The sequence below is a fragment of the Myxocyprinus asiaticus genome, chromosome 8, assembly GCF_019703515.2.
Source record: "Myxocyprinus asiaticus isolate MX2 ecotype Aquarium Trade chromosome 8, UBuf_Myxa_2, whole genome shotgun sequence".
Classification (NCBI taxonomy): Eukaryota; Metazoa; Chordata; class Actinopteri; order Cypriniformes; family Catostomidae; genus Myxocyprinus; species Myxocyprinus asiaticus.
The window spans coordinates 40,054,998-40,629,505 of record NC_059351.1 but is presented as its reverse complement, the minus strand read 5'-3'; the positions used below and the strand labels follow the sequence as shown (position 1 = coordinate 40,629,505).

At 37.8% G+C, this 574,508-nt stretch overlaps 25 protein-coding genes, 1 long non-coding RNA gene, 3 other non-coding genes and 1 pseudogene across 64 annotated transcripts; 17 read left to right on the top strand and 13 right to left on the bottom strand.

Moving 5' to 3' along the window:
• Positions 1–21,056: 21,056 nt before the first annotated feature.
• On the top strand, positions 21,057–25,936 carry LOC127444596 (reticulon-4 receptor-like 2). Its single transcript, XM_051704053.1, has 3 exons — positions 21,057–21,185; positions 21,798–22,024; positions 22,682–25,936. The coding sequence occupies exons 1-3, from the start codon at positions 21,128–21,130 to the stop codon at positions 23,771–23,773; spliced, it is 1,377 nt and encodes a 458-aa protein (XP_051560013.1). The 5' UTR covers positions 21,057–21,127; the 3' UTR covers positions 23,774–25,936.
• A 28,461-nt stretch (positions 25,937–54,397) lies between these two features.
• LOC127444571 (palmitoyltransferase ZDHHC5-A-like) lies at positions 54,398–99,466 on the top strand. 2 transcript variants are annotated; one of them, XR_007897845.1, is made up of 12 exons: positions 54,398–54,738; positions 70,278–72,173; positions 78,894–79,015; positions 79,363–79,520; positions 79,887–80,059; positions 80,390–80,492; positions 84,661–84,752; positions 84,851–84,977; positions 90,987–91,104; positions 91,306–91,418; positions 93,735–94,740; positions 97,911–98,048. XR_007897845.1 is itself a non-coding variant. In XM_051704019.1 (12 exons), exons 2-12 carry the CDS (start codon positions 72,019–72,021, stop codon positions 98,140–98,142), a joined length of 2,310 nt encoding a protein of 769 aa, XP_051559979.1. In that variant the 5' UTR covers positions 54,398–54,738; positions 70,278–72,018; the 3' UTR covers positions 98,143–99,466. The 2 variants fall into 2 exon arrangements, 1 of the variants encoding a protein (XP_051559979.1); XM_051704019.1 differs by having other exon boundaries at positions 93,735–94,651; positions 97,911–99,466.
• A 2,884-nt stretch (positions 99,467–102,350) lies between these two features.
• LOC127444595 (thioredoxin-related transmembrane protein 2-B-like) lies at positions 102,351–110,349 on the bottom strand. The gene is made up of 8 exons (XM_051704052.1): positions 110,032–110,349; positions 109,704–109,764; positions 107,470–107,583; positions 107,173–107,249; positions 106,670–106,776; positions 106,094–106,159; positions 105,881–106,010; positions 102,351–103,527 (listed from the first exon to the last, which is right to left on the bottom strand). Exons 1-8 carry the CDS (start codon positions 110,218–110,220, stop codon positions 103,345–103,347), a joined length of 927 nt encoding a protein of 308 aa, XP_051560012.1. The 5' UTR covers positions 110,221–110,349; the 3' UTR covers positions 102,351–103,344.
• Positions 110,350–110,722: 373 nt separating this feature from the next.
• LOC127444610 (mediator of RNA polymerase II transcription subunit 19-B-like) lies at positions 110,723–124,819 on the top strand. 9 transcript variants are annotated; one of them, XR_007897851.1, is made up of 11 exons: positions 110,723–111,029; positions 113,005–113,095; positions 113,219–113,449; positions 113,705–113,917; positions 114,039–114,135; positions 114,219–114,313; positions 118,704–118,947; positions 123,779–123,918; positions 123,997–124,053; positions 124,169–124,282; positions 124,376–124,819. XR_007897851.1 is itself a non-coding variant. In XM_051704074.1 (6 exons), exons 3-6 carry the CDS (start codon positions 113,221–113,223, stop codon positions 116,498–116,500), a joined length of 342 nt encoding a protein of 113 aa, XP_051560034.1. In that variant the 5' UTR covers positions 110,723–111,029; positions 113,005–113,095; positions 113,219–113,220; the 3' UTR covers positions 116,501–116,525. The 9 variants fall into 9 exon arrangements, 4 of the variants coding, with proteins under 4 accessions (XP_051560034.1, XP_051560033.1, XP_051560032.1 ...); XR_007897853.1 differs by having other exon boundaries at positions 113,219–113,352; positions 113,705–114,135; XR_007897852.1 differs by lacking the exon at positions 113,705–113,917.
• A 272-nt stretch (positions 124,820–125,091) lies between these two features.
• LOC127444562 (sarcoplasmic/endoplasmic reticulum calcium ATPase 2-like) lies at positions 125,092–165,011 on the bottom strand. Its single transcript, XM_051703999.1, has 23 exons — positions 164,494–165,011; positions 162,329–162,448; positions 162,111–162,128; positions 161,668–161,750; positions 159,961–160,065; positions 158,371–158,509; positions 154,706–154,872; positions 148,149–148,304; positions 144,951–145,092; positions 144,457–144,623; positions 144,196–144,284; positions 143,846–143,948; positions 143,612–143,743; positions 139,844–139,969; positions 139,360–139,581; positions 139,082–139,193; positions 134,105–134,346; positions 133,638–133,858; positions 132,772–132,974; positions 132,122–132,207; positions 131,905–132,038; positions 130,608–130,725; positions 125,092–127,880 (listed from the first exon to the last, which is right to left on the bottom strand). The coding sequence occupies exons 2-23, from the start codon at positions 162,444–162,446 to the stop codon at positions 127,584–127,586; spliced, it is 3,180 nt and encodes a 1,059-aa protein (XP_051559959.1). The 5' UTR covers positions 162,447–162,448; positions 164,494–165,011; the 3' UTR covers positions 125,092–127,583.
• Positions 165,012–168,618: 3,607 nt separating this feature from the next.
• LOC127444614 (DNA polymerase delta subunit 4-like) lies at positions 168,619–175,103 on the bottom strand. 2 transcript variants are annotated; one of them, XM_051704085.1, is made up of 5 exons: positions 174,947–175,103; positions 169,437–169,538; positions 169,192–169,281; positions 168,880–168,985; positions 168,619–168,770 (listed from the first exon to the last, which is right to left on the bottom strand). In XM_051704085.1, exons 2-5 carry the CDS (start codon positions 169,534–169,536, stop codon positions 168,746–168,748), a joined length of 321 nt encoding a protein of 106 aa, XP_051560045.1. In that variant the 5' UTR covers positions 169,537–169,538; positions 174,947–175,103; the 3' UTR covers positions 168,619–168,745. The 2 variants fall into 2 exon arrangements, with proteins under 2 accessions (XP_051560045.1, XP_051560044.1); XM_051704084.1 differs by having other exon boundaries at positions 174,959–175,103.
• Positions 175,104–175,126: 23 nt separating this feature from the next.
• LOC127444572 (FACT complex subunit SSRP1-like) lies at positions 175,127–204,723 on the top strand. Its single transcript, XM_051704020.1, has 18 exons — positions 175,127–175,205; positions 175,652–175,746; positions 175,988–176,173; positions 176,284–176,389; positions 178,446–178,639; positions 179,644–179,744; positions 180,133–180,262; positions 181,087–181,190; positions 183,332–183,460; positions 184,973–185,194; positions 187,243–187,315; positions 188,383–188,515; positions 190,733–190,778; positions 190,867–190,990; positions 194,836–195,003; positions 195,126–195,223; positions 195,360–195,534; positions 204,154–204,723. The coding sequence occupies exons 2-18, from the start codon at positions 175,693–175,695 to the stop codon at positions 204,220–204,222; spliced, it is 2,112 nt and encodes a 703-aa protein (XP_051559980.1). The 5' UTR covers positions 175,127–175,205; positions 175,652–175,692; the 3' UTR covers positions 204,223–204,723.
• A 10,246-nt stretch (positions 204,724–214,969) lies between these two features.
• Positions 214,970–222,663, top strand: LOC127444590 (P2X purinoceptor 3-like). The gene is made up of 12 exons (XM_051704046.1): positions 214,970–215,112; positions 215,588–215,723; positions 216,058–216,129; positions 216,356–216,425; positions 217,770–217,863; positions 217,966–218,043; positions 218,301–218,442; positions 219,053–219,189; positions 219,577–219,670; positions 219,844–219,909; positions 222,367–222,444; positions 222,535–222,663. The coding sequence occupies exons 1-12, from the start codon at positions 214,970–214,972 to the stop codon at positions 222,661–222,663; spliced, it is 1,239 nt and encodes a 412-aa protein (XP_051560006.1).
• Positions 222,664–275,199: 52,536 nt separating this feature from the next.
• Positions 275,200–277,441, top strand: LOC127444609 (lectin-like). Its single transcript, XM_051704070.1, has 6 exons — positions 275,200–275,269; positions 275,877–275,934; positions 276,267–276,409; positions 276,564–276,704; positions 276,917–277,031; positions 277,252–277,441. Exons 1-6 carry the CDS (start codon positions 275,267–275,269, stop codon positions 277,335–277,337), a joined length of 546 nt encoding a protein of 181 aa, XP_051560030.1. The 5' UTR covers positions 275,200–275,266; the 3' UTR covers positions 277,338–277,441.
• Positions 277,442–292,349: 14,908 nt separating this feature from the next.
• si:dkey-9i23.8 (C5a anaphylatoxin chemotactic receptor 1) lies at positions 292,350–302,535 on the bottom strand. Its single transcript, XM_051704322.1, has 7 exons — positions 302,457–302,535; positions 296,924–297,063; positions 296,554–296,743; positions 293,234–293,372; positions 292,942–293,106; positions 292,750–292,828; positions 292,350–292,562 (listed from the first exon to the last, which is right to left on the bottom strand). The coding sequence occupies exons 1-7, from the start codon at positions 302,533–302,535 to the stop codon at positions 292,350–292,352; spliced, it is 1,005 nt and encodes a 334-aa protein (XP_051560282.1).
• A 736-nt stretch (positions 302,536–303,271) lies between these two features.
• Positions 303,272–310,414, top strand: LOC127444607 (NADH dehydrogenase [ubiquinone] iron-sulfur protein 8, mitochondrial-like). Of its 2 annotated transcripts, XM_051704068.1 has the most exons (8): positions 303,276–303,339; positions 304,056–304,206; positions 304,466–304,519; positions 305,023–305,088; positions 305,191–305,280; positions 305,369–305,541; positions 306,440–306,568; positions 308,535–310,414. In XM_051704068.1, the coding sequence occupies exons 3-8, from the start codon at positions 304,477–304,479 to the stop codon at positions 308,664–308,666; spliced, it is 633 nt and encodes a 210-aa protein (XP_051560028.1). In that variant the 5' UTR covers positions 303,276–303,339; positions 304,056–304,206; positions 304,466–304,476; the 3' UTR covers positions 308,667–310,414. The 2 variants fall into 2 exon arrangements, with proteins under 2 accessions (XP_051560027.1, XP_051560028.1); XM_051704067.1 differs by lacking the exon at positions 304,056–304,206 and having other exon boundaries at positions 303,272–303,339.
• An 8,610-nt stretch (positions 310,415–319,024) lies between these two features.
• LOC127444598 (syntaxin-3-like) lies at positions 319,025–324,349 on the top strand. The gene is made up of 12 exons (XM_051704055.1): positions 319,025–319,176; positions 319,269–319,346; positions 320,992–321,066; positions 321,158–321,257; positions 321,495–321,569; positions 321,793–321,863; positions 321,961–322,069; positions 322,183–322,256; positions 322,380–322,514; positions 322,670–322,780; positions 323,232–323,321; positions 323,701–324,349. The coding sequence occupies exons 2-11, from the start codon at positions 319,317–319,319 to the stop codon at positions 323,307–323,309; spliced, it is 858 nt and encodes a 285-aa protein (XP_051560015.1). The 5' UTR covers positions 319,025–319,176; positions 319,269–319,316; the 3' UTR covers positions 323,310–323,321; positions 323,701–324,349.
• Positions 324,350–325,139: 790 nt separating this feature from the next.
• LOC127444561 (lysine-specific demethylase 2A-like) lies at positions 325,140–365,595 on the top strand. 10 transcript variants are annotated; one of them, XM_051703989.1, is made up of 24 exons: positions 325,140–325,402; positions 331,698–331,731; positions 331,817–331,854; positions 343,333–343,471; positions 343,575–343,653; positions 346,490–346,536; positions 346,627–346,805; positions 346,913–347,019; positions 347,261–347,354; positions 347,481–347,634; positions 347,814–347,929; positions 348,345–348,471; positions 348,567–348,796; positions 348,972–349,049; positions 353,630–353,881; positions 353,988–354,104; positions 354,225–354,311; positions 354,585–354,743; positions 355,642–355,668; positions 356,284–357,410; positions 362,601–362,764; positions 362,923–363,069; positions 363,176–363,391; positions 363,544–365,595. In XM_051703989.1, the coding sequence occupies exons 1-24, from the start codon at positions 325,352–325,354 to the stop codon at positions 363,723–363,725; spliced, it is 3,951 nt and encodes a 1,316-aa protein (XP_051559949.1). In that variant the 5' UTR covers positions 325,140–325,351; the 3' UTR covers positions 363,726–365,595. The 10 variants fall into 10 exon arrangements, with proteins under 10 accessions (XP_051559949.1, XP_051559957.1, XP_051559953.1 ...); XM_051703990.1 differs by lacking the exon at positions 325,140–325,402 and adding an exon at positions 325,788–326,575; XM_051703988.1 differs by lacking the exon at positions 325,140–325,402 and adding an exon at positions 326,632–328,678.
• Positions 365,596–382,412, bottom strand: tcirg1a (T cell immune regulator 1, ATPase H+ transporting V0 subunit a3a). Of its 2 annotated transcripts, XM_051704015.1 has the most exons (21): positions 382,250–382,412; positions 380,176–380,298; positions 379,927–380,005; positions 378,708–378,856; positions 378,382–378,477; positions 378,235–378,296; positions 377,195–377,321; positions 377,013–377,095; positions 376,795–376,888; positions 376,137–376,349; positions 374,339–374,489; positions 374,015–374,154; positions 372,868–373,025; positions 371,517–371,607; positions 370,490–370,608; positions 369,490–369,703; positions 369,288–369,395; positions 367,037–367,123; positions 366,745–366,865; positions 366,444–366,615; positions 365,596–366,235 (listed from the first exon to the last, which is right to left on the bottom strand). In XM_051704015.1, the coding sequence occupies exons 2-21, from the start codon at positions 380,290–380,292 to the stop codon at positions 366,151–366,153; spliced, it is 2,466 nt and encodes an 821-aa protein (XP_051559975.1). In that variant the 5' UTR covers positions 380,293–380,298; positions 382,250–382,412; the 3' UTR covers positions 365,596–366,150. The 2 variants fall into 2 exon arrangements, 1 of the variants encoding a protein (XP_051559975.1); XR_007897844.1 differs by lacking the exons at positions 365,596–366,235; positions 366,444–366,615 and adding an exon at positions 368,382–368,496 and having other exon boundaries at positions 366,806–366,865.
• Positions 382,413–387,542: 5,130 nt separating this feature from the next.
• Positions 387,543–399,680, top strand: wu:fc21g02 (uncharacterized). Of its 2 annotated transcripts, none has more exons than XM_051704045.1 (9): positions 387,543–387,682; positions 393,278–393,320; positions 393,607–393,906; positions 394,057–394,311; positions 394,438–394,658; positions 395,164–395,262; positions 395,511–395,636; positions 396,934–397,023; positions 397,870–399,680. In XM_051704045.1, exons 2-9 carry the CDS (start codon positions 393,278–393,280, stop codon positions 397,969–397,971), a joined length of 1,236 nt encoding a protein of 411 aa, XP_051560005.1. In that variant the 5' UTR covers positions 387,543–387,682; the 3' UTR covers positions 397,972–399,680. The 2 variants fall into 2 exon arrangements, with proteins under 2 accessions (XP_051560005.1, XP_051560004.1); XM_051704044.1 differs by having other exon boundaries at positions 394,027–394,311.
• A 1,491-nt stretch (positions 399,681–401,171) lies between these two features.
• LOC127444588 (uncharacterized) lies at positions 401,172–429,417 on the bottom strand. 3 transcript variants are annotated; one of them, XR_007897848.1, is made up of 9 exons: positions 429,278–429,417; positions 414,489–414,622; positions 413,929–413,977; positions 412,706–413,824; positions 411,454–411,510; positions 411,137–411,196; positions 407,959–408,118; positions 407,697–407,776; positions 401,172–401,764 (listed from the first exon to the last, which is right to left on the bottom strand). XR_007897848.1 is itself a non-coding variant. In XM_051704043.1 (8 exons), exons 4-8 carry the CDS (start codon positions 413,642–413,644, stop codon positions 401,679–401,681), a joined length of 1,302 nt encoding a protein of 433 aa, XP_051560003.1. In that variant the 5' UTR covers positions 413,645–413,824; positions 413,929–413,977; positions 414,489–414,622; positions 429,278–429,417; the 3' UTR covers positions 401,172–401,678. The 3 variants fall into 3 exon arrangements, 1 of the variants encoding a protein (XP_051560003.1); XM_051704043.1 differs by lacking the exon at positions 407,697–407,776; XR_007897849.1 differs by lacking the exons at positions 411,137–411,196; positions 411,454–411,510; positions 412,706–413,824; ... (1 more) ...; positions 414,489–414,622; positions 429,278–429,417 and having other exon boundaries at positions 407,959–411,110.
• Positions 428,642–431,729, bottom strand: tmem109 (transmembrane protein 109). The gene is made up of 3 exons (XM_051704066.1): positions 431,228–431,729; positions 430,719–430,821; positions 428,642–429,497 (listed from the first exon to the last, which is right to left on the bottom strand). The coding sequence occupies exons 1-3, from the start codon at positions 431,423–431,425 to the stop codon at positions 429,142–429,144; spliced, it is 657 nt and encodes a 218-aa protein (XP_051560026.1). The 5' UTR covers positions 431,426–431,729; the 3' UTR covers positions 428,642–429,141.
• A 3,268-nt stretch (positions 431,730–434,997) lies between these two features.
• LOC127444769 (myotrophin-like) lies at positions 434,998–436,997 on the bottom strand. The gene is made up of 4 exons (XM_051704321.1): positions 436,894–436,997; positions 435,519–435,662; positions 435,330–435,425; positions 434,998–435,201 (listed from the first exon to the last, which is right to left on the bottom strand). Exons 2-4 carry the CDS (start codon positions 435,651–435,653, stop codon positions 434,998–435,000), a joined length of 435 nt encoding a protein of 144 aa, XP_051560281.1. The 5' UTR covers positions 435,654–435,662; positions 436,894–436,997.
• Positions 436,998–441,944: 4,947 nt separating this feature from the next.
• LOC127444603 (uncharacterized) lies at positions 441,945–445,559 on the top strand. Of its 2 annotated transcripts, none has more exons than XM_051704061.1 (6): positions 441,945–442,130; positions 443,091–443,219; positions 443,391–443,501; positions 443,712–443,768; positions 444,397–444,543; positions 445,207–445,559. In XM_051704061.1, exons 1-6 carry the CDS (start codon positions 441,960–441,962, stop codon positions 445,312–445,314), a joined length of 723 nt encoding a protein of 240 aa, XP_051560021.1. In that variant the 5' UTR covers positions 441,945–441,959; the 3' UTR covers positions 445,315–445,559. The 2 variants fall into 2 exon arrangements, with proteins under 2 accessions (XP_051560021.1, XP_051560022.1); XM_051704062.1 differs by lacking the exon at positions 441,945–442,130 and adding an exon at positions 442,354–442,557.
• Positions 445,560–445,711: 152 nt separating this feature from the next.
• Positions 445,712–457,284, top strand: vps37c (VPS37C subunit of ESCRT-I). The gene is made up of 5 exons (XM_051704050.1): positions 445,712–446,494; positions 447,570–447,678; positions 449,865–450,036; positions 452,684–452,766; positions 454,730–457,284. Exons 2-5 carry the CDS (start codon positions 447,586–447,588, stop codon positions 455,366–455,368), a joined length of 987 nt encoding a protein of 328 aa, XP_051560010.1. The 5' UTR covers positions 445,712–446,494; positions 447,570–447,585; the 3' UTR covers positions 455,369–457,284.
• Positions 457,285–461,425: 4,141 nt separating this feature from the next.
• Positions 461,426–468,582, top strand: LOC127444600 (T-cell surface glycoprotein CD5). 2 transcript variants are annotated; one of them, XM_051704056.1, is made up of 7 exons: positions 461,426–461,796; positions 462,337–462,388; positions 464,911–465,315; positions 466,344–466,463; positions 467,016–467,066; positions 467,146–467,244; positions 467,442–468,582. In XM_051704056.1, the coding sequence occupies exons 2-7, from the start codon at positions 462,337–462,339 to the stop codon at positions 467,522–467,524; spliced, it is 810 nt and encodes a 269-aa protein (XP_051560016.1). In that variant the 5' UTR covers positions 461,426–461,796; the 3' UTR covers positions 467,525–468,582. The 2 variants fall into 2 exon arrangements, with proteins under 2 accessions (XP_051560016.1, XP_051560017.1); XM_051704057.1 differs by having other exon boundaries at positions 461,426–462,388; positions 467,176–467,244.
• A 4,729-nt stretch (positions 468,583–473,311) lies between these two features.
• Positions 473,312–483,028, top strand: LOC127444586 (transmembrane protein 132A-like; annotated as a pseudogene).
• A 4,517-nt stretch (positions 483,029–487,545) lies between these two features.
• Positions 487,546–487,617, top strand: trnae-cuc (transfer RNA glutamic acid (anticodon CUC)). The gene has a single exon. It is a non-coding gene; the product is annotated as a tRNA-Glu (tRNA).
• Positions 487,618–487,701: 84 nt separating this feature from the next.
• si:ch211-89o9.6 (uncharacterized) lies at positions 487,702–499,173 on the bottom strand. 4 transcript variants are annotated; one of them, XM_051704024.1, is made up of 8 exons: positions 498,701–499,173; positions 498,466–498,572; positions 497,156–497,258; positions 496,922–497,025; positions 493,813–493,921; positions 493,590–493,669; positions 490,387–490,486; positions 487,702–489,662 (listed from the first exon to the last, which is right to left on the bottom strand). In XM_051704024.1, the coding sequence occupies exons 1-8, from the start codon at positions 498,984–498,986 to the stop codon at positions 488,752–488,754; spliced, it is 1,800 nt and encodes a 599-aa protein (XP_051559984.1). In that variant the 5' UTR covers positions 498,987–499,173; the 3' UTR covers positions 487,702–488,751. The 4 variants fall into 4 exon arrangements, with proteins under 4 accessions (XP_051559984.1, XP_051559986.1, XP_051559985.1 ...); XM_051704026.1 differs by having other exon boundaries at positions 493,590–493,666; XM_051704025.1 differs by having other exon boundaries at positions 493,813–493,918.
• On the top strand, positions 487,925–487,996 carry trnam-cau (transfer RNA methionine (anticodon CAU)). Its single transcript has one exon. It is a non-coding gene; the product is annotated as a tRNA-Met (tRNA).
• Positions 499,174–502,432: 3,259 nt separating the features above from the next.
• Positions 502,433–516,042, bottom strand: LOC127445379 (docking protein 2-like). 7 transcript variants are annotated; one of them, XM_051705425.1, is made up of 7 exons: positions 513,483–516,042; positions 513,168–513,258; positions 512,094–512,198; positions 510,667–510,966; positions 510,474–510,546; positions 510,059–510,231; positions 502,433–504,765 (listed from the first exon to the last, which is right to left on the bottom strand). In XM_051705425.1, exons 3-7 carry the CDS (start codon positions 512,148–512,150, stop codon positions 503,806–503,808), a joined length of 1,563 nt encoding a protein of 520 aa, XP_051561385.1. In that variant the 5' UTR covers positions 512,151–512,198; positions 513,168–513,258; positions 513,483–516,042; the 3' UTR covers positions 502,433–503,805. The 7 variants fall into 7 exon arrangements, with proteins under 7 accessions (XP_051561385.1, XP_051561382.1, XP_051561383.1 ...); XM_051705422.1 differs by having other exon boundaries at positions 513,168–516,042; XM_051705423.1 differs by having other exon boundaries at positions 512,094–512,188; positions 513,168–516,042.
• A 142-nt stretch (positions 516,043–516,184) lies between these two features.
• Positions 516,185–527,235, bottom strand: paip2b (poly(A) binding protein interacting protein 2B). Its single transcript, XM_051705438.1, has 4 exons — positions 527,088–527,235; positions 525,841–525,998; positions 517,178–517,351; positions 516,185–516,873 (listed from the first exon to the last, which is right to left on the bottom strand). The coding sequence occupies exons 1-4, from the start codon at positions 527,092–527,094 to the stop codon at positions 516,817–516,819; spliced, it is 396 nt and encodes a 131-aa protein (XP_051561398.1). The 5' UTR covers positions 527,095–527,235; the 3' UTR covers positions 516,185–516,816.
• Positions 527,236–529,378: 2,143 nt separating this feature from the next.
• On the top strand, positions 529,379–529,450 carry trnae-cuc (transfer RNA glutamic acid (anticodon CUC)). The gene has a single exon. It is a non-coding gene; the product is annotated as a tRNA-Glu (tRNA).
• Positions 529,451–532,135: 2,685 nt separating this feature from the next.
• Positions 532,136–551,331, bottom strand: si:ch211-89o9.4 (uncharacterized protein LOC566247 homolog). Its single transcript, XM_051705410.1, has 8 exons — positions 550,883–551,331; positions 535,853–537,003; positions 534,453–534,775; positions 534,073–534,213; positions 533,468–533,593; positions 532,952–532,993; positions 532,632–532,766; positions 532,136–532,434 (listed from the first exon to the last, which is right to left on the bottom strand). The coding sequence occupies exons 1-8, from the start codon at positions 550,963–550,965 to the stop codon at positions 532,246–532,248; spliced, it is 2,190 nt and encodes a 729-aa protein (XP_051561370.1). The 5' UTR covers positions 550,966–551,331; the 3' UTR covers positions 532,136–532,245.
• On the bottom strand, positions 543,254–547,354 carry LOC127445394 (uncharacterized). Its single transcript, XR_007897983.1, has 3 exons — positions 545,221–547,354; positions 544,971–545,121; positions 543,254–543,402 (listed from the first exon to the last, which is right to left on the bottom strand). It is a non-coding gene; the product is annotated as an uncharacterized LOC127445394 (long non-coding RNA).
• Positions 551,332–574,508: the final 23,177 nt, after the last annotated feature.

Here is a 574,508-nt window from a genome sequence, read left to right as displayed (position 1 = left end):
GTTGATGTCATCAGACAGTGTTCAACCTTCTTTGGGCATTTCGACGCTTAACCGTAACGCCCTCCAGTTGGCAGGTCAGCAATGGTGGCCAAGTCACTGCCCATTTAATCCTGGCCTCCAGCTCACCTCCTCCCTCCTATTCCAGAGCCAGCAAGAGTCTCGTTCTGCTGCCTCTCCCAGCCTGAGAGCTGCATTCTTCCTATCCTTTCCTGCTATTCCAAGGGCTGTCAGCATCTTCCTTACAGACTGTGCCAGGAAACCTGTGCATCCCTATAGTCTTGAGCCTGTTCCTGGTATTTAGTGACTTTCTTTCATGAGCTTTATCGCACCTTTCCTCCCATGAGTTTCCCATGGGTCTGATGTTTCCTGCATCGCTGCTGCTCCAGTGGTCTTTTGCTGTTGTAGCCCATCTGCCTTAAGGTTAGACGTGTTGTGCATTCTGAGATGCTATTCTGCTCACTACAATTATACAGAGTGGTTATCTGAGTTACCGTAGCCTTTCTGTCAGCTCGAACCAGTCTAGCCATTCTCAGTTGACTTCTCTCATCAACAAGCCGTTTTTAGCTAATTGCATGAATAAGTAGGTGTACAAGTGTTCCTAATAAAGTGCTCAGTGAGTGTACTCTGTATATGCCATTGTCTCCCATTCACTCCCATTCACTACTATCGAGGTTTACCCTGCAATCCTTTACTTTACTTCCAAGTTCCAAAACCCGGAAGTGTGAAAAGGGTCCATGGAAATTCATTACATTTAAAGGTGCACTTAGTAACTTTTTTGTTTGTCATCTAGGACTTGCAAAGACACCTAGTGGTGTGGATGCCGCATCATTCAAAATCAATAATTTTCAGTTACAGATGCCATTATAGAAATTTACTATTCACAGTCAACCATGATTAATTAAATCCACAAGTAAAAGTGTTCAATAACATGTTGGATACTGAGATTAAATGAGTAGCATTTGGCTGGTCACGTGATTCTAACATGGCTGCCCCCATGAGGGGACCCTCTACATGTAGAATAAAACAGCTTTAATAAGGTCACTGGAAGGACTGGAGTCTTCATCTCATGTGAGTGCTCATAATTGTATACATATGTTTCAAGATTACAATTAATTTCTTTAGGAATAAAACTTTTTTAATGAGGAAAAACATTGGGTGCACCTTTAAAAACAACATCAGGTGGAGGTAATGTGACGGCATGCAAGAAGCAGACGTGTGAGCTACGAGCTCTGTGCACTTTTTTGATTATTTTCATGTTATAATTTGGTGAAATTTGATACACCCAGTTACACATTTGCTCTTTGAGGCAAAACATGGCAAAGAAGTCAAAATCCTCAGGCTCTGGAGACATTAAAAATACACTTACGTGTTCAGGATGAAAGCCCCGACAGGGGACTCGATTTGGATGGCGCGGTGGGAGAAGTGATCCAGCGTCAGTTGTCCAACATGTCGGTGATGTTGACGAAGGTTCTTGCTGACTTGGAGGATCTCGTTGTAATATGTCGATCGATTACTGCGATGGAAATAAAATTCTCTGAGATAGTTAAAAGAGTGTCGGATGCTGAGAAACGAATCGATTATTTGGAGTCTTCAGAGAGGGAATTAACCGCTATGACCGCCAAAGTTGACCGCTATGTGCCAAAACCGCCAAAGTTGATTTGGAACATGTTCTTGAAAAGCTTGAAGATCTTGAGAATAGAAGCCGCAGGAATAATGTTCGAATTGTTGGAATTCTTGAACATGAGGAGGGGTGATATATGATGAAATTTCTAGACAAGCTTTTCCCGAGTCTGCTCGACATAACAGGCCACAAGCTGGAAATCGAGCGAGCTCACAGAGTCCCAGCTCACAGATTTGCTGAGGGAGAAAGGCCCCGATCAATCCTGGCCAGATTTCTGAGATCATCCAATAAACATCTTGTGTTGCACCAGGCGAGGAGCAAAGGGAAGCTTTCTTGGAAGAACCAAAATATTTTCTTGTTCCCGGACTTCGAGAACTCGACAAGAGAAAAACGCGATCGGTTCAAGGAATGCAAGAAACTCTTACATCAGAAAAAGATCTCGTTTGCTCTGATGTTCCCGGCCAAACTGAGAATAGAAACGAAGGTCGGTTGCAAAGTATATATATGTCCCAATCAGGCAATGTCTTTTATTGAATCAATGCGCGAGTAAACTGCGTTGGCTCTGCCAAGCGGCTGGAGCTTGTTTTGTGAGTAACACTTTTCCTTAGAGTTTTGCATTGATGAAAGATTACTTTTGCATTGAAGTTCCAGGCCGGTTTGGGGGTGGACACTGCGGATGACCGCAGAATATCTACATGCTCACACAAAGGATGTCTTTGATGGATTGTGCAAGTCATGGTATATACGTTTATGCGGCTTCCGAGGGAACCGGGATGCCGGCTGGAGCTTGTTCTATTGAATAACACTCCTTTGGAACAGCTGTGGATTAATCTGTTTGTTCTTCGTGCTTATTCCTCCTGCTGGCTGTGGCTTGTTTTGTTGAGTATTTTTACGGGACATTGGAATGATTACGTCATCCGTTGAACTCATAACAGCTGGCTCACTGAACATTAATTTGTCTGTCCGAGGAATCTGAACGGTTTTATATCAGCTGGAATTTGTTTTGTGGAAGATCACACCTTTGAGACAGTTCTGTGAATGAATCTACATGTCCTTTGTGTTCATTCTTCCTATTGACTGGGCTTATTTTACAAAGTATTTTCTGTTATGTAATTTTGCCTCACAAATTTGTGAGGCAAAATTGAGCAATCCGATGGCAAATTTGTCGTGGGGGCTCGTGGGCGTTCATGGACCTTTTGAGTTTAGAGGGATTGTCGCCGGTTGGTGCAGTCGTGCGTGGGGTTAATGCGCACGTTTTTCTTTTTTCTGTTTGTTTTGTTCAGGGGGATGTTAGATGTTTGATTGTTTCACTAATGGGGAATGTGGTCTGTATAATTTTGTTTTTGACACACAATTTATTTTTTCTATTATATCAAAATGTCAAATGTTAATATGAGTGTACTATCTCTCTCCACATGGAATGTAAATGGGTTAGGGCACCCCATAAAAAGAAGGAATGTTATTTCTTTTCGTAAACGTAAGAAATATGATATAGTGTTTCTTCAAGAAACACATCTTTCCCCGCAGGAAGCTGAAAAAATTGGGAAGATATGGGATGGACATGTTTTTTTTAGTGCTATAAACATTTACAATTCAAATTTCTCAAACAGATTAAAGATAAATTAGGAAGAGTCATTATTGTTTTAACAGAAATTCAAGGGCAAATGTTGATTTTGGCTAATATTTACGCACCTAACGCTGATGATCAGGGCTTTTTTATAGATCTTGAAGGGATGTTGCAAGCCACTGGCACCCCTCATGATATAATATTGGGAGGAGACTTTAATCTTTTGTTGGACTCAGTCCTTGATCATAGTGAAACAAAAGTGTGTAAGCCCACTAGAGCAACATTGACGCTTCACAGGATGTGTAAAAATCTTGGTCTTACGGATATTTGGAGACTTTTGAACCCATCTGGTAGGGACTATACATTATTTTCATCAGTCCATAAGATTTATTCTAGAATAGATTTTTTTTTTTATATCCAAATCCCTCATTTCATCTGTTGTTGATTGCTCAATTGGAAATATCTTAGTCTCAGATCATGCTCTGGTGAGTTTAGAGGTGTTGCCACATATAGAGAAAAAGAAATCATATAGTTGGTGCTTTAATGTGTCCCTTTTGCTAAATCCTGATTTCCAACAAATGTTAAAGACTGAAATCAATGTTTATATGGAGACCAACTGGTCCTCAGTATCCTCTGTGGGCGTGGCTTGGGAGGCACTTAAGGCGGTTCTTAGGGGATTATACAGTATGCCTCATTCATTAAAAAATCCAAAGCACAAGAACTTGTGGAGTTGGAAGGAAATATTAAAAGTGCCGAGGCAGAGCTGAAGCGCCTTATGTCAGCTGATGGCCTCAGAGAATTGACCCGACTGAAATATAGATATAATACTATTGTGTCACGGAAAGTGGAGTATTGGTTATTCAGGGCAAGACAGTCATACTTTGAGTCAGGTGACAAAGCAGGAAAACTTTTGGCTAGATATATAAAACAGAGAGAGTCTTTTTCTACCATTCCCTCAGTGAAATCTGCTGGTGGTGAAATATTTACCTCGGCCATTGATATTAATAATGCTTTTAAAGAATTCTATTTTGATCTCTGTAGTTCCACGTCTTCATCCACTGATGAAGATATTAGGAACTTTGTGGAACCATTAGAGCTTCCTAAACTGACGACTGTGCAAAAAAATTCTCTTGATTCTGAGATAACCTTGGAGGAGCTTGATGAGGTAATTAAGGCCTTGCCTACAGGCAAGTCTCTGGGGCCTGACGGCTTTTCCTCTGAGTTTTTCAAATCTTATGCTACAGAACTGGCTCCACATTTGTTAGAAGTTTATACGGAATCATTAAAGAATGGAAAGCTTCCTCCAACCATGACACAAGCCCGGATCAGTCTGATTCTTAAAAAGGACAAAGATCCAAGCAAGTGTAAAAGTTACCGCTCAATTTCCCTGATCCAGTTAGATGTAAAAATGTTGTCCAAAATTCTGGCTAATCGATTAAGTAAAGTTATGACATCACTTATACATATAGATCAGTTGGAGTTTATTCGAGGCCGTAGCTCTTCTGATAACATCAGGCGTTTCATCAATATCATGTGGTCAGTAGCAAATGATCAATCTCTGGTCGCTGCCATCTCACTTGACGCCGAAAAGGCGTTTGATATGGTAGAATGGGATTATCTTTTAAAGATTTTGGAAAGGTATGGTTCAGGAGTACATTTATTGGTTGGATTAAGTTACTTTATAGACACCCTGTAGCAGCGGTGCAAACAAATGTGTTAATTTCAGATTATTTTACTCTGGATAGGGGCACCTGGCAGGGTTGCACTCTTTCCCCATTATTGTTCTGTTTTGCCCTGGAACCATTAGCAGCCACGATAAGAAAGGAGGATGATTTTCCAGGGGTGACGGCGGGAGGTGTGGCGCATAAGCTTCTGCTTTACGCAGATGATATTTTATTATTCGTCTCCGACCCTATGAGATCTATGCCTTGCCTCCACAGAATTATTAACTCCTTTTCCAAATTCTCAGGATACAAAGTCAATTGGTCTAAATCCGAAGCTTTGGCTTTGACAGCGTACTGTCCAGTAACAGCCTTCCAGCAGGGTGCCTTCCAGTGGCCCAAACAGGGAATTAAGTATTTGGGAATTGTATTCCCAGCAAATTTGTCTGATTTAGTCAGAGTTAATTTTGATCCCTTAATAAAAAGGTTTTCGAATGATGTGGACAGGTGGGCTTCATTACACTTATCGATGATTGGGAAGGTTAATGTTATTAAAATGAATTGTATTCCAAAATTTAACTACCTGCTACAATCTCTCCCTGTAGATGTCCCCCTCTCTTATTTCAAGCAATTTGATAGCATAGCGAAGTCCTTCATTTGGAACGGTAAACGTCCCAGGTTAAATTTCAATAAGTTACATAGGCCGATTGACAAAGATGGGTTAGGCCTGCCCAAGATTTTGTTTTATTATTATGCATTCAGTCTTAGACATTTGGCTATTGGTCGCTTCCACCTGAGAGAGCCCCTTCCTGGTTTTGTATTGAAAAGGAAGTTCTTGCCCCTATCTCGCCACTGCAAAGCCTTTTGATTAAACTAGCTGGAGAGGTTAAGTCACACCCCGTTATTTTGCATTTGCACTCAATATGGACAAAAGTGTCCAGAGTGTTTAATTCTGATATTTATTTAAATGTAGCCTCGAGCATATGGCTGAACCCTAAACTATGTATTAGTAAGTCCCCTTTCTGTTGGTCAGATTGGATTGTGAGGGGGGTTAATACACTTGGAGTGGAGTATTGAGATCTTTTGGAAATTTGATTCAACATTCTGGGATTCCCAGATCTCAATTTTATAAGTATTTACAGCTGTGCCACCTGCTCTGCTCTGTTTCTGGGAGTAGCATACACCCCCCTAGAGCGGCATATACTCTGGAAGTGGTGATTGCTGCTTTTGGGAAGGGTCATGAGGCATCAATGTATTACTCCCTGTTAATTCAGAGTCTGGGGCATGGAGCTTTAAATTCTCTCAAAAGATTATGGGAGGAAGATTTAAATTTGGTATTGGAGGAGGGAGTGTGGGCTAGGATTCTAAAAAACAAAGTCTGCATCTAGAGATGCAAGGGTTCGCCTTATGCAGTTTAAGATTTTACATAGATTTTATTGGACCCCCTCTAGATTGCATAGGCTTGGTCTTAAGGACACACCCATCTGCTGGCGATGCCATTCTGAAGATGGAGACACCATCCATGTTTTTTGGGGGTGCCATAAGATCCAAGAATTTTGGCTCAAGGTGCAAAGTTTTGTGTGTGATGTGTTGAGCACTCAGGTCTCGTTCTGCCCCAGACTCTGTATTTTGGGAGATAGGGGGTCATGGATTTGGAGGATAAGTACATGAAGGACTGGGTTTTGACCAGTGTGATGATTGGTAGTCAGGTTATTTTGAGGAGTTGGAAGTCGGATGGAGCACCCTCGTTCCCGGAGTGGTGCGCGGAGATGGGGAGGGTGGATGCCTTCGAGGAGGGGTCCAGTGTAAGGATGGGGGTTAGGGAATCTTACAATAAGAAATGGGGCAATTCTTTAGCATTTTTTTTTTAATACTTGATTATTGTATGTTATTTTATGTTGTTGTTTTAGTTTTGTGTTTTTTTTTTTCTGTGTATGTGTCTATATTCTATTGACCACAGGGGTGTTCGTGGGGGGGGGGGGGGGGGGTCAGGGGGGTTGAGAGTTTGGTAGGGGGAGGGGATATAGTGGGGGTTTAATGTTTAAAGTGTTTGATTCATTATATATATGTTGTTGTATTTTTTGTGTTAATTTATGAATCAATAAAAATGTTAATAACAAAAAAACAAAAAAAAAACAACATTAGGTAAAATAAGACAGATAGGCTTCTGTCATCATGAAGAGAGAGAGATTGCATGGTCTTACAACACATTTTTAATTTGTATTTCTATACAATTTGTATCTCTGTACACGTGTGTGTGTGTGTGTGTGTGTGTGTGTGTGTGTGTGTGTGTGTGTGTGTGTGTGTGGGCGGGTTTTGATGGTTTACAAGGTCATTTTTTTAGGTTACAAACTGGTAATTACAAGGTTATTATGTTATAAATGTGGTTTATGAGGACATTTCTAGTGTCCCCATAATTCAAATCGCTTAAAAAACATACTAACTGATGTTGTTGTTTTTTTGAAAATGTAAAAATGCAGAATGGTTTTTGTGTATAGTTCGTACAGTATACAAATAATTATGTCAATGGAGAGGCCTCATAAGGATAGCTGCACCAACGTGTGTGTGTGTGCGCGTGTGTGTGTGTGTGTGTTATTATATACATGGTTGGGGAGTAACGGAATACATGTAACGGAATACGTATTTAAAATACAAAATATAAGTAACTGTATTCCACTAGTTACAATTTAAATCATTGGTAATTACAATACAGTTACATTCAAAAAGTATTTTGATTACTGAAGAGATTACTTTGCATTTTATTGTCATTTGTCTCATTTAATATTTAGTCCTTTCAGATGGAAAACATTTATACGTATAAATGATGCGATCCAAAGTGCACTTGAACAGCAGTGAAACACTTTCTTATGATGTGTTACATTCATACGAGCAGACAGAGAAGTAAGTTTGAAGTAAGTTTGGACCAGAAGAAATAGAAATAAACCTTGTGTAAACTGTCAGCTTAAGCTAAAATGCTATTTCTAACCATTTTACATGCACATGTTACCAGGCACGATCATATTTTTTTATTAAGAAAATTCACGTTAGATCATAATTTCTTTTTTTCTAGTAAGACCTTTGATATAAAGGCAAAAATCGTATTCTTGATGATAATTTTTTATTGTTTTCCTGTAAAATATCAAAAAATCCTTAAAACAAGATCAATTTGATTAATCTTGTTTAAAAACAACACTGCATAAGATATTTAGGTTTTTCAGAGAATGTATTTTTAACATGTGTATTTTGTAGTTTTTATAATCAAAACAAGTGAAAAAAATCTACCAGTGCTGAATAAGTAATCCAATGTATTTAGAATATGTTACTGATTACATTTTACAGCATGTATTCTGTAATCTATAGTGTACATTTTCACAATACATTTCAACAGTAACCCTCCCAACCCTGATTATATATAACATATTTCTGAGACTTCCTGAATGAATTAATCGTTTATTTGATAGTGATGGTATGCTTCTTACACAAGGCCAAACAAACACACACACACACACACACACACACACACACTTCAAGCTGACTCAAGTCCACACAAAATGCGGCCTCTAAATTGACATCAGTCGCCCCTAGGCCCTACACACGTAAACAACTTCACACACACTCCATACACCCTGGGAAATCTAGTAACTCCATATCCTAAGTGTGTGATCAGCCTTTCTCGCCAGTCTCTCACACTCTTTCCATCCTCACACTCCGAGAGGTAATGAAAAGAAGATAGAGGATGATTTGGGACAGGGGCTGGAATGATTAGAGGCAAGAAAGTTATCAGATGGCTCAGTGGGATTCTGAGGTAATTGAATCGGGGGTAGTTGCAGTACTGCACTGTCGCCACTAGGAGGTGCCTGTGATAATTGGCTCCTCAGTAAAGAATCTAAAATTTTGTCAGTCTTTATTTATTATTTTCTTGGTCTTTTGCTCAATGGGAAATAACTGTAGTAGCCTGTAATTTACTAAATTCAGAAAATACATCCTGATGACATTTAAAAAAGCATGGACTCACAAATCAGTCTCAGATAAGCACACTGTAAAAAAGTGAAAATAGGCAGTTGTTACATAAAATATATATATATATATATATATATATATATATATATATATATATATATATATATATATATATATATATATATATTCTACCTGTACTGACACTTAAAAATGACTTTATTTGGTGTAAACAAATAAATTAGGTTGATTCGGACATATTATGTAAATCAAAATTTTAATTGAATAATTGCCAATTACTTGTCACTACATTTTAAGGTTACCTAACAAAACATTTTTACAGTGCTATATCCTCTTTCACTAATGGATTTTCTGTATTATGTATGAACACACACAGAAAATATGTAGCCTTTGCCACTTAATATCTCTCTCTTTCTGAGCTACGCTCACACAGAGGCTGCAAAAGCTGTATGTGTGTGTTTGTGTGCGGCAGGTCTTTTTTTCTTGCGTCACGGATGTGTTGTGAGTTAGCCGGGGGAGAAGACAGTTCTTTTTCTGGAACTTCCTAAAAAGTGTTTCCGCCGTGAGTGATGTAAGCTATTTGTCTCAGTGTTTAACAAACGAGTGGGTGTGAACCTATCAGTAAGACAGAGAGAGTTAGAGAGTAAGGAGAGTGAGAGAGAGAGAGAGAGAGAGAGAAGTAATTGGAAAGAATGGAGAAACCTACAAAGCCATTTGTATATTGTACTTACACTGTAGAAAGTGAAGATGTGTAGTTGTTATCTTACAAACTCTGTAAAAAAACCTAAAAAGAAAAAAACCTGCTTAAACCAGCATACGGTTGGCTGGTCTTAGCTGGTCTCTCAGCCTGGTCTGGTTTGCTGGATTTAGAGGGGTTTTGCACACTTGTCAAGCTGGGAAAACAGCTGTAGACCATCTTAAACCAACTAAGGCCAGCAAACTAATTTAGGCTGGTTTAAGCTGACCCCCCCCCCCCCCCCCCCAATCAAGGGAGCTATGTCTATAAGATCTGACCCTAAAAAATTACTTTCATTGGTATAACCTTACAAAGTCAGGGCTATTTATTCATTTTGAATAAAACCAGTTATTTTAAATGTACCAAAATGAAGCACCTTTTTAGGTTATCTTACCTGACCAAACATTTTCACAGTGTACAGTGAAATCTGACAATATGTCAGTCACATATCAGGAAAGTTCTGGTATAAACTGAGAGATTTTTCATTGAGATCTGGTCTATACTCATCATCAAGCACTTTGTTCTCCCTCCATCTCCTCTCGCTGCCACAGCTTGTCCCTTTTCATGTCTCTCTCTCTCTCTCTCTCTCTCTCTCTCTCTCTCTCTGGCTGATGGTCTCAGTGCTGCATGTGGATCTGCGTCATCAGTGAACAGAGTCTGATTGACTGGGTTAAAAATAAAGTGCAGAGAGGGGTGAGAGTTTGTGTGTGTCAGTGAGTGCATGAGGCTGAGAGGCTTGTGTGTTGGGATGCTGGGGCAAGTCTGAGGAATCTGGGGGAAGATCCATATGGGAGCAGAGGATATTTTAAGCAGAAGAAAATTAGTTAGTCTTAGGTAACAGCAAAAATGGAAGCAGGAAGATATATGGCATTCATAATCACTACTCTGAAGTGTAAGATAAGAAGAAAGATAACTTTATAATAAGCTTTATCTGTAAGCCATGAAGACAAGACCAGCTTAATAGAATTTCCATGCAGCACACTGTTATAAAAAAAATTTTGTCTGGTAACCTAAAAATGTACTTCATGTGTAACATCAAAATGTACAGGTTTATTCAAATATTAATATAAATTAGGTTACACCAACATATGCAATTCTTATGGGCTAGATCAAGTATGGCAATAGATCCTTGAGGTAACAATTCCAAGTTTCCACTTTTTTCAGTGTAGTTCAAGCTGGGTTAAGCTGGTTTGTACTGGTCTAGTTTGTGGACCAGCGTAGCTATGCAGACAGATCTCACTGTGAATTTGGTGACAATGGTTCGAATGTTCTTCAGCTGAAATCGGTCTGTGCTTACCAAAATTCCAGTCACTGCCCCCAGTGGTAGAAGCTGGAAGTGTTGTTGAACATGCATATTTTATTAACCCTACTCCCTAACCCAAATCCGAACCCTAAACCTAACCGTCATTCGGCTAAAAATCACGCTTACGCTCATCATAGATTAAGTGTATGCAATAACTCTGGGCTATCAGTAGGCTAGTGCCACAGAAAAAGGTAAACACATTTGAATTGTTACATACTGTAGATGCCTGATGGGTACTAGTGCTTGTCAGTAACTCGGCAGAATGTTGTCGATGTCAGAGTAGTCGATGACATTCGGTAGCAAGCAACATGTCGAGTTCCTGTGTGATCATGTTGCGCCATGCATGGTTGACCAAGGAGGTCTTGCTGGTTAAACTAGTAATAAACTTGGTGGGGACACCATCACTGTAAAATTAAAAGATACTGTAGGCACCATTTGGGTGGGTTCAAATGCCACACTGGTGGAAACCTTTGGAGATCCTTCAGACACCCTTTCAGTTCTCTGGGAAACTTTATCTTAGTGTAGTCAGTGATTGTAAAGAAACAACATAGCATAAAAATATCTCTTTTTAGGGTTTTATTCTGACAGCTGTTTATAAAAGAAAAAACAGCAGTCAATGGGGCCGTATATGTGTAAAAAAAATAAAAAAATAGTAAAATGGAAAACAAAAATGAAATACAAAAATGTACAAAAACGTGGTCAAACTCCACACAATCCATATGCATCCTTCTAGAGTAATCACAACCAATCTTCCTGATGTCGACTTTCAGACAGTCACATGATTCTTGTTCACAAATATTTAATGCAATTTAACAACATTTTGTGTAGGATTTTATATTTACCCAAAGACTTATCAACTGATGAACAAACCCAGGAGCTCTCTTGCACAACGTATGTTTTCACGTCTCTAACACGAGAGAGTGCCGAAAAGCAGGTGTCGCAAAACTCCAGTTCTTAAAGGGGCCACGTCCAATTTATGACTAGAGTTAAATTACATAAAATGTATCCACTTGGCTACATTAGTTCCTGCAAAAACTCTAAAGACTGCCAATAGTTCCTTAAGTGTTTTCCTTCCTCCCCCGGACCAATGCTGAAACACGATTAAGGGTCACTTAACGAAGCACCCAACCTAAAGATCAAAAAGAACAAATCCTAATACCACCCATCCTTAACACCATCATAAGGGAAAGGTTTTGAGGCACTCAACATAAATATTAAGGTTCCTTGAGTACATAATTAGGATATTTGATGCTCCTTGAAGGGGTGCCTCTCCAGAACATTTCACCAGTGTGACATCTGAGGAACCCTAAATAGTACCGCAAGTATCTTTACATTTATACAGTGAGCATAGCAGCATCCCACGCTGGAGACCAGCATCCAAAACACAACATATGCTGGTCACCAGCAATGCTGTTTTTTCAACAGCAAGGAAAGCTGAAAACATAGAAACAAAGAAAAGAAAAAGACACGATGATGACTGGAAGGCATGTGCCATTGAATGTGAGCTGTGAGAGAAACAAAAGAACAGGAAATAACACCTGAATTTATGTGATGAAGAACTGGGCTCGGCTTTGACAGTGCTATGATCACAATGACACATTCAAAAAGAAACACATAAGCACAATGTAACGGCTCAAGCTGTGCGCAGTTCCACAATGCTAGCTGTTCTTGTACGCACACACACATACGGTCTAGCTGTGTGTGTACACAAACATCACACACTTTGCCCTCAAAACACTTGCCCTCAAAACACTTGCCCACACACCAATCACACACAGAAAGCAGTGACCAAACTAACACTTGCATCCTTCGCTTTCAGTCTAACAAAGAGTCAGCGCAGAGGAGAAAGTGAGGAAGAAAAGGATTGAGAGAGAAAAAAACAGCATAGCAAAGGAGGAAAGTGAGGATGTCACCAAGAGAAAAACAAGCAAAACAGAGAAGAAGTAAGACAGAGGGAGAGATGAGAAGAACTGTAAAGGAAAAAGTGGCATGATGTGAGAGAAGAAGATATCTGAATGAGAGAAAAAGAGAGAGTGAATCATAGAGAGTGTGAGAGCTTGGTTATGCGGAGTCCACTGTGAATAGAGGATATTGGAAGGAGGAAAATTATGGCAGGCGCTCAGCGGTGACTGTGGCTCATTAGCGGCTCAATGACAGAGGGTTAAGGGAACAGATGAGTGAGAAAATAACAGATACTGTACATGGACTGAAGTATATGGGTCAGTTTTATGCAAGAACTGCAAAAGGAGTACAGGGCATAGTTAGTCAAGCACAAATACAGTATAGATATAGATAAATAGATATATAGATATTGATAGGTAATTGAAAAGAAATACTTTTGGAAAGTGTATTTGTGGTGTGTGACAGTAATATGGAGGACCAAATAACTCAAAATTAAAGTGCAGTAACTCAAAACAAATATTTTCATATTTAAATAAATCATTAAATACATAATGAAATTGGGGGAAAACTATAAAATCATTAAATTAATAATTAAATCACCCCAAAAAATAAAAAATAAATAAATGGCCATTGCATTTCATTTTAGCAATAGTTTGCAGCCATTTACATTTTAGCATCAACTTTGGGTTGAATTTTAATTTCTTTTTAAACTATTTCAGGTTTTTAATGGTTTGTTTAAATATTCAAATATTTATTGAATTTTTAATAATTTGCAGCATGTTTGTATTTGACATTCAATGCAATTGCGGGTTTGTGTTAAGAGCATTCAACATGCATTAAAGAAAGAAGCAACTTGAAGTACTATGATTTATTACTAATCATAAGGTCCAAATATTACAAAGGGAACGTTTCCATCTTTCCTGTTGTTTATATATATATATATATATTGCATTCATATCAGATGAGGGCCCCCAAATTTAAACTCACATCTGTAATTTATTTTGTTGTATATATTTGTCACCGGTGAACACTTATCCAGTCATTCCACTCAAACTGGAAGGTAGAACTCAACATTTAAGATATTTAAAAGTTTTTTTTATCAATTTAAAGTTGGTGTTAAAACAACAATAGAGATTAAAAGAAATAGCAATGTCATGATAGCAATGCAAATATTATGCAAATATTGCTTATTCTGTTCATTCATTATGAATGTACCAATTTATTTTCTTTATAAATGAATGTTGTTTAGATTAAGTATTTCTTGTGAATCGTACTTTAAAAGCAAGAATTCCGTCCTGTGGCCGCTACTATTCATTAAGGCAAAAGGGGTGTGAGCGTGACGTGAGCAGTGCGTTTTTGTTTCGGCACCCACAACAAACACGCTGCAAGCATGAGTCGTGAGGTGAAGCATTCCAGATGCGGCCGTGTGTGGATAGTTTCGCCGTTGAGCCTATTTTGGTAACGCAGCTCATGCTGAACTCTCTGGGTGTAGAAAAAATAATAATGATGAGATTATAGAAAAGAACCAAAAGCAAATGAAAAATATTTAATGAATTTAATAAATATTTAAGTCGAATTGATCTGCATACAAATAAACACAAATTAACTAAATAAAAGTAAAAAAATAAACTTCATTGCTTTTGCCTGTTTATGTATAGGGATATTGCAAGCCTATAGGCTTTACAACATTAACCGACCACGACCAAGTCCGCTGATAAACATAAATAAATGCACATGACCAAGGGCATAGATTTGGCTTGAATATTGGGGGGGTTGCAGCGTGAAGCATCTACATGTTTCCATTGATCATGGTATAAATATTGGGGGGGTTGCACTTGCTTGTTTTGTTTATGGGGGGGGGGTTACCTCCCCCATCCCCCCTGGAAACTTCGCCACTGCACATAACTGCCCACTGTTGTCGCTGAAGCAACGACTATAAAATATCCATGTAACTTGGGTTCAGATCAGATTCTGTTTAATGGCCAGTCTGTCTGTAGAATTTGCTTTTAGTACAGCATGTTCCATCAAACATCAACAACTTCCAAGACATCTTGCAGAAACAACACACTATTCAACACAGGCAACACACAGTCACATTGTCAAATACCTAGACATTCCATTTGCACAACACATAAAAAAAATAAAATAACATGCATAAGTAGATAAATACAGGACAAAACAACCACCCCACCCAAGTGCTGCATAGACAATGAACATGACACCACAATGTTGCACAGACAGAGTATATAAATGCATGACAACATACATGGTCAAGGGGCACATTTGAGCAGCAGGCAGTATGGGGAAAGTAGCTTAAAGAATGGTAATCTGTAGGATTGCAGAACTGTTATTGCAGTGGAAAATAACTGGTTTAACCAATATTAGTTGAGGTGCTGTTACATTAAATAGGTTTGGTACAGAAATGTAACACCAGTAAATGTGTGTGCCTTAAAAGGCATAGTTCACCCAAAAATTTAAATTCTCTCATCATTTACTCACACTTATGTCATCCCAGATGTGTTGGCATTCTTTCACCTACTGAACTCAAAAACCCAAATTTTTGATGCTCCAAAAATCCCATAACATTTATGCATTTGGCAGACACTTTTATCCAAAGTGACATACAGTGCACTTATCACAGGGACAATCCCCCTGGAGCAACCTAGAGTTAAGTGCCTTGCTCAAGGACACAATGGTGGTGGCTGTGAGGATAGAACTGGCAACCTTCTGCTTACCAGCGTTGTGCTTTAGACCACTACGCCGCCACCACTCCCGCATAAGTCACCACCACCACCAGCACCACCACATAAGTCAGCATAAATGTAATCCGTAAGACTCCAGTGGTTAAATCTATATTTTCAGTAGCAATATGATAGGTGTGGGTGAGAAACAGATCACTTTCACATTCTTCTTCTTGTGTTTTTGGTGATTCACATTCTTCATGCATACTGCTTCCTAATGGGCAGGGAGAAGAATTTCAATTGAAAAATTACTTAAATATTGATCTATTTCTCACCAACACCTATCATATCACTTCTGAAAATATAGATTAAAACACTGGAGTCATATGGATTACTTTTATGATGCCTTTATTTGCTTATTGGATCGTCAACATTTTGGCACCCGTTCACTTACATTGTGAGGACCTACAGAGCTGAAATATTCTTCTAAAAATCATAATTTGTGTTCTGCAGAAGAAAGAAAGTAATACACATCTGAGATCGCATGAGGGTGAGTTTTCATTTTTGGGTGAACTATCCCTTTAAGTTTCCAAATATTTTTTGAGGTCACAGTAATTCAGATATATTCAGTTTGTGCACTGTGACAGATCACATCAGTGTATTAACAGATATTATAATTGGAAAACCAGACATGATGGTGTAACTGGTCCTGCTTGACCTGCTCCAAGCAGGATTTGACCTGGGGTCTCCGGCATGGGAGGCGGGCACACTAACGGTGAGGCTAAAGGCTACGGCCTCTATCATCAGTCGCTAGTGCGTCTCTTGAGGCCCGGGGAGTGAGGTTTACACATACCACACAGCTATCATGTACCAGCTGGCTCCCGTTACACTCACCCACCTAAACCTCACTCCCATCCGGGTCACGGCACCACTGTAACCGGTCCTGTTCAACCCATTCAGAACGGGATTCAAACTGGCATCTCTGGCATGGGAGGTGGGCACGCTAACGAGGAGGCTAAAGGCTACATCAGTTGCTAATGTGCCTCTTGAGGCCAGGGGTGTGAGATTTACACATACAGCACAGCTATCACGTACCAGCTGGCACCCGTTACAATGACAAAGCCTAAAAAACAAAATGCATGACTGCTGTTTTAGTAAGCATGAAAATGTATGAGAAGATATAGGAAGTGGGTCTGTAAGTAGGCAGAAGAGAAAGAAAGACAACAATTAACGCAATACAATGCATCTGTCAAGACAGATAGGAAAAGTTTGACGGCTTGACATTTGCTTTCAAGTCGCAGACTTGATGTCTCTATCTAATTATATTCTTATGTTGTCGTATTAGGCAGTGATGTGTTAGGCTAAAGAACTTTCCAGATGCAAAAATAAGGTTAATTTGGGTTAGAGTCTTTCCATGACTTTGTCCTCTGGTCTCAGTGAAAATATCTTAAAGCCTGAACGCTCTCTTGTTTCTTATGCAGTCATGGCAACATCATTATTTTTTACAGTTTTAAGATGAGCCTCTTGTCAATTCCAAGGCTCCACTCCAGTATTGAGTGCTACAACAACATTGATTTTCTCTAGTGTCTCTAGTGGACACTTTGTTTTGAGTAGCCCAGAGAACGTGTCTAAAATGGATTTAATCTTAACAAAGCAACCAAAGCTCATTTTCAGAGGGGACCATTAGAACAGGATAAGCCAATCCAGTCGAGTCTTCATATACAGTATTTGCTGCATTAGACGGTCTGAAGCATGCACACATAACACGATGCTAAGTTATTTACACCTATAGACTGTAAATATTTATGAGATTAATTGATGAATGAAGGTGTGATAACAGTTCATGTTAACATGTAGGGCTCCTGATATTAACACAAATTAAAATATGTAAATATATACATGGATTAAGGTCCAAAAAACGGTGATCAAACAATGACACAGAAAAGAATGAAAGAAGTGGGAGAGAGAGAGAGAGTGAGAGAGAGCGAGAGAGAGAGAGAGAGAGAGAGAGAGAGATTGAGTAATCACTACTGGTCCTGAGGACAGATGCAGTAACAAAGATACATCAGAGAGAATCAGATTTGGAAATAATGAGCAAGTAAGGGAAAGTGAGAAAAGTCGAAAGAAAGAGAGAGAGAGAAAGGGGAGACTGTGAAGGTACTGCAGGGATTTGTAACATTTGATTGTGGTTGTTCATCATTAGATTCAGCTGCAACCCAGGGGCGATGCCAGGATTTTTTCACGGGGGAAGGGGGGGCGGCAGGGTACAGTGATCAGTCTGGGGTGGCAACGAAATTCCATCCGAGGGTTGTTGTAACTATTTTGATACCGAGATAGAAAGCAAAGCTGAGGGAGTTATGCTGGAGATGAGCAGTGTCTGTGTGCATAAGGACACATCCATAATACAGTATATTACATACTATAACCCACCTTAGAGCTTCTTCATGTACTTTACATGAACAAACAAGCCTCTTTATATTAAAGGAATATTCTGGGTTCAATACAACTAAGCATAATCGACAGCATTTGTGGCATAATGTTGATTACCACAAAAATTAATTTTGATTTGCCCCTCCACTTCTTTAAAAAAAGAAGAAGAAAAAACAAGAATATGGGTTACAGTGAGGCACTTACAATGGAAGTGAATGGGGGCCAATTTGTTTATTTTACATTACTCACTTTTTCAAAAGTATAGCCACAAGACAAACAATATGCATGTTAACATGATTTTAGTGTGATAAAATCACTTACTAACATTTTCTGTGTAACGTTATAGCCAATTTTACAACTTCGTTGCCATGTCGTTGTGTCAACAAACCCTAAAACGACTGTAAAAATTAAGATTTAAACAACTTTACAGCTCAAATAATTAATATGTTTTAACAGAAGAATTAATTTAAATGCTTTTGTAAACTTTTATAAAATTATAAGCTACACATTTCTGCCTACAAACCCTATAAAATGTTGTCCCCATTGACTTCCATTGTAAGTGCCTCACTGTAACCTTGATTTTTGCTTTTTTTTAAAGAAATATTTAATTTCAAATTTTTGTGGTAATCAACATTATGCCACAAATGCTGTCCATTGAGCTTAACTTGTACTGAACCCAGAATATTCCTTTAATGCACTAACAATTTAAGTCTAGGTGGCGATCATACCTGAGGGTTTTTAAAAAAATTAATTTGCTGCTCATATTTTTATTAAAACACTTAAAAATATATATATATAATTTGATCTGTACAGTTGTCCAAATCTTCCTTTTGAAATCCCACCTACTTTTCTAGGTGGATGAATTTAATGTTATGTAACCAACGTAATTCTTGTGGGTAGAAATTGTTCATAGCAAACAGTTCTTTGTGGTTAGTTACCTCATGTCTCTTTCTAGCATCTGAATCCCCATTGACTTCCATTGTAAGTCCTGCTAATACGTTACAGTAAGGGTCCATTCGTTAACATTAGTTAATGCATTGGGTATCATGAACAAACAATTAACAATATATTTTTTATAGCATTAATTAATCTTTGTTAATGTTAGTTAATAAATTGTTCATTGTTAGTTCATAGTGTATTAACTAATGTTAACTAAATCTAAATACAACATTAGATTTTAAAAATGTATTAGTATATGTTACTTGAAATTAATTTGAACTAAGATTAATAAATGCTGTAAAAGTATTGTTCGTTGTTATTTAATGTTAACTAATGTTGTTAACTACTGTTAATCACTAAGTGCCTCAATGTAACCTCCATTTTTGCTTTTTTAGATGAAAAGGATGGACGAGTCGAGATAACTTTTTGTGCTAATCAACATTATGCCACAAATGCTGTCGATTCAGCTTAACTTTTTATTAAATCTGGAATATTCCTATCAGTGTGATGCAGTTTCTAAAGTTATTAGTGCTGATTTTATTCTGCTCTCTCTATACAAGAGGAAAAGTACATCTGTCATTGCATGTGGGCTGCCACAGTAGAGCACTCCCTTAGGGCACTACAAAGCCACTCTTGGAACACTAGATGGCACACAGCTTTAATGCATTAGGCTACTGGCCTGCACCCTAATCAAGCCTTGTGTGCAACATCCCATTAAGTGCAATCCATATCCCACTAGTTCCACAATATACTGTATGAGTCATGAGCCATTTCTTTCCCAAGCTTTTGGTTCCCTAAACTCCTTCTTTCCATCCACACTCTGGACTTCCTCTTCCTTATCACACTCATCCTATGCTTCCCCTGTCTTAATCCTTTTTGTTGCTGTTTTTCATTCATCTCTCCTCCTATCATACTCGACACAACTGTACCACGACCCAAATGCTGTCAGTCAAGCTATACACATGGCAGTCTGTTGACGATAGGGTGATATACATGAGACACACTTCCAGCTGGTGGGTGTAGATGGAGCGGGGAAAGCCTGTTTATCCAGTCATCCTGTGTTGTTGCGGAGGTGGAGAGGGAGGGAGGAGAAGAAAGAGGTGTCCAAGACTTTAGCGAATGGAGGAGGTGCTAAATAACAACATGGACATTCACCGGGTCCACCGTTGTCTGTCTGTCTACCCATCTAACTGGATTTGTAGCCTGTTAGTAAACCTGCATGATTGTTGATCTTGAAAAAGATGATTTTATAGGATTGTATGTGAACCAAACCAGTGTTGTGCACATAGAATAAGACTATTGTGCTAAAAACTTTCAACTAAACAACATTATCAGTGGATACACAAAAAAAAAAACAAACAAAAAAAAAACAAAAAACAAAAGTGGTATCATGCAATTGTTAGCTTAAGGAGCTACCGGATTTAACACTTTTTCCGTATTCAGGTTGATTCAGTGTTGTTAAATAATATTTTTGACCTGAATAAAACCAGTTAATTTAGATGTTACCACATGATGCAAATGTTTAGGTTAACATTTTTCAGTGTACTGTGGTTTTAGTTCATATGAAGATATAAAACGTGCTCAGGAAGCTGGCCATATAGGAGACCAAACTTTCTATTCATTGGTCTACAGTTACTTTTCTCTATGCAGTATGTAGTAATAACTTCATTAGTCACTCATTATCAAATCTCTTTGCGATTATCTCAGTGTTTCAACTTCGGATCTCTATATTTGAAGTCATGACTCCTGTGTCTCTAGAGAATAGAGTCTCAGCTGCACATACAATAATGCTTTTGTTTCCTCCAGCCTTCTCATTATTAATGCGGAGGAAAGCATAATCCAAAGGGATTTGGGATCCAAAGCCAAGAAACGAGCTGTGTGTCTATTTCATGTGCCTTGTGCGCAACTCCTCGCCTGTTCTCCGTTCAGTCATTAACGGGCGCCGTGCCCGCGCTCCCCCGCCCTTTCCAAACTACGTCTCCACAATCGTGGTCCTCTACGTAACTCTGAGCTAAGACGTCCGACTTCCCTCGGTCCAAACTAGTGCGCTGAAGCCCTCCCCTCCTCTCTCCGCCCCGCCTTTTCCGTTTGCCACCCTCGCTTGGGCTTGACCCGACTGGTGACGTCTGAGAGATTCCGTGGTGCCCACTGCCGTAGGCGCGCAGCGCGCTCGGGTATAAAATGGGCCCGGGACCCATCATTCGGCACTCTCTCAGTCGCTCCGACTCGGGAACCAGAGCACCAGCGGAGATAGCAGGGAATCATTCGTTAATCTCCTCAGGCTAACTCGCTCTCGGCTTTGGTTCGGAATGGAAACATCGACTTTTACGCGGAGCCAACGCAGCTCCATTGCGCACAACTTTAAGAGTGAGTTTCTGCTTCTTTATTGTTCATCTCTAGTCTAAGTCTGCATTTGAAGTGCTGTAACTTTGTTAAAGTGTTTCAAGTATGGGAAATTATTGCTTTTAAAGCACTTCTAAGTGATAGAATACGATCGAGTTGGCTGTCAAGAATGTACTTGGTTTTGTGCATGCAGCAAAGTTCGAATGTCTTTCGTCTTTGCTGCTTTGATTTTTTAAAGTAATGTTTTGAAATTATGTGTTCAGATAATATTCGCACAAAATGACTATAAGTGTTTAAAATGTGTTTTAAAGTCGTACATTTTAATTCAACTTAAATTTAAGGCGATTGAAGAGCCATGTTCAAAATTAGTAGGCAATGTGAAAATTCGCCTTTAGATTCATAAAATTGTAAAGAGCAATTGCTATTATTATAATGGATTTTATTTATTTATTATTTATTTTTTTATATTTCATACAAAAAGTATTGTAAATGAAGATGCGATTATTGCCGACTTCCAAGGCGTTGGTTTCAGCACCAAAGCTTTTGGACAGCTCCCGTCTAAGCGTTGAGCATGAACGCGCCCTTTAGCCAATACGCAACTTTCAGTAATGTGACGCGCTCCTCTCTTTCCATCAGGCGCGCTCTCGCTCTGGCTGGTTGTCTGGCTTGTCGTGGTTAAGCCCGTGCCTGCGCAGAACTGCCCTCATCGGTGCGTGTGCTACCCGACCCCCATGACCGTGAGCTGCCAGGCGCAAAACTTCACCATTGTGCCCACCGGCATGCCCTACGAATCCCAGCGCGTTTTTCTGCAAAACAACCGCATCACTGAACTGAGAGTGGGGTCCTTTGCTTTTGGCACACAGGTAAAAAAAGTGCATGTGTGTGTGTGTGTGTGTGTGTGTGTGTGTATACCTTAGCTATAATTTGGGGACAAACTGGGGACAAAATCGGACAAATCCTCACTTTGGGGACATTTTGTCCTCATTTGGAAAAACAATACATACATCAATTAAATAATGATTTTTAAATTTCTAATAATGCAGAACGTTTTCTTTTAGGGTTAGGTTTAAGGTGTGGGTTAGAGTTAGTTTATAGTAAGTATAGTTAGCTTTATACAGTAACAATAAATTTGAACAATAAAAGTCTATGGTATGTCCCTATTTACATATCTGAGCAAATGTGTGTGAGAGAATGTTTAATCCTTATATTTGTAGATAAACTTTCCTTTATATAAATGCATATAAGCCTACAGTGTAAAATTTGGAGATATGAGTTCTTCTTTACCAAAGGGAAATGGCAAAAATATAACACATCTTTCTATTTTGTATTTGCTCCACCCCCAAATCTTCACCTCATTACATTTTCCACCCCTCAACCCACTTATTTCATGTTTGCAATCATTACTTCTCTTTACTTTCTCCCCCACTTGTTGGTTCTTCCATTTCTGCTACTATCTTTTACACTCTTCTCCCTATTCCTCTTTTGTTTCCATTTCTTTCCATCCATTCATCACATGCCAGGTCTTGTGGCTCTTCTCCAACAACATCACCTGGATCGAGGCTGGTGCCTTCAGTGAGCTGCGTGATCTGGAGGAGCTCGATCTGGGCGACAACCCTCACCTGCACCGCCTTGAGGGCGGAGCTTTCCGTGGCCTGGAGAAGCTCCAGAGCCTCCACATGCACCGCTGCCGCCTGGCCGCCCTCCCCCATGACATCTTCCACAAGCTCTACAGTCTACAGTTCCTCTACCTGCAGGAGAATCAACTCCACTTCATCCAGGATGATCTCTTTGCTGACCTGATCAACCTCAGTCAACTCTTCCTGCATGGCAACCGCATCCGCACTCTGTCCGAGAATGTGTTCCGTGGCCTGGTCAACCTTGACAGGTTGCTGCTTCACGACAACAGGGTCCGTCAGGTCAACCGCCGTGCTTTCCGCGACCTGGGCCGACTGACCATGCTCTTTCTCTTCAACAATTCCCTGGCAGAGCTGCCCGGTCAGGCCATGCACGACATTGCCTCCATCCAGTTTCTGCGGCTGAACAACAACCCTTGGGCATGCGGCTGTGAGGCTCGCCCTCTGTGGGAGTTCTTCCGTGGCGCCCGTCTGTCCAGCTCCGAGGTGCTCTGCGCCTCCCCAGCCCCTCGTCGCGGACAGGACCTGCGTTTCCTGAGGGAGATGGACTTTGCACTCTGCCCCCTCCCTGACCCCGGCTCCCTTGGTGGCACGACCACCACCACTTTCAGTACCAAGACCCGCTGGTGGTTCTCCAAGAACAAGCCTGTCAGCACCTCCAAGGGCATCTTTGAGAAGAGTTCTGAGACCAAGGCATACCCCTTCCCTGGAGGAAAACCCTCAATTACATCTACATCCACAAAGTATGAGCTTGGGGATGAAGAGGCTCTTCTTCCCAAGCTTGACCCAGAAGAGTACTGGGCCAACTATGGCAATGAAGATGCAGGCATCACCTCCCTGCGCTGCTTTGAGCTTGAGTGCCCACCCGAATTCGACTCTCTGCCCCCCTCCTCCTCTACCTCTCGCTCCTCAACTTCTTCTCTCTTGCTACTCTCCATGTCTGTCTTGACTGTCTGTATCTATCTTCTTTTTGGCTGAATCTATCAACCTCTGAAGAACCCTTATCCCCCTCATTTTTTCTCCTCTCTGGAGGTGGGAAAACCCTGTTTGCTCAATTTAACTCTTGAATTCCTTGATTCCTGTTACCATCAACCTCACCTGTATCTTTGTTCTGTTCAGTTTGAGCCTCTAGTTCTTGGCATCTAGAGGGCACTACACTGATTTAGGATACGGGGGTAAGCAGGGAACATTGGGCAGTACAGGCCCTTCATGGAAAATAATGAAAGATGTTCTGAGGGCTTGGTTAGTGAAGCAGATACACTGACCTTCTTTTTTGAGGGCACATGTACTCAGCACCATCTCTGTCACAGTCAGTGCAGACAGAGAGATATGAATCTCCATCTTAGGTTTATGTACAATATTTGTATGCTTCTTACTATTCAGCCATTCTTAAGTGCTTCAATGATAGTTAGTTGTAATTATAGCTTGTAATGTCATCACGACAACCTCTCACTAACTTTCCAGCTAATGCTGTTACTGCTAATGCCATAGCTCCATTTACAGCACCGTTAACTACCGACTATCGGAAGGGCCTCAAAATTATTCAGGGCTAGAAGAGCAAAAAACAAAAGGTGTAAAGGAGCAAAGTGAAACACAGAAAGTGAAGCAAGGAGCTAAGAAGAAGAGGTAGAGATCACCAAAATCATGGTAAGATAGGTGCACAGAGAGAGAGATAGAGTACACACAAGAGAAGGTGAAAGATTTTATTACATCACCCACCATGACAGCAATTATCACTTGTGTAAATACAACATCTCGGCAGAGAGAGAGCTGTAAATAGTGCTACGAAATGCCTTATGTTTGTCACTGTTCTGATTGGCCAAGAATGTCACTGTGGGTAATGTCAGTTGTGCTATTTTTACAGCCAGTGCATGGAAAGATCAATCAGTGGCACAAGAGTGTTCTTAATTTTTGTTTGGCTGTATATCTTTCGAAATACTGTTAACATGTTGTGTCTTAACTGTCAAATAGATTCACTACATCTTTCCAAGACTTTGTTTATTCTTTGTTTTTTGTTTTTGTTGTTTTTTGTTTTTGTATGTGCAAATGCTTCTTTTCTCACTAACTGTGAGATATTGGAAAACTCCATCCTTTTTTATTTTAACTATTAATTTAGATCAGTAGTCAATAGCCAGTCAAAACATAATTGGCATTATGCGAAAACTAGGACATACTCCAAGGAAAAAGCAATAAATGGACACTGAAGAAAGAATGAGATCATTTCCTAAGTGTGAAGGTAATGCAGACTTTATAGCTGATAGAGCTTTGGCATCACTACTGTTCCTTAAAGTGGATTGACTAGTGGGCAAAGCTGATTGGTAAATCAATAAGACATGCTTATTGACAGATTGGTAGACTGAATAATGTCTATCATTGGTCATAGAGGACTTTGTCTGGTCTGCTGTCTGCTGCTCTTCCTTCCCTTGCTTTGTCTTTCTCTCCAAGTTTGTCCTTTGCGAGGCATTGCCTATTCCCCTATCCTCCTCCTTTTTTTAACAATATACAGGGCTATTGAGAATCAAATTGATAGGGCAAGGAAAAGAGGAGAGAAAGAGTAAAGTAAAAGGAGAGAAAGAGTGGAAAGCAGGGGCGGATGTGGGTGGTAGAGATGAAAAGATAGAATAATAAAGGATGGACATGTGAATAAATAAGGAGACGTGAATTCTAATGTAGAAAATTCCTCTTCCAAGGAAAGTGATACAATGGATTGAAAATGTGTTTTTGGTTTCACCGATTATCTTCAGGGGCCAAAACAAGAATACCAATCAATGAATGCAGCTAGATTTTGTCTTTAGGTTTTTACTGTTAATTCTAGCAATATATTGTCTTATGTTTACCTTGAGATAGAACAGAAACAAATAATACTGCCATTTTCCCCCACAGGAGTTCCGCAATGTTGCCATGACACATTTTTGTCTTATAACTGTTTGTGTTAAGTGTGTGTGTTATGTAAATATCAGGCGGGCGGGTAAGGTCAAACTGCCTTGAGGTGCTCTCGAGTGACCATATTTGTGAGGTCGCTCACAGATGACCAAAGCATTAGTTATACCTTTTTACCCCTGAATGTGTGCATCATGTGCACTTGAATGTAAGACTGTGAAAGAATGAGCTGTTGAAATCTTTTCACTAGAACAAAAAAGTGCTGGACAGTAAGCATGAACTAATTAATAAATGCTTATCTTTGGACATATTTGGTGTGGGTGTACTCTTTTCTTTACATCTCTATCCAAAACCTAAGGCTCTACAGTAGAATCTCACATGTGCTCTTTCTCTCTCCCTCTCTCAATCTGACCTCTCCTGGCACATACATACAGACAGACAGACAGACAGACAGAAACACACACACACACACACGGCTGCTGCACACACACACATATTTCAAGGTCTCCATTGCTTGTATAATTCTTTGAAGGAAACATTACTCACTATTACATGCAGTTACCATGCAACCAAACAGGCCATCATTCAGAGCTCTAAACGGTCTCAATTCAGAGCTGCAGAGCATGTGAGGCTGTACATGCACACACATGCATTTACTGGCCAACACAAGTAAACGCACCCCTGAGGTAGGAACAAAGACGTGAAAGAATGGTGTAATCAGACGAAGAATTCACAAAACAGTCCAGCTGTGGTCTCAAATTGCTTTTGTCAGTAAAATTCAGACATTTTTATAATGACTGTCTATCTTGCGATCTCTTCTTTTTTCATTCTTTTTTCTTTCCAATCTTACTTCAGTCTTTGTTTCTTTTTTCTTTCTTTCATCCTTTTTCCATCATCCGTCCACCCTTCGTTCCTTACAACCTTCTCTTTCTTTCTTTCTTACTTTCTTTCTTTCTTTCTTTCTTTCATCATTCCACCTTTTTTCTTTTTTCTCCTTCCATCTGTCTTCTTCCATCCTTCCATCTTTCTTTCATTTTTATTATTTTTCCATCATCTATCCTTTCTTTCTTTCTTTCTTTCTTTCTTTCTTTCTTTCTTTCTTTCTTATTCTTCCATCCTTCCATCTTCCTTTTTTATTCTTCTTCTGAACAAAAAAATGCTCATCTATCCTTTCATCTTTCTTTCTTTCCTCTTTCATCCATCCTTCCATCTTTCTTTTTCCCTTCTTCTGTCCATCCTTCCATCTTTCTTTCTTTCTTTCTTTCTTTCTTTCCAACCAAAGCTATACTGGCTTTAACAGATGGCTCTCACTGAAAGAGCAGCAAGATGATGAGAGCTTTCTTAGTCTCCAACCATGTGTAAAGGCAGCCTGCTTAACAGAAATACACACTACACTAAACACACATACGTGTGAGTCCCCGTGAGAGGCTCAAGTGCTCTTTCTCTCAATTCCACAGTAAATATTCCATGGAAACTTCAATCTTCTTCAGACTATTGCCAACAAGCTGTTTTGTTTTTCATCCAATGCTTAGTCTTCAACTTGTTTGCATTACTTCTTTGCTGATTGTGAATTAAAGAGATCAATGTGATGTGAAGCACACTCATGTCAATATTTTGGACCGACAGACTACAATTTTTACATTATTAAATTATTTAATTAATCAATCAATGGGCTTTGGCCAATTATGATGTATGAGGTTATGTTTTAACTGTGGAAACTGTGGAATGCATGACATCTGCATCTTGATGCCCCATTGGATGAAGTACAATTGCGCAAATAGGGTCCTTCATCATCCCACCCACCATCTGCATGCCCATTGGCTGTTGGCCATGCTGCTCAACAATGAGACACAATGAGTTGGCTGGCAATGGAAGGGTGGTGACCACGTCAATATTATGGCAGGCTGTCGATAGCTGGAGATCAAGAATGAGGCATTGAATGCATGAGTGGGGGGATTTGTGTAAGGAAAACAGTAGGGTTCTTTTTTCCATTTTTTTGCCGGAAATTGCTCATCATAGTGAGCTGGAAGTGTTTATAATCGCCCCCACGAGAAACAAATGTCAGTTAATAAGGTTAACACATACTGTACACACAGACACTTGATGTTTGTGATTTTCAGTTAATTTATGCATAAAACACATGCACACACACACACACACACACACACACACACACATATTTTCCAGATATTGTAGCTGTAATCACCATATCTTTCTTACACACACACAAACAATTATAAACTTATACACAAATGTCTTGTTGCAAGCTAGCTGCTGTTGGTGTTATCCTGCTGTTAAAGTAGGCTTTATTAGCAATCAGTTCAATATATTCCCAATTCTGTCTCGAAGGCATCTCATCTCAATTCATCTCACGTTCTTTTTTCAACACTCACTCTTCTTTCAGTCTTTCCGCTCTGTTTTGTCATCATCAGCATATCTCTCAACCCCTCTCTCACCTTCCTCGCTCTGGTTTTCCAATTCGCTCTCTCCACTTCTTCTCTTTTTCAGCTCTTCTTGACATGTCATGTGCATGTCACCTATATCTTCATCTTATCACCCATTTCCTTTAACTCTCTTTTTTCCTATATCTCTTTTTTACATATTGTGGGTGTAATTACAGGTGTTCAGAGCACTGTGCAAGAGCTGCAGTGCTTTGTTGAATAATGAGTACAAGATTCGATTTGTGTTTGAGGCCCGATTTGAGAGAGTGTATCAAATCTTTGCAAATCACTTCTCCTTACCCTGCATCCCCTTTATTCTTCCAAACAAACTGACAAGAAGCACTAAGTTTGCATCTTTAGATGTGATCTCAGAACAAATCACATATTTCTCTTCGTAAATGAAGAAAAGAGACAGAGGTTGACATAAAAACTTGAAAGGGAATGAAAAGAGAGACAGCAATGGAGGAAAACAGACTGAAAGAGACATTAGCAGGGCTGAAATGGTGTGTGAAGCAGTGACTAAAATGCAGGGAGGAGTGAGAGGAGATGTGAGATATTTCAGTCACATTCTTGGCAGATTCCTGTGCCACAGACATTTGGAGAGTTTATGAATTGCGTATGCAAACACACTCATTTAATCCTAATTACACATTCTCAGAGCACTGCACTCGTCCTGCAGTGAGGCAGACGGTTTTCAAATGGAGTGCGTCATCACTCTCATCAGTGGACCGTGGAGAGTTCACGTGCATCCACCGCCTTCATCGCAATCTCACACACATAGCTGCACCTCAACTGTCTTAAGAAACTGATTTCATATGAAGCTCAAAGCCTATTAACTGGATCCATTTAAGATGTCATGGAAGACTTGATTAAAGCTGTCATTTAATAAAGAAGTTGACTCTCTGCCTTTGCATTTCTACGTCTTAATGTGTTTGTTTGTGTGGGTGCACGTAATTGTGTGTATTTATGGTTGTGTGTGCGTACTATATGTACTGAAACTTAAAATAAATAAAATCCAAATTGAAATCATGATTCAGCATTTGAACTTTTTGGCTTTTTACCATTTGCTGTCAGTATTATCTATATGTGTATGCCTAAAAGTTGGAAAAATCTTTTAGCAAATTTTCACATACAAGTTTTACAAAACTAGTGTTAATACATTTTGCACTCAGGTACGTAATTCAAATTGTGTCCAATCAATGCTTTCTAGAATAAGCAATACAATACTACTAATATATTTGCATGCAGGTCAGACTGTCTGCCTGATGTTCATAAAGAATGTTTGCATTTATTTGCTGAGAGAACCATTGATAAAAATTAATCATTGGTTAGATATTATTGACATACTGTTGATTAAAAATGCTTAATGAGTCATAGCAACTAAAAATATACTTTCCATTATAGCCTATGCAGTCGTTGGGGCTGGTTATCGACACAGATTTCCCTATTCGATTCGATTCTGATTCACAAACTTGATATGAATCTGATTTTGCTTTGGTATTAATGTGATTTTGATTCATTTGGGTATATTAAGTACATTTTTAAGTAATTTTAAAAACCAACAACAGGGCCCAAATTATGCAGTTAGCTTTCCATTTATTTAACAGCTATAACAAGCAACACAACCAAAACTGAATTAAACTTTAAGATTTTAAGAATCGATATTGGGATTGTTCACATTAAGTTTTCTATTAATCAAAATTAATTATGTACATTATATCATACTTTAAGTTAAACTTGCAGGGGAACTGACTTCATCCACTGAAAACAACCCTGAGACCAGTTGCATTGCAAAAATTGCTTATATATATATATATATATATTTTTTTTTTGTTTGTTTGTTTTTTGTTTGTTTTACTAATGCAATAACTTTAATACCTTACTGGTCTCTGTGAAAATACTTTATTGGTCTCTGTGACAGCACTAGACTGTGCAAACAGCAAACAAAAATGTGTTCACGGGCGTAGTCTCAATGGTACAACTGTATTTTTGGAGGGCTGGGTTTTGGAAAGAGGGGGCATGTGTAATTCAGCGGCTCACTCTCTTGGAAATTGAATGGCTAAAATCTCTTACAGCACCTTTAAGATGAAATAATAATAATAATAATGTTCTATCAGGGGAGAATAAAAGTTTTGTGAAAACTGTTTCAGTTTTTGCATCCCATACACCCACCCACACTACACTAATAATACATTTTCGCCAGACAGTGTGTGATGAACCAATTAAGCGTCATCCCTTTTATTCACATGCTGCCAATCCCTCGATTCCCCATCCAGAGTCATAATCTTTCAGACCCCAGCATTCACCAATCCATTCATACTGTACAAATAACATGAACATCCACCCAGATTTTTTCTTTCTCATTGTGTGATCACAGATCAACTTATTATGCGAGTTACTGTGATGTCAAAAGTCTGGTTAAAACATTTAATAAACTGCTGTTTTAACCACATTTAATATCATCTGCAGTGAATAATAAGAACTTTTACCACAGAATACAATCACAGACTATTGATTTTCTGTTGTTCTTGATAAATGGGCCTATATCAAAATAAATATACCACTGTCTTCTAATTTATCTGTATTTTAGTCCATACAGCTGAATGCTTTCCTTTACTGCTTATTAAAATCTTTGTAACTATTTAGGAGGCTTCTTACAAAAAAAAAAAAAAAAAAAATTATAATAATTAACTTTTCCATCTTTTAAGTTATTGTACTTAGTTCTATGTATTTGATCCACATGAATTCACAGTTGTTATATGTGACCAAAAATCTCTTCATTCTCGACTTTTTATTTGTGCAGTGTCTATTATTATGCCTAGTTTCAGAGTTTACTACTTATCTTTCACTGTAAGATCTAATTAGTTGACCTTACTTAGATTTTTAAAGGGTTAGTTAGTTCACCCAAAAATGAAAATTCTCTCATCATTTACTCACCCTCATGATATCCCAAGTGTGTATGACTTTCTTTCTTCACCAGAACAGAAAAACAGAACAATATCTTAGCTCAGTAGGTCCTTAAAATGCAAGTGAATGGTGATCTGACTTTTGAAGCTCCAAAAAGAAAAGATAGTCAGCACAAATGTCATCCATACAACTCCAGCTATTAAATTAATGTCTTCTAAAGTGACACAATCCCTTCTGATGTGAAAAGATCAATATTTAAGTACTTTTTAACTATAAATCATTTCTTGTGGTCAGCAGCGGTATGTACGTGTGACATAATCACGTTGGCATGTTCACGTGAGAATTGACGTGCATTTGTGTACTTATACTGGATGTCTCGACTGAGAGAAAAACGTGAGATTACATCCGTAACATGGCAACGCAAATACGTCACATGAGAGACCACTTGAACTAAGTGCTCTTGTGAAGCTTAATGGAAGCGATGATTTAGTTAAAAAGTACTTAAATATTTATCTTTTTCACACTAAAAGTGATCATATCGCTTTAAAAGACTTTAATTTAACAAGATGGATGACGTTTATGTTGACTGTCTGTGATTTTAGAGCTTCAGAAGTCTGATTACCATCCATTTGCATTTTAAGGACCTACTGAGCAAAGATATTTTTCTATTTTTCTTCAAATGTGTTCTGCTGAAGAAAGAAAGACATACACACCTGGGATATCATGAGGGCGAGTAAATAAAGAGACAAATTTCATTTTGGGGTGAACTATCACTGGCAATCGCTTTGCATGCTTTTTCTAAGTAAATGTACTTATTTGGCTCAAGTAAACTGAACTTACTTTTTTAAGTAAACTGAACTAGTTACAAGTATGTTTAACTCATCAATGATTAAAATATCATTGTTTTTATTTAATTATTTAAACTGAGTTATAGCATGTCTTATACAGTATGAGGGAAATCATGACTGGAATCTAGGTTGGCTATATAGTACATTGGATTCTCTTCAGTACTCTTAGTGCACATTAATCTGCACTTTTGTAAAGTACAATTGAAAAGAGAAGAATGATTTAAAATTCACAGACTCCAAGTTTACCAGAGGTAACACTAATCACCCTAATGGTGACTTCACACAAATCACAACTATCAAACAGCTAAAACAAAAGAACAACAATAGCCATAAGTATTAAAACTATGTTCATTTTTAATTAACAATTATCATTTTTCTACATAAGTTCCCTTGTTTCGACCAAACTTTAGTCAAGCGCAAGGGCTTATGGGTATTCCACACAGCCTTAATTTTGTACTTTATAATTTTGAGTTAGTACTCGAAGCCAAAGTTTAAAGAACATACTGTATATATTTGAGTTATGATTTCAAAATGTGACATTTCAAGTATTGTTTAATTAGGAGCAGGGGCATAGATTCTCTATTATAGACAAAACCATAATAGATAAATGTTTCGGGTCATTTAATCTGCTGATTTTTCAGGGTAATTTAAAATTTATTTAAGACTGGTTTGAATGGAGAAAAAAAAAAAAGAAAAAAAAAGAAGATCTAAACCAATTAAAACTGCACCACACTCTTTTATGTTTTAAAATTACATTTAATAAAAAAAATTTGATTTTTAAATGATTTAATAATCCATGCAATTAATCCAGTAATCCAATGAACTAACATGACGGAACAATGAACAATTGTATTTTTATTAATTACATTAACAAAGATGAATAAATACTGTAACAATTTGTTCATTGTTTGTTCATGATATCTAATGCATTAACATATTGTGAACGAATGGAACCTTATGATAAAGTGTTACCATTGTTATTTTTTATTATTTTTTAATAAATATCACAAATATTTTTGTTGCATATTTTCCAATCAATCTATAATTTTGGATACATAAAATGCTGGCTATGAAATTAGCCTTAGCAAGACAAAGGAGTCATCATTTTCAGTTTCACTGACCCATTTTATCTGAACACAATGGTGTTGATGGAGGGGAACATCTGACATTTAAATTGATCTTGGGCCTAAAAGGTAGTATTTATGTGGTGCATTGTTCATTGTGAAATCTTGTCTCTTTTATTTTCACTCCAAGTATTTCTATTCTATGATCATCATTCCAGTTAAATGGATTTCTGCTCGAGTATTTCAAACAACACATTTTTTTTTTTTTTTTTTTTTTTTTTTTATGATCCTCTTCACCTTTGATTAGGCCTACTTGTTTTAACCTCGATATTGAATTTGCAATTACCAAAATAATTTACATTTGTATCCTACACTCTGTTTGTCTCCAGTTATGTTGGCTTGCCAAAATACTGTTATACTGCAAACTTTGTTTAGGGTTTTATGCCAAAATCCCTAAACCAAGACTAAGCTTTCTAAAACGAACTTCTCCAAGAGCTTTCAAGCAACATTAACCAATCAAACAAGCAAGTGCAACCTCCCCAATATTTATACAGTGATCAATGGAAACATGTAAATTCTTCACACTGTAACCCACTAATGTTCAAGCCAAATCTACATCCTTGAGGAGTACTAAAATGTTTTTAGTAATGACAACTTTAGGGTTTAGAGAGTAACAGTAACTTAATTAAAACTAGTAACAACAGTAAAAAATTAAGCTTAAGTTGAGTAAACTTAATATATATATTTACTTTTTTTTTTTTTTTTTTTTTTTTTTTGGACAAATGAGATAACTATTATTATTTACAGTGTTGTTACTTTTTTCAATATTTATGAGCATGTTAAATGTTTATGTCTTCTTTCCACTTTCCTTACAAAGTCCTATCTATGTTTCGTTCCTCACTGCTAGATCTTCCTCCACTTTACGCAGACACACTTTCTCTGCATTAGCTTGTCTATGTCCTCCCTGCTGCTGTTTTCGTCATTCTCATTCTTTTGTTTAAATCCCTGCTTCTGCTCCTTCCCCACACGTTCTTGTCTTGTCTTACCCTCTGCTAACTCTTTCGCTCTTTGTTCTACTTCCCGCTTCAGCCTATTTTTGCTCTCGCTTGCCTCGGCAGTGTGTAGAGGGATCTCAATGAGTCAAAAATAAACCAGGACAGATGCAGAGTTGTGCCCTGGGACACTCATGGATCCCATTTCATCCCTCTTAAGATGGCCGCCCATAATGAGTCATCTGCTGCCTCCCTCTTCATTCATCTGCCTTACAGTCTGTGAGCTATTAAAGAACTCTCTCACTCTTGACAGACATATAGATAGTCCAACAATATCTCTTAATCGACAAATGTAACCCAAAACAATAACTGTCAATGAGGATATTTGTGATGACTGTAAAGCATATTGTCATGGCTTTTGCTTCACCATCTACCCGATTGCCATTTGTAGTTTTCCATGGGATTCCGGTGCCCTCAAGAGGAGAAAGATTGCAACAGACATCTCAAATGATCCAGATATTTCTCTACTATGATTTTCATTAATATATTTCATATTTTGATTATATCTCTGTGAAAGTATTGTTTGTCAATAATCCATCCATTTACTTGATAACATAGAAGTGTATTGTGCTCCAGATGTAGTAAAGTGTTGTAAAACAGCAACAATCACAAGCTAAAAAAAATCCACAAATTCTGATGGGATAGACGAGGCTTTGTTTGGCTGTAAAACCTCTAGTAAAACCTTTAGAGTAACTGCGTCTGTAATGGTTTCATAAAAAAAAAAAAAAAAAAAAAAATGGTTAGGTCTATTTTATATAATGCAAATGAATTGTTCGTTTTAACATTACATACTGAAACTGGTACTGGCTCTCTTCTTCTGCACCAAGGTCCTTGACTATTTGATAAACCTTCAAACAAAATTAGATGCAAATCCTGGCCAGGAGGGGGCGACATTGTACAAATGTCTTCTATGTATTCCTAAAGTTGTATACAGCTACATTTTATTTAAACTTTGTAACAGCTCTTAAGAGATTTATGACTTTATGAAAAATTAAAGTGAAAGCAAAATAAAAAGTAATATTATCTTATTAATAATCATATAATATTATGTAATATTATTATGTATTATCTATTATTTACCTATTATGATTTTAATATTGTTCATATGTAATATTAAAACCACAATAGATAAATCTCTTGAGTCATTTAATCTGGTGATTTTTTAGAGTGATTTAAAATGTATTTAAGATTGATCTGATGGGGGGGGGGGGGGGGGGGGGTGATGCACCACACTCTTTTATTTTTTTAAATTTACGTTTAAAGAAAATGTATTGATTTTTAAATTATTTAATAATCCATGCATACTTAAATACTTTACATAGCAGGAGGCACTTTACATAGGTTACAAATTGTCAGTGAGCATAAACTGCATGGCTGTTTGAATAAGAGGCAAACAATGAACACAAACAATAAAAGAAAACATTATCTATACTAATAGCTACTAGTCTGACTAATGTGGTAGCTTACACTGCAATTCTTGCATAAACCTTTTTCATCTTAAAACATGAAAATTCATCATAAAAGTTTATTACATTTAATTACATTTTAAAATGGATAAGCCGTTTCAATATTTATTGTGTGGAACTGATTTAATTTAATTCTTCAATTACGACTGTCACTCAGTTGTGACGTACAGTAATTTCCATTATAACTTTAATAGCATGTTATATGAAATATGAGATATGTGATGTGTGAACAAAATTTTGTGAAGAATTTATTTGGTAACACTTTACAATAACGTTCCATTTGTTAACATTAGTTAACAACATTAGTTAATATGAACTAACAATGAACAATACTTTTACAGCATTTATTAATATTGGTTAATTATGTTCATTTCAACATATACCAATACACTCTTTCCTAGTATTTGTTAACATTAGGTAATGCACAATGAACTAACATGAAGGAACAATGAACAATTGTATTTTTATTAACTACATTAACAAAGATGAATAAATGCTGTAACAATTTGTTCATTGTTTGTTCATGATATCTAATGCATTAACATATTGTGAACGAATGGAACCTTATGATAAAGTGTTACCATTGTTATTTTTTATTATTTTTTAATAAATATCACAAATATTTTTGTTGCATATTTTCCAATCAATCTATAATTTTGGATATGTAAAATGCTGGCTATGAAATTAGCCTTAGCAAGACAAAGGAGTCATCATTTTCAGTTCACTGACCCATTTTATCTGAACACAATGGTGTTGATGGAGGGGAACATCTGACATTTAAATTGATCTTGGGCCTAAAAGGTAGTATTTATGTGGCATATTTAATTTTTTTTTAATTTTTTTATTTTTTTACCAAAGAATAATTAGAGTACTGTAAAGAGCACTTTGTAAAATTGAGCAGTATGTGCATAGACATTTTGATGCTGTTCTACATGATCTGTCAAAAAAATGTCCCAAATTTACCTGACTTTACCCAAATGTTGTACTTTTTGTTCACTAATCACCCTGTTTAAAAATGTGTGGTGCATTGTTCATTGTGAAATCTTGTCTCTTTTATTTTCAGTCCAAGTATTTCTATTCTATGATCATCATTCCAGTTAAATGAATTTCTGCTCGAGTATTTCAAACAACACATTTTTTTATTTTTATTTATTTATTTTTATGATCCTCTTCACCTTTGACCATTAGGCCTACTTGTTTTAACCTCGATATTGAATTTGCAATTACCAAAATAATTTGCACTTGTATCCTACACTTTGTTTGTCTCCAGTTATGTTGGCTTGCCAAAATACTTTTATACTACAAACTTTGTTTAGGGTTTTACACCAAAATCCCTAAACCAAGACTAAGCTTTCTAAAACAAACTCCTCCAAGAGCTTTCAAGCAACATCAGCCATACTTTTTAAGAATCAGACTGATCTGGGCTTGCGTCATGGTTGGCGGAAGCTTTCCATTCTTTAATGATTCTGTATAAACTTTTAGCAAAAGTGGAGCCAATTCTGTAGCATAAGATCTAAAAAATTCAGTGGCAAAGCCATCTGGACCCGGAGCCTTGCCTGTAGGCAGGGTTGGGGAGTAACGAAATACATGTAAGGGGATTACGTATTTAAAATACAAAATATAACTGTATTCCACTACAGTTACTGAAGAGATTACTTTGCATTTTATTGTCATTTGTTTCATTTAAATTTATACATATAAATGATGCAATCCAAAGTACATTTGAACAGCGGTGAAACACTTTCTTATAATGTTTTACGTTCTGTTTTAAGTTTGAAGTAAGTTTGGAGCACAAGAAATAGAAATAAACCTTGTGTAAATTGTCAGCTTTATGCTAAGCTAAAATGCTATTTCTAGCCATTTTACATGCACATGTTACCAGGCACAATCATGTTTTTATTTATTTTTTTATTTTTATTTTTTATTAAAAGTTTTTATTGATTCCATATAACATATTAAAAAAAAAACAAATATATATAAAAAAATAACAGAATATTTGGAATCACATTATATTATTTACAACCCTTCCTCCTGAACATTAACCATCCCACCCCACCCCACCACCCAACACAAACAGATACCCCAGTGGTCAAATACAATTGACAAAGACACACAAACAAACAATAAAACAGAAGAAAATATTTAGAAATACATTTAAAAAAAGTATATGTTCAAAAACAAAAAGGCTACAACATACACATTAAAAACAACACGTCTCCCGCCAATGTCCCTCCCCGTGAGCCCTCCAAAAAGGCCAAATAGCTGCCCCACCTCCTGATGAACATATCCATGTTGCCTAGCCTTCTATATGACAACTCTTCCCAAGCTGCCACCCTGCCCATCTCCTCGCACCACTCACGAAACGAGGGGGCTCCAGCTGACTTCCATCCTGTAAGGATAACCTGTCTACCCACCATAACACCGGCCAGGATCCAATTCTTCATGTACTTATCTCCTACATCAATGACCGCCCCGTCACCCATAATACAGAGCCTGTGGCGAAAGGAGATCCGAGTACCCAATACGTCGGCCATAAAATTCTGGACCCTCAACCAGAACTCCTGTATCTTACAACACCTCCAAAAAACATGGGTGGTGTCTCCATCTTCTAAATGGCATCGCCAGCAGGTGGGTGTGTCCTTAAGACCAAGTCTATACAATGTAGAAGGGGTCCAATAAAATCTATGTAGAATCTTAAATTGCATAAGGTGCACCCTTGCATCTCTAGATGCAGACTTGACGTTTTTAAGAATCCTAGCCCACACTCCCTCCTCCAAAAACAAATTTAAATCTTCCTCCCATAATCTTTTGAGGGAATTTAAAGCTCTGTCCCCCAGACTCTGAATTAGCAGGGAGTAATACACTGATGCCTCATGACCTTTTCTAAAAGCAGTAATCACCACTCCCAGAGTATCTGCCGCACTAGGGGGGTGCGTGCCACTTCCAAAAACAGTGCAGAGTAGGTGCCACAGCTGTAAATACTTATAAAATTGAGATCTGGGAATCCCAAAATTTTGAACCAAATTTTCAAAAGGTCTCAATACTCCACTCTCATATAGGTCAACGAGTGTATTAACCTCCCTCACAATCCAATATGACCAACAGAAAGGGGACTTATTAATGCATAGTTTAGGGTTCTGCCATATGCTCAAGGCTACGTTTAAATAAATATCCAAATTAAACACTCTGGACACTTTTGTCCATATCGAGTGTAAATGCAAAATAACGGGATGTACTTTAGCTTCTCCGATTAATTTGATAGAAAGGCTCTGCAGTGGTGAAATAGGGGCAAGAACATCCTGTTCTATACAGAACCAGGGAGGGGCTCTCTCAGGTGGAAGCGACCAATGAGCCAAATGTCTGAGACCGAATCCATAATAATAAAATAAATTCTTGGGTAGGCCTAGCCCACCTTTGTCAATCGGCCTATGTAACTTATTGAAATATAATTTGGGACGCTTACCATTCCAAATGAAAGACTTTGCTATGCTATCAAATTGCTTGAAATAAGAGAGGGGGACATCTACAGGGAGAGACTGCAGTATATAATTGAATTTTGGAATACAATTCATTATAATAACATTAACCTTCCCAATCACAGATAAATGTAATGAAGCCCACCTGCCCACATCACTCGAAAACCGTTTTATTAAGGGGTCAAAATTAACTCTAACTAAATCACACAAATTTGCTGGAAATAAAATACCCAAATACTTAATGCCCTGTTTGGGCCACTGGAAAGCAGCCGGCTGGAAAGCCGTTTCTGGGCAGTACGCTGTCAGAGCTAAAGCTTCGGATTTAGACCAATTGACTCTATATCCTGAAAATTTAGAAAAGGAATTAATAATTCTGTGGAGGCAAGGCATAGATCTACTGGGGTCAGAAACGAATAATAAAATATAATCTGCGTAAAGCAGAAGATTATGCGCCACACCTCCCACCACCACCCCTGGAAAATCATCCTCCTTTCCTATCGCGGTTGCTAATGGTTCCAGGGCAAGACAGAACAATAATGGGGAAAGAGGGCAACCCTGCCGGGTGCCCCTATCCAAAGTAAAATAATCTGAAATTAATCCATTTGTTTGTACCGCCGCTACTGGGTGTCTATAAAGTAACTTAATCCATCCAATAAACGTACTCCCGAACCCGTATATTTCCAAAAACTTAAAAAGATAATCCCATTCTACCATATCAAACGCCTTTTCGGCGTCAAGTGAGATGGCAGTGACCGGAGATTGTTCATTCGCTACTGACCACATGATATTGATGAGACGCCTAATGTTACCAGAAGAGCTACGGCCCTGAATAAACCCCACCTGATCTATATGTATAAGTGATGCCATAACTTTACTTAATCGATTAGCCAAAATTTTTGACAACATTTTTACATCTAACTGGATCAGGGAAATTGGATGGTAACTTTTACACTCGCTTGGATCTTTGTCCTTTTTAAGAATCAGACTGATCCGGGCTTGTGTCATGGTTGGAGGAAGCTTTCCATTCTTTAATGATTCTGAATAAACTTCTAACAAAAGTGGAGCCAGTTCTGTAGCATAAGATCTAAAAAATTCAGCAGCAAAACCATCTGGCCCCGGAGCTTTGCCTGTAGGTAAGGCCTTAATTACCTCGTCAAGTTCCTCCAAGTTTATCTCAGAATCAAGACAATTTCTTTGCTCAATTGTCAGTTTAGAAAGTTTTAATGGTTCCACAAAGTTTCTAATATCTTCATCAGTAGACAAAGACGTAGAACTATAAAAAATCAATATAGAATTCTTTAAAAGCATTATTAATATCAATGGCTGAAGTAAAAATTTCACAACCAGCAGATTTCACTGAGGGAATAGTAGAAAAAGACTCTCTCTGCTTTATATATCTAGCCAAAAGCTTTCCTGCTTTGTCCCCTGACTCAAAGTATGACTGTCTTGCCCTGAATAACCAAAACTCCGCTTTCCGCAACAAAATAGCATTATATCTGTATTTCAATCTAGTCTATTCTCTGAGGCCATCAGATGACATTCTGCGCTTCAGCTCTGCCTCTGCACTTTTAATATTCTCTTCCAACTCCACGAGTTCTCGTGCTTTGGATTTTTTGGTGAATGAGGCATACTGTATGATCCAACCCCTAAGAACTGCCTTAAGTGCCTCCCAAGCCACGCCCACAGAGGATACTGAGGACCAGTTGGTCTCCATATAAACATTGATTTCAGTCTTTAACATTTGTTGGAAATCAGGATTTTGCAAAAGGGATACATTAAAGCGGCAACTATATGATTTCTTTTTCTCTGTATATGGCAACATCTCCAAACTCACCAGGGCATGATCTGAGACTAAGATGTTTCCAATTGAGCAATCCGCAACAGATGAAATGAGGGACTTAGATATCAAAAATAAATCTATTCTAGAATAAATCCTATGGACTGATGAAAAAAATGTATAGTCCCTACCAGATGGGTTCAAAAGTTGCCAAATATCTGCAAGACCAGGATTTTTACACATCCTGTGAAGCGTCAATGTTGCTCTAGGGGGCAACACTTTTGCTTCACTATGATCAAGGACTGAGTCCATCAAAAGATTAAAGTCTCCTCCCAATATTATATCATGAGGGGTGCCAGTGGCTTGCAACATCCCTTCAAGATCTATAAAAAAGCCCTGATCATCAGCATTAGGCGCATAAATATTAGCCAAAATCAACCTTTGCCCCTGAATTTCAGCTAAAACAATAATGACTCTTCCTAATTTATATTTAATCTGTTTGAGAAATTTGAATTGTAGATGTTTATTAATCAATATAATGACTCCCCTACTCTTACTTGAGCCAACACTAAAGAAAACATGTCCAGCCCATATCTTCCCAAATTTTTCAGCTTCCTGCGGGGAAAGATGTGTTTCTTGAAGAAACACTATATCGTATTTCTTACGTTTAAGAAAATAAATAACCTTCCTTCTTTTTATGGGGTGCCCCAACCCATTCACATTCCATGTGGAGAGAGATAGTACACTCATATTAACATTTGACATTTTGATATAATAGAAAATATAAATTGTGTGCCAAAAACAAAATTATGAAGACTACATTTCAACATCAATGCAACAATAAAACCCCAAACTTCCCCCGAACAAAACAAACACAAAAAAGAAAAACGTGCGCATTAACCCCATGCTCGAAAGCGCCAACCGGCATCAATCCCTTAAAACTCAAAGAGTCCATGTACGCCTACGAGAGCCCTCATGACAACTTTGCCATCAAATTGCTCAATTTTGCCTCACAAATTTGAGATGACATAATCATTCCAATGTCCCACGAAAATACTCCACAAATCATACTCCAGCCAACAGGAGGCATAAGCACAAGGAACTGACAGATTAATCCATAACTGTCCCGAAGTAATGCTATTTAACAAAACAAGCTCCAACCGCTAGGCGGAACCAGTACAAAAGGAAACTAAACAAGCATCCCGGTTCCTCGGATGGTCAAGAGTCAATTCACTCAGAGAACGCATAAAAGTATATCCCATGATTTACACAGTACGTCAACTTTATAAAAGACATCCTTTGTGTGGGCATGTAGATATTTTGCGGTCATCCGTAGTGTCTATTCTCAATCTGCCCGGGAACTTCATTGTAAAAGTGATCTTCCGTCAATGTAAAAGTTTCTTTAAGGAAAAGTGTTAATCCACAAAACAAAACAAACTCCAACCACTCGGCGGAGCCAACGCAAAAAGAAACAAAAATGGTGCCCAGCTTCCACCGAAAGCCAGAGTATGTACAGTGAGTCAGTCCACTCACAAGAAAACACCCAATGGTTACTCACCCATTGTTTCAATAACAGACACTGCTTGATTGGGACATGTAAATACTTTGCTGCCATCCTTGGTGTTTATTCTCAGTCTGGCTGGAAAAATCAGAGCAAAAGTGATCTTCCGCTGATGTAAGAGTTTCTTGCATTCCTTAAACCGATCGCGTATTGTAATTCTTCCAAGAAAGCTTTCCTTTGCTCCTCGCCTGGTGCAACATGAGATCTTTAACTGATGATTTAAAAAATTTGGCCAGAATCGATCGGGGCCTTCTTCCCTCAACAGATCTGTGAGCTGGGACTCTGTGAGCACGCTCGATTTCCAGCTTGTGGCCTGTTATGTCGAGCAGACTCGAGAAAAGCTCGTCTAGGAATTTCACCATATCTCTGCCCTCCTCATGCTCAGGAATTCCAACAATTCGAATGTTATTCCTGCGGCTTCTATTCTCAAGATCTTCAAGCTTTTCAAGAACACATTCCAAATCAACTTTGGTTGCGGGTGGATTAGCGGCTAATTCCCTCTCTGATGACTCCAAATAATCAATTCGTTTTTCAACATCTGTCACTCTTGTGACTAGCTCAGAGAATTTTTTTTCCATCGCCATAATCGATCGACATATTATGGTGAGATCCTCCAAGTCCGCAAGTACCTTCGTCAATATCACCGACATGTTGGACAGTTGACGCTGGATTCCTTCTCCCGCCGCACCATCCAGATCGAGTCCCCGGTAAACAGGCCTGTCTGGGCTTTCATCTTGAACCCATAAGTGTCTTTTAATGTCTCCAAAGCCTGAGGATTTTGACTTCTTTGCCATGTTTACCTCGAACAGTAAATGTGTAACTGGGTGTATCGAATTTCTCTGGAATATATAATGAAAATAATTTTTTTTAAAAATAGCAAAGTGCACAGAGCTGTCTCTCACACGTCTGCCCTTCGCATGGCGTCACCGTACTTCATCACGATCATATTTGTTTATCAAGAAATTTCACATTGGATCATAATTTAATTTTTCTAGTAAGACCTTTAATATTAGGGCAAAAATCGTATTCTTGATAATAATTTGTGTATTGTTTTCCTGTAAAAATATCTAAAAATCCTTAAAACAAGATCAATTTGATTTATCTTGTTTTAGAAACAACACTGCATAAGATATTTAGGTTTTTCAGAGAATGTATTTTGTCTTACTGTACTGAGTTTTTATAGTCAAAACAAGTGAAAAAATCTACCAGTGCTGAAGAAGTAATCCAAAGTATTTAGAATACGTTACTGACCTCAAGTAATCTAACGGAATACGTTACGAATTACATTTTATAGCATGTATTCTGTAATCTGTAGTGGAATGCATTTCAAAAGTAACCCTCCCAACCCTGCCTGTAGGCAAGGCCTTAATTACCTCACCAAGCTCCTCCAAGTTTATCTCAGAATCAAGAGAATTTGTTTGCTCAGCCATCAGTTTAGGAAGTTCTAATGGTTCCACATAGTTTCTAATATCCTCATCAGTAGACGAAGAAATGGAACTATAGAGATCAAGATAGAATTCTTTAAAAGCATTATTAATATCAATGGCTGAGGTAAATGTTTCACCACCAGCAGATTTCATTGAGGGAATAATAGAAAAAGACTCTCTGTTTTATCTATCTAGCCAGACGTTTTCCTGCCTTGTCCCCTGACTCAAAGTATGACTATCTTGCCTGAATAGCTGCTAGGCGGAACCAGCACAAAAAGAAACAGAGAAGGTGCCCAGTTTCCTCGGACAGTCAAGTGAATGTTCACTGAGTCAGGTCTACTTGGCTGCAAAGCGAGCGCCACACAATGATTTACTCATTCCCTTGTCTTTATAAAGGACAATGCATGTTGGGGACAAGTAAATACTTTGCAGCCATCCTTAGCATCTATTCTCAATCTGGCCAGGAAATTCAGTGTAAAAGAGACCCTTCGCCAATGCAAAAGTTTCTTGAAGGAGTGTTATTCCACAAAACAAACTCCAGCCGCTAGGCGGAACCAGCACAAAAAGAAACAGAGAAGGTGCCCAGTTTCCTCGGACAGTCAAGCGAATGTTCAGTGAGTCAAGCTCACTTGGGAGCAACGTGAGAATCACACCATGGCTTACTCATTCCAATGACATTATGAAGGACAATGCTTGCTTGGGGAACTGCACGTAAATACTTTGCGGCCATCCTTAGTATCTATTCTCAGTTTGGCCGGAAACATCAGTGCAAAAGCGATCTTCCGTTGATGTAAGAGTTTCTTGCATTCCTTGAATCGATCACATTTCTCTCTTGTCGAATTCGCAAAAGTCTGGGAACAAGGAAATGTTGTGGTTCTTCCAAGAAAGCCTTCCTTTACTCCTCGCCTTGCGTAATATGAGATCTTTATTGGATGATCTCAGAAATTTGGCCAGAATTGATCGGGGCCTGCCTCCCTCTGTGGATCTGCGAACCGGGACTCTGTGAGCTCGCTCGATTTCCAGCTTATTGCCTGTTATGTCGAGCAGACTCAGGAAGAGCTCGTCTAGGAATTTTACCATATCTCAGCCTTCCTCATGCTCAGGAATTTCAACAATTCGGACGCTTTTGCACTGATGTTTCCGGCCAAATTGAGAATAGATACTAAGGATGGCCGCAAAATATTTACATGCCCACAGCAAGCATTGTCTTTCATAAAGACATTGGAGTGAGTAAGCCATTTGGTGATTTTTCTTGTTGCTGTTTAGTGGACTTGTCTCACTGAACATACACTTGACTGTCCGAGGTCGTGCTTGTGGCTGGAGCTTGTTCTGTGGAGAAACACACCTTCGGAACAGTTATGTGGATGAATCTACACGTTTTTTGGTGTACACGTATTCCGCTTATTGGCTGGAGTTTGTTTTATAGACACTTTTTTGCTGTGTAATTCTGTTTCACAAAATTTGTATAGAAACACCGGACTTGAGCAATCTGATGGCAAAGTTGTATCGGTGACTCTCCTAGGCATACATGGACTGTTTGAGTTTAGAGGGATGGACGCCGGTTGGTGCTGTCGTGCGCAGGGTTAATGCGCACATTTTTTTCTGTTTGTTTGGTTCGGGGGAAGTTTGGGGTTTGATTGTTACACTGATGTTGGAATGTGGTCTTTATAATATTGTTTTTGACACACAATCTATTTTTTCTAATATGTCAAATGTCAAATGTTAATATGAGTGGATTGTCTCTCTCCATGTGGAATGTGAATGGGCTGGGGCACCCCATAAAAAGAAGGAAGGTTATTTCTTTCCTTAAACGTAAGAAATACGATAGAGTGTTTCTTCAAGAAATGCATCTTTCCCCTCAGGAAGCTGAAGGGGAAGATATAGGGTGGACATGTTTCTTTAGTGCTGGCTCAAGTAAGAGCAGGGGAGTCATTACATTGATAAGTAAGCATCTACAAATCAAATGTCTCAAACATATTAAAGATAAATTAGGAAGAGTCATTATTGTTTTAGCAGAAATTGAGAGGCAAAGGCTGATTCTGGCTAATATTTATGCACCTAATGCTGATGTTCAGGGCTTTTTTATAGATCTTGAAGGAATGTTGCAAGCCGCTGACACCCCTCATGATATAATATTGGGAGGAGACTTTAATCTTTTGATGGATTCAGTCCTTGATTATAGTGAAGCAAAAGTGTGTAAGCCCCCTAAAGCAACACTGACACTTCACAGGATGTGTAAAAATCTTGGCCTTACAGATATTTGGAGACATTTGAACCCATCTGATAGGGACTATACATTTCTTTCACCAGTCCATAAGATTTATTCTAGAATACATTTTTTTAATATCTAAGTCCCTCATTTCATCTGTTGTTGATTGCTCAATTGGAAACATCTTAGTCTCAGATCATGCCCTGGCGAGTTTAGAGGTGTTGCCACATACAGAGAAAAATAAATCATATAGCTGGCGCTTTAATGTATCCCTTTTGCAAAATCTTGAAATTCAACAAATGTTAAAGGCCGAAATTAATGTTTATATGGAACTGGTCCTCAGTATCCTCTGTGTGCGTGGCTTGGGAGGCACTTAAGGTGGTTCTTGGGGGTCGGATCATACAGTATGCATCATTCACCAAAAAGTCCAAAGCACGAGAACTCGTGAAGTTGGAAGGGAATATTAAAAGTGCCGAGGCAGAGCTGAAGCACCGAATGTCGTCTGATGGGAGAATTGACCCAATTGAAATACAGATATAATACTATTTTGTCGCGGAAGGTGGAATTTTGGCTATTCAGGGCAAACAGTCATACTTTGAGTTGGGGGAAAAAGCAGGGAAGCTTTTGGCTAGATAAATAAAGCAGAGAGAGTCTTTTTCTACCATTCCCTCAGTGAAATCTGCTGGTGGGGAAATATTTTCCTTGATCTCTATAGTTCCATGTCTTCGTCTACTGATGATGATATTAGAAACTTGGTGGAACAATTAGAACTCCCTAAACTGACGACTGAGCAAAAAAAAAACACTCTTGATTCTGAGATAACCTAGGAGGAGCTTGACGATTAATTAATTAAGGCCTTAATTAAATAAGGCTTTGCCTACAGGCAAGGCTTCGGGCCAAATGGCTTTGCCGCTGAATTTTTTAGATCTTATGCTACAGAATTGGCTCCAATTTTGTTAGAAGTTTATCATTAAAGAATGGAAAGCTTCCGCCAACCATGACACAAGCACGGATCAGACTGATTTTTAAAAGGACAAAGATCCAAGCGAGTGTAAGTGTTACCGTCCAATTTCCCTGATCCAGCTAGACGTTAAAATATTGTCAAAAATTCTGGCTAACCGATTAAGTAAAGTTATGACTTCTCTTATACATATAGATCAGGTGGGGTTTATTCGGGGCCGGAGCTCTTCTGATATCATTAGGCATTTCATCAATATCATGTGGTCAGTGGCGAATGATCAGACTCCGGTCGCTGCCATCTCACTTGACGCCAAAAAGGCATTTGATATGGTAGAATGGGATTATCTTTTTAAGATTTTGGAAACATACGGGTTCAGGAAAACTTTTATTGGATGGATTAAGTTACGTTATAGACACCCGGTAGCGGCGGTACAAACAAATGGATTAATTTCAGATTATTTTACTCTGGACAGGGGCACCCGGCAGGGTTGCCCTCTTTCCCCCTTATTGTTCTGTCTGGCCCTGGAACCATTAGCAGCCGCGATAAGAAAGGAGGATGATTTTCCAGGGGCGGTGGCAGGAGGTATGGCACTTAAGCTTTTGCTTTACGCAGATGATATTTTATTATTTGTCTCTGACCCTAGTAAATCTATGCCTTGAGTCCACAGAATTATTAATTCCTTTAGTTAATTGGTGTAAATCCAATGACAGCATACTGCCTTCCAGCCGGGCACCTTCCAGTGGCCAAAACAGGCCATTAAGTATTTGGGCATTTTATTCCCAGCAAATTTGTCTGATTTAGTTAGAGTTAATTTTGACCCCTTAATATAAAGGTTTTCGAGCAATGTGGACATTACATTCATTACATTTATCTATGATTGGGAAGGTTAATGTTATTAAAATGAATTGTATTCCAAAATGTAACTACATGCTACAGTCTCCCCATGTAGATGTCCCCCTCTCTTATTTTAAGCAATTTGATAGCATAGCGAAGTCCTTCATTTGGAATGGTAAATGTCCCAGATTACACTTCAGTAAGTTACATACAGTAGGCTGACTGACAAAGGTGGGCTTGGCCTACCCAAGATTTTGTTTTATTATTATGCATTCAGTCTCAGACATTTTGTTCATTGGTCGCTCCACCTGAGAGAGCCCCTCCCTGGTTTTGTATTAAACAGGAAGTTCTTAACCCTATTTCACCATTGCAAAGCCTTTCTATCAAACTAATCGGAGAGGTTAAGGTACACCCCGTTATCTCGTATTTGCTCTTGGTATGGATGAAAGTGTCCAGTGTTTAATTCGGACATTTATTTAAATGTTGCCTCAAGCATATGGTTGAACCCTAAATTATGTATTACTAAGTCCCCTTTCTGCTGGTCAGACTGGATTGTGAAGGGGGTGACCTATATGAGAATGGAGTATTGAGATCTTTTGAAAATTTGGTTCAACAATTGGGATTCCCAGATCTCAATTCTATAGGTATTTACCTGCTCTGTATTGTTTTTGGGAGTAGCACACACACCCCTAAAGCTGCAGATAATCTGGGGAAGATGATTACTGCTCTTGGAAAAGGTCATGAGGCATCAGTGTATTACTCCCTGCTAATTCAGAGTCTGAGGGAAGGAACTTCAACTTCTCTCAAGAGATTATGGGAGAAAGATTTAAACTTGGTACTGGAGGAGGGAGTGTGGGATAGGATTCTAAAAAACGCCAAGTCTGCATCTAGAGATGCAAGGGTTTGCCTTATGCAATTCAAGATTTTAAATAGATTCTATTGGACACCCTCTAGATTGTATAGGCTTGGTCTTAAAGACACACCCACCTGCTGGCGATGCCAATCAGAAGATGGAGAAACAACCCATGTTTTTTGGGGGTGTGTTAAGATCCAAGAGTTTTGGTTGAAGGTTCAGAGTGTCATATGTGACGTTTTGGGCACTCGAATTTCATTTTGCCCCAGACTCTGTATTCTGGGCGATGGGGCGGTCATAAATTTGGGGGACAAACACATAAAAAATTGGGTCCTGACCAGTATTATGATTGGCAGGCAGATTATTTTAAGGGGATGGAATTCATATGGGGCTCCCTCATTTCCGGAGTGGTGAGCAGAGATAGGGAGGGTGGCGGCTTTTAAGATGTTGAGCAGAGGGCTGGGGGTTCGAGATTTGTTTGCTACGAAGTGAGGCAGGTATTTGGTGTTTTTGGGGGACTCTCAGGGAGGGGCTGTGGAGAGAGAGGTTTAGTTTTAATTATATATGATTATTATATTTTCTTTTTTTTGGGGGGGGGGGGGGGGTCTTTTTTTGTTTGTGTGTGTGTATTCTATTTTGTGACCACAGGGGTGTTCGATGGGGGTTGGGGTGGGGCTGGTGATTGGTGAAGGGTAATAGTGGGTATTAAATGTTGTCTCAATGTATATATGTTGTGTTTTTTATTTCTTACATGTTTGAGTCAATAAAAAAAATGTTATTGAAAAAAAAGAAGGTGAAATGTCAGGATAATAGTAGAGAGTATTATTTATTTCAGCTTTTATTTCATTCATCACATTCTCAGTGGGTAAGAAGTATACATACACTTTGCTTGTATTTGGTAACATTGCCTTTAAATTGTTTAACTTGTTCAAATGTTTTGGGTACCCTTCCACAAGCTTCTCACAATAAGCTGCTGGAATTTTGGCCCATTCCTCCAGACAGAACTGGGTAACTGAGACAGGTTTGTAGGCCTCCTTGCTCGCACAAGTTTTTTCAGTTCTGCCCACAAATTTTCTATTGGTTTGAGGTCAGGGCTTCGTGATGGCCACTCCAATAACTTGACTTTGTTGTCCTTAAGCCATTTTTACACAACTTTGGAGGTATGCTTAGGGTCATTGTCCATTTGGAAGACCCATTTGCGACCAAGCTTTAACTTCATGGCTGTCTTGAGATGTTGCTTCAGTATATCCACATAATTGTCTTTCCTCATGATGCCATCTATTTTGTGAAGTGTACCAGTCACTCCTGCAGCAAAGCACCCCCACAACATGATGCTGCCACCCCCATGCTTCACGGTTGGGATGGTGTTCTTTGGCTTGCAAGCCTCACCCTTTTTCCTCCAAACATAATGATGGTCATTATGGACAAACAGTTCAATTTTTGTTTCATCAGACCAGAGGACATTTCTCCAAAAAGTAAGATCTTTGTCCCCATGTGCACTTGCAAACTGTAGTCTGGCTGTTTTATGGTGGTTTTGGAGCAGTGGCTTCTTCCTTGCTGAGCAGCCTTTCAGGTTATGTCGATATAGGACTCGTTTTACTGTGGATATAGATACTTATCTACCTGTTTCCTCCAGCATCTTCACAAGGCCCTTTGCTGTTGTTCTGGGATTGATTTGCACTTTTCACACCAAACTACATTCATCTCTAGGAGACAGAATGTGTCTCCTTCCTGAGCGGTATGATGGCTGCATGGTCCCATGGTGTATATACTTCCATATTATTGTTTGTACAGATGAACGTGGTACCTTCAGGCATTTTGAAATTGCTCCCAAGGATGAACCAGACTTGTGGAAGTCCACAATTTTTTTTTTCTGAGGTCTTGGCTGATTTCTTTTGATTTTCCCATGATGTCAAGCAAAGAGGCACTGAGTTTAAAGGTAGGCCTTAAAATACATCCACAGGTACACCTCCAATTGACTCCAATTAGCCTATCAGAAGCTAATTGGCTAATTGCCTAAAGGCTTGAGATCATTTTTTGGAATTTTCCAAGCTGCTTAAAGGCACAGTTAACTTAGTGTATGTAAACATCTGACCCACTGGAATTGTGATATAATCAATTAAAAGAAACAATCTGTCTGTAAACAATTGTTGGAAAAATTACTCGTGTCATGCACAACGTAGATAGTTTGCTAATATTAAATCTGTGTAGTGGTTAAAAAATGAGTTTTAATGACTTCAACCTAAGTGTATGTAAACTTCTGACTTCAGCTATGTATATGTATATGTATGTATGTATCTACACACATACACACATACATACAATGGTGGCCAAAAGTTTGGAATAATATACAGATTTTGCTGTTTCGAAGGAAATTGGTACTTTAATTCACCAAAGTGGCATTCACAACATCACTATTTGAAAAAAGTCATTTTGATAAAATCTAAAAAAGGCCCCATTTCCAGCAGCCATCACTCCAACACCTTATCCTTGAGTAATCATGCTAAATTTCAAATTTGGTACTAGAAAATCACTTGACATTATATCAAACACATTTGAAAGCTATTTGGTTCGTTAAATGAAGCTTAACATTGTCTTTGTGTTTGTTTTTAAGTTGCCACAATATATGATAAACCGGCATGTCTTAAGGTCAATATTAGGTCAAAAATGGCAAAAAAGAAACAGCTTTCTCTAGAAACTCATCAGTCAATCATTGTTTTGAGGAATGAAGGCTATACAATGCTTGAAATTGGCAAAAAACTGAAGATTTCATACAAAGGGGTACACTACAGTCTTCAAAGACAAAAGACAACTGGCTCTAACAAGGACAGAAAGAGATGTGGAAGGCCAGATGTACAACTAAACAAGAGGATAAGTACGTCAGGGTCTCTAGTTTGAGAAACAGACACTTCACATGTCCTCAGCTGACAGCTTCATTGAATTCTACCTGCTCAACACCAGTTTCATGTCCAAGAATAAACAGAAGACTCAGGGCTGCAGGCCTTATGGGAAGAATTGAAAAGAAAAAGCCACTTTTGAAACAGAAAAACAAAAAGAAAAGGTTAGACTGGGCAAAGAAACACAGACATTGGACAACAGATAATGGGAAAAGAGTGTTATAGATCTTAACCCCACTGAACTTTTGTGGGATCAGCTAGACTGTAAAGTGCGTGAGAAGTGCCCGACAAGACAGCCACATCTATGGCAAGTGCTACAGGAAGCGTGGGGTGAAATGTCACCTGAGGATCTGGACAAACTGACAGCTAGAATGCAAAGGATTTGCAAAGCTGTCACTGCTGCACGTGGAGGATTTTGTGATGACAGAAATTCTCAAACCAGCCGTCTGGCACCAACAAAAATCCATGTGATTATCTAATCAGCCAATCGTGTGGCAGCAGTGCAGTGCATAAAATCATGCAGATATGGGTCAGGAGCTTCAGTTAATGTTCACATCAACTATCAGAATGGGGAAAAAATGTGATCTCAGTGGTTTGGACCGTGGCATGATTGTTGGTGCCAGATAGGCTGGTTTGAGTATTTCTATAACTGCTGATCTCCTGGAATTTTCACTCACAACAGTCTCTAGAATTTACTCAGAATGGTGCCAAAAACAAAAAACATCCAATGAGCGGCAGTTCTGTGGATGGTAATGCCTTGTTGATGAGAGAGTTCAACAGAGACTGGCCAGACTGGTTCAAACTGACAAAGTCTACGGTAACTCAGGTAACCGCTCTCTACAATTGTGGTGAGGTGCTGTTTTGGCAGCACGAGGGGGACCTACACAATATTAGGCAGGTGGTTTTAATGTTGTGGCTGTTCAGTGTATATATACAGTATATTGAAAATAGGTGATTTAAAGCACTTCAATTTACCAGGGATATGCGGTGCTTTCATCTCACAGCATGCAGCTGAGACTGAAAAAATCCTCACAATACTATGACTGGATCATTTGAATAAACAAGGTTTCAAGAAATCAAGGTTTTTTCTTCTAAAACATTGTCAGTGCACTGGTAATATCTTGCAGTGTTGTTTATTTCTCGTCATATTTTTGTCAACAATGTTTGAATTAAAATCGACATTTTTGTGAGTAAACTCGTTGACGAGATTAACATCACATTCTGGACGTGAATTCATTGCGGCTGGAAACATCATATCTCTTGTGAGATCCTCACAAGAAATGGACAATGTTGCTTTTTTCCTGTCAAAAAAATTAAAAGCATTTGAAAATTGAAAAGCAATTGAAAAAGGTTTTGTATTTATGTCCTTTTGGGTATTTTGTGATATTTTACAAAGGGTTTAATCTTTATTTTGTGTCCAATGATGCACTTTTTTAAAGTTTGATCCACAATAAGCACGTAATTTGCACGCAACCCCCTCCCCTGTCCTCCAACAACTGTATAACGCCATTCACCGAGGGTGATTGGCCTTTAACCAATGCGGTGGTAAAAATTTGCCACTGCAACAGCCCTGCGTAAGGATTCCTTTTATGTTGCCTTTATGTGCTTTTTGGAACTTAAAAGTTCTGGCCACCATTCACTTGTTTTGTGAGGACCAACAGAGCTGATTCTTCTAAAAAAAAAAAAAAATTGTTTGTGTTCTACAGAAGGAAGAAAGTGATACACATCTGACATGGCATAAGGGTGAGAAAATAAGAGAATTTTCATTTTTGGGTGAACTAACCCTTTAAGAGATCTTAAAGGAGGTTGCTAGTAATGGCTTTCAGTATATGTGGATAATGCATGTATTGTATTAATACTTCAGTTTCCTTGTTAGTTTCCCAGGTCAGATTCCACATTGCATTTTTTTTTATAATTTTTTTATAATTTTATTTATTTATCACACATTATACATTTTTGCACGTATACAGTGAAATTCTTTTTTTTTTCACATATCCCAGCTAAGCTGGGGTCAGAGTGCAGGGTCATTTTTGCAACATTGTATTTTCCAATGTGCGGCAGCTGATATTGGATCAGCAGTATGCTGGGTTCTGCACTAGTCTGGAATAAGTTCACAATCATAAAATGCTGCTTTCGCCCCAATTGTTAGGGCCATGGCTATGCAACTTCAGTTGAATTATGTGGATAAGCAATGTTGCATAGGCTATCCCATACCCAACACAGCTCTAGTAGCCTATTCTACTTGGCAACACTATTTTTATGCTTTGTCTTATTGTCATTTTGACCATATCTAGGCATTTCAGAGTGGCCATACTTTCCTGTATATTCCTTTGGAAATGACAGTCTAGCTAAACCCAGGCATCTGTCAGAGTGCTTGTGTTTTTGTGTGTGTTGTACACAGAACAGTAGATTTGTGTTATTTGGTCTAAGAGGCGGTGTGACAGATGTTGGTCAGATTTGTGGGATATTAGAGTGGGGGAGACGCTTATCTGTAAAACTCCTGCTGTCTCTTTAATCCTGTGCACAAGACAAGCGTCATGTCGGTCTACCTCCCTCTCAGACACACGTATTTAATGTCACTATGTCACTTTTATCCTTCACTGAACTGTTTATGTCTGTCAGTTCATTACAGGCTAAAAATATTAACTGTATTAATTATGAATGACCCCCCCCCCCCCCCCCCCAAAACAAAACAAAACAAAACAAAACATAACATAAAAACACTGAAAGTCCAACCACTGCTCGCTCTTTGTTTTGTGCAGCTCTGTGCACCTCCTGACAGGTGCCCGTTATGCTCTTTCATCAACACCTGAGATTCGGAGGAGTTTGACAAGTCCATTAAAAGGCTCTCCTGCGTCTTGCCATTGGTCGCTACGCTTTGATTGACAGTCGCTTACGTCGAATGAGCTCTCAGGAAGGCGGAGACTTCAGACTCTTCTGAGAGGCTCGTGCCGCTGAGCTGTGCTGGTTGAAAATACGTAAAACCCGCCGTTAGCTTCAAGCTAAGCTTGCTTTATCAAGTCAAGACAGACTATAGATTTAACGGAAATAATTAACGCCTAGCGCGAGGAACCGAAACCGCGAATGGCATTTTATATGCACTGGTATGTAAAGAAATAAGGCGAAAGCTTCATAGTTTGGACGCAGGCTAACTGGCTAAGTGAGCCGTCGGGAGACCCCACCACCCAAAGATCGGAACCAAGATTAAAGCCATCATCTAATCTATTAAAGAGGATAACCAATGTCACACGCACCAATCCTCCAAAGCAGCGACGCCAATGAACTGACTGGTAGGTCGCCAGTGGTGGTATTTTATTTTAATGTAAAAATTGGTTGGGAGCTATAACGCTAGCTGTCATGCTAATGGTCCTTTCCACTGTGCTACAACTTCTCAGTGTGTATATATCGATGGAAATCTTCCATATTTATTAATTTATCGACATTTTTGACATGTGAGTGGATTATTCGCCACATCTCGTCGCTGTCAGTTCTCTAAAGTCCAAGTTGTCAGGGTGGTGACCACGGATAGATCTTTCATTAACGTCTATGCTCAGCAGTATTCAGATAAATATGCGGATTTATCAAAGCCTTTCGCTTCAGTTGCACTGATGTAATTGATTAAAGCCCCGTAATGAATCCGCGCGCTGAGAATCGGAGTCGCGCGGATTCAAGTAGAGGCCTAAACCGATGACAACAGTGCAGCTGCAGCGAAACACACCCAAAAGATACACACCGCTTCAAAGTAAAACCTTTGCACAACGCCACACTTCTTTTTGATTCTCTTTATCTCTTTAATCATCACACCTGCTCACAATGAGGTCACGTTCTTCAATTCTGCACGTTTTGTATTCATAGGTGAGTCATTAATTTTCATCAGATGACTTGCTTATTATTGCCCTGTTATGATTTCAGTCAGCAATGAGTATAAAATAGCAACCTTTGTTTTCAATTGAAATCATAACCAGGGCCTTAACCAGGTTACTGCAAATCAATGAATCACGTATGACAAAAAAAAAAAGAGACTATGTGCTTCCTCCTACCAGACATCTACATGCCTGTGCTTGGATTGAATCGAATGATTCCTGGCTGTGGGCCAGTGTTTTTCCTAGTGTATTTGGTCGCTTAACTAGCTTTCCCAGCTTTCATCTGGTGTGTCTGTCTGTTTTATAACTGGAGTGCAGAGGGGTGTGTCTGGTTAGACTGCATCAGTTCAAAAAGCTATATGAAAGGAATGTCTATCTGTCTATCCGTCTGTCTATCATTGGAAAGACTTTGATTCTGTGAGAGGAAACAGAGATGCTTTGCTTCACTGTCACCATGTGACGATGGCAGGGAGTGTAATGCCACATGGTTTTAGGTTTCAGTCATTCTGTTGTGCTATTGAACAGGATGAGGAGTACTGCGAGTATGTCCATGAAGAGGTATTAGTGAACTGCATGAATGAGGAGTGTGTCTGACTAAGAGCGAGATGCTCTATTTCTTTATTTCTATTTCTAATTTAAACTCAGCATGAAATATTGAATGTTCCTGGTCTTATTGGGCTCGATGTATCAGTGCACATTATGCCAAAAAAAAAAAAAAAGTTACTATTTAAAATCAATTTATGTAATTTTTTTTAAAGTAAAATTTTCGAAATGGGGCCCAGGGTTGGTCGGTTGCTTGGGGCCTCAGAAATCATGAGTGTACTGTATTAAACTGTATATAATGCTGAAAGTCCTGATATTTGATTAGTGGTCGACCGATATATCGGCGAGGCTGATAAATTGGCCGAAATTCTGACTTTAATTATTGGCATCGGCCAATTTGTTTCTTGAGGGCGGTGAAAATCGGCTACTTGCATGTGAAGCGACTGGGAAATGTAAACGACCAGTCACAGTTAGTTTTGTTGTTATGCGCCATCGTGTTACTATAATAATAGACTGGTGTGCAACACAGTCTAATTTATACGGTCCACATATCAGAGCATCGGCAGACACGGTTGAGCTCATTATGTTAAAGTGCTCGCCTGTTTCATTCTCCCTCTCTCTTCTCAACAGTTCCCTGTAACTTTAAACTGTTTTGTCTAATGATAAAAAGGCAAATATGGGCATATCTCGTTTAAACAGTCATAATAAACCAACCTCACACAACTTCAGCAGATCCAGCATCCTGTGGAATGCTCATAAATCTTCCTCTGAAGCAGGTATTCTGTCAGCCTCTCTTCAATAGTTCCCTGTAACTTTTCTAATGATAAAAGGCAAAAATCAATAAAACTTCTATTATATACCATCTGCAAATATGCAGATATCTCATTTAAATGGATGTCATTCACGAACCTCACGAAAATCCAGCATTTTCTTCCTGTCAAGTGCTCGTCTAATATCTTCCTCTGAAGCGCGTATTCTATCAGCCCGAATCAAAACTTCAGGATCAGGATCACGACGACAATCCAAGCAGATGATCCAGGCTGTTTAAACTGTCAGGAGATTTGTGCTTATGCTGGATCCGCACAAGCACATGAGAGCAACCAAAGTCTTTCTAGCAAGTCAGTCCACTGTCGGCCATGTTGGGAACGCTCTCGGGAGGCTATTTCCTGTCATGAGAGTGCAGCTCCTATCTACTTGAATGGGAAAAGACCGAAATCTCCAAAAGGTTGGTCAAGATTACGATCAAAGAATGTATTTCAAATCAGCAATAAAATAAATTCAAACATATTTCAAATCAGCAGTAAAATCTTCTTTACCTCAGATTACGTGAAAAAACGCAAATCTCCCAGCTTTTATAGCTAATGCGCATGCGTGTTCTTGAGTTGATTGACAGGCAATGGCTGTATCTAAAAGGTGATTGGCTCTTTTACCTAGAAGGCAGGACTTTGTCTACATCCGTTGACCGTTGGCTGCAGTTGGGCGTTCAAATTTCTCCCATTCATTTTAATTGAAGTGGCCCGTCTCTGCTAAATACTCTCGGGTGCAACTTCAAGGTAAAAGCGCTTTGCGTGTGCTATAAGTAAATGTCTTATTCACTATACACTGTATGTATAATTGGTTGGATTCTGTATTTTTTTAGTAAATGCGATTGCTAATGTGGACATGCCATCCATGGTTGCTGGACTTCTCTGTGTACTGTTATTTCCTTCTTACTAATATATTAAAAAATGTTTAATGTGCAAATAAATTACTAAAATTTAGTCTAAACAGAAATTAGAAGAAACTGCTATCTATCATTTAAAATACAACATTATTTTTTTTAGATTCTTTTTTACAAATGTAAAGTTTTGTGAAATTAAGTATATATAGTGCTAAATAAGAGTATAATATTTTTGTAGCAATTTTAAGTTTGTTATTTACTATATTAAATTGTGATATATGTCGGCCTATTGGCCACCCTGCTGCATCAGCTGTTGAAAACCCCTTATCGGTTGACCACTACATTTGATCGTCCTGATAATGCCACATGTAATGTCTGATTCCACCAGTAAATTTATACCATGACAAACATTATTTTACTGGATAAACATACACATATTTTTGAAAAGAATAGTTTAGAAAAATTTAATAAGCGACAATACTATTTTAAAACCTACAATATTAATGTAAAATACTTAAAATGTGTGTAATCAGCGTACATGCATATGTATCTAACATAATTATGAATTTTTCAGCTAGGCAGAATTATTAATATTGATATTCTTTTGTCACCATTGCCCTCTGCTGGACTGATTTTTTTTTTTTTTTTTTTTTTTGTCTCTATCCCTGATGGATAATTTTACTCTTTAATGAACAGTACTTTTTGTTGTACAAAGTTTTACAATTAATGAAAGGAACTGTTTTGCATGTGTACTGAAAGTAGTAATAATAATAATAAATTCAAACTTTTCATGATTCAGGCTTTGTTCAAAGTTTTGTGAGAGTATAGAATCATGAATTCAGTAATGTAAATAGAACCAAATCATTATGCCCTTCATCATTTCTGTTTTAAAAAAAATCATGTTTTAATAAAATACAGGAAATAAAATTTATTTTTTATCCTATTAAGCGATTAATCGAAGAAATAATCGAAGATTAATCGATTATCAAAATAATCATTAGTTGCAGCCCTAATAGAGTCCAAAACCACAAGTCCTACTGGGACAGGTGGGACGAATAAGAGCCAGCTAAAATCTTACTTGGTGCACCTTTAACAAATGTTTCTTTGAACCAGTGGTCAGGATAACATGACTTTTATAATTTTGGGTTTAATATAAATACTTAATATCAATGAACTTTGAATAATCTTGCTTATAGGCTAGTAGTTTATATGCCCCCCCCCCCCATTTGTAAATAGAAGTATGGTGGTGATGAGGCCTTGTGGATAGTTTTTCCTTTCCAGCTCTGGAAACTTCTTAGGTGGGGCTTAGGAAGATGACAGTGACTATAATAAAAGTGAAAGCATTGGAGAATGACATACTTCTCTGGTCTTGGAAGACTTTCTGGTCTTGTGGACTCTGTCTCTCACTTAGTCTTGCTTGCATCTTGGTCAGAATATCAGCCAGACTATTTCCTGTAAGTGCTGAATCAACCACACCAAGTGGACTGTGGTCCAATGGTTGATATAATTGTACTGAGAGAGCAAGTATTTGGACTGCTTTCACAAAGTATCTCATGTAGGATGCTCGGTTGAATGCTAATCAATGATCAGATTTTTGTCTATGATCACATAGTATCTATTAGCAAAGAAACCAAGAGTGTTCAACCACGCAACTCCACCCTGAAATGCTTTGGAGTACTGTACATTGGACTTTATGGCAATTTTAGACCAGACCAGGGTCAGATTACTAGCTGGCACGCATACCTAAACTGATAACAAGGCAGTCTGCTATGGAACAGGTTTAGTTCAGCAGATCTTTAAGAAAATGTGTCACACAACTCAACTAACCATTGGTTAAGAGTTGTTTCTCTCCAGCACATAACTTACATTTTACTGCTATTTTCTATGTTTTATAATACCGATGAGCCAAAACATTATCACCACCTGCCTAAAAAAGTTGTTGCCGCCAAAACAGTGCCGACCTGCCGAGGCATGGCCTATTTGAGATCCCTAAAGGTGTCCTGTGGTATCTGGCACCAAGACATTAGCAGCAGATCCTTCAAGTCCTGTAAGTTGCGAGGTGGAGCCGCCGTGGATTGGACTTGTTGGTTCAGCACAATCCACTCATATTAACATTTGACATTTTGACAAATAAGAAAAAATAGATCGTGTGTCAAAGACAAGATTATAATCGCCCGATGCTCAATCGGATTGAGATCTGGGGAATTTAGAGGCCAGGCAACACCTTGAACTCATCATCATGTTCCTCAAACCATTTCTGAACAATGCGTGCAGGTAGGGCTGGGTGATACATCGAATACCCACGATATAATCACGATGATTTTGCTGACAATATAAATTCAACAACATCATGAATATCGCAATAATTTTAATGAGCCGTTCGTTTGGCCATTAAGTTTTATAGAGAGCATCAGTAGACTAATTTCACGATCCTTCAGGATGTATAACGTATAATTAATCAAAATAACATATATTTTGTTATGATCATACGTGATTATTTAACTGCCAAAGGCTGCAATTAAAGACAGATAAACATAGTCTGTGTGCACTTCAGAATGATCCGGCGATGAGCTGATTTGTGTGCATGTGCGGGGGCGGCGGGGCTCATGGGCTAATGTTTGTAGCGCAGTTCACCTGCATTGTGAAGTACTGCAGTTTCAAGCATTTGCACAATTCCAACCATTAGTAACCACTATAAAGTTATTATACAGATCTACAAACACGGAACAGTAAAGGAGAGTTTGACATCGGTTCACAAGATGCAAAACTCAGAACTGTCAAACAAACACTGCACTTTCCGTTTCATAATAAATGCTGCTGGTGAAGGTGAAATAAACACGACTGCACTTGCAATGTCAAAATAAAAACCCCAGTTTAGGGTGAAGTAAATAGGACAGAAATAAAGTTGAAGTCAGAAGTTTGCATACACTTAGGTTGAAGTCATTAAAACAAATTTTTAACCACTCCACAGATTTAATATTAGCAAACTCTAGTTTTGGCAGGTCGTTTAGGACTTTATGCATGACACGAGTAATTTTTCCAACAATTGTTTACAGACAGATTGTTTCACTTTTAATTGACTATATCACAATTTACACACACTAAGTTAACTGTGCCTTTAAGCAGCTTGGAAAATTCCAGAAATTTATGTCAAGCCTTTAGAAAATTAGCCAATTAGCTTCTGATTGGAGGTGTATCTGTGGATGTATTTTAAGGCCTACCTTCATACTCAGTGCCTCTTTGCTTGACATCATAGGAAAATCAAAAGAAATCATCCAAGACCTCAGAAAAAAAAATTATGGACCTCCACAAGTCTGGTTTGTCCTTGGGAGCAATTTCCAAATGCCTGAAGGTACCACGTTCATCTGTACAAAAAAAATACACTTTTCTGTTAAAGTGTGTGAATCAATAAAAAGTGTTAATCTGAAAAGGGCAACATCTATTTGGCAAAGAACCTACTTCATCTGTGCATTCTCTACTGGTCGGGTATTTTGTTGTCCAGGAAAATACATCATGTGTGTGAATAAATTCGTTTTGCTCCCTCTTTCATGATATATACACTACCGGTCAAAAGTTTTGAAACACTTGACTGAAATGTTTCTCATGATCTTAAAAATCTTTTGATTTGAAGGCGTATGCTTAAATGTTTTAAATTAGTTTTGTAGACAAAAATATAATTGTGCCAACATATTAATCTATTTCATTATAAAACTAAAATGTAATAATAAAAAAAAAGTTTTTAAAATTGATGACTTGGACCAAATAATAAAGAAAAGCAGCCAATAAGTGCCCAACATAGATGGGAACTCCTTCAATACTGTTTAAAAAGCATCCCAGGGTGATACCTCAAGAAGTTGGTTGAGAAAATGTCAAAGAGTACATGTCTGCAAATTCTAGGCAAAGGGTGACTACTTCGAAGATGCTAAAATATAACACAGTTTTGATTTATTTTGGATTTTGTTTAGTCACAACATAATTCCCATAGTTCCATTTATGTTATTCCATAGTTTTGATGACTTTACTATTATTCTAAAATGTGAAAAAAAAAAATAAATAAAAAAAAAAAAAAAAAAGATAATAAAGAATGAGTGTTTCAAAACGTTTTGACCGGTAGTGTATATCCAATTACATCGGCAACCCCTGGGCTGAGGGATCGGTGAATATTCTTGCTTTAGTGATTTTGCGTTGAAAATCAAATTAATTTATAAAAGAAAAACGTACATTTCTAAATGAAACGAAAAAGCAATTAAAATAAAAAAGTGATCATTTTTATATATATATATATATATATATATATATAAGTAACCCCCTTTCCATATACCGTCAAGCAAGTATCCATCTAAACATGCAGGTGGAAAATTACTTGCACAAATGAGGACATAAAAACAATTATAAATGTAAAAATAATTATATTGATGATGATAATCACTGAAATATAAATCATGGTTCGAGGTGAACGTGTTTTTGTATTATTTGATGTTTTAGTCAGAGATGTATAGATTGCAGATCTGTGGTCACAATGAACTGCTCTGTGGAAATAAAGCGAACTGATCTCAAAGGACCTCCTGAGCTGAGATGTCTGAGGTCATTTGCAGCACTCATAGATGATAATGTTCTTGCAAAAAAAAAAAACTATTCAGAAGACAGAAACAAAGAAAGAGTGAGAACCTTTCACATTCGTTCCACGAGACTGCACACATCTGTACAAACAGCGTGTCATACATGTGCATAGATGGCTTTTCTGTCATCTGTTTTTAATAATATAATAAAGTGTGTTTCTTCAAGCGCGTGTCTGTGTATCTATGGGCAAATTATTTGTAATATTAATTTAATAATAGTAGAATAATAATAATAATTTAATACATCAATGGGAAAACGAGCCAAATATAATGACATCCTCAAAGGCATCAGCTATTGGGGATCACTCTGACCATCATCGATCCCTGAGATCATCGTCTATCGGCACAACCCTATTACAGATGATTGTACTATATTAAACTATATAAGGCTAAATATAATGTTTAATAATGCTTAAGGTAAGATATTTGATAGTCCTCCTAATAATGCCATATGTAATGTCTGATATTTCTAGTAATTGGCAAACTATGGCAAACATTATTTTACTGGATAAGCATACACATTTTTTTAAAAGAATAGTTTACAAACATGTAATCAGTGACAACAATATTTTAACACAATATTATTTTTAAAATATTTAAAAATGTATGTAATCAGTGATAGTGTACAAGTATATGTGTCTAACATAATTATGTATGTTTCAGCTGATCAGAATGATTAATATTTCTATTCTGGTGTCATCATTGCCCTCTGCTGGGCTGATTTTTAGTCCCTCCTCATCCCGATGGATCATTTTACTCTTTAATGGACAATACTTTTAGTTTAAGTTTTACAAGTAAAGGAACTGTTTTGAATATGCCCTAAAAGAAGTAATAAAAATCAAACATAACTTTTCATGATTCAGGCTTTGTTCAAAGTTTTGTGAGAATATAGAATTGTGAATTTAGTATTGTATATCAAACCAAATCCTTACGCTGTTCATTTTTTTTTCTTATATATTTTAATAAAATACAGGAAATAAAATTGTTTATCCATTTAATTGAAGATTAATCGATTATCAAAATAATCTTTTGTTGCGGCCCTATACACTACTCAATCACTGAGTGACATCTGAACATTTACCAGCCAGTGGCTATTCAAAGACATTTTTAGTCACATTACACAATATTTGGTAGCAAATGTGAGTGATTTTTCTCACATTGTAAAGGGTTCCCGCTTGGAGTAAAATATCGATTTTTGTGTTTAAGAATCGATATTGAGAATGTTTAAATAAAGAATCTATGTTTTTACCCAGCCCTATTGTAAATGTGTTTACAGAGGAAAAATAATTTCATGAAACAACAGGTCTGTTCCAAAACTCAGTGAGCTGCCTCGCCTTCTATGACAGCATCCTTACTGATGATGCCTCGGAAGAGAGCAGTTTGGCGGCAGCTCCACACATCATTCAAATAGCGCTCCTCACGTGCAGCACACAGGACACTCGACTCACAACTGATTTCAATGCAGGTGACGCAAGAGAAATGACGCAGTCCTCTAATGAGCCTAAATACGGTTTTGTGTCATATAAAACGTATTTATCGAAACTTTTCAGTATTGAATGGATTATAAGTATATTTACACTGATCAGCCACAACATTAAAACCATCTGCCTAATATTGTGTACGTCCCCCTCGTGCCACCAAAACAGTGCCAACCCGCATCTCAGAATAGCTTTCTGAGATTATATTCTTCTCACCACAATTGTACAGAGCGCTTCCCCAAGTTTCCCTATATTTTGTCAGTTCGAACCAGTTTGGCCATTCTCTGTTGACCTCTCTCATCAACAAGGCATTTCCATCCGCAGAACTGCCGCTCACTGGATGTTTTTGGCACCATTCGGAGTAATTTCTAGAGACTGTTATGCGTGAAAATCTCAGGAGATCAGCATTTACAGAAATACTCAAACCAGCCCATCTGGCACCAACAATCATCCATGCGATTATCTTATCAGCCAATCATGTGGCAGCAGTGCAGTGCATAAAATCATGCAGATATGGGTCAGGGTCTTCATTTAATGTTCACATCAACCATCAGAATGGGGAAAAAATGTGATCTCAGTGATTTGGACCGTGGCATGATTGTTGGTGCCAGATGGGCTGGTTTGAGTATTTCTGTAACTGCTGATCTCTTGGGATTTTCACACACAACAGTCTCTAGAATTTACTCAGAAAGGTGCCAAAAACAATAAACATCCAGTGAGTGGCAGTTCTGCAGACGGAAATGCCTTGTTGATGAGTGAGGTCAACAGAGAAGGGCCAGACTGACAGAGTTGCTCTGTACAATTTTGGTGAGGAGAATAGCATCTCTGAATGCTATTCTGAGATGCAGGCTGGCCCTGTTTTGGCAGCATGAGGGGACCTACACAATATTAGGCATGTGGTTTTAATTAGGGATGGGCATTCTGGTCATTTTGTCTACTCGAGTACTCTGACTAATTACTCGAGTACTTGTCGAGTACTCAAGGGGCGATTACATGTTCAAAACTGTATATATAATAACATGTCTGACAAATGTCTATGGCTGCTGCATTGTGCCTTGTTGTTCCAGTGTATCGTCTATTCATTATTATAGGCTGTTATAAAATAATATGTTACAAAATGTACAAAAGATTCAAAATATAATGCATCATATTTTATCATTATGTGAAGATTCGCTGTCCAACTCTGAAAGAATGTGCCCAACGCACGTCTGTCTGTTCTTCCTTCAGGCTACTGTAGTAATCTTAGAAAGCATGCACCAGTTTTTTTAATGACAGTCTGAACCGTCTATTTTCAAATAACAGGAGACGCCATAACCAATGCATTTTTAATATGCGTGTTAAATTAAAGTTCAGTTTGAAGACGCTGCATTGTGTTCCATTTAGCTGCGCTCTGCCTAGCTCTGTCTAGCTGTTTGAAACACTCGCCTGCTGTATATGTGTTGCTTCAGCGCGTTGTCCACTGCCACGTGCCTGGTGTGTGTGTGTGTGTGTGTGTGTGTGTGTGTCTCCCCCCCCCCCCCAAGTGTTTGCTCTTGTGAGGAAAGCCGTGATGCTCTATATTGTTGTTGCTGTGATTCATGAAGCGTTCCATTCAACTCGGAGAGTCTGAATTTCCACCTTTCAACTGGGGAAAGTGCAACGGAATGACACTTTATATTGTACATCTAACTTGGAAACTCGTGCAGAAATCTTCAACTCCCATTTTGTCGAGATGCAGGTGCGAGTTACTTCACGCAGGGCAGGGAGGTTTACAGTCAGTGACAAACATTTACTTTTATTAAATAATATCCATTAATGAGTCAAAATTCTAACATGAAATGATGATAAAACGTGTTTAGCAAATGTTTTGCAGAGACAGGTGTTCAAAACATGGTTAATAATGATAGCATTGCTGTGTTGTATGCTGAGAGACGTTTCTGACAATCAGTGTACCCCTCAAAACCACAATATAATCAATCTCAAAATTAAAAATAAGCTCCCTCTTTGTTTGTGTGTTTAGTTGTCAGGTAATTGTCACTGGATTTCGAATTAAGTGAAAAGTCACATCATGCGTGATCACTATTGATCATCGTTTTCATGATCAATCATTGCTGCCATGTCCGAGTACTCATGCCCATCCCTAGTTAATGTTGTCTAATCGGTGTATAATCTATATATCTCTTGCTTTGTCCGCCATCTTTTATTTCTTAATTCATATATGAGGCCTTATATCTACCTAATTTATATTACACGTCACAACTGATTTAGTAACAAGGTCTCCTCTCTCAGGGATTGATATGTTTAATACATTCAGCCAACAATCAAATCTTCAACTCGGTGACTAAATCACACATGGCCCAAATGTAGACAGCAAGATTAAATGGGTGACCTAAAACCCATCATTTGCTCCACAGAACTCTTCGCTGAAAAACACATGTGTAAATGGCAGTACGGTTGAGGTTAATACGATGTGTTCATGAATTAATTTCTGTAAAGTGCTTATATGGGGTTACATAAATTGTAACGCTGTAATTTACAGCTATCTTGCAGTTTTGGGGGAAATTGTGTTAAGAAACAATATATATGAAAATATTTATCTTCGGACAAATTCTTTTTTTTAAACCATGATAGTAAAAACAGCTATTTGAAATTTTTCTGTTGGGGCCAGTGAAAATGTTGCCAGGGCAAGTAAAAATCTGAACCTCTGGGCCAGTAGACAAAATCTTTAGCGTTGAACTCTGCTGTTATGCAATAGCAATATATTTCTGTCCTAAATTCTTCACTTTCAAACATTATTTAAAGGCTCTCCATTAAAACCCACAAGCCCTTAATTCCTTTGAGATTCTTTGTGTATTTGAAAATGTTCCTTTATTTGTTCATCTCCACAGAAATAGAGTAATCAGAAATAAGTGGAAACATGCATCTCTCAATGACATGATTACTGTTAATATTGTATTCCGTGTTGCATGTACAGTAGAGCTGCACGATTAATCGTTAAAAGATCACGATCTCCATTCAGACACCCACGCAATCTCATTTCTAAATGACAACAATTCTGCAATATATATTAAGGTTCCAGTGGCATGCATTTGTAAGGTGGTCAAATTTCAATTATAAATTCACTTCAGGATGCGTTTTTAAATGTTGATAAACTTTATATGGCATCTACAAAACACAGCGCTCCTCCACAAGATGCTGAATAAACTAAAACGCGATGGCCAAAGACGTTTGTCCAGCACAGTGGTTTACAAACTGCAGGGTGCAGCCACGATTACCTATGAGTATTACATTCACTGTTCAGTTCAATATTTTAATAACCACCGATGCTAAAAAATGACGGCATTACCAAGATCGGACTAAATTCGCTACGCGTGCGCAGTTTGGTTACAGTCGGCTGTTTTCAAATGCTCACATGCATGTGTCTGCCCGTGCGCTTGTGTCTCGTGATGAATGCAGGGCTCCTGCACGAGACTCCACACTGTTTTTAATCAAAATACCCCTCTTTAGGCAATATTAATGTAAACACAGCTGTTAATGAATTACAAGAGTGTAAACAGATGGGATTAAATCTGCGCTGTCTTGATGAGATTTTAAAGCAAACACAGCTGTTAATGTATAAGCAGATGGGATAAATTCTTCAAAATGTTAGATTTGTGCGATGTCTAAATGTATGTAAGCTGCATGCTGTCTGTTATAGGCATTTATGCATTCTTACTGCATCAAATCAATATTAATATATATTTATCACAGTAAAATGTCAAGTATTTAGGTAGTTTCGTTTTGCATTATATTACCTTTTATAATGTTTTTTATATTATAATTTTTTTAAATGTTTAATTGCTACTGTTGCTAAAAAACTTAAAGCACTGTTTACTCTGTCCTCTGAGTACTGGCTGTTGAATAATTCCTTTACAAGCTTGAAGCAATTTTTACAAGAGAAACACTGAAGGCCTCATTGTTTTAATTTAAATTGTTAATATTTATTTAAAACAACTTTTGTAAAAATAAGTGTTTTGTTGCATATTTGCGTGCAAGTGCAATTCCAAGTTAATATAGAACTGTTAATGAAGCTTTTTTCTGCTCGTTTTGTTTTTACTTAGCATGTTACTTAATTTATTATGCAGTTTTTTTAACAAGATATTTTTTGTTTTTTTATAATAACAAGGTGCTGTTTGGTTTATAATGTATTAATTGCACACTCTTGTGGACTTAGGACATTTTAAATGTATATATTTGATTTTCAACTTTATTACATTTTTGCATAGATTGAAGTAGAGAACATTTTGTCAGAACCTCTAGTAAATTGTTACTTTTAGTGCCCTTATGTCCAGGTTTTGTAAAGCACTGAAATATTAATTTTTCTTCAGAATCGTGAGAGAATCGTGATCTCTATTCTAAGCAAAAAAATCATGAATCTCAATTCATCCAGAATCGTGCAGCTCTAATGTACAGTAAGTGATAGTTTAAAAAACAACAAACACATAAAATGGCTTTTTAATCTCCATAAAATATTTAACCATGAATGGAACTCATCCTCAATAAACAAGATTGGTAAGAAGACATTGTTTCTGAAAAGAGAAAATATTTTATTTCCAAGGTCTGTTTTCTCATATTTGAGTTGTAAACTTAAATGTCTAGATCATGTTGTACTAGTTAAAGAAAAGGTAGATCTTGCATTTGAAAAAAAAAAAAAAGAAGATGGGCACACTTGAAGTAGCCAATCTCTGTCAGCTTGAATTATGTATATAGGAAATATATACAAGGCGGTGTGTGAAAAAAGCTCGGAGGATCATCAGAGACTCCAGCCACCCGAGCCATGGGCTGTTCTCACTGCTACCATCAGGTAGGCGGTATCGCAGCATCAGGACACGCACCAGCCGACTCCATGATAGCTTCTTCCCCCAAGCAATCAGACTTCTGAACTCTTGATCTCCCACGATCAAAATACATCATCCCTGCACTTTATTACTCTTTTATCTCACACCGGACTGTCATAAATTATATTACTGTCATTATATTATGTCTCTCTTAACAACTGACTATCAACCGACAGCCTGAATGTCAATACAGTACAATACTGTACATTCTATATATATACTTTTTTCATATATATTTTAATTTTTATTGAATAATGTGTATCTATATAGTAACTATATAGTAAAAAACAAAAAAAAAAAAACAAAAAACAAAAACAGCATATTGTATACTGTGCAATGTATGTTATTATTGTATATTGTTGAGTGTAATTGTGTATAACAGATGTTTAAATTGTGTTGTGTTAATTTGATGTTTTAAGTTGTGTAATTATGTATAACAGATGTTTAAATTGTGCTGTGTTAATTTGATGTTTTAAGTCGAGTTTAATTATGTATAACAGATGTTTAAATTGTGCTGTGTTAATTTGATGTTTTAAGTCGAGTTTAATTATGTATAACAGATGTTTAAATTGTGTTGTGTTAATTTGATGTTTATTGTAGATTGGCGTATGTCTCATCACTGTCACGACTGCTATGTTGATCGGAACTGCACCCAAGAATTTCACACACCATTGCACTTGTGTATATGGCTGTGTGACAATAAAGTGATTTGATTTGATTTGATTTGATATATTGTTTTTATTATAGATCTGCTTTGGGTGTCGTCTGGCTTTAGATATTGTTTGCACAATTGTTTTGTTGTTGTTATTCAATCGTAGAGTGCATCTAAACTTGGGCTAATGAATGCATTTTAGCCAGACTTGACTACACCTCAACAACTTTATGCAATCTGAGTTAAATAATTTTTCCGATTAATCGTCAGAATAATTGTTAGATTACTCGATTACCAAAATAATCGATAGTGACAGCCCTACAACTAGCCTAATCTTTAGCAAACTTAATGGTCAATAAAAAGTGCATAAAACCTTTGTGATATTTACAGTGTTTAATTTTGTATTGCCTATAAAATCGTTACAAAAATATCTGACATTTTTTATATATCCCCCAGCCCTAACGGACACCTGTTACCATGTTACAGCTCTTTCTTTAGCATGTGTGCGCACACACACCAATGTCTGTGTGCTCCCACAAAATCAGACAGTCTTGAGGCTTTGCAGACATCCAAACATTACCTTTTGTTTGCATACATTTGATAGTGAAAACTTATGTGATGCCATCTCAACAAATGGATGTGTGTTGGGCTGACTAAGAGAAACTGGTTGGGGAATGCCCTACAGATGTCCTTTGTTATTAAGAGCAGTTTGTTTGTAGCTGTGGGAGAGTCGCTCAGAGGGAGAATGCAAGAGAGGAGAGATGTGAATATATCAAATCAATTTGGCTTGGTACATGGCTAAAAGATGTCCTTTCTACTTGATGAAATCCTGAAGAATAAAACATGCTTAAACACACATACACACGCTTGCACATTTAATACTGGAATGAGCGAACAGCTTTTGTAAAAGAAAAAGATTTCGAGAATTTGTGTTTTGTAAATACGCATGGCTCATGCTTCACGATGGCCTGTGATGTCACTATTTTGGAAGATTGGAAATTAGTTTGAAAGTAGCTTGATGACAGTGTTTAAAATTTGTAAAAATGTTGGCTATAATTATATACTGTAGACAGTGGCTGGATGTATCTGAATACTTTAATGTTACCATACCTTTTTGTTGACTCAGAAGCCTAATTTTCTCTCTTTTGTTCTTTTCAGGTGGAGTTTATACATTCATAAGTACAGTCAAACACGCCCACTGAAAAGGCCCATCATTGAATTAAAATACAAGTGCGTTTTTCTCTGCGTGTGAGTGTGCATGTGGTCCGCTGAAGGAAGTGAAGGCATGGCTCAAGACACTCCCTTGAGACCACGTCCCCCTGAGGTCCTTGTCATCTGCTAATAGCTGGACCTGATACTCTCACACATAAGGAAGTCCCTAAAGTGTCCCAACAAATACATTTAAGATCTGTTTTTCCATTGTCTCCTCTGCCTCCCTGCTCCCCCAAGCCCCACATACTCACCTGAGCATCCTTGGATTCTTCATTTCGGAGTCGTTCGGCCAATCTGGATCAATTCCCAGGAGAGTTGGGGGTTATGTGTATGAGCTAAGCACTGATCTTTTCACCTCTTTTTTTTTTTTGTCTCTGTGCAAGCTCCATCAAGAGAGTTGTTTTTGCTAGAGCATTCTTCTCATTTTAGGCCTCTGTTGTTGGAAAGCCATGCAGGTGTAAGCTTGACATAAGTCTTACAAGACAACTGGACTGTCTTTCATAGCTACCAATCACCTGTGCATCAGCAATGCTTCGACTTAAGAGAGAGACACTTACTATTTCTTGAGGTGCAATGTAGCACATGCTGGTTGAAATGAAGGAAAGACATTTTTACATTTTCTGATAGTGTGGATGATGGGGGGAAACGGCTTCAACTGATAACGGTTGTGAGTGCCAACTAATTCCCTCACTATCGCTGCTACCTTCCAAACTGAACTACACCAAAACTGACAAAAATCTCCTTCCTCCTGTTCCTCACTCTGTCTCTAGATGTTGCATTGTAATTTATGTCTTTAGTGGTTTATTTCTCAACTCTGATCATTCACAGCAGAAGACAACTCAGCAAGTTAATTAGCAGCTTTTGAAATCATCAAACGGACTACAGAACCGTACTGCGTGCTTTGCTCGAATGATAACATTTTTCAATGTTCATCAGCAAGTGCAAAAGGTTCAAACAAATTAATTTGCATTGCCCTTTTCTACCTCTCATTTCATGCTGTACCACTAAATCTTTTTAAAGAATTTTTTTTATTTGATTTTGTACATTTTGTAAAAAAAAAAAAAAAAAATCTGTTATTTTCAGCTGTAAAACAGAAATTATTTTGAAGCTGATTTTTTTTTTTTCTTTTTTTACTACCCCAAATGTTTTTTATTGTCATTTTATTTTCTTTCAAAGCAATTGATCCATAGTCATATGTTTTTACAGCATTTATTTGACTTTTTCTAAGCCGTTTGAGATCAGGTAGTTCCTTTTTGCTTTCAGATTAATGTTTTTTAAGAACTGACCAAAAAACATGACAAACTAAAATAATTTGTGCTATTTTTTTTTTGTGCTATACTTTATGTATATTACCATATATACATTTTAAAATATTTTTAAGCCAGAGCATCCAATCCCATCTTCACATTTTAAATCAAGAATTTGCGAAAAACTTTTCTTCTATTTACTATTCATTTTTTATTTTATTTTTTAATAATTTTTTTATTTTTACATTTCTGCATTTTATCACTTCTAAGGAGGATAGTTTGACTGTTGAAACTATATGCTCATTTTGTGGCCTTTTTATATAATGCTGAAAGGACAACGACTTCTCCTTTAGTCTATACATTTGTGCTGTCTCGACAACAAAAGCACACTCACAAACGGATCATTTTCTGGGACGTGCCGCCATCCTGCTCCCTGGGTGATGCCAAGCAGCAGCATGAGTGGGGGTGTGTCTGGACCCACTTCCCCACCCCACCCCACTGTTCCAACAAAACCGCTCAGGCCTAGTCGCTACGTGCCAGTCTCTGCGGCAACTGCCTTCCTGGTTGGAGCAACCACACTCTTCTTTTGCTTCACGTGAGTGTACACACTTTCCTTTTCAGAATCAGAATGAGCTTTATTGCCAAGTATGCTTACACATACAAGGAATTTGTCTTTGAGCTTCCAGTACACAACAATACAAAAACAGCAACAAGACTTTTTTTAAATAATTAAAATTGAATAAAAAAATTAGATAAATATTGAAAAGAAAAAAGTATATATAGAATACACAATAGACTTATATATGTACACACACATACATACATACATACGTAGTGCAAATCTAAATACAAATCGGTTATATACAGTGCAAGGGAATGTAATAACAGAAAAGGTAGGATGTGGTGGATAATATAAAAAGACTAAGCTGTGTATTGCACATTAATTATTGCTCAAAGGGGCAGTTTTACTGTTCATGAGATGGATAGCCTGGGGGGGAAAAACTGTTCCTGTGCCTGACGGTTCTGGTGCTCAGAGCTCTGAAGCGTCGGCCAGAAGGCAACAGTTCAAAAAGGTAGTGGGCAGGGTGAGTGGGGTCCAGAGTGATTTTTCCAGACTTTTTGCTCACTCTGGAAGTGTATAGTTCTTGAAGGGAGGGCAGGGGGCAACCAATAATCCTCTCAGCAGTCCGAACTGTCCTTTTGTAGTCTTCTGAAATCCGATTTCATAGCTGAACCAAACCAGACAGTTATAGAAGTGCAGTGGACAGACTCAGTGACTGCTGAGTAGAACTGTATCATCAGCGCCTGTGGCAGGTTGAACTTCCTCAACTGGTGAAGGAAGTACAACCTCTGCTGGGCCTTTTTTGCAATGGAGTCAATGTGGGTCTCCCACTTCAGGTCCTGTGAGATGGTAGTGTCCAGGAACCTGAATGACTCCACTGCTGCCACAGTGCTGTTTAGAATGGTGAGGGGGTAGAGTGTTGGGGGGTTCCTCCTAAAGTCCACAATCATCTCCACCGTTTTGAGCATGTTCAGCTCAAGGTTGTTTTGACTGCACCAGACAGCCAGCTGTTTAACCTCCCTTCTCTATTTTCATACAGAAATAAACATTTTAACATTCATGCTGTAACACTGATTGGCTAACTTTAGTCACGTTGGTGAATAAAAGTGCATCAAAAGTCATGGCGTTGTACAAAAAAGAACTCTCTTAGATGTTCAGTAGTGCTCAAAAGTTTGCATACCCTGGCAGAAATTGTGAAATTTTGGCATTGATTTTGAAAATAGGACTGATCATGCAAAAAGAATGTTGTTTATTTAAGGATAGTGATCATATGAAGCCATTTATTATCACATAGTTGTTTTGCTCCTTTTTAAATCATAATGATAACAGAAATCACCCAAATGGCCCTGATCAAAAATGTACATACCCTTGAATGTTTGGCCTTGTTACAGACACACAAGGTGACACACACAGGTTTAAATGGCAATCAAAGGTTAATTTCCCACACCTGTGGCTTTTTAAATTGCAATTAAGCAATTAAGTTTACATACCCTTTATTAGCAAATACCTAATAAAGGGTATGTAAACTTTTGATCAGGGCCATTTGGGTGATTTCTGTTATCATTATGATTTAAAAAGGAGCCAAACAACTGTGATGATAAATGGCTTCATATGATCACTATCCTTAAATAAGACAGTTTTTTTTTTTTTTTTTTTTTGCATGATCAGTCATATTTTCAAAATCAATGCCAAAATTTCACAATTTCTGTCAGGGTATGCAAACTTATGAGCACAACTGTAATAAATTATTCTGCCTCAGTATGCTTTACAACACAGCCGTGTTTTCCCTTGCTATTAGTATGGCTGCAGTGTCTGTTGATGAATACTGCCATTAAAATAACAGTTATTACCTTATTAACATCTGAACGCCACCTTTATTGCATACCACTTAGAGTGTAAACATTAAGGGGACCCTGCTCATTATGTGCTGACTTAGTTTCTTTTAAGGCAAACAGTATGTTATTGCTTGTGCTGTTCCAGTCGTGACTGAAGTTTGATTCAATCGATGTTACTTGAAAGTCTTGATTGTTTTAGTTGGTTTGTTGTTGTTTACCATGGTGGTTACAAGAGATCCATTTCCTGTACATGACATAAACACAGCCCATCACTGTAAATAATATAAAACACCCAAATGGATTACAGGGTTGGAGATTTAGCCTAAATTAAGCAAGCATATCACTAATAGTGGCCCTAAGCCACATGTTGGTTTGCATTTATTATTTATTCAACTTAAATTTTTATACTTAGAAATTTTTATTTGAACTAGCTTCTCCCATAGCACTCGTGTAAGCGCAATTGATGTCAAGATTTTCACTGATAAATGACTTAAAATTTGGATTGTTTCTCAAGAAAACCCATCCTATGAATGCATAAGACTTGGAATATGCATTCCAATGTCACATGGACTGCTTTTATGATACACTATATTGCCAAAAGTATTCGCTCACCTGCCTTTAGACGCATATGAATTTAAGTGACATCCCATTCTTAATCCATAGGGTTTAATATGACGTCGGCCCACCCTTTGCAGCTATAACAGCTTCAACTCTTCTGGGAAGGCTTTCCACAAGGTTTAGGAGTGTGTTTATGGGAATTTTTGACCATTCTTCCAGAAGCGCATTTGTGAGGTCAGACACTGATGTTGGACGAGAAGGCCTGGCTCGCAGTCTTCGCTCTAATTCATCCCAAAGGTGCTCTATCGGGTTGAGGTCAGGACTCTGTGCAGGCCAGTCAAGTTCTTCCACACCAAACTCGCTCATCCATGTCTTTATGGACCTTGCTTTGTGCACTGGTGTGCAGTCATGTTGGAACAGGAAGGGGCCATCCCCAAACTGTTCCCACAAAGTTGGGAGCATGGAATTGTCCAAAATCTCTTGGTATGCTGAAGCATTCAGAGTTACTTTCACTGGAACTAAGGGGCCAAGCCCAGCTCCTGAAAAACAACCCCACAACATAATCCCCCCTCCACCAAACTTCACAGTTGGCACAATGCAGTCAGACAAGTACCGTTCTCCTGGCAACCGCCAAACCCAGACTCGTCCATCAGATTGCCAGATGGAGAAGCGTGATTCGTCACTCCAGAGAACGCGTCTCCACTGCTCTAGAGTCCAGTGGCAGCGTGCTTTACACCACTGCATCCGACGCTTTGCATTGCACTTAGTGATGTATGGCCTGGATGCAGCTGCTCGGCCATGGAAACCCATTCCATGAAGCTCTCTACGCACTGTTCTTGAGCTAATCTGAAGGCCACATGAACTTTGGAGGTCTGTAGCGATTGACTCTGCAGAAAGTTGGCGACCTCTGCGCACTATGCGCCTCAGCATCCACTGACCCTGCTCTGTCATTTTACGCAGCCTACCACTTCGTGGCTGAGTTGCTGTCATTCCCAGTCGCTTCCACTTTGTTATAATACCACTGACAGTTGACTGTGGAATATTTAGTAGCGAGGAAATTTCACGACTGGACTTGTTGCACAGGTGGCATCCTATCACAGTACCACGCTGGAATTCACTGAGCTCCTGAGAGCGGCCCATTCTTTCACAAATGTTTGTAGAAGCAGTCCGCATGCCTATGTGCTTCATTTTATACACCTGTGGCCATGGAAGTGATTGGAACACCTGAATTCAATTATTTGGATGGGTGAGCGAATACTTTTGGCAATATAGTGTACTTTAGGGTCCTCTTTTAAGCTTCAAAGGGCAAGATAATTATGACAATTTTCATTTTTACATGAACTATTTCTTTAGTAGGCTTAGAATATGATCTCTGGATCATCATACTGACTGTCTTATGCATGCACTCAAACTGGTAAGGTCAGTGTCAGTGCAGTCATTCCACTGAGATAAAAATAATGCCATTCATGCTGTTCTCTGTTGATGAAATACTGATATTGTATCAGCTTCTTGTCGACTTAATATGCACTGGATTCTTTAAGTTGTGAACTGTGAATGGAGCCATAACACACCAAAATTGTCCAAAAGACCAAATCAATTTGAGCTTGTAAAATTCAAAAGCTGGGCAAGTAGTTTAAAGCTATAATGAACAGCAGCCGAAGGAATGCATGTCTATGGTGAGCTAAAAAAGAAAAAACTCCCTTCCAATTGGCACATGAAGGAAAACGCAGTGGCTTGAGTCAGATGCTGTGTCATGTCTGTTAATTCTTATCATTTTCCCCCTCTGATCTTTTGCTACTCACCAACCCTTCAGATTAAATGCTGAAAAGCAATGAAACTTCTGACATACAATTCCACCTCCTCTTGTTTTTCTTTTCATTTCTCTGTTCCCCCTTTTTTTTGTCTGCTCCCTTTATTTTTAACTTTGCCATTCAAACATCGGGTCTGTTTCAGAACACCGTGAGCTGCATCGTTGTCTCCTGCCTACATAGGCAGCTGTCTTCTATGGCAGCATCCTTACTAAATTGAAGCCTCATAAGAGACCGACACCAGCTCAGCACGGTTTATTCTTGGATCACCTACCCGGAGAAGGATAAATACAATACTATCTTAGAATTTGTCCAAAATTAGGTATATTGGGAGATGGCATAATTAAGATACCTACCTTTTGAAACAGCCTTCATGTCACTTGGCCAGTAATTTCATTTGGAAGTGCAACGCAATATATGGTTTTAATGACATTTTAATTATGGCTGTACCCTCACTGGTATGACATAAATCAAATCAAATACATACAGTACAAACTGTCTACTAAAATAAACATAATTGACTGTTGCAACTTGAATGTCTTTTGACTTTTACCACAGTGGTAGATTTACCATCAGCTTTATCTAGAATTCCTAATTGTTTTCTCATATCTCATATTTTCTCATATCCATCTATTCTCATATCTATTTTTTTCCTCATATCTTGCCTCCTTGGACTTAATATAGTTTTCCTAAAAATGTATGTCCTCATATGGGCACAGTGGAACTAAGTTGTGAAATTTGAAATAATACCAAGCTATAGAAAGTCAGATTTTTTTTATTTTTTTAAAAAAACATATTGTTTACTGTGTTTCCAGGAGTGTTGGTTATTCATGTTTTAGACGTGAAAGACATTACAGCTGATTATTTTGAAAAGCTGCATGGAACAATGTCTATTGGGAAAAGCACAAATAAAAAAACTATGATGGTCTAAAAATGATTTGACTTATGTTACGTTTTAAAATCTCAATGTTCTCTCTTTGTACTGTCAAACATATGACTGATAAGCTGTGCTAAAGCATTTTATCATTCAGACTTTAGCATAATTCTTATATAAGTAATGGCCAGCATCATCCAGTCTCTGCCAACCTTGTTAAAATAAAATTATACATTATAAATTCTGAATATATGTTCTGGTTACCATTGTCCCACTTCTGCCAAACATGTTGAGTGGTCCAAACATCATCTGCAGCCTGAAACTGAACTTTTGGTCAGATGTTAGGAGTAAATGCATTTATCTGCACAGGAAAGCGAAAGCTCCCTATTTAGTGAATTACTTAACCTCTAGTGTGCTGTCTGTCTGCACTGGTCTCAGAACAGTTCATAATGCACCTTATTTCCAGCCTAACGCCATATAAAGCCTCTGAAAGCAACATTTTTCAGCTTTTGGATGAACCCATTGATTCACAGTGTGATGATGCACAGTAAATATAGGATCTCTAATGGAAAAATAGTCTGTTATAGTGGTCATTGTGTTTAACAGTGTGCCGTTTCGTGATAAATTGCTCAAATGTTTAAAATGGCATTTTGGATGAAACTAGAGACTCTAATCTTTTGACTCAAATAGGTTTCAATGTAAAAACTTAATTAGGTTTCTTACCAGATGTTGTTTTGTTGGCGTTTCTACCATAGACACACTTCACTGAGATCAACGGCATGATTTTTTTGTCACATTACTCAGTGCATCGAAATTTTAACCCTTTACTGATAGCCTAGAGTGTCCTGAACTGAGATGAGTCAGTTTAAATGATATTAAATTATGCATAGCGTATAGCGAAGACAAAACGCACAGTCCACGCAGAAGGAAGCGGGGTCGCATTAGGCTAGGATGCCTTAATATCATGATGTGTCACCACCTAGATTCACCATTGGACATTTGATGTTGCGAGTGACACAATCAGTAAGTATACACGCGCAGGTATTATTGAGCTGCAGTCGGTTTTTACGTTGTCAAGCTACAGTCTTCATCTGTCTGTCCAAGTATACATGACACAAGTGTAATCGAATGTTTGAAGGAAGATCGTCGGCTGAAGAAGGGTTAAATAGCTGTTACGCATCACCGCTGTGTCTTTCACCGCATAACCACATGCTGAGGCCAATTGCAGTCCGATAAACGTGTACATGCTGGAAGAAGCCAAGCTACAATTGCATTGTATTGGTCTGTTAGTCCAACTTCACAAAAATCAGCTTCGTACAATTTCAGTCAGACATTTAATTATTGTCTTAGTCTGACTGAAATCAAACTTAAAATACATGCAGAGGAAAAAAACAGTTCAATAATCCCATTGTAATGGGACAACAGTATATTTCTTTATATGAATGTGAAATACAGTTTCATGGCCTGAAAATATTTATGGACAGTAATTCATCCGTCATTTGCAGTTGTCCAAAATGTTGACAACCAGATTGTTTTTCCCTAAATCAGGATTCTTAAACACACTAGCAGACTCAAAAAGTAGTAATAATAATAATAATAATAATACTCCACACATAGATTTGATGTGATTTCAGACCTGAGTATCTCACCCAATGTCTCATTCACCTCTCTCTTTCAGGTGCCCTTGGCTTTCGGAGCAGTTTTCAGTCGCTGTGCCTATATACAATGGCATTATGTTTCTGTTTGTGCTGGCCAACTTCTGTATGGCCACCTTTATGGATCCCGGCATCTTCCCCAGAGGTAGTGAAACATAACTTTTGGTATAATGTGTCTGTGTGCTTATACTTATCGCTTTAGCATCTGAAAGAATGTCTAATTGATACCATATGTGAAGAGAACAAACTGTTTAAATTCATCTGTTTAGTTACTACTGTGAGTGCAGTCAATTCAGAAATTGAACAGTGGGTTTTATTTATTAACATGGAATCTATGTGGTTTTGGTCAGTGAATACAACAGTTCTTCCACTTTTATTAATAAATTGACATTGTTAAACTGAATTTTTAATTCCATTCAGGGGAAACATTTTTGCATTTTTTCTACTCTGGTGGAAGGTATGTTAAACTCTGTATGTGTGTATGTATTGTAGCTGAGGAGGATGAGGATAAAGAGGATGATTTTCGGGCTCCTCTTTATAAGACAGTGGAGATTCGAGGCATTCAGGTGCGGATGAAGTGGTGCTCCACCTGCCGTTTCTACAGACCCCCTCGCTGCTCGCACTGCTCCGTGTGCGACAACTGTGTGGAGGTACATAAACACACAGACAGAGATCTTATTCATAGAGAGTCATTGTTTTCAGCTGTAGCTTAGAATATATTACTTTACAAAACTTGTCAATTCCGTTTACATGTAAATGTTACATCCACGGTTCTATCTTTTTCAGGTTTTTTTTTTTTTTTTTTTAAAGAATAAATCTTCATTAATCATTCTGTCCTCTCATGCTCTAACTAATGCTTTGCAGTCTCAATTGATCGATTCTTGTTAATTAAGTAGAGAAGTTGCTTGCTTTGGACAGCCTTAAGCTTATGTCTCTCTCTCTCTCTCTCTCTCTCTCTCTCCATCATGATTCACACCCACACAGTCTCCATTGACTTGCCCTTTCTCTTCACACAGGATTTTGATCATCACTGTCCATGGGTTAATAACTGTATCGGCCGGAGAAACTACCGTTACTTCTTCCTGTTCCTGCTCTCTCTGACGGCTCACATCATGAGCGTGTTCGGCTTCGGCTTGCTCTTTATTCTCTACCACACCCAGCAGCTGGATAGAGTCAATTCAGCTGTTACGTATCCTAACACAACCGTTTTATTTTTGTTCTCATCTCAGATAAGTCAACAAAATCAGAATTTACCCTATTTACTTTCACACAGTTGATGTGTGTAATTTCTGCACCACTAGCTCTGGCTCCACGATTCGAACACGTCAAAACAAATTTCATTGAATATCCCATTTCATGTTAAAATAATTCACATTGCTGAATTAAAAATGGTCACTTTAATATGTACAGTTTTCCTTTTAATCTGTGTATGAGACAAAAACTTCAAGTGAGAGCTATAGTTGTTGACTAATGTGTGTGATGTTTAAACCTTGCTGTTGCCTCCTTGACCCTTGATCAGTATGGCCGTCATGTGTGTCGCTGGGCTTTTCTTCATCCCAGTTGCAGGCCTCACTGGTTTCCATGTCGTCCTGGTGGCAAGAGGCAGGACCACCAATGAGCAGGTTTGTCACAAGTGTTCTTGTGCGTGCATGTGTGTGTGTGTGTGTGTGTAGAGCAAAATGATTGTGACATGCGCAATCTTAATCCTCTGTTTTTGTTTTTGCTGACCTAAAAAGTAATCATGTTGTTGGTGGAAAACTAGGATTAAAATCCCTATTAAGCAGTTTTATAATCCTAGAATATATGTCGTTTTCTCAGCCCTCCTCCTTTAGATTATAATCTCATTTTAATCCTCTTTCCAAATCCGTCTCCTCCTTTCTTTTCTGTCTATGTCTCCTCTTTATTTTTGTGTGTCGACTGAATTTGCTGATCTTTTTATTTTCTACCTGTCTGAAACATTTTTTTTATGCCTGGTATTAAGATGCATTTTTGGTGATCTGATCACATTTGGTCAGCGCCAAATACAAGGGGTGCACCGATCGATCGGCCACCGATCTAAATTGGCCGATCTTCATCTTAAGTCTGTGATCAGCCGATTGTGCCTAGAATCAGGGCCGATCTTTTTTGCAACATGCAGGGAATCACACATACACTGCTACTAGGGTTGCCACCCATATCGTAAAATACGGGATCGTCCTGTATTTAAAGATAAAACGATGCGTCCCCTATCGAATCAATACGGGACGCGATTTGTCCCGTATTTAAGCTGGTCAGATGGCGTCACGATGAAATCGTTCCAGATCACTAATTTAACATTGATATAAGTTGGAAAATTTGCCTATGGTGGGTAAGGGACCATCTGAAAAGTCCACACATTGTGGTAAAATGTGCTAATACTGTGGAGAGTGTGGTAAGGGACCATCTGAAAAGTCCACAAATGGTGCTAAAACTGTGGATTTTTTTCTATATAAATGTTCTTTAAGATCAAACAACGTATGAATACAAGAGTCATCAAGACAAGTACCAGTGAAGGAAAAAAATAAACAAATAAAATAAATACAAATTATAAAAAAATTAAAAAATACATATAAACCAACAAAATGTATACATAAGATAAAGATGACAAATATTCAAAAACATTATATATATATATTTGTAACATCTTTTTTTTTTTAAGAAGTTATGGGTCAGGAAAGTTCTCATTTTAGCATATAAGAAAGGATATACAATTTTTATTAATAATGCATATTAACTCTTAACACATGTATTGCTAAAACTGTGGAGGATGTGGTTAGGAGCCATAAGTCATGACAATCAGACGTTGTGTGGAGCGATAGACTGTTTGAGCGATCAGGAGCACTTTCAGATTCACTCCCTTCAATATGCTCACTCGCGGTGTCAATCAAACATGCGCGCTCTCCAGGTGCTCTCAATATCTCATCAGTCACTCATCTCAGCGCTATTCTGTGAGGATCCCAATTTAAATCAGATTAATGTTGGTCACATTACATACATTTTAACCATAATGGCACTGCGTCTTTACGCATTTGTTTAATAATTAGTGATTTGGCAAAACGCCAAAGACAGTAAACAAATCATAAATATAAATAATTTCTCACTGGAGCAGTTTTAGTGCTTGTAATGGATATATTTTTCTTATTTTTTAATGTATCTCTGCTGTGTGTGATGCTCTCATGGTTTTTACTGCTTACCAGCATGTCACAATGACCTTTTGATATTGACAACAGAACTATTCATAACTGTTTCAAAACAAATAAATGTTAGCAATTCATAATTCATGTAATTTGAATGTAATTTTGGTAACTTTATAAAAAGGTTCCATTCGTTAACATTAGTTAATGCATTAGGTATCATGAACAAACAATGAACAATATATTTTTACAGCCTTTATTAATTGTAATTTTAGTTAATAAAATTGCAATTGTTCATTGTTAGTTCATGTTAGTTCAAAGTGCATTAACTAATGTTAACTAATACAACTTTTGATTTAAAAAATGTAATAGTATATGTTGTAACTAACATTAAGTTCATTAGTTCATGTTAACTACAGTAATGTTGTTAAATAATGTTAATAAATGGAACCTTTTTGTAAAGTGGTACAGTAATTTTATTGTGTGGGGCATAAACATATAACTGCACAATAACTTGCAAAAGTGTGGCAAAGGGCACTTTTTAAAAAAAATCTATATCGGGATCAGCCAATCTTAGTGTTAAAAAAATCGGAGATCAGTATCGGCCTCGAATTTCCTGATCGGTGCACCACTACAAAATACAGGACTAAATGGGGTCTAAAATGTTTTGTGTTCAGATCACAAAAAACACATACGAATGTGGTCAAAAACGCATTTGAGGTGAAATGCGCAATCCGTCCTGTATGTGTCCTTGCAGCAGAGATGCACAACCCCTCACCTGTCAATCAACCGATGCGCTATAATAAGAGTTTAAACTTTGGCGGTTACGAGCGACTTTAAAAGGAATTTACCGTCCAATCCCAAAAAAAAAAAAAAATGGAAACATGCACAAGCATGAGAACTTCTTGGAACTTCTTCAGTGTGTCTGATATCAACATGCAGGGACATTTATGAGGAGCACGAACATCTGCAGCTCAGGTTAATTAGGTAATCTATTAATATAACTGACAATTCTGCTTGAAATGTTGCTTTTGTATGTCGCATGCCGTAATTCAGCAGTTGTACATGTCCAAGGAGAAGACGACTATATCTGATGCTTAGAAAATATATTTTTCGAGGAAACAGCTGGTTGCACGCTCACTCACGCACATATATAAAAGGCACCTCACCTCTTCTGTGTCCCACAGTGTTCCCCTGTCATTCATGATGTACTAAACTGCCAGTGTGAAAGCCCCCTTAAAACAAACTACCTTTTTCTTCATGTTAATGTCTTTTTGCTCAACTTTGTCTCAGCTCATTTAAAACAACAAAAACACTTTAATACTCATTTCATATTACAGTGTGATGATGACTGCCAAGACAAATGTTTTAGTTTCAGTTCCTCTAAAGAGTTACAGCTTTTGCAGTCTTGTGTGCAGTCACCATGAAGGAGGTGTTTACACTGACAGCAATGCGACACAAACAGCAATTTGCAATGTCAAAAAAGTCATTCATTTTCTATGAGAGTTGGCAATTTGAGGCTACTTGAGTTACAGACCGTTAGTGAGGCCACAAAGTCATGCAGTTCAACTTTGACCTGTTTGCATGCACTTAAAACAAAAACTGTTTATTCCAGGGTTTTTGCAGAAAACGGCATTCTGAAACGTCATGTGAACAAGAACGCAGATTCCCTTATGGCGTTTAAGGGATTAAGAGAAAGCAGTTTTACACACCCAAGTTGTAAAAACACCGGCTAATGTGGCAGTGTAACCACATAAGCAGTGTTCTTTTTACAGGTTTTTGAAGAGCGTGCATGTACGTGTACAGACCGGATAATAAACATCATGGGATGGAACCCAACAACAATTCAATACAGCATTAAGAATTCCACATTTCTGAGAGTACAGTGGAAAGCACCTACACTATAAACTATACCCATTTATTACAGTATACACCAATGTAAAATGTCCGCTGTCCCTCACATTCATGTGTATGTGCTCGTACTTTGGAGGAATTCCGGAGTTTTACGTGAGAGGGAAAACCGATTATTGCAGCGCAATTCTGCTGTAGGCCACGTTAGAAACAAACACAGCAACGACTCTGGAATATCTCGAAATAAATTGAAGAAACAAAGTCTTTCTCGGATGCCATGTGTGTTATTTACTCCAACGTCTGGAGTAAAATTACGTTGCTGTGGAGAAAGTTGCTTACTGACTGAACCGTATACAGGAGTAAAGAGAAAACCATGAACACAGTGCATGTAAATGCATATGTCTATTTCAAGCCTTAAGCAGCTTTCTTGCAATAAACGGCTTTCAGGAGTCCATGTAAACGTAGTCACTAGGCTTATGCGCAGTAACTACCAATGGGATTACAGACAGTGATGCTCCTGTGGTCTACCACCTGATAGAGTTGTATACTTCAGTTGAATAGGAGCATTTACCAGCAGCAACCAAAAGTACAGCGACATGGCGACCTCCAGCAATTTAATCGCTGTCAGTGTGAACACCCCTTATACCCTGTACAAAATTTGACCCAAAGTCAAGTCCTTAAATGAATGTACTGCAAATCACTTTGGTTGGAAAAAATTTGTTGAATGACAAACAGCTGATAAATTAATTGATAAGGAAATAGCTTGATGGTCAACTCTCTCTTGTAGGTGACAGGAAAGTTCAGGGGAGGCGTGAACCCCTTCACAAATGGCTGCTTGAGGAACATCTCGCATGTCCTGTGCAGTTCACAGGCACCCAGGTATGCCTTCACCTCTCACTCAAACATGCCTATTTCTGTAAGTCCTTTTAAAACTTAAAACCGATCAGTTTTAAGAGTGTTGTATTCTGATCTTTCAGGTATTTGGGTAGAAAGAGGAAGGCTCAGACCGTGTCTGTTCAGCCTCCGTTCCTCCGGCCGCAACTCACTGAGGCCCAGCTGGCCGCCAAGGTGCTTGACAACGGAATCCAAGGAGACCTTCATCGGGTAGGAAATCCTTCCATTTTGCTTTCACTCTTTCTCTCCAACTGTCTCCTTTCAGAAGCACAGTTTAAAATGCTTTCTTTGAATCAGCATTTGTTTTAAAGGACTGTCTTTTTCTCACCCTCATTTCATTCCAACCCTAAATGCTTTTATTTTTCAGTGGAATGCTAAAGTACAATTTTTAGGACTCTTAATGCAACTATTTCCATACAATGACAGTTCGTAGTGGCCATGTCTGTCACGTTCCAAAGTGCTTGACATAATTTTCATTTTTGGATGAATTATTACTTCACCCAAACTGCCCAGTAGCTACTTAACATAAAGCATGCAACAGGAGTTTGCATTTAGTCACATTTTCAATGTAATACGCAGTGAGCAGTTAACATTAAGCCATGGGCATTACCTCGACCATTAAAGGAATAGTTCACCCAAAAATGAAAATTCTCTCATCATTTCTTCACCCTCATGCCATCCCAGATGTGTATGACTTTCTTTCTTCTGCAACACAAATGAAGATTTTAGAAGAATTTCTCAGCTCCAAAAATCATAGAAGTCAGCATAAAAGTAATCCATTAGACACCAGTGGTTAAATCAATATCTTCAGAAGCTATATGATCGGTGTGGGTGAGAAACATATCACTTTCACATTGTTGTTCTTGTGTTTTTTGGTGATTCAAATTCTTCATGCATACCACCAACTACTGGGCAGGGAGAATAAAAAAAAATACTTAGATATTTATCTGTTTATCACCCAAACCATCATATCACTTCTGAAAATATGGATTAAAGCACTGGAGTCATATGGAATACTTTTATTATGCCTTTGTGCTTTTTGGAGTGTCAAAATGTTGGCACTCATTCACTTGCAATTGTGAAGACCTACAGAGCTGAAATATCCTTCTAAAAATCATTATTTGTGTTCTGCAGAATAAAGAAAGTCATACACATCTGGGATGGTATGAGGGTGAGGAAATGATGAGAATTTTCATTTTTGGGTGAACTATCCCTTTAAGGTGCAGATGCTCCTGACTTAGACAAACATGCCAAGGCCAGGAGTGCACTACTGTATTTTGCAAGGTACTGGGGTTAAATTCCCCTCTTTGGCAGCCACAGCTCAAAAATATCAGTTTGTGCCATGTGAAAAGGGCAGCATTTTAACAGAGCTTACCATGTGATTGAGAACGAGAGAAGACTTAATATGGCTGAAAAGTAGACCAACTCTTAATCGGTCAGAAATACTTCCTTGTTCTATAATTAAAGTTTGTGATGTGAAACGTCATTTGATTTATTTTCTTCTAAATCAAACACCCAGCAACTCATTTACTTGAGTTAAATCAATTTACTCATTTATCAGCCAAAACAGTGCCAACCCGCATCATTCTTCTCACCACAATTGTACAGAGCGGTTATCTGAGTTACCGTAGACTTTGTCAGTTCGAACCAGTTTGGCCATTCTCTGGCCTCTCTCATCAACAAGGCATTTCCGTCCACAGAACACTTTTTAACCACTCCACAGATTTCATATTAGCAAACTATAGTTTTGGAAAGTTGTTTAGGACATCTACTTTGTGCATGACACGAGTAATCTTTCCAACAATTGTTTATAGACAGATTGTTTCACATTTAATTGACAATATCAAAATTCCAGTGGGTCAGAAGTTTACATACACTAAGTTAACTGTGCCTTTTAAGCAGCATGGAAAATTCCAGAAAATGATGTCAAACCTTTAGGCAATTAGCCAATTAGCTTCTGATAGGCTAATTGGAGTCAATTGGAGGTGTACCTGTGGATGTATTTTAAGGCCTACCTTCAGACTCAGTGCTTCTTTGCTTGACATCATAGGAAAATCAAAAGAAATCGTTGGACCCCCACAAGTCTGGTTCATCTTTGGGAGCAATTTCCAAATGCCTGAAGATACCACATTCATCTGTACAAACAATAGTACACAAGTATAAACATCATGGGACCATGCAGCCATCATACCACTCATGAAGGAGATGAAATCTGTCTCCTAGAGATGAACGTAGTTTGGTGCAAAAAGTGCAAATCAATCCCAGAACAACAGCAAAGTACCTTGTGAAGATGCTGGAGGAAACGGGTAGACAAGTATCTATATCCACTGTTAAACGAGTCCTATATCAACATAACCTGAAAGGCTGCTCGGCAAGGAAGAAGCCACTTCTCCAAAACCGCCATAAAAAAGCCATACTACAGTTTGCAAGTGTACACGGGGACAAAGATCTTACTTTTTGTAGAAATGTTCTCTCGTCTAATGAAACAAAAATTTAACTGTTTGGCCATAATGACCATCCGTTATGTTCGGAGGAAGAAGGGTGAGGCTTGCAAGCCGAAGAACACCATCCCAACCATGAAGCATGGGGGAGGCAGCATCATGTTGTGGGGGTGCTTTGCTGCAGGAGGGACTGGTGCACTTCAAAATAGATGGCATCATGAGGAAGGAAAATTATGTGGATATATTGAAGGAACATCTCAAGACAGCCAGGAAGTTAAAGCTTGGTCGCAAATGGGTCTTCCAAATGGACAATGACCACAAGCATACCTCCAAAGTTGTGGTAAAATGGCTTAAGAACAACAAAGTCAAGGTATTGGAGTGGCCATCACAAAGCCCTGATCTCAATCTGATAATTTGTGGGCAGAACTGAAAAAGCATGTGCGAGCAAGGAGGCCTAGAAACCTGACTTGGTTACACCAGTTCTTTCTGGAGGAATGGGCCAAAATTCCAGCAACTTACTGTGAGAAGCTTGTGGAAGGCTACCCAAAACGTTTGACCCAAGTTAAACAATTTAAAGGCAATGCTACTAAATACTAACAAAGTGTATGTAAACTTCTGACCCACTGGGAATGTGATGAAAGAAAGAAAAGCTGAAATAAATTATTCTCTCTACTATTATTCTGATATTATACATTCTTAAAATAAAGTAGTGATCCAAACTGACCTAAGACAGAGAATGTTTTCTACAATTGAATGTCAGGAATTGTGAAAAACGGACTTTAAATGTATTTGGCTATGGTGTATGTAAACTTCTGACTTCAATTGTAGGTCCGTGCCAAATCAGTGACTTACACCTGAAAATGACAGGGGTCAGAGAAGATATTGTCCTGTGAAAGTCTACCTCCGTCTCACTGCTCTCATCAATGTTGTCTTGGAAACTAACTAACTTCTGCCTACTAATAGACTAGTTAGCATTTTGTGCAGTTGATAATGTGCTCATTTTGTTTTAATGGAAGTGCTCAGAGAGAAGCCAATACTGATAATGAAATACTTTTTCTTGGTTGGAGTGGGAAAATAATATGCATCATTAGTTCAGCATTGCAGACTACATTGGTTCTGCTTCACATTTCCAATTGTTTTAGATTAGGTAACCTTAAAGGAATAGTTCACCCAAAAATGAAAATTCTATCATTTACTCACCCTCAAGTTTTTCCAAACCCAACATGACTGACTTTCCTCCAAGGAACACAAATGGAAATGTTAGGCAGAATGGTAGCCTCAGTCACCATTTACTTTTATTGCATTTTTATACTGCATTTCTCTATACAATGAACCTCTTGTGTTTCATGGAAGGAAGTTATAGGCCCTGTTTATTCCTGGTCGTAACATGTCTATTTTGACCATTTGTTTTCTGATTTCTAGGGGAGTGTTTCTAATTTCATTACATCATACATATCACTACACCAGTGTATAACTGCATGATAATTAAGGGCAAAACAGAAAAAGTGTGACAAAAATAGCGCACTGTACCTCTCAATTACACCTGCAATTAATGTAAGCACAAATAAGATGTTTAAAGCAGAATTCGTAATTATTTTAGGGCGGGCGTACACGGTGCGATTTTTTTTTTTTTTTTTTTTTTTATTTTCTCTTTCGGCTGTCGTGCAAACTTTCGACCGATTTTTACCAGATGGGTGAGATTGCGTGGAAATCGTTGGTGCTCGTGTGGTCGTGACTCGCTTCATGTGAGAGGAATTACAAGCAGAGCCGAGCGGCTTACAAGCAGCTCACAACCTCCCGATAATTTTTAAAAATGTCTAAAAAATGCGGCCGCTGTCAGCTTGAATTTGTGAGGTGTGTGCGGATGGAGAAGGAGAAGGTGTTACAACTACACGATCAATAAAAGCTAAGTGTTCATGAAGCTATTACATATTTGGGGAAAATGGTCGTGTTAAAACTGTTTTCCCCATATTTTCACAACCACATCACTGAGAAGGATTCTACAAATAGGTTATGTTGTTCTCTGCTCTTCAAACAAATAATTTGCCATACGTGTTGCGCTACAAAACAATCTTTATCACTCTGACGGACAGAGTTTTTAAATTTCCGTTATGGTCTATTTTTATTCTACATACTTGCATTCATTTAATTTCTAGGGATACATTTTGGGGGTTATGTATGTAGCATCTGTTATAATTGAATATGCACATGATAGTGGATATGTGATAGATTTTTTTCAACTCCGCAAGTGTGTGTCTGGTGAAACCAGACTTCTAGGTTTAAAGTTCTACCTGTCAATCAAGCTCTGCGCTATAGCAAGGTTTTTAATCTTTCCTACGTGTGGCTTTCAAGCGCATTCACATGGACAAGACTTCACGGATCTTCTTCAGTATGTCTGCTATCAACATGCTAGCAGTGACACGGATGAGAAAGATGTAACCTACACCTAAAGCTGAATAATACTGGTAGCCTTCTGCACTAAAAGTCATGTTTACACTTGGATTAAATCCAAGGATAACCGGCAGAAATGGTGCGCAAATTTTCAATCTTGTACATTTTGTGCACTTTATCATGCAGTAACTGGCAGCAGCAACACACTATTATGATTGATGTATGCAGTTATGAAATCACAGAGCCTCCCTTCGACATCTGAATCTGTCAAATGTTGGACAGCATTTGGAGTAATTAACCATAAAAAAAACTTTTTTTCAAATCAGGAGTTGAGTTTTCAGCTAATGCAGTACCTGGCCATGGCAGTCTTTTTTATTTATTATTTTTATTTCTAAATCGCAAGCTACAAGCAATCTCCTCCTCTGGCTTCATGTCTTATAATAAAAAAAGAAAAAAAATTGCTTCGGAATTCACCAGGTCTTTAAGTCGTGTTGTATACCACTGCATCTGTACGATTATCAGATAAACTGACTCAACGTGTGCTGTGGCTCACGGCCTCCCAAGTGTCAGAACTCACACTGTGTATGCCTGGCCTTAGTTGAGTACCTGTATTAACTAAGCTTCAGATATACGTGCTTGTAATCTATGTCACTGCATGTTGATATCAGGCACATTGAGGAACTTCCGTGAAGTCTTCTGGGTGTATATGTATGCGCTTTTTTGAATTTTTAGATTGGACGTTTATTTCCTTTTAAAACTGCACGTAACCAGCAAAGTTTAACACTTGTTTTAGCACAGTGGTAGATTGACAGGCGACGCCTCACTACTGTTCAAACGCATTTAAACAAATGAGTGTTTAAACTATGAGCCCAATGTAGTCACATGTTTTTGACCACCTACAAATTAAGTTTAAGTGGACAAATCTAAACATTTTGGACCCCATTGACATTTGTCTTTAGCATAGTCTTGTTTCAAACGGCTCACCTGAAATGCATGTTAATACCATTTTTAATTCGGGACATACAGGTTTGGAACAACACAACGGGGAGTAAATGATGGCAATTTTCATTTTTGGGTGATTTATCCCATTAAAGTCAACATGAAATGGCATTCGCAACCCATTTTATTTGTAAGGAAAGGACTGGTGAGGAAGCTCTGAATGCACATGCAGTTTGGCACATTTTCCTATCAGACACTGTGGTCTCTCTGAACTCTCTGCTGCTTTGCATCTTCTGAGCTATCATAAATCGCTCCAGCCATTCTACTATCTGTCTGTTTCATCTGAGTCTGAGACGTGCATCTACATTTAATGTATCGTCAGCTGTTTTGTCTGCTGCTTTACTTAATTAACCACCCATGTTTTGTCCTATATCTTGTGATCTTTCAGTCTAAAAGCAGTTTGGAGATGATGGAGAGCCAGTCTGCTGATGCAGAGCCTCCGCCTCCCCCCAAACCAGAGCTCAGATACCCTGGGCTGTCTCGAGGACCTTCTGGACACTCTGAGGGTTAGAGCAAATCACAATGACAAACTCTAATAGCTCTGATTGTAGAAATTTTAACTTGGAATGGAGCATGAGATGAAGTATAAATAACTTGTTGGAATACTCTTGTCAACTTAATCCACTTAATACATTCCCAACATGCACTTAAAACTTAGAATTTATTTGGAATCCATTCCAAATCTGATCGTTTGTCTTTGTTTGCAGAGAGTAGTCTGTTAAATAAAGCTCCGCCTACCCCCACCATGTTCAAGTACAGGCCCACCTACAGCAGCCCGGGCAAGAACCACACTGCACTTACACACGCCTATGCCAGCCAGGTAAACTTTTTGTCTGTGAATATATTTATATGTGTGTGTGTTTGTGTATTGAGTTTCATCAAAGTAAAAACTGGTCAAAGATGTGTATGTATGTTCGGTCAAAATCTATGGTGGTGGTCTCTTTTACAATTAATATGTGATATCATTTGCGTACTTTTGCATGCCTGTAATCATGATTTATTTTGTACCACATAGTTTTAACCCTTTCTTTTTCCTCTAATATTTTATTCAATCCATTAAATTGTTTTTTCCCCTCCAAATTGGTTGACAGTGGCTTTCAGTTGAACAGTATCAGTAAGTTGACATTGTACACCTCTTTCCTGTATGTCTTTGTGTTTTATTATGTGTCTATAGCCCTTTCCTCACTTTATTATCTGTGGTTTAATGTTGTTTTTTCAGTCTATGCATTATGCATTAATGTTGTAAATGCAGCTTAAGTGCAGCTGAAGAGTTTCCATTTAATTGAGTGTTTTGTTATTGTATAATGATTCCCATTATTAATTATATCTTAATATACTGAAAATGTAGTACAGAGCAGGATTTTATGCTCATTATGATTCTAAAGGTTTGTATATACAAAGACGTGCTCTTTACAGATGACAAATCACTTTTGCCCCACACCAGACTTAGACTTAAAAAATCAAAACATTTGGCATAAATAAATGTGATTCATTGTGAAACAAAAGAATAAAGATCATTCGCTCCATGTGTTTTATTAAACCCCAGTTGTTTTAGTTAAGTCCATTTGTGTCAGTACAAATAACCCATATGTCCTCACAGAGTGGCCATGCGAAACATTTTGCCGGTTTCATCCGTGAACTAAGCTAAAGTGGGTGGGGGGGGGGGTGTCAGTGTTGGCCCTACAGTGCTGGATTAAGATAGATTAGATGAGGAACACTACATGATTTCATTGACTCTTTTCGGAGTTTTCATTCTTAAGTTTGCGCAAAAAAAACTTTTAACCATATGTACACTGCTCTGTGCAGGCTTTCATTTAAATCAGCATAAAACCTGCACATGTACAATCTCCCTGAAGTAACCATCAGCGCCTTTCTAAATTCAGAATCTTTTATGACCATGTTTCTCAAAGAATTTGTGCAAATATTGGATCATAAAAGGAACAGCAGAGACTGTGAAGACATTGGTCTTTTTGCTTCAATGTTCTTTTTTGCTGTAGTTTAAAATATAATGCAGGAGTGGCAAGTTTCAACACAGCTTCGTCAAAATACTTGACAAGTTGCTGAGTTGGGCTGAAATGGTCACTGACTGGCAATACGAACCTTAAATGCAATCCAAAATGTATTGACTGAACTTTTTTTTAAGAAATTAAAAATGAGCAACATATTGTATGTGGTCTTACAGTTTTCACATTTAGCTAATTCAAACGTTGATTTGTCATTGCGTTTACCACTTTGTTGGAAGGGCCCAGGTCAGGGTCATTGCCACCTTACCTCCACCTAGAGGGCATGAAAGGCAGTTCAATGCACTATGTGGCATATCTTTTTGGTACAGTACAAAGTCGTCTGCTAGTACTTCTGACAAGTCCAAAGATTAAGCTTGCAGCATCCAGACCATATGTGCAGCATTATTTGTTGCTATTTGTTCTGTTTGGTACTATTACCTGAGTGTTGAAGAAATACAATATGTACAGTACACAGCCACTCAGGTAGGCAGTTAAATGTAGCACAGTTACAATCTAACATAATTGCAAGCTTTCTCACCAAGAAGCCAAGCATCATTCAGACAAGTCAGACATGCTATTTGCATTTTTTTTTGGCTTTTTTGTTCTCTTATATATGTGGCATCAGGCCTCGTTCCCATTCCAGCAAAGACCCCAAAGCAAGGGTTGGCAGATTTTACATTGCTCTTTTGCGACCCATTTTAGTTATACTTTCAGTCTTAAACTTTGGCTTTATTTTGTTGAAACACAAGGCAAAATTGACACATTTAAACTTCTGTGAGAAATGACAGTGCTCTGCCCTTGGTGCTCCAAGTTTGTTGCCAAAACTTGTGTCACTGCCTTTCCAAGCTTATCCTTTCTGTCTGTCTTATCCATTATTGCTGGCTCTTTATTATAGCTCTAGAAAAGATTTTCTCAAATTACCTTTCCCCTCTAATTTCTCACCTGACCTAGTTATAGTGCCCACGTGATCCTTACCATGGGGTTTTCCTCAATGTCCTTTTAATTCAGCTTTTACATTACCCTTATAACTTTGGTAAACGTTTCTGCTTGGTCTCTCTCCCCCTTTCTCCCTCTCTCTCTCTTCTCTCTCTCTCTCTCTCTCTCTCTCTCTCTCTCTCTCTCTCTGTGTGTAGATGAGTCGTGGGGACAGTCTTAAAGAGTCCTCTTCCTCTCTCCTCCAGTCCAGTCAGCAGCCGGGTTATCGCTCTGAGCCCAGTTTGGATGGGCGTGAGGGGGGAGGAGTGGAGCGAAGTGGGGCGGAGCGAAGATGTGTGGGCCCTGGAGGACCTCCAGGCTCAGGGATGCCTGGTTACGCCCACGGAGGGCATTCATATCCCTCCTTCTCCGATCCTACGGTGATCGTCGGAGGCATCTCACAGTCCTCCAGTGTTCGCTCTTCCCACAATGACCCACCATCTGAAGCCACCAGCTACAAGAGCTTAGCCAATCAGACGCCTCCACCGGCTCCTCATAATGGCAGCCTGTCATACAGTAGTCTACTTGCGCCCTCTGAAAGCCCAGATTTCGAATCGGCAGCGCCAGAGCTGTCTCCAGGGCATCCACACACCCCAGTACTTGGATACAGTTCGCCCTTCCTGTCAGCGCAGATCGCCCAGCAACGGGAAGCAGAGCTCCACCAGCCCTCTGCCTCCAGCACTGGCCTCCTCGCCTCCCCACAACATGGTGCCTATTTACGTGGCTCCACCTCCTCCCCGCCGCCTCCACCTGAACGCGAGAGGGAGCGCCTGCTACATGACCATCCCCACCACCATCACCACCACCGCCACCATCATCACAATCATCCTCGGCCGCCCCGCTTCTATCGACCACCTTTGCTCTCTGACTCGGGCCACATTCAGCCCTCCTATCCTTACCGCACCCGCTCTACTGACACGCCCCTGCCGCCCACCACCCACCCGCCTCGTTCGCCACACCCCCCACCACTGGGGAAGTCTCTATCTTACTCTAGCGCTGCAGCTGCAGAGATGCAGTACCGCCTGGTCCGCAAAGCCTCCGCCTCGGTCGGGGGAGGGGGCATTCAGGCGCCAAAGTGAGTAACTCCCCCCTCATCCTTTCGACGCTCTTCGCAGCCTGCTGCCTTCTTCCTTCTACTCTTCCTCCTCCTCCTCCCAGACTCCTGTGAGTGTATCTCTTTCACTTCTTTCCTCCTCAGTTTTTCCCTCTGAAGTTAGTGTGTTGCATTGCGTAACACTTTACAATAAGGTTGTATACGTTAACATGAATTAACGCACTAGTTAACTAAATTAATTTATTAACATTCTTGGCTAATGTTAATTTTTTTATTTTTTTTATGTACTTGTATATTTTTAATATTAAAAGTTGTTTAAGTTAGTATTAGTTAAAATGATAATTCTCTCATTATTTACTCACCCCTGTACCATCTCTGAAGTATGACTTCTGCAGAACACAAAGATATTTTGGATATATGATGTGGATATATCTATACAATTTTGATGATTATCACAAAAATGTATTTTGACTCGTTCCTCCTTTTTAAAAAACAAAACAAAATGAAAACAAACAGGTTACAATGGAAGTGAATGGGGGCAATTTTTTGGAGTGTTAAAAGACAGAAATGTGAAGCTTATAATTTTATAAAAACACTTAAATTAATTCTTCTTTTAAAACTCATGTATTATTTGATCTGTAAAGTTGTTTAAATCGTCATTTTTTTACAATAGATTTAGGGTTTGTTGACATAACATTGTCATGGCAAAGAAGTTGTAAAATTGGGTATAACTTTACACAGAAAAAGTGATTTTATCATACTAAAATCATGTTAACATGCATATTGTTTATGTCTTGTGGCTATACTTTTGAAACAGTGAGTATTTTAACATTTACAGATTAGCCCCATTCACTTCCATTGTAAGTGCTTCACTGTAACCCAGATTTATGCATTTTTTTTTTAAGAAAATGAGGGACAAGACAAAATTAATTTTTGTGGTAATCAATATTATGCCACAAATGCTGTTGATTTAAGTTTAACTTGTATTGAACCTGGAATATTCCTTTAAGCCAATTTCAAGCCCCAAAAAGGACATAAAGACAGCATAAAAGCAATCCATATGACTTAAGTGATTTAATACATGTCTTCTGAAGTGATACGATCGGTTTTGAGTGAGAACAGATCAAAATACCTTTTTCACTATAAATCTTGACATCTCAGAGCAATCATGATTTAAAACTTGATAACACTTCCTCACGCTGGACGCGTGTGCAGCGTGTCACATTTTGGTCCATTTTCACCTAAAACTGATTGTATCTCTTCAGAACACATGGATCAAACTACTCAAGATTTATGGATTACTATGCTGTCTTAATGCCCTTTTTGGAGCTTGGAACTGTTGGACCCCATGGATTAACTCCATCAAAATATCTTAATGTGTGTTCTGCAAAAGAAAGTAAGTCATTCGAGTTTGAGACAGCACAACAGTGAGTAAATGATGAGAGAATTATCATTTTTGGGTGAACTATTCCTTTGATGCAATTAACAAACAAGAACTAACAATGAACAGGTATATATTCATAAATCAACATTAACCAAGATTAATAAATGCTGGAAAATGTGCATTTTTAGATCTTGATACATAATTCATTCACTAATGTTAACAAAATAATTTATTGTAAAGTGTGACTGTTGCGTTGTTGCATGTTTGCAATGTCTAGGTAGCATTCCAGTAATTCACTTATTAGTGATCATCGGTTGCTTTCTGCTACCTTTTGTGAGTCGTAAGTGTTTGTGTTTTTTTTCTGTAATGATATCGTGCAAACATTATTTGAAAACATCCAAGGGCTAAACGATGAGCCCCCCTCATCATTAACAGACCTTTCTGTGGCATGCTGACAGCAGAGCAATAGCTGAAGGTTATAATGGACCTGCTTTGCTTCAGTGCCTGGTAGAATGTTTCCTTTCCAAATTGTTTCAGTGACAGTGAGAAATTGAAATTGACTAGCTGGCAAGGCTGGGATTGCCAGTGCAGCTAAACTGTAGCCATTATTTGTATTGCCATCTTGCACTCTTTGCGCTTTCTGCACTGCTGTCTGCCCTGAGAGCTCTCTTTTTAAATATCTTCCAAATGATATATTTGTCATTTTTGCCTTCGCTTACCCACAATAGAGATGCAGGGTTCCAGTGGTCATGGAAAATCAGGGAATTATAAAATTTCTCTGCCTTGAAAATAAAACAAAATTTAAAAGGCATGAAGATGTTATTGAAATTTCTTTAGTAAATATACATTTAGCATGTTCTCGAAAATATAGCTCTTTGTGAGTGCAATCTCTATACAATGATTTTCAAAAATCCAGTAATTGGTGATCAAAAGGTGTGGGAACCCTGGAGATATGATATAGCAGGCATCCTGTGATGCATATTTTGTTGGATTATCATAATCCATTTTCTTTTTAAATACCGAAACCGAATGAATTTTTAAATACTTTCGGTTCTGTTAATGGTTCCTAAAAGTGTCATTTTCTGGCAATTTTTATTTTTTATGTACAGTACAAAGAATACAGTGCTACCAGTGTAGTCTGATTCCTGAGAAAATGACTTAGTGAATCAAAAACACTTAAACATAAGTTGGCGCAGTTAATGACTTTTGTCAATTTCAACTCTAAATGAAATAAGAGCTGTAACTGTGTTCTGTAAAGTTGTACATGTGAGACTTCAATCAGGCCGTGCAGTTACTGACTGGTTGTTCATATGACAATTTGTAGTTGAAGATACATGAGCTTTGTTAGAATCTTACCACTTTTTTTTTTTTTTTAAAGATTTATTTAATATGTAATTAGGATCAATTACTGGATTGCGTTTATTCCCCTAAAGAGTCTGTGTAAACACCCCATTTACAAGAATTGTATTACATTTATTTCTGATTTGTAATATCTTCTCTGTCCATAAAACTCTTCCTCAAAAGTACTAAAAATGAACCGTTAAGTAATAGAATTATTCAAAGGAATTGGAAACAGAATCGTTAAAATACTTGCGTATCCCATCCACATTCTTATGTCTTGTCCTGACTTTGAAACTGTGATGTCTTAATGTTTTATATTTGACTGTGGGAAGACTTTGAAATGAAATCACTTTCAAATAGCATGTTTCATTTTGCATTTCATTTCCCATTGTTCTTTTAATGTTGTAAAAACCCACATGCTTGATTTAAATGCATGCTAGAGGACATGTCGCCTTCATCAGAATTCTCAAACCTTCGCTCTGAAATAATAGAAAAGATTCACTAACAACGTGAAGCATCCTCTAAGTATATAAATTCTCTCTTTCTCCATTTTAGGGATGAGATTCAGATGAAGTCGTATAGTCGGACAAATGGGCAGCCTAAATCCTCTCTCCCTCAGTCTCCTCCTCCCACACCCTTGTCCCCCTCTCATCCTGTCAGCGTGTCCACTCGCCCAGGTCAGGCCTATTCTAGTGCCGGCTCTTCTCAGAGCCCCGCCCACAAGCCTGGAGGTGGGGTGAAGAAGGTGACGGGCGTCGGAGGGACCACTTATGAGATATCGGTGTGAGAGATAAGCAGCTGTTGTGACGGATCTTGACAAGAGTGGAGCCTTGGACTTTGTCGCCCACTTGGGCTTACAGTAGTAGAGCCTTGATATTAGAAGAGAGAATTAAGAGTGTTGGACATTTATTGGTGCCCACAGAAGATTTCTCTTGAAAATATAAGCATTTAAGAACACTGCTTTTTATTTATTTTTTATTTTATTTATTTTATTTTTTTCAAAAAGGAAATCAATTGCTGACTAGCAGGTTTTGGTAAGATGTGACATTGAGGAGGAGGAGGAGGAGGAGGAGGAGTGTTGATGTTTAGCCGTGACATAGTGTGGCCTGTCCTATACAAAACCTATATAAGACTCCTCACCGGTAAGGAGTTGTAACACGGAATTGGTGTATCGGCAAAAGACTGGATTGCCTTGGAAACTTTCAGTACATCACAAGAGAAAAATTGTTCTGTCCAGCATAAATATGAACATTGTTCTGTATAGAGGAAAAAAAAAGTGGTGTCTGTTTTCTCACAGAGTGGAATTTGATTTTTACACAAGGGGACCTATGGCATGCAGTAGCCATTTCAGACCACTGTGATTGGCATGCGACTATGTATCCAATCTATGTCAGGGAAGCAAACTGTATTCGATTTAAAGAAATGGCCTAATGCATTATTTAAATGACAACAGCCTTTTTGATTGTGTTTTCAGAGCAATGGCTTTGGAAATCAAGGAAGAAAGTTTTTATTTAATTTTTAAAATGTTCTTTTATATGACTTTATAAATGGTTATTGATAAGATCAAAATGTTTTTTATTCTACAAAGGCTGATGATTTGTTCTCTGTGGATTTGTATCTAATCAGATGAAGGGGTGAAGAATTGGAGGCTGGGAAACCGATATCACCACTCAGTAAATCATAGTCATGCACAGAGAGTTACTAGTAGCATTAAAATGCATTTGACACAGCGGAGCCCGATCTGTGGGACATATTTCAGAGTTTCTTGTAAACATTGATTGTGTGCCTCTTTTAATTTGTACCTACTACATTCAAAAAGATTGTGACATTTTGCAAGACTCATTTCAATCATTGTCTAACTTGTCAGGGGTGTTGATCAACATTTAGATCAAAGCTGGTCAATGAAGTGGATATATTTGATGGCCGATACAATAGCCAATGAATACCCTCTCAGAACGATTATATGAATATTTAGGATAAAAATGATGGACTGAGAGGAGGGAAAGAAAAGAAAGTGTTCTGTATAGTTCAGTGTGAGTGACCATGATTGTTGATATGCATATGTGTGAGTGTGTGTGGTTTAGCATTGGTAATAAACTCTTTATAAATCATTTGTGATGTTGATTTGCTTTAACCTTCATGGTGTGTTCCTAACTCTGGTGGTTTCTGAAACTTTGGAAGTGTAATACCCGATAATGCCCATGAATTTTGTTTCTCTGTTCTTAAAACTGTAAGCCTGTTGTCATAATAGACGTCAGGAACATGGTGTGCAAAATATATTGTCACCTCATTACCAGAAATATGTTGCATCATTTGAAACAAACCCCCAGAGACTTAAAAAAAAAAAAAAAAACTGTAGTTGGCTCCAATGTGTGCTCTCATTTGCCTCGTTATAATCAGCCCACATGTGACAACACAACAAACATATACAGTTGAAGTCATTAAAACAAATTTTTTTAACCACTCCACAGATTTCATATTAGCAAACTATAGTTTTGGCAAGTCGTTTAGGACATCTACTTTGTGCATGACATGAGTAATTTTTCCAACAATTGTTTACAGACAGATTGTTTCACTTTTAATTGACAATATCACAATTCCAGTGGGTCAGAAGTTTACATACACTAAGTTAATTGCCTTTAATCAGCTTGGAAAATTCCAGAAAATGATGTCAAGCCTTTATGTAAGTAGCCAATTAGCTTCTGATAGACTAATTAGCTAATTTAGTCAATTGGAGGTGTACCTGTGGATGTATTTTGAGGCCTACCTTCAAACTCAGTGCCTCTTTGCTTGTTATCATGGGAGAATCAAAAGAAATCAGCCAAAACCTCAGAAAAAATAAACTGTGGACCTCCACAAGACAGGTTCATCCTTGGGAGCAATTTCCAAACACCTAAAGGTACCACGTTCATCTGTACAAACAATAGTACACAAGTATAAACACCATGGGACCATGCAGCCATCATACTGCTCAGGAAGGAGATCTCCTACGAGATGAACATAGTTTGGTGCGAAAAGTGCAAATCAATCCCAGAACAACAGCAAAGTACCTTGTGAAGATGCTGTAGGAAACAGATAAGTATCTATATCCACAGTAAAATGAGTCCTATATCGATATAACCTGAAAGGCTGCTCAGCAAGGAAGAAGCCAATGCTCCAAAACCGCCATAAAAAAGCCAGACTACAGTTTGCAAGTGCACATGGGGACAAAGATCTTACTTTTTGGAGAAATATCCTCTGGTCTGATGAAACAAAAATTTAACTGTTTGGCCATAATGACCATCGTTATGTTTGGAGAAAAAAGGGTAAGGCTTGAAAGCCGAAGAACACCATCCCAACCATGAAGCGTGGGGGTGGCGGCATCATGTTGGGGTGCTTTTCTGCAGGAGGGTCTAGTGCATTTCACAAAATAGATGGCATCATGAGGAAGGAAAATGATGTGGATATATTGAAGCAACATCTCAACAACAGCCAGGTAGTTAAAGCTTGGTCGCAAATGGGTCTTCCAAATTGACAATGACCACAAGCATACCTCCAAAGTTTTGGCAAAATGGCTTAAGTACAACAAAGTCAAGGTATTGGAGTGGCCATCACAAAGCCCTGACCTCAGTCTGATAGAAAATGTGTGGGCAGAACTGAAAAAGTGTGTGCGAGCAAGGAGGCCTACAAACATGACTCAGTTACACCAGTTCTGTCTGGACAAATAGGCCAAAATTCCAGCAACTTACTGTGAGAAGCTTGTGGAAGGCTACCCAAAAGTTTGACACAAGTTAAACAATTTAAAGGCAATGCTACCAAATACTAACAAAGTGTATGTAAACTTCTGACCCACTGGGAATGTGATGAAAGAAAGAAAAGCTGAAATAAATCATTCTCTCTACTATAATTCTGACATTTCACATTCTTAAAATAGTGATCCCAACTGACCTAAGACAGGGAATGTTTTCTATGATTAAATGTCAGAAATTGTGAAAAACTGAGTTTAAATGTATTTGGCTAAGGTGTATGTAAACTTCTGACTTCAACTGTACTTTGTATAAAGAGTCTGCCAGAATTTTTTAAGCCACACTTAAAAACATATGAATAGCAATGCATTAAACAATAAAATATCAAACCAAGTGGCATCTAAAGAAAGCACAAGAACACTTTTCAAGCAAAAGAACAAATTTGGAAGTTTGATGGATTTTTAATTATAAAGCAATAGAGGTACTGTTCAAAATTCAGAGGACAGTATTTGGGCATTTTCTGGTTGTCAAACTTAGTGGAACGTGTTCATACTTGTGGACGACCCTGGGACCAGTTAGTTAAAAGTAATTGCAAAAATGGAGTTAGTTCTTGCATCATTTGTTTTCAGATGCCACTTTGTTTCATATTTTATATATTGCAATGAAATTCATAAAAATGAATGCTAAAGCGTTCAAACACTTTGTTACCACTGTACATGGTTGGTCACTTCATGGGAGGATATTTGTGTTGAGGACAATATTGGTAATCCAATTATAAACTACTACAGTATTCTGATTCAACACCTTAGTGAATGCTTTTACATGCACATCAATAAGCTGATCATAACTGCCAAAAATCAGCATATTCAAAAAATAAGAAAATGTAAGAAAACCGTTCTTATTATTCTCAGTTTTTGACAACAAAATGTAAACAGGCATGCACACAACACTTGCACACATTGAATAATCCGGTATGAACACTGATAAAGGTGTTTATATGCGCAAAATGGGGGTAATGGGCAAAAATCTACCTGTGTCAATCGGTTTATGCTTAAACCGTTAATGATCTTACTACCCCAATAATGGAGAGCTGAATACGATTTTTACATGACCACAAAAAATGTCGGTTTATTAAGCATAACTTGTGTAAGATCAGACATGTAATCGCACTCAGTGTTTGTATTGAAATGGCAAAAAAAACGAAACATCCATCCACAACCATTCAAAGCACTTAGTCATCTTCCAGTCATAACCAATTAATTGACAAAGATAAGTGAAAATCAAGACTTGTTTACTTAATAGGGCACACAAACAATATTGTTCTTTTTTTTTTTAAGGGAAATTAGTGACAATATTCTGCTTTGACATTTAATTTACATTGACAATAATAGCTTCCCACAGCGACAGCAATGGATCAAGAAGGTTAAAATATGAAGACTGCCTGCAGCTTTCTTCTGTGTCTGTCAGTTTCAAATAAAAATGAAATGTTAAAAAGGCATTTATCATTCAGCACAAAGGAAATTGATGTGAAAAACTGAATATACAAAACAAATATTTAAGACTTTTACAGCAGTATCCAGTATACAGTCTAAAAAGAAATGTGTAATTGGGTCTACAGGTCAAAGGAAAAAGCTGAATAATTTTTGCAGCATCAAGACATAAGGACAGTGTCAATATCAAAAATGTGAATACTGTGAAAGCTTTTCATTTTGGCATCCACTGGAAAACTGTCCCTTTAAACGGTGTATATTCAGTACCATAATACAAGCCAAGATACAGTATGTCTTGGAAAATTAGAAGACAACTAGGAGTGACTTGGGGGGAAAAAGGAATCTACTAGTACAATAGGAAAGGACATGGTTTGTACCCCAGTAGTGATGCATTTGCAACATAAAATAACAATTTAATAAAAGTTCACTTCACAATTATAAACCATATTAGAGGTAAGAGGCGTCTAATTTTTATTAAAATACCAACACAGCTGACAGACAGAATCATCAATAACCTGTTTAACTCCCGTATGATGGTTATTTGGACATGAGTATACTGTGTCCACTGTATTTATAATGATGAAATTTTAATAAAAATGTAAGATTTACTATATTATTAGACTGATTTTGTAATTAAATTAAGTTCTGTATGTTAAACAAACAAAACAAAAAAAACAATCATTCTGTTTGTTGAGCTGGAACCACAAACTTTCTCTCTGCACTCTGAACATTAGCAAAATAGAGTCCCGTCCCATTATGTCCCAGATGCACATTCTATTTGTCCTTCTTGCTCTCTGTGTCCATTGCACTGATGGTCTCAGCCTCAGGTTCCTCCTCTTCGGGCACAGGGGCAAATTGTGATTCACTGGGCCTCTCATTCTTCTCTCCTTTGGTCTTACTGAGCTTCTTTGACTTCTGATACAGCTCATTGAGGTTAAACTCCCGGATAATATTTTCCTAGGAATTGACAACATAAACATTGTGTGTGCTAACTTGCTGTATGATTTAATTCTATAGTTCTGATAAATGAAGGAAGCAAATTGTCTGAGATTTTTCAGTTGTAAGATTTTTTCAGCTTGCCCATGCTAAATATGTTGGGTGTTGTGGGTGGTTGCCATGCAGTTGATATGAGGCTGCTAAGGAGTTCTGAGTGGTTGTTAGTGTGTTGCTATGCAGTTGCTAAAGTGCTCTGAGAGGGTTTTGGTGCATTGCTGTGCGATCACTGGGGTTCCCTTGGTGGTTGCTTACTGATCCCTTTTTCAATGCAAGTCTATGGGAATTTTTTGCCAAGTTTATCATCTACCAGGTGAATATCTTTAGCCAGATCACTTTGAAAAGTAATAGCACACTCTCTTCAACAAGCCACAGGAACTGGAGTATTATTCATATCTGTTGCACAAAAGGTGTGGAACGAGTTACACTAAATTTTGAATTTAGCAAGCAGCACTAATAAGACTGACTGCAGTCAAACTAATACACCTCCATATAGTAAACCAAATACATTATGAGAATAAAAGGCTCTGGAAAAGTAATCTCTTTTAGAGTGTTTTAAGGTCAGCTAATGATTAGTTGATTCGCGCAGCGCGATTACATACAAAGCCAATGCAAATATGCGAATAGACGTGAATTCGCGCCGGGCGGCACGAATGAAGCGAATGACGCGACTCGAACACGCGAAATCGCTGCATTCGCATATTCGCGTGAGTCGAAATTTTTCAACTCGAGCGAGAAATTCGCATGACGCGTTGTCACGAAAGCCTATCAGCATTGAGATTGTCCGGATGTCACTGATGTGCTGACGTAGTAGCAGAAGAAATCTGGAAAAATGGATTAAAAAATTGTTGTAGCGGTATGTGGGCACCCGGAATTGTATGACACAACGTCATACATGAACAGAGACCGGACGAAGCGGCAGTCATCCAGACGCAGTTCCTGGAGAAGGCAGTGAAATTCACCGAGCTGTATGCGCCTCCGGATGATATCATGCACCCAAACACGATGGTGTTTGGTTTTCCGACGTATCTGGGACTTCCACAAAAGAAACAGAGCAGCAATCATTGTGGTATCGGCCATGGTTGATGGCGGAAAGATAAGTTGTCGTAGAAGCCCCTTCTCCTGTCCTTTTCCGGAAGAGAAGGGGGAATACTCGCGGGTTCGCGCGAACGCGAGTTTAAACACAAATTTATAATCCAGTGGTCAAACTTGCACAAGCAATGCAAGGCAAAAATTTTCATTAGCCTGTAATAAATACGCTTCCGTTAAACTCTACAAAACATACACGTTTCTGGGCTCTTTTTCGTGAAAGACACTATGTAAGGGATAATGTACAGTTAACCAGATGTTATCGCATAATAAAGCTCAACAGGGAGATCAGGATCTTGCATCACTCTGAAGGGGTTTATTTTGCGATAACAATTGGCTGACTGTTCATTATCTCACTTATTACACGGCTACTAACCAAATAAATAAATACATGGGCATACAATATTGATTTGCTTTGAAATTATGTAATTATTTGAGAACAAAGAAATCGCTGAACAGGTGAAATACACCTCCGGTTTGTGTCCTGTTGGTGTTCATTTTGTAAATAATAACCATCTGACTGCTCATTATGCATCTTATTACAAGACTACTTGCCAATAAATAAATAAATGCACATGAAACATGTATTTGAGTTGACATTATTTTGAGCTTACTTGTAGAGAACGCACAGTGATCCGAGAAGCAGGAAAGATAACTCACAAATTCTCAATACTCAGTAAGCGGTCCGATGTGTGGATGTGCGGTTGTTACTCTGAGATATCAGACCACTAGATGGCGCCATTGACTAATCAGAATTGATCATTCCAGAGAACAGTGTAATACATTTTGTTAATCACCATCACCACAATGACATTGTGTTTTTTTTTTTCTGAAATAGATTTGCTTGCCCTTGCAATAAGTTTTGCATTCCCTCGCAATAAATTTACCATGATTTTACTCTAGGAATATTGTAGTAACCATAGTTTTTGGCGTAAATCATGGTTTTGCTATAGTAATATTGTAGTAACCATGACTGTAGTATGCTAATCATGTTTTAATAGAGTATACTGTATCCATATAGTAATCATGGTTTTACTATAGATTAGCCATAGCTATTAAAATATACAAATAATACAAAATACCATGGTCAAACTATGGTTACTCTAGTAAAACAAGGGAACGCAAAATATATTGTGAGGGCACGCAAAACTATTTCTAAAAAAAAAAATCCTGCCTGTCCTCTCTGGGGCTCCGTACATGTAATATGCAGTATGTGAGTAAGTCTAACCTCTGTGAAGGTCCAAGACACTGCCCTTCCCTTCTTGTCCACCTGAGGGCGCCTCATAACCTCTTTTCCCCCCTGGAAGAGCACCAGAGAGGGCAGTTGCTTTGAGAGAGGAGATGTGCTAACTTTATACCTGAGGGGGAAAATAAATGTAATATTGTCACAATATCGTAAGGTGTTAAAACTAGACCCATGTACCAATCATAAGCTACTTACTTCTTAGAAACTTCGCTGTAACGGCCAATGTCCACTTTGCCAAATTTCAGTCCTGCACAGTTGTACCTGAGAGAGAGAGAGAGAGAGAGAGAGAGAGAGAGAGAGAATAACTAATGTTGTTAACTAATGTTAACAAATGGAACCTTATTGGAAAATGTTACCCAAAACATAAAGTAACAATTTGTAGCACTTAAAGGGATAGATCATCCCCCCCCCCCAAAAAAATAATAATAATAATTTCTGTCATCAATTACTCACCCTTATATCATTCCAAACCCACATAACTTTCTCTCTTATGACACAAAAAGGAAAGGCAGTGTTAGAGGCTGACAGCCTCAGTCACCATTCAATTTCATTGCGTGGAAAAAAGATGCAATGCAAGTTAATGGTGACTAAGGCTAACATTCTGCATTACATTTCCTTTTATATTCCACAGAAAAAAAATTCAAACAGAATTGGAACAACATGAAGGTGAGGGCTTAAAGAATGATTAATGATTCTTTTATTTTTGGGTGAACTATCCTTTTAACTTTACAGAAATTTGTGAGCAAAATATATCAAGCATGACATTCTTACTTCAAGGACAGATCAGCATAGACTGAGGCGAAAGACTGACACTCTGGTGACCAGTTAGCAAAAAACTCCACAATCCAAGTCACTCTGTGGTCCTTTTCCAACTCCTCCTAAACATAAAAGAGAAGTGAGCTCCTATACCTCACATAAACCAAACAGTTTCAAGCAAGCACATACGGGCGTGGTAGTATACAAATATGAACACTAGCCTTAAGGGAATATATAAAGACGTTAATGTTTAACTGAATATGGCTCAATTTTGGGCAAAACCAGGGGGCTGAATTCCTGTTTTTGTATTCTGGCTTGCTTATTTTCAAAGGCTATTGGGCTGCATTGGTAATTGTTGTGTAAGTGACAAACTTTGCCATGCTCTAGCAAAACTTGTCTAGATTTGTACATTTTTTTGACAATGGCATACTGAGTACACTTGTTTCATATTAAGTCGATACCTGTGTTATTCTAAGCTTGTTTCAAAGGGAAACTCCATGATCTGAAATCATACTCACGTCAATGGTTTTATCATTGAAGTATTTGATGTACTCAGGGCCCATGTAAAGTGGAGGTTTGCAGATCATCAGAAAAACTTTAAAACAGAATATTAACAGACTTAAAAACTGCCATCTTGCAACGTTTACCAATTGTTTGGTTTAGCCTATAGTTTTTTTTTAAAAGGAGGACATCTGTCACATATAATTTGAAATCTCTTTAAGGTAGCTTGATACTTATCCTGGGCTATTAAAATTTATGGGACTGTTGGAGGATGAGGAGAAACAAAAATAGTGAAAGATCAGTGAAAGACTGACCAATGCACAGGGTCAAGTATAGAAGCCCCAAACGTATGTCCAGTCTGAAGAACAGAATCACATTGGCCACTTTACAAAAGAGGATGATGTTCCCCACGTGCTGCTCAACAGTTACTGAAATGCAAAAAAAGAGAAAACAAAGTTAAATGTGTGCAAAAAACATTCTGTAAAAATTTGCATTCTCAAACTGCAGTTTTGTGTCAGTTTCTGATATACGCAAGAACGAATACTCGGGGTCGGGGGGGTTGAATAGCAGATCTAGAGGAGGGGGAGAGGGCAACAGAAACAAAGAATGACAGAGGAAACTGATTCAACAGCAAACAATACGATAACCGTCACTGAGAAAACAAAGAGTCCCAGGTACCCCAAACATTTAGTGTGTAAACAAAAGCTTCACATTACAACCACAGTCCACTGTCATCACATTCACTACAGAATGGGGATTGTTTGTGGACGTTTGAGTGTCAATGTGTAAGCCAGTAACATAAATTTTGGGTGGGTGGGCCAAGAGAAATGATCGATTGCATGAAATCTGTAAAGTTTTTATTAATTAAAAAAAAACAAATTAATTAATTTTATCCTCTTTTCTCCCCAATTTAGCATACCAAATTCCCACTGCTTACTAGGTCGTCGTGGTGGCGCGGTTACTCACCTCAATCCGGGTAGCGGAGGACAAGTCTCAGTTGCCTCCGCCTCTGAGACCGTCAATCTGCGCATCTTATCACGTGGCTCGCTGTGCATGGCACCGCAGAGACTTACAGCATGTGGAGGCTCATGCTACTCTCCGCGATCCACGCATAACTTACCACACGCACCACTGAGAGCGAGAACCCCTAATCACAACCACGAGTTGGTTACATCATGTGACTCTACCCTCCCTAGCAACCGGGCCAATTCGGTTGCTTAGGAGACCTGGCTGGAGTCACTCAGCACACCCTGGATTCAAACTCACGACTCCAGGGGTGGTAGTCAGCATCAATACGGGGGGGGGGGGGGTTAAAAGTCTTGGAAGCTTTGAGAACATATTTTATCATCCAAAATTATTTATTTCAGAGTACATTGATTATGCCGTCACGAGCTGCTTTTAATGCAACAAACAGAAGTTATAGTTCAAATTATTTTATCTTGTACATGTGGGTCATTAGGAGGTCTTGTGACTGAGAACAGATATTTATCATTATATGGGGATTCAGGGGAATTGCCAGATAAATCTTTGAAAATATAAATACAGAATGGACATTTTAACCACAGAATGGACCAATATTGGTTAAAAAAAAATTAATTACAATTTGCTGGCATGTCTTTGGACAGATGAAAATGGCAGATACAAAATGACAGAATTGGGTATTGTCGCCATGTCTCCGCTACAGTTTAATGTAAAAAAAAAAAAAAAAAAAAACTTTTTTCTCTCTGATTGTGTCACTGCGTCACAACTCCCATTAAAGTGGGGAAGAGATGACGCTGCTACGATAGCGCAGTAAGAGAGAAAAAGCATAAAGGTATCTGATTCCGAAGTAGATTATTTATTTTTTTTCTGGAGCTATCTACGCCTGTGACTGTTTCCTAAGTTATGACATTCAAAACCCATAGCAATAAATTCATGCGTATGATATTTGGAAATAACTTCATTTTATTTAAGTCATAAAGGAAACAAATAGGCTGGAATTTAAGAGTTTTGGGAGCATTTAAAGTTATTTCAATCAGCATGTCAACTCGATGAACAGGTTAGAAGTTATTTAAATGTATAGCCTAATTAGTACAATTCAGCAATCAATTCACACATATGACATTTGTTACAAATATTTTTTTAAAGGGGAAAATAAAGTGGTTGGAGTCGCTGCACGATACCGGATGCTCGTCAACTGAATGTGTCTCATCGGCACATAGGTTGTTTAATGTGTAAATAGCCTCATTAAAATGAGAGCAATCTATTTATTTATTTATTTATTTATTTTTTGAACAGCCGTTGTTTTGAAAGCTTTAATGCTCACATTATCCAGACCAACAGCCTCTGACATTAGTTGTTTGAGGCCAGCAAGATTTTGGCTGTTGGTGCAGTAGGGGCATAAGACAATGGTTGGGTGGGTTGAATGCCTATGGGTGGCAATGGCCCACCCAGGCCCACCCGTGGCTACGCCAGCTGTTTAAGCTGCAAAGACAAGAAATAAGTGCACAAAGATAGAAAAGGGTGATTGGAGTGTTTTTATGAGGGAAAGAAAAGAATGAAAACTTACTCGCTCTTCTGTTCTTCATCATGACTATAGCACTCAGGAACATCAAGATCTCTACCTCTCTCTGTAAAAATCAAAACAAAGGCTATTATGACAGACATCAGTCTGAAGTTTTATTGACATGCATCATTTATATGCATGATATTTCAAACTATTTCACCATGCATTGGGCTTGGTCTCTATTCGTCCTAGCTAAATAGCGACCCCCTTCCAAATTCTCAAGCCCATCGTCATCTGCTGTGCTGCTTAATTCCTTTATTGCAAAGCAAGGTTGCTTTACATTGAATCGTTCAGCAGGTGTTAAACACCCAGAGGTCTGTTTTATACATACCCAATCAAATTCGCATGAATCTCCATCCTCCCGTTGCGTCGAGAGATGTTCACATATCCCAGGCGTCTTGCGAATAAACAGGAACGCGAGACACATAAATAACGAGGCAATGTAGTACGGTTTTAGTAGCCATTTGTACACCTGCGGCAAATGATACAGAAAGGCGAACAGAGGCGTTAATAAGGCCATTTTATCTTCAGAAAACTGCGGTGATGGCCAGAGACGACAGAAGCCGCATCTATGCTGCTATCAGAAAAACTACGGTCGGCCAATGAATTAAACGGTTTAAAGGGACGGAGGTCACTGCGGACGAAGAAAAAACAATCGCCCCGCCTCTTTAAAGTACGCGCGTTGATTGGCCACGTTAGCGAAACGACAGCGCTTATTGGTTATGATGTCACATAAAGGGGAGGATGAGAGGAAGTTCGTCGCTTTCTTTGTTTACCGTAATTATTAGACTTTATGCGACGATTTAACATTTAACATTGAGTCATTGACACATAAATTAATTGCATTTATCATTTCCAAAAATGATTTATTTCATTACTATAATAATTTATACTATATGGTGCACTTTTAATACGCCTTATGTAACTGTAAAATGTAGGAACCGTAAATAATACAAATACGATCATGAAACTGATACATTACGGTAAATTCCCCCAAAATACAAGTACAACCGGATGTCATTTTCAGCGAGCAGCTCGTTAAGGGGCGTCGCCGTTCAGCGATGTGAAAACCTAAACACATTACCTCACAATATTAACACATCAGTGTTGTACTCTTCAACATGTCAGAAATCTTCTCCTCACTGTATGGTCAGCCTGATTCACAGGGATCAGTGGGACCGTCCGCGCTGGCCTTTGGGCCCGGGAAACCACTGATCCATCAAAACATGGGCCCGATGTCTTTTCCGAACCAGATGATGAATGAAGGAGCTCCGCTCAGAAAACCCGCCGCGATGAACGAGCCCTTCTACCTGCTGCGAGAACTGCACAGTGAGTGACACCTACCTGTTGGCAATATTAAGGGTGTTATTGTTTGTGTTAAAAATATAATATGTTCTACACAGAAAGAACCAGAGTATTAGATGGTAAAACTATTGTACTTACATATACAACATTAATGCAATGATTACCAAATTCATCATGGTATTTTCAGGTACTACAAGTTAATTCAAATCATTCAGTGATACTCCTATGGTACATGCAAAAAAAAAAAAAAAAAAAAAAAAAAAGTCATAATACCACGGTATTTTGTGTTAATATCTGTTAGATTGTAATAATTGTGTAGGCACTTGTTATTGATCAGCAAGTTTCGAACTAATGTTAAAATGTAAGTTTTGAGCAGTTGTCAAAATACCAAAATTATCACAACTATTATGTTGGCTTGATGAAGCCAACACTGTTATTCTGCAAACATTTTTTTTTAAGGGCTTTTTCAGAAATTCCAAATCTGAGACAAACATTTCTATCACTAACTCCTAGAGCTTTAAAGCTACATCCACCAGATTTGGCACACACAATCAGACTGTTCTGGAGTAGTGTGCTTTATCTTTTCTAATCGGACTTACAGTTTTCACACAGCAGATGGTAAAAAAATGGTAAAATCCTAATAGACTTACATTGACAGAATGTTCAAATGGGCCAACGGAATGTTCGTTAATTCAAACTCCAACTGTCAAAAATTCAAATGTAAACAAACCCTCACATGCTTTTAGTTTCTCTCTCTTTCTCTTTCTTTCTGTCTATCTATCCATCCATCCATCCATCCATCTATCTATCTATCTATCTATTTGTTTATCTGACTATCTGTGTGACAGTTAGCTTGCTGGCTGTTTGTCATACTGTAATGTATTAATAACATCAAACTTAAAACTTATTATACTACTTTGAACTTTCAGACAAGGTTTTCCCAAGCCTTGACAAACTTGACCTATCTAGTTGTGAATACAATTAAATTCTAGTTGTATGGTATAAACCACCACTGTCATAAAAATGTCTAAAACAAGATACAAAACAAAGTGATGGACTGAATCTGAAAGTTTTATACGGAATTGAAAGAGATCCCGAGAATTTATAATGGTTTTAAAGTAGTGACAATAACTGTTGTAATTATGATTTTGTGATGAAAACTATGGTGACCATGGTGAATTTTGTAACGGGAGTGGGTTAATTTGGGGTCTTGTCACGTCCACGGACATATTAACCCCTGGGGTATTTTGAGTCAAATCATCCAAATTTCAGATACTTATGATGGATTTTTAACACATAAATCAATTTTACACATAAGATACACATAAATAAATGTTAAAATGCCATAAATGGCATTTAATTTAATAAAAAAAAAAAAAAAATCAAATGCCATCAATCAATATATACTGAGTAGCCCATTATGTAACTTTATTTGTAAATATGTGATTTAGAATTTTGAAAACGTGTAAAATGTAACCATTTACACATGGAGCCACACTGAGAGCCCCAAATCTCTGGGATTTAACAGTATGGGAACTTAAGTATAAAGATGCCAAAAGAAAAGTTTGTTCTGAACCAGAATCTAAAAGGAAATTAAGATATATTTAATACTTCTGAAGATATGGCCACTTAAACTGTGGAACAACAACACAAAAAAAGTTTTTATTTTTTTTTATTTTTGGACTCACATCATTGGCATATAATGCAAGAAGGGTTGCTGAAGTCAACTGATTTTAGATATATACCTACCTATCTCTGTGTAAAAATAAACTAATGATGATTGCTGCCACCCATAAATTAAAGTCCGCCATTGTTCTAATGTTATGTTTATGATCTGTAGTTTTGACCAAATCCTAGGTTGAAATTGTCATTTTGACCCACCTCTACAAAATAATGGAATAATCTGAAAATATTAATCCATGGCATTTAATATATAGACTTTGATTATCATTTATATATTACCTGTTGTTGACCCCCCTTCTCTTGTCTATGTTGCCAGTGGAGACACTACAACCTGGAACATGCTTATAACAAGTTCTGTGGAAAAAAAGTCAAGGAGAAACTCAGCAACTTCCTTCTTGAGCTTCCTGGTGCATATACATACTCTTTTGCTTTGATTGCTGATTTTAGAGCAGTTCTAGTGTCTTCAATAACAACACAGGGTCTAAGTTGAGCTGCACCATGTATTAATACTCTGTGCTCCTGCTGTTCAGGTATGATAGACAGCCCGGGTGTTCAGGACAACAGCTCTCTGCACTCTCTCATCGAGAAGCCGCCAGTGTGCAACAACTCTTTCAATCCTCTCACTGGAGCAATGCTCACTGGGTTCAGACTACACACTGGCCCTGTAAGTGTGTGTGTATGAGAGAGACAAAAGAAGAATCTCCTATGCATTTAGGGATGCCATGTAACTGATGTTGCCTCTACTTTGACTGTACTTTGAGGTTTGTCTATGTCTTTCTTTGTCAGTGTTGGTGGCAAACACTTATGCGGCAAATAATACAGATCAATCATTTTTTGTAATCATGCAGTGGGGTTCAAAAGTTCATTAGTGAAAATGCTTCTGTTTTTCTGATTTAATAATTTAATTAAAAAAAAAAAAATCATTACAAATTATATATCAGCATAACATCTTGAGTGAAAAGTTGATTTCTGAATTTCTTGGTACTTGGTATTTTCCCCTTTTGCTTTAATGATAGAATTCACTCAAGCTCTGGAGCACCACACAAAGAGTGGCACCAACTGGGCTGTTTCTAACACGATCAAGGAGGAACCCCCTGCATCCCGCCCCCACAAAGATCAAGGGAACCAGCAACCCCCTCTCTCTCCCACCAACTGGCCACACTGGGCGCCAGCGTTGATGTTGCAAACACCCCTGTAAATGTGTAGTTGTGCCCCTGCCAAAACCTCAGGTTTAATGTCCTGGTTTAAATGGAATTTTAAATCCCAGATTTTCAATGTGGACTTTTGGACCCCACAGTATATTTTTGTTGTGTGTGTACGTTTTAAATTCTTTTCTCTGTTTTACCATAGTTGCCAGAGCAATACAGACTGATGCACATTCAACCACCGAAGAAAAAGAATAAACACAAACATAAACACCTTCGGCCTAAGGATCCCTTACCGCCAGGTGACGGGCACACACACAATCACACGAAGAGACAAAGTGCTGTCTTTCATATTAACTCACAGTCTCATGCTTCGCTACTACAGAAATTCCATCAGATTCAGACCATAAGAAGAAGAAGAAAAAGAAGGATGATGACCCGGATAGAAAGAAAAAGAAGAAAGATAAGAAGAAAAAGAAGGTTAATTACAAAAATTATTATATACTTTAAACGATAAAACAGATTACTTCATAAAGGAATAGGTCACCCAAAAATGCTAATTCTCTCATTATTTACTCACCTCCATGCCATCCCAGATGTGTACGACTTTCTTTCTTCTGCTGAGCACAAGTGAAGATGTGTGTGTGTGTGTGTGTGTCATTCATGCACCAGAACACCTGGTAAACCATCATATCTGATATATATGTGTATTATTGTCTAAGTGCCTCTGTGTCTATTTATGAGTATCACGAATAATGGAACCATTTTAATTCAACTGTTTTAACAAGTTTACAAATAAAACACAAATAGGCAAATGTTTTAATTTGTGACAAAAATGTCAGCATTTATTTTTTTATTTATGTTTTTCTTCAGGCATATTTACAGTTGTGAGCAAAATGTAGCCAATGCAAGCACCATTATGTTGAAAAATCAACAGAATCAAAAGCTTGATATCAGTTCTGTAAAATACAGAACATTTATTAAACTTACCTCCGTATCTCTTATTGCACAATTGAAAAACATTGTACAAAGAATATAGTGCAAACCGGTCCCTGAAATAAAGTCATAATAATGACCTGTCTATATTTGCCAGTTTTCACATAGTGTGAGAAGCAGCATTTCCATCAGTGTCCATAATAAAATGACACAAGTTTAGTGAGTGAGGGAAGGCAGAAAAACTGATGAAACACTCATTACTCATGCACATGGTTTTAAAATTAAGAGAATGATGGATTGATCAATGATGTCATGAATTACATGAAGACCTGCCTCATTTTCCTGCCCTGAGTCTAGATGGGAGGAGTGCTTTTCTCACACAGAAGAACATTCACAAACAATATTGATACATTGGAATATGCCTGACCCACACATACATAATTAAGTTGATATTATGGTACTTCAGAGTTGACATTGACATTTTCGAGTGAAATGGGATATTCAACGAGGAAAAAAAAAAGATACTTGGCTATTGTTTAACATCAACCATTAGCCCATATACAGTAGCCTAGGTGACATCAGCCAGAATGGAAAATAGTTTTGGAGGCGTTTATTATTTCTTTGGAATAATGTGCACGGATGTATCATGCAAAAGAAGAGAAGAAACATGTATTAAAATAGATAGGGTCAATTTTGATTTCATGTCGATTTTAAGAAAGAGATTAAGCAGGAGGTGCTTATGTATTCTAAAGGAAAGTTTTTTTAAGTTATTAAAACCCTACTTGTTTCTTCTACTATTTTACAGGACATGTCAAAATTCAATGTAATACTGATCTGTTTTAAACTGTTTCATCAGCCAAAGACAAACCACACACAGTTAAAAACACTGCAACTGTGGTTCTGATGGTGAGCAAAACTTTTAAAGGGATAGTTCCCCCCAAAATGAAAATTCCTGCCATGTCTTTCTTCTTTTAGAAGAATATCTCAGCTCTGATCCATTCAATGCAAGTGAATGATGGCCAGAACTTTGAAGCTCCAAAAAAGACATAAAAGTAGCATAAAAGTAATCCATATGACTCCGTTGGTTAAATCTATATCTACAGAAGCGATATGAAAGGTGTGGGTGAGAAGCAGATCAATATTTATGTCCTTTTTTTAACTACATTCTTCCTGCCCAGTAGGTGGCAATATGCACAAAGAATGCAAATTGCCAAAAACAAAATGAAAATGAAATTTATAGTAAAAATGACTTGAATATTGATCTGAGAAGGATCAAGAGAGCTGAGTTATTCTTCTAAAAATCTTTGTTTGTGTTCTGCAGAAGAAAGAAAGTTATACACCTCTGGAATGGCATGAGGGTGAGTAAATGATGAGAGAATTTTCATTTTTGGGTGAACTATACCTTTAAGGGAGAGTCTCTTTTTTAAATGTTAACCAATACAATTTTGCTCTACAAGACAACATTGTAGAGCAGGTGATCTTAAAAAGCCTTGAAAATACACCATGTTCAGTCACAAAACTGCCTTAACTGTCTATTTTAAATTGCACTTTTGGATTTTTGTAATGCTATTTTGTATTTACAGTACAATGACTGAACAGGATGCACAATATATTTCCATTTTCAAAGTGCCATGGAACAATAATTGTAATAAATCGGAGCGGTCTCTCATTGCCATAACTCACATACAGAATGATCAACTCTTTTCACTTCAGACAGTCCTGTTATTTTGAGAGGACAGGTGACGAGACAGAGCAGCTGAAGAGTGCCAAAGATGGATGAGTAGAGACTCACTATAACACACGCACACATAAACTCTTTGTGAGAATAGAACAAGAAAACATTACTCAATTCACTATACCAGCACTCTGCAGCACATAATTCTAATATCACACACATTGATAATTACAGTTGCCTTAAATGTATTTGGACCCTTAAGTCACACTTATGAATTTTAATGTATTAGGTAACAAAATATCAAATGAAGTGGCACCTGCAAACAAATGAGGCTAGACCTTGACTCCAGATTGATCACACTGAATTCGGCAACAGTAGGTTGATAGTTGTGCTGCTGAAATCGGTCTGTGCTACTGAAATTCAAAGCACTGCCCCAGTGGCTGAAGCTGGAAGTGTTATTGAACATACAGGCACTTGTGAGCAGCAGTTTCTGGGTGAAATGTCCAGAGAGTGGAGCCAAAAGTGAGCTGTATTTTCAGTTGTGATGTTAGACAGTTAAAGGAATAGTTCACCCAAAAATGAAAATTCTCACATCATTTACTCACCCTTATGCCATCGCAGATTAGTGACTTTCTTTAATATGCTGAACTCAAATTAAGAATTTCTCAGCTGTTTTGGTCCATACAATGCAAGTGAATAAGTGTGCTAAACTTTTGAAGCTCCAAAAATCACAAAGATAGCATAGTAATCCATAAGACTTTAGTGGTTAAATCCATTTCGTCAGAAGTGATATGATAGGTGTGGGTGAGAAACAGATCAATATTTAAGTACTTTTTTACTATAAATTCTCCTCCCTGCTCAGTCAATCTCCACTTTCACTACCACATTCTTGTGTTTCTGATGATTCACATTCTTCATGCATATTGCCCCCTGCTGGCCAGGGAGAAGAATTTCTAGCCAAAAAAAAAGGACTGAAATATTGATCTGTTTCTCACCCACACCTGTCATATCACTTCTGAAGATATGGATTAAAACACTGGAGTTGTATGGATTACTTTTATGCTGCCTTTATGTGCTTTATGTTGAAACATGATGGCACCGTGGATGGCCCCTCAATGTGGAGCTCTCCAACTGACCCTTTGCTAAGCCCCGCCTTAAAAGCGCTTCTGACCAGTCCTGTCATAGCAACCGTTGCCCTGCTGCCATTACTCTGACATGCATTTGCTATTTTCCAATGACAGCCTATGGAAGTAATGTGTGTTTGGCTGCTTTTAAGTGGGATTTTATCAAAATAGTAATAAAAAGAAAGTCAAACATGTTGTTGCTGGGACATTTGTAATAGTGACACACAATGTTTTTCTTTCTTTCTTTTTTTTTTTTTTTATAATCTTTAAATAAATCTGGAGAAGAGAATGTTATGGATTAAACTGTGTCAGCCCTCATTCCCAAATGAACATATAACATCTGCAACGACACCTACATTTGCTCCAAGTTAAATTAAAGCTAATAACTGAACATTTATTAATTTATGTTTTGATTCAAGTCATAGTAAAAGCAATAGTATATAAACAGTTCACTGCATCAACATGAGTGTGTTGAGACGTTATAAACAGATCTGTTCACTTAAGCTAATGTTAATAGATGTGTAATTGCTATTAAATGAAGATTTTTCTCTTTTGAAGTGACTGTAATGATCGTTTGCCTTGATTCTGATTCAGTTTCCACGGTTTTTAATCAAATTACTGTGTAATTTAACAATTTCTTTTACAAAAAAAAAAAGAAAAAGAAACTTCAGATAAATATACATTACAATGGCACTCTTCATACCAGCCCACGTAAAAATACTATCCATTCCGTTTATATGAATATTTTGCCAAAATCCGCGTCGTTCACGGCAACCTCCCATTCATTCCAATAGGGAGTTCTGCAGATCTTGTCAGAGTGAGCGACCGTTACTTAGGGGGCGGAGTTTAGCGAAGGGTCCATTCTTTTGTTGTTTTTGTTTGTTTGTCCTGTGTTTAGTACTGTAATTTTTTTCCAATCAGTTTTACCATGGACGAACTGCTGAACATTCGGCAGCACATACCAGACAATCTTTCCCCAGTTTTTGACAATTCGGACGTTTTGCTGGACATTTTAGTCAGAGGCTCAGCTGTGTTGTTCAAGCGCGCTAAGAGACGCAAGCGAGGGATGTGAGCCGGTGCACTGGTCACAGCGCGGCTTTCGACTTTTCAACCTCTGCTGCTTTGTGCTTCACAGAAACCTGGCTGAGTGAAGCCATTCCGGACAGCGCGTTACATCTGCCCGGCTTTCAGCTGTTCAGAGCGGATCGCTTCGCGGAGTTTACGGGGAAAACGAGAGGCGGCGGATCATGCTTTTCATCAATGAAAGTTGGTGTACAGATGTAACAACGTTAAAGAGGATGTGCTGTCCTAATTTAGAAGTGCTCGTCATAAACTGTAAGCCTTTCTACTCACCGCGGGAGTTTTCCTCGTTTATTCTGGTGAGTGTTTACATTCCTCCTCAAGCCTGTGCGAGCACAAAGCTCGCGACCATTCTCGGCGATTTAAACAGAGCCAACCTCACAGTCTGCCTGATCGTTTAACAGCGCAACTGACGCCCTCATGTGGCCATGAAATAATTGTCTTTGGCTCAGCGAACGGTGCGATTTTAGTCCCATGATAACTCATACCCATGATATAATTTACAGGAATTTACATAGATGGATCAGTGACGTGACGCTCTTTTTTCCGATCTGTTATTTAAGTTATTCAAACACATATTAAAAATGCAATTAACACAAAACAATTACTTGTATACAACTCTACCATGATCAATCAGTGACCATGACATGACCAATGACTATGATGACCATGTTTTTAATTTTGAGTAAAAGAAATGTAGTGATGTAACCTAAGAGAGTAAAAATAATTAAATAAATAAAACTTTCATTAAAAGCTGAAATAAAACAAAAAAAGAAATGTGGTTTGGAACAATATGGTACGTCTTCACAATAAGGTTACATTTAAGAACATTATTTAACATGAAATAACAATGAACAATACTTTTACAGCATTTATAAATCTGATATGTTTGTTAAGATAAGTTAATGAACTAGCAAGAACTTACAATGAACAATTGTGTTTTTATAACTAACATATAACATTAACAAAGATTAATAAATGAATGAAAACATATATAGTTCATGATACCTAATGCATTAACTAATGTTAACAAATGAAACCTTGTTATAAAGTGCTTCCAATAATATATATATATATATATATATATATATATATATATATATATATATATATATATATATATATATATATATATAATTATTATTATATACAGGTGCATCTCAATAAATTAGAATGTCGTGGAAAAGTTCATTTATTTCAGTAATTCAACTCAAATTGTGAAACTTGTGTATTAAATAAATTCAATGCACACAGACTTAAGTAGTTTAAGTCTTTGGTTCTTTTAATTGTGATGATTTTGGCTCACATTTAACAAAAACCCACCAATTCACTATCTCAAAAAATTAGAATATGGTGACATGCCAACCAGCTAATCAACTCAAAACACCTGCAAAGTTTTCCTGAGCCTTCAAAATGGTCTCTCAGTTTGGTTCACTAGGCTACACAATCATGGGGAAGACTGCTGATCTGACAGTTGTCCAGAAGACAATCATTGACACCCTTCACAAGGAGGGTAAGCCACAAACATTCATTGCCAAAGAAGCTGGCTGTTCACAGAGTGCTGTATCCAAGCATGTTAACAGAAAGTTGAGTGGAAGGAAAAAGTGTGGAAGAAAAAGATGCACAACCAACCGAGAGAACCGCAGCCTTATGATTGTCAAGCAAAATCGATTCAAGAATTTGGGTGAACTTCACAAGGAATGGACTGAGGCTGCGGTCAAGGCAACAAGAGCCACCACTCACAGACGTGTCAAGGAATTTGGCTACAGTTGTCGTATTCCTCTTGTCAAGCCACTCCTGAACCACAGACAACGTCAGAGGTGTCTTAACTGGGCTAAGGAGAAGAAGAACTGGACTGTTGCCCAGTGTTCCAAAGTCCTCTTTTCAGATGAGAGCAAGTTTTGTATTTCATTTGGAAACCAAGGTCCTAGAGTCTGGAGGAAAGGTGGAGAAGCTCATAGCCCAAGTTGCTTGAAGTCCAGTGTTAAGTTTCCACAGTCTGTGATGATTTGGGGTGCAATGTCATCTGCTGGTGTTGGTCCATTGTGTTTTTTGAAAACCAAAGTCACTGCACCCGTTTACCAAGAAATTTTGGAGCACTTCAGGCTTCCCTGCTGACCAGCTTTTTAAAGATGCTGATTTCATTTTCCAGCAGGATTTGGCACCTGCCCACACTGCCAAAAGCACCAAAAGTTGGTTAAATGACCATGGTGTTGGTGTGCTTGACTGGCCAGCAAACTCACCAGACCTAAACCCCATAGAGAATCTATGGGGTATTGTCAAGAGGAAAATGAGAAACAAGAGACCAAAAAATGCAGATGAGCTGAAGGCCACTGTCAAAGAAACCTGGGCTTCCATACCACCTCAGCAGTGCCACAAACTGATCACCTCCATGCCACGCCGAATTGAGGCAGTAATTAAAGCAAAAGGAGCCCCTACCAAGTATTGAGTACATATACAGTAAATGAACATACTTTCCAGAAGGCCAACAATTCACTAAAAATGTTTTTTTTATTGGTCTTATGATGTATTCTAATTTTTTGAGATAGTGAATTGGTGGGTTTTTGTTAAATGTGAGCCAAAATCATCACAATTAAAAGAACCAAAGACTTAAACTACTTCAGTCTGTGTGCATTGAATTTATTTAATACACGAGTTTCACAATTTGAGTTGAATTACTGAAATAATTGAACTTTTCCACGACATTCTAATTTATTGAGATGCACCTGTATATATATGTTTTTTAAATTAAGCAGTGAAACAATTTTATTTTAAAATATTATTCATATTTGAAAAACTTTTGTCCAGCAAAAAAAAAATTAGGTGGCGTAACCAACATGCTGGAAGCCAAACAAACAAACAAACAAACAAACAAACAAAAACTTGAAAGAGGACCCCTTTAGACCCTCAAGACTGAGTGTGAAGTAAAAAAAAAATATATATATATATATATATTTTTCACAGTTTTGAGTCAAATGGAGTAACCCTAAGAAAACCTTGATATTTGTGACTCAAAGATTCATGATATTTGTTTTATATATATATATATATATATATATATCATCTTCTTCTTCTTTCGGCTGCTCCTGTTAGGGGTCACCACAGCGGACCATCCATGATCCACATATTTGACTTTGCACAGGTTTTATTCCATATATATATATATATATATATATATATATATATATAATACTGTATATGTTTTATGCATTTTGTGAGCATGGTGGCTAGGTTTCTGGACAATGAATCAAGCCTCACTGTGATACAAAACATGACCATATCAGTGGTCATGACTCATGAGCCGTGCCTAAATGAGAAGCATACTTGAACCAAAAATGTTTCTCTTCAGGTTTATACATGTATCCAGTGTTGGGTGTAATCTGATTACAAAGTAAACAGTTACTGTCATCTAATAACTTTTAAGTCACATAAAAGCAGTATAATGCATTACATTTTAATGTAGTGTTTATCAGATTCCAGTTACTGGCTCAAATTAACTAAATCTTGCCTAAGAATCTTGCCTGCTGGGGGCAAAATGATCAGACATGGCCCTGATTACCCTGACTGTTACACCTGTTTCAGTTGTTAAAGGGGTAGTTCATCCAAAAATGAAAATTCTGTAATGATTTTCTCACCCTCATGCCATCCCAGATGTGTATGACTTTCGTTCTTATGCAGAACACAAATTAAGATTTTTAGAAGATCTTCTCAGCTCTGTTTGTCCTCACAATGCAAGTAAATAGGTGCGAAACTTCTGAAGCTCCAGAATCTACATAAAGGGAGCATAAAAGTAATCCATATGACTCCAGTGGTTAAATCCATGTGCTTAGACATGATATGGTAGGTGTGGGTGAGTGTACCTGAGCCACAGACCACGAGCCAACGTCCACGCCTGCCACAAAGGGTGGACTGGCCATAGGGAGAACCGGGACTTTTCCCAGTGGGCCGGCCGTGATACGGCCGAACACCCTGCCACCCCCAAACTTTTGGGCAACTACAAACTTTTTGGCAACTACCAACTTTTGAGCTCCCTTGTGCTTTGACTTTGCTTCCTGAGTCCCCGGCTGCCCTGACTACATAGCCCACTGAGTCCCCAGGTGCAACGTCTTCTGCTATAGAAAAGAAAACTATTGTTCCCTAGGCTTTGAGAGGCTGCAAGGAAGCAGTTTCACTTTAAAGATGCTTTTTGTATTTATATACTTATTTCACTAAGCTTTCTCCCTATCAAATTTCAATTTTGAATTCTCTATCTAGTGATTGAAAGGCATACATTGAGGGCATGCAGATAACATGCTGGTACAGGTATCTCGAAGCAGGAAGTGCTTTTTGCATCAGGCTGCGTATGAAAATAAACCTGTCCACATTGTGTAATATTGGAAAGTGACTCAGTATACTTTTACTGAGGTTGGTATACTTCGATTTACTTTAAGAAATGAATATTTAACAGAAAATTAACATGCTACAGAAAGCAAGCTGATTTGTTCATTAATTCAGATGAAGAAGAGCAATAGGATTGTTGTTGGATTAACAGGAAATGCAACAATAAGGCTGTTGGTACAAATGGGAAAACTATCCCTGATGACATCATTGATTGTTTCCATGTGGAGGAAGTGACAGGGAGCTGATATATAGTGAAGAAAATTCTAACAAATCAGCAATAGTGCTGAGGCATGTACATTCAACAGCCCTAAACCCCCCCTCCCACACCCCACACCCCCACACCATTCACCACATAGACACACAATTCCTGGCCTTTTGAGCCAGTTGATGACTTCAGGCTGAAGTTAAGCAAGTTTTCTATGAAAGTTTGTGGCTGGTGCTGGATGCTTACGATGAAAGGAAACAAGACGTCTTGTATATATAAGATGGAGCATCAAGAACATTTGGAGAAATGGTGGCACAGAGATAGACCAACTCTGAAACACTACTGCAAAGACTACAGAAACTAACCCGTGTGTCAATACCATCATCAGGGAGAGACAAGTAAGAATACATTAGTCGTATGTGAATGAGCATATTACAGAAATTGTGTTTGTTTTGTCATTTCATTGGTTTGTCAGATGAGTTTTCTATCAATGAACACCTTTGCTTTCTACACATTTGATCTAATTGGTGGGTTTTGCTGTACAGTGCATGCTGGGATTTACACCTTGTTACTGCTGCTGTGTGTGAGGTCAGGCAGCTCTGCACCGTCCAACATATCAACCTGTGGCAATATAAGGAAGCAGGCAGAAATAATAATTGAAATGCTGAGAAACGGAAAGGCACAGGTAAGTGTGAGCAATATCAGTGTTAAGTATGTTTGTGTGAACTTTACAATCTAATCAGAATGCCATCTATGTCTTTAGCCCACAAATGTGCCAAGTACTGGCATTTTCATCCCTGTCGAAAATGGATGTGAAGAGGTGAGCAGCTTTGACAATCTCTTTTAGCTAAAGTGCTTCTTCTGGTAGATTTTGGTTTATTGAAAACGCTTTGCCATGACATCTGATAAGATATTTACCTTTTCTTTTTTTCCAGGCAAAGTGTGCCATTTTAAAGAAACTTGATGATTACAATAGCTGTACATTTCAATTTGGAAAAGATTACATGGAAATCAAGAAGGAACTGAAAGGCCTGATTGACAATTTGCAGGTACTGTATCGAAAAGTGTTATAGATGGATACAGTAGCTAATAGGTAAATCTTACACAAGGTCAAGTAATTAAAAGTTTTTCTGTATTTTCAGCTGCTCAGATGTTCAAAGGCGGAAACGTGCAATTTACCAGCTCCCTCGTGTCCCCTGGAATCTATGTGGCTTAAAGAAAATAACCTTGCAAATCAGGTCATTTCTTTGTGTTTACAAACACGGCATGTGTGTCCTCCTTAACTTCAAAAAGAACTGTGAATATCTTGCCATATTTTAATATTTATTTTTACATGTTTTTGTATACGTATTTAATTTATACAATTAGAAAAAATTTTGTGGTGATGATAAATTACAATTTATTGAACTAACAAAAGAATATTGGATGAAAAATGTTAATGTTTTACATTTTTATATATATGTTATAATTGATATAATTAGAGATGTTTTACACTATTTTTGTGCCCCTGACATTTCTCTAATACAGATTGGAGACTTGGAAACATTTTGTGCCTATGATAAATGATAATATATTGAAATAATAAAGTTTTGAATGAAAAAAAGTTCATGTTTTTACATTAATATCTTTTATTCTTGGAAAAGTTTGTGCTTATGATAAATGATAATTTATTGAAATAAGAAGTTATTTATTCTTTCTTTTTTATTTATTCTATTTATACTTTCAAAATGTCAGATCTCCATTTTGAATTCTCTACCTGATTGTAAGACTTATTATTATATAAATATATTATTTTATATAATAATATTTAATATTTCTTCTTTCAAAATGTTTTGAATGCCACAAAACACAAACTCGGTTAATTTTTAATCAAGAGTTTATTTTCCATTTCATGAAGCAGTTTCCATTTCCCTGTTAATGAAACTGCAATTAAATGACAATTATGGTATCAACTGAATTAATAACAAAATACAACAAAATGCACTGTCATCTTTTTTCAAGAAACAGGAAAAAAATATAATCAAAATGTCACAAATAGAAAAGAACAAATCTTCACTCTTTTAAAATCTGACTATATATATCTTACATTGTTGTGGAATGGTTTTTAATGAAAACAGCAAACATTTTAAGAAGACTCAGAGCTGGATGAGAGAAAGAATGACAATAAAGACATTGAGTGGACAGAGGTCGTGAATAAGAGCCCTAACTTTTCCACCCTGAAACTAACATAAGCCAGTGTTCTTCCTCCTTTTTCTGGCTCTCCTCTTGTACCCATATGATAATTTTATAAGAAATTTTTTTTTCTCACACCAATTGATCCACAATCACCCGCCACAGTTACAAAGCTTCTTTCGGGACATTATTAAAAATTAGGCCCTTGAGGCAATTGGCAATTGAGGAACCTAACAATGATGCTGAAACAGCATCGGTTGTAGCAAAACTGAAACTCGGACTTAAACAGGTTGCATGAATAAATTGCCCCTAATGCTAACTGGTCAAACAGGCATGGCAATAGAACTAAAGAGGTCACATTGAGAACACTGGAATAGTAATATTGAAAGTAATGATTCAAAATTTGTAACAAATGAGAACAAGTTGTAAAAAAATAAATAAATAAAAAAAAAAAAAAAAAAAAAAAAGGGGGGGGGTTGGTAGATGACACGCAAGGCAGCACATGACATGCGACTTATGTGACCAGTTTTTTTTTTTGTAAAAAAGCATTGTATAGCTGTCATAATAATAAAAAAAAAATCATACATTTCATATTTCATAATCTACAATGTAAAAGTTTGCTAAACAAGGGTGACACATCTCTCTGACATGATGTCATATTAGAGAGTAACAGGCAATGGAAATACGAATTGGACTCAAAAGAGTATTGCTCTTATGTGAGTAAGTGTTCCGGGAAAGACCACGGAAAGGGGTTTTCTTGGTCTGTCTCATCATTTGGACTGGGGGAATGCCAAAAGGCAATTACCATTAACAGAATAATGATTACATAAAAAAAAAAATTACATTATGACTTTCTTCAAACAAATAATGATGATGTTCCTCGCTGCAGCAAAGGTTTGGGTGCAAAAAAACAAAATAAATACAAAACGTGTTTTTTTTTTTTAATTTTTTTTTTTTTTTTTTTTTTTTTAATTTTTTAGCTCTCTTTGCCATGTGTCTTTTTTATTTTTTAACTTGCTGTCATTGAAGAACAACATTACTCTTGCACATTTAATTAAATAAAATGTTTCTGGGCCCAAAGTCATCATATACTGCAAAAAAAAAAAAAAAAAAAAAAAAAAAAAAATCCATCTTCTTAATGAGTATTTTTGTCTTGTTTTCCAGTACAAATATCTACAGTAAATAACCTTAAAACAAGTTGAATTTACTTGAAAAGCAATTTTGTAAGATAATTAGCCTTTTTTTTATTTTTTTCAGAGAACATATCTTACACTAAGTTTATTATTAACTCGCTGGCAAATTGTTGTTTTAAGCAGAAATCTCACAAGATCTCACAAATTTTTGTAAGAAGTATGTTTAAAAAAAATATATATATTTTAATTCAAGATAACCTCTGAAAAAAAGTCTTAATCTTATGTAATTGTTTAAGGATGTTTAGATATTTTAATGGAAAACAAACCAAGGAAAAATACAATAAAAATACTGATTAAAAAAAAATTTTTTTTTCATTATGAGGTATTCACCTCATAATGAACAAGACCCATATATAGAATGAATAATCATTGTGACAATGTCTATGAATAAGTGTAATGTGACCGAATGTGGTCAAAATATAATTTGTCATGAAAAATTGGTTATTCGTAGTCCAAATCCAAACAATTGTAGTGCTTTTGGGCTGTTATGTATTGCTGAAGAAGCAACTCATTTTCTCTACACTAACATGAACCCTCAAATTAGATTTTTTTAGGTTAAAATTAATACAGATATTTGTGTATTTTCATCTTAAAAAATAAATAATAATAACAATAATGCAAAACTGAAAGAAGAATGCAAAATCTCTGAATGTCTGACAGTGAGACATGTGAAAGGCAGAAGACGACAGTCATGACTCAATACAATCCCTTTTCCCAGCATCCCTTTATCTGTGATTGTCCTGGTTCTGCCCTTTCATCTGTACCTCTCTATATTCCACTGTCACCAAATTAATTCCTACATTAGATCCGTACACTGCTTCTACAGCCATCTATACACCAACTACTTATAGCAGCTCCATGCAGCTTTGTAAATCTCAGCTTGTTCTCTCTCTGACTGACTGCCTTTCTCTCACACTCACACTCACACTCACACTCACACTCACACTCACACTCACACTCACACTCACACTCACACTCCTTCTTTCTAATCCCAGAAGATATTGGTAATGTCTGAGTCCAGGCTAAAGATCCAGACCAGCAATGGGGCAGAGATGAACACAAATGGCCAGGACACGCCCCTGAAGGCCTGGCGCAGCTTTCCAATCAGGCCCCCAGCTGCACTTGCATGGTCATGCTCTTCCTCCAGATACAGGTCACTACCAGGCTCAATGTAGTTTCTGGCCAAGAACTTCAGGGCTTCGTCCATTAGAATAACAGGCAGGGACATCTTCAGAACAGTCACCCACTGTTGCCAAGACAACGGCCTGATCTGGAATATGACCTACAGAGACAAACAGTAAACGACACAACTTTAACGTAAACAATGGGTTTTCAAAACACTGCAAAAGACTGTTTTCTTAATGAAGTGTTTTTGTCTTGTTTTCAGCCTGATCTCATGAAAATGATGTGACTGTGGCGACATTAGTGCAAATGACGTTACATGGTTCATTACACAACCTGAGAACAGGTGGCGCTAAAGTGAGAAAAATATTCTCCCAAAGTTTTAAATCGACAAAACCTACCGCTGTACCCTAAACATTAAACCTAAACTTAACCGATAGTGTCATAAAAAGCAACTGTGACATGAAAAAATGCATTTGCTTCAACAATCAGATCATTTTGTGGTGCTTCTATGACACTTTCGGCTCTCGTGTCGACTCATATTTTCTTCAGGACTCGTACCTCGGTCTTTTGCGTTGTAAGCGCAACGCTCCATTAGCTGAGCTACTGTAAAAATTATGATTGTGCCCGAACAAGCTTGTAAATGTAGTTGGTTATGTCATGCAAACGTTAAAGTTAACAAAATTAAATTTATGAGCAAGTACACCACAATTCGTCTTCCAAACCATGTTTTTGTCTTACCCTGATTCACTATGGTAAGCCTATAATAATTAATTATATTTTATAGCTGTCTGGACAGTTTTGGTGGGAAATTGCATACTCCCATCATTCATCTGTGTGTTTACGTCATGTCCGTAAATAAAGAAAAGAAGGTCCGGAGCTACTACAGCACGTGTGTATGTGTGGCGATAGGTTTGGTAGTAGTTTGAAGCTGAAATCTTGTAGCCACATCAAATGAGGCAACCCTCTGGGGAATCAACCGTTTTCAAAATAAAGAAGCCTTGAACCAAAAAGAGTCAGCAAGCAAAAAGGGAAAGCGACAAAGCCCGCTTTTTCAGAGGTGGAGACAACTCTGAGATCTTAAAGTATTTAAAACAGATGGCTTTTTCTTGCTCGACAGGAAAGATATTTTATTGGACTGATAGTAAGCCAGGTAGCTTGCTTAGCGCGGTAGTTTGTTAGATCACGTTAGCCACTCTAATGAGGCGTTTTATTATGGACTGTGGTACTGCAGTGCTTTCAATTTCATTTTCGAGGAAGGAAGGACGATGGAAAATGTTTTACTTTATGCTGGTAACAATGCCAGTTTCTAAATTAGTTACTACCTTGGTCTATTTGCCTGCTAGCCAAGTTATAATAGTTTCCATCGTTTGAATTTATATGATATGAATAGCAAACGTTATGTCTAATGTCATTATTGCCTAGCTTTTGTAACATTATTTATTTTGAAACAATTGTTTTCAATAAGTCAAAGATATGCTACTTATCTGCTAATAAGATATATTTTTCGGATATCAGTATTTTTCTTCCTTTCGTTATATATTTATTTAATTATTGAGGGGAGGGGGCAAGTTTTGATGTCATTAATGACATTTGCTCTGATAAGTTGATCACCTGTAACCATGATTACACCGGCCATCAGATTCATCCACGCAGAAGAGCAGAGCCAAAGCCCAGCTCACGTAATAACCAAAACAATGTTCCTTCGCAAGTAACTTGCAGTTTTACGCTTTAGCCACAAGAGGGCCAACAGTTACATATCCAAAAGCCGCTTTACTCGTAATTTGTGTGAAATTAAAAGTTGTTGTTGGAACACCTCTAATGTTCATTTCCCCAGGAAACTGCACATTTGATACGTACAACGAGCTACGTTTAAATAATTGTATATAGTTACAGTAATTGATTCTATGAGACAAGGTTGCTTGTTTTCTGGCTGGCTCTTTTTAGATAGGAAAAATATTGAAAAAAAAAATCCTTAAAACGAAATACATTCACCAGCAAAATGACTTGAGACAAAAAAAAAAATGTAAACTTAAAACAAGAGACACACATGCAACAGCTTTCCTTTATTTATCCATATTCCTGCCGTTCACACATCCGCACCAAAATGCCATAAAACGCATTGTTTTAGCGTCTGTCCAATTTGACATTTCTTTTCACAACGTAGATAATCACGATTTTTGATTCATGCACCACAGGCTTACGATTAAATGGCGAGGAGTATTGCATGAGCTGCGTCAGAAAGTTCAAACTCTCTGACAGCAGATGCCTTATGTCAGAGCGCTTCATTGGTTAATTGTTCAGCCCTACACAACGCAATTGAAACGTGTTGTTTTGCCGTTATTTTGCAATACACACTCTTTTTATCTCATCATATTCAATTCAGACTTCAACCTTACAACACACATTTCTTTTGCCGTGGCACTGGAGATTCAGTTGCAGAGGAAACTGTTGCAAATTTGTATTAACCAGTTTTTGGTTTTTTTTGCAGACCCCTATTACAGAAATATCAAATGTCCGATACCAAATTTTCAGACAGCCATAACTACAGGCTTAGCGCACCTTCTGTCATTTCCTATGCATTTTTGTCAACTAAGCCACTAATTTTCCACAAATTCCAAGGGAGTTTTGATTTTCTGTATCACTCTCACTCATATCCTTTTGTTTGTTTGGGGAATAATTCATCAGCACTGAATCAAGCATCTAAATCCATCGTTCTCATGATCAATTAGGCAATAATTTTCATGTGGCAGACAGACAGACAAGCATACATACAAGTCTAACCTCCTTTATAAATCAAAAATTCCTCTCTAGTTACACTAAGACATTCCTCTGAGATTCCTGTGCATTATGTAGTTAATGATCTAGTGCACACATGCATACTTACAGGAAGAGGATCCACATATAAGATGAGGAAGTGTAGGGCCATGGAGAGACAGATGGCTCCTACCAGCCAGGGGTTCGACCATGGTGGCATCTTGAGTAGTGACTGATTTTCTGACAAACTGAAACACACACACGCACACACGCACATATACACACATATACACATACACATACACATACACATACACATACACATACACATACACATACACAGTTAAATATAGTACTGAACTGCATTCAAGACTCAACATGACAAATAATCTCAAACAAAATTCATGGAATAGTTCATCCAAAAATGAAAATCCTGACATTCTTTACGTTATTCCAAACCTGTATGACTTTCTTTTTTTATGGTAGGTGAAGCTTGTCATGTAATCTAAGCTTAGAAAAGCATTAGTAACAGTTCTGATGACATGCCTTCTAGGTTGGACTCACGGTGATGTATTTACAATTTCTCACTTTTTTTTATGATTCTTATAAACAATACCTGAACCTTTAGTGTTAAAAGTCATATTTATGCACAGTTGTTTGCTGTACAAACTAAAAAATTTCTTTATAACTATATCATTATATTGTATTTATGTAATATTAGATTATTATATATATGATATTTATTAAGATCCATATTTATTAATAAGCATCTGTGGTTTTCTTTCGTGAAAGCACTTCTTAAAGTGATAGTTCACTCAAAAATGAAAATTCTCTCATCATTGACACACCCTCATGCCATCCCAGATGTGTTTGACTTTCTTTCTTCTGCAGAACACAAAGATTTTTAGAAGAATATTTCTGCTCTGTTAGTCCATTCAGTGCAAGTGACTGGTGGCCAGAACTTTGAAGCTCCAAAAAGGCAGCATAAGTAACCCATACGACTCCAGTAGTTTAATCCATTTCTTCTGAAGCGATATGATAGGTGTGGGTGAAAAACAGATCAATATTTAAGTCCTTTTTTACTATAAATTCTCCTCCCTGCCCAGTAGGTGGCGATATGCACGAAGAATGTGAATCGCTAAAAACAAAAGGAGCAGACTATGAAAGTGAAAGTGGACTTAAAAAAAAAAAAACCTGACCTGTTTCTCACCCACACCTATCATATCACTTCTGAATATATAGAATTAAACACTGGAGTTGAATGGATTACTTTTATGCTGCCTTTATGTGCTTTTTGGACCTTCAAAGTTTTGGCCACCATTCACTTGCATTGTATGGGCCTACAGAGCTGTAATATTCTTCAAAAAATCTTTGTATTCTGCAGAAGTAAAAGTTTTGCGTGACCTATCTTACTAACTTTTGCGTACCTGTTGAGGGCATTGCACATCTCAATGGTGACCAGCACAGACAAGGCCATAGTCATGGGGTATGGAGATTCAAACACTGAGCACTGCACTCCTGCAAACTCAACATGACCTTCACTGCATTGCAAATAGTGAGACTAAAGAAAGAAAGATGAGGCCAATGACTCATTGAAATTATATTCAAATCAGTGACTGTGTTCCGTGATCTTATTTTTGTTACCAGCTGATAGAAGTTGAGCTTTGGTCCATCATGCGCGGCCATGAACCACCAGGCAGCAGCACCAACAGTAGCTGCTCCTACATAACCTACAAAGGCCAAGAGAGAGAGAAAGCAGTTTAAAAAATACATTTCCGGGGCAGGTTTATTTTTCTGTAGCTATATATATAAATATAATATATATATATATACAAAATAAACTATACAGTCGCATCCCAGAGGATAAGAGCTTTCATTTGATATATCTGATATAGACTTTTATATTCATGTTAATTTTTCAAACACATTCCCTCTAGGTGGCACTTATTTCTGACGCAGATGTTTTCAGGCCTTATTTTGTTATTTTATGTAACATAAATGATGCCTGACTTATGCATCCAGAAACTTTAAGGGTAAACTCATTTTGCGACATAGCGCCCCCTGTGGACCTGGGGCAGGTTTATTTTTCTGTAAAAATAGATATGCAGTGATCCCAAAAAGTATTTGGACACTTACAAGTACACACTTAAAAAGTAAAAATGTAATTTTAATACAACGTAAAACATGGCTGGGTCTAAGGGGGGACTAGGGGGGCATTGCTTCCTCAGTTGGACAGCAAAACGACCAATGTGGACCCCCACATATTGCCCACTCTAAAGGTCAAAATGACTCACAGCCAATGATGAGGTATCTGCAGAAGAGCCAGCCAGAAATGAGTGGTTCTTTGGGGGAGCGTGGAGGGCGGGACATGATGTCCAGGTCAGGGGGATTGAAACCAAGAGCAGTGGCTGGGAAGCCATCCGTCACCAGATTGACCCACAGCAGCTGGACTGGGATGAGAGCCTCAGGCATACCCAAAGCAGCTGTGAGGAAAATACTGCAAAAGAATAAGAGAGGGAGAGAGAGAGAGAGAGAGAGAGAGAGAAAAAGAGAGATACAATGGTTACTTCGGTTGTCACAATACCAACATTTCAGTAGTCAATGCAAGTACTAGAGACATAATGCTATTCACAATACAGATTTTTAAACCACTGCAAAAAACTTCTATTTAAACACAATTCTTTATTTAAAAGTTAAGTATTGATATAGATTTTAACAAATAAGATAAACAATGCAGCCGCATTTCAGTCATACAGCACTTGGTACTGAATCGAGTCGGCACTCGGTACTTCTGAGACCATGTTTACACCTGGTGTTAAGATGCGTTTCGGGTGATCCGATCACAAGTGGTCAGCATTAAATACAGGTGTAAACAGGGTGAAAAAGTTTTGTTTCTGCCCAATGTATGATTGATGTATTTCATCATGAAATCAGAGACCCTCTCCTCGAAATCCGAGCACAAGTGGTCACCTGAGACGAATTTAAGCGACCAGGAGTAAACAGCAATGTGTCTCACCTGACCACGTGTATGATCGGATCACCGGGATGCATCTTTATACCAGGTGTAAACGGGGTCTGATACTGTAGAAAGTATCTTTAATTGTAACATTTTTAGTTTAATTTTAGTCTTGTCACATCCTGTCTTTTTCTGTGGACTCACCAGACTACCTCTCCGATGTTAGAAGAAATAAGGTAGCGGATGAACTGTTTCATGTTGTTGTAAATAGCTCGGCCCTCTTCCACTGCAGCCACGATGGTTGAAAAGTTATCATCGGCTAAGATCATCTCTGAAGCAGATTTAGCCACTGCTGTGCCTGAACCCATGGCAATACCAATCTCAGCCTTCTTCAGAGCAGGAGCGTCATTCACACCATCACCCGTCTAAACAAAGAAAGAAAGAAAGGGTGAGAGTTCATTCTCGAATGCATCAGGATGGATTAGCATTTACATTTCAACTGCGATGTGGTCACATCCGTTTTTGACTTCATCTGTATGTTTTTTATGATCCGATCATAAAATGTTCAGACCTTGTTTATATCTGTCTATAGCACTGTCCACTCATGATGGGATTGTCCGAAACACATAATACCAGGTGTAAATGGGGTATTTCTGTAAGTGTGCAATCACCATAGCCGTGATATCACTGAGGCTTTGCAAATATTCAACGATGCGGCTCTTGTGCGCTGGCTCGACTCGGGCGAAACAGCGGACAGTGCGGCAGGCCTGACGCTGCAGGTGGGGTGGCAGCTCATCAAACTCTCGTCCTGTGAGGCCACTCCCAAATGGACCACCTTCAGCCTCTTCTTCCTCCTGTTCCGTGATGATGCCCACGCGACGACATATAGACAAGGCTGTGCCCTTATTGTCACCTACACAAACCAACACAGAATGAGAATCTCAGATTGACTCACTTCCATATTTGTGAGTGTTGGAATGGATGTTATCTGAAATTCAGACTAGGGGTTGCAACGACTGAACGACGAGTCCAGTAGTTGATTGGTTCTGCCAGTTGTGTCAACTAGTCATGGATCACATGACTTCAGTTGCACTTGGATACATTGCCTATATGGTTATGGTCACAGCAGTGAAAATATATTTGCACATAGCCAGGGGTTAAATTGGGATTTCGGAGGTGGGGGAACCCTAAAATCGGGAGATGATTACAAATAATAATAATTTTTAAATAATTACGTTTTTAATAATATACATGGGTGTCAGGCCTGTATGGTATGTAATTCATTGATAATTAATAGAAGTTTTTTTTTATTTCAGATTAATACCTTTTACTGGGATTCTGTTAAATGATTTGTCTGTCATTTTTTATGCATGTCATTATTCAACTTAATTATGAAAATAAATAATTACATGGAATATCTGGTTTAGTGTTTTAAATTTGATGGCAAAGAAACTTGATTAAGAATGATATCAAATGTATTTTATAAAAATCAGGTGACAGCTGGGACAAGTTACCTTCTTCTTGCCCTAGGTTAGTGGTCATCTTATAGAACTTGCTAAACTTATATCTAATTGTGTTACAATTCAAAAGTAAATGCACATTGATCTTAATGGGGGAAACAAACACCTTATACCCAACTAACTTTTACACAAATTGTTATTCTAATAATATAATTTGTACTGAAACATTTGCATTAAATTATAAAAGAGTTTAAAATTATTCACTGTGGCGAGATTAAGCATTTTCACTAGTGAATCCCACAGTACATTTGCTAAAAAACGGTTTTCTTTTTTCCTTTAAAAATAAATAAATAAATAAATAAAACACACACACAAAATAAAAATAAATAGTGAATCAACAAAAATGTAGTACACACATACTGTAAATACAAATAACATTGAAACCTTTTACAGTGTGTTGGTCGAGTGGTCTTTTTATGAAGGTAAATCAGTAGCAAAACTCGAGAGCATGCGTATTTGGATTTGAGAACTTATGACTTGAGAACAATAAATATTTGTACTTGTAAGATGAAATTTACACTCACAGCACTGATGTGAAAACTTGAACTTGAAGTTGAATGTTGCAATTTGCACTCAGAGACAATAATTCACAGCTTGTGTTTTGAATTCACAATTGTCACAAATGTGTAAAATGACATTCACATAAATACAACTACAGACACAAACTTGTATTACACATAAAACCTTTGTACTTTAATTCATGTTCGCAGTATAGCCACAAATTGCCACTTACAACCTCTCAAATCTGGCACTGCAACTTTAAATCTTCACGCCTTGACTTTTGCAACTACTCACTTGTGCACTTGTAAAATCCTGACGGGAGAGAAAGACCAGTGTTCGGTGGGGGAGGGGGCAATGAAGTCTTTCTATTGGTTGATGCCTAGCCAATGAATGCCACTGGTGTGGATCGTGTTAACTGGGGATGTGCACGTGCATGTTAATAATTTCACTTGCCTTTTCAGCAGATTCCTTCAATGTGAATTGGCAAGGAGCAAAGAAAAGACATTTTGGATATTATAAAAAATGTTGGTAACATTATTAACCCACTTTGTGTCATTGATGTCTGTTCTAATGAATTTGACACAGTTAAAGAGCTAGTTTTTTTTTAAACAGTTACTGTCATCCATAAAATTTAGCTAACAGCTATTGATAAAGCTATCTAGCTTGCTAACGCTGACATAGGCTATCATATAAATGTATCATGCAAAGAAAAGTGATTACTTCAAACTACAGTCTCGCATAGTCAGACCTCTATCCACACTTTGTCTTAGCCCTGTTCCAGCACTGGAGAGTCAAATATAATATATAGTCTCAAAGTTTGTAGTAAAACAATCATAACTGTGTCATTTTAATTATGCTACCTCATCTGTCAGCATGATGTCGGTGAATCACAGTTCAGTCTCTTTGTACGTTATGTTGTTGTTTTGATTGATGCTCGCTTGCTTGCGTCCCTATGGAATGTGTGCACAAGCGCGAGCACGAGCAACAGGTAGCTGGCTGCAGTTCACTTAACGGCCACAGGTGTCATTAATAACAAGGGTTTCTGAATCTTACATACTGCACCTTTAAATAAATAAATCAAAATTGTAACTGAATCTGACAGCCAGCAATTACAGTATAATCTATTGAATTTTCTGAGAATGCTTGAATTACTAAAAAAATAAATAATATGAACTATATTTTCCATACATAGTTGAGGCTTTTTAAAATTGTCAAACCAATTTATGATTGAAAATCTTAAGATTTTGCCAAACAAACAGAGTTGCATTTCTGAAGAAATTTCTCATGCTTTCACAGAGTTTATTCTAATTTATTCTCACCCACTGGTCAATTTGGTATTTGTACTTGCTCTCCACAAAAAAAAAAAATAAATAAATAAAAAAAAAATAAAAAAACCCTGCTCTGAAAGATCATCTTTTGGCAGTCATGGGTAGTTACAAACATACGACACTGTCATACACATAACCTTTGAAAAGTAAAGGATGTTGTTACAACAATGTAAATAAAATACAGATGTTCACAGAGGATTTGAACCCAGATCAATATGCATGGTTAGCAGACACATTACCACTAGTCCAACAGAGTGATCTAAAAAGATTAGGCCAATTATTGGGACATTTCAGTCTATGATGCTTTAATTTTGAAAATAAAATAATTCCACTTGCAATTTTCTGCTCCTTGGCAATTTACATTGAAGGAATCTGCTGAAAGGGCAAGTAAAATTATTATCATGTATGCGCATCCCCAATTAACACATTCCATACTGGTGGCATTCATTGGCTAGGCATCAACCAATAAAATGACTTAAGTGACCCCTCCCCCTCTGAACACTGGTCTCTCTCTCCCATCAGGATTTTAGAAGTGCACAAGTGAGTTTTGCTACAGGTTTTTCGCAAAAGTAGTTGCAAAAGTCAAGGCGTGAAGATTTAAAGTTGCAGTGCCAGATTTGAAAGGTTGTAAGTGCCGATTTGTGGTTGTACTACGAAAATGAATTAAAGTACAAAAGTTAATTGTAATACAATTTTTGTCTGTAGTTATATTTATGTGAACGTCATTTAACACATTTGTGACTAGTCTGCAATTGTAAATTCAAAACACAAGCTTTGAATTATTGTCTGTGAGTGCAGATTGCAACATTCAACTTAAAATTTTTATTTCACAAGTTTTCACATCGGTGCTTTGAGTGTAAATTTCAATTTACAAGTACAAATACTTCTTGTACAAGTTCTCAAATCCAAATATGCAAGCTCGTGTTTTGCTACTGATTTACCTCCATATCTTTTGATCTAAATAAAGGGTGAGCAGTTGATTCCATATTACGCGATTTCTTTAAAACAGAGATCGGACCACGGCGAGATAAAAAAAATGTAATGTGTGTCTATATGCGAGGACAGGCGGTCTAGTAATGCTCTCGAATATGCTGCTTCTACCAGCATGCACAACTGACAAGAGCAAAGCATAATAAACTTTTTGAACAACTTTTTGAACAAGTACATTTGGTAAATAGAGACGGAATATGTCAAATGGTTCAAATAAAAAACACATATAGGAGAATTAAAGAAATGGAATGGATTGACAAACAAGCATTTTTTTTCTCTCTCTTATTTTTTTTACCCTTAAAATGCCATTACGGACCGTTATGGCCCAATTTAACCCCTGCACATAGTATATAAAAAAAAAACGTTTGGTAGTAGCAGAAGTGAAAATAAAGTGAAAAAGAGAATCAAACCGGAGCCTGTCTGAAGCGAATCACGCTTTGCAGAGCTAGAACAATGACTTAAGTATCTGACCAGTGACTAAATCTGAATTTGAATTTGAATTCTAGACATGTGACATTTAACAAAATGTAAGATTTCTGTGGCATATTTTATAAGTCTGTATTTTAAAAAAAGTTATTTTTTGTTTTAAATTGTTTAGAGGTGGAATTAGCTGTACATTTTCAGATGATAAAATTACAAGTTCAAAGTCTCAGATAAAGAAGAAATTAAGATGTAGGAAATTCAGATTGTAAACAAATTAGGGCAAAGGTCAGTTCCACAGTAAATACGTAAATTATGTCTACATCGGACACTGCCAGAGAGTTCTGGTAGCAGTTTGATTGGCCAAAATACAAAATATTCTAATAAAACCTCTAAATCTCTGTGAGGAACACAGAAGCTTGACCTTTGGCCTATTGTTTACAATCTGAATTTGTTAGTTCTGAATTTCTTCTTAATCTGAAAATTGGAACCTGTAATTTTATAATCTGAATATTTACAGCTAATTCCACCTCTAAAAAATTTAAAACAAAATATGCTGTTTAAAAATAGTGTAAATAAAGTCTCTTCTAGAATTCAAATAAACAAAAACTTCAGACACAAATACTTAAGTCATTGCTTTAGCTTCATAGCACTTGAGATCTGAGATGGTCTGAATTAGTTGGAGTGATCACATGCAAATCAAGCATCTTACAAAATGCCCTAAAACGAATTAAGTGTCGACCTAAAGCTGACCGACATCACAAGTGGGACATGATTGGTTTTACACCATTTTTGACCATGAGAGCAGTGTTAATCTGAATCTGCATACTTTCGTTTGTCTCGTTTCTTGTGCATCTTTTACACACAAAAGAAAATTCGTTTAACGCACCTGTGATCATAATGACCCGTATGCCAGCCTGTCTGCACATCCGCACTGCATTCAGCACCTCCTTCCTGGGCGGATCCAACATTCCCACACAGCCCACGAATGTCAAGTCCGACTGAGAGAGGCAGAGAGAACAGATTAGGTCGTGCCACTCATATTTGAAATTTTAAACATTTTTGGTCAATTCTTTTGGGAGGGAAGTCTAGTTTCACAATGTAATGTCTTGAAACTTATGGTCTTGATTTCAAACTGTTGAAGATTTTCTCCATCAAGTTGCTCACCTCATATTCTGTGAAGGCTGCAGAATTTTCTAAATTCAGAGTACGAGGGTCAGGGGGCGAGTCCCTGGTTGCTATGGCGAGACAGCGTAGTGTATCACGACCCGTGCTCCATTCTCTTACTGTGCCTAATAGCTGCTCCCTTAGGTCAGAGGTTAGTGGCACCCGCGTACCACCACCTACCCGTATCCAGCGGCAACGCTCCAGCACACTCTCTGGCGCTCCCTGTTAGGTCAGGATCATGAGATACATTTTATGTAGTGGGATGGATAGTTAGAGATAACAGACACCAAGACAGTTTTTCAATAGGCTATTGAATGTCCTCTTCTTAAATAAACTTTTAAAAATAAAAGTTCAAGCTAAAATAGGCTGTTCTTCAATAACTTAAAGTATACTTTGCTAAAACATTATTAGGGTAAAATTCAAAACATTTCAGTGACCGTAAAAAGAAATGAATGGAAAAAGACAGGAAAGACAGAAGCCAGACCTTAACAAACATCTTCGCCCCTGAAGCTGAGCGAGTGAGTTTGTTTGGAGAGCAGAAAACAGACATGGACTTCCTGTCTCGAGAAAACTCCAGAGTCAACTCCTTCCTCATTAACTGCTTTATGACCTGAAAGAGAGAGAAAGAGAATGTGGATAAGAGAAAGGTGGAGGGAACTCATTATAGATGTTTCTTTAATCATTATTTTTGTGAGCGTATTTTTCATACACAGTGATTCAGTGGAGTAGTTAACTAAAAGTAGCAATGCTACTAACTTAACTACATTTTTCAGTAGCATGACAATAGTTCTGCTATTTTTACAATAGTGTAGCTTTTCCAGTAAAGAGCTGCATTGTCCTAGGGCTTTAGCCCCCCTAAAATTAATCTCAGCTCTCCTAAAGATCTGTGAATGCAATCAGCACACAAATCTTTAAAAGAGCGGCAGCCGCAGCACTGCACTTGTTTGAAGCGTGAGACTCTTTTGATGGCTTTTCCCACCTATAAAGTCTGACAAATGCCAACTGAAGGAAAGGAGTTATGTCGTTAGTTTAGTTTGGTAATCTCATTTACAAAGGAGAGAAAGGGGCTGGATAAAGGGGCAGGATATCTTAGGAAGATTACAGTTTCAAAGTCACTACCCCAACACTGATTTGTACATATTTGCTTTGTTGATATTTTACAAATATTTTTAGAAAAAAAAAATAATAATCTCTCTCTCAGCCAGACAACATAATCACATGAAGCAGCGTAGCCTACAATGCTTCACAATTTTTTTAAAGGGGCAGAGCAATGTACAGATTTATTTAAATGATGGGAGTTGGACATCTGTGAAAATCTGCAGAGAAGATTCAGTATGGGTCTACATGCTTAGACCAGCATGAATTCTCTTTTTTGTAAAATTTCAAACAGCTAGTGGACCCACAGGGCCATACTGTTCACCAGAAAAACTTGTCAACTAAGGCACTGATCAAACACGATGCATTCATGCATTTTGTCTGTTATTTTTTAAATGTGGTTTCATGTACACAGTTAAATTTTAGACACAATGCAGCAATTACATTTCAATTATAAATATAGCTGCAAGCAGCAATTATGGGGCCAAGCACACCAATGGCAAACATTTAGATTGTAAGGGCTTGGTCACAATGCCATATACAGTTGTGCTCAAAAGTTTGCATACCCTAGCAGAAATTGTGGAATTTTGGCAATGATTTGGAAAATATGACTGATCATGCAAAAAAAACTGTCTTTTGTTTAAGGATAGTGATCATATGAAGCCATTTATTATCACATAGTTGTTTGGCTCCTTTTTTAAATCATATTGATAACAGAAATCACCCAAATGGCCCTGATCAAAAGTTTAAATACCCTTGAATGTTTGGCCTTGTTACACACACAAAGTGACACACACAGGTTTAAATTGCAATTAAAGGTTAATTTCCCACACCTGTGGCTTTTTAAATTGCAATTAGTGTCTGTGTATAAATAGTTAATAAGTTTGTTAGCTCTCACGTGGATGCACTGAGCAGGCTAGATACTGAGCCATGGGGAGCAGAAAAGAACTGTCAAAAGACCTGCGTAACAAGGTAATGGAACTTTATAAAGATGGAAAAGGATATAAAAAGATATCCAAAGCCTTGAAAATGCCAGTCAGTACTGTTCAATCACTTATTAAGAAGTGGAAAATTCAGGGATCTCTTGATACCAAGCCAAGGTCAAGTAGACCAAGAAAGATTTCAGCCACAACTACCAGAAGAACTGTTCGGGATGCAAGGAAAAACCCACAGGTAACCTCAGGAGAAATACAGGCTGCTCTGGAAAAAGGCGGTGTGGTTGTTTCAAGGAGCACAATACTTGTTGACCCCTCTCCAAACATAGCGCTTACAGTTGTGACCATAAAGCTCTATTTTGGTCTCGTCACTCCAAATTACAGTGTGCCAGAAGCTGTGAGGCGTGTCAAGGTGTTGTCGGCATATTGTAACCGGGCTTTTTTGTGGCATTGGCTTCTTTCTGGCAACTCGACCATGCAGCTCATTTTTTTTCAAGTATCGTCGTATTGTGCTCCTTGAAACAACCACACCATATTTTTCCAGAGCAGCCTGTATTTCTCCTGAGGTTACCTGTGGGTTTTTCTTTGAATCCTGAACAATTCTTCTGGCAGTTATGGCTGAAATCTTTCTTGGTCTACCTAACCTTGGCTTGGTATCAAGTGATCCCTGAATTTTCCACTTCTTTATAAGTGATTGAACAGTAATGACTGGCATTTTCAAGGCTTTGGATATCTTTTTATATCCTTTTCCATCTTTATACAGTTCCATTACCTTGTTACACAGGTCTTTTGACAGTTGTTTTCTGCTCCCCATGGCTCAGTATCTAGCCTGCTCAGTGCATCCATGTGAGAGCTAACAAACTCAATGACTATTTATACACAGACACTAATTGCAATTTAAAAAGCCACAGGTGTGGGAAATTAACCTTTAATTGCCATTTAAACCTGTGTGTGTCACCTTGTGTGTCTGTAACAAGGCCAAACATTCAAGGGTATGTAAACTTTTGATCAGGGCCATTTGGGTGATTTCTGTTACCATTATGATTTAAAAAGGAGCCAAACAACTATGTGATAATAAATGGCTTCATATGATCACTATCCTTAAATAAAAGACAGTTTTTTTGCATGATCAGTCCTATTTTCCAAATCAATGCCAAAATTTCACAATTTCTGCCAGGGTATGCAAACTTTTGAGCACAACTGTATGTAGTTTCATGTTAAAACACCAAAGCGTTCAAGAGATACAGCCTCAGATCCTTATTGGCATCTTGCCATTATATTTGTTGATGCGTTAACCGAGAACGGTGTGATCTGTCAAAAAGCTTTTCATAACTTTTTGTCATGAGTGTCTCTAGATGATACATGCAAATTTTTTTGTGAAAATCTGACTTACGGTCTAGGAGGATTTAGAAAAAGTAGGTTTCAATGAAATTAACAATGGCGGACAGGAAGCTTGGTCGACGAAGGAAAATTTGGGATCAATGTATTCGGCATGACCCAAGGAAGCTAACAACACAAGTTTCATGAAAACTTATTGAGCACCTTGAGATACTGAAATATTTGAGATATGGCCCCAAATGACACTGTGGTGATGTGGCTATGGCCGAGCGATTTCTATGGAGAGCGAGACTGGGAGAGAAAGAACGGTAAGGATTGACACCTGTGGGAAATGATCTCTAACAATAAAAAGTAGGTTTTTCTGAAAATTAGAAATGGTGGAAGATCAAGTGGGTGTAGCTAAAATCGATGCAATATTTTCCTTATGGGGCATATAGGGAATTTTGTTTCTAAGACTTAAGATTTGAAACGTAAGTGAAAATTTGAACTGTTGGTGGCGCTAGAGGGTTTGAGTGAGAGATCCCAAATTTGGGTCAGTTACATTTGAGAATGACCTCAATCAGTGTGCCAAATTTCATAACTTTCCTATGTATGGTTCTATGGCCAGCCATAGACTTTCAGCGGAAGAATAGTAAGAAGAACACTAACCTCCAATGGCACTTTCGGTGCTTGGCCCCTAAAACAATAGACCAATCAGATTGAACTGGTTGGATTCATGAGTTTATTGAATGTGTACATTAGCAACAGAGTTCCAATGTTCAGTTGCACTCTGTCTATCTGTTATTACCCTCCCTGTATTTAATGCCCATTTGCTGCCTAGTGGGAACACCAACACACCAGTATTCCATGCTGGGGTTTAGCATCCAAAACACACAGACACTCACCGAGCAGCAGGCTGTGGCTCTTTCAGAAGGTGTGAGGCCTCTTAGGTCTGTGTCAAACACGTTCATCTTCTCCACCAGACAACACAGAGCCGTCTCAGTCGCCTCTCCCACTTTCTCATACACCCCTTTACTCTGTGATTTTGAGCGAGATAGGGAGAGAGCGAGAGAGTGAAATTAAGTATCAAATTAATTGCATCAAATTAAGTATGTTTATGTGCACATTTCTGCACACACCTCATTGTAGTCCAGTGAGGAGTCATTACACAGGGCACAGATAGAAGCCATTTCCACCAAACCCTCATACTGACTGCAGCGTACCGGTACATCATCCTTATACCTGAAACAGACAAAGACAGGGAGGGAGGGTTTGGAGGAGGACTGCATGAATTAAGGAGAAAACAATGGGTATAGTTGATTAGGAAAAGAGAATGAGTGGAACACGAAGAGTCACTGGGTATGAAGAGATCGCATGAATGTTTATGCACACCGCATGTTATTTTCAAAGAGATTTAAGTGTTAATGCAAGCATCCAAGAGTGTGTATGTATGAGTGAGTGTGCTTCTTTAGATGCAAAATAAACTCACACTTCCCCTTCAGGTGCATATGTAGATCCAGTTACTGTAAACTCATTCAGTAGACACCTCTCACCCGCGACAACGTCCACGATAAACAACTGCAAACACACATGCACACCATGCATACAAACGCACACAATTAGTATGTTCGAATGGCTAAAGTGTTTTTCAAGCATCATTCCATGTTATTGATCTCTATTCTCTAAATTCTGTTAATAACACTAAAATATGATATTTTCCACAATGCATCTGTCTTCCTCTCTCTCTCACCCTGCAGACGGACATCTGGTTGGTGGTGAGTGTGCCCGTCTTGTCAGAGCAGATGACAGAAGTGCAGCCAAGGGTCTCCACAGATGGTAGGGAACGGACTATGGCATTTTTGCGGGCCATGCGGCGCGTGCCAAGCGCCAGGCAAGTAGTGATCACGGCAGGAAGACCTGTGAGACAGATGAAAAGACTTCAGTGGTGAGTTATGAGAACAAGTGGAGGAAACAGGCTAAAACAAAACTCGTAATGAGATAAGAGATTATATTTTACCATATTAAGTATATTAAGTTTTTTTGAAAATCAAACTCATATGAAAAACAATGTCAGTGTTGATTTAAACATTTTTAAATATTTAGGCTTATATAAACATTATTTTACATGAATATTAGCAGCTATTGGTTAATAGCTACTGCTTAATTGTTGAAGGCCTAGTGTTCCTGAGAAACACTGTAATAAGACTAAGCTAGAAATAAAGAAATAGAATAACATTTGCACACCCTCAGGAATGGCGGCTACAGCCAGGGCTACAGCAATCTTAAAGTAGTACACAGCTCCACGCAGCCAGCTGCCTCCATGCACGGGGTCACTGAAGTGACCGATGTTAATACCCCACACTGCCACACAGATCACCGTGATCACCTTCAGACAGACAGAGACAGAATGATGCAAGCAAAATAGCTACTTTCGACAAAACCTCTGGACCTGTCAATAACACTGACATGTTCTGTTACATAGTGACTGTTGACTGTTACATGGCTGATGAGAGGGTCTGTCAATGGAATATTTGCTGTTTAAAAACACAATTTAGTATGGTTTTCTTTCAATGGAAATTACTTGAAAAGGTATTTTGCATGTTCATTTATTAATCACAAAGGGTGTGTTCATTATTGAATACTGTAATACTGCACTGCATAAAGGAGGCCGGGGCTAGTTGTCAGAAAGGGAAGTTGTGACAAGGGCTATATCTCAGTAACAATACTTTTAGTCAAAAGTCCAATTCCGCAAATGTGTGTTATCAAAATACTGTTGTCACAAAAAGTCAATGTTTGTTCAATGAACTGTATCTTTTTTCCTGGACAAGAATGGTAAAAATGTTCATGAACTTTTTTGTAGCCAACACTTCAAGCTATGTTGCTAAGCAAGAAAATGACTTTCAAAAATTAACCCTCGCTGAGAAATATTTACTTGAGAACAAGTATGACAGCTAGCCCCGGTCTCCCTTATAATGCATTCTGCCAACAAGTATTTAAAAAGAAGTCTGTCAATCTGATAAGTCAAATGTCAAAATGATAAGCGTGTGCTTAAAGGAATATTCCGGGTTCAATACAAGTTAGGCTTAATCGACAGCATGTGGCATAATGTTGATTACCACAAAAATGTATTTTGACTTATCCCTCCTTTTCTTTAAAAAAAGCAAAAATCGAGGTAACAGTGAGGCACTTACAATGGAAGTGAATAGGGACAACTTTTACTTTTATAAAAGCACTTGCAATAATTCTTCTGTTAAAACTCATGTATAATTTGAGCTGTACAGTTTACAGCAAAGTCTTTCTAGCAAGTCAGTCCACTGTCGGCCATCTTTGGAACACTCTCAGGAGTCTATTTCCAGTCATGACTGTGCAGCTCCTATCTACTTGAAAGGGGAAAGACCAAAATCTCAAAAAAGTTTGGTCAAGATTACAATCAAAGAACATATTTCAAATCAACAATAAAATGTGACAATACTGGAATCATAAATTGTGCTTCTTTACCTCATATTGCGCTAAAAAAATGAAATTTTCCCGTCTTGACCAGCTAATAATGCGCATTCACATTCTCAAGTTGACTGACAGGCGATGTCTGTATCTAAAAGGTGATTGGCTCTTTAGGCAACTGTAAGGCAGGACTTCCTTTCTACACCTGTTGAACGTTGGGCGCTAGAGCTCCTTGGATGGGTGTTCCAATTTCGCCCATTCAGCTTAAAGGGATAGTTCACCCCAAAATGAAAATTCAGTCATTGTTTACTCACCCCTGTGTTGTTATAACCCCATTTGACTTTCTTTCTTTTTCTTAAGACAAAGGGAGAAATTGTGGAAAAATGCTGTGTTCAGTGATGTCACACAATGGCAGTTTATGGTGACCACCTCTTCAAGCTTCAAAAGGATATATATAAAATATATGGTAAGGATAAAATATAATTCAGACACTTAATAAATTATTCAATGAAACTCATGATTGCTATCAAAGCATACCATGAGCTTTGGTGAGAAACAAACCAAAATCGAATGTATTATTTAGTAAAACTGTTGACCGACCGTTGCTCTCCTCTGCGCGTTCATGAGACTGCACGATAGAAACAATTCCCGCAGCCCCCTCGCGAAATGGGGATATTGAGAGAAAATTCATTTTGTTCTAAAAACAGGTCCACCGCAGCAATAGAAACAACAGGACACAACATCTGCACACAAATCAGAGAACCGAACTTACTAAACATGTCTGATGAGTTTGTAGTCATAGATGCATTTCTTTGCCCAGCCTCATTTGTTTGAAACAGAGTACTCAATCAAACTGAGAGAGATAGACAGAGGAGGCTAAAGACAGCTACAATCAAACCGGGTCCTAACCTGATGGCAAACGACACATGATAAAAGGTATATTTTCTTTGTTAATCAAAGTTTTGGTCCTAACAAGCCATGATTAGCGACAGTACATTCTGTCGATCGCTTGGTTTATTTTTTTGGTATCGCGGTGGGAAACCCCACCCGCTATGAGCTGGCACCAGTCCAAAAACTCTCATAACAGTTTATTGAAGCCTGCATCTCACTAGCCGGTTAAAAACGACTTGATTTTGCCCGAGAATGTTATACCTACCTAATGTTTTCACTGAGGTATCACTCTCTTCAGTCGTAGGTCTGTCACAAAATGCTCACAAGTTCAGAATGGAGATGAAACATTCCCGCTTCCTCGACCTCTCTGTTTGATTAAGTACTCTATTTCAAACAAATGAGGCTCGGCATAGAAATGCATCTATTCTTCGACTACAAACTCACCAGACATATTTAGTAAGTTCGGTTCTCTGGTTTGTGTGCAGCGATGTTGTGTTCTGTTGTTTCTATCGCTGTGGTGGACCTATTTTTGATAAACAAAATGGATTTTTCACTTGAACGCCCCATTTCGCCAGCAGGCTGCGTGAGCTACAGGTCTCGTGCAGAGGAGAGTAATGGTCGGTCAACAGTTTCACTAAATAATACATTAGATTTTATTACAGTACCCAGTGCAGTATGCTCTGGTGTATACTGCACATTTTGGCAATTCAGACGTTAATTTAACTGCTGGTGTCATATGGATGACGTTGATGATGACTATCTGTTCTTTTTGGAGCTTCAAAAGTTGGATCACCATCCACTTGCATTTTAAGGACCTACTGAGCTAAGATATTTTTCTATTTTTCTTCAAATATGTTCTGGTGAAGAAAGACACACACCAGGGATATCATGAGAGTGAGTAAATGATGAGAGAATTTACATTTTTGGGTGAACTAACCCTTTAAGGTAAGAACTCCATGTTGTCAATATTACAGTGTACCGCAAAAATAGTATGGTGCTATACTGAACATAGACATAGCTACAGAGTACATAGCTACTGGAGAAACAAAAGAAGTGAAGGTAAGAATGAAAAAAGGGAGTGTGCAGAGAATAGGAAGAAAAGAGCTGTACCTTTGAGAGTTGCTCTCCAAACTGGTCTAGTTTCTGCTGCAGAGGGGTTCTCTCTGGATCGGTGGCTGCCATCTCATCTCTGATCTTCCCAATCTCAGTGTGTACACCTGTGGCCACTACCACACCTATCGCTCGCCCAGCAGCAATGTTTGTCCCCTGCATAAACATGCACGAACATGCACATGATTATTAGATGCACGGAAAGGCTTGAGATGAGAAGAATTGTAATATAGTGAGTAACTGCACAGACAATAACAGCACAGTTTGCTGTTGTAACATTACCTACAGTAGTTACAACAAGCTTAGGATGTATTCAGGAACTAAAATTACCACTTGTCAGTTGCCAAATGTGAGTAAAAATTGGCTCTTTTTTTTTTTTTTTTTTTTTTTTTGTGCTAATGTTATTGCTTCCTGCATTGCATGCCACATGCTTACTATAGCTTCTTCCGTCAGCAGTGAGGGATTTACATGTGATAAATGTAAGGAATTAGTCAGGCCGATGGAGAAATTTAATTAGTTAAGGCGATCGCACACCGGACGAGAAGCACCACGGCGCGTCGTGGCTAAGACGCGGCACAGGTATCAAACACAGCACGTTGATGCGGTTACCGTGGCAGACAGTATACACAAATTTGCAGCCTCCGGAGTTGTAGGTGGGCGCCTCCGACAGACACAGAGTTGCGGCAGTGGTACATTCATAGAAAACTATTTTTTCGAATTTTAGATTGCGCCATGTCGTCCGCCAGACACGTCCAGTGTGCGGCCCCCTTTAGAGACATACATCCAAATGCTAGTGGAGGTCAGTGAGAAAGAGAAGGCAGTAGACACTGTTTTGGATGCAGGTAGAGCAGTGAGCAACACATACACTTTGGTTCCGGCTGTAGAGCCCCCGAAGCAGGGTGTTTCAATGGCATACTCGCTCAGCAAATTGACACCACTCCCATTCCTATTAGGGTTTCCAGACGATTCTGCCCACTTAGTGATGCACCCACTGAGAATCATGTTGAAAGCGCCCTTGTTATAGGAGATTCTATTGTAAGGAACGTGGAAATAGAGACTTCAGCCAGAATTGTTAAATGCATTTCGGGGGCTCGGGCATCTAACATCAGATCAAATTTACAAGTGCTGGCTAATGCTAAACTTAGATTTTCTAAAATTGTTATTCATGTCAGCACTAGGCGGAGATCATTAGAGATTAGTGGTTGACTGATATGGGATTTTTAATGGCCGATGCCGATATCCAGAGAACAGGGTGGCCGACAGGCCGATACAATGCCGATATATCACACAATTTAATATAGTAAATAACTAACATAAAATTGCTAAATAATTAATAAAAATTATTTAGCACTATATTTACAGTACTATAGATAGTGCCGCAGATGGCCGCCTCGGTGTGGAGCTCTCCAATTCTTTTGTTGTTTTTGTTTGTTTGTCCTGTGTTTAGTAATCTTTTTCCAATCAGTTTTACCAGGGACGAACTGCTGAACATTCGGCAGCATATACCAGATAATCTTTTCCCGGTTTTTGACTATTCGGATGCTTGCTGGACATTTTAGTCGGAGGCACAGCTGTGCTGTTCAAGAGATGCAGGAGAGGGAGACAAGCTGGTGCGCTAGTCAAGCTCCGTTGGCACAGCTTTTGAACAGTGCTGCTGAGTATTCATCTAGCGAATCTCCACTCTCTTCCTAACAAAACGGATGAACTACATCTCCTCACCCGTACAAAGACTTCTCAACCTCTGCTGCCTTGTGCTTCACAGAAACCTGGCTGAGTGAAGCCATTCCGGACAGCGTGTTACATCTGCCAGGCTTTCAGCTGTTCAGAGCGGATCGCATCGCGGATTTAATGGGGAAAATCAGAGGCAGTGGAACATGCTTTTACATTAATGAAGGTTGGTGTACAGACGAAACAACGTTAGAGAAGACATGCTGTCCTAATTTGGAAGTGCTCTTTATTAACTGTAAGCCTTTCTACTCGCCGCGGGAGTTTTCCTCGTTTATTCTGGTGAGTGTTTATATCCCGCCACACGCATGCGTGAGTGCCACCCTGCAACAGCAGGCTGATCAAATCTCAGACACGGAACAACAATACCCGGACTCAGTTATTATTATTCTTTGGGATTTTAACAAAGCAAACCTCACACGTGAACTGCCCAAATACAAACAGCACATTACATGCCCAACCAGAGACAGAAATACACTGGGTCATTGCTACACAACAATAAAGGATGCATATCGTATTGTCCCTAGAGCAGCTTTGGGACTCTCTGATCATTGTCTGGTTCATCTTCTTCCAACCTACAGGCAGAAATAAATCTGCTAAGCCTGTAGTAAGGACTGTAAAGAGATAGACCAATGAAGCAGAGCTGGAACTACAAGCCTGCTTTGACTGCATGGATTGGAGTGTTTTTGAGGCTGCGGACACCAATCTGGACGAGCTCACAGATACAGTTACATCATATATCAGTTTCTGTGAGGATATGTGCATTCCTACTAGGATTTATTTAACATACAACAACAACAAACCGTGGTTTACAACAGAACCCAGGCAGCTTTGTCGGCCAAAGAGGATGCTTATAGAGGTGGGGATAAAGTCATGTACAATAAGGCCAGGAACACACTGAATAAGGAAATCAGTGTGGCTAAAAGAAGATACTCTGAGAAGCTGAAAAACAAGTTTTCAGCTAATGACCCTGAATCAGTGTGGAATGGCATGAAGAAACTTATGAATTACAGGACTCCTGCCACCAACACTGTAGGGGACCAACATCTGGCTGACGACTTGAATGTGTTCTACTGTAGATTTGAAAGGCCCAATTTCACACCCCACACCCGCTCTGACCTTCACTCCCCCCCCCCCCCGCTACTCAACCTGCACTTAAGATCTGTGAAGAAGAGGTGTGCCATTCTTCTGAAAACAAAAGTCAAGTTGCTCATTTTCTATCAGATCTAGAGTTACTGTGGATAGAGTTTTAATTGTTGGGGACTTCAACATTCACATAGATAATGAAAATGACACATTGGAATTAGCATTTATCAATAATCTCAACTCTCCTGGAGTCAGACAAAATGTGACCAGACCAACTCATCACCATAATCATAAGCTAGATTTAATTATGTCATATGGAGTTGATGTTGATACTACAGAATCATATACTGCTGCAGAGCGATGACATCTCAGATCATTAACTCATCTCTTGTATCCTGTGATTATCTAATGTTATCTAATGTTACTCAATCTACACCACGCTATCATTCTGGTAGAACTATTGTTTCGACCACTAAAGATAATTTTTTTGAAGCTATCTCCCAGATTTATCTCATATACTCAGTAAGCCAAAAAGTGTACAAGAACTAGTTGTAATATCTAGTCTTCTCTAGCACTATTGATAATCTAGCACTTTAATTTTCTTTGATTAAAGAAAAAAGTCCTGCACCATGGTACAATGATCACACTCATTCTCTCAAGAGGGCAGCTCAGGAAAATGGAGCGTAAGTGGAAGAATACAAAATTAGAGGTACAGTATTTCACAGTGCATGGAAGGATACTGTCTGCAGCTACAGACAGGCACTAAAAGCTGCCAGGTCAGCATATTTCAGCAAACTCATAGAAAATAACCACAACAATCCTAGGTATTTATTCAGTAATGTGGCTAAATTGGTTAGGAATAAAGCCTTGACTGAACCAGATATTCTATTGCAGCACAATAGTAATGACTTCATGAATTTCTTCACTGATAAAACTAAAATCATCAGAAATAAAATTGGAATTATGCAATCATCTGTCACATAATTGTCTCATAATTTTCCTCACAAGCAATTTCAATCCTTTGCTATCATTCGTCATGAAGAGCTAACAAAACTTATTGAAACATCAAAAGCCACAACATGTTTGTTAGATCCAACACTAACTAAGCTCTTAAAAGAGGTACTCCCTGTAATTTCAGGACCTCTACTTAATATTATTAATCCTCGCTATCCTTAGGACATGTCCCAAGAAACTTTATGGCAGTTATCAAACCGCTTATTAAGAAGCCACAGCTTGATCCTGGAGAATTGGCTAATTATAGACCAATTTCAAATCTCCCATTTATGTTGGAAATACTAGAAAAGGTAGTGTCCTCCCAACTATGTTCATTTCTACAGAGAAATAGTATATATGAACAATTTCAGACAGGATTTAGGCCCCATTACAGTACAGAGACGGCACTTACCTGTTACAAATGACTTGCTCTTATCATCTTATTGTGGCTGCATTTCTCTTCTAGTGCTTTTAGATCTTAGTGCTGCCATCGACACCATAGATCATGACATTCTCTTAAATAGGCTTGAGAATTATGTTAGCATTTGTGGACTTGCATTAACATGGTTTAGGTCCTATTTAGCAGACCACTACCACTTTGTCTGTGTAAACCAAACAAAAGTTGAATATGGAGTGCCACAGGGATCAGTTTTAGGGCCTCTGCTCTTCTCTTTATATATGTTTTCCATGAGCAATATTATCAGGAATCATGAAATAAGTTTCCACTATTATGCATATGATACCCAATTTTATATTTCTTCGAAACCTGATGAAATTTCACAATTCTCCAAATTAGCAGAGTGTATCAATGAAATCAAAGATTGGATGGCCAGAAATTTCCTTCTACTCAATTCCGACAAAACAAAGGTACTAATTATTGGACCAAAAACCTCTAAAACTAACCCACTAAAATATAATTTGACTCTCGATAGATGTACTGTTACATCATCTTCTACAGCGAAGAACTTAGGTGTTATATTTGATACCAATCTGTCCTTTGAAAATCAAATTTCCAATGTTTGTAAAACAGCATTCTTCCACCTCAGAAATATTGCTAAGTTACGACACATGCTCTCTGTTGCTGATGCCAAAAAAACGAATTCATGCATTCATGACCTCAAGCCTAGATTATTTTAATGCATTACTGGGAGGATGTCCAGCAAGTTCAATAAATAAACTTCAATTGGTTCAAAATGCAGCAGCCAAAGTGCTAATTAGAACCAAGAAATATGATAATATTAGCTCTATTTTACATCATTACATTGGCTACCTGTTCAATTTCGTATTCAATTTAAAATGTTGTTAACTACGTACAAAGCTTTGAATGGTTTAGCTCCGCAGTACCTGTAGTGAGTAGTGACCTATCACACTATATCCCATCACATTCATTACGATCACAAAATTATGGCCTGTTAATAGTTCCTAGAATATCAAAATCCACAAAAGGAGGTGGATTCTTTTCCTATTTGGCTCCTAAACTATGGAATAGTCTCCCTAACACTGTTCGGGATGCAGACACACTCTCTCAGTTTAAGTCTAGACTAAAGACTCATCTATTTAGCCAGGCATACACCTAATTTATCCATCAACTCACAATTAGGCTGCTTTAGTTAGGTCTGCCAGAACCAGAAACATTTAGCATGATCTATTAGTATTATTTTATGGCATCTACACTATTATTATTTGTTTTCCTGTCTCAACCTCGGGATTCATATGCCGGTGCCAGCCAGATATCACTTCAGTCTATTACGATGGACTTCAGAGGATGAACTGATGCCAACTCCAACCATAAGACATGGGATACTTCATATGCCACTGCATGAACCTTGGATTTACGATAGACCTCACTGAAATGACCTGTCTGCTGAACTACATGACCTCACTAATCTCTGCCTGCATCACCTTGATCTAATGGTGGACTACACTCTTAAAATGGAATACATAGACAGTAAATTAATTGCCAACAAAAGCCTTCATCAGCCAACTAACAAAGGACAATGCATCTATGTGAACTTCTGCAGTTAATCCAGGATGAACTTCAAAGACATTAGTCATTAATTTTACAGTTCACACAAACTCTGTTTAAACACTGACCCTTAACACTTACTTATTTTACTCATTTTAAACCATGACTTTCACTGCACATAAATAACTAATACTGGCATTATATTCATGCTGTTTAGCCAGAGGGGAACTGGCCCCCACAGTGAGCCTGGTTTCACCCAAGGTTATTTTTCTCCATTAACCAACATCTTATGGAGTTTTGTGTTCCTTGCCACAGTCGCCTTCGGCTATCAAATTTTTATTTAATTATATATTTTTATACACAATTTACAATCATATTTAATCAAACTACAGAATAATGACTCAGACTTCTGTCTACTGCTGTCCTTAAATGGCCAGACATCCATTAGACTTTCTCAGCAGAGTCTTTGAGGCTGGTACTCTCTGGTCATTATCCATCTAAGAGCTCAAAGCTTGTGTGATGTGATGACTCAGTCCACATGTGGGAGCAAACAATACGAGTGATGTTTTATTCAGCACATGGGCCACGCATAATCCAGTACCATACACCCAAGGTTATCAACCAGGGTTTTTGGACCCATGAGGGTCCAGGCACTCACTGTACAGGGCCCTTGGACTGATATACTGTATAAAGCACATATTCTCTGAAAACAAACAAAAAAGCCACACACATTTTTAACTAGAACCAAAAGAACTTGACAAACACGCACAGTCCAGCAAAGTCTTACAGAAAAGAGCATGTTTTTCTTGTCCTGGTTGACAGCGCGGGGGTCAGGCACTGGGTCTGTGTGTTTCAGGACGGATACAGACTCCCCCGTCAGGATGGACTGGTCTACTCTGAGAGTAGTAGAGCGTATGGAGGTCAGTCTGATGTCTGCTGGGACTTTGTCACCAACTGGATAAAAGAAGAGAGTGAAAAATAAAAAAAGGAGAAAAAGAGGGCAAGACTTTGTGTCATTTTTTTCAGACATTGCAAAAAGGAAAACCTAAGCCAGTAATGCAAACAAACACATGCATTTTTTATTTAGATATCTCCAATATATAAACATCTTACAAATTTTGTATGAAAGATGGCTTAGAATATGAATTCAAAAACATAATTAGCACTCATTTGGAAAATCTTGCAACAGACCTTAATCTAAGATTATCATTTATCTCTTTACACTAGGGCTGTAGATTTAATATGCAAATTTAGTGAATTATATTTAAAAAAATGTGTTTATTTTTTACATTTACGCAATTAATCATGTCCCCAGACCGTTATATAGAATATTCCTACCATCTGAGAAATTCATGCTTGAAGTACCACCTGTTTTCAGCAGCGGGCAGTAAGCGGAACCTTTTACATGTACACCAATACTCAGATACCTCCCAAAAATCAGCTTATTTTAAAAATCCAGCAAAGCAAGAAAACCGCATTTACATGAGATTTAAAATAATTTATTTATTCTCTGCTTTTGACGTCAAACCTTGACGTAGCACGTGTGTACATTGGATAAGCTGATAAGAACGGCAGTAAAGGTGTTTACGTGCAAGGTGAAATTGAGGTAATGGGTAAAAATCTATTAGTGTCGATCGGTTTATTCTTAAGCCATTTATGAACTTACAGCAATAAAGGAACGCTATTAAATTAGTATACCTGACTACGCACATTGTCGGCTTAATCCGTGTAAGAATGTGCATGTAAACCCGCTCAGCATATTGTATATCACTTTTTTTATTGTCTTTTCAATGCTTTACTCGTTTGCCACAATAATATAATGCATTTTAATTGTCTGAATTATTATATGTATAATATATATTTATAATTACTTAAATATAATTTTTTATGTATTGAATTATTGTTATTTAGGGGCCCTTCTCTGCAATTATTTATATATGCGATGAATTAGATTTATTATTCAGCATGCAATTAATTCAAATAAATTTTTTTTTTAATCTATTTACAGCCCAACTTTATACTTAATTCAATATGTTTTATTAGGCTACATCAAAAATCTATTGAAATATTTATCTATGATTTACTGAATGGGTTCAGAGACTATTTAGCAGAGACAGGCCACTTCTATTAAAATGAATGGGAGAAACTGGAACGTTCAACCAAGAAGCTCTAGCGCCCAACAGTCAACGGATGTAGAAAAGAAGTCCCGCCTTGCAGGTAAAAGAGCCAATCACCTTTTAGAAACATGACATCACCTGTCAGTCAGCTCTAAAAATGCACATGCGCACTGGCTATACAAGCCAGAAAAATGTTGGTTTTTTAGCGTAATATAAGGTAAAGAATCACAATTTATGATACCAGTATTGTCAGATTTTATTGCTGATTTGAAATATGTTTTTTGATCGTAATCTTGACCAACTGTTTTTGAGATTTTGGTCTTTCTCCATTCAAGTAGATAGGAGCTGCACTGGCATGACTGAAAATAGATTCCTGACAGCATTCCAAAGATGGCCGACAGTGGACTGACTTGCTAGAAAGACTTTGATGGGTTCTATTGTGTGAATTACATTAAAAAAACTAAAACTACTAAGGCCCACTATTGCATTTCTCCAACATTCAGAAAAAATGTCTCATATTTATGCAAGTTTAAATTTTGGGGGGATTTTGCTATATTTCTGTCACTAAATATGAAAATTAAAAATATTTTAGGTCAAATATTTGGGAATGGTAAGATTGCAAAATCTGATCCAAACACTTGGTGTCCAGCAATGGTATCCAGTGACCATGCTGTGTGACTTTGGCATAAAGGAGATTTAAATACTTTCCTGTCAAAATTGTTACTGATACATTAGCCTGAGTTGCTGTTGTATGTATTTTGTAGTATTAACAAAAAAGAAAAGGTATTATTTAATTGCTTTAAATATTGAATATTGAAATTAAATATTGACATTTTGCTACAGTGAGTCTCTGATTGTTCAACTAAGATACTGCCTCATATTTTAAAATCTATCTTTAGAAACCAATGTCAGTCAAGATGCAGAACAAAGACACAAAAAAGTAAGTCACATTTATTTTTATTTATTAGCTTCAGGATTCTTAGAATAAAACTTAGAGTGGTGGGCCAAGAGAATTTAGAGACTGGGCCTTAAACCCTTCTGTCAAATCTGATACTAAAGATCATGAAAAACTTCCGAAACTGCGTCGGACGAATATACATACAATATACTGTATTTATTTAAATGGATAAGGAGATTTACATTGAAGTAACTTAATCAAAATTACAAATGTGACCGAAAGGAGAGGCAAATTAGGTTGATTGCCAATTAGCAGTAAGTGTCAGCTATAAATGAGGTCAGACAATTAGGACTTTGATATGAGTTTTCAAAGCAATATGAGTTAAAAACAGAGTTGCAAAGACACCAAATAATAGATGCCCCAATTGCAGGTGCATCAGTTTCAAAGACTTCAAGACAATTTTTATTGTCCAGGGAAAAACGGACTCCAAAGATGGCAACATATGCCATTAGGGATGCACCAATATTGAAATTCTGTCCAGTACTGATAAGATGATAATTATGTTATGGCCACTAACCAATAAATGGCTAATATTATACAGTAAATCTTTGCTACGTTGTCCTGAAAAGTAAATTAAAACACACAAAAAATGAAAATGTCTGAAATATATGGTCACAATACTGTATATCATGCATCCCTAGCCAAAATTTTGAAAAACTTAATTGCGGAGAAGAACAGTGGCAGCAATTCAAAGCTCACCAACAACGAGTTGGATACTTCTTCTCAGAGATGCACACATTATAATCAAAACATCTGTGACCCAGTCTACAAACTTAAACTTCATAAACCTGGAATTGTGCATTCGTTTTTTCAATGCACAAAGAATACCAGGTGTGACTAGCATTAAACCCAGAGCCCAACACAATGGACAAAGTAATTCAGTCTGATGTGTCATTTTTTACTCAGTTTGGAGAAAAGCCACAGGATGCCCTCAATCCACACAGTCAGTTGCCAATTTTTAAATACAGTGGGGTGGGGGATCTGTGATGGTTTGGGCAGCAATCTCATGGGAGTCACTAGATCAGAGGTTTGCTCTGTCATACAAAATTTTTTGGGAAGCTTTAAACTGTGCCAAAAATTCTGTTAGACAATATTTTGCTGAACTGTGGGAACAGCTGGCTACTTTCTTGAGAAAATATTTTTACTGCATCTGTAGTCTCTGAGATTCAGATCTCAGCACTAGGCAGACCATTTGGATTGACATTTACAAACAATCAGGACATGGCAACCTCCTAACATTTTAAGTGGACCTATCCTTTTTCTTTACATTAAAAAAATCCATCAGTAAATATATACATGAAGAATCTACATAATGTCATAGAGCAATGTCCAAAAGTCTATTATTAAATGCATTTTATTATGGCACATTCTGATTACCTGCCACCTCCACAATGTCTCCAGGCACAATGTCTCTGGCTCTAACCCTCTGCACACTCTTCCTGTCCTGTCTGTACACCTTCCCCATCTCAGGCTCATATTCTTTTAGTGCTTCAATGGCATTTTCTGCATTACGCTCCTAAAAACAAACAGACAAATGCACACAGTGAGCATTGAGGTTTTTTCTTTGGTGAAAAGTCCATTTAAACAAATGCTTGTTTTCATTGGCAGTGGTTTTGCATGTTGGTTTTAAACAGCAAGTTAAAAACTGTCTTAAATTGTAATAATTTTAAGGATAATACTTTCCTCCAAACTTATATCTCAATCTCATCATATTTTTGTAATAGCTCTAATAGTTCTGTAATAACAATATTCAATTAGGCTACACAAGCAGCCGTTAAGACAAGGGCATCTTTCTTTCTGTGTAATAACGGTGGAAATGTTCAGTTGCGTTTTGTAACCTTTTGATTTGAAGGTACTGGTATATACAGTATATGGCTATTTTTTCAGCCTATTCACAATACACAATATATATCTCAATAATTATGTATTTTTAATACATAATTCTAATTAAAATTGCTCTGGAATGGCTCAACAGTACATTTTTTTAATCAAAAGAACCATCATTTCATCCAAACAGCCATTGTAGCCAAGTAATTTCAATATTTTAAAGGCACTGAATAAAAATCTATTTAAAAATAATGAAGGCATGTTTCTCACAGTTTTTGCACTAAATGAATGGGATTTAAATATGTTCATTAATGTGCACTTTTATATTTATGTTTTATATACAATGATACATAGTAGCTTAATAAAAAACATTATTCACCTTCATATATTTTTACTTTTGGAACCCAATACCAAATTATTACTGTGGGACCCAGTCAGGTTCATTATTATAATATAATACTGAATTATCATTATTATTTTGAGGATTAATGTATAAAAATAAAATATTTCTGTCCTATTTACTTCACCTGGAGCTTTTATTTTGACACTAAAAGTGCAGTGTGTAGTTTACAATGTTCTGCATCTGGTAAATCGCTGTCATCTCCTCCTTTTCTGTTGTACTGTGCCACATTTGTAGATTTGTATAATAACTTGTATGCTTAAATCTTTCACAATGCATGTGACCTGCTCTAAAAGCGCTAAAAACACGAGTCCTTGAGCCCCGTGCATGCACAGTACAGGGCATTACCCGTTTATTCTGACGCCTACACAGACCACGTTTAACCAAAGCCTTTTGCAGTTCACTAATAACATATTACAATTTCACAGTTGTAATGTTATTTTGATTAATTGTGCAGCCCTGAAGGATCATGAAATGAATCAACTGATGCACTCTTTATAAAGCTTAATGGCCAAATAAAAGTACATTATAATCATTGTGATATTCAAATTATTGCTTACATTTATATCGTCACCAAAATCAATGCTATTGTATCGTGAATATTCGATATATCGCCCAGCCCTAGTATACCTAAGTAGAAATAGAATTTCTCAAATAAATCCACCCTGTGACAACTAGCCCTGGTTGGTTTAACTAATTTCAGCACATTTAACACATATATAACAATTTACAGACTATACCTGCCACACCCCTACAATGGCATTCGCAATGAGAATAAGAAGGATAACAAATGGCTCTACGAAGGCTGTGATGGTTCCTTCACCTTCCTCAAACCAGGCCAGAGTCTGAAAACAAGAGAGATTTGAGATGTTAGAATGAGATACAAAACTGGTCAGTGCAAGCGTTTGTCAGAGCTGTGGAAACAGCATAATGTAGCTTAACCTGTTTTCAATTTCCTTACAATGCTTTTTTTTATGATTGTGCAGGAATGAGTTTTGAATGATATTATTGCATTTTGTAGTACTATTTGTGTTTGAATGGAGATTTGAGATGAGCTTCTATGATTGTTCTATGTGGCTAGAGTTTTGTGGCATGTGTGTTTGGAATATGTGAATGTGAAAAGGTTGTGTTATTGTTTTGTGACGTGACAGCACTCCTTTGGATTACTGTTTGACAGTAAACACTGTCTTTGATTTATACCAAAGTCCCTTTAAGGCAAGACAGTTCACTTGGCAGTCATCTTGGTAATTCCCACAGGCAGATATTTTCTATGTAGGTAATACAGTAGGCATATAAGCACGGCTCCTTATTACTTGAATGGGGAAAGACACACTAAATAAATTCTGTTACATATACGGTAAAATACTGGCTGCTGTGGTTGCCGGAAATTAACAGTAAAAAAATACGGTGACCATGTTTCAACTTTAAAGGATGTAATTTTGATGCCTGTATAATTTCCGGTTCACTGCCATTTATGTTATTAAATTATATAAACTTGATATCCTAACCTTCTGGAACTACAAAAATCTGCTTTTCATTTAAAAATGTATTGTTAACCACCGTAGTAACTACAAAAGGCCCCTTGATGACTTAAAGTACATCAAGAGTGGCCCTTCCAGGAGCAATAATTAATAAACATGAAGAAACAGTACACAGTGTCACTCAACCAAAAACAAAACACCAGAGTAACACAAGTGACACTAAAATAATGCAATAAACATTAACCAAGCTACATAAAATATAACACAGAACACCCCAATGTGCATAACTGATATTAAAATAAGAAGAAAAAGAAATATTCCCATAAAATGTGATGAAATGTAATGGGTTATGCAGGGACTTCTGGGAACAGCCCAGTTATTGTTTTTCACCTTAAATTCAACAATATTTTACCGTAAAAAGTACATGTATTCTATTGTTAAACATGATACACATTTTTAGCGTTAATTATATGATAAAATGTGTACAATACTTTACTGTAGAATTACATGTATTGTCATATATCGTTAAATTCTTGTTAAATTGTTCTTGTTTGTCTTTTTAAAAACTGTTAAATAATTTTTTACAGTAAATGTTAAGGTAACTACCGGTTAACCAAATAAAAAAATATTTCTGTCTAATTTTTACATTCTTTTACCATTAAAATGACAGACATTTGTTTACAGTGCAGAAATCTCCAAAAGATTACATTTCAGCTATGGATTTCAAATCAGCAAACAATTCTGGCAACAATGGAATCATAAACAGTCCACAAATGTGCATTCTGGAATAAATAAACAGGCAATGCCTTTATCAAAAAGGTGATTGGCTCTTTTAACTGAAGGTGGGACACATCCATTGCTTTAGCTGCCATGTTAAGGATTACTAATCCTCCCATTCATTTTTTTTTTTTTTTTTTTTACAAATGGCCAACTCTTTCCCCTTATACTGTCTCTGTTTATACTTACAAAGGAAATACAGGCCGCGAGAAGAAGTATCCGAACGAGCAGATCCTCGAACTGTTCCAGAACAAGTTCCCATAGTGACTTCCCTATAAATACATACCGCACACAAACACAGAGAATAAAGTTTAAAGAGAGGCACACGGTCACAATGGGAGTTTCAACAAGGTTTCAAAATCACTTTCCATGAAGTGCCAAATAACCCACAAAAAACCTTTGAAACACTCGCAAAATACAGTCTCTAACATTTAAACAAGATTCGTTCAGCAGCAAAGCGACTGAAAACCTCTACAAACCTCCTCAAGGGAATCCAATAATAGCGCTAATTAGCGACAGAACTAGCATCTTCCATGCAACCAAGGTAAGCTCAGTGAGACTTTTGACACAGAGAATATGATGAAAGCTCTGCTAATAATTACACAGTACATACACCCAGAGGAATGGCTCACCTTCTTCTGCAGGTAACTCTGTGGCACACATTGGAGCAAAATAAAAAAAGATGGGCAGAAGGAAAAGGTATTAGGTTAAATTAAATCTCATCATGTCATATTTATTGTTCATTTTGCATAAACCACTCGTATGACAAGTAATAAATGCTGTACTGTGTCTGCCTGTTGGCATAAGTGAGGCATGCTAGGATGTGCATTTGCAGAGTAATATACATTACCATTGGTGCCCCATCTTTCCCTACTCTTCCTTAACTGCTCGGAGCTCAGTCCCGTTGTCTCGTTGACACCGACATATCCCAGCACCTCCTCAACCGTCTTAGTATGGGCATTGTCCATCCCTAAAAGAGAGGAAGACACTTTTACATTTCCAAATGGGTGAACAATCTTAATGTTCCAGGTTCAGTACAAGCTAGTTCAAAGCAAGCTCGACAGCATTTGTGACATGATGTTGATTACCACAGAAAATAATTTTGACTTGTCCTTTGTTTATTGGAAAAGAAAAAGTAAAAAAAGTGATTACAGTCAGGCACTTACAATGGAAGTGAAGGTGTCAAGTCTATAAATGTTAAAATACACACTTTTTCAAAGCTATCGCCACTACATATAAAATATTATACATGTTACCATGATTTTAGTGTAATAAAATTAGGGATTTACCGGTGTTATGTCATCATGACAACAAAGTTCTAATATTGGATATAACTTTACACAGATAAGGTTAGTAAGTGATTGTATCACGCTAAAATCATGTTAACACATATAATGTGTACATATTGTGGCTATATTTTGAAACAGTGAGAATTTTAATGTTTACAGGATGGACCCATTCACTTCCATTGAAAGTGACAACTGTAACCATGAATTTTGCTTTTCTTTTTTTAATAAACAAGGGTCATGTCAAAATAATTCTTTAGCATTAGCCTACGCCACAAATGCTGTTGACTAAGCTTAGCTTATACTTACCCCAAAAACATTCCTTTAATAACAGGGTGGTTACTGAGATTAACTGTGCAGTATTGAGCGCAACAGTCAGGTTCCGGAAGTAAAAATCCCATATTTTTTTCCATAGACAAATTGATTTTTACAGATAACTTGGAAACTTGGTTGTTTATCAATTGTATATCTTTCTGTTGAAGCCACCAGTCCATGTTATTTCAACTTCATTGTTAGGAAATCATGTTTAATAGTGGAGATCTTGGTGAACAACTACACTACCCATGGTCAGCAGAGATAGATCCACCAATCAGAGAACTGCGGCCAAAAAAGCCCATCAAACAAGCCCGGAACTGACCGCCCAACTCCCATGAAGCACTGTGAATGACGCAAAGGAGTCGGTCTCCCTTTACCCTCAAACTACTTATATATATATATATATAATATATAATATATATATTGGAATAATTAGCAATAAATGTAAACTATATTGTTTCTACTGTAAACTTATAATCAACAGCCTTAAATCAATTGTTTTATAGATTTCCATCGTTGTATATTCGACGATTACGTCATTCGCAATGCTTCATGGGATTGTAGTTTGTGGCCCCATGAAAAGATGTTACGTCCACCATCTTGTACAGTACATTTGTCTTTTTGTACGATTTTCAAATACTTTTTGTTGCTTCAAAACAAAGTTTGTAATGTTGTGATTCACCTCGGAGCTGGTTGGTTTGGCTCATGGCTTAGAACTCCTTTAAGAAGGATTTTATGAAAGGTCAATGGGTGAAATGAATGGGAAAAATACTTCTGGAACCCAGGCGTCTGAAAAAGTGGGCGGGCACTGTGGCGCTTTATTCAACTGGTCATGTGATTCTAACATGACAGCCCCCATAAGGGGACCCTCTCCATGTAGAATAAAACAGATTTTATAAGGTTAATTAATTTATTGAGGAGTAAAGCATACAGTAAATGTACAAAATGGAATGTTACTAAGATAAATAAACATGTATTTGTATCCATAGTTTCCTGCCTAAATAACACCTGATGCGCACCCATTTTAGTAATCCTACTCTGGTGAGTTTCTGAATAAAATCGTCCCACATAATCGTTAACCCTTGTGAGAAATTAAAACATATTTTAGTAAAGCAGATTTCTTTCAACTGCATTACGAGACGCGTTTAATTTCATTTCATCCGCGACTAAATGTTTTCATTAATTTTTGCGGCGTCGCACATTTGACAGTGCAAATTTAAACAACAGAAACACTTTTAAGCTGTAAATTGTTTATCTTGGTGTCAAGTTTGGCTATCAGCTGATTGTGCAAATCCGCACAAACACCGCTGATCAGATCCCATCTATCGTGCAGACACAGTGATCGATATTTCCATCTCTGTCTTACTGTTCTGTAATATCAGACACAGCATGATGCTGACAACACCTTACTCACCAGTGTAACTGTAGCTCAGTCCTCGGCAAACCAATAACCTCCTTTATACTAAATCTTAATCTAATGCGACAAGAGAGAATATCCCAATTATAACCCAATGCGGTGTGTTGTATAGCAGATCGATCTTCTGTTCAGATCCAACAGGGCAGACTGATATCACTGCAGCGCTGCTCAAGGCAAATTAAGGTTTTCTGCTATGCGATTTCCTTCTGATTTCAGCATGATCCGGAATATTATATAGAAAGAATCCACTGCAAGATGAATCTAGAACTTCTTCTGTGAATTTTCGACGCTATCAAGTCTTGCTGAATGTGTACTTTGCCGGTAGTATTTTAAACTGCGAAGTCGATGGCGTACGCATTAATCCTCCGCGTTCTACATAACCGTCGCTTTTAATACTAGGTCACTGAGCGACATTATTACCGTAGGCGCTTCAGACGCAGGGATCGATGGGCAGCGCTGCAGCCAATGAGAAATAAGAGCATCACCCCGACGGATGGACTGGACTAATCATTTGATTCCTGTCGTGATAATAACGCCTACTCACTCTTGCTGCAGGAGGGCGGGGCTTCCACTCGAACTGTAGCGTTCAGTTTAGCCAGTGACCGTTGCGTGCGACTGCATATGCCGAATCTTTTGACAGTTATATAAACCAATCAAGCCACGGTAATTTCAAGTGACGCGATAAAGAGCCAATAAGAAACGAGTCTGGCTAAGGAGGCGGGACATTGTGCTTCCGGTCAGTAATACAGCCCATCCTCGGCAACCATCTGTCCCTCAAGTGAGGTGTGTTGTAGTTAGCTAATGGGGCGCTTGTTCAGGGACACTGGGGTATTAGTGTATGAGGTCAAAATGACAAACCTACCGTCGCAATCTTATTGCACTCTTGCAGCAAATGTGTTCAAACACAAATAATCCTCATCGTCTTGAAAGTTAGCAGTGATATTTCAGTCAAGGGCGACTGTGTGGAAAGGGATCTGACCTATTTCAATTGTTACCATAATTATCTGCCCTAATATCTGTTGCTAATTAATATCATTCTCTCTTGAGAAGCTGCTGTAATTCCTTCATACACTGTAAAAAGTTGCAACTGTTACCTTAAAGGGATAGTTCACCCAAAAATGAAAATTCTCTCATAATTTACTCACCCTTATGCCATCCCAGATGTGAATGACTTTCTTTCTTCAGCAGAACACAAACAAAGATTTTTAGAAGTATATATCAGCTTCTCACAATGCAAGTGAATGGGTAACAAAATTTTGAAGCTCCAAAAAGGATACAAAGGCAGCATAAATGTAATCCATAAGCCTCTAGTGGTTAAATTCATGTCTTCTGAAGTAATATGATAGGTGTGGGTGAGAAACAGATCAATATTTAAGTCCTTTTTTCTATAAATTCTTCTCCCTGCCCAGAAGGTGGCGATTTGCATTCTTCTTGCATATCGCCACCTACTGGGCAGGAAGAAACAAAACAAAAAAGAAAGTGAGAGTGGAGATTTATAGTAAAAAATAAGTACTTTTTCACCCACATCATATCGCTTCTGAAGACATGAATTTAACCACTGGAGTCATATAGATTACGTTTTTATGGCTGCACGGTTAATCGAAATAAAATCAAAATCACAATGCGTCCTTGTGCGATTATTAAACTGCAAAGGGCTGCGATTTAATTTAAAAAAAATAGTCTGCTCGCTTCAAAGTTTATTTGTGCTGCTCTGTCCTGTCTTGTTTGCATTATGTGCATTATTACAGTGTTTTCAGAGCGGTTCTGCGGTCTACAACTCCATCTCGTGCTCAAAGTAACAGTTTGGTTTCGTTTGCTTTGCTTGTGTTTGCTGAGCGCATTATATTTTAAGCCAGGTGTGCTCATTACGTTGATCGCGAGACTGCCATTGGTCGATCTTGATAACAGGTAAAAAGAGAAATAGGATTTGGATTGAAAACAAATGGATTTACTTTTTACTGCCTCGCTTCTGCAGGCGCACGCTGTTTGATAGGCTGCTTATGTGTGCTAAAGGAATGTTCCAGGTTCAACAAAAGTTAAGCTCAATCGACAGCATTTGTGGCATAATATTGATTAACACAAAAATGTATTTCGACTTGTCTTTCCTTTTCTTTAAAAAAAGTGAGGCACTTACAATGGAACTGAATGGGGGCAATTTTGAACATTAAAATACTCGGATATGTGGATATGATAAAAATAGGATATGTGTGTAAAAATGATTTTAGTGTGATAAAATTGCTTACTAACATTTTCTGTGTAAAGTTATAGCCAATTTACAATGTCATTACCATGATGATATAATGTAAAAAAAACAAACATTGTAAGTGTCTCACTGTGAACTCGATTTTTGCTTCTTTTTTTTTGTTTTTTGTTTTTTTAAGAAAAGAAAGGACGAGTCAAAATACATTTTTATGCTAATCAATATTAGGCCGCATATGCTGTCGAGTGAGCTTAACTTGTATTGAACCCGGAACATTCCTTTAATGCGTGTGTGCTCAGAGCGCTCATGAAAATGCAGATACGTGCCTAAACCCTTAAATATACTTCAAAATTCTGCCAAAATGCCATCTTGGCAAAGTATTAATGTAAACACAGACAGTTATGTAAAGTGAACATTAACAGTGGGACAAACATTTTTTGTTTAAAAATGTTGTACTTGAAGTGTAACATAATAGACCTGCCTCTGCCTAGTATGTAATTGTAACACTAATCAAACAATATAGGAAACAAAAAAACGATACAACCACTCATTTCTCTTGACTTAATAACTTGTTTAGTAACTTTAAAAATTATTAATGTATTATAGTCATACAGTGAAGACCAGTTTTATCACATTTCATTTCATTCTGAACGTTTATTTGAATACTTGATACCAAATATGTTTGGCCTCTGCATGTTGATATGCAAATACAAATAATACACCCCATGGTGCAGGGAGGAGATGTTAAAATGAGGAGCACGTTACACCACACAAAAACGTCATGCAGATGTTGCCAAAATAAAAGCTTGACAAGTTAGAACTCTGGTTTAACTGGACCGCATAGCAATGCCATGTGCATTACAAAAATATATTATTTTTGTATTATAAATAATAATAATAATCAATAAAATATAAGTTTACAATAACATAATATTTAAGTTGACTGGGTTCCAAAAAATAATGATGATGAATAGTGGGTTGAGACACTATAACAAAGTGGTCAAAAACAGGCATACAGTGTGTTTTTCTCCCTCTCTCTCTGTTTCACTGTTTTATTTATTTATGTAATTGTGGCTCGAGTGAAATTGGTCTGAGTTTGTTTCTTTTTAAGAAGACTCAAGTGTGAACCCTCAAAGAGTAGTCTCTAAGGCAAAACATTACCAAATTTAGGTAAAAAGGAATCGCAATATGACCTTTTCTCCAAATCGTGCAGCCCTACTGCCTTTATATGCTTTTTAGACCTTCAAAGTTCTGGTCACCATTCACTTGCATTGTATGGACCTTCAGAGCTGAGATATTCTTCTAAAAATCTTTGTTTGTGTTCAGGAGAAGAAAGAAAGTCAATGAGGGTAAGTAAATGATGAGAGAACATTCATATTTGGATGAACTGTCCCTTTAAGGAGCAATTTCTACTCCATCTGACCCTCTTAAATTAGTTTTATTGGTGTAACCTATATACAGGTTGATTCTGTATTGTTAAATAATATTTTTGGCTTGAAACAAACCCATTAATTTAGATGTTACCACATGAAGCACATTTTTTAGGTTACCATTTTTTCCAGTGTAAATATGTTACACATACGGATAATTTGTACGGATTGCACAAATTAATGTTATTTGCAAATCTTTGAATGCAGTTCTCACATGTGGTCACTAACATAAAATCCCTCGAAATACATTCCTATTTATCTTATATGTAAACTATGTGGTTTATGTACTAAGTTAAGTGTTTCATCTGAACTTTTGAAATCAAATTGGATTTTCCTCAAGTTTACCTATAAAAAGACCACAAAATTATATACTAGTGAGATTCATATGACATAAGAATACTGTAAAAGTGACTAATATGTTTGAGTGAGTGTGTGGCAGATAATGTATGAAGAGAGAAAACAATTCTTAAGGAAGACTCGACACTAATAGCATTTGTATATAGAAATGTTTAATAAAATATAGTGTAACTGGTTAAACATAGTAAAAAATGTCAAACAATCAAAAACAAAGAGTATTTTCTTTCCTTCCTCACCACCATTCAGCTTTTACCCATGTTATTCAGAGTGGATAATCACGCCAGAGACTTAAAAACACAGAGAAAATGAAAGGTATAGTGACACAAGCTTTGTATTGTTTAGTTTCTATCTGCATGCATAAAAGGGAGAGACTGTATGAGTGTGTATTCGTAATACCTCTGCGTGTACTCTGGGTCAGTGTTCAGTAGAATGTCTTTAATCTCCTGTGGGGGATTCATCCCATGCAGTGCGGCCCTCTCCCATCTCTGCAGGCGACCGATCCCTGACACATGCACACACACATGGACAAAGCTTGTGACGCATGAATTCAAGACCTCTAAGTGATAAGACTGACAGTTTTTAGTTTTTGTATTGCACAGAATACAGAAGCCACATAAGGAAGATAATGGAAATTGTTTTCATTTACTAAATAAACAGCATCCTGCAAAATGGCAGATGATCAAATGGTTGATAAAAGGGATGGTTTACCTGTACACGGTCCGAACCTCCAGTCCAGATCAAACATCTTCAGCTCCTGTAGATCTATTTCTTTCTGACTCAGCTGTGGGGGCTCAGGCTCTGGTTAGTAATAACATGTTCATTACATAGTTATGAAAGCTGTTTCTCCACTTGAGCATTTGTTTGCTTGAATTGTCATGCTCCAGTTTAGGGATGCCAAGACAATTCACTTTGCTTAGATCTACCTTAATTTAAACATGTACATACTGTCTCACCTGCTCTTGGTGGCGAAGGAGACTTGTCTCTCTTGCCACCTCTCCTTGCCTTCTTTACAACCTTAAAGGTGTCAGTGATGAGGCCACACTTAGGTGTCATATCTGAAATGAATGTATTGTTTGATTAAACATCACAGTTTACTAAAATGTGTCTTGGGTGAATAAGACACTTCCATGGTACATATTATTGTGATTAACATTTTTTATTGATTCACATATCAAACAAAGAAAAGCAAAACATTCACAGAATCAACATGTAACCCCCACTACCACCCCTCCCAATCCCCAACCCCACCCCAAACCTCAGCAAACACCCCTGTGGTCACACATGAGCACATACACACACACACAAAAAAAAAAGATATATAATAATCACACACATTAATACCTACACCTCTCTCTCCACTGCCCCACCCCGAGAGCCCTCCAAGATTGCCAAATATTTGCCCCATTTCCCAACAAACAAATCCAAATTCCCCAGTCTTCTAGATGACCCTTCTTCGAAATCCGCCACCCTCCCCATCACCGAGCACCACTCCTGAAATCGGGGCACTCCAGCCGACTTTCATCCCCTTAAAACAACTTGTCTGGTGATCATGACACTGGTTGGGACCAAATTTTTTTATGTGTTTATTCCCTATATTGATGACCACCCCATCGCCTAAAATACAGAGTCTGGGGTACAATGAAATTTGAGTGCCCAATACGTCACACATAAAACTCTGATCCTTCAACCAAAATTCTTGGATCTTAACACACCACCAAAAAAAAAGCGTTGTGTGTCCATCTTCTGATTGGCATCGCCAGCAAGTGGGTGTGTCTTTAAGACCAAGCCTATACAGCTCAGTTGTAAAAGACGCTGGCTACCACCCCTGGAGTTTGCTAGTTTGCTAGTTCGAATCCCAGGGCGTGCTGAGTGACTCCAGCCAGGTCTCCTAAACAACCAAATTGGCCCGGATGCTAGGGAGGATAGAGCCATATGGGGTAACCTCCTCGTGGTCACTATAATGTGGTTCGTTCTCAGTGGGGCGCATGGTGAGTTGAGCGTGAATGCCGCGGTGAATGGCGTGAAGCCTCCACACGTGCTATGTCTCCGTGGCAACGCGCTCAAAAAGCTACGTGATAAGATGCGTGGGTTGGCGGTCTCAGACGCGGAGGCAGCAGGGATTCGTCCTCCGCCACTTGGATTGAGGCGAATCACTACGTGACCACGAGGACTTAAAAGTGCATTGGGAATTGGGCATTCCAAATTGGGTGAAAAAAAAAAAAAGGACCAAGCCTATACAATCTAGAGGGCTCCAATAGAATCGATGTAAAATCTTGAATTACACAAGGCGCATCCTTGCATCTCCAGATGCAGACTTGACGTTTTTTAGAATCCTAGCCCACACTCCCTCCTCCAATACCAAGTTTAAATCGTTCTCCCATTATCTCTTGGTACAAGTTAAAGCTCCGTCCCCCAGACTCTGAATTAGCAGGGAGTAATACACTGATGCCTCATGACCTTTTCCAAAAGCAGTAATCACCACTCCCAGAGTATCTGCCACTTTAGGGGGGTGTATGCTGTAAATACCTAAAGAACTGAGATCTGGGAATCCCAAAATGTTGAACCAAATTTTCAAAGGATCTCAACGCTCCACTCTCATATAGGTCACCGAAAGTATTAACCTCCCTCACAATCCACTCTGACCAGCAGAAAGGGGACTTATTAATACATAATTCTGGGTTCAGCCATATGCTCGAGGCAACATTTAAATAAATGTCCAAATTAAACACTCTGGACACTTTTGTCCATACCAAGTGCAAATGTGAGATGACGGGGTGTAACTTCTCCGATTAGTTTGATAGAAACTTCCTGTTCAATACAAAACCAGGGAAGGGCTCTCTCAGGTGGAAGCACCAATGAGCCAAATGTCTGAGACCGAATGCATAATAATAAAACAAAATCTTGGGTAGGCCTAGCCCACCTTTGTTCGGCCTATGCCGAATTTACTGAAATGTAATCTGAGACGTTTACCATTCCAAATGAAGGACTTCTCTATGCTATCAAATTGCTTGAAATAAGAGAGGGGTACATCTACAGGGGGAATCTGTAGCAGGTAGTTGAATTTTGGAATACAATTCATTTTAATAACATTAACTTTCCCAATCATCGATAAATGTAATGAAGCACACCTGCCCACATCGCTCGAAAACCTTTTTATTGAAGGGCCAAAATTAACTCTTATAAAATTTGTTGGGAGTAACATACCCAAATACTTAATGCCCTGTTTGGGCCACTGGAAGGCGCCTGGCTGAAAAGCCATTACTGGGCATTATGCTGTCAGAGCAAAAGCTTCGGATTTAGACCAATTAACTCTGTATCCCGAGAACTTAGAAAAGGAATGAATAATTCTGTGGAGGCAAGGCATATATCTAGTAGGGTCGGAGATGAATAACAAAATATCATCTGCATAAAGCAAAAGCGTATGCACCACACCTCCCGCCATCACCCCTGGAAAATCATCCTCATTTCTTATCGCAGCTGCTAATGATTCCAGGGCAAAATAGAACAATAATGGGGAAAGAGGGCAACCCTGCTGGGTGCCCCTATAACATAATCTGAAATTAATCCATTCGTTTGTACCGCCGCTAACGGGTGTCTATAAAGTAACTTAATCCAACCAATAAATGTATTCCCGAACCAGTACATTTCCATAATCTTAAAAAGATAATCCCATTCTACTATACCAAACGCCTTTTCGGTGTCAAGTGATATGGCAGCGACCGGAGTCTGATCATTGGCCACTGACCACATGATACTGATGAAACGCCTAATGCTATCAGAAGAGCTACGGCCCTGAATAAACCCCACCTGATCTATATGTATAAGAGATGTCATAACTTTACTTAATCGGTTGGCCAAAATTTTTGCCAATATTTTAACGTCTAGCTGGATCAAGGAAATTGGACGGTAACTCTTACCCTCGCTTGGATCTTTGTCCTTTATAAGAATCAGACTGATCCGGGCTTGCGTCATGGTTGCCGGAAGCTTTCCATTCTTTAATGATTCAGTATAAACTTCTAACAAAAGTGGAGCCAGTTCTGTAGCATAAGATCTAAAAAATTCATCAGATGACATTCGGCGCTTTAGCTCTGTATCTGCACTTTTAATATTCCCTTCCAACTCCACAAGTTCTCGTGCTTTGGATTTTTTGGTGAATGAGGCATACTGTATGATTCGGCCCCTAAGAACAGCCTTAAGTGCCTCCCAAGCCATGCCCACAGAGGATACTGAGGACCAGTTGGTCTCCATATAAACATTGATTTCAGCCTTTAACATTTGTTGGAATTCAGGATTTTGCAAAAGGGATACATTAAAGCGCCAACTATATTATTTCCTTTTCTCCATATGTGGCAACACCTCTAAACTCACCAAGGCATTATCTGAGACTAAAATGTTTCCAATTGAGCAATCAACAGATGAAATGAGGGACTTAGATATAAAAAAAAATCTGTTCTAGAATAAATCTTATGGACTGATGAAAAAAATGTATAGTCCCTACCAGATGCGTTCAAAAGTCTCCAAATATCTGTAAGACCAAGATTTTTACACATCGTGTAAAAATCGTGTCAATGTTGCTCTAGGGGGCTTACACATTTTTGCTTCACTATGATCAAGGACTGAGTCCATCATCCCTTCAAGATCTATAAAAAAGACCTGATCATCAACGTTCGGTGCGTAAATATTAGCCAAAATAAGACTTTGCCCCTGAATTTCTGCTAAAACAATAATGACTCTTCCTAATTTATCTTTAATCTGTTTGGGACATTTGAATTGTAGATGCTTACTTATCAGTGTAATGACTCCCCTGCTCTTAATTGAGCCAGCACTAAAGAAAACATGTCCACCCCATACATTTTTCAGAAAGAGAAAGATGTGTTTCTTGAAGAAACACTATATCATATTTGTTATGCTTAAGAAGAGAAATAACCTTCCTTATATTTATGGGGTGCCCCAACCTTCCATTCCACGTGGAGAGAGACAATCCGCTCATATTAACATTTGACATTTTGACATAATGAAAAAAATAGATTGTGTGTCTAAAACAAAATTATAAAGACCACATTCCAACATTAGTGCAATAATCAAACCCCAAACTTCCCCCTGAACCAAAAAAACAGAAAAAAGAAAAACGCGTGCATTAACCCCGCATACAAGAGCGCCAACTGGCATCCATCCCTCTAAACTCAAACAGTCCATGTACGCCTAAGAGAGCCCCCGCGACAACTTGATTGCTCAAGTCCGGTGTTTCTATACAAATTTTGTGAGTTTTGTGAGTGATACAAATTTTCGAATCTCACTGGTTTATGACATTAATACTGTTGAAACTAGCAAAGTGCGCAGAGCTCGACGTTCACACGTCCAAACCTTGCATGGTGCCACGCAACTCCCATGGTACGTATTCTTAAAGGAATATTTGATCTAAAAATGAAAATTCTCTCATAATTTACTCACCCTCATGCCATCTCAGATGTGTATGACTTTCTTTCTGCAGAACACAATCAAACATTTTTAGAAGAATATCTCAGCTCTGTAGGTCCGTACAATGCAAGTGAATGGTGATCAGAACTTTGAAGGTCTAAAAATCATATAAAGACAGCATAAAAGTACAACTTCAGTGGTTTAATCCATGCCTTCGGAAGCAATCTAATATATTTTGGGTGAGAACAGACCAAAATATAACTCTTTTTTTTTTTCACTGTACATCTTGCCATTGCAGTCTCTCTGCACAATTACGATTTCAAGCTCGATTACACTTCCTAGCGCTTGATGCATGCGCAGAACATTAGATGGCACTAAAAAGTGTAATCGAGCTAGAAATCATGATCGCCAAGGAGACTGCAGATGTCAAGATTTATAGTAAGGAGTTTTATTTTTGTCTGTTCTCACCCAAAATCAATAAGATCACTTCTGAAGACATGGATTTAACAACTGGAGTCGAATGGATTACTTTTCTGCTGCCTTTATGTGCTTTTTGAAGCTGCAAACATTTGGTCACCATTCACCTGCATTGTATAGACCTTCAGAGCTAAATGATGAGAGAATTTTCTTTTTTGGGTGAACTATTCCTTTAAATTAAGCTCTCACAATGTGCTCACTGAAAAACCTAAAATTCATGATATAGAATTTATTTCAGCATGCCAATTCAACAAACATGTGTTCGTGACACTCAAAATCAATGTTTATTTGTAAGCAATGTTTGGAGTTTGTTCATAGTAAATTATCGCAGCACGCTGCACAGGAAGACCTTTTACCAGACAAGGAAGTGGACTCACTATGTGTTAACAGTGAATATATGTGTAGCATGCCCATGTTCAATTCAAAATAAATTGCATAAAAATGACCAGCAAAGGCGGTCTAAGAAAATTTTAAGCAAAATCTTATACAATGAAATCAACAATGCTCCCAAAGTCTTGACAAAATGTCTTTGTATCTCCTCAGATATATAAAAAAATCCACTGCATACTATTTACTACACCTGAATGTTGCTAGAAAGGTGTCAGATGATATATTGGTGGCGTAAATTGACAACAGTCTGAGTCTTCGTCGACAGTGCTTTGTGGTTTGATCGTTTACAAAACACTGCTGGCTGACATTTAACAGAATGTGAGGAGACACGCACACTGCGTGATGACGTCAAGGTGAACGCGTTTCCACTAAGCGCTGCACTCCGCACATCCACGCACGCACACGGGACTCGGCCTTGATCCTCTCGCTGGATAACAGTAATTCCGATTTAAAAACCACACATATCTATTTAATCTTATATTAAATAAAAGTGCGTTAAATTAAATAGTCTTGTTGAAGTTTGACGTTAATCTAAAACGTGTCGTCCGTCACAAAATAGAAAAATACATCACTGTCCGCTATAGAATGTCTGAAAATTGTAGCTTTGCTAGCTCAGTGTATTTATTTATATATACAACAAGGTGCACTGTCATGCCTAAACATTACAGTACAGCACAAAGCTACGTGATTTACAGCCAAAACAAAGCACCTGCAATAAAAAGTGTGCTACTGCAATGTCACGAGACGATTTCCGAAGGCTTCTGTAATATTCTTGAATAATAAAATGTGGTTGAAATCATAATACCATAGGTTGAGGCATAATAGGAAATTCTTTAAGAAAATGGTGTGATGCATATTTCTAACTGTACTTCTGCTGTCTCAGCATTTGAACGTCACAGGTGTGTCAAAGCTTGAGTGGCTGCCATGAGCGACACACTGGAATTCAATGAAATTTATCAGGAGGTCAAGGGCACCTGGGTGAGTACAAGATTAAAGAAAAAAAAAAGGAAGAAAAAAATAAATAAAAGAACAATTGGTCTATTGTGCATGTTGGAAACTAATAAAAGAGTGTGTCTGTAGCATGGAGTATTGTTTTGCATAAGTCCAATAGTTATTACCCTGTTATTATTGTGTACTAACACTAAACACTGACAATTCTTCAGCAATCAATGACGGAATTGCATGCAAAATCACTGATATTTTTTCCTTATGTCTGTAGAATGATGGCCGTCTGCGATTTAGTAAGCAGACAGTGATATATAAAAACAACAAGACTGGAAAAGTGGACACCATTCCAGTCCCTGATCTCACTCAGGCCCAGTGGAGGAGAGTCTGTCTGGGTCACGGCATCAAACTGTCCACCAGCACTGGCCACATCTACAAATATGATGGCTTTAAAGACACTGTGAGTCAGAGAGACAAAATAGAAAATGCTTTTATTTTTCATAGATTAAAAAAATTGCGTATACTCTTTCATTCCATTCCTCTAGTTTTCATCTGTCTCTTTATTTGTAGGACTTGGAGAAGATCTCGGAGTACTTTAAAGCCAACTACAAAGTGGAGTTGGCAGAGAAAGATATGTGTGTGAAGGGCTGGAATTGGGGTACTGCTAAATTCAGTGGTCAGTACTTGTCGGAACACAATTTTCACATGAGTACCATGTTTTATAATCGGTCACTTTAAATCAAATTGCCATGATCTGTGGGTTGAATGGCAGAAGTAGGAATTTTGAAAATGTAATGCTATAATACTTAATGGAAATAAATGATACAAGTAAAGGAAGATAATTAAAGGGATTACTTAACCAAAAATGAAAATTATGTCATCATTTACTGAACCTCATGTTGTTCCAAACCAGTAATCCATATTTTTTTATGCTTACATGGTGCACAGTTAGGGGTGGGAGAAATAAATCTCTTCTCCGATGCATTGTGATTCTATCTCCTACAATTCTCTATCGATTCTCAAAAATTCAGAATCGTTTCTGAGTTCAGTTTAAACAGTGGCAGCGCAGTGGCGCCTATGTGCGCAGCAGAGACAGAGTGAGATGCTAGAAACAAATGGTCAGAAACGCATATACTAAAGCCAAGTGCACACTACAGGACTGATCTGCAGACTGGGTGTATCAACCACACGACCGTCATCCCTGACTGAAACTAGGATCCCAAAATTCATTCACAAACTCATGCACACAGCAGCAGGGGTTTATTTGTGATAACACGTCAAGAAACAACATGAAAGACCCTCTTGCTCCTGTTATTGCACATATTTGCACAGAAAAGGAAAAAACTTAAAAATGATGATGAGACAGTGTTTCGGGAGAAGTGGGTTATGTTTTTATTTTATAATTATTTTTTGTCTCCTGCTTCTCAATGCTTTTTTCTCATCTGACACTTTCTTTAGCTGTTGCTCATTGCCGGTCTCTTGCTCGTCGGGACAGAGCACATACGAGACGCTTGACTGATTTCTAGGGATAGTTCACCAGAAAATTTAAATGTTCTCATCATTAACTCACCCTCATGCTATCCCAGATGTGTATGACTTTCCTTCTGCAGAACACAAATTATGATTTTTAGAAGAATATTTCAGCTCTGTAGGTCCATACAATGCAAGTGGGTGCCAAAAGTTTGATGCTCCAAATAGCACATAAAGGCATCATAAACGTAATCCAAATGACTCCAGTGTTTTATTCCATACCTTCAGACGTGATATGATAGGTGTGGGTCAGAAACGGATCAATATTTAAATCCTTTTTTGCTAGAAATTCATCTTCCTGCCCAGTAGGGGGCGGTATGAATGAAGAATGTGAATCACTAAAAATACAAGAAGAAGAATGTGAAAGTGATCTGTTTCTCACCCAAAGCTATCATATCGCTTCTGAAGACATTGATTTAACCTCTGGGGTCTTATGGATTACTTTAATGCTGACGTATGTGATATTTGGAGCTTCAAAATTTTGGCACCCATTCACTTGCATTGTATGGACCTACAGAGCTGAGAAATTCTTCTAAAAATCTTAATTTATGCTCAGCAGATGAAACAAAGTCATGCACATCTGGGATGGCATAAGGGTGAGAGAATTTTCATTTTTGGGTGGACTGTCCCTTTAAGCAGAAAGCCTGCTTTTTGTGTCACTTTACTATCACCTGTGGTGAGGAAAGTAGAATCTGACATCTGCACTCTCACAGAAGCAGATATCTCATGGCCATCCTGGACCAGCAACTCATAGTTGTGGTTATAGTTATATGCTTGAGATCAATTAATTCTAAGTGAATAATTTAATACTATTTAATACTGAGTGTGCAGTATGTATTGATAAAAAACTGGAGGACAAGATGCATCATGTTGCATTGAGAATCATTTTGTAATCGAATCGTTACCCCTTGAATCGTAATCAGATCGAATCGGGAGGCCAGTGAAGATTCACACCTCTAAAAGTGAATGGTCACTGAGACGGTGACCATTCTGCCTAACATCTACTTTTGTGTTCCAGGAAAAAAAGAAAGCCAGATGGGTTTGGAACAACATTTAAATTGCAAGTCCTAGCTTTGCATTACAATGAAATGCTAAATCTTGGGAAATAAAATTCACAGTCATGTGTACGCTGTGGCCCATGAATTTTGCCTTTCTGTCCATGTATAACCAGTGTTTTTTATGAAACTTTGCACACGTTTCAGGACCATTGCTCTCATTTGAGGTGAGTGACAGTGCTGCATTTGAGATTCCACTCTCCAGTGTATCCCAATGTGCAACGGGAAAGAATGAGGTCACATTGGAGTTTCATCAGAACGATGACACAGAGGTCTCCCTCATGGAGGTACGCTTCTATGTCCCGCCCACCCCAGGAGACGAGGGTTCTGACCCTGTGGAGGTAAGTGCATGGAATGTGTGTCCATGTGTTTCTAAAAGTCCTCTTGATTGTTTGTGATTCATCGAACCAAGGTTAGAATAATTTTGAATTTCGAATTTAGATTTTATTAGTGTATTTTTGTACTTTTTCAATAAGTCTTTTAAATTTAGTTTAGTTAAGTTTTTATTAGTTTTCACTCTGTGATTGTTAGTTTGGGTTTAGTTTTCGTTTGTTCACCGCCATGTTGAAATCATGTGATATGGGTTCCTGTAGCTCAACTTGTAGAGCATGGGGCTTGCAATGTCAGGGCCATCAGTTCAATTCCCAGGGAGCACACAAAGTGAAGGAAAAATGCATACCTTGAATGCACTGCAAACTGCTTTGGTTAAAAACGTCTGCCAAATGCATAAATGTTAATGTAAAATGTGACCAGCTGAATATTACTCAATTTATATTAATAATCCCCTTTAATGGAGTAAATTAATCATGGCTGACTGCGAATAGTGTGTTTTTACAATGGCATCGGTAACTGACAACTTTGTTTTGCATGGTGTTGCATGTTCGCCTCACAACACAAACACAAATGTTACTAAGTGTACCTTTAATATTAATACAGTTAACATAATTTAAATATGATTAGGTGGGTTGTATAGTTTCGAACCTTATAAGATTCTGTGTGTGTGTGTGTCACGAAAATGTATTTTAGTTTAGTTTCAGATTTTCCAAATGTAGTTTTTAATTTTATTTCATTTAACCAAAAGTTTGTCATTTAGGTTTCTTTTTAGATCTTGTTAACATCAATAACACTGCAATGCAATGAAAAGACTATTATCATTTTTTTTTAATATTTGCCTCACAATGACCAACAGATGGCGTAGTTTACCAAGTAATAATCATTACATGCACTTGAAAAAAACATTATTTACATCCATTAAGCTCACTTGGAAGAGCAAATATCAAAATCATAAAGTCACAGTATTTGATCATCACAGCACTCTGAACAAGTCAATATATTGCTGTTTTAGGCATTTGCCCAGAATGTTCTGTCTAAGGCAGATGTGATCCAGGCTACAGGAGATGCTGTGTGTATCTTCAGAGAGCTGCAGTGCCTCACACCCAGGGGCAGGTACACACACCCAAATATACTTACCACACACCTCTCTCCATTATCCTCACAGGGATAGTTCACCCAAAAATGACAATTCTGTCATAATTTACTCACCCTAATATCGTTCCAAACCCATATGACTTTCTTTTCTCTGTGGAATAAAAAAAGGAAATGTTAGGCAGAATGTTAGCCACAGTAACCATTCACTTGTATTGTATGGGAAAAAGATGCAATTGAAGTGAATGATGACTGAGGTTAATATAATGCCTAACATCTCCTAAAGTCATATACTGTAGGTTTGGACATGAGGGTAAGTAATCGCTGACAGAACTTTCAGTTTTACTATATCCCTTAACAATAAAAAAGAATGAAATTTCATAGTTTGATAGGTTTCTTCCTTCTGTAGGTATGATATCCGTATTTATCCCACATTCCTCCATTTGCACGGTAAGACGTTCGACTACAAGATCCCTTACACCACCGTGCTCCGCCTCTTTCTGTTACCTCATAAAGACCAGCGGCAGATGTTCTTTGTGGTGAGTGGGACATCACAGCCAATAAACCAGTCTCTGCTTTATCTTTAGGATTAGTATAAAGGGGCTGTAAATTCAAGTCATTATTGTAATATTAGTATGTAATGTTAAAGGGATAGTTCTCCAAAAATGAAAATTCTCTCATCATTTACTCACCCTCATGCCATCCCAGATGTGTATGACTTTCTCTCTTCAGCAGAACACAAATAAAGATTTTTAGAAGAATATCTCATCTCTGTAGGTCCATACAATGCAAGTGAATGGTGATCAGACCTTTGTAGCTCCAAAAATCACATAAAGGAAACATAAACGTAATCCATAAGACTCCAGTGATTAAATCCATATCTTCAGAAGCGATATAATAGGTGTGGGTGAGAAACAGAACAATATTGTTTTTTTACTCTAAATCTCCACTTTAACTTTAACTTTTAGATGTGAAAGTGAAACTAAACAGGCACCACATGTGACTTTCAGATGTAAAAGTGAAAGTGGAGATTTAGAGTAAAAAAAGGACTTAAATTTTGATCCGTTTCTCACCCACACCTATTATATTGCTTCTGAAGATATGGATTAAGTCATATGGATTACTTTTAAGTTTCCTTTATGTGATTTTTGGAGCTAAAAAGGTCTGATCACCATTCACATTTTTGCATTGTGAGGACCTACAGAGCTGAGATATTCTTCTAAAAATCTTTGTTTGTGTTCAGTCTTACACATCTGGGATGATATGAGGGTGAGTAAATGATGAGAGAATTTTCATTTTTGGGTGAACTATTCCTTTAATGTTGATCCTAGAGATGAACCCCCTTCCGTTTCTTCTCTTTCAGATCAGTCTGGACCCGCCCATTAAACAGGGTCAAACTCGCTATCATTTTCTCATCCTTCTGTTCTCCAAGGAAGAGGACATCAACCTCACTCTCAACATGAATGAGTGAGTGAGAGAGAGAAAGTGGAGAAGAGAGAGACAGAGAGCATTGGACAATGGTGAAGCGTGGGAGGGGAATGAGGAAATTTCCTGTCAGAAATAAACTGTTTACCTGTGCTGAGGCTAAGACTGAAAACATATGTAATACCAAGGAGAAATTAATTCTTTCCTATATTCTGTGTAGCAAAAACATTTTCTTCCTGAACAGCTGTTTCACTTCAACAAAAATCTATTGACTTTTCTGGATATTATATTGGATATTAGAGCAGATAGTCGTTTTTAAGTAGATGCGTTTATCCAAAGTGACTTAGAGTAGACTTATTTCAGGGATCTTGACCCTGTAGCAACTTGGAGTTAAGTGCCTTTTTCAAGGGCATAACAGCATGTATACATGTACACATTATGCTGATTACTTCCAAAAAATCTGCTTATTTAAAAAATCAGACAAAGCAAGAAATCCGCATTTACATGATATTTGAAATAACTGTGTTATTCTCAGCTCTTTCAACACGTGAAGAGGCATGCGCACAACCCGTAATATAAGAATGCTGGTAAAGATGTTTACATGCAATGTGAAATCAGCATAATAGGCAAAAATCTGCTGTGTCGATCGTTTTATTCTTACACCGATAAAGGAAAGCCGTTTTATGCATTTATATGACCAAACATGTTGTCGGCTTATTAAGCTTAATTGGTGTAAGTAAATGTGCTCAATTCTTATAGGAACAGCAAGCTTTTGGTTGCTCATACTTTTTGGCAGAGATTATTTAGAAGAGAGTGGTCACTTCTATTTAAATGAATGGGAGAAATTGGAACGGCCAACCAAGAAGCTCTTGCACCCAACGGTCAATGAATGTAGAAATGAAGTCCCGCCTTACAGTTAAAAGAGCCAATCACTTTTTAGAAACAGACATCACCTGTCAATCAACTCGAGGTAATATGAGGTAAAGAAGCACAATTTATCAAAAAATATTATCAAATTTTATTGCTGATTTGAAATGTTCTTTGATCGTAGTCTTGACCAACCATTTTTTAGATTTCGGTGTCCCCCCATTAAAGTAAAAAGAAGCTGCACTGGCATGACTGGAAATAGCCTTCCCAGAGTGTTCCAAAGATGGCCGATAGTGGACTGACTTGCTAGAAAGACTTTGCTTTTTGGCCAGTACGCCATGCAACACCACCTCCCAGCCAGGCACTGTTTTTAACAAATCCCCCACACTTGAGTTATATTTTTCATTATCCATTCTCATACAAAAATTGAAAACTAAATTTTTAAGCTTGTTTAACTGCTTCATTGCTTTTAAAGCAATGTTGTTTGAATTTCAGTATTTTTCTAGTAATGTAAACACCTTCTTTTGAATTCATTTCAAGGAGCAATATGTAACATTGACATCAGTCATTTAAAATGGGTACTGCATTCCAAATTCAAAATATTGGAGAGAGTTGTCTCCACCGTCCCCTCCTCCCCAGACTCGAAGCTCACGCGGGTTGCCAGGTTGACGACACGCAACAGGAACGAGCAAACTGACAATGGCAAGCGACGAGCCTTACACTGTAAGTTGATCAACTAATGTATACGTTTGCAATGTTTTTATTGTTTGCAAATTATAAACCAACTCATGTGGATTTTTTATAACTCAGTCAATGTTAGCTAGATGTATTGGTGGCTTCCATGGCTGCAGCGCACTGTGTTTGCCCGCTAACTTGTTTCAAATCTGGCAACCCGGGGTGTTGAAATACTATTGGGAAATGGGCAGTGGGCAGGATCACACAGGCCAAAACACAAACAGAAATTCCAGCCCATAACGGCTAACGGGCATTTCAAAGTAGAATATACTGACTGAAGCATTGTTTTCGGAGAAGACAGTATTTCAACTTAGCATGTTTCCTAAATCTCAGATAACATTATGATAGTTTTATGCTGTAGTACAGTAAATGTATTACATATTGCTCCTTTAAACACCTAATTTAAATTGTCTTATAATGAGTTAAAATTTACAAACGTCCGGACAGCTGTTCTTGAAGAGATGTAAATGATAAAGATTAGCGTTTTATCATCTCAATATGTGAGAAAATCATAAAAAACACTGATTGTCTCTAAGCGTGGACCCATCTAGCTGTATTATCTTTTCTCTCTAATTCTGCAGGGAGGAGGTGGAGAGACGTTTTGAGGGGAAACTTAATAAAAACATGTCTGGCTCTCTCTATGAGATGGTCAGCAGAGTCATGAAGGCCCTGGTCAACAGGAAGATCACAGTGCCCGGAAATTTCCAAGGGTAAAATGTGCATACACTCAGGTCCTTTTGCAGTATGTACATTTTAGCCAGATTACATAGGCATAAATATACAAATACATATCCTGACGTATGACCTCATCACTTTTAATGTCATTTAGGGCTGCACAATAAAATAAATAGTTCTCCCAAAAATGAAAATTCTCTCATTATTTACTCACCATTGTGCCATCCCAAAGATGCGTATGACTTTCTTCTGCTGAACACAAACAAAGATCTTTGGAAGAATGCCTCAACTCTGTAAGTCCTCACAATGCAAGTGAATGGTGACCAAAACGTTGAAGCTTAAAAAGCACATAAAAATTGCAGCATAAAAGTAATCCATACGTCTCCAGTGGTTAAATCCATGTCTTTTGAAGCAATCGAATCGGTTTTGGGTGAGAACAGACCAAAACATACTGTAACTTCTTTTTTACTGTTTATCTTGATATAGTGAAGTTTCTAGGCATGATCCTAATTTCAAGCTCGGTTACACTTGCTAGTGCTTGACACATGTGCAGAACACTAGATGGTGCTAGTAAATGTAATCAAGCTTAAAAATCATGATCAACATGGAGATTGCCGAAGTCAAGATTTATAGTGAAAAAGGAGTTATATTTGTGTCTGTTCTCATCCAAAACCGATTTGATTGCTTCAGAAGACATGGATTAAACCACTGGGGTCTTTTGGATCACTTATGTGCTGCCTTTATGTGTTTTTTGGAGCTTCAAAGTTTGGTCACCATTTACTTGCATTATATGGACCTACAGAGCTTAGATATTTTTCTAAAAATCTTTGTGTTCTGCAGAAGACAGAAAGTCATACACATCTGAAATGTCACAAGGGTGAGTAAATGATGAGAGAATTTTCATTTTTGGGAGAACTATTCCTTTCATTGGAAAAATAATTGAGATCACAGTTACAGCTGCCGCAATTAGTCAATGGTGAAAAGTGTCATATACAGAATTCCCATTAGGAATGTCGCGTCAAAATGTTCTCTTCAAAACTGTTTTTTTTTTTTTTTTTTTTTTTTTTTTGCAGTGTTGAGCATTGCAACCAATCAGAGACAGTCTGTTGTGTACATGAACGCAATGGTGAATCAGAGTGTTTATATTAGTCTGTATAAACCAAATAGAATCATTTTGCAGAATTAGGGAGTTTTATCAAATTCATTCATCTAAAATATTTACTAAACAAACACAAGGGGCAGGGAATGTGTGGAAATATGTGAGTAATTAATTTTCCAATTTTGCGGAATTCAGCGTGCGCAGACTCTGTATGGGTATCAGAAACAGTCCTAAAGAGTGAGTTTAGCGCAGTCTGATGCATGTTTTATGCCTCACGTGAACACTGTTCTCAGCTGGTTTTGCATGTGCAGCCTAAATAAAAAAATATGGCATGCAGTTGTCCTAAACAAAATCAGTATTTTAATGTAAATTCTATTAATTAAAATTAATTATCGTAATTGCAATATAAATCATTCAGCCCTATTGTCTTTCTCCCTCTTCTCTGCAGTCATTCCGGTGCTCAGTGTATAACATGTTCATATAAGGCCAGTTCAGGTCTGCTGTATCCTCTGGAGAGAGGGTTCATCTATGTGCACAAGCCTCCGGTGCACTTGCGCTTTGAGGAGATTGCCTGTGTGAACTTTGCCCGTGGCACCACCACCACCCGCTCCTTCGATTTCGAGATCGAGACCAAGCAGGGCAGTCAGTACACCTTCAGCAGCATTGAGAGGTACCTATAAACCAGCATGTTTACTCACCTCCAAGAAGAACATTTTATTCCACTGAGCTGACATCAACAAACTGCTCATATATAGGAGTATGTGACTCATCAAGAGTTTTACTTTGTGGTAACAAGCTCGTACATTAACAGAAAGACCAGTATCCATATCCGCCTTACGGCACTTCCTTCCATTATGTCCTTGAGCACTTAACCTCCATTTGCCCCAGGAAGGCTATGGGTGCCCCTTTGTGGTGATTTGTCTCTCTTATACAAGAAGTTATGTGCCAAAAGAATCAATACAATTTCAAAAGACTTTTCCTAAAAATATTCTCTACGAAATAGAGATTTTGATGGTGCATCACCATAAAGAAAGTGATAGAGTACTGCCACAGCATGAAAAACTGGTCAAAAATAGTGATGCAAATTAAATGGATCTCTCTTAGTGACCTAACCCCTTCTACATTAGACACTGAGACAAAACAAAGAAACATTATGCACATTAACTCTCTGTACTGTGTCAATATACTAGGTCATACTGTTGTACATTTCTGAGCAGTTCTGGAACTTTGTATTGCGCTTCTCATGTTACAGTCTCCCGACACTGAAACAAATATTAACATAATGTGCTTAAAGTGGTAGCATCTAAATGAACTGGTTTGTTTTAAGTCAAATATATTATTTAACATGTACAAATCAACCTGACTAGTTTGGGTTATGCTACCAAAACTAATTTAACTGTAAGGGTTAGGTCAGATAGAAATAGCTCCTTTAGGTAACAATTGCAGCTTGCCACTTTTTACACTTTAGGATTAGTCTTTTAAATATCTGATATAATATAATAAAATATATTATATAGTAATAATAGTTTGTATATTATTTTATGTTATAATTATTATACAATATCTTATATTATTTCAAATTTTTACGTTACTGTGGATAAAAGTGTCTGCTAAATAAATAAAAGTAAAAAGAGAAGTGAAAGTATACTGTAAAAAGTGGTAACCTGGAAGCTATTTCTGTCTGATCTAACCCTTAAAATTAGTTTTGTTGCTGTAATCTAATGTATTTAGGTTGATTCAGTGGTGCTAAATAATATTTTTCATTTTTCAATAATACTAATAATTTTTTTCAGTGTAAAATAATGCACACTGTTAATGGTAAACTGCAATTGTTAGCTTAAAGGAATAGTTCACCCAAAAATGAAAATTCTCTCATAATTTTCTCACCCTCATGCCAGCCCAGAAGTGTATGACTTTCTTTCTTCTGCAGAACACAAATGAAGATTTTTTTGAAGAATATTTCAGTAGGTCCTCACAATGCAAGTGAATGGGTGCCAAAATATTGACGCTCCAAAAGCACATCAAGGCAGCATAAAAGTACCATCCATACGACTCCAGTGGTTAAATCCATATCTTCAGAAGATATATGATGAGTGTAGTTGAGAAATAGATCAATATTTAAGTCCTTTTTACTATCCAATCTCCATTTGTTTTATGAGATTCACATTCTTCATGCATATCACCACCTACTGGGCAGAGAGTTGAATTTATAGTTAAAAAGAACTTAAATATTGATCTGTTTCTCACCCACCCACTCATATCACTTCTGAAGACATGGATTTAACCACTGAAGTCTTATGGATTACTTTTATGCTGCCTTCATGTCCTTTTTTGGAGTGTCAAAGATTTGGCCACCATTCACTTGCATTGTATGGACCTACAGAGCTAAAAATCTTCGTTTGTGTTCTGCATAAGAAAGAAAGCCATAGACATCTGAGAAGGCATGAGGGTGAGTAAATGATGAGAGAATTTTCATTTTTGGTTGAACCATCCCTTTAAGGAGCTATTTCCACCTGATCTAACCCATAAAATTAGTTTTATAGGTGTAACCTAATGTATTCAGGTTGATTCAGTGATGTTTATTAATATTTTTTACTTCAGTCAAACCAGTTAATTCAGATGTTACTACATGAAGCACATTTTTTAGGTTAACATTTTTGTCAGTGCAATAAAGGAGTCATTGTCCTCTCTCTGTTCCTTTTATTCAACTGTCTTTAGGGAGGAATATGGAAAACTCTTTGACTTTGTCAATGTTAAAAAGCTCAGTATCAAGAACAGAGGCTTCAAAGAGGTATGTCTATACCCTCTTCATCTCTCATATCAAGCGGTACATAATATTCTACCTAGATATATCCATAGATCCCTCACCAAGTGGCGGACACTTACTCTGCTCTTTGTGTTTGTGCTGTATGTCTGTATTGTGTTATGTAGAAAAAGGTTGGTATTGCCCTGCGGTTTGGCCTGGTGTCGGTTTCCCTATGCTTGCATGGTGTGTGTTTGCGTATGTCTCAATCACAACCTGAGTGTCTAATGCATTCTCTCTTTTCTTTTTAATGGCTTAAAAGGATATCTCACCCAAAAATGAAAATTCTATAATTATTTACTCACCCTTATGTTGTTCCAAACCTGTTTGACTTTCTTTCTTATGTGGAACACAAAAAGAGGTGTAAGCTAAATGTAAGGGACTTGAAGCATCAGTTACCAATCACTTTCATTGTATTGCTGACATATAGGCTAACATTCCGCCTAATGTCTCTTTCTGTGTTTCATGGAAGAGAGAAAGTCATACGGGTTTGAAACAACTTGAATTTGAATTTTCATTTTTAGGTGAACTTTTCCTTTAAAACAGACATTTCATCCACCACAGAGGCGGAGAGCATACTGGTTCTGATTTAAATGGCTAGACGCTGTGTTCATTTCACATAGACTTTAGTAGTGCCACAACAATATCTAATTTGAAACGTGACTAAATCTGTGGTAATATTTTACGAGAAAACCATTTGTGCAGGTCTTAGCCAATTTTGTGTGCTATGAACACAGCGTTACTAAAGGGAGTACTTTGAAACAAGTTAACACTGATTGTGTGTATGAACATATGTGTATTGAGTGAGAGTCAGGGGAGGTTTTGACACAATCAAACATAAATGGTTTAAAACAATCTTTGCTTGGAGAGGGCTTTGCTGTGGCCACTTGGTTACAAATACTAACTTTACAAAGACATGAAGTCCAGGACAGGTAAGAAGATGAGAAAAAGCAGGACATTTGATCAAATAAAATCCTCATTATTCTGTGTGATCAGTCTATTAATGAATAAGTATTTGTATTGCATTGATATTGTTTTGATTTGTACCTTGTTAGGGCATGAAAGGTAATGACAACATGTACAGTGACTCAGATGAAGACCAGCATGATGCATACCTGGAACGTATGAAGCAGGAGGGCAAGATCCGTGAGGAGGGCAATGACAGTGATGACTCCGAGGGCGAGAGTGGTAAGTGACAGCTATTTTAGCCAATCAGAGAGCAAGTTGACTAAGATTTAGGAAACATGTATCTGTGTCAAGGCATTATAAATGACAACTAGCTTGGCTTATCGGGATAATTTGTGAGCAGGGTTCCCATGAAAATATCAGGAAATTAAAAGCATTGTTTCCTGGCATGGAAAATTCATGGAAATAAAAAAATAAAAAAATCCTAAAAGTCATGGAACTCGGTCTGTACTTACCGAAATTCAAAGCAATGGCCCCCCAGTGGCCGAAGCTGGAATTGTTGTTGAGACAAAATGTCCACAGGATGGCACCAAAAGCGAGTTGTATTTTAAGTTGTCAGGGATTTTGTTTTTTTTTTTGGGGGGGGGGGGGGATTTTTCCCCTTTTTCACCCAATTTGGAATGCCCAATTCCCAGTGCGCTTATAAGTCCTCGTGGTCACGTAGTGATTCACCTCAGTCCAGGTGGCGGAGGATGAATCGCAGTTGCCTCCGCGTCTGAGACCATCAACCCGCGCATCTTATCACATGGCTTGTTGAGCACGTTGCCACGGAGACATAGCGTGTGTGGAGGCTTCACGCCATCCACCGCGGCATCCGCGCCCGTGCTCAACTCACCACACGCCGCACCTTATAGCGACCACAAGGAGGTTACCCCATGTGACTCTACCCTCCCTAGCAACCGGGCCAATTTGGTCTCCATTGGAGACCTGGCTGGAGTCACTCAGCACGCCCTGGATTCGAACTAGCGAACTCCAGGGGTGATAGCCAGCATCTTTACCACTGAGCTACCCAGGCCCCTGACTGAAACGTTGTATTAATTAAATGATTTATTTGCAAGCAGCAGGAAAGTGTGGGATTTTGTTTCTGGTTTATTTATTATCACACCTGCTGATCAGGTGTGTGGTGGTTTCTTCTCCTTTTGTTTTTTGTTTTTTTACAGTTGTAAATGATGAAATGCAGTCACCAGGAATGCATATTTTATTAACTGTACCCCCAAACCCCAACCCTAAACCTAATGGTTAATGGAGTAAAAATATAATTTTAGAGCAAAAATGCAACCTCCAAATCATGCTCACCAATGTTTATGTGAACACAATTTCTTCCATGACGCAGAGATTGCAGCCACAGGGAGAGGCGAACATGTTTGAATAGATGCATAAATGTCTGGTGGGCATAGCACTTGTCAGCAATTCGGCAGAATGGGGTTGAATTCAGGGTACATGAATATTGATTTGTAAGCAGCTTGTTGATTTCTGGTGTGATCATGTTGAAATTTTGCTGATCACGTTCTGCACTAAAATATTTCAACAACTAAATATTGCTCTTGTACAGTAAAGCTTGTGTACAGTAAACCTTACTCGCAAGCTATAGTGATGTCTGATTTGTTAACAAATGTTTCTTTTGATTAGCTTCTTTTCAGTTAATTGGTCGAAATGGTTTACAAATCGGTCTGATTGATTTATTAGCAAATCATTCTGAATCTAAATTATTTAAAAAAAAATTGGTTACCAGTAATCACAAATGACTGGAAAAGTCACGAGCTGTGTCCCAAATGACACACTATACTCTATGCATTTACAAAATATACTATGCACTTAACTGTGTGGTGTATGAATTTTCAAAGTGTAGTATTGTCCCAAATGGAACACTTAAATGTTTGTTACTACACGGAAACATTCAGCATTTAACAGCTGACGGAAGTGACGTTTCTAGCACACGTGATGTGTTGCAGCTAGCTTTAGCGCATTAGTGGACCTCAGTTCAACACTTGTATCTCAAACAATGTACATATTCACACGGTGTGGTGTGATGGTAAAGCGTTCAACTTACATATGCAAGGTGCTGTCTTCACAGAAGTTTCACTAGCTGCTACATTCTTCATTATTTACAACTGTTTTGTCAGACCAGCAACGCAGCCAGGTAACTCCGCCCCTTCCGCTATGTACGACAAGCCGCATGCTCTGAGTGCACGAAGTGTCCAACGTTCCATACTTCATTTTGATGGTTGAAAAAGTGTATCATCCGGGTACTTAAAGTACACTTCTTTTTGTTGCATTTTCAGTGTAAACATGCTACTCGCACTACTACAAAATGACATAAATTTGTGCAGAAGTGTTCGGTTTGGGACGCACCTATGGAAATTCATTGGTCAAAAAGGGTGGGAACCTTGTTTGAGTCATTCACATTTGGATTGTTTTTTTTTTTGTTTTTTTTTTCAGATGAATCTTTTAATCCTGGAGAAGAGGATGATGAAATTGCAGAAGAGTAAGAGATGTGTCAATCTATTTTCCATAGTTTTCATTCAAACTCTTAGTTAATGATAAGATTGATACATCATGTGTGTGTGTTTCAGGTATGACAGTAAAGCCTCTGCCAGTGAAAGCAGCGCTGATGATGGGGACAGTGATGGGGACCGGAAGAAAAAAACAGCCAAGAAAGCTAAATTAGTAAAAGAAAGAAAACCTCGTAAGAAAGAGGTGAGAACAAGATAATTAGAAGACGCTGCTATGCCTGCAATAAACAAGTATGATAACTCAAACCTTGTGGCTTGTTGAGGAGAGATGTGCTATTACTTTTCTAAGCACTGAAGCACAATTTTTGTCTCAAGGATGATGAAAACAGGTGAAAATAGTATAGGTCAACCGATTTTGCTGATACCGATAACTAAGGTGGTGGAAAAAGCCAATAACCGACTAATCGGCCGATAGTTTTTAAAATTGATTTATAGAATGTTAAAAAAATATCTTAATCTTTCCTTACTCTGACAGGCACAGACCCAAGAGTCCAAAATGAATAAAATCCCAGATGCAGTTTATTGTCCAACCAAAATCCCAATAAAAATTTAAAATGCATTTCATGCATAATCCATTACAATGCTAGTTAAGTAGGCTATTTACCTTTTTATAGCCTATATATTCACCACATGATGAGTTTTGAATATATATAAATATATATATACACTGGCGGTCAGAAGTTTGGAATAATGTACAGATTTTGCTGTTTCGGAAGGAAATTGGTACTTTTATTCACCAAAGTGGCATTCAGCTGATCACAAAGTATAGTCAGGACATTACTGATGTAAAAAACAGCACCATCACTATTTGCAAAAAGTCATTTTTGAGTAAATCTAGACAGGCCCCATTTCCAGCAGCCATCACTCCAGCACCTTATCCTTGAGTAATCATGTTAAATTGCTAATTTGGTACTAGAAAATCTCTTGCCATTATATCAAACACAGTTGAAAGCTATTTGGTTCGTTAAATGAAGCTTAACATTGTCTTTGTGTTTGTTTTTGAGTTGCCACAGTATGCAATAGACTGGCATTTCTTAAGGTCAATATTAGGTCAAAAATGGCAAAAAAGTAACCGCTTTCTCTAGAAACTCATCAGTCAATCATTGTTTTGAGGAATGAAGGCTATACAATGCTTGAAATTGCCCAAAAACTGAAGATTTCATACAGAGGTGTCCACTACAGTCTTCAAAGACAAAGAACAACTGTCTCTAACAAGGACAGAAAGAGATGTGGAAAGTCAGATGTACAACTAAACAAGAGGATAAGTACATCAGGGTCTCTAGTTTGAGAAATAGACGCCTCATATGTCCTCAGCTGACAGCTTCATTGAATTCTACCCGCTCAACACCAGTTTCATGTACAACAGTTAAGAGAAGACTCAGGGGCGCAGGCCTTATGGGAAGAATTGCAAAGAAAAAGCCACTTTTGGAACAGAAAAACAAAAAGAAAAGGTTAGAGTGGGCAAAGAAATACAGACATTGGACAACAGATAATTGGAAAAGAGTGTTGTGGATCTTAACCCATTGAGCTTTTGTGGGATCATCTAGACTGTAAGGTGCATGAGAAGTGCCCATCAAGACAGCCACATCTATGGCAAGTGCTACAGGAAGTGTGGGGTGAAATGTCACCTGAGTGTCTGGACAAACTGACAGCTAGAATGCCAAGGATCTGCAAAGCTGTCACTGCTGCATGTGGAGGATTTTTTGATGAGAACTCTTTGAAGTAGTTTAAGAAGTTCTGAAAAAAAATTCAAATTGTAATAGTAATTTTTCACGTTATTAATGTCCTGACTATACATTGTGATCAGTTGAATGCCACTTCGGTGAATAAAAGTACCAATTTCTTTCCATAAGAGCAAAATCTGTACATTATTACAGTGTTTTTTCCCTTTAAAGGCCACTGTTATGCTGCAGAACCAAGCCGTTATAACTGTAGAATCCTCCAACACCAGCCACAGAGGAACACAAAGGAATAAAAATAAAAAAAGCTATCGGCAACTATCGGCATAGATTTTTGCCGATAACCGATAGTTCCAAATGGCAACTATCAGCACTGATTAATAGGTAAAACAGATATATTGGGCTACCTCTAGAAAATAGTCCCATAGACTTAAATAGGAGGAGGCACCTAAGCCATATCTAGGTAGACTGTTGAATATTCGTTGAATTTAAGATAAAAATGCACAAAAAAATGAATAAAAAAGGCTAAAACAGACACAGTGCATCTAATAAAACAGAACGTGGGTGTCTCGAGATGTGTTTTACAGGTTGAATTTCCTTTTAAATTGAGACATTGTCTGAAAAATGCATCTTTACTGCACGAGACGCTGAAAAAAACGAGACACTGTGCAACGGTAAAAGACGTCCGTCTAGCGCATGTTTACAAAGACAAAAGATTAACGCGTTCGGAGTGAACGGCTCCCAGAGGTGGAGGTCTTGACTCTGCCTTCCTCTCTTATCAGCATCTCACTGCTTAAAGGGAGTACACACAAAAATGTTAATTCTCTCATCATTTACTCACCCTCATGTCATCCCAGATGTGTATGACTTTCTTTCTTCTGCAGAACATAAATTATGATTTTTAGAAGAATATTTCAGCTCTGTATGTCCATACAATGCAAGTGAATGGGTGCTAAAATTTTGATGCTCCAAAAACTATCATAAAAGTAATCCATACAACTCGAGTTTTTTAATCTATATTTTCACAAGTGATATTATAGGTGTGGGTGAGAAACAGATCAATATTTAAGTCCTTTTTTGCTTGAAATTTTTGCAAGAAGAATGTGAATCACCAAAAACACAAGATGAAAAATGCGAAAGTGATCTGTTTTCTTACCAACACCGATCATATCGCTTCTGAAGATATTTATTAACCACTGGAGTCTTATGGATTACTTTTATGCTGACTTGTGTGATTTTTGGAGCTTTTTTTTTTATTTTATTTGATCCCCTTTTCTCCCAATTTGGAATGCCCAATTCCCACTACTTTACTTAGTAGGTCCTCGTGGTGGCGTGGTTACTCACCTCAATCTGGGTGGTAGAGGACAAGTCTCAGTTGCAATCCGTGCATCTTATCGCGTGGCTCGCTGTGCATGACACCGCGGAGACTCACAGCATGTGGAGGCTCATGCTAATCTCCGCGATCCATGCACAACTTACCACGCGCCCCATTGAGTGCGACAACCCCTAATCACGACCATGAGGAGGTTACCCCATGTGACTCTACCCTCCCTAGCAACCGGGCCAATTTGGTTGCTTAGGAGACCTGGCTGGAGTCACTCAGCATGCCCTGGATTCGAACTCGCGACTCCAGGGGTGGTAGTCAGCGTCAAGCTGAGCTAACCAGACCCCGAGATTTTTGGAGCTGTAAAATTTTGGCACCAATTCACTTTCATTTTATGGACCAAAATAGTTGAGAAATACTTATAAAAATCTTCATTAGAGTTCAGCAGAAGAAAGAAATTCATACACATCTGGGATGGCGTAAGGGTGAGTAAATGATGATAGAATTTTCACTTTTGGGTGAAATATAACTGTATTTAATGAAAAACACTGTGGTTCTGCTGGTATTATAAAGCTTGAGTTTGGGTAGTACTATGGCACTGGTATACAGTAGGCTACATGTGTAACACTAAGTTAACATAGAACCGTCTATGATTGGATATCATAGAGACTTGGGAGTGAGCTCTTTTGACCAGTAAGTGACCCCCTAACATCCACCCAGAACAAGCAACCACATAGCAACCCTCTAAAAACCACTCAGAATACATTAGCAACTCTCTGACAACCCACGTAATAGACTAGCATTATGCAGGCGAGTTCTGCACAGGCAAGCACCACTCATTCTTCACTTTTTTCTCAGGAAATGTAAAAATCTAGTACAAGTGATTGAATTGCAGTTGCTTTACTATTCATTGCTACTTCTGTGACTGTTAAGGATGTTATGATGAATCAAACAATGTATAGTTATATGGCTAATTCTTATATTGGCTGGTCTACATCTATAATGTGTCTGTATGCTTTTGTGTAGAAAAAGGCAAAGGACAGCAGTGCCCCCAAAAGGCCAATGAGTGCCTACATGCTGTGGCTGAACTCGAGCCGAGACCGCATTAAATCAGAGAACCCTGGCATCTCTGTCACAGAAATCTCCAAAAAGGCTGGAGAAATGTGGAAACAACTTGGCAAAGAAAAGAAAGAGGTGATGCACCACTGGCATATTAACTTGCCCTTCCACAGCATCAGTGCCTCTGATTTTATTCTTTCTCTAACTGCACCAGTACACTTTAAACTTGAATGATTGTCTGTGTCTCATCCTCTCAGGAGTGGGAAGGAAAAGCTGAGGAAGCAAAGAAAGATTATGAGCGAGCGATGAGAGAGTATAAAGAGAGTGGGGGAGGCTTTTCAGGCACCTCAAAAAAGTACTAAACATATTCTACCACTATCCATGTCTTTCAAAGCTTTTGGGCAAATATTACTGCAATGTTGAATTCTCAGTTCTCGGGGTAATGCAGTAATTTCTAATTTTTCACTATTTCCTGCTGTTTTTCCCTGAAGGGAGAAGAAGAAGAAAGGAGGGAAGAATGAAGAAAAGAGGAAGAGGAAGTCAGGTGGTGAAAGGGAGAAAGAGAAGGAGCGAGCAACAGGCAACGACAGCTTTAAGAGCCGAGAGTTCATATCCAGCGAGGAGAGCTCATCAGAGTCCGAGAAGGGCAAGGGACATAAACGCAAGGTAACAAACACTCAAAAACACACACACACACACTTGTGTTTACTTCAACTCATCTAAGAGAGGACTTTCCTATGACTTCTCCTTTTATTATATTGAGCTAATTATAATTACAATAGCTACTTATGATCACTATTAACTAAAAAATTCATAAAATATTGATACATCGATTATTATTTCTCTAAATGTTTTTGAGTCACCAATATTTTACATTTAGGGTTGGGGTTAGACATTTACATTAGAAGCCTAATTTGTGTGCTTTCCAATTCACTGTCAACTGGCCTTCCATTTAATGTAATCTGATGGAATGGTCACACACTGGATGAGAAGTTCGCAGGTAGGACAAGGCACATGTATCACACACAGGATGCATTGATGCAGTGCAGGTGGCAGTCCAAAGTTGTGAATCTAATCACCATACACACAAAAGTTCCGAAGGTTTTTGTTCTTCTTCAAGAATGAACAAAATGATGGTGACCAGTTTGCAGGTTAGTGTATGAAACTAGTGTAACTGCGCAAACTTAACGATTAGAAATGGCGATGTTTATTATGCAATATCTGTATGTAGCCTTGAATAGGTTTCATTCAAGCTATCAAACCACAAAAAGACGCTTGTAATTGAAAAAGTTTTGTGTAGGCTATATGAAAGATGCATATACACAATGTATCATCCAGTGATGGCTTAAGTAAATAATCTATCTCCTTTGATAATGACTTGGGTTGAATTGAATGGAAAACTTTGCGAGTTGGGCTCCGTGGTTTTGCAGAATTTTGAACAGCCTCTGGTGTCAAAGCTGGGTGCCACCGACAGATGCTGAGTGGCTACGGCGGTATGCATACCTTTGTAGAAAATAATTGTTTTGAATTTTAGAACGACCCCTTTTATATAACCCTACCGCTCACATTTTACCAAAGTTTTGTTGAGAAATATGTATGAAGAGACTTGGGATGTGCACAAGTAATCGATTAATCGAGTACTCTTTCAGTTTTAAATATTTTCGACCAGTAAAACACTACTCGAAGATTGCAATTTGACTTTCCTTCATGCCTTTGCCTGGCATGAGCAACAATAAAACTGCTTCTCTTACCTAAATCTTGCCATTACAATCTTGCATGTTGTTGTTAAAGGAATAGTTGACCAAAAATGAAAATTCTGTCATTATTTTAAGTGTTTTTATGCCTCAGAAGATATGGAATGTTGGTTTATGTGTGAGTGTAAATGTTTTTTAACTTAAAATTCAAAATTTCAAGTAATGGATTACTCGTTTTTTTATTTTGTAGAGTACTCGACTACAAAATTACTTGAAAATTACCATCCCTAGTAGAGACAAAAACTACTGTGCAATGAGTAGCCCTATTTCAATCTAAAAAAATGCAGATATTGAACAATAATCACCGGGAAAATGTTCTGATTATCGATGCGTGAAAAGGCATCAATCCCAAGCTCACTATGAACCCAATAAAACACACATTTAGAAGTAATGTTTTTTTATTATTAATATGTTAAACATGGGTAGCAAATCTTGCCAACATATTGTACCAATAACCCTAATCGTAAAATAACAAGAATTCCAAGTTGGCATCTCAGAACTTTTATGGTAATTAGAATTTTTTATTTGTAAAAAAATATATAATATTTTTTATTATATATAATAATATATAATATTTTTTTCATTAAAAATAAAAATAATATATACATTTACACATTTTTCTTCAAATCTTAAGAGTTTGGGCAATTTTTCAGAAAACTTGCAAACTTAAACTGAATTATCACTCAAACAACAATAGTGTTTTTTCATCAGTTCAGCACCAATCTCCACTTCAGCAGCCCTTATATGTGTGCGAAAAATACAGACTATTAAGAAATAAAACCTAATTTAATGCTCCAAACAAACAACAAAGTAGCAAGCAATGCCTTTTATATCAAAGTAATTCTTTTCATTTGCTGCTATGGGCCATTGAATGTGACTGTACTGCAAAATTCTGTCCAGTTGTTTGTTACAAAAACTGCTGAATATTGCCAGAATTGTAACAGACATTTAGCTCACATTTTGATTTAGACTTTACTTTGATATTTATAGAGGACAATTAGATTGATCATATTATTTTTTTTAATACTTATTAAATCCTAAGTAGAGGATAGAAATATTTAAGAGTAGGGATGCACCGATACCAATAATGGTATCGGAATCGGGTCCGATACCGTGCTCATATACTTGTACTCGTACTAGGGTTGTTCCAATACCAAAATTTTGGCTTCGGTACGATACCAACCCTGGTACCTCAGTATCGATACTATGTTGATACTATAATCAACAAATAAAAAGCCTCAGATTTTTTATGAAGTTACACAGAGGATGACTTGATTAAAAGAACTGCATAAAGTCTCACAGATACATATTATGCGTTCAAATTTTTCTGGAATCCACGTTAATGTTTTAATTAAATGTTATAATCAAATGGTGTTTAATCAAATTGATACATACAACTTTAATCAAATCAAATATTTATTTATTTATATCTCTTTTTTTATAAAAAAAAAATTGCTATTTTATTTTTGGTAAAATAAAATGTTGCACAACAGAGCTTCACAGTATTAATGAAAACATTAATGAAAAAAAATCTGATTACCTATGGCACAAGGCTGCTGTGGCTGAATCACAACATGCTGATAAAACACTTGCATTTGTGATATTGCTTACAGATAATAATAATATTAAAACAACCATTTAATATTATATACAGTAATTGTTATTATGAGTATTATTGCTACTTTTTTAATATTACATTTTTATACAGTAATTATATTTTTCTGTCTTCAATTTCATGCATTCAGTTGAATAGAGCTTTCTTTTAAGCAGGACTTTTATTTTGACAGACCTTTGAGTTCTTCCTTTTTTTGACGGGTTAGTTATATAAAGCTTCCCATTAACGCTGGGATAATCGTGTCATGGTTCTCAATCTGAAATTTCCGAGCTGCACCAGTGGAGTTCATTTAAGTGTTAACAGCCATTTATACTCTAAACACACTGCATGAAAATTAATGTGTGTTGCTTTTGTGTGAGTGTGTGAGAATGCATGCATGTGTGTGTGTGTGTGTGTGTGTGTGTGTGTGTGTGTGAAGCAGATGACAGAGCATGTGACTGTATAATATTTAATTAAATTACATCCTTCTGCTGTTTAATGATCACACTTGGCCATATCCAGAGGTTTTTTATTTTATTTTCAAATTCTCATTGATTTCATCTCAAAACTGATTTTTAACAAAAGATGGCACTGTTGATGGCTGCTTCGGTGTGGAGCTCTCTAGCGTTTTTGTTACTTTTGTTTGTTTGTCATGTTTTTTGTCACTCTTTCACCAGGGATGAACTGCTGAATATTCGGCAGAGCACACCTGATAATTTTTTGCCAGTGTTTGATTATTCTGACATTTTATTAGACATCTTAGTTGGAGGCGCAGCGGTGATCTACAAGTGATCCAAAAGACGCACACGAGGGAAGCGAGCCGGCGCGCTTGTGAAGATTCGTCAATGCGGCTTTAGGACTCCGCTGCTGAGTATTCTTCTGGCGAATGTCCGCTCCGCTGCTCTGTGTTTCATGGAAACCTGGCTGAATGAAGCCATCCCAGACAGCGTGTTTCATCTGCTGTGCTTCAAGCTGTTCAGAGCGGATCGCGTTGCGGAATCATCTGGGAAAACGAGAGGCGTTGGAACATGCTTTTACATCAACGAAAGTTGGTGTACAGATGTAACAGTGTTGAAGATGTTTAGTCCTAACTTAGAAAAGCTCTTCATCAATTTTAAGCCTTTCTACTCACCGCGGGAGTTTTCCTCATTCATTCTGGTGAGTGTTTATATCCTGCCACAAGCATGCGTGAACGCAGCTTTGCAACAGCTGGCTGATCACATCACAGACACGGAGCAACAACACCCGGATTCACTTATTATTATTCTGGGAGATTTTAATAAAGCTAACCTCACCCGTGAACTGCTAAAAGACAAACAACACATTACATGCCCCACTAGAGACAGAAATATACTGGATCACTGCTACACCACTGTAAAGGATGCATATCGCTCTGTCCCATGTGCAGCTTTAGGACTCTCTGATCACTGTCTGGTTCATCTTCTCCCGACCTACAAGTAGAAACTAAAATCAGCTATGCCTGTAGTAAGGACTGTAAAGAGATGGAATACTAAGGCATAGCTGGAACTACAAGCCTGCTTTGACTGCACTGATTGGAGTGTTTTTGAAGCTGCAGCCACAGATCTGGACGAGCTCACAGATATTGTGACATCATATATCAGTTTCTGTGAGGATATGTGCATCCTTACTAGGACATTTTTATCATTCAGTAACTCAGACAGCTTTGTCATGCCAAAGAGGATGCTTACAGAAGTGGGGATAAAATATTTTACAACTAGGCCAGGAACACACTTACTAAGGAAATCAGAGCTACTCTGAAAAGCTGAAACAGTATTCAGCCAACGATCCTGCATCTGTGTGGAAAGGCCTAAAAAACATCACCAAGTACAAGACACCTCCCCCTCGCTCTGTAGAGTCAACTAATGACTGATGAACTGAATGTGTTTTACTGCAGGTTTGAAAAGCTCATTCTCACACCCCTCCCACGCTCTGATCTTCACTTCACACACACACCTACACCTCCTGGAACCCCCCTCCACCCCCCTCCTGCTACTCAATTTGCACTTATGATCTGTGAGGAGGATGTGTGCTGGGTCCTTCGGAAACAAAAGACTAGGAAAACTTAAGGCCCAGACAGTGTTTCACCTGCCTGTCTGTAAGTCTGCGCTGACCAATTGGCCCCCATCTTCACACAGATCTTCAATAGATCACTGGAGCAGTGTGAAGTTCCCTGCTGCTTCAAATGCTCCACCATCATTCCGTTCCCCAAAAAACCCAAAATCACAGAACTTAATGACTACAGACCTGTTGCTCTCACGTCTGTGGTCATGAAGTCGTTTGAGAGACTGGTTTTGGCCTACCTGAAGGACATCACTGGGCCCCTGCTGGACCCCCTTCAGTTTGCTTACCGAGCAAACAGGTCTGTGGATGATGCTGTCAATATGGGACTGGATTATATCCTGGAACACCTCGACAGACCTGGGACTTATGCAAGGATCCTATTTGTGGCTTCAGTTCAGCCTTTAATACCATAATGACTGATCTTCTCTCAACCAAACTGACCCAGCTCTCCGTGCCCACCCCTATCTGTCGGTAGTTCAACAGCTTTCTGACAGATAGGCAGCAGCTAGTGAGACTGGGGAAAATCACATCTGGGACCCTCACTATTAACACTGGTGCTCCTCAGGTATGCGTTCTCTTTCCACTGCTCTTCTCCCTGTACATGAATGACTGCGCTGCAAAGGACCCCACTGTCAAGTTCCTGAAGTTTGCAGAGGACACCACGGTCATCTGCCTCATCTGTGACTGTGATGAGTCTGCATACAGAGGGGAGGTTGATCAGCTGGCTGTCTGGTGCAGTCACAACAACCTTGAGCTGAACATACTCAAAACAGTGGAGATGATAGTGGACTTCAGTAGAAATCCCCCCACCTGTATGTCTCCAGAGTGAAGTAATATGCAGGTAGAATCACTCTGGACCCCACACACCCTGCCCACTCCCTCTTTGAACTGTTGCCCTCTGGCTGGCGCTACAGAGCACTCAGTGCCAGGACATCAAAATTAAAGCTCAATTTAAATGAAAAATGTATGACAGAAATAGATCACTACTATATAGTTATGTAATATTCACTGTTATACTACTACTACTAATAATAATAATAAATCAATAGTAGCTTTATAATATTTAAGCAATATCTCACATCTGTGATGCTCTATTATGCAGCACTTTATTTTATAAAAATAACTTCAATGTTGTATTTAGGATTATGCTGCGAGGTTCAGGATAAAATCACTTCATTTGATAAAAATAATAACATTTCATGTTGAAAATTAATTGTTATACTTTCATTTGATTAAAGTTTTAATTAAAGTATTTATTTAAACACAATTTTGATGATAAAATTGAAATAAACTGCTGATATTGAGTTCAGAAACCCCCCCCCAAAAAAAGCAGGTATCCGACTCTGTATCGGCGAGTACTAAAAACAAAGTATCGGTATTCATACTCGTTCTCAAAAAAATGGGATCGGAACATCCCTATTTAAGAGGCTAGTTGAGGAGCAACGAGTGAGTCAGTCAAATTTGTAGACAAATATTGAAAAGGGGTCCCTGTAAAACTGAGGACATGCATCTTTGTACAGTGCATCCGGAAAGTATTCACAGCGCTTCACTTTTTCCACATTTTGTTATGTTACAGACTTATTCCAAAATGGATTAAATTCATTATTTTCCTCAAAATTCTACAAACAATACCCCATAATGACAACGTGAAAGAAGTTTGTTTGAAATTTTTGCAAATGTATATATATAAAAAAATAAAAAAAAAAAACGAAAAAACAAATCACATGTACAGAAGTATTCACAGCCTTTGCTCAATACTTTGTTGAAGCACCTTTGGCATCATTTACAGCCTCAAGTCTTTTTGAGTATGATGCTACAAGCTTGGCACACCTATTTTTGGGCAGTTTCTCCCATTCTTCTTTGCAGGACCTCTCAAGCTCCATCAGGTTGGTTGGGGAATGTCACTGCACAGCCATTTTCAGATCCCTTCAGAGATGTTCAATTGGGTTCAAGTCTGGGCTCTGGCTGGGCCACTCAGGGACATTCACAGAGTTGTCCCGGAGCCACTCCTTTGTTATCTTGGCTGTGTGCTTAGGGTCGTTGTCCTGTTGGAAGATGAACCTTCGCCCCAGTCTGAGGTCCAGAGCGCTCTGGAGCAGGTTTTCATCAAGGATGTCTCTGTACATTGCTGCATTCATCTTTCCCTCGAGCCTGACTAGTCTCCCAGTTCCTGCCGCTGAAAAACATCCCCACAGCATGATGCTGCCACCACCATGCTTCACTGTAGGGATGGTACTGGCCAGGTGATGAGCGGTGCCTGGTTTCCTCCAGACATGACGCTTGCCATTCAGGCCAAAGAGTTCAATCTTTGTTTCATCAGACCAGAGAATTTTGTTTCTCATGGTCTGAGAGACCTTCAGGTGCCTTTTGGCAAACTCCAGGCAGGCTGTCATGTGCCTTTTACTGAGGAGTGGCTTCCGTCTGGCCACTCTACCATACAGGCCTGATTGGTGGAGTGCTGCAGAGATGGTTGTTCTTCTGGAAGTTTCTCCTCTCTCCACAGAGAAATGCTGGAGCTCTGTCAGAGTGACCATCGGGTTCTTGGTCACCTCCCTGACTAAGGCCCTTCTCCCCCGATCGCTCAGTTTGGCCGGGCGGCCAGCTCTAGGAAGAGTCCTGGTGGTTCCAAACTTTTTCCATTTATGTATGATGGAGGCCACTGTGCTCATTGGGACCTTCAATGCTGCAGAAATGTTTCTGTACCCTTCCCCAGATCTGTGCCTCGATACAATCCTGTCTCGGAGGTCTACAGACAATTCCTTGGACTTCATGGCTTGGTTTGTGCTCTGACATGCACTGTTAACGGTGGGACCTTATATAGACAGGTATGTGCCTTTCCAAATCATGTCCAATCAACTGAATTTACCACAGGTGGACTCCAATCAAGTTGTAGAAACATCTCAAGGATGATCAGTGGAAACAGAATGCACCTGAGCTCAATTTTGAGTGTCATGGCAAAGGCTGTGAATACTTATGTACATGTGATTTTTTTGCAAAGATTTCAAACAAACTTCTTTCACGTTGTCATTATGGGGTATTTTTTGTAGAATTTTGAGGAAAATAATGAATTTAATCCATTTTGGAATAAGGCTGTAACAAGGCTGAAAAAGTGAAGCGCTGTGAATACTTTCCGGATGCACTGTATATAATGTCTGACATTAACTCACAATTTTTATCTAAAGGTAAAATGGCAGTATTTTTTGAGGAGGCAGCTGATCTCGAGGCAAATGCTCCTATATTTTCAATGTTATTGTAATGATTTCTACAAGCTGTAAAATAAAAGCCATATTTTAGAGAAAAACAACTTTGGAATATATTATGCTGTATTACATAAGCAATTAATAAAACACATTTATGGTTAGGAAACATTATGAAACATCTCTAAAGTATCTCAGATGTATATCTCTAATTTTAAGACATTTTGGTGAGACATTGTATCTGCTTTTTCAGCATTTTATTGCCTTTTTGTTATAGCTTTTTGTTGTTTTTACCTTTGCTGTTGCTTTTTTGTTGTTTGTTGATATCCAGTAAATAGTGGCAGGAAGCTATTGGGGGGAGAGAGGGGAGTGGAATCGGGAAATGATGATGGGAGCCTTGTGGCCCATTCTCTGCTTTGACGCAATCTGCTTGTATTAATTCTAATCTTTGGGCCCATCAGCATTCTGACTTCTACTGTGTTTTGGTTTATCAGTCCAGCATTCCTGACACTATTTTACTTTGTTAGATAATTAGATACATTTAGATTTATTTGAACGTATACCAGCAGGTACAAGCAGAAAAGAAATGACATACTCGTATTCATTGTCTTTCTTGAGTGATTCTCTATTTCTGTTCCTCCCACTTTTTTATTTGCAGGGGTCTGATGATGAAGAAGAAGATGTGGCCAGCACACCGCCAAGCTCTGAGGAGTCTGGCTCAGACTGAAAGACAATAATAACACATAAACAGTGAAGGACAACCCTAGTTACAGGGTGTTCCTGATAGTATGTATTACAGCCTAAAATGTTTAAATTTCACAATTTTACTGTGTCAAGACATTTTAATACACTTGTATATATAACTCTGGTAGTGTTGAGTAGTGTGTATTCAATGTATATTGTCCTGTCCTTTTTCAGATCACTACTTTATCTGTTTGTACAGAGATCTTTCACTGTGTTTTCCTCTTTCCAAGGAATAGAAACCGTGTCTTTAACTCACACACACACACACACACACACACACACTATATTGAGCTTAAGATTTTTGAAACAAAAAAAAGTCAGTACAAAATAGCTTGTTAAATTTGTTTTCTCCTTTAAGCATTTTTAATTTTTTCTATCTAAACACAATAACATTTGTTTTATACAATATACAATGTTGTTTAACACACACAATACTGTATATCAGTTTGTTTATTAAAATAAATGTTAAAAACATCTGTTAAAACATCTAATTTAATGTTTATAAGGAATTAACCACTGTTTATACTTGAGCTACTAACTAGATAGGTAAAATTTGTCAAGACAAACTTTGTTGGCTTGACAAAGCCTGGCCTGAAAGTTTAAAAAAGTTTAAAAAACTTGAGGTTTGAAGTTTTAACAGACCGTGCAAAAACAGTAACTCTGATCAGTTAGAAAAGTCCTGGCACAGATCTTCATACTATTATGATGTAGCATGCTAAGTTTGGTGGATTTAGCTTGAAATGTCTAGTAACATTTTACATTTACAGTTGATGCAATTACATTTAGTTGTAGTTACATTTTACATTTAGTCTCTATTTACGAATTACATTTAATCATTTTGGTCTATGTTTAGGGATTTTTGAAAAACCCTAATAAGCCTAAAGTGCAGAACAGTGTATTGACGTTTCCAAGCCAACATAATGAACGAGAATGCTGTTGACCCCCAATGTAAATCCCCAATGGGATTTTGGGGATTTTTGATAGGCCAGTTTGCAAGAACCATAGGACAGGTCAGTTCGAAAAGACATAGCACACTAACTCACAGTCTGAAGGTCTATGCCGCGTTTGTTGGGCGTAGCTTGAAAGCTATAGGAGGAGTTACATTTAATCATTTTGGTCTTTGTTTAGGGATTGTAAAAATCCTAAACCAAGACTGTAGAACAGTACGTTGGGTTTGTCTGCATTTATAGTATATCAGTGCCATATTCATCCTGGTGCTTCTACTAAAACTTGTGCACACACTCAGGCCATGTCCAAAGGTTTTCGGTTGAAAACGCATTGACTTTCCTATGTTTACCCCTCTCACACTGGAATGTGTTTTCCTCAATGGCGTTAGGAAATGAACAAACTGAGTTTTCAACCGAAATATACGCACATATTCTCAAATCTAAATATACTGTAATCTCCAATGTAAACATTTAAGCAACCTGTGTCCAACTGAACAATTACTGTATAATATGTGCTAATTATGCCCAGCAAAACATAGACCCAGACAGTTCTTGATCTTATCATGGACAGTTTTACATAACCACCACACTCTGAACATAGATCTTTTAATGGGATTTTACAACCCGTTCTCTAGCTCACATGTATCCACACACATCTGTATTCTACAATGTCAGTAAGAGGATGTGCAATGTGGTTTTTAAGATAAAGAGCTTGTGGTTGTAACAAAAGCAGTATAATTTAAGAGTGGTCAAAATGCCTCTCTCTCAAAACCCAACAATGGACAAACAGTCTGATAGCTGTTAGCTAATGGGTGTATAGTGTTGTGGCAAACAACGTTGCACCAAACACCAGTTATAATCCAATTATTCAGGTGCGTAGATCATAAAATATGAAGGAATGATGAATCTGCACTCAAAAATGGGCTAAATCTCATATAATTTATTTATACAGAGGCCCCAACAGAGTAAAAAATTTGCAAAAAAAAGGGCCAAGTGCAGCAGCAAAATGTTTTCGGGTTTACCCCTTCATCACTGCTAAATACTTATGAGCACACACCTGCAATCATTTATAGCACAGGCCTTTACTGTAAACATTCTAATATTAAGCATGCAACTAGCTCAAAAGTCATGACACGTAGTTATATACATTCCAAGAAACATTGCTTGAATCTATAAATCTAAAAATAAAAGCATTTTACATTATAGGATCAAATATACATTATTTCCCATTGATATAAAAAACTAGTTTTTGTACATTGATATAGAAAGGACATTTTGTACAGCACCATTGTTTCTAAATTTTATCCATTAATTATTCGTCTAGACAACGGTATATATATATATATATATATATATATATATATATATATATATATATATATATATATACACACACACACACACACACACACACACACACACACATACACAGGTACACAATAATCAACCTGGTACAGTTCTGTATATCAAGAAAAATTTCATTGAATAACTTAACATTTCTGAAAAAAACAATGTCTTTACTTAAACGACCATCTGACACATTCTGTGTGGTAAAGGTATCGGATTTAACTAAATAATCTCTAATATTTTTTGCTCTATAATGGGAAAAGAGCAGAGGATCAAAAAATAATGTAGAGCATACACGATCACTCGATAATATATGCCAGTGCATTTTGATTATGTTCTTAATATCTTGACTAGCCTATACGCTGAATACTTCCTAGTACAAACAACAGACAATGGTTTGTCTTTCTTAGTCGGTGTATGGGATGCATTACGCACTCTATCAAGTGCATCAACAAGACAAAATTGCTTGTACGTTTTAACTACTTCGTACCCGAAATCGGATTCTAAAGAGCAGATACACTTCAGCAGAAGAAACTGTAAATAGGACTTTTGTATCAAGGAACAAAACCGAGTGGGTGTCAATTTCTGCATTAAATCTAATTGAGTCAACCATGTTATTAAAAAAAAAAAAAAGAAAAAAAAAGGAGAAAATCATCAAAAACTTTCCAAGAACCTTAAAATGCAAAACACATCAGCCACATATATTTTCCACATGATGATATTGTGTGAGAATGGGTTATTATTCCAAATATATCTCTCCTTTAGGTATCCTATGAATAAACACGCATAATCAGGTGAAATTAGAAAAAATTAGGCTGTACAAAATGTCCTTTCTATGTCAATGTACAAATATTTCTTTTTTATATCAATGGAAAACAAAATACACTACTGGTCAAAAGTTTTGAAACACTCATTCTTTATTATGATTTTTTTTTTCACATTGTAGAATAATAGTAAAGTCATCAAAACTATGGAATAACTTAAATGGAACTATGGGAATTATGTTGTGACTAAACAAAATCCAAAATAAATCAAAACTGTGTTATATTTTAGCATCTTCAGAGTAGTCACCCTTTGCCTAGAATTTGCAGACATGTACTCATGACATTTTCTCAACCAACGTCTTGAGGTATCACCCTGGGATGCTTTTTAAACAGTATTGAAGGAGTTCCCATCTATGTTGAGCACTTATTGGCTGCTTTTCTTTATTATTTGGTCCAAGTCATCAATTTAAAAAAAAAAAAAATATATTATTAAATTTTTGTTTTATAATGAAATAAATTAATATGGTGGCACAATTATATTTTTGTCTACAAAACTATTTTTAAACATTTAAGCATACGCCTTCAAATCAAAAGATTTTTAAGGTCATGAGAAACATTTCAGTCAAGTGTTTCAAAACTTTTGACCGGTAGTGTATATATTTCATCCTAAAATGTAATGTTTTTATTTATAGATTCAAGCAATGTTTCTTGGAATGTATATAACTACGTGTCATGACTTTTTAACTAGTTGCATGCTTAATATTAGAATGTTTACAGTAAAGGCTTTACTATAAATTATTGCAGGTGTGTGCTCATAGGTATTTAGCACTGATTAAGGGGTAAACCCGAAATGTTTTTGAGTTCGGATTCATCATTCTTTCCCTCTGTATAGTGTTGTGGAATATGTAACGTCCATTCGGTTTTAGCAGTAAAACTAAAGAAGAATTCTTATTTTATCAACATCAGTGTTGGTAAAAATATTGTCATGTTCGCATTTACCTTTATGTGGTGTTATGGAGGAAAGAGTAAGCAACAGACAGAGACAGTATGAAGATGGAGGATGCTTGGAAATCTGACCCTAAATCAGAAATGTGTACGCTCACACAACTGTGTCCATTATCCCTTATTGTCTTATTTCCATCTGCATCACAACAGTGTAATGGAATGAGCACTAACATGATTAAAACACTTAGCAGGCATTAATCATAAAAGCAGACAATGATTTCAGCATCATTTATCATGTATCACAGTCATTTATAGCTGCAGACAAATTAAGACACAGTTACAAGACAACAAAATGGGGAGGGATGAAATATGTTTACCACTCATTTTTCTCATCCATCAACATTTTTTTTAATTGTTCATATTCTATCTATCTATCTATCTATTTGTCTGTCTATCTACACTATATTGCCAAAAGTATTTGCTCACCCATCCAAATAATTGAATTCAGGTGTTCCAATCACTTCCATGGCCACAGGTGTATAAAATGAAGCACCTAGGCATGCAGACTGCTTCTACAAACATTTGTGAAAGAATGGGCCGCTCTCAGGAGCTCAGTGAATTCCAGCGTGGTACTGTGATAGGATGCCACCTGTGCAACAAGTCCAGTCGTGAAATTTCCTCGCTACTAAATATTCCACAGTCAACTGTCAGTGGTATTATAACAAAGTGGAAGCGATTGGGAATGACAGCAACTCAGCCACGAAGTGGTAGGCCACGTAAAATGACAGAGCGGGGTCAGCGGGTGCTGAGGCGCATAGTGCGCAGATGTCGCCAACTTTCTGCAGAGTCAATCGCTACAGACCTCCAAAGTTCATGTGGCCTTCAGATTAGCTCAAGAACAGTGCGTAGAGAGCTTCATGGAATGGGTTTCCATGGCCGAGCAGCTGCATCCAAGCCATACATCACCAAGTGCAATGCAAAGCGTCGGATGCAGTGGTGTAAAGCATGCTGCCACTGGACTCTAGAGCAGTGGGGACGCGTTCTCTGGAGTGACAAATCACGCTTCTCCATCTGGCAATCTGATGGACGAGTCTGGGTTTGGCGGTTGCCAGGAGAACGGTACTTGTCTGACTGCATTGTGCCAACTGCAAAGTTTGGTGGAGGGGAGATTATGGTGTGGGGTTGTTTTTCAGGAGCTGGGCTTGGCCCCTTAGTTCCAGTGAAAGGAACTCTGAATGCTTCAGCATACCAAGAGATTTTGGACAATTCCATGCTCCCAACTTTGTGGGAACAGTTTGGGGATGGCCCCTTCCTGTTCCAACATGACTGCGCACCAGTGCACAAAGCAAGGTCCATAAAGACATGGATGAGCGAGTTTGGTGTGGAAGAACTTGACTGGCCTGCACAGAGTCCTGACCTCAACCTGATAGAGCACCTTTGGGATGAATTAGAGCGAAGACTGCGAGCCAGGCCTTCTTGTCCAACATCAGTGTCTGACCTCACAAATGCGCTTCTGGAAGAATGGTCAAAAATTCCCATAAACACACTCCTAAACCTTGTGGAAAGCCTTCCCAGAAGAGTTGAAGCTGTTATAGCTGCAAAGGGTGGGCCGACGTCATACTAAACCCTATGGATTAAGAATGGGATGTCACTTAAGTTCATATGCGTCTAAAGGCAGATGAGCGAATACTTTTGGCAATATAGTGTATCTATCTATCTGTCTGTCTGTCTGTCTGTCTACATCCATCCATCCATCAAGCCATCATCTACATTATTATAAATTAAGCGTAAAGGTATTTCCAGCATTTCACATTATGCTTAATTCATAATATGTGCATTTTGTTAAAGATTTCTCAAAAACTGCTGAATTTACTGTATATTAATTATACTAATATAGGCCCATAGAGATAGATTTACATTTGGTACAAAAAAATTTTTCTTCAACCGTTTTTTTTTTTCTTGATCTGAGCTCATTAACAAAATTTGTTTGAAAAATATACAATGTTGTTTCGCACACACATTGTATCAGTTTGTCATTGCATTAAACATTAAAATAAACGTTAAAAACATGTCATTTAATATTGATAAGGAATTATCCAATGTTAATACTTGAGCTACTAACTAGATTGGTAAAGTTGTCAAGAAAGACAGACAGATAGATAGATAGATAGATTAGATTACTCAATTCAGTTTGATGCAAATACGTCATTTAACTGAAATGTTTAAATCTTCAAAATAATTAGGAAATAACTCTTTAATCTTCCACCAAGGAGCTTTTAGGAGATGAACATTAATAGTAATTAATAGTAATTACATAAAAAGTAATTTTTAATTTTAATTTGTATGCTTTGCCCAAATGGTAGGTTAAAAGCAAGAACATATTTATAATTATTCTTTTTGTTTTTGTGGTTATTATTATTATCATGTAGTCCTCATCAGCCACCTTTATTATGTTGGAGAATTATGCAAAACATGCCCTTAGGTTCTATTAATTTCTTTTGCATTTAAACCCTCAAAGTAGGGTAATTTTTCATAGTTTTTAAAAATGTTGCAAATTTATGTAGCTAATAAAAATCCTTGAAATTCTTGCATTTCTTTTTAAACAAAATACTAATGTATCATTTTCAGTTTTGTTTAAGGTCATTAAATCAAGCATTTTTCAATAACTAGATGAAAGGACAGCATTTGGGGTAAAAAGCCTCCCTGTTGCAGGGGCAAAAGGGCACTATAAAACACATTGTTTTTCTTAAATGGGGTGAATAGATTTGTTATGAAAAATGTTCAAAGTGGGCTCACATTGACTCATCCAATCATAATAGAGATTGGTTTGTTTATAGAATACTTGAGATGTAATAAAATGCCAAATGTGTTTGAAATGAACAGGAAATGTTTGACTTTTTTCTGAAGTGGTTATTTTGAGTAAGCATCATCTTAATTTGTTACTCAAAAAAGCATCTTGGTGTCTAAAATTAACTTGCAATAGTTGACAAATTGTGCCCTATAACTATTGCCCAGTATCTACACAATGTCACTTTAAACCCCAAGTGTGGGGTAAAAGGCTCCCTCACCACCTTTTTTTCTTTTTAAAAAAACTGAAATTTAATCGAAGCAACCTTCCATTATTATTTCTTTTCACACAAATTACTATATGTTGCTCCATCAATATTCAATAAAAATAAATAATGTTTTTTGACCTTCATAAATTTTGTGACCAGAAAAAAGCTAAATTTCCTTAAGGGGTGTCTTTAGCCCCATTGTACCCTATCTAACATCTGTGATGCTCTATTATGCAGCACTTTATTTGACAAAATATAACTCCAATGTTGCATTTTGGATTGTGCTGTGAGGTTCTGTATATAAGCACTTCATTTGACAAAAAAGAATACATTATTTAGTTGAAAATTAATTGTTATATTTTCATTTGATTAAAGTTTCAGTGAATTCATCGGACTCAGTATCGGCGAGTACCAAAAGTATCGGTACTCGTACTCTAAAAAATGCTACTCTAAAAAGAATTTTGTCGCCTCTTCTTTATCTGGTAAATGTGTGAAAGTGGACCCTAATTCCTGCATCTTTCTCCTCCTCTTCCCCTCTCCTACTATTTCCCTTTAGTCTAATTATTTTATTTTATTTTTGCGTGACTCCCTCTAGTATCTGTTACTTTTCTCTCGATTTTTTCACTCTCTCAATCATGGCTCTCAAACCACTTTGCTGATTATTGCATTTGGTGTATTGATGAGTTTGTTCACCAATTTGTATTGAGTCACATCCATTTCCTCACTCTCTCCCTCCTCCTTTTTCATTCTGTACCCTCTCTTCATCTCCAGCTCCTGTTTCAAGACAATCGAATCAGCTTGAGACATCTAACACTAACATAATCTTTGACTTAAAGACATCTTCTTATACTCCAGCAGTGCTTGAGCGTAGCGCCACTCTTGTTTCTTATTTGATCTGGTCCTCTGTCATGCGTTGCTCTTGCATTTTGTGCATGCGTGTGTGTGTTCTGTGGGGAAGCGAGTCCCAGCTGTATTGTAGTTACAGACGGAGATAACCACAAGCTTAATGGTTCCTCTCTTGGCCATGTCAAGAAATGTTACCCCTCAATTGTGGTTGGAATTGTGGTTTGTCTTAGTGCTGGTTGTAGGTAAAAGGGGCAGCATCATAACTTGCCTTACTGTTTTCCATTTTGATGACTGGGATTGGAGTTAATGATGGTATGGCACTGTACTCCCTTCTAGAATTTTATAAATTAACCTCTAAGGTCCTCCTTCCTTCCTTCCATGTCCATGTTATTAATCTACTGTAACTAGCTAATGGAGGTGCAAATTGCTATATTGTCCATATCATTTTGGATTTTTTTATTTAGTTTTTATTTCTGTTTTGTATTCAGTTTGTCTGAATTGAATATATATTCAGACAAAGTTAGCTTTTAGTTTTCGAAGTGTTTTTTAGTTACAATTTAGTTAGTTTCAGTTTTAGTATTTTATGGCTGCCAAGGCTAAATCATTTACTGGTTTCATTTAAATATGTCTAATGTCATTACATTTCTCAGGGTAGTATTTTGTTACAGTACCTCTGTCTAGTGACATTTTCATGTTTAATTAAGGTGGATTGTAAATGTTTAAAATTTCGTTGCATACTGTGAATAAAAAATAAATAAAACTAGAATGAATTCAAAGTCATATTTATTTCATTTTAGTTAGTTTTAGGTTATGAAAATGTATTTGAGTTTTTTTTTTTTTTCAGTTAACCAAAAACATTTTTATTTAGATTTATTTTAGTTTTTGTTAACAATAATAACACTACTGTCCATCAGCATATTGGTACAGTTCACATACATAAAAAAGTTGTGAAAATGCTTTTTTTTTTCATTAATAAATACATTATCAGCATAATAATTAACAATGTGAAAACATTTGTGAAATAAAAAATGAGTAAATTAATTATATATTAATTAAATATATATTGCTTTAATGACAGCATGCTTTTGGGCTGGAATTATCTCCACAAGTTTGTGCAAAGCCTGACGATCCATATTATCGCAGCATGATTTGTTCCAAAGAGCATCTTGAGAGATAACATGGTTAATTTGCTTATTTGATTACAGATCTAGAATCTTAAATATTTCTCTGGAAACATATTACATTAATGTTTATAAAGGGGTTCATTAATGATGAATAAATTGTTTAAATGCATTATAAATCATTGATATGCAGTTAAAAAAAAATTAAAAAAAATAAATAAATGGGCGACTTTCATGCTAAATAACACTTATTCAACATTAGTAACCTTGGCACGTTGGCATGTTATAAATGCATAATAAGTACACTTATTCACTTACAGTCTACGAATCTAAAACATAAAATGTCCTAATCATGATTCATATCACAATGCAGTAATAATACTGTAGGTTGTTATAGTGAGATTAAAAGGAGGGATTTTAATTTTGCGACAGTCTGCTTTGTTAATAATAACTGCAAAAATGCTTTTCAGGTCTTCATGCTCATTCACAGCATACTGTATATCATATAACAAAGCCTTATGACCATTAAACCATACAGAGGTTTGTAATGTTACCAAGTCCTTAAATTCTTCACATGTGTCCACTTTACATTAAGGTACATTTTCAATGTTGAAGAAGTGTTATTAAACATTTATAACATGTGAGGTAAAATGGCTCACTATTTAGCAGGTATTGCATGAAAGTCACCTTTTCTATTCCTGTTGTATGACCGCAAATCAGTTATTTATAATGAATTAGTACATGAGTTATTGGTCATTAATGAACACTTTATAAACCCTTAACAAAGGGAACATTAATGTACAGTGTTACAGAAGACATAAGTAAGGTTTTGCTCTATTTCTAGATTTCTAATAAGCAAATTGACCATGTTAACTCCTTTGTACAAAAGGTCAGATTTCTTTACTTCCACTGAATCACACAAGATGATGTATGTGCAACTTCTCCGTTTAATGTTATAACACTTCTTTGTTTGAAATGTTTAAAAATCCTAAAACTTCCCAAGTTTAAAACAGGTGTGTAATCCCTGTTTACAGTGTGGACTCAGACTTTTAAACACCACTGTAATCTATTTACTAAATTACTTGCCAAACCCTTCCTTTGTGTCTTGATATAATGTGCATATGTAGAGCTCCATTCTGTATTTGTTAGCGTAGTGGTACCAGCTCACGTTAAAAACAATGCCTCAAGACTCACATCTTCAAGATTCACCTACTGCAGACCTCACACAAACACTTGTACAAAAAATACAGTATCTGTTGTTTTTGTTATGAACATGCTTATGTTATGTACAGTACAGCAGAAGGAGCTGCGTCTGTGTGATGCCAGTAATTTGATCTGTGAACTGTATTGAAAGTGTCTGCTAAGAATACAAATGTAAATTGTAAATCTGAAGACAGAATAGAGTAACTGAAGGAGGAATATAAGGAAAGAGGGTGGGGACAGGGAGGGATTAAAAGGGAGAGGAAGAGGGCTTGTATGAAAGTGACTGATCTCAAGATGTAGAGACTTTTTAATCCATCAGGCAAACAAATAAGGGAATTGATTGAAGAGATTTTTTGGACTTTTATTGACATATATGTGTTTAAGATTCACAGACATTTCTAACAACACAGGATAAAGCTTTTGGACTAATTCTTCGTCTGCGTTAACACTATATTCTCTTATACACATTCTCACACAAATATATAGATATAGTTTTTGTGAATGCAGAAGTGTGCTGGAAAGATGTGGAGCTGTATATCAGATTTCTTTACCTATGAGACAACCAAGTCCGTGGTGGTAAAGAGCTGGACCATCGGCATCATCAACCGTGCTGTCCAACTCCTCATCATCACATACTTCATTGGGTGAGTGTAAGATGGCATTTTTACATAGTGATGTTTATAGTGTTGTATATGTACCACAGCGAAAAGTGGCAATGATTCTGTGCAGTTTAGCTTGTACCTTGAAATAAAGATAAAATAAAGACATCTGTGTGTTTGAGAACATTGTAGGAAAGAAATGAGTAATGTTGCTATAAATGTGGTTAATTGTTAATGGACAGTTACTGTAAATATTATTTTTGATATATGTGTGATGACATCGTTGATGTGAAGTACTTTAAAAGTCTGTTGTATGTTTGTTGGGAAAGGGAAGTGCTTGAAAAGGGAAGTACTTGGAAAGTACTAATTTTTTGGCAACATTTGTTAGAATTGTTTGAATCTTGCATTAAAGATATTCCAAAAGAATGTAAGCTTTTAATTGTTCCATATTTCTCTTTCTCTAATTTATTTTTTTTCTCTCTCTCTCTCTGTCTTTCCACCCTACCTCCACTCGGCTCAGTTGGGTGTTTTTGACCGAGAAAGCATATCAAGTGAGAGACACAGCCATAGAATCATCAGTGATGACTAAAGTGAAAGGTTTTGGAGAGTATAACAACCGGATCATGGATGTAGCTGATTATGTCACACCCACTCAAGTAAATCAATTGCACAGTCTTAAGCACTTCTTTGTGTAATTACAAGGGTGTGTGTGAGGGTGTCAGGGTTTGCCTACATTGAGGAGACCTTGACTTAATAAACCTACTAAATAATGTCTTTATGAAAGTCTAAAATCACAGAAAGGATTGTGTGAGGGTTATGTTTAGTTTTAAAGGATAAAAAATGTCATTCATTTGGGTATAAAAACAATGGAAGTCAATGGAAAGCACCCACCATGATAGAAAAACAAGTGTGTGTGTGTGTGTGTGTGTGTGTGTGTGTGTGTGTGTGTGTGTGTGTGTGTGTGTGTGTGTGTGTGTGTGTGTCCATCAGGGGGCGTCAGTGTTCTGCATCATCACTAAGCTCATCACAACAGAGAACCAAGTACAGGGAAACTGTCCTGAGGTGAGTCAAGTCACCCTATTCTGAATACGAGTGTTCCAAAAAAGAACTGAAATCTAAAAAGATTACTGTATATGAATTTCACATGTATGTGTGTGTTCATTTATATATATATATATATATATATATATATATATATATATATATATATATATATATATATATATAAATATATACATATATATATATATATAGACACATTTTTTTTTTTTTGTATGTATCTGTTTAGAGTGAGATGAAATTCAAATGTGATGATGACAATGCATGTAAGAAGTATATGTCAAAACCTTCTAGCAATGGTAAGATTTATACATCTTCTCTTTGATTTTTTCAGTCAAGCTCTATAATTATCATTTATTATGAATTATATAAACTTGAACAGTACAACAGTTAGTGTAGTGAACCAGCTCTGGGAGCTTCACAATTTGTATCTTTCACAATTTGTAGGACACCCAGGGATTTTCCAAAATCCCTAAACCAAGACCAAAATTATCAACTGTAACACCTCCTAGACCTAGAGCTTTCAAATTACAACCACCAAACTTGGCACAGACCTTCAGACTGTTCTGACTCACATTTCTATGACTTTTCTAACTTGTTGGAATTACAGTTTTTGCACAACAAAATATGAAAATCCAATAGACTTACATTGATAGAATGTTTAAACAGGCCAAGACCATTTAAATGCCAGCTGTCAAAAATTCAAATGTAAACATTACTGTAATATCTGTATAACTATCAAAATTCAAACTTTTAAAGCTAGTTTAAACTTTCATACAAGGCTTTGCCAAGCCAACATCAAAGTTTATCTTGACAAACTTTACCGATCTAGTTAGGTTTGCAATAGTAAAAATGTTAATTATTGGTATACTGTAAAAAAAAAAAAAAAAAAAAAAAAAAGAAAAACAAGAAAAGACATTTGAAAACAATTATTTGAGGAAATACCCATTCTTGATATCAAACATGGAATTTCAGCTAGTAAAAACATAATTACTGATACCTGTAACTGCATTTTCACAAGTAGAATTTCACAATAATCTGTCATTAAGCCCTGTTCAAAACGCAATTACAAATATTGATCATTAATTTCTTACTAGTTGGGATTCCAATTTCACATATGTACTTCTTACTAGTAAAAATGATAACTTTTGATGTTAATGATTAATAATATATATTTTTAGTTGTGTTGGGAGTGAATGACAGATCATTGTAATATTCTACTAGTGAAAATGCAGTTACAGATAAATAAATGTTTTTTATTAGTCAAAATTCCATATATCTAGATATCTTTTGATATCTAGAATTGGTATTTTAACTAGAAGCTATTCCATTGCTGATATCAAGAATTAACATTTTAACTAGTAAAAATATCATTTTAGATGTCTATAATTCATACCCTGCATGTGATGAAATGTCAAAAGGGCTCGCAATAGTGCAGAGAGTGAGTAGTGCTTGATATTTTGGCTTCTTTTGAAATTATTTTCAAAAAGTGCAGATTTTTCATCATCATGTCATTGTTTGTTGAACTGTTGTATAAAAGTGGTATTGCTTAATAATGGATGGATCTTTAATGGTCAGTTTATTTGCTCCAAATCATCAAAGTAATGTTCAATTATGTTCAATTCCTTTGATTGTGTTTCAAGGCTTGCCGACAGGCAGATGTGTAAACTTCAACGTAACACACAAAACCTGTGAGATCAGAGGATGGTGTCCAGCAGAGATTGATGATGTTCAGCCGTGAGTCCACCTTTAAATGAACATATGAATGACAGCATGGATGAATGGATTGTTGAATAAAGAGAAGAGATAATGGTGAAAATGTCTTCCTTTCATATTCAGAAACCCCATGATGGAGGTGGAGAACTTCACCATCTTCATTAAGAACAGCATTCGCTTTCCCCGTTTTAACTTCACAAAGTAACGGCAAACAAACACTGACAAACATATCAGTAATATGTACTTGAGTACTGTACATCTGAAAATACATAAACTATTCAACAATAGAGGGCCAAAATCAGTTAATGAAAATATTGTCTTTTCTATAAGCATTTACGGTGTATCAAAAATCCTTGTTGGAGTTTTTGAGAATAAGAGCCCTCAGTGTTTCAGAAATTGCCATTCTCATATCAGATAATGTTTAACTGTTTCATCAAATCTTTCTCTTTTCCTGACAGGGGAAACTTCTTGCCCAACATCAACAGTAGCTACATAAAGAAATGTAACTTTGACTTTGAGAGTAACATGTATTGTCCCATATTCAAAGTGGGGGACGTGATACGATTTGCACAGCAAGAGTTCACCACTCTTGCAAAAAAAGTGAGACCTCTTTCTTTCTCATTCTGTGTTTCCATTCAGTTGCCTTCAATTCTTTTGTATTAGCCTTTCCTGGGTATTTTTCCCCCTTGCATTCTTCCTTTCGTAATCTAGCTTCACAGATAAGACAGTAGATAAAACTCCCAAATTACATCACCTTTTTTTCCTGTAGAGGAGTAGTTCACCCAAAAATTCTGTCATTATTTACTGACCTTTCAAACCTGTATGCTGTATCCTGTTTTTTCCTGAAGTTTTGATGAATCTTTATTATGCTGTTTTCCATAAAGTTGCAGTTTATAGTGACCATGTTTGTCAAGCTCTAAAATGGGGGAAGGGGGCCATAAAAGTAGTCTGTACAGCCCATACACTATATTACAATTACTCAAAATATATTAATATTGACTTTTAGGTCCTTTTTGGAGCTTGACTGACATGGTCACAATGAACTGTAAAGATCTGTGGAATCTGTGTAAAGATGTGTGTTCCACAGAAAAAATAACAGCAAATGTGTTTGGAATGACATGAGGGTGAGTAAATAATGACAGAATTATTCCTATAAGTACAAGGTAAATTGAATTTGTGGAAGTTATATCTTTCTTTCTCTTTCTCTCAGGGGGGAGTGATAGGGATAAAAATAGCATGGGTGTGTGATTTAGATAAAGCAGATGATGAGTGTAAGCCCGCCTACTCCTTCACGCGTCTGGACGCCATGTCAGAGAAAACCTCTGTGTCTCCAGGATACAACTTCAGGTTCTGGATCATTTCTTTCCTTCTTTCACAATTTCACGCAGAAATTAAAATGAATTCATAATTTACTCAGCCTCATGATGCTCCAATCCTGTGTGGCTTTCTTTTTTCCATGGTACACAAAAGGAGATGTTGACTGAGGCAGAATGACAGCATCATTTACTTTCATTGTATGAAAAAAAAAAAAAGATGCAATAAAAGTGAATGGTTAGACATACTGCCTAACTTCTACTGTGTTCCATAAAATAAATTGATAAGGGTTTGGAACGTGCAGCATACTGAACATTTACTGTATAAAAAGATGACAAATCATTTAAAGTTGTAATATGCTGGAAAATCTTTATACTAGATAGACACTATATGTGCTAACATGTCTTGGTCTGTCATTAGGTATGCAAAGTATTTTAAAATGGAGAATGGAACGGAGTATCGCACTCTGCTGAAAGCCTATGCCATCAGATTTGATGTGCTGGTTAACGGAGACGTAAGTTCTGTTAATGGGTTTGTGTGGGTTAGTGACTTCTGTGAGCTGGAAAGATTTAGCTTAAGGGGTAGTTCACTCAAAAAATGGAACTGAGTTGTGCATCTCTGTATGTGTGACTGCTTATTTGCTCAAATTATTTGTTTTTGGGTGTTTTTGTTTTGTCTCATTTACAGGCAGGAAAATTTGACATGATCCCAACTCTAATCAACATGGTTGCTGCCTTCACCTCTGTGGGTGTGGTATGTGTATCTAATATGCTATATTCTGTTTTGACGCATTTTATGTGGACAAACATTACAGTGAATGTAAATTGCCATTCGTACTCATTTTACTTCCGTAAAGTGACATACTGCTGAGTGAAACTAGATATTCAACAAGAAAAAAATTTAGGGTGGGACTTTCTGTGCCACTTAGTGCCAACGCAAATGCAAATGCAAATGCAAATGCAAATGCAAAAAAAAAAAAAAAAAATCTGCTGTTGATAGAACAAACAGATAGTCCTACCCCAACTCACACCATTGGTTGAGTCAGTGTTATTGTGTCAGTATAGAAGGGTTGCTCAAAACAAACAGTGGAATTTTTATAGTGCCACAGAGACACAGTGTTACAGTTTTCAGAAAAAAATTCTTACTACAAATTAAGATGGGATAAGAGAAAGCATTTTAATAATGAAAAAGTCACACACTTCAGCTTTAATTTTATCCATCAGGAATTGATTGGATTGTGAAAATTGTGCATAGCACACCAGACCTGAATGCAAATTTGCTAAAACAATGCCTAAATAACTATATGACTCTTGGTTAAAGGGTTTGTTCACCCAAAAAATTTAATTTATCATTTACCCACCTTCATGCCATCTATGAGGTGTATGACTTTCTATATTCTGCACTGAAGAACACAAACAAAGATTTTGTTATTAACACTTTTTATTGATTCTTGTATAAAAAAAAAAAACAGAATAAACAAAATATATAACAAACAAAGGTTTTTAGAAGAACATTTAAGCTCTATAGGTCCATTCAATGCAAGTAATTGGTGGCCAGACCTTTGAAGCTCCAAAAAGAAGATCAAGTCATCATAAAGGTAATCCATAGGACTGCAGTGGTATAATCTGTCTTCTGAAGTGATTGAGTTGGTTTTATGTGATAACAGACCAAAATGTAACTCCTTTTGCACTGTACATCTTGACAGCAGTCTCCTTGGCGATCATGATTTTAAGTTCGATTACACTTCCTATAGGGCCATCTAGCTGTCTGTGCATGCATTAAGCACTAGGAAGTGTAATCAAGCTTGAAATCATGATCATGCAGATAGACTGCAATGGCAAGATGTACAGTGAAAAAGGAGTTATATTTTGGTCTGTTTTCATCCAAGACCAACTGGATTGCTTCAGAAGACATTGATTAAACCACTTTACTCACATGGATTACTTTTATGCTGACTTTATCTCCTTTTTGGAGTTTAAAGGGCCTGGCCACTGTTCATATTGAATGGACCAACAGAGCTGATATATTCTTCTAAAAATCTTTGTTTGTGCTCTGCAGAAGATAGAAAGTCATACACATCTGGGATGGCATGAGGGTGAGTAAATGATGAGAGAATTTCCATTTTTGGGTGAACTTTCCCTTTAAGATTCTGCACTATTTCTTGGTCACTAATTAAATGTAATGTAAATAGGTCATATTTCCTTGCTTCCATTGAAACACATGTGATGATCTTGGGAATGTTCTGAAATCATGCTCAACATTTTTTGCACAAATTTGTGGAGTCCATGCCAGCACACTAAGAAATTCTGCAAATCTTGTGAATTTTTCACCTTTTTTTCCTTCATTTTTTCAACTTTTTACTCAAATTGTTATACTGATAATGAAATTTGTATTTAAATTAGAATAATACAAAATAGAAGCATTCTCACAAATGGACTCATATACTAGCAAAGTATGGATAAAAACATACATGCGTGTGAAAGACAAAGCTTTCACTGTCTGTCCTGCCAGAACCCAACTTTTGCTGTAATCTGGCTGGCGTATAAAAGTCCAATAACTAAGTGTTATTGAGGTGTCTGAAATGCAAACCAGCTGAGAAGTGAGCAAACCGCCAATCTGGCCCCAGATCTTAAGAAGCAATCGATCTGTATAGACATGTAATTTACTTGCATAATGGATACACCTTACAGAGGTCGGGTGACATTTTAGAGAACCATTTGACCATTTTTGGTATAATGGTGAGCTACCCTTCATGTTTTTATCCATTCTCATTCTAAAGTATAACTGTTAGACTGTTGTATTATTCACTAAAATGCATTTAGTGGAACTAAAATGGAATTTTCCCTTAATTCTATTTATAAATTTATGGGAGAATCATAGAATATGATCTTTTATTGTTGATGATTGTATAATCAGTGCCATTTGGAAACTTTCTGCTTGCTTCAATGTTTATTTTGCTTAATTTATCATTTATAATTATGAATCAAATATTATTAAAGCACTTGCATGCATTTCTGTGGAAGTATAATGTAAGAGATGAATATATGAATGTATCCATAAATCACTGTTTATATAATCCAAAGTCACTTTATTGCTAAAGTTTAATACTGAAATTATTCACAACAGAAATAGAATGGCTTCTGAAAATAAAAAGGAATCATACTGTATAAGAGGAATAAACTGATGCTTTTTTCACATTACTTATTTTAGGGAACTGTCCTTTGTGACATCATTTTGCTGAACTTCTTGAAAGGAGCTGACCAGTACAAAGCCAAGAAATTTGAAGAGGTTCATTTTTTTAAGACAGTCTCCAAAAACATTATATAATTTATCTTGTTAATAATCATCATCTCACTCACTCTCTTGCTCTTATTCTAGGTATCAGATTCACATATTCAGAGCAGTAATTCTTTATACAGGACCAGAGACCAGAGCCAACAGTCAGTCAAACCAGAAGAGAAGTTCTCGAATGATTCTGGAGCGTATTCCCTTGAACAATATAGCTAATAGTGGCTGATCGCAGGACTTGGGGGAGGATTCCAAAATCATTCTGCTTCATTCATTGCACTTCAGACCAGTTGTAATCTTTCTCTCTATTCACTTAACATAGAACCTTCCACCTAGAACATCCTATGCAAAGTAATCTGATTGTTTACTTTAACTATTAATAACATTTTAATAATAACCATGACCCCAATCTTAAACAATCAAAATGTTTTTTGTTAGGAATGTTCACTGAAAACTCCCTCAAACACCCAAGTAAATCACAAACTTGTCAGAACCTGAGCAATACATCATTTGCTTTACTGACAAATCAAATATATTACTATATTTTTAAATAATAGTATTAAGTAAATAATCAATTTCTGCTGTGTAGGCAGTTAGTATTTGCATGATCTTTCTCATTATCTTTTCAAAACTATTTTACTAACTCATGTGAAATTGTTTTGTTCACACCAATGCATCTATATGTTTTTATTTTGTGTATATAATGTTACTGTAAAAAAGTAGCAAGGACTGTCTCAGTGACAGTCCCACTTTCAAGCCAAGTGTGAGTTAAAACTTTACTGCATGATCAAATGTAGACAACAATTACGCACAATGTTGTATATAGAGTTGTCATTAAGAAAAAAATACTTTGAATTCTTGCTTGTTCTTTTTGCTATGGGGAAGGGGAGAAATAAAAAAATACATTTGTATTTACTTTATTTATCATTTATATTAGAATTAATTACTATTCCAAATCAAAACATTGCTTAATTCAGACCTTAATTCAAGTACCCACCTTGTGGTAGAGTGCCAACAGGTATGCACAGTAATACTGTTACCTTAAGGTATACAATATCACTTCACTGTAATAAATTCTATGTTATGCGCTGCACAATGCAGCTAATAAGATCAGGCTTCCTTTTCTAGACAGCCTAGCGTATCACTTTACAGCATTTTTCATTCTAAAGAGCAACATGGCAAACTTGCATTTAGTGGACAAAAAATTCAGAAAGGTTTATGCAAGGGTTTTACACATTTTGACATTACACAGGAGTCTTTATTGATGGTAATTATTGTTCAATCATTGTTCTTCTTCACATCTGATTGGTTAACATTTACTGCACTCTTGTTAAAAATGGCATGTGTTTTATACTTAGCTACTTCCTCTTAAAATTCATACTAATACAGGTACTGTTGTTAAAAATGACATGTGTTTTATACTTAGCTACTTCCTCTTAAAATTCATTCTAATACAGGTACTCTTGTTAAAAATGGCATGTGTTTTATACTTAGCAACTTCCTCTTAAAATTCATTCTAATACAGGTACTCTTGTTAAAAATGGCATGTGTTTTATACTTAGCAACTTCCTCTTAAAATTCATACTAATACAGGTAGCCGACAAGTTCTCAGTTGGGTTTTCATGCTTGATGAGGATTGCTGAATAAGTCTTACTAAAAGTGTTAAGAAAAAGTGAGAAGTAGGAGGAGTCAATAAAATGACTTTTATACCAATATAGAGTGAAATGTAAATTAATATTTAATGCCGAAAGAGTAGATAAAGGTTCAAATAAAGACAGATAACGTCAAAGGTTTTTTTTCTAAAAAGCAACCCTTCTGACCTTTCATAAAACTGGAGTCTTTAGTCACACCACCAGTACAGTCATTCAGCCTGTTCCATTATAGTTTGTGATGTAGAAGGTAGAAGTTAAAAGGGAAAGAGATTAGCAAATGTTTCTGTAACTACAAGAGACTGTAGTTTAAGGAGGGTGCTTAATTGTCAATTAGCAGATTACTTTTTTTTCTGTTGTGCCTTTTTAAGTGTTGGACCAAAACATAATAGTGATTGGATAGGATAGAGATTTGCCATTTCTCCAGGGGAACTGGCTCTCCAATAAGTGTAGAGTGAGCAATTTTGGATGCAAAATTATGTGTAAAATTACATCATTTCATACTAGTCATGTGCTTTTATTTACCCTTCCAGAGCATCTATGCACTGGCTGCATATGTAGACTGCAGACCTCTTTATAATCATCCACATGGATTGATCAAAAAACATTCATAAGTAGAGTATAAAGCCACTTGTAATTGTAATGGAGTCTTAAGAAGTAAAGCTTATAGGAACTTAAAACTTTAATGCAAAACTTCAAGAACATAAGAGACTACAGACACATGTAACAAAAAAAAAAACAAAACATTAACATTACAGTCTACTGGCCGCTAGAGAACTTCCTATACATGACAGAGCTTCCCCTTCCCCCTCCCCCGCCCCCAGTGAAACAAACAATAAAATTAAGGGCGAGGGTATGCAAGGATAAGGCTTTATTTTCAGCATGTAGAAGACCACTTAGGGGCCAGTGGACAAGCTGGAGAAGCAGAAAGGATCTGAAGACCATGGGGGAGCAACCGGCAGTAGTGGAGACCACGGGAGATCTGGCAGATGAGCTGGAGACCAGGGCTGAGCTGTAAATACAACCAGGAGACCATGGCTGAGCCGGTGGACCAGGACCCAGGTGAGGGCAATGGCAAGTCAGGGGACTTGGGCGAGAGCAGTGACAAGGCAGGGCTCTCAGGCTGGAGGAAGCTGAGAGGACTCCACAACTGGTACCTCCATGACCACCGGAGCAGGTAGCAGAGGTGCCTTCATAGTGGGGTCCTCCGGGACCACCAAAGCAAGGAGCGGAGGGGCCTCTGTTGTATGGATCTCTGGGACCACCAGAGCATGGAGCAGAGGGGCCTCAATGGCAGGGATCTGGGTTGGGTTGCAGACCTCTACTAGGGACCACTGGTGGATTTGCATCATAGGGAATCCCGAGGGAATCAATGGCATCGAGACAGGATCTGATGCCTTTCTCCATTTATTCTTTATTTTAGTGCCCAAAATAAAGAAAAGAGCACTGGGTGCTGTCTCTGGTGAGAAAGCGCTGCTCTTATCCTTATATGAGGGGTACACACTCTCCAGAGTGATGCTAACATCCTCCCTGAATGTGAGTTCTCCCATCTATGGTTAATCTACATTGCAATAAATTTTTTAATGGATTTCACATGGGGGTCATCCCAAAATGTGAGCCGAGTAATCCAAAAAAGAAATTCCTTGCCGACATAGGTCAGCAATTCCAGCCGCTAATTCCATCAGATCTTCTGTAAAGAATGAGTCCTAAGAAGTAAAGATTGAGCGAACTATACAATGATTTAATGCAAAACTATTACTAGGGATGTCCTGCTACCGATAATGTTATCGGAATCAGTCCGATACTGGGCTAATGTACTCATACTCGTAAAAAGGCTCTGATACTAAATACCATCTGATATATGAATCAAGAGATCATGAAGCGGCATTGCTGGATAAATTGTCAAAATAAGAGTTCCATTTAAATAGACAAAAATATGACAGAAATATATCACTACTCTATAGTTGTGTATTATTTACTGTAATAATAAAACAAGTGATTATATTAAGCAATACCTCACATCTGTGATGCTCTGTTGTGCAGCGCTTTATTTGACAGTTGTATTTTGATTATCTGTAAAATAAAAATTCTAGCCATTTTACATGCACGTTACCAGACGCAATCATATTTTGTTATCAAGAAAATTCACATTGGATAATAATTTCTTTTTTCTAGTAAGACCTTTGATATTAGGGCAAAAATCGTATTCTTGATATTTTTTTATTTTATTTTTTCCTGTAAAAATAACTAAAAATCCTTAAAACAAGATCAATTTGATTGATCTTGTTTTAGAAACAACACTGCATAAGATATTTAGGTTTTTCAGAGAATATATTTTTAACGTGTATTTTGTCTTACTGTACTGGCAGAGTTTTTATAGTCAAAACAACTGAAACAAATCTACCAGTGCAGAAGTAATCCAAAGTATTTAGAATACATTACTGACCTTGAGTAATCTAACAGAATACATTACAAATTATATTTTACAGCATGTATTCTGTAGTGGAATACATTTCAAAAGTAACCCTCCCAACCCTGGTTATCATATAGAGATGCTTCTTGTAAGGAAAAAGAATCTTCCCTTTAAATATGCAAAATAATTCTTAGACAGCCTTTATAGCTTATTTGATTTAAAATAGCTGAAACCAGTAAAGTTAACAGTTCATCTCTCTTGGTTTTCTTTACAATTATTAAATTTTTATTATTTATTTTTAACTGTAACATTAGAAGAAAAACTGGTATCAGTATCAGAGATTACTGAAAAGGAAGTATCAGTACTCATACTCATTCACCAAAAAAATGGTATCATGTCATCCTTACCTATAACACAAGAGATTAGAGAGACAGGAAACCTGTCACAGAGAAACTCATGGAGGCAGAGATATGGACTCAACAGCGGGGTTTTATTGAACAGGTGAATAAAACAGCAACGTAAACAGCAAACAGCAGGTAAGTAATTTCCAGACAGGCAAATAACACGATGTACAGATGAATAGGTAACTCACAACAGTCTTTTGATATTTGCAGGTAACTTTGAAGAAACAGGAAAGTAACAACGCTGGAGGATAACCAGAGGAGGAATCAACACACAAACCCAGACAAGGATAACAAGGAGGTAATATCCACAGAATATAACATCAGGTAAGTATCAACAGGTAAGTTTGTCAATACTACGAAGGATTCCGGTGGCTGGTTGACGGAGAGAGTTCTGTGCATAGTCGTCCCAGGGTAGGAAACGGTTCCAGCTGTCCTGCTGGTTATGGCAGTAGGTCCGTAGGAAGCGGCCAATCTCCTGAATCTTCCGCTCCATCTGCCCGTTGGATTGCAGATGATATTCAGAGTTTAAACTCACTGATACACCCAGGAAGGAGAAGAAGGACCTCCATATCCGTGAGATAAACTGGGGGCCACTGTCAGACACTATGTCTTCTGCTCCCATAATTCCGGAAGACATGATGGAATAAGGCTTCCACAGTCTCCAGCGCCATGGGAAAGCCCTTCAACATAACCATATGACATGCCTTGGAGAATCTGTCAACAGCAACTAATACACAGGTGAAGGAATCAGATGCGGGTAAGTCAGTTATAAAATCCACCCCCAGGTGTCACCAGGGGCGCTGAGGAACGGGCAGAGGAAGGAGCTTACCAGATGGAAGATGGCGAGGAGATTTGGGGATTGCACATTCTGGACAGCCTTGGATATATATCGCTGGACTTCCTGGGACATATGGGGCCACCAGTATCGATTTTGGAGAAGCGAGAGGGTTTGATGGTAACCAGGATGACCAGAGCCCAGGGAGGAGTGGACGGAAGTGATGAGGGAAGTCCGAAGGCGTGTGGGGATTTGCATCCCTCTGGACACCCCGGCGGAGAAGGTTCTTCTCTGGTGGCCTCCTCTATTTGATCATCCAAGGCCCACTGGATGGGACTGATGATCAGTTTTGGATTCAGGTGTACCATTAAGAGGTTCCACAGCATGCAGTCGAGATAGAGCATCCACTTTGGTGTTCTTGGACCCTGCACAATAAGAAACAGAGAAATCATGTAAAAAACAAGGCCCACCGGGCCTGGCAGAGGTTCAACCATTTTGCTTCTCTCAGGTATTCAAGGTTTCAATGATCTGTGATGACCAGATATGGATGATGTGATCCCTCCAGTCAGTGGCGCCACTCCTCCAGTGCCAGCTTGATGGCGAGTAGCTCCCGGTTGCCTATGTCATAATTCTGCTCTGCCGGAGTGAGCCTCCACGAGAAGGCATTTGGGTGAAGCTTGGGTGGATTCTCCTGCCGCTGAGATAATACTGCTCCAACACCTAAGGTGGAGGCATCTACTTCCAAGTTTGCAAAATGTAGAAATCTCTGAAGTTCTTTAATTGTGGTGGGTTTGGACCAGAAATGAACTGCAGTAACATTCCCCTGGTCCATTTCCACCCCTCTGGGACTGATGATGTATCCGAGGAACTGAACAGAGGGTTGATGAAATTCACATTTCTCCAGTTTCAGGTACAGTTGGTGTTCTCTAAGCTTCTCCAGTATGAGTGCCACATGCTGACGACGGTCGGTCTTGTTCCGGGAGTAGATGAGGATATCATTGATGTAGACAATAACAAATTGTTGGAGATACTTACGGAACACCTCGTTCATAAAGTTCTGTAACATGGAGGGGGCATTTTCCAGGCCATAGGGCATGACCTGGCATTCATAGTGGCCTGTTGGGGTCACGAAGGTAGTCTTCCACTTGTCCCCCCTCCAGATACGAATGAGGTTGTAGACGCTACACAAGTCAAGCTTAGAGAACACAGTGGCTCCTGTTAGGAGTTCTAGAGCTGCCGGGACCAGGGGAAGGGGATACCACAACTTGACAGTAACTTTGTTCAGTGCACGGTAATCGATGCATGGCCGCAAGCCTCTGTCCTTCTTGGCCACGAAGAAAAAGCTGGAAACGGCAGGGGAAGTAGAAGGGTGGATGTAACCTTGCTTCAGAGCCTCACCGATGTAATCCTCCATGGCCTTCTGGTTGGGAAGTGAAAGAGGATAAATCCATCCCCTGGGCAATGGTGCTTCTGGCATAAGATCGATGGCACAGTCCCATGGTCGATGAGGAGGTAAACTAGCTGCTCTTTGTGGGCTGAAGACATATTTGAATGCATTATATTCCTGGGGCACGTCTACTTGACGCTCACTCGCAGGACTCTCTACTGAAGTGGCACACACATACACAGCGTCGCTGGAACAGTTAGGACAGGGAAGTTGTAAACATCCATGGAAACACTCCTTACCCCAAGCCATCATTTCTCCTGTAGTCCACGAGAGCTGTGGTGAATGTAGTTGTAGCCAAGGATGCCCCAGTATGATATCAGCTGTACAGCCCTCCAGAATCATAAATTAAATTTCTTCAAAATGTGTGCAACCCACTCGAAGCGTAACTGATTGAGTCCAATGTGTGATGATTCCTCTTCCAAGAGGTCTTCCCATCACTGAGTGGACGGAGATCGGGGAAGAACATTTGATCAACGGGAGTTTGAGCCAGCGGCAGAGTTGTTCTAAGACGAAGCTGCCAATGAGTCAATGAGGGCCTTGACTGAGAGAGAAACATGTGGACTGATCACTGAAACTATAGTAGACAACGGAGCATGTATAATAGGCATCGAATAAGCATGACTCACCGTACGTCATAAGGGGCGAACAGGACATTTGGCGATCACATGCCCACCAGCTCCACAGTACAAACATAGCTGTTCTTGTAGTCTCCATTGACGCTCGAGTGGGGACAATCTGAATGAAACAATTTGCATCGGTTCTTCTTCTGATTCTGGAGAGTGTGGATAACAGCGTGCAGGCAGGGATTGCATATTACTCTGTTCACTGATGCAGGTCTTCATCTGCTGGGACACACGTATGGAGAGCTGAATAAAGCGTTCCAGGCCGATGGAGTTGTCATGCACCGCTAGCTGCAGCCGTAGAGAAGGTTCCAGCCCCTGTCAGTAGGTTGTTAGAAGGGATGGTTGATTCCTGCCACTTGAGGCTGCAAGCGTTCGAAACTGCAGAGCATAATCTGTGATCGACTTCTTTCCTTGTATGAGACAATCAAGTTGTTCACTCATGACGTATCACCAATGGGTAGTCCAAAAACCTCCTTAAAGTGTGTGAGGAAAGCATCCAATGACTGGGTGACTGGGCCATCCTGATCCCACAGAGAGTTTGCCCACTGCAGTGCACGTCTGGAAAGTAATGAAATAATGTAGGATCTTTGCTCTATTTGAAACGTCTGAGACTCCATCTCGAGCATCAGCAAACACTGCAGCAGGAATCCGCTGCAATCCTCTGCCGCAACCGAATAAGAAGAAGGATTGACCATAGGACTGGCATGAAGAGAAACCGGAGATGGAGAGGTGGGTGAGGAAGGGGAAGAGGAACTGGCGTCCGAAGCTCCAGCTGGAGAGATGACCTGACGAAGTTCTTTCACCAGCTCCTCGATGATTGTGCTCATCGGTGTTGGTGGAATATTGGAAGCCCCCGGTGAGTCCATGAGTCTGTTCTTCTGTCACGGAGAAACTCACGGAGGCAGAGATATGGACTCTACAGCAGAGTTTTACTGAACAGGTGAATGAAACGGCAATGTAAACAACAGGTGAGTAAATCCAGTTTGAGCAGTGTTGCAAACAGCAGGTAAGTAATTTCCAGACAGGGAAATAACAGGATGTGCAGATGAATAGATAACTCACAGCAGTCTTTTGATACTTGCAGGTAACTTTGAAGAAACAGGAGAGTAACAATGCTGGAAGATAACCGGAGGAGGAACCAACACACAAACCCAGATGAGGATAACAACAAGGAGGTAATATCCACAGAATATAACATCAGGTAAGTATCAACAGGTAAGTTTGTCAATACTAGGAAGGTCCGTAGTCTCTGAGAAATCATCGACGAGAACAGACAAAGGGTGTGTGTGAAAGCTGGGTACAAATGCCATTCTTGATTATCCACTAATGATGTGCAGGTGCATGTGATCGCTGTTTCGGCAGTGAGGGAGAAAGAGAGGGAGAGCCCGGTGGATCTGTGACAAAACCAAAACTCATTAACATTACAGCCTAAAAAGACAAGGCCATTAGGGAACTTTCTGTACATGTCAGTAATCCATAAAGTTTATGCTTAACCCCTACAGAGATTCAAACTGGCAGTCTTTGTTTTGGCATCCATTATTAGGCTGCCGACAATGTACTTGTCTTTGCAGTAAAAACACACACAAAAGATCTCTTTATTTCTGTATTCCTGCCATTCATTCATGTAGAAAGACATAGTGTGAGATATTCCAAATATCCTCAAATTTAATTTAGTTTAAAACTTTAAGGGAATGATTAAATAATTAATGCCCTTGCTCCAGACAGATCTCACAGTGAATCTGGAAACAGTGGGTTGACTTTAGCTAAACTTGTTCTGAATTTACCGAAATTTGAAACACAGCCCCCAATGGCCAACGCAATATGTTTGCTGGGCATATTGGCACATGTGAGCTCCATTTTTCGGGTTTAATGTCCACAGAGTAGCGCCAAAAAACAAGTTGTGAAGCCAGATGTAAAGGCTGTAAGAGGAATGCACATTTTATAAACTGTACCCACCAACCCAAACCCAAACCTAAACCTAACGATCAGTGGAGTAAAGATGTAATGTTATAGGGAAAAATTTAACCTCCAAATCACACTCGTCAATGATTATGCGAACGCAATAACTTCCTCTGTTTCAACGTGGAATGCGAACCTGAGTCTAGATGACCGCCGTTGTCTCAATTACAGCTGCACAACAGAATGCAGGGATCTCGAGACTTGTTTTTCAAAGTTTGAAACTACATTTAACTTGATACATCATCCTAAAATGTGGTATTGAGGGCGCAAGTAGCTGAAAACAAGTGAGACGTGACGCAACCAGTGAAACACTCCAAAAGCATCCGTCTGACGCAGATGGAACACATCCTTTGAGAGTCTGATGAACTCAATTGCAAAATGGATGGCTGTATAGAGTAGGACAATAATACGCATATGTTAAATAAAAGAAACAATAAATAGACTTCCAAAGCCACTTTTTGTATTATTGAATCAATGTTTTACTTATGTGCTTTCATAATAATGTAATACATTTGAAGTATTTTTTTATTTTATTTTTTTGATTTTCTCCCCTTTTTTCTCCCAATTTGGAATGCCCAATTCCCAATGTGCTTTTAAGTCCTTGTGGTCGTGTAGTGATTCACCTCAATCTGGGTTGAGGAGGATGAATCCCAGTTGCCTCCGTGTCTGAGTCTGTCAACCCGCGCATGTTATCACGTGGCTTGTTGAGCGCGTTGCCACGGAGACATAGCCCGTGTGGAGGCTTCACGCCATCCACCGCGGCAACCACACTCAACTCACCACGTGCCCCACCGAGAACGAACCACATTATAGCGATCACGAGGAGGTTACCCCAGGTGACTCTACCCTTCCTAGCAACCGGGCCAATTTGGTTGCTTAGGAGACCTGGCTGGAGTCACTCAGCACGCCCTAGATTTGAACTAGCAAACTAGCGAACTCCAGGGGTGGTAACATTTGAAGTATTTTAATTATTTTATTTACATTAAATTACATTATGTTAATAATTATAATTATTATATACTAAATTAGCTTTATATGGGAATCAGTGATTATTAAAATGCGATTAATTGTGATTAATCGGCACATGATGTAATTTATTTACATTTTTAATCAGTTGACAGCCCTTGATTTTAAGCCTTCTACTGCTCTGCACAAAACCTAAACTATTCAGCGAGAAAGTATATTTATTTACAATTTGTATGCTGTTTTGATCGCTCATTTAGGCACTGTTAATGGTTAAGGGTTTTTTCTGTGATGAAGAAAAAAATATGTTTTTATGTAGGATTGAAGGATACTACATGTATCCTTCAAAACACACAATGAAGATTGTAAGACTGAGAGAGAGGAGTTGTGAAAATTAATAGCCGACACATTTTCATTAAGATGTAAGACAGACTATATGTTATTCTGAGGATAGATTGTGAGATAGAAGACTGGTGTGGAAGAATTGCAATAGTGAGTCCTCTCTCCAAAAAACAACAAACTTTTACATCCAGTAAGCAACAAGTAAGCCTGATTTGTGTCATTGTTGCACAACTTGTACAACCCTTTATTTGTTAGTTTGTTGTCAGTTGTACAATTGGTGATAAACCTTAATATCCTTCACAAATTTGATATTCTTACACTAAGGATATCAAAATCATTTATAAAATATTGTTACATAGTATGTCTAGCTTTGCAAAATTTTGCCATTTTAGGCTGCAAACTCACGACATTGTAAAAAAAAAAAAAAAAAACTGTGCTTTGCCCAAAGTTTATTTAGGCAAATGAAGCAGAGAAAAGCAGTCAAAAAAAAAGAGAAAAGTTTACACTGCATATAAAAAAAGCAATAATACAACACACAATTTGTCTCTACCAATATTCTAAACAAACCTATGCCACAGGATTTCTAAATTCTTTTGCATAGATCAGGGGTGTCCAAACTTTTTAGTTTGGGGCCAAATGCAGAAAAACCTACAGTGTGTCCCAGGGGCAGACTGGCCATAGGGAGAACCTGGACTTTTCCCAGTGGGCCGGCCTTGAAACGGGGTCGAACGGGCAGCGATAAGCTGAAACTGGCTGCCGTGTTATGCCATGCGGGCCACGACTGGCTGAAGAGGGCCGCAAAATAGCGCCACAATATGCTGCACTTGAAAGGCACATCCGGTGCCCAGAATATGAATTTCATATAATTTTTCCATAGCGGGGCTAATTCTGTTCTATAGCTTTGCTGTAGAAGCAAAGCCCCAGGTGGACAACTGGTTCTCACTCTCTCAGTCTGGTAAATTTATCTGGACTGATAAGTTTGTAAAGGTCACACCTATCGGTTCAGAGTGGAACTTCAATAAATTGCCCTTTGAAGGTCTCTGTGTTGTTCTGTCTTTTCTGAACGCTGAACTAAAGTAATTATTGTTAATTTACACTTTACAAAATTGATTCTGTTATTAATTTATCTGACTCCAATATAAGTAGACCTCTAATTTAGATTAAAGCTCTAATTACTTTCTGATCATTCTTTTAATATAACATTTTTAAGTTATTGATTACTCTAAATCTTCATCTATTCATTGTCCTTTCGATCAGTACTCAGTTACGCTTTGGAGTCTTATGCCGGCCGTTATTAAAAAACCTCCTGATCACAAGATAGCCAGTCCCATTCTTAGTCAGCAGTTGTAGGGTTAACTAATATTGTCTGGTTTGGCTTGTCTCATAACCAGACGATATTGCCGCTTAGTCACATACATACAACTTGCTAAGACTGGCGGTGAGCAGTGACTGAGAGTCTTTATATTGCTTTCTCCTAGCTGGTTGTCCTAGGTGGTTGTCCTAGGTGGTTGTCCTGGGTGGTTTCTCCTATATTAAAGCTCCAGTATGGTCTACACCCTAGTCTAATACATTGTGGTAACAAAAGTACCCTATAGCGATCTACCGGTCACAATGATTCCAGAGAAATTCAGAATAAATCAAATAATAACAATTTATTTGTCAGGTAGGATATAAAACATTGTTACAGAAATTCAAATCAAAGCCAATTTCACACATGATCAGAATAAACAAGCATTACTAAAAATAAGATAAGAATCAAGAGGCATACCTGACAATAGGAAAACTACATGCAATGGCAAAGCATGGGAGATCTGGCTTACAGATTCCCTGAGCTCTTGGCCAACCTTCCTTAAATAGCCAGACAGAAAACCTTGTGTGACCAAATGGTATTATCCTTTGAACAATGAGAATTTGGGGGTGAATGGGTTCTTGGCTTCCTGGGGTTTAACCTTGTTAACATGCAGGAGATCATTTAAATTGTAGGTCAAGGAGGGGGATAGACCTCCAGAATTATGCAGTATTTGGCAAAGACCTTATAACTTTTTCACCATTAGTTTTACCAACATGGGAAAGAGACCATTATACCAGTCACACAGAGACCTCTTAAATGATATCAAACACATAAATCTTGTGTCTTTGTATTGGTCCTGAGCTGTTGAAGGGGAGAAGGGGGGAAGAGAGAAGAGGGGGCAGCAAGGTGATTTGCAATTTATCACACTGTGGTGATATTCAGGTGAAGATTTCAGCTTTGTAAAACAATGCAAAGATGATTTGCAATGTATCACACGTTGTGATATTCAGGTGTAAATTTCAGCTTTTGTGAGAGAGTTCTATGACGTTGGTTCTTGCAGAGTTCTTTGACTTTTACCGGAAATAGCACCTTTTGGGTATAGACATTCTGGTGCCAGCCTTACAATTTCCTTGTGGAACTACCAAATCTGGACACCTGGTGAGCCTAACCACGTCTTTAGCAACAAGGAGGACTGTGTGGAGATGAACTGGAGCTGTAAGGAGAAGGGGAGGAGAGAGGGAGGGACAGAGGGAATCAGTGAAAAAGAGGGTGGAGTCCTTGGTTATAGAACAGCCACATTGCATAGAGAACATAAAACAAGACATTTAAGTATCATACATTTTAAGTATCATAAGTGTCTTTCACATTGTTATTTATTTTTTGAAAGCTGTTGTAGTAAAGAAGCCTATGGAAACCGGATCCTGTCACTGAATAAAAAAATAAAAGTGGTAATTCTGACCAGACTGATCTCACAGTGAATCCAGACAGTAGGTAGACTTTTCCTGAGCAAAACTTGGTCTGTGTTTATAGAAAATCAAAGCACTGCCCCCAGTGGTCGATGCGGGAAGTGTTTTTTAAAGTAAGGGCAAATGTGAGCTCAAGTTTCAGGGTGAAATTTTAGTTGTAAAGGTGTAATACAGTGAAGAGTAATGCACATTGTATTAACTCTAGCCTGAACCCGATCTCATGAAAAGTCGTACATATTTTATGAGTCTGCTAAATTGTATGATGTCGTACGATGTTGTTCGTATGAATTTGTACGATTTGATCACATGCAAATGCCTGGATGTGAAATGTGGAAGTTAGCACTGTCACGGTTCCGGCATGTGTCCTGGCTCTATCTGTAGTTTGTTTTTCTCTCCCTCGTGTCTCACAGGTGGAGCCGGCACACGTGATAGCGTTTACATGGGAACGCTGATCAATCCCATGGAGATGCTGATCACAGAGATGAGTTTCATGCCTACAGCCACCTGCTTTCTCCTAATTACGCTCCCTTCTTATTCCTCGTGTTTCCTCTCCTTCTTTGCCAGTTTATTGTTCCCTGTTACTGTTGACGTGTTCTGTTTATGGTGAAGTCTAACTCTTCTCTCTTGTGTGGATGGAATGAGCTAGAGTACCAGTTGGTTACCTGTTTGCTTGCATTCGCCCCCGCCACTTGGTGCCCAGGACTTTGGAGGAGGATTCCTCGATTTCTGCCCATGTCTCGGGAAGATCCTTCTGGGCTTCGATTGCACCTCACCAGCTTCTACAGACTCTCATCTGAGTACTCCTGACTTCCACAATGCACACATTTCCCATACGAACACACTCTTCACTAGCCCAGTGCGGCTTGCTGCTTCCCTTCGTGCTTCAGCTGGCGCTGGCATGCCTTGACTTGACTGTTTAAGAAATCGTTAATACAGTTTATTTGAACTTTCTCTCTTTCTCTGCTTTTGGGTCCTTCATCCTCCCCACTCCCCAACCGTGACAAGTGCGAGTTCCGCATGCGAGGCATGGAGGACATGCTTATTAATATTATAGCAATACCCAAACCCCTCATCTAAACCTAATCAGCAGAGTGTGTAAACATGATAGGAAACTGGTGTGTGTGACAATAGTAAGAAACAGTAGCATATTAGATGGAAACAATGGCGCGTGACGTGATTGTCGTGATAGTCATACAGATTCATCTGAATTAGCCAAATTTAGAGAAATTGTACAAACACTTACGATTTCGCCGTGAGAGTGCGTTGCTACCCCCGAACCCCAACCCTAAACCTATTCGTCAGTGGAGGAAAAATGTAAACTTAGAGGGCAAATGTGTCCTCTGAATCACGGTCATCACTGTTAATGCGAACGTTATTAATTCCTGGTTTCAACGCAGGATGACATCCTGGGTCTTCCATGCTGCTGGTGCAACGTGCTTCCGGGTTGCGCCAGAGGAGAAGGTAAACATGCTTGAACTGATGCAAAAATGTCTGATGGGAGATGGCAATCAATTACTCAGATAATGGAGCCAATGTCAGAGTACTGGAACATTCGGAAGCTACATGCCAACTTCCCATGTGATCATGTTGTTCTGACTTTATATCTCACAATTATGATTTTATTTCTCACAGGAGCAATATATGATGTGCTTTATATAAAGTCACAATTGCAAGATATAAAGTTGCATTTGAGAGATTGAAACTCTTATTTGGGCCTTTATTTCTCACAACTGAGACCTATTATCTTGCAATTTATGAGAAATGAAGTTGCAACTGTGAGTTTAAAATCTCACAATTGCAGGTAGCCTACCTCGGAACTGCAACATAATATCACGCAATTGTGACTTTATATCTCACAATTGTGACTTTATATCTCACATTTGTGACTTTATATCTTACATTTGTGACTTTATGTTTAAATGAGGTAATTATGACTTTAAATCTCACAATTACGACTTCATATCTAGGACTTGCAATGTTATATCTCACAATTGTGAGAAATAAATTAATAATTGTGACATGTAAATTTAGAATGACCTTTTTTCTATTTTTTTATTCCATGCCGGGATCAAGGTACCATAGTAAGCTTGTGAATTGATTGAAAAAATAAATAAACTGGTTAAGAAATTTTTTTATCACTGATTTTTATCAAACCTGCCAGGACTGAACTAGATGTACAGACTTGTACAGTTTATTCATATATTAGTCTACAGTTTATTACAATTTAATGGTAAAATCACATTACATGGTTAGAAAATATTTAAATGTATTTATTGTAATGTATTAAGTTTATTTTTTTATATTTATTAATATATGGTCATACTGCACTTTTTCTCATATACTGTACTCCTCTCATTTGCAGATGTTGGCAAGTGGAATGATTAATCTTGTTCCTCCGTGAACAAGTACTTTTGTACTGTCAAAGTGATGACAGCTTTGACTAAGACGTGAGGTAGTCTAAGAAGTAGTCTAGCTTTATTTGAGAATCATTCATGAAACATTCTGCATAAAACTTTGTGCAAAGATGTTTTCAGATTCACAATGGTAATAATTAATTTTACAATCAAAATTAGAAAAAAAAAAAAAAAAAAAAATATATATATATATATATATATATATATATATATATATATATATATATATATATATATATATATATATATATAATAATAATTTTTGAAACTGTATTGTAAGGACTGTACATTGAAATTTGGAGGAAATAAGCTTGTATCTCTCTATGGTTGGTCTTCTCCACATGGTTACAAAAAGATTTTTATGTTTTTAGGCTAACGGGTCGTCTGCAGTTTTTACATCAGCCAATAGATGGCAGCAAGTCTTTTGTATGTATGTCATGTACGTATGCTTTTGTGCATAAATTACACTATTGTTGTTCTCTGTTATAGAGTCACAGTTTTGTACATCATATGTTTAGTCTGTTTTTTTGTTTTTGTTTGGTAAATTCCATGTGCTCAGCCCAGTCAACATTAAAATGGAAACCCATGTTCACCACATGAAAAAAGAAATGTGCTTATAATTAAATCCTAATTATGACATAAAAAAGTCATAATTATGAAATAAGTTGTAATATTGAGATAAAAAAACATAATTCTGAGATAAAAGTCAATATTTTAATATAGCAAATCACAATTATGAGATAGAAAGTCATATGATGAGATATAAAGTCTTAACTATAAGTCATTATGAGATAAAATAAAAATTATTATGTCATAATTAAAAGTCCTTATTATGACATAAAAATTCTGACATATATCTAGACATATCTCAAAATTCTGTATTTCATAATTATGAATTCTATTCTCATAATTGTGATTTACTCTCATAATTACCATAATTGTAATTTAGTATCTCATAATTATGACTTTGTATCTCAAAATTATAATTTTTTTATCTAAACAATATGACTTTGTATCTTATAATTATGACTTACCAAAGCACATTTTTTCCCATTGATTTTTGTCTGCATTGTATGGAAACAGGTTTCAATACTATGCAGCATACAGTAGGGTGAACTTAGTGAAGTAAGTTTTTGGATTTCTTTAAATGGCAAGGTAGACAGGTACATTTATCATAGGTGGATCTACTTTTTATTGATTCCCATTTAATCCATTCAAGTTTTTAGCACAGTTCTCTTTAAATCTGGACAGTATCATCATCGTGGTTGGCTTTTAAAGAGTAGGTCAGTCTTTGATTTTATTTATGTTGTTGTATCAGGCTATATACCAGCTGAGGATACAATATCAAGAATATAACTTACTGTTGTGAAAATCAACATTTAGAAAGTTGTAACATCAGCTGTGCTGCACTGAAATAATACCATCCAAGTACACAAGTTTTCAGGGCAGGTTTCCAGGGGAGACATTGCAACATGAGTTGCATCATCTTCTTCCAACCTTCAGGCAGAAACTAAAATCAGCTAAACCTGTAGTAAAGACTGTAAAGATATTGAAGGAGTGGACGCCTGGATCACCACCTCTGCTCTTCCAATATATACTGTATATCCTTTGACTAAATTAAATTTAAACTGATCAGTGTGGCAGCGGGGGCGTGGTCAAGCATCTCTCCGGAGAGAGAGAAAGCGGTAAGGGCGCTTACACCTGAGCTAAATTATGTCTAACACCTGTCTCTAATTTCAGTGAGCACGGGGAGAGCGGCATAAATAGGGCCACGCAGCACTCAGATGAGGGAGAGAGACTGGACACGACAGAGCCGAGCCAGAGCAAGGATTGTTAGTGAAAGTTTATTTGTGAAATCAGTGTGTGATAGGATTTAGCTTAGTGCTTAAAAGGAAAACTGGAAAGTGGTGTGGTGAAGAGGAAAAATAAAGCCTCACCTTAAGAAGGAAAACTGCTTCTCGCCTCATCTTTTACACTGGTGCCGAAACCCAGGATTGAATTTGGGTTGAAGATGGATGGAGGTCGTCCCGTAGAGTCCTCCCAGTTGGCGGAGATCCTCCAAGCCCTCGCCAGCCTACATCAGAGCCACCAACAGACGCTGCTTGAGCTCCGACAAGATCAAGACCGCCGGTTTGTCGAGCTCCTGCATGCTCAAGCCGAGGACCGGCAGGCGATCCGGAGCCTCCTCAGCCAGGAGGCGTCCTCAGCCGCGACCCCGGACACTCACACGCTGTTACCCCCGCCAGCATTACAGAAAATGGGGGCGGCGGACGACCCTGAGGCCTTCCTGGATTTGTTTGAGCGGACCGCCGAGATCTGGGGCTGGCCGCTCGGCCAATGGGCAGCCCGACTGATCCCACTATTGTCCGGGGAAGCCCAGCTCGCGGCTCAACAACTGCCAGCGTCGAGCCTCCTGGCCTACGGAGATTTGAAAAGAGCCATCTTGCAACGGGTTGGTCGCACTCCGGAGGAGAGTCGTCAACTCTTCCGGAGCTTGAAGTTGGAGAGCTCCGACCGCCCGTTTGCCTTTGCCCAGCGGTTCCGTGACGCCTGCCGAAGATGGCTGCTAGCGGGGGATCGCGACGTCCAGGGAATTATCGACCAGGTGGTACTGGAGCAGTTCACAGATCGATTGCCAAAAGGGATGGCAGAGTGGGTCCAGTGCCACCGCCCGGCGTCGTTGGAGGAGGCTATCCGACTTGCGGAGGACCACATGGCGGCGATCCCGAGGGCGGAAAAGCCCTCCTACATTTTCTCTCCTCCCTCTGTTCCTTCCCCCTCCCCTCTCTCCTCTCATTCTGCTCTCTCTCCAGGTCCCGTTCCTGCCCCACGCAGACGAGGAGGACCTCAGCCCCTGAGACCAGTTCCCTGGGTGTGGGAGGCGACACCACCTTTCCCTACTCCAATGCCCCACCGCTCTCCCCCTCAGGGGGGGGGGCGCCCGCCGACGCAAGTGCGGGCGTAGCGCCTGGGCCGGCCTGCTGGAGGTGCGGAGACCCGAGCCACTTACGAGATCAGTGTCCTCTGATGGAGCTGGGGATGGTGGTGCGGGTCTCTGACCTCCCACAGGCTGCCCCCGACCGGGCCGGAGCGTACCGGATACCGGTAAGTGTCAAGGGGGGTACTCACCAAGCGTTGGTGGATACCGGTTGTAATCAAACCACTATCCACCAATGCCTGGTTCAACCCGAGGCATTGGTCACAACTAAAACGGTAAAGGTGAAATGTGTTCACGGGGATATTCACAAGTATCCGCTGGTGACCCTGAGTATGAACCTCATCCATCACCACATCGAGACCGAGCCGGGGGTCGTGGTACGTAGCCGCCCCTATTGATTACCCGAACACAAGAAGAAAATCGTTCAGGAAGAATTGAATGCGATGCTTGATATGGGGGTAATAAAAGAATCCCACAGTGATTGGTCCAGCCCCGTTGTTCTAGTGCCTAAGAGCGACGGGTCTGTGCGATTCTGTGTGGATTATAGAAAAGTCAACGCGGTGTCTAAATTTGATGCATATCCAATGCCTCGCGTTGATGAGTTGCTCAATCGGTTGGGCACTGCTCGTTTTTATTCGACATTGGATTTGACGAAGGGTTATTGGCAGATCCCCTTGACACCAATTTCCTGTGAGAAAACTGCCTTCTCCACACCATTTGGATTACACCAATTTGTGACTCTTCCGTTCGGTTTGTTTGGAGCCCCGGCTACATTTCAGCGTCTCATGGACTGAATCCTCAGACCGCATTCAGCTTACGCCGCTGCCTATTTAGATGACATCATTATTTATAGCAATGATTGGCAGTGGCACATGCAACATCTGAGGGCGGTTCTGAGATTACTGCGCCGAGCGGGACTCACAGCGAATCCGAAGAAGTGGACGGGTGGAGGTACGGTATCTGGGGTTCCACTTGGGCCATGGGCAGGTGCGTCCCCAAATTGACAAGACAGCGGCGATTGCGACCTGCCCGAGACCCAAGACCAAAAAGGGGGTGAGACAGTTCCTGGGGCTGGCTGGCTATTATAGAAGGTTCGTACCTAATTATTCGGACGTCACCAGCCCGCTGACTGATCTCACTAAAAAGGGAGCTCCAGATCCGGTCCAGTGGACGGAGCAGTGTCAACGGGCGTTCACGCAAGTTAAAGCTGCACTTTGCGGGGGGCCGCTTTTACATTCACCCGACTTCTATTTCCCTTTTGTTTTACAGACCGATGCTTCAGACAGGGGGCTGGGGGCCGTACTCTTGCAGGTGGTGGAGGGGGAGGAGCGCCCGGTGCTGTACATTAGCCGTAAGCTCTCGTTAAGGGAAACTAAGTACAGCACCGTGGAAAAGGACTTTCTCTAATGTCTTCATGACCCAACAACATACATTTGATTATGAATGTTTCTGCCAAGTTAACAAGAATACAACTTCAGCTCTCCTGAGAGAAAGTACAATTATCTCTATGTTTTAAGTTCCAATAAGATAAGACCAGTCTCCAACAGAATCTTTGTAGTATAAGACCTTGAATAGGAAAACCTGTGTGTGTGTGTGTGTGTTTTTCCAAAGGTATTTCTGTTTCAGGAATTCAGTAAAGTGAGAATAGCAGCCGAGAGGTGGACAACTGGACCTCAGAAATGTTCTATAGTTATCTATGCTTGTAACCAATCAGAATTCTAGAAACTATAGCATTAACGTCAACACGATGCTGTATCTGACTATAAGTCTTGATGTTTTGGACCTGAGTTCAGTTCGTGATTCTCCGGTCTTTGAACTCAGAGGCTTTTGTACTGCTGACTTCTGCCATTTGATTTTGCAAACAACTCTCTTCAGTAAAATTCAACTAATTTGATTGACACCTCAACTCCTGGTCTTCATTCCAAGCCTACTGGTCTATGGGCCCATGCTGTAATCCCCTACAGCTTTATGGTGGAGAATGCTAAGGCAATTGTCGCTGTAACCCCTGATCAACCAACATATAAGGTAGGTAGATTTAATACTTAATTCTTAGGGTTATCTGGTGGAAAAGATTGAGGAGGGTTGAGAGTGGCAAGCTGCACTATTATTAAGGTGTGGGCTTTGGCTAGTGGTTTGGTAATCTGGCAATGTGTACCTAGCACGAGAGGTGCTGACTTCTGGTGGAAATCGTAAAATCGTTCCAGTAATATGTGAGATATCAGCTAATAACTGAAACTCACACTAGGATTAAGTAGAGTGTTTATACTCTAATAGGAGCGTGGATACCTGTTGTGACAGGACAGAAGCCAAGTTAGCCTCCTACAGCCGCAGCCACCGGCTCTCTCTCAAAATTTTCCACACAGATAGGGGATCCCTGAATTTTGTGGTCAGACAGTCAGTGATTAGAATAATAAAAATAAAGACAAATAAAGAAATAATAATACAATAGATTTAGGGATTGTTGATCATGGGTACATCGAGATCTGTCCCGAAGTAAATTAGGCCCTAATTCGATCAGACCAGTGGGTCAATATCATGAGAGGTTCTTTGCTAAATCCAATGTGCAAAAGTTAAGCTCTTTTATTTTAATCTTAACTATTAATTGAAAAACAGCTATTGTGACCATTTCCTTTGGGTTGAAATTGTGAACCAGAAATGTCCTCAAACATGAGTAACAATGATAGCTCAAGTTGTGAAACAGAAAAGGGCAAACGCTGTAAACAGCTCTGCTCCGATGCTCTGACTTCTAAAATGTTTTCTGAGCTCATCACAAAGGTGGTCAGTCAGGGTATCAATTCTGATTGGAAAATTGAGCAACAAATTGACTGGCTTGAGGCGAAGAAAGAACCAGAAAAGAACAAGTTCTTAGCAGTGTGTGTATATTCATGGAAAAATAAGGGGGGGGGGGGTCTGCCTTTAACCCCCGACGGGACCATCTTAGAAGTTTTTGATGGTTGTCATGATCTTATGATGATGTGTGATAAAATTACAGAAGTGTCTGGGATAAATGTGGAATATGATTTGAGTCAGGTTAACAAAGGACTGGCTGTGGTTTTTTAACAATAGAAAATAGTAAAACATATAAAAAAGCAGCCACTGAACCAGCCCCCTCTGCTCCCGAGCTTTCTTATCAGCCTGCTCAAATAGCAGCTGCACTGAACATCATCCCCCAGCCAAAAGAACAAGCTGAGAGTCCCTATGATGAAGTTAGAAGACTGCTGAATGCAGTTATAGGAGAAGCACCTCCGCCTTAGGCTGATAAAGTCAAAGAACAACAGACAAAATTTTCACCAAAAGGGCCTCAGACAATTAGGTATGTTATGCTATCCACTATGGAAAAAGCCAAAATTCCTCCTAAAGAAACAGTGTCAGCTCTTCCTATCAGAGTAACTGATGATGTCACCAGAGATACAGAAATGGGGGCACGACGAGATACGGGTTAGAGTATCTCCATCAGAAAGAAACAATCTGCTGGCAGGCCTTGAGCCCTTGAAATTGTTTAACCCAAACAAAGTAGTGTGGGTAAAAATAGAAGCTCTGGCAAGGCAACAACATTTAGGCATATGTGATGTCCAAGTCATTGTAGAGAGGCTTGTGCCCCCGAGTAAATTAAAGTTGGTTCAAGCTGTTGATATTCACCCCAGAGCCACCTACAAACTAGAAAGGAAGACACACTGTTAGTGCTACAGCAAGAAATTTTCTCTCCTCAAAGTCTAAAATTTTGATGGGCCTTACCAGGTGTTATTGACAATAAATACTAAGTACAGTGTGGAAACATTGGTCACAGGTGAAACCCATCGAGAAAGGTCACAACCAAACAACTACCATACCTCATAAGTTAGCCTTGAATGTTAAAATGCATTCATGTGTTTGTATTTGGGTGTTTTACTAATCTGATTCTGGAACCAGACTCTTGTTGATATAGATGGCTGACCCAGAAGACTTACGGAAGTTGCTAATTCTGCAAGAAGAACTTCATAGAGAAAGAAGGCTGAAAGTGAAACGGGCTTTTAGCTGATTGGTCATCCCTCTCTCACTTGTGCTGTAATCATGGTTGCATTATCATTTCTCATGTGGATTCAAATTTCTCTCTGGACGGGTCGATTTCATGCATTTACAGTGAACTGGGACTGTGAGGTTTCAGATAGCTGTCCATCATGGGTCAGATAACCATGCCTAAATTTACAATTGGGTCTAAATCTAAATCCAGCACTTGATCAATCTTTCCTAGAGCCTAATGGCAAACAGAAATGTTATTATTTGGACGGCAATAGCATGGTGACCTACTGGCTCGGTCAATCCCCAAATTTTCCAGAGAGTACCCTCATATTACAGAAAGGCCGGTGGGGGAATGAAAAGGATTGGATGTGTTGAGAGTAATTTCAGCTCACTTAGCTGGATTCCTCTAACCATGGCTCATGAAAATTACAGTGCCTGTCTTTATGCTGTTGAAAGAACCAACAGATATGTCCTCCATCAAAAAACATCCCATCAGTGTAACTGAAAGAAGTAAAAGAGAAACTAGTCAAAATAAATAAATAAATGAAACCAACTAATAATAAACCAAATTCTATCTTGTAATCATGTGTCTGCTGTGTTTTATGTTCTGTTTGGTCCAGTTTATGGTATCCAGAGTGTCAACATTATATGTTGACTTTATGTTTATGTTACACTATTTATGATGATTTATCTCTTTATTATGCAAATGGTGTTTGGTAAAATTCCAGAAGAATTTTAAACTCCAAGTTTTTTTTATGATGTTTTAAGATGAAGCTTGAGAAAATGAAGGAAGTAAGAAAAGCTTCAGTTCAGGTGCAAGGGTTAAGTCAAAAGAAGTGATTTCTAAGTACCAAAAATTAAAGTATTTTTGTTTAAGATGAAATTGATCCTTACTTTTGAAATTTTGAGGATAAAATTGAGTATAATCTTAAATCAAACCCTGCAAAGTCTTGATATCTAAATAAAAGAAACAATACTTAACTGTTTAGTGAATTTTGTTTTTGATTTTCCTATGTGTTAAAGTATAACTTAAATGTATTATTGTGAGATTCCTAAATGAAAATTAACAACTGTAATAAGATTAGAAACAGTGTGAGAGAGTGGAATGTCCCCCTCTGAATTTCTCCCCTGCCCTACTATCTCTCTCACTCTCAGTCTAAGTTTGATAAGCATCTGCTTGAAACACAAGAGCTGTGAAGTTCAAGAAAAATTTTAAGTGGGCTAAAGGCACATCTCTAAATTGTTTTATTTTCTTTTGATTTTCTTTTCTTATATACGGAAATTTATGTGAATTGACAATTATGTTAGATGCAGTGATATAACGGAAAGGTTCAAACAGCTTTCCTCATCATGATTAAATATTTTATAAATTCAGAGGGCAATTTTAAGTTAATTGTTTATACTATAGACAATAGATTTAGTTCAATGTTCACCTGAAAGAATAAATGTAGGTTCAAAACAATCTAGAGACTATTATTGAACTAAGGTGATGTTTTTAAATTAAGCTTCTAGAAGTTTGACAGAGGCTACCTTTATTTTGTTTTGTTCTGATGTTAGTCCCCACCATGATACGTGGTCTTTTGTGACATTTGCTAAAGTAGCAGAAATACAATGTGAATGGAAATTTATGATCTGTAAATGAGTTCAATTTTAGAATTCTTACTTTTACCTTTAATTTGGACAATTTTAATAGACTGCTGAATTTTGAATAATGCTTGAATTTAACCATGTTTTGAACTGTCTCCATATTTAAGCAGATGTTGATGGTTCCATTGGCTGTGATGGCTCTCAAGTGATACACCCTGAAACAAAAGAAAATATCTGTTTACTAATACCAAATTATTAAGGATTGGATAATAGGACTGAGCAGTATCTAGACCAGTGGCAAGAGGTGATGACGTAATGACGGGTAAAACTCTCCAATGGCCAAAAAGTGGGGCAACCTAAGGCAGGGCATCACCGTCCTGGAAACCTGTCCAAAAAGGGAGGTGTTATATGGTTTAAGGAAGTGGATGGATGCTTTTAGGCCGGAAGCAACAAAAGGGAGGTCTAGAAGAAACCTGCCCAAAAATTGTGAGTTCCACTAACCTGACTGCATTTTAATAATCGCTTTACTAAAACAGCCTATCACAGTGTTAAATGCCAAGCATTCTGTCACTGTGCCATCAGGGGATGTGTACAAGATTATTATTTATAGATTGGTTTTGGGGTTAAAGTTTTAAGAACCGCTGCAGACAAAGGAGAGCCTGACTTGGGAGACTGTTAGTATTAAACAAACCTTGGAATGTTTGTATGATAAATAATTAAGAATGAAAGATTGTTTATTAATTTTACTGATGCTTTTATTGAACTCATGCACGTTTTAATAGTAATGAAAAAAAAACATGGTGGTAGCTAAAGATTAAGATTGTTTGTCTTGTTTGTTTATAACAATTTAAATAGAATTGTTTGAGAATTGGGAAAGCGAAACTGTTCATGCTGAGGTAAGTTTTGGCTCTAATGTTAACAAGGGCTTTTCTGTGTAATGTGATGGTCATATTCAGGGTGTTTCTGTAACTGGGCTCTTATGACATCAGTTTTTAAGTGTACATTTTTAAGTCAATATATCAGCATATATATAATATAAGCAATATAATATAATAAGCAATATATATTGCAGCAATATATCAGTGTGCTTTGTCCCGCATGTCATGAGCATTTATGCATTTACTCCGTGTCCTCGCGGGGGTACGGGAAACTATCGCAGCTACTTCAGGCGGATTAACTATAAATCCATTTAAACATCCAAGTTAAGTATAAATCACTGCTATTCGCGTGATCGACAACTGGAGACCGAACAGACAGCATTTCTGCGCGTGCACAGCGAGGGGCGTGAGGCGCTCGCGAGAGATGTGCAGGCGCGAGCAGATCGTATGGTGAAGAGAGTGGCTGTGTCCGAAATCGCTCACTATTTCCTATATAGTGAATGGCAGTTAGTGCACTGTATCTCAGCAGTGGGTGAACGAAATCGGACGCTGACGTATACACAAAGCGTCGGAGCTCTGGGGCTGTCACACAAACAACATCACATATTAACTTTTAAAATACTTGGGCCTTACTTGTTATTCTTATTAAATAATATAAAATTGTTTGTCATTTTTTATACACTATATTGCCAAAAGTATTCGCTCACCCATCCAAATAATTGAATTCAGGTGTTCCAATCACTTCCATGGCCACAGGTGTATAAAATGAAGCACCTAGGCATGCAGACTGCTTCTACAAACATTTGTGAAAGAATGGGCCGCTCTCAGGAGCTCAGTGAATTCCAGGGTGCTACTGTGATAGGATGCCACCTGTGCAACAAGTCCAGTCGTGAAATTTCCTCGCTACTAAATATTCCACAGTCAACTGTCAGTGGTATTATAACAAAGTGGAAGCGATTGGGAATGACAGCAACTCAGCCACGAAGTGGTAGGCCACGTAAAATGACAGAGCGGGGTCAGCGGATGCTGAGGCGCATAGTGCGCAGAGGTCGCCAACTTTCTGCAGAGTCAATCGCTACAGACCTCCAAAGTTCATGTGGCCTTCAGATTAGCTCAAGAACTATGCGTAGAGAGATTCATGGAATGGGTTTCCATGGCCGAGCAGCTGCATCCAAGCCATACATCACCAAGTGCAATGCAAAGCGTCGGATGCAGTGGTGTAAAGCACGCCGCCACTGGACTCTAGAGCAGTGGAGATGCGTTCTCTGGAGTGACGAATCACACTTCTCCATCTGGCAATCTGATGGACTACTCTGGGTTTGGCGGTTGCCAGGAAAACGGTACTTGTCTGACTGCATTGTGCCAACTGTGAAGTCTGGTGGAGGGGGGATTATGGTGTGGGGTTGTTTTTCTGGAGCTGGGCTTGGCCCCTTAGTTCCAGTGAAAGGAACTCTGAATGCTTCAGCATACCAAGAGATTTTGGACAATTCCATGCTTCCAACTTTGTGGGAACAGTTTGGGGATGGCCCCTTCCTGTTCCAACATGACTGCGCACCAGTGCACAAAGCAAGGTCCATAAAGACATGGATGAGCGAGTTTGGTGAGGAAGAACTTGACTGGCCTGCACAGAGTCCTGACCTCAACCCGATAGAGCACCTTTGGGATGAATTAGAGTGAAGACTGCGAGCCAGGCCTTCTCGTCCAACATCAGTGTCTGACCTCACAAATGCGCTTCTGGAAGAATGGTCAAAAATTATCAAGAGCAGATCACCTTTGCATTGATGATTCCGGCCAAACTGAGAATAGAAACGAAGAACGGTTGCAAAGTATTTACTTGTCCAAAACAGGCACTCTCCTTTATAAATACATTGGAGTAAGCCATTTGATGTTTCTTATATTAGTGGACTGACTTGCGGTTCAGGTACTCTATTATCTGAGGAAGCTGGGTGCCATTTTTGTTCCTTTTTGCGTTGACTCTGCCTAGCGAATGGAGTTTGTTTTATGGCATAACTCCAAGAAACTTTTGCACTGACTGAAGATTTTTTTTTTCCCGGCCAGATTAAGCATGGACGCTTTGGATGACCACAAAATATCTACATGCTCACATAAAGGATGTCTTTTATAAAGTTGACGAGCTGAGTAAGTTATGGTGTTTTTTTTTTTTTTTTTTTTTTTTTTCACGGCCTCCGAGTTAGTTTGGCTCTTGATCATCTGAGGAACCAGGATGCCGGTTTTGTTTTTCACGCTGGCTCTGCCTAAAGGCTGGAGCTTGTTTTGTGGAATTACACTACTTCGGGACAGTTGTGGTTAAATATGTTTGTTCTTTGTGCTTATGCCTCCTAGTAGAATGATTACCTCATCTGCAGCACTTATAACAGCCATTTGTTTGTTTGTCTGTCCGAGGAAACTGAATGGCTTTATATCAGCTGGAGTTTATTTTGTGGAGGAACACACCTTCGAGACAGTTCTGTGAATGAATCTACATGTTTTTTCTGTTATTCTACCTGTTGGCTGGGGTCTGTTTTACAAAGTATTTTCTGTTATGTAATTGTGCCTCACAAAATTTGAGCAGAAACACCGGACTTGAATAATCCGATGGCAAAGTTGTCGCGGGGGTTCTCGCATGCGTACATGGACTCTTTGAGTTTTGAGGGATTGTCGCCGGTTGGCGCTGTCGTGCGCGGGGGTGCGTTAATGCGCACGTTTTTCTTTTTTCTGTTTGTTTTGTTCAGGGGGAAGTTCGGGGTTTGATTGTTTCATTAATGGGGAATGTGGTCTGTGTAATCTTGTTTTTGACACTCATTTTTTAAATTTTTTTATTATATCAATATGTCAGATGTTAATGTGAATGGGTTATCTCTCTCCACATGGAATGCAAATGGGTTGGGGCACCCCATAAAAAGAAGGAAGGTTATTTCTGTTCTTAAGCGCAAGAAATATGAAATAGTGTTTCTTCAAGAAACGCATCTTTCACTGCAGGAAGCTGATAAATTTGGAAGATATGGGGTAGACATTTTTTCTTTAGTGCTGGCTCAAGTAAGAGCAAGGGAGTTCTTATATTAATTAATAAACATCTACAATTCAAATGTCTCAAACAGATTAAAGGTAAATTAGGAAGAGTCATTGTTGTTTTAGGAGAAATTCAGGGGCAAAGGTTGATTTTGGCTAATATTTATGCACCTAACGTTGATGATCAGGGCTTTTTTATAGATCTTGAAGGGATGTTGCAAGCTGCTGGCACCCCTCACGATATAACATTGGGAGGAGACTTTAATCTTTTGTTGGACTCAGTCCTTGATCATAGTGAAACAAAAGTGTGTAGCCCCCTAGGGCAACATTGACGCTTCACAAGATCTGTAAAAATCTTGGACTTGTAGATACAGTATCTGGCGACTTCTGAATCCATCTGGTAGGGATTATAATTTTTTTTTCATCAGTTCATAAGATTTACTCTAGAATAGATTTTTTTTTTGATATCCAAGTCCCTCATTTCATCTGTTGTTGACTGCTCAATTGGAAACATCTTAGTCTCAGATCATGCCCTGGTGAATTTAGAGATATTGCAACATACAGAGAAAAGGAAATCATATAGTTGGCGCTTTAATGTATCCCTTTGCAAAATCCTGATTTCCAACAAATGTTAAAGACTGAAATCAGCATTTATATGGAGACCAACTGGTCCTCAGTATCCTCTGTGGGTGTGGCTCAGGAGGCACTTAAGGTGGTTCTTAGGGGTCGGATCATACATTATGCCTCATTCATCAAAAATGATGTCATCTGATGCGCCGTATGTCATCTGATGGTCTCAGAGAATTGACCCAATTGAAATACAGGTATAATACTATTTTGTCGCAGAAAGTGGAGTTTTGGTTGTTCAGGGCAAGACAGTCATACTTTGAGTCAGGGGACAAAGCAGGGAAGCTTTTGGCTAGATATATAAAGCAGAGAGAGTCTTTTTATACCATTCCCTCAGTGAAATCTGCTGGTGGTGAAATATATACCTCAGCCATTGATATTAATAATGCTTTTAAAGAATTCTATCTTGATCTCTATAGTTCCACGTCTTCGTCTACTGATGAAGATATTAGAAACTTTGTGGAACCATTAGAACTCCCTAAACTGACAAATGAGCAAAAAAACTCTCTTGATTCTGAGATAACCTTGGAGGAGCTTGACGAGGTAATTTAGTTCTTACCTACAGGCAAGGCTCCGGGGCCAGATGGTTTTGCCATCTGAATTTTTTAGATCTTATGCTACAGAACTGGCTCCACTTTTGTTAGAAGTTTATACTGAATCATTAAAGAATGAAAAGCTTCCGCCAACCATGACACAAGCCGGGATCAGTCTGATTCTTAAAAAGGACAAAGATCCATGTGAGCGTAAAAGTTACCGTCCAATCTCCCTGATCCAACTAGATGTTAAAATTCTGGCTAAAATTTTTGCTAACTGATTAAGTAAGGTTATGACATCTCTTATACATATAGGTGGGGTTTATTCGGGGCCGCAGCTCTTCTGATAACATCAGGCGTTTCATCAATATTATGTTGTCAGTAGCAAATGATCAGTCTCCGGTCGCTGCCATCTCACTTGATGCCAAAAAGGCGTTTGATATGGTAGAATGGGATTATCTTTTTAAGATTTTGGAAATGTATGGGTTTGGGAGTACGTTTATTGGTTGGATCAAGTTACTTTATAGACACCCTGTAGCAGCGGTACAAACAAATGGATTAATTTCAGATTATTTTATTCTGGATAGGGGCACCCGTCAGGGTTGCCTTCTTTCCCCATTATTGTTCTGTCTTGCCCTGGAACCATTAGCAGCCGCGATAAGAAAAGATGATTATTTTCCAGGGGTGATTGCAGGAGGTGTGGGCATTAGCTTCTGCTTTACGCAGATGATATTTTATTATTCGTCTCTGACCCCACTAGATCTGTGCCTTGCCTCCACAGAATTATTAATTCCTTTTCCAAGTTCTCAGGATACAAAGTCAACTAGTCTAAATCTGAAGCTTTGGCTTTGACAGCGTACTGTCCAGTAACGGCCTTCCAGCCAGGCGCCTTCCAGTGGCCCAAACAGGGCATTAAGTATTTGGGCATTTTATTCCCAACAAATTTGTCTGATTTAGTCAGAGTTAATTTTGACCCTTTAATAAAACGGTTTTCGAGCGATGTAGTCAGGTGGGCTTCATTACATTTATCGATGATTGGGAAGGTTAATGTTATTAAAATGAACTGCATTCCAAAATTTAACTACTTGCTACAGTCTCTCCCAGTAGATGTGCCCCTCTCTTATTTCAAGCAATTTGATAGCATAGCGAAGTCTTTCATTTGGAGTGGTAAGCGCCCCAGACTACATTTCAATAAATTACATAGGCTGATTGACAAAGGTGGGCTAGGCCTACCCAAGATTCTGTTTTATTATTATGCATTTGGTCTCAGACATTTGACTCATTGGTCGCTTCCACATGAAAGAGCCCCTCCCTGGTTCTGCATTGAACAAGAACTTCTTGCCCCTATTTTGCCATTGCAAAGCCTTTCCATCAAACTGAATAGAGAAGTTAAATCACACCCCATTATTTCACATTTACACTCAGTATGGACAAAAGTGTCCAGAGTGTTTAATTCAGATATTTATCTAAATGTTGCCTCGAGCCTATGGCTAAACCCCAAACTATGCATTAATAAGTCCCCTTTTTGTTGGTCTGAGTGGATTGTGAGGGGGGTTAATACACTCGGTGATCTTTACGAGAGCGGTGTGATGAGATCCTTTGAAAATCTGGTTCAATATTTTGGGATCCCCAGATCTCAGTTTTTTAGGTATCTTCAGTTACGCCATTTGCTCTGTACTATTTTTGGGCATAGCATACACCCCCCTAAAGCAGCAGATACTCTAGGAGAGGTGATTTCTGCTTTTGGAAAGGGCCATGAAGCATCAGTGAATTACTCCTTATTAATTAAGAGTCTGGGGGACGGAGTCTCAACCACTCTCAAGAGATTATGGGAGAAAGATTTAAACCTGGAATTGGAGGAGAGAGAATGGGCTAGGATTTAAAAAAACATAAAAACTGCATCGAGAGCTGCAAGGGTGCGCCTTATACAATTCAAGATTTGAATTGGTTCTATTGGACCCCCTCTAAATTGTATAGGCTTGGTCTTAAAGACACACCCAACTGCTGGCAATGCCAATCACAGGAAGGAGACATGGCCCATGTTTTTTGGTGGTGCGCTGAGATTCAGGAATTTTGGTTGAAGGTACAGAGTGTTCTGTGTGACGTGTTGGGCATTCGGATTTCATTTTGCCCCAGACTCTGTGTTTTGGGTGATGGGGCGGTCATCGACGTAGGTGATAAATACATAAAAAATTGGGTCCTTACCAGTGCGATGATAGGCAGGCAGATTGTTTTAAGGGGTTGGAAGTCGGTGGGAGCACCCTCAATTCGGGAGTGGTGTGAGGAGATGGGAAGGGTGGCAGCCTTCGAGGAGGTAACATGTAGAAGGCTGGGGATATGGGATTCTTTTATTGGGAAATGGGGTAGATATTTGACGTTTTTGGGGGGCTCTCGCAGTGGGTCTGTGGAGAGAGAGGTATAGTTTAGAGTTGTATGTTTATTATAGGTGTGTGTGTGTGTGTATATATATATATATATATATATATATATATATATATATATATATATATATATATATATATATATTATTTTATTCTCTGTAAATGTTTGTACTTATGTAAGTCCACTGGGATGTTCGTTTGGGGTCGGGTGGGGTTCTTGATTGGGGAGGGGAAGTAGTGGGAGTTCATGTTGAATCATTATATATATGTTTTGTTTTTCTTTGTTTTGAAAATTAATAAAAATGTTCATCACTAATAATAATAATAATCATTCTGTAATACATGTTAAATGTGTATTATGTAATGGAATGTAGGGGAGTAAACGTCTATTATGTCATTTGTGAAAGTAACAAGTTACTCACTACATGAGTACTCTTTCAATTGGATACTTTCTTACTCTTACACAAGTAATTATTTATGTTAGTACTTTTACTTCTACTTGAGTAATTCTTTTTTTTAAAGTAATTGTACTTTTACTTGAGTACAGTTTTTTTCTACTCTACCCACCTCTGGCCACAAGTAAAGGATATGGCTATGGGGAACGAATGGTTTGATCAAGAAAAACTGTTTTGCACATTCCTAAGATCAATTCCATCAGTACAAGAGATGCGAGAACTCCAAATTATGCCTAGAGGTGATAGGTGTACTACCCACAAATATTGTACACGCAATAGGACCTGAGTGGCATCCGGCAGAGAAATGCAGAAATGTTGAGTGCTCAGAAAGGGATTTATGTTTTGCTAAATTGGAAAATAGCACTGAATATTACCCAAAACTGAAAGCAAAGAGGGCGCAGGTTCAGTACATCGAGGCTTTCTTGAATCAACTAAAAAGTACTGACGCTTTTGAAGGATATGAATATTTTAACTCAGTATGGCTTTGATATAATGGCAGTCCCTTCTTGTCTGACAAAGAAGAACCATCTGCACTAGCATTAACTTGGATGTTTGCTTTTACAGTAGGAGCCATATTCACAGATGTTACAGATTCAGTAGAAGAATTTGTGGATGAGACATGGGAAGAATTCGTTGAAGATCTGAACAAACAGTTATTGAAATAGGGAAGTATATACTCTATGCATCTGGGGGAGGTTTAGGATTAGTGTTGCTGTGTTTTAGTGTATGGGTGATTATCTGCTGTGGTTTCTCCTATCTTTGTTAGTCTGCTTGCAGAATGGTGAACCCAGCGGAAGAAGAGAAGTGACTTCTGAAACTGACCAACAGCCTGAAGTTGCAACTGAACAAAGACAACATCGACACCCTGTTGTGAGTGGGAGGTGGGAGAATCTTGACCATGGGGAATGGAATTTATAGTTTCTGTCATGTCCATGGAGAGGCGAAGAGGCAAATGTGACCCGTCAGGGGAGCATTCGTCACCACTCTCACCTTCCGTAGCGACCTCACTAGACCAGACGTAGGGTATTTAGCCCCACATTGGTCTAAAACGGGGGAGGGAAGGGGTGGACGCCTGGATCACCACCTCCGCTCTTCTATATATATATCCTTTGAGTAAATTATATTTGAACAGATCAGCATTTAACCTAATGTGATTAAGTGAATTATTTTAGTGGAACTAATCAGTATTTTTATCACATATATCCTTTTGAGCTAATGATTTATTATTCTAAGTATCTTAATATATGTTCTTTGTGGTGTCATGCTTGTACAAGCAGTTTGAGACCATTCCATATCTGTTTTCATGCTTTAGGAGAAAGTTTGTCTCCTGACTAAGAGGCCTAGATCATGTAGGCCACTTTTCTAGTGTCTTCATGACCCAACAACATATATTTGATTGTGAATGTTAAATCCTTGGGAGAAAAAGGGGAGAAAATTCCCCTATATATAAATGAATGTTTCTGCCAAGTTAACAAGAATACAACTTCAGCTGTCCTGAGAGAAAGTACAATTATCTATATGTTTTAAGTTCCAATAAGATAAGACCAGTCTCCAACAGAAGCTTTGTAGTATAAGACCTTGAATAGAAAAAACTGTGTGTGTGTTCCAAAGGTATTTCTGTTTCAGGAATTCAGTAAAGTGAGAATAGCAGTCAAGAGGTGGACAACTGGACCTCAGAGACCTACTACTTTCTATAAAGGGACTGTCCGTGGCCTTGGACCTGACTCGGACAATTGGATCCTATATACGGAACTAAAACGTCATGCCAACTATCAATGAGATAAACGATGTACACGATGACCATGTTCAGAAATGTTCTATAGTTATCTACGCTTGTAACCAATCAGATTTCTAGAAACTATAGCATTAACAGCAACGTGATGCTGTATCTGACTATAAGTATTGATGTTTTTGGACCTGAGTTCAGTTTGTGATTCTCCTGTCTTTGAACTCAGAGGCTTTTGTACTGCTGACTTCTGCCATTTGATTTTGCAAACAACTCTCTTCAGTAAAATTCAGCTAATTTGACACCTCGACTCCTGGTCTTCATTCCAAGCCTGCTGGTCTATGGGCCCATGCTGTAATCCCCTACAAGATGGACCAATGAAGCAGAGCTGGAACTACAAGCCTGCTTTGACTGCATTGATTGGAGTGTTTTTGAGGCTGCAGACACCAATCTGGACAAGCTCACAGATACTGTGACATCATATATCAGTTTCTATGAGGATATGTGCATTCCTACTAGGACTTATTTAACATACAACAATGACAAACTGTGGTTTACAGCAGAACTCAGGCAGCTTCATCAGGAAAAAGAGGGTGCTTACAAAAGTGGGGATAAAATCTTGTACAATCAGGCCAGGAACACACTGAATAAGGAAATCAGAGTGGCTAAAAGAAGCTATTCTGATAAGCTGAAAAACAAGTTTTCTGCTAACAACCCTGCATCAGTGTGGAGTGGCCTGAAACAATTTACTAACTACAAAACCAACAACTGGCTGATGACCTGAATGTGTTCTACTGTAGATTTGAAAGGCACAATCTCACACCCCACACCCACTCTGACCTTCACTTCACACAAACACCAACACCTCCTGCAACCCCCCTCCTGCTACTCAACCTGCACTTAAGATCTGTGAAGAGGAGGTGTGCCGTGGCTTCCAAAAACAGAAGACAAGGAAAGCACAGGGCCAAGACGGTGTTTCATGCACTTGTCTAAAATTCTGTGCTAAACAACTGGCCCCCATCTTCACACAGATCTTCAATAGATCACTGGAGCAGTGTAAAGTCCCATGCTGCTTCAAATGCTCAATCATTATTCCTGTCCCAAATAAACCCCAAATCACAGAACTTAATGACTACAGACCCATTGCTCTGACGTCTGTGGTCATGAAATCATTTGAGAGACTGGTGTTGGCCCACCTGAATGACATCACTGGACCCTTTCTAGATCCCCTTCAATTTGCTTATCGAGCAAACAGGTTTGTGGATGATGCAGTCAACATGGGATTGCATCATATCCTGCAACATCTAGACAGACCAGGGACATATGCAAGGATTCTTTTTGTGGACTTCAGTTCGGCTTTCAACACCATCATCCCAACTATTCTCCAGACCAGGGCCGGCCTGTGGCATAGGCGACATAGGCGGTTGCCTAGGGCGCAAAATGACAGATAGGCGTCAGATAATGACAGATAGAGGGTGTTTGCGCCCTCTCGTGATGACTGTGTGCCCCTCTACCCATATAATGAGCACTAGTGCTACGCGATTATATTATAATTGGATCCTTATCATATGTGGACAGAATGAGTGAAAAAAGAACCAAATTATCAGGTGCACAAGGCAAGAAGCGGCACAAAGAAGAGGAGCAGAAAAAAGAGCAATATAAAGGTAAGAATCACAAGTTAAAGACTGTTCATGTCAGCCATTGATGTTTAATTACTAGCCTTCTTTGAAATAGCTTATTTAGAACCTCTTAACTGGTACGGACACTGTGGCCATTTTTTTGCTTGTTTTATTTGTTTAGTGCAAGTCAAGTGCAGTGTATTTTCTTTAAAATAAACTTAAGCTTCTATAATGTTGTTTTAATTTCAGTTATATTGCTGCTTGCTTTCACTTCACCAAAAAACTCCTAAGTGTCTTCTTTTAAAGAGACCGTGATTAGGACTGTATTTAAAGCATTCATGCAAAGCACCCTCAAACGAACCTTAGAGCACACTCGTTTGCAAACAAGTGCAAACTGCTGCCCACGTGTCGTTTTATCATAAATGTTTTTTATTAGATCATTTGTCTGGCTATGGGCCTATCGTGCATCCACAAGCTTTTAATATGCTCAGGGTTGCCAGATAATAGATGCAACACCCCAATCAGAAATGTATACATGCAAAAATAGGAAATATTTCGCCTTATGTGATTATGCAATCTGGCAACCATGTAAGCTCTCTCTCTCTCTCCTCTTAAAACAAATAATAAAATAAGATAAAAAATTTGCCGCTCAATAGTGCAATATTATGCTCAAAGAAATGTGTGATACAGCCACTCCGTGTCCATTCGTGAGGCTGCGTGTGCTGTTTAGTGCCATATCTGCGAGCAAATCTTTTCAGTGTTGAACTTTAATAAAATCCCAATAGATCTTTGCATCACTTGGACACGGAGGGGACACGTGAGCATTTGTAAATTTGTGTTATTTGTAAAATGCTGAAGTCCCTCACACCTGTGTGCAAATGATACTCTGGCAGAAATCATTTATCAGTGTCATGGAGCCTGTTTTATACAGTTGTGTGCTGAATAGGGTGCCAAATAAACCATTGACGAGACTCACATCATAGCCCATGAGCATGTTAACAGGTTGATAATGTTTAGAGAATAAAACAACTTTGTCCACTTTGCGGAAAACATTAAAATAAGCTTTTAGAATCTATAATTTATGAATATTTTATTTGACTATTAAACCAGTTTCCTGATGTAGAGTGTTAAATTGAAAACTAAATTACCACTGCATTGAAGGATGGTAAAATAAACAATTAATAATTTTATTCAGCCTTTATTCAGTTTTTCTAACACATGATAGAAAAGTAGCGGCAAAGCTTCAAGCAATCACAGAATGGTCCCATCAGTTTGGGCGCAATCTAAAATCTCGCCTAGGGTGCCAACAGAGCCTAGGCCGGCCCTGCTCCAAACTAAATTACACCAACTTTCTGTTCCAACATCTGTTTGTCAGTGGATCACCAGCTTTCTGATGGACAGGAAGCAGTTAGTGAAACAGGGGGAATTCACTTCCAGCACATGTACAATCAGCACTGGTACCCCCCAGGGATTTGTGCTCTCCCCACTACTCTTCTCCCTGTATACAAATGACTGCACCACCAAGGACCCCTCTGTCAAGCTCCTGAAGTTTGCAGATGAAACTACTGTCATCGGCCTCATCCAAGATGATGATAAGTCTGTATACAGAAGGGAGATTGAATGGCTGGCTCACTGTGTAGTCATAACAACCTGGAGCTGAACACGCTCAAAATGGTGGAGATGATTGTGGACTTTAGGAGGAACACCCCAACATTGACCCCCCCTCACCATTCTAAACAGCACTGTAGCAGCAGTGGAGTCATTCAGGTTCCTGGAGTCGGTTGCACCAGCTATACGTAAGTTACAACTTAGCCTAGTTGTGGCGTAAATGGACACTAAGTCACAATTTACGCACTACTAAATATTTTAGTGTTGCCCCATTAAACTTAGGTAGGACGTAACCCTATGTATAAACTAAATATTTATGGAAGACTCCGACCAGGAGTAACGGTTGGAATAAAAAAGCAGACTGATATTTTATGACATCAATGAGCTCATGTTTTGCATGACAGGCTCCAATCCTTTTGACATACAGTATGATTATGACATTTACACTCGTTTACATTTACGAGAGAGAGAAAAAAACGTACTTTTAAACGGCTCTTCGGCATGAATCCGATCTAACGGTGCAGTTTTCAGGGTGACGGTGTCAAGTTTCAACACATTCATAATATATATAGGATATTAAAATGAATAAATGTCTATTTTTCCAGCCTGTTGTATTAGTATTTATTTATCACCCCTTATTTATTTTAGATACACTTGCTATGTATTGTTATTTACACAGGGCAAATATATTATTTATCAAATCTACTTTTATTACGTATTGTATTTTAATGGGGATACAATTTATTACAGCTGACAGTTACATGAGCAAACGAGGTTTGAACATCAACCATAACAAGATCAAACTGAAACTGATGGCTTTTTAACACTTCTGTGTACAAATTTGAAGGCTGTTTATTGGATCAGTACAGGTAAACGTCATAATATGCGACTAAGCATTACTTTATGGAGAACGTACGACCTACTAGATAAGTCTTGCCCTAAGAACAGGTGGTGCAACCAAATGAAGCACTGACTTAGCTACAAACTAACTAGTAGTTACTAAGCCCTTAGTGTGAACTTTACATCCCAACTTACGTGAGACCCACGCACCGCTGGTGCAACTCTACCCTGGGCACTACCATCTCACAGGACCTGAAGTGGTAGACCCACATTGACTCCACTGTGGAAAAGGCCCAGCAGAGGTTGTACTTCCTTCGCCAGTTGAGGAAGTTCAACCTGCCACAGGTGATGCTGATACAGTTCTACTCAGCAGTCATTAGTATTCTGGAGAGTTGGAGCGGGGAAGAGAGGGAGCACTCCCTCCATTGGTCAGACAAACAGATAGTCCCACCCCAAACTCACACAATTGCCTGAGCCAGTGTTGCTATGTCAGGCTGGTGGAGATGCTTAAAGAAACAGAGCATTGTTTTGTTTAGCACCATAGAGCCAACCAGTAGGGGAATCAACATACAGATGGCTTACTTATAGTTGTTTCTGCAACAACTATAAGGATCCTCTTAAACAACTTCACCTTTAAAGGTGTACTCAGTAACTTTTGTCCCTTATTGGACTTACGCTGTCACCTAGCAGCATGGATGCAGCGTCATTCAAAATCAGTTGTTTTTAGTGCAAATACCATTGTAGAAATTCACTTTTCACAGTCAGCCATGATTAATTTAATCCAAGAATGGAAGTGTCCAATAACAGGGCGAATATTGAGATTGATGGTGCATTCACGTCATGTTGGAATTACTGTAATTACGAGATTCCTACTTGTAAAAAGCGTTCACATCATCGTAGAGCTCGTAATTACAAGTTTTAAACTTGGAATTCTATGAAAGCTCTGACTTGACAGCCGTGACGTAATGTGAAAAGAACCATTATGGCAGCAGCAGCCTCAACAGTTAAAGGTAGTGAACATATTTCTGTTTAATATGCTATTTTATTATGCCATTGATGCCTGAAGCATTTCTTTTTGTTCTTAAACATTTTGCAAAAGCATATAGTTAATTAAGTGATAAACATTTTGCTGTTATCAACAACAACGCCATTTTGGAGTTATACAGTAAGTGTTTCCTTAGAAACAAATAACTTACGAGGTCTGAGTAGAACCTCTTGAGTTCCCATATCATAATTACAGTAATTACGACATGACATAAACGCACCAGTGAGTAGAATTCAGCTGGTCATGTGATTCTAACATGGATGCCTCCATGAGGGGACCCTCTCCATGTAAAATTAAACAGCTTTTAAAAGGTTACTGATATAACTAGAGTCTTCATCTAATGTGAGTGCTCATAATTCGAAAGATATGTTTCAAAATTACAATTCATTTATTTAGGAGTAAAACTTTTTTAATGAGGAAAAAATTACTGAAATCACCTTACCTCTTAAGTACATGGGTGTTTCGCCATACATTGTTACATTGTAGTGACTTGGTGCCTATATCTATCCCAAATCGATCTAGAAAATGCCCGATAGTTTAACAGATATATACAGTTGTGCTCAAAAGTTTGTACACCCTGGCAGAAATTGTGAAATTTTGGCATTGATTTTGAAAATATGACTGATCATGCAAAAAAACTGTCTTTTTAAGGGTTTTGATCATATGAAGCCATTTGTTATCACAAAGTTATTTGGCTCCTTTTTAAATCATATTGATAACAGAAATGTCCCTGATCAAAAGTTTACATACCCTTGAATGTTTGGCCTTGTTACAGACACACAAGGTGACACACACAGGTTTAAATGGCATTTAAAGGTTAATTTCCCACACTTGTGGCTTTTTAAATGGCAATTAGTGTCTGTGTATAAATAGTCAATGAGTTTGTTAGCTCTCACATGGATGCACTGAGCAAGCTAGATACTAAGCCATGGGGAGCAGAAAAGAACTGTCAAAAGACCTGCGTAACAAGGTAATGGAACTTTATAAAGATGGAAAAGGATATAAAAAGATATCCAAAGCCTTGAAAATGCCAGTCAGTACTGTTCAATCACTTATTAACAAGTGGAAAATTCGGGGATCTCTTGATACTAAGCCAAGGTCAGGTAGACCAAGAAAGATTTCAGTCACAGCTGCCAGAAGAATTGTTCGGGATACAAAGAAAAACCCACAGGTGACCTCAGGAGAAATACAGGCTGCTCTGGAAAAAGACAGTGTAAAGGTTTTTACAAATTAACATAATTAAAGTAATTTACAAATAATCAATGTCACATAAATAAAGCTTTTATTGTATAAAACACATTAGGTTGAAGAACATGGGCTTTTAGTTTGAGGGCATTTGTTGGTGATCTCTGTCATTCAGCCTCTGGGTTGCAGTAACTTTGTTTTCCAATGTGGAAAGTGTGGAGGCTAAAAGTGACAGAGACCAGCAACTTAATCTGCAACCGCAAAGCTCATTTAGATTGATTGTGTGGTTTGATAGTTCAATGTGTGAAAAAAAAAAAAAAAAACTTGTTAGTTGCTTGCAATTAACAGATGCCTTTTTCCGACCAGTAAAATGCAGCTGTCTGCAAGAATAGCTAGTTAATAATGTTCTTTAACTGTCAATATACTAATGTGTTTCATACAACAAAAGCTTTATTTATGTGGCAACTGATTATTTGTAAGCAAAAAATTTGTTAAGCAAAATATACAAGTAATAATAATATTAATCCATTTAACACTATTGACAGACCAGTCAAGTCGTATAGCACCTTTCACAACACAGACTGTTTCAAAACAGCTTTACAGAAAATCATGCATTAACAGAAAATGAAACCGTAATATCTATAAAGTCTTAGAGTCATCATTGTGTAGTTTGATTAAATACAATTATGAAGTGTGTATAAAAGTAAGCAATCAAATAATAATTGTATATAGAAACCCAGTGAGCAAGCTGAAGGCGACTGTGGCAAGGAACACAAAACTCCATAAGATATTTGGTTAATGGAGAAAAATAACCTTGGGAGAAACCAGGCTCACTGTGGGGGCCAATTCCCCTCTGGCTAACAGCATGAATATAATGCCAATATTAGTTATTTATGAGCAGTGCAAGTCATAGTTTAAAATTATTAAACTAAGTGTTCAGAATCAGAATGAGGTTTATTGCCAAGTATGCTTAAACATACAAGGAATTTGTCTTGGTGACAGGAGCTTCCAGTGTACAACAATACAAAAACAATACAAAAACAGCAGCAAGACATAGATAATAATAAAAAATAAAAACGAATTATACACATACGTACAGACACACACATACATACATACACACATACACATGGGTAGTGCAAATCCAATACAATCTGTTATGTACAGTGTAAATATAAATCTGTTATGTACAGTGCAAATGTTTTTTTGTTTTTTTTTCAGAGGAATGAAATGGCAGAAGAGGTTGGATGTGTTGGATAAACATAAGAAAGACTAAACTGTATATTGCACATAGTTATTGCTTAATGGGTCAGTTTAACTGTTCATGAGATGGATAGCCTGAGGGAAAAAAATTGTTCCTGTGCCTGACAGTTCTGGTGCTCAGAGCTGTGAAGCGCCAGCCAGAAGGCAACAGTTCAAAAAGGTAGTGGGCAGGGTGAGTGGGATCCAGAGTGATTTTTCCAGCCTTTTTCCTCATTCTGGAAGTATATAGTTCTTGAAGAGGGGGCAGTGGGCAACCAATAATCCTCTCAGCAGTCTGAACTGTCCTTTGTAGTCTTCTGATGTCTGATTTCATAGCTGAACCAAACCAGACAGTTATTGAAGTGCAAAGGACAGACTCAATGACTGCTGAGTAGAACTGTATCAGCAGCACCTGTGGCAGGTTGAATTTCCTCAGCTGGTGAAGAAAGTACAACCTCTGCTGGGCCTTTTTCACAATGGAGTCAATGTGGGTCTCCCACTTCACGTCCTGTGAGATGGTAGTGCCCAGGAACCTGAATGACTCCACTGCTACCACAGTGCTGTTTAGAATGGTGAGAAGGGTCAGTGTTGGGATGTTCCTCTTAAAGTCCACAATCATCTCCACCGTTTTGAGTGTGTTCAGCTCAAGGTTGTTTTGACTGCACCAGACAGCCAGCTGTTTAACCTATCTTCTGTATGCAGACTCGTCGTCATCTCGGATGAGGCTGATGACAGTGCTGTCGTCTGCAAACTTAAGGAGTTTGACAGAGGGGTCCTTGGCTATGCAGTCATTGGTGTAGAGGGAGAAGAGTAGTGGGGAGAGCACACATCCCTGGGGGGCACCAGTGCTGATTATACAGGTGCTAGAAGTGAATTTCACCTGTCTCACAAGCTGCTGCCTGTCCGTCAGAAAGCTGGTAATCCACTGACAGATAGACATGGGAACAGAGAGTTGCTGTAATTTATTCTGGAGTATAGCTGGGATGATGGTGTTGAAAGCCGAACTGAAGTCCACAAAAAGGATACTTGTATATATCCCTGGTCTGTCCAGATGTTGCAGGATATGATGCAATCCCATGTTGACTGCATCATCCACAGACCGGTTTGCTCAATAAGCAAATTGAAGGGGATCTAGAAAGGGTCCAGTGATGTTCTTCAGGTGGGCCAACACCAGTCTCTCAAATGATTTCATGACCACAGACGTCAGGGTGACAGGTCTGTAGTCATTTAAGTCCTGTGATTTTTGGTTTCTTTGGGATGGGGATGAAAGTGGAACGTTTGAAGCAGCATGGGACTTCACACTGCTCCAGTGATCTATTGAAGATCTGTGTGAAGATGGGGGCCAGCTGGTTAGCACAGGATCTAAAACATGCAGGTGAAACGCCATCTGGGCCCTGTGCTTTCCTTATCCTTTGTTGTCAAAAGACATGGCTCATATCATCTTCACAGATCTTAAGTGCAGGTTGAGTAGCAGGAGGGGGGAGGAGGGGGGTTGCAGGAGGTGTTGGTGTTTGTGTGAAGTGAAGATCAGAGTGGGTGTGGGGTGTGAGATTGGGCCTTTCAAATCTACAGTAGAACACATTCAGGTCGTCAGCCAGTTGTTGGTCCACCACAGTGTTGGGGTCAGGAATCCTGTAATTCGTAAGTTGCTTCATGCCACTCCACACTGATTCAGGGTCGTTAGCTGAAAACTTGTTTATCAGATTCTAAGAGTATCTTCTTTTAGCCACTCTGATTCCCTTATTCAGTGTGTTCCTGGCCTGATTGTACAAGACTTTATCCCCAACTCTGTAAGCATCCTCTTTGGCCTGACGAAGCTGCCTGAGTTCCGCTGTAAACCATGGTTTGTCGTTGTTAAATGTTAAATAAGTCCTAGTAGGAATGCACATATCCTCACAGAAACTGATATATGATGTAACAGTATCTGTGAGCTCATCCAGAATGGTGTCTGCAGTTTCAAAAACACTCCAATCAGTGCAATCAAAGCAGGCTTGTAGTTCCAGCTCTGCTTCGTTGGTCCATCTCTTTACAGTCCTTAATACAGGCTTAGCAGATTTTAATTTCTGTCTATAGGTTGGAAGAAGATGAACCAGACAGTGATCGGATAGTCCCAAAGCTGCTCTAGGAACAGAGCAATATGCATCCTTTATTGTTGTGTAGCAATGATCCAGTATATTTCTGTCTCTGGTTGGTCATGTAATGTGCTATTTGTAATTGGGCAGTTCACGTGTGAGGTTTGCTTTGTGAAAATCCCCAAGAATAATAATAAACGAGTACGGGTATTGTTGTTCCATGTCTGTGATTTGATCAGCCAGCAGTTGCAGCGCCACATTCAAACACGCGTTTGGTGCGATATACACACTCACCAAAATAAACGAGGAAAACTCCCGCGGCAAGTAGAAAGGCTTACAGTTAATAAAGAGCGCTTCCAAATTAGGACAGCACATCTTCTTTAATGTTGTTACATCTGTACACCAACTTTCATTGATGTAAAAGCATGTTCCACCGCCTCTCGTTTTCCCCGTTAATTCTGCGATGCGATCCGCTCTGAACAGCTGAAAGCCCGGCAGATTTAACGTGCTGTCCGGAATGGCTTCACTCAGCCAGGTTTCTGTGAAGCACAAGGCAGCAGCAGTTAAGGGCCAGTATTTAAACAAAGATTTGGTAAGAACTGTAAGATTAATGACTAATGTCTTTGAAGTTCATCCTGGATTAACTGCAGAAGTTCACATAGATGCATTGTCCTTTGTTAGTTGGCTGATGAAGGCATTTGTTGGCAATTTATTTATAATATTTTTATTCCATTTTAAGAGTGTGGTCTATCATTAGACCAAGGTGATGCAGGCCGAGATCAGTGAGGTGCTTCGCAGTTCAACCGGCAGGTCATTTCGGTGAGGTCTATCCAAGGTCCAAGGTTCAGGTAATGGCATATGAAGTATTCCATGTCTTATGCTTGGAGTTGGCATCAGTTCATCCTCTGAGGTCCATTGTATAGACTGAAGTGATGTCTGGCTGGCACCGGCTGCATTTTGTCATCATCAATCAGAGACATGTAGCAGTGGAGTCTGATACCAAGCAGTAATGGAGTTCTGGTGACCTGGGGATAGGAGTCCTGAAGTTGAGACATGGAAACAAACAGAAAAATATTAGCATACTGTAGATGCCATTCAGTTTTTTGCGGAGTTATAATTCATGATCAGTGTTTCAGGTACCGGAAGACCTAATTAAAGCAGCCTAATTGTGTGGTGAAGAATAAATTAGGTGTATGCCTGGCTAAATAGATGAGTCTTTAGTCTAGACTTAAACTCAGTGAGAGTGTCTGCATCCGAACAGTGTTAGAGAGACTATTTTATAGTTTAGAACCCAAATAAGAAAAGGATCTACCTTCTTTTGTGGATTTTGATATTCTAGGAACTATTAACATGCCAGAGTTTTGTGATCGTAATGAACGTGATGGAATATAGCGTGGTAGAAGGTCACTTAAATACTCTGGACCATTCAAAACTTTGTATGTAGTTAACAGAATTTTAAAATGAATATGAAATTTAACAGGTAGCCAATGTAACGACGATAAAATTGGGCTTATATGATCATATTTCTTGGTTCTAGTCAGCACTCTGGCTGCTGCATTTTGAACCAATTGAAGTTTATTTATTGAACTTGCTGGACATCCTCCCAGTAATGCATTACAATAATCTACAGTACTGTGCAAAAGTCTTCGAGTGGTCTAAGATGTTTCACAAAAGCATTTGTCTTAAGATGGTTATTTATATCTTCAGCTTTAGTGTGTCAGTGGGATATATAAATGTTAGACTCTCAAACATTACTTTTGCAAATAGAAAAGATTAGAATAGAAGAACAGGGAGCCCTGCAACAGATGTCATGGCCCCCCACTGAACATTATGTCAGTCTGAGATTACATAAAGAGACAGAAGCAATTGAGACAGCATAAATAGATAGAAGAACAGTGGTGAATTCTCCAAGAAGCTTGGAACATCCTATCTGCCAACAACCAAGAAAAACTGTGTCCAGGTGTACCTTGGAGAACTGGTGCTGTTTTAAAGGCAAAGGTGGTCACACTGAATATTGATTTAGCTTTTTTATGTTTACTGGACTTTGTATGACATTAAGTGATAAATGAAAACTATTTATGTCATTATTTTTGAAGACATCCTCACTATGCAACATTTTTCACAAGTGCCTAAATCTTTGGCACAGTACTGTAGTCTTGAGGTCATGAACGCATGAATTACTTTTTCGGCATCAGCAACAGAGAGCATGTGTCGTAACTTAGCAGTATTTCTTAGGTAGAAGAATGCTGTTCTACAAACATTGGAAATTTGATTTTCAAATGACATATTGGTATCAAATATAACACCTAAGTTCTTCGCTGTTGAAGACAAATTATATTTTAGCATCTTAGTTTTTGAGGTTTTTGGTCCAATAACTAGTACCTCTGTTTTGTCGGAATTGAGTGGAAGGAAATTTATGGCCATCCAATCTTTTTTTTTTTTTTTTTCAATTTGGAATGCCCAATTCCCAATGCGCTCTAAGTCCTCGTGGTGGCGTAGTGACTCGCCTCAATTCGGGTGACGGAGGACGAATCTCAGTTGCCTCCGCATCTGAGACCGTCAATCCGTGCATCTTATCACGTGACTTGTTGAGAGCATTACAGCGGAGATATCAAGCTATTCTCCGCGGTATCCACGCTCAACCCACAAGAGCGCCCCACCGAGAGCGAGAACCACATTATAGTGACCACGAAGAGGTTACCCCATGTGACTCTACCCTCCCTAGCAATTGGGCCAGTTTGGTTGCTTAGGAGACCTGGCTGGAGTCACTCAGCACTCAGCACGCCCTCGTGACTCCAGAGGATTCCAGGCCCCCCTGCCATCCAATCTTTGATTTCATTGATACACTCTGCTAATTTGGAGAATTGTAAAATTTCATTGGGTTTCAAAGAAATATAAAGTTGGGTATTGTCGGCATAACAGTGGAAACTTATTCCATGATTCCTGATAATATCTTCCAGGGGAAACATATATAAGGAGAAAAGCAGATGCCCTAAAACTGATCCCTGTGGCACTCCATACTTAACTTTTCTTTGATTTGACAATTCCTCATTTACACAGACAATGTGGTAGCGGTCTGCTAAATAGGACCTAAACCATGCTAATGCAAGTCCACAAATGCCAACATAATTCTCTAGCCTCTTCAAGAGAATATTGTGATCTATTGTGTCCTCCACACTCTTAAACTCACTGTCCTCTCCTGTCATCTTCGTCCCTCACAGAGTCTGGTGAATTTGGCGATTTCTCCTCCACCGCTGCTCCTGGAGGATGGTCCTGCATATTCCATATGGAACATCCTGGATTCCCACGTTGACTGGGAGGGGTACAGCTCAGAGGAGAGGTCTTGGGTGGCTCAAGATGACATCTTGGACGGGGTTGTCCACGGCATCCGGAGTGGTCCAGAGTGGCCCATGGAGGATGGGCACTGTCACACCTCCATCAGGCTCTCCACCTCCTTCCACAATTTGTTCTCTCTCCTTGGACTTCTGATCATCCACACCTGCAAACAGTCACACAGTTAATCAAGGACTATATTTTATATATATACAGTTGTGCTCAAAAGTTTGCATACCCTGGCAGAAATTGTGAAATTTTGGCATTGATTTTGAAAATATGACTGATCATTTTATTCTTTTATTTAAGGATAGTGATCATATGAAGCCATTTATCATCACAGTTGTTTGGCTCCTTTTTAAATCATAATGATAACAGAAATCACCCAAATGGCCCTGTTAAAAAATTTACATACCCTTGAATGTTTGGCCTTGTAACAGACACACAAGGTGACACACACAGGTTTAAATGGCAATTAAAGGTTAATTTCCCACACCTGTGGCTTTTTAAATTGCAATTAGTGTCTGTGTATAAATAGTCAATGAGTTTGTTAGCTTTCACACGGATGCACTGAGCAGGCTAGATACTGAGCCATGGGGAGCAGAAAAGAACTGTCAAAAGACCTGCCTAACAAGGTAGTGGAACTTTATAAAGATGGAAATGGATATAAAAAGATATCCAAAGCCTTGAAAATACCAGTCAGTACTGTTCAATCACTTATTAAGAATTCATGGATCTCTTGATACCAAGCCAAGGTCAGGTAGACCAAGAAAGATTTCAGCCACAACTGCCAGAAGAATTGTTCAGGATACAAAGAAAAACCCACAGGTAACCTCAGAAGAAATACAGGCTGCTCTGGAAAAAGAAGGTGTGGTTGTTTCAAGGAGCACAATATGAAGATACTTGAACAAAAATGAGCTGAATGGTCGAGTTCCCAGAAAGAAGACTTTACTGTGCCAATACCACAAAAAAGCCTGGTTACAATATGCCCGACAACACCTTGACATGCCTCACAGCTTCTGGCACACTGTAATTTGGAGTGACGAGACCAAAATAGAGCTTTGTGGTCACAACCATAAGCGCTATGTTTGGAGAGAGGTCAACAAGGCCTATTGTGAAAAGAATACCATCCACTCTGTGAAGCATGGTGGTGGCTCACTGATGTTTTGGGGGTGTGTGAGCTCTAAAGGCACAGGGAATCTTGTGAAAATTGATGGCAAGATGAATGCAGCATGTTATCAGAAAATACTGGCAGACAATTTGCATTCTTCTGCACGAAAGCTGCGCATGGACACTCTTGGACATTCCAGCATGACAATGACCTTAAGCACAAGGCCAAGTTGACCCTCCAGTGGTTACAGCAGAAAAAGGTGAAGGTCCTTGAGTGGCCATCACAGTCTCCTGACCATAATATCATCGAGCCACTCTGGGGAGATCTCAAACGTGCGGTTCATGCAAGACGACCAAAGAATTTGCATGACCTGGAGGCATTTTGCCAAGACGAATGGGCAGCTATACCACCTGCAAGAATTTGGGGCCTCATAGACAACTATTACAAAAGACTGCATGCTGTCATTGATGCTAAAGGGGGCAATACACAGTATTATGAACTAAGGGTATGCAGACTTTTGAACAGGGGTCATTTCATTTTTTTTCTTTGTTGCCATGTTTTGTTTTATGATTGTGCCATTCTGTTATAACCTACAGTTGAATATGAATCCCATAAGAAATAAATGTGTTTTGCCTGCTCATGTTTTCTTTAAAAATTGTACATATATTATCAATTCTCCAAGGGTATGCTAACTTTTGAGCACAACTGTATATATATATATATATAGCTTCTGATAGGAGGTTAACTGAATTGGAGGTGTAGCTGTGGATGTATTTTAAGGCCTGCCTTCAAACTCACTGCCTCTTTGCTTGATATCATGGGAAAATCAAAAGAAATCAGCCAAGACCTCAGAAAAATTGTGGACCTCCACAAGTCTGGTTCATCCTTGGGAGCAATTTTCAAATGACTGAAGATACCACATTCATCTGTACAAACAATATTACACAAGTATAAACACCATGGGACCACACAGCCATCATACCGCTCAAGAAGGAGACACATTCTGTCTCCTAGAGATGAACGTAGTTTGGTGCGAAAAGTGCAAATCAATCCCAGAACAACAGCAAAGGACCTTGTGAAGATGCTGGAGGAAACAGGTAGACAAGTATCTATACCCACAGTAAAACGAGTCCTATATCAACATAACCTGAAAGGCAGCTCGGCAAGGAAGAAGCCACTACTCCAAAACTGCCATAAAAAGCCAGACTACTGTTTGCAAGTGCACATGGGGACAAAAATATTACTTTTTGGAGAAATGTCCTCTGGTCTAATGAAACAAAAATGTAACTGTTAGGCCATAATGACCATCGTTATGTTTGGAGGAAAAAGGGTGAGGCTTGCAAGCCGAAGAACACCATCCCAACCGTGAAGCATGGGGGTGGCAGCATCATGTTGTGGGGGTGCTTTGCTGCAGAAGTGACTGGTGCACTTCACAAAATGGATGGAATCTTGAGGTAGGAAAATGATGTGGCTATATTGAAGCAACATCTCAAGACATCAGCCAGGAAGTTAAAGCTTGGTCGCAAATGGGTCTTGCAAGTGGACAATGACCCCAAGCATACCTCCAAAGTTGTGGCAAAAGGCTTAATGACAACAAAGTCAAGGTATTGGAGTGGCCATCACAAAGCCCTGACCTCAGTCAGATAGAAAATTTGTGGGCAGAACTGCAAAAGTGTGTGCGGGCAAGGAGGCCTACAAACCTGACTCAGTTACACAAGTTCTGTCTGGAGGAATGGGCCAAAATTCCAGCAACTTATTGTGAGAAGCTTGTGGAAGGCTACCCAAAATGTATGACCCAAGTTAAACAATTTAAATGCAATGCTATCAAATACTAACAAAGTGTATGTAAACTTCTGAGCTACTGGGAATGTGATGAAAGAAATAAAAGCTGAATTAAATCATTCTCTCTACTATTACTCTGACATTTCACATTCTTAAAATAAAGTAGTGATCCTAACTGACCTAAGACAGGGAATGTTTTCTATGATTAATGTCAGGAATTGTGAATATCTGAGTTTAAATGTGTTTGGCTATGGTGTATGTAAGCTTCTGACTTCACCTGTATTGTCAAGTCTCAACAAGGACCACTACTGACCGTGCTGCTACTCTGCAGTGTTTTCTTCGTCTTCCTTCAGTGAGAGTATTCTAATCTCTACATTATCATTGTGTCGTCTGTTTGTTTAAAGGTGCAGTATGTAAGATTCAGAAACCCTTGTTATTAATGACACCTGTGGCTGTTTAGTAAACTGCAGCCAGCTACCCGTTGCTCGTGCTCGCGCACACACTCCATAGGGACACGAGTGAGCGAGCATCTAAAACACTGACGTAACGTACAAAGAGGCTGAATGTGATTCACCGGCATATGCTGACAGATGAGGTAGCATAATTAAAATTACACATTTATTATTGTTTTACTATAAACTTTGAAACTATATATTATATTTGACTCTCCAGTGCTGGAACAGGGCTAACAAAGTGTGGATATAGGTCTGGATATGCGAGACTGTAGTTTGAAGTAACCACTTTTCTTTGCATGATACATTGACTGCATTTATACGATAGCCTATGTTGGCGTTAGCTAGCTAGCCAGCTTTATCAATAGCTGTTAGCTAAATTTGGTGGATGATGACAGTAGCGGTTCATAAAATAGACTGTACATTATAAAAATGTTAACACAGTTCAGTATTGATGTGATTCCATCACAACTGTCATTTTGATATATCGATGCGCTATTGTTTTATAATAATAGAATGTATATGTTTTGTGTATTACCAAGTTATTGTCTAGCATTCATTTCATGTGTTATTGTAGTTTACCTTGCTGAATAATTACAGATTAACATTGTTTATGTCAGTTACTGTGAATCAGCATACCTGACTTTTAGTAGAAAGAGAAGATCGTTGAAATTATTTGAAAGTTACAAAGCAAGGTAGCTTGCAATTCGTCAGCGTTAGCAGGCAAGATCAAGTTAGCTAAAATTACACAGATCAATCCTTATGGCACTATATTTCACATGCTTTGCAGTTATGTAAGCTTACCTGTCCAATAAGAAGAACACCAATTCAAGGTCGGTTTTGATCCCCAGAAACAAACGAAGGTCCCTCCAGGAATCAAATGTTCACTCTAGTTTTCGCTCGACCACGATCACGTTCCTGCTTAGCCAGACAGGATTCAGTAGATACATTTTTTCACACTTCTGGGTTCCAACTATCCATCCGTGTGTTTGTTGCCTGACACCTCGCCTGAAGGGTCGAGGAAGAGGTGTTGCTACAATTTACAGTGATGTTTTTGATGTTACTCAGAGGACAGGATAGAAGTTGGCTAATTATAGACCGATCTCAAATCTCCCATTTATGTTGAAAATACAAGAAGTATCCTCCCAACTATGCTAATTTTTATAGAGAAATTGTATATATGAAGAATTTCAGTCAGGATTTAGGCCCCATCACAGTACAGAGACTGCACTTATTACAGAGTTACTAATTACTTGCTTTTATCATCTGATCATGGCTGCATTTCTCTTCTAGTGCCTTTAGATCTAAGTGATGCCTTTGACACCATAGATTACGGCATTCTCTTGAATAGGCTTGAGAATTATATTCTCATTTTTAGACAGCATTAGCTTGGTTTCGGTCCTATTTATCCAACCGCTACCAATTTGTCTGTGTAAATGAGAAACTATCAGATAAAATTACATTTCAGTATGGAGTGTCACAGGGATCAGTTTTAGGGCCTCTGCTTTTCTCCCTATATATGATTGGCTTCCTCTGGGAGACATAATCAGAAACCATGGAATTAGTTTTCACTGTTATGCCAACGATACCCAAATTTATATTTCTTCAAAACCAGATGAAATTTCACAATTTTCCAAATTAGCAGAGCGTATAGAAGATTGGATGTCTAGAAATGTGCTTCTACTCAATTCCAACAAAACAGAGGTACTAATTATGGGAGCAAAAACCTCTAAAAATAAATCGTTAAAATAGAATTTGACTCTTGATGGATGTACTGTTACGTTGTCTTCAACAGCAAAAAAATAATTAGGTGTCATATTTTATAGCAGTCTATCTTTTCCACATTTCCAATGTTTGTAGAACAGCATTCTACCTCAGAAATATTTCTAAGGGGAGGGGTTATTGTGGGGGTTTAATGTTAAATGTGATTCATTATATATATGTTGTGGATTTTTCTTTGTGTTAAGACTATGAATAAATAAAAATGTTAATTGAAAAAATAACTAATATTGGCATTATATTCATGCTGTCTAGCCAGAAGGGTACTTGCCCCCAAAGTGAGCATTTATTCTCCCAGGGTTGTTTTTCTCCATTAACCAACATCTTATGGAGTTTTTTGTTCCTTGCCACGGTCATTTGGGGGTTTAAAAACAAATATTATTTACTTAATAAGGCAAAATCTACTATCATATTTTGATCATATAGCACAATGGTATATAAGACATTATAGATTTTTTTTCTGTTATAGCATAATTTCCTGTACAGCTGCTTTGAAACGTTGCCTGTTGTGAAAAGCGCTATAAAAATAAAACTGACTTCACTCTGCACAACAGCATAGTTTGAATGCACGGGTTGTACATTAATGATTGCAGTTTACATAACAGATAATATCTGACAAGTGTAAGAGTAAGAAGTAGTGAAAATGGGAATGTTGCCGTTATGTAAAATGATTGGTAATGTAAAATGAAGGCCCTGTATGCATGAAGCAGTTTTCTGTGTGATGAAGTGTGATGTACACTCTGACGGTAATTAGATTGAGTGAAAGAAGGGGGGGAGTTGTGAAAATGGAATGGTATAAAATAAATGGTAGAAGTTGAGACAGACACATATGTCACATTGAGAACAGACAGAAGACTTAAAGTGAAAGGTTTGCAATGGTAAGTCCTTGAACAATCTTATTCCTTAAAACCAGTAAACTATCAAATACTTATTTTTTCATAACTGCACAACTTTTTAATGGGTAAATAATGACCTGGCATCTAGAAAAGTCCCTATTAATACCAAGAAACCCTAGAGCCTACAAATAATTGCAAAGTATATTTAAAATACTATTTTTTTTTTTTTTTTTTTTTTGGATTGGACAGACAGGATCTTAACTCTTAGGCATTTTTTTCAAGCAGCCCCTAGTCATTATGCAGTTAGCATAGTGAAGTCCCAGTAGTTCTAAATTTTCCTTTGTCTGGAAATTTAGAACTACTGGGACTTCACTATGCTAACTGCATAATGACTAATTTGTTTGTCTGAATTTAGATGGATGCTGCCAGGTATTCAGTGTCAATAATTTATATTATTGCTCCAAGTTTTTAGTTATGCAAATTTAGCTTCTTAAAAACCAAGTGGTATTGCTGAAAAATCCATGGTGTGGTAGAAATAATTAATAAACTAATGATGAGAAATATACATTATTTAAATAGATAGATTAGGAGTTTAAAAAAATGTGTCAGTTAAAAATCAAGTTCCACTGACTATGTGCTCTTTTCACAGGGTAAAACGGGAATGAGATTTTTGTTGATGACACTCTTTTTTGCAACAATAAAGAGAGGTAACTTTTATTTCATTTAGGCCTACTTTACTAAACAACAGTTGGTTCTTGAATTTGATTGGATAAGAAGTGATATATGAGTGCTGAATTTTCTTAACAACGCTTGAACGTTTTACTGTTTTATCACGGGGTTGTCAGTCAAAAAAAATGTGCATGTGAATTTGAGAGCATTTGCATTTTAGAGCATTGCTAGATACCATACATTATTAGTACCAATAATAATTTTTAAAGTCAAACTTTCAAAAGAAAAAGAAAAATGGTGCTCATACAGTACATATTGTATAAAAGGCCAAACTCAAAGTAATATTCAAAGGTACGATTCTGTCCTTTAGATGATGCAGCAGGCCATGCAAATGTCACAGCACACTGTCCTATGCCTAAACACTGTAATGTGGCTGGCTTTAATGACTGGTACAAAGTGGGCAGGGAATGTGTCAATTATTTCAACACGAATCTCAACTTCTCTGATGCTGAGGTAGGCAATAACACTGGGACAAAAAGAGCATTACAGACTAAAAAGATTTCATTTCTGTTATCCAATAAATGATGATGCCGCCCATTTAAGGAAAAGGTATTATTTTTTCACAGTATTGTGTAGTTATTCAATGTTCTTCCTGTTTTCTATTTAGTTCAGCTGTAGGAGCAAAGTCCCTGGTGGACACCTGGTGTCACTGCATAATAAACGGGCAAACGATGATATACAATGCATTGTGGAGAAGTTGAACCCAAAACACCTTCGCATTTGGCTTGGGGGCTATGAATTTTTTAAGGTAAAAGAGACATTAGTCAGAGTAAGTTTAAATATTGGGCATAGGAGAATAAATCAATTAGAGGTATCAAGATATATACATGTATATTTTTTCTGTTTTCTGTTTTTAATGACATTCAGTAATATTTGTTTTCCTAAAATGCCTCTCTCCACCCCAAACACCCAGCCTTTATTTCTTTACCTTTTTTATATATCTCTTTCCTATTCTCTCAGACTGGCAAATTTTTTTGGACTGATGGTTCCCACTGGGACTATGAAATCTGGACACCTGGTGAGCCTAACAACATCTTCACTAGCACGGAGGATTGTGTGGAGATGAACTGGAACCGTAAGGAGGGTTGGATAGAGGGAATTAGTGAATAGAAAAATGGTGGACCTAACAAAAACAATAATTTTAACATTTGTATCAATATTGTATGTTCAAATCTGATATTATGTCATATTTGATGACAAGGTAAAGTGTAATTAGTTTTTTTAATGTTGGAGTACATATTACAGAAACAGTACATAAAGTACATTCATCTCTGTTTTTCACTGTCATATTTCAGACGTCGGCAAGTGGAATGATGATTCTTGTATGAACAAGAAATCCTATTTGTGTGCCTTCAAGCTAAAATGCAACTCTGAGCAGTAGACCGATCTGGGTACCATCCAATAATTCCATGTTCTCCACTGACACCAAAAAACATAAAAAAAATACATTCTTAAATGACTTTAAAATGATAATAAAAAACTTTTGCAACCAAAATGATTTTTTTTTTACTTTTTGTCTGAATTTGTATCATTGGCTATTTGCTGAAGTATGCTTTAGTCTCACTACTCTTCGTCTCACCGTTTTTGTTTCTTGCACTTGTGACATATAAATAAAAAAAATCTGTATGTGTGTGTGTGTGTGTGTGTGTGCTGGGGGTCATAAAGACATAAACTCCATCAAAAGTTTATATGCAAATTGAAGATCCCTTTCTTAACTAGGATAAAAATCAAGACAAATCAAGAAATATTTACTTTCAACTTCAGAGGAATCCCTTTATGTTACTGGAGTTCTATAACGAATCATAATCTGCCATAAGTCATCCTCAGGCCTTAATTAGAATTCTATTAGAAACAACCATTCCCATTAAACACAAAACTGAATTTAGACCTAGTTAGATGGAAGAAAAACATATAAAAAAATTTATTTGTGAAATGTATGAACTCTAAAGGCAAGCAAAGGACAAGCAATTCTTTATTGCACATCACATTTAATGAACAGCTATTAAAAAGTTATGAATCATTAGTTTTATTAACATTAATACATGTAATATTTAAATGCATGACCTATATGTACTGTATATTGCTTAGTCAGCATAATCATATATCTATCTTTTATTATAAAAATAATTGTTACGGTGAATAAAAGGTTAGGAGGTATAATCACAATTATCTGTAACGTATCCCTTCTTCTAAAATCAAAACTGCAATCTAATCTCACTAGAGTCTATAATTTCAGTATGAAACACTTCTGAATGGCAATAAATCTCCTCTCTGAATTTGCCAGTCTTTACAATCAAATTAAGGGTTCCTCATTTATAGATATTAACTTCATCTGCAAGTAACGTACAAAGTGGACAATGAAATATAATACAATAGGCTGTATATTAAAGTTGTATATATAAAAAAATACTACAGTAGTAGTTATTTGTAGTAGGCTACTCCTGTGGAAATCATTTGATTATATATAATATACAATTAATACAAAAAAAAAATATATATATATATATATATATATTACCACACATTTAGTTATAACAGTGAATGACAGTGGTCTGACAATAAACTATGTGACGTTTACTGAAAATGGATCTGCAATCCTGTACATGTCTCCTGCTGATTGTGACTTTGCTGACTTGCACACTTCAGATAATGGAGCAGTCATGGAGTCATTGGTCAAGGTTGAGCTGCTGGTGAATGCAGCGGAGGAGACGTGGAAAAAGGGAGTGGTGAGAAAGCCCCGACAGAGGATTCATTCAGGATAGGGGGGATCTTGTAGAATTTGGCATTTATCTTTTCTGTCTTTCCTAAGGGAAAGTGAATGAAGTGGATGTTTAAGACTTGCTGTATGTGGCCTATTTATTTGCTCACATTAAGTACCCCCACCACACACCCTTTCTCACCTTTTTTGTTTCTTTTGGGTGGTCGGTGGGGTCTCTTTTGACTTAGATGGATTCGACTCTTGAGGGTAGAGTTGTCCAGCAATCCTAATGACTTAAAATGAGAAAGTGATTTCTGTATTATCATTTGTTGGACTTATCCATTAAATTGAGCTACAGGTGCACATCATTTTAAATTTATGTTGCACTTGCCAATAAGGAAGTTGTCTTGGACTTATACTGCCACCTAGTGGCAGGAATGTTTCATCACAGGAACGCAATTTTTTTAAATTACTGATGCCATTTTACAATGCTCTAAAATGAATTTATCCCATGAATGAAATTGGCCAATAACAGAGGGATTACCAAGATAAAGTGAGTAATATTGGTCATGTGATCTCAATATGTCTACCACATGTGGCGGCTCTCTTGAAAAGGGTAAAACTTTTTTAGATACATTTTGGATGTTAATCTAAAAATATACAGCAATGACATATGTTCAAAGCAGGGACTAAAAACAAAATGTTTTTTTCATTTTGGTTCGTTCTGAGCAAAAACTGTATTTTTTCGCTCCGGTCCTGAAGTTCCGCAGTTTCCTTTCCAAATGATAACCGGTTAGTTAGAATAAAATAAAAGAAAGGTTTGTAACATTCTTTTTAAAATGACAGCACTCTGTGCACTAAGGGGTGGGTGAGATACCAACTGTAGTGTTGCCAGATCTCGCAAGAGAAACAATCAACCTGGTCTGGAAAAAGCCCAAAATAAGCCACTTGCCTCACCAAAATAAGCGAAAAATAAGCAATTAAATGTTTTCTTGTGTGGTGGATTTATCAGCATTGAAATCATAACAAGCATACAGCTAATTAACAGTTAAATATAATTTTAATTTCAGATCTGCTTCTTAGTCAAAACCTGGCAGCATCAAATCTGTATTAATGCATTATTTCTAACAATAATTCAGTGAAGACTTGGAAACAGCTGAGAAATGTACTTTTTACCTATGATAATGTTTTGCTTGTAACTGGATTAGCTGTGTATGTATATGTAGTAATTATACATAGTTTTTAAAAAGGTCTTCCACAACAGGCAATTAGGCAAAGAAATGTGTGATGCAGCAGTTTTCTTCAGGATCAAAGCACACGTTTCATTTGAATGGGCAACATGAAGTGGTGTACTTCCAAAAATGTACTGTGATGAACCCTTTGGCCTTTAGTTTCATGAAAAAAATATTGGAATGAAATTAACTGGTTATAACTGGTTACCAGCATTTAAAAATAAAGTTTTCACTCTGGAACAATTGAAAAAACTTTGTTCCCATTTACGGTTACGTTCTGCAAAAATGTTTTGTTTTTTGGTCCCTGATTCAAAGCAAGAAATAATTAAAAGGATCTCAGCAGTATTAACATAATCTTGCAACTTTACCAGCTCAGAACAGACAGTACTCACCTTGACTGTTGAAAAGTCGAGAGAAACTTCCTCTAGCTTTCTTTCCAATAATTGAAAGTCATGTTTAGATATCATGTACACTTCCACACAGTTATTAATGACATTAGAATCATATGACTCACAGTCTAACCCAGATGCCCTTTGTTTTATCACATCATATGTTAGCAGTGCTTTAGGAATAGCAAAAATATTTGAATTTGGCTTCACTTGTCTTACACGCAAGTGTCTGTTCACTTTTGTTACATTGTCCAGTTGAGTATTATTAAGATTGTCTTGATCTGTGTCCAACTGGTTGTACTTTCTGTCCTGTGATAGGTCCTTCTCTGGTGTTAGCTGAGTATTGTAAATCTGAATATCTTTTTCTGGATGGAAAACATTATCTGCAATCAATTGATTGCCAATGTTTTTCTGAGGTGGAGTGGTTTGCTGGGTAGGTATTTCAGCCACTCTTCTCCTTTGAATATTTCATCCATTAAGCTGACTGGTTCAAGGTTGAGTTTGAAGTCTTTTAATGTGAATGTTCTGTTCAGAAAGACAAGAAGAATTAGATTAATTTCAATCAATTTAACCCTGCATTTGACTTGAAGATGCAGAACAGTTCTGTTTTTGAGGACTTTAACCCCGTGGTTTAATGGAGTAACTAGTCAGGTATTTTAATCTCTACATGTTGCATCTGTAGATTAAAACCTTCAGATTTCCCCCTAAATCAAGATGATCATTAGGAGCTTCCAAAAGAGCATGTACCCTGAAATCGACCCCATACTGCTGAATTACTGACAAGCACCATCCCCCATCAGACATTTTGCGTAATTTCAACCATGATTACCTTTCCCCCTGGTGCTACTGATAGCGTGTTGCACAAGCAAACCATAAAACATGGCTTCTGGTCCCAAGGGAACCAGTAAGTAATTGTTAACATAAATAATAGTTAGAGCAATTCAGAGGTTGCATTTTTTGCTCTAAAATTACATTTTTACTCCACTGACAGTTAGGTTTAGGGTTGAGGTTTGGGTTGGGGGGAAATGAATAAAATATGCATTCATGACAAAGTCTTTTTAACAAGCAAATCTTTGGAACAATCCCAGGCAGCTATTTTCCTGTGTAAACAAGCGGCATACAAGTGTAGCTTCTATCTACTTGAATGGGGAAAGACCAAAATCTCCAAAACGGTTGGTCAAGTTTACGATCAAAGAACATATTTCAAACACCAGTAAAATCTGACAACAATGGTATCGTAAATTGTGCTTCTTTACCTCAGATTAAACTAAAAACGTAATTTTCTCGGCTTATATAGCTAATGCGCATGCACATTCTAGATTTGATTGACAGGCGATGTCTGCATCTATCTGAAAGCTGATTGGCTCTCTTACCTGTAAGGCAGGATATCCTTATCTACAACTGTTGAACATTGGCCGTTCCAATTTATCCCATTCATTTTAATAGAAGTGGCCTATCTCTGCTAAATAAGCTCTGACTCATGATAACTGTATTAAATAATTTACAACAAAAAATACAACTAGCTTTTGGTGCCACTCTTTGGACATTTCACCCAGAAACTGAAGCTCACTTGTGTCCATACGTTCAACAACACATCCAGCTTTGGCCACTGGGGGGCAGTGATTAAAATTTTAGGTAAGCACAGAATGATTTCAGCAGCAAAACATTCGGCCGCTGAATTCACAAGCTGTGCCTCGTTTTGAAGGCTGTGTGCTCCGGAGATCACATTTGTCGGCCGCAAACGTCAACCTAAACGTTCATAAATCCACTGAAAATATTACGGCCATTTACCCGAAGATGTTCAGATGCAATTAATGTTACTCCCAGGGGCATAGCAATCATTTCAAAACTGAGGGGGACAGAATGCTTAGCGCAAGACAAAAATAAATATACAAGATATATATTTTTAATGAGGTCAGTCGATTAAAAATTTTAATCTAACGAATTATGTGATTGACCAATGAATTTTAACTTTTGCATTTACACATTTAGACATTTACTGTATGAAAGACACAGTGTAAACACATATGACCCATGAAAAAGTGGGGGGAAAGAACTTTGGTTTTATTGAAAGTGAGGGAGACACGTCCCCCGCATCCCCCGCGTATTCTACGCCCGTGGTTAATCTCCGAGTTGAATTACCTCAGTAGATGGGTGTAAAAAACATATTAAATAGAATTATAAAAACATATAATGCAAAAATTTTTTGTGAACATAAAAGTACAGTCCCAAAATCCATTTTCTTTTCTCTCTACATTGTTAAAAACATTGTTAAAGTTTCCCTTCTCACTCAGAGTGCTCGCGAGCTTGTTGAGAGCTGGTTGAGGTTGAGAGAAGGACTCGTTCCCTGCAATTTTTAGAAATATATTGGGAAATGTGCAAGGGATTGTTGGTGATTGAAGGCTGCGAAGGATGCACTTGATACATCCTCCAAAATATGGCGAACGAAGGCTGCGAAACAAGGCTGCCTTCCAAGGGTCCTCACAGTTGAGACGGCCTTCGACAGTGCTTGATGACATGGTAGCCGAGATATTCAGCCTAACTAGGCTACAGCCTTCCAATTGAGAAGCACAGTTCCCTATCTGTCACTCACTCGACGTTGTGTCGATGTAGTGACACTAGAGGTCACTCTTGGGAGCCCCAAACACCTCTGCTTTTTTTAAAAAAGGCCAATGAGAATTGGCAAGTGGAATTTGCATGCCATTCCCCCGGACATACGGGTATAAAAGGAGCTGGTATGCAACTACTCATTCAGATTTTCTCTTCGGAGCCGAGAAGTTCTAGTCATTGAAGCTGAATTCATCTGCGAAGTTCATTCACCTCATCTGCTGGATTCTACGGCGCATTTCAGCGGCTTCGCCCCCTCTGCACCCGTGGAGTGCAGAGAACGCCCCTGGGCGCTTCGGCAGAAACAACTAAAAGAGTATATTCTAAAAGAAGAAGAGTATATTTTCTTTCTAAAAGAGCGGCACACACGGAACGTCTTTTTAAAGATGCCTTTCCGTCTGTGTGTTATTCCTGGTTGCGGTCGATATCTCTCCGCTTCTGACGGCCACGATCACTGTCTTACATGTCTGGGCGCTGCCCTCGCGGAGATATTATTCGTGGATGGGTCTTGTCCTCACTGCGAAAACATGACCATGGCAACGTTGCGGTCCCTGGCGTGGAGCCCAGAGCAGGAAGCAGATGCCACCCGTCTCATGGCCGGCCGCCAAGAACCCAAGGAAGGCTTCGAAGTGCCCCTGAGATGGCCGACCCAGGGGCAAGGAGACCCACTTCTCCGGAGCTGGTGAGCAGACCACTCCATCCCCCGGTGGAGGGCCGGGAGGAGAATCTTTTGTTTCATTTTCATTTAATTTCGCCGCATGTTCAAGAGGCTGCGGTACCCAAAAATTCAACAAAAAAGCAGTTTTCTTGTTCCCTGGGTCACATGTTCAGTGCGCAAAGCCGTTGTCACGACCACCATCCCATCTTTGCAGGTATGGTGCTCTTGCGGCGGTCCCCTCGCCCCTGTGCGCCAAGCTGTGGCACAAACACGACCACACGGGTTTGGGTCTGGTGGACTACGGGGACGAGACTCCTCCTCCCCCCTCCTCGGCCAATCTTATGGTGGGCGGCAGGAGCCAGGTAAGTGCTTCGATGTCCCTGGACTCAGCACGGCCATGGGGCTTGAATCCCCTCGAGTGGCACCTCGAGCTCAGCCCCGCCGCGAGGCTCCACCTGCCGGTATGTCCAACATGATCATTCCCTTGGTCCCCCTCACCCGGAATTTGGATGCGTGGCTCACGCTTTCCAACGTGACGCAGTGGCTGACCCGGACCGTCCGATTCGGCTACGTGATTCAGTTCATCAGGCGCCCGCCCAGGTTCAGCGGCATCCACTTCACCTCAGTGAAGAGCGAGAACGGCGCTACCTTGCGTATGGAGATTGCAACCCTTCTGCGCAAGGGCACGATAGAGCTGTCCCTCCAGTCGAGATGAAGAAAGGGTTCTACAGCCCTTACTTCATCGTACCCGAAGAAAGGCGGTGGGTTGCGACCAATCCTGGACCTGCGAGTACTGAACCGGGCTTTGCACAGACCCCCATTCAAGATGCTGATGCAATAACGCATCCTAGCGAGCGTCCGGCATCAAGATTGGTTCGCGGCTGTAGACCTGAAGGACACGTACTTTCACGTCTCGGTCTTACCTCGACACAGACCCTTCCTGCGGTTTGCCTTCGAAGGCCAAGTGTACAAGTACAAGGTCCTCCCCTTTGGCCTGTCCCTGTCCCCTCGCGTCTTCATGAAGTTCACAGAGGCTGCCCTTGCCCCGCTAAGGGAAGTGGGCATCCGCATCCTCAACTATCTCGACGACTAGCTAATCCTAGCTCACTCTCGAGAGTTGCTGTGCACACACAGGGACCTCGTGCTCCGGCACCTCAGCTGACTGGGGCTTCGGGTCAACTGGGAAAAGAGCAATTTCTCCCAAGTTCAGAGCATCTCTTTTCTCGGTCTGGAGTTGGACTCAATCTCGATGACAGTGCACCTCATGAACAAGCGTGCACTGTCGGTGCTTAACTGTCTGAAGGCGTTCAGACGGAGAACAGCGGTTCCACTGAAACATTTTCAGAGGCTCCTGGGGCATATGGCATCCTCAGCGGCGGCCACACTGCTCGGGTTGATACATATGAGACCGCTTCAGCACTGTCTTCAGACTCGAGTCTCGAGATGGGTATGGTGCCACAGGACACATCGTTTGGCCATCATGCCGATCTGTTGCCGCCTCTTCAGCCCTTGGACCGACCTTGCATTTCTACAGGCAGGGGTTCCCCTAGAACAGGTCTCCAGGCACGTCGTGGTTACAACAGATGCCTCCAAGATGGGCTGGGGCACCGTATGCAATGGGCACACTGCCGCCGTCTCCTGGACTGGCCCGCGGCTGCATTGGCACATCAACCACCTAGAGTTGTTGGCAGTACTGCTCGCCCTGCGGAGGTTTTTGCCGTTGATCCAGGGCAAGCACATGTTGGTCCGGACGGACAACACAGCATCGGTAGCGTACATCAACCGCCAAGGAGGTCTACACTCCCATTGCATGTCACAACTCGCCTGCCGTCTCCTCCTCTGGAGTTAGCAGCGCCTCAAGTCACTATGAGCCACTCACATCCCAGGCGACCTCAACACTGCAGCAGACGCGCTGTTGTGGAATATTTTTATCAAGTTAAATATAAATTAATCAAGTATAATCAATGTAAATATAGCCATTTTTGTCTACAATTATTTCTAAAGGTCAAGCATGGATTTTACTGTGTGTTTGGGTGTGTTTAGTGGCCTGTGGGAATAAGGCCCCGTAAAGAGGTTCCAGATGGAGAGGGTCCTCTCTCATAGTTTAATGTTTTCTAAGCAGACTAAAGACACAGAACAAAATGTATGGGGTGTATTGGTCATGCCCTAGGTGAATATGTGAATATAGGCCTGTTTGAATACAGAAAGTCAGTTGTTCTGGGAGCAACTCGGCTTTGCTATCTCTGATAATAAAGTCTATCTTCTGGCATCAAAACCCTAAGACTTCAAGAGTGATGTTTCACAGAGGTGGCAGAAGCCACAACACTGTCACGTCAGGTTACCCTCAGGGGAGAGTGGAGACTCCACCCTCAGGTGGTCCAGCTTATTTGGAGTCGATTTGGCTGAGCACAGGTAGACCTGTTTGCTTCCGGGGAATCTTCCCACTGCCCGCTTTGGTACGCCCTGACTGAGGCACCCCTTGGTATAGATGCGCTGGCACACAGCTGGCCCCCTGGACTACGCAAATACGTGTTTTCCCAATGAGCCTACTTGCACAGACCCTGTGCAAGGTCAGGGAGGACGAGGAGCAGATCATTCTAGTAGCACCCTATTGATGTGGTTCTCGGATCTCACACTCCTCGCGACAGCTCCCCCCCCCTCCCCCGGCAATATTCCCCTGAGGAAGGACCTTCTTTCTCAGGGATGGGGCACCATCTGGCACTCGTGACCAGACCTCTGGAATCTCTACCTCTGGTCCCTGGACGGGACGTGGAAGACCTAAGTGGCCTACTACCCGCGGTGGTAGACACGATCACTCAGGCTAGGTCTCCCTCTACGAGGTGCCTGTATGCCTTGAAGTGGCTTCTGTTTGCTAAGTGGTGTTCTTCCCGACGCGAAGACCCCCAGAGATGCGCAGTCGAATCAGTGCTTTCCTTCCTGCAGGAGAGGCTGGAGGGGCGGCTGTCCCCCTCCACGCTGAAGGTGTATGTAGCCGCTAATTCGGCACATCACAAAGCAGTAGATGGTAAGTATCTGGGGAAGTATGACTTGATCATCAGGTTCCTGAGAGGTGCTAGGAAGTTGAATCCCTCCAGATTGCACCTCGTCCCCTCTTGGGACCTCTCCATAGTCCTTCAGGGTCTACAGGGAGCTCCCTTTGAGCCCTTGGAGTCAGCTGAGCTTAAGGCACTCTCTTTCAAGACTGCCTTCCTGACTGCGCTCACTTCCGTCAAAGGGTAGGGGACCTGCAGGCATTCTCTGTCAGCGAATCGTGCCTGGAGTTCGATCCGGGTTACTCTCATGTGATCCTGAGACCCCGACCGGGCTATGTGCCCAAGGTTCCCATGACTCCTTTTAGGGATCAGGTGGTGAACCTGCTAGCGCTGCCCCAGGAGGAGGCAGACCCAGCCTTGGCGTTGCTGTGTCTGGTGCGAGCTTTACGCATCTATTTTGATCGTACGCAGAGCCTTAGAAGCTCAGAGCAGCTCTTTGTTTGCTTTGGTGGACAGCGGAAAGGAAGCGCTGTCTCCAAACAGAGGATCGCCCACTGGGTCATCGACGCCATCACGATGGCATATCAGGCTCAGGACGTGCAACCCCCTGTGGGGTTACGAGCCCACTCCACCAGGAGTGTGGCGGCCTCCTGGGCCCTGGCCAGTGGCACCTCTTTGGCAGACATCTGCAGAGCAGCGGGCTGGGCAACACCCAGCACCTTTGCGAGGTTCTACAATCTCCGGGTTGAGCCGGTCTCGTCCTGTGTATTGGCAGGCACGAGCAGGTAAGTTCCGGGACAACTGGCCGGGTGTACCGCTTGCGCATAGTGCCTTTCCCCTTCCTTGAGGTGAAGACGTGCACTCTTGATTCCCAGTCGTGTCCACAGACTGTGATCCCTGGATGACTTTCCTCCTTAGTCCTCTGGCAGCTTAGTTTGCGGAGAAACTTGCTGACCAGCCCAGTACTTGCACTAATGAGCCCCTGTACTGAGGTAGGTGCTCCACATGTGCTGGTTCCCCGAAGGTGACCCCATGCGATATCTTCCACAAAAATTGTTTCCCTGATGGCAAACTGCGTCTTCCTTGGGCAGAGGCCCCTCTGCCCCCGGTCGCCATGCTCTGTAGAAACTCCTCCCCCTTCAGGTAGGACCTACCATGGGATCTCTCCATGACATACTTCCGACAAGACTCGGTAAGACCATGTGATGTATTTGTAAGGCTGGCACCAGGATGTCTACAACCAAAAGGCGCCATTTCCGGTAAAAGTCAAAGAACTTTGCGAGAATCAACATCATAGAACTCTCTCACAAAAGCTGAAATCTACACCTGAATATCACCACGTGTGATAAATTGCAAATCGCCTTTGCATTGTTTAACAAAGCTGAAATCTTCACCTGAATATCACCACAGTGTGACAAATTGCAAATCACCTTGCTGCCCCCTCTTCTCTCTCCCCCTTCTCCCCTTCAACAGCTCTGGACCAACACAAAGACACAAGATTTATATGTAAAAATTTAACAAATACCATGAAAACAAAGAATGCAACTGTATGTGTTTGACATAATTTAAGAGGTCTCTGTGTGACTGGTATAATGGTCTCTCTCCCATGTTGATAAGGTCTTTGCCAAATACTGCATAATTCTGGAGGTCTATCCCCCTCCTTGACCTACAATTTAAATGATCTCCTGTATGTTAACAAGGTTAAACCCCAGGAAGTCAAGAACACATTCACCCCCAAATTCTCATTGTTCAAAGGATAATACCATTTGGTACACAATGTTTATTCTGTCTAGGTATTTAAGGAAAGTTGGCAAGAAGCTCGGGAAATCTGTAAGCAAATATCCCACACAGTTGATGTGTGTAGTTGTTTTTACCAGGAATCTGTAAGCAGATCTCCCATGTTGTACCGCTGCATGTAGTTTTGTCAGGTATGTTTCTTTGACGTCCCACTCAGGACAACCAGGTAGGACAACCACCTAGGACAACCAGGTAGGATTTGAATTTCATTAGAACAGGGTAGACCATACTGGAGCTTTAATATAGGAGAAACCACTCAGGACAACCAGGTAGGACAACCACCTAGGACAACTGGGAAGGAGAAAGCCATTTAAAGACTCTCAGTCACTGCTCACCGCCCGTCTTAGCAAGTTGTATGTATGTGACTAAGCGGCAATATTGTCTGGTTAGGAGACAGGCCAAACCAGACGATATTAGTTAACCCTACAACCGCTGACTAAGAACGGAACTGGCTATCCATTTTCGGGAGGTTTACGTAATTTAATAACAGCCGGCGTAAGTCTCCAAAGATCGAAAAGGACAATGGATAGAAGAGGATTTAGAGTAATCAATAACCTAAAAATGTTAAATTAAAAGAATGATCAGAAATTAATTAGAGCTTAAATATAAATTAGAGGTCAACTTAAAATTGGAGTCAGATTAATATAAAATTGGAGTCAGATAAAATGAATAACGTAATCAAATGTGTGAATTAACAATAACTGCTTTACTTCAGCGCTCAGAAAAGACAGAACAATGCAGAGAACTTCAAGGGCAATTTATTGAAGTTCCACTCCGGAACAGATAGAAAATTATCACTTTTTACATATTCCACTCAAAATACCCCCCCCCCCCCTTTTTTTTTGGGTGGGGTGTGGTCTCCGCAGTGTCTTCCCCTTGGGAGGGACACCCCCCAACGCAGACACTTATGGCTCCTAGTCAGTTAACAAATTCCACTCTTTTTATGGAGAAAAGAGAGGGAAAAGAGGCCTCGGCTGGGCTAGACTGTCCCTACAGTTGGGCAGTCGACTTGTTCCTGATGGACCATTCTACGCTCATAAGAGCGTTGGGGGAGGTTATGTGATGGCCTGGTGCGCTGGCTACGAGGCACACAGCAGTCTGCCCATCACACACCGCCAGTTCACGCAACACAGTTCAGCTAGTTGTGGCGTTTTGTATAGGGACCCCTAGTGTCACTACATTGACACAACGTCAAATGAGTGACAGATAGGGAATGTCCTGGTTACTTTCGTAACCTCTGTTCCCTGATGGAGGGAACGAGACGTTGTGTCCTTCTTGCCACAACGCTGAACTACCTGCTGAAATGGCCAGGACCTGGTCTTGGCTCTTCAGCACAAAACCTGAATGAGTGGTTGCATACCAGCTGGTGGTGGACTCACTTGTGTTTCAACTTCTATCTCCATGGAGCTTAACTGCATGGTGATTCATTGTAATGTACATATGAAAAACAAGCCAAAGGATAAGTTAGATTAAGATATTTAAAGTTCTCTCAAAGTTTAACATGTCATTTAGAAGTATGAGGAAGACTAGAAATGAATTAAGGTCACAAAAGTAAACAAATAGATTGTGCCTCTTCCTCCCCACTGTCGTTGCTCCTCTTGCTGCCAGTGTGCTCATTATGTTTTTCCTTTAGTCTTCCCATGAGTTTCTGGGTAAGATTCTACATCTTGTTTTTCTTTCCCTTCTTTTGCATTTTAGAGACTGAGTTTTCATGTACCATCACCCCAGTGCTCTCTTCCATGCACGAATCCTCGCAAACCAAAATACATTTTGCTTTGTCTAATTTCCTGGAGTTGTTCATTGACATGTAAATTACAAAGTCTCCACTATCTTCAGATTCCCATTGGTATGAAATACTTGGAGCTGAAACTGGTCTTTCTTCCTTAGGCTTGTGGGCAACTGGTTCAGAAGCAGACCTTGCTGTCCTGCTTGTAATGTTCACAGGAGATTGATGAGTTAGACCACTGCTTTTACCAATGCCTTGTTTTGGGGGAACAAACAAAAGCCTCTCCTGGTAGTGCATCCTTAGCCACCGTCTGTGACAAGTCATCTATTTTAGAGCACATTGAGAGTTGAGATGGGGACTCGCACGATTGTTGACAAGGTGCAAGAAATACTGCCGCTCCAGCCATGGCCTCGTCCATACCAAGCTCTTTATTCTCTCTGTAAATCAAAGGGTTACCTTCTTTTGGCCACTGTTGTCTTTTTGGTTCATCCCCCTGTGTTTCTTGAGACAAAGGGGTGGGGAGAAACGTCCTTCTCTCCCATTTGGGAACCACATCTGGAGAGCCTCTGAACCCTTCAACAGCTATATTGACTTGTTCGGTTTCAGAACTAGTTAGTCGTTCCTCATCACCATCCGGTCTTACAGAGCAATCTGAATCATTTGTGTCTTCATTTGTTTGTTCACAGTCCAACTCCAGAGAATAGTAAAAAATTATTTTGCTTTCTGTGTCTGGGTGTGCATGTGATTGTATATTATGTCTTTTTAGATGGTGGACATTCTCATCTGTACTCAGTTTCATCAGCATAGCCTGCAGTAGTGAAATACCAGTCTGCTGGTCACCCCTCTCTTCAATCTGCATAAAAGGAGACTGTGTTTAAATTTCCTCTATATCCTATTGGTTGTCATTAGTGTCTCTTGTAATTTAAATCATTGATTAGCCCTATGTATTCTGTAGAGTTTACAAGTACTATACTATACTAAGTACTAGTGGCAACAGATCATATTTGCTAATGTTTCGATCTAACACCATAATCTTCTATATCAAAACAACATAATATAATAGATATCTTTATTTCCGCTCCTTTCATTTTTTCTTCTTCAAGCAGTACACAGTATCTAGCATTTATTTGTCATACCTCTGCTGTTTGTCTCTCCATAGTCTCTCGTTTAGCACAACACCCCCACACCCACATGCCATGACAACATAACACTGTAAACATTAACCCTAAAACAATGTAAACCCTAAAACCACTATTTTAAACAACTTTACAACTCAGATAATACATATTTTTACAGAAGAATTAATTTAAGTGCTTTTATAAAATTATAATCTTCACATTTCTGCTTTTAAATGGATAGTTCACCCAAAAATGAAGATTTTCTCTTTTTTCCTTTATGTGCTTTTGGAGCTTCCGAGTTCTGGCCACCATTCACTTGCATTCTATGGATCTACAGAGTTGAGATATTCTTCTACATATCTTAGTTTGTGTTCAGCAGAAGAAAGAAAGTCACACACATCTGGCATGAGGGTGAGTAAATGATGAGAAAATCGTGAACTATCACTTTAAACCCACCAAGAATTGGCCCCATTCACTTCCATTGTACAGTAAGTGCCTCACTTTAACCTGGATCTATGCTTTTTTTCTTTTCTTTTTTTAAGAAAAGGAGGGATGAGTCGAAATCATTTTTTATGGTAATCAACATTATGCCACAAATGTTGTCGATTGTGCTTAACTTGTATTGAACCCCGAATATTCCTTTAGAGCTCCTCAGTGTCTCTATTTTTTAATATTTTATCCATGATAATCATCTCTTATCTCTGTAATGTTCATAATATTCCCCATGTTTCTCCATTTATAAGTATTTCAAAATTCCCACACTTTTTTTGGTGGGTGAAACGAATTATTAACAGTGAATAAAAGTTAATCCTTGTGATATTTCACTAAAACCAAATATAAATGGCTGAAATCTCATAAAAGTGAATAATATCATGTTCTAATTTAGCTTTTTCAAGTTCAACCCATATGGATATACATACATAATAAATTATTTGATCATAATGTCAAATTCTGAACTGGACAGCGGTAGCAAATAAAACAAGCACAAAAGCAAAAACAACAGCATTATCTGCTTAATTATCTGCAGGTCTGTCCCATTTATACTGCAATGTATATGTCGTATAAATAGAACAAACCTAGTCATGAGAATGAGTGTCATTAGTTATCAATAACATCATGATGTGGTCCATTTCGAGACCTTGCAATAAAAACAAAACTTTTATTTCTCGTAATCCTCATATTTCAAGCTTTGCAATGCCGGTCAGCACTGGCTCGGAAGGGCTTGATCTCTTATTGTTCCACAACAGTATAAGCACCGCGTCTCTGAAGTCTTTATTTGTGCAGTAGATGAAGGGGTTCAAACCACAGTCCAGATATGCCATTACTGATGAAAGTGATCTCAGCCAGTCAGGAGAAGGAGACAGATCAAGCCTTCCGAGGAGAACCAACTAACAGGACAACAAGAATAAACAGAATTATTGCCATGGAAAAATTTTTTTACTGAAGAACTCATAGTTAGCTTTACAGAAGATTATTCCACATTTGTTTGTGTTTTCATCCCTGATTGGGAATGGTACTATGACAAACAGTGAGACCTTTAATACATTTAGTACCTTATTTATAGGATTTTCTTACCTCAGATGCTGTGAATGGAGCATAGCAGAACAGATACAATATCACCAGCAGTGGAGTGACGGAGGACAGGTCATCCTGGCTACAAATAAAATTAAAGATACAATTAGTTGGGGGATAGGCAAACTTATATAATAGGAAATGAGCTGTAATTCCCTCTAAAAAATCTAGCCAAATGAAAATGTCTCTACAAACCTGGAACAGTCTTTCCCATAGCCTACGTGTGTCAGGATGGAGCAGGACAGTATGAGGAGGAATGGGACAAAAATGGCAATTGAGAAGGCACAGAGGATGTAAACCAGCATGTCAGAGTAACTGCTCTCCCAGAACACTGCACACAACATCTCTGCTGGATCATACCTGAACAGGGGACCCAGAGCACAAAGTTACACCAAAGTATGGATGTTATGGAGATGCATGTATTTGGATAGTGGGATTTTAGTGCTAAATTATGGAACTGAATCTGAGCATCATCACTCTTGCTCACCTTATCCAGTCATACACTACTGGCACTGCTCCAAACACCGTTCCAGTACACCAGGATGCCAAACATGCCACCGTCATGACAACAGACAGCCCTTTACCTTTGGAAGGAATGCCCATAAATCGCTGAACACAGAGAACCGCTGAGTTGTTAGGACAAGGAAGAAAAGACAAAAATTCCTTAGACCTCAGAATAGACCTTTTTCACAGACTGTGATGATGCATTTATGCCTTATTAAGCAATATAAATCTAGCAAACTTTTTTATATTATAATTTTTAAAAATATTGAATGTAAGTTTATAACATTTTGCTTTGTGTTGTATTACCCTGGAATTAGTTTTAAAAAATAAATTACCACAGCTGCGAGGGGGTTTCGATTACAGCTGCTGAGAGAGTGACAGTAAATTTGGCATCTTCTCCCATCTGTCTGTCTTAATCCAACTCTCTCTATTTTTTTCCTCTTCTGGAAAGTAATTTAAATGTAATAGTGGATTTTTTCTTTTGGTCTTGAAGCAAATTGGTAAGTTAAAATAATATTTGTTGTGATCTCCCATTCACTCCCATTCACCGCTGTCGAAGTTTACCCTGCAAATGTTTACTTCTGCGTTCCATAACCCTGAGTGTGAAAAAGGTCTATTAGCTCTAAACTCCTAAAGACTTGCTTTTATCATGTTAAAGGTGAAGTGTGTAGTTTTTTATGTTAAAATACTTCTTCATACGGTATCAGCTTAGTATACAAATAAAACTAAGCAGCCATACGTAGGTTCACTGTAAACCCTACTGTTGTCATTACTGGACAAATACATTACTTGAAATGCCATATTTTGTGTTCATAACTCAAACATCTATGCTCCTTGAAATTATTTATCTTTAAAATCTATAGACTTTGTAATTTGTTCAATCAAATTATTGAGTTCAAAATTATGGGGAATAATCCATTGCGCTTGAATTATTCAGTTATTTTTCGTTGGTCAAAGGGAACTTATGGGGGCATTTAATTCGTTGTTATTAAAAATTCATAGAGGTTTTAGCTCTTTTGGAGTATTATTTATGTTGTTTTGTTGCAAATAGTTTTTTCATGTGATGACAACATAAGGGTGATGTGTGTCCTCTTTGGTCAAGTTGGACCCTGTTAACTCTATCTCAGTTCACCTTGTAATACAGGTACATATGCATTTCAGTGGTGAATAAAGTTTAGGCTATTTAATGATTGACTTAGAACCGGTGTGACAAGGAGGAGGGCATGGCCTGGCCGTAACAACGCACGCCCGGCGATGAATTGTCGTAATCAGCTGGGAGGGGGATAAAGACGGGCTGGGAGCGCCAGTTCGAGAGAGAGAGATACACATGTGGCCGCTGTGTGTGTGTGTGTGTTTATGTTTGTTTAAGTTAATTTATGTAATTTATGTTGACTGTTCTGCCAGTTCCCGCTTCCTCGTTGCCCATTTTTACCCGTTACAATCGGTTATAATCTTCTTTATTTGAGCTGTGTTACTGAGTCAATTCAACTAAAATTATAAAGTAGACACAGCAATATTTAAATAGCAAATGTGTCTACTTGCATCTAGTTATCTTAACTTGATTACACAAGTTTTGGAGACGACATTACTCAGTTCAATTGAGGAAACAAGTTTACTCAACCAATTGATTGAAGTCAACTTATTAGGCTTTTTAGTGTTGATTTCTCTGTAAAATGGAACACTTTGTCTCTGATGTGCTATAGACAAACAGATAACAATACTGCACTATCTGTATTAGATGGAGAAGTGTTCGGGAAACCTGTCTGAAAACAGTCATTATTTTTTATTTATTGATGCTAGTGCCACAGAAATAACACACTTCGCATGAATGAAATGAGTTCACCCAAAAATGAAATGTCTTAATGAAAGTTATTTAAATTTTTTAGTGAAACATTCCTTTAAAGGTGCACTCAGTAACTTTTTGTTCATGTCACTTGGACTTACAGTGACACCTAGTGGTGTGGATGCAGCATCATTTAAAATCAAGAGTTTTTAGTTACAGATGCCATTGTAGAATTGTACTATTCACAATCAGCCATTATTAATTTAATCCAAGAGTGAAAGTGTTACCGAGAATAAAGGGATAGTTCTCCCAAAAATTTTAATTATCTCATTATTTACTCACCCTCTTGATATCCCAGGTGTATATGGCTTTCTTTCTTCACCAGAACACATTTGAAGAAAATTATAAAACTTTCTTAGCTCAGTAGGTCCTTAAAATGCAAGTGGATGGCGATTTCTCTTTTGAAGCTCCAAAAATCACAGTCAGCATAAACGTCCTCCAGACGACACCAGCTGTTAAATTAATGTCTTCTAAAGCGACACGATTGCCTTTGGTGCAAAAAAGATAAATATTTAAGTTTTTTTTTTAAACTCTAAATCATGCTTCTGGTTGGCTGCGGTACGCGTGTGTGATGTAATCGCATTGGCATTTGAAAAACTTAAGAACTGAGGCACGTGCTTCACAGCCAGAAGAGCAGTGCTGTTTACAAATGAGAAGGAGAAACGCTGTACAGTAGCTTGGTTGGTTTTGGTTTAGATCGGTATTTATCTGTTTCTTTACTCACAATGGTGCGTTTGTGTGCTTATCCTGGATGTCCCAACTGAGAGGTGAACATGAGATTTCCTCTGTATCATGGCAATGCGAATACGTCACACGAGAGACTGCTTGATCTCCACTCTCTCCTGAAGCTTACTGGAAGCGATGATTTAGAGTTAAAAAGTACTTAAATATTTATCTCTTTTAGCACAAAAAGCGATCGTATCACTTTAGAAGACTGCTGGAGTGGTATCGATGATGTTTATGCTGACTGTCTGTGATTTTTGGAGCTTCAAAAAAGAAATCACCATTCACTTGCATTTTAAGGACCTACTGAGCTAAGATATTTTTCTATTTTCTTAAAATGTGTTCTGGTGAAGAACAAAAGTCATACACACCTGGGATATCATGAGGGTGAGTAAATAATGAGAGAATTTTCATTTTTGGGTGAACTATCGCTTTAAGTGAGTAGTATTCAGCTGGTCATGTGATTCTAACATGGCAGCCCCCATGAGGGTGCCCCTACCATGTATAATAAAACAGCTTTTATAAGGTTACTGATATGACTAGAGTCCTCATGATTTTATACATATGTTTCAAAATTACAATTCATTTCTTTATGAGTAAACATTTTTAATGGGGAAAAAATTACTGAGTGCACCTTTAAGAATCGAACCAAAAAACAGTATTTGTCTCATGATGCAAATTAATTCTTTTTATGCTGATCTATGACAAGCCTCATCTGCTCAAGGTCATAACCATACCTAAGCTTCCAGTGGAAGAGGTGATGAAGGTGAACTTCAGCAGGCTGACCACCTCACACCACGGTGAAATCTGACCTTCACTCAGCACAGCTAAGAGGGAGCCACAGATTATGAGGATAGAGCAGAAGAAATCTGAGAGCGTGAGGCTGAGAAACGGCAGCCAGTATAAGCACTGAAAATGGTCTTTACACTGTGGAAGAGCAAAAAATAGACAGGAAGAAATTATATTTTAAAGTTGAAGGAATCTGTGGAAAGAAAACATACTGAAAATATTTCAAAGATGTCATCACTTTCTCATTGAAACTATTAAGATTTATAGCCAATTATAGGTATTCAATTTAAACTTATTAAAATGATTTGTTGCTCTTACCCTTACTTTAACTATCAAAACCAGTCCATTTCCGACAATACCCACTATCATCTGAGTTGTGAGAATGGGACCAAGCACAGACTTCTCAACTCTGGACCAATAATTATCCTCAGATTCTGTTATGTTACTTGAAGTGTTCACTGAATGAAATAAGAATTTTATTTAAACAATTGCAAATTTAAAACAATGTCTAGAAATCAAACTGAACTAATTTGAAAAATATAAAAACTTCAGACAAGCTCTGTTATAAAGAACGCGTCAATGAAACATCACATCAAGTTTAATTTTTATTTATCTTTCCCAGAATATTGAATTCTGTGCTAAAGTTGTCAACTTACTTTGTCACTGATGCAGCGTGCAACAGATAAACCCAATAATTCGAAAAAGAAAAGCTTCCTACTTTGTTTGTTTTGAGGAGATGTGGCACTGCAAACCCAGATATGATTATGTGACGATAGAAGTGATGCCTTTCTTTAATTAAACTTATCCTGCTTCATTAAGCATTGGCCATAAAACCCTTATTCAGCTGTCTTTACAGTGACAGCACTAACGGCTGTGTAGCAGAGCATCAGTTTAACAGAAAGGAGATTTAAGTTCATCCGCAGAACCTAACAAGCATAAGTAGGTAACACTTTACAATAAGGTTCCATTCATTACATTAGTCAATGCATTAGGTATCATGAACTAACAATTAACAATATATTTGTGACACAATTTATAAATCTTTGTTAATGTTAGTTAAAAAATGTGTTCATTGTTAGTTCATGTTAGTTCATGGTGGATTAATGTTAACAAATAAAACCTCTGATTTTAAAAATGTATTAGTATATGTTCAAATTAACATTAACTAAGAATAATAAATGCTTAATAAGTATTGTTCATTGTAAGTTCATTTTAACTAATGTTGTTAACAAATGTTAACAAATGGAACCTTACTGTAAAGTGTTGCCCATTATTGTTATAACCAAATTCTGTACATTTATGTATATATTTCAATCCTAAAACTATTTCCAAAAAAATTGATTAAAGGACCACATTGTAAGTCCTTTAAAAAGTGGTACTGTGATGGTAACATGGTACAGTGATTGTATCAGTGTAATGGGGTTCAGTGGAAAGGAGGAGGTGAGAACCGGCTTAAGAATATAAATAATAGTTTAATAATAAGCTTAACCAAAAACACACAGTACAGCTGCCTGCAATTATCTCTCTCTCGAACTGTCGTCCCCGGCCGCCTTTATCCCTCGCACGCCCCATCAGGCTGATTGGGGACCGGGCGTGCGTCATTCCAGCCCGGCCCCGCCCTCCTCGGCTCTACAGTCAGATACCATGCCTGGCACTTATGTACTAAAGTACTGAATGATTTATATTCAAACATAATATGCATTTACATGGTACTCCAAGGTATTTCAAAGAACACACTGCCAAAATATAGTATTGCAATGGTACCATAAAAAGGTGTTCTTTTAATGCACCTATTACATGACACCATTTTACTTCTGATCCTGTAGTCCAGGACAATGTATAGGTTACTGCACCCAATCAATGCCGTTATATTGATAATCTAGCATAAACCGGGACTCTTGCATCAGGAGATTAATTGAAATAGCCTTGACTCTTTTTGTTGAAAGCATTTTGCAACTGTTTTAGTACATGAGCATCTTGTTTACTGTGCAATATGTGTTTTATTGTGTGTATATTGTGTATAATTATGTGTACAGTAAATTTGTATAATGTGTATATTATGTGTGTGCAGGGTTGGGAGGGTTACTTTTGAAATGTATTCCACTACAGATTACAGAATACATGCTGTAAAAAGTCATTTGTAACATATTTTGTTAGATTACTCAAGGTCAGTAACGTATTCTAAATACTTTGGATTACTTCTTCAGCACTGGTAGATTTTTTCACTTGTTTTGACTATAAAAACTCCTGCCAGTACAGTAAGACAAAATACACATGTTATAAATTACATTATCTGAAAAACCTAAATATCTTATGCAGTGTTGTTTCTAAAACAAGATAAATCAGACTGATCTTGTTTTAAGGATTTTTAGATATTTTTACAGAAAACAATACAAAAATTATTATCAAGAATATGATTTTTGCCCTAATATCAAAGGTCTTACAAGAAAAAAAGAAATTATGATCTAACGTGAATTTTCTTGATAAAAAAATATGATCGTGTCTGGTTACATGTGCATGTAAAATGGCTAGAAATAGCATTTTAGCTTAGCGTAAAGATGACAGTTTACACAAGATTTATTTCTATTTCTTCTGCTCCAAACTTACTTCAAACATACTTCTCTATCTGCTCGTATGAATGTAACACATCATAAGAAAGTGTTTCACTGCTGTTCAAATGCACTTTGGATCGCATAATTTATATGTATAAATGTTTTCCATCTGAAAGGACTAAATATTAAATGAGATAAATGACAATAAAATGTAAAGTAATCTCTTCAGTAATCAAAATACTTTTTGAATGTAACTGTATTCTAATTACCAATGATTTAAATTGTAACTGTAGTGGAATACAGTTACTTATATTTTGTATTTTAAATACGTATTCCGTTACATGTATTCCGTTACTCCCCAAACCTGTATGTGTAACATGGATATTGTGTATCATGTTTAAACTGTGCATGTGTATTTTAAACATCTGTATATCTTGATGGAACTGCACCCAAAACTTCCACCCAGTGTTACACAAGAAAATTATTTATTTTTCCCCTTTTTGTTTTTCTTTTTTCTTATTTTTTCTTTTCTTTTTTCTTTTTTGCAAGGGAAATGAACATAATTTCTGATTTTGTCATCACAAAATGACAAAGGTCTGTTAATACATCTTTTTATGAAATACACAAAATTAGCCTACAGTTTTATTAGATACGGGAAAATAATATAATTAAGCATCTTTCATAATATTATGCTGTTGAAATGTTTAAACCGCTACAAAACAGTTCTAACACATTCTGTTATATTAAGTAATGTTGAAGAGAAATAGACTTTAACTGTAATTTTATTATATAAATACATTTTAAAAGTCACATTAATATGGTTCAAATAGTTTTTAAAGGTGCTCTCAGTTAGTTTTTGTTCACATTGTCTTGGACTTACACTGACACCTAGGGGCATAAATGCAGCATCATTCAAATGCAATAGTTTTCACTTAAAGATGCCATTGTACAAATTCACTATTCACAGTCAGCCATGATTAATTTAATCCACAAGTGAAAGTGTCAAATAAAATGCTACTGAAATTAAGCAAGTAGTGTTCGGTTGGTCATGTGAACATGGCAGCCACCACGATGGGACCCTCTCCATTTAGAATAAAACAGCTTTTAATAAGGTTTCTGACATGACCAGAGTCATGATTTTATACATATGTTTCGAATTTCAATTAATTTATTAGACTTCTGAATTATATTTTTGCATCCTTTTGAAGCATGAAGAGGTGGTCAGCATAAACTGCCATTGTATGATGTCACTGAGCACAAATTGTTTCACAATTTCTACCTTTGTGTTAAGAAAAAGAAAGAAAGTCATACTGGGTTATAAAAACACAGGGGTGAGTAAACAATGACTGAATGTTAATTCTTGGGTGAACTTATCCTTTTTTATTATCATTATTGAACATAAACAAAATATACATTTATAATAGCATTCGTAAGTGTAAAAACGAAAGAAGCGTAAAGCAAGGCACACATATAAACTGAAAAACAAATAAATAGTTAATGTACAAAGAGGGGTCTTTTCATTCATCTTCCAGTAAACCAAAATCTCTTAACATCCTAACAAGTTTGCAGGCCTGTTTACTCTTCATACATTTTAGTGATAGAAAATAGTTACAAAGAAAATCACTTCTAAATACAGAGCAATAAGGTTTTGTCTTCATACACTTACATTTATGGATAAAGAATTTACCAAGAATCAACATTATGTTAATGCAAAATTCAACTTTTTTGTCATCCAACAACATTCCGAATACAACATGGTTTCTAGAAAAAGTAGGCAGTGACTGGACCTTTGTTTCCAACCAATAAGACATATCTTCCCAAAAAATATTTGAGTGCATACAATAAAAAAAAAAAAAAATTAATGATCAGTTGTCTGATCAGAAATACAAAATTTGAAATACAAATGTTGTGGTCAAAGTTAAATCTCAAAGTCTTAAAATTTCACTTGAAGGATATATACCATTCAATATTTTAAAATGAATTTCCTTTGCTTTAGGAGCCACTGGAAAATGAATATAATGGATTCGCAATTTTTGTGCAGTTGGTTTATCATAAACTTGTAGAAATCATTACAGTATAAAAGTGTAGGATACAATTTAGAATTAAAGGAAGAACGAATATGTTTTTGGGAAGCATTGTCATAAGGTCATTACCATCAAAGAGAAGGGATGGGAGTTCACATGAGCCATCTAGCACGTGAACAAAAGTGTTTTGTACTAAGCGAATAAACCTTTTTGGAACAGCATTTATAATATGCTCAAATTGTTTGCATTCACAATATAGGTTGTATTTAGTACAAAAATCTTTGAAAGTTAACAGACTCCCATCCTCATCCATTAAGTTAACTACAGACCAAATACCCTTTTCGAGCCAATCAACAATGCACAGAGATTTGTGTCTGGATAAAACAAATCTGTTATTCCAAATGGGGGTTCTATGTTGAGTAAAGATGTGATTATATAATAACTTCCAATACAGCTAAATCTGTTGGTGAAAAGAAGATAATTTGACTGGGAGTTTTGAAACAATAAAATCACATTTTAAAAGGAAATCAATTCCGCCCAATCTCCTAAATATACCCCTGGGAATGCAAAACCAAAAACTATTTTTAGCCATTTGATCTTCAACATGCCATTTATACACTGAAAGGCAAAGGCTTGTAATCCACCATTCTCGTAATCTTGTATGAGTTGTGCTCTCTTAATGTAGTGTACACACTTTCTCCATATAAATTTAAAATCAGTTTGGTTAATAGTCTTAATAGCTCTATTAGAAATAGAGAGGCAAGATGCAGGGCAGATGCACCTGGCAAGACTTTCCGTTTTAGTTAAATAAATCCTTCCAAAAATAGATCAATCCCTTTGCATCCATACATCAAGTCTGCCTTTGCATTCATTCCATCTATTCCAGATATTTTGTTTTTCCTTAATAACCTCATCCTTGGAAATGTGTATACCTAAATATTTAACGCTCGATTTGACTGGGATATTATATGCAGCTTCAAGGGGGCATTCGTGTATGGTGATAATTTCACATTTGCCAATATTAAGTTTTAAACCTGAAAACTTGGAGAAATAATTAATTATTTCAATTGCTTTGGGAATCTGTTCAAGAGCTTTTAAAAAATGTTGTGTCGCCAATTGACTAATCACAAATTGCTGTCCAAACACATTTAATCTTTCAATATTTGAATTTTTTATAAGGATGGCCAACATCTCTGTAGCCATAATAAATAACGAGGGCGAAATGGGGGCAGCCATGTTTAACCCCTCTCTTGATGTCAAATCTAGGTGAAGTACCTGTTGGCAAGGCAGCTGAGCTATTAGTATATGTGTACAGCAACTGAACCTTACGAACATTTTCGCCAAACCCATACATTTGTAAACATTTAAAAATAAAAGAGTGATCCAACATATCAAACGCTTTATAGAAATCTAAAAAATAAAATAACCACATCCTCTTCTATTTCTAGCAAGTCTAAAATCAGTCGAATATTATTATGTATAGATCGGCCTTAAATAAATCCAGTTTGTGTCTCCCCAATTATTTTAGACAAACCAAGTTCCAAGCGATTGTTATATATATGGGTTAACAATTTGTAGTCATTATTTAACAAAGTTATAGGTCGTAAATTGTCCAACAATCTAGGGTCCTTCCCAGGTTTGGGAATAAGCGTGATTAAAGTTTGTCTCATTGAGCAAGGTAGAACCGAATTATTAGATATTTCCTGAAAAGCCGCAAAAAGAAATTCCCTTAATAGACCCAAAAATATCGATAGAAATTAGACGTAAGACCATCTGGGCCAGGCGGGGTGAACTTTATTTTTTTATTTATTTATTTATTTATTTATTTATTATTATTATTATTATTATTACAGAACAAGAACACTTACAACAAAATATACATACAATGATCACAATGAACTCTGATACAATTATAGTAGCAACAAAAAGTAAAATTATAAAGAAAGAAAAAACAATAACAAATAATAATAATTAACCAAATAAAACCAGGGGATAACTTAAAATGAATTAACAAGAGAAAAGGTTTCAAGGCGGGGTGAACTTATCCTTTAAGGCTGTTGAACGATGACCTAATATGTGACCTCACTTCCGGCGCTCTGTGTGTGCATTTCGATATCGTCCGCTGTTCTGGTTGAGAAGGCCAAATAGCGACTGTCCGGTGAGTGTGGACTGGTTTTCAAACTCACTGTATTCATTGTCTATCCTTTGAGTTGTCAGACACTGCATTATGTGGAACTCAGCTTATTTACATAATAATAATGAGACAAATATTGGTATAAAGGTTATGATCATAGTAGCGTTACAGTCATTGAAAGACCTTGAGAAATGAACCTGAGGCTAAGCTACCACAGCCACTACAATGTCCACATTTAGCCCTTTAGTATCGAATAAAGAACATTTTAGTGCATGTAATTGTGCGAAGATTAAATGCTTGAATGCATATCTATGTCTCACTGCCGCTGTTTTAAATACTAAAAGCGAACAAGCTGAAGCTCGTGTCCTGAACTTTTCTGCTACAGTTCTCGCTGTCTGGAATGTGTGGGCTTTACACAATTTTGTTATGCATTATATTGGACGTTTGACATGTTTATAGATTGCATAATAGATAATTGATATGTGTGGCCGAAATCAACCTCATTTAATTTATTTGCCACATCGCAATTTTAGCGGAACCAATGTTTTGGGTTTTTGTTTACCTTCTTTAGGGGGAAGTAAAGCATGGTGCACTGTTTTGTATAAACGTGTCGGGTAGTTAACATGAAATGTCAATCATTTCATCTAAAACTACCTATATATATATATATATATATATATATATATATATATATATATATATATATATATATTGTTCTAATTCTTGTATATTTATTATAGGTGCAGATTGTTTATTTTAGCTTCGTGGAATAAATTTAAATTCTCACACTGAAAGAAACAATATTAAAAATGAGTAAAAGAAATTGTGGCCAGAAAAACAAAGAAAAATGAAACCACAACACAACAACATTAAGTCACAGCACAACAAAATGTAAGCCTTTTCTAATTATTTTAATAATTTCTTAATTGTCATTGTATCGTGGCTTAATTCATTGGGTTTTTAGCTTTTTTTTTTTTTTTCTTTTTTTTTTTTTTGTGCTTTGCTAATTTTGATGTGTTGTACACCCCTGGGCCACCATATAAAATTAATCAATATATTGTACACCAGAACGTTTTGATGATGTCATCTGATTACAGCTGAAGGTATAATAAACCACATATTCCCTCATCCTCTTCCCTATTACTCACAGTGGACTTTAAGATGTCTGCAGCATTACGTCTGCTCTACACTGTATCCAGGACAGGTGGGTCTACATAGCAACATTAGTAGTTCAAGAATTCAATAGAAACAACTGCAGTGACATGTGTATATTAGTGTCCGATTTTTACATTAAGGGGCCATTTTTGCCAACTGGATTTGATTTTAAAGAGCAATTTTTACCTTTTATGAGGGCATACTAATTCTCAAGATTGAGTATTTATTACCTCTAAGAATTAAATCAACATCAACACATTTATGCCATCGTATGTATAACTAGGACTATAGTAGAGCATTTAGAACTAAATCAGATGTAAAAACAAAAAAACAAACAAGAATTCATTACGAGGGCATTTTTTTGTCCCCACATTTTGAATTTGGGGCATTTGTGTAAATTTTGGTGGCATTTTTGCCCTGGGCCACCTTAATTTCTGACCCTGGTGTATATACATATCAGCAAAATGTTGTTGAGAGTTTAGTCTCTGAGTTAAGCACAGATCATTTTATTACATTATGCCTGATAATCACATTTTTATGTTTCTTCTTTAGGGTCATTTTTGGCCAGTCAAAATCTTGCACGTCCTCTCAGCCTATCAGCACACAGAGCGGGAATTAGTGAGTATCTCAAGCTACAAAAACAGGAACCAGTATTGTACTGTAGTGTATGTTTATTTCAAAGTCTTTGCATATGTCACATTGCCTATTTTCTGTATGTAGAGTATGTCAATAATGAGGAGGATGCCACAGATATGAAGTCCATCACGGACCGTGCGGCTCAGACTCTTCTGTGGACGGAGCTGTTCAGAGGCAAGTATCAACATGTAACTTTCTTTTATTATTTTCCCCCAAAATGAGATCAATCTGAATAGTAGGCCCCATCTGAATGTCGATGCAGGGTTGGGAATGACTATGAGCTATCTCTTCCGTGAGCCTGCTACAATCAACTACCCTTTCGAGAAGGGCCCTCTTTCTCCCCGTTTCCGTGGTGAACATGCATTGCGCAGGTACCCCTCTGGAGAGGAGCGGTGCATTGCGTGTAAACTATGCGAGGCAATCTGCCCAGCACAGGTACAATCTCTTTTCATACTGCCCTTGTTCTTGCTGCTTATATTGTGTTTACAACAATGTAATGACAAGCAATAACTTAATCTTTTTGAAGACTTAGCTTTGTCACAAATTAATAAGAAGAGTATTTATTTATTTATTATTATTATTATTTTTGGATTTTCTCCCCTTTTTCTCCCCAATTTGGAATGCCCAATTCCCAATGCACTCTAAGTCCTCGTGGTGGCATAGTGACTCGCCTCCATCCGGGTGGCAGAGGACGAATCTCAGTTGCCTCCGCTTCTGAGACAGTCAAGCCGAGCATCTATTCATGTGGCTTGTTGAGCACGTTACTGCGGAGACAGAGCGCATTTGGAGGCTTCAAGCCATCCACCGCGGCATCCACGCACAACTCGCCACGCGCCCCACCAAGAGCAAGAACCACATTATGACGACCACGAGGTGGTTACCCCATGTGACTCTACCCTCCCTAGCAACCGGGCCAATTTGATCGTTTAGGAGACCTGGCTGGAGTCACTCAGCACGCCCTGGGATTCGAACTCGCGAACTCCAGGGGTGGTAGTCAGCGTCTTTACTCACTGAGCTACCTAGGCCCCAGGAATAGTATTTATTTACAACAATCAGTGGCGAATAAGGCGTGGGCGACATGGGAAACCGCCCGGGGTGACATCTTGCGGGGGGCGGCACGGGACACCCACACAGAAAAGTGGGCACCCTGAACTCCATCAGCCATCTCATTTCCAACACCCCCACAGCAACGGGTTTCGCCCAGTGCACCATACAAGTTAGAACCGCTACTGACAACAATATAAAATGTGAAAGTTGTCAGGATTATTTTGTATACCTCTTCTCCCCCAAAGTAATGCATGTAAATCGGTGACCCCCTGTGCTTCTCTTTCAGGCCATCACAATTGAGGCAGAGCCACGTGCTGACGGCAGCAGGCGAACAACACGCTATGACATAGACATGACCAAATGCATCTACTGTGGCTTTTGCCAGGAAGCCTGCCCTGTGGATGCCATTGTAGAGGTGAGAACCTGACAGCACACTTTAACAATAAAAGAAACTGCAACAATACAAGTCTTTCAACAGTGTTGGCAATATTGCAGTTCTTGGTCAAAATGCACATCTTGGCAAGGTATCAGTGTAAATTAATTTAATGTCACATTAGGTTTGTCTTATAGGGTTCATCATTTACTCACCCTCATGCCATCCAAGATTTGTATGACTTTCTTTCTTCTGCAGAACATAATTGAAGGATTTTGAGGAATATTTCAGCTCTGTAGGTTCATACAATGCAATTGAATGGTGGCCAGAACGTTGATGCTCCAAAAAGCACATAAATGCAGCATAAAAGTAATGCATACGATTCCAGTGGTTAAATCCATATCTTCAGAAGCGATATGATAGGTGTGAGTGAGAAACAGACCAATATTTGAGTCCTTTATTATTATAAATTCTCGAAATGAAAGATCTTATATAATGTTCATTTAGTATATTACTGTATTATATATTGTGTATATTACCTTTTAAAAACTACCTTGATCTTGCCATGAAAATAGCCAGTGATGCTGACATGGCAATAAAAAGAAATAAATACTATAAATTCTCCTTCCTGCCCAATAGGTGGCGATATGCACGAGGAATGTGAATTGACAAAAATGTGAAAGTGGAGATTTATAGTCAAAAAAGGACTTAAATATTTATCTGTTTCTCACCAACACTTATCACTTCAGAAGACATGAATTTAACCACATTTATGCTGCCTTTATGTGCTTTGTGGTGCTTTAAAGTTCTGGCCTCTTGCATTGTATGGACCTACAGCGCTGAGATGTTATTCTAAAAATCTTCGTTTGTGTTCAGCAGAAGAAAGTAAGTCATACACATCTGGGATAACATGAGGGTGAGTAAATAATGAGATAGTTCACCCAAAAATGAAAATTATCTGTAGGCAAACAGGGGGGATAAAGAAAATTCAGATTTGTGTCAATAAACAGATATGTGCATTAAAGGTATAGTTCACCCAAAAATATCAATTCTCTTAGAATTTACTCACCCTCATGATATCCCAGATGTGTATGACTTTCTTTCTTCTGCTGAACACAAAGATTTTTAGAAGAATATCTCAGCTCTGTAGGTCCATACAATGCAAATGAATGGCGATCAGACATTTGTAGCTCCAAAAATAAAATAAAGAAAACAGAGAAGTAATCCATAAAACTCCAGTGGTTAAATCCATATCTTCAGAAGCAATATAATAGGTGTGGGTGAGAAACAGATAAAAATTTAAGTCATTTTTTATTCTAATTCTCCACTTTCACTTTTACATCTGAAAGTCACACGTGGTTTGTTTAGTTTCACTTTCACATCTAAAACTGAAAGTTAAAGTGGAGATTTAGAGTAAAAAAGGACTTAAATATTCTGTTTCTCACCCACACCTATTATATCGCTTCTGAAGATATGGATTTAATCACTGGAGTCTTATGGATTAATTTTATGTCATTTTTGGAGCTATAAATGTCTGATCACCATTCACTTGCATTATGTGGACCTACAGAGCGTAGATATTTTTCTAAAAATCTTTTCGTTTCACCAAAAATCACAAATCGTTTGTGTTCTGCTGAAGAGAGAAAGTCATACACATCTGGGATGAGGGGGAGTAAAAGAAGAGATAATTTTCATTTTTGGTTGAAATAACCCTTTAAGCCTTGCAAGGTTAATGTAACCTAATAGACCTGACACTCTCTCATTATGTAATTTTAATCAAACAACATTAGTGACAACAAAAATGGAAAAACACTTTTCTTATTTTTTTGTTCTTCATTCTATTAATGGCTATTTACTTGAATAATCGAGAATTATGAAATTTCACTAGTATTAATATATCTACTACTGAAATGTACAATCCAACATTTGACATTAACTGACCATATACTCAACAGGACCAGATTAATTGAAGCAAATGTCTGCCTCTACCTGTCTGTCTTTTTCTCAGGGCCCCAACTTTGAGTTCTCCACAGAGACTCACGAAGAATTGCTGTATAATAAGGAGAAACTGCTCAACAATGGAGACAAGTGGGAGGCTGAGATTGCTGCCAACATTCAGGCTGACTACCTCTACAGATAGACAGTCTGTCAGGAACACTTTATGGACTGTCTTATTTCAACACATACAGTGACAATAAAGGGTTTATCATGTTCTCTTACCAATAGTCAAAGTTTCAATGGATTAAGTTAGATTTGGTTTTAGACAGTTACAGTTATGCTGAGTGCACCTCAAAGCCCAGGGACTGACTATTTTGAAGGCGCACATACTTCCTGATTTGTCTTTCAATATGAGCATACACTGGCGGCCAAAAGTTTGGAATAATGTACAGATTTTGCTCTAATGGAAAGAAATTGGTACTTTTATTCACCAAAGTGGCATTCAACTGATCACAATGTATAGTCAGGACATTAATAACATGAAAAATGACTATTACAATTTGAAAAAAAAAAACAGAACTTAAACTACTTCAAAGAATTCTCATCAAGATCCTTGGCTTTATTCTAGCTGTCAGGTTTGTCCAGATACTCAGGTGACATTTCACCCCACGCTTCCTGTAGCACTTGCCATAGATGTGGCTGTCTTGTCGGGCACTTCTCATGCACCTTACAGTCTAGCTGATCCCACAAAAGCTCAATGGGTTAAGATCCATAACACTCTTTTCCAATTATCTGTTGTCCAATGTTTGTGTTTATTTTCCGACTCAAAAGTGGCTTTTTCTTAGCAATTCTTCCCATAAGGCCTGCACCCCTGAGTCTTCTCTTTACTTTTGTACATGAAACTGGTATTGAGCGGTTAGAATTCAATGAAGCTGTCAGCTGAGGACATGTGAGGCGTCTATTTCTTAAACTAGAGACTCTGATGTACTTATCCTCTTGTTTAGTTGTACATCTGGCCTTCCACATCTCTTTCTGTCCTTGTTAGAGCCAGCTGTCCTTTGTCTTTGAAGACTGTAGTGTACACCTTTGTATGAAAACAATGATTGACTGACGAGTTTCTAGAGAAAGCTGTTTCTTTTTTGCCATTTTTGACCTAATATCGACCTTAAGACATGCCAGTCTATTGCATACTGTGGCAACTCAAAAACAAACACAAAGACGATGTTAAGCTTCATTTAAGAAACCAAATAGCTTTCAGCAATGTTTGATATAATGGCAAGTGATTTTCTAGTACCAAATTAGCAATTTAGCATGATTACTCAAGGATAAGGTGTTGGAGTGATGGCTGCTGGAAATGGGGCCTGTCTAGATTTCATCAAAAATGACTTTTCAAATAGTGATGGTGCTGTTGTTTTTTTTTTTTACATCAGTAATGTCCTGACTGTACTTTGTGATCAGCTGAATGCCACTTTGGTGAATTAAAGTACCAATTTCCTTCAGAAACAGCAAAATCTGTACATTATTCCAAACTTTTGACCGCCAGTGTATATATGGATTTTCTGTTCATATTCACACATTCATGTTCATAAACTACAGTGTTCTTAGTGTTACTTCAAATTTAAACATTTCTCTGTACATCCAAAGCAGTTGTTGAGGTAAATTCAGGAATAAACAGCCTAACAGCAGACAAACCAAATTGTTCTAGAGAACTTATATGGATGATGCATACTGTGAGGCCAATGTTAAATCCTCATATCAAAGCAGTCAATCCATCCACATTCTCCCTACTTCCTCGTCCAATTTAGAGGATTTAAAAGAAGAAGGTATAACAAATAATAGCACTTCGTTGGTTTTGTTGAACAGTTTTGTTTGTCCCTGTGAGAACTGTACAAAGACTAAATACTTGTGGACTGTATATAATGAATAAATTAATGCTTTGTCCAAATCTTTCCTCAATCTCTTGTCTAATTTTTATTTTTTTTCTTATATTGATTATTAACTTTGTTAATATGTTTGATATCTTCATAAAGATTTTATTTAACAATGTGTATTTCTGCACAGGTCTGAAGATTTCCTGTCTTCCTTTTTTTTTCTTTTTTTTTTTTATACAGATTTTCAAATACTTTATTTGCTTAAAATCAAATGTAATTCATCTCAGGGCTGGTTTGGGTTTGTTTAGAGCTGAGAACCATTTACTGAAAAATATTTAAATACCTATGGAGAAAATGAATGGGAAATATACTTCTGGAAACCAGGCCACATAAAGTGCAACCCTAACCCTTTAGGATTGTTTCCAAATTATAATAGAAATTCCTTTAGCAGTTCTGTGTATCATTTTTGGATTTTTTGACTAAGGCTATAATATTTTAATAACGTTATAAATCATGCTAATCATTGAAACTTAAGTCGTAATACATCTTTAATGCATCATTGTTTGCAGTAGAATGCTGGAGTGTTCTTAGCTCTGTAGTAAACATTCACAGTCAGAGTGAGAAATGATAAGCTCTATCCAGAATAATAAAATTGATAGTCTTGTGTATTGATGTTTTTTTTTTACAAAACATCATAAAACATCTATGTGGTACAGCACTGGTTAGAGTAAAGACACAGTGGGACTATCTACACTGTAAAAAAAAAAAAAACAACAACCGGCAGCTGTGGTTGCCAGAATGATTATGTAAAAAATACATTAAAAATGTAAACTTTACAGAACAACCTGTAAAATTGACTTTTTAAAAAGTTGTTTTTACAGTATATTTTACGGTGCAGTACCATTGATTATATTATTAAATGACAAACTTAATATATTAACCTTTCTATAACTGTAAAAACTTGCTTTTCACTTTATAAAGTATAGTTAATCACTGTAGTATTTACAGAAGGGCACATAATGACGAGAAGTTCATCAATAGTGGTTCTTCCAGGAGCAATAGCCAATAAACATGTAGAGACAGTGCTCAGTGTCACTCACACAAACACTAAACACCATCAGTGATAACACATGTGAAATTAAAATTATGCAATAAACATTAAATAAACTACATCAAATATAACACAGAACACCCCAAAGTACATAACCGATATTAAAATTAAGAAGAAACAACTATTTCCATAAAATGTAACGGGTCACGCAGGGAATTCTGGGAACGCCTGATTACTGTTTTTACTGTCATTTTAACAACAATTTACAGTAAAAAGTACATGTACTCTCTTGTTAAACAATGTACATTTTTACCGTTAATTATATGGTAAAATAATGTACGAAAAAATATTTGTACAACATTTTACCACAAAACTACATGTATTGTCTTTTTAAATATATTTAAAAAATGTAACGTATATTTTACGGTAACTACTCGTTAACCAATTTAATTTTTTTTACTGTAGAATTTTTACAGTCTTTTACTGTTAAAAATACTGACATTTTTTACAGTGTAGAAGTTTATTTATTTTGAGGCTTTTTAGCATTTATTTACAGGACAGTAGAGGTAGACAGGAAAGTGGGAAAGAAGGGGATGGATTGAACCCAGGTTCCCATGAGCCAACAGCTCAGTTACAGTACAGGTGCAGAGCAGTACCGGCTCCATCAGAGATATTTATTTTAATTTGCATTATTTCAGAGTTGGAAAAGTATCCAAATAAGTGCACAAGTAAAAATAAAAAAAAACAATCTCTGCAATGGAAAGGCACAAAACTTGATATATTCTGGTTGAGCGATGTTTCTGTCCGCCCCGAATTAATCCACGTCCATTGGTTCCTCCTCATCCTGTGGGCAAGCCTACCCTACACTATTAAAACTTTTCTCGTAAAAAAACAGTAAAGAACTGGCAGCAGGGTTGCCAGCATGTTACTGTAAAATTAATGGTGTCTTGCTGTTGCTGAAATTAACAGCTAAATACTGTTTTTACAGCTACAGTATACAACTGTAATTTAGCAGCATATAGCTGTCAAGTTAGGTACTATCTACTGTTGTTGAAATTAACAGCTATGTTCCCAGCATGCACTGCGGCATGAAGAAATTACTTCGATTTTTTTACTATTTACTGGCTTATTTTGACGTTGTTTTTGTTGTAGTCTAAGTCACTTGTATTTTAATGTTCAGCTTTTACTTTTTTACATAAAAGTATGTTTGTTAATTGTCACCATTGTTGCGTTTTGTATGCCGAGAGTTTATATCTATGTGTCTTGATAAAAACTCGAGTTAGGCTATAAATTCATCAGAAACATGAAACATTCATTTTGCTGAAATGTACTTTACTGTTTTTGCTTTTATGGGTAATGCATCACTATTGGCACATATAGTGCCTTTTGCAAGGAGAGACCAGATATTCAGTCTTACCTTAGATTTTGTCTTCTTAGTAGCACAGTGCAACAACTTGTGTTTTACTTAAACATAAAATGACAGGCTGGAAGAACATAACTTAAAAATAAAGAAGGTCCAAGGTGCCAGCTCAAGAGAACACTAATCACCATAAGGGTGACTCCAAACAAAACACAACTATTGATAACAAAACAACAACACTAATTAAACTAATACTTCTATTAAGTCTGGATAAAAACGTTTGTACATGTTTTTTATTTTAATTTTTTTAAATTTTTGTAGCCCCAATGCATTGCCAAAGCATACATACTTATTCAAGTGCAAAGGCTTATGGGTACGTCACCATTATAACCCACAATGCAGTGCTATACTGTTAACCTCTTTACTGTGTACAGGTTGTTGTTGTTTTTTTTCTTCATAAAAATATACTGTTCAATCCTGGCAAAAAAAAGGTTGATTTTTTTTATTATTATTTGACTTCTCATTAGACAGACAAGTGGAGGCTGATGTGAGATGATAAAGAACCGAGGAGTTAGTCAGAAACATCATGAACAGTAACCATGTAGGTGGGTGTTAAAATATAAGTTTCAAAATGTCACTACAGCTTTCACCAAGATGATATCATGATTTTAAATGTTCATTTAACCCTAATGCCTTGCATAGAACAGCTATTTACCGTAAAACTAGTCACTTCACAGTGAGCCTGCTCTTGATCTCCCAGAATGCAACATTTTTAACAGCAAATTACTAGAATCACAGTAGATTGCTTTAGGAATTTGGCCGTAAATTTACAGCAATTTTTTACAGTGTAGTCATGTACAATACAATAGAATATTAACCTCAGGAAATCTCAATGACAACTTCATAAAACCCTGGCCAGCCTGTATCATACCTGACCTTGCTCTTTATAGTCCATCGACTCATCTTTGTAATGCAAAGCATGTCTATCAGAAACCTGAATGAAAAAAAAAACATTCCCACTCATCTCTGAGTCAGACAAGGATAACACATTTAAATGGGCAAAAATTAATACAAAAGTTAAAAATGACATTGAACCTCCTCAAGGGCAATGCAATGGCAGCTCCCACATATTTGGTTAAATATCAGAGTAAAACATACCTGCAGTCATAAAAAAACTGATGGAAGCACATTTATTTAATCAGCACTTTTTGCATATAGAGATATGGGGACTGAGGAGAAGAAATGAAGGACCATTCCTTAACCTCTATGAAAAAGAGGTGCTCAATAAAGTATAATTTATCAATTAGGCTGTACTTGATTTTCAAATAGTTTCTTGTAAATAAACATCTTCAGGAAATGTCAGTGCAGAGCATGATTTTGTTTCTTTTTTTTTTACAAGAAAGACATTGATTTGTATTCTGTGCATGTCCTCTGTAGGGGACAACAGGACTTGATACATGGAGACACTACAGGAGAACAGTGTTTAAAAAATTAAAAAATATAAATCCTAAATCAGACATTCCTCTAAAACTTTGTCAAGTTAGCACTAAGTTTTACAGTATGTTTAGTATTACAAGTTTTATATTATCATGAAACACATGATAATATAAAAAGACAATACACTATAAGCATAAGGTTAGGGAACACCCATTTTTACACAAATTGTGTAATAAAACATGAAGTAAATATTACATAAATAAAAATCTGTAGGCTAATAAATTTCAAAACATAGTTATGAAACTGTGTAAAATGTGAAAAATGAGTCCTAATACAGTACAATATGAAGAAATTGGCTATATAATCTTTTTTGATGGGTTCCAGTAAAGTAGGTGACCGTTTTCCCTGCTGCATACGCATTTAGGCCTATTATGAGGTCTAAACTACTTCAAAAGGATCTCACAATACCAGAAACTCTCACATCTCAAACCAGGATTACAAATTTAATGGGCAAAAAGTAAGAGAAGATTAAGAATGACTCCATACCGCCTTAGGGGTAATTTGATGCCAGCTTTGATGAAATGTATGGTTAATGTGTATCTATTTGTAGTCATTAAACATAAAAAACATAAAACAGTTGACAAATAAAATAACAAAATGTGAACAAATCAAAGTTATTTTACCCTTGCATTTTAAAGCAAAACTATAAAGCCGTGATGAACTCAGTGTACAAAAATATAAGCGAGAAAGACAGAAATTACTACGACAACAAAAGCAAGAAATTGCCCAAATCCTAAAACATGAAGTATAGGTGCGCAGTGCCAGACAAATAAAATAACTGCATTTGTAATCATAGTTTCACACAGCAATATATTGTTTTTCCTGTAATCGTCGTGGAGTAGCCCAGTAACGAAACTGCCAAACTTGTACTGGGCAGGTCTTCAGAAATAACGTAGGTCTGTTCATGACTGAAATTTGGCTACACACTCTCACGGCAAAATCGTAAGGATTCATAAGACTTTTCTAAATTTGGCTAATTCGTATGATATCGTGCAACTGCACTCGTATGAACTCGTATGACTTTCACTACAGCCAGTGACATCGCTGGACATCGTTTCCATCTAATACACGACAGTTACTTGCCTATCATGTTTACACACTCTGCTGATCAGTTAGGTTTAGATAAGGGGTATGGGTAAAGGCATAACATTAATAAGCATGTCCTTCTGCATTAGACATCCGGGCATTTGCACGTGATGAAATCATACAAATTTATATTTATGAACAAACTCGTACGAAATCATACGAAATAGCCAACTCATAAAATATGTACGAATTTTCATGAGAATTTCGCCACATAATTCAAGTCTACAGGTGAATGGGGCACCTTTAAAAATCTACATGTACTGTATGTATTTATATACAGTATGTGTGTATAGGCTATGTAACCTTTTTTTATCTGTTATTGTGTCTTTAATAAATATTTTATGCTTGCTATAAACAAACAAATTAACTAAATAAATAAACAAATAAATGAATTACCTACCTTATTATTTTCGTTGTTATTATGGTCCATCGCATAATGGTATGTGAGCATTTTGACCAAAACTGTATATAAGCCATTTTATCGCCGTAATCCTTAGTTACCTGTACATTTTTCAACCTGCAGTACAGCAAGTTCACCAATAGTTGGCCATGCTACATTTAGGTAAGTGGACAGGTAGGTCTTTTTTTATCTCTATTAAATGATGGGTTAAAACCTCATCTGACGACATCTCTACAAGTGAGTTTATACAATGAACAGATACATTGTAAATTAGCACTATACTGAATCTTAGAGCAATGATAAAAGGCAAGAGTAAAACATCAAGTTGTATGGTGTCTGGTAAGCATTAACAATTATTGAAAAGTGTTTAAATCACCTGACTAAATAACCAACATATCTGGGGAAGGGTCAGATATGATGCCCTAATCCTGTAAAATAAATTACAGTGATTGATCGAATCAATAAATATTGAAGGTCAGTATATTAAAGATGCATACAAATATCACAATTGAATTACACGATACATAGAAATGAACCCATGAAATCATATGCCTAGGAGTATGATGCATTATGTTATTTAACATCAGATGATCTGTGTACAAGTACAGAATGAGAACACCTGTTTTAATCAACCAAGTTTATTAATGAGCACCGTTGTATCTTGATATGCAAGAATTCATGCAAAAAGTGCAATAATGACCGCAAGAGGGGCTATTCTGGTTTATTGTCACTTTTTTATTTTGTCATTCAAGTGAGTGCATGTGAAAGTGATAACCTGCTCTTGAAAACCAGTTGTTTGGATGATGGATGTTTCTTCATTGGCTGAATATCAAATGGCATACTACAATACTACTGTTACTATTTCTGCCACATACAGTAGATATGGCAGAAGTAGTAAGAGTATGGGTAGTATTATGTCATTCTGAAAGTCAGCCACTGAACTCCCACACGATACCACAAGAACAGATAGAATTAGGGTAATTGTAGGTAAATTTAGAGGTTAGTAGCCCCCAAACCATATTGGCAGAATCATGAGACCCAGGCCAGTACTACAGTGTAATATTAACAACAATCTGAATTCTGTTGTTTTTGTGAACGCTCACTCTCTTAAAGCTGCTGTGTCATTTTTTCAATGTTAACAAATTTCTCATATCGCACCGTAAGATGCAGAGACCATTCATGGGTTGCTTTCCCCCGAAAAGTGTCAGCCCTGTGGCTCTGTGACATATATTGCTCTTTTTGTTTAAGCTTCCCAACCTGCTCATCACAACACAGCAACATCGATTCAACTAATAGTGTGAGATTGGTGCAAGACTATCTGTTTGACTGACCAATGGCATATATATTTGAGGGAAAGCTGTTTGAAAATAATGCAAATAATGTTTCATTTTACAGTTCCTTTTGGTGACGCTATTATTGCAGAAATGACAATAATTTAATCAGCTTTAATCTGAACATGACTGGATTTGTTAATGCTAGTTGAGGTTCAGGTTTGTTTTTATTAAAAAAAAAAAAAAAAAAAAAATACCCTGATTAATGGACATTTTGTACAGAAGTTACACAGCCTATCCTGCACTGAGCATTACCCAAAAACAACCTAACTGCACAATAATACTATATAATATATATATATATATATATATATATATATATATATATATATATATATATATATATATATATATATATGTCATGATTCACTGTTGTTTTGCCTTGTGTTTAGCATCTGTCTTCTGTTTTCCCTGGACTACATTTCCCATAATTCACTGCCCTCATCACTGCCAGCTGTTCCCAATTGTTCTCACCTGTGTTTCATTCCCTCATTAACCCTTGTGTATATAATGCCCTGATTTCTACCCAGTCTTTGTGAGCTGTTGTGTATTCTTCTGTTTGTGTATTGGGGCCCATTGTGAATTTAATGTTTGTTTTTATTTCCTAGTTCTGAGTTCTACTGTGTTTCTGTACTTTAGCTGCATCAAGCTCCTGCTCTCATGGATTCCATCAAACGTTACTCTATATATATATATATATATATATATATATTTATATATACATATATGTAAAAAAAAAATTTACCTTCCTGGAATGTGACTTGCCTCAACCAAAATAAGCAATTCAATTGCATGTGGGGGGAATTACCAGCATATAAATCATAAGTGAAGTACTGTATACAGTAGCCTATATAAAATAACATCTTTTCAATAAATGTTTTCTTAATATTGAATAAATCATCCAAAAAATATTTCAAATATTTCAAAAATACATCTGGTCATCTAAAATCAATTAACTGCCAAAATCTCTCTCTCCTGCATGCATGCTCACACTGCTTGGATGTGTTTGGACTAAACAATCTTAAACTGAATTATTTTACTTTAAACATTTAATAATTGTTTAAGAATTATTTTATTTTATTTTAATTATTTGCTTTAATTACAGATCTGTTTCTCTGTCAGAACCTGACAGCATCAAATCTGTAATTCAGTGAATACCTAGAAACAACTGAGAAATGTTCTGCAAAAAAATAAAAATAAAGTAATAATATTCGTTCGTATTCCATTTTTGTTTTCATTCCTTGGAAGGTTTTCAGTCCCTGGTGATTTGATTGTTCCTAATAAGGCAAGAAATGTCACCAACAGGTCACACCATATGGTCACAACAGTGTGCTTGCTAAACTGATGTCCCACAATCAAAACATTATAGCTAATTCTTAACCTCACTGAATCACTCTATTAAATTTGAATAAGTGCAAGATAAAGGCAAAGAAAATACAAATGTGGGAGGAAATGACACAAGGAATTGAATTTGCAATGCAGAAGAGGATTAAATATTGCACATAAAGATACCAAATGGGTGTTTAATTGTATGATTGTGTATCTTAAAATCACATTAATGACTTCAAAAGACATTTAAAAACATTGAATTCATTGATTTAATTCTATTCAGTGATGAATTAACAATTTTTTCTCTGCATGACAAATTTATTTTGTCATTATGTTCTCTTCTACCCACAAATCTGTTTTGGCTTTCTTATGGATATGGGGAACTTCTCCCGTATGCCCCTCCAAACCTCCCTTTGAGCTCTGACTTTAGACACTACGGTATAGCTCTATATCAGATGTAACAGTGGTGATTATAAAAAAGTTAGTCCAAGTTATCACACCGCCTTCGTGAGATCTGTCAAATGCTTTTTGCACCACTCGTGTGTTAGTTGAGAAAGAGGAGCACCTCATCAGAGGAAGATTAGCTACCCAGCATACAACTGTTGCTCTAATCCGCTCTGAGAGGATAGGCTTAGGACAACTACAAGCCTGCAACAACACTGCCATATTGTTTGTTTTTTGCAATGAAAACGGAGAACAATCCTGTGATATTTCTTGCATGAACAGATTGATAAGTGGTCATCTATAACACGAGCCCTGAAAGGTTCTCTTGGAGCTGTTCAACTGGGTAGGCCTATATTCTGGGTTTAGTTGTAATGTTTTCTAATTATCCAGTCTAAAAACGACCTCTCTTGCTCTCTTATTTATATTCTGTATTAGGCAGCATAGCAATTTGAACTCTTGTAAGTATAGCATATTGAACTGAAGATGAAGGACCGACTGGAACAACTTAAAGCGGTAAGTGAAGAAGATGTTCTCATGAGATATGATTTATAATTTTTGACAAATGTTGAACACAAACACACTGGGTCTTTGGAATGATTTCCTAGATTGATTTTTACCTGTGGCAATGAGGTCCTGAATGGGCAATGATGTATAGGGTATTCATACAGTTTTCTAGATAGACATTTTTTTTATTTGATTTTGGGACAATAATTGGTGGGCTATTGTTTTACATGATGATTATACAATTACGTTAAAAGAGTAGTCTGAACAACATCTTGACTGTGAACATAGTTTTTTGTCTCATACGATAAAGTGTGTCCGATATCGCACGCCCCATATTGACATTTGATCAGGTGCAGGGTGTGAATTATAGATACCAACAATTCAATTTTCACTAGCTGAAACGCTAATTATTGATATAAGCAATGAAATTGCTATTAGTGAAAATGATAATTATTGACGTCAGTAGACTAAATACATTTGCACTAGTAAAAACATTAATTCTTTAAATAAAAAATTACATCATTACTCATGGAAATACCCATTCTTGATATCAAAAATTACATTTCAACTGTAAAAAACATAGTTACTAATACCTGTACCTGCATTTCAATTAATAGAATTTCACAATGATCTGTCATTCACTCCTGTTTAAAACACAGTTACACACACGTTTCTCTAGTTTCTTACATGTCTACAGTATAATCTATAATTAATTTCTTACCAATTTCCCATACCAGCTATGTACTTCTTACTTGTAAAAATGATACTTTTGGACTCAGTTACAACTAGTGAAAATGCTCATTTTTGATTTCTGTAAATGTATTTCCACATGTTAGATTCAGAATTTCAGATGTCTGGAAATGGATTTCAAATATCAATAAATTAAAGAGTAATTAAAGATCTCTTATGAGGCTTTCTTGCTAGTTATAACATAATATGTAGACATCTGAAATGAACATTGGCACTAGTAAAAAAAAACTAATTACAGATATCATATATTTGCATTTTTTGCTAGTTTAATTCAGTTGAATGGACATAGTATCAATGTAATTATTGATATTAAAAAATATTATATTTTTACTAGTAAGATATAGTAGCTGATATGTGAAATTGGAAATTAATCTAGTAAGAAATGAGTTATAGACACGAGTAACTGCATTCTGAACAGGAGTGAATGACAGACCATTGTGAAATTCAGCAAGTGAAAATACAGTTGCAGATATCAGTAATTATATATTCTAGTTTAAATTCCATTTTTGATAAAAAGAATGGGTATTTCCGCAAGTAATTATGTCATTTTTGAAATCGAGAATTAATGTTTTACTTGTCCAAATGTAACTATCAAGAATTAGCATTTTAACTAGTAAAAATCTATATGTAGAAATCTATAATTCAAATCCTGCTCATGATTAAATGCTTGCAAAACGTCTGACTGATAGCTGAGCACACACAAGAAGTGCACATGCATCTGTACCATCCATGTCCTCCTGTCCTGAACATGGCAAATATCCGTATCTTTCAAAGGTGTTTAATTTCTGTAGAACTGAACATAAGCTGCAATATCATTCCTACATTTGGTAGAATCTTTAGGTTTAGTGGCAAAGTCAAAATGATGTGGAAACACTTACTGTAAAGTTCTTTTATGTCCTAACAGAAGTCGGATCAAACTCCAGATGATGTGGAAGTTCCAGTGGAAAGTAAGGAATTTATGGATGACTTCTTTGCCCAGGTATGTGCAAATCAACTACATTTCATCTGAATGAATGTGGACATCCCTTTACTGAATGTCATAAATTACTAATTTTGCATGTGTTCTGCAGATTGAGGAAATCCGAACCAGTATAGACAAGATTGATGAGAATGTGGTTGAGATAAAGCGACTGTATTCTGTCATCCTCTCTGCACCTACATCAGAACAAAGTTAGTTTTATCACCCTTTAAGTATAAAACATCCAACCCTTTACATTGCTTTAAGTGTTCCTATGTATCTTTAAAGTTACATATCATTTCTTTTTTGTCACACATGTTCATTTCTCCATATGCATCCTCTAAAATGCTGTTCTCGCTCCATGATTAATCTAAGGTTAGTTAGTCTTGTTACTCTTGCCTGTAACTTTCTCTTTTGTTCTCTTATCTCTCATCTCATTTACCACCCAGAGACGCAGGATGAATTGGAGGCAGTCACCAATGAGATAAAGAAACTGGCCAACAATGCTCGCAACAAACTCAAAAGTCAGTTTTCTGCTCTTTCATTGACTGTTCAACAAAATGCACAAATCTCATGCATACTCATGATTACTTTCATATTATACACTCACTGTGAATCCTTTACCTGTATGATCCTATTGATGCCACTAGACTGATCAGCTCACTAGATGATCACATGTGATACCATATGCTACCTTATGCTACTTTCAGAGTTGAAAAATTAACTGTCAACCAATGTTGTTAACAGGCATTGAGCAGAGTTTGGCATCTAATTCTGAGGAAAGAGTTTCAGCAGATATACGGATAAAGAAATCTCAGGTAACCCAGCAACCACTGTTTCTCCCACAAATACACAAGCAATTGCCACAAATCATTAGCTTTTGCACTCACACTATGTTCATCTCCTACTTTTCAGCAAGCCATTCTTGCCAAGAAGTTTGTGGAGGTGATGACCAAATACAATGAGGCCCAAATGGAGTTTAGAGAGAAGAGCAAAGGGCGCATCCAGAGACAGCTGGAGATTAGTGAGTGACGACAAACACAGACCTTCCGCAGGGTTTGATACAAAAATTCCTGTGTTAGGTAAAATCCAAAGTTATGCACATTTTTAAAGCCAATGTTGGATCCTGTCTTACAGCTGGAAAAGCCACTACTGATGAGGAATTGGAGGAAATGCTGGATGGAGGGAACGCAGCAGTCTTCACAGCAGGGGTGAGTACAATGTTTTATTGTAAGAATCCACCTTGTTTGCACATTGTACGGGTTATTTGATACATTCCATATATTGGCAGTTTATTGTGTGTTGTTCAAACAATTTTGTCTTCTTATCTATAGATTATGGACTCTGGCATCTCAAAGCAGGCACTAAGTGAGATTGAGGCAAGACACAAAGATATTATGCGACTGGAGAGCAGCATAAAAGAGTTGCACGACATGTTTGTGGACATTGCTATGCTGGTGGAGAATCAGGTTCGTGGATCTGTCTTTTCCAGAGAGTAAAGCAAGGATTTAGCCCCACTTTCTAGACATTATGATTACTGCTGTTGCTGTCAGGCAGAACATCATAAAGCACTTATTTTATAATGCCCAAAAATGAATTTGCATTGTTTGCATTTTGTCAACAGGGAAGCATGATTGAGAGGATTGAGAGCAACATGGATCAGTCGGTGGGCTTTGTGGAAAGAGCTGTGGCTGACACTAAAAAGGCAGCCAAGTTCCAACAGGAAGCACGCAGGGTAAACTTGGAAATGACAAGAAATGTGGATATACAATGATCGTAACATATCACTGTATAAATGTCATGAATTTTCGATAAAGCTATGGAGCTTTAGTGACTATACTTTGATTTGAATTGTCAAATTCGAATGCCAGTAACAGTTTCACTTGAGTATATAAAATGACAAAATGTAGACAACCAATGCATTTTGTATTTCCAGTGCAGCATTTTATTTCCCTTGCAGAATCTTTCTCTCCACTGAGTTTCTTCTGTTTTTTTTTTCTCTCTGGTCTTATTTTCTTGCATGGATGTCCTCTGTCTCTCCCACATGAATTCAACACCATCTCTATCTCTATATCTGTTCTCTTCAACTTCCAAATCTCTCATTCCCTATCTATACCTCTTGCTCTCCTCCACTGTTATTTCATCATTACCATGATCTCCCTGGCCACGCCCTTACACCTCTGTAGAAGAAGATGATGATCATGCTGTGTTGCACAATTCTTGCGATCATCTGTGGTGCTCTTGTGTATAGCTGGCTGACATAAGCTTTCTGCAAGGTAAACATTCTTTACCACTAAATTGGTGGGGACTAAATGTCCCCACAAGATTATAAAACCTGAACTCTCCTACACTGTGGTAATTAACACACTGTATTATAATGTAATTTGTTTTGTTTTTTGTTTTTTGTTTTTTTTGCGGGTTAGATATTGAGTTAGGGGATAGAATACATAATTAGTTAGTTAGTATAAAAACAGTATAAGTAAAAAGAAAGTGAATCTGACAGAAAAACAAACTAAAAGTATGTGTGTGTATGGGTTAATTGTATTGGTTTAATAGGTGAGAATACCAGCACTTTGTAAAGAATGTCAGACCTACCCATATGTGATGTTGTATGTTGACTATTTGTGAGACTGAGTGACATTCTGTCTTTCCCAGGTGAAGAGGTTATCTACTCCTCCAAGTCTCTGTCATCAATCAAGAGAAGTATCTTAGTACCAGTGAGCCATAAGCCACCATGCTTTTCAGTGCTTGTTTAACTCAATTTTTCTTTTTGTCTTTTTCCTCATTTTTAGTTCTCCTTATCTATTGGCCTTGCTGCAAATGTGATGTGCAAGCTATCTGTTAATTTTATAAAGGGTATTGACATGAATAATGCTTTTATTGACAATTGTTTTCAGGGAAGTCATGATATAATTCATATGTGAGGATACACATAAGAGAGAAGTTTTGCGTATGAGGCCTCATTTTTGTAACTGATTATTGAATCATTATATACTTCTACTATTTAATATTTTGTGCCCTCTTAGTCTTTTCTGAAAAAATAAAAAAATCTTAAAGCTTTTTTAAAATCATGTTTAAGCAGTCTAAATTACGTATTTCACGATTTTCAAAGAGGGGTTCCAGTCATTACTTATGAATGTAATGCTGTAGAGTAGCATAGAGTTGACTGTATTTCTTATGTTTAACAGAAAATTTTATCTTATGTCAATGATAATCATAGAATAGCATATTATGGAGGCATCTCAGATTATTTAGAGACTTATTTCAGTTTGATTGTGTCATTAAAAGACCTGTTCTGTACAGAGTTGCGTACAGATGTGTCACTCGTTATTTCATCTAGGCTTAAAGATGCTCTCAGTAATTCTTTCCCCATTAAAAAAGTTTTTCTCCAAAAGAAATTAATTGTAATTTTTAAACATATGTATAAAGTCATGACCACTCACATGAGATTAGGACTCTAGCCATATCAGTAATTTTATAAAAGCTGTTTTATTCTACATGGGGCAGGGGCACCCTCACGGGGGCTGCCATTTTAGAATCACATGACCATCTGATCTCAGTAATCTTAATCTCAGCAACCATATTGTTATTGGACACTTTCTCTCTTGGAATAAATTTATCATGGCCGATTGTGAATAGTGAATTTCAACAATGGCATCTGTAACTGAAAACTATTGATTTTGAATGGTGCTGCATCCACACTTCTAGGTGTCACTGCAAGTCCAAGATGACACGAACAAAAAGTTACTGAGTGCATCACTATTAACATCTACTAAACATCTTAAAAAGAGTAGATTAACAAACATTATAAATCATAATCGTCTCAAAAACATCTGCTGAATGTCTAATTGACTTCTGAGATAAACATCTTATAGACATATTGCAGATGAGAAAACAACCTAAAAAGGACGTCTTCCAGATGTAAAACACACATATTACAGAATCAGGGTGTTGTACGTGTGCTCTCAAGACACTTTCGGCAATATTTAGTTGGTTTTGACATGGTAGTTATCGACAGATGTCCAATCAAATCACAGGCTGAGCTTTGATGGCTGACCAACCAGCAACTACTTCCTGATCTGAGCTAGCCTTGGATTAAATGAAAAGTTTTGCCATGCGGAGTTACCTATGGTCGGTCACGGAAGACAATACAGTGAGCAGTGGTTTTCCAGTTTATTTGACGCAAACAAATGTCGAGGACTTTATGACGACCTTGTGTGAACTTGCTCTTTGCTAGCATGCTAATTTGAAAGAAAATGTAGATTTTTTTCACAAGACGGCCCAAACGAGGCTCATATATGCGAACATGGACTGGGTGTCCACAAGCGATGGGACGTCAAGCATGGGAAGATCAAAGGTATTTAATGGATATGTTTTATTTATCACATTACAAACAGCATGTTTATTTTAAAATTGATATATATTTTAATCGCAGAACTTCGGCTAAAATTAAGCTAGTGTCTATATTTTAGTGTTTGATTGGCTACCATCATGACTCTTTCACCACACGTAAGCCAATCTTTGTGTAGTAGCATTGATCGGCATGCAGTTTTGTCAATGAGAGCGTGGCTCCTCTGGTCACATGTTCTACTAATAGTCTCTTGTTTCCGCCTCTCCTTGAAGTGACATCAATATCAACCAATGAGAGTCGAACCGATGGCGTCGCATTCGTTTGTGATTGGATGCTGATTTGTAGTAGGCGGGGATTGCTTCGTGGTGTTTTTGTGACGATGTGAAAATGGCGGCGAATGATCTTCCACATTAACTTTGTCGTGAATTTACACAGTGGAGCTGTCTTAATAATGCTTAGTTTCACTTAGAACAGAAAAGTCACTTGAGAAGCCTAGGCGGAATGTACATTTAATAGTACACGAGGACTGTTTTAACGGCTGGATTTCCCCACTCTGAGCCCGAGTTTAAGTCTTGTGGAAATATGGTTTTATTTGAAACTTAAACGGAGGTTATCTTATGTTACTCGATAAATATACGCACCAAACTCATAATGTTTTACTGCAATATTAGACTTTGCACATATTAGCCGTATGTGTAAGCAAGCCCCCATAGCACTTTGTAATTGTATATCTTTTTACGGCTGTGGGCGAGTTAGCGGTTGGTAAGCTGCTCGTTCATTCTCCCCTCAGCAGCGCTTAGCTTGATATCCTAGTATTATATCTTGCCAATGTTTATCCTCTTATTTTTTTTTTTATTTAGTACGACGGGTTTATAGTATTATATGACAAGATACATTTTTAAATTGGTTATAAGAACGAAGCTTGTGACGATTTTTTTTAAAACTACAATCGTATCGTAGAATCTCGACAGCGTATTCGATACCGTATTCATGTAGTGTATCGTACTTTGATTTAAACGAGCAGCGAGTACAGTGACCCTCAATAATAACTGTGACGGTTATTTTTGACGCGATTAACGGAGATTCACTGGCTCGCGACTCGCCGGTGCTGCGGCGGGCAGCGCGTGAGTCTTCATTTGGACAATGGACGATTCCAAACCGCGTTACAGCAAGCGACTGGTAAGTGCAGCACAGTGGTGCTTGGAAACTAAAATGCGTTGATTTGCGTGGTACATTGTGTTCTGAGCAGTGGAGTATCTCTGGGCTGAGAAGTAGATGAAGTCCATTGCACTTCCAGAAATGTTCAGTGAAGCTGTGGAATATTTAGCAGTAATGTTCACTGCTGCTATTTGATACAGTCATACAAATGGGAAGAAGTATCTGCAAGGTGTCACTAAAGCTGCCTCAAAATAATTATTTTCATTTTCTCTGAGTTGGTTTCATGCATTCAGATGTTGAATGCTTTGACCATATCAGATGTCACGAGGTCAATAAAAGATTTCTTGGAAGCCTTGGCAAATCTGGCACTCCAGATATCTTGGAAGGGGTTAATGTCATGGCAATAAATAGGATGTGTTGCTGTGTTGGCTTGGGTTAATTAAAGCATCAGGCTTCAATTCCTGGGTTCCACTGTGGGTTCACACTAGTTTGTTAGAAACCGTTTTTGACACATTTGCATTGTAATCTTCCAGAAAATGGTTTATGCAATATGTTGGTGTTAGTTTGTCTGAATGTGGTATCTGGCTATTATTTTCACGATTATTCAAAAGGGCAATGGCATATCTTGTGATCCAGAATAAGTCTGTATATAATGTCAATATATTTATAAAGCAAGAAAAAAAAAATAACAGACTGTTGACCAATGTGCTGTACAATAATCTAATAAGCATAAGACATCAAAATAAATTCAAAAAATGGATAAGACAGAAAAGGAGATACAGCAGAATAAATGTGAATAACACAAATAAATATAAAGTAAAACCTAATAAAGTAGGTTGTCTAAATCTGGTGCCACACTAGCCGATTTTTCCAGTGATTTTCAGGTGTGCGCTTCATTAACATAATCGCCAGCCTGGCGGAGGGAGACAAAGCTGGCATTAGCGTATGCCAGTGGGAGGTCATTAATCACTTGACCGTCGACACTCCCTGCTCAGCTAATGGCTTCAAAAACTGAATAAGCACATCAGGCTTGCTTGAAAAATCATCCTGTCGCCTGGGCGGGCTCTTGTGTTCTCTTCAAGTGACCAATGAGCTGCTGCTTTTACTGAAGAACTGACAAAACATCAAGCTGATCTGAATGTTTTCATCGCACTCAGCTGCATATCATCACAAACACAATAATAATCCATTGTGATTCTGCAACCAAGCGTTTTTCCCTGCGTTTTTTCTCATACACTAAAATGACTAAATGAAATCAGAAAGAGGAGGCACAACAGTCTGTTTTTATTGAACATAATTTTTTCCCTCACTGAAAGCTGCATATGGACATATGCGTTCTACGTCAAGCCTTGAGGGGATAAATACACAATCACACACTTTACAAGGTAAAGTTACTCCATGAATCGCTTCCTAAATCACTGTATTACACTTGTTTATGGTCATGTGGTACTGCTGTTGTTATTTCGGCAAGCTACACATGACAGGGAATCAGAGGGAGAGAGAGTTGCAGTGAGTTGGTATGTTTGTCACCCCTCCACCATTCTTAATCGGCCAGTGTGTGATACCTCTGACTGAAAAGTGAGATGTTTGGAGTCTGATAGTTTGGCATAATTATATTGGTGTAAAAGATTTTTTTTTTTTCTTGGGAGTTTTGATTGTGTAGAACATGTAGAACCATATAGCTTGACTTGCTGCATCCATTGTGTAGTGTAGAATCCATAAATCTAGTCTGAAATCATGTTGGTTGGTTTGGTTGTTGGTGTTTTGAGAATGTTCATAGTTTTTTTGAAGAAACGGCACCGTTCTTTAAATGTATGGTTGGAGGGAGTGCTGTGTGCAATCTGCCTGTTTTTGAAGAAAGGGGGAAGTGGAAGACTTACGATTGGATTGGTTCAGCAGACCATGTGATCAGAATTGCGGAAACAGAGGGAGAGGAGAGAAGGAGGGGGCACTGCAGAAGCGACAGGATGACCAAGGAGAACAGACAGCAGATATTCTAATTTTGAGAGAGGAAGAAACACAGTAATGGAGAACGGACAGGAGATCCTGACGCTTGTTGATGGGGGAATGTTTATGAGACGGAGAGGCAGGAGGAGGAAGAGGGACGAAGATGTGACACTGAAGGTGCGAGGTGTGTAGTGTGTTGTTGCCCTCCACAAGGGCTTCCTCCAAGTGCACTGCAGTCTAGTGCCTACAGATAGGGAGGAAACAAACAAGGTTGTAGGTAGATGACTGGCTGGGGGGAAGAGCACAGAAAAGAGAGGATTACACTTTCGGCATCTGTCAGTTGCATTGTCCTCCATTATGCTTTCCATTGCTTCTTCACTTCTAGCTAATTTCAACTGCAATGTTTGGATGTTGTTTTGATGTGATTTCCTCCCAGTGTTCCATTAATGGTGTCACATGGGGACGCAGTGCAGGAAAGCTAATGATAGGAATGGTACAGTCTCACCGGTGATTGTTTGACCCATTCTGAGAGTTGAGCATGTCTACATGTACACCAATACGCTGATTACTCTGTAAAATCAGCTTATTTAAAAAATCTGACAAAGCAATAAATCCGCGTTTACACGACATTTGAAATAATCGCGTTATTCTCTGCTTTTGACATCAATTCGTAAAGAAGCATGCGCTCAGCATGTGCGCACATTGGATGAGCCGGTAAGAACTCCGGTTAATGTGTTGACATGCCATGCGAAATCAGTGTAATGGGCAAAAATCTACCTGTGTCGACCGGTTTATTCATAAGCCGTTTATGGCCTTTACGGTGATAAAGGAACGCGGTTTATTGCGTTTACATGACCACACGCGTTGTCAGCTTATTAAGCATTATCGGTGTACGAATGTATATATAATTGTGCTCAATATTGCATATGAAAGAGATTGGGAGATTCGGGATCAGACAGCAGCTGACTGACAGTGTCACGTGGTGCACACAGGCCCAGAGGAGGTGAAAACTGCAGCATCATTCACAAATGTGTACCATCCGTACAGAGCTGACTAAACTGAGCAGTACAGATAACCAGGCTCCAGTGAGTTACTTCACATACCTGGACACTTCAGGGACACATTGGGTTGTGGATGAGTGTTTTTTCTGCAGTGTATTTGGTAAAAGTGCTTGTAATGTCTTTAAAAAAAAAATAAGAGTAGCCTAATTAGTGCAGTGTTCTGTGATACATAAAAGGGGCTGACTTTTTGGGCTGTTGTGAGTGAATGTAAAGCAGTTGTTTTAATTTTAATATAAATGCACATTTTTCTGTCAGTTTATTATTATTTTAATTTTTTTTACAGGGAAGAGGATATGTGAAGGGTTGGCAGCAGTGGCAGATTTCTCAAGATTCTGCACAGTCGTGCCCAGTTCATTTAATTGATTTTTCTCCCCCTTTTGTCCTTGTGTTTGAGAAGGTGTGATGACAAGTATTTATAGGGCATGTGATTGGCTAGCACTCCTACATCGCCATAGAGACATTGAGGGAAGAGTCATGGGTGAGCAGAGGAGGGTCTTATTGTTTTGTTTAAGAGGGTGTATGCCTGTGAGTGTTACTCACCTGCTCTTGCAATAGTGTAGTGATGTGTTTGAGCAACATGACTAACATTTCAAATAGGCGCTGTTTCAGATGCTACTTGTTTGATTTTTTTTATTGTAAAAATATTTTCGTTGTAAACAGCTTTCTAGGTCAGCCCTCTATATGTGACCAAATTTCACACTATGCAAATAAAAAATGTCTGGCTAGTAAATTTCACTTGCAAGTGATTGAGTTGTGGATTTAGCGGAGTCTTTTTAGCAAGTCGGGTCACTCCGCGGCCATCTTTGGAACGCTCCCAGGCAGCTATTTTTCTATGTAAACAAGCGACATACAACTGCAGCTCCTACAAATGAAATCTCCAAATCAGTTGGTCATTACGATCAAAGAACATATTTCAAATCAGCAGTAAAATCTGACAACACTAATATCATAAATTGTGCTTCTTTACATCAGATTACGCTAAAAAAGAAATTTTACCGGCTTGCATAGCTAATGTGCATGCATGTTCTCGTATTGATTGACAGGCAATGACTGTGTCTAAAAGCTGATTGCTCTTGTACCTGTAAGGCGTAACTTTCTTTCTACATTGTTGACCACTGGGCTGTCCAATTTCTCCCATTAATTTTAATCGAAGTGAACTGTCTCTGCTAAATAGTCTTTGGTATTAGTGAAGTTTAGCACTGAGATCCTTCACTGCATGTTGTTGCATGAGTTCGCACCCTGAAGGAAATTTATAAGGGCTAGGAGAAAAAATGGGTTCTCTGATGATTCGTGATTCTTTCTCCAACGATTCAGAATCGATTCTGAATTGAATTTAAACCTCTGCAGCCTAGTGCTGCTTATGTGCTTGCCAGAGACAGAGTGAGATGCTTAAAACATGCGCATAAACTAAAGCCAAGCGCAGAACTGTTAACAGACTGGATGTATCATCCACACAACCATCGTCCCTGACTGAAACTACAATGCCAAAATTCATTCACAAACTCACGCATAGAGCAGCAGTGGTTTATTCGTGATAACGTGGGGCTGGGCGATAAAATAAATCTAAATATTTATTGCGACAAAAATCGACGATATCAATAAGCTTTTGAGTAATTTTCTATATTTAGCCAATTTTCTACATCTAGCTGATCAGGTGAATGTCACTAAAAACACAAGCAGTTTGGCTTTCTCAGACTGTATGAAGTCCCGCGGAAACTGTCACATTCCCAAATATTGTTCACTTTTACACATTAAACCAAACTAGTGACCATACACGTAAGAGCAATTGTGCTCAATTGCTTTTCCTCCATCTTTTTTCCTTGAGCTTTGTTTAAACTTTCGCCTGGCAGCACAGTGTCCTGCACGTGCAGCTCTCAAAGTGTTTATGTGCTATCAGGTACGTTTACAGCTGTGCGTATGTAAACTAAGACACAGGTGTACACACTAATTTCAAATGGGTGAAGACTCGAGGTGAATTAACACTTACATTTCGGTCTGTTCCTCACACAACATTATCGTTTGGCTTCAAAAGAATTGCAATATATGGCATGACTGTTATGGATGACTTATGATGCTTTTAATCTATATGAAGCTATAATCACGATCCTCTTGTGATCCATCTTGTGTTTTTACAGATTAAAAAAGTCAGATTGGTTTTGAGCGACGAGGGTGAGTAAATGATGGCAGAAGTTGTTTTTTTTATTTTTTTTTTAGGTGAGCTATTATACAGTATTTTAACATTGCTCCTGTACAGGGCTGGATAAACCACATCAAGGGGGGGCACCACGAGAGGTACGTTTTTATTTCAGTGGTTATTAATGTTTAGTATCATTAATTAGGTGAAAATTATTGTCCAGAGGTTCCACTCTGGTACTGAAACAGTACATAGACGGCACTGTCACGTGATACCTGTTACTTTTCTTAGCACTGGCCAGGATGGGCCAATCACAGTTGTTTTATTATTACTGGATGAGGATTTTAAAAATGCTTTATAGAGGCAGATTTCCATTTACGGGTATAAATCCTTGCAACTATCAGTTTTTATTAAAAAATAACTGCATTTTATAATATGCAGTATAAAAATATCTCCAATGAAATATAAAACATTCTAAAATTTAATCCGGATGGATGGAGGATTCAGTTTACTGAGCCTGAAGTGCCCTCTGCAGGAATAAAACTGTGTATCATTTGACACCATCAATGACTGACTACATTTGCAATTTGCAATATGTTCACACAAAGCCGGTTTCAGTGGCTTCCCAGGTGAGTTTGAGATTAGTTTGAGCAAACTGTTTTTTTGGTCTCAAGAAGGCGAGTCCGTTTTTACCGGTGTTCATTGCCATAGCAACTTACGCTACACGGCTAACCTGCTCTGGAGCTGGTTTTATTCTGGGTTACAGATTAGGGATGCACTGATCCGATACCTGGATCGATATCGGCTCCGATACTGAAGCTTTTAGAGGGATCGGTCTGACGAGCCCGATCCAAATTAGGAATGGGCATTTTGGTCATTTTGTCTACTCGAGTACTCGGACTAATTACTCAAGTACTTGTCGAGTACTCAGGGCGATTACATGTTCATAACTGTATATATAATAACATGTCTGACAAACGTCTTTGGCTGCTGCATTGTGCCTTGTTGTTCCAGTGTGTCGTCTATTTATTATTATAGGCATAAAATAATATGTTACAAAATATACAAAAGATTCAAAATATAATGCATAATATTTTATCATTATGTGACTATTCGCTGTCCAACTCTGAAAGAATGTGCCCAACGCACATCTGTCTGTTCTTCCTTCAGGTTACCGTAGTAATCTTAGAAAGCATGTACCAGTTTTTTTAGTGACTGTCTGAACCGTCTATTTTCAAATAACCATTGCGTGTTAAATTAAAGTTCAGTTTGAAGACGCTACATTGTGTTCCATTTAGCTGCGCTCTGTCTAGCTGTTTGAAACACTCGCCTGCTGTATATGTGTTGCTTCAGCGTGTTGAGTCCACTGCCACACGTGCCTGGAGTGTGTGTGCCCCCCCAAATGTTCGCTCTTGTGAGGAAAGCTGCGAAGCTCTATATTGTTGTTGCTGTGATTCATGAAGCGTTCCATTCAACTCGGAGAGTCTGAATTGCCACCTTTCAACTGGGGAAAGTGCAACGGAATGACACTTTATATTGTACATCTAACTTGGAAACTCGTGCAGAAATCTTCAACTCCCATTTCGTCGAGATGCAGGTGCGTGTTACTTCACGCAGGGCAGGGAGGTTTACAGGCAGTGACAAACATTTAGTTTTATTAAATAATATCCATTAATGAGTCAAAATTCTTACATGAAATGATAAAACGTGTTTAGCAAACGTTTTGCAGAGACAGGTGTTCAAAACACGGTTAATAATGATAGCATTGCTGTGTTGTATGCTATGAGACGTTTCTGACAATCAGTGTACCCCTCAAAACCACAATGTAATCAAAATTCAAAATAAGCTCTTTGTGTGTTTAGTTGTCAGGTAATTGTCACTGGATTTAGAATTAAATGAAAAGTCACATCATGCGTGATCACTATCGATCATCGTTTTCATGATCAATCATTGCTGCCATGTCCGAGTACCCGAGTACTCGTGCCCATCCCTAATCCAAATCGGATACTGTGTGTTAGTCGTGTTCGTTACTGTCAAGCTCCAAAAATGACATAAAAGAGCCACAAAAACACCATTAAAGCAGTTCATATGACTCGTGCATTTTATTCAAAGCCACTTGAAGACATGAAATAGCTCTGTGAATCACAAAAGGCTGTTTTTATTAAATAAATATATAGTATACGCAGCGCCAGCGCGTTAGTAAATGGTGCTGCTCTGTTGAACGAACTCACGCACAGGCTGGTCATTCACTCGCAGCTATTTTTAGCCTTCACAGCGGTGTGCAATATTTGAGCGCTACTCAAGAACAGCATCTCAGATGTAGATGCTCAATAGTTCGATTCACTTATAATATGCATTTAGAACGGCACCGGAGGTGCATTTTACCAGAATTTGAATAAGAAGCAAATTAAACTACTGTGAACTTGCCTACAAACAGACACATACAGGACTTCCTGGAGAGTTTAGAATGTCAAAATAAAAGCGTGAGGGTTTAAAAAGTGCACAATTTAAATATATTTTGTAATTAAAATTAAAAGTCAATAATAATAATTATATTAATAATTTATTATTATTATTATTGTCATCATTAGTATTTGTTTACAATTTCTAACAATATTTAAGGTGAATGGGTTCCAAAAAATAACTGTGTGAATGAAAATTGGACTGATGTCTTACAACTAAATTGAACAAAAAGAGATCTGAAAAATTTAAAGTCCAGATGCAAGTTGAAACATTTTTTTAAAAAAAGAGGCAAAAATAAAACACTGGTTTATGTTCTACTGAAGACTTTAAGATTGGAATTACTGTTAATTTTGCTGCAACATTATCTAGTATACTAGTTAATAATAAAGTGTTTCTTAATAAGCTATACATTTATATTGAAATAATGTGTAGTTAGAGGTTTGTGTTTCTTTACATATTAAAGAGTACTCCCAATTAAAAAACAACACTGGTATCGGCTTGGGATCGGTATCGGCTGATACTGAGATTTCTGATATCAGAATCTGATCGGAAATCTATTACAGATCGCAAACATATTCTGAACTAATCATCTATGAGTAAAGTGACATCTCTGACCCGCTTTATCTCTCACTCCAAATTAAAGCACGCTTGACACGGAAATGTATATGTTTAGTGAATTTAGATTTATAAATTAAGATTTAATATTTTAGACCTATATAGTAAGATATTATAAGATGGTTTATTGTAGAGATTGGGGAATCTTTTTAGGTTTTTGTTTTTTAAAGGGGGGTGTGACCAAAAAAATTTGAGAACTACTGGTGTAATGTGTGACCAAAGATGAGATCCATGCATTTTCATTTCATGTCTTTTAATATCTTTTCTGTTCTTTACAGTCGGTTGTTGATCAAAAAGTAAATTTGATCAATGGTGATTCTGTCCTCATCGTGTCTGTAGAGGGTTGTTAGAGATTGTTTATGTGTTGCTAAAGGCACCATTATTTGTTGTACTTCAGTGGCATGATTTAAAGTATTGCTTGTTTTAAATACAATTCTTTGTGAAAAGACTTTCCTACAAGATACAAAAAGGACTTGGTGGTGATGAAGCTTCTCAGTCATAGATTTGTTGAACTGACTGACAAAGACTGAATGAAATGCAACCATGAAATTGCAATTGCATATGATATACAACTGTGTAATTTAAGTCTTTAAATTGTAATGTTAAGTAGGGCTTGGGAAAATTGATTCACAGATGTCAAACAGAAACATATCTGAAGCCTTTAGATAAGTTTAGCCTAATAGCCAAATACAAAAAGGCAATACAAGCCTTATTTTGCAACATCTTAACAATCTAAAGACATTTTGACTGATTTCCGCCAAAATTGTATACCCATAAGAGCTTATAACTCTAAAAAAGAATGGCAAAGAACATCAATTGCATGGTGTACATTTTTAGAAAACCTTTCAAAATTTAAGAAAATATATTTTGATCCTGCTCAGAGACTCTTATGCTTCAACACTGCTGACAAAATGCACAAAATATGAGCGCTAAAAAATAAACTTCAGTTATTAAGTTTGACATTATACCTTTTATACAGGAAGTATGGATGGTCAAATAATTTACTTTGGCGTTGTTCTCCTACATGTCAACTATACCAGGAAAAAAGACTTATAAACATGACTATAGAGACACACTTGAAGACTGTGAACACAAATTAATAAAAAAAAAAAAATATATATATATATATATACATGCATGCATGCAAGAAAACCTAAGGTAAATTTGTCTTTACGTCTGAAACGTCAGTATAAACCTCAGCTCCCCTTAATGACTATCACAACTGTCAGAATGTTGTCGTCAGTAAGTTTGCTGCAAAGTCATTGCAGCATGCTGGGTTCAAATATACCCAAATTGGGTTGAGGCTTCACGCTGTTCTCCGTGGCATCCACGCACAACTCACCACGCGCCCCACCGAGAGCGAACCACATTATAGCGACCACGAGGAGGTTACCCCATGTGACTCTACCCTCCCTAGCAACCGGGCCAATTTGGTTTCGAACTCGCGAATCCATGGGTGGTAGTCAGCGTCTTTACTCGCTGAGCTACCCAGGCCCCCGCTGTCAGGACACTCTTTGAGTTATATCTCTGGATTTACAGATTGTATGATGTCGAGTGAGGGCTTTTTTTTTTAATTCAGGATTGACATCTGTAAGTTGTGATATGTCATTTTCTTTACAATGTGTATTTTTCATGAAGTAATAAACCAAAATGTGTCAAAGGCTGTTTATCTTCTTTTTATTTTTTTTATTTAATGTGGATTTCACACGTTAATACTGTAGTTTGGTCTCTTTTTAAAAATGTTCTCTTTATATTCTACTAATCAACACCTTTCCAAAGGTATATAAGCTAACACATGGCTCTGTGATCTCTCTTTTACTGTTTTATTTTATTTATTTTATGATTGTTGTGATCGCAAATTTGCGAATTTTTAAAATGGAACTGTTCTAATTTATCAGCAAATTTAAAAGCAGTGTTTTAGAATTGGTCAGATCAGCTACATTCATTGTAAAAAAAATTAAATAAAAAAGTCTACGTTTTAAAACGACACCTAATTTGTGCAGATCAAGCAAGTTGTTGAGTAATCGTATCTGAAGATTCAAAAAATAAAATCCGGTATGCTCCGAAGTTCTATAAAAAATATATGAAGATGCTCTTGAAAGAGGAAATAATAATCCAAAAAGGAAAATCAAGGCACACTTCCAGATCAAAAGTATAGTAAAAGCCTTTGTCAATGGCTATAACAATAGTTAAAAACAATGGAAAAAAGAGGGCTGCAAACCTACGCGTATCGGCAGAAATGCCTTCTTCAGGGTGCAGCCTACAACACACAAAAATGACATAAGACTCACTTCATTATTGCTAAATTGGGCACACCTGCTCAGAAGAAATCACTAACACACATAATTTAGTGTCAGAAATCCACTAGGTGGAGTATATCTAGGTACTTAAATCATAGTAAATTTAACAATAAAGAGAGAGAGGGGAAAAAACAAACAAAAAGTAGTGTATACATATAGATTATAACCACAGTAGGAGAAAGACATCAACCATTTAAAGAAAAGGACTAAAGTCAATTTCTTCATTTAAACCTGGAAAATCCATTGCCTTCATCTGATAAATATAGGCATGCTAGGTAGGACGCATCCTTATACCAAGTGTCCTCGTTTAAACGAGACGGCCTTCGTAGGACAAATGGAAACGGAATGTAACATGATTGCTATGACAGCATGCCACTCTTTAACAAGCGCGAGCGCTTCGAGTGAGAAGGTAAAGTCCCTTTAGAAGGGAAGGTATGAGATACATTTTAGGAGCGTTATAATGATATAAAGAGAAAACAAAATAGATTGTACAGGTGTACTTTTAATCTAATACTTTATTTTAATTATATATTAATATAATTATACATATACTCTGCACCCGTCTACTGAGGTACTTCAACTTGGGAATTAACATTCCTTGTGTTTGAACATCATATTTATGGGCAAATTGGTGTCATTTTTTTAGACATTTCCGTTGAAGCAAAGAATTGTGGGTAGTGAGTGCCCACGAAGGATACACCTCATGCATCCTTCAAATTCCCTTGAAAGGTCGCATTTGAAGGTTGCATTCGAAGTGTCCTACTCGCTTTTATGAAACGAGACAGCCTCGATGACGTATGCGGCTGACAAATGCGACCTCCGGAGGACGCATCCTTCCAAATGAGACACAGCCATAGAATGTTTCTCTTTGTAAGTTGCGCAATACCATGTTTATTTTTTGTGATCAGCGCCCCCTAGAGGGCCCGGCACCGGTTCGCTCTGGGTTTAAGAGGTTAAAGCTAAAGTATGTAATTTCTGCGCCACTAAATGGAATTGCAGGAATAAACCTAGTTTTCAAAACAGCTTTTTGAGTACGTCCCCGTCTGTCATTGGTCAAGCAAAGAGATGGTCCCACCCCCAACTCACGCCATTGGTCGAGTCAGTGTAATTGTGTTTGTATAGACTGGTTACTTAAAACTAACAGAGGATTTTCATAGCGCCATGGAGACAAAGTTCTGAAATTTTTCGGGATAATTAACCAATGAATGATTTATGGTTGTCTCTGGATATTAATCTGGGATAGGAGAAAATATTTTAACACAGAAAACGTTACATCAGCTTTAATTTACTTTTACGCAGAGCAGATTTACTCTTGCGCTTCAAATAGACATTCGATCCCTCGCGCTGAAAAGGCGCGTCTCTCTCCCGCTACTTCCTGAATTACTTTTGTTTACATGGTTTCATTTTCACTTTTTTTCTCAGTTTCAGCCAAACTCATCGTTCAACACCTGTGGCTGCTAGTGTGCAATCGTACTTTAGAGCTCCTCGTGTGCAATGAAGCAATTTCAATGATTTTATTATGTAAGAAATTATTTTATCATGTAAGAAGAGGGCGGCGCGCAATGAAAGCAGTGGTGTAGTATACGCTAGTGAGATTGCCAGCTGTGTCAACTGTCTCATATTAGCCAAAATTAATGTGTCAGGATGCCCATTGTTGCGTATTTAAGCGGCGAGCTGACAGGAACCCAGGTCCGGCCAATCCCTTATAACTAACTCTACCTACAGCTGGATACAGATTTATTAACCATTCACATTTACAGCTTGTGTTATTCTAGACTGTGTACACTGTTGTCATCTTTATAGAGCATTATTTTCTCACCAAATATTGCATGCCTAATAGAAGTATTGGGGAGCAACAGTGTGCGGTAGGGATGGGACGATATATTGTATTTCGATATATCGTGAACCAAAAAAATGACAAACCATATAGACCTGCCACGATATCATAATTTTCACACCAGTGCGGTGTTCACGTTCAAACCGACTAATACCGGTATTACTGCTGGTTGGACGCTAAGTGGTACTAAGTGGTAATTTTCGTTAAGCAATAGCCTATACAATAACGCAAGGCAGCTTGATTTCAAACTTTGAACTTTATTTTTTATTTATTTTAACTAAAAATTCAAATGAAACTGAAAAAAATGAAGTGCAATTATAATGTGTGTTGTCCAATTTTTTAAAGATGGCTTTTCAGCAGTGGTGAAGGGCAACATCTCTTTGGCAGCGAACCTACTTCATCCGTGCATTCTCTCCATCGTGGGCTACCGGTTGGGTATTTCTTGTCCGGGCAAACACATCACTTATTGTGGGTTGTTGCGGTTTTAATGTTGGTGTTTTATTACCTTTCATCCCAGGACCCAGTTTAGCTGCTTTGGAAGGGTAATGACTTTGAACGTATGTGAATAAATTTGTTTTGTTCCATCCTAGGGCTGGGCGATATGCAAGAAATATGTTTGATATTTTTATAAAAAAAAAATAAAAAAAAAATCACAATATCCAATTACACCGTCAACCCCCTGGCTTAGGGATCAGTGAATATTCTTGCTTTAGTGATTTTGAATTGAAAATTTAATTCATTTATTTAAAAAACTAAAAACTTAAACCAAAGACATTTCTAAACTCAGATTGCACTTGAAACGAAAAAGCAATTAAAATAACGAAGTGGTAAAAAAAAAAAAAAGACTGATTCCACGAGACTGCACGCCTCCGAACAAATAGCGCATCAGACATGGGCATAGACGACTTTTCTGTCATCTGTTCTTAAAAATATAATAAAGTGTGTTTCTTCAAGCGCGGGTCTGTGTCTAACAGCATTTCTTGTGTCATTCCGAATCCGAGACTTACAGTTACCCACCATGCACATTATATTCACTACCTGCAATTAAACGTCTTCTGTCAGTGCGCATACTTTGCTGCCTGTATAATATGATACGTAGGTAAGGAACATCTGGCTTTCAATGCGTTATTTAGTTTAATTTATCATGGGTTGCAAACTCTTAATTAGGCAACTATTCTTTATTTAAGGCTATTCTATTTGTTAGGCTATTGTAATGAAATTGGAAGTTCCATTCATAATGTTTCCCACTTTTACCTGGTATAAAATTACACACCGGTGCTGTCCCTTGTACAGAGTAAAACCGGTAACACCGTACACCGTGGCAACCCAAACCATATCAAGGCAAAACACAATATTTCGAAATTTGAAACATTGTTTTCTGTCCATGTGGTCATAAATGAAATGATCCGTTAAACAAAATCTTTCTATCGCTTGATTTACCCGTACTGCGCTTTTTTCCTACGCTGTTTACAGGGTTCGCACAAGGTCCTTGTAGAGCTTAAAGTGCTTGAATTTAGCTCTTAAAAATGTAAGTACTGGAATTCCTGGAAAATCACCTTGTTTTGTTGAAAACTGCTTGTGATTAAAACGGACCATTTCTTCGGAGTAATACGTGTCCAATGATGAGATCCCGCACTCCACTTTCATTCATTCATATGCTAAAAAAATTAGATTTCTCTCTCATTAATAAATGAACCGCAACACCTGTGCCAGTCTGTGAGATGCATGTTAAACTCTTAAAGTGACTGTACCATTATAGCGCTTGTTATACAAATGAATGTAAATTCAATGTTATTACTTGTAAATTGTACACATTATTTCAAACATTGACAGCTCATATAATTATATATGTATATGTGTATGTATATATGTGTGTGTGTATATATATATATATATATATATGAATACAATTTCAAGAAATAATATTAATTGATAGAAAGTAGAATTTTATATTTTTAAAAAGTTAAAATGTGATAAGATAAGCAAATTATTAAAAAAAGAAATATATACTTTCACATATTTTCTCAGGACAGGTTCTGTTCAGTTATATTGCTTGCTCTGCAACTGATCAGCCTGAATGTAGCCCACTATTTTTGAAAGCTTATTTGTTTGTGATCTTTCTTATAGTCAAAGGTATATGAAAGACTGTTTGAAGATTTATACTATGCATTAAAGAACTTTATTTTGATGAAGTACATTTTTTTTTTTTTTTAAACATTTAAAAAATAAATATAAAAAACTGCCATGCCAGCCCTCTACATTGCGAGTAAATCGCTCGCATATGCGAGTAAATTTCGCCCTATGCAACTAAAAAACGTCTGTTATTAGCCACTGGCAAGTAAATATTAACATTTCACTCGCCAGTGATAGAGTTGTGTAGTGTTGAAGCACCGAGGCCCATTTACTGAATAAAAAGCAGTTGAATAAGAAGCTGGATTCAGCCTCGTCTTTCCCTGCATGCTGTCTCATGAGCACTTGTCTCATTCAGTTGAACTCCGAGTATCTCAGGGAACCGCACCGCGAATGTCACGAGCAGCTCTCTTGAGAGCATGTGAAGATGAACCACTTCTCAAGCGCTCCGATGTGCACGCCGTCTACAGAGGCTTGCGAAAATATAAACAAGGTATAAACGTATTCATTTTGTGAACGCAAAGCGCTCCAGTTTCACTTAACAGCCATGTAATGGCAAATGTCTGTGGTCACTGTGGGTTTATTCACGCAGTGTTAATAACACACAGTGAGACAGGAGATGCCCTGCTCTGTTTCTGTGGAGATGATAAAATGCAAGAAACAGAATCTCAGAGTCTTCCTTCATGAGAAATAAGGGCTTGAGTTAATCAGAGAACCTTAAAATAATGTGTAAAAGTGAAGAATTTAAGGCAGAAATATTTTACTATTGCATAATATAAAATAATATATAATATAATAGCTATACAGGTTGGCTGGGTTAGAAAAGAAGCAAAAGAAACAAAACATTGAAAAATTCCAATGGATCAAAAGTAAATCGGACAAATAAGAGAGAGATATTTTAGTTATTTAGACATATTTTGATCATATTATTTTAATTATTTTAAATTTTATACTTTTATATTTGACTGTCATTCATACATTTTTGAAGCCTGAAAAGGAAATCATATACCCTTATTTTATTATATGACCCATGCTAAATTTGTATAAATTACTTTGTTGTGTGCATGAAGCACACATAGTGAGTTTGTATGGTAATTAATCATCATATTCGTGAAACACCTAAAATAATTAATCATCATAGCCCTAAAACAGGCAATTAATCGTCATAATCGCAATTATTTGTTTGACAATTAATTGTCAGCCAAATTTCACAATCGTAACAATTTTCATTGTTAGGTTCCTACCTTGTTAATTGTTTTGTTAAAAATGTGTACGAAATTTCAAACAGTGACAACAGCTTGTATCGTCATTAAAAATGCGATTTCATGACATTATATAAATTGATAGAATGTGAAATTTGTACATTTTTAAAAAGCTAAAATGTGATTTAAAATCATAAAGCAAAATATATAATATATATATATATATATATATATATATATATATATATATATATATATATTATGAGTATATTGATTTCACTGTTCTATGTGATTTGTCTGTAACCACAAACATGGATATAATAAAAAATGATGTGTAGAAAGGGAAAAGTAAGCAGTCTGAGTGAGTTTGATACAGTGAAAGTTCGTTCATCTTGTTAATGATCTGATGCAATGAGCACTGCTGCAATTCATATTAAAACACTCTCCCCTGCAGAATGGTCATTTTTAGGGACAAGATAACTGATTATTTGATGTTTTAGAAATTATTGGCAGTCTGAATGGGTTTGAGTTTTCGTACATTGATAGATTGCTAATCTGGTTAGTGAATAAATGCACTGAACACCGCTGTAGTTTATGTAATAACACACTCCACAGCAGAATGTAATTTTTTAGTGACTAGAAAACAAATTCCTTGTCGAATTAGAATTATATCTTTGTTTTACCGGCAATATATCTTATGTGTGATCACAATTTTTAAAGATATGGCCAGACGTGCAGTCCGCCAATAACGTTAGCGCGACAGCAGTAGGAATGCCTGGGACTTCATAGTACAGAGATTAGCGACATCAAGCGATAAAGTCGCTGCATGTGTGTATGGGGCTTTAGTATTGAGTGTGTGTGTGTGTGATTGTGGGCGAGTGCATCTCTCAGCCTAGTGTAGGAGTATACACTCATAAAGCCCAGCACTGTTGATCCCTTGTGTGCGAAGTTTGGCAGAGAGCTGTGGTGATTATAAAACGACAACATTTGTCCATTATTCAAAACAAAAGTATGAGAGTATGTAGGGAATTTGTATTGTTCTGGCATATATTTTTCATTGTCTCACTCTCTCGCTTCCTTGTCTTATAGCGGTCTGGCACACGGCGACGTTATCAAGACGATGGCATTTCCGACGATGAGATCGAGGGAAAGAGGACGTTCGATCTGGAGGAGAAGCTGCAATGCAGCCGCTTCAGCTCTGACAGAGTTAAACGCATGGAGGGCAAAGGTCAGAGAGAAACCGCCTATATTGGAGCATCTCTTTATAAAACTTCTCTTTGAAGAAAGGATGTTATAAAGTGTGTAGTTCTAACTCTGTCTGTTTTGTTTAGACTTTACGTTTGAGTACATCCAGAGAGGGGGGCTCAGGGATCCCATCATCTTTGAGAGACCTGATGGGCTTGGCATTAAGTAAGAGATTGTCACTTCTCTCTTTCTCTTTCACTCTCTCTCTATCTCTCTCCCCCAAGCCCCACCTCCTTTTTTCTTATACGAAGAGCCTGCCTTTTGAATTGCACCACCCCTCTTTAGGCCAGAAATGTACTTTACGGAAGTACAAAGATGTGAGCGCTTTGCCAATGCTTTGCCAATGTGCAGTCTGGTTGAACATAAGCCTACCTAACGTGAGTTCTTGCGTTCCTGTGTTAGAAACAAACCTTAGTATTCAAGCGGTCGATAGAGTTACATTAAAAGATCTGTGCCATTTAAACAATGTATTCTTTTTCAGGCAAATTGCTATAAATATATTGACATTATCTTACTTGCTCATCAAAATTCTCTTCGAACTCTTGCTCTGCCGTGACAATAGTTAACTTGAAAGAGAAAACTCACTTCAGAGCGGGCAGTCTGCACCAGGGGTTGGCAACCTATGGCACGTGTGCCAACATTGCCATGAGGAGGGGTAATCGGGGTGATAGAAGTAGACTATTATTTGTATATAAAGTCCCTTGCACCTGTATTCCAATCTACATCTTCATGTAATCCTTCCTTATGATCATGCAACGTTTTCTTGAGCTGTTTGGGAGGCTAAACAAAAAGTTAATTGTGACGAGACTGCAGTATACCAAACAGACTCGTGCAGCGCGTGCAAGCCATTCATGCATCACAAATTCAGGCAGCAATTAACTTTCGGTGAATCACACGAGTAAACGCATCCGCTTGAGTGGATGACAGCCTACATTTTGTGTTTTGTTTCTTTTTGCTTTCAGAACAACGTGATGTACTGTAAATAAGAAGACACTATTATTAATCTTTGAGGTTTTCAACCCAGCATACATCCTCCTTAAACCACAATGACGGTCACTCTCAAAACTACTTAAAGATGTAAACAACCCACATCATGGAGTTTAAAGAAAGAGTCTGGTTCAAATATAAATTAAACCTGGAAATAACGTTTTAGGATTTTGCAGGCAAGTTTACCTGCGTAATTCACCACAGGTGAAGTGCAGCCTAAATTAATCGACTCATGATATGCAAATCTGTTGGGTATAGAGGTCGACCGATAACGGATTTTGCCTATACCGATAGCTAAGGTTGGTTAGTTAACTAAGGTGGTTAGGTGGATAGTTTTTAAAACTAATTTATAGAAGATAAGGGCACAGACAAAGAGTCCTAAATGAATAAAATCCCAGATGCAGTTTGTTCTACCAAAATCCCCAAAATAATCAGAAAAAAATCAAGATTTGGTGCATAACGCAGGACTTTCATGTATAAAAATGCCAGAAACACACCGGGGACTCTTATTTTGTAATGACAAAATTATGAAACAACTATCGCCATAGATTTTTGCCGATAACAATAATTCCAAAAATCCATTATCGGCACCGATTTTTCGGTAAAACCGATATATCGGTATACCTCTAGTTGGGTATAATGCTCTTTTCACACTTTAATAGCAAAGTCTTTCTAGCAAGTCAGTCCACTGTCGGCCATCTTCGGAACGCTGTCGAGAGGCTATTTTCAGTCATGCCAGTGCAGCTCCTATCTACTTGAATGGAGAAAGACCAAAATCTCAAAAACGGTTGGTCAAGATTACAATCAAAGAACATATTTCAAATCAGCAATAAAATCTGACAATACTGGTATCATAAATTATTTTTTTACCTCATATTACACTAAAAAACACAATTTTCCTTGTATAGCTAATGCACATGCACTTCTAGAGTTCATTGACAGGTGATGTCATGTTTCTAAAAGGTGATTGGCTCTTTTAATTGTAAGGCAGGACTTCCTTTCTACACCTGTTAACCGTTGGGCTCTAAGAGCTCCTTGGTTGAACATTCCAATTTTGCGCATTCATTTTAATAGAAGTAGCCCATCTCTGCTAAATAATCTCTGTTTAATCGTGTTTAGCTTCACTTTCAGCTCATGAAAACACACTGTGTGATCATGAGGAATGATTGCATCAAGATGTAGATTGGCATGCTCATTTTGTACAAAAAGGGAGGTTTTCTTCCAATGAAGCACTTTAACAAGATGCTCAGTAGAATAATTGACATGCTGGAGCACATCATATCAGCATATGCATATCATATCAATCGGATTTTGCACAAACTTTTTACTCAAACTATTATGCTAATAATATAATTTGTAATGAAAAATAAACTATTCAATTAGAAAAATGCAAAATAGAAACCTATTCACAAGTGGACACAAACTTGTGAAAATCACAAACATGCACATGTTTTGTTTATTCATTTATTTTTGTATTTATATTATTTTTGTATTTTTCCTTCGGCACAGTCATAGACAAGGAAAATAAAAGATGGCGCTCTTGTCAAAAAGTTTGCTGATCCCTGGTCTGTACTAAGGTCTGCTACAGGGCCCCTTGCACCAGTGCAGAGAATGCAATGCATACTTGTGTTATGGTATGAATTGTGGTCTGACACATTTCGGAACTCAACGGCGCATTAAATTGAGCTCACGTAGCTAGAAGCATCTGCGTTTACATAATTGAGTGGAGTATTTTTTTATGCCTGGCTCTTTTTACAGTTCCATTACGCAATTTAAATTTGTTTGGTGGCACTACTTGCATTGTTTTCCCACTTGGAATTATAATAATAATAATAATAATAATTAGTAATATTATTATTATTATACAAGCATTATTCTTATATATATTGTAAGTTGCTTGGATAAAAGCGTTTGCTGAATTCATAAATGTACTGTTTTATTGCCTTTTTTTTTTTTTTTTTGAATTTTTATAATGTTTAAAGTTTCAATCTAATCTGCATTTATTATTACATAGCATGCCGGATCCAGACTTCAGTGTGAATGATGTAAAAACGTTCGTTGGTAAGTGTTGTATGTGGTTGGTACATGAATTCCAAAGGAATGCTGATATGGGAAGCTTCAGCCCCTTCTTCTGCTCCTCTCTGCTGACAGGAAGTCGGCGGATGATAGATGTGATGGATGTGGCTACTCAGAAGGGGACGGAGATGTCAATGGCCCAGTGGAGGCGGTACTATGAGACTCCTCCCTCTCAGCGAGAGAAGCTTTTCAATGTTATCAGCCTTGAATTTAGCCACACTAAACTAGAGAGCCTGGTCAAAAGACCTACCACGGTTAGTACATACATCATTTATCTTGACTAGTAGACACTCCAAACAAATGCTTATTTTTGACTATTTTCAGTCTGTAATACCAGAATTATTTTTCCCTGTTGCCACAGGTGGACATGATTGACTGGGTGGACAACATGTGGCCACGACACTTAAAGGAAAGGCAAAGAGATTCCACAAACTCTATCATGGAGATGCAATACCCCAAAGTGCAGAAGTGAGAATTTCTTTCATCCTCCAATTAAGTCTAAGTTTACAAATGTTTGGTCTTTAGGTTCTGTGCAACAGGAGATGATGAAACAGTCCCCTGTATTGTCCTTCTTCCCTTTTCTTTCCTCATAATCTTCACCTCTCATTTCTCACACACTCTTCTTTGTTTTCCTTTGTAATTCCTCTTTTCCAATGCAGTCCTCCCCTCCCTTTTTCAACTTTGCCTCAACATTGTGTTCTGCCTGCAGGTACTGCCTAATGAGTGTGCAGGGCTGTTACACAGATTTCCACATAGACTTTGGAGGTACGTCTGTGTGGTACCACATACTGCAGGGATGCAAGGTCAGAGCACATGAACACACGCATCCTGAAATTATTTTTGTTAGTTTATGTAGAGTCATATGATCATTGATAAAGCCATTGCACTTTTTATATGATTAACCCAGTAATTGGCTGGTTCTTCTACAGGTGTTTTGGTTAATCCCACCTACGCCGCAAAACCTGGAGCTTTATGAGAACTGGGTGTTGTCAGGTAAACAAGGAGACATCTTCCTTGGTGATAAGGCCACTGACTGCCAGAGGATTAAGCTCAAGCAGGGCTACACGTTCATTATACCATCAGGTAAGCACATGCAGACACAAACTCATGTTGGTTTACACACAAAGGATTACTATTGTGCATTTAATTTCCCTTTAAACTAAGATGGTAAAAATTAATTTGAGCTTTCTTATGTGGCATGTATGCAATGGAGAACACTTGAGCATAAGGTTTTTTTTATTTTTTTTTTATGGATTGTTTAGGTTGGATTCATGCGGTTTACACACCTGTGGACACTCTTGTGTTTGGTGGGAATTTCCTGCATAGTTTTAACATCCCCATGCAGCTGCATGTATCCAGCATTGAGGACAGGACACGGGTGAGTCCAACATTTCACCCCAGTGGTTACTGTATTTTAGTCTATTATAAACGTACGTGAGTGTTTATGGTCTTAATGATGGATGAATCTAATTCGAAACCTGTTGAGAACATGCCTAGGTTATATAAATCACCCCAAAATCAAAAGAAAAAAGGTCAATTATGTTTTGCACCGTGACTATTTTTGTACCATTTTAGGTCACAAATGTTAATACCACAATTCTCAATACCATAAACCAAACAATATGTATATATTTCAGGACAAAAAAATACTCATATTAATTTAATAAGTGCTGATTTTATACACATATAAAATTTATGCTGATTTTTAATGAAATCTTACATCAGATTTTTTCCAGTAATTCCTGAGCCTTTCTTGGTAAATTCACTTTTTGTCATCTCTGGTTCTTCCTCAGGTGCCAGCTAAATTCCGTTACCCGTTCTATTATGAGATGGGCTGGTACGTATTGGAGCGTTATCTGTACAGCCTGACCAACACCTCCCACCTCATCCCTGAGTTCCAGAAGTACTCTCTGGGCATTGGTCAGTAGATTAACAACATATTCAGTATGTGGCTTAAACTGAGCACAAATGCAAAAGTTAAACTTTCTGTCTCTTTCTCTTTGTCTCATACACAGGCTTTAAGCGGGAAAGCTCAGGCGGTGAGGTACTAAATGGCCACGCTAAAGAGGAGAGAGATGACGATGCTCTCTGTTCTCCCAGTGGGCCAGGAGTAAAAGTTCACCTGACTCCTCTTGAACTGGAGGGGCTGTGGAATCTGGTGGGGAAGCTGGAGTCTCTGCCGGCACATAAGAAATGTGTGCCTTCAGGAATACACAATGCTGCTGCCCTGCTGCATGACATACGGGTCAGCATTCACCCCTACATTGTCTTGCATGTCATATATTTGTGAAAGTGCTTCTTCTGATCCTGTTTGTGTAAAGCTGCATCAAAAGCTATTTATAAATGTGACTTGGGATGATTCCAGTTGACTCACGCTTTTTGAAAGATGTTGAACGTGTTTGGTTTTCTCTCCCTGTCAGGCATTATTGAAGGAGCATGCCAATGACATCCCCATACTCTCCTATACTGGAAAACCTATTGTCAGATGGCCGAAGAGGGTAATACTTTGTTTCTTCACTGAAAATGAGTGCTCTTTTTAAATGGACTTAAAAATAAACACTAAGTTAACCATTTAAAGGGTTAGGTCATCCAAAAAATTAAAATCATTGTTCCAGTATTTACTTGTTCCAAACACGTATGACTTTCTTTTTTCTGTGGAACACAAAACTGGATGTTATAGAATATTGATTACCACAAAAATGAATATTGATTTGCCCCTCCTTCTCTTTACAAAAGCAAAAATCTGGGTTCCAGTGAGGCACTTACAATGGAAATGAATGGGGGCAAATATATGAATGTTAAATACTCCCTTTTTCAAAAGTATAGCCACAAGACATAAACCAGGGTTCCTGCAGATCCTTAAGTCTTAAAATGTCTTAAATTCAGTTTCCAAAAGTTAAGGTCATAAAAAGTCTTAAATATCTTAAATGATACAACAAAAGTCTTAATTTTTATTTAAAGAGTTCTTAAATTTGGGGGAGGAAAGACAGGAATCGTGATATGACCTAATGTGATTATCAAACTTCAAAAGAATATGATTTAATTATATAAATGCATGCGCTGCGTCCTTCAGCGTGAAAACGTGGCACTGTTGTATTTTTTAAGCACGCGGGGGCTTGTGAGCGTTTCCAGCTGTTGCAGAGCAGTTTGCAATCATTAAGCCATATCGAAAATGTAAGACAAGCGATCACTAAAGATCAGCTGTTGATGATGATGTTTACTTTTAATTGTTTATATTGTAATACGTTGCAGATTATTGTAGGAGTGCAGGTTTTATATCAATTTTGTTTGAATGAGGAGCTGGAAGCAGTGAAGCACTTAATATAGAACATTTAGAACAGGCTGCCAATTTTTTTTTCAATACTGGCAGATTAACTGGCTTTCTTTCAACACATTATCGAATCAGCACAATCAGTGCTTGAAGTGGAAAAAAAAAAGTGCCGGTACTCTCCTTGTTAGTTTTTAACGTGTTTTTTTTGTTTTTTATATAAATTAAATAAATTATACTGCGAGACTATTTTTGTTCACAACATGTTTATTTAAAGCTACACTATGTAACTTTTTTGTAAAAAAAAAAAAAAAAAAATAGAACGTTATTAATGAGAGAGTATAACAAAAATCCATCTTCCAAACCATGTCTTTACCCAAATACACTTTGATAAACCTATAATAATGATTTATATTTTAGAGCTATCAGGGTGGATTTTGCTCGAAATTGCATACATGCGTCATTCACCCATGCGTTTTCACGTGTTCGTCATATCCGTATACAGAGAAAATTAGCTCCGGCTACTGTAGCGAGTGTATGGTGTGGGAGTAGCGTGAAGCTGAAAGTTTGTTGTCAAAACGAATGAGAAAAATTGACCATGGATCATTCAAATGGCAAACCTCCAGGGAATCACCAGTTGTAAAAACAAAGAAACCCCGAACAGAGCAGAGTCTACAAGCAAAAGGGAAAGCGCGATATCAAAACCCGAATCAACATCGGCTTGGCTTTTCACAGGTGGCGACAACTGAAAGGATTTTAAAAGTGACCCAAAGATGGCTTTTTTCTTACTCAGCGGGTATTTCAATTCATCAAGATATTTTATTGATATGGTTTTAGTTGTGTAATCACACACACACACACACACGTCTGTGTAGTGAAATACAATATTTATACTGTAATCGGTGCAGCACTTTTCACTTGCTAGCACGTGTATATATTTTTCTTCATAACGGCAATAATTCATATAAATAAATCCTTTAGTCCTATAGGCTTGCCAAGGACATGTGAGTCTTGAAATGATGTTGACCACTGGTTGGTGACAATGACAATCTATGAATTAGTTACTACCATAATCTATTTGGCCAGAATATCCTGCAGTTATAAAAACTTTACAACGTTTGACCTTATCAGACTAGCAATCCTTATGTCTAATGTTATGAACGTTGCCTAACTTTTGTTATGTCATTTATTTTAAAACATCAATGTTTCCAATAAGTCAAAACAACAGCATAAGATATGGCACTTACCTGCTCAGATGACATGTTTTTGGATATCCGCCTTTTCCTTTCTTTCTTTATTTATTTGTCCATTCGCCATGTCCTGTATCCAAGTGTACACCGGTGCCTCGAACCACATTAATCCACGCAGAGGAGCAGAGCCGAAGCACAACTTGCGTCGTTACCAAAACAATGTTCTTCCGCAAGACGCATGCAGTTTTATTTTTTAACCGCTAGAGGGCCAAAAGTTACATAGTGTAGCTTTAAAAATAAATATATCAACTTGAGGTTTTACAGCAGGGCTCAACTGCTTTCTTTCATGGGCCAGGTTATACAGATGAAAACTACACTGGACCAAACTTCTTTTCTGTATTTCTGTACATTTCGTTGTAACTAACGTGTTAACATGAAAAACAAACCTGTTAAATAATATGCATTTATTTACATTAAAATAGTATTTAATTACATTTAAAAGAGGTATTTAAGTAATTTTTAAGGTCTGGCCTTAAATTCCTTAAGACTTGGCTGAAGAACAAACATGACCTCACATCCACAACTAACAAACAGGTTTTGATACACTTTGAAAATAAAGACATAGCCTACAATTTAGGTTTATTGTTTATGAAAACTAAGGAAGAGCATTTAGATCTGCTAAAGTCTGTATCTTTGATAATATCAACCCACATAAGAAAACAATGGCAATCTAATGCAGAACTGCCTTTTTACACAAAATAAATGTAAAACTGAAAAAAGAGCATTATGTCTGTTCTTCCTTTTTAAATTTGAATCCTCTCCTTCAATGAGTGTAAAATTAGCCTTTTCTTGTCCTGCACATATTGTGATATTGCACACAAGAGCCAGATACTTGTGCAGATAATCATTAGGAATGGTGAACAAATTGATATGATGATGTTCAGGATTGTGAACGCTGACACACAGCTGTATGTAGAACCAAACACCGTCAGGATATATGCATAGGCAAGTTCAGTGACACTTCACAATCTTTTTACGAGCACTACAGAAAAGAATGGAGAATAAAAAGCTAGCTGGAACTGGACCATGGAACGCTTGATGACCGCCACTGCTGTTGTTGTACATGTTGAGTGTTGTTAAACTCACCACTGAGTTTTGCACAGAGAGCGCTCGGATATTTACTGCAATTTTATCAAAATCATTTGCAAGGTCAGATAAAAGTGATTGCCGGGCCTCACCAAATCACTTACATTAAATAAAAACATTACATCGTACTGGGAGACTCTGAAAAGTGCCGGTACACTGTTGACTAAATTAGAGAAGTGCAGGTACTGCGTACAGGTGAGTACCCGCCCACTTCAAGCACTGGGCACAATCCAGCATCGGTCAGTCTCTAATTTGTATCTATTTATATAATGGTACATTAGCCAATTTGAATGTGATATATACAGGGTTCGTACAAGGTGCTTGAAGTACTTGAATTTGGCTTTTTCAAATTTAAGTCCTGGAAAACCCTTGAAAATAGCTATTTTTACCAAGAGGTGCTTTAAAAGTTCTTGAATTATAGAAAATCTTAAAATACGTTGCTTAAATCATTTAATAAATGAAATGTATGTATTTTCAGAAAAACACGACAGACCACTAGACCATGCTGAAGCAGGCAGCGCATAGACGGCATTGTCACGTGGCACCTGTTACTTTTGGCAGCGCTGTTCAGAATGGGAAAGTGTTAATGGAGGATTTAAAAATATATATATTTTATAGATACTGCTGTTGCAGATTTAACAAGTATGAATCCATGCAACTATCAGTTTTAATTACAATTTACTCTCCAGAGTGAAAAAATTATATGAGATGTAAAACGTTTTGAATTATTTAAATGCAGATCAATGGAGGATTCAGTTTTGTGAGCCATCCAGTGTCCTCTTCTGTAAAGAAAGCTTTGTGTCTCACAAAATAGATTTCTGACAACAGAATGACCCATTTGCAATTTCGGTCAGTTCCTTGCATAAATCTGTTGTGTGACTTTAGAAAACATGGAACACAGCACATGAGTCATATGGACTACTGTTTACGGACCCAGTTATTCACTTTTGTTGGAAAGTGAAGAGCGTTTTAAGGGAGCACACTACAACTGCACATTAATTTCGTCATGAATGAACCAAGAATTGTTACTGTGAGAATATGTAGTTAAAGATGCTCGTTGTATTTGTAATAAGTGGTGTTTTATAAAAATAAATTAACTGAATGGTTAAAATATTTTTATTCAAAATTAACAAATAAAAATGTGCTTAAAGTTCTTGAAAGTCCTTGAATTTAACTTTGAAGCATCTGTACGAACCCTGTATATATGTGGAAAACATGTCTTGAGTATTTTACATTTGAATATAGCATATCCTGTTTTACTGATAAGCAAGAGTTAAAAACTTAAAAGCCAGTTTAAGAGTCTGTAATCCATGATTTAGGGTTAAGGTTAGGTGTTGGGTGTTTTTTAATTTTTCTTTTACTATGATGTGTTGAATTTTGATTAAGGCATTTGGCATCTCACAATTGAACTTTCAGTTTGTCATATCTGTCAATGGAGTAAATGAAGTTAATTTCCGTTTGTCCTTCTCTTAAGCCACCCTGGTACCAACCCCCTCCTCCGCCTCCACCCGTTATTCGTCCCAAACTGGCAACCACGCCCGTCGTTCCACGTCCAGTGAAACCAGCCTCCAATATGTCGGTCCTGCGACGACGGCGTGTGCGCTGTAAGCGCTGTGAGGCCTGTCTGCGCACTGAGTGTGGTGACTGCAACTTCTGCAGAGACATGAAGAAGTTTGGTGGTCCGGGCAAACTCAAACAGACCTGTGTTCTCCGACAGTGTCTCGCTGTGAGTTGAAGAGTGTGTGTGTTTTGTCGTCAATTCTTGTCTTAAGACCAAGCCTTGCTTTGCTTTCATATGTTAACTTTTTATCTGTCTCTGTTTCATTTCTTAGCCTGGTTTGCCGCTGTCTGCTGTATGTGAGATCTGTGGGGAGGGTATCCAGGAGACTGGAGAAGAGCTCATGGAGTGCTCCAACTGTGCTCAGATAGCACATCCGAGCTGTTTGAAGGTACATGCTCCTCTGTATTACCACAGACATCACTTTACTCAACTTCTCAAGATGCATCAATTCAGTGTTGAACATCACAGACATACCAAGCTTTTTTTTTTTGTAACATGTTGTCCTTAGGCGTCAGGTGAGGGAGTGGTGAACAAAGACCTGCCGAGCTGCTGGGAGTGTCCCAAATGTGTTTTTGGCAAAGACACAGAATCTGAGGTAGCACAGATATTTACACGCCGACACAAACACATATTTTACACGTTTTTCAAGAGAGGGTTTCTCCACCTCTTGCATGAACACAAATTCAGCTCTTTCAAAACAAGAAAGCTTTGAGCTGTTGTTCTAATGCTAGCTTTTGCAGGCCTTTTATATATACACTTATTCACACACTCGCACCAAGGAATAAGATGCATGCTGCTGAGAGCTTACGGTGTCGTACAGACTCTGGTCTGCGTATGCAACGATAATGCTTGTTTTCCTGTGTGCCAGTCATCGGGCAGCGGTGATGACATCACTGCACAGGATGGGTCAGGGGGGCGAGGGGGCGAGGGCGGGGCATGGCACGGGGTCGGGCGGCCCCCCTCTTCTCTCTCCCACAGGTCGCTCCAGAAACGGGCAGCAGCCCCTGAGCAGCTGTTCAGGAAGAGGGTGAGAGGCACCGCCTTAAGCCACTGCTGCCGCACGCACAGCCGCTCTGCCTTTATGTATTCCTCCCTCTCTCTCTCTCTCTTTTCTTTCACTTTCCCTCCCTCTAATCTGCACAGGAAAAAACACACTGAAGGCAGACTCAAAAAAATATGTGGGGGGAAAAAACTAGAGATTTCTAAGCTACATGAATGGGTGGTGTTTCAAAGAGTCCATCTGTACGTCCATAGATTTTCAGTATCTGTCAGAAATCTTGTGTGTAAATATACAGCGCTGATTAATTAGTGAGCTAAGGAGCAACAGAGATTTAGTGTTCATAGTAACACATACAAAAGCCCACAAAGGCTATGCATTATTACTTTGTCTTTTTTGTGATCTCATGAAAATCTTATTAAGTTGATCCTGTTTTGTTTATTTTTTTGTGAAAACAAGACTGAAATAATGTATGGCCTTTATATAACATTATTTACTATTTAATAATGTCCCTTTATGTTTTTAGTTTATATAATAAATGTATAATTATTGCTTTAGATTTTATGTAATACATTTCTACTCTGTGGCCAAAAAAGTCTCCTAATAGAAATAGGTTTTGCACAGCTAAAAAAAAAAATTAGAGGGAATCTTGTTCCTCATGCTTTTGCTCTCTTCCTCTTGCTCGAAATCCATCTTGTTTCACTCATCTTCTTTTGTCTGCCCCTCTCTTTCTCTCTCTCTCTCTATTTGGCCCGCCCTGTTTCATCATCATCATCGTGCCCCATCACTGCTTGGACTGACTGCGGCCTTCAGAATCAGCTCTGTGTTTGCAAACTTGTGTGAATTCATTCAGTGGTCCTTATGTGTTATTCACTGTTCCTTCACGGTCATATCAAATAAGATGTGTTTATTGATTCCTGTTTTACAGATAAAATTGGAAGGAGGGAAAACACACGTAAGTAACTTTTTGTTATTATTCTGTTCTGCGCATGAGTGAAAGGAAATACATTTGGGTCTTTTTTTGATGTTTCAATCATTTATGTGACTGGAGGGCAAGGAATGGCATGTCAGTAGCGTTCTCGTAGATTCTGTGGTCATTTTCAGTTTTTCTTGTTCCGTTATTTACCACTCTAACTTTCTATTGTGTTGTCCTCACTGGCTGCACACAAAGCGGGAAAAATAAATTGCACACAATTTGCTCAACTGGGGAGGTTTTCTTTAGTGAATCAGTCAAACCAACTGGTGAATCAGTCTGAAAAGATTCAGTGTCCTGAATCAGTCCGACAACTTGTTTCCACAGTGAATTGGCTATAATTACTTGCACACTGAACTGCAAGTTAATATGTCTGACTTGAAATGAACCTAGAACAGTTATTGTGTTGTTTACTTTTAAAATTGTTGTAATAAATTGTATTTTAAGTAAAACAAAAAATGTTTTGCAAGTTACTAGACCCATTTTATAGGTAGTGTGGGGGGTAGGTATTTGATGGATGCCCCCGCTGCAAAAACGGCATTGTATCCTGTTATGTATCACTCGCAGCATTGTTACGGATTCAACTCTCTCTTTCAGAAACGCAAGTCCTCTCTTGATCATCGAGTGGCAAAGATCTATCGGCGGCATGGAATGGAGCATGACGATGTTTCAGGCAGTGACGATGAGGATGAAGATAGCGGGAAGAAGTCAACCCACTCAAGGGTTGGCGTTTCTTCATCCCGCCGAGGCTGTGGAGCTGGTAGGCGAGGTATTTGGAGAGGCTCCATGCGTCGAGGGGTCCGAGGGGGAGGCAGCTTGGCAACAAGTTCACTGAAAATGAGACGGGGACTTGGGGCAAGGGCCGAGAGAGGGGGTCGGGTTAGATTAAGAGGAGGATCTCAAATGAAACGACAACGCTATGAAACGGATGATGACGATGATGATGAGGAGGAGGATGAGGAAGATGAGGAGGAGGATGAGGATGACAGTGATGAGGAGAGGCATCTGGGCCGGTCAGATAAGGAGCATCGTTCACGAAGACAGAGACGTAGAGGTGAGCACTACGATGATGACGACGATGAGGATGAAGATGATGACGAAGACAGCGAGGAACAGGACTTGGATGGGGAGGACGAGGAGATGGAAGACTTGGATGATGGTGTGGAGGAAGATGATGATGGGGAGAACCAGTCAGACTCAGATCCCGACCCCCCTGTCTTACTTGTCTCAGACTTGAATGATGACCTTCTCAATGACTCCTACCTGACTGTGACTCTCCAGCGCCCCCCAAAGGCCAAACGTGAACCTGGCTCCATTGTACCCAAGCTGGAGGCTGCTGTGTCTACCCGCACTCCCAGCGCTCCTGGCTTCATCCAGCGCAAGTCGCTGCCCAGGACCAGACTCAGGAACAGCAGCAACTCGACACCTGCTGGTAATGGCCTCTCTCAGTCTAAAGGTCGCTCCTTGAGACGGAACTCCAACCATGTTGGTCGCGAGAGAGAGACGGCATCACCTTCCTCAGTATCTTCTCGTTCATCGGTTTCTCCACCTCCTCCTCCCTCCATCACCACTTGCTCTCCTCCCTCCCTCCTCTCTCTTCCCTCATTCCGTGATGTAGGGAATGAACAAGGCTGTGAAAAGGATGTTTGGGTGTCGGTGTTCCGGTACTTGAGTCGGTCAGACTTGGCTGTGTGTATGAGAGTCTGCAAAGCTTGGTACAAGTGGTAAGTGCCGACTTGTATGAAAATACCCCCGTAGTTAAAGCATAGACAAAAACTTTTTAACAGGTTTGGATGTTTTCTCAGCCAGTGAACCAAAGGAAAAAATGTGCACAAGGCAATCAATCTCCAGTAGTATAAAGCGTTTATTTTATTGGGTCATAGACATTAAAAAGCCAACGCCAATCAGCAGACCAGCTGCCTTCATTAGGGAACATGTATGATTTTTAAAAACATTTATTGTAAGGTTTTAAAACATTCAATCAGGCAAAGAATTTCTCTGATTTGTTAATAAATTGCATTGTGTCGTCTTAAGCTAATCTAATACATTTTAATAAATGTTGGGATATAACTATGCCATTAGAAAAGTTACAGAGTTGACTAGGGATGCACCGATGTTTTGGATGCTGCTAATTATTGACCAATTATTGACCAAATTAAAACCATTGACATAAGTTATAAGCGTTAAAATGCTTGTTCATGTCCATATTCATGCATATATGAAACGTAATGGTTTGTTTATAATTTTTAAGTTAATTCTTTCTCATTCTCACATTAATGTGGAACAACTGCCATAAATGGATGTGACCGCTGTGAAAGTGGCACTTACCTATAGGCTACATAATGAGAGAAACCATCCAAACTGATTTGAATCCAGTAGACTTTGACTTCTGAGACATCGCTGTCATATCTTTTATTGCTGCAAGATTAAATGAATTAGGAAAAATTGCAATATGGCCTTTACTAAACCTTGTAAGGCTGTGTTTTAAAATATAGTCTGCATTCAGCACTTTAGTCAGGGCTGGGTGAGCAAGCGGCGCCCTCTAGTGGTCTGGGCGGCATTATGCATTACAACAATATAATACAGAATTTAAAAAGGGTTTTTGTTAATATGGTTCAAACTTTTTATTTTTCCATGATGTGGTTGACATATCCATGGAATTGTCCAACATGTACACAGTATGAATTTGTAATGTTCTATCATATACAGTATACTATACATGTAAAATGTGAGTTTTGAACTACAAAAACAGAAGTGCAAAAATGTTTTAGAATGTTTTTAGGAGTACAGAATAACCTTTTTCAATCAATCATTTTATCATAGTTATTTTTTTTTACTTTTTATCTTCTATTTATATTTATTTATGGCTCTTTTCAACAGATCCAATCCATGTTCAATGGAAATTATTTAACGTTTCAAAAAAAGCTTTGTTCTATTTTGGAATTATGCTTTAGAAATGTAGAGTGATCAGATTACAAAACAAGGTAAGTGGCAAAATATCAGTTTTGGTATCAACCTATAGTGTTTTGTTAAAATCAGTATAGGTGTCAGTCCAAAATTTTCATATCGGTGCATCCCTAGAGTTTACAGTTTTACAGTTCATTTGACCTTAATAGCCTTGTGCTCAATGTCACGACACTTTCAAGGTGCTTATTAGGGTTTAATGCTGATATTTCTACAGAATAAGTGAGAGTGAAGTTAATAAAAATGTAATTAAAAAAAGGTGACATTTACATACTCCATTCACTTCCTGGGCTGGATTTTAACTTATTGACTTATACCGATCAGCCACAACATTAAAATCACCTGCTTAATATTGTGTAGGTCCCCCTCATGCCGCCAATGCAGCACTAACACGCATCTCAGAATAGCATTCTGAGAATATATTCTTCTCACCACAATTGTACAGAGCGGTTATCTGAGTTACCATAGACTTTGTCAGTTTGAACCAGTCTGGCCATTTCTGTTGGCCTTTCATCAACAAAGCATTTCCGTCCACAGAACTGCCGCTCACTGGATGTTTTTTGTTTTTGGCACCATTCGGAGTAAATTCTAGAGACTGTTGTGTGTGAAAATTCCAGGAGATCAGCAGTTACAGAAATACTCAAACCAGCCCATCTGGCACCAACAATCATGCCATGCTCCAAATCACTGAGATCAATTTTTTTTTCCCCATTCTGATGGTTGATGTGAACATTAACTGAAGCTCCTGACCCGTATCTGCATGATTTTATGCACTGCAGCCACACGATTGGCTGATTAGATAAACGCATGCGTGATTGTTGGTGCCAGACAGGCTGGTTTGAGTATTTCTGTAACTGCTGATCTCCTGTGATTTTCATGCACTAGTCTCAAGAATTTACTCAGAATGGTGCCAAAAACAAAATACATCCAGTGAACGGCAGTTCTGTGGACGGTAGTGCCTTGTTGATGAGGTCAACGGAGATTGGCCAGACTGGTTCATGTCTATGGTAACTCCGATAAGTGCTCTGTACAATTGTGGTGAGAAGAATAGCATCTCAGAATGCTATTTTGAGATGCGGGTTGTTGCTGTTTTGGCAGCACGAAGGGGACATACACAATATTAGGCAGGTGGTTTTAATGTTGTGGCTGATCAGTGTATACCACTCGACAATGCTAATAAGTCAGCCCATTTACACACCAATACGCTAATAACTCAGTATAATATTTAAAACTCAAATCTTACATGAGATTTGAAATAATCGAGTTATTCTCTGCTTTGACATCAAACCATGAAGAGGCATGTGCACAGCACGTAATAAGGTGTTTACATGCTACGTGAAATAGGGGTAATGGGCAAAAAACTTCCCGTTTTGATCAGCTTATGCTTAAGCCGTTTATGACCTTAGACTTATAAAGAAAAATGTTTAACGTGTTTACATGACCGCACACTATGTTGGCTTGCTATGCATAATCGGTATAAGAACATGCATGTAAACGCGTTCAGTGTTGATGAGTAGTTAACTAAAAGTAGCGATACTACTTAACTACATTTCTCATTAGCATGACAGTAGTTCAGCTATATTCACAATAGTTTAGCCTTTCCAGTAACAAGCTAAATTTCCCAACGAGTAGGGCAGTTGCATCACAAAATGCTGCATTTTTCATATTATATTACAAATGATGCATTGGAGCAGAGGGAATAATCAAACATGCTCACTTATACCTATCTCTCATGTATTGCTGGGAAAAACCAAAACTGGTTCTTTCAAACAGTTTATGTAAATTAACTGGCTAAAATGAACAGTTCCCTTATGTTTAGCATCAGGAATTCCGATTCATTTCCTTTCAGATGGTTCATTAAGTACGTTCAATTTAATGTTGTCACCCTATTTGTTGAAAACTAACCATAGTAATATTTAGGGGTGGGAATCAATACGATATAATTGCGATTCTTTTAAAAAATGCGATATATTGCGGTATTTTACTCACTGTTTCCCATTCTTCTACACAGAACTTCAGAGAACTGTTACCAAATCACAAAATACATGTTAAATTAATATAAAAGTGCCTGAAATAATTTGTGTGCACAAACAATACAAACCCTCAAGTAAGTCTTTACATTTGACTTTGTAGTAACCATGAGTGTTGTAACCATGGTTAATTTTGTGATTACTATGGTTATACAAATACAGTGGTTAAATTGTGTTAAAAAACATGGTTAATTTTCATAAGGGAATGTCACCCTAATTAAATATACAGGTGCATCTCAATAAATTAGAATGTCGTGGAAAAGTTCATTTATTTCAGTAATTCAACTCAAATTGTGAAACTTGTGTATTAAATAAATTCAATGCACACAGACTGAAGTAGTTTAAGTCTTTGGTTCTTTTAATTGTGATGATTTTGGCTCACATTTAACAAACCCACCAATTCACTATCTCAACAAATTAGAATATGGTGACATGCCAATCAGCTAATCAATTCAAAACACCTGCAAAGGTTTCCTGAGCCTTCAAAATGGTCTCTCAGTTTGGTTCACTAGGCTACACAATCATGGGGAAGACTGCTGATCTGACAGGTGTCCAGAAGACAATTATTGACACCCTTCACAAGGAGGGTAAGCCACAAACATTCATTGCCAAAGAAGCTGGCTGTTCACAGAGTGCTGTATCCAAGCATGTTAACAGAAAGTTGAGTGGAAGGAAAAAGTGTGGAAGAAAAAGATGCACAACCAACCGAGAGAACCGCAGCCTTATGAGGATTGTCAAGCAAAATCGATTCAAGAATTTGGGTGAACTTCACAAGGAATGGACTGAGGCTGGTGTCAAGGCATCAAGAGCCACCACACACAGACGTGTCAAGGAATTTGGCTACAGTTGTCGTATTCCTCTTGTTAAGCCACTCCTGAACCACAGACAACGTCAGAGGCGTCTTACCTGGGCTAAAGTCCTCTTTTCAGATGAGAGCAAGTTTTGTATTTCATTTGGAAACCAAGGTCCTAGAGTCTGGAGGAAGGGTGGAGAAGCTCATAGCCCAAGTTGCTTGAAGTCCAGTGTTAAGTTTCCACAGTCTGTGATGATTTGGGGTGCAATGTCATCTGCTGTTGTTGGTCCATTGTGTTTTTTGAAAACCAAAGTCACTGCACCCGTTTATCAAGAAATTTTGGAGCACTTCATGCTTCCTTCTGCTGGCCAGCTTTTTAAAGATGCTGATTTCATTTTCCAGCAGGATTTGGCACCTGCCCACACTGCTTGACTGGCCAGCAAACTCACCAGACCTGAACCCCATAGAGAATCTATGGGGTATTGTCAAGAGGAAAATGAGAAACAAGAGACCAAAAAAATGCAGATGAGCTGAAGGCCACTGTCAAAGAAACCTGGGCTTCCATACCACCTCAGCAGTGCCACAAACTGATCACCTCCATGCCACTTTTTATTGGTCTTATGATGTATTCTAATTTGTTGAGATAGTGAATTGGTGGGTTTTTGTTAAATGTGAGCCACAATCATCACAATTAAAAGAACCAAAGACTTAAACTACTTCAGTCTGTGTGCATTGAATTTATTTAATACACGAGTTTCACAATTTGAGTTGAATTACTGAAATAAATGAACTTTTCCACGACATTCTAATTTATTGAGATGCACCTGTATAACTAACAGGTGATATTACTGAATTCTGAATTAAATGATATCATCCGATTGTTATAAATCTGAAAATGTTGTTTAAATGGCTTCAATTTAGTTAGCAGCTTTTGTTAGAAGCTTGTCGTGTAGCTAAGTACTCTTTTTAAAGAGAAGCTTGACTTTAACTACTTGAAGTTATGAGTAGTTTGCAGCATGGGAAGTTGTTCAAATGAAAAAGGACATGTCTTTCTCCTTTGTTATATACAGTGTACTTGGTTGTCGGTTGATTTGCTTAGCGAGTCATTTTGTTCTCTTCTTCTGTAGGTGTTGTGATAAACGCTTGTGGACACGAATAGATTTGAGCCGTTGTCGGTCACTAAGCGCTCAGGCTGTATCAGCCATCATTAAACGACAACCAGTGGCACTCGACCTCTCCTGGACACCTGTATCAAAGAAACAGATCGCCTGGCTCATCCATCACCTCCCAAGTATGGTTTAACCGTGCACGTTTCGGTCCTATACAGCCCCAAACAGTCATTGATTTCATTTATGGAATGCTCTAAAAAAACAAAACAAAAAAACACAACAGCTGTGAGATGTTTTCTGCATTTTAAAAGCTTAAAAGTCTCTCCTTTGTTTCTCACAGGTCTTAAAGATCTTTCAATGTCTGGTTGCTCTTCATTATGCGTGTCTGCGTTAAGTTCGCAAAGTTGTCCAGGTTTGCGAACGCTTGACCTTTGTTGGGCTGTGGGCGTCAAAGATTCACAAATAAAAGACCTCGTCATGCTGCCAGGTGAGGTGCTCATAATTAGTATTATTTCTGGGACTGTGTGTACTTTGAAAGCTAAAGTAATCCATTCAATCACTTCTTTCCCACTTCTACGCTCCCCTTCACACAGGCAGTGAAAGTCGCTGTCGGCTGAGAGGTTTGCTCACCTTACGCTTGTCTGGTTTGGATCTAAGTGACTCCACCCTGAAGTTGATCGTCAGACATATGCCTTCACTGCGGCGCTTAGATTTGTCCCACTGCCAGGGGATCACAGACCAGTCCGTTAACCTGCTCACGGCCTCCGGCTGCAACACTCGCAACACACTCCGACAACTCAATCTTGCAGGTACAGTTGATCATCTGCTCCCTAGACTGGCTTGTCATCTTGTCTACAGTGTAGAGATAACATTCCATTTTGCTGATTGGCTAAATTTCTTGTTTGAGTGCTTATTTAAACCTTCAAGCATCCTTATTCAGATGGTTTCTTCCTTTCTCTAGGTTGTAATAAGTTGACGGATGCTTGTCTATCCTATATGAAGCGATTATCAGCCCTTACTTTGTTGGATCTGCGGGGCTGTAAGAATGTGACTCGACATGGCTGTGAAAACTTCATCTCTGACCTGTCTTACTGCACTGTCTTTTGTCTGACTGAAGACAGACTTATTCAGAGAATATCATAATGGGCACACATACACGCATACAGTCTCCGCACAGCTCTGCTAAGTGAGCTAACAAGTGCTGCATCCCACTGAATACAGGCTGATCTAGCCTGAATAGGAGGATGAGGCTGAAGAAAAGAAAAAGACAGATGGAAGGATGTGAGTGTTGTTCTATGAGGGTGAAAACAGGCTGACAAGGGAGAGTTATGTTCTTCTCTGCTGTGTCTTTATCATGAGATACAAGTGGAGGATTTTAATCCCTCATCCCATGAGACAGATCAAGAAACATCCAGTGTGTGGCTTTATTTCTTCGCTGAGCATTCAGCCTTATCCAAAGTGACTTCTTCAGAAGACTTCAAGGCTTATGTGGATGAGTTTGAAACTAAACTTAAAAATTCACACCAAGTTGAATTTGATAAATGCGGACTGGAAGATTCGGTCAGAAATTGTGGCTTCTGAAATTTTACTATTTTAGAGTTTGTGTCAATCAATTGAAAAGCAGCATTATGATTGAGGAAGAAAATAATGCACATGCTTCTAGTTCTTATATGCCACAACATGTTGAACAAAGAATGTAGTGGCAAGCACTTTCTATGTGCCATTAAAAATTTGAATCATTCAGCCACCTGATCCAGATGGTCTCATTCACTCACACTTTCTTAATGTCTGAACACAAATCTTGGTAGTTCAACCTTTTTTGAAGGTTTTGCTGCCTGTATTTTTGTGGACACTACTTATTACACCACAATATCGGGTTTTACACAATACTTCCAAATTAAAATCATTCACTCCTTTGTCTCATTGTTTGTACCTTTGCTTGCTGTCATCCCACATTGCCCATTTATCTGCATTCTCCTGGGCTGTTTAAACTTAGAAAGGGTTGTTCACAGTTAGGCTAAATTGTTTATTTACCACTGGAAGCAACACAATAGCAATTATTTCTTAAGAATTTTAGAAAACAACATTGTTCATTTTTTCTTTTCTTTTTTTCATGAAAAAAAAATGTTTGACTTTGCTTGTGCCTATGTTGTTATTATTACTGAAGTTGCCTTCATATTATACATGACTGCATCTGAGCATGTTCATTTTTGGGTTTATTGTGCCACCTGGGACAGACATAATTTTCACTGATGCGTAATGTTTCACAGATAGTTTACCATGCATGATAAAATGCTTTCAATATAAATTAGAGCCACGGTAACTCAAATGAAATTTCTATGAATACTTCAATTTATAGTGGTTGACTGATGTTTTTGACAGATACAGATATCTAGAGAGCAGGGTGGCTGAAGTGATGCAGATATCTAGACCTATATCATATAATTTAATGATAGCAAATAAGCTGTACACTTCTACAATGTAACACTTTTTTTTTTTTAAGCTCAATGATTAAATGTCAATAATATGAAAATGGCCAAATATTGGAGACTTGTGTCTCTGTAGAGCAAAAATAGGCGTTTTCCAATCAGTGGGTGTTTTCAAACCAGATTTTTAGAGATTTTATTGGATACTAGTTCAACTCACTTTACTTATATAGCACATTTAAAACAACAGAGTTGACCAAAGTGCTTCACAATTTAAAAGGAATATATAAAGAGCAAATTGACAAACATTACCAAGACACACACTCGAAACAAGTTTATACAATACTAGCTCAGAAGCATATCCTGGTTTGGAAACACCCACTGATTACTAAACTGAGATTCCCTACTTTCACTGTATAATTGAAAATGCCCTCAGGATGAGAAACGGCCATTATTTTTCCGCAGAGACCTATACTTGATATTATTAATATCAATTTAATTTGCCTGTCTGATGTACATTCTCAGTTCTCAAATAGTTGGGACAGTATGGAAAATGCTAATAAAAACGAAAAGGAGTGATTTGTAAATTCTGTTCACCTTGTGCTTTATTGAAAGTACTACAACTACACATTTGATGTTTTACCTTGTGAATTTTTTTTTTTTGTTGTTGAAAATATAAAATTTTAAATCAGATGATTGCAACACGTGCTAAGAAAAGTTGGGAAAGTTGAGTGTTTACCACCACGTAACCACCATTTCTTATAACGCAAGCATTTGGGCACTGAAGGCACAAGTTTAAGTTTAGCAAGCAGAATTTTCCCCCATTCATCCATTATGCAGGTCTTCAGCTGCGCAATTGTACGAGGCTTCATAATGCACTCGAACTCTGCTTACGCAGCCTTGCAATTGTAATCCGGGGAGTATGCTGTTTGTCGATGTAAAAAAAATGTCTTGTATGCCATCTTAAAATGCAGATTCAATGACTGTATAATATTTGTATACGTTGAACACTGAATAACATTAGAAGTGCACATCAAGGGGGAAAAAATACAATTATGGCCCCTTTAATGAATCACACTACTCCAAAGGGATAGCAAATTCAGCTCCAAAATGAAGTAAAAATCCATTTTTACTGGTTATATTTACTCTGGATGCAAGATTGATGCAAAGGAGAAGGGGCTGAACTTGTATCCTGATCCACTGTAGAATTTGTTCTGGAACTCCACCCTGCACCAAATGGGAAATAAAATAATAGCTGAATGAATAAGTCAAAAAAATATGTTTGGAGTGTGTCATGTAATAATTCACTCATTAAAGATGAATAACTACTAAATATTATATGATGTTCTGCAATGACCGGGACGAATGAGAATCTCCCCGGACGGGTTCTAGTTGTGTTTATTTTGGACTTTTTTGTGTTTCTGATTTTTCTTACCAGTGCAGACGCAGGGCGTGCAAGAAGGCTGACAGCCCCTCCATGACGAGCAGGATAGAGACAGTGAGCATAGCGAAGATGGAGAAGATAACTGACACAACCACTGATCCCACATAGCCTTGCCATGAGAGTGAAATTCTCATCACCATCACCCAGAGTACCTCAGACAGCTCTGACATGCACACAAACACAGAACTTGTGTGTCATACAACCAAACAACTAAAGTGTCTACACAACAGGATTCATAAGAATTTTGTTTTATACTTGTTTACGCAAGTGACTGTGTGCAGTTGTTGCTTACGTGCATGGGCAAGACTAAGGGCCCACAGTCTAAGGTATGAGGCAGTGTTGGAGATGCAGCCCAGGCAGTACTCTATAGTGTGGATTGCCTGGTGCATAAAAACCTCTGTGCAATCAAACTCCTATAAGGGTTAAAAAGACAATAAAATAAGCATACTTTCACACTGTATCTCAATCTTAAAGAATGAATGCCTTTAACACCAAATCGTTTAGAATTTCACACAACCTCTCATCTTCCTCCCTGACTAATTTAAGGTTTACATTTCTTGTGATTTATCTTTTCTCTGGCTTACCAGTTCTTGTGGTCCCCCTCCTCCCTCTAGATCTCCTAATTGAGCATTTATAGAGCTGGTGTCTGTGATTAGGGGGCGCTGCTCTTCCTGTGATTGAGAAACAGAGTTATATTAGATACAGTATGGGAGAAATAGGAGAAATTACAAGGCTCAACATGGCAGCTGTATGAATGTACTGCATTTCAGTTAACAGACCCATATGCATCATTGGTATAGAGGCATCACCTGGTATGTGCTAATGCATGTGCATTAGCTGGACCAACTTGAACAATAGGAGTTGTACTTGCATAACTAGAAAACAACTGCGCTATGGCATTGCAGACTGCAGAGTGAACCAAAAAATATTAAAAGATTTTCATGGCACCATTTGGGGTACCAATGGCAGATCTTTCTGAAGAACCTCTAGGTAACATTTATGTACTTAAGAACTTCAATATATTTATTCTAAGTGCCTTAAAACCTTTCACTTATGATTGCTGAAGGAACCATTTACAGTCTTTAGAGTTTCTTTCTGGAACGTGTAAGTAACTCAGAGAACAGAAAGGGTGCCTAGAGGTTCTTCAAAAGGTTCCACCAGTATGGTATCTGAGGAACCCCAAATGGTGCCTCATAATCTTTAAATTTTTCCAGTGTTTTATGCTTTTATGTAACTGGTCCTGCTCGACCCACTCCGAGCGGGATTTGACCCGGAGTCAGCCGGCATGGGAGACGGGCGCGCTAACGAGGAGACTAAAGGCTACAGCCCCTTGCGTCAGTCGATAGTGCACCTCTTGAGGCTAGGGGAGTGAGGTTTACAAACACTGCACAGCTTTCACATACCAGCTGGCTCCCATTACATTTATACAAGCTTTAGTGATAAATCATTTATTATAGTGTCTTTTAAATTATCACACGCACTTTTCAAACAGTGCGTTACACGCACTTTAAAAGTCTGATATCATTCAGACTAAAACAATAATTCGTCTTTTTATAATGTCATGTGAACGTGTTAGTCCAACTTAAATCATACCAGTCCAGTTTTTGTAAAATCGAACTAACAGACCTAAATAATGTGATTGTAGATAATTTCCACATAGCATGTATACACATCAATTAGACCACAGTAAGCCTCAGCGTTATGCGAATGCTCAGAGAAACAGAGGTGCCGTGCGACTTGTATTAAACCCAGAAGAAGAAACAACACAAAGCAGAGAAGAAGAAGAGGAACAACAACACTACCAAAGTGGGTGTGTTTCATTCAGAATTGATCATCACCATGCCCTATTCCCTTTGATTTTGCCATCCATTAAGAGAGCTTTGGAGGGCTGAAAGGTGTGGGGAATTCTGTTTGAATTCTGTATCTTACCGTATAGCTACTATGATTGTTCTCCCTTCTAAGTGCCCTTCGGAGGCTGATTAATCCCATTTTCAGCGATGTGTGGCGAATGCAGGAAATGTTTATTTTTGGATGGATCAGCAATCTGTAAACCGAACACCTCTAATTACTATTATTTGTCCATTGACTAAACCTCCTGTCTGTCTGCCTTGGTAACACTCATATCATACATGTAAATGTATATCACCCAACACCAATATCTGCAGAAGCAATAAATGTTTCTTTAATAATAAGTATTAAAAAAAACGTTTTCATGATCTTATGGACTATTTTCACAAATTCCATCATAAAATGCTATAAAAGGGGGTAACAGATGCATACTATGGCCAAGGTTAAAATGCTAGCATTAGCGCTATAAATGCAGGATGTAAACATGACAAATTACACATTATCTACTGCACATATCTTACTTTCAATTATCTCTGATTACAACCACTTCTTTAACTGATCCCATGTGGATTTCATTCATAGAATGAGGCAGAATGCATAATATTTATTGAATATGTAGCCATAAGCAAATTACATGTACAGACGAAGAACTGTTTAAGTATATAGAAAAAAAAAAAAAGAAAAGTATACAGACAACAAACCTATAAATACCATTGATCGCAAGGAAAATATAGATAAACCATATATTTTAATAATCGTCTATTTATTCACGCCATTTCTCCTCAGTCTAAATGTTATTATTACGCTTTACACAAAGATTATAAAGATGAAAGTGAAGCAAAGCAGAGCTTGTTTAGTTAGAACTATCAAGAAGCAAACTGCGTCATCTTCTGCCTTCGGACATCACCATAATCACAACGGACAACTTACATCTGAATCACCAAAGCACCAAAATCAATGTGTAAAGAATGTAAGATATGCACATACCGTTCTCCTGCTCCTCCTGTGTTTTAAGGAGAGGTGGAGTGGTTTTCCCAGTAATAGTGCCGGAGCTGAGAGCAGCGCCAAACACATTAGTACTCTCTGCACTATTATCTACATAAAGTGAATGAATGCATGAGCAATCACATCAATATGATAGTAAAGTAAAAAATTGTGAAAGAATTGGTATAATGAATTAATCTCTCACCTGTCCTGGATAAAGTGGTGGGTTGTCTGGGTTTTGAGCAAACAAGAACATGTCAGTGAAGTGGATTAGGATGCTAGGAGCGCGGTCAGAATCCTGAGGTCCGAACGCAATCCACTTGAAAACCACCATAAAGACAAGGTACCCGAAAAGACACAGCATGAACACTAGCTCAGGTATCAGCACCAGGAACACACTGCTCATATCTCCTGAGTACCTGCAAAGAGAAAGTAGTATTTGCTCAGTCATGACAACTCTCAGAATAGATTTTGAAGTATTATAATGAATATGACAAGTTAGTAGGTTTGGTCTTGGCGGACTAGATCTGCTTACGCTGCAGCAGAGCAAGTACGAATAATTTCTTCTGCTAAGAACATACTAAGACATGCTGTTTCGAGCAAGTAAGACATGCTGCCCTTGCTGCTACACAATAAGACATAAATAAAATCCCCCTGAAGCAGATGTAGACAAGTGGTGCTGGGGAGGAGGAGGGTTTCAGTGAGAAAACTCTCATAGCACACTGCAGTGAAACCACCAGGGAGAATGCAAGAAGGGAAAACACACACCTACCAACTGTCTTAGATTACATGTTAGGAGACCTATCTGCTTGCTCCCCATAGTATGTAAGCCAATTGGCTAACAGATAACATGTAGAGTTTCATAATTTAACTTAAAATAATATAAGTGAAGGAAGCAAAAACAGGTAAGATAAAGAGGGAAACATCAAAATTACAAAACTTAAAAAGGAATGGGTAACAACAACAACAAAACTTAATTCTGCATAAATGGAGCATACATTTATATTATTTTATTGTCTGCAAGGTAAACACTAAGTCTGATAGCTTAGGAAAGTGACATCACACCTCTTGATTTGAGGTATCATTTATGTCTTTACCAAAAACTGTGCGGGACAAGTTATGAACTGAAAATTAATACTCATGGTTAGGTTCAAAAAGTATGATCATTAACATCAAACAAGTACATCTACTTTTTTATGACTCACATATAGTTGAAGAAAGACAAGCAGACCCCAAAAGTCATATGGATAACCCCAATGATGATGGACATCTTCATCTTATAGGAGTTGAGGAAGGTGAGGTGGTTGTTGGCTAGGCTCCAGATCTTACAACCAGAGAATGAGATACAATCACCTAAAACCTTTTTTTTAACCTCTAATTGGCTGTTTAAAGCTATATGTAAGACACTATAAAACTATAAAAGGAGGTAACAGATGCATACTATGGCCAAGGTTAGCATGCTAGCATTAGCACTATAAATGCATGATGTAAACATTACAAATTACACATCATCTACTGCACATTTTACTTTCAATTATCACTGATTGGTTACAACCGCTTCTTTTACTGATCCCATGTGGATTTCATTCATAGAATGAGGCAGAAAGCATTATATTTATTGAATATGTAACCTTAAGCAAATTACATGTACAGACAAAGAACTGTTTAAGTATATAGACAAAAAAAAAGTATACAGACAACAAACCTATAAATACCATTGATCGCAAGGAAAATATAGACAAACCAGAGAAATAATTGTCTATTTATTCATGACATCTCTCCTTAGTCTACACATTATTATTATGCTTTACACAAAGATTATAAAGATGAAATTGAAGCAAAGCAGAGCTCAATCAAGAAGCAAACTGTCGTCTTCCACCTTTCGGAGATCACCATAAACACAACGGATAACATACATCTGATCTGCACCAAAATCAATGTGTAAAGAATGTAAGATATGCACATGGCTGTAAAGTTTTCCATGTTGTTGTGACTGTTGTGTGGGTCTCACTGTAGCTGACTTCTTTGACGTGCTACTTTGACGCAATAGGTCAACCGGAGAACGAGATACAATCACCTTGAACCTTTATTTTATCCTCTAATTGGTTGTTTAAAGCTATAAGACAATTGCTAAATACATTTATGTCAGGAATAAATTAAAGAATACATTCTGTGATTCAAGAGTTAGTTGTGAGTGTTGCACAAAGAGGATTTGATTAAAGGCTCTTTTACCGGGTCAATGCCGAATGGATATGGTCCCAGAAATACTCCAGTTACATTTGGATCCAAAGTGAGGTACTGGTTCCCTCTCAGAGTTTCCTCACTGATTCAGCCCAGAAGAAAGAGGACAAAATAAATTAGTGAGTGAGTGAATGTGAAAAGGAGGGCATGCTGAAGCAGAGTTGATACGGAGCTCTCTCTAGTTTAAAATCATTCTGACTTCAGAAAGAAATCTGATCTGCTATCAGGGAAGGAAATCATGAACTTCCAGACAACAATCCGAGGTGATTAACAGTACAGAATAAAAATAATTTTTGTGCTTTGCCTATTGTACTTGAATCATTAGCTTGGCGGAAGGGTTGGAGGGAGTGTTTAGGAAACCCGTTTGAAAGCAATCATTAATTTAATTTGCTGCAACAATTGGTGCAGAACTTACACAGCTTTATCACCTTTAAGAATCTGTGCTCAATTTTGTAGATACAGTATGTTTGTGGTGCTCATTGTGTTGACTACAATAATACTGACACAATATGTGAATAATACGATTTTCAAGGGTATACACTGTTTTCCCAGATGAAATGCAGCAGATTTAAGACCCCATGAAAGCAAAATTAAAGTTTTTTTATATTCTTAAATATAATATAGTCCCTTGCGTTTTTAATGATTGGATTGCGATCGGATTGCTATCTAATTAAATAAGCACATTAAATTTACATTTGGCCACATTAATGTGTCTCCACCAAATGGATATCTGATCTTCAATCCCTACGCTATATGCAAATAAAACAGAGTTTACTCTCTGTCCAATCAAATGCTTTCTAGAACGAGAATATACTCTTCCCCTACATCTGTTTAGTGCACCTGTCTGTGTTCTATCTGTGTGTGTGTGTGTGTGTGTGTGTGTGTGTGTGTGTGTGGCTTTGCTGGGCTGCGATGTAAACTAAAGCCTATTTGCTAGTTTAAAAAAAAAGGAAAGAACTGTTCGACATGTCCCGCCCGAACTTCATTAGTTTCAGTAGGAAATACGTCAACAGACCAAAGGAAACTGTGCTCATCAAAGCACTTCATGGGGATTTTAAGCATACTGGTGGAAGACATATGCAGTATATGTCGACTAGGCTGATTAATTTTGGCCATTCTGACTTAATCGATTACTAACATCTGCTGATTAATGTGCCCGCTCTAGTTATTCACACTGGCATCAGCATTGAAAAAGCCACATTAGTTGACCACAAATCCATAAACTTTACTCTTCAATGACATCAGTCTACTGAAATGTGTAAGAGGCTGACTAAATTTATAACACACCAGCACTAGGGTACACTGGGGATAGACAGTTGTGTGTGTGTTTCTGTGTGTGTACCTCCAGTTATAGTGCTGTATCATTGGTTTGAGGTGCCAGCTAGAGGACAGAGGACTCAGTCCTTTACTGAAGCACTCATTATATACAGCTCCAGTATAGATGGAGAACAGCCCCATCAGCAAAATCAGATACCTCCCACCAAACAGCATTCGCCATATCTAAGAGAGACATACAAAGAGAGAACTGAACATAGAGGAACAGAGGTATGTACTAGGGCTGGGAATTAATACAGATTTCACGATTCGATTTGATTCCGATTCACATGCTCTCAATTCGATTCCGATTTCAATTTGATTAGATTCAATATCAACACATATGGGAATATTTAAGTAATATTGTCCCTTTTGCTCACATATGGAAGAAATTCTCTCCCAGCTAATATTGTTAATTATACAGGCGACCTTCTAACTAGATACATTATGAAAATATAAATTTTACTATTTATATTTTATTAGTTTTTCATCATTTTGGCTTTTTAAAAATAAGCAAATCCATGTATTAAGGTATTATATTTTACATATAATTTTTTTGTTACGTTTATTGTTTAATTGCGTAATTTGTACTATTTACAACTATTTACATTGATTTGTTGAACATGTGCTTAAACCAGCACTGTCTCTTTAACAAAACCGGCATTTCTGTAAAGAGCGTCTGTGATAGCACAAATAAATGACACTTAAAAATAAATTAAATGTTTATTTTTTGTTGTTTTTCAACAACTGACTGTAGGGAACAGAAAGGGTATTAAAAGAGACTTTATTAAATAACAAATGGGTTGCGTGGATCTGGTCTTTGGACACGCATTACAACTTTTACTCTTACGATGGAGTGAAAGAATCTCGCTGCTGAATAGTCCACCACTATATTACACAATCACTGGCGAATGAAATCTAAACATTTACAGTTGCCAAATGTATATACATTTTAGATTTAGATTTACTCTCATTGTAGTGGAATCGATATTTTTACCCACCCCTAGTCTGTACAGCCCTAAATTTGATTCTAGGAACTGTTATACCTTATTCACATTAGTGCCATATTTGATTTTTGGTGTTCCAAAGTGTTAAATATGACTGCCTCTCTTGGGGAATCTTGCAAAGATTAACGGCAGTAAAAAATAAGGGAGATATCTTGACAATCAACAAACCTCATTAGTGCTATTCTTCATTTTAGGGTCTCTGTCCTCCAGCACCATCCATAAGGCAGCCAAAGTCATGAGAAAACCATGACCAACATCTCCGAACATCACCGCAAACAGGAAGGGAAAAGTGATAATGGTGTACACGGCTGAGGAGGGAAAACACGCACAAGACATAGAGACTGTTTATCTCAAACAACCCTATTGATTTATTAATATATTGATTGACACATTTACAGTAACACTGATATTGTCCTTTCAAATGTGACATTAAGTAACTGCTTTACTGATGTGTTAAATGGGACTGCTTCCATGTGATGGTGTGAGTGTTACCTGGATTAACCTCTCTGTAACTAGCCACACCGTAAGCATCCACAATGTTTTGGAAGCTGGAGGTGAATACGTTGGTGTTGAAGAGTGTCGGGGGAGAGGTGGGGGCAGGTAATTGGTTGTAGAAGGAGTCCACACTGCTACCACTCTTTCTCTGATAGAGAGGATGAAAAGGACAAAAGAGAGTATGGTGTTGTTTCAAAATCCTTTAAGCACTTGGGCAAATGTGCGAATAAAAGCTTGGTATCAAATAATTCAAAATTTCTTCTAGAACATAGTTAAAGTAATTTTAAAAAAAGCTGCCATCCACATGCATTTAATTGCTTTGCAGTGGACCAAATCAAAAAGGGTGTTGCTTGGACAATACTATTGGCACCTCCGATTTAATATTTGGTATCACATACAACCAACAACAAGGCCGCCTCTACCATATAGGCAAACAAATTAACTGCCTAGAGCGGCACCTTACAAGGGCGGCAAAATCACACACGGATGCACTCTGATACGCTTCTATAAAATGACCATTCATAATTTATATTTCATTACACGGGCAGTTGAACTGCCAATTATATTGTCTGTGTATTTATCCACTGGGTGGTGTAGCAAATATGGATCAGCCAATTAGATTCTAGCACACTGAACAGATATCAGTGGGTGTGTTAATTAGTTGGTGATTTCAGGACTGTTGGATTCTTTCAAAATGTCGAAAAGAGTAAAGTTGTCTGGATGCAATATAAAAAAAGGAGACTTATAAAAGAAAAAGAAGCATCAATGGCTGCCATTAAATCAAGCACAGCGGGATATTTTAATACAGAGGGGACTATATCAAGTCAGAGGTGTAGATTTTCCCCAAGATGGTGCCCACAGAAAATGTTCAACCAGTCACTACAGTCTGAATCTAGCTAATGGCGAAAAACTCAATAGGCCGTAGCTCGTGTATTTGTTAAGTAGTGACTCCCTTTTTGTTTTTGCTGCAAAGTTTTTTGTGAATCCGAAAGAAAATCTGTGCTGACAAAAGAAGGTGTGAAAGATTGGAAAAACATGTCTAGCCTGTTAAGCACACATGAAAAATAAAATGACCACATAGAATGTTTCCAAAATTGGAAAGAACTGGACATTAGGCTCTCAAAATACAGTTTGTACATTGGTTTATTTTGCTGTATTTGTATTCTATCTTTACGCTTTCATTTTGAAATGCATTGATTGGGGATATGTTTTAGTCATTGTGCGTGTGTGTGTTGATATGGTCTTGTGTCTGTGTGAAGCAATGCATTTGGTGGATGTTGCGTCTAGATGTGGAGCGGCAAAACAAAATCTTGCCTAGGGTGGCAAAATGTCTAGGGAAGGGTCTGACCACTAATGACATCTATATCCCTCTTCTGGCAGATAGGCCCACTCTTCTGTTGCCAACTGCTGTTTTCATATCTTTCTTTTGGTATTCAATTTGATTTAATTCTGTACTCATGGTTCTGTTGTCATCAATGTTGACCCCCCCCCCCCTCCCAACATATAAGTGCCCCACCAAAGACTTCTTTGTCTTAGTACCAGCACTGTCTGTACTCATTGCTTGCCATGTCAGAACAGTCCAGTGTTGAGGAGCTGGGTGCTGGGTGCATCATTATGCTCCAAAATGACTTGCTAATTTCATGATGCCATGCACATGTTGAAGGCTCCCTGGCTCATTGTTGAGCAAAAAGACCTTTTGACACCAGCTACATGTACACCACATTCATTTGCCTTCATGCCTTTACAGCATCTATCCCCAATCCCTCCTTTTGCATGTAATAACTATCCCTCTCACTGTTCCTTCTATCAGAGCACTCTGGAGCAGCAGCAGTTTGCCCACAGGGCACCAGGCCTCTGCGATGAGACACTTGTCAGTGACTGAAGGGCTGCAGAGGTTGAGAACAGTCTGTATAGCTTTACACTTTTGCACAAGCATCCTCCATTCTGGCAGCACACACACACAGCGAGACAGAATCTGCTGCATGTACTGCTCTGTTTGTGACAACACCTGCAGACACAGACAGAGAAGAATGAATTTAGTCAGCCAATGATACAATGGCTCCAAAAAATATTTGGATCCTTAAGCTGCAGTTGTATGATAGTATGAATTACATTGCATTATATAACAGAATTTCAAACCAAGTGGCATCTGCATACAAAAGATTCTAGACCTTTTTCCAGAACTAACTTCACTTTTTGTAACCATTTCTGCAATAAAATTGGTTTAAAAGTTATTTGTGGAGATGTACGTTAACTTCCCTTGAATATTCCGGGTTCAATGCTTCTTTAAAATATATACCACTTGGTTTGACTTTTTATCATATGCAATGACATTCATACATTTAAAAGTGTGGTTTATCCAAATATCTAAGTATCCAAAAGCTGAAGTATTATCATATTTAAATGTTCAAAAAGAAATGTGTAAATAAGGATAAAGGGAACATTCCAGTCACCATTTTGATGTCGACTATCCTGCATTCCAGCCCTTGCAGTATTCTCTCTCTCTCCTCCAAGCTTTCAGGATACACAAACGTGTTTGTATGGAAACTGAATAACAGAGATCCAGAAAAAGGAGAATATATATTTGGGAATGGGGTGGGATGTGGTGTTTAATGGATGAAAACCACAGCTAATCAAATTCAAGCAAGCTCTCACTGCTATGTACACATACCAATCACAGATCTTTTTGACTTTCTGTCCAATCTGCTCTCCCCAAAAGGAGATCAAGAAGACAGTCCACTGAATCATCTCACCCTGAAACCAGAAAAAACATATCAAGATTTCCTGTTTTTGACAATCCACCAAAATGAGTTAGCAGAGTCATTTTTACAGCTTTATTGACTGCTCTCTTACAGTGACTTGCACTTCCAGCTTCTCCTCCATCTCCCAGAAGTCTACAATGATGTAACCACGACATGCTCGCCACAGCAATCTCTCAAACATTGGAACCTTCCATGGATGGACTACACCAGCAACAAAACTGTGCAGGAAGGTGCCAATAACATAATTAGAGTCTTCAGTTTATGTTAACATATATTTTTTTATGAAGCAAAAAAGTTATCCAACACCTATATCACCCATGTGAAAAACTAACTGCCCCCTAAAACTTAAGAACTGGTTGTGCCACCTTTAGCAGCAACAACTGCAACTAAACGCTTCCGATAACTGAAGATCAGTCTTTCACAATGCTGTGGTGGAATTTTGGCCCACTCTTCTTTGCAGAACTGCTTTAATTCAGCCACACTGGAGGGTTTTTGAGCATGAACTGCCCGTTTAAGGTCTTGCCAAAGCATCTCAATCAGGTTTAAGTCAGGACTTTGACTAGGCCACTCCAAAACTTTAATTTAGCTTCTTTGAGCCATTCAGAGGTGGACATACTCCTATGCTTTGGATCATTGTCTTGTTGCATAATTCAGTTGGCTTGAGCTTCAACTCATGGACTGATGACCAGACGTTCTCCTTAGGATTTTCTGATAGAGAGCAGAATTCATGTTTCCCTTAATTATTGCAAGTCGCCCAAGCCCTGAAGCAGCAAAGCATCCCCACACCATCACACTACCACCACCATGCTTGACCATCGGTATGATGTTCTTTTTGTAGAATTCTGTGTTTGATTTATGCCAGATGTAATGGGACCCCTGTCTTCCAAAAATGTTTTTGTTTTTTCGTTTAGCGAATTCAGAACAATGTCTATAGAGTATTTCCTCCTTGTTCATTGTTGCATACAACTTCCTTTTGCCCTTACAATTGATTTGTAATCAGACTACACCGAGATCACACCCAACACTGGTAACAAACATATAAAAACATATAATATGTGTAAAATAGACACTGAAAAGTGTTAAACTCTGTTGTCATGAACACTTTGGTATGATAGTTGTTGTTGTTCTCACCTCAAACGAATGTCTTGCCTGTTGTCCAACAGCGCTGTTGTCTCAAGAGTTGGAAGCGGAACCTTGAAGGACATTATAAGAAAAATCACTGAATATTATTTGAGGAACATTTTTCAGTGGAGAGCATCATATAAGATGTATTTTTACCTGTGAAGTTGGAACAGAAAGGGTTTGCTTCAGGACCCCTTTGTACTGGCATAGCTGTGTCAGTTGGTGAAGTAGACTGTCCCTGTTCTGTGACACCTACAAGCCAACAGACAGCAGTATGAGTGTGAGCAACCCTAAATGCAGGGGTTTTCAGCTTTCACAGACCCCACCCATCATTCAGCATTTATTGTCATATGTTTTTAATGCACCAAACACTATATTGCCATAAAGAAATAAAATAAAATTAAAATAAATTGCAAAAATGCATTTTTCTTGGGTCTTAGAAGGCTATTATACAGTGTCTTCCTTCTCTGTCCTCCTCTTACCTCTCTGAGCTCTCTGGCCAGTTGCTCACTCTCCTCATCAATGGCAAGCAGCTCTCTTGGCTGTGGTGCTGGTGGGATTGGGACAGCGGTGGGTAGAAGCCCTTTCAGAGGAGGACAAAGACAACGACTTATCTCTTGCTCCAGGAATGCTGAGGAATAAAGAAAGGGAAAAACATGTTGACTATATCCACGATGCAGTCAGGGTGCACTGATTATCTTGCAACTGTTTGAAATTATCTATAATTATCTATAGTCCATTGCAGTAGTCGACCCTACTTGTGATGAATGCATGAACAACTTTCTTTAAGTCATGACTGGATACAAAACATCTAATTCGCTGTATATTTTTGAGATGATAGTATACTGATTTAGTTATTGCTTTGATTTGACTAATGAAACTTTGGTCTGACTCCAAAATGACACCAAGATTCCTTACTTGATTTTTGTCTTTAGACCCCTGGAATCAAGGTATGTGTTCACCTTGGAAATTTTGACTTTGTTGCCAAATACAACGACTTCAGTCTTTTCCTTATTTAACTGAAGGAATTTTCGGTTCCAACTGTTCTTTCGTCAACGCACAGGCACAGGGTGTCTATGGGGATGTAGTCATTTGGCGATAGGGATAGGTAAACCTGGGTGTCATCAGCATAGCTATGGTACCCAATTTGGTTCTTTTTCATAATTTGGCCAAGAGGGAGCATATACAGGTTGAACAAGATTGGTGCAAGAAATGAGCCTTGTTGGACTCCACACTTCATGGATGTCCACTTAGATTCATAGTTAATAGAGTCTGAATCCTAAATTATGTAAATTATGTTGTACTTTCTCATCACAATAATACTTTCATATTATTGTATGGAATAATTAAAAAAATAATAGATAGGAATTTTTAATAGATAGGAAAACTTTAACTTTTATTTAATGTAACTTTATATGCCCTTGTTTTGGCACTTACAATGGATTTCTTCGTGATTTCACAATTTTATTAGGTTTTTTTAATAGCATGTAACTTTTGTGGCAAAAAAGCAAAACACTGCTTCCAGAGAAACAAATAACCACAAAGGTGATCATGATCTGTATAAAAAGACAGGAGTACCTGGTCACAGAAAAGTGAAAATCTGATCTGTATAGAATGATAGGGGTAGCTGGTTACTAAAAGGTGAAGATCCAAAGTTAAATATATGATAGGGGTAGATGGTGGTTGGTTTTGGAGACTTACTGAAGGTTTTCTCCAGCTCTTCACATCTTCTCACCTCAGAAACATACTTCCTCTGAAAGGCATTCACATTTGGATTCAACTGAGAAATTTGATTCAAGATAGTAAGCAAAAGAGGGATAAAGAGCCAGAAAGAAAGAGATTGCAAAGATGATTGTGGGCTATAAGCACATGGTTTTTATCTTAATTTCACAAGCTGTTTGAAAGCATAATGTTCAGACTATCCATATGCTATTTCAGTGTTAAACTCACATCTCTGAATTCAACTAATCCCAGTTCTCCAAGCTCACTGACGCAGTTGTAGGCCGAATCTGCCTGGAGGAAAAGTTGGACCAGACACATCTCCTCACTGCGGAAGAGGGATCCCATGGCAGCCTGAAATAATAAGTCCAAACAACATGCAAAGAGAGTGGCAATAACTGTGAAATTAGCATATATCTACCTTGACATATTGCATGCTATTAGCAAAACAGACATAAAATCCAATGCAAGAGCAGATGATAAGTGTGTATACTTATTGTATTTCTTGGGCTTAACAATCTGAGGACATTACAGCTTGATAACAATGAAAAGAGCTTCTCTCAAAACAGCTTCTCTCAAAAGGCAAAATTTCCCTATGTTTGACAGCAGACAAGGGTTATAAACTGATGTGTAGCATGTGACAGTGGTTAGCTGGTAACTGAATTTAAGATTTCAAAGAAGGGAATTCACCCTCACCCATGTGATGGAGACAGTATAATGAAAGATATGTGAAATCTTAATTTGAGTCATCTGAAAGTGATAATCTGCCATCTGTAATCATTATAAAAGGAAGCAGAATTAATCTAATACCAAAAATTAAAATTCCACTAATGGGATCGTTTTAGTGCTTTAATTAAAAATGATTTTAAATAGCTTATTTAACTAAACTATGTTTAAGATTGTTTCAGCATTAACATTTATTCAAACAGTAAAAGGATTAGTTCAACCAAAAATGAAAATTCTCTCATCATTTACTCATCATTTATTATTTCTTTCTTTCTGCAGAACACAAAGATTTTTAGATGAATATTTCAGTTGCTTATTTTCAAAATGCAAGTGAATTGTGCCCAAAACTTTGAAGCTCTAGAAAGTACATAAAGGCAGCATGAAAGTAATCCATAAGACTCCAGTGTCTTAATCCATGTCTGCTGGAGCGATCCCATCAATTTGGGGTGAGAACAGACCAAAATGTAACTCCTTTTTCACTATAAATACTGACATCAGCAGTCTCTAGGCATGATCATGATTTCAAGCACGATTACACTTCCTACAGCGTCATCTAGCGCTCTACGCATATGTCAAGCGCAAGAAAGTGTAATCGAGCTTGAAATCATGATCGTGCCTAGAGAAGGCAACGCCAAGATGTACACTGAAAAAGGAGTTACATTTTGGTCTGTTCTCTCCCAAAACCCATTGGATCACTTCAGAAGACATGGGTTAACCCACTGGAGTCTTATGGATTACTTTTATGCTGCCTTTATGTGCTTTATGGAGCTTCACAGGTTTGGTCACCATTTATTTGCAGTGTATGGACCAACAGAGCTGAGATTTCTAAAAATCTGTTTTTGTGTGTTTTGCACAAGAAAGACAGCCAAAGGGCATACACTTCTGGAATGGCATGAGGGTGAGTACATGATGAGGGAATTTTAAGTTTTGGGTGAACTATTCCTTTAAGCCTTTATAAGCGGTAATTATAATGTAATAAAAGTGTTACACTAGTAAGCATAATGTAGTATTACAGCAAAGACATTCTCCCCTCGCATTACCAGACTATTTAAAGTGGCATCTGCATTGTCTTTAAATACAGTGTAAAACAGTTGTAAAAGTATCTAGTGTGAATATTTTACAGTACAGTCTTCTTTAGTAGATAAATACGGCATGTTATAAACACTATCAACGTCGACTAATAGCACCGTTATGTATTGAAGGGCATTTAGTCCACTTGGTTTCGTCCGTTTGCCCTAAATAATGACTCCAATTAGATTTTGAATCAAAAAATGTATTATTTTGGATGAGTTGTGGGTTTTGTTCCAGTCTGTTTGCTGGAAAGCACGCGGTGTTTCTCGACAGTATAATAAAGCGGTAGCGTCCCGTTACAGCAGCAGCATGGCGTGGCGTAACAACATAAACAAAACACGCCGACAGAATTAGGACATGCCTGTGAAATTAACAAACACGTCACAGTCTCATTTATATTAGATAGGGTTAGATAACATTAGCACTATTTAGTATCTATGGCTTCATTAAGAAGCTCTGCATTTCAAATATAATTCAATTCAGCGGTGCATTAAACTGCGGCTCTTACCTTATATCGCAGGCGATAATCGATAAACCCAAGTGAACGATTTAAAAATCGTATTATTATTTTTTATCCACAATTTGATCTCATGGTAGGTTGAATTCTGAGATGACAGACAATGTAAACAGCAGATCTCTGCGCCACTCATGGCCTCTCATTACTCCAGTCATTACCATGTGATTCACCAGCTAAATTAGATCTACCACTAATACAAGGCAAGAGCTTCAAATAACACGAATCATTCAACCTTTTGAAACCATATGCCAGTTATTTTTATTACAGTTTTTCCTCAATCGATTTGGTACATTTATTGAACCAAACTTACAATTTTCAAAACTCTACGTATAATCCTCACATCACGTGGTACATTCAGCACACCATTCTAAGTGACCTGCAAAAGGTGATTACTCAATCAAAGAATTAACTCGTGTTTCAAATGTAAATAAATCCATCAATGAATAAATCACTGTCATCAAAACAAAAGGTTCCTTTAACATTGCTTAGACCAAGACAGTCAAAATGCAAAGACATCTTATCAAATGACAGTGTACTCTGAAAGTGTGATAGATACCCACTATGTAATGTTGTCCAACTTAAGGGAAACAGTCCAATTAATGAGGCCCATCCTTATCACTTTCTCTTGCAATACAGATAAACAAGAACATCTGTGCAGATAACAGGGTCTACCTTGTATTCTTATATTGTTCAGGCTGTGCAACTTCAAGCTTAAATACCGGCTAGTGGAGGTGAGAAGCATGCTCTCCAATGGCCACACCAATAAAAAGCCCTGCATGTTCTGTAAAAAGAATGAGAGAAGGACAAACAACTTAAAACCAATCAAGAAGTGACATAACAATTACCATCAAAGAGAACACTCTCCCTTTCAATCAAGAAAAAACACAGGCAGTGAAAGTTAAACACACACAGTGTATGTCTAAGTGTATTCCCTATGTAAATTTAAGCATGTCATTCCACTGTTTGCAGAAATAGACTCTTATATCACAGCCAGGTATGTGGCACTCTACACTAGGGACTCGTTCATTATTTTGACCATGTACACATGAGCTGCAAAAATAAATGTATAAACTTTAGCGTTGTTAAAATTGTTATATGTTAGAAAACTTGAGTCACTACATCCGTCTGTCTAATCCGTGAGAAAAGGGTGTTTCCTTTTACAATATAGATTAATATTTCAGTTGCATATTTTCAAAATGCAAGTGAATTGTGCCCAAAACTTTGATGCTCCAGAAAGCACATAAATGCATCTTGAAATTCATCCATAAAACTCCAGTGGTTTAATCCATGTCTTCTGGAGCAATCCAATCAATTTTGGGTGAGAACAGACCAAAATGTATCTCCTTTTTCACTATAAATCTTGATATTAGCAGCCTGTAGGCACGATCATGGTTTCAAGCTTGATTACACTTTCTGTAGCGCCATCTAGCTCTCTGCATGAAGCACTAGGAAGTGTAATCGAGCTTGAAATCATGATCGTGCCTAGAGATGGTAATGGCAAGATGTACAGTGAAAAAGAAGTTACATTTTGGTCTGTTCTCTCCCAAAACTGATTGGATCGCTTCAGAAGGCATGGATTAAAGCACTGGAGTATTATAACAAAAAATAAGAAAAACAAGAAAAATCAACCTAATGTATATATATATATATATATATATATATATATATATATATATATATATATATATATATAAACATGTCTAAATGTGATTAAAGGTGGTTAGGCATGTTAGTTACCTGAACCTCAGAGGAGCTGAGAAGGTAAACTTTTGCAGTGGGGGTTCTGGCTTACTTGGTGCCCTAGGCAAGACCCGAAGTGGCGCCCCCCTTAACTTCCCTTAACCTTTTTGAAAGATGGCTTTACAACAGTTGTGAAGGTAAAGAACCTACTTCATCTGTGCATTCTCTACCGGGTCGGGTATTTTGTTGTCCGGGAAATACAACATGTGTGTGAATAAATTTGTTTTGTTCCCTCCTTCACGATATATATATATGGTGAATGTGTTTTTGTATTATTTGATGTTTTAATCACAGATGTATAGGCTGCAGATCTGTGGTCACAATGAACTGCTCTGTGTGAAATAAAGCGAACTGAACTCAAAGCACCTCCTGAGCTGAGATGTCTGAGGTCATTTGCAGCACTCAAAGACGATAATGTTCTTGCAAAAAAAAAAAAAAAAAAAAAAAAAAATATTCAGAAGGCAAAGAAAGAGTGAGAAACTTTTACATGCACGTGTTCCACGAGACTGCATATATATATATATATATATATATATATATATATATATATATATATATATATATATATATATATATATATATATATATATATTTGGCAAATTATATTAACATGTACATTATATATACAGAACTTAAATTGCACAATTAAATTATAGTGTCAATAAATAAAGAAAATGGCAGAATACTTACAGATTGCTGCTTGTGCTATTACACATAATTCCTAATTTCAAATTTAACCCTCCCCTCCTAGTTTTCATTGAAGCAATTTCATCAATGACTTTGTCAAATCTGCCCAGCAATCACATGGTTGATTTTCTCAAGTCCATTTAGTCGATCCTGTGTCACGGTGTACCTATACTGTTGATAATGATTATCTTCTGTTTGTTCAGAATGTAAGAATGCATTATGAACATCTATAATCCTAACAATTTAGAGCCTTTAAAATGAGTAGCCTGGTCAGGAACAACTCGGGGCACCTCTCCCATTGCGATCTTGCGAGCTCGGGGCGGGGGCGTGGTGGCACGATTTGGGGCACCTTTCACCCATCGCGAGCCAGAGGCGGAATAGCACAATTCTGGGCACCTTTCTCCCATCTCGATCTTCCGAGCTCTGCGCAGGGGGGATCGATCAGGTGTCGTGCCCCCCAGAGAGCGTTACCGCTCTAGACGCCTGCCTATATCGCCTATGCCAGGATCTGCTACTGAACTCGTGTCATGAACAGAGAGAGAGACCAGTCACAACAGCCTTTTGAGCTTCAAACACCTGCACAGTAGTTGCCCCCGGCAACAGATCACACCTGAACAGAGCTGAATAGAGACTGCATCATTTAGTGAGATTGAAAAGACTCAGAGGCAAGCGATAACAGCTTTGAGAAGGTAGAGGGCAGGAGAGAGCTCCTGACATGTGTTCTAGATATATAGATAGATAGATAGATAGGCTATTTCTAAGATGTACATATAAAACGTTATACGATTGAGTTGTGTGAATAATACCCATGAGAGCAAATTAATGTTGCATTTTTATTATTTAACAGATAGCAGATTGGAGTTTTCGGATAACAGATAACAGACTGATCGGTGTAGACAAAGGACCAGAGCCCACATATTCTTACTGGCACACAACAAAAACATCTTGTGCTTGAAGTCGGACGTGTGATGTCTATTAAATATCAGCCACTTAAGTTACTGACCATGGATGCCGAAGCAGACAGCAGTAATTTAATTTCTGAACTGCATCTCTTAAAGCATTTGTGCACTGGGCTATGAGTGATGCATGCTGGGATGGTACATGGGAGGAGTCCTGCAGCCCCATCTCTGTATCCTGTTGTTTGTTTATGCAGGCGTGCCAGCCTAAATTGGTGTGGTCTGTTCCTTCTGCTACTATGAATGTACTCACATTGCTTGTAAAGAAAATATAGAAGGAACAGCTGAAGGCTGGAGCACAGATATATACAGCCTAGTCCCATCCCAACCCCCTTCATATTTGGGAACATCATGTTTGAAAAATAAAATTATTAATTTATTATTAATTATTATAATTAATTATTAATTTCTCTTGTGACTGATTTTAACCCTGCATTTTTTTAAGCACCAAACCAACATCTACCTGTGGAAAATGTATATTTTTATGTTCTATTTCTATGGTATAATCAATGACGTTAAAGGAATTCCAGTAAGCTCAATTAGTGCTCTGTTGAGCAAGACTTATTACAGCTATTTCCTAACAAAATTGCATTACATTGGGCTGACTGACTGACTGGAGGCATGCAAACTTATTATCTATACCAAAGCGGGCAAAATGTCAGTTCTGAAATGTCACATATCATTTGTGACATACATTTGTAAGTCCATAATTTCTGTGCATATTTTGTAGTATTGTGCCACACATTTAATTTTGAGTATTGTGCCACACATTTAGGTAGCCAAAACGGTTTGGCCCCATAATGGCCCAGATCCGGCAGGCCAGAAGAAATATTTCGACCCACTTGCGGTTGCCAGACTCTTGTGAAATACGGCAATGAATGATGCCCCAGAATCGGCCCAAATACACTGGCCCGAGTCCGGGTGCTAAAACTGAGCCAACACTGCCGGCATAGGGCCACAATCACAGCAACAAAAATTGTACACTTAGCTGGTACTGGGCTGAGTCTGGGTACCAAAGGGAAGTGTATATGAAATATAAAACCACATGTATTTAATAAGAACAACAAAAGACATTTTGCCAAAGCAATATTAGCTTGTTTGCTAAATTAAGTATATACTTGCACTTAATCTAAAACAGAATTTAAAATTTGTTTATGTTCAGTATAAATCTTCTTGTAATGAATTGGTTACCAAAAACTAATAAAATGTATGTTTAATAAAGACTCCTTCCAGTTTTTATATAAAAACAGAGCTTTGAATAATTTTTCTCTAAAGTTTTTCCACAAAACGACATGCTATTACCTTGTTAAAATCCTTAAGATGGCATCTACTTCCACCTTCTTAAAAAAAAACTTAGACAAAAATAACACTTTATTTTACAGCACTCAACCTAAACTGGTCCAGGTCCGTATGGCCATATCTCACCCAAATTGAGGCCAGCACTTATGGTCCATAATCAGGCTAAATGTGGCTAAATGTGCTATGTCTCAGCCCAAATCGGGCCAAATCCGCACATCCAAAGCCTAGCCAAATATGGCAACCATTACTGGGCCAGAGCTGGCTCACTTTTGGTGAACATAGCCGAGTGAGCCAACCCTCAGCCGCAATTGGCCTGATTGCACTGGCTAATAGGCTCTGCAGTTCTATATAAAACCTTTTTAACATTAAAATGACTTATAATATTATTATATTTTTGCGCTTAAAAATACTTAAGTTCATTATACTTTTATTCCTCAAATGTATGTGTTTACTACATTATTTAGCTATTCATTTCATTTACACACGCAGCCCAAACTTACATAGATCCTGACGAATCACATAAGCAAATTATATATCACACTTCAAGCTTTTCGAGACAAAAGAAGCGGAATGTGCCCGGAGCGGTTTGTCTCACAGACCATTGAAAGGGCTCTGTTAAAACTCCTACAGGACCTCTCTGAGGACACACCAACCCTCACAACAACATTTACTACCGTTGCACTTCAAATCGGATTTTAATTTAATACAAACTATACAACAGATCTACTACACTGATGATAATGTGAGTACACTACTGTTTGTTGTCTTTTTTATTTATAATCTTCTTTCCAAATTGCGAAAATGGAATACAAGCATTACACTGGCTATTCAAAGCTTATTTTGGAGATGAAAACATGAGTGTTCTTACTCTGTTCAAATATGTACAATTTGTTTCTGTGTAAACTATTTAGTTTTTTTAATTCCAGCGTAGGCTATTTTCTCCTTCGGCTTTAAAAAAAAAAAAAAAATGTTCAAGAGGGTTGCGTGAGTTCTGCGTCTTTTGTTTACAGTCGCCCACGGATGTTTATCTGGCTCTAAAACTGACAGTAGTTTTTCATACAGGGTTTTGTAAATGGTTTATATTTCGATGAACATTTTCCACTGCTTTTGGTCAATGTGTTATTCGAAGCGTTGTCGTCCATTGAAAACAAAATTGTACAGCCATGAAGAGTCGCCTTGTTCATTAACATTTACGTCTCCAGCAACGCAAAGTATTGAATGAAGTTGTTTTATTTGTATAACCGCCTGAATTGTTCACCATTTAAGTTACTAGACATTTCTTCCGATTATTTCTTGTATTCGCGCGTAACACAATGACGTCATAAAAGGACAAACAATGTATGAATCATAATACAATCATAAAGAAAAGTACAAGTGAAGGAAAAAATAAACAAATAATAATAATAATTAAAAAAAAAACATTATAAAAAAAAATAGTATAAACCATCCAAAATGTATAGCCTACATAAGTAAGCAAAACTCAGTTCATCACTTAAAATATTAAATAATGTACATTTTCACACAGCTTGGAGTGATGGTAAAGCATCTCACATTTGTAAGGTGCTGTCTTCACAGAAGTTTTGCTAGTAGCCACATTCACAATTAATTGCAATTGATTCTATGCCCGGTCACTTCCACGTTTTACCTCAGGGGGCACACTTACTTCCGGCACAGCACCGGAAACTATTTCTTCCTACGCTAATAAGTGCTGGCGAGACATCTCGGGAGCAGGGATGGGCGATACACTTATTTGCTTTTCGATCCGATACCAAGTACTTTTAGGCCAGTAACGCCGATATCGATACCGATAATAAATTGAATTTTTATGAATTCTTTGGATAAAATTACTTAAATTATTACTTTATATATATATATATATATATATATATATATATATATATATATATATATATATATATATATATATAGGCCTAAGCAGAAAAATATTTGGCAGCTTTGCTTAACTTTTAAAAATTAGTAAGTAGAAGCAACATATAAAACCACAAAATTAACCATAGATATTATTATATGGTTACTACTACTAAAACCAAGTGACCATATGGATACTACAGTAATGCTGTAGTAAAACCATGGTTATTTGTATCAAAACCTTGGTTACTGCCAAAAAAAAAAAAAACATGACTAAACTAGTCATGGTTAGTACAGTATTACTACAGTAAATCTGTGGGTAGTTTTCATAAGGGTATCATTTATTAACGAGGATTAAAGATCATTATCAATGATTTAACAACTCTGAATTTAAATAAGCCTGTAAAATTTGTCACACAAACCCATTATAATACGTCATGTCTAGGTTTGTCAATACTTGATGTTAATAACACCAGATGCTGTTTTTCTGTCATTACTTCAGGAAAGCACTGCTCCCTCTTTGAACGAGCACATGGGTGAGCACTGTCTGTGACTGATAGTGTTTTTTAGCATTTCTGCACGTCAAGATGAGTGGAAGAAAAAAATAGTTCCGGTGCCCTCTCTAATATAATTATTTTTTCCACTTCGAAGCTTATGAGATGCATTATATTCATGTTATCTAAATAGTAAGATCACTAGTTAAAAAAACAACTTCAGAATCTATATTTTTATGTGAGGATCAATATTCTTGATACCATATCAGTATCGGAAGTATCGATACTTTAGTATTGATCCGCCCATTTTACTGCTCCATCCTGTAAAAAAGAAGAAGGGGTTTAACAACATGTATTTTAAGTTATTTTGACCACAGTGCACGACCACCAGCAAGGTCCCTGTTTCCAACTGTATTACACATGTAATTATTTTGATTAATTTTGCTAGATAAAGTATAGCCCTCTGTGATTTATAAGTTAAAATAATATGACAATTGATGATATTCCAGCTTCACAGCAAATGCTGGAGTGAACGATAATATATTTCTTAAAATAGTGACTCTTACTTTAACCATATGATTTGTCTAATAGTGATCAATATTAGTTTATTGTATTGTATTTATGCAGTATAATATTTTCACTTTCAGTAAATTGTACATTAAAAAAACATGTTCCGTTTCTGAGAGATTTGTCATGTGCGTGTGCAGGGCTCTGCAGGACTGAAGAGAGCACTGATGGTTTTGAGAAGTGAACATTTTATTATCCTTTTTTTTTTCTTCAAAAAAGGACAGTTAACAATGACGCAGTAATTTGACACAATAAATGTAGATTCAATTGTGTGTTAACACTTTACAATAAGGATCTATTTGTTAATATGCATTAATGTATTAGTTATTATGATCAAACAATTAACAATATATATTTTTACAGTATTTATTCATCTTTGTTGATATAAAAATAGAAATTGTTCATTGTAAGTTCATAGTGCATGTACTAAAGTTAACATATACAACTTTTGATTTGTAAAATCTAAATGTTGAAATTAACATGAACTAAGATGAATAAATGCTGTAAAAGTATTGTTCCTTGTTAATTCATGTTACCTAATGTTGTTAACTAATGTTAACAAATAACCTTATTGTAAAGTGTTACCAATTGTGCAATTGTATCATTACTTTTATTTATAAATATTGTGGTGTGATATTACAGATTATATAAATAAAAAAGGATTAATCCTCAACTATAGTTTTTTTTTCACAGTAATGCTTTACTCATGTGTGATCTCATGAAAAAGTTCCGGGTCAAAAGCCTAGTCATTGTTCTGGTGGCCATACGTATCATCACTTATTTCAGGTGGGCATACGCAAAATCCTAACAAACATAGGTGGGCATACGGCGTATGCCTGCGTATGCCCTAGACTGCAGTGCAGAAGTGTGCATTTTGAGACCCACCAATAGTGAGCAATGATACTCCTTGGTTTTTACAGTGCATTCTGGGATGTTTTAGGCACTGAAACGATTTTGTGAATCGGACAGCCCTAAAAAATGGCTGACTCCCTGGTCAGTGCCTTGACTACTGAACTTGAGAGCTGTTTGAGATGCACCCCAAATCTTTTTCAGAGAGGCAGACAATTAGCCGCCATTTGTGTGGCCGTTCCAAATGTTCCATGTAGTGTACTAATATCTTGTACTTTGTTAACTTGATTAGTAAACACTGTACTATACTTAAACGTTTCCACATGACTTTACAAGAAACATGCAGCAGGTTTAATAGTGTGGGGGGACTTAAATGTTTCAACCTGTCAAAGGAATGCTGTCCGTTTGCATTTTCCAAAAGTTATTCATTTTTGAAAAATATTTGTGGGTTGCCTCTACTGATTTCACATTTGAAAATGATTACAATCCTTCTGAAAATGACTAATTAAATTATTTTGAACAAATTTGGACAAAAAGTAGAATGCTGGATGTGGTAGCTTCCCTTCTTCTGCATAATGGCAGATACTCATTCACATTCCATGCAATTTGTTTTTCATGTTAAGGGTCTTATTAATGCTACTCCCCGCTTATTTAAGGGTCACTCAAAACTGAGCACTACAGAAGGGCACAGGAATAACAACTTATTGCACACTCACACACACACATGTTGGTGGGGCTATCCTGACTCTCCATAGACATAATGATTTATATACTGTACAAACTATAGATTCTATCCCCTAACACTAACCCTCACAAAAAACTTTCTGCACTTTTACATTTTAAAAAACAAAACATCGTTTAGTATGTTTTTTAAGCAATTTGAACTATGGAGACACTAGAAATGTCCACATAAACCACATTTATAGCATAATACCCTTGTAATTACCAGTTTGTAACCTAAAAAAAAGTCCTCGTAAACCACCAAAACCTGCCCACACACACACACACACACAAACTAAAACTACAAATAAAGATAAGACAATAAATGAGTTATTAATGAAAGCCAAAACTAACAAATTATTTACTCATGAATGCCTCAAGTTTACACTTGGAAATGGATTTAAAGCTGTACTAAATCTGTTAATAATCAATACTGATAAAAGCTACCAGGTCAGTGGTAATCAATACAAGTTTCATAAAACACTGCTTAATATCCTTCCATACAGAGCTGATCAGGTTGTAGTCCAAAAACTCAGAAGAGAATTAGCATTTCAATCCACAGGTTCCCTCTGAATTTTCCTAATGACAGTTTTGGATTTATGAGTAAAATAGGTCTGTGGAAAACATTACAAAAGATACTTAAATTACATAGTTTACCTTAAACGTGAATTTTGAATCTGTCATGTTTTAAAAAAAAGTATGTTGCTGGGGGTCTGGGAAGCTCAGTGAGTATTGACGCTGACAACCACCCCTGGAGTTGCAAGTTCGAATCCAGGGTGTGCTGAGTGACTCCAGCCAGGTCTCCTAAGCAACCAAATTTGCCCGGTTGCTAGGGAGGGTAGAGTCACACGGGGTAACCTCCTCGTGGTCACGATTAGTGGTTCTCGCTCTCAATGGGGCACGTGGTAAGTTGTGTGTGGATCGCGGGGTGTAGCATGAGCCTCCACATGCGGAGACTCCGCGGTGTCGTGCATGAGCCACGTGATAAGATGTGCGGATTAACGGTCTCAGAAGCGGAGGCAACTGAGACTTGTCCTCCGCCACCCAGATTGAGGTGAGTAACTGCGCCACCATGAGGACCTACTAAGTAGTGGGAATTGGGCATTCCAAATTGGGAGAAAAGGGGATAAAAAAAAAAGTATGTTGCTAACAAGTTTCTAAGAACTACTACAGTGTTCTGTTTCGTCAGACAAAGTGAGTCACATGCTTGTTGTATTTGTAGTCCTTGTCTAGCAACACGTTAGCAACATACATATTTTTAAAACACGGCAGCCTCCAAATTATAAATTATAAAATGGGGAGCCCCCCCCCCTCCCATTATAAAAACCTATAGGAAATTTGCAAAATTGACATGGCTCGACTGTCCTCAGGTGATAAAGTTTTGGTGATTATTCAGACCACATCACAATCAAAACTGGCAAATGTTAGCCTCACCATGTTTCTTGGGGGAAAAAATTAAGGCCTTCGTAGATATTTTGCCCTTCTTTCTTTCTCTTTGTCTGTTCTTTTTCCTGCTTTAGCTGCACTACTATACTTTAGATGCTTTTTGAACTTGCCAGTGCTATTCTGCAGATATTGTTGGCTTTTGTATGACAAATTGCTTGTGTTCCTCATTTGTCAGTCACTTTGAATAAAAGCCCTGGTCTGCTAAATGACTAAATGTGAAATGTAGAACAAAGCTGCAAAGCAAAGAAACAAAGAAAAAAAGAGTCTTCAGTGGAGGATTTCAGTTAAGACATTTTGTCATTAAGAGCAGAATGACTTAGTTCTGACAAAAAACGAGAAGCATCCACAGCACCAACCAGTAATACATCTTAAACATCTTTTTGCTCAAATAGATGCAGATTTTTTGGATCCTTCTTATGGCTGCTATTTGTGCAGGTATGATAACACTTTGCTTCTCATACACACAATAACCTCATTGAACATGCTTCTGAAAGGAATGTATAGATTAAAGTTCAGTTCATTTATTCAAAGTTTTTCTTTGTAAGAATCACACAGGACAAGTAGAATCATGTGATGTGTTGACAGAAAAGACCAAACAAATAATATCTCCCTTAGTTGTAGACTTTGCCATCTCAACATGATTCTACTTGTCTTGCAGTTCTATGCAACATAGCATGACTAGTTGGTAGAAACAACAAAACCCTTTTTTGATACCCCCCAGAGTCAGTCTCTGCAGTCTACACATCTCGTTGGCATTTAACTCACGGCCGTCAGTTAACTCTGGATCTTCCTGAAAGGACAGAGAAGTTAGAGTTTACTTCTGCTGATGAGCAAGAGCATTCAATTATCTGGGAAAAGAAAGCATTTACTCTCTGGAATAAACCTACTAAAGGCCAAGTCTTCAGCGCCAATGATGGCTGGACCTACATAATTAAACATGTCACCTTTGATGATGAAGGAACCTACACCCTGCGCAATTACTGGAGTTCAGTTGTATCTAGCTATACACTGAAGGTCGATAGTGAGTGATTTAAGTCTTGTTGTCCCTTACTGCTTTCATCTGAACAATAGATCTGTGTCTGTCCATATTATCCTTCTTAATTTTCACTCTTTCTTGTTTTTGTCTGCCATAATATCACAGCCAAAAAAGAAATAATTAATCGTGTCGCAGGTGAAACTCTCACCATACCTTTGGAAGGACTCAAGCAGAGTGATGCCACTCTTCGCTTTTACAGCAACTATTCAACTGTCACCCTGGTGGAAAGCGGAGTACCTGTGGGCAGGAAGGACCCAGACTACGCCAACCGGCTTAAAGTAGGCAACGACAAGATCCAAGTGCTCAAAGTCAATGTGTCAGATTTGGGCAGGTACGAACTGACCGATCACAAAGGCCGATTCGTCTCAAACACTACGATGCTACTTGTTGGTAAGCACAGCATTACTTCATAATGTAAAAATAACATTATTTACTGCTCACATCTTCATCCTTCTTTCTGCTCTCCATTTCCTACATTGTGGTTTCTGTTCTTGTCTCTTCCCCTTTTTCTTATAGATCACCACGAGTTCACTCCTAATAAAGGTCTTTTAGGTCTTCTGCTGCTTGGCATTCCTACTGGCCTTTGCTATTGCTGCAGGAAGAGAATCTGCAAATGCAGGAACACTAAAACACGTAATACACACACAGTGCAGTCCTACTCCCTTAATCCCATACCTGAGACTATACCACCTAGCAGCACTGTGATTGATCCTGCAGGTCCTGAAGGCCCTGGCCAGGTAAAAAATTAATCTCATGAGGCTGTTAATTTTGAAACAGCAGCAAAAACGATAACTGAATGAAATTGACGTTCAGTGTAAGAGTTACAGACTAACAGTACATTAAGTAAGGTGTATGCTTCTTTTCATAAACACATACAGGCGTAACTATTAAAATTTGATCCCAGTGGAGGGCAGCTCTATTGGCAACTCTAGCTGCACAAGATTGCAACTCTTTCTCAGTTTTTTTTCTTTCACTCTCTTTGTATATGGATGAATGAGCATAGTCATTGACCGAGCATCAGATTACTGGTTGTCCAGATCTGACAGGTCCTGAGTTTTTTTGAGAGCTGATTTCTTCAAAATTCTCTGCATTTTCATGAGCCCGACAATGCCCTGAGCTTATAATGGCTACACAAGGCGATTGAGGACAATTTAGTGCTTTCAACTTTGTAGCTGTACATTAATTATTGCACATATTGTAATTACAGTAACACTAATCATTGTTTGGGGTTTTGGACTTTAGGGCTTCGCTCCTGTATATCCCCCGTTTCCAGACCAAGGTCAAATTCATTACCCTCCTCAACCACAGTGGAACGGACAACCTGCTGTTCCTCACAACCCTGTGAGTTACTTTCATTCATTTAGCAGATCCCAGATCGTACATGTATAGTTTGTTTTGAAAGTTAAGGTTTAGAAGGGTGTATTTTATTTGTGTTAAAGTTTATGAATTTAGTTTTGTCTTCTGATGTGTCTTCTGAGACTCAACTCACACATACGCAATTACACATACACACAAAAGCAGTTGCTGATTCTTTTTATGTACACCTTTAACCAGAGAAATACATTTTTGCATGTTTTCATGTTTTAAAGGGCTTTAATCCTGAGTATGTGCCTCTGAATCCTGTCTATCCTCCTAATGTTGGACCTGGAGCTCCCCCTGCTCAGCCTCCGCAGTACAATGTTCCTCCCAGCCAATATAATCCATCTGCACCTGTGGTACATCCAAATCTTGCTTTTCATCCTATCCATTTATCCAGTAACGCTGCTCACTATACGCGTTTTACGCAATCTGCGTAGGGCACCAACTCCACTGGCTTCCCTTCCTCGCACGTTATATGTTATTTAAGAACCCGATAGAAGTTACGTAACACAGACAATCGCCTCACAGCTCGCACTACATCAGATCTTTCTTCTTTCTTACCACTGTAAATTTAAGGGTGCTAACTAAAATTTACTTCAAGAACGCTGGGGCCAGATTCACAAAACATTTGTTTCAGTTCTTCTTAACTACTAATTTCTTTTTATTTTCTTATTTAAGGAAAATTTATATTTTGGATTCCTGAAAGACTTAAAGGGTTAGTTCACCCAAAAATGAAAATTCTCTCATGATTTACTTATGTTTAAGCCATCCCAGATGTGAATGACTTTGCTTCTTCAGCAGAATCAAAATGAAGAATTTTATAAGCCAATTTCAGCTCTATTTGTCCATTCAATGCAAGTAAATGGGTGCCATTAGGCTGCTGGCTGTTTGATGGTCCAAAAGGCATATTTAGGCATCATAAAATTAATCCACACAACTCCAGTCAATCAGTTAATGTTTTCTGAAGTAAACCGATAGGTTTGTGTAAGAAACAAATTGATAATTATAAAGTTTTGACTTTAAATCATTGCTTCCTGCCAGCGCTGGATTGCTGTTGAAATGAACTAACTCTCACGTGACGTTCGTTCCTCTGTTGAAAACAAAGCGCATGCTTCTGACTTCTCGCGTGAATGCACCATTGTGCTAACGTCACGTGATGGTAATGTGATGCGTCGACTGCTGGCAGGAAGCGATTTTTAAAAGTTAATAAAGTTTTAATTATCGATTTATTTTTTACACAAACGTATCGATTCGGTTTAGAAGACATTAATTGATCGACTGGAGTCATGTGGATGACTTTTTTGCTGGACCATCTTCTGGACCATCAAACAGCTAGCAGCCTTTAAGAGTGTTCTTATATTTTTTCTTAAACCATCAACATTTATAGCTAGATAACTTCTTATAAACGTCTTATCCTAAAGACCATTTTTTATCTTAAGAAGATTTTTGTGGATCCGGCCCCTGGCTCTTTCCACATCCTCAAAACACGTTTTACACATTCTTATCCGTCTAACACGCTGTCCGCGCATTCTCTGGTGTGTAGGCGCCCTTAGTTTCAGTGTTGCTTGTGCACACTAATTTAGTCCTTTTCTGTGTACATGCGCATGATTGTGTACATTTGAACATTGATGTTCATGTTGTGTGGGTCTTCAGGGCTACACTCCAGTGATGAATAGCGCTCCAACTGGGCCAGAGTTGAAGATGAATGAATTGTCTCCTGCTGCACCACTGCTCATGTCTGAGGTAATGCATATTCTGTCTCACAGCCCACAAAATCATCACACACGATATTTAACAGAAATTAATAAGTCCTCATTAGTTTTGCAAAAGCTTTCACAGTTATTGCTTGAAATGCACAGATGAAACAAAACATAAACAGACTATTCATTGTATATATCGTCTGGAGACAACTGTGGCATTTCTCCTCCTGGTGGCCGTCAAAATGCACTTTCAATTAATTAAATAAACATTGTTAAATGTAGTCATTGCATGGGAGAGAGTACCAACTAAAGTCTTTATCAGTCAAACAACAAAGGACAATACATCTGTGTGCACTTTCGCAGTTAATTCAGAATGGACTCCAAGACTTTTAGTCATTAATATTACAGTTCATACAAAATCATTTTGTTTAAACATTAGCCAGCAACTTTTAATAAGTTTACTTATTTAACCCATGACTTGCACTACATAAAGATAACTAATATTGGCATTATATTCATGCTGTTTATCCAATTTAAATTCAAATATTTTAACACGTCCGAAGCTCAAATCGGATCCAAATATCCCATTGCCACAGAGAGTCTGAACTCCTTGTAGCTCTAGTATGGCTCTCCATTGGAAATAAATGACTTCCAGTCTATTGAAAAGGTTGCAGAAGTGATATATTGTGCAGTGCAGCACAAATTTGATTAGACATTTTTGAGATCCAGTGAGATTTGAAGGATCAAATAAAGTATGAAAATGGGAGAACTTTAAAGTTTGTGTCTTCTAACTAATTTCTTGACTCCCACATACTGTACAGCAAAAAGCCAATCTCTTTCTGTCTCTTACAGTCTAACACTCTAACCAATCTTTTTCTGCTCTTAACAGTCTGCCACACCCACTTTTTCCATCGATGTCCTCAACTCCTCAGACACTGGTGTTCAGTTTACCATTGACAAAGGAAAGTCTTCAAGCAATAACTTCCTGTAGTCACTCCAACTACCTATGTAATTAATATTCCAAACTACCTATAATATTAATATTACCTAATAAGTCCTAAAGCGCAAAAGAAGAAACAAAACTCTTGGGAATATTGATTAGATTCATACAAAATCTAAGCCTTTTAAACAGAGTTTTTTTTTTTAATCCTTTCATAATATGGAAGGACAGGTAAACCATTGTTCATTTGTTCAACCTTTATTTTAATATTAGTATCTTAATATTAATCTTTACTCAGAACAGATTGGTCATTATTGGTCATTATCAATGTGTAAAGAGCAATGTTAAATGACAGTTTCATGGCTAAAAATACCATCTATGCCTAAATTAAGTTCTTCATTGCCATAATAATGGAAATGCAAGACTTCTTTTATAGGAATATTCCAGGTTAAACTCAATCAACAGCATTTGTGGCATAATGTTGATTACCATTCTTTTCTGTACTTCTTGGTGTCATTTACAAGGCTACCTCTAGATTTTTATCAACATGCAGCAAACTGTTCAATCATAATCTTCCCATCTGCCTTAGCACTTAAATCTTATTTGCAGTCATTTTTATTTTCAAACATACACCGATCACTTTAAATGCAGGAAACTAGATGCATCATTTTGGCAGGGTTGTTGGTGAGAAGATAACCATATTTTGCCTACTTTATTTTTTAACGTAGTCAGATCTAGTCTCTCGAGAGGCTTAGAACTGAATAGAATAGACTTCTAAAGTCTTGTAACTTGTTTAATTGAAATGTAGTATCTGTAGTTCTAGAGATGCTTAAACAGCATCACTTAAACCCCAAGAATTAGCTGAATATGTGAAAATATACGTTACAGTTAATTTTGAATTTAAAAACGTGATTATCTATAAATGTTAATATACACAATACATGTTACAGTTTATGCATGTAAATAAATGCAGATATGTTAGTCTAATTCAGGGATTATTTCAACTACCACGAACAGCCTGCCGGTAGTTACATTTGCCAAGGGCACTTACAGTGATGTTAGGTGGCCTTTGATTGTAAAGTGCAATAACAAGTGCTGCAAACAACAGGGCAATTATACTTGAATCCTAACTATGTATGTGTGCAGATTTTCAGTTCTATTTAAATATGTAGTGGCAGATAGTGGCAACATTTTGACATCTATAGAGTTTGCATTTACCGGCATATTGATTCCTCACATTACAACTTGGCATTTTCCAAACACTCGAAGGGTCATTCCAAATGAAAGAAAATAATTTTTTCACTAGACTGTTAGCGAGGAGTACATACACACAGTAATGCCATCCTTCCTTAAGAGTGCCTACAGCAAGAGCTCTGTCCTTCGGAGTGAGCAGGGCAAAGGGATGATCAATTTCTATTGGAATTTGCCCTTAGCTTGATATCAAAACAGATTTGGAAACATTAAAAATACTAAAACAGTAGAATAAATTTTTTTTATATTTATATTCATCCCATGCACTGTAACAGAAATATCTCATGCTTATGTATTTCTATGTGCACTGAAAATTTCTCTTGTAGATTATTATTACACATTCTGTTTCTTTTTATATTTTGTTTATGGCATCAGTAGTCAGCTGCCATTATTATTTATCTTCTTATATGTCATATGTGGTTGTATGAAACTATAGTTACTTCTGTTTGTTACAGTTGGATTGTATGAATAAAGAATGACAAAAACATGACTTGGTATCTTAATGAAAATTCATGTCATTCATGTGCAAGATCTACACACAGCCATACAAATTTAAAATGTTTAAACACATTTTATGCTATTCTGATGCTGTCGAAAGCATGTTTGAGCAAAGTATTAAGTGACAAAAACTTAATTTTTCATCTTAACAGCTCCAGTAGGCCCCAAACTAAACTAATTTTCTTATTCTCTGTCATGTCATCTGAGAATGACTCAACTCTTCAGCTAATAATCAAAACTTCATATACGTGCTGTGGGACATTAATCTTGTAACTAACAGCAGAAAATATTAAAGCAGTTTTTACAGAGTCAGGCATTGCCAAATATTGACAGATATATCGGCCTATATTTGTTTTTGTTTTTTAATTTTGCCATTGTCCAATACAGTTTCCTGCTAAGCCAATAATTTTGCAAGAATCACCTATTGGCATGTGAATGAACCGTCTGAGACATGTAAACAACCAATCAGTTTTTTATGTGCCATCACATCACAACATAATATACTCAGTGATGGGCAGATTATAAGTAATCCGTGAATCCACAAGTAATCCATGATGCTGATAGAGGTCTAGGCTCTCCATCAATGACAGACTAAAATATGTTTGAGTTTAACAGGCACTTCTTATTGGAGTTTCTAAAATTATGGACTGGTTCAAATGCAATTTTGCCTTTGAAAATCTGTCAATGGACACCACTCAAAAAGAGCTAAAAATGTTGAAAGATGATGAACTACACTTAAATTCTTAAAAAAAAAAAAAACTTAAACAATTTGATAGCTGGTAATACTCTTTTATGGTGTACTATTTATAAGTTAGTATACGGTGTCTTGTTTTTTCTTTGTAACCCTATTAGAATGGTTTTTTTTTCTTCTGTTATTTGTTGTAAATTGTTTGTTTGCATTGCAAAAACCACAAGTTTAAACTGTACAGTCTGGGTTTATTATTTTACATTGAAATGCATCATTTTATTTCATGAAAATAAGAAAGGTTCTTGAATTTGTTGTTAAAGGTGCACTCCCCCATTAAAAAAGGTTTACTTCTAAAGAAATGAATTGTAATTTTGAAGCATATGAATAAAATCATGAGCACTCACATGAGATGAGGACTCTAGTCATATCAGTAACTTTATAAAAGCTGTTTTATTCTACATGGGGCTGGGGCACTCTCATGGGGGCTGCCATTTTAGAATCACATGACCAGCTGGATACTACTCACTTAATCTCAGTCACCGTCTTGTTATTGGACACTTTCACTCTTGGATTAAATTAATCATGGCTGATTGTGAATATTGAATTTCTACAATGGCATCTGTAACTGAAAACTATTGATTTTGAATGATGCTGCATCCACACCACTAGGTGTCACTGTAAGTCCAAGATTACGAGAACAAAAAGTTACTGAGTGCACTTTTAACCTTGAAATTTTGTTGGCAAAATGTTATAGTCATATGCAGAAATGTGCACACTGATCCCCAACTGTCTGGATTTTCATTGTAGAATTAGATTTTTATTTATTTTTTTTTTTTTTATTTATCTTCAAGACTGTTAAATAACAGAAAGTACAAAGCTTGTGTAAGGTACTATAATATGTTCACAAATCCCCTTTAAGTGATGTAACTACTATGGTTGGAACATTGCAGTGCTAGGCTTGTAGGATGAACTACATGTTTGTATACATTTTATTGTTAAAAAATTACTAGTTTAAACTCTAGTTTAAACATGACACAAGAGGAACGGGACATGACAATATATGTAATAGGGTGCTTCTAAAAAGAAAGAAAACACTATCTTATGTTCCACCAGAGGTTCCTCCCCCCAATTAAAGACCTCAAAAAAAGCATAGTGTGGAACTTGCCTGCAGCAGAAGATTCACATCTGGTTCATATTAAAACACATAGGGGCTGCTTCAACAAGCAAGAATTTTTTTAATTTTTTTTTTAAGTTTACTCGGTGCCAGATAAACTGTCTACAAAATATACAAAAAGGACATCCATCAAGACAAGACTCTCTCTCAGGGGTCAGACACGAAGACTCTGGTCTGTCTGTCTCTCTCCTCTCTCTGTGAACTGGCCGTCTTTTGATCTCCCCCGACTAACACTGTGAAAATAAAGATGGTAATTAGTCACAATTCATCTCAGGTGGATGTCCTTACCGCTCTCTCTCTCTCCCCAGACGGGCGCTCGACCACGCCCTCACCTCTACAAGAGCATTTTACTCTTTTGACATAGACAGTCTTATTATACATGGGGGTTATAACTGGGCAGAGTTGTTTTTACCCACCTGCCTGGATTCTACCTCCCTCATTCTTCTGTCTAGATGCTCAGATAGTCATAAAAATAGGTTTGGTGGATTAATAAATGCAACACTGCATGTCCTATAGAGCATTTGACTCTTGATAAAGACAGTCTTATTATTCATAGGGGTTATAACTGGGCAGAATTGTTTTTACCCACCTGCCTGGATTCTACCTTCCTCATTCTTCTGTCTAGATGCTCAGATAGTCATAAAAATAGGTTTGGTGGATTAATAAATGCAACAATCTATGTCAGGGGTGGGCAAATATTTTGGTAAAGGGGCCACACTGGGCTTTAAATAGTGCATAGGGGGTCACATTGTATTCCTTTTGAGATGCAATGTTCCGCATTGATTTGGTTTTTGTATCTTTTAAGCCCAGAAATAGTTGTGTACTCAATTTTCTGAAGTGTATATGTGACTAATGGGACTATTCTGCAACTGCCTTAAGTACTGGAATGCTCTACAAAGGTAGATACTTTTCTATCAGGCATTAAAAAGCTGAATATAGGCTGAGCTTATTATAAATTATTTATTTTACCATCTCTACTTCCCTGTTAATTTATTATTCAGTTTAACACTCTCTACATCAGCGGTCTGTTTTAATAATAAAAAATAAAAAAATATATAGAACTTTTAATGTTTGTCGCAAAGCGTGTGAGTTTACTTATTTTATTCTCAAAACATTACCCGTTTACATGCTAAAAGGGTCATGATGCGGGTCTCGTCAATGGTTTGACTTTCCATTCAGCACACAACTGAATAAAACAGGCTGCATGACTATGATAAATGATTATTGCAAGTGTTACAGGTACGAGGTGACTTCAACATTTCTAAATTGCAAAAATAAAAAAAATACTTGCTTTTGCTTTTGCATGTGTCAATGATTACCCCTCCATGTGTCAATGATGCTGAGATCTACTTTTATATTTAATTTCATCACTGAGAAGGTTTACCTGCAAACTTAGTAGCACCAAACATCACAAGCAGCCACAAGAATGGACACAGAGTGGCCGTATAACAGTTTTCCTTAAAAAGAATATTGCACTTGAGATCGCTAAGTTTGTTCAAAGGGGAAAGCGAGAGCTAGAAAAAGCGCACTCGCATGGCATGGTTGCCAGATTGCACAAAATAAGTATAATATTAGGTAGAATATTTCCAATTTGCACAAGTATAAATCTCAAATTGGGGGTGTTGCGTCTCTTATCTGGCAACCCTGAGCATGTTAAACACTTGTGGAGGCGCATTAGGTCCCAATGCAAGAGAACTGAAATATCCAATAAAAAAAATTAAAAAACGCTTTTAGAATAAATGAGCTGTGGACAACATTAAACCATGTTGAGGGCCGGATCCGGCCCACGGGCCGTAAGTTGCCCAGGTCTGCTCTATGTCCTATAGAGCATTTGACTATTTTGACATAAATAGCCTCATTATTCAGGGGGTGATAACTGGGTGAGGTCTTATTTTCTCACCTGCCTGGATTCTACCTCCCACATTCTTCTGTCTGGATGCTCAGAGAGTCATAAAAATAGGTTTGGTGTATTAACACAAGCAACAGTTCATGTCCCATACTGCATTTGATTCTTTTGACATAGACAGTCTTATTATTCTGTGGGCTAACAACTGGGTGGAGTCATATTTTCCCACCTGCCTGGATTCTACCTCCCTCATTCTTCTGTCTGGGTGATTAAATAGTTTTCAAAAAGGGTTAATTCTTTTTATTATTTTTTTGCCAGGCTATGGTAGCCAGTAACCACAAATGCTTATGTTATCATAAACATTTAATGTGTGTGTGAACCTTTGCAGTTTGTCTTCATAGACTGCAAGTGCGATAACACAATCTATGACTTCTCTCAAAGAAGTGTTGTCTAGAACATTTATCATGGTAAACATACTCAAATCTAAAATCACAGATAGTCATTCTGAATAATACAGAAATGTAAATGTACAGAAAGTGTAAACTCAAACAAATATCTACCAAAATCACACTATCACAATTGATCATTGTCTCAAATATACAGTACTGTGCAAAAGTCTTAGACATATAAAATGTTTTACAATAGCATTTGTCTTAAGATGGTTATTTATATCTTCAGCTTTAGTGTGTCAATAGGAAATATAAATGTTAGACTCCCAAACATTACTTATGCAAAAAACCGGATTGGACTAATGTTTCACCAATGGAGGGAAATGCCTGAGGAGAGTAACCTCACTTGGAGGGAATATGTGAGGTTAACCCTTGAAACTCTAGCATCAGAGGATCCTCCTCTCCCTACCCTGATCCCGGCTTCCGAGCCTTCCACGCCTGAGTCTGCTCCATGCCCTGTCACAGCCACGTCTGAGTCTGCTCCATGCCCTGTCACAATCTGAGTCTGCTCCACGCCCTGTCACAGCCACATCTGAGTCTGCTCCACGCCATGTCACAGCCAAGTCTGAGTGTGCTCCACGCCATGTCACAGCCAAGTCTGATTCTGCTCCACGCCATGTCACAGCCAAGTCTGAGTCTGCTCCACGCCATGTCACAACTACACCTGAGTCAGCTCCACACCATGTCACAGCTACACCTGAATCAGATCCATGCCCGGCCAATAAGCCAATGCCCACTCCTGCCACGGCCAATGAGCTTGAAGCCTCGTCCATCCTGGAGCCAGCATTGCCAGCCTTGTCCATCCCGGAGCCAGCGTTGCCAGCCTCGTCTGTCCCAGAGCCACCGTTGCCAGCCTCAACCATCACAGAGCCTATGCCTGTAGTCTCAACTGTCCCAGAGCCAATGCCTGCCATGGTTAACGAGCCAGCGCCCATACCTGCCATGGTTAACGAGCCAGCGCCCATGCCTGCCACGGTTAACAAGCCAGCACCAATGCCTGTAGCCTCGACTGTCCCAGAGCCAATGACTGTAGCCTTGACCATTCCAGAGCCAATGCCTGTAGCCTCGACCGTCCCAGAGCCAATGCCTGTAGCCTCAACTATCCCCGTAACCATGCTCCCAGCTGTCCTGAAGAGGAAGAGAAGGAATAGGACACCTTTTCCCCAGTCTCAGCCGGTGTTCAAGACCACAGAAGTTGTTCCCGAGTCTCTGCCCATGTTCATGACCACAGAGGTTGTCCCCGAGTTTCTGCCCATGTTCACAACCATAGAGTTCGTTCCAGAGTCTCTGCCAGTGTTCACGACCACGGAGGTCATTCCTATGTCTCTGCCAGTGTTCACGACCACAGAGGTCGTTCCCGAGTCTCTGCCTGTGTTCACAACCACAGAGGTCGTTCCCGAGTCTCTGCCCGTGTTCACGACCACAGAGGTCATCCTCGAGTCTCTGCCAGTGTTCAGGAACACAGAGGTCATCCCCGAGTCTCTGCCAGTGTTCAGGACCGCAGAGGTCATACCCAAGTCTCTGCCCATGTTCACAACCACAGAGGTCGTTCCCGAGTCTCTGTCCATACTCACGACCACAGAGGTTGTCCCCGAGTCTCTGCCAGTGTTTACGACCACAGAGGTCATTCCCAAGTCTCTGTCCATGCTCACGACCACAGAGGTTGTCCCCGAGTCTCTGCCAGTGTTTACGACCACAGAGGTCATTCCCAAGTCTCTGCCTGTGTTCGCGACCACAGAGGTCATTCCCGAGTCTCTGCCCGTGTTCACAACCATGGAGGTTGTTCCCGAGTCTCTGCCCATGTTCACGATCACAGAGGTCGTTCCCGAGTCTCTGCCCATGCTCACGACCACAGAGGTCGTCCCCGAGTCTCTGCCAGTGTTTAGGACCACAGAGGTCGTTCCCAAGTCTCTGCCCATGTTCACGACCACAGAGGTCATTCCCGAGACTCTGCCCATGTCCACGACCACAGAGGTCATTCCTGAGTCGCTGCCAGTGTTCACAATCACAGAGCTCATTCCCGAGTCTCTTCCCATGTTTGCGACCACAGAGATCGTTTCCCAGTCATCCAGGACTCTTTGTCTTGAGCCTTCCATGGCTCCGCCTTCCACGGCTTCACCCCTCGAGCCTCCCACAGCTCCGCCTGCTACGACTTCACCTCTCGAGCCTCCTATGGCTCCGCCTTCCACGGCTCCACCCTCAGAGTCTTCCACGGCTCCAGTCTCTAGTCTGCGGCCGCCTCCCAGGCCTCCTGACCCTATCTCGACCCTGTGGTCGCCACCCAGGCCTCCTGACCCTGTTTCAGCCCTGTGGCCACCAACCAGGCCTCCTAATCCAGTCCCTACCCTGAGGTGGTCTCCTGGGTCTCCTGGCCATCCACCTGATCTTCTCTGGTCTTCTGGGCCTCCTGGCCATCTGCCTGATCTGCTCAGGTCTCCTGGGTCCCCTGGCCATCCGCCTGATCTGCTCTGGTCTCCTTGGTCTCTCGGCCGTCTGCCTGAGCTGCTCTGGTCTCCTTGGTCTCCCAGCCTTCCGCCTGATCTGCTCTGGCCTCTTTGGTCTCCGGCTCCATCTTGGTCCTGCCTCCCTTACCAGCCTTCCTTGGGCGTCAGGAGCCGCCCATTAGGGGGTGGTTATGTCATGATTCACTGTTGTTTTGCCTTGTGTTTTGCCCCGTCATCTGTTTCTCCGGACTACATTCCCCATGATTCACTGCCCGCATCACTACCAGCTGTTCCAAATTGCTTTCACCTGTCTTCCATTACCTAATTTATCCTTGTGTATATAATCCCCTGATGTCTGCTCTGTCTTTGTCACTTGTTGTGTGTTTCTCTACAGTTTGTGTTCTGGTTTCTATCCTGTTTGTTTACATTTGTTTTTGCTTCCTGGTTCCCAGACTTGCCCTGTTCCAGCGTTTATCCTGTTTTGTATTTTGTTTTATTTTTTCATTAAAGTTAAGCTGCTCCTAGATCCCGCTGTCGTGACCTTTTTTAAACATTACAGTGTCAGTCTGAGATTACATAAAGAGACAGAAGCAATTGAGATAATCAAGGATTGAGTCCATCAATAGATTAAAGTCTCCTCCCAATATTATATCATAAAGGGTGCCAGCGGCTTGTAACATCCCTTCAAGATCTATAAAAAAGCCCTGATCATCAGCGTTAGGTGCGTAGATATTAGCCAAAATCAACATTTGCCCCTGAATTTCTGCTAAAACAATAATAACTCTTCCTAATTTATCTTTAGTCTGTTTGAGACATTTGAATTGTAGATGCTTACTTATCAATGTAATGACTCCCCTGCTCTTACTTGAGCCAGCACTAAAGAAAATATGTCCACCCCATATCTTCCCAAATTTTTCAGCTTCCTGCGGGGAAAGATGCATTTCTTGAAGAAACACTATATCATATTTCTTATGTTTAAGAAAAGAAATAACCCCAACCCATTCACATTCCACATGGAGAGAGACAATCCACTCATATTAACATTTGACATTTGACATATTAGAAAAAATAGATTGTGTGTCAAAAATAAAATTATAAAGACCACATTCCAACATTAGCGCAACAGTCAAACCCCAAACTTCATATTTTGGCCATGTATAATGGGCACTTTCCAAAGCGGTTCACAAGCTCACGGGAAGCCCCCTTTGCCATTAGGAACTTAACCATGTCTAAGTTCCCCAGCTCACAGGCCATATGAAGAGGCTTGATACCATCATAGTTTCCACAATTGACATCCACATTAAAAGGTTGTAAAAATGAATAACAAAAAGTGCTTTGTGTATAAAAAAATTTTAAAGACTAAATTTTAGTGTAATTTGCTGTGTTGGTTACAGGCTGCCTTTTAGGGAATGTGAAATTTAGTTACCTTCTCTAGTAGGGCTCGTAGAGAGATGAAATCATTGTTTTCCACAGCATCGCAAGCAAAGGAGGCAAGGGTATTTTAGTCTTTGGTATTCCACAGAAGAGGGAAAGTCATACAGGTTTAAAAAGACATGAGGGCAGGTAAATGATGACTTAAAGCTAGCTATTTATTATTTCTACTGTTTAGTTTATCTGTTTAACTATACAGTTTAATTTGCCAATCTATCACTGTCTAACTCTTTTTCATAAACCTAAAACTGACTCACGTTTGATAACTTTGCACACAGTTGTTCCAATCAGAGGCAACTTCTCCCGCTTCCCCAGCAGACTGTAGTGGCTCCAGACAATGTTGGTTACTACTGCCCGCATGACCATCCTTACACACTCTCCTGGACTGGCCCCACCAATAAGGCTGAGATGGTGAGTCTGAGAAAATACCACAAGTTATGGCATGCAGTTAACAGTACCATTAAGCCATTATAACATAATTTGGCTATAAAATATTTGCCAGTAATTTCATTATATGAAATATATTTGGTCAATTGCAAATTGAATTTTAGTTTTATGCTTTGCAATATATTTCACATTTTACCTTTACTCATAACACATTCAGTCACTTCTCACAGTTGGCTGGCTGAGGCCCTCTCTCCGTAGCAACATGTATTTGCTGTTCTGGACTGCTAAGTGGCACTATAACCATAGACTTTCACAAGTTATGCCCATTTCACACTGGACACGTGAGCAGCGCATAGGCGTTGCCACTGTGCTTTTACGCTGGCAGCATTTCTAGCATGCAGAGCCGCTGCGATTATATACCGCAAATGCAACAGTGGGTACTTCACTTCACCTTACTTACTTTTTATTTTAAATGCAAACATTTAATAAATGTAGGAGGAAAGTCTCTTCAAGAGGCTTATTTTACTATTGATCTAGCTGGAATACTTTAAAGTTCCAAATGCAAGGTAAAGTGTAGTCCCCCAACTACCGTCAGCCTATCACATGCTTTACGATCGCCAGCACACTCTGTTGCAAGTAGACCTGGCTGCAGCCTGCAGAACAGGGCGGGGCTGCATCTGGGGCGGGGCTACACATGTCGCCCCTTTAAGACTCTCATTGGCTTGGTCGTCTTCATAGGCATACATGATAGGAAATGTGTTCGTAGTTGGTGTAAAACAGAGTACATGGACTGTCTGTCAATCAAATTTATGAACTGGAAAAGCTGTGCAGTTTCACAAAGCCTTCATTATAATGCACGGAAGGAAAAAAAAAACATTAGCCTACATCTCGCAATGGCCCTAAAAGTATTGTTTGGCTAATTTAAGCTGGTCTTTTAATGCACAAATGACCCCACAACCTTTAAACAAGCAGGATTGAGGGTCAAATCTTCAGGTAGAGAAATGATGAATTATGGATTAAATAAATAGTTACAGAAGGTGTTATTGGTTTTTATAAGCCACATATCGTGTGCAGTTGTATGAGAACTTAATGACGCTGCAATGTGTCTTGCCAGGTTATTTTCATTTTGGGAAACTTTTAGCATACATTTTCTTCACAACATTCTAAAAGCACAGTATCTAAACTACCCTACTTCATTTCAGGAAAACATGCTGTTCGTCAAGAAATCAAGATCTTCTCCGAGACCCAATAGTGATGTCCGTTTCGTAAACGAATCATTCTTTTGAGCTGATTCTTTTGAACCGGTTCATAAATCACATTGATTGATTCATTTGTGAATTCTACTGGTCCAGCAGATTCAACTTGTAGCAGTTAACAGTGATTCAATGATATGGACGGAGTGAGTCAAGTTAACAATAAACAACTGAATTGGTCTTGTCCGACTCAAATGAGCCATAATCCAGGAGTAAAATGATCCCTACAGCCCGAGTGTGCACCTAGTAATTAATAATTATTGAGCTCTAACCTATTTAAGCTCTGTCTGTGTGGTATTAGACCCCTCCCTTTTACTGGAGTAGTATTTTATTAAGGTATCTGTTCTTTAATTTTATTAAATACAGGAATTGTGTACTCCATTCACATTCCATTCAAACATTTCATAATGTTATAATGAACCCATTGTGAAACCGCAGTTTTTATAGTTCACAGATTTGAACGACATAAGTAACAATTCATTTGCTCATCAATCCATGCACTACTCAGTCCTACACCAACTGCAAAGTACAAACACATTTCCTATCATATATGCCAGTGGTTCTCAAATGGTGTGCCATGGCACACTGGTGTACCGAGGCAGGTGGGCCAGTGTGCCATGGAATTTGTAGAGCTCCAGCATTTGCGAGTGAAAATTACTGCGTGTGAATTCAGACAATTATTTTGCTGCACAGTGCGAGTGACAGCTGATCTTACACCCAAAGTTTTGAACTTATTATTGCAACCTACAATCAGAATAAACTCCTTGATGCATCTTGCATCATATACCAAGTACTTTTAAAAGAGGCACGTAAATTAATTTTGCATTCAAACACAGTTTTCTAAGTCTCACACGGCTGCGAGCGCTCTCCTTTTCTCTCTTTCGCATGCACACATAGACTGACAGATAGTGAAAATATACCACGTGAAGATGGTTAAAGCGGAGATTCTTGCTTGTAGGCCTATCTGCCAAAATGACGGACAGTGTTTTGAATAATTAATTATTGATGGATGATGTCTTAACCTCGCGCTCAAATGCAAGTTTCTGAGAAAAATAGCGAATCAAATAAAAATGCATGAATCCATAAAATGCACAATACCAGTAAACGGCATGTCAGCGTCCTCGTCTAAATCAACGTGATGAGCAAAATCTCAAACATAAAAAAATAACCATGAAATGCACAACTGCGAGAGGGTGACAGCGCACCGAACTTACAGTATTCAGCTTCTAACGGAGAAGCAAAATGTATGGACCAACCAAAATGTAACTACTTATTCACTGTATAGCTTGCCATTATAGTCTCTAAGAATGATCATAATTTCAATTACACTTCCTAGCACTTTGTACATGCCTCACATGGAATTATGGCCGTGCTTAGAGGCTGCAATGGCAAGATTTAATTACAGTAAAAGAAGGGTTACATTTTGGTATGTTTCTCACCCAAAATCTTATTGCCTCAGAAGACATGGATTAAACCACTAGAGACCTGTGGATTACCATTATGGTGCCTTTCTGTACTTTTCTGGAGCTTGAAAATTTGGTCATCATTCACTTGCATTATAAAGATATATTCACATCATATCTCCGTCAAAATATCAAAATATTAAAGATTAAAATTTGTGTTCTGGGGTAGAAAGAAAGTCATAAGTTTGAGACGACATTAAGGATGAGTAAATTATAAGAATGATAATTTTTGGGTGAACTATTCCTTTAACCTAAGGGTAAGAGGTAAATACAGTGATGTACTTACTTTTGATTGCATTTCAATGAATTTGGTCCCTTTTTGTGTCTTTTACCTTTAAGCTCTTTTGGCATTGAGGCATCCCTGGAAGACCTTGCCCATGGTTGTCTCTCCTCTGAAAAGGTAACAAACTAATTACTGATATTTGCAGACAATGTGTATTTCCAATACCAATGGTGCTTTATTTGTTGTATTGGTTTATAAACAAAAAATTTAATTGGTTGCAGTTGGGTTGGAGTTGGAAGTTTTGCTTTGATTACTGTTAAACAATAAAGTGAATTGGTTTCAGTGGATGAAATTTAACATCAGCAATTCTTTATAATGATATTTTCCATAAGTAGAGGTTATTATTGAAAAACAATACTATCATACCTTTGTCTGGCTTTTTTCTTTCAGTGCCAACTGCCTTGAGGCGAGGAAAGGGTCCATCTAAATGACATGCACAATATTAAATGACTAATACTTAAGGTGAATTTTGTAATAAGTAGTAGGGAATTTACTGGTATACCTTGACACTTTCTCTTTGTTGCAGGTGAAAAAAATAAAAAATATATCTGTATTATCAATTTCCAACAGAGAATACCTTTTTACCTTAAAATTAATATCTAATCTGTTTCATTTTCAGATGTTTTAAAGGGGCTCATAAGGTTATATACAGTATATCTCACACATCACTGCTGTCTTCAAATCTGCTGTTTTTTTTTTTTTAATTTTTTTTTTTTGCCCTCTTTAAGCTTTTACCAACATCGTTCTCTACAGCATAAGTATATTCTGCTGTTTTGTTCCACTTGAGGGCCCTCTCAAAATCACCTAGGGATGAAATTTTAATGGAAACAGAAAATCAAAATGTAATCACATAATCTAGTTCAGTCAGATGCTAAACCAATCCTGCCATAGATTGAACCTTACCAGTTCTGGCAAAAACGTATTTTTCTTAAAATCCAATTTTCCTCATCAGGAAGTTCTTTTTTTACCTGTTTTGTCTGATTGGCAGGTGGCCAATAAATGTATTGTTGCTAAAATGTGTACAAAAAAAGACAGAGGTTAAATGTATTAATTCAATTGCACAAAGTCAATTTAAACTATTTTGATCAAGATTATATTGTTGATATGGGTTGGACATGTGGATGGTTATACCCCTTCATCTTCATAGACCCAACACTGGGCTACAATGCCAACTGATAACTCCTCTGTAAATTCCACAATATAGTACATGCTAAGGAAAACAAAAGCAATGTTAAGCAATGATAATGTTATTAAAATATCACCTATTGTTCCTCCCAGAATATATGTATGTACATTGAATTAAACATATTAAATTAAAATATAAGTTTCAAAATGTCACTATAGCTTTCACCAAGATGATATCATGATTTTAAATGTTCATTTTCCCCTAATGCCTTGCACAGAACAGCTATTTACCATAAAACTAGTCACTTCACAGTGATCCTGCTCTTGATCTCCCAGAATACAACATTTTTAAAAGCAAATTACTAGAATCACAGTAGATTGCTGTAGGAATTTGGCCATAAATTTACAGCAATTTTTTACAGTGCAGGCTTCGAGGCATGCGAGTGAAGATGGATGGGATTTCACTTCGTAGTTGAAGAAGTATATTGCTTACCTCTTGTTTTTGGGTGGTGGAGAGCCTGACTCCTCTTGCTCCACTGGTCCAAATACGAAGAAGCCTTTTCATCACCCCCAGGCATGCCTGATGCATATAATCAATTGGGAAGCTTTTGATCATATCAGTGGATAGCTGGACCAACGGTGTACTGTTGTTTTGATGCTCAGGCTGAACCTGGGTTCTGAATGATGCATCTGTGCAAAGAGTAAGGTTTTCGGTGTCCTGAAAGGTGACTTTTTTAAACCGTTCACCTTTTTGGTCACATTTATCGCAGCCATAATATCCAGAGTACAGCTTTGTGCTGCGGACAAAGGCTTTTGCTGGAGCATCACAGACGATGCAGAGAACATTTACGCTGTATTTTTTCCCTTTGCATTGAATGCCACTAGACAGGAGGTCTTTGAGGTCTGCTACAACATCGTCCAAGAAATGCAGATCATTTGGCCACTTGTTTCCACAAGTTAATGTTGTAGGGAAAACAAAAATGGGATTCAAGTGGATGGCACAGAGGACAGGCCACATAACTTTCCCTGAGCTCTTAAACAATGGTAGGCCATCAATGTTGAATGACAGATTAACTGTGTCATGGTCCTGTAGCTCTTCAACAGGGTACTTCTCCAGGCAGTCCAGTAACTTTTGATGCAGTGGGTAGTGTAAATATTCCATTCCATATTTCTGTATTGTTGCTACATGCCTAGGTGTTTTCAGCAGAGTACGAGCAGAGGATGGAAGATCTGTGTGGCCATGTTGGTCAACAGCATTACTTTTCACTTGGAACTGGGATACCCAAGTTGCTAGATCTGTTGCCAGTGATATTTTGCTTTCCTGGTCAGTGATGTCGTTATTTTCCCCAAGGTTCATTGCTTCCACAAAATCACCCTCCCAGTCACTATCTTCCCATGTGCATGATGCTTCAGTGGACAAGTGGTCCTCCATAGAACTTAAGGCATCATCGGAGTCACTCTGACACCCTGTGTCTAGTTCTGTGTGATCACTCAGACTATCTTATTCCGTGTTACTTTTTGCTATAGTTTCAAGAACATGTTTGGCTGCTCTCCAGGATCTCAGATATTGCCTTGAATGTTCTCTCTTTTCCTTATTCATTGTGTATGATTTCTGTAAATATTATAAGATAATACCTCCATGTGTTTCCAAAATTAGAGTTGTTTTCCTCACAATAAATTTATAAAATGCTCCTACTGTTAAGCTGTGTTACTTACCTCAGTTTGGCTCTTGGATAAAGGCTGCCAAAGAATCAGGCTGCAGGGGCTGCCAAAGAAAACCATTGCACATTTTGTTTGTTAAACATAATTATTGACAAGATTTGTGGCATGCTATAGAAAATTATTATTGAACACAAAAGGAGAATTAGAGTGTTGGCATTAATTACCATTTACTTTCATTCAATCTAATTTTCATAGAATGAATGAATGAATGGTGATTTAAAGCAAATACAAGCAAATACCTTGCATTTGGTTTTGCATATGCATATAGTACCATATTTCCATATGGTATTAAAATCATATAAAAATAAATATCAACATAAATAGATCAGTTTAGACCTAAATTGTTAGTTTATGAATAAAGAGTTTTACAATGATAAATGCTTAATAGGGATGGGCAGATCCTAAAGTAATCACTACTTCCGATACTGATGTGGTATCAAGAATATCACATAAAAATATTGATTCTGAAGTTTTTTTTAAACTAGTAATCTTATTATTTAGATAACATGAATATTAATGCATCACATAAGCTTTGAAGTGGAAAAAAGAATTACATTTGAGAATTGTTGCATGGCACCGGAACTATTTTTTTCTTCCGCTCATCTTGACGTGCAGAAATGCTGAAATATAATAGCAGTCACAGACAGCACTCACCCATGTGCTCGTTCAAAGAGGGAGCAGTGCTTTCCTGAGGTAATGACGGATAAAACAGCATCTGGAGTTATTCACACCAAGTAATGACCAGGGTTGGTGAGTAATGGTATACATGTAACGGGATTACTTATTTAAAATACAAAATATAAGTAACTGTATTCCACTACAGTTACAATTTAAATCATTGGTAATTAGAACAGTTACATTCAAAATGTATTTTGATTACTGAAGAGATTACTTTGCATTTTATTGTCATTTGTTTCATTTAATATTTAGTCCTTTCAGATGGAAAACATTTATACATATAAATGATGTGATCCAAAGTGCATTTGAACAGCTGGTGAAACACTTTCTTATGATGTGTTACATTCATACGAGCAGACAGAGAAGTAAGTTTGAAGTAAGTTTGGAGCAGAAGAAATAGAAATAAACCTTGTGTAAACTGTCATCTTTACGCTAAGCTAAAATGCTATTTCTAGCCATTTTACATGCACATGTTACCAGGCATGATCATATTTTTGTATCAAGAAAATTCATGTTGGATCATAATTTCTTTTTTTCTAGTAAGACCTTTGATATTAGGGCAAAAATCATATTCTTGATAATCATTTTTGTATTGTTTTCCTGTAAAAATATCTAAAAATCCTTAAAACAAGATCAATTAGAGTTATCTTGTTTTAGAAACAACACTGCATAAGATATTTAGGTTTTTCAGAGAATGTATTTTTAACATGTGTATTTTGTCTTACTGTACTGGCAGAGTTTTTATAGTCAAAACAAGTGAAAAAATCTACCAGTGCTGAAGAAGTATTCCAAAGTATTTAGAATATGTTACTGACCTTGAGTAATCTAATGGAATACGTTACAAATTACATTTTACAGCATGTAATCTGTAATCTGTAGTGGAATACATTTCAAAAGTAACCCTCCCAACCCTGGTAATGACAAACCTAGACATGACATGTATTATAATGGGCTTGTTTGACAATTTTTACAGGTTTATTTAAATTCAGAGTTTTTAAAACATTGATAATGATCTTTAATCCCCGTTAATAAATGATACCTTTATGAAAATTTACCATAGATTTTCTGTAGTAATATTGTATTAACCAGTAGCAGATTTAGGCATGGGCGACATGTGCAGTTGCCCAGGGCGGCATCTTGCGGGGGGCTGCACGAGGCACCCACACAGACCCGCCCCCGGTCAACAACTTTGGGGGCGTGTTGAAGCGGGTTTCACCCAGGGCGCCATACAAGCTAGAACCGCCACTGGTATTAACCATGACTAGTAACCACGACTGTAGTAACCATGTCTTTTTTTTTTTTTTTTTTTGGCAGTAACCATGGTTTTACTATATGGTAACTTGGTTTTATTAATAGTAGCCTTTTAATAATATCTATGGTTAATTTTGTGGTTTTATATGTTACTCATACTTACTAATTTTTTAAAAGGTAAACAAAGCAGCCTAATAATATTCTGCTTAGGCCTATAAATATATAAAACATTTAAGTAATAATTTAAGTTACTAATTTTATCCAGAGAATTCGTAAAAATTTTATTTATTAGAGGTATCGGTATTGGTACCGATATCGGCGATACTGGCCTAAAAGTACTTGGTATCGGATCGAAAATAAAATAAGTGGTATGGCCCATCCCTAATGCTTAATGCTTTTTTTTTTTTTTTTTTGCAAGAAACATTTAAATCGGAGGTATTTCATTACTTTATAATACATATTTTTCCAGTGAAAAAATATGAATTTTTTAGAAGGGCTCCTGAAAACGTAATTTTTAAATTTATATTCCAGTCTCCAGTTAATGACGTCACGGCTCATGCACGATCCTCAATGCGCAAGAACTCCTTGGAATGGACCAAACAGAGCTACGAAACAGAAACACGCATATGCTTTTGACAGTAGTAGTAAAATAAATGAGAACTCTTGATTGTACAGTCTTGTGTCGTTCTTACAGGTTGCAGATGTTGTGCAAGCACTTGGTCTTTTGACTGCTGATGAGACCGAAGCAGGTAAGTGTCAGTTTATTTATTTATTTAAGTGTATATTAAAGTGTATTTACGATTTGTGAGGGGAGGAGGGTCAGTGTAAATCGACTTTAAGTGAAACATTGTTGGTTTAATACCTCACATCTTTAATATCTTTTTTAATGACCTGGATAAATGAAAAATCTATAGTCAGTGACCGACGTCGACGCTTCACAACACCTCAGACGGCCAATCATCATCGAGCCAGAGTATGCCATAGTAACAGTAAGTTTAGTCAAAACCAATATTTTGTGTAGAAAGGAAATACTTTTGTTTTAAAATGATATAACTTGATAGTTTTTCTAATATTTTGTTTGTACTAAACTGCCTATACCCTCATAGGCCCTGGCCCAAATGGTCCCCTCCGCCCATGTGGTCTTCCTCTGAGCGCAGACTTTGATGACGTAAGAGAGTGCAGACCGATGGGGCACTAGTCAGCAAGTCCATGAGGGGGCATGATTGGTAAAAGTGTGCATTTGGGACAGACTTCAATCAGATGATGCATTTTTTTACATTGTTTTTATTTACATGCAGTTTTACAAATTATTATTTAAAAAAGTCATGGCATTGATAGATAGGGTAAAGCAACACACTTTAAACTAACTATTGAATATTTGTTTTTAATTAAATAATTTCAAGCAACACACTGACAATAAAGCATTAGATAATAAAGAACCTCTGAAAAACAAAGTGCACAAATGACTACAGCAACAAAACACCATGTTTTATATCTTTAGAGAACAAATAAACATTATTCAGACACATGGATGGTTACAGCTTAGAACACAGTAAAATGTAAAGAAAGAACATACCACCATATATTTGCAAAAATAGTTATAAAATACACACAGCCACACTTCTGCAGGTATAAATAGCACTGTTAGACCGAATGTTGCTATATCAATAAATATAAGCAATCTTACAAGCTACAGCCATGTGCATTAAATTATTCTTTCCTGTCTTGATATTTTAGAGACTCACAATAATTATAAGATCCTCTCTGAAACAACAATAACAATAAATTGAAGAGGAGTAATTCCATATTTCTGGAAAATTAAATAAAACAAAGTTTTGAACAAGTTCTACACATCAGACTTAAAAGTGATTCTATATACCCATGATAAGCAAGTGATCCGCCGTTGACAATCAGGAAAAAGCGATTATTAAAATATATTTTTAATCCGCAATTGAACATCGCCTTGTCCGCCATGTTTTTTCCTCCAGCTGTGAAACTGGAGTCCTTCTGTCGCAAGGACTGTTGGGTAGCGGACTGCTGTGAGCCTCGAGTAGTGCGGGCTTCGACGAAGACCGCGTCGAGGGCGAAAAGGGGGCGCTCGCGAGAACCCTCACAAGCTCTAAAATCACAAATGGGACACACTACGGACTCGTAGACTTCACAAGCACGCGCAACTGAAGGCCACAAGACCGCAAGTCCAACATGAAGTGCACCATTTGGGACAGGGCCATATAGTGCACTATTTGAGGGGACATCCACTTTGTAGCGGTATCCGAAATCATTATCGACATTATCGAGGGCACTCATTCAATCCCATAATGCACCGCAATAACGAGTGTACAGCAAACACTAACTACACAATAGTTTACAGTCCTCAAATCTCAAATCTGTTTTTCATGTGCATCATAGCGGGATAATTAATGATTAACAGTTGGCCAGTCAAGCAAAACATACTTACCTGCTATCTTCTTTTTACAGGAGATGTTTCGCTGCTGTCGTTAGCATTATTGTCGTCTGACCTCTGTAATGACTTCCAGATTTTTGTTGTGTCATTTCCATACATGCACCAATGCTGACATTACCATTGTTGACCTTGTAGCCTATTATACTGATTTATTTTGTGTTTTTCCCCACTGTGCTAGGAGATAATGGTACTAATTGCTCCATCACATGGTTGGACCACTTCAAGGGATAGTTTACCAAAAATGAAAATTGTCATTTACTCACCCACGTCTTGTTTCATCATCGCATTAATTCATTGCAAATGACATTGCAGAATTCATAGAATCTCTGGGGTTCTGTTTCAGCATATACATGTTGTGCTTTATATTCCAAGCCACATGATTGCATTGTGTGAGAAATGGACAAAGCCAAGTCATTATAATCTGATAATCTCTTCCACTGCTGTAGCTTTCAGTCATTTTGGGAGAGGGGATCATATTCAGAGAACAAGAATTACATTTTGATCTGTATCTCTCATTAAGCAATGGCTTCAGGAGAACTGGCATTTACCATCCAAGTTGTATGACTACCTTATACTTTTATGGTGTGTCCCCCCCCCCCTTTTTTTTTTTTTAGCTTGGTGGTATAAAGCACTACCCACTCTCATAGTAAGATAAATATAATCTTGGAAGCTCTGACTAACATCTCATTTTGTGTTTTATGGAAGAAAAAACTAATATGGGTTCTGTACGAAATGAGGTTAAGTAAACTGCAATTTTCAGTTTAGGGTGAACTATTTATTTAACCTTTTTGAATACATAGCATGAACTTTACTCATGGGTGATGTGCAAATACCCATTTACCCATTAGTTGATGGATCAATAATTTAATTTGGTTATTGGCCCAATCCAGTGTAAAGCTATTTGAAGTGTATGAAACCAAAAATAGAATTATTTATATTTGTGAATCACCTATGGATATAGTACCTCTAAGGACTTTGATAGATGTACACTTCTTTTGTCTTAGTTATTTATTTATTATTTGTTGGTGTGATGGTCCCTGTGTCTCCAAATGTGAGTCAAATCTTTATATTCTTTAACCATTAATGTGTGGGGGAATGCAATGTCAGTGGGCACTCTTACATGTGAAGATAATATATATTGCCTAAACTTAGGCCAGATAATAGGGGGTTAAGTAGGCCATTTTTGTGAGTTGAGTTTTTTACAAGTTACTACAAAGCATTACACAACTGTAGCAAACTATTATGTGGATCACATCAAGTGTTAAATATATTGCAACCTTTAAGAAGCCTTTTTGATGTAAAAGAAACTTCCCTTTTTCAGTACACTGTATTTTAAAGATAATTTTGTAAAAATCCAAATAACTTTACAGATCTTTATTGTAAAGGGTTTAAACAATGTTTTCCATGCTTGTTCAATGAACCATAAACAATTAATGAACATGCACCTGTGGAACGGTCGTTAAAACACTAACAGGTTACAGACGGTAGGCAATTAAGGTCACAGTTATAAAAACTTAGGACACTAAAGAGACCTTTCTACTGACTCTAAAAAACACCAAAAGAAAGATGCCCAGGGTCCCTGCTCATCTGCGTAAACGTGCCTTAGGCATGCTGCATGGAGGCATGAGGACTGCAGATGTGGCCAGGGCAATAAATTGCAATGTCCGTACAGTGAGACGCCTAAGACAGCGCTACAGGAAGACAGGAAGGACCGCTGATAGTCCTCGCAGTGGCAGACCACGTGTAACAACACCTGCACAGGATCGGTACATCCGAATATAACACCAGCGGGACAGGTACAGGATGGCAACAACAACTGCCCGAGTTACACTAGGAATGCACAATCCCACCATCAGTGCTCAGACTGTCCACAATAGGCTGAGAGAGGCTGGACTGAGGGCTTGTAGGCCTGTTGTAAGGCAGGTCCTTACCAGACATCACCAGCAACATCGTCGCCTATGGGCACAAACCCACCTTCGCTGGACCAGACAGGACTGGCAAAAAGTGCTCTTCACTGACGAGTCGTGGTTTTGTCTGACCAGGGGTGATGCTCAGACTCGTGTTTATCGCCGAAGGAATGAGCCTTACAACGAGGCCTGTACTTTGGAGCGGGATCAATTTGGAGGTGGAGGGTCCATCATGGTCTGGGGCGGTGTGTCACAGCATCATCGGACTGAGCTTGTTGTCATTGCAGGCAATCTCAACGCTGTAGGTTACAGGGAAGACATCCTCCTCCCTCATGTGGTACCCTTCCTGCAGGCTCATCCTGACATGACCCTCCAGCATGACAATGCCACCAGCCATACTGCTTGTTCTGTGCTTGATTTCCTGCAAGACAGGAATGTCAGTGTTCTGCCATGGCCAGCGAAGAGCCCGGATCTCAATCCCATTGAGCATGTCTGGGACCTGTTGGATCGGAGGGTGAGGGCTAGGGCCATTCCCCCCAGAAATGTCCGGGAACTTGAAGTGCCTTGGTGGAAGAGTGGGGTAACATCTCACAGCAAGAACTGGCAAATCTAGTGACGTCCATGAGGAGGAGATGCACTGCAGTACTTAATGCAGCTGGTGACCACACCAGATACTGACTGCCTGCACCCCCCCCCCCATTATTCCATTTCTGTTAGTCACATGTCTGTGAAACTTGTTCAGTTTATGTCTTAGTTGCTGAATCTTTTTGTGTTCATACAAATATTTACACTTTAAGTTTGCTGAAAATAAAAGCATTTGAAAGTGAGAGGATGTTTCTTTTTTTGCTGAGTTTAGAAAGTGTATCCTGGTCTAAATAAAGTGCCTTCATAAAGTTTAATGTGTGTTTTGTCTTTATCCATAGGACCTCCATATAGCATAGGAATTTGACATGTCAGGCTCCCAAATTGTGATTTGTATTCTGTAGCAGAGGATTCCAAAATTTAATGTCCAAATAATTAATCATCTGAGACTGTAAAGGAAATGGATACAAAACAAAGGATGCATGAAATACATTACTATTAACATTTTATTTCACATTACCCCTTTTGTATAATTTAACTGTCCTCTTAGCCTTCCAAACGTACAGATGTACAAAACTTGGTGTTATGCAACTGCTATAGCAACAACAAAAACTTTGACAAATGCAATTTGTCTTGAGTTACTACGTGAAAGGTGGTGAAATTACGGGCCTGCATTACAGTCATGTTGCCAGTAAGTCATACAATTGCACACAAAATTACGAATATATTACGAAACTGGACCATTCTAGGTAGCTTGTGACATTAGGAGGACGTAAAGACAATGTTGTGAATTGGTAATCTAATGGTAAAGAAATTACAGGTTTGGGATGTTGTAGTTACGTTGCCAATAAGTCATTAAATTACCAAAATATTACGAATATAGTACGTAACTGGAATGTTCTTGGTTATCTTGCAATTTTAGGAGCCCGTAATAACGATGTTGTGAGTTGGTAATTTAATGGTAATGAAATTACGGGCCTGCGACACTGTAGTTACGTTGCCAGTAAGTCAGTCATGAAATTACCAAAAATTACGTAACTGGTACGTCGTGTGTTAGCTGGGCATGAACATACCTGATAGATCTTTGGTGACAAATTCTGTAGGTAAGCACGTCATGGCACCTCACAATCAAAGCGCCCTCTTTTCTAAAAATGTCTTGTGATTGCTCCTTCGAAATAAGTGCATGACAATGTTGTTCTATAACGGTGATTAAACGGAGAAAAAAGCCACAATAAGGCCGCGGAGCTTTTGTCCATCCACCTTGATGGATAACAGACCGGCCACTATAAGCGGAACCCCAGAACATAAACAATGCACTTTGAGACCAATGAGGGGACAGTTTAATCACGTGACTTGCGTAAACACATTTGTGAAAGCGATCCAAACCAAAGAGAAAATACAACATTGTAACAATTGAGTCCCTGTTTCAGAACAAAGCAAAAGGTCTACAGGTCTGAAAATGCCCTCAGAATGGTGCCAGAAACAAAAAACATCCAGTAAGCGGCTGTTCTGTGAACAGAAATGCCTTGTTGATGAGAGCAGTCAGACAGGTTAGAACTGACAAAGTCTATGGTAACTCAAGTAACCGCTCTATACAATTGTGGTGAGAAGAATAGGGTTGGCGCTGTTTTGGCGGCACGAGGGTGACCTACACAATATTAGGCAGGGGATTTTAATGTTGTGGCTGATCGGTGAATAATTTTATTAATATGATATGTGACAATTTAAAAGTTATTCTTTCTAGCCTACTTGAATGGGGAAAAGACAGAAATCTCCAAAACAGTTGGTCGAGATTGTGATCAAAGAACATACTACAAATCAGCAGTAAAATCTGACAACAAACTTATCATAAATTGTGCATCTTTAGCTCAGATCATGCTAAAAAACGTGGTTCAGCTAATGTGCCAGCACATTCTTGAGTGGATTAACAGACGATCTCTGTATCTGATTGGCGTTACATCTGTAACTTTCCAACCATTGTGTATTCCAATTTTTCCCATTTATTTCGATACAAGTGCCCCATCTCTGGCTCAACAGTCTCTAGTCTGAGTTTATGGACCTGTTGCAATGACAGCAACTACATGATCGTGTCAAATCGGCAACAATGAAATTCAGATAACTCTGTAATCAATAGAAATAGAACGGGCCCCTGGTACTATAAGAATAAATGAGGGGATCAGAATGAGAGATATCAGCTTTGACTTTTTGCTGTTGTATATTTATGATAGACTTGAATGGCCATTTAGAATTATTTAATTTCCAAAAGGTCCTCCACAAACATATATTTGTGGTTATGATGATTTTAACCACACAACAAAGACATATTTTGACCTTTGGAGCTGGTACTGTGTAACCTATAAACCGTTTTAGAATTTAGGGTTCTCAATTAGGCCAATACAACAGAAACACGTCTCTAACATTCACAATGTTAATATTTTTTTCCTTTACTAATTTTTCTTGACAGATGATGTGGAGTTTTTCCACTGCTTATTTTGGTTTCTGTTTGTTCAGGTAAGATCACTTCTTCCCACAAACTAAAAAAAAAAAAAAATTATTATTTTTAAAATACTATAACTGCTTATTGTGTTCAAGGAATATTCCGGGTTCAATATAAGTTAAGCTCAATTAACAGCATTTGTGGCATAATGTTGATTACCACAAAAATGTATTTAGACCTGTCCTTCCTTTTCTTTAAAAAAAAAAAAAAAAAAAAAAAAGGCAGCAAAAATCGAGGTTACAGTGAGGCACTAAGAATTGAAAATTAATGGGGCCAGTTCATAAACATTAAAATACTCACTGTTTCAAAAGTATAGCCATAAGACAAAAAGAATGTGTGTTAACAACACTTTAAAAGTAATAAAATCGCTTACCAACCTTTTCTGTGTAAACTTAAAGCCAATATTAGATTTCAATCTTTGCTGCCATACAGAGGTGACAACGTAAACCTTAAAATGACAAAACAACTTTACAGCTCAAAAGTTTTAACAGTAGTAGTAATGTAAGTGCTTTTATATAATTTTAACCTTGACATTTCTGACTTTAAAACCTCCAAAAATTGGCCCCATTCACTTCCATTGCAAGTGCCTCACTGTAACCTTGATTTTTGCTTCTTTTAAAAAAAGAAAAAAGAAAAAGAGGGACGAGACGATTTTTGTGGTAATCAACATTACGCCACAAATCCTGTTGACTGAGCTAAACTTGTGTTGAACCCAAAATATTCCTTTATCCAATGCCAAAATTAGAGCTCTCTCTCTCAAGGTGCTTTTGATGTTCATGCTTTATTATGTAACATGTTAGAATTATATGACAAGTAGAATAACTTACTTGGTGATTATGTTAACAAATGCTCCAATTTCCAGTGAAGTTAAATTAGTTACATTTTTAACTTTTTTCCATCCTTACAATGTCTGATGTGCTTATTTCTACAAATGCCCTCCATTCTTGCTCTCTTACAGCTAAAACAGATCACTCAGATCAACTCTGCACAGGACAAACTCTCACAATACCTTTGCTAGGACTTAAGCAAAATGATGCTACCCTCTCCTTTTCTGGGAAAGATTCAAATCTCATCCTAGTGATGAAAGGAGAATCCATGGTAACAGAAAACCTCAAATACAAAGATCGCCTTGTGTTGATCAGCAATGAAATCCAGGTGCTCAAAATTAATGTGACAGATTTGGGCAAATACAAACTCACGGATCGTAGAAGCAGAGAAGTTTCAGAGAATGCAGTGGACATTTATGGTAAGATCAGCATTTGTTCAAGTAAATGATATGCGATCAAACCTGCAGTCAGTTAGAATGTTTTTTTTTTTTTAATCTTTCTCTTTCTCCACTTCATTTCAATTGACTCTGTTTACATTCCTTATTCTCTATGTCCTCTTTCTCTCTCTTCTCGTCTCATGCCTTCCTCTTTGTCCAGTACCTAACTACACTCTAGCTGCAGTGGTGATTGCTGTTAGCATTGCAGTCTGCCTGTGCTGCTTCCTTGTAAAAATGTACAGGATGTGCCTGAATTGAACCACATGGGAGATCCAATGGACAAGATTTAGAAATGAGGAGGAGCTCTGAATAACTCTCTCAAAAAAAGTTTGCCCAGAATTATAGAAGGAAGAAATGTCTCTCAGCAAATATTCATTGATAAAACACTCTTTCTTTTACCCTCACAATGAAAAATCTATCTATAGGATTGCTACTCTGTGAGATGTGTGTGTGTGTGTTTTCAAGATATATTGTACAGGTTATTTTTGTAATTTGTCAGATAATTAAGAAATATACACTCATGAGCACTTTATGATGAATACCTGTACACCTACTTATTCATTAGATTATCTAATCAGCCAATCATGTGGCAGCAGCGCATAAGATCATGCAGATACGGGTCACATCAACCAGCATAATGGGAAAAAAAATTTCAGTGATTTTGGCCGTGGCATGATTGTTGGTGCCAGATGGGCTGGTCTGAGTATTTCTGTAACTGCTGATCTCCTGGGATTTTAATGCACAACAGTCTCTAGAATTTACTCAGAATGGTGCAAAAAAACAACTACTGAGTGGCAGTTCTGCAGACGGAAACGCCTTGTTACATTTACATTTATGCATTTGGCAGACACTTTTATCCAAAGTGACTTACAGTGCCCTGATTACAGGGACAATCCCCCTGAAGCAACCTGGAGTTAAGTGCCTTGCTCAAGGACACAATAGTGGTGGCTGTGGGAATTGAACCAACAACCTTCCACTTACCAGTTCAGTGCTTTAGTCCACTACACCACCACCACTCCATAATAGTGGTTGATGAGAGAGGTCAACGGAGAATGGCTAGACTGGTTCGAGCTGACAGAAAGACTACTCAGATAACTCCTCTATACAATTGTACTTAGCAGAACAGCATCTCAGAATGCACAACACATCAAACCTTGAGGCAGATGGTCTACAACATCAGAAGACCACGTTGGGCACTAGTGTTTTCAAATGAAAACATATTAATGTGGACGTTACCTAAGAAAGATAAGAAATTTGTACATACAAAATAAGAATTTCCATCTTTATTGTTTTAACAGTGACTCAAGTGCTGTCAGAGACTCTTAGCTTTCAGATGCTTGTTACACTTCTCTCACAAAGCAAAAAACGCATACAGATGTAGTTTGGTTTGGGGATGTATCATATTGTTCAATGTTTCATGATGTGACTCTCAGGTATTCCCTAACAGGAGGATTTTGGGGTCTAACACTGTGTCCTAACAAGATGCGATGTGATTCAATTCTAGATACATTTTATTGCATGCTGCATTATCACTTCTGGTTAGGACATAATGTGACCGTGGCAACATTTTTGCAAAACGAAATTACATGCTTCGTTACATGTTTCGCTGCAGTTTTCCAGTGAAATATCCAGCGAGGTGTGCCAAATGTGAGTGAAATGATGTCATAATCAGACAAGGTTTCCAAGGTGAATATTAGATTTTGTGAATCTGAATATTGGAGGTTTTAATGAGTAAAATGTACCTCCCTAACCTAAAACTTTAACCTAAATCTAACCAACAGTGTCCTAAAAGCAAAAAAAACAGACATCCTTAACTGGTCCTAAACCAACATCTAAACATAACCGATAGTGAGGAAAAAGCAAATGGGACATGAAAAGTACATTTTCTGAAGCAACCATGTCATTTCTTGTTGCTTCTATTACACTTGTCTCTCGTATCAGCTTGCTTATTTGGCTGGACTCAAACCGCGGTGAGCTATGGTGCGAGCTATTCACGTAGGAATAAGTGTGTGTCTCGGTTAATCGCGTGAGTAAACGCACCCAATTTACTTCGGCCAGGCTGCGCAGATGACAACATTCAGTGTTTTGTTTCTTTTTGCTTTCAGTACAACACGTAATGCAATAAGGTAAACACCACTATTAATCCTTGAGATTTCCAATCCAGAATACAGGTACAACCTGCTTAAACCATAGTCACACTCAAAATTACATTAAACGATTAAATGAGAAAACATAAACCCACATATTTTCTATTGAAAATATAAATTAAACTTGGAAATAATTTGTAGGATTTTGCAGGTGCGATTTAGGCCTACTGAAAAGGGCTAAATAGTTGATCGGTTCGTGATGCGCGAATGGCTTGCACGAGCAGTGCGAGTCTCATCACACTTTAATGGTGTTTAGCCTCCCATTCAGCTGATGAAAACATGCTCTGTGAAAATAAACATGCAAGATTTTTCACTCAAACTGTTATGCTGATAATATAATTTGTAATGAAAAATAAATGATTAAAATAGAAAAATGCAAAATAGAAACATTTTTAGACTCAAACTTTGGAAAATCACTTACATGCACATTTGTTTTTTTGCCATTGACCAGGAAAATAAAAAAATGGCACTCCATGTCAACAAGGTTGCCAACCCTGTGTTATAGTGTTTCAATATTTTAACACAGCAGTCCTTGATTAATAGTGAGAAAAATAAGTGTTTATAAAGTCATAATCAGCCATTGCTGTCGTGATTTGTGTGAGTGAATAAAACGCACAGTTGTTGTAGTGCCTCTAGTGTTAATTTCACCAGGGAACTGCAGCTAAACGTAGAACGTGGCACATAACCATGACATAGCTGCTTACAGATTCTTTGCCAAATCTTTTCTTATATAATTAACAGTATCTATTTTAACTCTCTTTTTACATCTAGTTGCTTTAACCTTTTAAGGAGCTTGAAAATAGAGCATTTCAAATCTTGTATTGCTCATTAAAATTTAAATATACTGTCTTTATTTCTATTGCTTAAACAGCACCATGCAAACCAGAGGAATAAGCCGCATATGAAGCTTAAAGGGATAGTTCACCCAAAAATGAAAATTATCTCATTATTTACTCACCCTTATGATATCCCAGGTGTATGACTTTCTTCACCAGAACACATTTGAAAAATGGAAAAATATCTTAGCTCAGTAGGTCCTTAAATTGCAAGTGAATGGAGATTTCACATTTAAAGCTCCAAAAAAATCACAGAGATTCAGCATAAAATGTATCCATACACCAGCTGTTAATGTCTTTTAAAGCAACACATTTGGTCGCTTTTGGTGCGAAAAAGATAAATATTTAAGTACTTTTTAAAACTGTGATTTTTGGAGCTTGCATTTTAAGGACCTACTGAGCTAAAATATTTTCTATTTTATTTCAAATGTGTTCTGTGAAGAAAGAAAGTCATACACACATGGTATAACATGAGGGTGAGTAAATAATGAGAGAATTTTCATTTTTGGTTGAACTATCCCTTTAATAGACCTTATTCACGCTAGCGCCATCTTTGCCATTTTTAATGGGAATGACAAGGAGGCTGTGAGGGATACACTTACCATCTCTTCAAAGCTCCTTGATCACATCTGATTTTCAACAACTCATGTTGTCTGAAGTTCTTTGTATACTCAATGTTCTTGGACAGATATTTTTCCAATGTTTTGTCCACAGAACGATCCAAAAACATTTTAAACTGCAGTACAGCCCACTGAAAAGACTGTAAGTCTATCCCTCACAGCTATCCCTCTAAGTTTCACTTAGAAATTGCCAATGCAGTAAAAACAATATTTTGACAGGTAACCTTATAACTTCATGTGCTTCATATGGTAACAATGGTTTTATTCAAGTAAAAAGAAAATGATTTAATAAGACTGAATTAATCTAAGGACATCTGGTTACACCAATGAAAGTCATTTAAAGGGTCAGATCAAGAATTGCTTGAATGCAGGACAGGATTTTAAAACCTACATGTTAGTTCTTCATCTTCATTGTTCAGTTTTGTAAATGAAGACCATGGTAGAGGAAAAAATGGCTGCAATTGTAAGTGACATGAATAATATTTTATTTTCTATTTTTCAAATGTTGTCATTGAAATAAACCGTTTAAATCCATTTTGTGTTGCTCTATGCACCCTATCCCTGAATAATGTCATAAGCAACAAAAACATGGTTATTTGAATGCAGTGTAAACACATTTTGTCTTTTTCAATTTCCACATCCTATAGCCCCAGTACCTGCAAACCAAATAATCTTCCACTAATAATTAAACCCTTCAAAAACCAGGTGCAGTTTTGCTATAGCACCCTTTTGCAAAATCTTACAGTTTCACTTTGGAATAAATGATGTTGTAACTACTAGAAAATATTGAAGCTCCTTCCATATTTATTTAGGATCAAGCATCTCCTGATTACGCAAAATGAAACCGTGGTTCTGTTGCTTAGATGTCACCATAATATGCTAGATTATCCTCAGATTTACTACACACTAGCATGGAGGAAAAGAGTTAGGGTTATTTATGGGCTATACAAGGGTCTCTCAATCATTCCACTTTGCTTTTTTCCATCTCTCTCAGACGTCTCTCCAGAATCTTGATTTTGTCCTCAAGGTGTGTATCTCGCTTTTCAGATGTTGAACCGATCCCTAACAGGACACAGACACACACCAGACCCACTAACCTCAACGCAGTGGTTTCTGTAGTGGCTCCAGTATCACTGAGAATCAATCCAAACATGGCGATTGCAAAGGTGAACTTCAGCAGCCACAAAGCCTGCCGCACAGCCCCAACGACTAACCTCAGGATGAGGGAGATTATCCAATAGGCAGTAATAGCCAATAGCATCCACTGAGTAATGAAAATGATTCCCTCTGGTGTAACTTGTTGGAAGGGTAGCTTGGCTAGACAGACAAAGATATAGAAATTAATTTAAAAACACAAAACAAACACCAGCTCTCCATTCGTCACAAAGCCCTGGCTATAGAGGTCAGTCGGCAGAGGCAAACCTGGCTTCAAAGAGAGGACAGGCTGTGCTGCCACTATGATCAGGAAGCAGTAGATGTAAAGCTGCATTTCGTGACTGGATGCACTAGGGATGGCAGTTTCAATTGTTCTCTCACCTCAGACCATACTGATAAATGCCGCTGTCAAAATTTGCACTTATTTACACGGCCTGATATCTTATTATTGAACTGCTGGACATGATATGAATACACAAATAGATGATTACAAATATTGTGACTAAGAGTATTGCAATACATCCATATAAGATTGTATGGGCACAGCTCTAGTTTATTATAAAAATGATCACTAACATATATATTCAAAAAAGTGACCAAAAAAAAAAAAACTTTTGCACCCGCACTTATAGAAACATACATTCGAAGTCTTCTGAAGCGATAATTGCTTTTAACATTTATTTCTTTAACAATGTCATGCATTCACAGCACCAACAGCATGGTGAGAGAAGCATTTCATTGTTGCCCACAGCAGGCAAATTCACAAAGGAAAATCAAATTGCAATATTCGAGTAGTGTATTACTGGCTGAATATTTAAATATCGATTAATCAATTACTCGTGCACATCCCTAGAATGCACAAATACAAATCTTTCCTGGTTTTAGAACTGCAATAATAATTTAAAAAAAAACACTCCCTCTCATATTGGAGACTTCTGCAGGGTGGCAACCAGATGTGACTTTCTGCCACAACCTGAAAATGTATTTATTTATTTTCTGTCTTACCTGACACCAGTTTGATTTGATTTTCACTACTGACATTTCAATTAATATCGTACTTAATATAGTACTTCCTGTGCACACAAAAAAATTATGAGTAATCAAACAAAATTAAATAAACTAAATATTTTAAGTTTTATTAATTTAATTTTGTGAAAAATTACACCATTCAATATTATAGAATTTTATTATGAAACTGAAATGCATAAATCGTACAAATAGGCAAAAATATATTTTTTGAACTCATGTTCACCTTGACATTTTTTTAAAATCACAAAATAAAAATATTCATCCAGTCAAGCTCTTTGAATTTAAATGTTACATGTGAGCATGTGCCTATAAACTACAAAAGATGTGTAAATAAGAGATTTTCTGCACAAGTACCGTCAATTCCCGCTGCTTCCAGGATTTCAGTAACGTACTGGATGACCACAGTAAGGGCAGATGCCACTGCGTCCGACAGCCACTTCACACCGCTGCGCACACACTGATACCAATAAATACACAATGTTACAGCGCCGGTACTAAGATGTTTATATATATATATATATATATATATATATATATATATATATATATATATATATATATAATACTAAAATGTCATTTTGATCTTGTGGGCAAGTGGTTGTCTCTTCATCTGATCGGAAGCGGGGTGTCATAAATTTGTGGGGAGGGGGTCACAAGGATAATCTAGGGGGCAGTGGCTCCCCTTGCCCCCATTTAGACCTGGCCATGCAATGTTATCAATGTTTTTATATAAATAAATAAAAAGTACATCAAATTACATAAAAATGAAAAGCATCATTATGTAGTAGTAATACAAATCATGTGAATACATACACTGAAAATTCCGTATTAACGGCTCATACTTGTCACAAATATGAGCTCACCTTGAGCGACGAGTCGACTACTTGTTCACCGACCACAGAGACCAGATAACTGTGGGCCTCCTCGGACAAACTTTTGACAAAGGACCGCAAATTTTGCAGGGGACTAGACTGATTATTCCATTCCAGAGTGTGAGCAGGCGGTATCAGCAGATATGAAACTGAAAGTATAAGTAAGTAAAGATATAAAAACCGACCCATCCTTAAAACTGAACGCCACGTGAACGCCAAACAGGCTCCGTCGAGACGTAATTTAAATGCGTTCTCCGACAAACTATAGGTGATTAAAATTATTTTGACAATTTGAACTTGATGATTTAAGCGCTAAATTCACTCGGAGTTTTAAATAGGCATTATTACATCAGTGTCAAACAAAATGTCTCTCAAAGGACATCATTTCTATCGTTCACCATCAAACTCGCACTTTACGAAACTAATCCATAGAAGTTTCTTTCCCTTAAACAATGTCTTCTTCCTCTTCCTTGGAAGGAACTCTCATGCCACCTACTGGCGAAATGGAGACTGCTTTGCATTAAAAACGTCACAAATTGTTTTTCTTATTTTTCTTTGGATTTATTGGCGGTTGGCAAACCAGCTTAGGTGCATTTCCGCCACCTACTGGGGTGGAGTGTGAGGCATTGACGAAGAAGAAAATAAAAAGATGGAAGAGAGAGCGAGAAAAAAAACACCTATCTGAAATGTAATTTTTTAATCTGAATATCATATTATTTCCCAAGGACTTCTTCCAATCAGACCTGTTGTCTTTAGGTAATCTAATGTCACAAACTGATCCCATATGAGAGTTATATAACACCTTAATGTTAAAAAGTCTGCTGTACACTCTATAAATCGACAACATGACACAAAGTATGGTACTCTCTCTGTCATACATACTGTATGCATAGATTTATTTAATGTTTTCTTTCAGTGCGTTCAAGTACAATTGGGGAGTAAAACAGGAAAATAGAGAATGATTAAAAGAGGACACTGAAAAAGAGATTATTTCTATCTGTGTGAATGTTTTTCCTTACGCAGCAGATAGGCTTTTTTTGTGGGGAAATGCACGGTGAAATAAGGGTCAAACAGTGACAAGATAGCTGTCTCATTTCGAGCATTATCCATGGCTGTCTCTCCCCACACATCTCTCTCCTGAGAGCAGACAGGATAAAAATTGGAGAGAAAGAGAAAAAACAAAAAGGTTTACACACATTTTTCAGACACATCTATTGGGCTACTTTAAAAAAATGCTTTTGGTTATGAAGCCTTATGGTCAATATATCATCAATGTTTTTAATATTAAATTATGTTTACAGTTTTAGTTATGACATTTACCACATTTGAAGCCAGTCTACCTTATTATCCTCTATCCCCCCCCAAATTAGACAGTAGCTCTTACTAGTGGTGTTGCACCATATTTCAGTAGCTTGGCAATCATGGCTTTGTCTTGCAGACTGACGGCCTCGTGCATTACTGTGCGCCCATCATAGTCTTTAGAGTCCATGTCAACTCCTGATAGAGACCAGGCATGCAGCAGGTGGTAATCTCTGTTCCGTACTGCTCTGTAGTGACAGGTGAAAGAAAAACAAGACTAGACTCAGTAGAAACCGTAATGTGTAATGGGAATGTTTGTTTAATGTTAGTTGTGTAAATATATGCATGGAAATTGAGAGAAATTACAGGAATGCTGCTTACTGGATCATTTCCATGGCAATTCTCACAGGGTGTAGATTAACAGGGACTCCTTTCATGTGCAGGAGCTTGACAACATCATAATGCCTAGAAGAATTGGAATTTGTAACAATTCAACAGTTATTGCCGGCATTTCTTTATTTATTATGCTTATTTTCGGGGGTCCTGGAGACAGCTGTCTCAAACATGACAGATGTACTTTTTCATATATAGGTCACATAGTTGTCCATGAAGCACTAGACAGAAACCATTCCTTCTCTCTTTAAAATACTCTCACACACTAAGCTTGCTGCTACACCTATGAAGATAATTTAATACTACTAAGAAGATATGCACGTGCAGTGTAAGATTTATGAAAGTGTAAAAAAATTGGAAAGCACTGAACGTTTAAGTGTGGATCAAGTTGCAAGTGTAAGAAAAATAGATTTGCAGCATTTTAATGCTTTGCATAAGTGTAAATCATATGTTGTGAATCTTTAGCTTTCTGACATAAATGACATAAATTTGATCTGTATTCTTCTGACCTTATTTATTTATTTATTTATTTTAGCACTTACACTTTTGGCACTGTTATTTGCACCTAAATATGGCCATAAACACGGCAAACCTGCAATCAGTGATGTGCAAGAAAAGAGAGGGACATTAAAATGGATAAACCGTGTAGAACCAGTCTTTATATGTACAAATAAACTATTGCAAAAGTGTAAATGATTTGAGTTTGTGGCGAAAATATTTTCCAGATATTACTAGTTTACAGACATAAACTCTGGTACATTTTTGGACTGTCGCCCCCGATTTTTCACACTCAAATTTAAAAGCTCACCATTGAAACTGTGGACTAAATAATAAAAAAATTAAATAAAATAAAAATAATAATTCAGAAATCACCCCCCAAATAAAACAAAAAAAGACTCCAATTGTTCATAAATAATGTTGTATGTGTTAATAATCTTTATGATAAAAAGAACATTATTTTATTTTATTGTCCTGACTTTGTAAGCATGTAATTCTGGTTCTGTTTACTCTGCCTCACTTTGAAAAGTCTTATTTCATTCCACTTGATGGCAGCATGCACTAGAAAAAAGAAATAAGAATTTTGTACCTCTCTGAATTTTGTAACTTCAGAGTAAACTGGCCAACAAAAATATAATTTGATTGGTTATAAAAAAGCAGGAAGACCCGCATTCCCGCTTGCACTTGCAAAACTCTTTTAAGTGAGAAAGTTGTGCCAAAAGTGTGAGCGCAACAAAAGGTAAGACAGAACAATGTATATCAGACAATTTGTGACACAAACACAAGTCATTTACACTTTTGCAATATATATATTTTTTACACATATAGACTAATAATATGCAGTTAAACCGTTTTTCTGTTCAAGACACCCTTGCATATTGCCGATTGCAGGTTTGCAATGTTTTTTTGCCATATTTAGGCGAAACAATGGAAGTCAGAAGAATACAGATCAAATTTATTTTGTGTTAATATTAAGTTACAGATTCACAACACATGAATTACATTTATGCAAAGCAAAACAACATTGTGAGACTTTTTTTTCTTATGCTTGCAACTTAATCCACACCCTTACAAAACATTCTGTGTGCATTGAATTTTTTTACACTTGCAATTTGATTTGCGTTTTTACAAATCTTACTCTGCGAATGCAAATCTTTTAGGTACAAATTTACCCTCATATATACCTCAGTTCCAACATTGCACAAGCTAGGCATAAACAATTGATGCAATACTGCCCCCTAATGCTGGTTTGGATTGAAATTCAGCTGGGATTTGAAGCATGATGTGTCAAGGTAAGACCAGACAGAGGCAACACATGTGGTATAGATTAGTGGTTCTCAACCAGGGGGCCTAAAAGGGGTCCTCTGCAAACATCTAAAGGGGCTGCAAGATGACTTACAATTATTTAAATTATTTTAAAATAATCTTATTTAAAATGCTAAAACCCACTTAAAAATTCAAGACTACAACATCTTAAGTGACAGTTCCTGAAACTTCTTGAATCATTATAATAAGATCTTTGATAGTTGAATCAGAAGCTGACAGATTTGACTTATTTACTAATTGCAGCTCTAGAGTCTACAACCCATTTCAAATCCCATAGAGGTGAAGTACCTGTTCTTTATGGCCATGTATAATGGGCACTTTCCAAAGCGGTTCACAAGCTCACGGGAAGCCCCCTTTGCCAGTAGGAACTTAACCATGTCTAAGTTCCCCAACTCACAGGCCGTATGAAGAGGCTTGATACCATCATAGTTTCCACAGTTGACATCCACCTTAAAAGGTTTTAAAAATAAATAACAAAAAGTGCTTTGTGTATAAAAATTGTTTTGAAGACTAAATTTTAGTGTAATTTGCTGTGTTGGTTACAGGCTGCATTTTAGGAAATGTGAAATTTAGTTACCTTCTCTAGTAGGGCTCGTAGAGAGATGAAATCGTTGTTTTCCACAGCATCACAAGCAAAGGAAGCAAGGGTATTTTCAATCAACGCTCTCTTTGCCTGAGAGATAGCATTGAATTACAGATCTATACTTCCCATAAACATACACACAGAAAGTCCATCAGAGTAATTAATGTGTCAGCACAAGCATGCCTTGTGGTCTTTGCCATGAAGCCAGTTGAGTTCCAGCACTTTGCCCAGCCTGCACAGGAACTCTTTGTCTCGGACCACCACTCCACTGATAACGATGGGCTTAAGGCTCATGTTGGTCACAGTTGGTCTCTGCATCACAGAGCTCTGATTGGAACAAAAAGGAAGGTCATTTATTGTTATTAAGAGGAAATCGAAGAGTTTCAGAAACACTCATATGCACACAGGCCAAAACTCAGTTAGGGACCCAACAATATACAGTCAGCACCATAATACCATCCAAAGAGGTTCTGTTTGATCTGTCTGAACAACCGACTGTACTAACAGATCCCCTTAAATGAATATATTAAAAAATTCTCAGTATAAACAGATTTTTTTTTTTTTTTAGCTCAGCACCACCACACTCCCCAGCAGACCCTACGACCAAATTATCAAAACCAGAATTAGTTTATTGTTTTAAATACACAAGGAAAATGGAAAATAACCATGTCAGCAACTACTCTTTTTTATTAGGCTATTATTATTGATATGAGGTTTGACGGAACAAAATCATCATGTAGTAATGGTAGTGAGCATGATTCACATGTAGGCCTATCATCTAACAGCACAACTTTCACGATAGGGTTAAGGGAATATTCCAGATTAAATACAAATTAAGTTTAGTCGACAGCATTTGTGGCTTAATGTTGAATACCAAAACATTTAAATAAATAAATAATAATAATTTAAACTAGTTCCTGCTTTTCTAGAAAAAAAAAAAAAGTATGAGGTTACAGTGAGGCACTTACAATGGAAGTGAATGTGGCCAATTTTTGGAGGTTTTAAAGACAGATATGTTAAGCTCATAATTTTAATAAGCATTTACATTAATTCTTCTGTTTAAAGTGTGTATTATTTGAGTTGTTTAATTCATCATTTATACGGTCGTATTAAGGTTTACGCATTACGTCGTCATGGCAACGAAGTTGTAAAATTGCCTAACTTTACACCGGAAAGGTTTTTAAGCGATTTTATCACATTAATATTATGTTCACATGCATATTGTTTATGTCTTGTGGTAATACTTTTGAAACTGTGAGTATTTAACGTTTACAGATTGGCCCCATTCACTTCCATTGTAAGTGCCTCAATGTTACCCAGAAATTTGCTTTCTTTTCTTTTTTTCCTTTTTTTTTTTTTTTTTTAAAGAAAAGGAGGGGAAAGTCGAAATAATTTTTTGTGGTAATTAACATTATGTCACATATGCTGTCCATTGAGCTTAACTTATATTGAACCCGAAATATTCCTTTAAGTAACGTTGTTTTTTTAGCTTTCGACCGCGGTTGGCTATATGCATCAAAACAAAGCCTGATCGCTTGCCGTAGGAAGCAAAACAAACCTCAGGTCCAGTAGAAACCCATCTAAAATGTATTATCAGTCATCCGCGGATATATTTCTGGTTTTAGGGAGGACTGTTGTCTGTGTTGACATCCTGTAGCAACGTTACGAATCCTACTAGTGGTACTACGGCTAAGCTCATGAATATTAATTAGGCCATGAGTGTGTTGCTTGGCAAACTTCCTGTTTTGGACCGTTCCTTGGAATATGGTAATTCCCAGCTGACTTGCGACCAATAACCAAAGTTTATCTTTAGCAATTCTGTCAAGGCTCTTTTGAAAAGCGTTGCAGATAGGGTTAGGAAAGAATAAGGTCCTGGCAATATACAATACAGATAGAAAAGAAAAAGAGTCGTCGAATTTAGGTTCACGAAGCTTTACTATCTCGAGAAGCTCTTGGGAAAGTTCAATAATTAGTTCAAGAACTGATGCACAATGGCGACAGCCAGGTTAAAGTCTCATTTCATGTTGGACAGCAACTAGTTTGCCGTTTGCAAATATGAAACTTTTTATATATAAAGTGACGAGACATAAACATATCGACAATTTACAGGTAATGCAAAGCAAATATCTGGTTAAAGCAAAAGGATGATAAAGCATTCAGAATTTACAAAAATAAATGTAAATGAATAAAAATACTTTTTATGAGGCATTCAATATCTCTTAAATGACCATTTTAATCATTAGCCTACTTGTTGTAGAGGACATCGTTAGGAAGAAATTTGAACATATACAGGCAAACATTGCTAACTAAGTACAGCTTACATGCAATCTTAAAAAAAAAAAAAAAGTGGTCATAAATGAAATATCTCTGATGTTATACTTGTAGATTAAGCAGGATGTCATTCATTCACCGTGAGAGAGAGAGAGAGAGAGAGAGAGAGAGATTTTACTGAACATTAAAAAACGTCTGGAAAAGAATAGAGGGCTAAATTCAGTTATTGTAGCAATCATTTAAACAAATCCATTCATGAGTTAAGCTTTGCTTTTTTTTTTTTTTTTATTATTATTTTTCTTCAGCCAGTGAGAGGAATCACAGAGGTAAAGAAACAGAAATGAATGACAGACAATGCAAACGTAATCGATGATGTTAAAAATGACCTGGCCTAAAACAAATATTTTTAAAACAATAAAATAAACTACTGTTTTCTCTTACCGAGTAACAATTAAAGTACTTCCTTAGGTTATACATTACAACTGTGAAAGCAGAGGACATTCCTGTCTGGACCATAAAGATCATTGAGATGGTTATCTTCACTCCTCTGCTGAAATGCTGAATTAAAGAAAGAGTCCTTAATGGTCAGCATACGTTTTTATTTCAATGTGCATATATTCTTAATATAAAATGATAGAACTTTCTCATATGAGGGTGTAAGATACATAGAGTGGCATAATACTGGTGGTAACACAATTTCTCGGGTTCATCCTCAGTGCATTCGATTGTCAGGTTGTAAGCGATGTCAATACAGTACAAGACAAGTGCAATAACTGAGATGATCATGGCCACAACAGAGATAGCCAAGCAAACAGAGAGCTAAAGACAAGAAAATCTTTCATCAGTTTTTAATTACACTATCCGGTTAGTGAAGATGTGTGGTTAGCTGTGTTTGGATTTTATTTAGTTGATAATTGTATAGAAACTATTTTACAGAATGTGCCTGTTGTATGGAATTATTAGCATGTGAAAATCAGTGAGTTATTTGTCAAGACTAAATTACATTATATTACAAGAACTGCATAATCTGGAGTACTCTCTAACAATATTTGCAAATCAACTCACTGTCTTAATACTGGCCTGTTTGTCCGTTACTATTGTGACTGCAGCTGAAATGACAAACTCTTTGGGAAAAGGGACACAAAGAATAAAGTTTAATAATAGGTAAAACAACTTCATGGTTGATGGTCTCAACTATTGACATGCACAATATACCATACATTCCTATGACCCTGAATCGAAGTGAATTTGTACTAAACTATTATTACTTTAAGGAATATTCCTTATTCAAAACACAATCGACAGCATTTCTGGCATAATGTTGATTACCACAAAAATTAATTTGGACCTGCCCCTCTTTTTCTTAAAAAAGAGAGCAAAATCTGTGTTAAAGTGAAGCACTTACAATGGAAGTGAAAAAGTGTAGCCACAAGACGTAAACAATATGGGCTCTATTTTCATGAGTGCGCAACGTCCGTGTGCTACGTCTTATCCAATTTTCGTGGGCGTGCTATTTCTAAGTGCAATTTTCATGTGGGAGTGTTTGCGCTATCTGTGGATGTATGGGCGCAAACTGTGGGTGTATTGTATGTTAATGAAGTATGTATGTTTGCTATTTTCCTTAGAAATAGGTCATTGCGCTAAGACATTTCAAAAGCAGGTCTGTTTTCAGGAGTCTAAATCCAGTTCCTGGATTTGAAGTTTGGAGATTCCACCAGAATACGGTAATGTCCAAATATTGTGGAACATCAAATTATGTCCCTGACAATCATAGTTGTTGCCATTTTATGAAACAAAAATGTATGAGATTTGTATTAAACTTTCTAGAGGTCATGGTTTATTTTTCCTCTATTATTATTTTTATGTTTATATTTACAATTGTATTTATGATCTAATTTGTATTGGTATTTTTCCAGCTTTTGTCATCGAGTGATTTTTAACTCACCGCAAAAGGGCGGGTGAAAGTGTTTGGAGAGTGTAAAATCTTTGGATTTGGTATTATTTTTTTGACCACTTTGCTATTTTGATTATATTTTCATTTCGTTTGAAGTGTAATTTGAAATTAGAAAAAAAAATGTGTTTAATTTTTTCAAAATCAAACTCGACCAGTAGAAGTGAAGTTCGTGCCAATACTATTAATACTAGCCATAATTTGTGTGTCAGTAGATGACAATTATTAATAATATTTACATTCTCTATTATTTAACAGAATGTACATACAAATCCTGATGAGAATCACATCTATGCTTATAAAAGGAGCGTGTCCCTGTCACTGAAATATTTATATTCTTATAATTGATTGCATACAGTCCATTTAGACTACCAACTTCTTATGGATGTGATGTCTTTGTGTATATAGCTGGTGTTTGAAAGGGAATGGACTATATAATAGGACACAGACCGGAGAAGAACCTCAGAATTAACTTGCACTTGACCCAGACAATTAGTGTTTTGTACACAAAATTTCCCCAAACCCACTTGTGCTTAGACTTAGCACATGCTTGCACAAAAATACCAAAACTTCATGGCCATGACCACTGACTTTGCGCTTATGACTTATGGCATAACGCTGCGCTTAGCACTAGTGTTCTTAAAATAGAGCCCGATGTGTGCTAACTTGATTTATCTGTGATAAAATTTCTTACTAACATTTTCTATGTAAAGTTATATCAAATTTTACAACTTTGTTGCCATGATGATATAACGCTGTAATAAATTACCATTTAGACAACTTTACAGCTAAAATAATTCCCAAGTTTTAACAGCAGAATAATGTAATTGCATTTTAAAAAAAATTTAAGCTTCACATATCTGCCTTTAAACCAGTGGCATAGCCAGAAACAAGACTTTGGGTGTGCCAAAAGAAACCTGGGTCTGCAATAACTAAAGCACAGTTAAGTGAAATATAATAAAATTACCATTAACAACCACTGCATCAATATCTTTTTGGCTATAATTTTTGTTTTTTTAGCTCTGTGTAGTTTAAATGACTGAAAAAATAAAATGTAATGGAGTAAATTGCCCTGTTAATATATACAAATATGAGGCTTAATTATTTGTCCAAAAAAAAAAAAAAAAAACGTTTTGGAATGATTCATCATTATTTTCCAGAATATGCTAAAGACACAAATATAAATGATGGTACAACTTACACAATACAGAAAAGAAGAAAACAAATACACCAGGTTTTATTTACATTAATTGGCTTAAAAACGTAATTGTGGAAAATAAATAAATAAATAATGCATTGTGTTGAACAAAAGAACGCACAACTGTAAGAAGATTCAAAACCTTTTTTGAACATTCTTTGTATTTATGGAGTACAAGGAGGTTTGATTCATAAAAAAAAGAAAAATAATACTGTTGTAACGTCAATTATTAAGCCAGTACAAATAAAGGATTATACAATGTCTGACATGATGCAGACAGTAAAGTAAAAAAAAAAAGAAAAAAACCCCTGCCATTTCATTTAGGTGTGCAAGCTTACATTTTGGGTGGCAGTTGTACACCCGTGGCTACGCCACTGCTTTAAACCCTCCAAATATTGGCCACATTCACTTCCATTGTAAGTGCCTCACTGTAACATTGATTTTTTCTTCTTTTTTTTCTTCTTTTTTTTAAGAAAAGGAAGGATGAGTCAGAATTAATGTTTTGGGGTAATCAACATTATGCCACAAATACTGTCAATTGAGCTTAACTTTATTGAACTGGGAATATGCCTTTAAAGAACATATATAAAACAGTTATATCTTCAGCCTATTATTGTAATATTACCATGAAGCCACTCCACCATGGCACATCAAAGTTGATGATTATCGTGTTTTCCTCTGAAAGCAGAGGTAGAGAGTAAGAGATGATCAGTACTATCTGAGAGACCTATGAGAGAGAGAGAGAGAGAGAGAGAGAGAGAGAATATGAAATACTGCACATAGCTAAGGTTTTTTGTTACTTGTACTATTCATTTCTTAATATGTTGTTGTCTTATAAAGCTTATAAAATTGATTAATTCAGAGAAATTCTAATTTAAAGGCTTGCTTCGCCCCATGTGGTCTGTTAAATGCAATGTTCCCTAAATTAGGAGCCCAGGAGGTTTGGAAGACTGCAAAGATATCATTTAAGCCTAATTTTTTTTTTTTTTTTTTTTTACAGATTTGTAAGGACAAAGTGCAAGGAGAAGAGAAGTTGGAAATAGTAGCATTATCTTGAAACTTGCACACATTACACCTTTGCTATTGGCAAATCTATTGGTCTTTTTCAGTTCTGTTAGAATGTGACAGAACATATGAAAACAATCACCAACATTGTCGTTTACTTTAAAACTGTGAAATATGCCTTCCAAGAGAATAATTACGAATGAAGCTATTACATAAGGACGACGTTCATTCACCCCGAATATTTTGGGCTCCCCTTTCTCGATACTCCTCCGCAGGGCTTTCTGTTTGTTGTCTAGTTTTTCCTCTACCGGACCTGGGGCAGTGGTCACTGAAAGGACCGCTGACACCATCAAACTCATCCTTCGTTTTTGTAAGTAAGGAAAGTTGGTAATTAACCTCTGGGATGACAAATGGGATGTTTTTCAGCATCTCGTGTAGGAGCGCTGCACGAGAATTAAAGAACTTAAACGCGCCTCAAGACACTCGCGTTCTGTTATTCTCGTTGCGCGGTGTCTAGCGTTTTGTAGCGCAAGGACGCGTTTGGTGTGAACGCCCCCTAGTGCAACGATTCCCAAGGAAAACAAATCTGCTTTTGCAATACTTTCTGGAATACAGTAAGGGTTAGACCCACCCTTGCGATTTTTATGCGTGCATTACAAAGAATACTAGTCTGTCCAGCCCCCTTTCATACTTAGGCGAGCTTTGGATGAGTCTTCGTGGTCACTTCATAGTTCATAAAGAGTTCGTTCCCATTTTTAGCAAAGTGTTTTCAAGGATTCTCTGAAACTGCATTCAAGGTGAGTCAGACGAGCTTTATTTTAATAAAATGACATCTGACCTGACATATTTTTTTTTTAAACTCGTACATGCAGAACCACAACTAGTTGAGTTAAACTACAGTATGTAGCTCAAGTGTACAGTGGTTTGCAGTATTCGTCGGGAGTATTTTGGGATTTTATGCGATGCAAATATCTACATAAATAGAAAAGGGCTGTTTTGGACATCTGGACAGTTTAGCCCACTCGAGGGAGGCAGTGAAGTACTAATGTTTTTTGTGTACTTCCTCTGCAGTGCTGTTGAGCAATCTGAATTGCATCAAGCCCTGCTGCTGTGCTCTCCAGCCACATGTTTTGTGTTAAATCCACCCACTTCCTTTCATAAAGATGTTTTTCTCCACACAACCATCTGCATTCCTGCAAAACATTCCATTAATCCATAGGGATCAGATCATGTTTCACACTGACTCACTAATGCAGACTCTCTTATTTCTCAGACTCCTAGGGACCATTATAACTGTTGATTCAATTATTTAAATGTTCCTATTTTTCAGTACATCAGTTGCCTTTCCACCACTCTTAGCTCACATTTGAAGATGTCAACCCCACAAACGGTGTCCTCTGGCACAGATCCTCCCAAGTTACATCGCCTGTTCAAGTTTTACGATCCTGAAGCAGTGGCGGTAAGTGGCAACTGGGCCAATTGTTTGTCATTTTTGAGGATGGATAACAGTAGCTTAGAATCTTGCATATTCCCCAAAACACTTTCCATTTAGAGGTTTTGCAGATTGTTGTAATTGTTTTTGTTGTTGTTGTTGTTTTTACACCATAAGCATGTGTTTTCTCCTTTCTAGGTAATGGCAATTTTGCTTGGTCTGTTCCAAGTGCTCCTGACTATACCAACTTACAACATCAGCACTGATATTAGATATTTGTTTGTCTGTCCTCTTTGTGTTGGTTCTGTGGTATGTTTATTTCACTACTATACTATAGTCTATAAAATTAGTGTTAGTAATATAGATGACTGCTTACTGGATAATAACATCAGTAATATGCTTAATTTATAACATAAGCACTGAGATAATGGTAGGGCCTTCAGAATTGTGCAATTATTCTTTCAATTTGTTGTCTCTCTCTCTCTCTCTCTCTCTCTCTCTCTCTCTCTCCCTAATTAGTCTGTGGTTGCTGGATCACTTGGTATAGCATCTGAAAGAACCCCTAGCAGACAACTGGTATTTTTAAATTATACTCTTCAACACATAGAGTATACATTAGAGCATGTTATTGGATATGTATTGTAATACAGTGGCCATTAAAAGTGTTTGGACACTTAATTAGATAGCAATTAAATGGACACTTATTAGATAGCAAAATAACAAACCAAGGGCAATCAATTTTAAACTAAGAAAGCACAAGTACAATTTTCAATCGAAACATTTCATGAAATTATGTTTGTTGGATTTTAAATGATTAAACATTGCGTATATTGTTTAAAATTAAGACACAAACTATTTGTCACATCCATGAAATTGTCCATGATTGATGTAAAAATGTCCATAATTGATGAACCGTGCAATCTGTGGTTACAGTGCTAGGACACCTGTGTAAACTAGAGGGAAACTAAATTCATACATTCACTAAAATATGAAAGAAGACAAGGGAAGTTAGTTCCAAGAAAAGGCCTATAGCGTCATTTGTTTGTTGCCTATATGTCACTTGGTGCGATATTTTGTTACCAAATGCAGTTACATTAATTTGTTTTAATTGTGAATTAAGTGAATCCAAATACTTTTGGGGACCGCTACATTATTCTGAAATACATAAATAATGAGAAACAATTATCTGTGTTTTCTCTTTCAGTTGAAAAAATGTCTGTTTGCTGGACTTGCTAGCTTAGGAGGGACACTGATATCTCTTTTTCTGTATGGTTATGCTGTTAGGAACTTTCCACTGTTTCCTCCTTGCAATGAATTTCTCCTTCACATATGTCCAGGACAGATCTTTCAAGTAAGTGCCCATGAGAATTATTGAGTGATCCCATAGTTAATCAGTTATGCAACTGAAAAATGTTGCTTTTAGACATTTTAGTTTTAATCCTGATGCTTTTGAGGAATCTTATCTATGAAAATCCTCTCACTATGGACCCTTTTCACACTTCTGGGTTTTGGAATGCGGAAGTAAACGATTGCTGGGTAAACTTCAATATAGCAGTGAATGGGAGACCACGGCAAATATACGTTTTGCTTACTCATTTGCTCCAACATTGAATCTATTACATTTCCACAACTTTCCAAATGAAGAAAAAAATTGGGAGCGATGGATTACGACTGTCAGAAGAGAAAATTTGGCAAATTAACTGTCACTCTCAGCAGATGTGTTAGAAACCTCATCACATCTGTGGTAACTCATTTTTTAAAACTAACTCTAGGGTAATATAATACAAAGAATAATGCTATAAATTTACACTAAATAGTTTAAAAATTGCAAATATCAAACCGTTTACTAGATTTATCCTCCTAAAAAAGGCAGAAACACGTTATCACAGTCTATGAAAAGGATCCATTATTTCTCATTGTCAATTGGTAATTAAGGCCTAAGAATGCATATATCTAGAACTTTTATGCTTTCTACAATTTTCTATTTTTACTCAATCTCTTTTCATTTTTACAGGGTTTATACAAAACAGTCTCTTGGCAGCTGTTGTTTTATGATTTTGCAGCTCTGGCTCTTCATTGTTTCCTGTCATTTTCTGCTTTTAAAGGACTGAAAACACATTGAGAGATCACTTTTTATATATAAACCAATACTGCTTTGTTTGTTTTTTGTTTTTTAGGGACAGTCATTTAATGTGCATGTAAACTTTTATATTTCAGTTTATATTTTTGTGACTAAAACAAACACTGCTCTTGTCCCTCATTTTGATTTTTTTCATTGAGAAATGTAACTTTACGATATTGTCATGTATGAAATACGGATATTGAAGTCTATGTGCAACTCCGATCACTAAAAATCGATCTACTTTGGATGTCTCTTCAGTGGTCTTTTCTGTACATGTGTGAATTTATTTTATTTATTTATTTTTTTTTTAGACTTAACATTGAGCGAAGTACGTGTTGTTGCATTATTAATCTTGATGGTATAAAACCTGCTGTTTGTGTGGTGAAATATTAAGTCAACCCTACTGCCATGTCACATATGGAATATTCCCGTCACATCGGGGTTTCCCTCTCGGTCACCTGAACATTGGACGATACCATGAACAATCAAAATGGGGTACGCTTAATGGTTTTTCACTAAAGCATTAAAAACCATTTACATATTTGCATTATGAAATGTATAACAGCTATTTAAGTCGCATCATAATAATTACAATGTGTGTTTGTTCTTCTTGTACAGAAATATAAATCGTGCCATTTTAAACAACTCACTTCCTTATACAAAATCGACTCAATGGACTCATCCAAAAATGGCCGCAATATCTGTCAACGAGAAGTGAAACTTTCCCTTAAGAATAGGACTATATCCCGTCAAATAACCGTTACTGGAACGGGTTTTTTTCTCTCAATTTGACATCGATGCGGTTTTACCGTACATATATTTTTACGGTATTCTGACTTGTTCTTTCGTCCGACGCCGTTTGGTATTGAATAGCAACCCGCCTTGCTCAACTGCTGTCCTGTAAGTGAGCTAGCCAGCTAATCGCGAGGAGATTCCACTGTCCGGGAATAATCTCGCGCATTTATTCCCAGTCTGTCGCACTAGATAACGCGCGAGACCTCGCACTGATACGGTCTCGTGAGTTGTTCTCACAGGAAGCAGGTTTTAACGCTGAACACGTTCGCAAGGTGTTTGTCTGGCTCAGCGCTTCCGTCTACATCTTTACGTCACTCACTTCCAATTAAGTTTGATGTTTTTCCATGAGCACCCTGCGGAGAGGACTTTGATTTGCTTGTACCTTGTAAGTATTTGGGAATTCGTTAACATATGACAAGCAGTAAAGGGTTAAGTTTAGATTTACAGCTTGGTTTGACACCAAAATGTCAATAGCCCACTTAGAACTGTGTGATCAACTCTGTTTGGCAGATGACTGGCTTAGGTGGTCCAAATTACCCACCAGTCTCTCTTAACCCTTGTGCGACCTTCGGGACATTTTTGTCTTTTTTATTTTGTTTTTAAGATAATTTTGGCTGTGTTAAATTATTGTGTAATACATTTTGCCAAAGATTTGTATTTTTTGGGACATTTTTATATTTCAACCTCAGTTTCTATAATACATCTATAATGCACTGTGTACACAAAATAGTTAGACTCAGGACCTAAATGACAAAAATGTCCCCATTGAAACCCATTAAAACTGCAATATTTGATCCCAGTGCCATTAAAGCATAATATTATGAATTCTATGATATTCTCATTCTATTAATATTTTAATTTGTAATATTTTCCACCAGATGTCGCAGTTTTCTCATGTTTAGCCTATGGAGCAAATAAATGCTTTTTTCCTATTTTCTGTTTGCTGTATTATAGAGCACTGCAGGACAATTGAATATATGATGCAACTAAAATTGTGCAAGTGTGTTGGTATGGATGTCAGAGTGTGTTTTGAGAAATGTGTGTGTGTGTGTGTGTGTGTGTGTGTGTGTAAAAAAACAGTGGCATTATGTAAACAAACTGGCATTTAAAGGGTTAAAATCCTGAAAATGAATGAATATTTGGTAGCTATGATCAAGATTGATGTTGGTTAAAAAAATCAGTCAGTGAAAGTGGAAAATAATATTAATATGTAATATTTTGTATGGCAGTTTTTTGATGTGGACATTTTGTCCTCTATGGACCTCTGAGTAACTGTTTTAAGGGTTAAATAGTTTAATGTACAAAGAGGCATACATGAAAATCACTGAAAATGTGTTCTTTACAGCCGTAGAGTTGAGATTATAGAAATGGTCATCAGTCAGCCTTATTATTAAAATGTGTTTTAATATTCAAATTAAATTACTGGGCAAATTATTTTAACATTGCTGTTGATCCATCAGCTGTCCTAGCAGATCAATGGAGAAGCTTCAGGACCTCAGCCAATCCGAGTTGCAGGATTTGCTAGATAACTCGGAGCGGGTGGAGTCTATGGCACTGGAATCTGATGAGGTGAGATGATCATTGTTTTGGGCCTCTTGGAAAAAGTTTACATGTCATCATAGACCAAAATGACATCAGAACTGTGTGAGTGTGACTAACCATTATGCTATGAATGCATTGTAAATGACATCAACAGCACATTGTTTATTCCTGTTTGATTAGCAGATTTTGATTAGTTTATCAGTTTGCTGTTCTGTAATGATTTATTACAGTTATTTGGTGGCATTGAGTAGGTGCATTTAAATTTTTTTAAGGGAGAGTTCACCCAAAAATTCTAATTATTTTATCAAGTCATACACATCTGGGATGACATGAGGGTGAGTAAAAGTCTTCTGAGGATACTCAAGCATTGTTTTTTATTAATCTCAATCACCTCTCAATCTTATGTCAATCACAGCCTCCAGTTGGCCTGCAAACCAAATTATAGTATCATGTCTTTGAATAGACCGTAAAGCACTGCATTGGAATTATGTTTTTGTGTTTTATCTAAAAAAACAAATTTACCTGAATGACATGCAACTTTTAATTTGATCTGCGCCATATGCACTGCAGTCATGCAAATGCACGATAATGGTTTCCAAAAGAGCACATTCACTGTGTATGTCAGCCCCACATCAGTGATATTCATTTTAATAATAACAGCAGTTCTGTAGTTATTGTGGCCATTACTCTGTGATGTGATTAGCTTAATTACATACTAAAGCTATACAGTGCAGTGCATTCATAAAGTATTCAGACCCCTTCTTTTTTTTCCACATTTTATTATGTTGCAGCCTTATGCTAAAATGCTTTAAATAATTTTTTTTTCACATCAATCTACACTCTATACCCCATAATGACAAAGCAAAAACAGATTTTTGATAACTTAGCAAATTTATTAAATAACTGAAATAGCACACTGACATAAGTATTCAGACCTTTAACTCAGTACTTATTTGGCAGCGATTACAGCCTCAAGTCTTTTTGGGTATGATGCGAAAAGCTTTGCACACCTGGATTTTGGGGATTTTCTGCCAGTCTTCTCTGCAGATCCTCTCAAGCTCTGTCAGGTTGGATGGGGACCATCGGTGGATAGCCATTTTAAGGTCTCTCCAGAGATGTTCGATTGGGTTCAAGTCCGGACTCTGGCTGGGCCACTCAAGGACCTTCAGAGTTGTCCCTAAGCCACTCTTGCGTTATTTTGGCTGTGTGCTTAGGGTCATTGTCCTGTTGGAAGGTGAACCTTCGGCCCAGTCTGAGGTCCTGAGTGCTCTAGACCAGGTTTTCATTAAGGATATCTCTGTATTCTGCTGCATTCAGCTTTCCTTCAACCCTGACCAGTCCCCCAGTCCCTGCCGCTGAAAAACACCCCCACTGCATGATGCTACCACCACCATGCTTCACCGTTGAGATGGTATTGCCCAGTTGATGAGCGGTGCCTGGTTTTCTCCAGACATGATGCTTGGAATTGAGGCCAAACAGTTCAATAAGGCACACAAGTGTGTGCCTTTCCAAATCATGTCCAATCAATTGAATTAGCCACAGGTGGACTCCAATCAAAGTGTAGAAACATTTCAAAGATGATCCAGAGAAATGGGATGCATCTGAGCTAAATTTCAAGTATCATTGCTAAGGGTCTGAATACTTATGTCAATGTGATATTTCAGTTTTTCTTTTTAATAAATTTGCAAAGTTATCAAAAATCTGGTTTTTGCTTTGTCAAAAGGAGGTATGGAGTGTAGATTGATGTAAAAAAAATAATAATTTAAAGCATTATAGCATAAGGCTGCAACATAACAAAATGTGAAAAAAAATTAAGGGGTCTGAATACTTTCTGAATGCACTGTAAGTATAGTCTGCGCTTGTTGCAAAAACATATACCCCCAGAATTATGTCTTGTTTTTCTAGAAATGTTCCCTTATATGCCTCAGCAGAATTAAAACATTAAAACTTACTAGCTTTATCACTTAAGTCCCATACAGTAGCTGACTTAAAATCCATAGTTATATAATATAAATTTGTTGGCTAGTCTTTGATTGATGATGCTCAAATGTATGTGTAGCCTCGATAATGATACATCTGGCCGAACAGCTTTTTCTTGAAATTGATATACTGTTACATCTTGATGATGTCTTCACATTCCTGCTGAGGATGAATTGTCCTCATGGACTTATGTTGCTTTTGTTATGTGTCTTTTAATCTTAATTCTCCTGCAGATTCAGAATATTCAATTGGAGAGGGAGATGGCCCTGGCTGCCAACCGCAGTCTGGCAGAACAAAACCTTGACATGAAGCCCCGTCTTGAGAAAGAGAGAGCGCGGCTGGTGGAGAAATACACTGAACTGGAGCAAGTGAGGGAGAAATACAAACAGCACTGTGCCCTGAGAGGTAAGTGAAGGAGGGACGGAAAAGGAAGACAAATAAGGGAGAAATAATGTGGCTTAATATAGAAGATATTTCACAGAGAATGCAAGAAAGAAAGGGTAAATGAAAAAAATAGTTAACCCAAAAATGAAAAATTTCTCATCATTTACTCACCCTCATGCAATCCCAGGTGTGTATGACTTACTTTCTTCTGCTGAACACAAACAAAGATTTTTAGAAGAATACTTCAGCTCTGAAGGTCCTCACAATGCAAGTGAACGGTGACTAGAACTCAGAAAGTCCAAAAAGGACATAAAGGCAGCATAAAAGTAATCCATAAGACTCCAGTGGTTAAATCCTTACTTATTGGGGCTTGTCAAAGCTGGAGATTTATAGTAAAAAAGGACTTGAACTTTGATCTGTTTCTCACCCACTCTCTATCATATCACTTCTGAAGACATGGATTTAACCACTGGAGTTGTATTGATTACGTTTATGCTACCTTTATTTGCTTTTTGGAGCTTCAAAGCTCTGGTCACCATTCACTTGCATTGTATGGACCTACAGAGCTGAAATATTCTTCTAAAAATCTTTGTTTGTGTTCAGCAGAAGAAAGAACGTCATACACATGTGGGATATCATGAGGGTAAATGATAAGAAAATTTTCATTTTTGGGAGAACTATCACTTTAATATAAAAATAAAGGGAGAGGGAAAAGGACACTGATAGCAGATTTTCCAAAACAAAAGAGAAACAGTTGATTTTGTTGGTAATTTGTATTTGTTTGTATTTTTGTAATTAAAACAGGGAGTTTTTTTGTCAAACATTTCTCATAAAAGCAAGCGAGGCACAACACTTAAAACGGTAGTTCACTTAACCATTTACATTCTGTCATCATTTACTTCCCTTATTTCATTCCAAAACCATATGACTTTCTTCTTGGATCATGAGGAAAAATGAAGAAGGATATTAATGCTGCTCTGTTTCACGTACAATGAAAGTAAATGGGGGACGAGTGCTGTCAGTCCTTAAAGCTGAAGTCTGTAATTTCTGTGCCACCGAACAAAACTGCAAAAATAAACTTTGTTTTCAAACAGCTTACGAGTTCACCCTCCATGCCTTCCAGTGGTTGATCTAACAGATAGTCCCGCCCCCAACTCACAGCATTGGTTGAGTCAGTGTTGTTGTGTCAGTCTGGACGGGCTGTCGAAAACAAATGGAGCAATTTTTATAGGGCCGCAGACACAGAGTGTTTACAGTTTTCAAGAAAATTTACCTACAGATGGCTTGCTTACAGTTGTCTGCAAATTAAGATGGGAAAGGAGCAAGTATTTTAACACTGAAAAGGTTACACACTTCAGCTTCAACATTTCCCTTTTCTTTTTTTTTTCCTTTTTCTCCCAATTTGGAATGCCCAATTCCCAATCTGCTTTTAAGTCCTCGTGGTCGCGTACTGATTCGCCTCAGTCCGGGTGGCGGAGGACGAATCCCAGTTGCCTCCGCGTCTGAGATCGTCAACCCGCGCATCTTATCACGTGGCTTGTTGAGCGCGTTGCCACGGAGACATAGTGCGTGTGGAGGCTTCATGCCATCCACCGCGGCAGCCACGCTCAACTCACCACGCACCCCACGAGAACGAACCACATTATAGTGATCACGAGGAGGTTACCCCGTGTGACTCTACCCTCCCTAGCAACCGGGCCAATTTGGTTGCTTAGGAGACCTGGCTGGAGTCACTCAGCACGCCCTGGGATTCGAACTAGCGAATTAGCGAACTCCAGGGGTGGTAGAACATTTCCCTTTTTTAACATCTGCTTTTGTTTTTCCACGGAAGAAAGAAAGTCATACGGGTTTGGAATGACATAAGGCTGAGTAAATAATGACATAATTTTATTTTGGGGTAAACTATCCCTCTAATAGTCTTCTTCAGATTTTTAAAAACATTTATTCTGTGTAACCCATGGAAACTAAATGTAATATATCACATCTTAAAGAAGGAACTGAAATGTCTTTACTGTAACTGAAAGAGAAAGTATATAGCCAGTATGGAAAATAAAGTGGGTTCATCATTTTGGACTTCTTAAAAGATTCTATTGTTGGCACTGCTTTTAAGTCAGTGATTAAGTGCAAGTCAAATTACAGTGTTCTTTCATCTTTTATACACACTACAGATGAGCTGCTTTAGCAGTCAGTGACTCTTTTGGTTGCTTAGAGAGTGCTTTATTGCACTGGCAGAGTACCCTAGAACCAGGAACCTCTGATCTGCAGTGTTAATGGTTTTAGAGACTTTTGAACAGACAGGGAGCATTGCTGTGTTTCTAACAAGAACAACCTGTTCAGCCAGAAAGTTTTCTATTTGCACTTGTGTCCGTTCTATGAGGTTGTTTTGTTCTGGCACACATTCCCCTTTCCCTGTTTTTGCATCCATGACATTACATCACACTATAGCTATGTGTCTCCATGCAAACAGAACTCTTTCTTCTCCTTAGCCCATTCTCAAATGTGTCATTCCATTCATTCATGTCTTGTTCTTTTATTTTAAAAATTGTTACACCATCATAGCTTTTTAATTTGTTTGCATAATATTTTCTCTTTTGGTTTCTTTCTTTGTTGCCATTCAGCACAGTAAATTCCTTCTCATTTCGATTTCTCTCTCCCACCCTTTCTCCAGACAGTATAATGGGGCAGGTGTCCCCAGAGGGGCTGTTGTCTCGTTTGCAGATAGAGGGCGCCAACACAGAGGAAGAATCAGAGGTAAGCCACAGTCTTCTATACAAGGGGTATAAATATATGAAGGCAGCTATATATTTTCATGTTTAAAGATCCAGATATGGTGTGTGAGAAAAGATTAAGGGTGATATTATAAAGACAATATGTTGTTTGCTAAATAAAATGATTGGCTTTTATATTGTCATTGTACTTAAGCCAAAATAAATTGTTAAAATACTATTTGGAAAACATTTACTTTGTATTTAGTTGACAGTGTATTTTTTGTATTTTACCCATTATTGTTGTTGTTATTATTGAGGGCCAAATTACTCAAAATTAAAACATTAAGTAAATATTTACATGCATAATGAAATAGTGTTATCTTTAAATCACTAAATAAATCGATACATGTCCCTTGTATTTCATTTTAGCACTAGATTGCATCCATTTTATTTTTAGCATTGTTTTTGGGTTGATTTATCATCTAAGCATGGGCTTCGTGTTTTGTCATATTCAGTGTTTAAGGCTATTGGCATATCAACTAACAACAATTTAAAAATGTAATAATTTTTAAAGACTTAATTTGTTTTAATTTCATTTTCACGTGTAATTAATGATTTATTTAATTATATACAGATAATTTAGAAATTTGGTTACATGTTCAATTCAGTCCAATTGAAATGTATTTGTAGCCTCTTGAAAGCAAAATGATGTATTCAAATTTGGTAAATGCATCCTTTTTTCCTTTTTTAACAAATGTTTTTCTCTGAAATTTTCCGGGGGACCCCCAGGGGGATGCAAGGGGGTGCTAGGGTGTCTGCGGAAAATTTCAGAGAAAAAAATTTGTACCAAAAAAAAAAAAGGATGCATTTACTAAATTTTAATACATCATTTTGTTTTCAAGAGGCTACAAATACATTTCAATTGGATTGAATTGAACATGTAACATATGGTGGACCAAATTACTAAATTACCTGTATATAATTAAATCAATATTTCAATAAATCATTAATTAAATGTGAAAATGAAATGAAAACAAACGAAATCTTTAAAAATGATTACATTTTTAAAATTGTTGTTAGTTGACGTACCAATAGCCTTAAACATTGAATATGACAAAACACGAAGCTCATGCTTAGATGAAAAAATTTGTTTTTTGTTGATGTTTTTAATTTTTTTTACTGATACTCTGTTACTGTCAAATTTATACTCAAGTTTGTTTATCTTACTGGTAAAAAAAAAATAAAAAGTGGATGGTTGTTTGTAATGTAAAAGTAATTAGTGAGAAAGTAGTGGCTAAGCAGATCTCTGTTTGATATTTGATAATTTGAATGGAACTAAATTATAAGCCCTCCTTTTGCTGTTTTGCAAATAATAATAATAATAATAATAACACCACTTCTGCATCCACAACCCTCTGTAATACTTTATAATGACTTTCACTATTAACATTAACAAGTATTATTACATTATGTAATGTATATCATTGTAGGTAATAACTTTACATGTTGTTATTATTACTTTACATATTAGTTAATGTACATTTAAATAGAAATGTCAATGCCTTCATATGTATTCATATTTAAATGGTTAGGAACTGCTGGTCTGTTATGCACTGTATAGTATTTGTTTTTGACTTAGTAGATGTTATTTAAAGTAGCGCCATTTTTAATTTGAAAGGAATGAAAACAAGGCTCTGAGATATAGACTTGCTCTCTGTGTGATGGCATGCACTGTATAACAGGTCCGAGATCACGTCTTGGTCCGATTCTCACAAAAAATGTTTTGTCTACTGAAATTTTTTTTGAAAGATAATTTTTTGGCAGCTGAACGATCAACACCACTTTGAAAAACAATACAACCCAACCCCTCACAACCTCACTCTCATTACCATCAAAAATCAAATATGGCGCTACTCTGAATAAAGTCCATGAAAGTCAATATGTAGTGTTTTATATATCCTCAATGTGAGAAATTGAAAAAAACTCAATCTCTCTCTTTCTCTCAGGCTTTAGCAGATGAGTTTCTTGAAGGTTCAATATCGCTGGACTCCTTCTTCGAACGCTTCCTTTCTCTCCGATCTCTCGCTCACATGAGACGAGTGCGCATCGAAAAGCTACAAGAAATTCTCTGCCAAAAAAGCAAAGGGATAGGAGATGCTAAAATTACATCACAACCCTGTGCCAATCAGGATGCTGGATCATCATCACCGTGGCAACAGCAGCAGCCCCAGCACCAACAGAGCTCCAAAATCAGTGTACCCGCCAATGCCACCAGCTCTGCTCTCCCCTACTCCCCCTATCCTGTTCCTCCCCTCAACCACCTCCCCTCAGCCTCTTCAACAGGTCCCACCAACCCTAGCACAGCGTTTCAGCCCTACCCCAGCCAGGGTTCCCCCTTCCCTCCATCAACGGGCTACTCCACTCCCAGACCAGCGTTTGGCCCCCAAGCTTGCCCATATCCCACCCAACCTTCTTTTCCTGGGCCACCATTTGGGCATTTTGGTCACACCCCTGCTCCGTACCCAAATCCATACCAGTATGGAGGGTTTGCCTACCCCACAGGCCCCAATGGGCCATCAAACCAGTCACCAACAGCTAGACCACATTATAGGCCTGGTTTCGGGGTACCACAACCATACTCCTGAGCCACTCAGTGTGTGTCTCTGTCTTTTCTCATTATTCTCCCTCTCGTCTCACTCCCTCCTTCTCCTCTCATTCTACCATTTCCTTACCCTCAGATTCATGGTTTGCGTACCCATGTCACATCCTGTTCCTGTCTGAGGCTTTTAAAGAGCACTTGAGATTGGGTAAATGTGTGCTTGTTCCCCCTTGAAACCTCAATGAAAGACTCGGTCAGAGACTCGGTATGGGCTTCACAGCCTTGGCACACCAATGGCTTAGTTCCTGTCCATTTTAAAGCATGTTTTCAAATCAGTTTGCAAAAATCTCAGCATCACATATTTGTTGATTACATTTGACAACAAGATGCTTTTCTTTGTTCTTTGAAAAAATTGTGTTACAGCTCAGCCTTGTTCGGCTGTGATTCCAATCATTTTGATGATTCAACTTATACTGAGAAAAACATGTTACACTACATGGAGGATTCCCAAATCTCTTGTCTATAAAAACCCTTGTTAACAGTATAAATCCAGAAAGCACAGCACCATCTTTCCATTTTAGAACAGATGCAAACTCCTCAAGCTCTTTTTAAAAAAAATCATGATTAAATTAAAGACAACTTCCATGTCTGCAGATTTGAGATCCAAATCACAGTGTTGTAACACGTTTCTGGGTGCAATAAGTCCTGTTACGAATTCATAGTATACCAATGCACCATTTGGTCACTCCCAACCTCCCAATACCTCTTATGCTTGCTTCCCTCTTTTTTTTTTTCTTTGCACCCTTGCACTCATTTACTTTTAATACCAATTACAATTATCAGAAGGACTAGATTATTACCTTCTTTAATGGAGACAATGTAATTTGTATGAACATATTAATATTAAAGGGAAATTGTATAACAAGGGATATTAATGTAGACATATCTTTATCTGATATAGCACAGGATTTGGTGGGGCAGGTGAGGCGTAACATAACACAGAGCATATGCAAGACAATAGGCACTACATGACATGCTTTTAGCATGCATTAAGGTAGAGAAAAACCTTTCACGTTGAAACTATGCAGTCAAATGCCTGGACATTAGCTGCATAATTTACACTTTTGAATTTGGACACAATGAGGCATTTGATGATCTTGTGAAGCCAGCCAGAATTATGGAAATGTCTATTTCAAATAGACACACTCCCCTTAGAATCAAAAAGTGAGTGAGAGTGGATCTGGATCTGGCTCCACAGATTCATTTTGCCACTCCTTACCCACAGAACATCTTATTTTGTGGTTTGATTTAAGCCCACCCTCAGATCCACTTGATTCTGCCACATGAATGTTTTGAAGACCACTAAACACTCCAAACACAAAGGGTCCAATGTTATTGCCTGGGCCTCCCCTACAAAAAGTCCTATTGTGTCATTTATCAAGGTGTTATGTAGACCCCTAAAATGCCACACCTACGTAAAGTGTTTACTTGCTCCTTGTTGGCCAACTAGAGGACCATGTGAATCACACTAGCACTCCGCACTAATAGCCCCAAACTCTTTGGCAACAGGAGCTGGGAACGGGACCTTTGAACAGTCAGCTTTAGAATAGGCGTGCGGGGTCTCTCTTTATTTTTGTACTTTAAAGCAATTCAAAACCAGGGGCATCCTCAAACAAGCCTCAGGTGGCTTTATCTAATTCATAAACTCAGTAATTACGACTCAGGTTTGTGGCAAAACCCCCACGTTTAGGTTCCCTCCCCAGCAACTGGAGCGAGGGAGAAAGCTGATAGGATGACACGACGATGAGAAAAATGGGAAGAAGTTTTATCCGCACATTGATTTGCAGCATTAGAGGAAAGAAATTCTACTGCATTGGTTGTGATGACTGTAGCCTGTTAAAAGTGTATTTTTATTTTTGCTGTCCTTTTTTCTCGGGTGTGAATATAAAACACTGAAGTTGATCTACAGTCTCTGTGTTGATTTTTTTTAAAATTATAACCCAATGGATTTGGGCTCTGTGGAGAGCAACAGTCTGGTTCAAGGAGTAAAAATCAATTTCCTTTTTTGCATAGGGGAACTGATTATTAATGCTAACTTACAAACCTTTAAGCAGACCTACTGTGAGCTCCGAGTTTGTTGATCGATGGTATATGCTTCGGCTGAAGCTGCCAGTCCATGTTATTTGAACTTTCTTTAAAAAGGTTTAATAGCAGAATTCCTGGTGAAGAACAACACTATCCATGATCCAGCAGAGAGAGATCCACCAACTTTAAATATTGATGAGCACAGGTGAAGTGAATAACATTGATCATCACAAGGCCACATGTCAAGGTCTGGGTAGATTTTGATGTTAAGCAAACAATCAGTTCTTGTAGTCAACATGTTGAATGCAGGAGAAATGGGCAGGAGTTAAGACCTGAGCGGCTTCGACAAGGGCCAAATTGGTCCGAGGAGGGATAAACTGCAAACCGACGACAGGGTGTTGGGCGCCCAAGGCTCATCGATTCTTGAGGGCAATGAAGGCTATCCCGTCTGGACCGAAAAGACAGAAGGTCTACTGTGGCACAAGTCACAGAACATTTTAATGATGGTTACGGGAGGAATGTGCCACAACACACAGTACATCATACCCTGCTGCATATGGGGCTACATAGCCGCAGAGTGCCCATGATGACCCCTGTCCACCGTCAAAAGCACCTACAATGGGCACGTGAGCGTTGGAACTGGACCTTGGAGCAGTGGAAGAAGGTTGCTTGGTCCGATGAGTCCCATTTTCTTTTACATCACGTGGATGGCCGTGTATGAAGGCCACGTGCGCCATTTACCTGGGGAAATGATCGCACCAGGATGCACTGTGGGAAGATGACAAGCCGGTGGAGGAAGTGTGATGCTCTGGGCAATGTTCTGCTGGGAAACCCATTCATGTGGACATCAATTTGACATGTGCCACCTACCTAAACATTGTTGCAGACCAGGTACACCCCTCCATGGCAATGGTATACCCTGATGGCAGTGGCCTCTTTCAGCAGGATGATGCACCCTGTCACACTGCACACATTGTTCGGGAATGGTTTGAGGAACATGATGCAGAGTTCAAGGTGTTGCCCTGGTCTCCAAATTCCCCAGATCTCAATCCGATTGAGCATCTGTGGGACGTAATGGACCAACAAGTCCGATCCACAGTGGCCCCACCTCACAACTTACAGGACTTGAATGATCTGTTGCTAATGTCTTGGTGCCAGATACCACAGGACACCTTCAGGGGTCTTGTAGAGTCCATGCCTTGACGGGTTGGCACTGTTTTGGCGGCACACAGAGGACCAACAGCATATTAGGCAGGTGGTCATAATGTTTTGGTTCAACAGTGTATTTTTCCATTGTTATTATTTTGATTACATCATTCGAAATGCTTCATGGTGCATTCCCTCATGAAAGACGTTATTTATACTGTCTTGAACCTTTGTCTTTTTGTGGAATTTTCAAGTACTTTTTTTTTTTTTCTTCAAGTCAAAGTTTGCTGGTTGGTGTGTGGTTCATATACTCTTATGAATTACTGTGTGAAATCCCTATGTAACAAATGAATGGGGAAAGCACTGTTGGGCTCTATTTTTTGACTTGGTATTTCTTGAGTAGAGACCTTTATTAGTGGTTTTCTGATATGTTTTTTTCAAAGTCCAATAGCAATATCTAGATACAGTGCATCCGGAAAGTATTCACAGCGCTTCACTTTTTCCACATTTTGTTATGTTACAGCCTTATTCCAAAATGGATTAAATTCATTATTTTCCTCAAAATTCTACAAACAATACCCCATAATGACAACGTGAAAGAAGTTTGTTTGAAATCTTTGCAAATATATTAAAAATAAAAAACAAAATAGATCACATGTACATAAGTATTCACAGCCTTTGCTCAATACTTTGTTGAAGCACCTTTGGCACCAATTACAGCCTCAAGTCTTTCTGAGTATGATGCTACAAGCATGGCACACCTATTTTTGGGCAGTTTCTCCCATTCTTCTTTGCAGGACCTCTCAAGCGCCATCAGGTTGGATGGGGAGTGTCGGTACACAGCCATTTTCAGATCTCTTTAGAGATGTTCAGTCGGGTTCAAGTCTGGGCTCTGGCTGGGCCACTCAAGGACATTCACAGAGTTGTCCCGGAGCCACTCCTTTGTTATCCTGGCTGTGTGCTTAGGGTCGTCGTCCTGTTGGAAGATGAACCTTCGCCCCAGTCTGAGGTCCAGAGCGCTCTGGAGCACGTTTTCATCAAGGATGTCTCTGTACATTGCTGCATTCATATTTTCTTCGATCCTGACTAGTCTCCCAGTTCCTGCCGCTGAAAAACATCCCCACAGCATGATGCTGCCACCACCATGCTTCACTGTAGGGATGGTATTGGCCAGGTGATGAGCGGTGCCTGGTTTCCTCCAGACATGACGCTTGCCATTCAGGCCAAAGAGTTCAATCTTTGTTACATCAGACCACAGAATTTTGTTTCTCATGGTCAGAGAATCCTTCAGGTGCCTTTTGGCAAACTCCATGCGGGCTGTCATGTGCCTTTTACTGAGGAGTGGCTTCCATCTGGCCACTCTACCATACAGGCCTGATTGGTGGAGTGCTGCAGAGATGGTTGTTCTTCTGGAAGGTTTTCCTTTCTCCACAGAGAAACGCTGGAGCTCTGTCAGAGTGACCATCGGGTTCTTGGTCACCTCCCTGACTAAGGCCCTTCTCCCCCGATCGCTCAGTTTGGCCAGGCAGCCAGCTCTAGGAAGAGTCCTGGTGGTTCCAAACTTCTTCCATTTATGGATGATGGAGGCCACTGTGCTCATTGGGACCTTCAATGCTGCAGAAATTTTTCTGTACCCTTCCCCAGATCTGTGCCTCGATACAATCCTGTCTCAGAGGTCTACAGACAATTCCTTGGACTTCATGTTTTGGTTTGTGCTCTGACATGCACTGTTAACTGTGGGACCTTATATAGACAGGTGTGTGCCTTTCCAAATCATGTCCAATCAACTGAATTTACCACAGGTGGACTCCAATCAAGTTGTAGAAACATCTCAAGGATGATCAGTGGAAACAGGATGCACCTGAGCTCAATTTTGAGTGTCATGGCAAAGGCTGTGAATACTTATGTACATGTGATTTTTTTCATTTTTTATTTTGAATAAATTTGCAAAGATTTCAAACAAACTTCTTTCACATTGTCATTATGGGGTATTGTTTGTAGAGTTTTGAGGAAAATAATGAATTTAATCCATTTTGGAATAAGGCTGTAACATAACAAAATGTGGAAAAAGTGAAGCGCTGTGAATACTTTCCGGATGCACTGTATCATGGTGGCTCTATATATATAAAACAATAAGTGCGTCTATTTGTAGATAGCGCTAATACAACTGACAATCAGCCAAGCTGGTATGATTATCGACCGATAATCTCAATCTTGATCTATCTGTAATGTTTATTAGTATTGCAATTGTTACTGGTTCTTGACATGTTTTTTCCACCTGAATATTAAGGATAACACAATGCTCTGCACAAATTTACAAGAAGAGAAATGGTAGTTTAACTTATTGACTCACTTTTAAAAGCTGTTTAAATTCCGTTCATATTGAATCATAGACGAGAGTTTCAAGAGGGTGTTCGGGGGATTTTTTTACAGGTACAAAAACCAGCCTTTACGGGTCATTCTTGAACTGTACAATTTGGTAAACCAAACCCGGCGACACTTGAGAAAGACTGAAGGAGGGAGGCGGTTGGGAAAGATTGTGAATGAAAAGAATATATGAGTAACAGTGAAATGAAAGGATATATCTGGATATTGGTGGTTTCCTGAGTCCTATACCTGACATGTTTGGCCCCAGTGCATGCAGTTGATTCTTATGAGCTCGATGAATCATATCTTGAGCGTTTTCAGCATGCCGTTCACCAAAAAAAGTCTGTCTCAGTTTCAGTTTTTGTAAAGAATATGCAGAGTTTGCTGCATTATTATTTACCCCATTCCAAGCCATTCATAAAATAATTTAATTTTGTGAAAAAAAAATAAATAAATATATATATATATATATATATATATATATATATATATATATATATATCATTTGATGTTATGAAACATTTTGGGAAAGTATCAATAAAAGAAATAATGGGAAAACATTTTTAACTGAATATCTCACTTTATTAATTGCACCTTTTCCTCCACCCACCAACCTATACACAGGCATCTTTTTCTCAAGCTTTTCTGAATTTTTTTTCTTTTGTCTGTGTTGCTCTCTTTGAAGTGAGGAAGCAGTGCAATGTGCAATCAAATACAACACACTTTAGATTAAAAGACGCCCTGTATAAGGAGAGAGAAAGAGGATGGGGGCGGGGAAAAGAAGACAGTAGCTCCATACACCTCTGCTTATTTCCTTTCACTTCATTTTTCTTGTCACATTGCTCTACATATTGGTTCTTGTCAGCCACAACCAAGGTAAGATCTGATCAAATATTGTTAAAAAGCTGATTAGAAGGCATGTTGTTTCCAGTAAAATTAAAGTTGTCTTTTGTGGACTTTTGATGTAACGTTTTACGTTCTTTGAGGGAGAAAGTCTTCTGATCAAAAGTTAAGAACTGTTGACATATTTTAACATGCCTGAAATTACAGTCTAGTCTCAATAAGGAGTCCAATTTGTATCAAATAAATGCATTACTGTATGTCATCATAGTGAGTAATGTGTCATGGTATGTTGTTTGAAATATTTGCTGTACTTATTAAAAATTAAATGGGCCTATAGACGAAGCATTTTGTTATAGTCATGGTCATATGTTACTGAGAACTGAAAAGAAATACAAAAGCAAACATTATCATTGGGCCATGGCCTCTTAATATGACAAAAAGCATTGGCTTGTTGTGTACCGAAGGTCATTTCGTTGACCTCAAGGCCTCTTATCAATTTTAGTAAATAGAGTCACCTTGTTTACTCAAATGAGATGAGTGAATCTCTAACTGTGTAGCACAACTCTCTGTCAGATGGAAAACTCTCTGCTGGTGACTCTAACGGCGCTCCTGCTCCTTGGTGTTCGTAAGTGAAGTGTTCATTATTGACATAGTTTCATTAAGTGCCTCTTTTACATGATCAATTCAGATCCTACACTAGTGATATGAACACATGTCCCTGAACACATACCACTTAGCATGAAATATCACAAGTCACTTTTTAACATTTAACATTATCCATGGTAGAATGCGGAAGTAGGGTAAGATTTTCAGATTTAATATTTTTTTTGAAAGGCAAAACAGAACTAGAAACACTTAATAGCAAATATAATGAGTTGGGAAATCAGATGCATTGAGTCACTCTATATGGCTTTAAAATGCAAAAAACTGCTTGATAAAAACAGTATCAATTATGATCAGCATCATATTAAAAAAATACAACTTGGGGCCATTAAGGATGCATAAAGTGGTTGTATTTGTCAAAAGCATACAGATAAAATATATAATGTATTTGTTTAAATATTTTATAATCAAATTCATACTCACCATTAGCATGATCATTAACTCCACATTTACATGAATCCAGTGTTAACAAAAATATTTGCTTTAATTGCTGCAACGGAATGTTTACTGGTTTAGACAGGGTGAAACTTTTCCCCTTAAGACTGTCACAATAACTTGTCTTAACACATTTATTTATTTTTCATGACTGAATTAATAAAAGACTTTGTCCTCTTGTTTTATAGACTAACAGCATGTGGTCTCATTATATAACATCACTAAGAGAAGAACTTTGTTAATTTTTATATAATTCATACGTCCAATTGTGCTTTTTTAACCCAAGTTATGCTAGAATATCATACTTTCATCTCTACGTTGGCTTCACTGTGCATACTGTATATCTTCATAAATCAGCACGATCTCACGCAAGAATCTGAGCAATTACATTAAATTTTTTAAGAAGTAGCTCATGTTTTCAGCTCATAGTCTGCAAAATTACTCATTCTCAATTATCTAATTAAAGTGCCAATTTTGTTTTGCAAAATAAAAAATCTAATAAAAAGTAAACAAAACAATTTTCAAAGGACTAAGTGAACTCTGCTTAATTATGTATTGTTTTAAATTATTTAACCTACAGTATTTAACCCCAGCAAAAATGGATGAGCTTTAATATTTTTGTTCTCTATCAAAAATACATAAAAATTTTTTTATCAATAGTTACCCTTTGAGAAACATGAATCTATATGAAAACCATAGAAGTCTTTTTTTTCATCATCTTTTTTTTAATTTTTTTTTACAAATATTAATTACAGAAAATTATTCACATCTTGTTTCTCACATTTAACCTGTGATTTTAAACAAAATATCTTGTTGTGAATTTATATTTTATCATTTATTTTTTATACTGGGTTCACAAGTCTGAGATCACTAATGAAAATGTTTCTATTTAAACATTTTAATAATGTTTTTCGTTACAAAATTTATAATCAGCATAACAATTTCAGTAAAAAGTTCAAAGGAATTTCGGAATTTCTTAGTATTTGGTGTGTGTCCCCTGGCATGGATTTCAGAAGTTTGTGCAAAATCTGTTGATCCATGTTATCCCAGTGTGATTTGAGAATGTTCCTAAGAGCATCATGTGTGCTTCAATTAAAGCAAGGAAATCTGATCTTTAGTACAAAGGAAAACAAATGTCAATTTTACAAATCCCAAATTTTCAATATGATATCAGACATTTGGACTCCACTGTATAATAAACATAACATTTTGAAATTATAAAGTATTATGAATAGGCTTTAACAAGTGCTATGTTTTCCATCATTATTATAATTTCTGTGATAATTCTATTAATCCAAATGATAGATCTGTTGAGGATATGAACATCCATCTATGCTTGCAGTGCCGTGGAATGGGCATAATGCAATCATGCAATCAAATGTGCAAAATGTGCAAGACTGCCTTCAAGCATTTAGCAAAATGTGCAAGAGTGTAATGAGTGCAAGTGATCCAGTCTTCTGCTCTGTGACCATAGTGAAATGACAAACGTTTCACCTGTGGAGACTAGTGCCCAGTTGCAGCAAATCGTGTACAGCCGTGTGAAGGCAAAAAAATAGAACATAGTAACTATTACACATTTTGCCAAAATTGAGTTTTAACCAAAATTGGGTCTCTTATGATCTGTCCTGTGACAGAGAGGTTTGGCTCAACTAAGCTCAGATTCAGAGAAAATTGACTGTGACTATTTTACATTTAAGTGGACAATTAAAAAAACGTTTAAACCCTTTTTATCAGTTTCAGTGTTGTCGTATATTACTGCAGTTTGGCTTGTAAACAGAGTTCTAAAACGAGTTGTTGAGACAAGTTGGGAGGGTATTGATAACAGCAATCATTATAATGTAGCCTATGCAGATCTACATAAACTCCAAATTTGCCACAATTTTCTGGTGCAATTCTCATTTCGTCTGCTCTTTCAAAGGTGCATAAAAACATTGAATTTTATTTGTTTGCAAACTTTATAATTTATTGAGTTATGTGGAGGAGTCTGGTATTCCAGCAATGTCATTTAAGTAACATTTAAAGTATGTCTGGGTTTTTTCCTCCTTATAGGAGAAGGAATCTCCTCCACTACAACAGTAAACAGCTCCCCAAACCCTTCAATCCCATCAACCCTTAATCCTTCTGCTGCACCTTCATCCTGTACCCCACAGACCCCATGCAGGAACATCACCCAATATATCACTCTGCCTCCTGTTGTTGCACGGGTTAAGATGTACTGGAAGCAGGAGAGTCACTGTGAGGGTCAGCTGTATCTCTCATTCTTTCAACAGCGTGACGTCCCTTTGTGCTTCAGCAGTCACATGGCAAGCAAGTGGTGGAATGACCTGTGTAAGGACAGAAGATGTGGAGACTTTGAAGGCTTAAAGCCCACTGAAGAAACTAAAGGTTATCTTCTCTCGAGCAATATGTCAGTGAGCAACGCTTCCTGTTCGGGTGTGCGTATCACTTGCCAAGGTGTGTTTCTAAATGGCTTCAAATTTGTTTAATTATCCAGCCAAATGTAGACTTTAATATAGTCTCACTCTGTTTTTGTCACAGAACAGATTGCAGTCCAAGAGACCTGATTTTGGTCATAAATGAGTTTTGACAAAATGTGGAGTTTCTGTGTTTTGCCTTTGTGCAGTATAGTTTGGGGACAATATTGTCATCAAAAGTGAGCTAAATTTGACAAAATCTCCCCTTAGGGACATTCGGAATGTCCTCAATTGTAAAATTGATTCATAAATAAAGCAAATACAGTCTTTAAAATTCAAAAATACAGATGCTTTCTTTTAGGGGTAGGGTTTGGGTTAGGGTTAGTCTGTAGTAATTGTAATTAGCTTTAAATAAAAAAAATAGAGGTTTATGGTACGGTATGTCTCCATTTAGATAGCCAAGTAACTTAGAAAACAAGATTACATGACTCTGTGTGTTTGGCCTGTTATTTTTTTTATTTATTTTTTTTATCCCCTGTTCCCCCCAATTTTGGAATGCCCAATTCCCACTACATACTAGGTCCTCGTAGTGGCGCGGTTACTCACCTCAATCCGGGTGGCGGAAGACAAGTCTCAGTTGCCTCCACTTCTGAGACAGTCAATCCGTGCATCTTATCACGTGGCTCGTTGTGCATGACACTGCGGGGACTCACAGCATGTGGAGGCTCATGCTACTCTCTGCGATCCACGCACAACTTACCACGTGCCCCATTGAGAGCGAGAACCACTTAATCGCGACCACGAGGAGGTTACCTCATGTGACTCTACCCTCCCTAGCAACCGGGCCAATTTGGTTGCTTAGGAGACCTGGCTGGAGTCACTCAGCACACCCTGGATTCGAACTCGCGAATCCAGGGGTGGTAGTCAGCATCAATACTCGCTGAGATACACAGGCCCCTGTTTGGCCTGTTATGTTGATGTTTTCTTATCAAGCTTCAGGCAATATAATAATGCTAACTTGACTTGTGCATTTTAAATAATGGATCATTTTCTCTCATGCTCTCTCAGATACTCTTGGAAGAGAGTTGGCTGCTTATAAGGCAGTAACTGGCATATTGCTTTTCTTGATCCTGAGTGTTATTCTGCTTCAGTTTGGCCGGCCAACGTACAAAGCCATCCGCAAAAGATGTGAGTTAGTGATGCAAACAAACAAGTTTGAAACCTCACATTACACTGGTGGGTGATGCGTAATGTGTCATCTATGGACTTTTTATAAATCAACATCAAGACTTTAGGTTAAAATTGAATCAGTTTAGATGGGGTAAATGTATAAATGTCTTTATCCCTTAATTAGTTCATTTTAAATGGTTCTGTGGTGTGACAAATTCATTTGTAAAAGTACAAACATTCCATGTAGTCTCTTTTAATAAGAGATAAAAAAAAAAAGCTGCATGCATAATAATTATAAAAGAATGAGCTAAATACAACTGGAGTATAGCATATCACACCGCATTATGTACATACTGTAGGTCAACTTTCCAAAAGGTTCTTTATATCCTATATTAAGATTTACTGTTTGTGTCTGTGTGTTATATATGTGTGTGTGTGTGTGTGTGTGTGTGTGTGTGTGTGTGTTGTGTATAACGCTCAATTTATATATAATGCTCGGCTTTCCTGTCCTTTAAAACTCAAAGTTAAATATTGTTTCTAATTTGAAAATTTTTACCTGGTTTGATGCAGTTTCACAAAAACGGCAGAATCGATGGATTGGCCCAACTCAGAGTCAGAGTGGTGAGTCAATTCACGCACAATGATACAGTCGTGACCAGCTTGTAAGAAAGGGTTCAGTCTTTTATCATTCTTTGTTCAGTCTTTTGTCTTTCTTCTTTCTCTTCTTTAGTGTCCTATCACAGAGGTCAAGCTGGTGGTAACCCAAACAACAACACATTAAAGGGGCAGTCCTTTCCAGGTGAGTTCACTCTCGCTCTCTCTCTCTCAGCTGTTCTAGACTCTCTCAATTAATCTCTCGCCCTCATGCGCCCACATTCATTCACTTTGCAATCAATTACATAATGATGAACATAGTGTTATGATGTATTGGTCCTTTCGTTCAGCCTACTCATGCGAACGTACTGGTACCCATTCTCATTTGTTCTGTGTTGTCAGGTTTGGAAAGGCTGACTGTAAATCCTAGCAGAGAGCCCTCATCTAACAGAAACAGTGACTATGACTCATATGGCTACAATTGAAAGCCTGTAACACAAAAGACCTAACCGATATGTCCACGCCTAGACATCAGTCTCATCTACAAGCGGCTGTCTTACGCTATAAGGCTTCAGTTGGTTTTGAGCTGCCATTTGGCAAGTCTTGGGATTTGTAAATATGTATGAGAAGTACAGTTATGGAATTAGTTTGAGAAAATCAAACTGGTCACAACCACAAAAGCAGTTGCTTTGTTATGCATAGCAGGATTCATTTAATATTTTCAAATTGCTTATTTTGCTCTGTACACTGTGAAAAGTGATACAAGCAGTTGTTACCTTATTTTTACCTGATCTGACTTTTATAAATGACTTGCATTGGTGTGATCTAATGTAATCAGGCTTATTCCATCATAAATAATATTTGAAAAGATGTTACCACATGAAGCAACATTTTTAGGTCAAAAAAAAAAAAAAAAAAAAATTGTAATAAAAATGTACTGTGTATTTTTGTTGTCATTTTGTAAATAGCCAGAAACCAAATGGGATTTTGCTCCTGTAAGATATGTAATGATAGACTTCAACAAAAATCTGATGAACTGGTGGAACATATGGCTTTTTGTTTATTTATACAAGTGGTTGACTTTGGAGTTGGTTTGTGAACTTTTTAAAATAAACCATGATTTTCAGATTCTTAAAAGATAGTCATTTCCACATTTCTACATTTTCTTTGTTATTGTTTCATGTCTTTTGTTTGTATGAGTAAGTGAAGATTCTGTATAGAATTAGACAGAAGTAAGTTGAACACTACAGTATACGCTAAACACATTAACTTGATTATGTTTGTGTTTTGAAAGATTTCAAGAGTTGGCAAAGATGGGAGCGATTTAAAGGTGATAACGGAAGAGTGAAGAGGGAATTTGGTGTGAATGCACAATCTTGCAGCAATGTGGTTTCCTGTCGTAATTCTATTAACTTCCTGTTCCTGTGTTATTTCTGTCTTTCATGCTCTAAATATAATGTAGATGCACTGTGCTCATTACAGTCTTTTTAGTTTCTTCAATTTCTTTGTCTTTCTTTTGTGTTCTCTCTCTCTCTCTCTCTCTCTCTCTCTCTCTCTCTCTCTCTCTCTCTTTAATACTGCTTGCACAACACAACAGCTCTGGCAGCTTAAAATCTTATGCCTCTTTTGATGAAGGGTAGCTAAGTGAACCTTGAAATCCCTGGAGGGTTTTAATCTAAATCAGTCTATATGTGTGTGTTTATGCATGCACCAGTGTTATTATTGTTAACAAAAACGAAAACTAAATGTTAACATTTTTTGTTAACTGAAATAAACATGAAAACATAATTGGAAAAACTGAAATTAAACTAAATTTTCATGACTCCAAAACTATGTAAAATAAAAATGACCACAAATTAATTTCAGTTTTAGTTTCTGATATTCTGCATGCTATAAAATTTGAAACCTTCACAACCCGCCTTCAATAAACAAGAAAATGCCACTAGATCGCATGTAACGCTGGATGGCTTTGAGAAATTTAACAGCATTAAATGATATCAGTTAACGCATTAACTTTGGCAGCCCTAAAATCCTTAAACTGAAGTATGAAGTCAATATTTTGAAAAACTAAACTGAAACTAGAAAACACTGAAAAAATCCATACAGTAAACACCAATGAATGTTAGAGGAATAGTTCACCCCAAAAATGAAAATTCCCTCATCATCACCCTCATGTCATGCCAGATATGTATGACTTCCTTTCTTCTGCAGAACACAAAGATTTTAGAAGAATATCTCAGCTCTGTAGGTCCTCACAATGCAAGTGAATGCTGACCAGAACTAAGAAGGTCCAAAAAGCACATATAGGCAGTATAGAAGTAATCCATGAGACTCCAATGGTTAAATCCATATCTTCTGAAGAGATACTTAAAAAAAGTGAGGAAACCAATTGCCTTAAAAAAATCAAGTAAATATACTTATTTGGCTCAAGTAAAGTGGACTATTCCTAGTTCACTTTACTTGAGCCAAATAAGTACATTTACTGCCAATTCACTAAGAAGGCAATCGGTTTACATGCTTTTTTAAGTAAGGTTAACTAAAAGATTTTACAGTGTAGTGATTTGTTTCATGACTCCAGCAGGGACCTCTTGTTTGGACATTTTATCTGTCCACTTGCACTCATTCTGTTTGGACTGTCTGGTGGATTACATACCTTTTTATCAATACCATACCATCACTCAGTCTGGACTATACTGTTGACTCAGGCTCTGTTGTAAGTAAATGTTTTATTTTTTGGTTTGCTTGTTTTGTTTACGTTTACTTTTATGTTTGAGCCTAGGCTGAAAGCGCTAAATAAGGTAAACATGTTATTATTAGTAGTTATTATTAGTGGCAGTAACTTGATCAATTGCATGACACAGGTTGTCATGTGCTGTCAACATGGGAGCGCCCATGAGGGGGCAACACGCTCCATTTAAAATCAAACAGCATTTATTAGGTTTCTGATATGACTGATGTGATCTTCATCTACTGTGTGTACATCATTTTCGGCATATTTCTAAAAAAAACGCTATTCATGTCATAATGTGTAAAACTTTTTTAATTAGCAAAACCTTAGTGCACCTTTAAATTAAATTGGAAGGACAAAATAAAAATCTAAAAATAAATATTAAAAATAAATTATAAATTATATATCCCATATAAAGTATATAAAACTATGTACTTTAATAAACTATAAAACTCCTGGAATGTACAACAGTAAAGGATTGTGATTTCATGGACAGATATACCATTACAGTCAGTCCCTAATTTGTGTATATTTGTTTCTGCATAATGTACAAATATGTAGCCGAGGACATGCAACAGCAGTTTTTGTGTTTTGCATGTGTGGGTGGGGGGGTGGATAAGTGTTGTCTCATCCTCAGGTCGGAGTAAAGAATTAAATCTGTAGGTTAAATGAGGTTCCAACAGAGAACAATGACAGATGACAACAGATTACATGCACAGATTAACAGAGACCACACTGGGCAAAAAATCTAGTGCATCTATCATCATCCCTCCTCATCATTGCAATGCACTTGTGACACTGATATAAAACTTGCTTGTTACCTGGCAAATCTGACAAAACCTCCCTTTGGAGACGTTCAAAGATGACCTAAATTGGAAAACTAAAAAAACAAACAAACAAAAATAAACAAAACAACAACAACAACAACAACAACAACAACAACAACAAAAAAGGACCCTTATATTATGTATATATATATATATATATATATATATATATATATATATATATATATATATATATATGTATAAATTGTGGAGTTTATGAATTATAATGAATAAAAGCATGCATTTACCCTCCCATGCACTAATCATTAAGCCACTGAAATCAAACATAAAAGCACTGAGATCCCATTGGCTTTAATGTATATTCAGAAACCTGCTATTTATGACAACATGAATTTGGGATGTTTTTATTGTACTAAACAAAATGCAAAGAGAAAGAGAAAAAGGAGGATTAAGTTGAGATAGAAAGTTCAGATTTAAAAGTTTCTTGGGGGGGGGAATGAGAGAAGATTATTTACTCTTTTAAATGAATAAATCCATATTGAGTAAATACTAGCTAAAGAGGGGCAGAGAGAGAGAGAGAGAGAGAGAGAAAGAGGGAACGCAAACAGTGCAGAGATACAGATCAAAATAAAAATAAAAACCTACTGAAATAAGGAAAAAGATGATTTCAGAATTGTTTTGAAACTTTTGAAATACTTCCAAAAGAAGGGTGGATACAAGCGGACACATACAATTGCACAATTTGGACTGAAGATGGACTGATTGACTGAAACCAAAATGTTACAGATGAAATGATATTCCACATTGGACTGAGCATGTCTGTGAGAGGAGAGTGATATTTTAGTTTCAATTCTGAACATCCAAAAGGACATGATCACTGAGGCAAGTATCACACTTTTGGAAAGAGTGATCAAAGAGCATTTCTCAAATGTTTAATAACTTTTATGTTTGGTTTAAATGGCTTGCAAATTCTACTTTAAATGTACCTTAAATTACCAGTAAGTTCATTAAGATGTTGCCACTTTTTACAGTGCATCCGGAAAGTATTCACAGTGCTTCACATTTTCCACATTTTGTTATGTTACAGCCTTATTCCAATATGGATTAAATTATTTTCCTCAATTCTACAAACAATACCCCATAATGACAATGTGAAAGAAGTTTGTTTGAAATCTTTGCAAATTTATAAAAAAATAAAAGAATTTTTTTTTTTTTTAAATCACATGTACAGAAGTATTCACAGCCTTTGCTCAATACTTTGTTGAAGCACCTTTGGCACCAATTACAGCCTCAAGTCTTTTTGAGTATGATGCTACAAGCTTAGCACACCTATTTTTGGGCAGTTTCTCCCATTCTTCTTTGCAGGACCTCTCAAGCTCCAACAGGTTGGATAGGGAGCGTCAGTGCACAGCCATTTTCAGATCTCTTCAGAGATGTTCAATCGGGTTCAAGTCTGGGCTCTGGCTGGGCCACTCAAGGACATTCACAGAGTTGTCCCGGAGCCACTCCTTTGTTATCTTGGCTGTGTGCTTAGGGTCGTTGCCCTGTTGGAAGATGAACCTTCACCCCAGTCCGAGGTCCAGAGTGCTCTGGAGCACGTTTTCATCAAGGATGTCTCTGTACATTGCTGCATTCATCTTTCCCTCGATCCTGACTAGTCTCCCAGTTCCTGCCGCTGAAAAACATCCCCACAGCATGATGCTGCCACCACCATGCTTCACTGTAGGGATGGTATTGGCCAGGTGATGAGCAGTGCCTGGTTTAATCCAGACATGACGCTTGCCATTCAGGCCAAAGAGTTCAATCTTTGTTTCTCATGGTCTGAGAGTCCTTCAGGTGCCTTTTGGCAAACTCCAGGCGGGCTGTCATGTGCCTTTTACTGAGGAGTGTCTTCCGTCTGGCCACTCTACCATACAGGCCTGATTGGTGGAGTGCTGCAGAGATGGTTGTTCTTCTGGAAGTTTCTCCTCTCTCCACAGAGAAACTCTGGAGCTCTGTCAGAGTGACCATCAGGTTCTTGGTCACCTCCCTGACTAAGGCCCTTCTCCCCCGATCGCGCAGTTTGGCCGTGCAGCCAGCTCTAGGAAGAGTCCTGGTGGTTCCAAACATCTTTCATTTACAGATGATGGAGGCCACTGTGCTCAGTGGGACCTTCAATGCTGCAGACATTTTTCTGCACCCTTCCCCAGATCTGTGCCTCGATATAATCCTGTCTCGGAGGTCTACAGACAATTCCTTGGACTTCATGGCTTGGTTTGTGCTCTGACATGCACTGTTAACTGTGGGACCTTATATAGACAGGTATGTGCCTTTCCAAATCATGTCCAATCAACTGAATTTACCACAGGTGGACTCCAATCAAGTTGCAGAAACATCTCAAGGATGATCAGTGGAAACAGGATGCACCTGAGCCCAATTTTGAATGTCATGGCAAAGGCTGTGAATACTTATGTACATGTGATTTTTTCGTTTTTTATTTTGAATAAATTTGCAAAGATTTCGAACAAACTTCTTTCACGTTGTCATTATGGGGTATTGTTTGTAGAATTTTGAGGAAAATAATGAATTTAATCCATTTTGGAATAAGGCTGTAACATAACAAAATGTGGAAAAAGTGAAGCGCTGTGAATACTTTCCGGATGCACTGTATATGATTATGATAGGGCAAATATGTTTTGGACTATTTTAATAGATCCATTTATTACTATTTAATATTGAACCCACACAGAATATGTTGTTTTTTGTTTTAAGGTGTTATGGATGTGATTGGTCTTTCTGGACTCAAATGGACGTCTTCTACTTTGAGGCTGGTAATCCTTCACTTATTCATAGGTTGGCTTATTTTCATAAATTGGCTTATTCAAGTTTGACTTATTTTACATTTTCAACACTTCATTACACACTTTTAAACTGAAATAATTTCTCTCTTTGAATGAGATCAGAAAATCTGGAGAGCACTAGCAAATAGAAATGAACTGCTCAAGTTTCTCAGACCAGTCTGACTTGAATTTAAAAGTCATTTTAATTTTAAATTCACTTCAGGTGTATCTTATTGTAAGTCAAATTTAGGGTTAATTCGGATCTAATAAAACAATGCCACAATTCTTACTAATATCACAAACTCTCCTTTTTCTTAACTCCATCAAAAGCCCATGGCCAGACATCCCCCTCCCTTTCCCTCTCAGTGCGAGTCACTGTCCCGTCACCATGGCAGTCTCTCCCCCTCTCTCAGGCTGATCTGGGCCTTCTCTTCACCAACTCCAGCCCCTTCTCTTCCACCCAGTCTCTACTGCTCATGCCTTCATCTGGAACTGCCTCCAAACCTCTTATCCGTGCTGCGTTTGGTTCTTATACCGCCACACAGGTACAACAATTAAATTAAGTTAAATTAAATTAATCTTTTTTTTTCCATAAATGTGATTTTATTATTATTATTATTATTACTATTATTATTATTATTGAAGTCAAGACTTCTCTGTATTTCTTTCTTTCTTCTCTAGGTGATGTCTGAGCCCATTCCTCCTCTATGCCCATCTCTCACTGCATCACTCCTTTCTAAAACTGTTGTGGAAGAGAGTGAGGGTGACAGAGTAAGGTTTAAGGTGCTAGTGCTGTTTCATATGAGGGGTGATGCTAACAGACGTGTGTTACCCTCCATGCTTTCAAACAGACAGAAGAACAGAAAGCCTCCTGCATCACTCAGGTACTGTTAAACCAAAAATAAAAATTCCTTTGTTATCATTTACACTCCTACATGTCATTTAAACATATATTACTTTTTTCGTCTGTGGATAAGAGATATTTAGAATAATAATAATAATTTCAGGCTGCTCTTTTCTGTTACAGTTTGATACACCATGCATTTTTGTTATAGGGGAAGTGACTCAATTACATCCACTTACCATAGAAGCCCACTTACTGATATATTTTGAAATATAAAAAAGACAGAAAGCAAGAGAAAAAATTGTTGTTGCAGAGGAAATGCACATAAATGTTGGTATCATTTTACTTTTTATTTGGAACCAATCAAATGTTTCATTCTTGAGTTCTTTGGGAACATGTGCTACCAGGGTTTAGCGGCCATTTTGGAAGTTGCTTCAAAACTTCACTGTTTTTGATGACCTCAAAAAAGCAATTTTTCTTGAGTCACATGACAAACTGAGTGAGGAATGATAAAAAATTTAAAATTAAGAGATGAATAAATCAAATGATACTTCATATTATTTATTTCCTTTGTATTTAACAGCAATACATTGTATTTAAAAAGATGAATTTCATGAGTTTCTGGAGTTAGTGCAGGACAATGCCTGAGTGATGCTCACAAAGATTGATGCAGCAAAAGAAAATAAATGAATAAAAAACTGCTGAAAACCACATTCAATGAAAATATTTAAGAAGCTTCTTGAGCTCAATTTGGTGCTCTCTCTGTAATTATTATCCAGAAAAATGACTTTCTTTTCATGTGGGCTTATAAGGAACAGTACCTTTAAAAAGCCTGTTTGCTCACAGCTTAAAAGCAGTATAATTATTTTATTTGTTTAAACAACAATAACAAATATGCTCTACATTGTAAAATATAGTGTTTTTTTATTCATAAAAATTTTTATGTGTTTACCTTGACTCTACTTTAAATTATGTAGGTTCATTTCCACTGACCCCTAGCAAATAACCCACTGAACCTCATATTAAACTGAATTCCTTGTCAACTCTACATACTGAATCTACAGTATTTTCATTGCAGGGAGAAAACGAATAGGCAGAGAAAAAAAATTATATGGACTGTCAGATTCAGAAATTAAATATTTAATTTACTGGTTATGATGTTTGAGGTCTAAATCTAAGCAAAAAAATATAAAAATGGAGGTGTTTATTTAGTAAAATGTAAAGCATTTAAAAAATGTAAAAGCATAGTGCGCTTAAATGGTACACATTCCTTGTAAGACTAAATAAAGCAACCAAATTTTGCCAGTTTATGACAAAACATAACATGGGTGCTTAGATGAGAGATTAATCTTTGATTTAATACTCGCTTTCTTGGAAGGCTGTTAACATTTATATAAGAAAACAGATAAAACTTAGATTTGGTAGGGCATAACTGGGTCACTTCCCCTATGGAAAATAGCAGTCATGGATTTTCTGTTAAAGGAATGTTCCTGGTTCAAAAAAGTTAAGCTCAATTGACAGCATTTGTAGCATATTGTTGATTATCACAAAAACTTATTTTGACCCGTCCCTTGTTTATTTTAAAAAAGAGAGCAAAGACTACCACCCCTGGAGTCATGAGTTCGAATCCAGGACGTGCTGAGTGACTCCAGCCAGGTCTCCTAAGCAACCAAATTGGCCCGGTTGCTAGGGAGGGTAGAGTCACATGGGGTAACCTCCTCGTGGTTGCTATAATGTGGTTCTCGCTCTCAGTGGAGCGTGTGGTAAGTTGTGCGTGGATCGCGGAGAATAGCATGAGCCTCCACATGCAGAGTCTCTGCGGTGTCATGCACAATGAGCCACGTGATAAGATGCGCGGACAGATGGTCTCAGAAGTGGAGGCAACTGAGACTTGTCCTCCGCCACTCGGATTAGGGTGACTAACCGCGCCACCACGAGGGCCTACTAAGTAGTGGGAACTGGGCATTCCAAATTGGGAGAAAAGGGGATAAAAAAAAGAAAATGAAAAAAACAAAAAAGAGAGAGCAAAAATTGCAGTTACATTTATTCACTTAAAATGGAAGTGAATGGGGCCAGTCCGTAAATGTTACAATACACACTGTTTCAAAAGTATAGGAACAAGACATAAACATAATGCATGTGAACATGGTTTTAGTGTGATAAAATCAGGGATTTACCAGTGTTAAAGCGTTTATTACGTCATCATGACAATGAAGTTGTAATATTGGATATAACTTTAAACAGATAAGTTTAGTAAGTGATTTTATTATACTAAAATCATGTTAACATATTTTGTGGTTATACTTTTAAAACAGTGTTCACTTTAATGTTTATGGACCTGCCCCATTCACTTACATTGTAAGTGCCTTACTGTAACTGGCATTTTTTTTTTATTGATTCCATACTCAAATTAACACAAACAGTACATGAAAACACGGAATCAGCATTTATCAATATATGCCCAACATACATCCCAGTGGTCAGACATTGTATAACAACAGACACACATATAAACAGACAGTCAAAAGAAAATACTCGATGACATAAAAAGACATAAAAAATTAACCAACAAAAAAGAAATAGGTTTCCACATATTAATTAATTTGCATGTATTTAATCACATTTAAAATTATAAGTCCCTCTCCACTGGCCCTCCCCGAGAGCCCTCCAAAAAGGCCAAATTGTTGCCCCACTTTTTAACAAACAACCCCCAGTTGCCTATATGACACCTCCTCAAATGCCGCCACCCTGCCCATCTCTGTGCACCACTCCTGAAATGAGGGCGCTCCAGCCGACTTCCATCCCCTAAGGATGACCTGCCTGCCGATCATAACACTGGCTAGGACCCAATTTTTTAAGAACTTATCCCCTATATTAATGACTGCCCCATTGCCTAAAATACAGAGTCTGGGGCAAAACGAAATTTGAGTGCCCAATACGTCACACATAAAACTCTGAACCTTCAACCAAAATTCTTGGATCTTAACACACCACCAAAAAACATGGTTGTGTCCCCATCTTCTGATTGGCATCGCCAGCAGGTGGGTGTGTCTTTAAGACCAAGCCTATACAATCTAGAGGGGGTCCAATAGAATCGATGTAAAATCTTAAATTGCATAAGGTGCACCCTTGCATCTCTAGATGTAGACTTGATGTTTTTTAGAATCCTAGCCCACACTCCCTCCTCCAATACCAAGTTTAAATCTTTCCCCCATAATCTCTTGAGAGAATTTGAAGCTCCACCCCCCAGACTCTGAATTAGCAGGGAGTAATACACTGATGCCTAATGGCCTTTTCCAAAAGCAGTAATCACCACTTCCAGAGTATCTGCCGCTTTAGGGGGGTGTATGCTACCCCCACATGTAGTACAAAGCAGCTGTAAATACCTAAAGAATTGAGACCTGGGAATCCCAAGATGCTGAACCATATTTTCAAAGGATCTCAACACTCCACTCTCATATAGGTCACCGAGCGTATTAACCTCCCTCACAATCCACTTTCTGACCAGCAGAAAGGGGACTTATTAATACATAATTTTGAGTTCTGCCGTATGCTTCAGGCAACATTTAAATAAATGTCTGAATTAAACACTGTGGACACTTTTGTCCATACTGCGTGGAAATGCGAGATAACAGGGTGTAACTTAACTTCTCCAGTTAGTTAGAAAGGTTTTGCAATGGCGAAATAGGGGCAAGAACTTCTTGTTCAATACAAAACCAGGGAGGGGCTCTCTCAGGTGGAAGTGACCAATGAGCCAAATGTCTGAGACCGAATGCATAAAACATAATAAAACAAAATCTTAGGTAGGCCTAGCCCACCTTTGCCAATCGGCCTATGCAACTTACTGAAATGTAATCTGGGAAGTTTACCATTCCAAATGAAGGACTTCGCTATGCTATCAAATTGCTTGAAATAAGAGAGGGGGACATCTATAGGGAGAGATTGTAGCAGGTAGTTGAATTTTGGAATACAATTCATTTTAATAACATTAACCTTCCCAATCATAGATAAATGTAATGAAGCCCACCTGCCCACATCGCTCAAAAACCTTTTTATTAAAGGGTCAAAATTAACTAAATAAATCACACAATATATAAAAAAATACCTAAATACTTAATGCCCTGTTTGGGCCACTGGAAGGCACCCTGCTGAAAAGCCGTTACCAGGCAGTACGCTGTCAGAGCCAAAGCTTTGGATTTAGACCGATTAACTCTGTATCCTGAGAATTTAGAAAAGATATGAATAATTCTGTGGAGGCAAGGCATAGATCTAGTAGGGTCGGAGATGAATAATAAAATATCATCTGCGTAAAGCAAAAGCTTATGCACCACACCTCCCGCCACCACCCCTGGAAAATCATCCTCGTTTTTAATCGTGGATGCTAATGGTTCCAGGGCAAGACAGAACAATAATGGGGAAAGAGGGCAACCCTGCCGAATGCCCCTATCCAGAGTAAAATAATCTGAAATTAATCCATTTGTTTGTACTGCCGCTACCAGGTGTCTATAAAGTAACTTAATCCATCCAATAAAAGTATTCCCGAACCCGTACATTTCCAAAATCTTAAAAAGATAATCCCATTCTACCATATCAAACGTCTTTTCAGCATCAAGTGTGATGGCAGCGACCGGAGTCTGATCATTCGCCACTGACCACATGATATTTATAAAATGCCTAATGTTATCAGAAGAGCTACGGCCCCAAATAAACACCACCTGATCTATATGTATAAGAGTTGTCATAACTTTACTTAATCGGTTAGCTAAAATTTTTGACAATATTTTAACGTCTAGCTGGATCAGGGAAATTGGACGGTAACTCTACACTCGCTTGGATCTTTGTCCTTTTTAAGAATCAGACTGATCTGGGCTTGTGTCATGATTGGCGGAAGCTTTCCATTCTTTAATGATTCCGTATAAACTTCTAGCAAATGTGGAACCAGTTCTGTAGCATAAGATCTAAAAAATTCAGTGGCAAAGCCGTCTGACCCCGGAGTATTGTCTGTAGGCAAGGCCTTAATTACCTCTCCAAGCTCCTCCAAAGTTATCTCAGAATCAAGAGAATTTTTTTGCTCAGTCGTCAGTTTAGGAAGTTCTAATGGTTCCACAAAATTTCTAATATCCTCATCAGTAGACAAAGATGTGGAACTATAGAGATCAAGATAGAATACTTTAAAAGCATTATTAATATCAATGGCCGAGGTAAATATTTCACCACCAGCAGATTTCACTGAGGGAGTGGTAGAAAAAGACTCTGTTTTATATATCTAGCCAGAAAGTTTCCATGCCTTGTCCCCTACTCAGAGTAGGACTGTCTTGCCCTGAATAGCCAAAACTCCACCTTCCGCAACAAAATAGTATTATATCTGTATTTAAATCGGGTCAATTCTCTGAGGCCATTAGACGATATTTGGCGCTTCAGCTCTGCCTTGGCACTTTTCATAGTCCCTTCCAATTCCACGAGTTCTTGTGCTTTGGATTTTTTGGTGAATGAGGCATACTGTTTGATCCGGACCCTAAGAGCTGCCTTAACTGCCTCCCAAGCCATGCCCACAGACGATACTGAGGACCAGTTGGTCTCCATATAGACACTGATTTCAGCCTTCAGTTCCGTTGATGTAAAAGTTTCTTGCATTCCTTGAATTGATCACATTTCTCTCTTGTCGAGTTCACAAAGTCTGGGAACAAGAAAATGCTGTGTTTCTTCCAAGAAAGCCTTCCTTTACTCCTCGCTTTGCGTAACACAAGATCTTTATTGGATGATCTCAGAAATTTGGCCAGAAATTATCGGGGCCTGTCTCCCTCCGTGGATTGCCAAGCCAGAACTCTGTGAGCTCGCTCGATTTCCAGCTTATGGCCTGCCATGTCGAGCAGACTCGGAAAGAGCCCATCAAGAAATTCCACCATATCCTGTCCCTCCACTCTCTCTGGGACTCCCACGATACAGACGTTATTCCGCCGGCTATGGTTTTCCATGTCCTCCAACTTCTCCCAGACATGCTCCAAATCCACCTTGGTTGCTAGCGGATTAGTAGATAATTCCCTCTCCGATTACTCCAGGTAATCGATCCATTTCTCGTCATCCCCCATTCTTGTAACCACATCAGTAAACTTCACCTCCATGGCAGTGATCAATCGATGTATCACAGCAAGATCCTCCAAGTCAGCAACGACCTTTGTCAGCATTGCCGACATGTTCAGCATCTCCCGCCGCATTTCCCGCACCTCTCTGACCAAATCGACTCCCTGGCCCATGGACTGCTCGGGGGTGACAGCTTGAGCACGTAAGTGTCTTTTAATGTCTCCAGAGCCCGGGGATTTTGAATTCTTTGACATATTGTCCTCCTAGAACAGTTATGGAACAGAGTGTGTCGAATCTCACTGGTTTATGTCATAAAAAGTATTAAAACTAGCAGTGTGCGCAGAGCTCATGTTCATACGTCCGATCCTCGCATGGTGTCACGTGACCCGATTTTATTTTTAATTTTTTTAAATAAGCAAGGGATGAAGTCAATTTTTTGTTTTTGTGGTAATCAACATTATGTAAATAATAAATAAATAAATAAATACTGTTGTTTGAGCTTAACTTTTATAGAACCTGGAATATTCCTTTAAATAGCTCGTCAAGTAAGGAATGACAAAATTTTTAAGAAATAAATTGTTTTATGGTTTTTATGGGAGAAAGAATGGTTTTTTTTGGGGGGGGGGGGGGGTGAACTCTACCTTTAAAGATGCCATGGTTAGCTTGATCAGGTGCAACTTTATGGGATCTGAATTCTATAAAGCATAAAGTAAAAAAAAATATATATATATATATATAAAATAAATAAATAAAAACAGGGCATGTAAGAAGAAATTACTTGTTCTCTTAAAGTTTAATTACTTAATAGTGCTAGCAATACTTCCCTGCAGATCCAAAATGAGATCATTCTAACTCCTTCCTCTGAATCCACTAAATATTCTTCCATTTCTTTTCACGGCCACCTTTTAGGTTGTGTGTGGTCACTCTGACACTTCAAAAAGTCTGGTTTGGGTCTAACCAGAACATTCAGCCAAACCTGGATCTGATTTTTAAGCAACGCCACTTGAGCAGACACCACTCTCGAAAACGAGGGTTAAGGTATTAACAGTACGTGCCAAGAGGACTCAGGGCCAGTTCTGGAATCCAGCTCTACTACTCTTCCTTTGGCACTGTGTCTAATCTTAAAGTTGGACCCTCTAGGTGTGTGGAGGAAGAATTACAGCAGTCGCAGAGAAAGTTGTATTACATTGGACCTGTGGGACTTGAAGATCACAGGACAGAGATAAACAAGACCAAACAGAGCTTTATATGTTTAGATGGACGGGCAAAGAAGAGAAAGTATGGTTGGATTCCAATGTGCTAATTCACTCCAGCAAAGGGCCTGTATGTGCTGGACAGCCAATCAGAGTGTCCGTAAAGCTAAGAGCAAATTTTAGTGGGGAGTCAATAATCATTAGGTAACATTAATATTATTATGACATTACATAAATAATCATTTTATACGATGTATATTATTTTTCAAATTTTTGGTCTTTTCCACCTGCAGACTGAAAGTGAAGAAAGGGTCTCTAGAGATCCACCCTACCACAAACTCTTACCCATGGACTGTCAATGTAGAGAGAACAATGGGTTCTAAACATCATGTTATTTCCATCATTAGCCATAGGATTGGTACTTCTTCAAGCAACACTGGGTAAAGGGGAAAAACTGGCTCTAGGATTAACTTCTGTTAATCTATTGTATTTATTTTGACAAATTTATCTAGATTGTATTATAGATTGTTTGACTCTCACGTAGCCAGACTTTTGACTAAAACTGCAAAAAGTGTGGGTCTATTACAGCTCAAACTGGCCCACTTAGACAGAAAGAGCCGTCTCAATAACATTATAACTCTGCAAATCCAGTGCTAATTTAATCCCTAAAACTGCTGGTTGTATTAACCCGGAAACCTTGTGAACACAACTCTGTTTCCAGACAGACTGATAAAAAAAAAGTCCTATGTGCTTTTACTCACGGAAGTTCCATCAAACCAGCCAATCAGATTAGTTCTGTGTGGATTGAGAAAATGTTTTCCAGTTGCAATATATGCATCAGACGGTAGTGCACAGTCTGTGGGCAGTCAGTGCGTGTGCTGTTTGAGGCTGACTAAGCTTAACTAAACACAGAAGACCAAAAGTTGCACAGTTTGGTTGCTGTTGTCCTTAAGTGTCAAAGATCACAAACCTGAAAGCAAGTTAAATTAATAATGTGTCATCCATCGTTCTTTCTGACACTTGTCTATGTCTCTCCTTCTTTCTCCAGGTCCAGCATATCTGCTCAAAATCAGTTAGTCTGTCTTTCACTTGAGGCTTTACACAGAAGCTATGGAGTACTGATGACTGTCACTGCTAGCTGGTGGGTGGAGTACTCTTCTCGCAAGTCTGTGATATCACCACACGGGGCAGTCACTAGCTTTTTCTCCTTTACAGACAGAGAAATGGTGGGCATTGCCCCCATCACAGAGGTAAATCACAAAGTGGCTATTTCAATAAGGACAGTACGGTGGCGCAATGCTGACGCGTACTTATTATTTTTTTCGCTCAATTATTTCATAAAAACTACATATTTTCTCGTAATAATTAGATAATATGTCGTAAAAACAGCAACTTTTCTCGTAATAATGAGATATCTCATAAAAACATATTTTCTTGTAATAACGAGATATGTCTTAAAAACAACATCTTTTCTCAAAATAACGAGATATCTCATAAAAATGACTTTTCTCATAATAATGAGACAATATATCATAAAAACAACATCTTTTCTCGTAATAACGAGATAATATGTCATAAAAACATCTTTATGACTACTCGTAATAATGAGATAATATCTCATAAAAACATCTTTTCTCGTAATAACGAGATATCTCATAAAAATGACTTTACTCGTAATAATGAGTTAATATCTCATAAAAACCTATATCTTTTCTCATAATAACGAGATATCTCATAAAAACTACATCTTTTCTCGTAATAATGAGATAATATCTCATAAAAATGACTTTACTCGTAATAATGAGTTAATATCTCAACAAAACAACATCTTTTCTCATAATAACGAGATACCTCATAAAATGACTTTACTCGTAATAATGAGTTAATATCTCATAAAAACTACATCCTTTCTCATAATAACGAGATAATATCTTGGACTAACAACATCTTTTCTCATAATGACGAGATAATATCTCATGAAAATGACAACTTTTCTCATAATAATGAGATAATATCTTGGAAAAACGACATCTTATAATAACGAGATAATATCTCATAAAAATGACTTTCTCGTAATAATGAGATAATATCTCATAAAAACAACAGCTCTTCTCGTAATAATGAGATAATATCTCTGAAAAACAACATCTTTTCTCATAATAAGGAGATAATATCTCATAAAAATGACAACTTTTCTCGAAATAATGAAATAATATCTCATAAAAACTACATATTTTCTCGTAATTACGAGATAACATGTCGTGAAAACAACATCTCGTAATAACAAGATAGCTGTCATAAAAACAACATAACAACATATTTTCTTGTAATAACAAGTAAGTTATCACATAAAAATGACATCTGTCTTTTTAGTGAGATGGTTTGAGCATCTGAGAATTAACTTAAGCTAAGTATCACTTTACATGCCTTAGCCCACCTGCTTATATGGCTACAGTGTAGGCCAGGAGCGCTCACATTATGGAACGAGATCTTATTTGTTATGAGAACAAGATCTGCATACAGTATATACATAGTCGGTAGTGAAATCTGATGATTCTCGAGAATTCCTATACCTATACTACAACAAATAATAATAGTTTTTTAAGCATTGTTTGAAGATCTTAAGTAATTATTCAACACAAGTAAACAGTCTGTAATCAAATGAGAACAGAGAAACAAATAATAGAAAATTAATAATAATAAAATAAAATAATGAAATAATAAAAAACATAAATAAAAGCAAAAAATAGAAACAAATAGAAAAAAAAGCTATTTGCTTAAAAAGTATTTAAGCAAAATTCAGAATGAAATTAAATTTAATATAAAACTAGGAGCTATTGGTCTAAACTGGCCTTTATTTAATTTTTCAAGATTATTTTCACTTGCTTTTTTTGTGCTCTGTATTTTTGTTTTGTTTGATATTTCTGTAAAGTGACCTTGGGTTCTTGAAAAGCGCAGCAGTATATAAATAAAACATTATTACTATTACACTTTTTAAAGCTATTAAATTTATGCAGCCAAGAGCAGTGAATGGTTTATTAGTGGCCAAGCGCTGAAAGTGCGTAGGCACCTATTGTAATCGTTAGTGTTCTTTTTATTGTTCTTCTTCCACCATTGAGTCTATGGCTGCCCACAGAACCATATGTGGGAAAGTTGTGAAATTTGGCACACAGATAGAGGACAGTCTGAACATTAACTGGAGCAAATTTGGAGTCTCTAACGCAAATCCTCTAGAGCCACCAACTGCCTAAATTTTCACACGTGTTTATGCTAATAACTTTTGAACCGTAAGTGCTAGAATCAAAATAAATTTTCCTCTGATTCCTTGGCTCGAGACCAATCGATTGTCGTCATTTTCTGTCTTGAAAATTTTCGAACTCCTCCTAGACCGTTCATCCGATTTGCACGAAAATTGAATCAAATCATCTTCAGACCAGGCTGACAAAAATTATGGAATTCAAGTGGATTAGTCAAACGGTTCTCGAATAACATGCGAACAAATTCGACGTAGAGCACGCCAAATTGGACGTGAGGCTATATCTCTGCAACGCTTTAGCGTATTCACACCAAGCTTGGTGTGTATTATGGCAACCATGACCTGAGGGTACCTTCACAGTTTCGGCACAGCGCCACCTAGTGGTCACGAGATATGAAAAATGCATACTTTTGCTTATAACTTCTGAACGGTTTCACCTAAAATCACAAATCTGGTCTTGTTAGATTCTGTGCGGGATGCCGAGTAGAATGATAATAATTTTTTTTTGAACATTTTGAATTTTGTTGTAAAATGCTTTATTTTTCAAACGCATTGACATAGCATTACGAAATTCTTTATGTGTCATTGGCACAATGCCCTGAAAGTACTCAAAAGATTTTGGGACAGCGCCGCCTTCTGATCAAACATTATACCAAATTTTCATAAAATGCTAATAACTTTTGATTACTTTGTGCTATTGTCATGAGATGAGTCTTGGTAGATTCCGTGCCATGTTCGATCGAACTTCCTGTCTGCCATTTTGAAATACCTTTAAAAACCTACTTTTTCGAACTCCTCCAAGAGCGTTTGTCAGATTTTAACCAAAATCGAATCAGACCACCTTCAGACCATGCCAACAAAAAGTTATGGATTTTGTGTTGATAAACCAAATCGTTTTCGTTTAACACAACAATAAATTTGATGACGGTGCCAGAATGGTTTTCAGGCTCTATCTCAGCAACGCTTTGGCTTATTGACATGAAACTTTATATGCGTCATCATGACGAAAGCGCCACCTGTTGGTCAAAAGTAATACGCTTTTATGTCCCATTGCAATTGATAATATTCATAGTTTTTCAACCATTTTGCCTAAACTCATGACCAGATTGCTTTAATTACTTTTTTTTTTTTTTTTGCCATTGTTGTGCCTAATAATGCTTTATGTGCTTGACCCCTTAATTGCTGCTTGCAGCAATATTTTGTTTTCTTGTTATTGTTTTCTGGTGAATATTAACAACATACTTCTCAACAGCAGAAGGTTTTCTGTACAGGGTTAATGTAAACTGCAGGCCAAGATGTTTTTGTAGTGTTCGCAAAAATTACGAGAATACAATATTTTTTAAATGAACAAAATATTTAAAAAATATATATATTTATTTAGAATATTTATTATAATTAATAAAATTACAATAATATTTGAAGATACTTTTTAAATTAAGAATTTAATTGAAATAATGCAAGAATGTCATCGGTTACTTATCAAACAGATCATGCTGAAAATGATACCGGCTGGGTTTCCCAAAGCACATTATAGTAGCACTTAAATCTCTATGGTGAGTTTGTGGCCTGGACAAGAGCCAATTTTACACACATACAGCCTTTTCCAGAAAATGTACTCCATTTTTCAGGTTAGAAGTCATGTGTGAACAAACCTTTTCAAAAATACTGGTAAATTTTGCTTTGGCAATTTCCCTTAATAAGAAGTTGTATTGTACATTTCCTGATGTATGTGTGATGTGGTACATTTGCCAGTAAAGGCAACCCAACAATTTTCCAGAAATTTACCTGGTTGCATGTGTGAAAGGGGCTGCTGCAGGCAATTTTTATGCTTGTCAGTATTTCTGCATTATTTTCATGTGGAGAGGACAAACTCCTGGACATCTTGGCAAAGGTTTCAGTACCTTCGGACCGGACAGCTCCCATAACGCAGGACTGAGGTTATTGCAATACATGCTGGTTTGGGAAACAGGAATTACTCCATCGTAAAATAAGGAGCGACGTTAGTTCAGATGATGGTAAAATCTTAAATTGCAACGTTATTGGAAACCCAGCCAGCATATGATAAAGGATGTCATGATCGTTAGTGCACTTGTCTAACATAAATTATTCTTTAGACATCGAATACATGCAATCCAGTATTTTGTTGAGCATTTAAACTAATAAAACTACAGAGACATTGTAATGACAATAATAAAATAAAATATTGGTTTTAGTGGACATTTTATTTGCCACTTAATAAAGTGTGCAATTAATACATCTTTGGCATTCAAAACTGTTAAAGTAAAGCTATTGTTCATCAATATTTCGATGAATTTGCTGAATCTAATTTTAATTTTATTTTTAATTTTATTTTATTGAAGATTACTCAGTTTTCAATTTTATTATAAAATTAAAATGCATTAATTTAAGTTTTTTATTGAGTGAGATAATAATAATAATAAATTTAATTAATTGTAATTTAAGAACTGTAGCGCAACAACCGATTCACAAGCCATGTCCTTCATGTTTTTTTGTTTTGTTTGTTTTTTGTTTTGTTTTATTTGTATTATTATTATTATTACTATTATTATTATTATTATTTAATTCCTCATTGTAACATTTAGTTATGGTTTAAACAAAGAAAATATTATTTTCTATTTCTATTATTTTATAAGAATATATATATTATTATAAGAAAATATGTCGTTTTTATGACATAATATCTTGTTATTACGAGAAAAGATGTCGCTGCATGCCTATTTAAATAATAATGGATGTTTATTAATAAATATGTATACTGAACAATACAATATACAGTTCCCTGGTGGTCTAGTGGTTAGGATTCGGCGCTCTCACCGCCGCGGCCCGGGTTCGATTCCCGGTCAGGGAATGAAAATTTTTATTTCCATTCTCGTCTATACTACATAACATTCCAGAAGGTAGTAATGATTTTTTACATTTTTTTATTTGACCCCATAAATACAGAATGTTTGGATATCAGAGTAGCTTCAGAGGCTAGTAAAATTCAAAACCTTTTAAGTAACACTAACTTACGAATGTACTGAACAAAAAACGTAATTTATTTTTAAATGAAATTTGAATCTTAAAAGAGTGATCAAAACATCTCATTTATGGTTTAAACATGAATCCTAATTCGTTCGATTTTAATCAACATGTAAATACTTCTACCACGCACCAGCAGAGTGGCGCAGCGGAAGCGTGCTGGGCCCATAACCCAGAGGTCGATGGATCGAAACCATCCTCTGCTAAGACTTTTTCTACTCTTTTTACGACAGTGTTGAAAGTACCATGCTCTAGTATAATGTTTCATTTTGGATCCTACTGGTGATGAAAAATATCTCCAGACAACGTGGGCCTCGAACCCACAACCCTGAGATTAAGAGTCTCATGCGCTACTGACTAGCTCCACAGAAACAGAATTTAAGAGAGCTCACGATTAGCGGAATCCATCAATCACGGGACGATCATCGGCTGAAAAGACGGAATCGGCGAACAGTGATTGGACGGCAAAACCAGCCGATCCTGTTGCAGGTAAAGCGAACGCATTAGCCAAAAGATTTGAACTAAACAATCGGTTCCTCTTCTTATTACACTTAATAAATATATTACTACAATAACTTTATTAGAGTGAAAAGCGTCGGCAAATATTTCCTTCGAGAGGCAATTCAACTAACGTTGTATTAGAAGGAATGTGGAGGAAAAACAACACCGACTCACGTTCCGTTTATTTGTGCTTGTGCAGCACCTGCTGTTCATTGTTAATATTACAATTCATGGACAACTGTACTGTTACATCTTTCTTTTATATTTTCTATCTAATTTTTGCTCTCTAGTGTAAAACGAGCTATTATAATTTTTTGTATCATTTCCAGCTCAGCTGAATCAACTTGGTCACTTATCATTATACCACAGTATTTCAAAATCAATGTTGAAGACCACTGTGTTTGTAAGAAGGCATAAGTTGGAAGCCCTCCACTGTATATATGTTCAATTAAATGTGTCTTCAGACTCCTCCGCAGGAGGCTGACTGCTGATGCGTCTTGAGGTTGCAGATCCAGGCAAATCGTTTCCCACAGCGGCTACATATGAAGGGCTTTTCTCCTGTGTGAACTCTTTGATGTTTCTTCAGGTTACCTGCTTCTGTGAACAACTTCCCACAAGTATTACACTTAAAAGGCCTCTCCCCAGTGTGCACTCGCTGGTGGGCCACAAGATTGGACATCCCGGGGAAGGCCTTTCCACAGTACTTACAAACGTAGCTTTTCTTTTTACATTTCTCCATGTGATCTGGGAGCTGGAGCCCGGCAAGAGAAGCCCCAGGCTGAGTTAAGCTGGTAATCATTTGAGGAATCACAGTGAAATGTGAGGCATTTGTCCCACATGCATTTTCTGTCTGAATTCCATCTGGCCTACTAATGTGGCCTGATGGTTCATTTTGTCCTTGCCTCAAAATGATGGCTTGATTCCATCCTTCCTCTTCCCTGATGGGCCCCTCTGCTGGATTTGAGCTTCTAACAGCATGTGTTCGGGTAGTTGATGGAGCATTCAGTCCACTTTTTGAGCCTCTGACTGATGATACAGACTCTGATTCAACCAGTAAACAGTCTTGATCCTGGTAGGACTCTGTTGTAAATGAGCAGGATGGTTGCACAGAGGAGGTCCAACATGTAAAGTGACTTTTATGCTCTGCAGGTCTCTCATACAATGAGCAGTCTGTTTCTGATGTATCAGGGGCTGTCCTTGCTTTGCTAATTACAAGCTGGTTTGTGAGATAGGTACTGCTTTTCACTGCTCCCTTGTGCCCCAAGATTGTGTGAGCTGCTGTTTCTCCTGTTGTTAGACCCTTGCTAGGTCGAACAGCAGACTTGTGGTACTGGTACTGTTGCGAACTATTTGGACTGGATTCCACAGCACCTGGATGTGAATAAATTCAGATACTTAAAGGAGCAATTATAATCTTGAAATACTGTGGTTCTCACACTCAAGTAATTAACCAGCCAGTTGTTATCGGGAATTAAACCCCTTCCGACTGATACAAGACCCTTCTGCTTCGCGTCTGGGTCTTGATCACCCTGTCGGGGTTTATTAACCGGCTGACTGTACATTATCCCACTTATTACACTGCTACTAACCAAATAAATAAATACATGGACATAAAATATTGATTTGCGTTTAAATTATGTAATCATGTGAGAACAAAGAAATTGCCGAACAGCTAAATTCCAGAGTTCTGTTGGTTTTTATTTGTAATAAATTCCTCACTCCTCATTATCCAGCTTATTAAAAGACTACTTGCCAAATAAATAAATAAATGTACATGAAAAATGTATTTGAGTTGAAATGATTTTATTAGCTTACTTGAGAGATTGCACAGTGATCCAAGAAGCAGGAAAAATGACTCGCAAATTCACAATCCCGCATAAGAGGTCTGAATGAGGATATGCGGTTGTTACTCAAAAATATCAGACCACTAGATGGCACCATTGACCAGTCAGAATTTAGTATTCCAGAAAGCCGTGTAAGAATTTAAGATAACATTCAAGGTGTTTTTTTTTTTAATGTTATTATAAATGAAACTACCTCTTAATAGTGAAAAAAGAGGATATATGCTTCTTTATAATACTATTCAGTTACTCACCCTGTATGTTCATCTGTAGTCCAATGGATGGAGAGATGTCGGTCTTCTGGCTCCTATCCAGTCCGTTTTCCCTCAAATGAGAAAAATCCAACTCTACAGGCTGGGAACAAAATAAAACTACATTTACACATATTTTTAACAGATTATTTTGTCCCAAAGTGACTTAATTTGGGTGCACACTACAATTTTTACAGTCCTTTACGATTGTTGCATATCAGAATGTTACGATATGATCCCCGTGAGATCTTGGGAAAAAGCCATGGAACACTGTGCGATATTATGTCAGACTGTATGATACACAATGTAGCCAAGACTTTGGTTACAATTGTCCCAACTGACAGCGCTGACTGGGTGTTTTATCTCATCTGGCCATCATAAGGAACAGTCACACAGCACGATTGTGATGCAAAATTTCTGACACTGCTAGAACATTGTTGAAGGCTAGGATTTGGTGAATTTTTAGGTAAACCGATATGTCAGTTTTACAAATTAATCGGTGCTGATAGTTGCAGATTGTTTTTTTCCCCTCAGTGTTTCTCTGTGGTCGCCGCTGGAGGAGTCTACAGTTAGAACATCTTGGTTCTCCAGTATAACAGCGGCTTCCTGAAGTGAAATAAAAACTGACACCTCATGGGGATTTGTTGTATCTACATCTTTCATCATTGACAATAATATCCTCACTTCAATGCATATTTTGATTAGATAATCAAGTGTTTTAAATTGAAGCAAGGGTATGCAAAGAAAAACGCAACTATATGGAAACGTCCCACGTCAGCACATACATCGTGCCTCCAAGTTTATATACCGTACAATAATAATAATAAACCTCATATACTGTATATATATATATATATATATATATATATATATATATATATATACATATATACACACAGTGGTGTGAAAAAGTGTTTACCCCCTTCCTGATTTCTTATTTTTTTGCATGTTTGTCACACTTAAATGTTTCAGATCATCAAACAAGTTTAAATATTAGTCAAAGATAACACAAGTAAACACAAAATGCAGTTTTTAAATGAAGGTTGTTATTATTAAGGGAAAACAAAATCCAAACCTACATGGCCCTGTGTGAAAAAGTGTTTGCCCCACCTGTTAAAACATAACTGTGGTTTATCACTCCTGAGTTCAATTTCTCTAGCCACACCCAGGCCTGATTACCGCCACACCTGTTCTCAATCAAGAAATCACTTAAACAGGACCTGCCTGACAAAGTGAAGTAGACCAAAACATCTTCAAAAGCTAGACATCATGCCGAGATCCAAAGAAATTCAGGAACAAATGAGAAAGAAAGTAATTGAGATCTATCAGTCTGGAAAAGGTTATTTCTTAAGCTTTGGGACTCCAGAGAACCACAGTGAGAGCCATTATCCACAAATGGCGAAAACATGGAACAGTGGTGAACCTTCCCAGGAGTGGCCGGCCGACCAAAGTTACCCCAAGAGTGCAGCAACGACTCATCCAAGAGGTCACAAAAGACCCCACAACAACATCCAAAGAACTGCAGGCCTCACTTGCCTCAGTTAAGGTCAGTGTTCATGACTCCACCATAAGAAAGAGACTTGGCAAAAATGGCCTGCATGGCAGAGTTCCAAGATGAAAACCACTGCTGAGCAAAAAGAACATTAAGGCTCGTCTCATTTTTGCCAGAAAACATCTTGATGATCCCCAAGACTTTTGGAAAAATACTCTGTGGACTGACGAGACAAAAGTTGAACTTTCTGGAAAGTGTGTGTCCCATTACATCTGGCGTAAAAGTAACACCGAATTTCAGAAAAAGAACATCATACCAACAGTAAAATATGGTGGTGGTAGTGTGATGGTTTGGGGCTGTTTTGCTGCTTCAGGACCTGGAAGACTTGCTGTGATAAATGGAACCATGAATTCTGCTGTCTACCAAAAATTCCTGAAGGAGAATATCCGGCCATCTGTTCGTGACCTCAAACTGAAGCGAACTTGGGTTCTGCAGCAGGACAATGATCCAAAACACACCAGCAAGTCCACCTCTGAATGGCTGAAGAAAAACAAAATGAAGACTTTGGAGTGGCCTAGTCAAAGTCCTGACCTGAATCCTATTGAGATGCTGTGGCATGACCTTAAAAAGGCAGTTCATGCTCGAAAACCCTCCAATGTGGCTGAATTACAACAATTCTGCAAAGATGAGTGGGCCAAAATTCCTCCACAGCGCTGTAAAAGACTCATTGCAAGTTATCGCAAACGCTTGATTGCAGCTGTTGCTGCTAAGGGTGGCCCAACCAGTTATTAGGTTTAGGGGGCAATCACTTTTTCACACAGGGCCATGTAGGTTTGGATTTTGTTTTCCCTTAATAATAACAACCTTCATTTAAAAACTGCATTTTGTGTTTACTTGTGTTATCTTTGACTAATATTTAAACTTGTTTGATGATCTGAAACATTTAAGTGTGACAAACATGCAAAAAAATAAGAAATCAGGAAGGGGGCAAACACTTTTTCACACCACTGTATATACACATAAAACCCTTCATCTGGTGAATATCTAGGATATAAAAAACTTTATTTGGTTATTACTTTAAAAAAGGGCATTGTAACGGAGCCAAGTCTCCGTCATTTCAAAATAAGCGCTCCAGGAATGTTTTGGGCTTGTTTATAGTTAGAAGTCCTAAGTTATGCACCAAATCTTCATTTCATCATCATAGTTAGGAAAGATTTTTTTTTAGCATTCAATAAATCAGTTTTAAAAACTATCGGCCGATTAAGCGGTTATCTGCCTTTCCACTTCCTTAGTTATCCGTATCTGCAAAATCCACTATCGGTCGATCTCTAGTGAACATGTCACACTAAGCGATTAAAGACTGCCAAGAAATCTTGTATGATTCCCAAAATGTCTCAGATGGCAAAATCTTGGCCAAAATCATATAGTGCGAACCACATAATGGCCCACTGAGCTATGTTGTTCAAAAATGTAATACTGTATTTTTGAGGAATGTGACAATGTGTAACACCAAAAAAGTTTCTGAAAAGATAAACCTGCATTGATTTTACCAATCCAGAATAAACAGATTTCTTTAACGTACTTCTCTATACAACGGAGATCCCTCTTTTCCGTGTAGGTGGCATGATAATTTCCTAGAAATACTGCATTCCTATTAGCACTCTTTGGCTTTGTTTTTGAATGAAGTTTTTAACAGAACAGTAAATCCACAAACCTTTTCTGTTCCAAATGCAACTGTCCTTTTGGCTGGTGAGGTAGAATGACATCCATTACAAATGCCTGAATTTGACTCTTCTGACCCAGGGAAAAAAAGAAGGAATGTTTACTCTACTAATTTTCATATAAGACCGGCCAAAGTGAATTTATATATTCATTACCATCAGGCTTGTTTGAGGATCAGCAGCAATCAGTGGGTTGCTTTTTGGTCCTCTACTCACCATCTTGCACAATTATGGCTCTTTGTGACTTGCTTTCTTCCCATGGGTTGTTCAGATCATCCTTTATCACTATTGTTTCTGGTTCTCCATTTTCCACCTCTCTTTGCTGCTGAACACATAAAACAAGCTTTGTGTTACAGCATGACCCTGGCTGAAACATGAAACATAGAGGTCATTTATTGAAATGTAGAAAGCTTTTCTATGTAAATTAACAAGGAATATCTTGTATATCAGGATAAAGGTAGATGTAAGAGAGGGTGTGCAATGTTATAATAGTCTTGCTACCTAAAATTTGAATTTACTTTGAAAACACAAAGCTGTGCACTTTTCATTCTTTGAAAAAGTAAAGTAGGTTTATACTTACAGCACTGTTGAGCAAACAGAGCATGATTTTCCTGTGTTTAATAATAGTTTGGTAACAGTCTGGTACATGGGCTCTGATCTTTCAATAATTTCATTAATCACAATTTATTCAGATTTTCAAGAATGGAAATCCTTGGAAAATTTCTTAAATTATGCTATAATTATATCCTGATGTACCCAGAAAAGGGCTTACTTCATTATTCAGAGACTTTACCTTGTCATCATAACATCTGTTTGCTAGGTAAGTACTTTTTCCTCAACAAAACTGAACACAGAATAAGTGCAAAAATGTTTATTGAAACATGTTAAAGACTTTCAATTTGCCAAAAACTGATTTAGAACATTTTCACGTCACTTCACATGTCTACAGAACACCACAGAGCTTTTCTGCGGTGCAAAGGAAAAACGCAGCAACAACAAATTTTTTCAAAACTGAGTTATAAACTAAATTGGATTTCTTAGACTATGACCCCCTTTACTCCTGGCACTGACATCCGTTTCTTATCCGGATAGTATCTGGATAATCTTTGGCTGTATTGCATTTACATCTTGCAGTTAAGTGTGCCTCCACTATGACTGGATAGAGATCCGATCACATTACAGCGCAAATTGGAAAATGCTACTTACATATTACATCTAAGGCTGGGGATATAATATTTTAAAAGATGTTAATGGATAATTCAAATGCTTTCCATCGCTTTGACCATTAAATAATAAGGTATCTCTCTCTTCTTAACAAACCTTTCCACAGTAAAGGACGCTAATAGTGATTAGAAAACGGACCTGATGATTCATTAAAGGAATGTTCCGGGTTCAATCCAAATTAATCTCAATAGACAGCATTTGTGGCATAATGTTGATTACCACAAAAATTAATTTTGACTCATCCTTCCTTTTCTTAAAAAATGCACTTACAATGGTTAAAATACTCTCTTTTTCAAAAGTATAGTCACAAGACATTAAGGATATGAGTGTAAAATTATCTGTGTGTGATAAAATTACTTACTAACCTTTTCTGTGTAAAGATATTGTTAATTTTACAACTTCGTTACCAAGACGATGTAATGTCAACAAACCCTAAAATGATGATTTATACAACTTTACAGCTCAAATAATGCATGAGTTTTAATAGAAGAATTTATGTAAGTGCTTTATAAAATTCTAAGCTTCAACTTTCTGTGTTTAAACCCTCCAAAAATTGGCTACATTCACTTCCATTGTAAGTGCCTCACTGTAACCTCGATTTTTGAATTTTTTAAAGAAAAGGAGGAACATGTCGAAATTTATTTCTGTAGTAATCAACATTGACACAAATTCTGTTGATTGAGCTTAACTTGTATTGAACCCGAAGCATTCCTTTAAATCGGGTGACCGCCATGTCTGTTGTGTTCTTTACATTGTGATGGCAGAATAAACATCAAGAGCCAAGAGGCCGCAACACAGCTCTTTATCCACAGATGTAGCACAACCTCATTACATAATGAATTACTTATGTGGTTTTATCCGGCTAACCAATCCATCCACCTCCGAATGTGGTTTCAGTGATCCGATCACAATCCATTCACAATGCATAATGGGTGTATTTACACCTGCCATTTAATGTGGTCAAGTGCTATCCAATTGCATTCCTATCACCGAAAATGTACATTGATGCCAGGTGTAAAGGGGGCCTACGATCTGGCTTGTGACTGATGGGTTTGCCTCAACTATGCTCAGATTCAGAAACAATGGAGTGTGGTGTTTCAGTGCTGGCGTAGTTACTGCGTTTTGCTGTTGTAGGGCAGTATAATAAAAAATAAAAAAATGGACCCATATCAATATCTCTATAACACAATGCAAATCATGTAAATGAATCCAAACGAAACTCTTCATTCTGGAGAGATTTTATTGTGGTTGTAGTAAAATACACAATTTTATCTTATCCTTATCAGTAATCTGCTGATGTTAACAATCCATGACTGACTCCTCCTAGAGAGAGCAGTTACTCTGCTATAAACATATCAGGATGATACTTCCACTGGTGGGTTTTCAGGTTCCGCATCCAGGAAAACATCAATCCACACTGTGTACAACTATATGGCTTTTCTCCAGAGTGGATTTTCTGGTGCTTTCTCAGGTTTCCTGCCTCTGAAAATAACTTCCCACAGGTGTTACACTTGAAGGGCTTCTCGCCGGTGTGAATCCGTTGGTGGATCACCACCTTTTTGGGACGGTTAAAAACTTTACCACAATATGTGCAGGCAAAGAGTTTTTCCCGACGAACTTTGTCATTTCTGGTCCGGCCAACTCTTTGTTGGTTGAAGCAGACATCTCTGACATTCTGGTGGCCGTCCGTGCCCAGTGTTTTTGAAGATGTTGATGCCACTGCTGCAAAGTCAGAGGAAGGCAAGAAAGCCTTGCTACCCTGATGCTCCTCCATCCCATAATGTGGAAAAACAGAGGGACCCTGGCTTTCCCCTCGTGCCCATACAGGCATCTCTTCTCCTTCCTCTGCAGAGTCAACTTCTATTACCTCTGAGTGCTGTAAAGGACAGCTCTCAGCTGATCTTGCATTATTCAAAAACGCAAAAGATTGCTGGTTCGAGTTTGCATCGCTATTCTCTTGCATTAAGTACTCCTTCATAGGACTGGATTTTCTGTTCAAATCAAACTTTGCTTCAGCATGTAATTCTATGGGCTCTTGTGATATCCCCTTAACACTCTCAAACTCTGCCTCAGATTTAAGGGCAGTGTCAGATCCACTGACCTCCAAAGTCTGTTGCTGCATCCTGGAGACCTGATCATCATCTTTCAGCATCTGAACATCACCAAAACCTGCCGCTCCAGTCTGTGATGAGGTTTCTGTTACCCCTGAAAGAGAAACAATATTAAGACAAGTATTAAGATGTGACTTCTTTAACTGTGAACTGGTGTGGAGGATGGAAACTATCGCATTATTGGTGTTTGTCTGATCTCAGCGTGTGTTCTTCCAACCACTCACCATCATCTCTGACAAATAGTCTCTGCTGTGTTTGGTCCTCCTCAAACATCTCATCCTTTATCAGTACTGTGTCAACTTCAGATATTTCTGCATCCCCTCCTGCCTATCATGGAAGAAAATGTCAAAACATAAAAAAATTGTCTATATTCTAGGTAACATTTTAAAATAAGGTTAAATTTGTTAACATTAGTTAAAACATTAGTTAACATGTACTAACAATGAACAATACATTGACAGCATTTATTAAACTTGGTTTATGTTAATTTCAACATACTCAGCCACAATATTAAAACCACCCGCCCAATATTGTGTAGGTCCCCCTTGTGCCGCCAAAACAGCGCCAACCCGCATCTCAGAATAGCATTCTGAGATTATATTCTTCTCACCACAACTGTAAATAGCAGTTATCTGAGTTACCGTTGACTTTGTCAGTTCGAACCAGTCTGGCCATTTCTGTTGACCTCTCTCATCAACATGGCATTGCCATCTGCAGAACTGCCGCTCACTGGATGTTTTTTGTTTTTGGCACCATTCTGAATAAATTCTAGAGACTGTTGTGCATGAAAATCCCAGGAGATCAGCAGTTACAGAAATACTCAAACCAACCCGTCTGGCATCAACAAACATCCATGCAATTATCTAATCACCCAATCGTGTGGCAGCAGTGCAGTGCATAAAATCATGCAAATGCAGGTCAAGAGTTTCAGTTAATGTTCACATCAACCATCAGAATGGGGAAAAAATGTGATCTCAGTGATTTGGACTGTGGCATGATTGAGTATTTCTGTAACTGTATATAATGTTCCATTGTCCACTAGATGCCTCTGTTTAATATATATATAGGGATATTTGTTAAGTGCTTTAACTAGTGACTGTTTCTTTTTTTTTTTTTTTTTATTGCCATTTTTAATCACCTTTTAACTTTTTTGTAGTTCACATAAATTACTCCTGCATTTTATAATTAATAATTGTATTGGTTTACTTTATATCAATATCAAATTACTTTATATGTGTTAATATTAATCACTGCATTAATACTTAGTGTGATGAATGAATTTTTAAAAGTTCAACTATTTATAAGTTCATAAACAACTTTGTATATAATAATTACACAAGAATTGGAGACCTAAACTATACTTCTATACTAGTATATATATATATATATATATATATATATATATATGTGTGTGTGTGTGTGTGTGTATGTTTAAAAAAAAAATGCAATTATGTAAGTTACTATCTGTGTCACAATCAAGGAATTGGCTGAACTAATTATTGCAGTTATCATAAAGATAAAAAGGTTGTCCTACCATACTGTTCATGCTGTTATTCTCTTTTACAGTCTGCTGCTGTGCAGTCGAGTCTGTCCCTCCACCCCTCCACAATCCTCTGTTAAAATTAGTTCCATACATGGCGTCTGAATGTGTGAAAACCAGAAAAACAACCCAACACAGAAAATATTAACCACAGTAAACAGTTTATTGATGTGACAGAGACAGTTCACAGTAGGACATCGTCGTGGTATAACTGTTTATCATCACACACCGTTAGTTTGGTTCCTGTATTTGTCTGACAAAGCGGCGCTCACTTGAACCCTGTTAGCGCGATTCAGTGAACTGATCCTCCTCTCCGCAAACCCCCGGGCCATCTTCAGCTCCAGTATGTGTAGTTTTCTCTTCAGAGCTTTGTTTTCACGCTGACATTGAGTCATTTGTAAGTTAATAACCGCATAGTCGTCGTCTACGAGTTTACATATCTCAGCCACCGCTGCATTGGCCAGCACCTCCATGATGGAAGCTAACTGCGTCTGGAAAGCGATGCGATTTGACATGGTTAACGTTTCAGCTTGCTGCACCGCGTTTCAATAAACGGTCAATGTTTTGGTGGCTGCACAAAAATGATATGCAATTTCTGTTATTAAAAAAGACAATTAAATCATTGTGTGAATAGGAATCGTTTGTCTGGGATTGACATCGTTCAGCACTTCCGGTCAATTGAAATGACGTCAGAAGCCATAAATGACTGTTTTACAGCGCACGCGAATCTACTGTCGACAGTGCTTGTCATCTAGTTCAATACATTTACTAAATGAAGCAATTTATGTGGGCTCTGTTGGTTAATTTAGACTAAACTGTTTCTTACTTTGACTTTGTAGGAACCGAAAAGGCATTTTCAAGAATCCAGTTCTGAAATACTCAAAAGGGAAGGGATCAACGAGCCTACTTCACTGAAAATGTTTTTGCTCTGACTGGATCTGAACTAGTGCCATCATAATAAAGTAGCCTTTATATGCCTACCTTGTTTCTCTTTTAATTAGACTAAATTGGGCTGAGATTTGAGCCATATGTTTGCTTATATGAAGCCATTTGTAAATGTTCTATCAAAGAAACTTAGTTATGTAGGCTTGACAAAGCCAACATACTGTTTTTTTTATAGACTGGTTTAGGGTTTTCAAAAATCTTTAAAAACCAAGACCAAAATTATCAATTGTAACTTCTCTAATAGCTTTCAAGCTACATTCACCATACTTGGCACATACCTTCAGACTGTTCTGTCCCGGGTTGCTTTATCTTTTATTACTGATCAGACTTACGGTTTTCCTATAATTGACAATTGATAAGCAAGTATTGTGACAGAACTTAAATACATTGCTGGCAGCAGGACGAAACGCACCTGATTTGTCACGTCATGGTGTCTCGTCACTCCTGTCTTTAAATGCAGAGAGCGGCTCTAGAGCGGCCCATCCCCGTGCACGCTTCATGACACTCGCTCTCCACCGATCCGCTGAAGAAAACCTGTTGTGTCGAACTCTGTTTCCCCCAACAGATCTGTATGGGGGAACAGTATCTGACGGTAACATTCTCCGCTGTCAGAATGCGTTCCCCCATGCACAAACCTAACCCTAACCCTTCACTACCTACACTAACCCTAACCTACACTACCTACCCCAGGGTTCCTCAATTAGTTTTCACTAAGGGCCAAATTCTGTTAACAATACAACGTCAAGGGCCATGGCCGTCGATGTAATGACAGTTTTTTTGTGCTGCTATTATTATTATTATTATTATTACTATTGTTGTTTTTATTATTAAAATAGTCTCGTATAAATATTCATATTTTTTTGTATTAGTTCTTTTTCTCAGTATAAGTAGCCTGTTTTATTTATTCAAACAATTATGAACATTTTGTTTATATACAGATACACAAAACTACACAACTTTACCTGCTGAAAAAAAAAAAAAACTAAAAAAAAAAAAAAAATCCAAACAAAAAAACCTTTAATGAACAATCTGTATCTCCATGTCCTCCATGCGAGTCTGTTCCTGCTCATCTCCAAACGGGATCTCCTGCACTTTCCCTAATTGCAAGTTCAGTTATTAGACCTATTAGCATTAATATTGTTGTTGTTCTTAAGGATAATATAACAAAGTATTGCAATAGTTCCAATGAAGAAATGACCATGAGCACATGTTTTCTTATTAATTATTGTTAATATTAGCCTATACGTCATATTTTGTTCTGTACAATGTTATTCTTAATGTGCACTTTTCCACGTGTATTTGTATCACAGGACCTTGTATTATATTATCCAGGCATTAATCCAGACATTATAAAAAAAGTATTTGGCTTCGGGAGTCCGTTTGGAATATACTCGTAGCAAAATACATGTGCAAATATAAATAGGACGTATATTTATGCAACAGCGCTCTTTAATCATCTCACTCGCATAAAAACATAGATTATATACTCCTTAGAATGCATCAACACAATGGAAAGAACATAATGAAACAATTATGCCACATTAGGTAAATAAATGCTTTTAACAGCGTTCACTATATTAATCTCTAGCGTTGGCTGCTGGGCAGGGTGGGAGAGTATAAATGTTTGTAGAACAGCAACAGCACCGCCTACTGTACAGGGGTGAAATTGTTTTTCATTTTTATTTTTTATGCACTCTGTGTATAGACCATTCGTCGGAAGTTTGTCTCACATAATCGTCACGGATTTGGTGTGAACAGGCCTTTGACGTGGGCCAAACATTTGTCTCTCGCGGGCCACCTATTGAGGAACCCTGACCCTAACCCTAACCTACACTACCCTAACCATAACCCCATACCCTATCAGGGCTAGGGAAAAACAGATTCCGACAGGGAAAAACAATTTGATACAACACCGGCACCCACGCTCCCAACCAGAAAAGGTGTGTATGGCCACCACTCCTCTCCCAACCTAAACCAAACACTTCTCTGCTATACCCAACCTACAGTGAACCCTCTAATTATATTTATTTAATCACACATTAGCACATACACTGTGAAACTCTTTTTTTCCACATATCCTAGCTAAGCTGGGGGTCAGAACTGGAGTAGATAGGGTCAAGGGCCTTGCTCAAGGGCCCAACAGTGGCAACTTAGCAGTGTTGGGGCTTGAACCCCCAACCTTCTGATCAGTAACCCAGAGCCTTAACCACTGAGCCACCACTGCCTCTGCTCACCACAAGGACATTTTGTATATCACACTCCCCTAAGACATTTTATTGACACCTTTTGTGTTCATTTTTATTTTAAATAAACGACTCTCTGACGGTGTAGCCTACAGACACTCTCTGCCTTCGCTTACATGGATGGATATAGTAAAAAAAGTGAATGCCAATATCATCACACCAATTCTTAGATGTGCACGTCAAATTTACTTAATTATGTCTCTATGCCTTTTCTTCAATGATTATATAATATTTTTTTAGTAGTTCTGACAAGCTCCATCGGACTATTGGTGTGCATTTGGCCCGGTTGTGTGGCCAGTGCTATTTACACTTAGTGCAAATAATTATTTGGCTATACTAACCCCGTGGTAGGGGGCCCCCTGATGGTCACAGGACCCTACATGTTTGTAGCCGCATATGTTGCTTATTAGATTGGGCCAGCACTGCTAACTAACTAACTAAAACACCACAGCAATGCCTAACTAGCCAGAACACCCTAGCAATCAGCTAGAACACCCTAACAATGCCAAGAAACCAACCAGAACAGCCTAACAATGCCTAGCGACCAGCCAGAACACCCTAGCAACAAATTAGTAATGCACTTTCTGTCTGTTTGACTTTTCTGTCAGCCTAACCTTAAAACTTACAAGTTTTTTTTTTTAAACGATTTTAAACAAGGCTTTTTCAAGCCAACATCAAAGTTTGTCGAGACACACTTTACCATTAGTTCAAATAATAAGATATTGATTTAACCCTTTGATGCAGATATTTAAAAAACATTTATTATTGCTGTGTTCAATACTCTATATAATATCCTTACAAAAATCTAGAGTTCTGGCAAACATGCTGCAAATGAGCAAAATTATTGCCATAAATTTGCAGCTCTTCACCAGTAGTGGTGAATCTGTAGCAAATCCTGCAGCAACAATGGCCAATTTGCCGCTACTGGCAAACACCTCTATGGCAAACCTGTGGCAACAATGAAGAGTTTGCCACAAAGCTCATTTGCATGTGATATATTTGCACGTTTGCAATGGGTATTTGCCAGAACTTTCAAACATTTTGGGGAAAAGAGAGTGGGAATGATTATATTCATGTTTTAAAGTAAAAAAAATTTGTGATTGAATAATTAAAATTTACAATTTTGTTCACCCCAAAATGAAAATGCTCTCGTCATTTACTCACCCTCATGCCGTCCCCGGATGTGTATAATTTTCTTTTTCTTTAGAACAGAAATGAAGATTTTGAGAAGGTCTAAGTTCTGCAGGTCCTCACAATGCAAGAGAATGGTGGACAGAACTTTGAATCTCCAAAATCAAATAAAGGCAGCATAAAAGTAATCCATACATCTACAGTGCATTAATCCTTGTCTTCTGAAGTGATATGATAGGTGTGGGTGAGAAAAAATCTATATTCAATTCCTTTTTTACTATAAATCTCCACTTTTCATATTCTTCTTCTGTTTTTTTTTTTTTAATTATTATTCATGCATATCGCCATCTACTGGTTGGGGCTGGTCAAAGGTGGAGATTTATAGTAAAAAAGAACTTAAATATTGATCTGTTTCTCACCCACACCTATCATATCAATTTAGAAGACATGGATTTAATCACTTGAGTTGTATGGATTACTTTTTCGCTGCCTTTCTGTGCTCTTTGGAGATTTAAAATTCTGGCCACCATTAATTTGCATTGTATGGACCAACAGAGCTGAAATATTCTTCTATAAATCATAATTTGTGTTCTGCAGAAAAAAGAAAGTCATACACATCTGGGATGGCATGAGGGTGAGTAAATGATGAGAGCATTTTCATATTTGGGCGAACTATTCCTTTAAGGGTTAATTTTGCTGTGTTACAACAGAACAGTAATAAAATACATCGTTGAGCTTATTAAACTCAAAGTATGAAAAAGAAAAGATTTTAATGTTTTGCATAAAAACAAAAATACCAAACAATTTTTAAACACCCATAATACATCAAACATTATGGTGTGCATCAGTTAATGGAAAACGACAAAGTCTTTTATTTTCAGTCAGTATTCCACTACATCTGGGAGAATGGATGAATAAATTAATAAAATCAGTGAATAATAATAATAATAATAATAATATTTCAAATATGAAAAAAGTGGGACATTTAAGAGCTAGAAGTTTGTGAAGATGAAGTCTAAATCATTCCAAGGTCCTCACAGACAATCTCTGGTGTTTGTCTTTGTTTTTTTTCTTGCAGAGGTTGAGTAGTTTTTGGTGGTTTCATAACTTTGCTGTAGATGGCTGTGATCTCCTCAGGCATTTTGTTTTGTTCAGAGTTATCATCTTCGTTTTCCTGAACAGCTTTTCGGGATGTAACAAACTCCGGTACACTATAAACCGGCTCCTCAATGTTTTGGGCTAGTTTTTTACTTGAGTTTTGTGTGACATTATACACCTCAGAGTACACAGGCTCTTGTTGCTTGTGATTGTTGAAGGTTGGAGGTTGGCTGACATGGACACAACTGTTAGGTTTAGGGCAGAAGCGGATAACATCAGCAGGGTCAGAATACACTGGTTCTGATTCATGATAAGACGGAATGCCAGACTGTAGCCCAGATTGGTCTAGCTTTACAGTATGATAGGATACGATGGCATCTGCTGGCTGTGCATACACAGATTCATGTCCGGCAATTAAATCAGCAGGATTTGAATACACAGGCTCAATCAAGTTAGCGCTGCCAACAGGAACTGAGTGTGTGCTTTTAGAGGAGCTTAAAGAATCTGCAGATTTTACATACAAAGATTCAGTTAAGCCAATTGGATTTGTAGGTTCCATATTTACAGGATTTGACAAAGCATGAATGTTTGTAACAAGAGTCTCAGCTTGATTAGAGTACACACTCTCGCGATCAGGGCTGTTATTGCTCTCAGCATCTAGCACAGTGAAGCTTTCAGGGCATTTGGGCAAGGGTGAGCGAGGAGAACGAGAACGTGGAGAATGTGGTGAGTTCCTGCCTCCAGTAACAGTGAGGCTCTTCTTTTGGCAAATGGCTGACTCAGTAAGACGGAGTATCTCTTCACTCTGCCTGGTCTCAAAAATAAAGGTTCCTGGGCCTGACTCGCAGCGTCTTCCAGCCTCTATTGAAAACAGCATCTAGAGAAGAACAGTCAGAAAAACAACCAAAAATGATATGCATGTCTTTACATTTATGCATTTGTATGCACAAAACATTGAAAAGGCACAGCAAACCTGTAAAACGGTTAACATGAATTTTTGCAATATAGGCATTTAAGAAGCAACATGAAATACTGGTTTGAAAAAGACATCAGTTTTAGGCTTGATGCAAGTTAAACACGTAGTGACAGGCAGACAGACAGTTTCTACTTGATAAATTTTACAGAATTCAAACGATTAAACAGTTTATATGCTTTAATTTGAGGTTTGGGTTCTGTTTAAATTAATTACTATTTAGGTGTAATTTCAGTCTTTCTTACGTAAATTATATTTCATGATGTTCAAATTTGTAATAGTTCACCCAAAAATGAAAATTCTCTGATTATTTACTCACCCTCATGATATCCCTTGTGTGTATGACCTTCTTTATTCACCAGAATACATTTGAAGAAAAATAGAACAAAATCTTTGCTCAGTAGGTCAGTCTCCATTCACTTGCATTTTATGGACCTACTGAGCCAAGTTATTTTTAAATTTTTCTTCAAATGTGTTCTGGATATCATGAGGGTGAGTAAATAATCAGAGAATTTTCATTTTTGGGTGAACTATCCCTTTAATAGCCAACTCAGTTCTGATAACCAATTTATGGCCAATATTAAAGGAAAAACTGTGTCCCAAGAAATCACTTTTTTTCTGTACAAAGCTTCAGCTCTCACTCACTCAAAGAAAAAAAAAAAAAAGGATTTTTGCAGGTTGTTCAGTTTACTTAATTAAAATGAACTAAAGCAACACAATTATATAATTTTTTGTCATAACTTGATTAAGTTTACTTAATCTATTTGATTAAGTTACTACTGTAGTACATTGATTTGACCTAATTTAACTAAATTATGTTGGCTCAATGCAACTGACTTAATCTGAATGAACAAAATTAAACTGCTTGTAAAAACTTTCTCAAATTCAGTTACAGTTGTGGTCAAAAGTTTGCATACCCTTGGAAAATTGGTAATATATGTACCATTTTTAAAGAAAACATGAGTGAGCAGGCAAAACACATTTCTTTTATTTCTTATAGGATTCATATTCAACTGTAGGTTATAACAGAATGGCACAATCATAAAACAAAACATGGCAACAAAGAAAAAAAATGAAATGACCCCTGTTTAAAAGTCGCATACCCTTAGTTCATAATACTGTGTATTGCCCCCTTTAGCATCAATGACAGCATGCAGTCTTTTGTAATAGTTGTCTACGAGGCCCCAAATTCTTGCAGGTGGTATAGCTGCCCATTCGTCTTGGCAAAAAGCCTCCAGGTCATGCAAAGTCTTTGGTCGTCTTGCACGTTTGAGATATCCCCAGAGTGGTGTTGGGCCTCATGTATTCAGATAGAAGACAAAGGCAGGCCTAACACAGTCGTAAAAACCTAACTCAAGCCCCCACATTCCAAGTTGTAAATTATACTGATAAAAATCGCACCAAAATCAAACAAAGGGAGTCCAAAACAGACTACAAATCCAATGAAGCCTTGCTCACTAAAGGATCGAACTCTCAACTCCTATTGGATGAGCCACACAACAGAATGTCCCTCAACCGTGACATCATCAGGAGTAGAAATGCCTCTGAAATGCTTCCGGGATTTGCTTCCAGCAACTTTGTTTGCAGTGTGTAGACTCAGCTCATCGCTGCTCTCAGGTGCAACCTCGTGGCACAAAGAAGTAACGTCCGACTTGAAACTGTGGCCATACAATCTCCATCTCGCTGGACGAGTTGAGATTACTCTGTGTTCCACCGAACACTCTAACGGATCCGAAGGAGACCGCCGAGCAATCCGCGTCTTCATCCGTTTGCCTGCAGAAGTGAAGAGATTAAAGATTTCTCTTCCATCTTCAATCAAGTCGACATTTCTGAAGTTCTCCGCCAGCCCGCCGAGAATCAGCAGCCGTACCGCCCGCAGACAGAGCGAGGAAACAGCCTCCCGTCATCACACGAGCCTCAAGGAACCGGGTCGGAGTTAAAGGACGGAGGGACAAACATTCCACCTGCATCCTCATGCGATTCAAGTAAGAGGTTTACGTCTGGGCAGAGATAGAATATTATAGTGTGTTATTCTTTTGTTTCAAGTTTTTTTTTTGCTTGTACACTTTACGGACCGCCATGTCCGCTCATTATTAATACTCAGGGTATTAATTATCATGAATTTGATTTGCTGTACTGTGGTCCAACCAAATTGGACTGTTGTGCATTTTCGCCATCGCGGGTGAAACCGGCAAACTGAGTTATCCATTAAAGAGTCAAAGAACGTGGGACTTTTACGAGCCGTCCACCGCGTTTCTGAGTGATAAACTAACAGCTGCTTTCTCTCCCACAATCGCGAAATCGGCTTTAGGGCCATCACTTAATTCTCTCTCTCTCGTACTAACACACACACACACACACACACACACCTTATGTGTTGTAGGATTATTTTTATTTCCATATCTAATCATATCACTGTTTAGTTTGTAGTTGTAAGTCGGAAGTTTACTGACTGCATTGTATTAATTATTAATTGATATTACTGCATAAATAAACTTTGTTTATATTACAAAGAGAAGTGTTTTGGTTTGTTTTACATACGCCTGTGTCATGCTGATGGGATGTCAGTGCTCGGATTCAAGCCTTCATTCATTGTTTTTTTCCCCCCGAAAATCAATATTCTTCGGATGTCGATTTTCCTAAGAAAACATCTAATATTGAGACTGTTTTACTATCTGGTTATTAGTCCCTGATTCCAGGGTGGTGCCCCGTCAATATTAATCCTTATTAATATTCTATTGATTTTTGATAATTGATAATTATCTTTGATGATTGTTGAATTTGAATGATCAATAAGCTAGTGTTAATTGTAATTAATGTTCCATCGATGTTAACAATTAACGATTATCTTTGATAATTGTTGATTTAAAGGATTAAAAAAGCTAACATTGATTCTCATCAATGTTCTATTGATTTTAATAATTAATAATTACCTTTGATAATTATTAATTATTGATAATAACCAAACCCGCTTCTAAACGTAGCGCACTACATTTACTGGAGCCCCATATGAGGTTTTAATGAGTTAGATTCAATTAATTAATTTAAATATTAATTATTAATTATTTCTGATAGTAACACTGATCTAAACAACCAGTAAAGCCCTACAGTGGCACGATGATATTAAGGTGGAGACTGTGATGGCCACTCCAGAACCTTCACCTTTTTCTGCTGTAACCACTGGAGGGTCAACTTGGCCTTGTGCTTAGGGTCATTGTCGTGCTGGAATGTCCAAGAGCGTCCCATGTACAGCTTTTGTGCAGAAGAATGCAAATTGTCTGCCAGTATTTTCTGATAACATGCTGCATTCATCTTGCCATCAATTTTCACAAGATTCCCCGGGCCTTTAGAGCTCGCACACCCCCAAAACATCAGTGAGCCACCACCATGCTTCACGGTGGGGATGGTATTCTTTTCACTATAGGCCTTGTTGACCTCTCTCCAAACATAGCGCTTATGGTTGTGACCATAAAGCTCTATATTGGTCTCGTCATTCCAAATGTGTCAAGGTGTTTTCGGGCATATTGTAACCGGGCTTTTTTGTGGCATTGGCGCATTAAAGGCTTCTTTCTGGCAACTCGACCATGCAGCTCATTTTTGTTCAAGTATCGGCGTATTGTGCTCCTTGAAACAACCACACCATCTTTTTCCAGAGCAGCCTGTATTTCTCCTGAGGTTACCTGTGGGCTTTTCTTTGTATCCTGAACAATTCTTCTGGCAGTTGTGGCTGAAATCTTTCTTGGTCTACCTGAACTTGGCTTGGTATCAAGAGATCCCAGAATTTTCCACTTCTTAATAAGTAATTGAATAGTACTGACTGGCATTTTCAAGGCTTTGGATATCTTTTTATATCCTTTTCCATCTTTATAAAGTTCCATTACCTTGTTACGCAGGACAGTTCTTTTCTGTTCCCCATGGCTCAGTATCTAGCCTGCTCAGTGCATCCACGTGAGAGCTAACAAACTCACTGACTATTTATACACAGACACTAATTGCAATTTAAAAAGCCACAGGTGTGGGAAATTAAACTTTGATTGCCATTTAAACCTGTGTGTGTCACCATGTGTGTCTGTAACAAGGCCAAACATTCAAGGGTATGTAAACTTTTGATCAGGGCCATTTGGGTGATTTCTGTTACCATTATGATTTAAAAAGGAGCCAAACAACTATGTGATGATAAATGGCTTCATATGATCACTATCCTTAAATAAAAGACAGTTTTTTGCATGATCAGTCCTATTTTCAAAATCAATGCCAAAATTTCACAATTTCTGCCAGGGTATGCAAACTTTTGAGCACAACTGTAAGTAAGGGTAATGACTTCATATTCTGAGTACTGTTATGCAGCAGACATGCTGCGAGTGTGAAAGTTCTACACGCAATTACTGTTGAAGTCACGCAGATGCGCCGCTCACACCCTGCTGACGCAATTTCTGTGAAATAGACCTTAACTACTGTTTACTACAGTGCAAACTCCTGCCTATGACTTTGTTCAGTACTTATATATAATACATAAATTATAAGTAATTCTAGTTTTAGTCCCTTAGTAATACTGTAAACCAAATATTAGTAAAACCAACAACTCTGAATAATTTGTATGAGATGGTAAATTCATAAGATACCATACTACTTGGCTCGTATGAGAACGTACAACTTTTATTCCCATTCAGATAAACCAATCAACAAACAGAATTTCAAATCGATACAATACAGGCATCAAATTTTTTGCTAACTTCCTATCCATCCCATTTTTTAAGAAAGGAAACGTCCATGAACAAATTTTTTTACTCATTCCATATTTATTTATGCAATAGTAATGACTAATGTAGGCTATAACCTGTAACACGCTTCTCTCGTCTCGTTCAGTGTTTTCTTTTTTCCATGGTACACAAAATGTATTTTCCTATTTAAATCATGGTTAGGTTTGGGTTTATGTAAGGCATTACACTTTATGGTTAGGTTTATGTTTGAGGTTAAACTTAGGAAAAAATTATAATAACATCGCTTGTTGGTTTGTTTATTTTTCGCTATGGAAGTTGTACTCTTTTGTATGAGCCAACTCATACGATTTTAACAATTTGCCCATCTGTAACTATTATCATGATGCACACAAGAACGGGCTAGTAATACATCTGTATAAATACTCAAATTTTATCTAGTGGTCCCACACTTTATCAAGGCCATGGTTACTGCTGACCTTATCTCGTCCATAGCGGCGTAGCAGCTTATATGGCCACTCCAAAACTGTCTTCTTGGTCTCCAGATCTTGAAGCACCAACATGTCCTCATCAGCTTGCAGCCAGTACTGTCCTTTCAGGCCACAACCAACTGATGCCTCAGTCTGCAACACAACCACTTTGAACTTGCACACTGCAATGAAAAAGGCATTGATTTGATTGATTTAGGCTGTAAGATACAGTCAGAATAAAAAAGGAAGAATTGCAAACTAGCTGATTTAATATAACAGTAAGTCAGTGGTTTTGTCTTCCATTTAATGAAGGTTTTAACCAGATCTGCATCAAGTATGGAAAAAAATGGGTAGATTTAGTCTTTCAGGATAGACAGGATGAAAGCATATTGGTCAGATACTTTTGACTTCTGTTTGGACTTACGTTGTTCTCTGGACATGTAGATCTGATTGTCCTCCATGCGAGGGGCCCAGTGTGTGCCACTATTACTGTGTTTCTGTGACATACAGAAAGTTGTGAATACCAAGAACACAGACAGGATAAAGGATATATAGACTAAACTGTCAATTTTTTTATCTTTCCTTGGGCACAACATCCACAAATTCACAGTCCTCACCTGAAAGGCAATGTTACATATTAACTTCACCCATTCTCCACAGCTTTCCTTCTCTGCTGCAAACACCAGCCTCTTGTCTTCTGTCTCCACACAAAAGGCAGCCATGTTTTCCCCTGGACAAGCCTCTGCATGAGGAGGCAGCTTGACGACAGTCACACAGTCGTCCAGACGGACAACTTTTCTCTCTGGATGCCGTCTGACCACCACAGCTGAACGTTCCTTAGCAGCCTCTGACAATTCTAACCGTGCCACGCCATGCCGACTAGCTGGATGAAGGGCCAGCCAATACCGCTTCCACTTCTGGTGATCACAAATAAAAATCAAAGGGAACATGCAATAAATCACAGAAAGCAGTTTCTCTACTATACCATTCTATTTATTTGAATAATGAAACATTAACGACAGCACCCTTACATTTATATGACCTGTTTTTCTGAACTGATCAGATAGAATTATCAAATCTTTTGACAGGATACAGCCTTACATCAGTGGGAAACTGATGGACAAATCTCTGGATTCCTCATTGTTATATTTTAAAAAAAAAATTGTAAGACACTAGGGACCTCACATTGGAGGTGCGGTTGCAAGTAAATGACACATGCAGCCCATCCTTCAATTACCTTGCATGTGCTGTGTGTGTTTGTTTAAGGTAGGATCTGACCGTAGGTAGGTGCTTTCATGAGGGCGTGGCTTTCGTCAATGGAATGTGCCGTCTTATGAAAAGCGAGAACTGAAATGTGCACCAAGTACACCAAGTTTCAACATGTAGAGGCAATCTCATACCAGAACATATCCTTACAAGAGGAAGTTCAACCATAAGACTTGTAATGGTAAAAGAGGGGAGCATGCTGAACATTTATGTGCTGAGTTCAATTAAAAAGTCCAAGCAAATGCAATCATGTTTAAAATCATACTTTTCCTATAATACAGTTCTGCACTGTAAAAGTTAACTTAAAAATGTGCTTCATGTGCTAACATCTAGATTAACTTGTGTGATTAAAGTCAAAAATATTATTTTTACATCACCGAATCAACCTGAATACATTAGGTCACAATCACAAAACCAACTTTAAGAGTTAGATCAGGTAGAAATAGATCCTTAAGATAACAATTGCAGGGTACCACTTTTTAGTGTGTTTGGTTTCTCCTTTTTGTGAATGCCAGAAACCAGCAAAACCATCAAAATAGCATTACTAAGACTGTTAACTCCTGGCAAAAGGTTTAGACATCTAAACACTCTTGTTCTTGCTGATCTGACATCACAAAGAATAATCTGGACTAATTTATTCAGAACATTTGAGAACGTAAGTGATTCGCAAGAGAACATTAATGACTCAAATGGGCAAACATAATCTAAAATAACTGTTTTCAATAAAAATATATAATAATAAATAAAAATAGATGACAACATTCCTTTGAAGCCTTACCTCACCACATCTCTGGTGCTGTAGGTAAACGTCACCTTGTTTCCCGTGAGTGTCCATGTCTGTTTAAGGCTTTATGTCAAAAATCTCTGGCAGGTCTGAAAAGTGCTTTATAAATTAATTTGTTTATTTTAAAATAAATTTAAAAAAAATGTTTATCCATTCACAGGACAATGTGTGACCTCCCTAAACTGTTAATTCACGATATTACCAAGCCTTTTACACAGGGTAGAGTAAGTGCAAACCTAGACTCCACCTCCACCAGAAAAAATGACAGCTAGTGTTTGGAATTTAAACTGTTGCTTGTGTTGAAACGTGGATAATCTCTCAGTTTAGAATAATTATTATTTTAAACGTATGAAACTAATTAACAGATAAACTTATTACCACTTTTATACCACTATGAACTGGAATCACATGCCCATAAATCTGTTAAGAGAATGTAAATTCATGTTAATATATTGCATGATAAGGATTAATTTTAAGGAATATTTATTTATTCATTTATTTTTCCGCATATTGAACTTGTTGTACCTCCCTTACAAATGGCACCTGCAATGGATTTGCAATATAACAAGATCTGTTATGTTGAAGCTATGTTATTGTTCTCATGTGGTCAGCTTGGGGCTGGCCTGTCTGTGTATCTTTAGTTTGTGATTAGTTTTGTTATACTGTCATTCATGTGAGTTGTGTGAGATAATATCCACTGCCTTAGGCCAATCAATATGGATGTTTTTAATGCATATTTGCTTGATTCGAAATGACTAAGGAAGCTTGTATGTCCCCTAATAGAGGGTTTAACAACTGATTGATTATGTTCCACCAGAAATAAAGAGCCAGGGACACCACTGTTTCACAATGTAAAATATTTTATATAAAATCTTATATAAATAACATGATGGACATATAAATGAACCCTCTGGAAACTATGCCTTTAGGATTGAAAGTCAATGTAAGTCAATAACAATTTGTTGGTGAGCAAAGAGTATGTCTTTTTAAACCATTCATTTACAACAATTGTTATGAACTTACTAACATTACATAACTTAATAACATACTATAAAAACATTTTTTTACCTGCCTGAATGTCCTGGAATTAAAGATGGAGGTAGATTTCTAGAGATAGACCACTTGGTGCTTCCCCACTTTTGTCACCCACTTCGAATTACTGTTTTTATTTTTAAAAAGAAACAGCAATGACATATAAAGAGGATAGTCATGCATAATTATGGGTAAGGGTCAAAGGTCATCACTCTTGGTGGTTTAGATGCAACATCACACATAAAAATGTATTTAAAAAAATCTGTCTAATGTGGTAAATAGAGGGTTGAACAGCAGTAATTTATATAGCTTTCATTGTGCAATATACGAAAATTATTATAATTCATGTACTTGCATCTCTAGCAGCCTTCAGATCAGGGCAGGCATGCCAAGCACATTTGGGGCAGACCTCCGGAATACCGACTGCAGTCTCCAATCCACATTTCGTATCGCACTGTATGTACATGCACAGACTGGCAGGCAGACATAAACTCATGCACCGTCACAGACAGACACATTAATTAGTGTTACCGAATGCACAAATGTGTGTTAAAATGAGCGATAGCATAAACAGCCATTCATGTAAATACAACTTACTATTACTTAATGAAGGATCAAGAAGGCCTATATAAACCCTGTCATCATCCTTTGACATCATTCAATTGTTGAATCAGCAGACTTCCGTCCAAACTTTTAGGCTACGCCTGGACAGAGAATGTGATGGAAATAATGCAGGGAGACAATGAATATTCTGAATGTGAGAGAACTACAAATTGTCCCTCTTGATCATGGACAAATCATAGTTAATTACATTGTTAAAGAGTCATGTAATCAAAAATAGCTATATCAATGTCAACAGAAACTAAAAGGCTTAAATGTGGGGAAAAAAAATAAAAAAATTTTTTTTACAAAAACTGGGGAGGACAATGTGATGCAGCACTTACAGTTTAATATGAAAAACGATCCACAAAGAAAAAAATATATATTTTCCCTTATGAGTGGAAAATGCAAACTCCTTGTTTCAAAAAGGTGGAGCAGTTTTGCTATGACAATCAGGCTGGAGATACTGATGGCTCAACACCTAGCCTCATCCTTATAATACTGACCTGGGCAATCCAAATACATTGCTTAGCAAATACACAATTCTTGGTATGAAAATCATCATACCATGAAAATATGCCAGTTTGTCCAACTCCAACTACATGTATACATAAAAATTATTACATGGCCTCTCTGAGCGTTTGTGGCTTTGGACTTAAACTTGCCATTCAATGGAGTAACCATTTACAGTCAAACACACACTGAGAAAATCCCCAAATTCAATGCAGCCAACAAATATATTCTGCCTGGAGCTTCCAATGATTGGTATTGCTGACAATTTATACCATACTATAATGTGTTAAAAACAATTATGTAACACAAGAAATACCCGCATATTTGAAAAAACTGGTGTGAGAAAATTAGGTGAACTGGCAAATGGTTTGAACTGGATTGATCTAAATTATTTTTTCTTCCCAGTTCTGAAGTTTTGCAGTTACTGCTGTCCCTTGGGTGCCAGGGTATTTCAATAGCTAGAAAGACCTACAGCAGTATGAGCCAGTCTTCAAGTGTCCAAGGAGACATATGGTATGATCTTACACTTCTTAAAGAGATCATTAACTCAAAAATATACTTTCCAAGCCCATATGATTTTCTTTCCTTTAATGAGCACAAAAGATGTCAGGCAGTAAACACTTCACTGTCCATGGTTTGTATAACTTTGTTCTCTTAAAATGGAATATATAGACATTAGGTTACTGCCATCTAAAGCCTTTGTCAGCCAAAAACCAGAGTACGCTGCATCTACCTGCACCCCCGCAGTCACTTTGGGATGAAAATCATAATCTTACAGTTCAACTGATACCCTTTAGTTTTAAACAATGCCTACCAATCATTTAATCTACTCGATTAATACATGACTTGTTTACACATAGCCACATGACCAATTCTATATTAGGTTCATGCTTTTTAGCCAAAATGGAACTGACTACCCCAGCTAAGCCTGGTTTCTCCCAAGCTTTTTTCTTTCTTCATTTTTCACCTTTAATTTTAGCTCGATTCCCCTTTAGTTTTAAAAATTGCTTACCAAACAAGTTGCATAATACATGACTTGTTTAAACATAGCTAACTAATATTGGCATTAGGTTCATGCTGTTTAGCCAGTTGGTAACTGGCTCCCCCACCTGAACCTGGTTTTCCCTTCGCTAACTAACTTTTTGTTCCTGAGTCACCATTCACTTTCATCGTATGGTAAAATTATGCAATGAAAGTGAACAGTGACTGGGACTAAAATTTTGCTTAACATCTTTTGTATTCTACAGACGAAAGTCAAAGGGGTTTGGAACAAAATGAGGGTGAGTAATTCGTGACAAATTTCACACTATCCCTTTAACTACCCTTTAATAGCTCTGACCACTGATGTGAAAACCTGCACCAAAGACATTGCACTCATAAGGTGTGACTGTAAAACTCAGCAATGCCACAATTTAGTACCATTTATGAAATATTCTGCTGAACATAAACAGGTATATACAGGTGTTATTTTTAAAATTGCCCAATTGTGCAGTTTATCGATTATACATTAACAACTCACTTAAAAACACTTACTGATGTACTTAAACTTCTGCAGGGCTACCCAACTTTCAAGACCAATGGCCAGCCATCCAGACTAAATATCACATGAAAAAAAAAAAAAAAAAAAAAAACCTTGTCAAATTTTGCATCACAAAAATTTGTTTAGGACCCATTTAGTGTCCTTTTCTCTAAAGTACTGCACTGCAAGTCATGATGGAGGTGTTTTCATGGAAAAGGACAGCATGTAGGTTAAAATAAGTAATGCTTCTATAAATGTGCAGGAAAGATGAAGTTGTCATACTAGCCAAGTAAAATATGCATTTGTTATGTGGGTGAGAAAGAAAACAAAACAGTTTTTTGTCCCCAACTTTGACCTTTCTTGAGGTTTAGATTATTTTAAATACACAAATATGAAGACATCAAGGGACAGAAAAAAAATATCCAGGAGGGAACCTGCTTCTTTTATTTGTTTTTTTCCATTTTTGTTAATGCATGTTGCACACTGTGACAGAACTTCAACGGAGGAAGGAGAAAAGAAACAGGAAAAGTGTTTCTGTGAAAATCCCTCAAAGGTTGTCAGCTGCCACCATTTCTGTCCATCGAATGGTCCACCTGCCAACGGTCCTTTAAACTGTCAAGTTTCCTCTGACCCAGCCCTATTCCCTGCCTCCCACTCTAACACACGCCTCCCCACCAAACGGCCTTCTAAAGAAAATAAAAGACTGGAAAAAAGAAAATGGCAATGACACAGGGACAAACTGCTTGTCACTATCACAATCGTGGAAATCACATAACTGTTCCTCTGAGATTAACACAACGATCTTCCAGGAGAACGAGCCACAATCTGCAGCGGTCCAATAGGAACATTACAATGATTAACCCGCCCACATTATACATGGAGACAGACGGAAATAAAAAGCTTATAGAAGAGCATCCAGCACCCCCCCGCCCACAAGCCCCACCCCATCAAGCCCCACACAACCCCAGTAAGATTGAAGTATGTGTGAGGGTGACCTCTGGCAACCAGAAGTCACATAAAGTCTCTATAAAGGAGCCCCTAACAGAAGGGTCTCTAATATTTCATGCCTGGAACAAACTCCTTGGCCTCTGGGTTCAAGCTGCTCTTGCGCTGGGAAAGAAAAGAGAACATTATGAGGTGGGGGAATATGACAAAATGTATACAATTTGTGATAAATGGGGTGATTATTATGTAGCATACAATGAGAGTGGTATGATCGGTTCATTAGAGCTAGATACACACCTAAATCTGAAACTGGCAGTAACACACCTGACAAATATATGTTGTGGCACTATGTCTGCAATTAAGGATTTAATTTTTATTGACGTCAAAGTAGTTTCTATTGAGGGAGTGAGATTAGCATCAGTCACAATACCTGTAAATCAAGTTTCAAGAATTACGTTGTAATACTCACTGCAATGTCTTCTGCATTTCCATCACTGACTGACAGCCCGCTGAGCTGTTGTTGGATCTGCCCCACTCCAGGGGGAAGGTCTCTGGCAGGAATAAACCAATCTTGATCCTCCTCCTCCAACATCTCTTGGAAACAGCGCTCAAGAAACTCCTGCTCCAAGAGTTCCTCCTCCACCTGCAGCAACAGTTCAGACATGTTACAGTTCTGATCATTTCACTCAATTGAGCCATTGCACCATCTTGTACAATTAGGCCAGAAACACACTGACAAAAGGGATTAGAGTGGCTAAAAGAAGCTAATCTGAGATGACCCGGCATCAGTGTGGAGAGGCCTGAAAGACATTACTAACTACAAGACACTATCACCCATCTGTAGGGAACAACTGGCTGATGACCTGAATGTGTTTTACTGTAGATTTGAAAAGCCCAGTCTCAATCTGACCTTCATTCACACAAACATCAACACCTCCTGCGACGCCCCCTCCTGCTCTTCAACCTACACTTAAGATCTGTGAAGATGATGTATGCCAGGTCTTCTGGAAACAAAATTCAAGGAAAGCACAGCGCCCAGACTGTTTCACCCACTTGTCTAAAATCCTGTGCTGACCAGCTGACCCCCATCTCCTCAAAGATCTTCAACAGATCACTGGAAAAGTGTGAAGTTCCCTGCTGCTTCAAATGCTTCACCGTCATCCCTGTCCCAAAGAAATCCGAAATCACAGGACTTAATGACTACAGACCCGTCGCTCTGACATCTGTGGTCATAAAGTAATTTGAGAGACTGGTGTTGCCCCACCTGAAGGACATCACTGGACTCTTTCTGGATCCCCTTCAATTTGCTTATTGAGCAAACAGGTCTGTGGATGATTCAGTCAACATGGGATTGCATCATATCCTGCAACATCTGGACAGACCAGTGACATATGCAAGGATCCTTTTTGTAGACTTGAGTTCGGCTTTCAACGCCATCATCCCAGCTATTCTCCAGACTAAATTAAACCACCTCTGTTCCCACATCTATCTGTCAGTAGATCACCAGCTTTCTGACAGATAGGCAGCAGCTAGTGAGACAGGGGATATTCACTTCCAGCACCTGTACAATCAGCACAGGTGCCCCCAGGGATGTGTGCTCGCCCCACTACTCTTCTCCATGTACACAATAGTCTGCACCGCCAAGGACCCCTCTGACGAACTCAAGAAGTTTGCAGACAACACTACTGTCATCGGCCTCATCCAGGATGACGATGAGTCTGCATACAGAAGGGATGTTGCACAGCTGGCTGTCTGGTGCAATCAAAACAACCTGGAGCTGAACACTCAAAACAGTGGAGATGATAGTGGACTTTGAGGAACACCCCAACATTGACCTCGCTCACCATTCTGAACAGCACTGTGGCAGCAGGAGTCAATCAGGTTCCTGGGCTCTACCATCTCACTGGACCTGAAGTGGGAGACCCACATTGACTCCACTGTGAAAAAGGCCAAGCAGAGGTTGTACTTCTTTTACCAGATCAGAAAGTTCAACCTGTCACAGGTGTTGCTGATACAGTTCTACTCAGCAGTCATTGAGTCTGTCCTCTGCACTTCAATAACTGTCTGGTTTGGTTCAGCTACGAAATCAGACATCAGAAGACTACAAAGGACAGTTTGGGCTGCTGAGCGGATTATTGGTTGCCCCCTGCCTCCCTTCAAGAACTATACACTTCCAGAGTGAGGAAAAGGACTGGAAAAATCACTCTGGACCCCACTCACCCAGCCCACTTCTTTTCTGAACGGCTGCCTTCTGGCCGGCGCTACAGAGCACCAGAATGGTCAGGAACATGTACAGCTTTTTCCCCTCAGGCTATCCAACTCATGAACAGTTAAAACTGCCCTATTGAGCAATAATTATGTGCAATTCACAGCTTAGTCTATTTACAGTTGAAGCCCGAAGTTTACATACACTTAGGTTGAAGTCATTAAAACTAATTTTGTAACCACTCCACAGATTTTAATATTAGCAAACTATAGTTTTGGCAATTCGTTTAGGACATCTACTTTGTGCATGACATGTCATTTTTCCAACAATTGTTTACAGACAGATTGTTTCACTTTTAATTGACTATATCACAATTCCAGTGGGTCAGAAGTTTACATACACTAAGTTAACTGTGCCTTTAAGTAGCTTACCACATAGCTTAGGTACCACATTCATCTATACAAACAACAGTACGCAAGTATAAACACCATGGGACCATGCAGCCATCATACCGCTCAGGAAGGAGATGCATTCTGTGTCCTAGAGATGAACGTAGTGTTGTACGAAAAGTGCAAATCAATACAGAACAACAGCAAAAGACATTGTGAAGATGCTGGAGGAAACATGTAAGCAAGTATCTATATCCACAGTAAAACAAGTCCTATATCGACATAACCTGAAAGGCTGCTCAGCAACGAAAAAGCCAATGCTCCAAAACCGCCATAAAAAAACCAGACTACAGTTTGCAAGTGCACATGGGGACAAAGATATTACTTTTTGGAGAAATTTCCTCTGGTCTGATGAAACAAATTCAGCTTTTTGGCTATAATGACCATCGTTATGTTTGGAGGAAAAAGGGTGAAGCTTACAAGCCGAAGAACACCATCCCAACCATGAAGCTTGGAGGTGGCAGCATTATGTTGTGGGGGTGCTTTGATGCAACAGGGACTGGTGCAATTCACAAAACAGATGGCATCATGAAGGAAAATTATGTGGATATATTGAAGCAACATCTCAAGAAACCAGCCATGAAGTTAAAGCTCAGTCACAAATGGGTCTTCCAAATGGACAATGACCCCAAGCATACCTCCAAAGTTGTGGTAAAATGGCTTAAGGACAACAAATCCAAGGTATTGGAGTGGCCATCACAAAGCCCTGACCTCTATCCAATAGAAAATTTATGGGCAGAACTGAAAAAGCATGTGCGAGCAAGGAGGCCTACAAACCTGACTCAGTTACACCAGTTCTGTCTGGAGGAATAGGCCAAAATTTCAGCAACTTATTGTGAGAAGCTTGAAGGCTCCCCAAAACATTTGACCCAAGTTAAACAATTTAAAGGCAATGCTACCAAATACTAACAAACTGTATGTAAACTTCTGACCCACTGGGAATGTGATGAAAGAAATAAAAGCTGAAACAAATAATTCTCTCCACTATTATTCTGACATTTCACATTCTCAAATAAAGTAATGATCCTAACTGACCTAAAATGGGGAATGTTTTCTATGATTAAATGTCAGGAATTGTGAAAAACTGAGTTTAAATGTATTTAGCTAAGGTGTATGTAAACTTCTGAATACAACTGTATGTTTATCCACCATATCCTACCTCTTCTGCCATTATATTCCCTTGCACTATCTGTATTTGTACATACATATGTATTTATTGTCTTGTGTATTTCCATAAACGTACATTTTCTATTCGCTTTTTTTTTTTTATCTGTCTTGTATTTTTTGTGCACTGGAAGCTTCTGTCACCAAGACAAATTCCTTGTGTGTAAGCATACTTAGCAATACAGCTCATTCTGACTGATCTCAGATTAAAACTTGGACTCACTATTTTAACATTAGATTAACACTAACTCAATGGATTTCAGCTGCTTTCTGTAACAGCTCTTTTAGGCTTTGTTCACAATACAGGAAAAATAATGCTTTTTTTAGACTGACTGTTCAACCTGCAGGTTATTTGTGGACAGTTCTGTGTTGCAGCGCTCAAATTGCTCAAGCATCCCGAATTCGCATGAGACATTCAATACCTAATCGCTTTGTGGTGGCTTGCAGCCGGTATGTGAAACCGAATGATAGCACATCTCTTTGGGTGGGGAAAGTCAGTGTCTGTATTATTTTAAAATAGATTTGCACTGCTTTGGCTGCCCTGCAACATATACATGATGGGTGCGTTCTATTCTGAAAAGAGTAGTGGACGTTATCAACAACAAAAAATTGTCAACAAAAATTTTCCTTGTCGAATAGTCGTTTGATCTCATTTAACGTAACATGATGAGCGAGAGGAGCACTGCAATTCGTGCCTGATTGAGGAGAGGAAGAAAACAGCTCACAGTCCAGATGCACTGTAAACTTTCCAAACAGCTTCAGTTGATGTAGATCGCAAAGTATGAGGGAATTCTAATGCAAAAATACAAAATAAGTAAATACAGAAGTACTCTCGTTGTGGAATAAATGGAGCTGCCGCTCCGCTGAAGCAAAACGTGTGTCAAGCGTCTTTAAAGGAAACACCCTGGGGTTACATCTTAAATGCAGTTATATTTCATGCGTTATAGCTTTATTAAAAGTTCAAACAATACGGAAATAGATCATATAAATAACTTAAAACTCCGAAACTGGCATTTCTCTGTGCGGTCAGTGCCTCTTCTATGAGTTGCGCAAAGTATCCCAATCTAAGGGGGAGAGATTGAAACTGCCCCTGGCTGATGCACACTCAGTCGCGGGGACGCTCATCCATAGAGCATGCACACTTGCTGCAGTTAGATTACAACGTGATGGCTTGCGACTTATTGAATCACAATATGTGTCACTGTGCATTACTTATCGTGAAGAAAATTGGCAATACACAGCTTTATTAATAATAGAGAGTTTGTTTTTTGTGAGTTAAAGATGGATTGAAGTGGGGGGGCCTGGGTAGCTCAGTGAGTATTGATGCTGACTACCACCCCTGGAGTCACGAGTTCGAATCCAGGGTGTGCTGAGTGACTCTAGCCAGATCTCCTAAACAACCAAATTGGCCCAGTTGCTAGGGAGGGTAGTCACATGGGGTAACCTCCTCGTGGTCACGATTAAGTGGTTCTCGCTCTCGATGGGGCGTGTGGTAATCTGTGCATGGATCGCGGAGAATAGCATGAGCCTCCACATGCGGAGTCTTGGTGGTGTCATGCACGACCAGCCACGTGATAAGATGCGCGGATTGACTGTCTCAGAAGCGGAGGAAGCTGAGACTTGTCCTCTGCCGCCCGGATTGAGGTGACCGTGCCACCACGAGGACCGAGTTAAGTAGTGGGAATTGGGCATGTCAAATTGGGAGAAAAGGGGAGAAAATAAATAAAAAAATGGACTGAAGTGAACAAAAAGGTGAGAGGGGGTAGTCCTCACCCCATTATACACTGCAACAAAATACGTTTTTGATTTGTTTTGGCTTGTTTTCCAATATAAATATCTAAAACTCCTTTAAAACAATGAACATTTTCTTTAGCAGCTATACTGCAGAAGAAAAACATGTTATTTTAGAATTCATTCTAAATTCATTCACCTGAGAAGCAGCATATAAGATATTTAGACTTTTAGAGAATAAAGCTTGAATACAAGTATATTTTGTCTTTACTGCACTCGAAGTATAACCAAGTGAAAAAGACACATATACAAAATACACTTATATTTAAGATACATTCTCTTAAAGCAAGTCTTAATATCTTATATGCTGCTTCTCAAGTAAACATTTTGTATTAAGGATTTTTAGACAATTTTAAATGGAAAAGACAAAAACTCTTGATAACAATAGGATTTTTTTTTACAGTGAATTTCTTTACTGAATTAAACATAATAAAAAGTTTTTATTTTCCTTTAATTCAGTGAATGTCATTTAGGAGGTATTTTTAAAAGATGATTTTGTCCTCTTTATTGTTAGTAAGCACCTTTAATACAACATTTTAAGTCAGGGCACAATCTGAATATTTGGTTAAGTTTAACATTAATCGTTGCAATAAGTGCAGAATAGTAGAATAATCGTTCAAACAATTGTTAGATTAATCGATTATCAAAATAATTGTCAGTGGCAGCCTTATTCAGAAGTGATCATCCCTATGCCCTGTTCCCCTCAGAGACTTATCTTCTGTCGGAGGACTGAATGGTATGAGTGTAGTGATTCACTCATCTGACAACTTGGTTCAATTCATGATACTGAACTCAAGGTTCGGTTAATAATTCTTTAAAAATGAAACCCAGATTAATAGTTAAGATTAAAGTATAATAATAAAATAAAAAAAAACTTCAAAAGACATGTGCAAAATCCTAATGCTTTCCTTTAAAATTAAACAAAGTTCTGTTTTTAAAAGTGCAAATGATCCATGAGAGATGTATGACTAAAAATCATACCAGAACAGGGCAATGGTGACACCAAATGGAAATATTAGCTAATAATTCTGCTAACTGAAAATACGGGATTATGTTAGATACATATGCAGGGTTGCTGCAGAGTTTTTAAAATCATATTTAAGACTTTAAGACTTTTTTCCAAGACCTGAACAAATAAAATTAATACCCTATCCCCATATCAAAACAAACCCACACAATCTTAAAATAAATCATGTATCACAGACTCTTACTTAAACAGGCAGGGGCACACATTCAACATGGCCTCAACAATGCTCATCAGTAAAACAGTTTAGACTATATGCAAGTTTAAAATACTCAAGACATGTTTTCCACATATACAGTATATCACATTAAAAATGGTTTATATACCATTATATAAATAAATACTAGGGGTCAACCGATATTGGATTTTGCTTATACGATAATGTGTTGAAAGGCAATTAATCTGCCAATATATTTTTTAAAATTGGTAGCCTATATTAAATGTTGTTAGTATTTCCTTCCTGTGATAGGGAGGGCCAGACAGAGGCTACAAGAGTACAAATGGAATTAAATTCCAGATGCAGATTATGGTGCAACCAAAATACCAATTACTGAATACTGGATTCAAACCAATAAGGGAAATAAAAGGTGCACTCCTACAGTAATCTACAACGTATTACAATGTAAACAATTAAAAGTAAACACTGTCATATTTCATCAACACTACATCATTATCATCAACAGCTGATCTTTAGTGATAGCTTGTCATACATTTCTGATATGGCTTAATGATTGCAAACTTCTCTGCAACAGCTGGAAACACTCAAAGAAAAAACACAACAGTGCCACATTATCACTCTGAAGGACGCAGTGCATGAATTTAATTAAATCTTATTCTTTTAAAGTTTGAAATCACATTAGGCCATATCACGATTCCTGTCTTTCTGCCCCTAAATTTAAGACCTGTTTAAATAATTAAGACTTCTGTTGTATCATCAAAGATATTCAAGACTTTTTATGACCTTACATTTTGGAAAACTGAATAAGACATTTTAAGACTTTCTTAAATCCGTGGGAAACCTGATATGCTGCTTACTGTCACTGCTTACATAAAATTGTGTTTTTCTAAAATAATCTTCCTCTGATCACATCTAAAAATTATTTTCAAAAATAATGAAAATGCATTTTCAGTTAAGTAATTTACTGATGAAATCAAATCAGGAATTACATTTGACAGTAAGCTTGCATTCCCCCACAGCATTATTATACATAATATTCAGCATTATAAATATTAGATTAATATGGCACTACAACACCTGTGGCTGCTGGTGTGCAATTGTATTTTAGAGCTCATTATGTGCAGTGAAGTGATTTCCATTTGTATGCCCACGTTACATAGGTGGTCACGTATTGGATAGAATAGACGTTAAAATAATAAAAAATAAAACTCCAATCTCCACGATGCACAGTCACATTTTTTTAATGTATCTTACGCATGTACGTGAATGTATCGTGCCATGATAAACCGTTACACCCCAACTGAATGGTCATTATGAACCCACTTAAGACATTTTTTATTGAAAATGCTCTTGTAACAATCCTACAGCTTGGCTATCATTATTGTTTTCCCTTGGCACCCTGTGAAGGCATTATTTATGCCGTATAGTCTGCAGTATATGTATTCTTGTCGCAACACCTGATGAAACACGTCGCGCACAAAGAAAAATGAAAATAAAATCCGATCTGACTGTTCAGACTAAGAATCATTAACAAAAATCTGATTTTAATTGGATTCTAAACCACCTACGGATGTGGTTTGGATCAAAATGTGTTCTTTGAAGTTCATCTTCGTTCTTCGCTTAGAACTAGGATGGTCGAAACAACTGAGCAACGGTATACTGTTAGCAAACATTAAGACGCCACCCATGTTTAGATGAGCATTTAAACATAAAACGCATGCCATCCTGCCATCAGACTACTTGTAAAACCAATAAGACTATGCCAACGTGGTTTCATCACACGAAAGTCTACGTGTACTCAGTCCTCTCATGAGCGTGCATTGCAGAGTGACCGAAAGTAAACAATTATAGTGAAAAGGACTTAAGAATTGATCTGTTTCTCACCCAGAGTCACTTCAGAAGACATTAATTTAACCACTGGAGTTGTATGGATTACTTTTACTATGACTGTCTGTGATTTTGGGAGCTTTAAAGTGCTGATCACCATCCACTTGCATTATATGGACCTACAGAGAGGAGATATTCTTCTAAAAATCTTCATTTGTGTTCTGCAGGAGAAGGAAAGTCATGCACATCTGGGATGGTCTGAGGGTGAGTAAATGATGAGAGAACTTTCATTTTTGGGTGAACTATCCCTTTAAGTTTTCCTTAAAGTCCTGGCTGGCAAGCCATAACTTGGCTACACTAAAAATTTACTGCCGCTCTTTAAGTGGAAAATGCACCACTGAACGCCAGATTTTTTGATCATGCAAGTACACAAATTGCTTAAGTTGAACTTTCTTTCCCCAAAATTTACAACACACTGGGGGTTAAGACTCACCTGTCTATTGTACTCCTCTTCGTTCTCCATCCACATGTACTCTGCAAAAGGGTTGGCATCACCCTCCTTGGGACCATTCACAACATTCTCATCTTTCCCTGGTCCGCTGCCTCCTCCTGGTGTCTTTGCTACCTCCGGACTGTTAATATCAGCAGGTTCTGGGTGTGTAAAATGTATTAATAATATTCATCACAGTATACATTACACACACAACAACACAAATAACTGCCAGTGAGTATTACAATAAAGGAGACTTTGGGGCAATGAACAGAGTTGGTATAGGAAACATGCATCAGTGAAACTTCATTTAATTGGTTCAAATGCTAAAGGGATTAATTAAATATACATATGCAAGTAGTTGTGATCGAATCAAGAATATGACCAGTTCCACTCAGGTCGGAGAGAGTTATCTCGCGCACAAACACAAAACATGCGCGAGAACTGGACGTCGATTTGGAATATTACAACCTACAATCACAATAAATAAATTGAACCACCACTTCTTCTGCCACACACAAAGTGGTTTAAAGAGGATTATGCAACTATCTGTTACTAACTAAGAGTGTGTTGCATAAACGAGACAAAGAGGAGGTCAGTCGACACCATCTTTCTCCACATGGATTTGATTCACTGAAATGTGAGCTGAGGCCCGGATAAAGCTCCAGGCCAAACTTTCTATATTAAAGACCACTACACGTCTCAAATAAAAAAAATGTCCACTTAATATATTGCCTAGTACCTTCATATAATAAAGTTCAGCACAAGCTGCATCTTTGCATTTGGAGAGCGTACACTGTAAAGCTATGCCTGTTAGCTCAAGCCACGATCGAGAAATAAAAAACAACCCAACTTTCCACGTAAAAAGGCTTTATCTAACCTTATAAAGTTTGCTTGCTAATGAAGCAGAAACCGATTTATCGCTTTGTTCCATTTGTATGATTTAGGAGGTTTTAACGAGAGAGCATGGTGGATACACGAGTTAGCATCACGACTGCATCACATACATGGCTAATAGGCCTCATATACGCTGCGCTTTAAATAAACCCAGCCAAACGATGTTATACAAGATTGATCAGCTTTATACTGCGCGTTAAAAGTATTCATACAATAATATTTATCTACTCTACGGACGCAGCGATAGGTACCATTACACAAAACAAAGAGAGTGAGAGCAGCACACCGCATTTACAAAGTCAAGAGATTAAACACGGAGCCTTTCAACGACCCGAGCAGTTAAGAAGACTTACCAGGCATTCTAACGCTTCTTTCCCTTTAATCTATCGCCAAATAAGTCGACTGAAAGTGGTAATTTTCCTATTTGCAGCGACACCGTTACCTGGCCAGATTTCAACACTACGTCAGACAGAGTGCTCATGTGGGCCTTTCAAACAAACATGTCGCTGCCGCCCCCTGTCGGTCGTCGCCTGTGGGCTCTTTGACTGAATGTGAAGCTGAGAGTTTTTACCCTTTTTAGGGATTTTATTTTATTTTTTAAAATGTGAAAATACAAAAGCATTCTGCTTGCTTGACAGACACGTTGTTGTATGGGAATTGTTACTTGAAAATAAGTCACACTCACAACTAGCGCTGAAATGGTGATGCTCACAGGCTGCAAAGGAAAACTAGCATAAAACAAAAATGTAAATATTTGCACATACTTGGAAAATACCACACAGAATAACATCCTTATCAATTCCAAATGAAATAGAGCACGTTTATTTAATGTAATAAATAAACAGTAGTAATATGAGCCTGCTGTTTCCAGGAAAAGTAGCATTTTGTACCAGATAGCTAAAAATCAAGTATTTACTCCTTCATGTAACATTTTAAAAACCCACTGACCAATCTTATATATTAAAATCTATAGATATTTATACATTAGTTAATTTAAAAATGTAACCGCAGGTATTCAATGGATAAATAGGCCTACTTTGGTTTCTCACCAAGAATCTATGTGCCTATAATTGACAATGTTCAGAAGTTTTGATAGTTTTGATGTTTGTGATTAAATCATTACAATGAAACCATTAGAGCAGTTTTAAATGTGAAAGGTCTTATGAGTCGAATGTCCAAATATCAGCAAATAATTATGGTCTTATGTCATTTAAAGGGGTCCTCAGTAATTTTTTGTTTTGTTTTGTCTTCTTGTTTTCATTAACTAATGTCATAGAAGAAATTTACATTAAACGGTTTAAAGGATCAAATTAATGCTTGAGTGAAAGTGTCCAATAACATGGTGGTTACTGAGATTAAGCCAGTAGCATTCAGCTGGTCATGTGATCCAAACATGGCCGCCCCCATGAGGCGACCCTCCACATGTAGATTACATCAGCTTTTATAAGGTTACTTATATGACTGGATTCTTCATCTCATATGAGTGGTCATGATTTTATACATACGTTTCAAAATTAAAATTAATTTCTTCAGGGGTAACACGTTTTAATGAGGAAAAAAATATTGAGTGCACCTTTTAGTCTACAGAAATGAGACTCAATTTTGTGGTGATCACTTTTAAAGAAGTATCATGAGATCATTATAACCTCTTACAAAAATGCACAATGTTTTTAGGAAGTAATTCACACAGATCTGGATCTAATATCACACACAGAAGTATGTAAAAATAGCAATGGACCCACCCAGGTGATTAACAAACTATTAAGTGCAGACACACATTTTACAGCATCAGAGAATGTGAAGGAGAGAGAATGAATGACATTTATTTTGTCTGCTTGCTCTGGTTTCTGGTTGTAAAAATGTGAAAATGTTGACTTCTCTAAAACATGCTTACAACCCAAGCCACTTAATAGGGTGATTTTAAATTAATAAAAGCATGGGACACAATAATTCTTATTGGGTAAAGGCCACTGTGAGCTTGATAGTTCTTACAAACTCTTGTAATTTAACCCACATTCATGCAATTTTCATACCCATACACATTTTTATTAATTCTTTGGGGTCTGAATTATGGATGAACACTATTGTGCACTGGGGAAATAAGAAAATACCCCTTAATATTTTCGTCATTACTTTCGTTAACTTATGGCGTCATTTTTATATCACCAGAACTTAAATTTGAAAAAGCCTCAAAATTCATGATCTTGAAAAAAGACTGAGAGTAATTTGATGTTATCGAAAATGTTTGTTATTAATTTTCAAAATTTGAAAATATTTTGTGTGAATTCACCACAAAAATTCAGGTTGTGAAATTCAAGTTTTAATTATTCAAGTGGTGGAATTCAGGTCTCAATATTCAGGTTGTTGAATACGGGTTAAGAAATTCAGGTGGTAAAATTCGAGGAATAAAAATGACGCCATATTAACGGTATTAACACAGAATATGACGGTTTGACAGCACTTTACAGGGGTGTTGCAGCACCCCTTCTTTCCGCAGCTATGCTACTGTTTACATCAACGAGAGGCGTTGATTTATCATAATCTCGAAAATATGGTAATTTAGCATTTTTAAATCCTATTATTATGTAAAATGTCACAACTTATAATGTGACTTGTAGACTGTTTTTCGCTGTTATCATAACTGTCCCTGGTGGTCTAGTGGTTAGGATTCGGCGCTCTCACCGCCGCGGCCCGGGTTCGATTCCCGGTCAGGGAATGGACATTTTTATTGATTTGCTTCGTTTGGGTCCTCGCCTTTAAGCAGCTTAGAATGATAAGTGTTTGTTATACAAATAAATATAAAAGCATAAATCCAAAGTCAGGTCGAGTGAATTTTAGGCTGGGCTGTAGTAACCTATCTCAAGTATGATGGTCTCTGACTCCTTATACTATCTGCATTTAAAAAAATACAAAAAATGTGTAGTGTTATAAGCACAGTATACACATAGGCTATTGCATGCCAATCCACACATACCACTGAGGGTCATTGGATCTCTTTGGCAGGGTTGGGATGGTTACTTTTGAAATGTATTCCACTACAAATTACAGAATACATGCTGTAAAATGTCATTTGTAAAGTATTCCATTAGATTACTCAAGGTCAGTAATGTATTCTAAATACTTTGGATTACTTCTTCAGCACTGGTAGATTTTTTTCACTTGTTTTGACTATAAAAACTCTGCCAGTACAGTAAGACAAAATACACATGTTAAAAATACATTCCCTGAAAAACCTAAATATCTTATGCAATGTTATTTCTAAAACAAGATCAATCAAATTGATCTTGTTTTAAGGATTTTTAGATATTTTTTACAGGAAAACAATTAAAAAATGATTCAGAAGAATATGATTTTGGCCCTAATATCATACCTAATATAAATTATGATCTAACGTGAATTTTCTTGATAAAAAAATATGATCGTGCCTGGTAACATGTGCATGTAAAATGGCTAGAAATAGCATTTTAGCTTAGCGTAAAGCTGACAATTTACACAAGGTTTATTTCTATTTCTTCTGCACCAAACTTACTTCAAACTTACTTCTCTGTCTGCTCGTATGAATGTAACACATCAGAAGAAAGTGTTTCACCGCTGTTCAAATGCACTTTGGATCGCATCATTTATATGTATAATTTTTTTTCCATCTAAAAGGACTAAATATTAAATTAAACAAATGACAATAAAATGCAAAGTAATCTCTTCAGTAATCAAAATACTTTTTGAATGTAATCCCGTTACATGTATTCCGTTACTCCCTAACCCTGCATTTAGTGTTAATCAGAAAACTTCACTGACATCCCCTACTAATACTGTGATAAGATCAGTGATGTCTTTGGGAACTTCAAACTCATGCTAACCAGTAATAAGTGGCATTTTCCTTCAAATATGGTACAAAGGCACAAATCCCATGTTCTTTAGTGAGAGAACCATTAGAAATGTTAGACAACCTATAAGCATGACATAAACAGCATTAAAACAGCCAAATATCTAACATCATCAGTGTATATATATATATATATATATATATATATATATACATACTCTGGGGACCAAAAGTTTGGAATAATGTACAGATTTTGCTGTTTCGGAAAGAAATTGGTACTTTAATTCACCAAAGTGGCATTCAGCTGATCACAAAGTATAGTCAGGACAAAAACAGCACCATCACTATTTGAAAAAAAGTCATTTTTGATCAAATCTAGACAGGCCCCATTTCCAGAAGCCATCACTCCAACACCTTATCCGTGAGTAATCATGCTAAATTGATAATTTGGTACTTGAAAATCTCTTGCCATTATATCAAACACTGCTGAAAGCTAATTGGTTCATTAAATGAAGCTTAACGTTGTTTTTGTGTTTGTTTTTGAGTTGCCACAGTATGCAATAGACTGGCATGTCTTAAGGTCAATATTAGGTCAAAAATGGCAAAAAAGAAACAACTTTCTCTAGAAACTCATCAGTCAATCATTGTTTTGAGGAATGAAGGCTATACAATGCATAAAAATTGCCCAAAAACTGAAGATTTCATACAAAGGTGTACACTACAGTCTTCAAAGACAAAGGACAACTGGCTCTAACAAGGACAGAAAGAGATGTGGAAGGCCCAGATGTACAACTAAACAAGAGGATAAGTACATCAAAGTCGCTAGTTTTAGAAATAGACACCTCACATGTCCTCAGCTGACAGCTTCATTGAATTCTACCCGCTCAACACCAGTTTCATGTACAACAGTTAAGAGACGACTCAGGGGTGCAGGCTTTATGGGAAGAATTGCAAAGAAAAAGCCACTTTTGAAACAGAAAAAGAAAAGGTTAGATTGGGCAAAGAAACACAGACATTGGACAACAGATAATTGGAAAAGAGTGTTATGGATCTTAACCCCATTGAGCTTTTGTGGGATCAGATAGACTGTAAGGTGCGTGAGAAGTGCCCGACAAGACAGCCACATCTATGGCAAGTGCTACAGGAAGTGTGGGGTGAAATGTCACCTGAATATCTGGACAAACTGACAGCTGGAATGCCAAAGATCTGCAAGGATCTGTTAATAAATACTATACATTGTGATCAGTTGAATGCCACTTTGGTGAATAAAAGTACCAATTTTTTTCCATAATAGAAAAATCTGTACATTATTCCAAACCTTTGGCCCCCAGTGTAGATATTGATATATACTGTGTGTGTATATATATATATATATGGGATATATATATATATATATACACACACACACACACACACCCAGCTGCAAATGTTGATACTGGCCTGTTGCAGCATGAATCTCATTGTGAAATTGGAAACAGTAGGTTGACTTTTCTTTAGCTAAAATCTGTGTGCTTACAGAAATGTGAAATACTGCCCACAGTGGCCAGACCATGTGACATTATTTAGTGGTTTATAAAACATCTGACTTTATTTACCCTGATATACAAATAATACATTCATCAATTTAAATACAAAGGTAATATAATATAACAATATATAACATTTATAACATTTTTGTTGGCACAATATTAAGCAGAATTTACCTCAGATATATTTTTCTGTATATAAGTTCCTCTAAGGAAAACAAGATGGTGGTTGTGATAAAGACAAGGAACTTTTTGAGACCACTCATACACAGATAAAGCTACAGCAGCAGATTCCATCTCTAAAACAATCTGGATACAGTTATTGTTCCAAAGGCACTGGTCAAAATCCACCTAGTTACGAAAAAAAAAAAAAAGAAAAAGAAAAGAAAAGAATATCAACATTTCACTGTTCTTTTAGACTTACATTATTTAAGATTTTCACATATTTTTCAAACTAGCAAATAACAATATGCATTTTAATTGTCTTTCCCTTTCTTGTTATAAAAATAATTTCTTCACTCTAGTGCAATTTTTACAATGTAGCCCACCTTGTTCCCACAAAACACCAGAGTTCGGAAAACCTTTCCAAAAGGTTTTAGCATTCGTAGCACTCCTGTAGTAGCGCATGGCTGGTTAGGGACATTGCATACCACCAGCAAATTGTCTAAAGGTGTGAGCAACCCCTAAAGGATAGTGGGAGTTGTTAGGAGTTTTTTTTTAAATTTTTTTTTAATCATTATAATTTCTATAAAATCAGACTTCCAATTAGGATGGAGTCTTTTAAAAATATTTTCTTGAAAGTGTAATGTGTTTAAAACATTTTGAATGCTTTACCATTTGAAACATCTACAAAATGAGAGATACTTGCATTTGATGTTGATGGCCCCACAAAAGCTTGAAACATTGACACCTGGGACAAAAAAGAGCAGGCAATTAGTAAATCAATTGAATAAATAAATAAATAAATAAATAAATAAATAAAAACTACTACTTAGAGCAATTTAAAGGTGCTCTCAGTAATTTTTTCCTCATAAAATGTTTTACTCCCAAAGAAATTAAAAGTAATTTTGAAACATTTGTATCAAATCATGGCCACTGACATGAAATAAAGACCACAGTCATATCAGTGACCTTATAAAAGCTGTTTTATTCTACATGGAGAGGGTCCACTCATGCCATGTTAGGATCACATGACCAACCATCGCTTAATCTCAGTAACCATTCTGTTAATAAACACTTTCACTCCTGGATAAAACTAATCATGGCTAACTGTGAATAGTGAATTTCTACAATGTCATCGTTAACTGAAATGTATAATGATGCACCTAGGTGTTAGTGTAAGTCCAAGACGACATATTCAAAATATTTAAGTATGTCAACTCACAGGTGAACTGAGGTCTACAATTTGGGACACTAGCTCCACACTTTGCTGTCTCATGTGAAGTGGGATAGCAGAGTAAACCTTCACCATTTCCTGGGCTGAGAATTCAGTTGGAAGAATCACTAAAGCCTGGAAAACACACACATACACGCAAATATGCACAATTATCTAAACCCTACAGGAAACTATAAATGTCCCTCTGTCCGAAGTATTGCAAAGACAACATCTATTTGATTTAAGCCAAACAATTTTTATTATTTATGACACTGACTTATACTGAATATTCAAGGCTTGCCATTCCCAGACAACAGTATTGTAGGCCAAGTATGTTTTTCACTTGCAATAATAATGAGTAAAATGTGATTTTATTCTTTTTGAAAGACTTGGACTTGTTAGACTTGGTGACTATTCAAAACTTGAACTGACCTGACACTGCTAAGATCCTTCAACGTGAAACTTGACTTAAGGCTTGAGATTTATTTATTTATTGAATTAATGGTTTTATTGTTGGTATAGTTTTGATTCAACTTTATGAATGAGTTTAAGATGTAGATAAACCCTGAAATAACACAGAAAGACAATAAGAACATGTTTACATTATGACATACCTTCTTCCATTCTAGATGAGTTGCCATGTCAACCTCAGTTGCTATTAAAACCTCAACAGGCTTACCAAAAGGAGCTGTCATTTTGATCAATTCACTCTCAGGGTAATCATGAAGGATTCCAGACACACGAATCACACCTTTCTGTTGGACAACAAGGACAATCAAGGAGAAAAAAAAAGTTCACCATTTTATTAAAAGAGTGAAGTTCACCAGTCACAATGCACAGGTCAAACACCAGAAGTCCCTGTCACCACAATTATCTCTCCCTTGTAATTTTTAGTCTGTGATGCGAGACTAAACATTGGATCTTAATGGTGTAAATTAATGTTTTAATGGTGGCAGTTCAAAAGTGATTACACAACAGAGAATAAAGCAGTCACCTTAGTTACTGGTGTCTGAATGTTCATGGATTCAGTGGTTGCTTCTGGTTTTGATTCGGATCCAGACTCTCCAGACTTCAAAGATGAAAATGAGGGGTAACGATGACCTTTTCTCATGGTATTGGACATGGTGGATCTGCTATGTGAAGAGGACAAGGACTTTTGTGTTGCATAGTTTCTTGTTTTATTATGATCCGGAGTGACAAAGTTGTGCCTTATGCTACATTTCGAGTGGGAGGGGAAATAGATGGAACAAGGTCTCAATTTGGTATCCTCAGCATGCCCATGTTGCAGCCGCTTAAGAAAGGAATTTGATCCTCTTCCTGCAAGAGAAAAATGGTGGTTTGGTCTTACTCTACAGAAAATGCATTTCCATTAAACGGTTAGTTCTCCCCCAAAATTAAAATTCTCCCATCATTTACTCACCCTCATGCCATCAAAGATGAGTATGACTTGCTTTCTTCTGCATAACACAAATGTAGATTTTTAGACAAACATCTCAGCTCTGTAGGTCCGTTCAGTGAAAGTAAATGGTGGCCAGGCCTTTGCAGCTCCAAAAAGCAGATTAAGTAAGCATAAACATAATCCATCAAACTCCAGTGGTTTAATCAATGTCTTTTAAAGTGATCCAGTTGTTTTTAGGTGAGAACAGACCAAAATGTAACTCCTTTTGCACTGTACATCTTGACAGCAGTCTCCTTGGCGATCATGATTTCAAGCCCAATTACACTTCCGTGTATCATGTCGAGAGACTGCAATGACAAGTCAGTGAAGATTTACAGTGAAAAATAAGTTATATTTTGGTCTGTTCTCACCCAAAACCAACGCTGGAGCGCTTCAGAAAACATTGATTAAACCACTGCAGTCCTATGGGTTTCCTTTATGCTGACTTTATCTCCATTTTGGAGCTTCAAAGGTCTGGCCAACATTCACTTGCATTGTATGGACTTACAGAGCTGAGATATTCTTCTAAAAATCTTAATTTGTGTTCTGCAGAAGAAAGAAAGTCATACACATCTGGGATGGCATGAGGGTAAATGATGAGAGAATTTTCAGTTTTGGGTGAACTATCCCTTTAAGTGGTAAAAGCATATTAACTTGATTGATAAGATTTTAATTAAATAATGAAAGACAGTCAATATCATCCTTTCAAATGAACACCTACTTGTAGACATCTTACTTTCTCAAGTTTAAAAGATTTGTATTCACTGACAAGCTAACGTTATTAGCTAACCTGCTGAAAAGACTGGCATGAATTTTATGCTAGTTAATTCTGATTTAATGCAGGTCTTGCTGGTGAGATGTCCCGATAGCCATGGTTCAATCTGGATTTTTTTTAAATTAATTAATTAATTAATTAATTTTTATTTTTTACATCAGTTGTAAATTAAATAACTCACCTGTTGATTCTCTTATTTGTCTCAAAGCTCTAGACTTGGGAAAGAAGTGCTCATGACTAAGATCAGATGGATTGTATCTTGCAGAGCTATTGGAGCTATGGGTCTGCAAGCAACAGGAGTGTCCATTTGAACTAAATAAAGCTGGACTTTGGGAAGATGGAGAAATGGATTGTGGTAGAGGATAGCTTTTCTTCCATTTGCTGTGTCTAATCTTCTGGTTCCCATGAGCATGATGCTTCCCATAAGAATATGACGACTCTCTGGATGATTCCGTTTGACCAGAGGAGTCCCTGCTTGCATGTCCATATTCAATGACCTTGCCAGGCATGATGCTTTCAGATGAAGTTTGTTTGATATAATTTGCTCCTTTGCGCTGTTGCATGCTTTGTATAAAATGGGGGAGCATCTCTGTTGTTAGGTGGTTGTCTGGGCTATGACAGAGTAATTCTAGGTCCTCAAGAGAAAGGCCAAGGCTGGCTAAAGCTTTGATCAGGTTTTCTGGTAGAAAAGGTAACATTGCTTGTTGCGTAGAGTCCCAAGTCTTTGAAACATTAGGAGGATGTCTATTAAGAGGCACTGTCATATTCGTAGACTCTGGTTTAAAGGAACCATTTTTGCCGCAATGGTTGTTATTGGATCCAACAAGAGGCTCCCCACATGCTGGCTGTGGCAATGTTGTTTTACTACTACTCAAGCTGAGACCTAGAATTTTCTCCTGAATGACCTCTTTTGCTAGAAAGTCACCTTGCAATGTGATCCCACTCGCCTTATTAGCAATGACTGAACTAATTTTTTGAGGACTGGCTGATGACAACATAGTACCAGGCAGGTTTGGTACAGAATTAAAGTTTTTTCTTTGTAATAGATGGGAAAGTGTAATAACCCCTTGGGGTTGATACATGGTCAGAAATGGGGGTCTTTGCATGGCAACAGCCTGTAAGAGCAATAGAGGGACAAAGGGGTTCCCATAACCACCATGATTTCCAGCTGCAAAGTTGGAAATCAGGTTCAAGACCAATTGAGCCTCAAGTTGGGCGAGTTTCAGCAGAGCAACTTGTGTTGTTCCAAATAGTTCTGGCACACTGGTGAAAGCACTGCTCATCCAAGACGAAGGCATCGGCCTGGTATTGATTTCATGGGCATGTGCAAGGCTGTGAACAAAAGATATAAGAACAGGAATATGAGCTGCTGAATCATTCAGACTGGTGTGTGTAGAACTCATCAGGCAATGTCAGGATCTTACTGATGTAATCCTTTCAGATATATAGTATAATTAGTAGGTTAATAGACATATTGAAAAGATCCAGTGTTTACAAGGAAAAAGACATTTCCTGTTTACTAGACAAGTACTTAAGCCACTCTCTTGACACACTGTATGTTCATTCTTTAAACAATTATGGAGAAAATCATTTGTTAATAAGCAATGGACTACTGGCACAACTGCTTCTGCTTTCCACGAAGTGCAGCTCAGGCGTTTCTGGTTACAGCATTCAGTGCCCCTTCATGCAGAGATTTATTCATAGGAAGGCAGATTATTATTTTTGGGGGCTGTCAGTTGATTAAAACAATAAATCATGTTTTTGGAGGTAACATGACATTTCACATTTATAATTTGCTGACATATATTTTTTCCTTTCCAAATGTAGCTACACTCCCAGCTCCTGTAATAATATACCAAACATATATAACCTGCAGCAGTCTGGCCGTCTCATTAAAATGTGTTTCATTCATTAATGATACCTGTTGAGCTTCAGAAATAAATTCCACCATACAACAACTGCAAATTATTATTATTATTATTTTTTTTGGTTAAATGTCCCAGATGGATTGATTTATAAATACATTAGCCATTCTCTTACTTTGACCAGGCTTTAAAAATCACTTAGATCAGAATGAAGCAGTTTTATCAAATTAAATAAATAACTGCAATAAAACAAATGTAATGACACTTTATTTATTTAGTCTGTTTCAAACGTTATAACTCATTATCTTTGGCACCTCTTCTACTTAGGCATTTACTTTTAAAAATATATTGAAATACAGTACTTATCAATGAAATAGTGACACAAAATAAAGATTAAAACCTATATTTAATATAAACAGGGTGATGCATGCGTTCATCAGGTCTCTCTCCTCCCTCACACATGGAGCATTGCAGTGTTTGAAGTGTGTAGTCGTTTCATTCAGAGCGCTAATGTGCAGGGCCATAGCTCATTGGGTGAAAGATGGTATGGATTCTAGGGGCCCACAGGTCCAGGGGGGCCCACAACATATTTTAAGCTGTATTTTTTTATATGAAAGGGGCCCAGACCAATATATACAGTCAAGGGGCCCAGAATTCTTTACAACGGTCCTGCTGGTGCTGACACACTTTACTAATCTCTTTCAACCACATGTCAAGATTATCTGTGGTTAAATGTCTGCTTCAGACCTCCATGTGAGGAGAAACGGTGAAATGAGTATTTACCAGCCATTGCTTTCTCAGATCGGCCCGGACTGAATTATAGCTCTGAAAACTGTTCTTCCACTGAATTATGAAGGCGGCGAAGGAACAGTGAAGGAAGCCGAAGAAGGCAAGGATGAACATGCCGTCTTTTGAGGTGTTTGGAGAAATATAACCCTGGCAGAGGGTATTTTAGGCATTGGGTTAACAGATCGGTGGTGAGGGGTAGCTTAGTATCATTTTGGAGAGTGATTTATAGGAAATTCAGTTCTGAACAAGGAGGAACTGGGGCTGGTGTCGGGCTCACTTCTGGGGCCAAGGCTCTGAATCTCTGCAAGAATTTGTGAGCGGAGGTGATTAGAGACTGGCAGAGGTTTTGTGACTGCAGCGTTTGAGGGAATAGGGAGAGGTATAGCTGTTTGAAGTGTGAATTACTGCAGTGTGAACTTCAGTAATCAAAATACTTTTTGAATGTAACTGTATTCTAATTACCAATGATTTAAATTGTAACTGTAGTGGAATACAGTTACTTATATTTTGTATTTTAAATATGTAATCCCATTACATGTATTCCGTTACTCCCCAACCTTGTATATATATATATATATATATATATATATATATATATATATAGAGAGAGAGAGAGAGAGAGAGAGAGAGAGAGAGAGAGAGAGAGAGAGAGAGAGAGAGAGTAAATTGGAATGCTAGTTGTCCCTTAATAGAGAGTATAAATTGGCAGAATACCTGAGCACAGTGACCGACCCTAAACTAAGAAAAGTCCAGACAATGTACAGACTCAGTGAACATAATCTCACAATAGAGACAGGGAGACACAGACAGACCTGGCTACCAAAAGAGGACAGGCTGTACCCCCACTGCACACTAAATGAAGACAGAACTGCATTTTTTAAAAAAAGATGCCCTAATTATACACAAATTAGGGAAAATGTTTTCCCCTCTTCACAACCCATCACAAAGACTTTAATCAGATACAACAAAAGGACAAACTTTCATACCTACTTGGAGAAATCCCAACAAGCTCAAACCTGGCATGTAAAGTCCTGTAGGTCTTTACAAAAGGACTACAAGTGGAACAGGATCACGACCGGAGAGTAACTGTGCAACATGCATAAAACCGCAAAAGTAGAGAGAGAGAAATTATTTATCATAATATTGAACAGGAATTGCTTTTGTGTTTCTTTATGGGCTTTGACAAGAGGTAGCTCTTTGTCAGTCTGATCAATAAGTCAGTCTAATTACAGTTACAAATGAAATTATGAATTTCTAAATAAATGGAAATAATACAATAAATTGGGGTCGTTTCAATTATTATTAAATTATTATTAAAACAATAACAAAGATAGAGAAATGAATTAATGGGATTAGTGAATGTTCTATCACAGATTTTGTTTTTCTTTTGAAGAAAATAAGTTTTTCCATGTCATTGTTCTGTATAACAGAGCACAACAGTGGCCACCCACTTTATCAGCCGTCTGGGTTCCAGAAGTATTTTCCCCATTCATTTCTTCCATAGACTTTTAATAAAATACTTCTTAAAAGAGTTGTGAGCCATGAACCAAATCAAACAGACACCACCCACAAACTTTGTTTTGAGGCAAAAAAGTTACAAGGCTGACGTAAAGACAAATGTACAAGGCTGTGTTTCTATACTTATAAACAACAACCTAAATTAAATAGTTTTATATATTTCCATAGTTTTATATTCAATTACATCATTTGCAATGCTTTATGGGATTGTTCTGCCTTAATGACTTTCTGTTTTTATCATGACTGGGATAAAAACAGAAAGTCAAGAAAGTCAATCAAGGCTTATGTTTTAAGATGAAAACATTTATTATTATTCTTGGTCTTTTTATAGGTGTAATTAAAGTCCCATTTACACCATTGTTTCAAAATTGTACACTTTTTTCAATGTCAGATGCCAGTTATGTAGGACATTTATACCCTGATGAGACGGTGAAGCATCTGGACTTGAAGGGAACTGTTTTGTAAATTTATCTAGTCTTTGAAATACTGCAAGGGGCTGAACAAAATACGAACATGCTAGAATCGGTGTAAAGTAGCAGCCTTGTCTGTTTATATTGTTTTACTCATTTGTATGTTTCTTTGGATAAAATGCATGTAAATCTAAACAAAGTTGTATGCATCAAACCAAATGACTGTCAATTTAAGTATCTTTTTATTCCAATAAAATATTATGCAATGCAAATTAATAAGTAGATTTCATATAAATGATAATAAATGTATTTATTTTCTATCTTTGATCATATATATATTTTGCTATTATGGATGTATTTATATGTTATATTTGGCAGAGTTTTTAAATTTAAGCATCTGTTTTCTCATTCTAGATATATGCATTATACTGACAAAATAACAATTTAATCTTGCCATGCAGTAGATAAACAAATGTGTGTGATGCAATAAATTCTTATTTTTTAAATATATTTATAAGTTCATTGAACAAGTTGGCCAAGAAAAACACATAACATATAGGAGATAACAGGAACAATAGTTAAGTGCTTAAAAAAATGGCAGACACAGATATCACGTTCATTAAGACAAGAGTGTGAAGGGAAGTAATTAGGACAGACGTTGACACACTTCACTGAACCGTGTTACATATCGTGTTGCAATACGTGTTTGCGAAATTGAACACAATTCACTCCACTGCAACACGTGAATGACGTGTGATGATTGCCTAGCCGCTTCACTGACACACGTGGTTTACGTGATGTCTGCGTCACGTCTATGTCTCGTCTGCGTATTGAATTTAATGGAGTAAATGGTAGAACCTTTAAAATAATCAAGACAATGAGTGACACGTTCAGTGAGACGAGTGTATGATGCAAAGTCATATTTTAGAGCCTAAAGGACACCATATGCAGAATGATTATGAATGAGTTGGATGCGGCGTGTGATCCGCCTCTTGCGGAGCCAAATTCGGATCATGTCTGTTCAGACAGTGGCTGTGTATAGCTGTGGTGAGCTCTCTTGGAGGAGATCACTAATTGCAAGATTTTAAGAGAGAGTAGAGTAGGAAGTGATCATTTTCCAATTTTAAGCTCAATTATGGTAAATGTAGGTAGAATAGACATGACTCAAGATATGGTAGGTAAATGGAGATATGATAAAGCAAATTGGGAGGAAGCTCAGCAAGTAAAGACACTGACTACCACACCTGGAGTCGCAAGTTCGAATCCAAGGTGTGCTGAGTGACTCCAGTCAGACTTCCTATGCAACCAATTGGCCCGGATGCTAGGGTGGGCAGAGTCACGTTGGGTTAGCCTCCTCGTGGTTACTATAATGTGGTTCTCACTCTTGGTGGGGTGCGTGGTGAGTTGTGCGTGGATGCCACGGAGAATAGCGTGAAGCCTCCACATGCGCTAATTTTTCTTGGTAACACCCTCAACAAGCCACGTGATAAGATGCGCAGATTGACAATTTCAGACGTGGAGGCAACTGAGAATCGTCCTCCGCCACCCGGAATGAGGCGAGTCACTACGCCACCACGAGGACCTAGAGTGCACTGGGAATTAAGTATGCCAAATTGGGGAGAAAAGGGAAGAAAAAAAGAAAAGAAAAAAGAATCTGCTGGAGCATATTTAACATCTCCAGTTTCAGCTCTTCAAGTTGAAATGGGTGAAATGCCTCTACAGTAAAAAAACAAAACAAAAAAAAAACAGCAGTTAATGGGGTCATATTGGGTAAATTTAGGAGGCCAGAGTGAAAATCACCCTACAAAAAAGGTAGTGAGTCCTAGTTGGGAACATGGGAAAAGTAAATGCACCAGTATTAATTGGGTTGTTGGAGATTTAGTTAAAGATATAGGATTAGAAGAGTATAGATATGCATCAGTATTAACTTTGCCACCAGTACTGGTATGGGTCATGCCACAGCCCAATGTTGATCTAACTCTATTAGAAATAAGACAAAATGAAGGACATGAATCAGAAGTGTATAAGGTTAGGGAGTATGTGGGGTTGAGATATGGGGATTTCACTCACAATTTCACAGATGATTCAAAAGATTAAAAAAATGGTCACGTAGGGGTTGCATACACAATTTCAAAGTTGAAAGTGTCTAGGATAAGTAGGATATCAGATTATTTATCGGTGTTTACTGGAGAAATGATTGCTATAATGATGACAGTAAAGTGGGTAAGTGAAGTTAGAGCTCAACATGTAAACATATGTTCAGACTTTAGCTCAGCCCTCTTAAGTCGGAATGTTCAGCAATCAGATACAAGACAGGATTTGGTAATAGAGATTCTTCAGGATTTCTATTCATTACTGCAGAAAAATATACATGTTCAGTTTTTGTGGGTTCCGACACATGTGGGGTTGAAAGAAAATTAAGAGGTGGATACATTGGCTAAGAAGGCATTAGAGAGGGAAACAGTGGATATCTAAGTGTCTTTTAGTAGATCAGAGATAAAAGAATATTAATAACATATGGCAACAGCAGTGGATGATGAAATAAAAGGCAGACATTTGTATGCAATTCAACGAGCAGTAGGAAAGGGTAGGTTATCAGGAGGGAGAAGGAGAGAAGAGAATATGATAACAAGACTAAGGTTGGGTCATACAGGGCTGAACAGTACATTATACTTAATAGGCAAACATCCAACAGGATTTTGTAAAGTGTGTGGAGTCAGTGAGTCGGTGGTGCATGTAATTGTCCAGTGTAGGAGATATAGAGTGGAAAGAAAGAGTGTAATAGAAGAGTTAAGCAGAAAGGGAGAACAGCTTACATTAAATAATTTATTGAATCCACAAATAGGAAGTAATAAAAGATCTATAGTGATGAAATATCTGGAGAGTTCTGGGCTAGTTAATCGAATATAAAGTTGTAAAAGACTTTCACAGGGAGGACACGGGAAACCAGGTTTCTTCCACTCAGATAAGAGTTTCTTTAATGGAGTAACTTGGGTTTTTACAGAGTTGCCACAACACATCAGCTTCACACTTTCACGATACTTTTAGCTCAACGACAAGACTGTAGCTTCATGAAGAGCTTCAAAACCCAGACTCTCTCTCTGGTCTGCTGACGGTGTGGCTCTTTTATGCCACTCTCCCAATGCTCACTGTAATTAGAGATAGGTGTTAGACATAATTTAGCTCAGGTGCAAGCGCCCTTACCGCTTTCTCTCTCTCTGGACGGACACTTGACCATGCCCCCGCTGCCACAAAGGTGAAAGATTATATATTTTTAGGGGCGGCATGTGGAAGCTGGATGAGCTGAACACGCAGTGCCAGCTGAAGCCCCGATGGGGTTAGGAAATTAGGTGTGAAGGTAGATATGGTGGTGTAGGTATTTCATTTGTCAATAGAGTGTCGATGGTCCAAATGGGAGATAGGTGGCTGTAATGCACAAATGGGTTTGCGAACTGCCATACAACAGCAAGAAGAAGAAGAACCTTTAAAAAATCAAGACGTTGAGTGACACGTTCAGTGAGACGAGTGCGTGATGCAAAGTCATATTTTAGAGCCTAAAGGGATGCCATATGCGGATGATTATGAATAAACTGGACGCGGCGTGCGATCCGCCTCTTGCGGAGCAGAATTCGGCTCGTGTCTGTTCAGACTGGGGCTGTGTATAGCTGTGGTGAGCTGTAGCATAGTTGGAGCGGGTGCTGCCGTGGCAGCGAGCTCACGGTAAAATTTCTGCGTTGATTTAAGAAGATGTTGTAATTTAGAGTAGCAGTCGTTTGTAAAAAGTTTGTTTGTTGCATGATTGCCCTTGAGTTCCGAATTGAATAAATCACACTACGAAGGGTGCTTTGAAGGGCAGAAACAATCATAATAGTCATGTTGGAAGGTGATATCTAACAGAAACGCTGAATGGATCATGCCCTAAACGAGCTGCGTGACAAGGTAATGGGGCTGACAGGAATCACCTGTGCGGGGGAACCATGTTGAAACACGGGGAGTGTAGGAATGATGACTGAATTAAATAGTTAATTTTATTACCCTCGCGTTCGAATAAAGCTGTAGTAGAGCTCGGGTAGCGTGAAGCCGGATCAGCGCCTGTTCGCGGTGAAAGGCTCATCGATTGACCGCTCTGGGAGGAAAGTTTTAGATAAGAATGTATGAACAGTCGAAGGGAGTTGTTTCACGTGTCAATGGTGCCGGAGCAGCCAGTTGCTGAAGCAGCTTTGCGCAATGATCTGCTTCGGCAAATGGAGATTAGGAAGAAAACAGTGTAGAAGTAGCACTTAAGTGGTAGCAGTCGATGCTTTAAAAATGAATGAGATGCTGCGGCATCTCGTTGAAAATGAGATGATTTAGACGGAAGAGCTGTTCTGATGAAGGCGAATGCTTTGCAGCGGAGTTGCAATCCGATGAACCGAGCCACTTGCAAGGGTCTGTTCGGGGGCAATGGGCGGGGCCGGAAGACTCGTCGCCGCCATCGAGGTAAGCAGCTGTTTATATATGCTTACTCTGGAGATAAAATTGGTCAGATTAAATTAACAAGCTCCTCCCGAACTTTGTTATGAAACTCCATTTTGGATAAAAGCGTCTGCTAAATGAATGAATATAATAGTAAATAACTTGTGCAGCTTCATTCAATATAATGGGAGCTATCTATAGTCAATTTTTTAGCTCTACCTCTCAAACTTATAATTATTTTACATAAATGTTGTTCACCTACCAGAGAAAAGATGCGTGTTACAGTTGTTAGTACTACATGTATCCAGCTGTCTCAATTCACCAAAGCAGTTGCATCCATTTTCCTTTGCTTTATTGGAAATCGAAACACTTTAATTTCCATTAGTTCGAGACATCCGGGAAGCATCCAGCCACTGAAAAACATGGCCCACATTTTAATTATAACATTTTATGACAATCGTGTTAGCGTTAGTAACATTAATTGTTAAAGTCACTATGAATGAAACGCCTACCGCTGTTGTTTTGATTTAGGGTGCAAAGTGATCACCCCTATGCCCTATTCCCTTCGAAGACTTTAGCATCCACTCTGAGAGCTTTGAAAGGCTAAAAGTGTGGGGCTAAAAAATAAGGGACATTCGGAACTCACATTTTAAGTCATTTTTATTGGAAATTCTGTCTGAAGCGATCTTACACCATGACTATCATGATTGTTCTCTCTTCAAAGTGCCCTTCGGAGGGTGATTTATGCCATTTGGAATGCAGTCTGAGATTCGACAACTAGTAGGAATTGTTCAAGGAACAAAAACACGTCAATTCCTTAAACCATCTCAAAATGATCTATAACCGGAAACTAGCGGGCCACATTATTTCAAAGCGGAAGTACATCATGAGGCTCAGTTCAAGTAGTTTCACCTCCTAGACTATTAATCCTGATGGAGGCTAAACATTTATTACCCCGGTACAATCTCTTGCTGTTTGCGACATGCAATCTTAAAATACAAACTGTGTAATATTTGTCAGATGTTAAACATATGTATGCATTCTTAAAAGATTTATGAAGGGACAGCTATTCCTTAAGGAAGGACAACTTTGGGAAGCTTTCACTCAAACATATGCTCACTTAATTATATATAATGAATAATGTGCCAAAGGGATGTTTTTCACACACTGTGACAGCATGTACTCGTAACTTGAGTAAAGAGGTGAAAGACATTTGTCTAGTGTAAATCACCACATTGCTGCCATATTTCCACACCAATAACCAACCACACTGTTCCCTGCTTATGTCCACCCTGTAAGAAGAGACATAATGATTTATTGGATGACACAGTATTCAAATATCTTCCCAGGAGAGCACACATGTGTTGTAAATGTTCACAGTTCACATGTGGGTCAACTGAACAGAACAATAAATGAATCAAGTGAAGACAAGGTTGCAGAAAAGGGCTATCGAGTGACAGCCTGATATCAGCTTAGGGAGGCCACTAATACTTACGGAAGTGAATATGCATTGTGATAATTACATGATCAGACTCATTTCGGGGCCAGAAAGCCACAAAATGTAACTTATTCACTAATGGTCAGTGCTTTATTTCATTATATAAAAGTAAATGTTACATTTGACACCCATCCAGAGGGTTGTTCTGAAAGAAAAGTACCATAACTAATTAATTAGCTAAGACTAGTATCACAATGATCACATGGCCATCCAATTATGTAGTAAATCTCACACAAGACACCAAAGTATGTGATGATTTTTGATCACACGTCACTTAGGGTGTGTTTACTTATGTGTTTATGGGTTTACGAATGTCAGGTGACCCCGATGGGATCCAAATCCATGTCTCCCATACTGCTGACGCAATGCACTTCCGGTCACGCCTCAAGGAAAGGTAAACATATTGGAGCAAATGCAAAAATGTCTGATATGAGATGGAGTTTGTCAGTGATTTAGCAGAATGTGGCCGATCCCAGGGTACTGGAACTCTCGGAAACAACATGCAGACTTCCCGTGTGATCATGTTGGTTTACCTCGGGGGACCAGCTAAGCAATTTCACCTTAACAGTATAAGAATCATTCAAATTGGCCATTCATTAAATTAGAAATAAGTAAATTGGAGGGAATTGATCATCTAAAAAAATTTGAAGACATTTGTGAAATTTTGCCTAAACTTTAGGGCCTCTTACTGTATTTCTGTCAACACAAGATAGACACAGTTGTAATAAAATGAATTTTGATCTTTTTGACTGCTGCCATATTGGCATTTGATTAACATGCTTCATCTGGAGGTCCTAAGAAATTTTAATGGCGATCTTAGCTTAAACCTTTTGATGGGAGTCAAGATGTGGCAAAGGATTTTGCTAAGAAACCACCATTGGACCAATGAGAGGCCCCTTCCATGTGGAGGTGGATCCAGAGCCTTCCTTCCTATCCCGTACGAAGTGTCTGGCAGTTGTCTGAGCAGCTTTTTCTGTTGGCTGCTTGGCATTTGTATGAGTTGGTCCACAATGATCCAATAAAATGTGGCGAATTTTCGTCACTGTGACAGTTAGAGAAGGGCCTTGCCTTAAACCGGGGCCCCTAGAATGCCAACATGTGTGTTGTTTACTACACAAGTACATCATGTTCTGAAGTGTGATCTTTGATCCCAGCTGGCTGTGACTGAAATACCAAATGTAATGAGATGCACTGACAGTCAACTTGCTTTCCTAATGAATTCATTTGAGCCTACTCTATCTCTCATCATCAGCCACACACTTATTTTAGGACATGATCATCTGATGCAGCAATGCGGGATCACTCATAGAATGATGTTCAGATTCACATATTCAAGTGTCCTTGAGTTTTTGGCAGAGTAAGAGTGCTCAGACATGATTATGAGGTCTCCACTGACAACACTTATGTAGGCGTTGACACCAATAGATGTCAAGGGAATGAGCATTCATATTAAAAATATTATATTCATATAATCATATTTATCAATATTCATTCATATTATTATAATTACTAAATGTTTTGTGCAAAATAGCATGATGACCAGAGCACAGGACATGTTGTTTATGAAGGATTAGTTAATCAGCAGGTGGTGCTAAGCTAATAAGCTATTCTGATTTGCAACTCCTGGACAGACTTTCATCATGCTGTCTTCATTCCTGAAAAGTGTTCATAGAAACAGTCCATGCTGGTCAGACAAGGACAACCCCTTAAATATAATCTAATGAAAGCCTGGTGATAGAACAAATTAGCACATTAGCTCTATATAACTGTGATATGGGGGTTTTAGCATACGTTTTAGCATTTTCTGGAACTAGTCCAGTGGTGTCTGTGTTTTTCACTCAGAGATATGTTAATGACCCAGTGGTTCGAAAAGGCCACACATACTGAATTACACAGGCCTCGCCTGAAAATTTCAGGTCTCTGTTACAGCTAAATATGGATCTGGGGTGAATCCTGTCTCTCTGGTACATGACATCCTCAAAAGAGATTTCCCAGACTAGTATAACCTTGTTGTCTGTCCTTGCAGGTTTGTGCCACTTACCATAAGAGGAACTATATTGGTCAAGGCTACAGGAGATTCCTACTTTTAGGAATCTGAGACACATCTGAGACACACTCGCATTTACACATTGGGCAGGCACCATTACAATGCATTTTAGGTACACATTTTATCAGTCCATGTGTTCCCTGGGAATCAAATATATGCCCTTGGCTTTACTAGCATCATGCTCTATCAATTGAGTTACAGCAACATTTACTGCTTTTTTTAATGTTTTATTAGCAATGAATATAATTTGGTCAGAAACTATTGCACCAAGGTCTTAATGAGCATGAGACATCACTAAACATAAAATTAAATCTAATGGTAAATAAAATAAAATAAAATTAAAATAAAATAAAATTAATAGCCAATCTGCTTTTTGCTTGACGAGCAATGGCTGGGTAATGGACTGGCGGATTGTTACGCATTTATCTACACCCCAATCTGACTTTTTACATTCATATTTCATCATTAGATCACATTATAGATTATGTCATTAGATCAAATAATTCACAAAGTCAATGGGGTCATCTCAACCATTTGGGATTGTCAAAATCAATTAAATGTTTATATTGTGTTCATTTATCATAATGTTAAACGACTATAAAACACACACACACAAAATCACAGAAAAAGTCACATTCAGTCTATAGATAATAGTAACACCAGGGTTGGGAAGGTTAATTTTTAAAAGTATTCTACTACAGATTACAGAGTACATGCTGTTAAATGTAATTTGTAATGTATTCCATTAGATTACTCAAGGTCAGTAATGCATTCTAAATACTTTGGATTACTTCTTCAGTACTAGCAAATTTTTCACTTGTTTAAACTATAAACAAGTAAATAAAGTTCACTTAAATTTATCTAGCTTTAAGGATTTTTGTATATTTTTACAGAAAAACTATATTTAAATTCTCATTAAAAATAAGATTTTTGCAGTACATCTTTGCTCTAATATCAAAGGTCTTACTAGAGAAAAACAAGTTATGTTCCAACGTTCATTTTCGTCATAGATATATTGGTTGTAGCTTTCTATACGATGTTAAAGGCTACGTTGGTTAGCATTTCTTGTAAAAATACCCTAACCTCATAAAAAACATTGACAAGGTGTGTAATCGTGTTTTTATTAGATTTATGTTTCATCTGTCAATGCATTTCTAACTGTTTTCTTGTTAAGCTGTAGAAACGTGATGTAGCTCCTCTATTAAGTCCCAAGGGAAAATTCCTCAATGACATCATATCCACCTTTTCACTCACAACAGTATGAACTTAAGAAAGTGTTTCACTGCTGTTCAAAAGCTCCTCAGACTGCATCGTTTATATGGATAAATGTTTTCCAACTGAATAGTCTAAACATTAAATGAAACAAATGACAATAAAATGCAAAGTAATCTCTTCAGTAATCAAAATACATTTTGAATGTAACTGTATTCTAATTACCAATGATTTAAACTGTAACTGTAGTGGAATACAGTTATTAATATTTTGCATTTTAAATACGTAATCCCGTTACATGTATTCCGTTACTCCCCACCATGAGTAACACAAATGGAAGAGCTAATAATATAAAAGTTGCAGGTTTAATCCCAAATTGGTAAAACCCAGAAATTGAAGAGTAACTTGACCAAAGCACTTAAACATACTGTCTCTGCAAAAATAAAGTGTTGTCTAAAAAGCAACTAACATGTAATATTTTGTCATTTGGGATTGTTATACTAATAGCCTGCAATCAGCCTGTGATCGACAAGAGATGAAAGCATACTTTGACTGAATAACAAATTCAAGACCTCGACATACTTTGCTGTTTGGGGTCACAAGGTATGTTAAAAATGGAATGCAACAGGTGACAAAATTGTTTTCTTGCCATCTCAACAGTTCAACATCATAAATTTGACTCTTGACTGATGGCTTCAGCTTTTGTTTCTTAAAACACATCAGGGCTGATGGCAGAGCATATCAGCTGTTATTTACGTGTTATCATCAAAAACTTGTTTTCAACTGGGAGTTGAGTCATATGAACAAAATCTTTTACAACATGGCTGCACACTGCCACCACGCTCATTGGCAATTATATATAAATTATGCATGTTTGTATAAAGCCATCATTTAAATGTTAAAATGCTGTGTATATTTACATAGGTTATAGAGAGAAAAGTAAGTAAACTTATATTAAAACAAAGGGTGCGTTCTGCTCATCCAAATGAATAGGTCATGCATAAACCATGACCTATTCATTTGGATGAGCAGAACGCACCCTTTGTTTTAATATAAGTTTACTTACTTTTCTTACTTTACTTACATACTTAACCTTAGATAAGTATGTTTTCTCATAGTTGAAAATTAAATACTTAATATTTGATATGATTTATTTATTTAATTTTTCTCCAACAGAGAATATTGTGGGGCCTGAAGCGCCATAAAAAAGAGTGATGACAAGTGCATACTCAAGCTCAGTTTTTACACCAGCTGTCTGCACAAATAAAATTTTCTCATTTAAGACAAACAGTTGAAAACAACTAGCTAAATTATTTTGTGTTTGGAAGAGCAGATTAACAGAGACATACCATTTTGTAATTCTTAATGGCTCATTACAACATGACCCATTCAAATCCCTCCATACATAATTACTCACGTGTTGCCTGCTTTAATTGAAGTTGAGCTGGAGGTTCTTTTCCTTTGGCCTGTATTCTGTATGATTTGCTGTGTAGTCTTCATTATTGATCGGCCTTCAGACTTCCAAAAGCTTCAACAGGGTCTGTCTTGATTCTTTGTAATTAAAATAAAACTGCATAGAGAACATGAAACAGGTAGAACACAGCTATAAGCACATTCTGATTGTTGTCTCCCAGTGCAAAATGCCTTTTTGTCTTCCTCTGTACATTTTCTTGTACTCTTCACTCTGGTCAGACGTACACTGTAACACATTCTTCTAGGTTGCTCTCATCCCCCTCACCCACACTGGTGCTCACCCTTCCAACACCACCCCCTATCATTTCCCCCAAAGCTTTTCTCTCTGCTATGGGAGCACCACTGCACAGCACTCTTCTTCAGCTTGTCACACACACTCTCCTGCACAATTTAAACACTGAAAATTATAATGTAATAAAAAATTATATGCAATAAAAGATTATTTAATAATGCATTATCTCACTGCAATTATTCTTTTGTATCAACAAGGAAATGGTATATAATCTAAAATGTTTACTGAAGTTACTGAAGCTTTTTTGTTCCAGTTAAGAGAATGTTATCCAAAGTTTTGGCCAAGTTTCAAGGAGTCAAAAAAGCAATATAACTGGGGAATCCAAATAGAGACAAACCTATAATACGATCACCTTTAGGCAGATTTTATTTTAGAAACGTGTTTTCCTTTAGATATGTAAATCATTGATTGACTCTACAAACCAGAAGAAAATATCAAGTGTGTTATATGTAAGGGATTATGTACAGTCTGCTGGTTGTTATCGCAAAATAAACCCAGACAGGGTGATTAGGACTCTACAAAGTGGAGGGATCTTGTATCACCATGAGGGTGCACATTATCCTGCTTATTACAGCTACTAACCAAATAAAATGATTTGCGTTGAAATATTGTTATTATGTGAGAAGAAATAAATATCTGAACAGCTGAAATCCACCTACGGTTTGCTGCTGAGTGTTCTGTTTGTGTTTATTCTGACCAACTGACTTCTCATTATCCAACTTATTGCAAGAGTACTTGCCATATAAACAAATAAAAAGACATGAAACATTGATTTGTGTTTAAATTATATAATTATGTGAGAAGAAAGAAATGGCTGAACAGCTGAAATCCATCTCTGGCTCAGAGTTTTGTTGGTGTTGATTTTGTAATAATGCATGTCTGACTGCTCATTATGCATCTTCTTACAAGACTACTTACCAAATAAATAAATGTAAAAAAAATTATTTGAGTTCAAAATTATTTTAATAGCTTACCTGTATAGATCACACCAGCCTGAACTCACAGTGAAATGAATGAAATCAGAAAGAGTAGGTTGATTTTTCTTTAGCTAAAAATCGGGATATGCTTACCAAAATTTAAAAACTGACCCCAGTGGCCAAAGCGGTAAGTGTTGTACGGCATATATGCACGTGGGAGCTCCATTTATGTCCAAGAGAGGTCGCCAATAGTTAGCTGTGAAGCGATTTCCTTTCAGCTGTACAGGATATAATACAGTGAAGAGGAATGCATATATTATCAACTGTACCACACAACCCAAACCAAACCTAAACCTAACCATTTTGGGAGTAAAAGTGAAATGTTAAGGGGAAAAGTGCAGCCTCCGAATGATGCTTGTCACTAAATAAGAGAAAGTGATTACTTCTTGATTTCAACATGGATACGAACGTGAGTCTCAAAGGTGGTGGTCAAGCCATGTGGGAAGATAATCTCTACAATACATTCTCAGCACCACACCCTGTCAAACACCTGTCTCCAGTATGCAACTCTTCTGTCTCTATGTTCTCTCCTCTGACTGACAGTGAGGTCTCTAAACTCCTCCTCTCCAACCACTCCACCACCTGTTCCCTTGACCCCATTCCTTCTCACCTTCTCCAGGCCATTTCTCCATCCATCCTACCTGTACTCACACACATAATTAACACATCTCTACTTACAGGCACTTTTCCCACTACATTTAAGCAGGCTCGAGTAACCTCACTGCTGAAGAAACCCGCACTTAATCCCACACAAATAGAACACTACAGACCAGTCTCTCTCATCCCATTCATGGCAAAAACACTTGAAAGGGCAGTTTTCAATCAAATCTCTGCCTATCTCTCACAGAACAAGCTGCTGGATGACAATCAGTCAGGCTTCAAAAGTGGACACTCCACCGAGACTGCCCTGCTGTCTGTCACTGAGTCGCTGAGACGGGTGAAAGCTGAATCCAGATCATCCGTCCTGATTCTGCTGGACCTTTCTGCAGCCTTTGACACAGTCAACCATCAGATCTTACTCTCTAGCCTCTCCTCGCTGGGCATCACAGGAACTGTGCTTGACTGGTTTAATTCCTATCTCTCAGGTAGGTCCTTCAAGGTAGCCTGGAGAGGTGAGGTATCCAAGCCACATCAGCTACTTACTGGGGTACCTCAGGGATCAGTGCTTGGGCCACTTCTCTTCTCTATATACACAACATCACTGGGACCCATCATTCAGGCACATGGTTTCTCTTACCACTACTACGCTGATGACATGCAACTCTACTTGTCTTTCCAGCCCAATGACACCACAGTGACTGCTAGAATTTCTGCCTGCCTGGCAGACATCTTGGCCTGGATGAAGGAGCACCACCTGCAACTCAACCCAGCCAAGACTGAACTCCTTGTCTTTCCAGCCAACCCAGCTGTTGAACACAACCACCGTGCAGCTGGGTGCAACTACAGTAACGCCTTCCAAATCAGTCAGAAATCTAGGGGTAACCATCGACAACAGACTAAATTTCACAGATCACATCTCAAAGACCGCAAGATCATGTAGATTTACACTCTACAATATCAGGAAGATAAGACCCTTCCTCTCTGAACATGCCACACAACTGCTTGTCCAGTCACTTGTCATAACTAGACTGGACTACTGTAACGCTCTCATTGCAGGCCTCCCTGCATGTACAATTAGACCCCTGCAAATGATCCAGAATGCAGCAGCACGTCTGGTCTTTAATGAACCAAAGAGAGCACATGTTACACCACTCCTGGTCTCTCTCCACTGGCTGCCGGTTGATGTACTTATCAAATTCAAGGCTCTGGTGCTGGCATACAGAACAGTCACTGGGTCTGCTCCAGCATACCTAAAATCATTTATGCAGAGCTACGTGCCCACTAGAAGCCTGTGGTCTGCTAAGGAACGTCGCCTTGTTGTACCTACACAAAGAGGCACCAAAACACTTTCCCGGAATTTCAGCTTCATCGTACCACATTGGTGGAACAACCTTCCCAACTCCATCCGTGAAGCTGACTCACTCTCTGTCTTCAAAAAACAACTAAAAACACATCTTTTCCATGAGCACTTAACCAGTCATTAAAAAAAAAAAATTCCTGTTGCACTTTATTCTGTTTTGAATACTATTATGATGCTAGTGAAACTTTGTAATACAGCACTTTTCATACCACTGTCTCCTTAAGATGATTCGCTTATGTTTTCCTCTTTTGTAAGTCGCTTTGGATAAAAGCATCTGCCAAATGAATAAATGTAAATGTAAGTATATTCCCATTCATATTTTACATTTTGTAGTGCACCTGGGTGACTAGGAACATGAAATTGTTCAGCCATGTCTTCCTGTTTCACAGAGGTATGAGGTAACACACAGACCAAATTCCCTTAATCAATCACAGTGAGTTAGACTAAAGAATATAGTTCTGATGTGCGGTAAAAGGTTGTTGAGCTTCACAAAATGGGAAGTGGCTATAAGAAAATAGCCAAATCATTGAAAATGCCCATTTCCACCATCAGGGCAATAATTAACAAGTTCCAATCAACTGGAAATCTTAAGAATCACCTGGAAAAGGATGTATCTATATTGTCTCTATGCACAGTGAGGATGGTTCAAGTGTCCAAAGAATCTCCAAGGATTACACCTGGAGAATTGCAGAAATTAGTTGGGTCTTGGGGTCAGAAATAAAAAAAAATAAAAAAAACACATCACCTACATCACCACAAGTTGTTTGGGAGGGTTTCTAGAAAAAAAAGCCTAAAAAAAGTGGCCTCAAGAGTACTGAAAAATAATACTCAGGTAAAAGTATTGTTACTTCTTAAATGTAGTTTGAGTAGAGTAAAGTACCTGTCCTAAAAACTACTCAAGTAAAAGAGTAGCTCATTTAAAAGTACTCATGAGTAGTGAGAATTGAGTACTGAGAAAACTATGCCCCTTTAAAATAAAAACTCTATGCTGCAATTTAAAAATGTTACACACATACCTGTAACGTTGGTTCAAGGAGAGATGCAGGAGAGACTTTTCAATCTTTTAATAGTCGCTGGAGTTGAACAAATCCAAGGAATAATCAAGGAAACTCGCTGGAGTGGAACAAATTATAATGCAAAACATCACAACATAACAATACAAAGAAACACTTCAACAATGCAACGTAACAATACAAGAACTGACAAAGGAATGAACAAAACTAGGAGGATATTTATACAAATGCTGCTAATGAGGAAATGGAGGACAGGTGAGGGATTGGGAACAGATGGCAGTGCATTATGGGAACAGGGTGATGCAGAAGGTGAAAGGAGGATCCAAGGAAGACGAACAGTTGGCCTGGGGGTCGGCTTCAGGGCTGGGAATGGATCCGGGGGCCTGGGAGGTGGCCGCAGGACAGGGTCAGGAGGCCTGCGAGGCGGCCACAGAGCAGGGACTGGGTGAGGAGGCCTGGGAGGCGGCCACAGAGCAGGGACTGGGTCAGGAGGCCTGGGAGGCAGCCACAGAGCAGGGACTTGAGGTCTCACTGGCGGAGCCGGAGACTGAGCCACAGGAAGATGGAGGATTTGGGTCTCAAGGGGAGGAACTGGAGGAGGAGCTGGTGGAGCCACAGGAGGATTGGGGTATTGAGACACAGGTAGTGGAGAGCATGGTGGAATGGGCAGAGCCGTAGGAGGGGGAGATCCAGGGATTGAGGGTGGAGCAGTAGGAGATACAGAGGGCGGAGCCTGGAGCGGCTCGGAGGCAGGCGGAGCCGTGGAAGGCGTAGTCATGGGAGGATCAAGGCCGTGGATGGCTCAAGGGATGAGGTCATGGAAGGGTCGAGGAATGAGGCCATGGAAGAAGGAGTCTTGGGAGGATCGAGGGAAGAGTCCGTTGAAGGCTCGGGGCTAAGAGCCATGGATGACTTGGAAGGGACTCCCATGGTAGAGAGTACAGGCAGAGACTGGGGATCGACCACTGTGGTCGAGAGCATGGGTAGAGACTGGGGAACGACCTCTGTGGTCGTGAATATGGGCAGAGACTGGAGAACGACCTCCGTGGTCGTGAATATGGGCAGAGACGGTGAGTAGGTGTCCTTTTCCCTCTGCTCCACTTCCGTACAGCAGGGAGTGTGGTTACAGGGACGGTCGAGGCTACATGCATTGGCTCTGGCTCGTTAACCGTGGCAGGCATGGGCACTGGCTCGTATATCATGGCAGGTGCGGGCGCTAGTTGTGGCATGGGGTTCCCACCTTATTTCACTGTGTAAGGGGGAAAAGTAAGGAGTGGAGTTACCTCGGTGACTGGGGCTGTGGAAGGCATGGAGACAGGGGCCGTGGAAAGCGCGGAGACAGGATTTGTCTTGGGGGATGACAAGAGCGAGAGATGATGTATGGCTAGGGTGGTTTGAACGTATTCTGAAAAGGGAAGATTCTCCATTTGAGGAAGAGCTGTGGGACAATGAAAGTTCAAGCCCATTCTGTTAATGGCACAGAGGTAGGGGTCCGAGATAGAGGTGGAAGTGGCGAGTTGACAGAACTTGACGGTATATTTGGGGAGAGGAAGGTCTTGTTTGAATAAATCTATAAATAAACCGGTAAACTCCATGATTCAGGTGAAAGTGGTGGGTGCTCAGTCTGTTTGTAGGTCAGTTCTTCTATAACATTGGTTCAAGGAGAGGAAGAGAGGAGTCGCAGGAGAAATTTTCAGTCTTTTAATAGTCGCTGGAGTTGAACAAATACAAGGAATAATCAAGGAAACTCGCTGGAGTGGAACAAACAATAATGCAAAACATCACAACAGAACAATACAACGAAACACTTCAACAACACAACATAACAATACAAGAACTGACAAAGGAATGGACAAAACTAGGAGGATATTTATATAAAGGCTGCTAATGAGGAAATGGAGGTCAGGTGAGGAGGATTGGGAACAGATGGCAGTGCATTATGGGAAGTGTAGTCCAGGGGAAACTAAGGATGACACAAAAACCATATCAAAATAAGAGTCCATAGAATGAACCGGTGAATAAATGTGACAATACCGTAATTTATATTCCCTTTTATGGCTGTTTTCCAGAAAGAATTAAAAATATAGGTATTTTATAGGTGTTTGTGATTGACAACTTTTAAAATACATCACTTATCTATGATACTGTAAACACTACATGAATCTGATTTTAAAAAATAAATAAAAGGGCGACATGATTACAGAAATGAAAAGATGAAAGTTATTTTCAATATCATAATGTATAAAAAATTACATTAAAATCAGTTTATGTGTAGGGTCTAAATTTCCCTTAATGCCGACTGAGATTGTTGCACATAAAATATGTTCAAAACAATGCAAGGAAGGGTCTCTTGGCGCATCATGTCTCGCACAATAGAGGTGTTAGAGCAGTTGTTTGGTACAGGGGCCACATCGGGCTTTAAAGGAATAATTCACACAAAAATGAAAATTCTCTCATTATTTAGTCACCCTTATGCCATCCCAGATGTGTATGACTTTCTTTCTTCAGCAGAACACAAATTAAGATTTTTAGAATATCTTAGCTCTTTTGGTCCAAGTGAATGGGTGCCAAAATTTTGAAGCTCCAAAAATCACATAAGTCAGCATAAAAGTAGCCTAATCTATGTGACTCCAGTGGTTAAATCCATGTCTTCAGAAGTGATATGATAGGTGTGTGTGAGAAACAGATCAATATATGTCAATTTTTGCTAGAAATTCTCTTCCCTGCTCAGTCAATCTCCACTTTAACTTTAACTTTCTTCTTCTTTTGTTTTTGGTGATTCACATTATTCATGCACATCACCATCTACTGGGCAGGGAGAATAATTCCTAGCAAAACTGGACTTAAATATTGATCTATTTCTCACCCACACCTATCATATAACTTCTGAAGTCATGGATTTAACCACTGGAGTCTTATGCTGCCTTTATGTGCTTTTTGGAACATCAAAATTTAGGCATCCATTCACTTGTATTTTATGGACCTACAGAGCTGAAATATTCTTCTAAAAATCTTAATTTGTGTTCTTCTGAAGAAAGAAAGTCATACACATCTGGGATGGCGTGGGGGTGAGTAAATGATAACAGAATTTTCATTTTTGAGTGAACTATTTCTTTAAGTAGCATATGGGGGGCCACATTGTCCTCCTTTTGAGATACAGTGTTCAACATTGATTTAGTTCTTGTATCTTTTAAGCCCATAAATAGTTGTGTTCTCATTCTCATGCATGATGCACAATTTTCTGAAGTTTGTGACTGGTGGAATGTTCTGCCTGAAGTATTGCTCTACAAGGGTTGATACTTTTCTATCAGACATTAGAAAAAACTTGATAAAGGCTAAGCATAATTATAAAATATTTTATCATCTCTACTTTCCTGGTAATTTATTATACAAATTATGACACTTTCTACATCAGGGATCAGTATTATTAAAAAACGAACAATATTATAAAAAAATATTATTATAAAAAATGTCACTGTTTAAAGCTACTCAAGTTATTCAGCCAAAAGTAGTGAGTGGTTTTCTAGTTTCCTTGTTATTGTTGTTTGATTAATAGCCTTTTTATGGCATAGGCCTACTAGACAGTGCTCAATTCGGTTACATGTACACTTCAAGTCCGACATTTTGATGCAAATACGCTTTTTGTCCCACTGTTTACACTCACTTTAGACCAAACCGACTGCGTTTACATTATTGCCTCACCAAGACGGGCATTGGCTGAATTATAAAGTGTATTTGACCATTTAGTCGCGTACCCGCATTAGCGCTCTCTGAGCACACGTGCATGTAAAGCGCACAAACATTAGCCGTCTGTCAATCAAACAGCACGCAGCTACAGATGCCAGGAAATAAAAAGTCAGTCTTTTATATTTTATCTAGATCAACCAACCACCAGTGGTTGTCTTGCTATCGTGATCAATGTAACGAACACCCCTGTTCTAGATGTAGAACATAGGCTAAGTATAGAAAATTACTCAAAAGTTTATCATCGATATCAAGGACATCTCTCTTTTTTTTTTTCAGATAACATCAAGATAAAATCAACATCCAACCCTATTAATAACATTGCCTTGGTCTCTCACATCAACCCAATAATCTCAGTGATAGATAGTTAAATTACAGCCTACGTTATAGACACAGAATCTAGAAACAGAAATATAAAATTTACCTTGATATGTTTCTTAAAATTAGAGGCAGGATTAATGCTGATATCTGGCTTGAGCAAGTTAAACTCACATGACACAATCAAGCAATTGGCCTTTTCACTGCGAAAAGCCCTTTCAGGTGCGGCCGTGATGTTCAGGTGTTGAAAATGTGTTTGAGGCATCCATAACAGTTGGCACCGGATCTGCAGCTGCCATTCAAGTTTTTTACATGTGATTTGATTTGACGGGAGTCACGAGACCCTCCCTAGCCAATCATGTTGATAGATAAAAATAAAATCAGGACAGGGAAGTAGCGAACACAGACAGTGGGAAAATAGTGTATTAAAAGTACAGTTACAGCACTTAAAATGTACTCAAGTAAAAGAATAAAATTTTAAACTACTTTAAAAAGTACAATTCCTGGGAAAAACTACTTTATTACAGTAATGTGAGTATTTAGAATTCGTTACTTTACACCCCTGCTGGAACTTCAAATGCGACCAGGTTCTATGGTCATATGAAACAAAAAAGAGCTTTTCGGCAGCAAACACCAGAGATGGGTTTGGTGCACACAGAGATGAAGAAGTACCCAATGCCCACTGTTAAATGTGGTGCTGGATCTTTAATGTTGTGGGGCTGTTTTTCTGCCAAAGGTCTCGGATATCTTCAGGTTTGGATACATGGCATCGCGGACTCTATCAAATACCAATAGATAAAAAATCTAAACCTGGCTGCCTCTGCCAGAAAGTTTACAATGGGCCCTGGTTGGATCTTCCAGCAGGACAATGATCCAAAACAAACATCAAAATCAACAAAAAATGGTTCACTGACCACAAAATCAAGGTCCTGCCATGGCTATCCCAGTCCCCTAACCTGAACCCCATAGAAAATTTGTGGGGTGAACTGAAGAGGAGTCCACCAACATGGACCTCTGAATCTGAAGGATCTGTAGAGATTCTGTATGGAGGAATGGTCACAGATCCCTTGCCAGGTGTTCTCCAACCTCATTAGGCATTATAAGAGAAGACTTAAAGATGTTATCTTTGCACAGGGAGGTTGCAAAAAGTATTGTATAAAAGGGTGCCAATAATTATGGCCAATGTGTTTTGGAGAAAAATATTTAATTAATAATGAGATATTTCCCATTTCAATTGTTTTACTTCAATTAAAAGTTAGATTTTTGTGATTTTTTTATAATGAAAGATCAAAAGGATAAACAATGCAGATGTCTTTTTCACAGCCTTCTTTGCTCATATTTACCAAGGGTGCCATTATTTTTGGCCACAACTGTACATAGTGTCAAACCAGTTGCAAGATTTGATCCAGAACTCAGTCCTTCTGTCCAATTTTTCTGTTATTTTTACTGACTTTCTAACCCATTTTTGCAATTCATGAAATTAATGAAAATGACAGACTCACCTATTTCTGATTTCCCCAGCTCTGTCCAACCATGTGCAATTCATACTTCCAAAGCAACAATTCAGTCTCTATATTTGATGAGGGTCTAAGTTGGTTCTGCATTTGTGAGGCACACTTTGGCATTATTTTCTCAGTTGTCACTTCAACATTGTACATAATTGTAGGAACGCCAGTCCATTGCTGGTCTCTCTGGGGGTTTCTCCATGGCAGTTGCAATATCAAACCCAATCTGGTGTTTCTACTGAACATCACTATACTGGAGCTTCTGTTTTGGATCCTATGCATTGTAGATTTAATTTTTAATTGTAATTATCCCTCATTGATGGGCTATCGATTGATTATTTTTCTCAATGGTCTCAGCTAGACTTGCAAACCTCTTATCCAGATCTGCTTGGTCATTGAACATTACCTGGCTGTGCTTCATCCAGTAACATTCCTGAGATATAAGGGCATGCAGTACAGGATTGCATGGGCAGCGGCTGCTTGGCTAATTGCACTGAGCAACAGCTTCAGACTCATTTTCATCCAAATCGTCCAATTTCCAGATCATATCTTCTTTTTTGTGTTTTTGCATTGCAGTGATAATAATCTCATTTTGTTGTACTTTGCACCCTGAAACACCGAAGACCTGGGGAATGAAGGAATGTAGAGATGACAGAGAAAGACAAACACAAAAAAAAAACTGACCAAGGGAGAACTGTTGAGAACCAGCAGAAAAGGAAGACCTTCAGAATCATTGTACAAATTGTAGTATTTATCCTGATTTGTTATTTCCCTTTTGTAGTAGCTTATTTTATGTGGATGGCTGACATTAATGAGCATTTATAAATATGTGAAGCTTTTCTGTTTATTCTGTCTTTCACTATGATTACTGTATTAATTTCACCACTAGTCAGGATGTATTCTGAAGGCCATCTGAAACACGTAATGTGCTTTTGTAAGTTTAGAGAACAAATAAAAGGAAAAAAGACAAACTAAAACAAATATTGATTGGATCTTTATTGATTATGCATTTTGGATGAAAAAAAAACCATTAGGGTTTGTTAGGAGAGAATAGTATTTGTTTAATTTAATATTTAATCCTTTCAGATGGAATATATTTATACATATAAATGATGCGATCCAAAGTGCACTTGAACAGCAGTGAAACACTTTCTTATGATGTGTTACATTCATACGAGCAGACAGTTAAGTACGTTTGAAGTAAGTTTGGAGCAGAAGAAATAGAAATAAACCTTGTGTAAATTGTCAGCTTTACACTAAGCTAAAATGCTATTTCTAGCCATTTTACATGCACATGTTACCAGACACGATCATATTTTTTGATCAAGAAAATTCACGTTAGATCATAATTTCTTATTTCTAGTAAGACCTATGATATTAGGGCCAAAATCATATTCTTGCTGAATCATTATTGTAATTGTTTTCCTGTAAAGAATATCTAAAATCCTTAAAACAAGATCAATTTGATTGATCTTGTTTTAGAAACAACATTGCATAAGATATTTAGGTTTTTCAGAGAATGTATTTTTAACATGTGTATTTTGTCTTACTGTACTGGCAAAGTTTTTATAGTCAAAACAAGTGAAAAAATCTACCAGTGCTGAAGAAATAATCCAAAGTATTTAGAATACATTACTGACCTTGAGTAATCTAATGGAATACTTTACAAATGACATTTTACAGCATGTATTCTGTAATCTGTAGTGGAATACATTTCAAAAGTATATATTTGAAGCTTTTCCGTTGATTCTGTCTATCACTGTGATTACTGTATTAATTTCACAGCTAGTCAGGATTTATACTGAAGGCCATCTGGAACACGTAATGTGCTTTTCTAAGCTTAGAGAACAAATAAAAGGAAAATAAGACAAACTGAAACAAATATCTATTGGAGCTACATGGATTTTTACATTTAAGGTTTCAAAACACAAGGTGATATTAGGATATTACAGTAATTCAGAATGTAAAATCTCTGCACTGAATATCTGCTCACAGTGGAATTTGATCACTTGTGACTGATGTGTGCAAATACAAATCAAGACTAAAAACAAAACTTTCTTTTAAAGAATTGATATTTATGCACAGATTCATGTGTGAAACAGTCAATGAATAAAATCTGCAACATATCATTATGCTGTTAATGTTATATAGTACTCTTGGTATTGCTTATGTGTCCTATGTTTATTTGCTTCAACTTACCCACTGGCCCATCTTGCTCCACTCTCCCTTACTAGATATAAATCACATATTGACTCCACAAACCAGATAAACTATGAATAATGATGATCATCAAGAATAATTGCTCTTTTCTGTGCTCACGAAAACATGCAAAACCTAAAAGTCACTTAAATATAGTCTTTAAAATATGTCTCTCTAAAATAACCTTCAACAAAGTCAGAATTAATATATTTTCTTTTCAAATATCGCACCAAGATTTGGTTAGACCATTCTGTAATATGCTGTAATATGCAAATATTGATTTATGAGCACATTAATAATATGAGCCAAAAAAACAACAAAAAAAAACAGGACCAATCCGATGCAAACATAATGGGAATGGGCACAGGTACATTTATAGGTCCCTATGAACAGATTAAACATGGTGGATGAGGCATAGCTTGTCGCTGCTGGATCAAATGAAACAATACCTCAGAATATTTTGCTTGCTGTACCATTAATCCAAATATTATATTTTCTTTTTAGATTGAATTAATAAACTGTAGATTTAGTGGTCAAATTACAAATATTGTGCCAAATTGCAAATTTTGATCCAGAAATCAGTACTTCTTTGAATCTTATGATTTGAACTTTGAACATGCCAAGTCAAGTCAAATCATTTTTATTTGTATAGCACTTTTCACAACAGACGTCATTTCAAAGTAGCTGTCCGGCTTGGAGCTTATGGCAGGTAATTTGGTGAAGTCCATCCTGAGTTCAAGGTTCAGACAGTGGCACATGAAGTATCCCATGTCTTGGAGTTGGCATCAATTCATCCTCTGTGAAGTCCATCGTAGTAGACTGAAGTGAAGTTTGTCATCATCACTCAGCAACACGTAGCAGTGGGAGTCGGACATCAGGCAGGACCGGAGCTGGATCTGGCAGGCCCTGGTAACCTCTGGATATATATTTGCTAAACTGGCTCATTTAAACATACTTTTATAACTATTTTTAAAGTTGTTTAATTAATGGAAATGACTGACTGACTTATTTCTCATTTCCCCTGCTCTGTATAACCATGTGCAATTCTTCCTTCCAAAACAATAATTCTACATCTATATTCAATGAGACTCTAAATTGGTACATTATTTGTGAGGGAGTTTTTGGCAATATTTTGTCTTTACTCACCTTAGTACTGTGCTTCGTTGTGGGAACGCCAGTCCATTGCTGGTCTCTCTGGATGTCTCTCCAAAGAAACATCAAACCCAGGCTGATGTTTCCACTTAACATCACTATACAGGTGCATCTCAATAAATTAGAATGTCGTGGAAAAGTTCATTTATTTCAGTAATTCAACTCAAATTGTGAAACTCGTGTATTAAATAAATTCAATGCACACAGACTGAAGTAGTTTAAGTCTTTGGTTCTTTTAATTATGATGATTTTGGCTCACATTTAACAAAAACCCACCAATTCACTATCTCAAAAAATTAGAATATGGTGACATGCCAATCAGATAATCAACTCAAAACACCTGCAAAGGTTTCCTGAGCCTTCAAAATGGTCTCTCAGTTTGGTTCACTAGGCTACACAATCATGGGGAAGACTGCTGATCTGACAGTTGTCCAGAAGACAATCATTGACACCCTTCACAAGGAGGGTAAGCCACAAACATTCATTGCCAAAGAAGCTGGCTGTTCACAGAGTGCTGTATCCAAGCATGTTAACAGAAAGTTGAGTGGAAGGAAAAAGTGTGGAAGAAAAAGATGCACAACCAATCGAGAGAACCGCAGCCTTATGAGGATTGTCAAGCAAAATCGATTCAAGAATTTGGGTGAACTTCACAAGGAATGGACTGAGGCTGGGGTCAAGGCATCAAGAGCCACCACACACAGACGTGTCAAGGAATTTGGCTACAGTTGTCATATTCCTCTTGTTAAGCCACTCCTGAACCACAGACAACGTCAGAGGCGTCTTACCTGGGCTAAGGAGAAGAAGAACTGGACTGTTGCCCAGTGGTCCAAAGTCCTCTTTTCAGATGAGAGCAAGTTTTGTATTTCATTTGGAAACCAAGGTCCTAGAGTCTGGAGGAAGGGTGGAGAAGCTCATAGCCCAAGTTGCTTGAAGTCCAGTGTTACGTTTCCACAGTCTGTGATGATTTGGGGTGCAATGTCATCTGCTGGTGTTGGTCCATTGTGTTTTTTGAAAACCAAAGTCACTGCACCCGTTTACCAAGACATTTTGGAGCACTTCATGCTACCTTCTGCTGACCAGCTTTTTAAAGATGCTGATTTCATTTTCCAGCAGGATTTGACACCTGCCCACACTGCCAAAAGCACCAAAAGTTGGTTAAATGACCATGGTGTTGGTGTGCTTGACTGGCCAGCAAACTCACCAGACCTGAACCCCATAGAGAATCTATGGGGTATTGTCAAGAGGAAAATGAGAAACAAGAGACCAAAAAATGCAGATGAGCTGAAGGCCACTGTCAAAGAAACCTGGGCTTCCATACCACCTCAGCAGTGCCACAAACTGATCACCTCCATGCCACGCCAAATTGAGGCAGTAATTAAAGCAAAAGGAGCCCCTACCAAGTATTGAGTACATATACAGTAAATGAACATACTTTCCAGAAGGCCAACAATTCACTAAAAATGTTTTTTTTATTGGTCTTATGATGTATTCTAATTTTTTGAGATAGTGAATTGGTGGGTTTTTGTTAAATGTGAGCCAAAATCATCACAATTAAAAGAACCAAAGACTTAAACTACTTCAGTCTGTGTGCACTGAATTTATTTAATACACGAGTTTCACAATTTGAGTTGAATTACTGAAATAAATGAACTTTTCCACGACATTCTAATTTATTGAGATGCACCTGTAGTCGAGCTGCTGTATTACATCCAATGCTTTATAGATTTCATTGTTAACATGTATCCCTCATTGACAGGCTATCAATTGTATATCTTTCTCATTGGCCTCAGCTTGACTTGCAGACCTCTTATCCAGATCTGCTTGTGCATTGAACATTACCTGGCAGTGCTTCATCCAGTAATATTCCTACGATATAATGGCATGCAGTACAGGATTGCACTGGCAGCAGCTTCTTGGCTAATTGCACTGAGCAACAGCTTGAGGCTCTTTTTTTATGGAATATAATTTTTTTCCAGATCATAGCTTTGTCTTGTGCTTTTGCATCCTGAAGCGTCCAGGACCTGGGGAACGAAATAATGTAGAGATGACAGAGAAAGATAGAAACAAAAAAACTGACCGAGAGAGAGCTCTTGAGAACCAGCAGAAAAGGAAGGCCTTCAGAATCATCTTGCAAAATTTAGTGTCTATCCTTATTTGTTATTTCCCTTTAGTAGTAGCTTATTTTATGCACACAACTGGAATCGATATGCAAATGTATTTATGTGTAGCTTTTCCATTGATTCTGTCTATCACTAAGATTGTTGTATTAATTTCACCGCTAGTCAGGATGTATACTGAAGGCCATCTGAAACAGGTAAAGTGCTTTTCAAATCTAAGTGAACAAATAAAAGGAAAAGAAGACAAACTGAAATAAACATCTATTCAATGATTATTGCATTTTAGATTTCAAAAAAGCAAGGTGACATTACATTAGAATAGTGGAATAGTATTTCAGAGTGTAAAATCCCTGTATTGAATATCTGCTCTCTTTTAGAGACTGATTTGTGCAAATATAAACCAAAACCAAGAAAGAAAAAAAAAACTTTCTTCAATTGGTTGATTTCCATGCACAGTTTATGAGGAGAAATGGTAAATGCATAACATTTGTTACATATAATACACATGACTGTGTGGCAACACATAGCTCCAATGCCATCAAGTTTGCTGATGACACGACGGTGGTAGGTCTGATCACTGACAATGATGAAACAGCCTACAGAGAGGAGGTGCACACTCTGACACACTGGTGTCAGGAGCACAACCTCTCCCTCAACATCAGTAAGACAAAGGAGCTTGTGGTGGACTTCAGAAGAAAAGACAGAGAACACAGTCCCATCACCATCAATGGAGCACCAGTGGAGAGAGTCAGCAGCTTCAAGTTCCCGGGTGTCCACATCACTGAGGAACTCACATGGTCCATCCACACTGAAGCCATTGTGAAGAAGGCTCATCAGCACCTCTTCTTCCTGAGACGGCTGAGGAAGTTTGGAATGAACCGCCACATCCTCACACAGTTCTACACCTGCACTGTAGAGCGCTTTCTGACTGGCTGCATCTCCGCCTTGTACAGCAATAGCACCACCCACAACCGCAAAGCACTGCAAAGGGTGGTGTGAGCTGCCAGACACATCATCGGAGGTGAGCTACCCTCCCTCCAGGACATATATACAAGGCGGTGTGTGAAAAAAGCTCGGAGGATCATCAGAGACTCCAGCCATCCGAGCCATGGGCTGTTCTCACTGCTACCATCAGGCAGGCGGTATCGCAGCATCGGGACCCACACCAGCCGACTCCATAACAGCTTCTTCCCCCAAGCAATCAGACTTTTGAACTCTTGATCTCCCACGATCAAAATACATCAGCACTGCACTTTATTACTCTTACTCTTATATCTCACACCGGACTGTCATAAATTATATTATTATTACATTATATTCTCTCTAACAATTTACTATCAACCGACAGCCTGAATGTCAATACAGTACAATACAACCTACTGTACATTCTATATATACTATTATATATACTTTTTTATTGTATTGTATGTATTGTATACTGTACAGTGTATGTTATTATTTGTATATTGTGTTGTGTGTAATTATGTGTATATTAGTCTTTAATTATGTTGTGTTAATCTGATGTTTATTGTAAATTGGTATATGTCTCATCACTGTCACGACAGTGTTGCTCGGAACTGCACCCAAGAATTTCACACAATATTGCACTTGTGTATATGGTTGTGTGACAATAAAAGTAATTTGATTTGATTTGATTTGTCAGTATTATACAATACTCTTATAATTACTTATGTGTCTTAAATGGATAAAGTATATATAGTTTTGACAAAAGAACTTATTATTATACTCAATATTAACCATTATTTAATTATTCTGCAAATAATTCACATGGAGTGTCTAAATAAATTGATGTTTGTGTGTGTGTGTGTTTGAGAGAGTGATTGATTTGCATTTCTGAGTTTTACATTAAGAACAATTACCAGTAATGTATGTAGTGGGGCAGGTGACATGCTAGGCACTACAAGCCCCATAAGACTGTGTGATATAAAGACAGATGCAAGTCAAAGATGCAAGGTAGCATTTTGTGTCTTCATATGTCACCAGTGTTGGGGAGTAACGGAATATATGTAACGGGATTACGTATTTAAAATACAAAATATAAGTAACTGTATTCCACTACAGTTACAGTTTAAATCATTAGTAATTAGAATACAGTTACATTCAAAAAGTATTCTGATTACTGAAGTGTAAATTGTCAGTCTTTACGCTAAGCTAAAATGCTATTTCTAGCCATTTTACATGCACATGGTACCAGGCATGATCATATTTTTTAACAAGAAAATGCACGTTGGATCATAATTTCTTTTTTTCTAGTAAGACCTTTGATATTAGGGCAAAAATCATATTCTTGATAATAATTATTGTATTGTTTTACATGTTCATAATGTAATAATTTTCTCAAAAATAAAATCTTGAGTTCATAATGTAATAACAGTTTTGACATTATGATACATTTTTTACATTATGAACTCACCAAAACATTTTTATTAAAATGTAATAATTTTATCATATTGTAATTATTTCCAAAACAAAACAATAGTTTCCTTTTAGAGCTATGCTACTATGCTTGTATTTTCAGTAGGTGACACTCCAGTCATCACTTTGGCAGCTGAAATCCAATTTCACAGTAGAGGACAGGTGGGGAGGCTTGGCTCACTTCATAGACAGGTCAGAAACCGCTCATGGAAGAAATCCATTCACACTTTTGGATGGTGACTGTATACTGTATATTCCATATACAATATATTCTTTGGTTTTACTCTCTAATTCAGAGGCAATTTAATTTTCACATTCATTGATCCCTTTGCTGATAGACAATGTAAGCTAAACAAATTTATAAAAATGTTTAGCACACCAAGATTTTCAATTCAAATACTGCACCAATAATTGTTTTGACATCCCGTAATATGTTGCTGCAAAAGATTTTCATAAGCACACATTACTGACATGAGCTAAAAAAACATGGAAAATCCTATGCAAAAAAAAAAAAGAAAAAGATTGGCAACAGGTATATTTATAGTTCTCTAAGAACAAATGAAACATTGTGAATAAAGCATTTTCGTAGCTTATCGCTGCTGGGATCCAACTAAACAATTCTGCAGTGATTTTTCCTTGTGTTACCAGCAATCAAGGTATTTAAGAAGTAACATTTATTTCAATAATTTTAGTTAATATACTTTCGATTTAAGGGTTAAAATAAATGTCACAGATTGTGCCAAATTGCAAGAATTTATTTAGAACACAGGAATCATATCAGAGCACTGCTTCAACACATCATTCTTCAACTGCCTTTGCTTACCAGTTGTTGCTGTTCATAAAATATAAGAAAACATTATTTGATAAAATCGCATGCATACTCACCTGTTTTTGATTTCCCAGCACTGTACAACAATGTGTAATTCATCTTTCCAAATCACCGATTTTATCATCATGTACGAAGAGTCTGTAAATTGGTTCTGCATTTGTGAGGGACATTTTGGACCTCCTTTCCTTCTTGCCACTTCAGTACTGTGCTTCATTGTGGGAATGCCGGTCCATTGCTGGTCCCTCTGGTTAACTCTCCGTGGTAACATCAAACCCAACCTGGTGTTTCCACTGAACATCACTATACTGGAGCTACTTTTTTGCATCCAGTGCATTGTAGACTTCACTGATATCACTCTATTAATATTTAACAATCAGTCTATGGTAAGCTACCGTTTAGCTAACTTTCTCATTGGTCTTAGTTGGACTTTTAGGCCACTTATCCAGATATGCATATGCCTTGAACAGTATTTGGCAGTGCTTCATCCAGTAACATTCCTGAGATTTAAGGGTATGCATTACAGGATTGCAGTGGCAGCAGCAGCTTGGTTAATTGCAGTGGGCAACAGTTTGAGACTCGTTTTCATGGGGTCAGACTATTTTCAGGATCATATATTCTTTTTGAGTTATTGTATGGCAGTCACAATAACATCATTTTGTTGTGCCTCTGTCCTTTGTGCCCTGAAGCGTCCAGGACCAGGGGACCGAAAAAATGAGAAAGATAGACACAAAAATACAGACAGAGGGAGAACTGTTGAGAACCAGCAGAAAAGGAAGGCTTTCAGAATCATCTTGCATATTTTAGTGTCTATCCTGATTTGTTACATGCCTCTAGTAGTAGCTTATTTTATGAAGATCCCTGAAGCTCATAAGCTTTTATATAAATGTGAAGTTGTTCCACTGATTCTGTGTGTCACTATTATTTCTGTATTAATTTCACCGCTAGTCAGGATGTATACTGAAGGCCACCAGAAACATGTAATGTGCTTTTCAAATCTTAGAAATCAAATAAAAGGAAAATAAACATATATATATATATATATATATATATATATATATATATATATATATATATATATATATATATATATATATATATATGAAAAAAAAAAAAAAAAAAACACCAAATGAAACATCAATGGTTATTGCAATTTAGATTCATTAAAACATGACACAAGGACAGATTTAAATGTAAAATCTCAGCACTGGATATGTGCTCACTTTTAGAGATATTAAAATGCAATATACATGTGACTAATTTGTGCAATGTAAATTAAATATTAGAAAGCAATGTTTTCTCTTTAATGAGTTGATCACATGTTAAGGGGAAAATAGTAAATGCATTAACATTTCTCACATAATATGTTGTCATGATATAGTACATTTATTATTGCTATTCTGTACATTACTTTTTTATATTTAAAATATGAAGAGAACTTGTCCTTGTCTTGGGATATTGAGAATATTGCCATGTTTGAATCACTATTAAGTTAATTTATATGGAATGATTAAAAAGAACAATACTGAAAATAAAAGACATTTGTAAGTGTCATATGTAATGGACTTTTAAGTGGAAAAAATAAGCAAGTCTTTTGGATGTTTGCCATACATTGCCTGCATCCAATGGAACTGGACATAACTGTGTTTAATGTACTTTTGTTGAATATGGCATTAATGAAAATAATAATAATTAAAGAAAATTGATTAAAAAATTTTGTATTTGTATTTGTGTGTTTTAGAGAGAGCTTCCAACGGGAGCCACAAATCAAATTATGGCGACTAAAGCTCAGGTTGGACATCAGTAACATCAAACCTCATTGATTCTTGTGTCAAATAACCAAACATCAAGATGTCGAATCTACAGCATAGTCACCATTTTTTAACTTGGGTGCTACTGTTAGGGGTTGATCAATTATTTGATTTGAGAGTGAATAATGAATAGAAAATATTAAAATTCTCTCAAAATTTACTCAGCCTCATTCCAAACCCGTATCACTTTCTTTCTAATGTGGAAATGTTTTAAATAAATTCAATAAACATACCTTATACTTTTCAGTACCATGACAGTAGACAGTGAATCACTTTCAAACTTAAAAAGGACCCAAAACTATCATAAAAGTATTCCATGTGGCTCATGCTTCATATTCCAAGCCTTCTGAAGACATATAATAGATTTTGGTTTTATTAAATTGTTCAAAAGTACTTTTTCTTTAGGCATGTCTTATCTTACCTATTCAAGGAAACAAGTGAGCCAGGACTGCTACTGGTGTCCCCTCAAAAATATACAGTTAATTTAGAAAGTATTCAGACCCCTGCATTTTTTTCACATTTTGTATGCTTTAAATTATTTATTTTTTTCACATCATTCTACAGTCCATACTCCATAATGACAAATCAAAAAACAGATTTTTGATAACAGCAAATTTATTAAAAAGAAAAAACTGAAATATCACATTGATATAAGTATTCAGAGCCTTGAATACTTGAAATTTAACTCAGGTGCATCCCATTTCTCTGGATCATCTTTGAGATATTTATACACTTTTATTGGAGCCCACCTGTGGCAAATTCAATTGATTGGACATGATCTGGAAAGGCACACACCTCTCTATATCAGGTCTCACAGCTGAAAATGAATATCAGGGCAAAAACCAAGCCATGAGGTCAAAGGAACTGCCTGCAGAGCTCAGAGACAGGATTGTGTCGAGGCACAGATCTGGGGAAGGCTACAGAACAATTTTGGCTGCACTGAAGGTTCCCAAGATCACAGTAGCCTTCATAATTCTTAAATGGAAGAAGTTTGGAACAACCAGAACTCTTTCTAGAGCTGGCCAAACTGGTCAGGGTTGAAGGAAAGCTGAACACAGCAAAAATGCAGAGATATCCTTATGAAAACCTGGTCCAGAGCGCTCAGGACCTCAGACTGGGCTGAAGGTTCACCTTCCAACAGGACAATGACCCTAAGCACACAGCCAAGACAACGCAAGAGTGGCTTAGGGACAACTCTGTGAATGTCCTTGAGTGGCTCAGCCAGAGCCCGGACTTGAACCCAATCGAACACCTCTGGAGAGACCTGAAAATGGCTGTCCACTGAAGGTCCACATCCAGCCTAACAGCTTGAGAGGATCTGCATAAAATCCCCAAATACAGGTGTGCAAAGCTTGTCGCATCATACCCAAAAAGACCTGAGGCTGTAATCGCTGCCAAAGGTGCTTCAACTAAGTACTTAAGAGTTAAGGGTCTGAATACTTATGTCAACGTGAAATTTCAGTTTTTTCTTTTTAATAAATTTACAAAGTTAACAAAAATCTGTTTTTTTCTTTGTCATTATGGGGTATGGAGTGTAGATTAATGTGAAAAAATAATAATTTAAAGCATTTTAGCATAAGGCTGCAAAAAAAAATTTTTGGAAAAAAATGAAGGGGCTGAATACTTTCTGAATGCAATGTAGATGATGACCCTGCTTAACAGCCTTTAGTGAAGGGATCCACATACTCACTTTTATTTGGACTGACCCTACAAGTATACTGCTAGGGAAATAAATGGCAAAAATTTTACCTAGGGGTACAACAGCTTGTCACTGGGGCAGCTGGCACACCCACTGAACTCTCTTCACACCTTACTAAAATGTACAACAGAAATGACACTTAAAGCTGAAGTATGCAGCATTTTCTGTGTTAAAATACTTACTCCTATACCAGTGTAATGTGATCTGTGACACGGCTCTAATTTTTGAAAAACAAATAAGTGCTGTGGTGAAAGGCAGCTTTTTCCAACTCAGGTTGATTGCTAAATTAAAACCATTGCTCTCATTTAAGGATTTGGAGATAGTTATTCATACCTTCATCTCATCCAGACTTGACTATTGTAATCAATCAGTATATCAATATAAAGTCAGGATTTTAAGATTTTAACCCAGGTCCCCTTGCACACTAAACAAAAATTATACAGCTGCTAAAATAATATGTTATTTACAATGTAAAATATATATTTTTTCCTTTGGTCATGTTTTATCTTGCTTGGGAGGACACGAAGTGAGCCTGGACTTCCACAGGTGCTCCCTAAAAAAAGATTTACAAGCATGTCCCCTAAAAGGTTCCAAACTATGATCTGTCAAAATGACAATAAATAAATAAAAGAAAAACATTTATCATAAAAGTGATCCATAAAACTTTGCATTTCGATCTGTTACTGACACACAAACATATCGTCTGTCATCAGAAGACTTAAAGGAATAGTTCACCCAAAAATGAAAATTTGCTGATAATTTACTCAGTCTCAGGCCATCCAAGATTTCTTTCTTCATCAAAACAGAATTTAAGAAACAGTGCAATTGAATGTACTCCATTTTTTTGACGGTCCAAAATGCATATTTAGGGTGCGTCAAAATAATTCACACGTGGAGGAGGAGGCAGGAAGCGCGTCAACTCCATCTCCTCCATCTTCTCTTCTAAAATCAAAATCCTCCGACATCGTGCTGAAACTGATGTGCTTCCTGCCTCCTCCTCCACACGTGACCTTACCAACGAGCTTACATCATCCCGCTCATGAGGGCGTCACAGAGATGTACGGAAGTGAACGTTTGTGATTAAAAAGTACAGTATATAAGTATTGTTTTGTTTCTAAAAATAATCAATCGTTTGTGTTCAGAAGAACTTTATTTGTCGACTGGAGTCGTGTGGATTATTTTGATGCACCCTATATATGCATTTTGCATATTATGCATGCATTAAATTGTTTAAAGGAGGAGGCCTGAAATGAAATCCTAAAAATATTAAATTCTGTTTTGATGAAGAAAGAAACTAAGATACATCCTGGATGGCCTGAGGGTGAGTAAATTATCAACAAATTTTCACTTTTGGGTGAGCTATTCCTTTAAGAAGAATACTGCATGACACTAATTTGATGATACTTTTTGGGGTTTTATTTATTTATTTAGTCATTTTGGAGCTTGACATCCCAGTCCTCATTTGCTTGTATTTTTTGTAAAATAGTGCAAAGGATAATTCACCTTTTGTGGAAGAAAGTC

Coding starts and splice junctions, on each gene's coding strand:
- LOC127444596 (XM_051704053.1), top strand. CDS start 21,128: ATGGAAACATCGACTTTTACGCGGAGCCAACGCAGCTCCATTGCGCAC. Junction 21,186..21,797: donor CATTGCGCACAACTTTAAGA/GTGAGTTTCTGC, acceptor TCTTTCCATCAG/GCGCGCTCTCGCTCTGGCTG. Junction 22,025..22,681: donor CCTTTGCTTTTGGCACACAG/GTAAAAAAAGTG, acceptor ATCACATGCCAG/GTCTTGTGGCTCTTCTCCAA.
- LOC127444571 (XM_051704019.1), top strand. CDS start 72,019: ATGCCAAGCAGCAGCATGAGTGGGGGTGTGTCTGGACCCACTTCCCCA. Junction 72,174..78,893: donor ACACTCTTCTTTTGCTTCAC/GTGAGTGTACAC, acceptor TCTCTCTTTCAG/GTGCCCTTGGCTTTCGGAGC. Junction 91,105..91,305: donor ACCTTCTGGACACTCTGAGG/GTTAGAGCAAAT, acceptor CTTTGTTTGCAG/AGAGTAGTCTGTTAAATAAA.
- LOC127444595 (XM_051704052.1), bottom strand. CDS start 110,220: ATGGCCTTATTAACGCCTCTGTTCGCCTTTCTGTATCATTTGCCGCAG. Junction 109,765..110,031: donor ATTCATGCGAATTTGATTGG/GTATGTATAAAA, acceptor TGATTTTTACAG/AGAGAGGTAGAGATCTTGAT. Junction 107,584..109,703: donor GATGAAGAACAGAAGAGCGA/GTAAGTTTTCAT, acceptor TTTGCATTTCAG/TAACTGTTGAGCAGCACGTG.
- LOC127444610 (XM_051704071.1), top strand. CDS start 123,709: ATGAGTTTTCTATCAATGAACACCTTTGCTTTCTACACATTTGATCTA. Junction 124,054..124,168: donor TCGAAAATGGATGTGAAGAG/GTGAGCAGCTTT, acceptor CTTTTTTTCCAG/GCAAAGTGTGCCATTTTAAA. Junction 124,283..124,375: donor GCCTGATTGACAATTTGCAG/GTACTGTATCGA, acceptor CTGTATTTTCAG/CTGCTCAGATGTTCAAAGGC.
- LOC127444562 (XM_051703999.1), bottom strand. CDS start 162,446: ATGGACAATGCCCATACTAAGACGGTTGAGGAGGTGCTGGGATATGTC. Junction 145,093..148,148: donor TTGGAGAGCAACTCTCAAAG/GTACAGCTCTTT, acceptor GTCTGTCTGAAG/GTGATCACGGTGATCTGTGT. Junction 144,285..144,456: donor ACCAGATGTCCGTCTGCAGG/GTGAGAGAGAGA, acceptor GTGTGTTTGCAG/TTGTTTATCGTGGACGTTGT.
- LOC127444614 (XM_051704085.1), bottom strand. CDS start 169,536: ATGACACCTAAGTGTGGCCTCATCACTGACACCTTTAAGGTTGTAAAG. Junction 169,282..169,436: donor TCCTTCGCCACCAAGAGCAG/GTGAGACAGTAT, acceptor ATTACTAACCAG/AGCCTGAGCCCCCACAGCTG. Junction 168,986..169,191: donor GAGGTTCGGACCGTGTACAG/GTAAACCATCCC, acceptor TGCATGTGTCAG/GGATCGGTCGCCTGCAGAGA.
- LOC127444572 (XM_051704020.1), top strand. CDS start 175,693: ATGAGCGACACACTGGAATTCAATGAAATTTATCAGGAGGTCAAGGGC. Junction 175,747..175,987: donor AGGAGGTCAAGGGCACCTGG/GTGAGTACAAGA, acceptor TTATGTCTGTAG/AATGATGGCCGTCTGCGATT. Junction 188,516..190,732: donor TGACTCCGAGGGCGAGAGTG/GTAAGTGACAGC, acceptor TTTTTTTTTCAG/ATGAATCTTTTAATCCTGGA.
- LOC127444590 (XM_051704046.1), top strand. CDS start 214,970: ATGCAGAAGTGTGCTGGAAAGATGTGGAGCTGTATATCAGATTTCTTT. Junction 218,443..219,052: donor TCACCACTCTTGCAAAAAAA/GTGAGACCTCTT, acceptor TCTTTCTCTCAG/GGGGGAGTGATAGGGATAAA. Junction 222,445..222,534: donor AAGCCAAGAAATTTGAAGAG/GTTCATTTTTTT, acceptor CTCTTATTCTAG/GTATCAGATTCACATATTCA.
- LOC127444609 (XM_051704070.1), top strand. Junction 275,935..276,266: donor TTTTGCAACAATAAAGAGAG/GTAACTTTTATT, acceptor TCTGTCCTTTAG/ATGATGCAGCAGGCCATGCA. Junction 276,410..276,563: donor TCAACTTCTCTGATGCTGAG/GTAGGCAATAAC, acceptor TTTTCTATTTAG/TTCAGCTGTAGGAGCAAAGT.
- si:dkey-9i23.8 (XM_051704322.1), bottom strand. CDS start 302,535: ATGTATGGGTTTGGCGAAAATGTTCGTAAGGTTCAGTTGCTGTACACA. Junction 293,373..296,553: donor CTCTTCCACTGGAAGCTTAG/GTATGGTTATGA, acceptor CTAACAACTCAG/CGGTTCTCTGTGTTCAGCGA. Junction 293,107..293,233: donor GTAGTGTATGACTGGATAAG/GTGAGCAAGAGT, acceptor TCCCCTGTTCAG/GTATGATCCAGCAGAGATGT.
- LOC127444607 (XM_051704067.1), top strand. CDS start 304,477: ATGTCTGCAGCATTACGTCTGCTCTACACTGTATCCAGGACAG. Junction 305,089..305,190: donor AGCACACAGAGCGGGAATTA/GTGAGTATCTCA, acceptor TTCTGTATGTAG/AGTATGTCAATAATGAGGAG. Junction 306,569..308,534: donor CTGTGGATGCCATTGTAGAG/GTGAGAACCTGA, acceptor TCTTTTTCTCAG/GGCCCCAACTTTGAGTTCTC.
- LOC127444598 (XM_051704055.1), top strand. CDS start 319,317: ATGAAGGACCGACTGGAACAACTTAAAGCG. Junction 321,570..321,792: donor TGCTCGCAACAAACTCAAAA/GTCAGTTTTCTG, acceptor TGTTGTTAACAG/GCATTGAGCAGAGTTTGGCA. Junction 321,864..321,960: donor TACGGATAAAGAAATCTCAG/GTAACCCAGCAA, acceptor CCTACTTTTCAG/CAAGCCATTCTTGCCAAGAA.
- LOC127444561 (XM_051703988.1), top strand. CDS start 328,580: ATGGAGAACGGACAGGAGATCCTGACGCTTGTTGATGGGGGAATGTTT. Junction 354,312..354,584: donor GCAAAGACACAGAATCTGAG/GTAGCACAGATA, acceptor CCTGTGTGCCAG/TCATCGGGCAGCGGTGATGA. Junction 354,744..355,641: donor AGCAGCTGTTCAGGAAGAGG/GTGAGAGGCACC, acceptor CCTGTTTTACAG/ATAAAATTGGAAGGAGGGAA.
- tcirg1a (XM_051704015.1), bottom strand. CDS start 380,292: ATGGGATCCCTCTTCCGCAGTGAGGAGATGTGTCTGGTCCAACTTTTC. Junction 366,866..367,036: donor GAGGGGGACCACAAGAACTG/GTAAGCCAGAGA, acceptor TAACCCTTATAG/GAGTTTGATTGCACAGAGGT. Junction 366,236..366,443: donor CACGCCCTGCGTCTGCACTG/GTAAGAAAAATC, acceptor CATTTGGTGCAG/GGTGGAGTTCCAGAACAAAT.
- wu:fc21g02 (XM_051704044.1), top strand. CDS start 393,278: ATGCAGATTTTTTGGATCCTTCTTATGGCTGCTATTTGTGCAG. Junction 393,321..393,606: donor TATGGCTGCTATTTGTGCAG/GTATGATAACAC, acceptor GATACCCCCCAG/AGTCAGTCTCTGCAGTCTAC. Junction 393,907..394,026: donor CTATACACTGAAGGTCGATA/GTGAGTGATTTA, acceptor ATAATATCACAG/CCAAAAAAGAAATAATTAAT.
- LOC127444588 (XM_051704043.1), bottom strand. CDS start 413,644: ATGGAGGACCACTTGTCCACTGAAGCATCATGCACATGGGAAGATAGT. Junction 411,197..411,453: donor AAGAAAAAAGCCAGACAAAG/GTATGATAGTAT, acceptor TTACCTTTTCAG/AGGAGAGACAACCATGGGCA. Junction 401,765..407,958: donor TGTGTGCAAAGTTATCAAAC/GTGAGTCAGTTT, acceptor TTATTTTCACAG/TGTTAGTCGGGGGAGATCAA.
- tmem109 (XM_051704066.1), bottom strand. CDS start 431,425: ATGGGTCGGTTTTTATATCTTTACTTACTTATACTTTCAGTTTCATAT. Junction 430,822..431,227: donor TAGTCGACTCGTCGCTCAAG/GTGAGCTCATAT, acceptor TATTGGTATCAG/TGTGTGCGCAGCGGTGTGAA. Junction 429,498..430,718: donor GGAAGCAGCGGGAATTGACG/GTACTTGTGCAG, acceptor TTGTCTGTCTAG/CCAAGCTACCCTTCCAACAA.
- LOC127444769 (XM_051704321.1), bottom strand. CDS start 435,653: ATGCAGAGACCAACTGTGACCAACATGAGCCTTAAGCCCATCGTTATC. Junction 435,426..435,518: donor TTCATGGCAAAGACCACAAG/GCATGCTTGTGC, acceptor GCTATCTCTCAG/GCAAAGAGAGCGTTGATTGA. Junction 435,202..435,329: donor TACGAGCCCTACTAGAGAAG/GTAACTAAATTT, acceptor AAACCTTTTAAG/GTGGATGTCAACTGTGGAAA.
- LOC127444603 (XM_051704061.1), top strand. CDS start 441,960: ATGAAGCTATTACATAAGGACGACGTTCATTCACCCCGAATATTTTGG. Junction 443,502..443,711: donor CTCTTTGTGTTGGTTCTGTG/GTATGTTTATTT, acceptor CTCCCTAATTAG/TCTGTGGTTGCTGGATCACT. Junction 443,769..444,396: donor GAACCCCTAGCAGACAACTG/GTATTTTTAAAT, acceptor TTTCTCTTTCAG/TTGAAAAAATGTCTGTTTGC.
- vps37c (XM_051704050.1), top strand. CDS start 447,586: ATGGAGAAGCTTCAGGACCTCAGCCAATCCGAGTTGCAGGATTTGCTA. Junction 450,037..452,683: donor ACAGCACTGTGCCCTGAGAG/GTAAGTGAAGGA, acceptor CCCTTTCTCCAG/ACAGTATAATGGGGCAGGTG. Junction 452,767..454,729: donor ACACAGAGGAAGAATCAGAG/GTAAGCCACAGT, acceptor TCTTTCTCTCAG/GCTTTAGCAGATGAGTTTCT.
- LOC127444600 (XM_051704056.1), top strand. CDS start 462,337: ATGGAAAACTCTCTGCTGGTGACTCTAACGGCGCTCCTGCTCCTTGGT. Junction 465,316..466,343: donor TGTGCGTATCACTTGCCAAG/GTGTGTTTCTAA, acceptor ATGCTCTCTCAG/ATACTCTTGGAAGAGAGTTG. Junction 467,245..467,441: donor AAAGGGGCAGTCCTTTCCAG/GTGAGTTCACTC, acceptor CTGTGTTGTCAG/GTTTGGAAAGGCTGACTGTA.
- si:ch211-89o9.6 (XM_051704024.1), bottom strand. CDS start 498,986: ATGTCAAATCGCATCGCTTTCCAGACGCAGTTAGCTTCCATCATGGAG. Junction 497,026..497,155: donor ACTATTTGTCAGAGATGATG/GTGAGTGGTTGG, acceptor TTTCTCTTTCAG/GGGTAACAGAAACCTCATCA. Junction 493,670..493,812: donor AGCCATAATTGTGCAAGATG/GTGAGTAGAGGA, acceptor TCCCTGGGTCAG/AAGAGTCAAATTCAGGCATT.
- LOC127445379 (XM_051705422.1), bottom strand. CDS start 512,150: ATGGACACTCACGGGAAACAAGGTGACGTTTACCTACAGCACCAGAGA. Junction 510,967..512,093: donor AGCACCAGAGATGTGGTGAG/GTAAGGCTTCAA, acceptor TGTGATCACCAG/AAGTGGAAGCGGTATTGGCT. Junction 510,232..510,473: donor CTACATGTCCAGAGAACAAC/GTAAGTCCAAAC, acceptor TTTTCATTGCAG/TGTGCAAGTTCAAAGTGGTT.
- paip2b (XM_051705438.1), bottom strand. Junction 517,352..525,840: donor AAGAGGAGTACAATAGACAG/GTGAGTCTTAAC, acceptor CTGTTGCTGCAG/GTGGAGGAGGAACTCTTGGA. Junction 516,874..517,177: donor GAAATGCAGAAGACATTGCA/GTGAGTATTACA, acceptor TTTCTTTCCCAG/CGCAAGAGCAGCTTGAACCC.
- si:ch211-89o9.4 (XM_051705410.1), bottom strand. CDS start 550,965: ATGAAGACTACACAGCAAATCATACAGAATACAGGCCAAAGGAAAAGA. Junction 534,214..534,452: donor TTCAGACACCAGTAACTAAG/GTGACTGCTTTA, acceptor GTTGTCCAACAG/AAAGGTGTGATTCGTGTGTC. Junction 532,767..532,951: donor TGGGGCCATCAACATCAAAT/GCAAGTATCTCT, acceptor ACTATCCTTTAG/GGGTTGCTCACACCTTTAGA.